General features: G+C 41.6%; 6 protein-coding genes and 2 long non-coding RNA genes across 20 annotated transcripts in view; 4 read left to right on the plus strand and 4 right to left on the minus strand.

The window, feature by feature from the left end:
* Nucleotides 1-4,507: 4,507 nt before the first annotated feature.
* Nucleotides 4,508-49,285, minus strand: c1qtnf1 (C1q and TNF related 1). The gene is made up of 3 exons (XM_043714689.2): nucleotides 49,143-49,285; nucleotides 33,761-34,133; nucleotides 4,508-5,677 (listed from the first exon to the last, which is right to left on the minus strand). Exons 2-3 carry the CDS (start codon nucleotides 34,113-34,115, stop codon nucleotides 5,127-5,129), a joined length of 906 nt encoding a protein of 301 aa, XP_043570624.2. The 5' UTR covers nucleotides 34,116-34,133; nucleotides 49,143-49,285; the 3' UTR covers nucleotides 4,508-5,126.
* Nucleotides 49,286-92,324: 43,039 nt separating this feature from the next.
* Nucleotides 92,325-159,447, plus strand: LOC122562129 (casein kinase I). 5 transcript variants are annotated; one of them, XM_088000588.1, is made up of 11 exons: nucleotides 92,325-92,708; nucleotides 111,511-111,621; nucleotides 123,292-123,440; nucleotides 125,032-125,260; nucleotides 125,810-125,980; nucleotides 134,880-135,028; nucleotides 137,800-137,968; nucleotides 145,250-145,389; nucleotides 150,283-150,328; nucleotides 155,520-155,535; nucleotides 157,608-159,447. In XM_088000588.1, the coding sequence occupies exons 1-9, from the start codon at nucleotides 92,633-92,635 to the stop codon at nucleotides 150,313-150,315; spliced, it is 1,227 nt and encodes a 408-aa protein (XP_087856714.1). In that variant the 5' UTR covers nucleotides 92,325-92,632; the 3' UTR covers nucleotides 150,316-150,328; nucleotides 155,520-155,535; nucleotides 157,608-159,447. The 5 variants fall into 5 exon arrangements, with proteins under 5 accessions (XP_087856714.1, XP_043570631.1, XP_043570632.1 ...); XM_043714696.2 differs by lacking the exon at nucleotides 155,520-155,535 and having other exon boundaries at nucleotides 150,283-150,340; XM_043714697.2 differs by lacking the exon at nucleotides 155,520-155,535.
* Nucleotides 159,448-183,315: 23,868 nt separating this feature from the next.
* Nucleotides 183,316-230,818, minus strand: LOC122562132 (monocarboxylate transporter 4-like). 2 transcript variants are annotated; one of them, XM_043714707.2, is made up of 6 exons: nucleotides 230,666-230,697; nucleotides 214,684-214,757; nucleotides 205,626-205,863; nucleotides 193,711-193,854; nucleotides 191,813-192,592; nucleotides 183,316-191,163 (listed from the first exon to the last, which is right to left on the minus strand). In XM_043714707.2, the coding sequence occupies exons 3-6, from the start codon at nucleotides 205,846-205,848 to the stop codon at nucleotides 190,889-190,891; spliced, it is 1,422 nt and encodes a 473-aa protein (XP_043570642.1). In that variant the 5' UTR covers nucleotides 205,849-205,863; nucleotides 214,684-214,757; nucleotides 230,666-230,697; the 3' UTR covers nucleotides 183,316-190,888. The 2 variants fall into 2 exon arrangements, with proteins under 2 accessions (XP_043570642.1, XP_043570641.1); XM_043714706.2 differs by lacking the exon at nucleotides 214,684-214,757 and having other exon boundaries at nucleotides 230,666-230,818.
* Nucleotides 230,819-249,495: 18,677 nt separating this feature from the next.
* Nucleotides 249,496-437,953, plus strand: ccdc57 (coiled-coil domain containing 57). 6 transcript variants are annotated; one of them, XM_088000590.1, is made up of 20 exons: nucleotides 249,496-249,623; nucleotides 261,154-261,563; nucleotides 263,198-263,306; nucleotides 304,755-304,856; nucleotides 306,385-306,542; nucleotides 319,632-319,706; nucleotides 345,394-345,594; nucleotides 352,346-352,504; nucleotides 358,251-358,413; nucleotides 379,027-379,161; nucleotides 387,722-387,959; nucleotides 389,298-389,474; nucleotides 397,251-397,351; nucleotides 400,141-400,341; nucleotides 402,133-402,189; nucleotides 404,022-404,250; nucleotides 404,481-404,605; nucleotides 404,979-405,101; nucleotides 411,710-411,962; nucleotides 435,547-437,953. In XM_088000590.1, the coding sequence occupies exons 2-20, from the start codon at nucleotides 261,169-261,171 to the stop codon at nucleotides 435,768-435,770; spliced, it is 3,225 nt and encodes a 1,074-aa protein (XP_087856716.1). In that variant the 5' UTR covers nucleotides 249,496-249,623; nucleotides 261,154-261,168; the 3' UTR covers nucleotides 435,771-437,953. The 6 variants fall into 6 exon arrangements, with proteins under 6 accessions (XP_087856716.1, XP_043570639.2, XP_043570637.2 ...); XM_088000591.1 differs by having other exon boundaries at nucleotides 249,521-249,623; nucleotides 261,168-261,563; XM_043714704.2 differs by lacking the exon at nucleotides 400,141-400,341.
* On the minus strand, nucleotides 304,755-451,927 carry LOC122562133 (uncharacterized). The gene is made up of 4 exons (XR_015761409.1): nucleotides 451,815-451,927; nucleotides 438,784-438,850; nucleotides 317,820-317,945; nucleotides 304,755-304,916 (listed from the first exon to the last, which is right to left on the minus strand). It is a non-coding gene; the product is annotated as an uncharacterized LOC122562133 (long non-coding RNA).
* On the minus strand, nucleotides 365,851-368,695 carry LOC148145314 (uncharacterized). The gene is made up of 3 exons (XR_015761410.1): nucleotides 368,553-368,695; nucleotides 367,052-367,177; nucleotides 365,851-365,874 (listed from the first exon to the last, which is right to left on the minus strand). It is a non-coding gene; the product is annotated as an uncharacterized LOC148145314 (long non-coding RNA).
* Nucleotides 451,928-471,562: 19,635 nt separating the features above from the next.
* fasn (fatty acid synthase) lies at nucleotides 471,563-560,059 on the plus strand. 3 transcript variants are annotated; one of them, XM_043714700.2, is made up of 43 exons: nucleotides 471,563-471,712; nucleotides 486,560-486,704; nucleotides 489,115-489,267; nucleotides 491,193-491,366; nucleotides 492,662-492,862; nucleotides 493,339-493,461; nucleotides 494,983-495,098; nucleotides 495,869-496,003; nucleotides 496,201-496,660; nucleotides 499,578-499,765; nucleotides 499,857-500,046; nucleotides 502,544-502,638; nucleotides 504,628-504,762; nucleotides 505,713-505,916; nucleotides 507,311-507,426; nucleotides 508,662-508,837; nucleotides 509,059-509,250; nucleotides 510,124-510,204; nucleotides 511,917-512,102; nucleotides 512,211-512,390; nucleotides 513,477-513,680; nucleotides 514,973-515,286; nucleotides 520,305-520,694; nucleotides 521,731-521,895; nucleotides 522,776-522,894; nucleotides 524,289-524,440; nucleotides 527,100-527,303; nucleotides 528,564-528,714; nucleotides 532,090-532,268; nucleotides 532,881-533,000; nucleotides 534,415-534,537; nucleotides 534,750-534,973; nucleotides 537,384-537,585; nucleotides 538,287-538,438; nucleotides 540,512-540,603; nucleotides 541,651-541,802; nucleotides 544,483-544,728; nucleotides 546,579-546,767; nucleotides 548,308-548,532; nucleotides 550,866-551,086; nucleotides 552,442-552,540; nucleotides 556,507-556,758; nucleotides 559,477-560,059. In XM_043714700.2, exons 2-43 carry the CDS (start codon nucleotides 486,563-486,565, stop codon nucleotides 559,612-559,614), a joined length of 7,560 nt encoding a protein of 2,519 aa, XP_043570635.2. In that variant the 5' UTR covers nucleotides 471,563-471,712; nucleotides 486,560-486,562; the 3' UTR covers nucleotides 559,615-560,059. The 3 variants fall into 3 exon arrangements, with proteins under 3 accessions (XP_043570635.2, XP_043570634.2, XP_087856719.1); XM_043714699.2 differs by lacking the exon at nucleotides 471,563-471,712 and adding an exon at nucleotides 472,355-472,513; XM_088000593.1 differs by lacking the exon at nucleotides 471,563-471,712 and having other exon boundaries at nucleotides 486,540-486,704.
* Nucleotides 560,060-566,385: 6,326 nt separating this feature from the next.
* Nucleotides 566,386-576,716, plus strand: part of dus1l (dihydrouridine synthase 1-like (S. cerevisiae)) — a 110,089-nt gene continuing 99,758 nt past the window's right edge. The window contains exon 1 of the mRNA XM_043714710.2: nucleotides 566,386-566,474. The gene's annotated coding sequence lies outside the window, so the exon portion shown is untranslated. The remainder of the gene's footprint in view (nucleotides 566,475-576,716) is intronic.

Here is a 576,716-nt window from a genome sequence, read left to right on the forward strand (position 1 = left end):
GACTTGTGCTACAATATATTGTCAAAAAATAGCTTCTAGTCATTGAAAACATAAAAGAACAGTCTAAACCCCTCTTTAATGAAGCTGTTGGCTCGGTTATAATCTCTAATATAGAACCTCAATGGAAACTCCAAGCAGCACCGAATTTGACAAAGTACATTAAATGTCAACACATGTGGCACAACCTGATTTCTGTACCTTTCACAGAGATTTTTAAGAAGGATCATGACTTCAGGGCATATTCTGGTAAAAACTCAAGCTTATTGGAAATGGAAATGAATTCAGTTGTAGCTTTTGATTGCTAATAGGAAGGGAAACCTTTCTCATTGCCTACAGGAATAGATTTGGTGCAGATAAATAGACAATAATCCAAAATTGATCATCCAGATTTGCAATTCATAGGAACAAATACTTACATTTTAATGTAAAGGAACATAAAATGCTGCAATTTCTCAGCAGGTCAGACAGCATCCATGCAGAGATAAAGAAATAGGTGGGTTTTAATGGAGTCCACAGAACAGCAAACATGTGTGGTGACTCACATGCCTCACATCAGCCTGTGATGGGTTTGTACTTGCACGACATGAATACTTACCAGTATAAATAGGACTCGAAACTTCATGTTGCATTGCAGGATATTACTGTTTAAATATCACATCTTGCTTTATGAGATTGCAGACCCTGTGCAACTCATAAGACAGAATTAAACAGCAGGTGGACTGTAGCAGTTCAAGAAGGCAGCTCACTATCACCTTCTCAAGGGCAACTTGGACATGCAATAAATGCTGGCCCTGTCAGTGATGCGCATGTCTCGTGTCCCACAAGTGAATAAAAATGTTTTGTTTTAATAAAGCACTGCCTTTAAGATCAAATCACAGCGCATAGAATATCATTGCATCCAGTTTATATTTGTTTAAAGGTATCATACATCAGTCAGCTTTGTGCATTTGTGGCTGAGATTGCAGTTCTGCATGTTGAATTCTACAGCACAAAAATGACAGAGGACTGGAATTGACAAAGCTGAGCCAATGGTGAAGGGTTAGGGGCAGGCTGGCTTTGGAATGGTGCATGGACGAATGGAAGAGGGATCCAGGAGATGATAGAGCGTGTGGTCAGGGCCTTCAATGTTTAGTGGGAAGTGCCTGACATCCCATAGGTGATAAGGGGAAGCTGGGGCAATCAGTCAAGGTAAGAAAATAAGGGACCTAAGGTTTTGTTTCACTGCTATCCAGATATGTAACTGCTTCAGAGTGTTGCCAGGCACAGTCTTCATGCAGCTTTTGAGTTCACATATAACATTTCAATTATCTCTGTGAAGAGTGAACTCAGACAATTTCCTTTACTATGTATGGAAGGGGGTGTCAGCTGATCCTGCAAGTTCAGCCATGTCCTTGACAGCAGCAAGTACAACATCGTACACTAACAAGAATATTCAAAAAAGAATGAATGCAAAAACACTTCTCTGTTAGATCCGCAATAAAGGCCTGTTCCTGACATCCCTGTAACTATCTACGTTTGTTAAATATGGGTACTTCCAGAACTTTCTGCTTTTATTTCACATTTTCAGAATACCACATATTTTGTTTCCATATGTGCAATTATTGCCCCAAACAAAACTCATTCTCCCAGTTCTGCATTCTAAATGGATCATTTTAGACAAATTACACAAATAGGAATGTAGTTTTAAGACTCCAGTAATCATAAATAATCACAGAAATTAGGTCTTCAGAACCTAAGATAACTCAAAAATAGGGCAAGGGAATGCAACTTGATGATTCCTACTTACCATTGGTTGGTCTGTCATGTTCTATTATCCATAAGCCTGATATTATCCGAAGCACTGCTGCCTGTGTCTTTACTTGCACCAAGTCCTGGTCATCCATTACTCCTGCACTCGCAGATCTACATTCCTTAACCAGACGCCAATAGCTCAATTTTAAAATTCTTCCCCTCATTTTCAGATCCCTCCATAGCCTTCACCCTTCTTAATTTCTGTAATCTCTCCCACCATACTACACTCTTCAAATTCTGGCCTTGTAGACATTCAGATTTTAATCATTACATCACTGACAATTGTGCCTACATTTGTGAGGCCCCTTAGCTCTGGAATCTTTCCTCATTATTCTTTATCCCTCTACTACACTCACCTTGTTTAAAACACTCCATGAACCTACCTTCACAACCAATCTTTTAGTCATCTGCCTCCTGCATCTTTATGTACCACGTCAAATTTTGTCTTATAATACTCTTGAACAGCATCTTTGGATGTTTCATTATGTTAAAGGTATTACATAAATACAAGTAGAATAAACAGTGAGCAATGATAACAGCATGGTTATATGGTTTTATACATAATGCTAATTCATTATAGTTCTGTTGCATTAAAAGAAAACAGTCGTGTGACAATTTGATAGTATTGAATAGAGACAAACCCAAAACCCAAAAGGATGGAATAATACAGCATTTATGAAACATTACAGGCTGTTTAGTTCCCTCATGCAAATATTGCATGTTTATTTTGTTACAGTAGCAGCACAGTTGTCATAAATTTCCAATAAGATTAAGCTCGACTAGAATCAGAAATTGCAGGAAAAGTCTCTGCCCAGACTACAGTGCACAGAACCCACTTTTGTAATTCCCTAAGCAGACTCACTTACATTAAAAAGTTAAAAATCACGCGACACCAGGTTATAGTCCAACAGGTTTATTTAGAAGTACAAGCTTTCAGAGCTCTGCTTCTTTGCCAATCAGCTTGTGGAGTAGGATCGTAGGAGACAGAACTTATGGCCCTGCTCCGAAAGTTTGTATTTCCAAGTAAACCTTTGGACTATAACCTGATGTGGTGTGATTTTTAACTTTGTCCACCTGAGTCCAACACTGGCACCTCCACATCATTACATTAAAAAAGCGAGTTCCTGACAATGTAAATACCTGTGATTAAAACATTGTCTGTTTTAAAGCCAGAAATTGAGTGTCTTTGCAGGATTTAAATGGGCAGTTCAAATGCTTTGAGATGTTTCAAGGAGGTGAACTTATTTGGTCCCTCCCAATGTCTGGAAGGAGTTCAACAGCTATCCCTACAGTTCAGATGAGGCCATAGAAACTGTGCCAAAGGAAGTGAAACATGTAAGAATGGCTGACAACAGCTCTGTTTGGATTGAAGTACCACAGGAGCCCTATGTGAATGATTCAATGATTATATGACATGGCTACTAGCTCAAATGCTGCAAAATAGGGTGTCCATAGCAAAGCAGGGTTCACACTACTTCTCGCCAAGCTGACATGGGTAACTGACAGCAAGCATACAGATTGGCCCAGAAGTTAAAATTTCCTTACTCCCATGAACAATAAACATGCAAGGGTCTGGCAATGGTTTCTCACTCTGCATGCTCGCCAGCTTTGACCAGCTTAGGTCTGTTTTTCATCGGAAACCAAATGGAAAATCAAAGATTAAATGACTGAGGGTTTTGCTGTTGCAGAACTTAGTACAATTTGCTGCATTTCACGGGCCACAATTTTTACAAATAAAACAAATCAATGGAATTAAATGGTCCTTACAGTCCAACTGGACCTAAGGGCTGTTTTGTCATGAAAGAAAGATGACCGATGGTGGCCTAACCTGAGAGTCACCATGCCTCAGGTGAGAGGAGAGGTTAAGAAGGGGAGTCCTTCATAGTAACTTCAGCCAGTGAACTAATACTGTTGGTATCGCTTTGCATTGCAAAGCAACTATTCACCTAACTGAGCTAACTGGCGCCAGAACAAAACTAGAGCTAAGAGAAAGACTGACAAATAAAAAGGTTTACTTATTCAAGGAATCTTAAACATTATTACTGTGGTTAATTTTAAAATAACTTGCTGCACAGGTGGATTGCTGGTTTTAAACTCCTTTAAATGTCACTCCATATTTACTTTGACAATTGAAAAATAATGATTAAATCTTGTCCCACCGGTTACACTAAAATTGGCCCCTCAAGATAGGCGGAGAAAGTGAGGGCTGCAGATGCTGGAGATCAGAGCTGAAAATATGTTGCTGGAAAAGCGCAGCAGGCCAGGCAGCATCCAAGGAACAGGAGAATCGACGTTTCGGGCATAAGCCCTTCTTCAGGAATCAATCTGTTCCATAGGCAGGTGCCGAGGAAGGAGATGTGGCTGTGGTAGCGAGTCTGTTTGAGAACGTGGCTGAAGAGCTTCTGTGCAGAGGAGATGACCTGGGGTGTGCAGTGAGAGAGGGACTCACTGAAATCCTTGTAGAGGGAGGAAGAGAGCTTCTTCAAGGAAGGCATCCTCGTAAGAGGATTCGCAGTAGGTTAAAATCTTCGAGGAGAAAGTGAGGGCTGCAGATGCTGGAGATCAGAGCTGAAAATGTGTTGCTGGAAAAGCGCAGCAGGTCAGGCAACATCTAAGGAACAGGAGAATCAACGTTTCGGGCATAAGCCCTTCTTCAGGAAGGTGTCCTGAAGAAGGGCTTACGCCCGAAACGTCGATTCTCCTATTCCTTGGATGCTGCCTGACCTGCTGCGCATTTCCAGCAACACATTTTCAGCCCTCAAGATAGGCACAGAGTGGAAGCTTTGATTTTGTTGCAGTGATTTCATCCCATAATATATAATCTTAACATTCTTATTTATATGAACGCAGATAATGAGGGAAAATAACTCACTAACACCTTGTTATCTGATAGTTTGATAACAGAGTATAAATTGGACATTCATATACAGGTTAGAAAAGCAGGCTGTTTGGTTGTGACATTCTCCATGTTTAGAGACTTTAATATCAGCCACAGAAAACAGCATTCTTGCTTTCTGAATTACAGGGGAGATCTGAATCTTCACCGTTTTCTCTGAATGAACAAAACTGCATGAATTGATAAGACTGACAGTGCCTATTATAGCATCATGGAATGAAAGCAAACTACAAAAACAAGTACAGATTTCTGTGTTTTGGACAGGCTGAATAAAAAGAATATACAAGTAACAAAACTGATTTTAGCTGCTATAAATCGAGATAAGAGACATAAAACAACTTTTATAACAGAAAGATGGAGTTTCCCTTTTGTAAGCTTCCTTATTGCTTTCTAATGACAGTCCCCTATTCATTGAAGTGTTATTGATTTAATTATTCACTCAATTCTCACTGTTTGGTTTAATCAGGTAGCCATTAAAGGTGATGTACGTATCAAAACCATCACTGAAGATGGCATTCTCCCGTTCTCCCTTGAACAAACGAATCCAGACTTCATCATTCTGTTTCAGATCCATCATAATGCTCTGACTTTGCATGATGCTGCGATCACTGGGCTGAGCATAGAGAATGACAACCTCTTCCTCATTCTTCATGATGTGCATATAGGTTTCCTTCTGATTCCAGGTGTGTACATTTAAGCTAAAGTGGTAAATACCTGGAATGGAGCAGTAAAATTTATTTGTGAACATATTAAATTGATCATATAGATTGACATACACAGTATCAAACACCAATGTTTGGAAGTAATTGTTACTGTGAAGTTCTTTCTTTCGGCCAACAGAGAAAGCTGCATAGTACATTTTACATGGCTCTCCGAACCGTCCCGGATTTCCCTTTGAACCTTTTGCACCTGCCGGACCACGTAGTCCAGGGTATCCCATTTTTCCATCTTTGCCGTAAGATCCTCGTGGCCCTTTGTCACCCTTCTCACCTAAAACAAAATTAAAACAATGTTTTAAAAAGACAGCTAATTGTCACAGGCTGACAGTATCTATCCAACTGGAGAAGCAAATTACTGCAGATGCTGGAATCTGGACTAAAAACAACAAATGCTGGAGATCACAGTAGGTCAGTCAGCATTCCATGGAGAGAGAGAGCAAACTAACGTTCCAAGTCTAGATGACTCTTCTTCAGAGCTCACATGAAGTGTAGAGGGGACAGCGTTTAAGCAATAGTGGAGGAGGGATGTGGCTGTGGTGGGGTGTGAAGTGTTGGTGGAGAAAAGATGTTGATAGTTCACATTAAGTGATTGGAATGTGAGAATGGCAGAACAATGATGCGTCTAACCATCTAACTGTATTCTTTTCCGCTAGCTTAAGGTGAGTGGTGATAATGCAACAAGCAGTGAAAACCAAAAATTCAAGATTAAATGCAACAATGATAAGATTTAAGTCAAACTTCCCTCTGTAATGCATGAACAATGGTTATCAATAATGAATAATAATAATATGAATATAAATAATAATAATTTATTATTATTAATATTACCCTTCACTCCGACCTATCACCATCAACCCCCACTTTCATCTACGTACTGCATTTCTAGCTACCTTCCCCCAGCCCCACCCTCCTCCCATTTATCTCTCAGCCCCCTTAAATCTCTGTCCTGATGAAGTGCTTATGCTCAAAACATTGACTCTCCTGCTCCTCAGGTGCTGTCTGACCAACTGTGCTTTTCCAACGACACATTTTTTGACAATAAAAAAATATCAGTACATCACATACCCCTCCTCTCCAACTCACAAAGCATGACATAACTTCATTTCCATTCATACAACAAGTGTAAGTCATTATTGTAAAGTAGGAATTAACGATTTTTTTAACGCATGTTCTTGTGGTTTCCTACAAATCTTTTCTATTAATCGGTCATTTTTCTACACTTTCACTTCTGTTTACATTGAGAGGGTTGACTCTGTGTTTTGTGATATTTACCAGTTAATCAGGTGAGATCTATATTCCTAGTGCATGATCTAATTTTTTATCAATGAGAAAGCAAAGTATGATTAGAACAATTGATTGTATCTAATGAAAGGTAAATCCTGATGAACGAATTTATTAGAGCTTTTTCAACAAGTAAGTTGGAGGGTAGGTGCATGGGATCCAATATAGTCATAGAACATTACAGCGCCCTCCAGGCCCTTTGGCCCTTGATGTTGTGCCAAACTGTGGAACGAATCTGAAGCTCATCTAACCTACACTATTCATTATCATCCATATGTTTATCCAATGACCATTTAAATGCCCTTAATGTTGGTGAGCCTACTACTGCTGCAGGGCGGGTGTTGCACAGTCTTACTACTCTCTGAGTAAAGAATCTACCTCTGACATCTGTCCTATATCTATCACCCCTCAACTTAAAGCTATGACCCTTTGTGGTAATCATTACCATCCAAGGAAAAAGGCTCTCATTGTCCACCCTATCCAATCCTCTGATCATCTTGTATGTCTCTGTTTAATCACCTCTCAACCTTCTTCTCTCTAACAAAAACAGCGTGAAGTACCTCAGCCTTTCCTCATAAGATCTTCCCTCCATACCATCATCCTGGTAAATCTCCTCTGCACCTTTTCCAATGCTTCCACATCCTTCCTATAATGTGGTGATCAGAACTGCACACAATACTCCAAGTGCGGCCACACCCGAGTTTTGTACAGCTGCAACATGACCTCATGGCTCTGAAACTCAATCCCTCTACCAATAAAAGCTACCATACACCATACACCTTCTTAACAACCCTATCAACCTGGGTGGCAACTTAAGGGATTTATGCACCTGGATACCAAAATCTCTTATCCACTACCAAGAATCTTACCATTAGCTCTGTACTCTGTATTCCTGTTATTCCTTCCAAAGTGAATCACTTCACACTTCTCTGCATTAAACTCCATTTGCCACCTCTTAGCCCAGCTCTGCAGCTTATCTATGTCCCTCTGTAACATGCAACATCCATCGACACTGTCCACAACTCCACCAACCTTAGTGTCATCCGCAAATTTACTAACCCATCCTTCTATGCTCTCACCCAGGTCATTGATAAAAATGACAAACAGCAGTGGGCCCAAAACTGATCCTTGCGGTATATTCCAGGATGAACATTTCCCATCAACCACCACCCTCTGTCTTCTTACAACTAGCCAATTTCTGATCAAAATGGCTAGACCACCCTCAATCCCATGCTGCCATATTTTCTGCAAAAGCCTACCGTGGGGAACCTTATCAAACAATTTATTGAAATCCATATACACCACATCAGCTGCTTTACCCTCATCCAACTGTTTAGTCACCTTCTCAAGAACTCAATAAGGTTTGTGAGGCACAACCTACTCTTCACAAAACAGTGTTGACTATTCCTAATTAAATGTTTCCTTTCCAGGTGATTATAAATCCTATCTTTTCTAATCCTTTCAACAATTTACCCACAACCAAAGTAAGGCTCACTGGCCTATAATTACAGAGTTGTCTCTACTCCCCTTCTTGAAAAAGGGGACCACATTTGCTGTCCTCCAGCCTTCTGGCACTATTCCTGTAGACAATGACGACATAAAAATCAAAGCTCTGCAATCTCCTCCCTGACTTACCAGAGAATCCAAGTATAAATCCCATCTGACCCAGGGGACTTATCTATCTTCACACTTTCCAGAATTGCTAACACCTCCTCCTTATGAAACTCAATCCCACCTAGTCTAATAGTCTGTATCTCAGTATTCTCCTCGACAACATTGTCTTTTTCCTGTGTGAACTGATGAAAAATATTCATTTAGCGCGTCTCCCATCTCCTCATAGAGTCATAGAGATGTACAGCACGGAAACAGACCCTTCGGTCCAACTTGTCCATGCTGACCAGATATCCTAAATTAATCGAGTCCCATTTGCCAGTACTTGGCCCATATCCCTCTAAACACTTCCAATTTATACACCCATCCAGATGTCTTTTGAATATTGTAATTGTACCAGCCTCCACCACTTCCTCTGGCAGCTTATTCCATACATGCACCACCCTCTGTATGAAAAAAATGCCCCTCAAGTCCTTTCAAATCTTTCCCCTCTCATCCTAAACCTCTGCCCTGTAGTTCTGGACTCCCACACCCCAGGGAAAAGACCTTGTCTACTTACATTTGAATTTCCAAAGACTTTCAATAAGGTGTCACACAAAATGTTAATACATAAGATAAGGGCTACTGGTGTTGGAAGTGACCTTTTAGCGTTGATAGAGGAGATGTTAACAGATAGGAAACAAAGAGTATGGATAAATTGGATGTTGCCAATTAATTCCTGATGAAGAGCTTATGCTCGAAATGTCGATTCTCCTGCTCCTTGGATGCTGACTTACCAGCTATGGTTTTCCAGCACCACACGTTTAGACTGTTACCAATTAAAGCATGACTAGTAGAATGCCACAAGGATCAGGGCTGGGGTCTATATCTAAAATCTATATTCATTACTTAAACAAGAAGACAAAGAGAAATATACCTTGGTCTGCTGATAATCCAAAGTTAAGTGGAAATGCAAGCCATTTGAACAGAAACAGTCTACAAATAGACATAGATAGGTTAAGTGATTGGACAACTATATGATGGATGGATCATCATAAGAAGAAATATGAGTTTACTCAGATTGGCCCTAAGAACAGAAAAGCTGATTGATATTTTTAAAAAGCATGAAGCCTATGCATGTGCATGCTATTGAAAGACCTGAGCACTGTTGTACAAAGAATGCAACATGTTAGCAGCAGTTAGGAAAGCAAATATTATGTTAGCCTTTATTACAAGGGGATTACAATACAACAATAATCTTGCTATAATTATATGGGGATTTTGTGAAACCACACCTAGAATACTGTGCGTGGCTTTGACATGAATATCTAGGTGAGGATATAATTGCATTGGAGGCACCACAGCAAAAGTTCACCACATTGGTCCCAGGGATGAAAGGATTGTCCTAGAGGCTGAGTAAACTGGGTTTATCTTCTCTGTAATTTAGCAAAATGAGCTATGATCTCATTGAAGTGTTCAAGATTATTATGGAGCTTGACACTGGACAGATACTAGAAGGTTGTTCCCTGGCTGGAGAACCTAACACAAGGGGGCAATATTTCCAAATGAGGAGCCAATCATTTGAGACTGAGATAAGGAGAAATTTCTTCACTCAAAGATTTAAAGAGTTGAAACCCAAGATCAACCATGATCATACTAAAAAGCAGTACAGGCTTGACAGGCCATAGCATTTTCTCCTGTTCCTATTTTCAATGTTCCTATGATAAGTTGAATCATTTATTTCCCTACTCCCAGTCCAAGCATCAGATAAATCAATTAAATACAAAATATATTCCATCTGTAATCATTTGAACTGACCTGCATTTTTCTTTGTATTTTTGTGCTTTTGTCAATTGATTTAATATATCTTAAGACCATAAGTTGTAAAAGCCTAAGAGCAGAAGTAGACCATTTGGCCCATCAAGTCTACTTCAGCATTCAATGAACATCCATATTGCCTTAATGGTTAAATGTCTGTGTATTGCAGCCTTGAATATACTTAATGACCCAGCCTCGACAGTCTCCTGTAGTAAATAAGTCCACAGATTCACCACCCTCTGAAAGAAAAAGTAATCCTTTTCATCTCTTCATCAAAGGCAACCACTTTCTCTGAGATTATTCCCTCTGGTCCTCAACTCCCCTACAAGGGAAAGAGCTTTTCCACATCTATCCTGTCAAGCTCCCTAAGAATCTTATGTATTTCAATAAGGTCACTTCTCATGCTTCTAAACTGCAATGATTTGAATTTTCTTGATCGATTGCTAACTTATTTCAAACCCCACCCCCACACGTTGTTCACCTCCAATACAATTGACCTGTCTGCTATCTGCTCATTTATGCTTGATTTGTCTTATCAATAGCTCTTTCAATTATGCCTTTCTCCTGAGGTTGTACTCCAATGTCCTTCACTCTCTCTGTGCCTTTGCCTGGCAACTTTCCACGTTTCTGTTCTCTCTCCTTATCTACCTACTATTTTCTTTCTCCCTTTCTTCTTCTTTGCTTTTCTTTACTGTTTTCTGTCTACTCTGTGCCTAGTTCAATCTTGTCTCCCATGCCATCTGAATGTGTCTCTTCCTTTAGGTCTAGTTCATTCATTTATCTTTCTTCCTAGCTCCAACATACGTGTAAATAAAAAATGTAAATCAACAGGCTGGGCCCGGAGGCCCAGATGATGAGATAACAATCATTTATTGAGCAAGTGGTGCTGTTGAGGGAGTGGTGCTCAGGAGCAATGCAGCTGAGTGTAATTACAGCGTGGCAAGTTTACTTTGGCAACTTCAACTAGAAGTCATAATGGAAAAAAATTGACGAGGTGACCAAGAACGCTTATGATAACATTTCATGGCAAATAGGTGACAATAATTTGACCACACAGTACCGTGCATTCATTGCTTCAAACACAAGTTATAAACAACCTTAACATTTGTACTATTTCAATGGAAAAATGGTAAAAAGCTTGAGTATATAGCATCTGATTTGTCCTCAGAACCTCTCAAAAGCATATTACAGTTAAATAAGTATTTATGTGAAATAAAACCTAAAGAAAGAGAAACAAGCCTGAAGTTATCAGAGACAAACATGGCAGCAATTGTTCATCCAGCATGGTCCCACATTTAACAAATGAAATAGGTTGCTAGATAGAACATAGAATATAGAGCATAGAATAGTACAGCACAGTACAGGCTCTTCGGCCCTCGATGTTGTGCCAACCTTTTATCCGACTCTACGATCAAGCTAATCTACATACTTCATTTTACTATCATCCATGTGCCAATCCAAGAGTTGCTTAAATGTCCCTAACTTATCTGACTCTACTACCACTGCTGGCAGTGCATTCCACACACCCACCATTCTCTGTGTAACGAACCAACCTCTGACATCTCCCCTAAATCTTCCTCCAAACACCTTAAAATTGTGCCACCTTGTGATCGCTATTTCTGCCCTAGGAAAAAGTCTCTGGCTATCCATTCAATCTACGTCTCTCATCATCTATCAAGTCACCTCTCATCCTTCTTTGCTCCAATCAGAAAAGCCTTAGCTCCCTCAACCTTTCTTCATAAGACACAGCCTCCCTCCAGGCAACATCCTGGTGAATCTCCTCTGCACCCTCTCTAAAGCTTCCATATCTTTTCTATAATGCGGCAATCAGAACTGAACACAATATTCCAAGTGTGATCTAATCAGGGCTCTATAGAGCAGTGCCATAACCTCAGGGCTCTTAAACTCAATCACCCTGCTAATGAAAGCCAACACACCATATGCCTTCTTAACAACTCTATCAACTTGGGTGACAACTTTGAAGGATCTATGGACATGGACCCCAAGATCCCTCTGCTCCCCCACACTGCCAAGAATCCTGCCTTTAACATTATATCCAAATTCAACCTTCCAAAATGAATCACTTCACATTTCTCCAGGTTGAACTCCAGTTGCCACTTATCAGCCCAGTTCTGCATCCTGTCAATGTCCCATTGCAACCTACAACAGCCCTCCACACTATCCACAACTCCACCAACCATCGTGTCATCAGCAAACCTACTAACCCACCCTTGCACTTCCTCATCAAAGTCATTTATAAAAATCACAAAGAGCAGAGGTCCCAGAACAGATCCCTGCGGAACACCACTGATAACCAAGCTCCAGGCTGAATACTGTCCATCTATTACCACCCTCTGTCTTCTATGGGCCAGCCAATTCTGTATCCAGACAGCCAAATTTCCCTATATCCCACACCTCCTTGCTTTTTGAATGAGACTACCGTGGTGAACCTTATCAAATGCCTTGCTAAAATCCATGTACACCTCATCCACTGCTCTACCTTCATCAATGTGTTTTGTCGCATCCTCAAAGAATAAACAAGGCTTGTAAGGCATGACCTGCCCCTCACAAAGCCATGTTGAATATCTCTAATCAACTATGGTTTTCAAAGTAATCATAAATCCTGTCTTTCAGAATCCTCCCCAATAATTTACCATAGATATAAGACTGACTGGTCTGTAATTTCCAGGATTATCCTTATTCACTTTCTTGAATAAGGGAATAACATTTTCACCCTCTAATCATCTGGTACTACTCCAGTAGACAGTAAGGACGCAAAGATCATTGCCAAAATCACAGCAATATCTTCTTTCACTTCCTGTACTAACCTTGATTATATCTCGTCTGGCCCAGGAGACTTACCTATCCTTATGTTCTTCAAAACGTTCAACACATCTTCCTTCTTAACATCAACCCATTCATCAGCCTGTTTCACACTATCCTCACAAACGATAAGGTCCCTCTCAGAGTGAATACTAAAACAAAGTATTCATCAAGGACCACCCCATCTTCTCCAACTCCAGGCACAAGTTCCCTCAACCATCCCTGGTCAGCCGTACCCTCACTCTGGCCATCCTCTTGTTCCTCACATAAGTGTAGAATGCCTTCAGGTTTTCTTAATCCGACTTGCTAAAGCTTTGTCATGCCTGCTTTTAGCTCTCCTACTCCATTCTTCAGTTCCTTCCTGGCTATCTTGAAACCCCCTAGAGCCCTGTCTGATCCCAGCCTCCTCAACTTTAAGTAAGCTTCTTTCTTTCTCTTGACTAGATGTCACACAAGGCTCCTACACCCTACCATCCCTTCCTTGCCTCAGTGACTGTGAAACAGGCCCTTCGGCCCAACAAGTCCACACCGACACACCAAAGCGCAACCCACCCTGACTCATTCCCCTACATTTACCCCTGCCCCTAACACTATGGGCAATTTAGCATGGCCAATTCACCTAACTTGCACATCTTTGGACTGTGGGAGGAAACCGGAGCACTTGGAGGAAACCCACGCAGACACGGGGAGAATGTGCAAACTCCACACAGTCAGTTGCCTGAGGTGGGAATTGAACCCAGGTCTCTGGCGCTGTGAGGCAGCAGTGCAAACCACTGTGCCACCGTGCCGCCCACTGCATATCCCTGAGAACATCTGTTCCCAATTTAGACACCCCAGTTCCTGCCTAATAGCAATGTAATTGGATAATCCAGAATTTATTTTTAATACTGGCAAGGGGATCAGACAAATTCCAAGCTCTTCTTCTTATAGCACTACACAGCCTTCGACATGGATGAGTTGACCTTTGTGAAATATCTAATTTAAAGGTGTCAACTACAACAATGCAGATCTCTCTTAGTGCTACACTGAAGCCACCACAATGGCTTATTTGCTCAAGTCATATCCAACCATTAACTTACTGTCACCGACTGTCTCATACTTCAGACCATTTCTTTATTTCACATGCTCCTTCAACTACTCAGATTGTTTCAGAGTGATCGTGTTTCAGGTCATTATTTGGAGAATCTGGAAACATTGAAAAATAGTGCAGTGTTTCAGGTTTGCTGCTCCTAATTTTCCTATAGAGCTGCTGCCAGGTAATTGAAAACAGCACATCCCACTATATTAGAACCACCATGGAATAGTGTTTACAAAAACAACATTTACAAAGCCAAGAAAAGGAGCCAGACAGACCCACTTGGCATCATGCCATATGTGCTGTTAGCTTAAGCTGGTGAACATGTTTATTACTGGTTCTTGTTTTTGTCTGTTTGCTTCAGCACAATTTAGTTGATTAAACGTTGGGCTGAACTTTTGCAGGGAGTGATATTAATCACCCCTCCAGAAGAAACGGTTGGTCATGAGATGACTAATATTAAAAGAGGTTCACCACAGTTGTATTACAAGGGGGGGGGGGGGGGAAGGGTGCATGGCATTACCAACCCTCAGGGACAAGGAGTCCCTGAAAAAAGGCATTGTCGACGCCAAACCAATGGTTGTCCTAATTCATGGGGTGGGGCGGGATAATGGAATCTAGGCAGTTAAGGAGAGGGTAGGAGGGTGTTAGGTGGAGTCACAAGAGGGTATACTACCTTGGACGCTGTGTCCTTGGTACACACAAGATGTCCCCAAAAGGATTAACCCTCATGCTTCCCATCAGTTCACTGGAGATAGTGAAAAATCAGTTGCCACTTTCCTCTGATTTCCACAACCCACCAAACCATAGCAGTGGAATTATGTTTTTTACTCCCCACTAATTGGCAAGTTAAATGCTTTGATAAACCTCTCATAATGTAGCTTTTTAAGCTCTCTCTGTTCCAGTTCCATCCTTCGCAGATGGAATGATACTGGCCAGCCACGATGTAGATGAACAAGCGCCAACAATTCATCGTTTTTATTTTTACAAGCCCCTTAAAACATCAAAAGAGCCATAGAAGATCAGAGTTCTTTCTTATATGGTGGTTGTTTAAATATTCAGGGCAGATGTTTTGCAGCACAGCATGCTGTATTTTTCTCTTCAACCATGGTTCATGTACAACTTCAGTCTTTAAAACCCAAGCAATTACATATTTCTTTTAGAAAACAATGTGCACAATCTTCTGAGCCAACAGAAGTCAATGAAGGACTTGGAAGCCTGAAAAATTAGAATGTTGTCATTGGAACTGATACACAATGCTCTTGTGATGATGATACTCCTTTAACAAGGTTGTGTTATCCATGGCTTTTTTCAAAAGTGTTGTGCGAGGCAGAGTTGCTGAAAGGGCTGACTTAAATAGGTTTTAGGGCCAATTTGATTAGAGCTAACACATACTGCCTTAGGCAAAAGGTTTTCAAGATTTTTTTTAAAAACACTTAGATTCTAGGTAATCCAAGATGGAGGATGGGAAAAATTTGTAACTGTAACAGCTGCTCCTTTTTTGAGGTATTTTTGGTGTTGGAGGAGCAGCAATTACTGTTTTATATGCTGTTGCATTGTTTTGGAACTTTGGAGAAGAGCTTTTAAAAGGGAGAAAGACAGACAAAGGCAGCAAGCACATGGTCTGTAAGGGATATAGAGAGAGAAATTTGCACTGCTAACTGACACAGCAGCGAATCTGCATAGTTACTGCCTTCCTGTTTGAATTCATGGATTGCTGGGCGTTGAAATGTGTCAAGGAAAACTTAACAAATAGCAAAATTCACAGCTGATCTTGAAGGAACCTGTTTGGAAGATGTCACAGCACAGAAACAGATAAGTGAATAGTTTTAAGTATAGCCTTGCTGTAAATCTACAATAGTGAGTAAAGTGGGTTCAATATTGATTATATGTTTTTTATTGGGATCCGTCTCTTGATTAAATTTTAAAAATATAAACCATAAGTAATAAGTTAGCCTGGAGCAGTGTTTTGTAGAGCAACAAGATGGTGTCATTTTCTGATCTATAGATTGGAAGGAGCAAAATGGCCTTTAGTAGAGTGATATGCTCTTCTTGTCATGTGTGAGAGCTTTGAGAGCATTTCCGGGTTACTGAGGATTAGATCTGCAATAAATGTCATTGGTTGTGAATCCTGTCAGATTGAATGGTTGGAGTGACAGTTAAGAGACAATGAGGAATTTACAAAAGCTAGGGGGTGTGATAGATGGTAGTTGTTGGAAGGGTGAAAAGCCACAGATACAGTCAGGTAGATGGGTTAACTCCAAGAAAGGTAGGAGAGGTAGGCAGGTAGTACAGGAGTTTTCTGTGGATATCTCCGTTTTAAACAAGTATGCTGTTTTGAAAAATGTAGGGGGTGATAGACTTTCAAGGAAATGCAGCACAAACAGATATAGAATGTGGGTACCAAGACAGGCTGTAACATAATGAGGAATACATCATGTTCCAAGCAATCAATCGTGTTAGGGGATTCTCTAACTGGAGGTACAAACAGACGTTTCTGTGGCCAACAGTGAAAATCAGAATGGTGTGTTGCTTCCTTGGTGCCAGAATCAAGGATATCTCGGAGAGGATGCAGAATATTCTCAAAGGGGAAAGGGACCAGCAGGAGGTCATTGTACACATTGGTACCAATGACATAGGAAGGAAAAAGGATGAGATTCTGAAGGGAGATTACAGAGAGTTGGGCAGGAATTTAAAAAGGAGGTCCTCAAGGGTAATAATATCTGGATTAGTCCCAGTGCTATGAGCTAGTGAGGGTAGGAATAGGAGGATAGAGCAGATGAATGCATGGCTGAGGAGCTGGTGTATGGGAGAAGGATTCACATTTTTGGCTCATTGGAATCTCTTCTGGGGTAGAAGTGACTTGTACAAGAAGGATGGATTGCACCTGAATTGGAAAGGGAATAAGATACTGGCAGGGAGATTTGCTAGAGCTGCTCGGGAGGATTTAAATGATTAAGGTGGAGGGGGTGGGACCCAAGGAGACAGTGAGGAAAGAGATCAATCTGAGACTGGCACAGTTGAAAAAGGAAGTGAGTCAAACAGTCAGGGCAGGCAGGAACAAAGTGGAGATCTAGGTAGGACTGATAAATTAAACTGCATTTATTTCAATGCAAGGGGACTAACAGGGACGGTAGATGAACTCAGGCATGGTTAGGAACATGGGACTAGGATATCACAGCAATTACCAAAAAGTGGCTCAGGGATGGACATGACTGGCAGTTTAATGTTTGGTATACAAATGCTAGAGGAAGGATAAAAAGGAAGGCAAGCGAGGAGGGGAAGTGGATGTTTTGATAACGGATAGCATTACAGCTATACTTAGGGAGGATATGCTCAGAAGTACATCCAGGGAGGTTACTTGGGTGGAACTGAGAAATAAGAAAGGGATGATCAACTTATTGGGATTGCATTATAGACCCCCAATAGTCAGTGGGAAATTGAGAAACAAATTTGTAAGGCGATTTCAGTTATCTGGAAGAACAATAGGGTGATTATGTTAGGGGATTTTAACTTTCCAAACATAGTGCCATAGTGTTAAGGGTTCAAATGGAGAGGAATTTAAGTGTGTACAAGAAAATTTTCTGATTCAGTATGTGGAGGTTCTGACTAGAGAAGGTGCAAAACATGACTTACTCTTGGGAAATAAGGCAGGGCAGGTGACTGAGGTGTCAGTGGGGGAGTACTTTGGGGCCTGCGACCATGATTCTATTAGTTTTAAAATAGTGATGGGAAAGGATAGACCAAACCTAACAGTCGAAGTTATAAATTGGAGGAAGGTTAATTTTAATGGTATTAGGCAAGAGCTTTCAAAAGCTAATTGGGGGCAGATGTTCGCAGCTAAAGGGATGGCTGCAAAATGAGAAATGAGATAACGTGAGTCCAGAGACAGTATATTCCTGTTAGGGTGAAAGGAAAGGCTGGTAGGTGTAGGGTATGCTGGATAACTAGAGAAATTGAGGTTTTGGTTAAGAAAAAGAAGGAAGCATATGTCAGGTATAGACAGCAAAGATCAAGTGAATCCTTAGAAGAGCCAGTAGGAATATACTTAAGAGGGAAATCAGGAGGGTAAAAAGGGAACATGAGATAGCTTTGACAAATAGTGTTAAGGACAATCCAAAGGGTTTTTACAAATACATTAAGCACAAAGGTTAATTAGGGAGCGAATAGGGCTCCTCAAAGATCAGGTAGGAGGGATAGTGAGGTTGGGGTTGCAACGGAGTGAGTGGAGTGGAAGGTGCCGGGAGTGGACCCCACCACCAAGGATATATTTCCCTCCCCTCCCCTATCAGCATTCCGTAAAGACCACTCCCTCCGTGACTCCCTCGTCAGATCCACACCCCCCACCAACCCAACCTCCACTCCCGGCACCTTCCCCTGCAACCGCAGGAGGTGCAAGACTTGCGCCCACACCTCCCCCCTCACCTCCCTCCAAGGCCCCAAAGGAAACTTCCATATCCGCCACAGATTCACCTGCACCTCCACACATATCATCTATTGCATCCTCTGCACCCGATGTGGCCTCCTCTATATTGGGGAGACAGGCCGGCTACTTGCGGAGCGTTTCAGAGAACACCTCTGGGACACCCGGACCAACCAACCCAACCACCCTGTAGCTCAACATTTCAATTCCCCCTCCCACTCCACCAAGGATATGCAGGTCTTTGGACTCCTCCATCGTCAGACCACAACAAAACGACGGTTGGAGGAAGAACGCCTCATCTTCCGGCTAGGAACCCTCCAACCACAAGGGATGAACTCGGATTTCACCAGTTTCCTCATTTCCCCTCCCCCCACCCTGTCTCAGTCAAATCCATCAAATTCAGCACCGCCTTCCTAACCTGAGATCTTCTTCCCGACCTCTCCGCCCCCACCCCAGTCTGACCTATCACCCTCACCTTGACCTCTTTCCACCTATCACATTTCCGACGCCCCTCTCCCAAGTCCCTCCTCCCTACCTTTTATCTTAGCCTGCTGGACAAACTTTCCTCATTTCTGAAGAAGGGCTTATGCCCGAAACGTCGATTCTCCTGTTCCCTGGATGCTGCCTGACCTGCTGCGCTTTTCCAGCAACACATTTCCAGCTCCTCAAAGATCAGCAAGGCAGCCTTTGTGTGGAGCCACAGGAGATGGGTAAGATACTAAATGAATATTTTGCATCAGTGTTTACTGTGGAAAAGGACATGGAAGATATAGAATGTGGGGAAATAAATGGTGACATCTTTCAAAATGTCCAGATTACAGAGGAGGGAGTGCTGGATGTCTTGAACCGCATAAAAATGGATAAATCCCCAGGACCTGATCAGGTGTACCCTAGAACTCTGTGGGAAGCTAGAGAAGTGATTGCTGGGCCCCTTGCTGAGATATTTGTATCATCGATAATCACAGGTGGGGTGCCGGAAGACTGGAGGTTAGCAAATGTGGTGCCACTGTTTAAGAAAGGTGGTAAGGACAAGTCATGGAACTATAGACCTATGAGTCTGATGTCGGTGATGGGCAAGTGTTTGGAGGGAATCCTGAGGGACAGGACTTACGCGTATTTGGAAAGGCAAAGACTGGTTGGGTATAGTCAACATGGCTTTATGTATGGGAAATCATGTCTCACAAACTCGATTGAGTTTTTTGAAGAAGTAACAAAGAGGGCAGAATGGTGGATGTCATCTACATGGGCTTCAGTAAGGCCTTTAACAAGGTTCCCCATGGGAGACTGGTTAGCAAGGTTAGATCTCATGAAATACAGGGAGAACTAGCCATTAGGATACAGAACTGGTTCAAAGGCAAAAGATAAAGGGTGGTGGTAAAGGGTTGTTAAGGGTGGTGGTAAAGGGTGGAGGCCTGTGACCAGTAGAGTGCCGCAAAGATCGGTGCTTGGTCCACTACTTTTCGTCATTTATATAAATGATTTAGATTTGAGTATAAGAAGTATAGTTAGTAAGCTTACAGATGACACCAAAATTGGAGGTGTAGTGGACAGCAAAGAAGGGTACCTCAGATTACAACGGAATCTTGATCAGATAGCCAATGGGCTGAGAGTGGCAAATGGAATTTAATTTAGATAAATGTGAGGTGCTGCATTTTGGGAAAGCAAATCTTAGCAGGATTTATACACTTAATGGTAAGGTCCTAGAGAGTGTTGCTGATCAGAGACCTTGAAATGCAAGTTCATAGCTCCTTGAAAGTAGAGTCGCAAGTAGATAGGATAGTGAAGAAGGCGTTTGGTATGCTTTCCTTTATTGATCAGAGTATTGAGTACAGGAGTTGGGAGGTCAGGTTGTGGAAGTAGTTCAGAAAATATTTACAAGGATATTGCCAGTGTTGGAGGATTTGAGCTATAGAGAGAGGCTGAATAGGCTGGAGCTGTTTTCCCTGGCGTGTCAAAGGCTGAAGGGGGACCTCATAGAAGTTTATAAGATCATGAGAGGCATGAATAGATAAATAGACAAAGTCTTTTCCCTGGGTGTGGGAGTCCAGAACTAGAGGGCATAGATTTAGATTGAGAGGGGAAAAATATAAAAGAGACCTAAAGGGCAACTTTTTCGCACAGAGGGTGGCATGTGTATGGAATGAGCTGCCAAAGGAAGTGGTGGAGGCTGGTACAATTGCAACATTTGAAAGGCATCTGGATGGGTATATGAATATGAAGGGTTTAGAGGAATATGGACCAAGTGCTGGCAAATGGGATCAGATTAGATTAAGATATCTGGTCGGCAGGGACAAATGACCTGAAGGTTCTGTTTCCATTCTGTACATCTCTATGACTCTGTGACAATGAAAGTGGAGTGGCCAGTTTTCCTAGTTCAGCTTTTCTCTGGCCTGGTTTGGTTTATTTTGGTTTTTAACAGTCTGGTTGTTCAGCGCAAGTAGTCAGGCAGTTTGAGGCTGCTGGTCAAAGATACATGAAAGAAGATGTTCTAGCTGAATCTCTCTGCCATCTCTCCTGTAAGATTGTGTTTGATTTTACCTTTTTTGCCAAGGGCTGTTTATGGGGATTGTTGCAGGAAATTGGAACAGCATCATTAAGTTGGAATAATCTGTTGGATTTTTGAATAGTTTAAGTTATTCTATATTCATTTCTCTTTCCTTCGTGTTTCATTTGGTAATCTTGCAAATAAATTATGTTTTGTATAAAACTAAGTAGTTTGGTCAACTGCATCACTCCTGGAATATCCATTCTTCATCTGCTGAAAACAACTGGCAAAGTTAGGATCCGGGATACTTTCTTGAAATGTTTTGAGGGAGTCTGACCTGGTCCATAACACTCTCCCACCTCCACATTTATAAATGCAGGGGATTAACAGCAATGGGTGACCTTCGCATCCCACCTCCATTTAAGACCCAAAGATGGTTACATGGTCACTTAATGACTAGTTAAGATTGTCTTCATGCCTCAGTTGCAATTTTCCCAGCTTCAGGTGGACCTGCATGACCAGTTAAACTGCATGTCACCCGATCGCAAAGGGCTGTTCATATGCACCAGTTTGTGCATGCTCAAGGACATGGATAAGGACATTGACAGTCACTGCATTGCCCTTGTTTCTAAGCTCATGCCTTGCCCCATGGTCTGGATAAGGCTTTATGGAGTAAGCCTGTAGCCTGTACTCCTAACCTGGCTGGTTCCATTGTGGAAATAGGCATCACCATTGCTTGTCTGCTTCTTTAAGGAAAGCTAATGCTGGCTCCACATTGCTGTCTAAAATTTGTTGTTTGGTGAGTGGTTGACAGGTTTAATTGCCTCAACCTCTGAGGTCCAAATTTAGTAACCTGACATCATATTAGTATTGTGCCATGTGATTTGAGACAGCATCTATTCACAGCATTATAGTGCTCACTGGGGAATTCATAATCACATCGTTCCTTTCCTGATAGATTGCCACACAAAAATGCATTGGAAGTGCCTGATGGCATCACATTTAGGCAAAGAAGGGGTGGCCTTTGGAGGGGATTATTTCACACACAAGATCCTTTTAGAATTGTTGAGTTGTACAGCATGGATACAATCCCTTTTAGTCCAACTCGTCCATGCCAACCAGATATCCTAAATTATTCTAATCCCATTTGCCAGCATTTGGCCCAAATCCCTCTAATTCTTTTCTATTCATATACCATCCAGATGCCTTTTAAATGTTGTAATTGTACCAACCACTTTATCTGGCAGCTCATTCCATAGACACACAACCCTATGCATGAAAACATTGCTCCTTAGATCCCATTTTTGGTACAATTGCAACATTTAAGAGTCATTTGGATGGATATATGAATAGGAGGGGTTTGGAGGGATATGGGCCGGATGCTGGCAGGTGGGATTAGATTGGGTTGGGGTATCTGGTCGACATGGACGGGTTGGACCGAAGGGTCTGTTTCCATGCTGTATATCTCTATGGCTCTATGACTCTTTTATATCTTTCCCCTCTCACCTTAAATCTATGCCCTCCAGTTCTGTACTTCCATACCCTGAGATAAAGACCTTGTCTATTCTCCTTATCTGTGGCCCTTATGATTTTAGAAAACTCTGTAAGGTCACCCTTCAACCTCCGACACTCTGGGAAAATAGCCCCAGCCTATTCATCTACTCCCTATACCTCTTTTGTTACGGAATGGATACAGCAGAGGTTGAAAGTTCAATTAATTTATTTTACAAATTGAAACATTGTTAATCTTGGACTGGGTACTATCGCTCTTTCTCCATGCACCCATATATCTTGCAGAAAGGTGCTATTTCTGTCAGTGCTGTGGTGATGCTTCATTATTCACCCAGGCATTTACTAAAATTGTTAATTCCAGAATAATAGAATAAAATCATAATTTTTTGATTTATCTGCGAAAAACATCAAAGCTCCTTGTGAGTGACCTTCACAAGGTCTGAAGCACAAAACTGGATGTATTTCTCACTCTATGCAATTGGTTTGTTCAGTCATTTCTGGAAGGGCAGAACTCTTCAGCACAATGCTCAAAACAGAATTATACTCTTATCACTTTTTAAACCACATTTTAACACTTGCTCCTACACATCTGCTCTGTTTGCCACATTTAAAGAACGATCCTCTCTTGCCTCATCAATGAGCAACAAAATAAAGCTCGAGTTTTTTATCCTGTCCAAAGACCACACTATTTTTCACAACAACCTGAAAATAAAATCTAGAACTAGCCAGTGGAAAGAATTTGTATCAATAATTATTATGTCACCATTGGCACTTTGACTTACAGAGCATTAGGAGTCCATTGGGGAATACATTGTTTCTAAAAGGATTTTCATCACCATTTTGCATTTAGCCGGTTGCCATTAAATCAAGGGCAATCAGCATCCTTTCAGATCCAAGGCCCAATTCTAGCACTGAAACACAGAGTCAATTGCTGGCTACCTGCTGGCTCAGTGAACTGAAGATAAAATGACAAAATACCTCATTTAAGCTGTAATAATGTCAACAAAATGGAGGCTATTTCTTCTTCATTAAGAAATATTTTTAAATAGGATCTCTGGAGAAATATTTCAGGGAGAATGTACTTACTTCCTTTTGTACATGACAACATAATGCAAAGCAAAACTGCTCATATTGAGACCTTGAGACCAATCTGGTCAATTTTCCTGCCATGAATCCAAAATTTCAGCTTTTGAAGGCTTATTTTTAGCATCATACTTTGCAACGTGGCATTAAAATCTTAGCTAGAACAAGCAAGCCAGGAGAGTAGTTTTTCCAATGTTATATTATTCAATTTATACTTGTTATTTAACTGAGGTAGACAATTTACACATTGAAATCCAAACTCAATAATCACAGGAATGACAGCCTTCCAGATTCAACATTGAATTCAACAATTTCAGCCATAAACTGTCGCCTATTTTGCTTCTTTTTCTTTACATATTTTAGTTTTGCTCTTAGTTTCGATTACAGACAGCAAATCTGTTCTAGATGTCTCCTTGTTTCTTTTATTGTCCCATCACCATTCCCTCTGACTTCATAAGGCCATTTCTTTTGTGATACAACCTCTTTTGTCTTCTATCTTAACGAAGGCCTTCCTTTCATCCTTGTTCCACCTACCCCTTGCTTAAACCCCATTTCCTCTCTAACCTTTTGCAGTTCTGATGAAAAGTCATCAACCTGAAAAGTTGACTTTATTTCCATCTCCACAGACTTTGTCAGACCTATTGAATGTTTCTGTTTTCATTTTAACTTTATCCTTAGTCAATTCCAAAATACTCCAGCAAACTGCCACGGAAACATGCTGCATACTTATCTTTTAAATCACCCTTCCCAATTTGAATGGTTCAGTTCACGTGGAGAATTGCTGTAAATATGGGTGTTCTGCACTGCATGACCTTCCAGAGACTCCCACTTGTTGCTGTCATGGCACACCACCTTCCTTGCCACATTGATCTACCTTATTTATTTAATTAGCCAATTAGTTAATAATTTTCATAGCAAAAGTAATCGACCATTTAGAGAGCTCTGGTGGTGCTGTGGTCGTCTATCTATCTCTCGGCTCTGCGTTCTGGTTCATGACACATCTAAGCCAGACACATCATAATATGTCTGAACACGTTGATTAAAATTACCTACAAAGATTCTTGATGCACAGTGGTAGTGGTTTAGGTTTAGAAGGCATATGTTCATGCCTCACCTGTTGCAGCGATGAGTAGTGACACACCTAAATAGATTGATTAAACATTTCTAAAAGGTCATCTGTCTTGGAGACCAAAGAACAAAAGACACTTAACGACTACTGGATAATGAAAAACGCTATACAAAGGAGCATCTTTGTTCCCACCTGTGGCAGATTTCTGAAATATTCTTTCTTTATTCTTTCTTTATCACTTTTTCCCTTAGTCTGTATGCTCATTCTTTGGTTGGGGACATTAGTAGTTGAGAGCAGCCCAGCGTAAACCCAAAAAGATAGCACTACAACCAAGAAAGAGGTATGAATATACATACAGTGATATGCATTAGCAGCTGAAGTAGGCCATATGGCCCCTTGAGTTTGCTCCACCATTCAATTAGATCAGTGCTAACCTTTGCTTTAAATTACACGTTCCCATCAACCACTGGCAACCTTTGATTCCCTTCCCTAAAAAATATCTGTCAACCTCTGCCTTAAAAAGCTTTCAATGACACCCCTTCCCTGATGTCGAGATTTCCAAAATTGCATAACCTTCAATAAGAAAAAAATCTTCTCACCTCTGTCTAAATTGAGTGGGTGGCACAGTGGCACAGTGGTTAGCACTGCTGCCTCACTGCGCCAGAGACCCGGGTTCATTTCCCGCCTCAGGTGACTGACTGTGTGGAGTTTGCACATTCTCTCTGTGTCTGCGTGGGTTTCCTCCGGGTGCTCTAGTTTCCTCCCACAGTTCAAAAATGTGCAGGTCAGGTGAATTGGCTATGCTTAATTGCCCGTAGTGTTAGGTGTAGGGGCATGGGTCTGGGTGGGTTACGCTTTGGCTGGTCGGTTGTTGGGCTGAAGGGCCTGTTTCCACACTGTAAGTAAGTAATCTAAAAAAATAAAAATTTTACAGTGCCCCTAATTCTGGGCTGGCTCATAAAAGGAAACATCATTTCCACATCACCTTGTCAAGACCATTCAATAAGTCAGCTGAAACTCCAGTAGAAACAAGCCCAGCCTGTCCAACCTCTCTTTATAAGATAACCACCTCATACCAGATATCAATCGAGTAAACACCATTTGAACCATGTCTGATGCATTTGCATCATTCTTTAATTAAGGAGATGAAACTTGCACATAGTATTTGAGAATTGATCTCACCGATGCCCGAGAGAATTCTGTATGGAGTAAGCCTGTAGCCTGCACTCCTAACCTGGCTGGTTCCATTGTGGAAATAGGCATCACCATTGCTTGTCTGCTTCTTGAAGGAAAGCTAATGCTGGCTCCATGTTGCTGTCTAAAGTTTGTTGTTTGCTGAGTGGTTGACAGGTTTAATTGCCTCGACCTCTGGGGTCCAAATTTAGTAACCTGACATCATATTAGTATTGTGCCATGTGATTTGAGACAGCATCTATCCACAGCATTATAGTGCTCACTGCGGAATTCATAATCACATTGTTCCTTTCCTGATAGATTGCCACACAAAAATGCATTGGAAGTACCTGATGGCATCATATTTAGGCAAAGCAGGGGTGGCCTTTGGACCTTGAAACCAATGGTTTGTTGTCAAAATTCATTTGGTTCACTAACGCACTTTTTGAAAAAAAAGCTCACCATTGCTAAAGCAATGTTTTTCTTTCATGAAATATAGCTTGGTAAAATAACATGATGTAAGTTTTTAAAAAAAACATAAAAATAGAAGAACTATCAATCCAGGAATCATTGTATCCATAACATCAAATATGAAGTCTGTTTTCTGTCTACCTTTATGTGAATCATGTGCTTATCAAACTGAGTGATCCTATATAAAACAAAGAACTGTGAATGCTAAAGATCTGAAATTTAAACAGAAATTGCTAAAGAAACACAGCAGATCTGGCAGCATCTGTGGAGAGAAAGCAGGGTTGCCACTTTGAGTTCAGTGACTTTTTTTAGAACAGTGTAGACTATTTTCTAAATGGGAAAAGCTTTGGAAATCTATCGCACAAAGGAACTGAAGAGTCCAAGTTCAGGATTCTCTTAAGGTTAAGATGCAGGTTCAGTTGGCAGTTAGGAAGGCAAATGCAATGTTAGCGTTCATTTTGAAAGGGCCAGAATACAAACCCAAAGATTTACTTCTAAGGTTGTGTTAGGCTCAGGTCAGACAGCGTTTCGAATATTGCGACCGTATCTAAGGAAGGATGTGCTGGTATTTGGAGAGGGTCCAGAGGAGTTTTACAAGAATGATCCTGGGGATGAAGGACTTGTCATATGAGGAGTGGTTGAGGACTTTGGTCTCTTCTCGATGGAGTTTACAAGGATGATGGGTTCTCACTGAAACTTACAGAATACCGAGAGGCCTGGACAGAGAGGACACAGCGATGTTTCTATTAGTTAGGAGAGACTAGGACCTGACGTCACAGCCTCAGAGCGAAGGGATAATCCCATAGAAATGAGATAAAGAGGAATTTCTTCAGTCAAAGGGTAGTTAATCTGTGGAACTCATTGCTACAGAAGGCTATGGAGGCCAAGTCATTGAGTCTGTTTAAGATAGAGATTGATTGGTTCTTGATTAGTAAGGGATCAAATTTCACAGGGAGAAGGCAGGAGAATAGGTAGAAAAACCCATTAGCAATGATCGAATGGTGGAGCAGACTCAATGAGCAGAATGGTCTAACTCTACACAATAGGCAGCATGGTGGCTCAGTGGTTAGCACTGCTGCCAGGTTCGATTCCAGCCTCTGGCGACTGTCTGTATGGAGTTTGCACATGTCTGCGTGGGTCTCCTCTGGGTCCTCCAGTTTCCTTCCACAATCCAAAGATGTGCAGGTCAGGTGCATTAGTCAGAGGGAACTGAGTCTGGGTGGGTTACTCTTTGGAGGGTCAGTGAGGACTTGTTGGGCCGAGGGGCCTGTTTCCACACTGTAGGGAATCTAATCTAATCTTACAGTCTTATGGCCTAAGAAGGGTATTGTAATGGGGATAAATCAGAGTTTGGTTCTGCTGGGATTCCACCTTGTGAAGACAAGGGCAAGACAATTCCTTTGGAAGGAGAGAGGAGATCTTCTGCCCAGCAACTCCTCCAATGTCAAGGGATGTTTTTGATGGGGTCTCTGTACTTCCCCTGAAAATTCTACCAGAATTCTGCCTGGAAGACTTGAAAGAACTCACTTCTATTATGTAAAAGGATGTCTCAATGCCTTGAAGTACCATGTAATCAATTCCATTGTGGATAATTTACCTTGAGAATGTTTTCCTTAGTGTTTGGGAGCTAAAGATTCTTTAACCTCTACTGCTATTACTTCAATAAATATTTAAAAGGTTAATGGAATGCTATCCTTTATGAAGTGAGGAACTGAGACCAAAAATAAGGATGTTACGCTTCAGATTAGATTCCATACAGTGTGGAAACAGGCCCTTCGACCCAACAAATTCACACTGACCCTCCGAAGAGTAACCCACCCAGACCCATTTCCCTCTGACTAACGCACCTCACACTATGGGCAATTTAGAATGGCCAAATCACCTGAACTGCACATCTTTGGACTGTGGGAGGAAACTGGAACACCCGGAGGAAATCCACACAGGCACAGGGAGAATGTGCAAACTCCACACAGACAGTCGCCCAAGGCTGGAATTGCACCTGGGCTCCTGGCACTGTGAGGCAACAGTGCTAACCACTGAGCCACCATGCCGCCCACAATAGAAATCTGTAAAATTCTAAAAGGACTAGACAGTTTGATGTTATGAATACAATTATTGCTGGATTAATTGTTCTTCTATTTTTATGTTTTTAAAAAATTACATGTTATTTTACCAAGCTATATTTCATGAAAGAAAAAATTACTTTTAGCAATGGTGAGCTTTTTTTCAGAAAGTGCCTTAGTGAACCAAATGAATTTTGACAACAAACCATTGGTTTCAAGGTTACCATGACTGATTCCAGCTTTGTATTTCATGTGATTTAATTAATTGAACTTAAGTTCTCCAGATACCATTGTTGAGATTTGATTCATGCTTCTAAATCATTAGTCTAGGCCTCTGGGTTGTCCAGTAAAATAAACATTCCAATTTGTACCCACAAAGTCACAGATAATACGCACAACAGTTACAAACATATGAAACATTAACACTATGAAACATTAACACTAATGTTTGTAAGAACCAAATAAGCATAAAAATTCAAGATCAGGTCATATTCAAGGGGCAAAAGGAGGAGAGGAAATAAATAACATAACTATCAGTACAGATATCAAACGCCTTACTAAAGTGCATGTAGACTAATGGAGAAAGTGAAGTCACATGGTGTGCAGGGTGTTCTAGCTAGGTGGATAAAGAACTGATTGAGCAGCAGGAGACAGAAAGTAGTAGTTGAAGGGAGTTTCTCGAAATAGAGAAAGGTGACCAGTGGAGTTCCACAGGGGTAAAAACAAGGACTGCAGATGCTGGAAACCAGATTCTAGATTAGAGTGGTGCTGGAAAAGCACAGCAGTTCAGGCAGCATCCGAGGAGCAGAAAAATCGACGTTTCGGGTCAGTGTTGGGGCCACTATTGTTTGTAATATACATAAATGATCTGGAAGAGGGCACTGTTGGTATGATCAACAAGTTTGCAGATGACACAAAGATTGGTGGAGTTGCAGAAAGCATAAGGGACTGTCAGAGAATACAGGAGGATATAGATAGACTGGAGAGTTGGGTGGAAAAGTGGCAAATGGTTTTCAATCCAGAAAAATGTGAGGTGATGCATTTAGATAAGGCTAATTGTAGACCAAATTATACAATGAATGGAAGAGACTTGGGAAAAGTTGATGGGCAGAGAATGCAGGTCTGGGAATGCAGGTCCATTGTACCCTGAAGGTTGTTGCACAGGTGGATAGAGTGGTCAAGAAGACAAATGGTATGCTTGCCTTCATTGAGCGGGGTATTGAGCTGGCAAGTCATGTTAAAATTGTACAACTCATTGGTTCGGCTGCATTTAGAATACTGTGTACAGTTCTGGTCGCCACATTATCAAAAGGATGTGGACACTTTGGAGAGGGTGCAGAGAAGGTTTACGAGGATGTTGGAGAGAGGTTGAGTAGTTGGGATTGTTTTCATTAGAAAAAAGGAGATTGAGGGGGACCTGATTGAGGTTTACAAAATCATGAAGAGTATAGACAGGGTGGATAGAGACAAGCTTTTTCCCAGGGTGAAAGATTCAATAACGAGAGGTCATGCTTTCGAGGTGAGAGGTGGAAAGTTTAAGGGGGATACACGCGATAAGTACTTCACACAGAGGATGGTGGGCATTTGGAACAGAGGTGGTATAGGCAGGCACGGTGGATTCATTTAAGATCCGTCTGGAATAAATGCATGAGTAGGTGGGGAGCAGAGGGATACAGATGCTTAGGAATTGACCGACAGGTTTAGACAGTACATTTGGATCAGCTCAGGCTTGGAGGGCTGAAAGAGCCTGTTCCTGGGCTGTAAATGTTCTTTCTTTGTTCTTTGTATAAATTATAAAAAAATTGACTGCCTACAGCTTGTGTGTTTTTTGAACAAAATAGAATATATCTGCAAATACAATTCTTGCAAATGCAAATTCACCCCCTCGACTTATATGTGTGTGTGTGTCTGGGTGTACACATGAGAGAGTATGCGCGCATGTGTGTATACGTATGAGTGTAATAGAGCATATGCCTATGAGAGTATGTGTGAACAGGTGTGAGTGTGGGTGGTGTGGGTTTGTGTGCCTGAAAGAGAGGCCTTAGCCGGGACCTTGGGTTCATGTCACACTACAGTTGATCCCAGGATGCTATACATTCTCATACACACACTCACACATACGCATTCACTCTTACATACTCAAGTACTCACACAGACCCTCTTTCATACACATGCTCTCTCTCAGGTACACACACACATCCCCCCACACTCACACCCATGTGCACACTCTCTCACAGGCATTTACTCCATCACACTCACATACACTCTCTCCCTCACATGCACACATACACACATATAAATCTAGGGGGTGAATTTGCATTTGCAGAAATGTATTGGCAGATACATTCTATTTTGTTGAAAAGCACACAATCTGAAGGTAGTCAATATTTTTTATAATCCACGTGACATTTTATAAATTCCTACTTTGGAAATAGAACCAGTCAGACTCAAGATTGATGCTAACCTCATATCTTTAATGCATTGTCTGAGCTGAGATGTCACCTTTTTTTAGAACACCTTAATGTACCTCGGTAATGTGACCTGAAAGAAGTTCTGGAATTTACATATTAATGAATCAAAACTTGCAACCCATTCTAAACGATGAAAAACTCAACAGCAGTCTAGGTTTGTTCAATATATTGCATAAGTTGTATGACACTATGATCTTTACCTATAAATTCTGTATCTTTTGATCCAACTCCACGAGCTACCTAATGAAGAAGCAGCATTCTGAAAGCTTGTACTTCCAAATAAACCTGTTGGATTATAACCAGGTGTTGCGTGACTTTTAACTATGTATATTCAAGATGGAGGCAGATAGATTTTTCATCAGTAAGGGAGGTGAGAGTTGTGGAGGAAAGTTAAAATAGTGATGTTGAGGATTAGCCATGATCTCATTGAATTATGGTGCAGACTCAATGGGTTGGATAGTTGATTTCTGCTCCTATTTTGTTGGTCTTACATATGACTCCACTATAAATATTTTCCACAAAAATCATATAGCTTCTCAAATGCTGCCAATAAATAGCATTTATGAAAACATGAATACAATAAATGTTGATAATATTGCAACCTAGGAATAATTGCAGGAAATTAATTTCTTAAATATTTCTGACCAGCCTCTCTACTCAAAATTTTTATAAAGTAAAGAGAATAGAGAGGAATAGAGGATGAAATGAAAGAGTAAGAAAGACTTTTGTGAAACACTCAGGCACATCATTGGACCTAATGGCCTGTTCCTGTTCTGTACATTCTATATGATCGCTAATGGCACTGAAGGTCTGTATGTTGCTAAGTAACATTCTCAACAGACTGACAGCTTGTTGGGACATTGTCACTGTTTTTCTCATTCTGTGCTTGATGAAGAATTGCTACCAGGGTTGCTGTGAGTTACCCTCTCTGGAGAGACTGCCCAAGTATTCTGTCTATGTGTTTTTCTGCTCTGACATACATAATGGGTGACAGCACAGAGCCATGTATCCATATTTGGATTCAAATTTCCAATCCAGTTTTTATTTGCATCAAGAGCTAAAGAATGGCAAAGTTAGAACATAAAATGTCCATCAGCACCTGATGAGGGGAAGAAAGACTCGTATGTATTTATTTATCACTATTCATAACCTCTGAATATTCAAATCATTTTGTAATCAAGGCAATACTTTTGAAATGTGGTCGCCTTTATATTATAGGCATTGGCAGCAACATGTCACACATAGCAGTGTGATAAATGACCAGGCAGATCATTTTTTAAACTTGACTGGGTTATGGTTTCCTAGAATCCATCTTTCATCCATCTGAACAGCATCAATATCACATCCCCAACTTGAATATGGAACTTGACTGAACTATTAGCCTATATTATGTCTTAAGTCTGTGTTGATCCTTCAAGAAACCATGTTCTGACTCAGCAGTAAATGTGCCAACATTGAATCAAGCTAAAACCCAAAACCCGATTTGAAATATCCCATGGGGCAGAAACTGGATGAAGAGGCAGTTAGCCTCATCAACTCCACTTTCTTCCTTGTGTGTTCCCCAATTAACCTGCTGTTGAGCAGCTGAAAAGGATACATGGAGCAAGGGAGCTTGATTCTGTTTGATAACAGTCATCAGGACCTGACATCAACTGATCAAGTGAAGAAACGTAGTTTTTGCTCCTCCATTAGGCAAACTGTGCCAGGATCCAGAAGGGGTAATTATGTTTCAAATATATTTTCAGAATTTCCTGTGGGTCTGCAGAAGCTGTGGTATTCCTCCAAGCAATGCAAGGAAGCCTGTGGTTTCCCTACGGAAAGAATGATATAAATCAGCTGCCTCCTGATCCAAGGCAGGCGATTATTATAAATAACTCAAGACCTACTTAAGGACAATTTTCCAACCACATGGGGAGACCACAACTTCATTCATGGACTGCTGGAGTTGGAGATTCTGTATCTGAAAGTAGGTCTCAAACAGATTAAGACCATAAGAAACAGAAACAGAAGTAGGCCTTTTGGCCCCTCAAGTCTGCTCCATCATTCAACAAGATCACAGCGGATCCAATATTTCTCTTTCCTGCCCTTTCCACATAGGCCTTGATTCCCCTACTGATCAAGAATCCCTCTAGCTCAGCCCTAAATATCCACATGGAATCTGCCTCCACAGACGCCTGTAGCAAGAAGTTTCAAAGACTCACAACCCTTTAGACAGAAGAATTTCATCCTCATTTCAATCTTAACTTGACAACTCTTAATTCTGAGACTATGCCATCTGATCCTAGACTCTCCCATGAGATTACTATTGTTGCACCAATGGGCTATCCAGAATGGTCTGTGTACCAGGTACTGCTAGCTTTTAAATTTTTGACTTCCTGTCCCAGTCATGGTGTTGTTAAGGCTTCAAAACTGCTGGCTGTTGCAATGAAGTGGAAGCATCTACTTTCTGCCTGTTGTCCTGAATTAAATGGCAAACTCAGACGCAGGCAATCAGGAGACAACCTCTAGAAAAATTGATGAGCTAGTCTCACTGCTCAATTATAGTCCAACAGGCTTAAGGAGCAGTGTTCCGAAAGCTTGTACTTCCAAATAAACCTGTTGGACTATAACCTAGTGTTGTGTGATTTTTAACTCTGTCCATCCCAGTCCAACACTGGCATCTCCACATCATCACAAATCAGCTGGCGCCCAAACGACCGTGCCAAAACATCAGCGCCCAAACGGCTGCGCCCAATCATCCCATTCCATCATCACTGCTTGGGACAGACTTGGGACCCCATTTGCTCCCAGTGTTGGGGTCGCAAAGCTTTTGCAACTGTTCTGACCTACATTCTAGGTCTGTAACCTACTATCTCAACCACAGTATTTTGCTTTTTGTGATAAGCTTGGCTGGCATACTTAAGACCAGCTGTCAGTGCAGATACATGACAACGATGTCCTGAACATACATTATTACTTATTCCTGTTTCTAAATGAGAATTATCTCAATTCATCATCCTTTATAATTTTAACCTTACCTTTGAGAATGGTCAGGTTGATTTGAGGGATAGCTTGAAATTCTGGTGGATCTTCATTGTAGTAATGGTAACGCTGCCTGCGACGAGGTGGGCGATCACAACATTGGACACACTGGGCAGTTTCACTTCCCACAGCCTTGATTTCAGGCTGGTTTGATTCTGCATGAAGAAAATCTTTCTTGGGTTCATATGTATCTGATTCAGTGCCTGAGTCGTCATAACGTTCTTGTCCCTTTTGCTCATTACTAGACAGTTCAGTTTCTGGTACTAATGGGTTTCTACTTAAGAATCCACCAACACAACTCAGGAACAGTGAGACTTCAATTGTCAGCAAGACAGCCAAATGGATATTCATGTTTGACTGTATTATCACCTGTATAAAAATAAAACTGCATTATGATTGTTCAGAAAAACAAGGAGAACAATAAACATCTGAAAAGACACTGTGACATTGACCATACAGGGCAAGTACAAGGAATTGAAAACTGTTGGATAGTACTTTATAGTGGCTTTGAGATCAAGCATACATGTTACTCTAGAATGAGGTTGAAAGATATTATGTTAGAATTAATAAGACAGTTGCTTGATACAATGCATATGAAACCAGAATAGGGCATACAGCCCTGTTCAGCCATTCAAACAGATCTTGACTGATCAGTACATCGGCGCCATTTTCCCCACTATCCTCTTATCCCATGTCAGCATTAGAATTCAGAAATCTATTGATTTCTGTCCTGAATTTGTTCAATGATTGAGAATCCACAGGCCTGAAGGGTAAAGAATTCCAAAGATTCGTCACCCACTGGGAGAAGAAATTCCTCTTCATCTCAGTCTTAAAAGGTCTGTCCCATAATCTGAGATTGTGTTCCCTAGTTCTAGACTCACCAGCCCAAGGAAATATCCTAACTATATCTACCCTGTCAAGTCCTGTTAGAATTTTGTGATCACCTCTCATTCTTTGAAGCTCTAGAAAATACTGGCTTATGGCCTTAATCTCTCTTTATGCAACAATGTAGCCATCCAAGGGGTTAGTCTGGTGAACCTCTCTATGGCAAGGACATCCTCCTTTAGATAATGTGACTAAAACTAAGCACAGGAGAAAGTGAGGGCTGCAGATGATGGAGATCAGAGTTGAAATGCGTGGCACTGGAAAATCACAGCAGGTTAGACAGCAGCCGAGAAGCAGGAGAATCGATGTTTTAAGCATAAGCCCTTCATCAAGAAAACAACACACAGTTGGCCAGGTGCAATCTCAGCAAGGCTCAACAACACAATTGTAGTAAGATGTCTTTATTCCTATACTCGAATGCTAAGAAAGCCAACATACATAGAATCATAGAATCCCTACAGTGCAGAAAGAAGCCATCTGGCCTATCAAGTTCGCACCAACCCTCCAAAGAAATCCCACCCAGACTTAGCTCCCCACCCTATCCCTGTAACCTGACATTTACCATAGCTAATCCACCTAATCCACACATCCCTGGATACTACAGGGCAATTGAGTTTGGTCAATTGACCTAATGTGCCTATCTTTGGACTGAAGTTGCCTCAGCAACATTGATTACAAGTATTGGATTGGAAGAGATTTGTTCAGCAAGAAGTGATGTAATGTTTGATAGGTCAAGCCTTGCATGGAATGATGAAATATCATATTACAGGATGTCAAAAGTACTTTTGTGGGTACGATAAAGCATATCAAATTTTTACCCGGAGATCCAAATTTGCAAGCTTCTGCCCAACACAAGGCATTACAACTACAGCCACCAATAAGCAGGGAACAGAACTAGAATCACCAAGCCAGTCGGAAGGAAAAATAGAACAATAATCAGGCACATTGAAAGCATCTTACTCCTGTGTGTAAGATTCCATACATACAAAAATGGCACCTAAGATTATTTATGTTTTCCTATTAAAATTGGTCTCAGGATAGAGTGACACGAGCAAGGATGCACATCTTCTCCATCTTAGCTGCCCAGGGCAGGAAAATCGCAATTCTATTCACACTCACAGACCTTCACACAAGAATAATATCTACTTGCACATGAAATTAAAGGAAATGTCCTCAACAATAAGTCAGCGCCTTCAAGAGAGACATGTAAGAAAATAAGAAACATGATTGTAAAAGAAAATGCTCTGAGAGTCATAGAGTCATATAGCATGGAAACAGACTGAAGTCCAACCAGTCCACACTGACCTGTTCTCAAACTAAACCAATCCCACTTGTCTACACTTGGTCCATATCTCTCCAAACCTTTCCTGTTCATGTACTTATCCAAATGTCTTTTAAACATTGTAACTGTACCTGCGTTCATCACTTTCTCCGGTATTTCATTCCACACATGAACCACTCTCTATGTAAAAAAACTGCCCCTCATGTCCTTTTCAAAACTTTCGCCTCTCACCTTAAAATATGCCCCCACCCTGGGGTAAAAGCCTTTGTCATTTACCTTATCTATGCACTTCATGATTTTATAAACCCCAATAAAATCACTCCTCAACCTTTTACGCTCCAGTGAAAAGGACCCGGTCTTTCCATGACTATTTTTATATCTCAAGCCCTCCATTCCTGGCAACATTTTGGTGAACCTTTTCTGAACTCTCCCCAGCTTAGCAATATCCTTCCTTTAGGGGTGACCCAGAACTGCACACAGTATGCTTAAACAAAATACCAGAAGATTTAGATACTAATGGCACTGAAAGCAACCACTGCATCCAATATCGGTTTACTGCGGTCAAATAGTGAAGCTTCTGTTTGGCAATTTTTGTTTTGCAGGTGTTTGTTACTTAAGCAGGAGGATTAGCAGAAACATTACCAAAATTTAATGGAAAAATTTAATATTGTGGACCACTGGACAAAAACAACACTAACACCCTTAATCCTCCATCAAATTAAGGGATTTTAAAAAACAAGCTGGGGTGTTAAGTTATGTAACATGCAAACCCAAAAGCTATGCAGTATACAAATTTTCTCAGAACATGAAAATTCTGAGAAAACTGTGTAAATGCACACCCAGAGTAACATATTGAGATCTCTAAGTAACATGCATTGTAAAATGTGCAAAAGCAACTATCAAAACATGGACATTCACATATTATGAACGATAAACAGTCTTCACTACTCTCAAGAAGGGATATGGGACTTTTTTCTCTCCACAGATGCTGGCTGATCTGCTGAGTTTCTTCAGCAATTTCTGTTTTTATTTGTTTCAAATCTCCAGCATTCATTGTTCTTTGTTTTATTCAATTCACTCTGCCCTCTTACAAGTTAAATCATTTGCCTGAGTAATTACCTGCGACACCAGCATGCTGTCTTTAAGTGACTCATGAACAAGGAAACCTAGATCCATTCAGAAATCAGTAATCCCCATTTAAGAGATACTCAGCTTTTTTGTTTTCTTTTTTGCTACTAAAGTAATGAACTTCACACTTTACACCATATTCCATCTGCAGTATGCTGGCCTATTCACTTTGCCTGACCGGCTCTTCCTGAAGGCTCTTTGAATCCTCTTCAATTCCCACCCAGTTTTGCATCATCAGTAAATTTGTAATTATTATTAAATTTGTTCCCCACATCCAAATTATCTATATGGGTTGTGGATAGCTGGGACCCAAGGACTGATGAGTATGGTACCACAGCAGTAACAACCTATCAACCAGAGAATGACCCTTTTAGATTAGATTAATTAGATTACATACAGTGTGGAAACAGGTCCTTCAGCGACAAGTCCACACCGACCCTCGAAGAGTAACCCACACAGACCCATTCCCCTAACCTAACTCTATGGGCAATTTAGCATGGCCAATTCACCTGTCCTGCACATCTTTGGATTGTGGGAGGAAACCGGAGCACCCAGAGGAAACCCACACAGACACAGGGAGAATGTGCAACTCTGCACAGTCGCCTGAGGCTGGAATTGAACCTGGGTCCCTGGTGCTGTGAGGCAGCAATGCTAACCACTGAGCCACTGTCCTACTCTCTGAATTCTGACTGTTAGTCAATGCCTATTCCATACCAGTATATCACCAACATCATGTGCTCTACTTTTGATTAAGAAATCCTGTGTGGAATGTTGTCAGAAGTCTTCTGAAAATTAAACTATACTACTTCTGCTTATTTTCCCTTATCTAAGCTGATTTGCCTTTCCTCTCAGGTTTTTGAGAGGTTTTTGATATTCCAATCATCCACTCTTTCTCACCCAATATGTATTTATTCATCGTATTGCATTTGGTCTTTCTGTAGGAAACAAGAACAAAATAGTATGAATTTCAGAGTATCATTTTAAATATATATCATTCAGGTTCATATGACGCGTACATAAATCAGTAGTATAAAGCCTCCTTGGGAATAAAGAAGTCTCTGTTTTTGTTCAAGCAATTAATTGAATCCTTGGACCATTGGGCTTCTAGGATTTGTTCTCTTTTTGAAGAATTTTTGTAAATGTATAGTGGCTGCATATTTCTATTATTTGTTAACAATTATGAAAGAAAACAGTGATAACACCCATTATTTTAAACAAGCCATATCCTCTGTGAAATCAAGAATGTCACATGAAGCAATAAAATTTCATACTCAGGTATTGCAAACAGTGATTGCTGAGGTTATGATGTTAGCATGTTTAATATCAAATAGGTTAGTAGAATGTTGTGGTTCTGTTGGCCGAGCTGGGAATTTGTGTTGCAGACGTTTCGTCCCCTGTCCAGGTGACATCCTCAGTGCTTGGGAGCCTCCTGTGAAGCGCTTCTGTAACACAAATTCCCAGCTCGGCGAACAGAACCACAACAACGAGCACCCGAGCTACAAATCTTCTCACAAACTTTGAAGGTTAGTAGAATATCTTGGTGGGGGTTGGTGAATTCTGACTTTGGGGATGATGTAAATACACCAGTAATCAATCACAGGTTAAAGGTTTCTCCTGTTGACTTAAAATTAAGAGAGGTGTTCCTCTGGCTTTCAAACTTCACCAGTTGTGACAATTCGGATCTTGCAAAATTAGTCCTTAGCTTTGTGATCAGCAGTCTATTATATAATGGGGCATGTCCCATTTGTGTTACAACTTCAGGGACGCACTAATATTTTTAAGATAGCAACTTCAAATTGGAAAGCTTGTTGGAAATTTTCAGGAATCCATTACTTTAGATTTATCTTCAGTTGTCATTAAACAGACGTGGATTTTCTTTTGGGAGCTGTAGAGAAGCATATTGCCCTGTGATAAAAATGGGGCTTCTAAGTGTAATCAAAGCATCTTTAAGAACTAGCACTAAGTATCCCAGAACCAGTTGCAGAAATATGAATTGTAGTCTTCAAAATTTGATATTAAGCTTTTTAAAACCTGTTTCTGAATTTTCTGAAACAAATATTTCAAAATTAACAAAATTAAGTGTATATATTTTAAACTTAACACAACTTTCTAATATAATAAAATGAAAGCTATAATGTACTAATAATCTTTGCTCAGTTCCCTCATTATCCCTCCTTCTCCCCCATCCTCTAGCAAGGCATACAGTGCACTTTAGTGGACCTCTGTACATCCTGGTCTCTGGGGCATCCCCTTACTGCACCATGGGTCTCATCTGTAAAACAGACTGCCCATTTTTAGAAGATCTATGTAATGGCTCTGATGCAAACAAACAAAATGCAGAACACCATGCCCAATGTTTGTTCTACCTCAAAGTTCTTATCAGAGATTGTCACATTCAGGTGTCTATAATAGTTTGGGTAGCATCTGTGAAGAAAGAAACAGAGTTAACATTTCAGGTCAACCTATAGTCAATACAGGAAAACGTCAGCAATGCAACAGGTTTAATTAAGGAACTGGGGTGAGGAAAGGGAGGAGGCAGGAAAGAGAAAAAGGAAAGCAGGTGAGACTAAATGAAAGAAAGGATCATGTTGCAAGACAAAAAGAGAGAGTAATGAGACAGGTAAAGAAACAAAAACTGAACCTATAGGACATGTAAATGGGAACAGCAAAGTTGGTGCGAACTGCAGTTGTTCCAAAAGTGGAAGCAGAGGTAATGACCTGAAATTGTTGAACTCAATGTTGAGGACAGAAGGCTGTAAAGTACCAATCTGAAGGATGAGGTGCTGTCCTTTGAGCTTATTTTGAGCTTCACTGGGACAGTGTAAGGATCTGAGAGTAAGGAAAAGTCAGACCATACGCAATGCTAAGTATTAGAATGACCAGAAGCTTTGGGTTAAATTTGTAACTTGAAAGAGGTGTTTTGCAAGTGGTAATCAAATCAGTGTTTGATCTCCCCAGTGTAGAGGTGACTGCTGTGAGCAGGGACTATGGTATCATAAATTGACAGAAATGCCTGTTTTATCTGGAACAGGTTTTTGGATCCATGGAAAATAAGAACAGAGGAGGTTAAAGGGAAGATGTTGCATCTCTGGTATTTGCATGGAAAAGAGCTGTGGGAAGGGGAGGGGAGTGAGTGCATCTACTGGGGTAACTGGGGAATGGATCCAGAACTGGGGAAGGAATGATCCCTTTAGAATCAAAGAAAAGGAAACCATCAGGTTGAAGGGAACAAAGTGATGTAGGAGAATTTGTTGTCTGTGGAGGTTGCTGAGGGTGGAAGGTGAAAAGTGAGGATATGGAAGGAAGAGAAAGGGATAAAAGCAGAAAGGATGGGAAATGGAACAGAACAGATTGACATTTCACAGCCTGCAGTCTCAACGATGAGTTCATCAACTTCCATTCATAATAAATGGCTCCATTCTTTCAGACAACCTTTAGTAATGAGCCTATCATTCCCATTTTAAAATCCTCTAAACACACCTTTTGCTTCTTTAACAGTCTCATTGCTATCTATCGCCCTTTGTCTTCCACTATCATCCATTTGTCATCTAATGTCTCATAATTTGCATCCTCTCCCTTTCATTTATTCCTCATTCCCTTATCCCTGTATACTTCAATTTCACTCAAAACCTGCTGTTTTTCTGACGTAGTTCTGATGGAAAGTCTTCAAACTGAAATGTTGATTTTGTTGCCCTTTCCCCAGCTCTTATCTGACCTACTAAACATTTCCAACATTTTCTGCTTTTATTTCAGGCTTCCAGCATCTGTAGTATTTTATATTTGTAATTGTAATAATCTCTATTGATCAAACATAGAAACACTAAAGAAAAACAAGAAATAATTGTTGAAACTGAACACTTTTGTTTACTTTATTAATTAAGAGAGAAAGCAGAGTTAACATTTCGAGTCCAGTGACCCTTCTTCAGAACTCAATTCTGCCAGATCTGCTGATGTTCTCCAGCATTATCTGTTTTTATTTCAGATCTTTAGCATCTGCAGTTCTTTGTTCTTTTTTCTTTGTACTTGGGATGTCAGCATCACTGACAGCAAGGCTAACATTTATTGCCCATCCCTAATTGCCCTTGAGCAGATGGTGAGGTGCTCCCTCTTTGAACCACTGCAGTCTGTGTGGTGTGGGTATATTCACAGCGCTGGTGGAGGTAAAAGCTAATGTAAGAAGATACAGGACAGTGCAGTGAGAATTCCTGGGAAATTCCTATCTGATTGAAAATAACTGATTTCACAACACAGTGCTGCCAAAACATAATCAGCTCCCACCAACATATGGTCTAAAAGCAGAAACAAAGTGGAATGCAATGGAATCAAAACCTCCAACTGTGCAAATTTTCAGCATGTTTATTATCACATAAGAGAAAACTGATGTTGTACGATGTAATCAAGTCAAATATGATAAACAAATTGCGGTTTATGTAGTGTATTATTTTTTATAGAAAAGCTGACCTTGACTGCAGTACTTTGACTATTTATTTTTAAGTAGCAATATTATGGGAATTTGCTATATAACATAAAGGTGAATTGTTTTCCTGGTTCAACTGGGGGATTTTACAAAATATATATTTAGTTTATAGGTTGATTTTATGGCAGATTGAAAATGTGTGGAGTGCTATGTACTACATTCATTCTGATCCAACCAGGAATAATATTTATCGTATTTTATCAGTGATCTTCATTGGGGTTCCCAATTACGGTGCTTTCTCATATCACAATGAAGTAGGAGGCAGCAAATCTCGATAAGGTTTCTAGGGTAATGCATATAAGAGATGTCCGTGGCTGGCACTCTTTTGTGGGTAGTTTGCCACCAACAATTCTTTTTGTAATATTTGCCCACAGAGGTACAAGTATTTAGTGGTGAAGGATTAATCATTAATAAGGTTTTAACAGAAGAGGCACGTACTTGAGTATCAAGGAGCTGTTTATTACACAATAGTAAGACAACAGGTTATATTAACTTGAATTTGGTTAACAACATTAACACTAGTTAAGCAACTTTGCCATCTCCCAAGAGATAGCAACTCAATCTATCCCAATGGGTGCAGACTGTAGAACTGACTAACAATTAACAACAAACCAGAACTGGCTAGCTGCTCCAACACACAGGTATTTACATACCAGTGGACAGAACTATTCTAAAGCTTCCATGTTAAACCATTCAGGCCAATTGTTTTGTACAACATACAGGTCATTGCACCCAACAGCTGTTAGCTGTGGCTCAGAGGGTGCATTTATTTCCTCTGAATCAAAGGTTTATGAGATCATCCTCGAGAGTGTGGTGCTGGAAAAGCACAGCAGGTCAGGAATCCTGATGAAGGGCTTATGCCCGAAACATCGATTCTCCAGCTCCTTAGATGCTGCCTGACCTGCTGTGCTTTTCCAGCACCACACTCTCGACTCTGATCTCCAGCATCTGCAGTCCTCACTTTCTCCTCATTTATGAGTTCATTCCAAAGCAGTACTGACGGATTGAGGCATTATAAAGGAATCACTTTTCTCATGAGATATAAGACTGAGGTGCTATCTGGATATAATAGACCCCAAGTTATTATGTCAAAAAAGAGCAGCTGAGTTCTTGCTGGTATTCTGGCCAATAGAACATTGAACATGTAATGTACTAATATAGCGCAGTACAGGCCCTTCGACCCTCAATGTTGCACCGAACTGTGGAAGCAATCTGAAGCCCATCTAACCTACACTGTTCCATTCTCGCCCATATGCCTGTCCAATGATCATTTAAATGCCCTTAAAGTTGGCTAGTCTACAAATGTTGGAGGCAATGCGCCCCATGCCCCTACTATTCTCTGAGTAAAGAAACTACCTCTGACATCTGTCTTATATCTATCACCCCTTAATTTAAAGCTATGTCCCCTCATGCTAGCCATCGCCATCTGAGGAAAAAGGCTCTCACTTTCCATCCTATCTAACCCTCTGATTATTTATATGTCTCAAGTAAGTCACCTCTCAACGTTCTTCTCTCTAACAAAAACAGTCTCAAGCCTTAGCAAGGTTTGAGAAGATTTTTAGCTCAGGTTGAGGTTCTGGAACTCTATCAACAAACACATCAAGTTAGACCCTATCTACCACCCCCTGAGAAAAAGAACCGGAAGTGACTTCACAACAGGAAATGACATCGCCACAGGAAATGACATCACCAACCCAAAGAAACCCAAACATATAAATAGAAAGTGGGAATTATCAGCAGTGCTTCATCTGAGGCCCACTGAAGATGTTACTTATTCGGGTGACAAAACGTCTGGAAATGAACCTTCCAGCTCAGCGAGCAAACCTACATTCAGTCTCAAGCCCCTCAGCCTTTCCTCTTAAGACCTTCCCTCCATACCAGGCAACATCCAAGCAAATCTCCTTTGAACCCTTTCCAAAGCTTCCACATCCTTCCTATAATGCCAAACTGTGTGCAATACTCCAAATATGGCTATACCAGGGTTTTGCACTGCTGCAGCATGATCTCATGATACTGAAAGTCAATCCCTCTACTAATAAAAGCTAACACACTGTAGGCCTTCTCAATAACTCTATCAACCTGGGTAGCAACTTTCAAGGATCAATGTAGCTGGACACTGAGATCTCTCTGCTCATGTACACCATCAAGGATCTTATCATTAGCCCAGTATTCTGCATTCTAGTTACTCCTTCCAAAGTGAATCATCTCACACTTTTCGGCATTAAACTCTATTTGCCACCTCTCAGCCTAGCTCTGCAGCTTATCTATGTCTCTCTGTAACCTACAACATCCTTCATCACTATCCACCACTCTACCAACCTTAGTGTCATCTGCAAATTTACTACAACATACATCTATGCCTTCATCCAGGTCATTTATATAAATGACAAACAACAGTGGACCCAAAACAGATCCTTACAGTACCCCGCTAGTAACTGAACTCCCGGATGAATATTTCCTGCCACCCTCTGTCTTCTTTCAGTTTAGACAATTACTGATCCAATATTGAACCTGCAATATAACACCACTCAAACAGTTATCTGTTCACTACTCTCGAATGCGAACTTAACCTTTAAGAGAATTCACCTTCAAGATTTCCATGTGGTGTATGTATACAATGTTATGACTTTTCCTCACGGCTAGTCTGCTCTGAGTCTACAGTTGACACACAAAGGAATGAGTTGGCTGTTGGAATGTTGCTTTGTAACTTGTATTATGTTTTACTGTTTGAAATAAATTAAACCACAGAATTTATCAACCCCTGATGAGTGATGCATTATTAAATATTATAATTAACATGACATGATAAGCAGAGGTAGAAAATATTGTGATGGTGTTGCTTGGTGTGCTTGAACAGTCAGCAAGCAATATACAGGTGAAGTTCACAGTCATCAATCCTGAGTGACTTGCCAGGCCACTTCAGAGGGCGGTTGAGAGTCAACCACATTGTTGAGGGAAACTTTAGCAGAAACAGCTCTCAGAAATGTGTAGCTGCCTTCTCTCGAAAATAAAAAGAGCCAAAGTAGCATAAGGTTGCAAAATCTCAGAAGACCAGTCTATTGTTTCATATTGCTCTCAATCCAAGGCCAAAATGATGCAAGAGCCCCTGCAGACACTGATACTGATTTGTGGCAGTAAAGCTAACATCTTAATGTCAGCAGTAGCTCACTGAGTATCTCAGAATGATTCTGATATCAAACATGCAAGACAGAGACATCAACAGGTAGAGAAACCATGGTCATATCTATGCATTTCAAGATACATAAAAGTGAGAAATTAAAAAACTTTTTTATTTCTAGCAGAACATCTATTTTCTAATTAACCTAATTTGCATGGATGACTGCAGAACAAATTGTCACCAAGGTATCATTTAAAGGTTACAAATATTTTGTTGCAGTTCAAAATAATAATAAAGGATCACAAAGCATGTGAGAAGTTCATTTTTCTAAGACAAAAACCGAGACCGCAGGAGAAACACAACAGTTCTGGCAGCATCAGAAGAGAGAAAAAAGGAGTTAACATTTTGAGTCCAGTTCTTTATTTTGTTCATTTTCTGAGGTTCTATGAAAGCTCATCACTGAGAATCTGACTGAGACTTGTTGGGGATCTCTCTTCTGTCAGAATCATAAGACATTCCTGGGGTAAAGCATTACAATAACATTTCAATTCGATCTTGGTGGAAACCAGACCATTTGATTTGATTTGATTTGATTTATTATTGTCACATGTAGCAAGACACAGTGAAAAGTATTATTTTGTGTGCTCTACAGGCAAATCATACCTTACATAAGTACATCAGGGTAATAGAACAGAATGCCAAATATAATTTGCTTTTATTTATTCACAAGGTAAGGGCGTCACTGGCAAGGCCAGCATTCATTGCCCATCCCTAATTGCCCAGAGGGCAGCTGAGAGTCAACCACATTGCTGTGGGTCTGGAGTCACATGTAGGCCAGAGCAGGTGAGAATGACAGATTTCCTTCCCTAAAGGAGCCAAGTGGGTTCTTAATGACAATCAACAACGGTTTCATGGTCAACAGTAGATTCTTAATTCCAGACTTTTGTTTTTGAATTCAAATTCCACCATGTGGATGAATAGTCTAACAGTAATACCACTAGGCCATTGCCTCCCTGAATTCGTAATGTTACAGAGAAAGATCAAATCTAATATATGAGAGGTTTGTTCATAAGTCTGATAACAGCAGGGAAGAAGCTATTCTTAAAGTCTGTTAGTATGTTTTTTCAAGCTTTTATATCTTCTCCCCATGGAAAAAGGTGGAATGCAGTATAACCGGGGTGCGGGGGTCCTTGATTTTGCTGGCTGCTTTCCTGAGGCAGCAGAATGTATGGACAGAGTCAATGGAAGGAAGGCCAGTTTGTGTGATGGACTGGGCTACGTTCACAACTCTCTGTAATTTCTTTCAGTGTTGGGCAGAACAGTTGCCATACCATGCTGTGATGCATCCAGATAGGGTGCTTTCTATGGTGCATCTATAATAATTGGTGAGCGTCATTGTGGACATGTCAAATTTCCCTAGCCTTCTGAGGTGGTAGAGGCATTGGTGTGTTTTCTTGACCTTAGGCTGACATGAATGGACCAGGATAGATTGTTGGTGATATAATTCCTACAGGGAATAGATTTTGGTTCACTCTCTGAGTTTTCCCTGCTCGTAACAAACTAACAACATCTCTGCCACAGCTGAATATCAATCTCCACTGTTTGGACATTATTTTAAGAAGGCTTTCAGTTATGTTACTCTTTGAAAGAGTGACCATTCTCACTTTAAGCTTTCACAGATTGAAATAATCCTTTTTCTCCCTCTGATTACCTAAAGGGAAGGTGTAGCTAATAAGAGGCAGAAGTTTACCAGAAGGGAAGAGTTAAAAAGGGATGAATGCATATTCATTAAATAAAACTTCACAAGTTATGAGCAACTGTGGGTCAGCTAGGTAGCCAGCTACCATCACCTATTATTTCTATTATAGAGTTCATGTTCTTTATTTAAGAATTTTCACTGAGATCTCTGCAACTTCAGTGCCCCTATTGAAGTGAGATTGAATAAAGAGTAATGTACATCATTTAAGAAACAGGACTCTGTTCTTTTGAGGAGAAGCAATCATCTTAAACTTTTCTCCAAAACAAGACTGCTCCACATTCCTTCCAAAATCATGGACCACAGCATCCCTCATACAGCTGCACTGGATCACAGGAAAGGCCAAGCTGAACAACACAGGCAATTTTTCTTTTACAGTAATAGCTGTAAGTGGGCAGCATGGTAACACAGTGGCTAGCACTGCTGCCTCACAGCGCCAGAGACCCAGGTTCAATTCCCACCTCAGGCAACTGTCTGTGTGGAGTTTGCACATTCTCCCCATGTCTGCGTGGATTTCCTCCAGGTGCTCCGGTTTCCTCCCACAGTCCAAAAATGTACAGGTTAGGTGAATTGGCCATGCTAAATTTCCCGTAGTGTTAGGTGAAGGGGTAAATGCTGGGGAATGGGTTGCTCTTCAGAGGGTCAGAGTGGACTTGTTGGGCCGATTACTGTAAGTAATCTAATCTTAGCTACAGCACAATAAGTTTAAATGTCCAGTCTGAATGTAACTGAATAGGTGACTAGATGAATGAGTGAATGAGTGGAGTTATAGTGTGGGTAGGTTCTTGAGCCAAATGGGTCGGTGGGTAAAGTGCCTGAGTTGGTAAGAGGGTAGGGCAATAGGTGACTGGTGAAGTGGTAGGTGAGATGGAAGGGTGGTTACTAACTGAGTTAGGTAGGTAGGTGAACTATGTACCTGAGTGAGGTAAGTAGGTAGATCAGGGAGGAGTTGAGTCGGGTCAGATCAGGTCAAGAGCTAATCTGATCAGATCAGGTGTTAGTCAGATGATCAGAGTTAATTGGAATATCAGGGAATTTAGTCAGAAAGTTGACAGAGCACTCAAGAAGGCTCAATGTGAAGGATTGTAGTTTGCCCCTTCTGTAGCTGTCCAGGAGTTAGACTTAAGTTTTCATCCATCTTACATTTCCTTAGTAACTACAGTATTCTGTTAAGTACCGCAGAACAGTCTGAAGTCTCTGGCTCTAGCTCAGAGACAAAAGTTTTTATGCAGTATCATGGGGAGTTTGAGAATTGCCCACTGGAAGTTGAAATTTCCCAAACAATTCCCGTCAAGTCAGCCATTGTCTTGATTCCAAAACTCAATTCCTCAATTTTCCTTTGTTTGTTTATAAACAGGCACTGCATTAATACACATCTTCGTGAAACATGTCACTTCTGATTTCATTTCTGCACAACATCAGCACATCACTCCTCTCCCCCAAACAAGTGCAAAGATTCTACACCATTAAAATCGTTATCACAGAAAACAATCTGCAGTCAATAGTGAATATATAAGCAGAAGTGAGTAAATGTATTGGCTTTGAATGGCACACAGAAAATCACTGATAATTAATGTTAAGATCTATTCCTCATTTTGTGCCTCCCTGAGGATTCTCCCAAGACATTGGTCTCTTTTACTCAACAAGTCTGTATTGGAAAGCACCGCATTTTTGTCACTGTGAAAAAATGTTCAGAATTCAGTTCCTTTCCTTCACCCGCATTTCATGTTATTCATGCTGTATCACTTCTGTGAAACCAAAGTTCATTTCACAGAAAGTTAAAAAAGTGAACAACTACCAAAGACTGTATCAAATCAGACACACACACACGCACAAGCGGAATCTTGAAAGTTGGAATGCTCTAGTCTCATAAATCACACTACGTCGAGGCCAACGTCACTGGTTATGGTTGTAATTTAAAAGATACGTTCACGTATGACAGGTACCTTGAACCAGCTGAGCAACATCTTTATTTCCATTTCAGAAAACAACGCATAAAGGCTTTATCAGCTTTCAAAAAAAAAAGCCAAAGCTCTGTCAGGCCAATTTAAAAGTTAAACAATACCAAGATAGTCACATGCTCATCTGTACTTTTGACAATACGTTGATTTTTGTACAACATCTTTGAAAATGCTTAATATATAATTATCACCAAAATCATGCTGCGCTAAACAACTATTGACATTTCGATATCTCTGTTTACTACTGTGGCATGTTTAAGGTTAATTTATATTGGAATGAAACCTCTTTAGTCACTATGTTATAAGAATTAATACTTTTTAAATAATGGATTTGTATGTTTTTCTAAAAGCCACCATTTGATCCTAAGCCAATGTAATCACAGAACATAATGCAGAATGCATTCTTTTTAGTAAGCATTTCCCAGGAAACACAATCTTCCTTCCAAATGCAGTTTAAAATCACATACTGTCGTGACTAATAAAGTGCTACATTATTCAAGTATTTATGTTCCAACTATCAATTAGCAGCTAACTAAGATAATATATATACTTTTAAATTGAAAATTGACACAGCTTGATAATAATTTTACAAGAGTTAACTTTACAGAGCTCAGCTATTAGCCTGCCATTAGGAAACAGCAACAGACCCGACTGCAAATTTGCTTGGATTGAGCAATGTAATATAAAAGAAATGTTACAGAAATGTTGCAACACACTTATGTAAAGCCTCTAAAGACTAATATTTTCAAGAGTTTACAGTGCATTGCTTACCTCAGTATCAAACCTCTGGGTAAAAAAAACTTTTCTTCTTCCTCCGATGCGAAAGCTTCCTCTGAATGTTTTGAAGTTACATCTCAGCCTTTTGTCCCCAGACTCCTTGCTGGCTCCAAGACCTGGATTCTGAGCCAGATTCCAGATTACAGAGGCTGAAACTGAGACTTGTGCAATTCTTCAACTCCTCTTCAACACATACCATCTGCTTGCACTTTCCAGATTGACAGCAGGGAGGAAGGTACCATTAGATTACAGAAGATCAACAAATGGGACAGATAGAATGGAAAATATGTCATGGGAATGCAGTGTCAGACAGGAATATGCATTATCTACTAAAGTAGTATGAAAACAAAAAAATCCTAAACAGGAAACATAGTTAAATTCGAGAGGAGTGTTGCAATAGGTGTTAAGAAAAAGATAGGAAAGAAACAATGCCCAAGCTGACCAAAAAAAAGTCATAGGCAAATATAAGTGAAGAGAAAAGGATGAATGATTCTGAGATTCAGGGTGCAGTTATAGCTGTGTGGATTGGCTTTGAATGAGCATAAACACATTTAACTTGGCTGATCTGACGTCCCACCACATGAAAGCAGAAGTGAAGACCACACATCATGGGTGGTTCCAACTGGGTACAAACTAACCCAGTCCAGTCTAGCACAGCATTTTAAAAGTGCCCAGTACACCCATTGGACCTTCTGGATTAGACAGATATGTTTTTAAAAGTCTTGTTCAGAGAGCAGGTCAGATTCTGTTGTCCTGCCTTTTGTTCAAAGGTAATCAGAAAAGTAACAGAAGCACACAGTCATTCTGAAAAGAACAAAATTAAAATGGGAGGTAAGCTTTAAGCATTTTCTGATTTTATTTCAGATTACAAGCATTTGCAATTCTTTAATTTTATTAAGCAACAGCTATTGCAGGGAGTGTTCTGAAGAAGGGTGACTGGACCCGAAAAGTTAAGGCAGCTTTCTCTGCACAGATGCTGGCAGACCTGCTGAGTTTTCCCAGCAATTTCTGATATTGTACTTAAGGGAGGGGTTGGGATGGAGCAAAGGAAATTTATCCAATCATGCAAGCACAGTCACTCGGCTTGATGCAAGATGCAATCAACAGTATAATTCAGGATTACAGGCTGAATATCATAATAAATCATTTTGTGACCAATCGTGCTATAGTTAGAAAGTCCCTGTTTTAAGTTGCTCCACTTTTATACCAGTCAGATAATGAAACCTGATTGGATTTGATTTGATTTGATTTGATTTGATCTGATTTATGTCACATGTACCAAGATACAGTGAAAAGTATTATATTACATGCTAACCAGGCAAATCATACCTTACATCACGGTAATGTTAAGGGTTTAGATGGAGAGGAATCTGTAAAGTGTGTACAAGAAAATTTTCTGATTCAGTATGCGGATGTACCTACGAGAGAAGGTGCAAAATTTGACCTACCCTTGGCAAATAAGGCAGGGCAGGTGACTGAGGTATCAGTGGGGGAGCACTTTGGGGCTAGCGACCATAATTCTATTAGTTTTAAAATAGTGATGGAAAAGGATAGACCAGATGTAAAAGTTGAGGTTCTAAATTGGAGGAAGGCTAATTTTTACTGTATTAGGTAAGAACTTTCAAAAGCTGATTGGGGGCAGATGTTCACAGGTAAAGGATGGCTGAAAAATGGGAAGCCTTCAGAAATGAGATTACTAGAGTCCAGAACAATATATTCCAGTTAGGGTTAAAGGAAAGGCTGGTAGGTGCAGAGAATGCTGGATGACTAAAGAAATTGAGGGTTATAGTTAAGAAAAAGAAGGAAGCATATGTCAGGTATAGACAGGATAGATCGAGTGAATCCTTAGAAGAGTATAAAGGCAGTAAGAGTATACTTAAGAGGGAAATCAGGCGGGCAAAAAGGGAACGAGATAGCTTTGGCAAATATGGTTATGGAGAATCCAAAGGGTTTTTGCAAATATATTAAGGACAAAAGGGTAACTAGGGAGAGAATAGAGCCCCTCAAAGATCAGCAAGGCAGCCTTTGTGTGGAACCGCAGGAGATGGGGGAGATACTAAACAGTTATTTTGCATCAGTATTTATTGTGGAAAAGGACGTGAAAGATATAGAATGTAGGAAAATAGATACATTTTGAAAAATGCCCAAATTACAGAGGAGGAAGTGTTGGATGTCTTGATACACATAAAAGTGGATAAATCTCCAGGACTTGATCAGGTGTACCCTAGAACTCTGTGGGAAGGTAGGGAAGTGATTGCTGAACCCCTTGCTGAGATATTTGTATCATCGATAGTAACAGGTGAGGTGCTGGAAGACTGGAAACTGGGTAACGTGGTGCCACTATTGAAGAAAGGTGGTAAGGATAAGCCAGGGAACTATAGACCAGTGAGCCTGACCTCGGTGGTGGGCAAGTTGTTGGAGGGAATCCTGAGGGACAGGATGTACATGTATTTGGAAAGGCAAGGACTGATTAGGGATAGTCAACATGGCTTTGTGTCATGTTGACAATCATGTCTCACAAACTTAATTGAGTTTTTTGAAGAAGTAACAAAGAGGATTGATGAGGGCAGAGCAGTAGACATCATCTAAATGGACTTCAGGAAGGTGTTCGACAAGGTTCCCCATGGGAGACTGGTTAGTAAGCTTAGATCTCATGGAATATAGGGATAACTAGCCACTTGGATACAGAACTGGCTCAAAGGCAGAAGACGGAGGGTGGTGGTGGAGGGTTGTTTTTCAGACTGGAGGCCTGTGACCATGGAGTGCTACAAGGATCAGTGCTGGGTCCACTACTTTTTGGCATTTATATAAATGATTTGGATATGAACATAGGCGGTATAGTTAGTAAGTTTGCAGATGATACCAAAATTGGAAATGTAGTGGACAGCGAAGAAGGTTACCTCAGATTACAATGGCATCTTGATCAGATGGGCCAATGGGAGTGACAGATGGAGTTTAATTTAGATAAATGTGAGATACTGCATTTTGGGAAAGCAAATCTTAGCAGAACTTATACACTTAAATGTAAGGTCTGAGGGAGTTTTGCTGAACAAAGAAATCGTGGAGTGCAGGTTCATAGCTCCTTGAAAGTGGAATTGCAGGTAGATAGGTTAGTGAAGAAGACGTTTATATGCTTTCCTTTATTAGTCAGAGTATTGATTACAGGAGTTGGAGGTCATGTTGTGGCTGTACAGGACATTGGTTAAGCCACTTTTGGAATATTTTGTGCAATTCTAATGTAGTGAAACTTGAAAGGGTTCAGAAAAGATTTAGAAGGATGTTGCAAAGGTTAGAGGATTTGAGCTATAGGGAGAGGTTGAATAGGCTGGGGCTGTTTTCCCTGGTGCATCAGAGGCTGAGGGATGACCTTATAGAGGTTTATAAAATCATGAGAGGTATGGATAGGATAAATAGACAAGATCTTTTCCCTGGGGTGGGGGAGTACAAAACTAGAGGGCATAGGTTTAGGTTGAGAGGGGAAAGGTATAAAAGAGACCTAAGGGCCAACCTTTTCACGCAGAGGGTGGTGCGTGTATGGAATGAGCTGCCAGAGGAAGTGGTGGAGGCTGGTACAACTACAACATTTAAAAGGCATCTGGATGGGTATATGAATAGGAAGGGTTTGGAGAAATATGGGCCGGGTGCTGACAAGTGGGACTAGAAAGGGTTGGGATATCTGGTCGGCATGGACAAGTTGGACTGAAGAGTCTGTTTCCGTGCTGTACATCTCTATGACTCTATGACTGTAATAGAACAGAATGTAGAATGCTGTCTTACAGCTACAGAGAAGTTGCAGAGAAAGATCAACTGTAATATGAGAGGTCCGTTCATAAATATGATAACAGCCAGGAAGAAGCTATTCTTAAATCTGTTCACAGACTTTTGTATCTTCTGCCTGATGTAAGAGGATGGAAGAGAGTATAAACAGGATGGGAGGGGTCTTTAATTGTGTTGGCTGCTTTCCTGAGGCAGCTCAAAGTGTAGACAGAGTCAATGGGAGAAATGCTGGTTTGTACGATGACTGGGCTGCATTCACAACTCTCTGTAATTTCTTGCAGTGTTGCCATACCATGCTGTGATGCATCCAGATAGGGTGCTTTCTATGGTGCATCTATAAAATATGGTAAGAGTCACTGCGGACATGCCAATTTGTAGGTGCCCTTGTTATCCAAATGTTCCAGAGATGAGTGTAGGGGCAGGGAGATGGTGTGCACTGTGGACCTGTTGTAACAATAGACGAATTGTAGTGGATCAAGACATTCTGGGAGGCTAGAGTTAATGTGTGCCATTACTAACCTTGCGAAGTACTTCATAATGATGGATGTCAGAACCACCAAATGGTGGTCTTTAAGGCATGTTGCCTGATTTTCCTTTGGCACTGGGATGTTAGTGGTCTCTTTGAAGCAGGTGAAGTAGCACCAAGTCACTCAATCAATAATGTTTTGTCACTGTTGAACCTCCAACTCGCAGCCTCTGACAATCCCAAGCCTCTATCTCACCATCTACTCTCAGCTTGCATTCTTTGCTGCATCATGATCCTTCATGTTGCTGCCAAAGCTCTGGTTCATGGCATCTGCTATTACCTGACCCTCCCTCTCACTGCCACCTCACCAGCTTGCAGCTTACCTTCTGTAGGTCAAAGCAGGACAAGGTTCTCCTGTCTCTTGCCTCTCATTGTCCAAGCCCTCGATTCCAGCAAGGGTTCAGGAGAGTGAAGCGACAAGGAAGAGTGGGGAACAAGAGATTCAGTGACAAAAAGAGTTTGCAAAGTCCAGGAGGACCAGGGAATGGCAGAGATTGCAAACCGGGGGGACAGGAAAGTGCTTGCAATAACTCAGTGGATCAGAAAACATGACAAGCAGCAATTTCACTCCAGCTCATCCCAGATGACCTCCTATTTCAAGGACCACAATTTCCCCTCCCACGTGATCAACAACACCCTCCAATGCATCTCCTCCACTTCCCACACTTCCGCTCTTGAACCCCACCCCTCCAACTGTAACAAGGATAGAACCCTCTTAGTCCTCACCTTCCACATCACTAATCTTCAGACACAGTGCATTATCCTGCACCATTTCCACTACCTGCAATCAGACCTCACCAGTGAAGATATATTTCCCTCCTCACCCCTATTTGCGATCCACAGAGACTATTTCGTCCGTGACTCTCTTGTTAGGTCCACGCCCTCACCAATCCACCCTCCATTTCTAGCCCCTTCACTTGCCACCACAAGAGGTGCAAAACAAGCACCCACACCTCCCCCCCTCACCTCCGTCCAAGACCCCAAAGGATCCTTCCACATCTAACAGAGATTTTCCTACACATCCAAGCACGTCATCTACTGTGTCCATTGCTCTCAATGTGGTCTCCTCTACATATGGAGACAGGATGCCAACTCGTACATTTCAGGGAACATGTCTGGGACACAGGCACCAATCAACCCCACCACCCTGTGGTTGACCATTTCAACTCCCCCTCCTACTCTGCCAAATCCATGCAGGTCCTGGGCCTCCTCCACCACCAAATCCAAGCCACGCAACAAGTGGAGGAAGAACACCTCATCTTCCACCTTGGGACCCTCTGAACATGCGGCATCAATGTTGACTTCACCAGTTTCCTTATCTGCCCTCCCCCACCACCTCATCCCAGATCCAACCCTTCAAATTGGCACCACCCTTTTGAACTGTCCTACGTGTTCAGCTTCCTTCCCATCTATCAGCTCCACCCCCCGCTCCAACCTATCACTGTCACACCCCCACCTTCATCTTCCTATCCCCTTCCCAGCTACCTTCCCCCCATCCCCACTCCCATCCCCACCCCCACCCTCCTATTTATTTCTCAACCCCCTTTCCCCATCCCCTATTCCTGATGAAGGGCTTATGCTGGAAACGTTGATTCTTTTGCTTCTCGGATGCTGGCTGACCTGCTGTGCTTTTCCAGTGCCTTTTCGATTCGATGAGGTCCACTTGACTGACCTCATTATAATCACTAAAGGTGCCATATCTTAACGTATATTTTTCTGACGAGGAAGGTCAGAACCTAACTGCAGCTCCTGCATCGGCTATAAAGGGAAAATTGATTCACATAAAGTTACAATTTTCAGGAATTTGGATAGTGAAGATTTACTGTGCAGTTTTTATTGCTTGTTGAACTGATTATAATATTGATCCTAATTTCCACCAACATTAGTCTATGCATATATTCTATACTAAAATATTTAGATTCAGAAAAGATAGGAAAGTTAAGAGTTTTCAAGCAGCAGAAAGATCCTTCCCATTACAAACTGCAATGCAAACCATCTGTTGACCCTGTTTGAAAAACTGTATCCTGTGAATGCTGTAAACATAACTTAAATCAGAATTCTGTCATTTCTAAGGTTTTGTTTTCATTTCGAGTTCCAGGACTTTGATACTCATTAGAATAAGTCTGACTGATCTCCAGAGACAGCCAGAGGAAACAACAATAAAACAATCTAAAACTGCCTGAGCTAGCATGTGTGGCTTAACAGAGTATAGAATTTCTCTAAAACTTTATATTTTAAGTGTTTTATGAATTCAACCACTGTGTCAAAGCTGATCTAAGTCAACAGCAATGTAAAATCTGCTTTCAAGTTTGTGTTGGCAATGGATCCAGATTTGGAAGAGCTTCCCAATCTAGCAATGGGACATTTTGCTTCCCTACATTCATTATTATATGGTCTATGAAAATCAGAATGCAGGAATAACATTAACACAAATGAAAGTCAAATGCATTCAATTTGTATCTGTGAAGAGGTGTTTTGGACCAACACTATTTTCAATTCTTATCCTTAAGTGCCCCATGTAGGGAAAGGAACATTTCAAACACACCATGCACTGCCAAGCTGAGTTGACCATGTGCTGCTGTGTTATAACGTTATCCAGCTTACTGCATTGCATTTGTTTCACTTCTGCAGGAGTCAATGCTCTTATGATGTTACTATGTGTTCTACAGCTGCACAATGAAATTTTCTACAAGACCTTGTGTATAAAAAGACTATCTATGTTATAGCATGTAAAACTTTCCATGGAACTATGGTTTAATGAGAATAATAATGATGAAATAAGAAGTTAACAGTAATGTTTAGAACACTTCCAACAAGATCTGTTTGTGAGCATTAGAATGTATCCTTCTGTTAGTTTGGCACTAAGCTGCATGTAACTGGTAGCTGGGTCCTTTCGGCAAGCTGAGTTAGCTGATTTCAGTGTGGGGCATTATAATTTGCCTGCTAAACTTGGACCAGGAAGAGCAAAATCAATCCAGGTTTGCTGCTTCCAATTATAAACACAGATTGTGTACACATGAACATTCGGGTGAGACAGAATCAGTCTCAAGCACTTCATTACCGTGTGATTTGCAAACATGACAAACATGATGTGAAAAACATCTTTTCTGACAATAAATAGTTTAGGTCTGGAATGCACTGCCTGGATGTACAATGAAGCTGAAAATGTGTTGCTGGAAAAGCTCAGCAGGTCAGGCAGCATCCAGGGAACAGGAGAATCGACGTTTCGGGCATAAGCCCTTCTTCAGGAATTTGAAGGCAGGTTCAATTAAGGCATTGAAGAGAGCATGAGATGATTATTTGAATGAAAACATTGTATGATTGTAGAAGGAAAAAGCAGGAGAATGGCACGATTTCAAACTGCTGATTAGATAGCCAATGCAGACACGACGGGCTCAATGGCTTCATTTTGTGCCATAACGCTTCTGTCATTCAATGCAAATGTAAAATCTCCTGTGAAACCTGCTCGAGACCCAGTTCAACCTGTGAAATAAACTTCTCATTTGCAAATATCAGGGTTGAATGGAAACTTCCCAAAAGGCAGCATTTAAGGACCATAGGCACAAAGTGGAACATAGCATTGGGAAGGAAGATGTAAGTTTTAGATAAATTCTGCCAAGTTCTCGGTAACTTGATCGGGTGCTCAGGCAGAGTCAGATGTGATTTAAGAAATGGCATGAAACAGAAAGCAACTGATCCAACCAGGATTAATCTGTTCTTTCCAAGATTTTCAGGAGCATTTGACACAAATATTTAATGTACCATGAAGTGTACCAATTTTGAATTTTTTTTTGCTTACAAGAATATTGGTTAAATATTTCAGCAGTGTGTTTGGAACATGTTTAAAATATGCATTGGTTTAAGCATTTCTTCATGTCTTTTTAAATAATATCTATCTTCTCAGCATCATGTGAAATGTTATTTTCTGTTTCTTTGTTTCCTTTCAAACAGCCCCCTCCACCTCTTCCTTTCCCTTTGACAAGGACAGATTCCTGTTGCCTGAAGACTTTCCACTGATTTCAGTGAAAGGTGGGAACTTATGGCTCCTTTTGTCAAACGACTGAGTGGCTGAGCAGTGTTGGCCAGGAAGGTCCGAGATTCAATCCTTTTGCGGTTGGAAGGTTGATGGATGTCTCAACTCTAAAAGGCATTGCCACTACTCTTAATTCCATCCTAACCTCACATCCCTGCAGCACACTTTCAACAATGGCAACTGTGTCAGAATGTGAGAAGAGGGAAATATGCCCTCCACTGAAAAAGCTGCCAATTGTAGCTCCCCACTGTGGCTAAGGGTGGGTCTGCTGTGGGCTGAAGTCTTGCTCATCCTGTGGAAACAGAGCCCAACAGGAGGAGCTGTTGCTATGGGTTCACTGTAGCCGTCCCCTTTTGCACAAAACTTAGGGCAGAACTTGGTACACCTACCTGCCAAGACCTACCTGTCATCACTTCCTACTTATATGCTGCTTTGCTTTCCAGAAATGAACTTTTCCTCCCCATGCAAACTTCTTCGCTGTTTCTTCATTCTCTGTCCAAAGACAGGTCCAATCACCAACACCATGACTTCCAGTATGGATAGCGCGAGGAGTAAGATCCTGAATCCACCCCAGCCAGAGTGTGGCTTGAGCGCCATACTGTTGGCATCAATCTGACCCACCCTGACTATCCCGGCCAACTGATCACAAAGGAGTCCTAGTTGCTGCATAAATATACACTCTTACATCTTGTAGCCTGGAGTTAGGGTCGTTGATGGTGAAGCTTCCAGTTTCTTTCCAACACTTGAGTGATCAGGAATCCATCCCACTCTCACCACCTCCCATTAGCATATAATGGAAGGATTCACAAGTTAATAGATAATTAGTTTGGCCATGTTCTGGATGGACCTTCCTTGGTCATCAAGTCCAAGGATGGAACTTGAACTTCAAGCTTCTAGCTCAGAAGCAGGGATACAATTCGCAGCTGCATAAGAATTCCTCTCATATAAAACCTGTTCAAGTCTTTATAAGAGCTAATGATTGGTCTCTTTGGCAGGCTTCCAATATGATCTTGATGTTATACGTTGTAGTTGTAACGAGTGGAGGTTTATGGTTGGGATAGAGTGTGGCCACTAATCCTTTTTTCAATTCTATTCTGCAATAAACTTCAAACAGTCAAACAGCTCCTGGTAAGGCGCTTTAACAGAAGCACAATTTAATGGTCAACAGAAAGTAACAAAAATTTACTCAGATCAAATCAAGATAATGTTACATTGGGTGCTGATCCATCCCAGCCCCTATGATGCCCACTGGTCTCTAAAGGCCTCTGTCATCCTGGTGGACACCGCATTCTTGCTCTCAACAGAGGGCAGACATAACCGCAAAAGAGGAACAGACAATCAGGCACTATACTCCCTCCATGGCATGCTGCCTGAACCTATTAATGGTCTTTCCTTTAATGAAACAAAAAGCCCACAGACATTTAACAAGAACTGGAAGACAAGTATTTTATAACAGATTGTCAGCAAGTGACACCTACAGCTACAGCTATTTACGCAGCTTTACTTCTGCAGATCAAACCAGAAATTATTCTGAAAAAACAACTCTCAAAATATTACTTGCTATTTACAAGGTAGAATTTCAAGGAAAGAATCATAGAATACCCTGGAAGCAGGCCATTTGGCCTATCGAGTCCACACTAACTCTCTGAAAAGCATCCCACCCCTACCTTCGTACTCTCTACTCTATCCCTGCATTTCCTAAGGCTAATCCAGCTCGCATGCATATTCCTGGACACTATGGGCAATTTAACACGGTCAATCCACCTAACCTACAAATCATCCTCCAATATTTCTGAGGATGATAAAACAAAGACCAGAGATGATCTGTAAGAGATTTGAGGACCAGCTCAAAGTACAAATCAAAATACAACAGGACCTTGATCAGACGGACCAATGGACTGAGGAGTGGCAGATGGAGGTTAATTTGGAAAAATGTGAGGTGATGCATTTTGATAAGGCAAACCAGGGTAGGACGGTTAATGGTAGGACCCTGAGAAGTATTGCTGAACAAAGGAACCTAGGGGTAGAGTGCACACTTCCCTGAAAATGGAGTCACAGGTAGACAGGGTAGTGAAAAAGGTGTTTGGCACTCTTGCCTTCACTAGTCAGTACACTGAGTATAGGAGTTGGGACATCATGTTACGAAAGTATAGGACATTTGTTAGGTCACTTTCAGAATGCTGCATTGAATTCTCATCTCTACCCCAGTCAAAGCCTTCCAGTAAGAACGACGGGAAAGGAGCCATAGAATTGGAACAGGAATGCCAGCATGCAGCCAAGTGGGAGGCCAACATCCACGATGTAATTTAGGTGCAGACAAGCTACTATTGTGGTCAGCAAACATGCCAAACCAGCAAGATCTGTCATAGATGCGGGTGGTCACACCTAGCCAGAAGTAGCCCAACGCTTCTTCACACCTGCAAACAAAGAGTACAAAGGACATTGGCTTTGTATGTGTAAAAAATCTGGTTTCAAAACCCAAACCTGAGCCTTGAACAAGATCCAGGTAACCAACAACATGGTACAAAACCACAAAGTTAACCAAACAAACACAAATATATCAATGAAAAGAACCATTAACAAAACAAAAATCAATCTTTGGAGATGACCAAGCCTTTCGGATTGTCAACCTCCCACATGTCAACAGTATGAAACTAACAAGCTTCTACAACTATCAACATTTTACTCCCTCAAAAGGCAGATCAACACACCCTGAAAGCCAAAATCGATAAGAAGCTGCATGTGTACTGATAGTCCTGTCACTGCTACACTATTGATATTTACCAGGTAGGAAATTTGGGGAATTCAAACTGAATTTACATTGCAGTGAGATTGTGCTGTGAGATAGCCTTTTGTAAATTCTGCTATGGAGTGTCGCTTATTGGAATACATAGTGGTAATATGTTAGCATGAGCTGTGTCATGATCATTCATGCAATTCAAACTACCCCCAGGGTAGTGAGAATTAAAAAGCCGCAGGGTTTTACTCTTCAAAGACAGAAGAGAATGAAGTAGATACACCACCACTAAGTGGTTAGAGAACTACCACAACTACACACCAAAGAGTGTTAGTCAGATATCCAATCGCAAATACCTAGGTTCCAGCAAAGGTTTCTCAGATATATAATCAGCTCAGGTCTTATGAAGTAATTCCCAATCATGGTGCTCTCCTGTTCAGGACCAGAAGCCACCTCAGGCCAATGTATAACACATTGATCATGCATGCAGACAGTGAGGAAGTAAAAACTCTGATAAAGATGATAGTGCAATGATGTCGAGTGACAGCAACCAGCAGCAAGGCAACCAAGTTGTCAGGCATCTGCGAGCAAGAGTACAATGTACTTCTCCAGATGGTTATGTGATCACCCAGATTAGAACAAGTTATCAAATGTTCAAAACATTATATTGATGTTTGAAATATTAATCTTGTTAACTCCATTCTTATATGTCTGTATAATTATTGAATCACAGTGCATGCTTATGAATAATGATGTATATCTATTTGGGACTTCTTTTCTTTTGCAAAAGGGGGCTGTTATGTCTCACAGTTGATATGCACTATACCTTTAAGTAACATACTCATGATGTCATCAGCACATCATGGAATGAGACCTAATGGCATAAAGTTGTCAGTCTCCTTTTTGCTGAGCTGTGTCCTCTTACAGTATAATGCACTGAGTGAAATGTGCTGCAGTACTTCCAAATTGGTTAGCATTAACCCAGACCCGTAATTGACACTCAGTGACACCGGGTTTGGGCTCCTCCAGGGCTACTCTGCTCCTGACCTCATTAAAGCCTTGGTTCAAACATAAAGAGCTGAATTCCAGTGGTGAGGTGAGAGTGACAGCCCTTGATATCAAGACTGCATTCGAATGAGCGTAGTATCAAGGAACCCTAGCAAAACTGGAATCAATGGGAATCAGGGGCAAACTTCCAGCTGGTTGGAGTTATATCTGGCACACAGAAAGATGGTTGTGGTTGTTGGAGGTCTGACATTTCTGCTCCAGGACATCTCTGCAGGAGTTTCTCAGGATAATGACCTCGGGCCAACCATCTCAGCTGTTTCATCAATGACCTTCCCACTATCATAAGTCAGAAGTGGAGATGTTCGCTAATGATTGTACAATTTTGAGCATCATTCATGACTCCTGAGATACTGAAGCGTGTCTATGTTTGAGTGCAACAGGGTCTGGACAATAACCAGGCTTGGGCTGACAAGTGACAAGTAACATTCACGCCAGGCTATAACCATCAAAAATAAGAGACAATCTAACCACTGCCCCTTGACATTCAATGGTGTTACCAACATTGAATCCCCCACTATCAAAATCTAGGGATTACCATTGACCAGAAGCTCTACTAGACCCCATACATAAACACTGGCCATAACAGCAGGTCAGAAGCTAAGAATACTGTGGCAAATAACTCACCTCCTGACTCCACGAAACCTGTCCACCATCCAAAAGGCACAAGTCAGGAGTGTGATGGAATACTCCCCACTTGATCTGGATGGGAACAGCTCCAAAAATATCCACAAAGCTTGACACCATCCAGGACAAAGCAGCCCATTTGATAGGCATCATATCCACAAACACCAACTCCTTCCATCACTGATGCTCAGTAGAAGCAGTGTGTACTATTTACAAGGTGCAGTGCAGAAATTCACCAAAGATCCTCAGAGAGCACCTTTCAAACCCATGACCACTTCCATATAGAAGGACAGCAGATGCATGGAAATACCTCCTCCTTCAAGTTCCCCTCCAAGCCATTCATCATACTGATTTGGAAATATGTTGCTATTCCTTCACTGTCACTGGGTCACAAGCCTGGACTTCCTTCCCGAAAGGCATTTTGTGTTTACCTACGCACATGGCATGCAACGGTTCAAGAAGGCAGCTCACCAATCACCACCCCCTTCTCATGGGCAACTAGGGACAGGCAATAAATGCTGTCCAGCCAATGAATCCCACATTCAACAAGTGAATAACAAAAATAAATGCTTGTTTGTAGTTTAAAAACACAAATCCGAGGATTCAGGACTACACAACTCACTTCTCACAGATATCATATGGGAGCGGACATAAGCGTCGCAATGTGACAATGGCAGATTATTGGCATATGATCACATTACAGCATTTTTGGAAAAAAGTCAATAGACTCTTGAGTTACTATCTGTATGAAATGAGTTGGAATTTGTTAATTCTTAATTCATTCCTATCATTGAGAACCTCGTAGACCTTTGCTGAATTTCTCCAACTGTCAATGGAAAGATTGGATGTTGTTAATTCTGTTAAGTCCTTCATTGGCAATGTAAGAGAAATGTTCACAACTCATTTTGTAGGATCATCTATCACTTGACCTATAAAATAAAACTGTTTGAACAGTTATAATTCAGTAAATGGGTCACTGGGTGCCCATTCCTTAGTAGGGTTCCTGCTATGCATAATGCAGTAAAAAGGTGCATCATCCCACCTTAAGCTGTTGTTAAATTGAAACTGATGCTCTATTGGCCTTGATCCCTTTAAAACCACTGTTTAAAGATTACAGACTTGTCAATGAATTGAAGTTTCTTCTAGCTGGTGAGTTGAGAATCTGTAGATATCATATCAGATGAACGGGCAAGTCATTAAAGATGGAGATGAGGAAGAAATCCTTCACCGCGAGGACGGTGAATCTTTGGAATTGTCTATTTCCAAAGGACTGTGGAAACTCAATAACGGAGCAAGATTAAAAACAAAAATCAATAGATTTATAGAGTCATAGAATCATAGTGATGTACAGCACGGAAACAGACCCTTCCACCTCATCCATGCCAACCAAATATCCCAACCTAATCTAGTCCCACTTGCCAGCACCCGGCCCATTTTCTTCTAAACCCTTCCTATTCATATACCCATCCAGAAGCCTTTTAAATGTTGCAATTGTACTAGCCTCCACCACTTCCTCTGGCAGCTCAGACCATACACATTTGTGTGAAAATGTTTCCCCTTAGGTCTCTTTTATATCTTTCCCCTCTCACCCTAAATTTGTGCCCTTTTGTTCTGGACTCCTCCACTCCAGGGAAAAAAACTTTGTCTATTTAACCTATCCATGCACCTCACGATAGCAGTGGAACGTGATATTGAGGTAAATGATCAACCATGATCTAATTGAATAGCAGATCAAACTTAACAAGTTAAATGGCCTAATCCTATTTATGTGTCCCTGTGTTTTCTAATATTACAATGACATGAGAAGTTTATAACTGTCTTAGATTATTAAAAATTCCAATTTTTAGGTTTTAGTGCTGCTGAAATGATAATGTGCAGCACACATGAAAACTTGACTGTTTACATCTTTAAAGCTCAGAAGCTAGTCTGATGCATTACCTCACTTTGTACAGCAGATGGTGCTGTCCTCCCACATAAAATCCATTTCCTGTTAGTCTTTCACTTTCTCGCTCATCATGGTTCGGAGACACCACGAGCACCTGATGAAGGAGCAGCACTCCAGAAGCTAGTGCTTCCAATTGAACCTGTTGGACTATAACCTGGTGTTGTGTGATTTTTAACTTTCTAGCTAATCCTCCAAGAAAATACTATCCTTGTAACCTGAATATTTTGAATGAATTTTAACACATAAAAATACATTTACTTCCTCAGGTTGAACTGAAAGTGCCTTCTCAACTCAGGTACACAGTTAAAATTATCTTCTCAAGATTTCCCTTTTTTAGGTACATAGGTCATAATCATAGAGATATACAGTACAGGAACAGATCAAACTCCTCCATGCTGACCAGATATCCTAAATAAGTCTTGTCCCATTTGCCAGCATTTGGCCCATATCTCTCTAAACACTTCCTATTTGTATACCCATCCAGATGCCTTTTAATTTTGTAATTGTACCAGCCTCTACTAGTTCTCCTGGCAGCTCATTCCATACACTCACCACCTTCTGTGTGCAAAAGCTGCACCTTAAGGCCCTTTTAAATCTTTCCCCGCTCACCTCAAATCTATGCCCTCTAGTTCTGGACTCCCCCACCCTAGGGAAAAGACTTTGTCTTTTTATCCTATCCATGCCCCTCATGAGTTTATAAATTTCTATAAGGTCACCCCTCAGCGTCTGACGCTCCAGAGAAAGTAGCCCCAACCTATTCAACCTCTTCCTCTAGCTCAAACCTTCCAACCTTGGCAACATCTTTGTAAATCTTTTCTGAACCTTTTCAAGTTTCACAATATCCTTCCGATAGCAGGAAGATCAAAACTACATGCAGTATTCCTTTTGTGGCCTAATCAATGTCCTGTACAGTTGCAACATGACCTCCCAACTCCTATATTCAATGCACTGTTCAATAAAGGCAAGCATACCAAACAACCTCTTCACTATCCCATCTACTTGCAAATCCACTTTCAACCTGTACTCTGAACCTGTACTCCAAGGTCTCTTTGTTTAGCAACACTCCCAGGACATTACCATTAGGTGTATAAGTCCTGCCCTGAATTGCCTTTCCAAAATGCAGTGCCTCATATTTATCCAAATACAACTCCATCTGCCACTCCTCAGCCCATTGGCCCATCTGATCAAGATACCATTTTACTCTGAGGTAACACAGCCCGGACAATCAGAAAGACCAACTTCCCATCTATCGAATCCATCTTCCAGACCCACTGTCAAGGAAAGGCCCACAGCGTTCTCAAAGATCCATCCAACCCTGACAATGCTTTTATACAACCTCTTCCATCAGGGAGCAGGTACAGAAGCCTGAACACACGCACTAGCCAGTTTCAAAACAGTTTTACCCTCCTGTTTTTAGAATACTGAATGGACTCACAAACTCTTAGTATTCACCTGTACCTGTGTTTTGTTTTGCCACTGTTTACCTATTATTTACTTGCCTATGCTATTTAACTCTGTGATCTGCAAAACAAAGCTTTTCATTGCGCCTTGGTACACGTGACAATAAATTCAATTCAATTCGCTGACTATTACATCTCCAATTCTGGTGTCATCTGCAAATTTACTAACCATACCTCCCATGTTCACATCCAAATCATTTATATAAATGACGAAAAGCAGTGGACCCAGCACCAATCCTTCTGGCACATCAGTGGTTACAGACCTCCAGTCTGAAAAACAACCCTCCACCACCACCCTCTGTCTTCTACCTTCAAGCTAGTTCTGTATCCAAATGGCTAGTTCTCCCTGTTAGATCTAACCTCACTAACCAGTCTACCATGAGGAATGTTGTTGAATGCCTTACTGAAGTCCATACAGATCACGTCCACCACTCTGCCCTCATCAGTCGTCCTCATTACTTCTTTAAAAAACTCAAACAAGTTAGTGAGACACACCATGAAATATATGTGATGGAGGTAAAGTCCAATATCTGAGAAATATCAGGCAGTCTGGGGTCTATTACTGGAGACCCAATAAACAACAAATGCCCTCACTCATTGGCCAGGCACTAATCTCAAGCAACTTGACTACTGGTATTCAAGATCCTATTCCTGACCTGACAAACCTCAGATCCCAACACCCGAAACAGTTGCCTTGGCTCCTCAACCTGAATATTTCTGCCTTCCTGGAGCTTGACATGGCAATACATTATTCCACAGACGTGTGCATTCTGGATGCGCAGTGATTCCATGAACATAACATGAAAATATAGGATTTATTGTAATTTGGGTTATTATGCATCAAAGTATACAAAAACCTTACAAAAGATCTAATTGAGATATATCTTAAATGTACAATGATTGTTCACAAAATGTACATAAATGTACAGTATACTAACTCATATGTATTCGAGGCACATGAATTATATGTGCGAATGTACATTATAACATCGAAAAATATGCCTTGAAGCATATTTTAAAAAGGAAAATACTTAAAAACTGAATTCTAGTTAAAGAAACACAGAATGTCACTGATCATAACGTATGGTAGAGAATGGGAAGGCAAGGATTCACAAGTGCTGTGCCCAGATCCTTCCTGTTAAATGCCCTGTCTTTTTCTGCGAAATATTTTCTGGGTTTCTTCCTGTGCATTGTCAAAAAATAAATTAGTTCCCCAGATAAAAAGTCTACTCAATTCCATAAATTTTGCAAATAGCACATAAAGTTGCTTTTAACTGATGTTTCATAATTGTTTACCTTTTGATACAATTGGAAATAAAAATATTCATTATTGACCATATTTGTTATGTATTAAGTAGCTGATTATTGTTTGATCAGAACATTGAAGTATCTTGCTAAAATTGTAATCATAAGTGATTCTTTAAGCCGATTGGTGCAAAAATACAACAATGTAATATTTGCAGTGACATTATCTGATAAATTGCCCTAAGAACATAAGAAATCAGAGCAGGAGTAGGGTGCACAGCCAGCTCTGGAGAGAGTGAGTACTGCAGATGCTGGGGATCAGAGTCAAGAGTGTGATGCTGGAAAAGCACAGCAGGTCGGCAGCATCAAAGGAGCAGGAGAATCGACATTTTGGGCAAAAGCCCTTCACCAGGAATCACAGCCACCTCTGCTATTCAATAAAGTCAGAGCTGATGTTCTATACCCATTTCACTTTCGCACTCATTTCCCCAGTTCTCTTGATTTCTTTAGCGTCCAAAAATCTATCAGCCTTCATATTAATTTACTCAGTAATTGAGTTTTCACTGTCCTACAGGGAGGAGAATTTCAATTTGGATGACACAACCCTCCCCAGGGAGCCCTCAGAAATCCATGGTTTTCCACAACCAAAGATTCATCACCATTACAATTGACAGGGCCCTTAGCCATGTCTGACACATTTCCCGCGCTCTGCCTTCCCCCTTTTGCTTCCATCTGACAACAATGATAGGGTCCCCGGTGCTCACTTCCACCAGCATACACTCCAAAGGATCATAAGTCACCATTCCCGCCACCTCCAACAGGATGTCACTATCAGATATATATTTACATCCTCTCCTTTGTCAGAATTCTGCAGGAATCTTTCCCTCCAGGATACCCGGGTCCACTCCCAACACCTCCCACACTCCAACAGCACCTTCCCACAAAATAGTGGGAGGTGTCACACCCTGTTTACTTCCACTCTCCTCACTATCCAAACCCCAGACATACATTCCAAGTGAAGCAGTGATTTACCTGTTCTTCACTCAATCTAGTTTACTGTATTCGCTGCTCACAATATGGTCTCGTCTGTGTTGGGGAGATGAAATGCAGACTGGGGTGACAGCTTTGCAGAACATCCACATTCTACCTGTAAAAATGATCTCGATCTTCCAGTTGTCTGCCACTTCAAAACACCACCATCTTCCTACACCAACACTTCTGTTGCATGCCTGTTACAGTGTTCTAGCAAACCTCAGCACAAGCTCAAAGAACAACACCCCATCTTTCGCTTGAGGACCCTCCTGCCTCTCGGATTCAACATGGAGTTCAATAACTTTTGGACCGGATTATGTCCTTCTAAATATTTTTACCCACCCTCACACCCTGGTCCTGTCATGACATGGTTGCTTTCAGAACAGCCTACCCATTCTCTCCTGCATTCTCATTACCACTTATTCAGTTTCTCTTCTGTCCTGACTTACTATCAATAATCTGGTTGCCTGCCTACCCCTTTCATATCTCTCTCTCTCTCTTGGGGCTGCATCTCCACTCATCTGTTCACCTCTCTTGCTCTCTCTCTCTTTCTCTTTCGTAAACACCAGCTCTGCCTTCAGCATAATATCACATGTTCCTAGCTGCTGTCAGTTCTGATGAAGAGTCACTGGATTCAAAACAATATCTCTGCTTTCTCCCTACTGATGCTGCCAGACCTGCTGATTTTCCCTGACAATTTCAGTTTTTGGAGAATTCACAATGCTGTAATTGGCAAAATAGCTCCTCAACTCAGTGCTAAATGGTCACCCCCTTATTCTGAGTCTGATCTGTGTATCTGGTCTCTCCTGTCACAGGAAGCAGCCTCACAGCATGTCGCCTATCAAGCACTCGATGAAGCTCCAGGATATATTTCCAGTCGTGCAGTCTGTGCAGATCTTAGCCATATAGTGGCACAAGCTCTATAAATAACTTCAGAGCCCTAAGTTGGGAGCAGAAATTTGCTTGGATTTCAGATCAAACTCTCTGGAGAATACATATCTGTGTGAGCACACTGGATATGAGGACAAAATGAAGTTCACCAGCAATGGTCCAATTGCAGGCACACATCTCACCAACACCCATTCTTACAGCTTACATATGAACAATGGACTGAGATTCTCATGGTGATTGGTGGCTGAAAAATATAATCAATATGGAGGGAGAGGTGACGGCCCACTGTTATCACTAGACAGTTAATCCTGAGACCCAGATAATGTTCTGGTGACCTTCATTCAAATCCCACTATGGCAGATGGTGGAATATGAATTCAGTAAAAAGAATCTGGAATTAAGAGTCTAGGGACGACCCTGAATCCATTGTCGATTGCCGGGAAAACTCATCTGGTTCACTAATGTCCTTTCGGGCAGGAAACTGCTATCCTTACCCAGTTTGGCCTATATGTGAATCCAGACTCACAGCAATGTGGTTGACTCTTAACTGCCCTTTCGGCAATTAGGGATGGGCAATAAATGCTGGCCCAGCCAGTGACACTCTTATCCCGAGAATGACTAATCAATAAGGCTTTAGGAGAAGGTAAAAAGAGCAACAAGTGGGGAAAATAATTCACAGGAAATAATACTCACCAGAACAAAGCAAAAATTGCCAACTTTGTGGAAAATAGTAAATTATCCTTGCTGCTCAGTGAACTGAAGTAAACATAAACTCGGGGGTAAATCTTATTACTACCAGTGGGCAATGGTCATTAAGCAAAAAAACCTCTGGCAATAATTCAGCTATGCTTAAGGATTCCTTCTGTGAGGGACTCACCACTTGTAAAAGAGTAATATACCTCAGTTTGACAACTTAGATTCATAAATGTTTCCGTAAATGGGACCAATGTAGGGGGGGAGGAAGAGAAGAAAATAGGAAGATGGGGAGAGGACATGGGACAGGCGAGTCAAGAAAGGGGAGTGAAGAATGAGGAATGGGGACTCAGGAGTGGAAAATCCTTACTCAATCTTGATGTCTTAAGCATAGTTTAATTTTGATTAATGTGAGGCGGTGCATTTTGCAAATCAGGGCAGGATTTATACACTTAACAATAGGGTCCTGGGGAGTGTTGCCAAACAAAGAGACCTTGGAGAGTCACAGATAGACAAGGAAGTGAAGAAGGTATTTGGAATGCTTGCCTTTATTGGTCAATGCGTTGGGTAGAAGAGTTGGGAGGTCACGTTGCGGCTGTACAGGACATTGCTTAGGCCACGTTGGGAATACTGTGTTCAGTTCTGGTCTCCCTGCTACAGGAAAGATGTTGTAAAACGTGAAAGGGTTCAGAAAAGATTTACAAGGATGTTGCCAGAGCTGGAGCGCTTCAGTTATATGAAGAGGCCGAATAGGCTGTGTCTATTTTCTCTGGAACATCAGAGGCTGAGGGATACCTTACAGAGGTTATAAAATCAAGAGGGGCATGGATAAGGTGAATAGCCAACTTGTTTTCGCCAGGGTAGGGGAGTCTAAAACTAGGGGGCACAGATTTCAGGTGTGATGGAAAAGATTTAAAAGGTATCTAGGGGGCAACTTTTTCACACAGACAGTGGTGCATGTTTGGAATGAGCTGCCAGAGTAAGTGCTGGAGGTTGGTATGATTACAACATTTAAAAGGCATCTGGATGGATATATGAATAAGAAGGGTTTGGAGGGATGTGGGCCAAATGCTGTAAATGGAACTGGATTAGTTGAGGATACCTGGTCAGTATGGACGAGTTGAACCTAAGTGTCTGTATCCATGTTATATGACTCAATGACTCTATGACACAGTTCGGGGTCATACTGACTGCACTCAGACAGAATCTAAATGCAAGCAAAGCAATGGTTCTGAATGAGACAGCTGTCACCTGCCATTGAAAGGGTCTTTTTGTTAAGGACCCGAATGTGGAGCAGCAAAGAACTGAGACACTCCACCTCACTCCACATACCCACTCTCACCTTCCACTTTTTCATCCTGAATGTTAATCATTGGGAGTGTGCCAGTCTCCTCCTTTTCCCAATGCTGTGTTTGAAGCAGCTGGCAGAATGAGTCCAGGAGCTGTGAAGGGTGATGCATCCTGTAATTATCTTTTCCACCCTCCCTGTGAGGAGACAGCCTGCTTCTGCTAGCTGCACCACTGAAGATCTTTGATTTGGCATGTTAACACTCAGCTATTGCATCCTCCAATACAAAAACAAATAATGATCTTCAGCAGCATCAACTGAGTAACTGTGACATGGCATGATATCAAAGTCTGGGTTTTAAATAAAAGTGTTGTGCACTGTGACATTGTATACTGTCTGCATTAACAGAGAGGAGTGTTCAACCCTCTCAACAGGAGTTCAAGTGCAAATTTTAACTGTGAAATTTTAACTGTTGATGAAGGAAACCAAGGAAAAGCAACAAACCTGTCAGGAAACTGGAACCCAATTATTTGTAAAACCAAATACCTTGTATTTGACAAGAAAAAGAGACCAATTTTTCACTCCAGTTATACTTTGGGTAATGACAGAATTAGATGTGGTTCAAGCAAAAATAACCTGCCCACACTCTCTGTTTAAGTCAGCCATGTCTAAGTTTTTGTCTTCATTGTCAATCATACTTGCATTAATTCGTTCTCCATCAACCTTAGGGTAAACTTAGAACTTTATGGTGTGTATGATACACTGATATGCTAGAAAGAAACTATCTTTTAGACAATAAGCCTAATAGAAATTGTTGAAGGATGGAGAGATTTGGGGGGGGAGGGGGTCTTGCAATGTGAGAGGGGATCTTCCCTGCAGATGAATCACAAGCTGATGGTTCATTTCCCACTCCAGGACATGACAGCCATGGAAGTGCACTCATAACAAAATGCAACAGGTTGATGACCAGCTTGTAGATACTTCCAACATACTCCAATGACCAACAGTAAAAGCTGGAGTGAATCCCAGTCAACCACAGGATAGGAGGAAATTGGAGCCTTTACCATCACGATCCATGGCTCTAGTAACTGTTTGTTACTGCAGCATCTTGGACTGCTTGGGGGAGCTGGTTGGTTCTCTTCACTGAATGTCCAATGTGGATCAGATTGGTCACAACAGCATGGGGCTTGATCTCTTGTCCAGCTGGGGTGGATTTGGGAATGGCCTCCTTGCCCCACATGTGACAGAGGTCAGAGCTCTGTGGGTTAGATCTGCTAAAGCAAAGAACTCAAGAAGAAGATGGAAGAGGTCCACTGATTTGACAACATCAAAGGCCTTCTAGCCTTAAGAGATTACATTCTGGATAACGCCTTTCCAGGACAGCTGAACAATTGATATCCATGGTTTGGGGAACCATGTCATTCCCTTGCCCTTCATTCATCCTGCATTCTGGATTAGTGGTGCTGGAAGAGCACAGCAATTCAGGCAGCATCCGAGGACAGGCAAAATCGACGTTTCGGGCAAAAGCCCTTCATCAGGAATAAAGGCAGAGAGCCTGAAGCATGGAGAGATAAGCTAGAGGAGGGTGGGGGTGGGGAGAGAGTAGCATAGAGTACAATAGGTAGGTGGGGAAGGAGATGAAGGTGATAGGTCAGGGAAGAGAGGGTGGAGTGGATAGGTGGAAAAGGAGCTGGGTAGGTCGGACAAGTCCGGACAGGTCGAGTTACTGGAGGTTAGAAACTAGGATGAGGTGGGGGAAGGGGAAATGAGGAAACTGTTGAAATCCACATTGATGCCCTGGGGTTGAAGTGTTCCGAGGCGGAAGATGAGGCGTTCTTCCTCCAGGCGTCTGGTGGTGAGGGAGCGGCGGTGGAGGAGGCCCAGCACCTCAATATCCTCGGCAGAGTGGGAGGGGGAGTTGAAATGTTGAGCCACTGGGCGATTTGGCTGATTGATGCGGGTGTCTCTGAGATGTTCCCTAAAGCGCTCTGCTAGGAGGCGTCCAGTCTCCCCAATGTAGAGGAGACCGCATCGGGAGCAACGGATACAATAGATGATATTAGTGGATGTGCAGGTAAAACTTTGATGGATGTGGAAGGCTCCTTTAGGGCCTTGGATGGAGGTGAGGGAGGAGGTGTGGGCACAGGTTTTACAGTTCCTGCAGTGGCAGGGGAAAGTGCCAGGATGGGAGGGTGGGTCGTAGGGGGGCGTGGACCTGACCAGGTAGTCACGGAGGGAACGGTCTTTGCGGAAGGCGGAGAGGGGTGGGGAGGGAAATATATCCCTGGTGGTGGGGTCTGTTTGGAGGTGGCGGAAATGTTGGCGGATGATTTGGTTTATGCGAAGGTTGGTAGGGTGGAAGGTGAGCACCAGGGGCGTTCTGTCCTTGTTGCGGTTGGAGGGGTTGGGTCTGAGGGCGGAGGTGCGGGATGTGGATGAGGTGCATTGGAGGGCATCTTTAACCACGTGGGAAGGGAAATTGCGGTCTCTAAAGAAGGAGGCCATCTGGTGTGTTCTATGGTGGAACCGCTCCTCCTGGGAGCAGATACGGCGGAGGCGGAGGAATTGGGAATATGGGATGGCATTTTTGCAAGAGGTAGGGTGGGAAGAGGTGTAATCCAGGTAGCTGTGGGAATCGGTGGGTTTGTAGAAAATGTCAGTGTCAAGTCGGTCGTCACTGATGGAGATGGAGAGGTCCAGGAAGGGGAGGGAGGTGTCAGAGATGGTCCAGGTAAATTTAAGGTCAGGGTGGAATGTGTTGGTGAAGTTGATGAATTGCTCAACCTCCTCGCGGGAGCACGAGGTGGCGCCAATGCAGTTATCAATGTAGCGGAGGAAGAGGTGGGGAGTGGTGCCGGTGTAATTACAGAAGACCGACTGTTCTACGTAGCCAACAAAGAGACAGGCATAGCTGGGGCCCATACGTGTGCCCATGGCTACCCCTTTGGTCTGGAGGAAGTGGGAGGATTCAAAGGAGAAATTGTTAAGGGTGAGTACCAGTTCGGCCAAACGAATGAGAGTGTCGGTGGAGGGGTACTGTTGGGAACGTCTGGAGAGGAAAAAACGGAGGGCTTGAAGGCCCTGGTCATGGCGGATGGAGGTGTAGAGGGATTGGATATCCATGGTGAAGATGAGGCGTTGGGGGCCTGGGAAACGGAAGTCTTGGAGGAGGTGGAGGGCGTGGGTGGTGTCTCGAACGTATGTGGGGAGTTCCTGGACTAGGGGGGATAGGACAGTGTCGAGGTAGGTAGAGATGGGTTCAGTGGGGCAGGAGCATGCTGGGACAATGGGTCGGCCAGGGTGGTCAGGCTTGTGGATCTTGGGAAGGAGGTAGAACCGGGCAGTGCGGGGTTCCCGGACTATGAGGTTGGAAGCTGTGGGTGGGAGATCTCCTGAGGTGATGAAGTTGTGTATGGTCTGGGAGATGATGGTTTGGTGATGGGGGGGTGGGGTCATGGTCAAGGGGGCGGTAGGAAGAGGTGTCCTCGAGTTGGCGTTTGGCTTCAGCGATGTAGAGGTCAGTGCGCCAGACTACCACTGCGCCCCCTTTGTCCGCTGGCTTGATAGTGAGGTCAGGATTGGAGCAGAGGGATTGGAGGGCTGCACGTTGTGAGGGTGAGAGGTTGGAGTGGGGGAGGGGGGTCGACAGGTTGAGGCGGTTAATGTCCCGGCGGCAGTTGGAAATGAAGAGGTCGAGGGCAGGTAATAGGCCAGCGCGAGGTGTCCAGGTGGATGTAGTGTGTTGGAGGTGGGCGAAGGGGTCCTCGGAAGGTGGGCGGGAGTACTGATTGTGAAAGTAAGGTTGGAGGCGGAGGCGACGGAAGAATTGTTCGATGTCACGGCGTGTATTAAATTCATTGATGTGTGGACTGAGGGGGACAAAGGTGAGTCCTTTGCTAAGGACTGATCGTTCGTCCTCAGTGAGGGGGAGGTCTGGGGGGATGGTGAAAACTCGGCAGGGCTGGGAGCCAGGAGCTGGTGTAGGTGTAGAGCTGGGAGTGGGGTCGGAGCCAGTACCTGGAGTGGGTGTGATGGTGGGGGGAATGGGGGTAGAGTCATGAGTAGGGGTAGTGTTCCCCTCGGGGTTCTGGGGGGTGGGGATAGTGACAGTGGGGTCTGTGGAGGGCGTGTCAGCAGAATGCAGGTGAGTGGCGCTGGTGGGGGCGGTGGTGGCAGACATGGCAGTAGGGGTGGCGGAAGTCACTGAGCGTGTGGCATCGGCGATGATGTGAGGGCCGGAAGTGGCTGTGGGAGTGGCCATGATGGGGGCAGTAGTGACATCATCAATCAGCATGGGGGTGGTAGCTGCATCAGCCACATGGCTAATGGCGTTTCCGAGGCCAGGGGAATGTTCTGGAATGTTTGAGGAGCGCTGGTTATGGAGGTGGGTAGATAAAAGTTTGTTGTACTTACAGTTTTTGATGTTTGAGATGGAATTGAAATACTGTTTGTTGAGAGTATGGATTCTCCTGAGGATGTAGTATCCTGCAGTTAGGCAACACATGTATGGAGACCCTTGTCAGTCTTGCTCACATATTGTCCTCTGTCTTCAGGTTTCAGCCTACACATGTCTGGATCCCTGGATCAGTTTTAAAGTTCAACACCCTCTCCTGTTTTTAGCTCAGCCACATCTTTACCATGTCAGTGAGATCTTGAATACACTTCCCACCACTCTCAGTTGGAAAGCCTAAAGCCTAAAAGCATTAACAAAGTCCTAGTCATAGAGTCATAGAGATGTCATAGAGGTCTATAGCACAGAAGAAGACCCTTTCGCCCATTGAGTCTGAGCCAGTCAAAGACAACCACCTAATTTTTCTCATTCCATTTTCTAGCACTTGGCTCATAGCTTTGTATCGACTGAGAGAAAGTGAGGACTGCAGATGCTGGAGAGTCAGGGTTGAAAAGTGTGGTGCTGAAAAGCACAGAAATTCCTGATGAACAGCTTATGCCCCAAAACATTGACTCCCCTGCTCCTCGGATACTGCCTGACCTGCTGTACTTTTCCAGTGCCACACTTTTTGACTCATAGCTTTGTATGCCTTGGCATCACAAGTGCTCATCTAAATACTTCTTAAATGCTACGAGATTATCATGCGGTATTTAACAAAAGCTGTGCATTCATCATAAATGAATTTTGTTGGGTTTTAATCAATATATTTTTTTCAAACAGCGTTAATAAAGAAGTAAAAGATCATCTACATTACTGCAAACCACACCTATAAAAATGGGACACAATTATTTTGACCAACATGAATATTACAAGCATAATTTAAAAAGCACCTCATCACTCAGTTTCTGGAAGCATTTCAGAGCTGATGAATGCCTTTGAGATGCAGTCATTAGATTTATGTAGTAGAAAAATTCAGTGGCCACTGTTTACACTGTAAGATCCAACAGATTATGTTACATTCCACTGAATCTTTATAAAGCTCTGTGTAGGCCATTTCTGGAGTATTGCATCAGTACTGGTCACTACACTTTAAAGAATGTAAGGATCTTTGAGAAAGTAAGAGGAGACTGTGTTGAATGTGTCCAAGGAGGATGAAGTTTAGTTACAAGTTTAAGTTGGAGAAGCTGTAGTTATTGTCCAGAGCAAAAGGGTTAAAGGAGAGAAAGAGTGAGTAAGGACTGAGAGTCAGCAAGCAAGAGTTAAATAAGAACAGTTTGTAAGTTCTTAAGAATCATTAAGTTCGGAAAAATTGATAAGATGATTCTGGGATCAGTTAGATTTAAGGTAGTCAATAGCCAACGTAAAAAGTACAGGTCAGGAACATAATTCACTTTTATTACATAATTTTTCCAAAGAGAAAGTGAGTTTTCTTCAGCATATTTTTACATTACTACCTTTTAGGATATGTTAGGAATACTAACAAGAGATAGGTGTACAAGATTACGGCAGGTTTTGATACAGTTACAAAGAAAAGCTGTTCTCAGTGGTTGTTGGTACAAAACCCAAAGAATACAAATTTAAGGTTTTGGGTAACAGATGCAGGGGTGAGGTAGGACATTTTCACACAGCGTCATGGTAATGTTCCGGAACTCATTGCCCTTCGGGGTTCTGGAATGGGAAATTAGTGATTTCGAAAGGAAATTGGACGGGCTTACAGCAGAAGAATGGACTCACAGAATCATAGAATCCCTACTGTGTGGAAACAGGTCATTTGGCCTGACAAGTCCACACAGACCCTCCGAAGATTATCCCACCCAGACCCATTCCCCTACTCTATTACCCATTTCCCATGACTAATGCACTGAACCTACATGCCCCTGAACACTATGGGCAATTTAGCATGGCCAATTGACATAACCTGCACATTTTGGACTACCAGATGTTCCAGCTCATTATTCATGCCCCAGCGAGAAAGAAAAATAACTTGCATTTGTTTAGCACCTATCTTTTGCTCAATACAGCCCATAGTGCATACCATCACTACATTCCACTGATTACCATCTTGTTTAAACTTAGAGACAGGATATTAAACGGATGAAAAATACATGGAGAGCAACAATCTGGTTTCCATGAGACAGTCTCCCATTTCGATTTTTAAGCTAACATCAGTTGCAGTGCTGAAACTGCCTTCATCCCTCCAACCTTTGTCATAGACATGCTCAAAAGCTCCTGTATGGAATGTGATTTTCAATATGGTTTTACAGTTGAAGATTATCATAGACTTTCATTTTATTCCACAGCCATGCAAGCTAACTTCCACCATGAGTCTTATCTTCTTGTGTCCTGTCATTTTCATTTGAACTGATTTTGAAACTTATCACTTCACTGTTCAGTTTCAGGGAAGATTGAAATTCATGAGTGATGTGACATAATAGGTACTCATGTTTTTGCCAGTGTCTGCTGATGAACTGGCTTTATTGGCATTCAGGTCTTTCACTAATTTTTGTGCAATTATAGGCATCTGATTTCATTTGATTTATTGTAGTCAGGTGTACCTAAGTACAGTGAAAAGCTTTGTTTGCAAGCAGCTCAGGCAGATCATAGTAATCAAGGACATATAGACCATAGACAGGGTGAGGCATATACGTTACACAGCACAGGAGGTGCATGAAGCAAGATCAACATTAACAAGATAACATTATCTGAAGATGGAAAGTCCGTCCATCAGTCTAATAAGGGCAGGGAAGAAGCTGTTCTTGTGCCACCAAACTAGACATTTTGATTCCATACAGCAGCTGCACCTGTTAGCTATTGCTCTGAAATCTTTAGGCTCAGAGTTTGGTTTTTGTGCATTTGCATTTCAATTCTAGTGACCAATAAACTTTTCTGACAAGTTTTATGACACCCCCAATGTTATTACATGCTTCCAAAGAACAGTCCAGTCAGTGTCAAGTCCCTGTTCTCATTTGGTTTGTGAATGTTATTTGATTGCATTTGATTGTGAATGTTATAGAGTCATGGAGTCATAGAGATGTACAGCACGGAAACAAACCCTTTGGTCCAACCTGTCCATGCCGTCCAGATATCCCAACCCAATCTAGTCCCACCTGCCAACACCTGGCCCATATCCCTCCAAACCCTTCCTATTCATATACCCATCCAAATGCCTCTTAAATGTTGTAATTGTACCAGCCTCCACCATTTCCTCTGGCAGCTCATTCCATACACGTACCACCCTCTGTGTGAAAAAGTTGCCCCTTAGGTCTCTTTTATATCTTTCCCCTCTCACCCTAAACCTATGCCCTCTAGTTCTGGACATCCCACCCCAGTGAAAAGACTTTGTCTATTTACCCTATCCATGCCCCTCATAATTTTGTAAACCTCTATAAGGTCACCTCTTAGCCTCTTCTGCTCCAGGGAAAACAGCCCCAGCCTATTCAACCTCTCCCTATAGTTCAAATCCTCTAACCCTTGCAACATCCTTCTAAATCTTTTCTGAACCCTCTCAAGTTTCACAACATCAGAATTCTACAAAATATTCCAAAAGTGGCTTAACCAATGTCCTGTACAGCCACAATATGACTCCAACTCCTGTACTCAATACTCTGACCAATAAAGGAAAGCATACCAAAAGTCTTCTTCACTATCCTATCTACCTGCAACTCCACTTTCAAGGAGCTATGAACCTACACTCTTTGTTCAGGTCTCTTTGTTCAAAAACACTCCCTAGGACCTTACCATTAAGTGTATAAGTCCTGCTAAGATTTACTTTCCCAAAATGCAGCCCCTCACATTTATCAGAACTAAACTCCATCTGCCACTTCTCAGCCCATTGGCACATCTGACCTAGATCCTGTTGTAATCTGAGGTAACCCTGTTTGCAGTCCACTACACCTCCAATTTTGGTGTCATCTGTAAACTTACTAACTGTACCTCTTATGCTCGCATCCAAATCATTTATGTAAAAGACAATCTTCAGAGTAAATTCCTTATTCTTTCACTCTCACACCAATTCTTCATTAACACTGAATCGCCTCACTGCAGCATTGTTATTGAATGAGTTGGCAAATTTTACAACTTATAGCTTGAAACCAGCTTCATATTTCAATCTTTTCCCAGGAGGAGCTAATTCCGTTTGTCAGTTGTGACCTGAGCTCTGCTCTCTGTGGGCATGTTTTAAGCTCCCATGCAAGTTCTTCGTAACACTCATTTCATCTGCCTGATCCCAAATTCTGACTCATGAGATCGGAGTAACCCTAAACGTATACTCCTGATCTGAAATAAAGTGAGGTTAATGCCCTCATGCAAATATAGCACCAAACGGTCATTTATTAACTAAAAACTGAAGGGTTAACTTGTATACTGAGTAAAGCCCTCAGCTTGCGTTTTGGTATGAAAAAGCATTGGGTTATTTTATATGCTGGGTCAATTTATTTACTGTAACCTATGGTATTTTAAACTCTTAATGTGATTGTGCTCTGTCTAGGGGAGTATTTGCTTGCTAAATAGGTCACTCCATGTTTGTACTCTAACTTTGAAACTCCTGGAAGCCATGCTGCCAGCTACTACAGTAATACAATTTTTTGGCTAAGTCCTGAGTTGCGAGTTTATTTGGACGGTTTGTCACAGTGACGCTTAATAAGTCCCCCCACTGTATCTTACCAAATCAGCTTCATTAACTACCTGTCACAATGACATCTCTCATGTCTGATTTCCACCTCATCTTACCAGTCTCATTCCTGGAGCAACTTGTCACTCAGTGAATATCTCAGAATTCACCAGCATCCCTTGCACCAATGCCTTCTCAAAAACTTCATTGTGCACCTGAACAAGCATTTTCAGACCAGAGCTACCCTGTATGTTTTCTGACATTTTCCCCGAATACAGCAGGCAGGGTGAAATTAGTACCCTTGATGGGCACGAAGGTACTGCCGGATGGGATGATGTATGGCTGGGATATCCTCTTGTCCGAGGACTAGCAGTGGAAGCCATGGCACCAAGTGATGCCAGCCTGGGGCAAGACAGCCATCTGATTTGTGGAGTCCAAACCATCTGGAGAAACTCAAAGCAGTGTCAAAACATCAGTGATCTGCTCCACTCCACCATCTTCTCTCCAATATCTCACACTCAGTCCATCTCTGCTACTGTACCCTCCAAGATACATGGTCTACCTCTCTCACCTGCAACATCTTCCTGACCCACTCACACCCACCTCAACACATAACATTCCAAACCCTGCAAGCCCTCTGCACTGCTTACTCACTCCCTCAATCTCAACCTGTGCCAACAGTAATAGCTGTACTACACACTTTAAACTCCTGTATGTACCTGCCTCTGTCACATTCCATTAGGAAAACAGCCCACAGTGGTGCAGAATGATTGATGGTGGGCACCCCAACATTCAATTCCTCACCTCTTATGAGGAGAGGATCCTAAATTTGATGTTTCCCATGCTGGGTCTGGACAGGTAGCAGAGTCTACCCTTGACTTACTGTGACAGGAACTCCTGAGTAAACGCTATTTCCCTTGACTTAACTGAAGCCTGCTGACAACTGTGAGAAGCTTTGTGCCTGTGCTAAGTGGCATGGCAACATAGATATATGTAATGAAATCCTGGTATATCTGGCTGAAGAGGTTAGGTGCAGAAAAGGCATGGCAGAGATGCAGTGAGCATCCAGGTAGGTTCAGGGCAAGTAGGCACTATGTCAGCAAGCAAACAGTCCAGAGATGCAGCCTGGTCCAGTCCATGATGTGAGTGCATGTCTCTGAGCAAAGCATTACAATGATAGCTGCCGGTGCAGCTGAAGGTGAAGCATTGGAGTGCATCCTGTAAGTGCATTGGAAACTACTTCATGACTGACACATATTCAATGCCAATGTCTCTGGACATGGGGTGCATGTGGTCAGTGCCAGTGGAGTGTGCCATGAAATATTGGTGCTTAGTGTCCAGTATGGAGTTGTTTGGAGCAGACAGTGAGCTGAATCCATTCTGTAGCTCACTCTGATTTCCGTGTCGAGTTTTCCTGATGTTATTTGGTGAGTTTGGTAAGAACAGTGGCTGAATATTAATGAGGTCATAATCCCTGTCAATTGGCAACTCACTAATGCCGAGAGACAATCTCACCATGCTGCATGTGAAACATACCATTGCTCCCAACGTTGAGATGGTCCTTGTGCATTTGTTGACTGATTTTACCACACATCTCACCTGAAACCACAACATTCAAACCACTATAAGATCCTATGGTCATTATCTAGAGCCACCATCATAAAGCCCCCTTCTATACTGGGGGAGGGAGCTTGTGCATGGCTTTATGCAGAGGCTATTCCATCGCATTTAACCTACATGATTGACTAGTTGGCATTAGCTGACCTGCTCAGACATGGCACCTCTGGAACACGTGGAATTGGGATCTTGACCTTCTGGCTCAGAGGCAAGGACACTACAACTACAACACAAGAATCCTAGATTGTTTCTAATCAACTTGTTCAAACATAACACCTCTGGGGCAGGTGGTATTTAATCTGGAACTCCTGGTCCAGACATAGGGTCACAACCACTGCACCACAATTAAGTGATTGCTTAGCCTATTTTTCTAATCAATCTATTGAGAGATATCATTACACACCTCTGGTGCAGGTGGAACTTGAACTCAGGTCTCCTGAGTTCCTGAACTCAGGTCTCTGTCTCCTGAGATGGCCCATAGATGATTACTTAAGTCCAAAAACAAAACTGGTTGCATTTTCCACCAACTCTAATGGTCTCCTGGCCTATTACATGTCTTATTGTAAAGACAAATATTAAACCCTTTAGAAAACCACAATGAGTCTCTAAGAACATATTAGATTCCCTACAGTATGGAAACAGGCCCTTTGGCTCAACAAGTCCACACCAACCCTTTGAAGATTAATCCACCCAGACCCATTCACCCACCCTACCCTATATTTATCTCTGACTAATGCAACGAACACTATGGCCAATTTAACAGGCCATATCTTTGGATTGTGAGAGGAAACCGTAGCACCCAGAGGAAACCCACGCAGACACAGGGAGAACGTGCAAATTCCATACAGGCAGTCACCCAAAACTGGAATTGAACCTGGGTCCATGGCGCTGTGAGGCAGCAGTGCTAACCACTGAGCCACCGTGCCACCCCTGTCCAATAAGTAGTGGACAGTAAAGAGTGTTATAGAGTCACAGAGTCATAGAGATGTAAAGCATGGAAACAGACCCTTCTGTGCAACCTGTCCATGCCAACCAGATATCCCAATCCAATCTAGTCCCACCTGATTGGATTGGGATATCTGGCCCATAATCCACTAAATCCTTCCTATTCATATACCCATCCAGATGCCTTTTAAATGTTACAATTGTACCAGCCTCCACCACTTTCCTCTGGCAGCTCATTCCATACACGTACCACCCTCTGTGTGAAAAAGTTGCCCCTTAGGTCTCTTTTATATCCTCCCCCCTCTCACCCTAAACCTATGCCCTCTAGTTCTGGACACCCCACCCCTTGGAAAAGACTTTGTCTATTTATCCTATCCATGCCCCTCATGATTTTGTAAACCTCTATAATGTCACCCCTCAGCTTCCGACGCTCCAAGGAAAACAGCCTCAGCCTGTTCAGCCTCTCGTTATAGCTCAAATCCTCCAACCCTGGCAACATCCTTGTAAATCTTTTCTGAAATCTTTCAAGTTTCACAACATCTTTCCGATAGGAAGGAGACCAGAATTGCACGCAATATTCCAACAGTGGCTTAACCAATGTCCTGTACAGCTGCAACATGACCTCCAACTCCTGTAATCAATACTCTGACCAACAAGGGAAAGCATACCAAACACCTTCACTATCCTATCTACCTGCAACTCTACCTTCAAGGAGCTATGAACCTGTACTCCAAGGTCTCTTTGTTCAGCAACACTCCCTAGGACCTTACCATTAAGTGTATGAGTCTTGCTAAGATTCACTTTCCCAAAATTCAGCACCTCACATTTATCTGAATTAAACTCCATTTGCCACCTCTCAGCCTCTTGGCCCATCTGATCAAGATCCTGTTGTAATCTGAGGTAACATTCTTCACTGTCCCCTACACCTCCAATTTTGGTATCATCTGCAAACTTACAAACTATACCTCTTATGCCCGCATCCAAATCATTTATATAAATGACAAAAAGTAGAGAACCCAGCACCGATCCATGTGGCACTCCACTGGTCACAGGCCTCCGGTCTAAAAAACAACCATCCACCACCACCCTCTGTCTTCTACCTTGGAGCTAGTTCTGTAGCCAAATGGTTAGTTCTCCCTGTATTCCATGAGATCTAACCTTGCTAACCAGTCTCCCATGGGGAACCTTGTCAAACACCTTACTGATGTCCATGTAGATCACATTTACCGCTCTTCCCTCATCAATCCTCTTTGTTACTTCGTCAAAAAATTAAATCCAGTTTGTGAGACATGATTTCCCACGCACAAAGCCATGTTGACTATCCCTAATCAGTCCTTGCCTTTCCAAATATATGTACATCCTGTCCCTCAGGATTCCCTCCAACAACTTGCCCACCACCGACGTCAGGCAATTGAAGGAATTCTGCATGTGATTGGGGGATAGAGGTATGTACAGCGGATGGAACTCACAAAGACAGGGTGATGTTCATAGTTGACTGTGAATGGACACATGAAAAAAAACAAAGGGAACAGGAGAAACAGTGTAAAGCCACTAAGGCCGAAGAATATACCAATAGAGTTAAAGCAACAATGCTGCAAAACAAACTAACATTCTACTCAGAATCCCGAGCCTATGTCTGGCATACCGAACCTATTTAAGGATGGGGATTACACGGACAGGGATGAGGGATTTTAATCCAGGATACCCACTGAGCCCCAACATCTTCTGAAAGTCCCCAGCACACACTCCTGATTACAAGCCTTTCCTTACTCTGAAGATGAAGGGTCCAGTATTGGTAACCAGCTTCAGAGCTGACATCATTGGGGTGAGAGGCCTGAGCCGTCCTAAACCAGGGAGCAATGTTATTGACCCAAGCCCCTGACCACAAGCCCAATTTGCTCCATATGTCCACGGGACAATATAGGTGTAAAGGCAGTAAAATTCTGGGAGTGACATGAATAAGAATGCCTTGTCTAAGATTAATTTGGATAAGTTCAAGGTATTGCTTGTTGGTAAAACAAACAAGGGCAGGACTTGTACAATTATACGTAGGACCTTGGGTAGTGTGTAGAACAGAGACCCAGGGCTTTCAGGGACATAATTCTTTGACGTTTGCGTCACATGTAGGCAGGACGTTTAAGAAGACGTTTAGCATGCTTGCCTTCATTGCTCAGACATTTGAGTACAAGAGTTGGGATGTCACGTTAAAATTGTACAGGATGTTGGTGAAGCCTCTTCTGGAGTACTACACCCAGTTCTGGTCGCTCTACTATCAGAAGGATATTATTAAGCTGGAGAGGGTTCAGAAAAGATTTACCACTATATTGCCAGGAATGAAGGGTTTGTGTCATATGAGAGGCTGGCTAGGCTCGGACCTTTTTGCCAGAATACAGGAGGTTGAGCATCAACGTTATAGAAGCTTATAAGATCATGACGGGTATAAGATAAGGTGAATGGCAGGCGCTTTTTCCCTGGGGTGAGGGATTTCAAGACTAGGGGGAACATTTTTAAGGTGAGAGGAGAAAAATTTGAAAAGACAGAAGGAACTTTTTCTACACTGAGAGTGGTTCATCTGTGGAAGTGATGTACAAACAGTTAGAACATTTAAAAGACATTTGGATGAATACATGAATAGGGTGGTGGGAGAGATATAGGCCCCACGCAGAGAGCTGGGACGAGTTTAGTTTGGATTTATGTTCGGCATGGACTGTTTGGATCAATGGGTCTGTTTCTATTCTGTATGTCCCTATGACTCTAAGCATCTAAAAGAGAAAGATAGATTAAATATTTTAAGTAATGCCTTCATTAGTATTGTGGTTAAATTGAGAAAGCTGCTTTCTGTCTTCACTCAATATTTACATGCTGATTAATATTCCTAGTGCAATCATACAGCATGCATTGGATATATTTAATAGGATTATTGCTATACCAAATATGAAAATTGCTTTTGCAATGTTTGTTGAACCTATCCTAACAGAAGCATTTAGCAGCTCCTCCAATGCATTCAAACCCAACCCACAATTTACAGCACCTCCTCTGGCTGCTACCATGGCAACACTCGAATATCCAGTAAGCACACCACATATAATCCACAATCAGGTCATCAAACAATAAACACAATTACCCAAAGTGCAAACACTGAAAGAAATACACAGAGAATTTAAATTAATTTACATATAGGTGTTAAGTTTTCAACACATACAACATTTTTAAATGAGACGTCAAGGACATTGTAAAATTACTGTTAAACAGAAACAATAAACTATTCTTCACACAAAACCCCAAGTAATGAGGTGATAAAATTATATATATATGCTATAATATAATGCAAATACTAATAATGCTTGGCAACATAAACTACATAAAGTCATTACTTAAGAAAGGTGGTAAGGACAAGCCAGGGAACTACAGACCAGTGAGCCTGACGTGGGTGGTGGGCAAGTTGTTGGAGGGAATCCTGAGGGACAGGATGTACATATATTTGGAAAGGCAAGGACTGATTAGGGATACTCAACATGGCTTTGTGCGTGGGAAATTATGTCTCACAAACTCAATTGAGTTTTTTGAAGAAGTAACAAAGAGGATTGATGAGGGCAGAGCGGTAGATGTGATCTGTATGGACTTCACTAAGGCGTTCGACAAGGTTCCCCATGAGAGACTCGTGAGCAAGGTTAGATCTCATGGAATACAGGGAGCACTGGCCATTTGGATACAGAACTGGCTCAAAGGTAGAAGACAGAGGGTGGTGGTGGAGGGTTGTTTTTCAGACTGGAGGCCTGTGACCAGTGGAGTGCCACATGGATCGGTGCTGAATCCACTACTTTTCATCATTTATATAAATGATTTGGATGTGAGCATAACAGGTATAGTTAGTAAGTTTGCAGATGATACCAAAACTGGAGATGTAGTGGACAGCGAAGAATGTTACCTCGGATTATAACAGAACTTGATCAGATGAGCCAATGGGCTGAGAAGTGGCAGATGGATTTTAATTCAGATAAATGTGAGGTGCTGCATTTTGGAAAAGCAAATCTTAGTAGGACTTATACACTTAATGGTAAGGTCCTAGGGAGTGTTGCTGAACAAAGTGACCTCAGAGTGCAGGTTCAAAGCTCCTTGAAAATAGGGTCGCAGGTAAACAGGATTGTGAAGGAAGTGTTTTGTATTGTTTCTTTATTGGTCAGAGTACTGAGTACAGGAGTTGGGAGGTCATGTTGTGGCTGTACAGATCATTGGTTTGGCCACTTTTGGAATATTGCATGCAATTCTGGTCTCCTTCCTATCAGAAGGATGTTGTGAAACTTGAAAGGGTTCAGAAAAGATTTACAAGGATGTTGCCAGGGTTGGAGGATTTGAGCTATAAGGGGATGTTGAATAGGCAAGGGCTGTTTTTTCTGGAGTGTCGGAGGCTGAGGGGTGACCTTACAGAGGTTTACAAAATTGTGAGGGGCATGGATAGGGTAAATAGACAAAGTGTGGGTGTGGGAGTCCAGAACTAGAGGGCGTAGGTTTAGGGTGAGAGGGAAAAGATATAAAAGGGACCTAAGGGGCAACTTTTTCACACAGAGGGTGGTACGCGTGTGGAATGAACTGCCAGAGGAAGTGGTGGAGCCTGGTACAATTGCAATATTTAAAAGGCATCTGGATGGGAATATGAATAGGAAGGGTTTAGAAGGATGGGGCGGGTGCTGGCAGGTGGGACTAGATTGGGTTGGGATATCTGATCAGCATGGACGAGGTGGACCGAAGGGCCTGTTTCCATGCTGTATATCTCTTTGACTGTATGACTCTAAATGTCAGAAGAAACTCTCGAACAAATTACAAAGGTGACATTTAGGACAACATTTAATGATGTTACAGAACTCATAAAATAAATGACACAGGAAGCAATGAACTTCTAGAGAATGAAAGGATTTAGAAATATGATCAAACTGAATCAAGCAGTGAGTCTGCTGCAGTTCATGCTGCACTTACTTAGTGAGGACAATGGCAGGAGCAAACCAAAATGGTCCACAGTCCTCATGTGTACTGTGCCAGCATGCTGTAGGCACTAGTCACAGCCAAAAGAAAAGTCAATGGTCCCATGTAGGCTGTGAGATCAGCTGGCCCAGGGCCTAATCTGAGTCTGGGAATGGGGCAGCCAAGCAGGAAAAGCAGGTGGGCCAGCAGTCTGTGTGTTTTTTTTAGTGTGTGTAAAACCTCAGCATGGCTCCTGCAGGGTCCCTTTTTTAAGAATTTTTACAATTTTAGGACTTACCTGATTGTAGCAGTCCTGATAAGTATCTATGTATACATTGCATAGAGAGCAGATGATCCCTACACCTACTGCATTCAGAATATTCATTGTCTGGCTCAGGTCCTAAAACAGGCTTTATTATCCCTTTGACAGATTCATGAGGCCACTAACTGAATTTTCAAAGTAGGATCAGCAAACCCCCAACACATTGATGAATTTCTGGTCTTGACTGCGTGTCTGATACTGTTTTTAGATTTAAATGGACTGAATGGGCAGGAGGTGAGCTCAGTGCCCAATTAGAGATGCCAAGCAGATCCAGGATGTGGGAACTGCCAGTCCGGTGTCAATGACAAGAACAGTAGCAATCATATTGGGAAGTGCTGCTACCTTGCTTAGGACAACAGTTCATTAAAGGGCGAGGAGGTTAAAGATGGTACAAAGTGATCATGGACACAAAGCCATGGTACACCGTCAAACTCGGCACTAATTGACAACACGTTCAAAGTAGCAGAAATGATTGCATTCTCTTCTGGTGGTGGCGAGCCAAAAATAAATTGTTTTACTGCCAGCCATGTAGCTGAAAATTTGCAATAATGTTCCTTGACACATCAAAGGAACTCAAAGCTATTAAAGCAAGCTTCAGCTAGGGAATACCCATATTCAGGATATTTTAAAGCAATGTTACACAAACCATGAATCTTACCTTTAGGACATAATTTAAATGCCAATGAAGGAAAAGTGAATTTGAAGGACAGCTGAGACATAATTAACTCTTCTATACATAGAATATGAAATTAATCAATCCTATAAGCTTAGTAACAGTGTATAAACTTTCTCACTGTGTGATATTATGGTAAAATATATGGCATTAAATGATGCATAGTCTGATATTTGCCAAATACACCAATATATCATAAACATAAAATTATATATATATGTGTATTTACATTCTTGTGACTTTTTATGTGCTTTTTTCTTATCAGAAATTTACCTCAATTGAGCAACATATCAAATTAAATAATATCAATGAATGCATGGAACAGCACCAACCTCTGTACATGACCTTCTTCAATCTCACAAAGGCTTTCAACTCTGTAAACCATGATGGAACCTGCAGAAATTCATGATGACTATGAGTCATGATCTTCACCAATGGACCCACCATAGAACCAATATGAGTACAACCTGGGGTTAACAAGGCTCTGTCATTGCACCAACACTCTTCTCTATTTTCTTCTTCTCAACAATCCACCACATCTCCGTGAAGCTCCCTGCCAAAGTGGACCAATTGTATGGAATGAGTGGGAAACTGTTCAACCCTCAATGGCTCCAGGTCAAAACCAAGATGCAACTTCTGTCATTGAGCTGCATGTGCACATGCTCAGAGACTGAGCTACAAACCAGACCATCCACAACCTCATCACCTCTAGGGATCTCCCAGCCACAACATCCAACCTCATTATCCGTGATTCCTGCACTGCCCGTTTCCGCATCCTACCGAAGATTCACAAACCTCACTGTCCCAATCGAGCCATTGTCTCAGCCTGCGCCTGTCCCACTGAACTCATCTCTTCCTACTCGACACTATCCTGTCCCCCTTAGTCCAGGAATTCCCCACCTCCGGTCGTGACGCCACCCACGCCCTTCCCCTCCTCCAGGATTTTCATTTCCCCGGCCCTCAACGCCTCATCTTCACCATTGACATCCAGTTCCTGTATACATCGATCTGCCACAACAAAGGTCTCCAAGCCCTCTGTTTCTTCCTCTCACACCATCTCAATCAGTACCCTTCCACCGACACCCTCATCTGCTGGCTGAACTGATCCTCACCCTCAAAAACTTCTCCTTCCAATCCTCCCAAATTTTCCAATCCAAAGGGGTAGCCATGGACACCCACATGGGACCCAGCTATGCATGGCTGTTTGTTGGATATGTGGAACAGTCCATCTTCCGCAGTTACACCAGCACCATCCCCACCTGTTCCTCTGCTACATCAATGACTGTATCGACGCCACCTCGTGCTCCCAAGAGGAGGTTGAACCTTATTAACCTTCATCAACCTTATCAACACCTTCCACCCTGACGTCAAATTCATCTGGACAACTCCCTCCCCTTCCTGGACCTCTCCATCACCGTCTCCCACGAGCCCATCAACTTCCACAGCTACCTAGACTACACCTCCTCCCACCCTACCTCCTGTAAAACACCATCCCTTATTCCCAATTCCACCTCAGAAAGTCCCAGTTGGCCTCCTTCCTCCATGATTGCAACTTCCCTTCCCATGTGGTTGCCGATGCCCTCCAGCGCATCTCCTCCACTTCACACACCACCAGCCTTGAACACCACCCTTCCCAACGCAACAATGACAGAACCCCCTGACCTCACCTTCCACCCCACCAACCTTTGCATACATCACATCATCCTCCGCCATTTCTACCACCTCCAAACAGACCCCACCTCTAAAGATATATTTCCCACACCACCCCTATCAGCGTTCCAGAGAGACTATTCCCTCCACAACTCCCTTGTCAGGTCCATGCCCCCCACCAGCCCACACCCCAATCCTGGCACCTTTCTCTGCCACTGCAGGAAGTGCAAAACCTGTGCCCATACCACTTCCCTCACCTCCATCCAAGGCCCCAAGAGATCCTTCCACATCCGTCAGAAATTTACCTGTACCTTACCAACGTAATCTACCGCATCCGTTGCACCCGATGTGGTCTCCTCTACATCTGGGAGACAGGACGCCTTCTTGTGGATCGTTTCAGGGAACATCTCTAGGACACCCGCACCAACCAACCCCACTGCCCCGTGGCTGAACACTTCAACTCCCCCTCCCACACCATCAAGGACATGCAGGTCCTGGGCCTCCTCCATCGCCATACCATTACCACCCAACTCCTGGAGGAAGAACGCCTCATATTCTGCTTTGGGACCCTGCAATCACATGGGATAAATGTGGATTTCAACAGCTTCCTTATTTCCCCTCTCCCACATTATCCCAGTTCCAAGCCTCCAACTCAGCACCGCCCTCCTGACCTGTCCATCACTCCCCTCTCTGACCCATCACCTTCTCCCTCACCTTCATCCACCTATATCTTTCTCAGCTAACTTCCCACAATCCCACCCCCCTCTCATTTATCTCTCAGGCCCTGCCAGCAAGCCTCAATCCTGATGAAAGGCTCATGCCCGAAAAGTCGATTCTCCAGCTCCTCAGATGCTGCCTGACCTACTGTGCTTTCCCAGCACCACCCTCTTGACTACGAACCATGATTGACATATTCACCAAGGATTATAAGAGAGTGGACCTCTGACTAAACATTTGGAAAAGATTTCACTCCTGTCACATAACACTGCTCTCGCAAACATCAAGATCCACACTGGTCCCAGGATGATGTGGATCAAACCTTTGGAGCCTCGTCTTGGTGTAAGCAGATATTAGTAATGCAATCCAACATCAATTCCAATGTGCCAGTGCAGCCTTCAGATGCCTGAGAAACAAAGTGTTTGCAACCCAAAACCTCAAATTCAGCACCAAGCTCATGGTCTACAGAGTAGTGGTGGCCCCCTTCCTGTATGCATCAGAAATATGAACCATGGACAAAAGATACATCCACCCCCTGGAGAATTCACTCTAGTGTCTTTGCAAAAAACCTGCAAATCCACAGGCAAGATTGGGGTAACAATGTGAGTGCCCTCTCCTCGTTCAATATCCTTAGTATCAAGGCATCCACGCATAATCAGCTGTGATGGCAGGCCATGTTGTCTGATTGCCACACACAAGACTTTATTCTGAGCTCTGCAATGTTAAGCCATCACTCGGAGGGCAAAGGAAGCATTACAAAGACACCCTGAGAGTATTCAATAAGGAGTCCAAAACTGTACACGTTGCTCTACATGCAGTTTTGCCATCCGCTGTACAATTCTAAATGATTCTGGATAGGAACGAAAGTAACAGGGTAGTTGTAGTGGGGAACTTTAAAAAGTGGGCAGCACGGTGGCACAGTGGTTAGCACTGCTGCCTCACAGCGTCAGAGACCTGGGTTCAATTCCCGCCTCAGGCGACTGACTGTGTGGAGTTTGCACGTTCTCCCCGTATCTGCGTGGGTTTGCTCCGGTTTCCTCCCACAGTCCAAAGATGTGCATGGTCAGGTGAATTGGCCATGCTAAATTGCCCGTAGTGTTAGGTAAGGGGCAAATGTTGGGGTATGGGTGGGTTTCGCTTCGGTGGGTCGGTGTGGACTTGTTGGGCCGAAGGGCCTGTTTCCACACTGAAATCTAATTAAATCTAAATTATCACAGCACTTCCTTACTTATATATTCCATCTCCCTTGCAGTAAAGAAAAACATTCTGTTTGCCTTCCTAATTCCTTGCAGAACCCGCCTGGTACCTTTTTTGAGAATTATGTACAAGGACTCATTGATAAAGCTGGAAAGAATGGCTGGTTATTATTCCAAGTGTTCTTATGTCTTTATGATAATGGATTCTAAAATAACTGCAGAGCTATATGGTTTGTTTTTTGATGTGCAGATTGCAAGTCCTAAAGTACAATGACAAAACCAGTATAATACTTGTAAATAAAAATAATGCTCACACTGCAGGAAGCTCCAAGGTGAGTCAAACAGTGTGCATCAATCACCTTTCATTGGATTTTGTGCAGAATAAACACTGATTTCTTCAATGTTAGACATGTGCAAAAAAGTTGTGTTTTTTTTGTTTGTTTTCCCCTATGGGATAATCACTTCTACTTTTATATACCATGGGACAAAATGTATCTAAGACTTCAATATTTACATCAGCTTTGTCAAGGCAATAGCTTTATGACCAATACAAGGGGCAATTGTCTGTCATTACTGATTAGTAAATGCACTCACTTGAAAACTATTGCCTGTTAATGGTAGGTAGTGGGTCATTGATATCTCCTGCAGAGGTAGAGACGGAGGACATTGGGATAATGCCCACTCTGCAGGAGTAGCAGGTCAGTGTGTATGACGTCACCAGCAAGCGCACCACCCTGTCAGTGACGTCAGACAACGGATGTGATGTCAGACCGTTCGCAGTCCGGCAATGGCGAGCTAGAGCCGAGGAAGGAAGAGGGAGAGAGAGTCATTCGAATCCGATGCAATCCTGCGTGCAGGCGGCCAGAATGACAATAAAACCCGGTGGAGCATAATCTACGGCATTTAACGTGTCGTCTGGTGCGGATATTGTCGGGGTGCGTTTGGAAAGGAGCGAGAAAAGTGTTGGTGAAAATCCCTCTGTCAGAGAGACTGAGAACAGACAGACACACAGAGGGAGAGAAATAGAGTTTCCCTGAGTAACCAGGTTAAAATCAAACTCACACAGTGGGCACCGGGCGAAACCCATCATGGAACTCAGAGTGGGAAACAGGTACCGACTCGGCAGGAAAATCGGCAGCGGCTCCTTCGGAGATATTTACCTGGGTAAGAACTGAGAATGGATATTAGGAACAAAATAAGAGCGAGAATAGTCCTCCTCATAACAACACAGCTTTAAAAAAGCAGTCTGTTAAACATATTTAATGTTGTGTCACTGGCCTCCCGTGGGAAAGAACATGGTAATAGTTGAGAAAGAAAAGCTGTCATTCACATAGTCAATCTCCATATCCACAAAATGCTTCTTGGGAAGATTATGATTCTCAGGGATCACATATAGAAAGAGCTGACTATTAGATAATGTCCAGGGTTCATTTCGCCAGAACAGATGGACTCTTCCATCAATCAAAGGCTAGGATATTAGACATTTCAACCCAGCAACAAAGAAATCGTGAAAGAGGAGCATAACCAACATAGCTGCTTTTTAAAAAAAAAACAGCTGATCTATGAAGTAATGCTCCTGGGAATACATGGTGTGGGAATTGAGAGAGGAAGTGGTTGAAATCTTCAATATTTCCCAGTAATGTGAATGCAAATCAAAAATTATCAGTTACCAAGTGGATGATAGTGCTGTATGAAGAAGGGGCTGACTCAAAGTAATTGTTTTGGTAGTGCTAAAGTAGTGAATTGTGGGAGGTTGGTAAGCAATCAGATATATTTCCTGGTGAAAATCATTCAACAGGAGCTAGGAATATCCATTGTTCTTATACAAGCCACAATAATTGTACTTGGGTTAAAGTTAGGAAGTGTAATCATCAATAAATCTTTGTGAAAAGGCAATTAATCATTTAAATGTTGAACATCTAGGGGTGGGTACATGGGCATGAGCCTTAACATGTTTGTAACTTAAGGTGCTTAGGGTTTCACATATAGGATTGCTGTCAGTGTCATCATGGAAAGATCACAATTAGCATCACTTTTCCTGTGTGGAGATTGTTCATTTTTGGTGTTGTCAGCAGGAGACTTAGAGTTAACTTCTCATCTGGGTATTTCTGGAAATGCATTAACAACAGTTGGAGTTATGAACAATTGTAAGGAAGATTATTTTAAGATTTGATTGTTTTAATTCTTGCTTGAATCAAATTGATCTTTTATTTTAGCTGAGTTTATCACTGGAATAGAAAATAGTCAAATTAAATATTTGAGAAGGATGAAGTCTCTTAACACAAGCAAAGTACTGCAGATGCTGACAGTCTGGCTGTATTTTCCAGCGTTTAATTTTTTAATCTCAGTACTTCAAAATAGTAACTTGCAACCATGTGGGAGAGCTTAACTTTATGTTGAACTAATCAGCTGTACACACAGCAGAACTGCACAAACTGATATCCAGTCAACTATTTGTGATAATTAGAACAATTGTTTTGTGTATCATCAGTAGAAGTTAGCCTCTGACAATGCAAACAATAGTGGAACAGCAATTAGATATTTTCAGCAATAACACCAATATTACTAGAGTCACTGTCTTGTCAGTTTCACTTCGATAATGAATACTGATTCTTAAGTCCTAAATGTGTATTGCTGATTTCAACATTGGCAAAATGTAATCACTTTTGGGGAAAACATTAATCTGTTATGGATTTTAAATATTCTAAAATAAATTGGAAACTTTTGTTGATATGAAAAAGTATCTTCTTCCACCAGATGCTGTTTTAGATAGCTGCTGTGATGACTTGTACTGCTGTAATATAAATGCATTGATATTGTTACATCTTAAAGAGCTCAGAAGAATCTTGGGTTTGGTAATTTTCCAGAACTATTCTGAAGGCAGTAGTGCTGCTGCTGAAAGCTCTTGCTCTGATAGTGAAACTTTCCAGGCACTTTGTTCCCAGTTTTCTAATGCTGTCACTGCATTGAAATCTTGCTTAAGACGAGTGGGGTGATGTTTGGGTGAATTTTCAAGAGCACCATATTTCTATCTTATATCTCATTTCCTTCTGAATTCACATTGAAACCATTTCCAAATTTTGTCTGGTCCTGTTTATGAACAATTAGATTAGATTAGATTAGATTACTTACAGTGTGGAAACAGGCCCTTCGGCCCAACAAGTCCACACCGCCCCGCCGAAGCGCAACCCACCCATACCCCTACATTTACCCCTTACCTAACACTACGGGCAATTTAGCATGTCCAATTCACCTGACCTGCACATCTTTGGACTGTGGGAGGAAACCGGAGCACCCGGAGGAAACCCACGCAGACACGGGGAGAACGTGCAAACTCCACACAGTCAGTCACCTGAGGCGGGAATCGAACCCGGGTTTCGAGCGCTGTGAGGCAGCAGTGCTAACCACTGTGCCACCGTGCCGCCCAGAAATGATTAAGGCTTGCATTGTTTCAGGAAATGAATCATCCACTATTACACAAATATGCCCCAGGTCAATGAGTGCTTGGTGAACAAACTCAAATGTATAGTGGAATCAATTTTTCCTTTAAATAATAAACAGAAAACTCCAATATAGGGAATTTTATTATGGTCATACTTAGGGTCATCTGCACTATTTGCACCTTCTTAGAGGTTCCAATGATTGATCTATTTTTAGTATTTTGGGGACTAATTATGCCTTTTTTTGCTTTGATATACTGTCTTTTGCCATTTTATGCCCGACCCGTTTCCTTTACACAAAGAATATATGTTGCGTGATCTCGTATGTCTGTGTCTACATATTCTACAATCTTAGTCTTTCAGTGGGGAAGTCTCCACTTGTTTAAATGGCAGCCTAGATTATTCCTAAATTTTTTTATCAAAATTTGGTGTAGAATTCCTTGATGAAATGGAGTCTCTTTCGTGGTTGGAATATACTTTAAAAAGCATAGTTTTAAGAATCAATTTTCAATATATTCTTGGTTGGATTCTCCTTTTTGTCGTGACTTGTGCATTGCCTGTCACTTCCTCCTCCCCCTCAAGGCCTTGATTCCTTTGTTTCTTTGTCCTGAAGCTGTATTGTGTAGTTTGTTTTATAAAACACTGTTCAGATGGATTTAGAGAAGGTGCAAGAACTAGTTTTTGTTGATGAAACCTGTCTAAAAGACCTAGTTAGTTTCAAATGAGAACGCAAACATCATTGAATATCAAAGTGCTTTATTTTGTGTTTTTGTTTTCAATTTTCTTTATTGTTTTGAAGAAAAATGTTGTACTTGGTAGATAGATCTCAAAAGCAGAAGTACCCTGCAAGTCCTATTTAAATTCTGAACTCAGTCCAGCTGATACTAAACAGCACTTTGTAATACCATTTGAATGTGACTGACAGTCTTGTGCCATCTGGCTATTAATGGATTTTATTCTTTCTTTTTCTTTAAACAAAAACTATACTGCTTGAGGTTGTATTTTCTTTTACATGCAGTTAGCGAAGTGAGCAGCTTCAGAACAAAAGAACAAAATCAAAATTAGATTGTAAGCTTTTGCAAGTAAAATTGATTTTCGAAAATATCTCTAAGGGTGAAGTTTTGATCCATTATATTTAGGAAAATAAAGAAATTGGTAACAACCTTTTGCACCCCCCTCCTAGAATGTTGGGAGATTTTTTCAAGCAGTCTTGAACCTCATTGGAAATAAGAACAAAAAGTGCTGGAAAAAAACTTAGCAAGTTTGTCAGCATCTCTGGAGAGAAATACAATAATGTTTTGAGTCATATTGGACTTCTACTTTCTGTTTTTACTTCAGATCTCCAGCATGTGCAGTACTTGCTTTTATTTGAACTTAACTAGCCCCACTTATCAGTTTTTAGAGCAAACCACTACGGAAGTCAGACGACTGATTTACTGCCTTCTGTCTCATCTGGGTAAGGTTGCCTTTCATTTGATCTTGGAACTTGAACTTGGTTCAGGCATTGCCAGATGCTTTGCCACAACTATTTGGTATGAATCCAGTGGTTGAAGAGGCAGAGTTGTGCAGATGACTTCCCTTTGTTGTTTTACCAGTACATGAATTTTGCATCCCTAATTTTGCATCGGAGTTTGATGTCTTTCCAATAATTGTACTTGTGGGTTATTAAATTCCAATTTGCCAACATCTAAAATGTTAAATTCTTGCCCTTGTCTTAGAACCCTTTCTGGACTTGTCCTTTGCCACTCTATTCTGATATCCTTTGGTGCTCACATTTTCCAATCTGTTGATTTGGCGTTTTTGTAAAATGTTAACTTAAAAGAATACATCCTCAATTTATTGAAGATTTGTGATGAAATAGAAGTCATTCAATTAAATTATCTCCTGAGAGCAACTCTGCTCAGAACACACAACTTTAAATGTTATTTGAGTTTTCTGTTAAATAGTTTGACCCACAAAGCTGCAGTGTGAAATGTTCAAGCAAGCTTGTTTATACTTAAAGGTGATTTGTGACATGTGTTTTGTCTGACACCTTCAAATTCCCCAATCTTTCCTTTTTGAGAACAGTAGTGTGTGAATCTGATGTCATAACATGTCTACTGAAGCCATTTGACACATGACACAGGCGGGAAGCAAAGTGGCAATTGCTCTTTTTGGAAGTCTGTTTGTATCCAAGCAAAGTTATTGTTTTGGACAAATGGGAAGGCTGCTTCTCCAGATGTGCATGGGTGGGTGGCTTCCATTTGTTTCACTTCCTACCATGGGTGTCAGCATACACGTGAACCTTTGTAGCTCTTAGAAGTCCCTCCCAAAACAGGGGTCGCATAAAAGTGAATTGCTGGCATGAGTCTGGGTAGCTGCCATTTAGAAGAGTAAAAAGAAAATAACACTGGTAATTCATATCAATGCACCAGCGTATTGAATAATATAACTGGACAAAAATGCTTTGAACCATAAAGCATTTTAAAAACAATAAGCTTGCTTTTGGGCATCTGATGCAAAGCATTCATCAGATATGTTCTGAGTTGTTTTGGTTGTGGCATTATCATAAATGTCCTGCACTGGCTCAAATACGACAATTTCACTTTCTGAATTATTCCCCCACTACTCTGCTGAAGTGCCATAATGAAAGCTTGTGTTTAATCAGCCCACTGCAGAAACTCTGGAACCAATAGTGCGACATCAAAGTATTTTGTCATCTCTGAGCAATCTTGGCACTCTATCACAATGCTAGACTTTTTTGTTGCATGAAGTGGCAACACCAACAAGTTTTGTTCTAAAATTTTTGTTGGGCTCTGATTTGCTCCACAAATGAATAGATACATGTTACATTTCTGGTGAGATACCTACTCTGATGACTTTCAAGCCAATACTGCCGCCTTAACCTTTGGCCAGTGGTTGCTCTCTGTTCTCATAGCACATTTGGTCTCTTAGTTTGAAATTAGCTTTGCACTTCATGCATTTTGTGAGTAGTCTCTTTTTTTTTGCCACTCAGGAGTTTGCTCTGAGATTTCTTTTAAATTCCTGTGCATTTAGGTTGGTTAATGCAATTAATGTACAAGTGGGTTCACTTACATGGCATCTGTATGTGAACACATGATTTTGGGGCCCAGTAAAATGACCATCTTATGTTGGTTGAATTATGAGCACCATCTGTAGCATGTACAAAATTTCACCGATAAAAATGCCAGGAGTCCACTTGGTTGTCTTGATGTCAGGAACAATAAGATAAGCAACAATAAATTTAAATAGTGCATGCCTTTCTAAAAGTCCATTCCACTTTATTGATTACTCTCTGACTTAATTAATAGTAACTTTTCCACTTGATCTTCCATTCAAATATCTGCTTGTTCCGCTCGCTGTTCAAATGTGCAAAAATAGAACTATAAAACTTATTGGTGTGCATATTATTGAAATGAAGGGTATAGTTGAAGAACAGTTGCTTAAAGTTGGTCTAATTGCTTTCAGTGTTATGCTTAAGTATTGATAAGTGGTGAACTTGTGTTCTTATACATGATGTTTTACATGGGAACAGGAAGTTACATGTGGTCCTCTTTAGTTCGAGGAATTAATTACTGTCTTGAGACACCAGCAAGAAGAATGATGTGTTGTGAAACATATTTTTCATCAAATGGACCTCAACAGGATGATTGTGTATAATTGACTCAGTGTTTACTCACTGTTAAATAACAAATATGCAGTGGAACTTCCTAACCCTAAGTTTACAGAATGAAAAGAACTACATTTATATAGCATTCTTCCTGACCAGCTAATATCTTAAAGTACTTTTCCAGCCAACAAAGCACTTTTCAAGTGTAATAGATGTTGAAACATAGGAAACCCAGCAAGCTCTCTCAAACAACAACAAGATAATAACTAGATCATTTGTTTTAGTGCTGTTAGGTATTGACCACAACACCAATGATGGTTATGAGCAATGCTTTGGAATAGTGCTTGCTTTGGGATTTTTTTGTCCACTTGGGCTCAGTTTAACACCTCATCTGAAAAACGTCACCTCCAATTATGCAGCACTCCCTTAGTGCTGCACTGGAGAGTCAGCCATGATTTTTGTGCTCGTACCCCGGAATGGGGCTTGAACCCAGAATCTTGTGATTCAGAGGTGAGAATTCTACCACAAATGAGTATTATGCCTTTAAATATTTGTAACTTCAGAGAAGATTTATTTTCACTATGTTACCAATCTGTCCTACCACAGCATGGAAAAATTGTAGCTCCTGACCTTGAGCAACAGTTCAGCATTAACTAATGCACTTCAGAGACGTGGCTAGAACAAAGCCCTCTGCGTAACCCCACATTTTATGCAAATTTTAATGAACTTTTACTAAGTTGTATTGTCAGAGACATGGGAGAACCTTAATCATTGGATGGTGTAGGGAGGATAAGGGTAAAAGAGAAGTCATGAGGAAGCTGATTTGATTTAAATTATATGTTAGCCTTTATACTCAAAAAGGAGCGACACATGGGTCACTTGCATGATTGTGTCTCAAAAACAGTGTGTTGTTTTTAGTTACTCCATCAAAATTTCAATGCCTTTGAAAACAAATAACCAGCATTTTTTTTAAATCGTTAGACATTTGAACAATGAAACATTGCAAAGAAGAGAGTATAATTTCACATTGGTATACAACAGTTTCAGCAATAATTCTTCCTCCGTCATAATGAAATCCAAAGTGTGCTAATGTCATTCCTGTTTAGTAATATTGTATTACAACCTTCAACCTGGTTATAATTTATTTGAGTTATTACTGGCCGTAAACTGCACTTCTTCCTATTGATGTAGATGTAATCTGGCCTGTCCATTTGTTTTTGTACCCGGCACTTGGGATTTAATTCTGGAATGCTGTTTTTTAAAGCTGTGATTTGCAAAATCAATGCAGCCTACTTAATGGATCTTCATTTTCTGAGCATCACCCTTGCGTTCTCAGTTGTCAGCTCCAATTTCTAACAGTCTACTGTATTTTTTTTAACATTACTAAAATCTCCAAAGAATGATTTTTTTTTCTATCCAAGATTTTGGGACTGCTGTTTAAGGATGACTTTACATTGATTTTAAAAAAACTGTACTTGGGGAGTGAAAGATGAAAACAAATATCCAACTGTTGTATTTCAGTAAATCTTAAATTGAGCAACAAATGGTGTGTTTTTTTTTAAATGAAGGGAACTCCAAATTTTAGGATGTCCCTCCTTCCTTTTATTTTTCAGCAAAATAAAAATTACCTTTAAAATCTTTACCACTCACCACAGCATACCAAGATTTTGTGTGAACTGTACTTTGTGTGCAACTTAGGAAGGAAATAAAACTGACAGAACGTTGCAGAAGTTTTAGTTAAATCAACTTATTACTGGTATAATACAAATGTGAAATGTTTTGATTCTTTCTAAACAATGTGAATCACTCTAATGCCATGCATAGTTCTGTCTAGTTTCTTGAGTTGAATCTGTAGATTTTAAAAAGAAAGTGAATGTTACACTGAAAAAACTCATAGTTTGAAATCCAAATTGCAGAGCCACTGCAAAGAAGTATTGATTATTTAGTATCATTTTTAAAAATTTATTCACAGGCTGAGGGCATTGCTGACTAGGCCAGCATTTATTGCCCATTCTTAATTGCCCAGAAAACAGTTAAGAGTCAACCCCATTGCTGTGGGTCTGGAGTCTCAAGTAGGCTAGACCAGATAAGTATGACAGTTTCCTTCCCTTAAGGATGTTCGTGAACCTGGTGGGCTTTTCTGACCGTTGAGAATGAATTGATTCATGGTTGTCGTTAGACTCTCAATTCAAGATTTTTATTGAATTCAAGTTCTTTAATACTAAGACCATAAGACATAAGTTTGTGAGAAGATTTGTAGCTCGGGTGCTCGTTGTTGTGGTTCTGTTCGCTGAGCTGGGAATTTGTGTTGCAGACGTTTCGTCCCCTGTCTGGGTGACATCCTCCGTGTTTGGGAGCCTCCTGTGAAGTACTTCTGTGTTGTTTTCTCCAGCATTTATAGTGGTTTGTCTCTGCTGCTTCCGGATGCCAGTTCCAGCTGTCCGCTGCAGTGGTCGGTATATTGGGTCCACGTCGATGTGTTTGTTGATAGAATCTGTGGATGAGTGCCATGCCTCTAGGAATTCCCTGGCTGTTCTCAGTTTGGCTTGTCCTATAATAGTAGTGTTGTCCAAGTCGAACTCATGTTGCTTGTCATCTGTGTGTGTGGCTACTAAGGATAGCTGGTCGTGTCGTTTCATAGCTAGTTGGTGTTCATGGATAGAGATCGTTAGCTGTCTTCCTGTTTGTCCTATGTAGTGTTTTGTGCCATAAGACATAGGAACAGAAATTAGGCCATGCAACCCATCAATTTCGCTCTGCCATTCAATCATGGCTGATAAGTTTCTCAACCCCATTCTCCTGCTTTCTCCTCATAACCCTTGATCCCCTTGACAATCAAGAACCAATGTATCTCCATCTCAAATGTACTCAATGACCAGGCCTCCACAGCCTTCTGTGGCAGTGAATTCCATAGATTCACCACTCTCTGGTTGAAGAAGTTTCTCCTTCTCTCTGTTCTAAAAGGTATTCCCTTTACTCTAAGACTGTGCCCTCGGGTCTTAGTCTCTCCATCCACTCTGTCCAGGACATTCAGCATTCTGTAAGTTTCTATTAGATTCCCTCTCATCCTTCTCAACTCCATCAAGTATAGACCCAGAGTCCTCAAACGTTCTTTAATTGTTAAGCTTTATATTCCTAGGACCATTCTCATGGACCTCCTTTGAACACACTCGAGGGCCAATACATCCTTCCTGAGATATGGTGCCCAATACTCCAAATGTGGTCTGACCAGAGGCTTCTGTCTCCTGATCTATCATAAAATCCTAGTTAATCCTTTACTCTGCATTTGCACCACTTACACAAAAGTCCAGTTTCTGAGATGAAATTTTCAACCAAATGGTGGCATGATCTAATACTTATTTTTGGGGATGTTGAATTCCCCCCCCCCCCCCCCATCATCAGCTGATTGCAGTCTGTTACTACCAACCCTGCCCCACAACGAGCATTGAAGAAGCCAAAAAGGGTTTTGTTCTGAACAGACACGAGAAGCCTTCAAATTAGATAGACTTGTACCAGAGTGGGCTTGACTTAGTGATGAGCCATTATGTAGGAAGAACCAGGAGTCAGGGCTTAACTTTAATGAGATCACCTATTACTCAGGTATTCCAGTATTTTTTTATTGCCATTCCATAATAAGGTGGAATGTATTGTACACAGTTCTTGAATTGAAATCTAACTACAGTACTGCATATAGTGTTATTCTCTGATTTCTAAAATGCATTATTTCACAACTTTTCATTGCATTTAAAACTCTCATTTTTATTTCCATGGTTTATCATTTCACTTTTCCTTCCCACTTCTAATTTGAAATCTAATTTTAGTACTGTGTCTGTTAGAGCCATAGAGTATTGCCGTGTGAAGAAAGACCCTTCAACCCTTCATGTCCACACTGGTAATCAAACACCTATTTACTCTAATCCTGATTCCCAGGACTTGGTCCATAGTCTTGTATGCTTTGATGCTGCAAGTGATTGCCTAAATAATTAAGTGGTACAATGGTTTTTGTCTTTAATGTCCTTTCAGGCAATGCGTTCCAGAGACCCAGTGCCCCCTCAATGGAAAGAAATTTTCCTTAAATCCCCTTTCGTATTCCTGTCCCTTATATTAAATCTATGTCTCCCAGTAATTGACCTCTCTACTAAGACGAAATGTTTGTTTCTGTTGTCTGTCTATGCTCTCAATTTTGTTAACCTTCTCTGTCCAAGAAAGACAACTCTGTCTATGGAGTCTATCTTCACAGCTGAAACTCTCCAGTGTGGGCAACATCCTGATGAATGTCCTCTCCTTCCTTTCCAGAACAATCACGTCCTTCCTATAGTGTGGGAACCTGAACTCTGTGCACTAGCTGTGGCCTAACCAACACTATATGACACTATTATAACCAGACTCTCCCATTGGTCCACATGAATCCTTTTATTTTTAAGTCAACCTGTTGGAATGTGTCATTAACATCTCCAAGGCATGAACAGTACTTTCCACATCACAAGCTCTCCAAATTTTCTTAACCTTTTTCAGACATGTCATTGATACATTCAGTGCAAGTGGGACTTGAATCCAGATCTATTGACTCAGAGCTAGATGCACTGCCACTGTGCCATAAGACCTTTCTCCGGAACTCCCTTTTTCTAATTCAGCTTGTTCAGAGATGTTATAGACACTTATGGAACCAGTGGTACATGAACCTGTGTCTTCTGGCCCAGAGATGGCGACACTCCCACTGTACCACAACATTCTCATCTCCATAGCATGGGGCAATAACAAAATGGAAGGATAGATGGGGGAAGTTGAATGGGCTAAATTAAGATGCAGTTGGAAGAGGAAATAATGCAGTCTAGACCTGCAGTGCTCATCTCTCCATACATCTGCAACCAAATTAGCAAATTAACACCATTACAATAAATTACAGGCGATCTCAGCTCTTGATATTTTTAAACCAACCTGTTCAGACATGACACACCTCTGGAACAGGTGTGACTTGAACACAGGCCTTCTGGCTCAGAGGTGGGGATACTGTCATAAACACCAGGTTATTTTTCTTCTTTTGTTGATGTAGTATCTCCTTATATGCCCAGAGTAATGCTTTATTTAATAGATATTTTTAATTGACCTGTTCAGGTATGTTTTGACAGACCTCTGGAGAGTGTGGGACTTGAATCCAGGCCTTCTGGCCAAGAGGTAGGGACATTACCACAGCAAGAGGGGGAAAAATGTACCAGCTGCCTAGGATTGTTGATTGCCTTAGCCAGGACCAATTCAGGAGTGAGCACATGAGGAGGTCTGTTGACCTGGCTACATCCTTTGTCAGGTGTCCAAAGATTACAAACATGGGGCTCAACTGCAGCCAGAAGGATAGCAATAAATTCTTTAAATAACTAAACAAGGGGTGCAATCTCCGATGGTCAATGTATATACAGTCCACCAACTCCACAACACTGCAAATTATATAGTTTGGCTGGGAGTTTGTGAGCCACCTTTATCTACAATTGCATGGGATTGCTGCAAGCAACACAAACTCCACCTCCAGTTAGAAAACAGGAGGCCTCCTGAAGAGAAGGCAAGTGCACGTGCTGCCATGAAATTTTAAAATTTTTTAAATTCATTGGATCTCGCTGGCTAATCTAACACTTATCACCCATTCCCAACAGTTTAGAGTCTGTCGTCCCGTTTCTGCCTCAGTCAAAGCAAAACTCTCAGACAAAGTATAGTTTTATCTCCTTCATCTTTAATCCGGGCCCTGGAGGGAGAGAGAACGATCGCCCGTGTGCACGGAGACATGAGTTCTTGGTCTTCTCGCAAACAGCAATTTCTTAATGAATTATATAGTCACTTGCGGGCCGGAGCCTCAAGATAAGGCAACATACATTTTGAATTGGTGACCGTTACAATCAGTGAATGTCAATAGTAAATATTAAACCATCTGACGTTGTACAATGAATAACTGGCTTCACGTAATGAAGGCTTTTCACATTGTTAACTGACTTTACATACTGAATGCTTCTTCATCTTGTTAAATGGCTTTACATAATGAATGCTTTTTCACCTTGTTAAACCACTGCCCTTGTCTCCAACACCTCATTGTTTACTGCAAGTTCTTAACTGATCTGAGTCATGTTTAGCTGAACCTTTGCTTCACAAAATTCAAAACTTAATTCTTTCCCTACCTGCTCTTACTTTATACACTTTCTCAAGTTAACCGCATTGCTATGGATTAAACCATGCTCTTATTATTTTCTCAACAGCTTATTTAGAGTTTGTAATTATACGCCTCTGGAGCTGGTGGGACTTGTGGCCCAAAGGCAGAGATGCAGCCACTGCGCCACAAGACCTTTCATTGAATACCATGTTTATTTTTATATATAAAGGTGACAACAACATTGTTAGCTATGGCTTTGAATTTGTACTTTGCAGACATGTTTTTAACCTCCAATTCCCTTAATAAATGTTTTTCATCAAGCCGTTCAGACATGTATTGACAGATCACTGGAGCAGGAGGAACTTGAACATTACTGAGTTAATTCTTGCTTGGTTGCCAGCAGCGTTGGTCTGTACAGGGATTGCCATTAATGGTACCGCATTTTAACCATTTGAGCTAACCAGACTGAGACACCTGATATCTAACTAGATAGGGTTACCATGATCCATGAGAACCTATGGTAAAGTTGCCAAAGTCCCAATGTCATTAGAGAGAGACAACTGGTTTAACCTGAGGGTCACCGCACCCTTTGCAAGAGAAGAGGCTAAGAGGTGTTTATGGTTAGCTTGGCCAGTGCAGGTATTCAACCCCTGCTGTTGGCATCATTTTGTGTTACAAACCAGCCATTCTGCCAACGGAGGTAACTAATTTATAACTTTCATCAAATTAAACACAAAGACTATGAACATCATCTGCTTTCAATCAACTTTGGAGTTATCCTGTTTAAATTTTAAAAGAACCTATATTTCTAATTGACAAAATGTGCCATAGATAAAGGAGAACAAGTAGAGTGCTGTAAGTAGAGACTTTCAGGCATTTGATTAGGTGCCACATCAGAGGTTATTATGGAAAATTAAAAAAAAGTCATGCTGCATTGGATAGAAGTGAGTAATGTTGCATTGGAAAGAAAACAATGTACAGGCACAGTCATTTTCTGGTTGGCAAGATGTGCGTGTTTGCCATTGGAGTTTTGGCTGAGGCCTCAACTGTCTAGTTATATATAATACTTGGGTGAAGGGACCAAAAGCATGATTGCAAGATTTGCTGATGGCTCAAAGATATGTAGAAAGATAAGTTGCAAAAGAGTACATAGGAATCTGCAAAGGTACATTTACAAGTTCATGAATGGGCAAATATCTTGCAACTGGAGTATGATAGAGGAAAATATAAAATGTTCAATTTTGGCAGAAGAATAAACAAGTATCTACACAGTGATTGCAAAGCTCTGAGATGTCAAGGGATCTGGGGTGTCCTCGTTCATGAAATTAAAAGGCTAGTATTGCTGGTCCAACAAATAATTAGGAAAGCTAATAGAATGTTTTTTGCAAGGGGAAAAGAATACTAAAGTAGGGAGATTATGTTTCATATTTACAGAGTATTGGTGAGACCACGCCTGAAGTACCAATGTAAATGTGTCAGAAGCAATTCAAATTAAATATGTGCAATGAATCGGATTGACTTTTGAGGAGAGGTTGGACAAGCTAGGTTTGTATTCCATTGACATTTAAAGTAAGAAGTGACTGGATTAAAACATAGGATCCTGAGATTTCTGTACAGAAGATGTTTCCTGTTGTGAGAGACTAGAAGTAGGGGTCACTGGTCAATTAAGATGGGTGATAATTTTCTTCCTGGAAAAGTGGAGGAACACTTTCTGAATATTTTTAAGGCAGAGGTAAATAAATTTGTGATAAGGATGTGAAATGTTATCAAGGGTAGGGGGCATGTGGACTAATCAGATCAGCCATTACCTTTATTAATTGATGCAGCACAGTGGCCTATTCCTGATTCATGTATCTGTTTGGCAGCTCTGCTGAGATACTGTGGCTGGAATACTTTCAGAAACGGATTGCTCAGCAGACTTGGGACTAAGACTAGAAACACACTAACTAATTTGATTCTTGTGTTGCAAGTATGGTTAACGTGTATGGTTAAAAATGAAATCTATTTCCTTATATGGTAATGATTTTTGAAGTAATACAGCATTTAAAATATTGAATTATTAGATGAAATACTTTCCAGAATTGAACTGTGCACTACAGCAATAATAGTTCACTAATACTAATCTAAAAGTCGCATGGGTGAATGTGTAAATTCTAGTTATGGCTCGTAAAGTCATTCATGCTAAACCACAGCAGTACCCTTCAAGTAGTTACATTGGCAAAGGTTAACCAGCAATTGGACAAACTTGCTTTTCAGTTATTTCCTTACGGTTTTATCAATTTTAGGTTTAAATTGCTATCTAACAACCAACTTGCGTTATATTGTGGCCTGCTTAAGTATCATTTCCTTGTATGAATCCTTTCCCTATTATATTTTCCCCCTTCAGGGTTAGTCGAAGTCAAAAATCATTTGGTATCCAATATTGCAACTCTTTGGGAGGTAGGAAAGTTGTACAAGAGAACATCTGGTGAATTGCCCTTTGATTTCCTGTTCCTACCTAGCAGAGAAACATCTGATCTCTAATCAATACTGCCAAGATTACTGTTTTTCCATTTGGAATCTGAATGATGTGTGAATTTCTGTTGAAGTTTTTATTATTACTTTGTAGATGCTTGTTGCAGTGCTGATGGTAGCAGTTTCACCTTCATTCATTTATACGGTTAAAGAATTTTAAAATAAATGTTCTGCATGCTATAAGATTCTTGAAAAAGTGCAACAAGAAACAAGTAAAACAAAAAGGCATATTTTTAAAATTCCCTTGTTCTTGTGTTTGAATCCCAAAGTTTTCAAGATTAATTCACTTTATCTTGGCTCTTTCCTAAGTATGTTGACTTGGTAAAGTTTTGTAAATTCGCTGTTGCAGTTACTTTTTTCCATGTTTCTTTTATCCATTTTCAAATTGTTTTTTTTTCTATTTTCTGTTTATTTTGTCGAAACACTTTACAAAGTAGACTTCTCTGAAAGTTACCATTGCTAATATTGCTGTTATCATCAAGGTTGTGTTCTTTAAAATTTTGAGTTGACATTTAGACGAATGAATACATGGACCTGTAAATTCAGTTAAATCCCAACATTTGGGACTATAAGCTAATCAGAAATTAGTTTTTTTTCAAGTCTATTATGTTGGTCTGTGTTAGTTCTAGGTAATTATGATGTACAGTAATTGCATTAGCATTGGGTTACTGATTGGGGTGAACACTGTGCAGGGTCTGCACTAGGCTTATTTAATGTATTGCTGCAGGCAAGGATACACTTGGGCAAATACATTTTATTTTTGTATAATTGCTTTATATACAATTACTCTTCCTCACCTCAAACTGTTCCAAGATCACTACAAGCAACATATTAATAGATGCCAGTACTTTCCTGCTCCTGTTGTATGATCCAACTGTTGTCTTGAGAGCATGCTACAGTTTGGAGGAGTCACCTGTAATTTTCCTTCTGGCACTTTTTTTTGCAGAGAAGCGAAGAGAGCATAAACATATTTCTCACCGATCATAGCAGTGAAAGCACTACTGTGTGACATTATAAACATATTGTTGAGATAAAATTAATTTGTTTACTTCATTTTCTAACTTGAAAATATATATATATATATATATAGGAATAAAAAAGAGTCAACCTGTGACATTAAATATGCTGTTTTAAAGGTCACATTACCATGAATGTTTATCATTTTACTGTCAGCTTCTCTACACGTAAAATAACCCACAATTTCCTTTACAGCCTTACCACTCATGCTGTTTACAGACCTGTGTTTCTTAAGCTTTTTAAACACAGGGATATTGTTGAAATTGTCAGATGTTGAGTGTGACTTTTTCTGAATTGAGCTTATGTGCTCATCAAGCTGATGGAATTGAAATAACATTTCCGACCTAAGGTCCTCATTGGCAAGATGTATATGATTAGATGAAGGTGAGACTATCACCCTCGGAAGAAAATACATATTGCTTCAATGTTATATGTAAATTTTCTGTACCAGCCACTGTTATAGCCCCTAAGAAATTAGTGCCAAAAATAGGATGTTGATTCCAGAACAACAAAGTATGCATAAGTCAGCGTACTGAGAGACTGGGAAGTTGTATTCTTCTATCTACTTTGCAATAGAGAATGGGGGATTCTGTCAAAACAAGTTTTATTATATTTGACTACATCTTGTGTATTGGACATGTCATAGCCACAGTCTGGTGGTAGAGAAGATGGACATTGACATTTTTAGCATTGGCAACAGTAAAGTGCACTTTTAAACTAGATGGTGTTGAGCTTTGTGAATGCTGTTTAAATAACCCAATAAAGATAATTGGTGAATATTGAATCAGCTGACTGTTGTCTTATTGATCTGTATGAATTCTGAGAGTTCAGAAGGTGGCCCCATGGAGAAAAGTGGTAGGGATGTGGTAATGCTTTTGAAGATCAAAAAGAGTTTCTTGGACTTGCTTGGAAATGGCCATTACCTGGCAAATGTAGTTTGAATGGAACAGGAGAATCGACGTTTCGGGCATAAGCCCTTCCTGAAGAAGGGCTTATGCCCGAAACGTCGATTCTCCTGTTCCTTGGATGCTGCCTGACCTGCGCTTTTCCAGCAACACATTTTCAGCTCGGATCTCCAGCATCTGCAGCCCTCACTTTCTCCTCAAAATGTAGTTTGAATATTAACCTTGTACAATTGCAAGTGTGAATATTATCATGGACCTGCTTTATTGTTTGATAGTTATGAATGGAGCACTTCACTAGAATTGTAATTGCACAATTATAGCAATTGAAACGATTAATGGTGGTTGGATCAAGGATACTTCAAGAAATTCCCACAATAGTGCCCTGAGCTTTGGAAATGGGCCTTCAGTAACCACTAACTTGTCATGGTACCATTAGCTACTTGACGGTTTTATTCTTGATCCTGGTTGATCTCTGTTTTACTTGGTGCAAGCAATTTGAATTCTGTCTAGCTGCCCTGAACATCAACTCTGATTTCCCCATTTTCTCTGTTCACACACTTGTCCTTTTGTAGGTGGAATTTCAGTATATAATGGTGCACTTTCAGTAATAGACAATATGCCTTTTAGTTCTCTTAGCATGTGTCTTAACATTGCACATTTCACTACAGAAGGATTATCAGGGTCCACTATCTGTAGACATTGTAACATTTTCAAAATGCAAACAGAATTTGCTAGTCACTTTTAGACTATACCTTGAAACCTATATATTGACTGGAATGTTTGGGGGAAAATTCTTTGTCTGTTTGGAATTGGATCAACTGTATCAAATGTGTTTCGGTAAAGTAACTTGTAAAGATACTGTATTGATTTTGTTCTGCAAAATATGGTGCCCCATTTTCTAGTTGTTTCCTTCTCATTGGATGTGTACAGTTTAGAAGAAGTTATTTATCCCAAACTTGTAGGAATCGTGATTTGTCTGAATTTATTCAACAACCTCTAAGCAGATGGAATGCAGATTGCAAATATAAAGCAGCGCCTTTGAGAGGGATAATACTTTCCGTTTGTAATACTGCGTGTTTTATACAGGATAGCATAAGGCTGGCTACAAGGGAGTTGAAACAAATTGCCAGTGTTTGACATGGTTACTATTCCACTTATAATGTACTCGTTTATTTGTTGATCATTTTGAGGAATAACATTTGTGTCCTTAAAAAATAGTTGCACATGTATAAGAACAAGGAAAACCGTTGTGTAAAGTGACTGAATAAACACGATAAATAAATGACTTGGTACTACTTTCCCACCTTTTGATGTTTTAAGTCACTTCAGAATTTGTAAATATCTGCCTTTGGAGGCAATCCTGGGAGCTACCAATTGTATTGATTACAGCTGCCTCTGATGCTATTATACTGAAAGTGCAATGTTGCAAGTGAGTGCTGATTTCAATATTTCTTTTGTGATAAATTGACTACATCTTAACTTATAAATAGTCATAATGTGGCATGAAAGGAGTTCATTCTGCCAGTTCTCTGTAGAGCCATCCAGTGAGTCCTCCTCTGTACTCTATCCCTTTATCATTACAGTTTAATTCCCCAATTGTCCATCTAGTTTCCTTTTGAAGTTCACACTAGACCTTCATAAATTGTGGTTCAGCCACAACTAGAGTATTGTTACCAAACCTGGGCACAGCACTTCAGAAAAGATGTGAAAGGGTCTTGACTGGGTGCAGAAGGCATTTACTGGAATTGTTCCAAGGGACTCTGCTTCCACTACATTCAAGCACACTTGAATTTTGGATGATTATCACTCCATGCTCCCCCTCATTCTTGCATCTCCTGCCATGGACCTTAAATCTATACTTAAGGCCAGTGGCATTTTCCTTGCCTCAGTTGCACATGCGTTAGAGCAGTGAGTTTCCTTCCATCACCTCTCTCTAACCAGGTCATTTATTTCTTTGTCCACCTTATCTAACCCTGTCTTGAACTAGTGCACTTTCTATCAAATCTACTTTGCTTCAAAGAAAATGAACCTTTCTTCTTCAACTCTGACTCTGTAGCTAATATTCTCCTTTCCTGGAGCCATGTGTCCGAACCAAAATTTATTAAAGTTCAACATAACTTCCCTCTTTTGGTACTCCAAACCGATATTTATGAAGTCTGAAGTCCTAAATGGATTATTCTCTCAACATGTGCATCGATCTGGTTAGTTGCCTGCTCATAGAATTCTGAGGAAGTGCTTTGACTTTACAGTTTTATGTAAAGAGATTAATTACCTTGACGTAAATGGTGATGCGGTGCCTTTTGCAAATCTGTCACCCTTTCGGTGAAATTCACTTGTTTTCTTATAGGAACTGACATTGCTGCAGGAGAGGAGGTGGCCATTAAGCTGGAATGTGTGAAAACCAAACACCCACAGCTACATATTGAGAGCAAGATATACAAGATGATGCAAGGAGGTGGTAAGGTTTCACTTCACCTTATTTTGCCTTACTCACTTAATTCTGCATTGTATTGGTAGAATTAGAGGCTTTTTTGGGTGCTGTACATGTTTCTGGATAGTGGTATCAAGTCTTATGGGATTACTTAAAGGACATTGTTGGTTTGTTGCATTTTCCTTGCCTCAGTCACAAACAATATTTATTAATGGAGTAAATTTCTTTCCTTTCCACTTGTCCAATCCACTCAATCATTACCTATTCCGTTTGGTTTAGAATAATGGATGTTACATTATTGTTAATAAGATCAAAGCACCTTTTCATTTCAGTAGTAGAGATTTTAAATTTAACAAAATGTGTTACTGACGCAGAGAGTTAGTAGATTGCATCCAATATTTTGGTGACTTTAGGGCCTAAATAATGACAGTTCTGTTTCAGAATAAAGTGGTATTATTCTCATCTGGAGGCAAACATGATCAATGCTTTTTTTTTTGCAGTGGCACAAACTGCACTTCACACTTTCATTCACTGATCTGGCGCATCAGATTCTGTGACTAAAATCTGCAATGTGTGATGGAATAAATGAGGAAGAAGCTTAGATTAGCAATCGCAGATATGATCTTCCTCATTCTGTGAATGCAGCAAAATGCCACAAATAAAACTTCCTTCCCTTCTGGCTCACCCAGAGCTAGTAACATTTGGAGCTTATTTTTGAAATCTGTTTTCTCCCCCCCCATTGTTTCCTTCGGTGTGGATGTCGGAATATGCACTACTTGTGATTTGGGAAATGTGGCACTGTTGGAACGAGAAGCTTGTGACCAGCGGAATGCCACCAGGCTCGATGCTGGGTCCACTGCTTTTTGTCATTTATATAAATGATTTAGATGTGAACATAGGAGGCATGGTTAGTAAGTTTGGAGATGACAGCAAAATTGGACAGCAAAAAATGGGAGGTGATGGCCTAGTGGTATTATTGCTGGTCTGTTAAACTAGTGATCCAGATAAGGTTCTGGGGACCTCTTTCAAATCCCACCACAGCAGATGGTAGAATGTGAATTGAACAGAAATCTGTAATTAAGAATCTAATGATAACCATAAATCCAAAGTTGATTGTCAGAAAAAAAAGCTGAAAATGTGTTGCTGGAAAAGCACAGCAGGTCAGGCAGCATCCAAGGAACAGGAGAATCGACGTTTCGGGCATAAGCCCTTCTGTCAGAAAAAAAACCTGGTTCGCTAATGTCCTGTAAGGAAGGAAACTGTCATGCTTACCTGGTCTGGCCTACATGTGACTCCAGACCCACAGCAATGGGGTTGACTCTCAACTGCGTTGTGGGAAATGAAGGATGGGCAATAAATGATGCCAAGCCAGCAACACCATCATCCTGTGAATGAATAAAGGAAACAAATCTTTTCTGAACCCTTCCAAGTTTAACAAAATCCTTCCCATAGCGAGACCAGAATTGCACGCGGTATTTCAAAAGTGGAGGCTAATACAATTACAACGTTTAAAAGCCATCTGGATGGGTATATGAATGGGAGGAGTTTACAGGGAAATGGGTCAAATGCTGGCAGTTGGGACTAAATTTATTTAGGATGTCTGGGTCAGCATGGAAAAGTTGGATCGAAGGGTTTGTCTCCATGCTGTATGACTCTCACTTGGTTCTGAACGATAATGAAGGAGGTCCCAAATTTGGATCCACAGTTTCTGCTGTTTAGATTAGATTAGATTAGATTACTTACAGTGTGGAAACAGGCCCTTCGGCCCAACAAGTCCACACCGACCCGCCGAAGCGTAACCCACCCATACCCCTACATTTACCCCTTACCTAACACTACGGGCAATTTAACATGTTGATCAACATCTGCCAAGATGTCAGGAATAATGCTACCAATAAGTTGACTTCAAAGGCTGTGAAAGGGGATAGCTCACTCTTAGCAACTTGTGATCATTGTTCATTGAATGTTGGGTGAATACAGAGCAGGCTCAGTTACTGTCAGAATAATCACTATATCTGGATTTATAAAGTGTGGCCACATGGGTCAGGTTGCTGTGCCTGAGATGTTATCAGAATCAACAATATTGAACTTATTTCAATATGAAGTTTAGTAGACTGTGTTTTGGGCTTATCTTTCATTTCAAGTGAAATAGAGGAATGAAGATGGTTCATGAGACCTGTTCTGAATTATGCCAAGCTAACAATCACCACCACCAGGTTATAGTCCAACAGGTTTATTTGGAAGCACTAGCTTTTGGGCCGCTGCTCCTTTATTAGGTGGCTGTGGAGTATAAGATCGTAAGACATAAAATTTAGAGCAAAAGTTTACAGTTTGATGCAACTGAAATAGTATATAGAAAAAGACCTGGATTGTTTAAGTCTTTCATCTTTTAGAATGACCATATTGGTTTCAGTTCTTTCAGGAATAGTTAGTAAGTTTGTAGATGAAAATTGGAGTTGTGGTGGACAGCGAAGAAGGTTACCTCAGATTACAACAGGATGTTGACCAAATGGGCCAGTGGGCTGAGAAGTGGCAGATGGAGTTTAATTCAGATAAATGCAAGGTGCTGCATTTTGGGAAAGCAAATCTTAGCAGAACTTATACACTTAATGGTAAGGTCCTAGGAAGTGTTGCTGAACAAAGAAATCTTGGGAGTGCAGGTTAATAGCTCCTTGAAAGTGGAGTTGTAGTAGATAGTGAAGAAGGCGTTTGGTATGCTTTCCTTTGTTGGTCAGAGTATTGAGTACAGGAGTTGGGAGGTCATGTTGTGGCTGTGCAGGACATTGGTTAGGCCACTGTTGGAATATTGCGTGCAATTCTGCTGTCCTTCCTATTGGAAAGATGTTGTGAAACTTGAAAGGGTTCAGAAAAGATTTACAAGGATGTTGCCAGGGTTAGAGGATTTGAGCTATTGGGAGAGGCTGAACAGGCTGGGGCTGTTTTCCCTGGAGCATTGGAGGCTGAGGGGTGACCTTATCGAGGTTTACAAAATGATGAGGGGTATGGATAGGATAAATAGACAAAGTCTTTTCCCTGGGCTGAGAGAGTCCAGAACTAGAGGGCATAGGTTTAGGGTGAGGGGGATAAGATATAAAAGGGACCTAAGGGGCAACCTTTTCACGCAGAGAGTGATACGCATGTGGAATGAGCTGCCAGAGGAAGTGGTGGAGCCTGGTACAATTGCAATATTTAAAAAGCATCTGGATGGGAATATGAATTGGAAGGATGGGGCAGGTTGCACTATATTTAGTTGGGATATCTGGTCGGCATGAATGAGTTGGACTGAAGGGTCTGTTTCCATGCTGTATATCTCTATGACTCTATATGTCATTCCCCAAACTTTTTTTAAAGTTTCATTCTCAAGTGAATTTTAGCGATAAATGCCAGGTCGTCTCAGATAATGCTCAACTCATCGGCAGTTCCAACGTGCCACAGGAAGAAACCATAATGGCCTCCTCAGGAGATAGGTACAGGGTCCCCTTCATTATCCAGTACTTCCCAGGAGCTGAAAAACTACGTCACGTTCTTCGCAGTCTGCAACACATTATCAATGAGGATGATGAGCACTTCGCCAAGACCTTCCCCACACCTTCACTTTTCGCCTTTAAACAAGCTCCAAACCTCAAGCAAATCACTGTTTGCAGCAAACTGCCTGGCTTTCAGGACGACACTGTACAAACCTGTCATGGCAGACACTGCAAGACGTGTCAGTGTGTCGACATGGATACCACTGTTACACGTGGGGACACCACCCACCATGTACGCAGCAGGTATTCGTGACTCAGTCAACTTTGTCTACCTCATAAGCTGAGGCATGCTACGTTGGCGAGACCAAGCAGAGACGACGGCAACAAATGAATGGACACTGCACAACAAAGTTTATCTCCCAGTCAGAGAACACTTCAGAGTCAGTATGGATAAAGCTGAGAAATTCTAAGGGGAGAAAGACCCTAATGGGAGTTATCTACAGGTCCCCAAACAATAGCCTGGGTGTAGTGTGTAAGTTGAATAAGGAGCTGAAATTGGCCTGTCGCAAAGATATTACTACCGTTGTTATGGGGGATTTCAACATGCAGGTAGACTGGGAGAATCAGGATGGTACTGGACTCCAAGAGAGGGAGTTTGTGGGGTGCCTCTGAGATGGATTCTTAGAACAACTTGTGCTGGAGCCTACCAGGGAGAATGCAATTCTGGATCTGGTGTTTTGCAACGAACCGGATTTGATCAGGGACCTCGAAGCAAAGGAACCATTAGGAGGTAGTGACCACAATACAATAAGCTTTGATCTGCAGTTTGAAAGGGAGAGGGTAGAATCAGAAGTGACAATATTTCAGTTGAATAAGGGGAACTATGGAGCTATGAGGGAGGAGCTGGCCAAAATCAATGGTGCAATACCCTAGCAGGGATGGCAGTGGAACAAGAATGGCAGGTATTTCTGGGTATAATGCAGAAGATGCAGGATCAGTTCATTTCAAAAAGGAAGAAAGATCCTAAGGGGAGGCAGGGGTGGCCGTGGCTGATATAAAGACAAAAGGGAAAATGTATAACATAGCAAAGATGAGTGGGAAATCGGAGGACTGGGAAGCTTTTAAAGAACAACAGAGGATAACTAAAAAGGAAATATGCAAAGAAAAAATAAGGTACAAAGGTAAACTGGCCAAAAATATAAAGGAGGATAGTAAAGGCTTTTTTAGGTATGTGAAAAGAAAAAAAATCATTAAGACTAAAATTGGGTCCTTGAAGACAGTAATGGGTGAATTTATTGCAGGGAACAAAGAAATGGCAGAAGAGTTGAACTGGTACTTTAGATTCACTGGGGAAGACACAAGCAATCTCTCAGATGTAATAGTGGCTGAAAGACCTGAACTGAAGGGAATGGTGTTGGAGAGACTGTTAGGTGTGAAGGCTGATTAGTACCCGGGACCTGATGGTCTACATCCCAGGGTACTGAAGGAGGTGGCTCTAGAAATCGTGGATGCCTTGGTGATCATTTTCCAATGTTCTATAGATTCAGGATCTGTTCCTGCAGATTGGAACGTGGCTGATGTTGTCCCACTTTTTAAGAAAGGAGAGAGAGAGAGAGAAAACCGAGAAATATAGACCAGTTAGTCTGACCTCAGTGGTAGGAAATATGCTGGAGTCAATTATAAAGGACGAAATTACAACACATCTAGATAGCAGTAACAGGATAGGTCAGAGTCAGCATGGATTTATCAAGGGGAAATCATGTTTGACTAATCTTCTGGAATTTTTTGAGGATGTAACTCTGAAGATGGACAAGGAAGATCCAGTGGATATAGTATACCTGGACTTTCAGAAACCCTTTGATAAAGCCCCACATTGGAGGTTAGTGAGCAAAATTAGGGCACATGTTATTAGGGGCAAAATGCTGACATGGATTGAAAATTGGTTGGCTGACCAGGAAACAAACAGGAGTGATAAACGGCTCCCTTTCGGAATGGCAGGCGGTGACCAGTGGGGTACCGCAGGGATCAGTGCTGGGACCGCAGCTTTTTACTATGTACATTAATGATATAGATGAAGGTATTAAAAGTAATATTAGCAAATTTGCTGATGACACAAAGCTGGGTGGCAGGGTGAAATGTGAGGAAGATGTTAGGAGAATACAGGGTGACCTGGACAGGCTAGGTGAGTGGACGGATGCATGGCAGATGCAGTTTAATGTGGATAAATGTGTGGTTATCCACCTTGGTGGCAAGAACAGGAAGGCAGATTACTACCTCAATGGAGCCAAGTTAGGTAAAGGGGCAGTACAACGAGATCTAGGTATTCTTGTACATCAGTCAATGAAAGCAAGCATGCAGGTACAGCAGACAGTGAACAAAGCTGGCCTTCATAACAAGAGGAATTGAGTATAGAAGCAAAGAGGTCCTTCTGCAGCTGTACAGGGCCCTGGTGAGACCACACCTGGAATATTGTGCGCAGTTTTAGTCTCCAAGTTTGAGGAAAGACATTCTGGCTATTGAGGGAGTGCAGTGTAGGTTCACGAGGTCAATTCCCAGAATGGCGGGACTATCTTACGCTGAAAGATTTGGAGCGACGGGACTTGTATATGCTTGAGTTTAGAAGGCTGAGAGGGGATCTGATTGAGATGTATAAGATTATTAAAGGATTGGACACTCTGGAGGCAGGAAGCATGTTTCCGCTGATGGGTGAGTCCCAAACCAGAGGACACATTTTAAAAATAAGGGGTAGGCCACTTAGAACAGAGTTGAGGAGAACCTTCTTCACCCAGAAAGTGGGTGGGTGTATGGAATGCCCTGCCCCAGAAGGCTATGGAGGCCAAGTCTCTGGATATTTTCAAGAAAGAGTTGGATAGAGCTCTTAAGGAGAGTGGAATCAAGGGTTATGGGGATAAGGCAGGAACAGGATACTGATTGAGGATGATCAGCCATGATCATAATAAATGGTGGTGCTGGCTCAAAGGACACAATGGTCTACTCCTGCACGTATTGCCTATTGTCCAGGACATTTGACCTCAGACCTTCATTAGACATTAGCCATGCGGCTCGTGCAGCCACCACCCCCACGCTGATTGATGCTGTCACTTCCGCCCCATCATGGCCGCTCCCACAGCCACTTCAGCCCCTCACAATTCCTCATGCACCACACGTGACATCACTTCTGCCCCTCACATCATCGCCGATGTCACAAGCTCAGTGACTTCCGCCCTCCCCTACTGCCGTGTTTGCCACCCTTCAACCCCTACCAATGCCACTCGCCTGCAATCTGCTGACACGTCCCCCACAGATCCCACTGTCACCATCCCCACCCCCCAGAACCCTGAGGGGAGCACCACCCATGCTCATGATTCCACCCCTATTCCCCCCACCCCTATTCCCCCCACCCCTATTCCCCCCACCACCACACCCACTCCAGTTACCGGCTCTGCCCCCACTCCCAGCGCCACACCAACACTGTGTCCCAGCTCCCAGCCCTGCCGAGTTTTCACCATCCCTCCACACCTCCCCCCTCACTGAGGACGAACGATCAGTCCTCAGCAAAGGACTCCCCTTCATCCCCCTCCACCCACGCATCAATGAATTTAATACACGCAGTGACATCGAACACTTCTTCCGCCGCCTCCGCCTCTGAGCTTATTTTCACAATCAGGACTCCCGCCCACCTTCCAAGGACCCCTTCGCCCACCTCCAACACACTGCATCCACCTGGACACCCCGCGCTGGCCTATTACCCGCCCTCGACCTCTTCATTTCCAACTGCCGCCGGGACATTAACAGCCTCAACCTGTCTACCCCCCTCCCCCACTCCAACCTCTCACCCTCACAACGTGCAGCCCTCCAATCCCGACCTCACCATCAAGATAAAGGGGGCGCTGAAGCCAAACACCAACTCGAGGACACCTCTTCCTACCGCCCCCTTGACCATGACCCCATCACCAAACCATCATCTCCCAGACCATACAGAACCTCATCACCTCAGGAGATCTCCCACCCACAGCTTCCAACCTCATAGTTCAGGAACCCCGCACTGCTCGGTTCTACCTCCTTCCCAAGATCCACAAGCCTGACCACCCTGGCCAAGCCATTGTCTCAGCATGCTCCTGCCCCACTGAACTCATTTCTACCTATCTCAACATTGTCCTATCCCCCCTCGTCCAGGAACTCCCCACATATGTTCGAGACACCACCCACACCCTCCACCTCCTCCTCCTCCTCCAAGACTTCCAGTCCCCGGCCCCCAAAGCCTCATCTTCACCATGGATATCCAATCCCTCTACACCTCCATCCGCCATGACCAGGGCCTCCAAGTCCTCCGTTTCTTCCTCTCCCTACATCTCCAGTAGTACCCTTCCACCGACACTCTCATTTGTTTGGCCGAACTGGTCCTCACCCTTAACAATTTTTCCTTCGAATCCTCCCACTTCCTCCAGACCAAAGGGGTAGCCATGGGCACCCGTATGAGCCCCAGCTATGCCTGTCTCTTTGTTGGCTACGTAGAACAGTTCATCTTCCGTAATTTCACTGGCACCACTCCCCACCTTTTCCTCCGCTACATTGATGACTGCATTGGTGCCACCTCGTGCTCCCATGAGGAGGTTGAGCAATTCATCAACTTTACCAACACATTCCACCCTGACCTTAAATTTACCTGGACTATCTCTGACACCGCCCTCCCCTTCCTGGACACCTCCATCTCCATTAATGACGACCGACTTGACACTGACATTTTTTACAAACCCACTGACTCCACAGCTACCTGGATTACACCTCTTCCCACCCTACCTCCTGCAAAAATGCCATCCCGTATTCCCAATTCCTCCGCCTCTGCCGCATCTGCTCCCAGGAGGACCAATTCCACCACAGAACACACCAGATGGTCTCCTCCTTTAGAGACCGCAATTTCCCTTCCCACGTGGTTAAAGATGCCCTCCAATGCATCTCGTCCACTTCCGCCCTCAGACCCCACCCCTCCAACCGTAAGAAGAACAGAATGCCCCTGGTGCTGACCTTCCACCCTACCAACCTTAGCATAAACCAAATCATCCGCCGACATTTCCGCCACCTCCAAATGGACCCCACCACCAGGGATATATTTCCCTCCTCACCCCTTTCCATCTTCCGCAAAGACCATTCCTCCGTGACTACCTGGTCAGGTCCATGTCCCCCTACAACCCACCCTCCCATCCTGGCACCTTCCCCTGCCACCGCAGGAATTGTAAAACCTGTGCCTACACTTCCTCACTCACCTCCATCCAAGGCTCTAAAGGAGCCTTCCACATCCATCAGAGTTTTACCTATACATCCACCAATATCATTTATTGTATCTGTTGCTCCCAATGCGGTCTGCTCTACATTGGGGAGATTGGATGCCTCCCAGCAGAGCGCTTTAGGGAACATCTCTGGGACACCCACACCAATCAGCCATACCGCCCTGTGGCCCAACATTTCAACTCCCCCTCCAACTCTGCCGAGGGCATGGAGGTCTTGGGCCTCTTTCACCGCCGTTCCCTCACAACCCGACGTTTGGAGGAAGAACGCCTCATCTTCAACCCCAGGGCATCAATGTGGACTTCAACCGTTTCCTCATTTCCCCTTCCTCCACCTCACCCCAGTTCCAAACTTCCAGCTCAGCACTGTCCCCATGACTTGTCCTACCTGCCTATCTTCTTTTCCGTCTATCATTAGATTAGATTACTTAGTGTGGAAACAGGCCCTTCGGCCCAACAAGTTCACACCGACCCGCCGAAGCGCAACCCACCCATACCCCTACATGTACCCCTTTTTACCTAACACTACGGGCAATTTAGCGTGGCCAGTTCATCTGACCTGCACATCTTTGGACTGTGGGAGGAAACCGGAGCACCCGGAGGAAACCCACGCAGATACTGGGAGAATGTGCCTGTCGGGAATTGAACCCGGGTCTCTGGTGCTGTGAGGCAGCAGTGCTAACCACCGTGCCGCCCACTTTTTCCACCTATCCATTTCACCCTCTTTCTCCCCCCCCCCCCCCCCCCCTGACCCCCTTCATCCCCTCCCCCACTCACTTATTGTACTCTATGCTACTTTCTCCCCACCCCCACCCTCCTCTCACTTATCTCTCCACCCTTCAGGCTCTCTGCCTGTATTCCTGATGAAGAGCTTTTGCCCGAAACGTCGATTTTACTGCTCCTCGGATGCTGCCTGAACTGCTGTGCTTTTCCAGCACCAGTCTAATCTAGACTCTGGTTTCCAGCATCTGCAGTTATTGTTTTTACCTTAGCCCTTTGGGTTGCAATCCTCCAAGACAGACTTCAGGATAAGCAACAGTGCAGTGACTAAGGAGCAGCATTCCAAAAGTCAGTGCTTCCAAGTGAACCTGTTGGACTATAACTTGGTGTTGTCCGATTTTTAACTTTGTACACCCCAGTCCAACACTGGCACCTCCGAATCTTGAATTCTGCCAGCAGTGAACCTGATTGATTTGATTGTTCAAGGTGTTGTTTTACTGGGAAGAAGGTACAAGTTATCACAGTTGTACACAATGACAGAAATATCTGTGCTGAGACTGTTAGTCTCCAAAGTTTCAGGAATATGTCAAAAATGTCATGTTTTGTAAATGGTTATACTTTAATTGCTTATTTACTTCTGAGATGGGAGGCCCAAAGGATAGTTAGCATTTTTATTTGGTTACAAGATCAACGTGATTCACGTTGCTATGGAGATGGCCTTTGCAAGGGGAAACATCCATAGAAAGCCATTTGTAAAATTAGATTAGTCTTCTAATAACTTTTTAAAAAATTAATATTTCCTCCAATGAAGTTCAAGAGTTTAAAGAAGATTCAGATTTCTTCCACTGATGCTATGCATATGTCAGTATGCTGCACCAGGAGGATTATGTTATGGCAATAGTTTTCTCCTTGAATAGTTTTCATAAATGCACTCAAAATGGTCACTCTGAGCCATATAATGAAATACTTTGTGGAGAAAGATATACATACATAGAACAGTACAGCACAGTACGGGCCCTTCAGCCCTCGATGTTCTGGCTTTTTATCCTACTCTAAGATCAGACTAACCTACCTACCCTTCATTGTCCTATCTTCCATATAGCTCTTTATATCTTTGTACTCAGCACAGCAATTTGAAGGTGGAGTTAACGCCACCCATTTTCTTCAGACATTTTTTGAATATTGTGCACAGGTATATTTGAGGAGTTTACATATTGAATTTTGGTCTCTGTTACTTGATCTTGCTCCTAACTTTGTATGTATAGTCCTTTTAAAAGGCTATGCGCATTCACCATTTTGAGCACCTATTGTTTTGCTTTGCTGTTTAAATTTGCCTAAATTTAAACAAGTGTTATTTTAATTAAATTGCCGTTCTTAAACATTGTAACTTCCTTCATTGTGGTTTTTAAGAATCTTCAGATGAATGTTAACTTGTTTAAACTTGCTTGTAATCACGTGGAAAGAATCAAATTTCCATTCTGTTTTCTGCTGAAAGTGGTGGTCATTGCCCTTGCCGTAATTCTGTTGGGCAGGAGATGGCACTGTAAGCCAATATTTTTCTGCATAAAACTTTACTGTTTTTTTTAATCATATTGTCTTCTAAAAGAAATTGTTGGATGAACTTTTTTTAAAAACCAATGTTCAGACATTTTATGAAGCGCTTCTAAGGCGGGGAGGGCCTGACCCTTCTGGCCCAGAGGTGTGCCGCAAGAGTCTTTAATGGATGGATGGTTGGCTTGCATCACAATTGTGCTAATTAATCAAAATTGAAATTAAATTGCTGTGAAGCATCATGGATTATGTCTGTTTTTTTAACCACTAAGCTTGTAATCTTTAAATTATAACATTTGAGAAAGGGCTGTCTTGAACCTTTCTTTCAACAACACTCGCAAAATTTGGTTGTCAGAGAGGTAAAATGACATGAAATAAGATTGGGAGAATGCACTTTGATATTGTCTTAACTGTTGCTGTGTAATTACTAGCGTAAAGGTCGCTAATTTTTAACTGTTCACAATATTTGGCTTTGGAGAAAAGTGTTTTAAGTTTGCCCTTGGATGTTTCAGTGGCATCCACAAGTTGTGACCTGTAGTTTGAAAATAATCTCTTTGAAAATCAGATAAGATGTAACCTTGGAACTAAACTGCATAGTTAGGAGAAATACAAGGTCATAGTAGTTTTACTGCTTCCTTTGTATCCTCCAACCTTTCAGTCTGTTTCTTGTGTAGTTGGCATTCCCACTATCAAGTGGTGTGGTGCAGAGGGCGATTACAATGTGATGGTAATGGAGCTGCTTGGACCAAGTCTCGAGGATCTCTTTAATTTCTGCTCCCGTAAATTCAGCCTTAAGACAGTCCTGCTCCTCGCTGATCAGATGGTAGGAAATACTTTTGTGTATTGCTTTTTTTTTTAATTGTTATGTTTGTAGAATGAGCAGTTAAATGATAAAACCTGGATATTTTTCCCCTTCCCAATTTTCACTAATTACAAAAACCAATACAATGTATCCCAGCAACTGTTAATATATATTGAATTGAAGAAATGTGTGAAAGAGAAAGTCAATTAATGTAAAGCTTTAGGGCTTCAATTGATAAAAGATGGGTTAGTATTTGATTGTTCTATCTATGTTCCTTGTTCCAATTATTGAAAAGTATGAAGTGGAAACGGTGCTTCTCAATCGGAGAAAGAGCAGGGATGGAAGGATCCCTCCCGTGAACCCCATTTGGATCTTGATTGTTTGTGCAGACATAGTTATGGAAGGGTGTTTTGCTTCAATGCAAGCTTTCTTGGGTAAAGATTGCTGCATAAGTGTTAGCATATCTAGGAAGCCCAAACCCAGCGTCAAGTTATTTTAATCAACTTGTTAGGGCAAATCCCTAGGGCAGGTGGGATTTGAGCAAAGACCTTCTCGCCTAGAGGTAGAATACCTTAATACCTGCACCATAAAACCCTTAAAAATACAGAAATGACTTTTGTAGAAAGAGACCAAATTGAATGCGGTAAGATTGATATGATATTGATAAATATAGCTTTCGAAATGCTCATTCAATCCAATAATTTTGGATTAAAACAATTCCAGTCCAAATAACTATAGCCAACAAATGCAGAGAATGCTGGAGAAACTCAGCAGATCTGACATCTTCTGTGGAGAGAGAAACAGAGTTAACATTGAGTCCAATGTGACTCTTCAGAAATAATTATAGTTTGGATTGTGAATTTTATCCCATTCTTACTGCATAAATAGCTCAATTTTGTTTTCTTTTAAAAAGGGTGTGATCGTATTACAAGTGTTTCAGAGAAGATTCATTACTCTGTTAATGGCATGAATGATTATCTTAAAAAGAAAGGTCGAAGACTGAGAGAAGTTTTTTTGCTGGAGACCTAATATAGTGGATGTGGGGCAAAGTTTTCTCATGTGGGAGACTATAATTGGGGAGCACAGTTTAATAATAGGTCTCCCTTTAAAAGAAATAAACATAATCTTTTCTCCAAGTCTCATTCTCTTCCATAGGAAGCAATGGAGACTGGGTTATTGAATTTATTAAACACTAGTGATCTATTTTGATAGAAAAGGGAGTTGAGGCGTGATGGGGGGAGTGCAGGCAGGAGAGTGATGTTGAGACCACAAACAGATTGGTAGTGAGATTGTTGAATGGCAAAGCTGGCTTAAAGGCTCGATCATTTCTTTATTAAGACATCCACATTTCAACTGAAAACTTTTAAAAGCGAAAGACATGGAAGTTAGATCTTGTTTTGTCTCCAAGTTACCCTTCGAGGATTGGGCATCGGGTGCTTATAGATATTACTAAACCTATATTACTCAAGATTACTTATGAAACTTGAAAGCTGGGCCACATCATTATTGGAAGGTTGAATGCAAGGATTGATGGTCAGTTGTATACAATAAAATGCACCACCTTTAGCTTTCTGCCTTTTTGTATATAAAAGCTGTTTTTACTTTTATTTAGATCAGCAGAATTGAATACATTCATTCGAAGAATTTTATCCATCGCGATGTGAAACCTGATAATTTCTTAATGGGGTTGGGAAAGAAAGGCAACCTGGTCTATATTATTGACTTTGGGCTAGCAAAGAAATACCGGGATGCACGAACGCACCAACATATACCATACCGTGAGAATAAGAACCTTACAGGAACAGCTCGATATGCTTCGATCAATACCCATTTGGGAATAGGTAGGCAGATGTATTCTTCTCATTTACTTTGTAGGTTAGAAACACTCCAAAGTATGCTAATTACTACTCTTTTACATATTATAATCATCTTGTCAGATTATTAAAAGGACCTCTAATTTCACAAGTGTGCAATTTTTCTTCAGCCAACAAAACCAGAACTCAGTTGAATTGTGATTTATCTTCCTATTGTTAGGATTTGGCTGTGACTTCAATGTAGGCATCCCTTACCACATTTCAGAGCAATTCTTATGTGAAGTATTGAGAGCTGTCTGAGAGACCTAATGAGGTGCTATCTAAATGCATGTCTATCTTTTCTTGGTATCTAAAAAGTCATATGTTCACTTAATTTTCATATTTGTGGTTTAGCAAGGAAATCTGTAATTGAAAGTGTGTGTCTTGTAGTAAGGCTCTTCATACTAGTAACTATAAAGTTCTGTACAGTTTATTTGGAGCCTGGGTTTTGCAGTAACTTTCCAGCAATAAATAAAGAAGTGGTGTCTTCTAACTTGATTGTCATGTTCAAGACTAATGCCCTTGTCCCTTTTGCAGAACAAAGCCGTCGTGATGATTTGGAATCCTTGGGCTATGTTCTCATGTACTTTAACTTAGGATCATTGCCTTGGCAAGGCCTAAAGGCAGCAACAAAAAGGCAGAAGTATGAACGCATTAGCGAAAAGAAAATGTCAACGCCAATTGAAGTGCTCTGCAAAGGTTACTCATGTATGTATAAAATTTGTGTTAGACAATGGTATATGTACGTATATGTGGAGATCTGTGCTTTTGATCATTAGAGTCAACTAGTCGAGTGACCACATGTCATGTATGACTTCATAGCCAATCTATTTCTAACTTGTGCTTTACTAAATTGTTAGGAATAAGTCTATATCATTTTATGATTGAAACATACAAACTGGTAGTGTTGGTTGGCTCTAAAAGAAACCCTAAATCATCTTGTCCTATTTTCTCTGTGAAATTAATTCTTACTAGTACTCAAATGCAAAGCGCTGAAGTTGTGGGAGATCTGAACTAAAAGCAGCAAGTGCTAGAGAAGCTCAAAAACCGTTCTCGTTTCGAGTCTGATATGACTGCTGTTCAGAACTGATTTGTAATCAGACTCCTGTAGAGTCTCAAAGTATATTACACCTCCAAGTGCTTTCAAAATGTTAAAAAATTGATGCATTGTATGGATGCAATTTGCTGACTGTAACAGCCCAACTGTTGAGCTGAAGAGAAATCTTCAGTTAAACAAATTCCTCCCCAGCACCCAAAGTTGTTGGAGGCAGATGGGGAGGAAGCAGCGTTGGTATGTTATGGTCTCAGCTATTGTAACACTGTGGACAAATCACATTCCAGAGTTAATTCTGGCTTAATACATTCAGTTTATTTTTGCAAATTTGTTTATTGCTGCAATAATTAATAATTACTGACCATAATCACATGAGGTTGTCATTATCCTTTTAGCAAAGAATCATAGGTTTATGACACAAAAAGAGAAAAACGAGCTATCAACTGTGATAGATGACTCTCTCTAGTCAGGAACACAGGCATTTCTGCAAGTGAGAATCCAGATGGTGTGTAACGTCCTTTATGCCAGGGTCAGGGATGTTTTGGAGCGGTTGCAGCGAATTCTCGAAGAGAAGTGTGAGCAGCCAAAAGTCATTGACATTGATACAAATGTGTACAAAGGTAGAAAAAGGGATGAGGTCCTGCTGAGTGAATATAGAGCATTAGCAGGAGGTTAAAAAGCCAGACCCCGAGTAGTTATCTCTGGATTATTCCCAGTGCTACCTGATAGTGAGAATAAGATTAGAAGGATAATGTATGGCTGAGGAACTCATGCATGGAGTAGGGATTCAGATATTTGGATCATTGGGATGTCTTTCAGGAGGAGTGGGTTGCACTTGAATTAGAGGGGGCCCAAATTTTGATGGGGGAGATTTGCTATAGCTACCCAGAGTTTAAACTAGTCTGGCAGGGGAGTGGGGTCCTAAATTGCAGTTAGACAGAGAAAATATTGCAAATGTTAGAGAGCAAGTTAAATAGTTACAACAAGCAACAGCTTGACATGGAACAAAGGAAGACCGATAAATTGAACTGATTTAGTTCAATGCAAGAGGACTCGCAGTTAAGGCACATGAACTCAAGGCATGGATGGGAATATGGGACTGGGTTATTATAGCTACTACAGAAACATGACTAAGGGAAGGACAGATCTATGACACACTATGAATGGCAGGTCAGTATTCTGGGGTACACATGATATAGGAAGAATAGAAGGGAAGGCAAGAGAGGAGGGCAAGTGGCATTTTTGATTAGGGAAAGCATCAATGTACTTAGATATTCCTGAGGGATCACAAATTGGGCTGTGTGTGGAACTGAAAAATAAGGGGTGATCACTGATGGGGTTGTAACGTAAACCCCTAATGGTAGGAAATTGAGCAAATATGTCGGAGATTGCAGATAGCTACAAGAATAATAGGTTCGTAATGATAGGGTATTTTAACTTTGCAAACATAGACTGGGACTGCTCTGTCAAGAACTGAGATGGGGAAGAATATGTTGAGTGTTCAAGAAAATAAGACAAGGCAAGTGACTGAGATGTTAACGGGTGAGCATTTTGGGACCAGTGAACATAATTCTGTCAGTTTTCAAAGGGTTACCGAAAAGAGAAGTTTGGTCCACAAGTTAAAGTTCTGGTTTGGGGTAAGGCCAATTTTGATGGTATTAGAGAGGAATTTCCAAAAGTTGATTGGGGGAGGCTGTTCACAGGTAAAGGAGTGCCTGGCAAGAGAGAGGCTTTCAGAAGTGAGATAACAAGCGTTCAAGGCCAGTATGTTCCTGTTAATGTGAAAGGCAAGGCTGGCAAGTGTTCGGGAACAGTGGTTGACTAGAAATATTGAGGCTATATTCAAGAAAAAGGAAGAGGCATGTGTCAGGTATAGGCAGCTGGGATCAAGTGAATCCCTTGGAGTATAGGAGATATGGGAATACATTTAAGAAGAAAATCAGGAGACCAAAAAGGGGGCATGCGATAGCTTTGGTAGGTAGGATAAAGGAGAATCCAAAGAAATTCTACAAGTATATTAAGGGCAAAAGTGTAACTAGTGAGAAAATAGGGCCCCTTAATGATCAACAAGATCATCTATATGTGAGATCCTAAGTATTTGCGTGGAGAAAGACATGGATATTAGGGAACTCAGGAAAATAAATTGTGATGTCTTGAAAATAGTCTTCATTACAGAAATGTTGGTGCTGGAGGTCTTAAAACACATACCTGATTGTATTTTCTTTAGATTAGATTACTTAGTGTGGAAACAGGCCCTTCGGCCCAACAAGTCCACACCAACTGCCGAAGCGCAACCCACCCAGACCCATTCCCCTGCATTTACCCCTTCACCTAACACTACGGGCAATTTAGCATGGCCAATTCAGCTAACCTGAACATTTTTGGGACTGTGGGAGGAAACCGGAGCACCGGAAGGAAACCCACGCAGACACAGGGAGAATGTGCAAACTCCACACAGTCAGTCGCCTGAGGTGGGAATTGAACCCGGGTCTCTGACACTGTGAGGCAGCAGTGCTAACCACTGTGCCGCCCATATTTCAAACTCAACATTTCATGACCAACAGACCGCAGTCAGTAAGAATAAGTGGCAACACCTTCTCTGTGATAATCCTCAACACCGCAGCAAGTCTACTGAACTCATTATGCACACATGACTGTGGCCAAATTCCGCATCAACTTCATTTGCAAGTTTGCTGATGATAACACTATTGGAAGCCGAGTCTCAAACAATGATGAGGTGGAGTACAGGAAAGAGACTGACTGACTGCTTAGCAGCATGTGGTAAAGACAACAATCTTTCCCTTACAGCAAAATCAATGAGCAGGTCATTGACTTCAGGAAATGGAGTGAAGGACACATCTGTCTGCAACAATGGTGCTGAGGTGGCGATAGAGTCATAGAGATGTACAACATGGAAACAGACCCTTCAATCCAACCCGTCCATCCGACCAGATACCCCAACCCAATCTAGTCCCACCTGCCTGCACCTGGCCATATCCCTCTAAACCCTTCCTAATCATATACCCATCCCAATGCCTTTTAAGTGTTGCAATTGTACTAGCCTCCACCACTTCCTCTGGCACCTCTTGCCATACACATAATATCTTCTGTGTGAAAAAACTTGCCTCTTAGGTCCTTTTTATATCTTTCCCCTCTCTCACCCTAAACCTATGCCCTATAGTTCTGGATTCTCCCACCCCAGGGAAAAGACTTTGTCTGTTTATCCTATCCATGCACCTCATCATTTTATAAAGCTCTATAAGGTCACCCCTCAGCCTCCTCCGCTGCAGGGAAAGCAGCCCCAGCCTCTTCAGCCTCTCCCGATAGCTCAAATCCTCCAACCCTGGCAACATCCTTGTAAATCTTTTCTGAACCTTTTCAAGTTTCATAACATCTTTCAGAGAGGAAGGTGACCAGAATTGCACGTAATATTCCAAAAGTGGCCTAACCAATGTCCTGTACAGCTGCAACATGACCTCCCAACTTCTTTAGTCAAGATTCTGACCAATAAAGGAAAGCATACTATCCTATCTACCTGCGACTTCATATTCAAGGAGATCTGAATCTGCACTCCAAGGTCTCTTTGTTCAGCAACACTCCCTCGGACATTGCCATTAAGTGTATAAGTCCTGCTAAGATTTGCTTTCCCAAAATGCAGCACTTTATCTGAATTAAACTCCATCTGCCACTTCTCAGCCCATTGGCCCAACTGATCAAGATGCCGTTGTAATCTGAGGTAACCTTCGCTGTCCATTATACTTCCGATTTTGGTGTCATCTGCAAACTTACTAACTGTACCTCTTATGCTCACATCCAAATTATTTATATAAATGACGAAAAGTAGTGGACCCAGCACCGATCCTTGTGGTACACCACTGGTCACAGGCCTCCAGTCTGAAAAACAACCCTCCACCACCACCCTCTGTCTTCTACCTTTGTGCCGGTTCTGTATCGAAATGGCTAGTTCACCCTGAAGTCTGAGAGATCTAACCTTGCTGACCAGTCTCCCATGGGAAACCTTGTCGAGCGCCTTATTGAAGTCCATATAGATCACATCCACCGCTCAGCCCTCATCAATTCTCTTTGTTACTTCTTCAAAAAACTCACATTTGTGAGACATGATTTCCCACGCACAAAGCCATGTTGACTATACCTAATCAGTCCTTGCCTTTCCAAATACATGTACATCCTGTCCCTCAGGATTCCCTCCAACAACTTGCCCACCACTGACGTCAGACTCACTGGTCTGTAGTTCCCTGGCTTGTCTTTACCACCTTTCTTAAACAGTGGTACCATGTTAGCCAACCTCCAGTCTTCCAGCATCTCGCCTGTGACTATCGATGATACAAATATTTCAGTTAAAGGCCCAGCAATCACTTCCCTAGCTTCCCATGGAATTCTAGGGTGCACCTGATCATGTCCTGAGGATTTATCCACTTTTATGCGTTTCAAGACATTCAGCACTTCCTCCTCTGTAATCTGGACATTTTGCAAGATGTCACCATCTATTTCCCCACATTCTATATCTTCCATATCCTTTTCCACAGTAAATACTGATGCAAGTACTCATTTAGTATCTCCCCCATTTTGTGCAGCTCCACACAAAGGCTGCCTTGCTGATCTTTGAGGGGCCCTATTCTCTCCCTAGATACCCTTTTGTCCTTAATATATTTGTAAAAACTTTTTGGATTCTCCTTAATTCTATTTGCCAAAGCTATCTCGCGTCCCCTTTTTGCCCTCCTGATTTCCCTCTTAAGTATACTGCTACTTCCTTTATATTCTTCTAAGGATTCACTCGATCTATCCTGTCTACACCTGACATATGCTTCCTTCTTTTTCTTAACCCTCAATTTCTTTAGTCATCCAGCATTCCCGAAACCTACCAACCTTTCCTTTCACCCTGATAGGAATATATTTTCTCTGGATTCTTGTTATCTCATTTCTGAAGGCTTCCCATTTTCCAGCCATCCTTTTACCTGTGAACATTTGCCCTCAGTCAGCTTTTGAAAGTTCTTGCCTAATACCGTCAAAATTGGCCTTTCTCCAATTTAGAACTTCAACTTTTAAATCTGGTCTATCCATTTCCATCACTTATAAATCTAATAAAATTATGGTCATTGGCCACAAAGTGCTCCCCCACCAACACCTCAGTTACCTGCCCTGCCTTATTTCCCAAGAGTACGTCAAGTTTTGCACCTTCTCTAGTAGGTACATCTACATACTGAACCAGAAATTTTCTTGTACATGCTTAATAAATTCCTCTCCATCTAAACCTTTAATATTCTGGTAGTCCCAGTCTTATGTTTGGAAAGTTAAAATCTCCTACCATAACCACCCTGTTATTCTTACAGGTAACTGAGATCTCCTTACAAATTTGTTTCTCAATTTCCCTCTGACTATTAGGAGGTCTATAATACAATCCCAATAAGATGATCATCCCTTTCTTATTTCTCAGTTCCACCCAAGTAACATCCCTGGATGTATTTCTGTGAATATCCTCCCTCAGTACAGATGTAATGCTACCCCTTCACAAAAATGCCACTTCCCCTCCCCTCTTGCCTCCCTAGGATAGTCAAGAGCGTGAAGTTTCAGGGAGTGACAATCACCAGCAATCTGGTCCAACCATTTGACACTATGAGCAAGAAAGCACAGCAATGTCTCTGCTTCCTCAGGAGACTATGGAAATTCAGCATGTCCATAACTACTTTAAGAAACATTTGTAGATGCATTGTGAAAGCATCCTATCTGGATGCGTCACATGTTGTGGCAACTGCTCTTTCCAAGATTAGAGTTATGGACTCGGCCCAGTCTATCACGCAAACCAGCCTTCCATCCATTGACTTCATCTATATCTCCCTCTGCATCAGAAAAGTAACTAGCATAATCAAAGTCCCCTCCCACCACGATTATATGCTTTCACCTTCTTCCGTTGGGCAGAAGACATACATACTTGTATACACATACAATCAGATTCAAGAACTGTTTCTTACCCATTATTATTAGACTTCTGAATGAACCTCTTTAATGTTATGTTGATCTCTCTCTGCAACTTCTTGGCAGCTGTAACATTGTGTGCTGAAGTCTGTCTTGTTACCTTGATGCACTTGTATTATGGGCAGATCATACCATACATGTAACCCTTTCACTATACCTGGGTACACATGACAATAATAAATCAAATTCAAATATTGGTAAGGTCACCTTTGGAATACTACTGATTATTGTGGCTGCCCTGCTATAGGAAGGATGTTATTAAACTGGAAACTGTGCAAAAAATATTTCCAAGGATTTTATCAAGAATTGAAATTTGAGTTAAGGAGAAGTTGGATGGTCTGGGACATTTTTACCTGGAGCATAGGCGGCTGAAGGATTACCTTGTGGAGGTTTATAAAATCATGAGGTGCTTGGATAAGGTGAATAGCTAAGGTCTTTTCCAGGTAGAGCAGTCCAAAACTAGAGGGCATCGGTTTAAAGTGAGATGGGGGAAGAAAAAGGATCAGAGGGAGCAAACCTTTCAAATTGGTGCGTATGTGGAACAAGCTGCCAGAGGAAGTGGTAAACGTAGGTACAGTTTACCATATTGAAAAAAATATTTGGACAAGTACATGGATTTGAGAGAGGGAAATGGTCAAACACAAGCAAATGGGATTAGAAAACCTAGTCGGCATGCTGAATGACTAGGCTATTTATATGTTAGACAATTTGGAAAGCTTATCGGTAGCAAAAATAAAAATTTACCTTTTTTTTCTCAGCAATATCCTTTACAGACACCAATCTCCAGTAAAATGTTGGTCTGATCTTCACTTTAAAGTTTCTTACTCAATTAATAGGGTGGTAAACATTCCTTTTGGTAACTTTCTGCATATTTACCGGAAATGGTCCTCCCTGGCTTTCACAAGACATGCAGATAAGCAAACTCATTAACCTTTTGTCATTAAGCCTTAAGCCACGAGTTTTTTTTTCCTGTCCTGTCTATTTGCACTGCTTTTGTTTTAATAAATTGTTCATCATGTGATATGATGCTGGCTGTGTCAGCATTTATTTTGCATCCCCAATTGTTCAGAGGACATTTCAGACCTTGTTTTGGATCTGGAGCAAGTTCTGGCCGCAAAGGTAAAGGTGACCAATTTCCTTCCTTTAAGGGCATAAGTGAACTAGATGAGTTTTTATGACAATTGATAATAGCTACATACGTATGCAAACATTTTCCTCCATATTTTTATTGAATTCAAATTTCGCCATCTACCTTGGTGGAATTCAAGCCCATGTCCCAAAAGGTTAACCTGACGTTCTGAATTACCACTCCTCCACCATTTTTCCTAAAACAGCTTAAGACTTCTTAGTTTCTGGAAGCCTCCAGAGATTCAAAGCTGTACCTCTGTTAGTCTTCTGAACACTCCCTTCTTGTGGCCCAGGCCTCCCCTTTTCTGGTCCTTAAAAATCAAGTCTCAATAAGCATTAACTATCCCAATTAATTAAGCTTAAGCTACATGATTTCATGGAAAGACACGTTCTCTCACTTACAAATAGCTTCCTTTAAAAATAGCAGATCAGACCTTCAATACCTAAAACCAAAAAACCATTTACCTCTACTTGAGAATCCACATTTCCCTATAATATATTAGGAATTTTCCCCTCTAATATATTCATGAATGGGAGACTGCTAGCAAAGATAAGAACCCATGGGATCAAAAGAAATTGTTCTAATTAGATTCAGGATTGTTTGAGTGGCTGGAAGCAAGGAGTGATGGTCGAGCAGTATTTTTGTCACTGGAAGCCAGTGTCTCCACTTGAAGTAACTTAATGTTGATTGTCCATTTGATTATCATGAGCTTTTAAGATTTCTGCTGTCCATGTCCCATTTACCCATTGCCCTTTGATCACTTTTTAAGAGTTCCAATCTCTCGGCATAATTTTGTCAAAAGTAATGCAATATCCCAGTGCGCTTTTCAGGAACATTATAAGACAAAATATGGCACTGTGCCACAAAAGGACATATTAGGTAGATGACTAAAAGCTTGGAGGAGGGATCAATGACGAGGAGCACAGATTGAAGACTAGGGATGTTTCAAGGGGATGTGAGGAAAAAGGTTTTCACCCAGAAAGTGTTGGGAAACTGGAAGTTACTGCTTATAAGGGTGGTGGTGGAAGAAACCATTAAAATATTTAAGTAATCTTTAAATGTGTATTTGTGCAGAAGTAGCAGAACTCTGGTCCAAGTGATAGAAAATGGGATTCGAATAGTTAGATGCTTGTTTCTGAACAACAAAGCTCTGTTTTCTGTGCTGTAGACCTCAATGGCTCTAACAATGATGTTCTTATAAACGATCAAAATTAAACAGGAAGAAAATTGCATAAAATTTTAATTTAGGCTTAGGCATGAGGTGATGCTGCGAAAGAAGTATGTGTTTTTAACTATATTTGACTTGTTTTGTCCATTTGATTATCATGAGCTTTTAAGCCTGCATCTACAGTGGAAGGTAATTCTTAAATCTGCTTGAGTGTAGATTGGGTTTGAATGTACAAGTAATTTGATCTTCTTCTTCCCCATAGCTGAGTTTGCCACATACTTGAACTTTTGCCGTTCGCTACGTTTTGATGACAAACCAGACTACTCCTACTTGAGGCAATTATTTCGCAACCTCTTCCACCGCCAAGGCTTCTCCTATGACTATGTCTTTGACTGGAACATGCTCAAGTTTGTACGTTTATTTTGTGCTTAATACTAATGTTGTGGAAGTGTCTTTATATAGATCTCAAACTTAAATGTTGGATTAAAAAAAAATGTCAGTGCTTGTTGGTAACCTGTTTACCAGATTTTTTTAAAAATATCTCAGCATTGTTTCTTGAAAGTTTGGCATGTTTAGGATTGTTCATGTCAAGTCTGGTACCAAAGTAACATTGTGGTCTTTCAGTCAAGAAGGTTATGAACTGAGCCCCACTGCAATTTTTTTAATGGACAACTTTCATTACATTAGATTACATGGGTGGCAGTGGTTAGCACTGCTGCCTCACAGCGCCAGAGACCCGGGTTCAATTCCCGCCTCAGGCGACTGACTGTGTGGAGTTTGCACATTCTCCCCGTGTCTGCGTGGGTTTCCTCCGGGTGCTCCAGTTTCCTCCCACAGTCCAAAGATGTGCAGGTCAGGTGAATTGGCCATGCTAAATTGTCCGTAGTGTTAGGTAAGGGGTAAATGTAGGGGTATGGGTGGTTTGCGCTTCGGCGGGGCGGTGTGGACTTGTTGGGTCAAAGGGCCTGTTTCCACACTGTAAAGTAATCTAATCTAATCTAATCTAAACTTTCAGTGAAGTGTTGAGGAAGTTCTTCCTTTATCAGAAATAATGTTCACATGAACCACCAAAACAGAACATATTCAAAAGAATTTAAAATAACTTTTGACACCCTAGTCGTTATTGCAGGTGCTCTATTGCAAAATAATTGTTTTTGCTAATATAAGCCATAGAATAATGGGTTTTATAACACAAAAGTTAGCATTCAACCATGTATGCTAATGCTCGCCTCTTAACTGAGCCATAGGGTTTTAAATCAACTTTTTCTATCTGCCTTTCCAAGTTTGAAGTTTGGAAGTGTTTTAGAAACCAGTAAAGGGTGATCAAAAGTTGATTTTCAAAGAGAAAAAAAAGATGAAAGCAAGCTAACCAGAAATATACAAATAGTTTGTAAAAGTTTTTCCAAGTATATTTAAAAGAACAAGTATAAAGAATTTGCTTCCTTAGAGATAGGAGCAGTGCTCATCTGGAAAATAGTACTGATGCTGAACAAACATTACATTATAGAAATTCAGTCTAACTAAAGTGAGAATAAGCATGAGGAACTTCAGGTAATTAATGTCACCAAGACATCGTGTAATGGCGAAACTTGAAGAAATAAAAGCTGGCTCTTTCCATGACCTAGTGACAGTTATCGTCAGATTGATTTGATTTATTGTTATATGTACCTAAGTACAGTGAAAAACTTTGTTTGCGAGCAGTACAGGCAGATCATAGGGTGAAAAAATATTCTGGACAGAGTTAAGGCTGAGTAGAGAGTTGGACAGAGTACAGGTTACACCGTGCAGGACATGCACTAGACGAGGTCAGCATTATTTGAAGTTAGAGAGCCCATTCATCAGTCTAATAAAGGCAGGGTGGAAGATGTTCTTGAACATTCTGGTGCATGTGTTGAAGCTTCTGTATCTTCTGCGCTCTCCAAAAGATAGCTGCAGAGATATTTGGATGCATTGGTGGTGATTTTCAAAAATTTTCTAGATTCTATCATGGTCCTAGTAGATTGGAGGTGAGCAAATGTAGCACCATAATTTAATACAGAGATGGAAATGGGGGACTACATGCCAATTAGTCTGACATTGGTCAGTTAGGAAAGTTCTAGAATCCATTATTAAGTATATCTTAACTGTGTACTTATAAAATTAGAGTATACTCTGACAAAGTCAGCATTGTTTGTTTACAAAAGGAAAATCATCATTCACAAGTTTAATAGTGGGTTTTTAAGTATTTAACTCTTAAGGTAGATAAAAGGGAATGAGTAGATATGATATACTTTAAAAAAAAAAATCACTAGAATCCCACAGAAAAAGTTAATGTATGTAATAAGTATTTATGCAATTGGGGATAACATACTAGAATGTTAAAAGGTATGAATATGTTGAAATTCTGAGGGACTTTTTCCAACACTATTAAGATCCAACCATGATTCTATTACATGCAGGTTCGGAGTTTTTTTTTATTTTAAGACGAACAGTTTAACTATCGGTTGGAGAATTCTTTGTCTTCCTCATTGATTGTCATTGCTGAATTAGTGTCTGAAACCTGGTTGATTTTAATTTAATCCTGATATCCCTGTGAATGATATCATTAGACATCCAGAACTGTTTGAGGGAAGCTAAAAAGTCATTCCCATCATGAATCTGTAAGTCCTCCGTATTTTCATTGTCTAGTTCAGAAACACCGGAATAATGCTAAACAAATCATTCCTCAGGTTATTTAGTTGTTAGTGATTACAGCTATTTTTATTTTGTTGGATGTGGGCATCACCAGCAAGGTGAGCATTTGTTGCTATTCCCTAATTATCCTTGAACTGAATGACTTCCAAGACCATTCAGAGAGCTGTTTAGAGTCAACCAGATTTGCTGTTAGGCTGGAGACAGGTAGGCCTGACCAGGTAAGGATAGCAGACTTCCTTTTAAAGAACATTATTGAAGCAGGTGGCTAGTGTTGACAATCAGTGTTAGTTTCATGGTGACCATCACTGAGACAAGCTTTTAATTCCAGATTTTCTTAATTGATTTTAAATTCCACCAGTTACTATGATCTCCAAAATTAGACTGTTCTTCTAGAATACACTTCAGTGATGTGTCCACTATGCCAGCTTATTTCACTTAAAGGAAAATGATTAACATTTCAACTGAAATGCTTCTCAATTAAAAACGTATTCTCTCTTGGATCATTTCAGGGAGCCAGCAGAGCTGCCGATGACGATCGCGAACGGAGAGAGCGAGAGGAACGAATGAGGCACGGCCGAAATCCAGCAGCACGGGGATTACCTTCAACTGCTTCTGGAAGGCTTAGAGGAAATCAGGAAGTGGCACCACAGACACCCCTCACACCCACATCCCACACTGGTAAGATAAAACATTAAATTTATTTCACAGATGTCAGAATATCTGAGTCATGATATACATGGTAGTCTGTGTCCTGTTGAATTTTTATTTTTTTAAAAATAAGTTAAAGCTTTTCAGTCTTACATGTTTGTTTTCAGTGCAAATATTTGTACTTAAATTGCTATCATCCTGAGAATTAGAGCAAGTGTGTAGAATCATAAGTTCAGTATATGGGTGCTGAGGAACATCGATAGATGCAAGACAATGGCAGAATTGTCTAGAAACTCTTAATGAGGTGAAAGACAAATCTCGTACCCCAGAAACGTGTAGCAGAACCTAAGGTCTGTTTTGACCTCGAAATATTTGTAGCAAACCGCTGTTGTGATAGGCACTATATCAATGCAAATGCAAGTTTGTTTGTTACAAGCAGTCTCTAACTATTTCACTTATTTATATCCTCTGTTTTAATAGTTACAATAATCTGATTATCGCCATTTTATACATGTAAAATATTTAACTATCTCAATGTTAACTGAGACTCGAAGCATCTGTTTTGAAAGTTGAAATAACCACCTATGTTTTGTTGATCTGAACTAAAATCTCAATATCTTCCTCTAGGCATGAGTAAAAAAGAAATGTATATTCCAAAGTGAATTCCAAAAGAACTATCTATGTACTAGCATAGGTGCCTTGGAAAGCAGCACAGTAGTACCTCCACGTGGGAATCCTTTGTCCTCAGTTAAACTGTCCTGTCTCTCCTTCACTGCTGACTCCTGGAATCCACTTCAGATTCTGTGAACTCCCAGTTTTTCCAAGCTGAGGTCAGCTTCCCACAGGCCAGTCAGACTATAGGTTTCCTCGTAATGCCAGACCACAGGATGTTAATGCTGTCAATGTTGAATAAGTTACTACAGTTGTCAACCTCCTAGACTCCATTGTATTTGTGTTAAGCCCAAAACTATTAACCCTCTGCTCACTAGTGCTCAACATTCTCTCTCTCCCTCTCCCCATACCCCTGTGTTGACTAGATAGGCTTTTCTTTTCTGATCGTCATTTCTAATGATCTTCTAAATAGTCAGCTTCCAAAATTTACAGCCATTCTATTGTTTCCTATCATTGGTGTCAATATCTGCCGTCTTGATATCCTTTGTAGTGGAAATCTGGACTCCCAGGAGTTTGTAATGTAGTGGCTAATTAATCTAGCAGAAGATCTCTGGGTGTCTGGCTGTCATCCAACTGATGAATGTGGTTGAGTGGGTGCAAATGTTTTTGGCTTATCAGTGAGTGTATGCTGTTAGAATTAACTCATAGCAGGAATGCAGAGCTGCTGACCTTCTGCAGCCAAGAGTTTCTAAAGATATGTCTGAAACAGTGAAGTTGGAAAATGTTGACCCTTGCCTCCAACCCAGCAGTTATTCTCCAGGATGCCTTGCAGAATGCATTGAGGACGCAGGCTTATTAGACTTGAAATTTGCTGTTTTTGAGTCAGGTTGTAGTTCCGTGCTTTCTGTTACTCAGCGTGGGTGTTACACCTGCAGTTTTTCTGATGCATGTCTTAATTTCAGAACCAAGTGGTATGTTGCTGGTGATTGTGAAACCTAGATATCCGAAACTATCAAGAACCTCCAATGTCACTTTGTCAGTGCTGATAGATGGTGGTAGAGCAGCTGCTGGACTATGAAATTAGTTTCCAGATGCTGATGGTCAGACCAACTCTTTATAGACTTGAAAGAGTCTGAGCACTTGAAATTATTTCAAGTCATTTTTGATAGGGTAAGGCTCAACCTCTCTGTATTACTTTACAATGGGAATAATGTGTATAATCTAAAATGTACATCAAATCACTGGTTCTGCCTTATTGCATTGTGAAAATGAAGCAGTGCACTCCATGGAGATGTAGGGTGTTATAGACATGCTACCATTGCAAGCTTTCCACTATGCCTTGTATATTTCACTTTATTCACCATGTAGGTCAAATAGTCTTTTTCAATGTTGTAAAATTATATGAAAAATTCAAGTTACCAGTTACATTAAATATCTGATATATATTTGTAGTCTGTACAGTGTGATAATAGAGAACTGGTTTAAAAGGTGAGCTCTTCAGTAAAGAATTTATGCCTTGACCCTAGGTATGACATGAAATCTTAATCTGTTTAAGAAGTTTGCTGACATGGGGAAATCTCACTCTGGGAGAGGGCAAAGTGAACCTTGTATTAGCTTTATGCCTAATCAATTTAGTATAATATTGTTGATGTTGCTACTGCAAGCTAAAGTTTACCTATATTGGCTCATACAGAAACCGACCAGGAGTCATTTGGCTCAGTTGGTTTGTGATGCAGTGTGAAGCCAACACTTGGTTCAGTTTCCTCACTGGCAGTCATTACCATGAAGGACTCTTCCCCCTCAACCTCTCCCCTCTATTGAAATGTGGTGACTGTCAGGTTAAATCACCAACAGTCATCTCTCTCTAATGAGAGAACAGATATAATAGGATCTGCTAGTCCAGTATGGTCCACTAGTTTATCTTTTTCCTTCTAATATAGAAAGTATATTCGGTCATGCAGAAGTAATGTGCAAGCTACTGATTGGATTCCAAGTGATAAGATATTCAGTATTGTTATCATTGTTATCACCCCTCACCCAAGCAGCATTTCTATTCGGTGCCCACCTGACACCCTTTCCTCCAACCCCGCTTAGCTGCCACCTGAAATCCTCACCCATGTAGCATTTCTATTCATGCCCACCTGATACCCTTTCCACCCACCAGACATCTGATTCCCTCCAGCAGCATGACATCCTAAGTCACACGGTAAAAACAAGGACTGCAGATGTTGGAAGCCAGAGTCTAGATTAGGGTGGTGCTGGAAAAGCACAGCAGGTCAGGCAGCATCCGAAGAGCAGGAAAATCGACGTTTTGGGCAAAAGCCCTTCATCAGGAATAGAGGCAGGGTGCCTGCAGGGTGGAGAGATAAATGAGAGGGGGGTGGGGGTGGGGATGAAGGTGATAGGTCAGAGAGGAGGGTGGAGTGGATAGGTGGAAAGGAAGATAGGCAGCTAGGATAGGTCATGAGGGCGGTGCTGAGCTGGAAGGTTGGAGCTGGGGTGGGGTGGGGGAAGGGGAAATGAGGAAGCTGGTGAAGTCCACATTGATGCCATGTGGTTGAAGTGTTCCGAGGCGGGAGATGAGGTGTTTAGATTACTTTTTTTTAGATTAGATTAGATTACTTTACAGTGTGGAAACAGGCCCTTCGGCCCAACAAGTCCACACCGACCCGCCGAAGCGCAAACCACCCATACCCCTAACCTAACACTACGGACAATTTAGCATGGCCAATTCACCTGACCTGCACATCTTTGGAACTGTGGGAGGAAACCGGAGCACCCGGAGGAAACCCACGCAGACACGGGGAGAATGTGCAAACTCCACACAGTCAGTCGCCTGAGGCGGGAACTGAACCCGGGTCTCTGGCGCTGTGAGGCAGCAGTGCTAACCACTGTGCCACCGTGCCGCCCACTGTGCCACCGTGCCTTCCGCAAAGACCGCTCCCTCCGTGACTACCTGGTCAGGTCCATGCCCCCCAACAACCCACCCTCCCTTCCTAGCACCCTCCCGTGCCACCACAGGAATTGCAAAACCTGCACCCACACCTCATCCCTCACCTCCATCCAAGGCCCCAAAGGAGCCTTCCACATCCAAAGTTTTACCTGCACAAAGTTTTACCTGTTCTTCCTCCAGGCGTCAGGTGGTGAGGGAGCAGCGGTGGAAGAGGCCCAGGACCTGCAAGTCCTCGGCAGAGTGGGAGGGGGAGTTAAAATGTTGGGCCACAGGGCAGTGAGGTTGATTGGTGCGGGTGGCCCAGAGATGTTCCCTAAAGCACTCTGCTAGGAGGCGTCCAGTCTCCCCAATGTAGAGGAGTCTGCATCAGGAGCAACGGATACAATAAATGACATTGGTGGATGTGCAGGTAAAACTTTGGATGTGGAAGGCTCCTTTGGGGCCTTGGATGGAGGTGAGGGATGAGGTGTGGGTGCAGGTTTTGCAATTCCTGTGGTGGCACGGGAGGGTGCTAGGAAGGGAGGGTGGGTTGTTGGGGGGCATGGACCTGACCAGGTAGTCACGGAGGGAGCGGTCTTTGCGGAAGGCGGAAAGGGGTGGGGAGGGAAATAGATCCCTGGTGGTGGGGTCTGTTTTGGAGGTGGCGGAAATGTCGTCAGATGATGAGGTTTATGCAAAGGTTGGTAGGGTGGAAGCTGAGCAGTGGGGGGGGGGGTCTATCCTTGTTACAGTTGGAGGGGTGGGCTTTGAGGGCGGAGGGGCGGGATGTGGATGAATTGGAGGGCATCTTTAACCACGTGGGAAGGGAAATTGCGGTCTTTAAAGAAGGAGGCCATCTGGTGTGTTCTGTGGTGGAACTGGTCCTCCTGGGAGCAGATACAGAGGAGGGCGGAGAAATTGGGAATACGGGATGGCATTTTTGCAGGAGGGAGGGTGGGAAGAGGTGTAATCCAGGTAGCTGTGGGAGTTGGTGGGTTTGTTTAAAAAAAAGTCAGTGTCAAGTCGATCGTCACTAATGGAGATGGAGAGTCCAGGAAGGGGAGGGAGATGTCTGAGATGGTCCAGGTGAATTTAAGGTCGGGGTGAAATGTGTTGGTGAAGTTGATGAATTGCTCAACCTCCTCGTGGGAGCATGAGATGGCACCAATGCAGTCATCAATGTAGTGGAGGAAAAGTGGGGAGTGGTGCAGGTGTAACTACAGAAGATGGACTGTTCTACGTAACCAACAAAGAGACAGGCACAGCTGGGGCCCATTCCGGTGCCTAAGTCACACCCCCACCTGGCTTTTGAGCCCCATCAACCATTGTAAACACTTTCATTCTCTCAGTAGCTGGTAAAGTGATTTAAGCCATACCACAGGGCATCAAATGTTTTTAAAAAGGGGTTATGTTTCAGCATTGATTCCTTCCATTCTTATCTGCGTGGATTGCGAGACTTACCCGCATCAATGCAGCTGGGAAAGTTCCTGGCCTGAGCATTTGTCTGAAAGCTGCACAAAAGTAACATGAACCATGTCAACTCAGTGACTTAGAAAAGAATTATCCATTGCCAGAACGCTATTGGTTATACTGGAAGGTTTCTGGTTTTAGTTTACTCATACGTGAGGAATAAGAGAATGATTAGGGAGAAGGTAGGGCCGATCAGGGATGGCGGAGGGAACTAGTGCGTGGGGTCTGAGCAGATAGGGGAAGCCCTAAATGAGTTTTTTGCTTCGGTTTTCACCAAGGAAAGGGAACATGTTGTAAATGAAAACTTAGAGGAGCTAGGATACAGTCTTGACCAGATCAAGATTGATGAAGTTGATGTGCTAGAATTTTTGGGAAACATTAAGATTGATAAGGCGCCAGGGCCAGACCAGATTTATCCTAGGCTGCTCTGAGAAGCGAGAAAGGAGGTTGCTAAGCCACTGGCGAGGATATTTGCTACCTCGCTCTCCTTAGGGGTCATGCTGGAGGATTGGAAGGAGGGAATGTTGTTGCTCTTTTCAAGAAGGATAATGGGGAAATCCCTGGCAATTACAGACCAGTCAGTCTTACGTCTGAGGGATAGGATTTATGACTACTTGGGAAAGCATAGTCTGATTAAAGGCAGCCAGCATGGCTTTGTGAGGGGCCGGTCATGCCTCGCAAATCTTATTGAGTTCTTTGAGGAGGTGTCAAGACAGGTTTACGAAGGTCGAGCAGTGAATGTGGTGTATATGGACTTCAGCAAGACATTTGATAGGGTTCCCCATGGTAGGCTCATTAATAAAGTCAGGAAGTATGGGATACAGGGAGATTTGGCTATCTGGATTCAGAATTGGCTGGCTGACAGAAGGCAGAGAGTGAAATGGAAAGTATTCTGCCTGGAGGTCAGTGTTGAGTGGGGTCCCACTGGGCTCTGTTCTTGGGCCTCTGCTCTTTGTAGTTTTTATAAATGACTTGGATGAGGAGGTTGAGGGGTGGGTTAGTAAACTTGCAGATGACACAAGGATTGGAGGTGTCGTCGATAGTATAGAGGGCTACTGCAGGCTGCAGCGCAACATAGACAGGATGATGAGCTGGGCTGAGAAATAGCAGATGGAGTTCAACTTGGATAAATGCAAAGTGATGCATTTTAGAAGGTTGAACTTGAAAGCTGAATATAGGATTAAAGACAGGATTCTTGGCAGTGTGGAGGAACAGAGGGATCTGGGTACATAGATCCCTCAAAGTTGCCACTCAAGTGGATAGGGTTGTTAAGAAAGCATATGGTGTTTTGGCTTTCATTAACGGGGGAATTGAGTTTAAGAACCGCGAGGTTTTACTGCAGCTCTACAAGTACCTGGTGAGACCACACTTTGAATATTGTGTCCAGTTCTGGTCGCCCTACTATAGAAAATATACAGAGGCTTTGGAGAGGGTGCAAAGAAGGTTTACCAGGCTGCTGACTGGACTGGAGGACTTGCCTTATGAAGAAAGGTTGAATAAGCTTGGACTTGCCTCTGTGGAGAGGAGGAGGAAGAGAGGAGACCTGATCGAGGTGTACAAAATAATGAGTGGCATAGATAGTCAATAGCCAGAGACTTTTCCCCAGGGAAGGATTGACTGGTACGAGGAGTCATAGTTTGAAGATATCAGGAGGAAGGCATAAAGGAGACTTCTGAGGTAGGTTCTTTACGCAGAGAGGTGTGAATGCATGGAATGCGTTGCCAGCTGTGGTGGTGGAAATAGTCATTGCGGACATTTAAGCGACTGCTGGACATGCACATGGATAAAGGGTGCGTAGATTAAGTTACTATATTTTACATTAGGATTAAATCTCGGCACAACATTGTGGGCCAAAGTGCATGTTCTGTGCTGTACTTTTCTATGTTCTATGTTCTGTTTTCATCGCCATTTCTAACGTAGGGCCAAGGAACAAAGGCACGCAATTAAGAGGTAACCATGCTAAAACTTTGAATATCTTCATGGTAGCAATGTAAAGGTTTAACGTGTTTCTCTTGTGAAAAGCACGGGTACATAAAAGAGTTTCAGAAAGGCATTGAATGTAGTTTAATCCACATCTGGACAGTAGGGCTGCAATTTAGTTTTTAAATGATAGTTTTCTGTTTCCATGTAAACAGCCCTGCTTATCATGAATACTTCTGTTGAGTAAACTTACCTTTAAGTGTCAATGCTCTTTTAATCCACCACTAAATAAATAAATATTCAGTTCACTCAATTGATTTTCTTTCCATTATTGTGAAATGGGACGGGTTATCTAACTTGAACATTTTATTCTTCAGCTAACACATCTCCACGCCCTGTCTCTGGTATGGAACGGGAGCGAAAAGTGAGCATGAGGTTACATCGTGGCGCTCCTGTTAATGTTTCGTCAACAGATTTAACCGGACGTCAAGACACATCACGAATGTCAACATCACAGGTAAGATCAGTACAAACCACTAAACTGTGCTATTACTAAATTTGATAGAAGATAAAAATTTGCCATTACGAAAGTTTTCTAAACAAAGTTTTTGACATTTCATGCAGCGAAATAAAAGCTAGAGTCAAGGGTCTGGTGTCAATAAATGTGCCCATGGATCTTTTAGTTTGTCATTTAAAAGCCCAATGATTCACTATGTCATTGAATCCCTAGAATGTGGGAAAAGGCCATTTTAACCTGCATCAACCCTATGAAGAGCATCCCACCCTGTCTCCATGACCCCAGCATTTACTGTGGCTAATCCGCTGAGCCTGCACATTACTGGACATTATGGGGTAATTCTTTAGCATGGCCAATCCACCTAACCTGCACATCTTTGCACTGTGGGAAGAAACCCATGTGTGCACTGGGAGAATGGACAAACTGCTGGAATTGTACCCTGTACAATTGTACCCAGTCCCTGTGAAGCAGCAGTGCTAATCACTGAACCATCATACTGCCCGTCCTTTTAGGGAAAGAAACCTGCTGTTACTGGGTCCGATTGACCCTTGGTAGCAGTTCCACAGCTACACCATTTACTCTTAACTACCCTTGGAAATAGCTTGGAGAGTCTTTAGTTGTACAGCAGGACCGAAACTGCAGGTTACTGACCTTAGTTGGTAGGCTGCTTGAAATCTTGGTGTTGTGAGCTCTGAGGCAGCAATGGCTAATGTGAATGCTAGCAGTTATGCTCTATCGAGGATCTCTCCTGCCACCCCACAGTCTGGGGCAACAGTAGGGTTCTGAAAAGGCAAGTAACATGGGCAAAAACAGAAACCTTGGGCTCCAGTGCAGCTTCTGGCCAAACCCCCCTTGCTCCTGACCCAAACACAATAAGTCCTGATGTGTTGCACCAACACCCCTATCCCAGGCTCTGGCAGCTAAGGATCAGTAATAAATTGCAACCTTACAGAGGTTGCCTGAATCGTGTCGTTTCATTGAAATAAAGGCTTTCTGTTGCCATTATCAAGTTGACATTCTTGTGGGTAAGCTCTGTGTTGATCAGGCTATCACAGTTACATCAATACACACCACCTCAAGTTTCAAATTATTTGGAGGCAAGAATATCTTCCAGTACAGTCCTTTGGATAGTGACAAGGTGGAGAAACTGGCAGAAATTAGTCATAGATCAACAGAAAAGAATTGTTGAAGCTCTAACCTGATAATTTAGGTACACTATTGGATCCCTGTTATGTCTGTGTTTTTATACTTGGTAATCATCAGTCATTGGCAATATTTTATAAATAATGTTTTTAAGGATAATTCAACATCATCCATGCTAGAGTAAAATCATGTAAAACCATCACATTTATTGAATGTTTACATTGGAAATTGTTTGTTAGGAATGGCAAAAGCTATATAGCTAGTTCCAAAAAGGGTCATGTTTTTCAATGTTAATGGTAACTATTTGATTCTATCCAAATTTTGAAAATAAATCCAATCAAAAGTTTGGCATTTTCTTTTTGAAATAATAATTGAAATCAGGTCAAGAATGTTATAATACAATGGAATAATCTGTGGTGTGTTCAAACTCATTGCTCATAAATGCATATTGTTTTGTTTTTAAAAGCTTACTGTATGGCCAGAAAATATCTTCATAGTGTACAATGGAAACCGTATCTTCATTATTTAGATGCCAGCTTGACTGTCAATGTTAGATCAATATTTACATCATTCATGTCCTAAAATCAGTTTTATTGTCTACTATCTTTAATTATTCTTCTGACCATCGTGTTTATGGATAACTTAAGACAAGTTAATAATATTTTAAATGTCAAACTTAAAAGAAGCAGCAATTAGTTGTAAGTTGTGTGTAACAGCATTCTAGTTGCTCATTTTATCTTGTGTGGGAGTTTTTAAACCTTAAATGATTAAATACTGGAAGTAAGTTTGCTCGCTGAGCTGGAAGGTTATTTTTAGATGTTTTGTCACCATACTAGATAACATCATCAGTGAACCTCTGGTGAGGCGCTGGTGGTATTTGAATTTGGGTTTCTTTGGGTGGCTGATGTCATTTTCGGTTCTTTTTCTCAGAGGATGTAGATGGGGTCCAAATCGATGTGTTTGTTTGTTGGTAGAGTTTCGGTTGGGATGCCGTGCTTCAAGGACTTTGGGTCCACTATGTGGATGACACCTTTGTCATCACCAAACAAAACAAATTAAAGGAAACCTACATAACCATCGTTAATATCCTTGAGGAGAAAGTGAGGTCTGCAGATGCTGGAGATCAGAGCTGAAAATATGTTGCTGGAAAAGCACAGCAGGTCAGGCAGCATCCAGGGAACAGGAGAATCGACGTTTCAGGCATAAGCCCTTCTTCAGGAATGAGGAAAGTTTGTCCAGCAGGCTAAGCTAAAAGGTAGGGAGGAGGGACTTGGGGGAGGGGCGTCGGAAATGTGATAGGTGGAAAGAGGTCAAGGTGAGGGTGATAGGTCACAATGGGGTGGGGGTGGAGAGGTCGGGAAGAAGATTGCAGGTTAGGAAGGCGGTGCTGAATTCGATGGATTAGACTGAGACAAGGTGGGGGGAGGGGAAATGAGGAAACTGGAAATGATGAACTGGGATTTCACCAGTTTCCTCATTTCCCCTCCCCCCACCTTGTCTCAGTCTAATCCATCGAATTCAGCACCGCCTTCCTAACCTGCAATCTTCTTCCCGACCTCTCCGCCCCCACCCCATTCTGACCTATCACCCTCACCTTGACCTCTTTCCACCTATCACATTTCCAACGCCCCTCCCCCAAGTCCCTCCTCCCTACCTTTTATCTTAGCCTGCTGGACAAACTTTCCTCATCGTTAATATCCTCACTGGCATAAGATTCACAAAAGAGGAGAACAACAACAAACTGCCATTCCGATGTCAGAGTAGCGTGATCACTCCGTGAGGAACTTCACACCAGCATCTACAGGAAAACAACACACGCGGACCAAAAACTTCATTACAGAAGCAATCATCCCAACACCCACCAACGAAGCCACCACACACTGCAGCACCGAGGAACTATGAAGAGCGGAAGGGAAATACCTATACAGCGTATTCAAGAAGAATGGGTACCAAATAAACACAGTCTGTCAATTCCTCAGCAACAAATCCAAACAAGCAGGCAAAACGCATCCAGAAACCCGGGCCACTTTACATCAAAGACATCTCTGAAACGACTTCCTGACTGCTCAGAATTCTTGGCAACATGGTAGCCCACAAACCTACCAACACACTAAACAGTGGCTAATGAATTAAAAGACCCTGTACAAACAACAAGCAAAACAAATGTCATTTACAAAATGCCTCGCAAGTACTGTAGTAAACAATACATAGGACAAACAGCCACCAGGATGTATGAACATCAACTAGCCACAAAAAGATATGCCGCACTATCACTAGTATCCTTACATACAGACGAAGAAGGATGCCACTTTGACCGAGACAACACATCCATCCTAGGACAAGCTAAACAGAGACACGCACGAGAATTCCTTGAAGCGTAGCATTCCAGCCCAAACTCTCTCTCTCTCTAAACACGTTAATTTGGACCCCATCTACCACCCTCTGAGAAAAAGAGCCAGAAATGACATCACCACCCAAAGAAACTAAACACATAAATAGAAAGCAGGATATACCACAAGTGCTTCTCCAGAGACTCACTGATGATGTTACCGAGTATAGTGACAAAATGTCTGAAAACAAACCTTGCAGCTCCGTGAGCAAGCTTACATCCAGAACCTCAACTGAGCTACAAATATTATCAAAAATTGTATGATGAAATATATACATATCTTTTAAATTGTGGACCTGTAGTTTTTCTGAGTCCAACATTTGAACAGTCATTATCGTTGCATCATGAACTGGCAATAATAATAATTTTGATATCGTAGGATGACTAGAGCTATAAAAAATGTGGTGAATGCCTAATTTGAATTTTTATTTCCCATTTTTGCATCAGATCCATATTAATATATATAATATGTCACTTACATAGTAGCACTTAGGAGTTTTCAAAATGTTTGAATAAGTCCCTGCATTCAATACATCTTTCTTATTTCTTAGCCATTCCGTGTGTTCTCGAAGTACATGATCTATCAACAGCATAGATTTAAAAACTGATAGCCTTTAGCAGGCAAAATAGTACAGCACGTAGAGGCAAAGATGTGTTTTGGTGAACCATTGACATAAATTTCAACACAAAGCTGTAATTGCTTATATCTTAATAAGGAAGTGGTAGGTTGATGGTTGTACTTGCAGCTTAGTGGTAATAGAGTTGGCTTATTTGTGCAGAAAGTTTCTTAAATCATTCTTTCAGTTCCTTTTCTTCCAGTACACCCTGTATGACCTAGGAAGTGGTTAAGCGTACATGTCAAGGATGAGGAATGACTGTCTCAACCTGTCAAATGTGAACCTTGTGTCAAATCTTTTATTCCTTCAAAGCCCACAATAAAAATTCCAAGTGGTAGCTGGTATTGAGTTTTTTTTGGTTTTATGGAACAAGAGAAAGAATGGAAACTTGGGCTGCAATTGGATTCAGTAATATTCTTTTGTACAAGAATATCAGAAAGTTTTATATATTGTTAGACTGAATTGCATAATTTCCCTTGACATAAGAGTATGCTTTGTTTTAAAGTTACTGGAAAGTTATTGCAAGAGACCGTTTAAAATAATTTGTTCCTTTGATGCCTTTGGCAGAGTGCAGTGTATTAGTGTTCCAAAGCTTTCCCAAGAATGAAGAAACCATATAGATAGTAGGAGTTTTATCACCAATTGCCCATCTCCCACAGCACCACACAAAAAAATTCAGAGGCGGCTTGTTTTTGCAAGTTTGAGCAGAATAGAAATTGTGTATCATCTGGTTTTCCTTTACAGATATTTCTCGATGAATTACGGTGGAGGTTGTGAGGATGCATTCCTGGTAATTGTAAAAGTGAGATTAAAGTCCACTGGCTCCAAAAATTAATTTAATTAAAATAATCCACACCTACTCCCACAACATTAATAATGTGATGTATGTCACACCTTTTCTGATAATTTGAATTTTCAGATAATTACTTATTTTGAATCCAGATAATACTGTATATATTGGAGAAGACTTGTTTATTAGAACAAACTCAGCAAAGATTAAAGTGTGAACATTAATGCAAAGAATCCCAACAAGATTTGTATTTGGAAATAACATTTATTTTATGCTATGCCCTTCTGTGCAGAACACTATATTCTAGATTTCCCCCCCTCCTAGGTGCGGATCACTGTTGTGAAGGAGTGGCCACCTCTTAAAATAGAAAAGTATGAAATAAGAGCAATCATTGACCTTTCGGCCTATCAAGCCTGCTCTACCATTCAGTAAGATCTTGGTTGATTGGATTACTCCACCTCCAATAAGCTTTCACCCCCTTGATTATCATGAACTTATAATCAACTGAAAAATATTCATATACTCTATACCTGCCATTTTTTGAGGACGAGAGTTCCAAAGACACTCAGTCTTTTGAGAGTAAATTTCTCCCCAGTTAATGTACTCAAGAACCCTCTAAAATACCCAAGACCTTTCAGTGTCTGGATTATTTTGATGAAAATAGAAAACTTGTATTGCAGCAATTTTACATCTGCTTCAGATGGGCTGATTTGGCTTGTGGTGTAACTGTAACGTGCTCTCTGTTTGTAGACTGGTGATCTGTGCTTCAGTAACAATCGCGTTTGCTTGCAGCATTCACAATATGCAGTACTGAAACGGGCTTTGCAAATGTATGTAAAGATGGCACGTGATTTTTTTAAAAAAAAGTATACTGTGTAGTTGCAGAAGGTATTAACTCGGGACAGTGGCCTATCTTGTCAGCTTAGGGTAAAATAAGATTAATTTGTTTGCCAAATCAATTTGGTGTTATTTGTTCTCTGCATTTTACAAAGCATTTTTCAGGCTTATTTAAAATGTCAAATAGAAATGACCATTTTTATAGATCAGTTTTGACTGTCTCCTACTCCGAACAATTTGAATTTCACTATCATGCTTTTCAGCATGTCTTGCTCTTCAGCATGTCTTGCTCATGTATTAAGCTCTGACATAGTTGAAAACTATTCATTATGATCTTCTGGCAGAACTTAAATCATTCATTTATCGAATAATATCATTGCCAGGGAAATGTTCTTATAAATATATTCATTAATAAAATCATGGTACCTGTATGACTCAACACTTTTTATTTCCATGTAAAATTGAAGACACAACCTTTAGAATGTAGTTCCTCCATTTCTAATTACAATTTATTTATTATTAATCAAATTGAGATGTTATGATGAAACTACATTATTATGTCAGAAACTTCATTGTTAGATTTTGTGTCCAGACTATTTGTACTCTTTTTATAAAATCTTCACTGTTCAGCTCCACATGAAACTGAAGTTTCAGTCAAATAAAATTGAAATCGTTTGCAGATATTATTTAGTTGTGATTATCTATTCTGCATTTTAGAAGTTTTCTGACTCTTAAAGCTTCCTTTCCATTTATTTTCTTCTCATCAATGTAAAAAATTTAAAGCATTGAGTTGATGCTGAATTTTATTAACCACCTATTCTAGGTGTCTGAACCCCTGCAAGTCCTGTAGTGTACCACATCAAGTTGCTTTCAATTAGCACTTTTTATGTAGTAAAAGATTCAAGGCGCTTGATAGCAAGAAACAGAAAGAGTTGATACCAAACCAAAGGACATTAACACAGGTGTCAAGGGTTTGGTCAGAAAGGTTGGTTTTTAAGACTGTCTTTACGTAAAACAGAATTGGTAGGATTTGAGGGAAATTCCGAGCTTGGGGCCCACCCAAATGAAACCAAAGAAACACAGTACATGGACAGGATGTTAGAGAAAGAGGTGAGGCCAGGGAGGGGTTTGAACACCTGGATGGGAATTTCAAGTTTGAACGAGTGGTGGACTAGGAACTAATTTAGCGAGCGCAAGGGATGATGGGTGAACATGACAGTACTAGTTTGAATACAGACAGCAGAAGTTTGGGCACGGTTTTGGAGCAATGACATTGGGAGACTGGTCGTGCAGGCTGCAAAACAGTCAAATCTTGAAGTAATAGCAGTATGGATGACACTTGCAGAGGTAGATTAGCTAAGGTGGAAAATCAGTGTTAGGAATATGAAATTCAGCTTAGTTTGTGATATCGCTGTTCCATTTGATACTATCTAGAATGGGGCAGAGTCAATAGCTAAAGTACAAAATTTGTATCGGGGTTGTAGGCAATATCTTTTGTCTTTGTGTTTAATTGGAGGAAATTTTTTCTCATCTGGTATTGGATGATGGACAAACTAGTTGACAATACGTGGAGGTTTCAAAAGAGATGGCATTGTGGTAGGGCTGGCTGGTGTCAGTGTACATGTGGAATCTGATGTGATTTGAACAATGCCGCCAAGAGAAATGCATGTAGATGAATAAAAAGGAGGAAGGCAGTTATAACTTCAGTTTTTTTATGGTTATGGTTTGAGTATCAGAGCCATCTGATCTTAACTTTGCCAACCTCCTGCCTATATTGTCAGATGCAGAGGTCATTTTTCATCGTTATTTCAGTTTGTGGAGAATAAAAGGTTCTTGGCTAGTTCTGAGCACTGTAAGAAATTAATGTAGTCTTAATGCAGTGTTTGTTCAGGATGCTGTGATAATGTTTATTAACAGCTGATAAAGTCATTTGAGAGAAGATGTATAGAATCATGCTTAAGAATGTAATGGAATCTGACATTTAACTTTCCTATGCATAATAGGAACGTGTACAGCTTTTGAATATTACATGATAAGGTTTAGGAAAGAAAGAGGTGATCAGATAAGATGCTCCAGAAGTGACTTTTATATTCAGTATATTAAAACATTTGAGTTCTGAAATTTTAACCCTGTGCTCCCAACTAGAATGTTCACGCTGCTAACACTTGAGTTCATTGTTCATAAGAGTCCTGAGCTAGCAAATTGTTTCAGTCCTCCATAGATGACAGTTTGCACTTGCAACTTGAATACTGTTGTCCAAGTTCTTGCTGATCTATTGGTTCATTGAAGTGCAGTGGTAGAACCCGTTAACCCAATTAATTTTATTTGGTTTGCAATTTCAAACTTGCTATTATGTCCAACTTGCTAATTTAGCTGTATCGATCATTACTGGAGTTTTACACCGCACTGTTAAGAATGGTTTTTGCGTGGGTAGTGGCACAGTTTACAAATGGCTATCTTTTCCCCCACCTCAGAATAGCCTCCCTTTCGAGCATCATGGCATGTAGCTGGTCCAAATGCACTGAAGGCAGCACTGGGTGAGTTTACCTCAGTCTCATCTCATTAAAGTAGAAGAGACCGAGGTGGAATACTTTGAAGCACATTTTGTAGGGATCAGTCAGTACTGCAAGGTGCCACAAAATTTCCATTATTAATCTCACTCCCCGTGCAAGATCCTTCTCATTCTTTTCATTTAAGGTAGATATTGATGTCTCAACCTTTGTACAGTTTGATTGTAAAGAACATTAGCACTTTGTCCACATTCAGCTTGTCTATAGCATTTCATCCTGTATAGTTTGTATCCTTACAAATTTCTGTTTCCCATATGTGACAAAGGACAAGCGCCTGATGATACTGGAGTCATCAGCTCCTTTTGTAGTGCATTGTATGTCAAATATTGGCTGCAAATTTACAACAGCTTCAAGAATATAACCATTCAAAGCCAGTTGCCTTTGCAATTGTCAGATATTGATGAACTTCAACAAGTCGTCCATTTCGCATTACTGACCCAAAATTTAAAGCAGAACATGCCACACTTTCTAAGACAAGTGCAAGAGAGGCCAATCAAACCTGACACTGATTTGTAATGTATTCTCAATTACATATGGATGAAATGTGACCTATTATTGAAGCCAATAAGACTTTAGTTTATTCACCTGTAATAATGTGAATACAGTATTAGATGACGCTAATGGGAATACAGGCTGAGAAATCAGTATAAATGTTTGAATATTCAGGTTATCCTGCATATGTAAAATGTTGGAGTTTAGGGGAAAGGGCAAGACTCTGCTCCATCTTTTACATTACAGGTCTGTGTTTAAGGGGAGAAATAAAAAGCCCGATGCATGGATATTGAAAGGTAGTTCAACGTTTCCATGCTAACAATGGAGAAGATCAGGTGTATCTTTGTTCTTGTATTGCCTGGTGCTTTTCTCAAATCACTTGCTGCAACTTGTTATCCTGCTTGTAATTTCTGCACCCCACATGAGACTGCATTCTGGCTGCTATATTTCCTTGAAACCTTAATTTGCATTTTTCAGTTTGAGTTAGTGTAGACTATGTCTGCAGTTACACTTGACATTTGTAGATTTTGGCCTGGTTTCCGTTTAATCTGTTTATGAACACTTTGATGCACGGTCTTCTGCTTCAAATACTATTGCTGCCTTGTTTGGCACTACACTTTCTGCATGGGGGTGGTGGGTAGTACTGCAGTGTTATAACTTCTTTCCTTCAAATAGGAAATTAGAAGGAGATATGTTATGTTATTTAAACTGTGATTCCCATACCACAATTTGAATTACGCTGGTTCAGAAAGTGAATAGATCCTTTAATATATTCTTTGCATGCTATTCTGATAGATCGTAGTTTATTGTCTAAAGAAAGTAAACAAATTGAAGATTAAAGGATGTTAGCAGCTGGTACAGTTTGGCTTGAAACAACATGCAAAGAAGCATTTGTGTTTGGATTGTTAATTTTTATCCAGGTTCACATATCAAGATTTTATCTCTGAATTTGCTCAAGGAGGTGTACAACAGAAAATGCTTTTCCCTTTCAACTGAGTGTTTAGCTCAGTCAGCACTGCTCCCTATCACTTTAAATAATAACGCCACGATTATGATACTAACTGTGTATTAGGAGTGTCTGTATGTCAGTTCAGATGTAAGTTGCCAATTTGCTTGAGTCTGCAAAGTAGACTTGAGTCCAAGTTTGGGGTTAGGACTGTAAATATCAAATACAGCAGTGAAATAGAGGCTACCCTCTAGATTCCATACCTGCTTTTAGTGAATAAAACCAAAAAGATTATATTGCAGTTTGGTGCCACCGAATAAACAATATTTTGATTACCGTTTTACAGGATAAAGAGAAATGAAGTAAGTTCAAACTTAATATTTCTACAACTTTGCATGTTGACACAAAATGGCAAGATGTGTGGCTGTGCAAATACCTTACAGCATTTTCATTGAGATGTTTGGAACTTTCAGCTAATCTTTACATTATGGTTGCCACAAATTAATGCCAGAGAAACTAGTAAATGCTGCTCAAAAAACTAAAAATTATTTTCATCTGAGGTAAATACTGTACATCAGCATTTAAATATTTGCTGTACTTCAAGACTGAAAGATATTTCAACAGAAGCATGTTAATGGTTTTACTCTGGTTGTTAGATCATGGCTTTCCAAAGTGGAGGTCAGGAACCCACAGGATTGTGACCTGAAAGTTTGGGGTTGAGAGCTCCAAGATAGCATTGAGTGCTAAGGACCTCTGTTCCTTTTCACCTGCTCTCTCAGACCTTCCTAAACATCACCTTCTCTCATAGGTTATCCTGTCTTCTGGTTCTCACCAACATCTCTTGATAATATTCAAATTTTGGGATGGAGTCACAATGGGAGAGAAATTTCGGACATACTGTATTGGGTATATACCTGTAACACCTAATCCGGAAGTGTTATAAATAATTAAAGTTGAGAGTAAATTGTGTCTTCAATAACATGAATAAATTCAACCAGTAGCCAATAAATCTTATAAAAATTGTATTTACACCTTTGGAGAATAGTTTTGATACTGTATTTAAAGGTTTTGTGTTGCCAATGCCAATATTTTCTTAGGTGACATTTAATAACTGTAACCTCTAGCCATTTTAAGTTTGAAAAAAAAAATTATTTGCAATTTTAAAATATAATATTTAGATTGAAATTTCAAAATCAATTTGGAGTGGGAAGTTCAGTTAAATTTGTACTGCTCTAGATCCAGCATCTGAGTATACTTTGGTCTTCTCTGCTGTGACCAGCTTCATTGGTTCTTATTCTCCTGATGCAGATATATAGTATGTGTAGTGGAGTTACTGAAATCCATTTTGGTGCAATAACCTCATATTTTAGAAAGCTTCCTTTTAGAAAAAGAGAGAATTTAGAATTTAGTATTTTCTCTTCACAGTGTTCCCTTGAGCTTTAGCTGTCAGGAAATTAACTTCTCTGAAACCAAGGTGCAGCTGCTTTGTTAATAATCCTTGAGGACATTACTTGTGTCCTTTAACCCTTCTGTGTTAGGTAAACTGTTCAGTTTTGCAAAGTAAATTCTAGCAAAGGAATCCATCCTGCTTACATTGTTTGTTATTCACAAAACTAATAAGATAGTTAGTGATATCTCCTGGTAAATGTAAGTTTATTGGCACATGTAGCTCTTGTTAAAACTTTCAGAAGTTTCTAGGGTTATCAATGTGCATTTTAACTTGAGAGTACTATTGATCCTGGAGATTGAGATGATTTCTACAGTTCAGCATATCAAATATTTGCAAACCAGGTATGCAGTGAAAAACACATTTCACTTCCACTACCAGTGGCATGACTTGACCCCTGTTTTAATAACACCTTCCAGCATACAATTTTGATGAGAGTATTTCCATTGTTTTTGTTCCAACACCTTTGTGGTTTCTGAATTTGTATGTTTTTGAAAAATCATTCATTAAGTCACTGTTAATGATGTTCCTCGGACATGCAAGTTTCAGAAAACAATTCTTTGTTTTGACTGTTGCCCACTAAGAATTGAGTTAAGATGCCTCTGTTTAATTTATAAACCATGTAGCAGGTAGGAAGAAAATGATCACCCACCAGGGTCAGGATTCTCACACATTTCAGAGTTTGAAAGTTTGAGCATCTTACCCAAAGTTGTACCCAATGTCAAGTTTTCTTAATTGATTTTTAAATGCATTTTTAAAAATGTAATATCCTCTGGTTTTATTTGTTTATGCCATCTAATTGATAGAAAGTGTTATGCTGTTAGCTTTTTGCTTTGTATCTCACTTTATCCAGCTTTCTTGTGTAGGCATTTGTATTCTGCATTTCCCTAACAATGTATGTCAGTGGTTGAACTTTGAAACTGAGAGGCTTCATGGTGCTGATACCAGTAAGGCACTAATTTATTTCTTGTTTGCTTCTTTGGACAGATCCCAGCCCGGGTGACTTCCAGCGGCATCCATTCCACTGTTCCTCGATGAAAATGACTCACCATGGAGGGTGGACAATGCATGGCTGATGTCCCATTCTAACCTTGAAACTTGTGACCCCCCCCCACCCCCCACCCCCACAAAGTAAACCAACAAAATGAAGCTCTCGATGCCTTTAACTTAAATGCAGAAGGAAAACTTTTTTAAAAATGTTTTCTTTAAGAACACCTTCGCAAGGAGATCTTTTGCCTGACTGCAGTGTAAAATACAAGTTAAAAGATTGTGCCAGCTATTTCAGTAGCAAGGGCTCTAAAGACGGTTTACAGAATTGACCGCATATAGAATAGATATCGCCATCCCTTCTCCTTCCATGATTGGCATTATGTAGCCTTTTATTACTCTACTGTACAACTGTAGACCTTTACTTGGTTTAAATATTTTGTAACAGCCTGCTAAAATTGAAAGCAGAATCTATGTAGATAAGTAGAATGTTGTCCTGCTTTTATGTATGTGATGCTCTTATCGGTTTGAGAATTGAAATGGAGATTGATTGACTTGAAATTCCCTAGCAATAGGGTTGGAAATGTGTGTTTGTGAATTTAAAAGCAGCTGATTTTATTTAAAGCTTTCTCCAGTCTTTTGTATTAAACTTGAGTTTAAAAATGTTTCCTTCTTTGGTAGCACACTGTACCAATTAATGTTTTTGAATTATTATTTAGGTTGTTTGTGCACTTTTAACTTCCACATTTTATTTTTTTATCCTAATAAAAACTGAACACTGGTGCCAGTAGCCGTTTTCTATCTTGTGGCAGAGGCTGCCAACATACCAGGCAGAAGCAATGACGAGTAACATGGCAGTGCCAAAGTCCAACAGAAAATGTGACCATAAAAATCAAAATGTGGAAGAATAAAGTAAAAATTAATGGTAAAGCTGTGTTTTGGTGACAGTTATTTTTAAAACTACCGTGTCTGAATAGTGTTAGGACCAAGTTTGCTCTTGGGATTCCCCAACCTAAGGAGTTATAGCATCTCCATTAATCACTTAGGAGTAGAAAAGGCTTTTTAAACAAAAAGCTCTGAAGGACTTGTACAGTAAAAATGTGAATTCTGCCATTAGCCTGGAGCGGCTAATGAATATATACATTCCAATGCGCATGCTTCAAGATATACTTTATTTTAAAATGTTTAAATGTGGTATTATTGAATCCAGATTGGAGGTTTTTATTGAAAGCTGACTGGAATTCAGCCAAAAATCATAACTTGGTTGCCATGTACAGCTTCCAGGTAGCACACTTGAGGGAATGGAAGAAGTCGGACTTGTATATGTTTCATCAGATGCTCAGCTCATCTGTTTTTATGAATCACCCACACTTGCATTTCTCATCAGTTTCTTGGGAGGTAACATGAAAGGGCTGCTGGCTAAATGTCAGAAATGCCTTACTATTGATGCATGCGCACTGACATGTTGAACAGGAACACAGCTACACCTGGCATTACTGTATTAAGGCTCTTTCCTTCATTTCAGTAGCTATGTGAGATTAATTTTGTAAATGTTTGTGGTTAAATTATTTTTTCCCATAAGATTTGTCAGAGCAAACTTGAAGATAAATGTTTCCTTCTCACAGCCAATACATCAAACTGGTGGTGCCTCCAAGATACCAGGCTCTTCCAATTTTTATTTCAAGTAAATGAACCACAGTGACCTTGGATGGCTGATTTTCCCCTCTTGTAGAATGTCTGTGTATATCCTGTGTAATGGTAACAGAATACTGGTAACCTATTTGTATTGCAGCTGTATTTGTGTACTTTAAAAATGTAAATAAATTCATAATGACTTGTATTGGGTTCTTTTTTGCTGTAAAATTCCAAGTTGGGGCATCTTGTAATTAAAGCATTGAATATTTGATAATTTATTTACTTCATTTAAATAATCAGTAGCAAGAAACTGTGGAATGCTTTACCACAAGTGTCAGTCAATGCATATGCCATTATTTGAAAGTAAATTGTGGGACACAGGTTGAGTGAAATTGAGACCAAAGCAAGATTTCTTGAAATCATAACACAAAATGCTGCAGACAAAAGTAAACATTGACAAATCAATATGACTTTTTCAGAAGTCAAAGTTCTGAATCAGGTTGTTGGAGTCTAATTGAAGTCTCAATGCTCTGTTTTTCTGTTCACAGATGCTGTTGGCCTGCTGAGTTTTCCAGAGCTCTGTGTTTTCATTACAGATCTCAAGTACTTGCAGTACTTTGTTTTTATGATCTTATTGCATGTGGAATAGATTCAATGGACCAAATGGCCTACTCTTGTTTTGATATCTTATGAGCTAATGTCTTAATCTTCATCTGTTCATCTTTATCAGTTTAGAGTTGTCAGCTGTTTATTCCATTGAAGTTAGAAGCAAATAGAATGTGTTATCTTAACTCACCTGCAATTAAAGCACCAAGTCTTTTTTGCATTGCAAGAGAATTGTCCAGTTTTTGATGAAACTTTGATTGGAACTTGGAATAGTTCCATTCAATCTCAAGGAAAACATCCAGCCTCCAAAAAGGTTCTGTGTGCAGGACATGTCTCCACACAAAATGGGTGAGGAATATTTTCTAGTTAAAAGGTGAGTTAGCTACCAAGCCACAATTTTAAACTGGTTTTCTGCTTTGTTAACATTAAACAGTAAGTTGCCCTTTCTTTAAAAGTAATTTAACTAAAATTTGGTTGCTGATCATGTGAATTTCCCCAGCTTGAGTATTATTCACTTTCAGTTGTGTTAGCCTGGCTCCACTATATAGCTGTTAATCTAGTGACACTTGTCAAATTGCATTTGGATTTTTGTATGGTACCAAATATTTCCATTTGTTTTATTTGAAAAAGCCAATCCTATTTTCTTGGATTTGACAGTTTCATTAATGTAATTTCTAATGAGCAATGGCTTCAGTTGACATTACAATTCACTAAAATAAACTTAATTAGAAAAATCTTAACAGTGAAAAAGTCAAAGTTACAAACTGATCATATGTTGATATGAATAAGATATTCTATGGTACATTGTTTATATTCTGTGTTATGTAAAAAAGTAAATTAAATGTACTGCAATTGATATTTTGTGTATGAATGCCAGCACGTGATTCTCTGACCTTAGGAGGTATGCTATAAATCTGTTTAAACTTCAAAGCAGTAAGGTAATTTCTAATAATAAAAGGAAATTGTATTTTTTTTAAACTATCTGGCACCTGCACGCTCTTGGGCTGATTAATTTAATTTGACAGTTCTTATCAACAACCGCCTTTTGTTTCTGTCACTTTTATATAATGCACTTGAAACTCTTCACTAGTTGAATTCGCATCCTTTCATTTTCATCTTTAGACTCCATGCTTGATAATTAGGATGCAGAGTGTAAACTGTAAACAAATTTAAATAGTGTTCCTTGTGTTGCACTGATCCTGTCACATAGTTATCTTGCAGAATGAAATACTAACTTGTGTGCAAGCATTTCCAGAGCTTAATCATTTAATCATCTGGAATTTATCTCTCATTTAAGACCAGACTTGCCATTACAGTACTCAAGTTCATTCAAACCGGGACCTTTCACCTCTGCGACCACTTTTGTATTAAATGCAATAAGTTAATAGACAACAAAATGCTCCCTCTGGGCAACGGCAGGCAGGTTAAAACAGGTGAGTTAGCAGCTGAGGCTTTCTCAGTCTGTCCACATACAGAAGCATGTTGGTTTTGCAGCAAGCCTAGTGATTTGACTTTTTTAGTAACTTGATATATGTGTAAAGATGCAATGTTAGAATCCTCTCAAGAAAGAGCTGTTGTAATGTATCTTTTCCTTTTGATAATGGAAATACCCACCTACTGTCCATAACACTCCCTGCAATTTATGGGTGATAATCTTTCAATCATTCTCGACAAATCTTCAACAATTCCGTTCATGAGGATGGATCAAGAGGATTGTCACTTGAATTTGTTGGAGAACATTTGTAAAATACCATGCTATTAAAAACTGTGTTTATACTGTACAGGTTCACATTCCAAAGCATTTCACAATTAATAACATTTCAAGTGTAGCCATTGGTGCAATGGAAATGCAGTAACTATTTTGTACATCAGAAAGTCCAACAAATAATATTGGGATATACAACAAGTTATGTTTTATTTCAATGAGGGCTTTTGCAGACATCCCCTGATTTTAGAATGTTGCCATGACAACTTTTCTGCTCGTCGGAACAAATAGGTGGCCTCAATTTATTGGCTCATCTGAAAAACAGTTTAGCAAACACTTCCTCTGCACTGCAGTTAAATGTCGGAAAAGATTCTGTGGCCAACTGATTGGAGCTTGATTCTTCTGACTGAAAGGCATGCTCCCAGTTCTCAAGCGGTTCATTTTGCAAGCAAGATAAATCTGGATTATACTATAATTTGAAAGTTGTTTATCTAAAGTATAGTTTAGAAATAAAACTAAATGCAGGCAATAAAAGCAAGAGAGTTGTCTCTGTATCTGTTGAGTGAGCAAGTCTAAGGTCAAATATTTATAGGAACGCGCTATCCCCTGATTAGCGGTGTTAAAATAATACCATCTAGAGACTTTGTTCCTGTTTGCTATACAATGAGCTTTCTTGGAAATGCTTATGTACAACGAAATAAAGACCGATTGGTTGATGTCCTTCATTTCTTGGTAGCTTTTTAGTGTTAATTGTTGAATCTCACATTTAGCAAAGCACTAATGAGAAATCCTCATTGCCAACTTCATAAGTATTTTCAAATCAAATTCCAATATTTTAATGACAAATGTTCATTTTAACTTGCCCATAAATATTACAGTTATCTTACTAAATGTTGTGCTACACTAGGTATTATGGTTAAAATACATTCTGGTTGAATTCACTATGAAGGCTGCACCATCTTAACCTCTTCTGAGGCATGGTAACCCTCAGGTTAAACCACCATCAGTCATCACTCTGTAAAGAGTGAGCAGCCAAATGGCACTATAAGCATTGGGCAATATCGATCAAATTTGTGTAAAAATATGGCACCTCATTCAATGTACGGTGCACAATGTGTCTACATTTATATTATTTTAAAATATTCCTGCTAACTGCTGTCTGATGGTTTCCAAGCCGCCTGTTCTTGGCCCCCAGCTCTTTATAATCTATATCAATTATGTGGATGTGGGGATCAGAGTCCTAGACCCTTTGGTCCAACTTGTCCACGCCGAACAGATATCCTAAATTAATCTGGTCTTATTTTCCAGCACTTGGGTCCTAAATTGTGGCCTTTCTTCCCTGAGCTTTCCCAGCTGCTGCCCCAGCTGTCTAGTATGCCTGGACCTTTGGAATGTGCAAGTCTGCAACATTTGTTGGCAGTTCCTTGTTTGGGATAGTTAAGTTTGGGCAGGTCAAAGTTATGAGTTTATGGTCTTTCAAGAGGATGCTTAGTTGTATGTGTGTCTAGGAACACAGCAGCCAGGTCCTCTGTTACATAATCAGTTTCCTTGTGCTTATTTTGTCTATTGCCTTCACTTTCTTTGTTCGCTCAATTCTGGTAGATAACTTGCTACCAATAGAATGGGTCAAATGAAAATTTACTGAGTTGGAATTGCATATTAGACCTTTTGATCTATCCTTTGGTGATGGTGCTGCCCATAATCTCAAATCATGTGCATTTGCAAATATTTTAGATTAAACTTCCACCAGTATATAGAGGTTTGAGAGAGACCTGCAAGTTTTCCAAAGCAAATTTTCAATGTGAAATTCACCTGAACAGTAAGAATATGATCACAATAGCAAGACATCTGCAAAACACAAAATTCATCATTGGAAAAGTGGCCTTACTGGATTTTGAAGAAGCTGCAATGGAGCATCTTGTCATGTTAACAGTACTAATAAACATTTATGATACCACGCTGCAGATATTTTGCTAATCATTGGTGTCATAATGGACAGGGAAGAAAGTTATCTCAGTGTACAACAGATCTTGATCAGATGGGCCATAGAGGGGCAGATGGAGTTTAATTTCGATAAATGTGAGATGCTGCATTTTAGAAAGGCAAATCCGGGAAGGACTTGTACACTTAGTAAGGTACTGGGGAGTGTTGCTGAGCAAATAAACCTTGGAGTGCCAGTTCATAGTTCCCTGAAGGTGGAGTCACAGGTGGACAAGTGGTGAAGAAGGCATTTGGTGTGCTTGCCTTTATTTGTCAGTTCATTGAGTATAGGGAGTTGGGAGGTCATGTTGTGGCTGGACAGGATATTGGTTAGGCACTTTTGGAATATTGCATTCATTTCTGGTCTCTGCTATAGGAAAGATGTTGTTAAACTTGAAAGGATGGGGCTATTTTTCCTGGAGCACCGGAGGCTGAGGGGTGACCTCATAGAGGTTTAAAACATCATGAGGGGCATGGCCAAGGTGAATAACCAAAGTCTTTTTTTCTAGAGTGGGAGACCAAAACTAAAGGGCATAGGTTTAAGGTAAGAGGGGACAGTTATGAGAGATCTAAAGAGGCAACGTTTTCATGCAGAGGGTGGTGTGTGTATGGAATGAGCTGCCAGAGGAAGTGGTGGAGGCTAGTAAAGTTACCACATTTAAAAGGCATCTGGATTGGACAGATTAATAGGAAAGGTTTAGAGGGATATGAGCCAAATGCTGGTAAATGGGACTAGATTAATTTAAGATATGAGGTTGAACCATAGAGCTCTACAGCATGGAAACAGACTATGACTTGGTAGACTAGAGAGGTTTTGATGATTTGGATTCTTAAATACATCGCATTATCATTGATAATTTAAGGAAAGTCCTGTTTTTGTACAGCATTATTTCCACACTTGTCGATTCTTTGAATCAGTGTATAAAGGCAACATTTCAAATACTAGATTTACGAATGTAATGGTAACTAAACAACAATTTGTATTGTGGAATGATTAGTGAGTTCATTTTAACTTCAGCAATTACTCAATATATAACTGAAACACTGTCCTGGAACAAACAAACAAGCTTAAAATTGGACTAAGTTGATGCAAAGCTTGCTTAAACTGCAAAGAAACCTATTTTAGAAGAAGGAAGTGGAATGTCCGTATCAGCTATCTGGCACAGAAAATTATTTTTAAAATGAGAGGGAAAATAAAGTTTGTGCTATGAAGTGAATAAATGAATTAGTCAAGGGAAAGTTGGTACCACACGGACAAGATACCCCATTTTTGAATTCTAATAATAAACAGTAAAAATCTCAGAACAGGTTGAAAAAACTTGAAGTAATAGTCTCTTTAAGAAATGTTGGTGGAAACGTTCCACTTATATTGACTGTAAAATAAGCCAAGCCGTTGGTTATGGTCACTGCCATTACACCAAGAATCATATATAATTCCAGTTCAAAATATAGATTCTGCTGTTTAATGCTAATCTGTTTACTCCACATGCTGCTTCCTTTCTTCTCAGCTCCACCCACCTTTTCCTATTTCTGCCCAGTGAGGAGCAGCTCTGTGACATCAATGCAAGGGCTGTTTCAGGGTCCTAAAGTCCTGAAAGGTTCCCTTGAAACTTCAGAAGTTCCTCAGCTACAAAAAATGTTTGGAGCATTCTGAGATTGTGAAATGTGCTGCATAAATGTGAAATTTATTTAATTCTTTCTGTTGGTTCCTTTCTAGTGGATCAAGATATCTGAAAATTAGAGGCGACTAGTTCACATGCATTAGTAGTTCACATTTGAATTGTTTGACAACTTTCCTCACTTCAGATTGTGCTCGTTTCTTTTGAGGTTACGGTTGCATGGACACCAGGTATTGTTTGCGCCATGTCCAAATATACAATTTTCATTAAAACATCACTGCAGCCAGCTTAAAAAAAGTTTACTTATATGCAATAAAGTCACTTGCAAGCCCTAGCTATTGATAACAAGCTCTTTTAGTTACAAACGTGTCATTTTGAAATGTTTGGCATGTGGCCCTAAAGGTACCAAAAGCTACAGAAATATGCTTTCCTCAGTTCATCTGCTCAAGTAACCATTAACCATAGATAATTCAAGATAACATCACTGGAGCACATCCTGTAAGTATAGTGAGCAAAATAAGTAGGGCTGGGCTGGGCTGCCACATAAGCATTTTCTTAAATTATGAAGTATTGCAGCAGATCTTCATTCCACAGCCCAGGGCTCCTGAAACAATTTGTAGCATTCCTACAAGTAGCAGTGCATTGGACCTCTTTTGGCATAGTGGTAGTATCCCTACCCCTGGTTAATTAGAAAAGTAAGTTGAATAAAGAATCTGACAGTGTTCCAATTATTTTTTTTAAAAGGCAACCTATTCTGTGTAAAGAGGGAATTAATCTAGGGTCTTCCAGTTTATTTTATTCATGTTTCCTTGACCCAGTGAGATGACTGAATGCCATAGAAAAAGGAAGGAAGGAAAATAAGAAGAAATAAAACAGACTGATAGAAAGTATGTTTGAAAAGATAATCTACATTGCACTGTCCTAGTCAAAGATAGTAGATACACATGAAGGAAAACTGAGTTTATATTGCATCTCATTTTGCCTATCATAAACAGCTCTATTAACGAATTTTCAATCAACAACGATTCTTCATACAATGAGGTCTTATAACAGAAGTGAAATGAGATCTAAAGGAGTAACAGTGACAGATTTGGTTGATAGAGAAACATTGGCTGGATTAATTTCTTGTTTCATCTTTTCAAATGATCATTGCATATCCACAATCATTGTACGGATTGGGACACAATTGTGACTAGACCATGGCAACTTGTATTGCATTATCCAGCTAAGGAGAGGAAATAAGTGGCCAGTGGATTGGAATATCCTGCAGGATAAAGTGAGGACTGCAGATGCTGGAGATCAGAGTCGAGAGTGTGTGGTGCTGAAAAAGCACAGCGGGAGAATCGACGTTTTGGGCAGGATCCTGTAATATGTCTGGAATTTGATCAAATGACTAGTGACAGATAATGTTTAGAAGGTGATGCAGTCAGTTCTTAGGCAAACGGTGTGATGATCAATGCCAAACATTCAACTTCAGGGTAATCTCTGACTAATTCATGTGCACAGACCATTGTTCATCCCATATCATATGATCTTTTGAAGGTGACAGGACATTTTGAGATAGCAGTTAGCAAAGTATTGTGTTTTTGGACTTCATAATTAAAGATATTGTCAAATACAGGGAAGTTGTGAAGAACGTTTTTCAAAGCTCTGGTTAGGCCAGTGCTACAATATTGCATTCATTTCTGTCATCATAATTTAGGAAAGATGTGAAGGTACTTGAGAGGGCACAGAAAAGATTTATCAAAATGGTTCCAGAGATGAAGATTTTAAGTTATGCTGGAGAAGCTGGACCCATCTTCCTGAGAGCAATGGTGGTTGAAATGGGATTTGATAATAATACGATAGGTTTGACTAACATAGACAAAGAATGTCTGTTGAAGATAAGGGACACTAATATAAAGTTCTGGATCAGGGACATATGAGGAAGAACATTCCTAAGTCCACATGAGATGATGATGTGGAAGTCAGGGTGGTGGAAGCAAATATGAACAACTCAGAATGAAATTGGACAGGCAACATAGCTGCAGGAGAAGAGAACATAAATGAGAATGACTGGATGGATTGTGTGCAGCGAGCTGGCATAGACTCCAAGGGTGGCATTACCACTGCCTGGGCCATTACAACTCTGTGCTTTGAAGCTATTCTGAACAACTGGTAGTGAAATTCATTGGAAGTGGTGTTTGATATAAAGTGCAGCTGGTCAATGGCAAACTTTTCTCCTAGTAGCTGGAGGAGTTTTGGTCATGCCGTATCAAATATTTGAGGTGAACAAAATGTCCAAGAAAGGATTCTCTTCAAAGGACCTTCAAGCAAAATATGCAGCACCATTAGTGCATCTTGTACCATGAAACAGTTCAATAGGACAGTGGTCAAATTGTCCACATTGCTCATTAATGGTTATATATCTATTCATCAAGATATGCTCTCATTTTAGTTGAGAAATCTAGGTGAAAAGTTACTTCAGCAAGGTTGATAAAGGTCACCAAGTAGTGATAAAGCTTAGGTTTTAAATATCTGCAATTGTAATGAGGGGTAATGATTAGGACTATAAGGAATTTGATTGGTTTTAGATCAACTGTAATTAATTCGAATGTAAATTCACATGATCAGATCGTGATTTCAGTAGAGTAGGAACATAAGAGGATCATTGAGCCAGTAACTATATTAGACATGAATGTAATTTAGAATATAGGAAAACAGCCTTTTATAGTAAATTGCCTAACAAACAATTGTCAAAACAGACTTTGGACACAAAAACCTTTGTATCTGTCAACTGAAATATACTATTGAAGTTTCAGTTAAAGCTATGGCCTGTATTCCTGATGAAGGGCTTTTGCCCGAAACATCGATTTTACTGCTCCTCGGATGCTGCCTGAACTGCTGTGCTTTTCCAGCACCACTAGTCCAGAATCTGGTTTCCAGCATCTGCAGTCATTGTTTTTACCTATACACAGTCTGTCATACACTTCCATATGTGTTTCAGTGTGATAGAGTGCTTTTTGTGTGCTTTAATGTCAGAGAGTGGCACTCTGAAATTCGTTTGAAATGACATTATTATGGCAAAGGACGGAGCCATCACTGTCACCACATAAGCAAGCACTCTCGAATGGACCTGTGAAATTACGTATGAATCCTAACATCCTGGGGCCATGACAAAACTTCTTCAATTGTAATACAAATTGTGTTACAATCCTCCAGAATTCAAGGATCATAAAAAGTATTATTTTTAAAAGTTCATCACTTTGTGTTAAAATACACAAGAGCTTTAATGTCAATTTTAATTTCATAATACCTTGAGTTAACCAGCTGCAGACAAACTAACTATATGATATTGAGATCATTGCACAATTTAAATGAGATAATGTCTCTGTCAAAGTAGCCTGGCTTGTTGTAATGATGAATGGTTAATGTCAGTACGTCAACAACTTGTTGCATGATAAAACTTAGATCTGTACTCTGCTGCCAGGACACATGGTAAGCAGAGATTGTCTAGCAATTGAAGATAGATGGAAAATGATGACTGCTTTATGATTTAATTTGTTATATTATTTAGGTAAACAGGTGCATTTAAACTTATGGTCCATCTCTGACACTTATTTTCCCTTCCCTGACTTCACTGTTTCCATTTCTGAGGATAGACTGTTCACCAGTATCCATTACAATCCCACCAACACACACCATTACCCCAATAACGCCCTTAAACCCAGTTTTCTGCAAGAGCTCCATTCCATTCTTCAAATTTCTCTGTCTCGGTTGCATCTGTTCTGATGATGCCACTTCACCTGACAGCATCCTACATGACCTACCTTTTCATCGTCAAGGAAACCCCCTACAATCCTTGTTGTGTTGGATAAGGCCCTCAACCAGGTCTGACCCACCTCCCAGACTTCTGGCTTCTCTGCTCCTTCTCAGAACAACAATACGGTTTCCCTTGTCTTCACTTTCCAGCTCATCTGTCTCCATATTTCCATGCTTCACCATTTCTGAAAACTCCAGCAGAATTTCACTACCAAGCTCACTTCCCCCCACCCCACTGTCAGCATTCCACAGGCAACATTTACTCCATGACCCCCTGGTGCACTCCTCCATCACTCCTAAGATGTTTTCACTAACCCTTGACATCATGCCTTGTAATCACAGAAGGTGAACACATGCCCTTTCACCTCCTCCCTTCTCACTGTCCAGGACCCAAAGCCTGACTTCCAGATGAAATTGCATTTTACTTGTACTTTAAATCTAGCCTATTGTATTGGCTGCTCACAGTGTAGTATCCTTTACACTGGCAGGAAAAAGTGGTGGTCCCTTTTTGGAACACCTCCACTTTGTCTGCAGGAATGACCTTGACCTTCCAGTTGCTCATCATTTCAACAAACTACCCGGGTCTCAAGCTAATGTTTCTGTCTTGGGACTGCTGCAATGTTCCAATGAAACACAATGCAAGCTTGAGCAACAAGAAGCAACACTTCATTTACAGTTTTGGCACTTTACAGCTCCTAGGATTCAATTTTGAACTGTGCAACTTCACAGCCTGATCAGATTTCTCCATTTTTCTTCTATTGTCTAACCCACTCCCCTTCCCACACCACACTCTTGACTTGTTTGTATCATGTTTACTTTGCTCTCAGTAGACAAGACACATTCTCTCCCTTTCACACCTTAATTTAAACCTATTTTACATCTCTTTATCTCTTTCACCATCAGAACTCCTTTATCTTTTGCAATGGGCCACCACATCATCTGGTCCAATTCTTAGAACTGAAGAAAACATATCAGCTTCAAAACATTACCTCTGTTTCCCATTCAGCAGATTCTGCCAAACCTGCTGTGTCTTTCCAGCATCTGTAGTATTTCACTCCTCTTTAGTTTTTGATGTCTGGCTTTGAAATTTCAGTACAGAGCCATCTGTATTTGCATTAACAACTGATAGGATACCTTACATCAAAGATATTTCAGAAATGACTTCTAGACTACTCAGACCCCTTGGTATCATGGTAGCCCACAAACCTGCCAACACACTTAAACAGTGACTAATGAGCCTAAATGATCCATTAGATACCACCAACAAACCTAACATCATTTACAAGATACCATGCAAGAAATATAAAAAAATACTACATCGGACTAACTAGCAGGAAACTTGCCACCAGGATACACGAACACCAACTAGCCATAAAAGACACAACCCACTCTCACTAGTTTCCATACATACAAACACTACTTTAGCTGGGACAACACACACATCCTAGGACAGGCAAAACAAAGTCACACACAAGAATTCTTAGATGCATGGTATTCTAACCAGAACTCCATCAATAAACACATTGATTTAGATCATATCTACCTTCCCTTGAAGAAAAGAACTGGAAATGACATCCCCCACCTTACAAAACCAAGACCTATAAACAGAGAGGTGGGACATACCACCAGCGCTTCACCGAAGACTCTCATTGATGATGTTACCTAGTCATGGTGATGAAGCGTCTGAAAACAAACCTTCCAGCTCAGCGAGCTACCTTACATACCTTACAAAAATTGCTAACTGATAGAATAAATTAATCATGGTTATCTTTTCAGACTCTCAAATGAAAACCCTTCAAATGCCATGTCCTCACTATTTTTGCATTTTACTGTATGAAAGGGGTTATGAAAATCCAAATTGTACCACTATAAAATCATTGTTGACATCTAGCTAATTCTCATGGAATGCACACTTCAAAGAATGACGAGGAAATGACAGTTAATTTTGAAAAGTTTCCACACCATGAGAAACAGAAACGCATGATTGTGTCAATGCAAATGGACCTCATGGTCTGCAATGAGCTAAATGAGGCAAGTAAATGAAATGCAGTTTACAAATTTTAAATTCTAGCTTAATCTCCAGGTTAGACACTGTGAAGTTCACTGTGGGGTCTGTTTCCATGCTCTGTGAGTAGGAAAGTGCAAACTCAGCACTAGGTGCTGATCATCAATAAGTGCTATTAAACAGAATTTTTGACAAGACGTTATTCTTTGTGATAATTTTTGTTTTTGCCTCAATGAAGATGTTAAAGCTGGAACATGAAATGGATGCAACATAATTGCTCCTATCCACCACTCTACTCAACAATTTAACAATTTAATTTAAGACCCAGCCCCAACAACTCTCCACGCGAGTGTAATCTTTCTCTTCGGCTGTTATCAGTAAATCTCACAAATTAGCAGTAGCTGTTTCTTTTCCATTGCCCACTAAGCGGAATTGTATTGTTACCAGCCAGATAGCTGAAGGAGATTTCATGCATTGGATTCAAATTCAGGTCCCAGAAATATAAGGAGTCTCATGTCATTATGTTCTTCTTTCTTCAGAAGAGTTCTGAAAAAAAGTCATTGGACTTAAAATGTTAACTCTGTTTTCTCTCCACAGATGCTGCCAGACCTGCTGAGTTTCTCAAAAAGTTTCTGTTTCTGTTTCAGATTTCCAGCATCTGCAATTCTTTGTTTTGTTGTATTGTTCTTTTCAGCTTGCTCATGTTTCAAGTGCATGTCTATTCAGGATCAGACAATTCTACATTGGTGTTCATGACTGAACAAGCTGATCTTCATTCTGTCAGCTAGATCTCTCTGTACTTGGGACAGGATGCCCCATGAGGTAATGAGATCTGGAGTGCCAGATTTCCTTTTTTCCTTTGCTCTGACTCATCATTAAGGCATTTGGACTCAAAGCATGATGCAACTTGATGAAGAAATTGTCATTTTAAATTAAAGGCAGCAAGCACCTCACCAACATTAATCTCAATGTTTCTGATCTTCAAGGGGAGAGTATCTTTGAAATGTTTTGTCCTGTATGGGGTGCTGCTTTTCTGCTATTCAGATAGCGTCCAGTCTAGCATAAGTGGTTTCGCCTGCATTCTTATGGAGTTCACTTCAAGAAGGACACTAACACTTGTTGGATTGCCTCCTGATTGAGTCTATAAGATATGGGAAAGGCATTTCTGTAGAAATTCTCAAGTGCTCTTTTGTGTTAGTGATGCACATTCCAGATCGCACAACAAGATTGAATTCTCATGGAAAAAAGTTAGCTAATAAATTTCCATATTTTCAGAGGTATGGAGACTTAGGATATGAAAACTAAAGTCATTTACTGAGGTCTTAAATATTATTCTGTGATGTTAAATATAGAACTTTTATTTCAAATGATCAAAAATAAATTATTTTTATAATGCATCACCAATTTCCAGCATTGCGAATGCTCAAATTTCACTCTGACCTTTAGCAGAGCCAAGAGTATTGCAGCTTAGAAATTCACACACAGTTACTCTATTATTAATCTGTTAAATCTATTGTAGCAATGTAGGATTATTATTGAGCATTAGTGTCTGGTCTGACAACACTGATTTGTCATTGTATTAATCTAACCACTAATGCATTTTAATCCATAAAAAACCACGTGCCAAACAGTATATGTGTGTAGGAGTGATTATTACAGAAGCTGTACACAGAACATTTTGGTACATATTTTAGATATTTGTAATAATATTAAGCTTTAGCTCAATTTAATTGATGCTGGATGCGTGTGTATTTAAGGAAACACCACTGTACCACCCCAGAGTCTGACATATGTATGATATCATTTGCTGAGCTCAAGTTCAAAAACGTCCAATAGAGGACAGAGCTAATTATTAATTGTCAGAATTTAAAAGAACATACTGATTTTATTGTTAAAAGTATTTTATCTTTTTTCATAATTTCAAACTTAGTTATCTTCACAGTTTATCCATTTCCTTCCTATTTCAGTAAAAGGTAAAATCAATAACTGCAGATGCTGGAAACCAGATTCTGGATTAGTGGTGCTGGAAAAGCACAGCAGTTCAGACAGCATCCGAGGAGCAGTAAAATTGACGTTTTGGGCAAAAGCCCTTCATCAGAAATATTCCTGATGAAGGGCTTTTGCCTGAAACGTCGATTTTACTGCTCCTCAGATGCTGTCTGAACTGCTGTGCCTTTCCAGCACCACTAATCCAGAATCTATTTCAGCAAAAATCAGGTCTTGGTGCCTCTTCATTTCCCCTCCCCCTAACATACATAGAAACATAGAGGATAGGAGCAGGAGGAGGCCATTTGGTCCTTCAACCTGCTCTTCCATTCATCATGATCGTGGCTGATTGTCCAACTCAATAGCCTAATACTGCTTCTCCCCATATCCTTCGATCTCATACACCCCAAGTGCTATATCTAACCACCTCTTGAATACATTCAATGTTTTGGCAAACCCACAGTTCTAATGAGCTGGATTGATTCCATATTCCCTGGCAGTCTTGGGGAATAGGAACCATCCAGGTTCCCTGTTGGTGCATTGGTAAAATTTCCTCATTAATTTGCTACTAAAGAAGGGGGCAACTCTGTTTAGTTTTTTTGGAGGGAGGAAATTCACTCAGGTTCAGTTCTGACTTCCCTCCTAAATCTCTTGCCTCTCTCTCTCTCACCTATAAAATGTTCCTTGAAACCAATATCTTTGACAAAGCCTTCTCTATATCAGGAAGACAGACACTAACTCATAGAGCATTTCAGGGAACATCTCTGGGACACACATTAAACAACCCCACTGCTCTGTGGCTGACCACATCAAGTCCCCCAAGGATATACAAGTTCTGGGCCACCTCCACTGCTAAATGAAAGCCACCTAACGGGAGGAAGAATGCCTCATCTTCCACTTTGGGACCCTTCAACCATATGACATCAACATCGACTTCACTAGTTTCCAAATCTCCCCTCCCCCCACCTCATCTCAGATCCAGCCCTCCAACTCAGCACCACCCTCTTGACCTGTCCATCTTCCTTCCCACCCATCTGCTCCACCCTCCACATCAACCTATTGCAATTCCCCCTCACCTACATCCACCTATTGCCTTCGCATCTACCTTCCTCCCAGCCCCACACCCAATCCCCTTTTCATCTCTCATCCCCCTTCCCATAGTTGAAGACCTCTACCCAAATCGTCGACTCTGCTGCTCCTCTCAGATGCAGCCTGACCTGCTGTGTTTTTCCAGTGCCATCTTTTTGACTCTGATCTCCAGCATCTGGATTCCTCACTTTCACCTTAAGCCACCTGCCCTCATATCTTCGTAAGCAGTGGGGGGTTTTTTATTCACTCATGAAACAAAATGCAATTTTTGTTCCATTGGAGTTTTAATTTGATTTTGTTGGCTTGCATCAAATTATCATGAATAATTTTTCTTATTCTTGTATTTGGAAATATAATGTGCAGGAGGTTCTATTCTGTTTTTAAACTTAATTGAAACCATTTGATGAAATCCCAATCTCCTCTCATTGCCTGATTGTAGAAAAGAACTGAGCAGGAGAGGATGTACCTCATCAAATAATGTTTTGACAAAAGCATTTTAGTTGCTGAGACTTGTCTAAGCCTAATTGGTTTGTGTTTAGTGTGTGAAATATTTTTGCTTAATGCTGAATTGTAAACATAGCAAGTAGGGACATTGACCTCTTGTAGACATTGAGTGCATCATTTTAGGTTGAAGTGCTATGAAGGTGCAAACTTGATGTTGGTTCCCTGATTTTAAGTAACTGGAGAGAAATCAGAGTTAATGTTTCAGTTCAGTGACCTTTCTTCAGAACTCTGCCAGACTTGCTGAGATTTTCCAGCAAATCCTGTTCTGTTTCTGATTTCCAGCATCTGCAGTTCTTTCGGTTTTTTATTTAGTTATAATCAGCTGCAGGTGAAATGTCAAAGTGTATATAATTATAATATTGAGAAAGAAGTGTAATTATTTCTTTAGTGTGCATTATGGATCAGCACAAGGACACCAGCAGTTAAAGAAGACAGCTCGCAACACCTTTTCAAGGACAACTAGAGACAGGAAATGTTGGCCAGCCATACAGTATTTTCATTGAAAGTAATCAGTCTAGTGATTGTAACAAGATCAGACACTTGGACCATTTTGAATATGAGTTCCCTGATTGGAGCTGTTAATCTGGTCCAATTGCCCAATATCCTGTTCACTCTGAGAGTTGGCTCTGAGCGAGCTGGATCAGTGTAGTGATTGTAACAAGATCAGAGTTTCAGTAGGGACTGCTTGGCTCTGAGGGGCAGCTTGATCAATAGGGAAAATTACAATATCCAATACTGTCATTGTAACACCCTTCCTGAAACAGAAACTCAAATTATGCTAATTACATCAAACTGCTGCTAAGCCACTATACTCAGAAATGACTCGGATAACTTGTTAAAAGAAGACAGTCAAATCAGAGAGGTCTCTCACACACACCAGAGAATATCAGGATGAAGAAGCAGGAAGTCAGCCAAAGCCATATTGGTGGGACAATACCCATAGTGCCAACAAGGACAAAAGTTACCACCAACAACTCCCCCAAATTTGTGGGAATGGCCGGGTAAACCCTGGACTCAGTTACATATCAATAATGCAGGCCTTTCATGGGCTCAATGGTCTTAGTCATTATGGATGCCCACTGTAAGTGGCAGGACATGCATAGGAGTTCATCTGTCAAACAAGGGGACAATGATAGAAACATTGCACGCCTCTTGCAATACACAGACTCCCAGAAGAGCTAGCCACAGATATTGTGGCACCGTTTACCAGCAGAGAATTTGAGTACTTCTTAAAGTCAAATTGTGTTTGACATTTAAGGACAGCTCCATGCCATCCATCATCCAATGGTCTGGCAGAAAGAGCAGTCCAAACGTTGAAGGCAGGCTGAAAGAAACAGCCTACAGCTTCACTAGATCCTGGTTCCTATTTGATTGTATACCTCATGCTACAACAGGAGAGTGAAGAGGGCTATCTTATGGTACAATGAGACCTTAATCAGATGGGCCAAAGAGTGGCTGATAGAGTTTAACTTAGATAAATGCTGCATTTTGGAAAGGCAAACCAGTGCAGGGTGTAGACATTTAATGATACGGTCCTGGGGAGTGTTCTGGTAATGATTGTCCTGGTGCTTGGGGAGAGGGGAGGTGAAAGGACATCAGGAACACAAATACCAACCACAAGATTCCACTAAGAAAGACAGACGTTTGGTGTAGGAACCATGAGAATGGCCCTGCACGGATAAGAGTCATGGGCAATGCAAGGTCAGCCCAGTGTTTGGGTAAGTGAGACAGTCCTGAACCAGTGCATGGACCAAATGAAAACTGCAAACTCACAAACATGGCAGGACAAAACATGCCAAGCTCCTTGACTCCCTTTCCGACTGTTCCGGAACCAATGGGTTCTCCCTCTCTGTCAAGCATTGAAGACATCTCAGAATCTGAGATGGACATGGCGGATGTCACCATCTCAAAGCCTTTGCTGCCTGAAAAAGAGAATGAATTTTTTCCAAGATGCTCTGGACACAGGAGGCGAGACACTGTGCGTTACACACTGCCCGTGTCAGAGGCAGAGGCAGAATCAGAGCCAGACGAACCTAACCCAGCACTAAAACTCTCCAGGAGGAGCTACAAAAAAGAAGAACCAGTCTATGTCCTCAGACCCAAAGTAGGAGGAATGTAGGGACTGTAACAAGGTCAGCCATGTAGACCTCATAGAATATGAGTTCCCTGATTGGGGCTAATAATCTGGTCCAATCAGGGAACCCTAGCTGACAGATATAAACAGGAATGTTCACACAGCACTGCCCTTTGATGTGAAGGGCAGTGTTTGTCACTGGTCACCCGGGTGTTTTCCTATCTTCCTGGTGGTGGAATTTGAATAAAGATTCATGCACTTTGTGACTTTCACTGTGTCTCACACCTGCACACACACACACCATGGGTGCTGGGAAAAAAAAAGCACTACCGCACTTAGGTGGTAGTGTGGGGGTTAAAAGAAAAAAAACAAACCGGAATGGTCCTCCCCTTCACTGTTTTGATCACACAGCACTGCCCTTTGATGTGAAGGGCAGTGTTTGTCACTGGCCACCCGGGTGTTTTCCTATCTTCCTGGTGGTAGAACTTGAATAAAGATTCGTAAACAACAAAAAAAAACAGGAATGTTCGCACAGCACTGCCCTTTGATGTGAAGGGCAGTGTTTGTCACTGGCCACCCGGGTGTTTTCCTATCTTCCTGGTGGTGGAACTTGAATAAAGATTCGTGCACTTTGTGTCTTTCACTGTGTCTCACACCTGCGCACACACACACCATGGATGCTGGGGGAAAAACAAAAGCATTACCGCACTTAGGTGGTAGTGTGGGGGTTTAAGGAAAAAAAAAGAAAAGAAAAAAAAACCAGAAGATACGTTAGAGCCCAAGAAAAAAAAAATCAGGAATGTTAATTTTTTTAAAAATAAAAAAAAATAAAAAAAATTAAACAGGAATGTCCGACATCATCACATTCTGAGGCAGTTGGATCAGGTGTCAAGGACTCTCCACATGTAAGTAAGGCATGACTTGGTAATGGGATACAGATCTCTGTAGAATTATTTCAATAGAGATTAATTGCAAGCCTACCTGCCCAATAGAAATTAGGTGGTTACGCAGTTACAATTTCCTGACTTATTTAGTCTCCCTGAAGCGACTGGGCTTGATCAAATCACAATGTGAACCTGCTGGAATGAATACATGAAGATACCTTTTATCATCAGGAACCAAACTGATTTTAAATAGGCAGCTTGAGCAGAAAACAGCAGTGAGTTTTCCAATAGGTATTCAGAAAGATTGGCTTCGGATGAGAACCAAAAGATTAACTTGATTTTAAGTTTCTATTTCCCTCATGGTGCTAGGAGGAACAGGATGGCATATTCTGGAAGCTATCCCCCTGTTGCCCTGCAAGTAGTCATCAGGTGACACGATCTTCAACCATTTCCTTCTCGGGACAGCCACTTGGTTGGAAATGAGACTCGCTGTTAAAACTGATTGGGTCTTGTTCTATGACAAGGCAAAAGTGGGTACTGCAGATGCTGGAGATCAGAGTTCCTGACAAAAGGCTTTTGCCCGAAACATCGATTTTCCTGCTCCTCTGATGCTGTCTGACCTGCTGTGCGCTTCCAGCACCACTCTAATCTTGACACGTTCTATGATAGGCAGGGTAATAAGATATTAATTCACCAGCATGGTTACCAATCAGAAAACTCCTAGCAGATAAAACCCAAGTCTGTGCATTCAAACAATTTGAAACACTGTATAACAAAAACTTGCATCAATTTCTCTATGGTGTGTATAATCCTCAAGTACAATCAATTCTGAAAAGTTAGTGAGAAGAATCTGAATACTCAAACTTTTAAGAAAGACCAGCTCAGTTTTTGAGCAGAATATTGGGAGGAGTTGGTGGTGGCCAGGAAGGTGATAGTTGTAAATACATTTTTCAATCTGTGTGAAAAAGTTTAAAATACAGCAGTTTATTCACAATAATGCTACATTTCATTTATTCTTTCATTTGGGTGCAAGCGAATTGTGCACTTGAGGGTGAGAAACCACTTCACTCCAGATGTTTAAACAGCAAATGGATTGGTACGTCTTTAAAAAAATTGTCAACATATGAAATTAAAACCATAGGGGTAATTTTAATAGGAATTTAAATTGATGTAGTGCAATTGATACAGAATTACTGGTGTGGGGCCATTTTAACAAATCAGATATTTTTTAGGGGTGGCTGCTTATCCACCTACAGGGGCTTCTTCAGACGATATATTTAAATCTGAGACCTATGGAGTAACCAGCTGGAGATGGGATAATAGTCTTGATTTTTCAAGTGAGAGACATAGGTTAGATCTTGTCCACATATAACCCCCCTCCCCCCCCCCCCCCCCCCCCCCCACCCCCAATGCCGCCAAGTATTTTGAAATCAGGCACTAGGACAGGCAAAGGTGCTTGTGAATTGAAAAATGGTTTGATGCTGTAGCACTTGATCCTTAAAGAAGAAATTGTGCTGGGAACCAGGGCTGGAGAAATTGTTCAGAACTGGCATAGCTGCGACACATGGGTAATAGTGTTCTCTGGGTGCTGTCAAACTAACCTGGCTTCTAGGAGTTAACACGCATTTACATTGAAACAATCAAACAGTGTGTGAAAGGAAAAACTGTGTAGCTTTGGATGAACAAGGAGTGACAGCACACTTTGTTTGCAGCTGGTGATTGGATACTTGGAACAAAGTTAAAGGAAAGTTTATACAAAGCATGTCGGTTTTCTCTAGAATTTAGATAGTTAAGGGGTGATGTGATTAAAATCTTCAAGATATTATCAGGTAAAGATGACATAGATAAAGACGAACTATTTCCACTGGCTAGGAGAAAGTGAGGACTGCAGATGCTGGAGACCAGAGTTGAAAAATGTGGTGCTGGAAAAACACAGCTGGCCAGGCAGCATCCGAGGAGCAGGAGAATCGAAGTTTCAGGCATAAGCCCTTCTTCAGGAATGAGGCAGGTGAGCCAAGCGGGCTGAGATAAAAGGTAGGGGGGAGGGAATTTGGGGGAGGGGCGCTGGGAATATGATAGGTGGAAGGAGGTGAGGGTGAGGGTGATAGGCCGGAGAGAAGGTGGGGGCGGAGAGGTCAGGAAGAAGATTGCAGGTCAAGAGGGCGATGCTGAATCCGGGGGTTGGTACTGAGATAAGGTGGGGGGAGGGGAAATGAGGAAGTTGGAGAAATCTACATTCATCCCATGTGGTTGGAGGGTTCCTAGGCGGAACATGAGGCGCTCTTCCTCCAGGCCTCACGTAGTCAGGGTCTGGCGATGGAAGAGGCTGAGGATCTGCATGTCCTTGGCGGAGTGGGGGGGGGGGGGGGGGGGGGGGGGAGTTAAAGTGTTCAGCCATGGGGCGGTTGGGTTGGTTGGTGCGGGTGTCCCAGAGGTGTTCCCTGAAACGTTCCACAAGTAGGCGGCCTGTCTCCCCACTGTAGAGGAGACCACATCGGGTGCAGCGGATACAGGCCTCATCGTCCGCCTCGGAACCCTACAACCACACGGGATGAATGTAGACTTCTCCAGCTTCCTCATTTCCCCTCCCCCCACCTTATCTCAGTCCCAAACCCCGGATTCAGCACCGCCCTCTTGACCTGCAATCTTCCCGACCTCTCCGCCCCCACCCCCTCTCTGGCCTATCACCCTCACCCCCTTCCACCTATCATATTCCCAGCGCTCCTCCCCCAAATTCCCTCCCCCCTACCTTTTATCTCAGCCCGCTTGGCACACCAGCCTCATTCCTGAAGAAGGGCTTATACCCGAAATGTCGATTCTCCTGCTCCTCGGATGCTGCCTGGCCTGCTGTGTTTTTCCAGCACACATTTTTCAACTCTATTTCCACTGGCTGGCAATTCTAGAACTAGGGGGCACAGTCTAAACATTAGGGCCAGACCATTCAGGAGAAATGTTAGGAAGCACAAAGGCTGGTAGAGGATTGGAACTCTCTTCTGCAAATGGCAGTGGACGCTGGATCAGTTGTTAATTTCAAATCTGAAATAGATCAACATTCTGGGGTTACTATTGACCAGAAACTCAATTCGACTGCCACAAGACAGTAGCTTCAAGAGCAGGCCAGACATTGGAATACTACAGCAAAAATCTCACCTCCTGAGTCCCCAAAGCCTGTCCACCAACTACAAGAGACAAATTAGAAGCATGATGAACTCCAACAATACTCAAAGCTTTACACCATCCAGGATAAAATAGCCCACTTGATTGACACAGCATGTAAAAGCATCCATTCCCTCCATCACCGATGCTCAGTAGTTGCAGTGTGTACTATCTACATGGTGCAGTGCAGAAATCCAAAGATTCTTAAACAGCACCTTCCAAACCCACAACCACTCCCATCCAGGAGGACAAGGGTGGCAGATGCAGGTATTCCTAGGCAAGTTCCCCTCCAAGTTAATCATCATCCATACTTGGAAAAATATCATCATTCCTTCACCAGTGCTGTGTCAAAATCCTGGAATTCCCTCCTCAAGGGCATTGTAGGTCAATATACAGCATGTGGGCTATAGTTGCTACAGAAGGCAGCTCAGCACCTTTTCAAAGGCAACTTGAGATGGATAATAAAGAATGCTAGCCCTACTAGCAATGCCCATGTCCTATGAGTGAATAATAAAAAAATAAACCGTATTAATTGATATGGGCCAAAGGTAGGTGTATGGAATTAGGCCACAGATCTGCCATTGTCTCGTTGAATGGTGGAACAGGCTCCGAGGCTGAATAGCCTACTTCTGTTCCTATTCAAATGCTTGGTCTTCTAGGTGAAAATTCTTTCCTGTGGTTATGAGATCAACAACCATAGTCTCAAGTTAGAAATCTATGTCATTGTACACTTGAGTGTACAGAATTCTTGGTTGATTTGTGACTGCAGTGTGTGAATACACAGTTGGATATTTACTAGGATGGGTTACATAGATATTAGAATTCATTACTTTAGAGCAAGTTGGAATTGTCCTTTCTTCTTGGAAGGTTTTGCTCGCCATCACAAGGTTTGACGCACTCGGTTTCCAGTCCTGGAAGCAGGAGGGTGTGTTTAATGTCTCAGTGGGCATCTGGGTGACTGCCTAATACTGTATTTTCTTTTTGGGGGTTGAGGGAAATGTGTGTGCACCTCCTGCTCAAAAGGCAGAGCTATAAAATGTACATATTTTCCCCTTCTTGTGGGGTTTGCAATGCAAAGCCGGTTAAAATGAGTCTCATTAACATGTTTACAATGACAACCTTCATGTTCCACCTCTGCAAAGCCAGTGGGTTAGAGACAGCTTCCCAATACACTTGGAAATTTTCCTAATTTGTTATTCTCCAACTCCCCCACTGATCACACCTGTGGTAAAATCTGTTTCATGTTTCTGCAGTCATATGGTCTATCTGTCTTGTCACCTCTGCTGGTTTCTGAGAACTGGGCCATGGACTCTCATTGGATTGGCACACACTTAGGAGCAAAGTACTGCCATTGCCTTCTGTAGGATGACCAGGTGATTCTCCCCCTCTGATCATACTGGGAGGATTTACAGGCTGACCTTCAACCTGCTTGGTCACATTACAAATGCACCTTCCACAACCAACAAGTCCTGACTTGGGACTCAATCCCGAAGCTTCTGGCCCACAGGTAGGAACACTAGCATTGAGTCACGTTTCTGGTCACATAGTAACCAAACATTACTAAAAGGGTGCAAGTGGACAGAGGGGGATGGATATGACGAATGAGAGCATGTTAACATTCACAAATAGGTGTTAATGAGGCTGTGGATTACACAACTGGGATTAATAACTGAAGATGAGAGCCCGTCAATATTTAATAAGTGAGATAGATGTTTGAAGGGGAGTTTGGGATTAAGGACGAAATTCGCATGTGCATACTAAATACCATCGTAATACACAGTTCTAAATTTTAAAAAAAGTCTATTTATACATGTTATGACATACCTCTGCAGCTGGTGGGACTTGAATCCAGGCTTCCTAGCTCAGAGGTACAGCCAATACCACTGTATCATGCTTTCCTCAATATTGTCATGGAATGGTTGGGCTGAATGGCTGTGTAATTCTATGTAATTATTTGATGCAGCTACACAATGCAGAATGTCTATGGTCTTTCCATTTCAATTCAAGCTTCCAATTGTCCTAACTTTTGGCTATTAGAACTGCTCAGATGTTATGTAATGGTCCTTGTGCAGCAAATTAAGTCTGTTCAATTAAGCCAAAGACAGTTCTCTCCTGACTCCTGAATATATTCCACTGGTTTGTGAATGCAGACTCCAGGCACAAGTAATGGGTGCAGACTGAATGCTATTGGACTTGGCGGTCTCTCACTTCTCAAACTGAAGCATTCAGGACAAAACCTGACAAAGAATACCCACGCTCAGCACTTTGTATGGTGCCAATTAAGTCATCTCAGAACCAAGAATATTGGCAGAGGTGAAAAAGTGGCATAATTCCCAGCCAAAGTAGTTATTACACAAGGGAAATTGTAGTAAATGCATCGCTGAAGAAAATAAAAAGCTTTCCACATCAATACATTGGTCTACTTTCTGAAAGCTCCTTAAAGTAACTGTGTGCTTTGAATTGAGTACAGTACTTTGCATACCAGTACTTTAGCCTCAATTTCAGTTCCGAAACTGCTAGTCGGGAAACTCGGCAAAAATGGCTATAGACCCACACTTGCTTTAATTTAGGTTCTTATGTCAGCAACCTGTAGAGAACTGGAATATTGTTCTTACTATGTTCAAATGGTTTGGAAGGATTAATTTAAAATACAGAACACGAAGACAAAGTTTCTTTTTTTTTATCCAAATCTACCATGTATATATAACTACAAAATATAGAACTTGGAGCACTTCAAACTTCAAAAAATAGCAATACTTCAGCAAAGATAACAGTAAATCCATACAATCAGATTAAACAGTGAAAACCCAATTAGATCAAACCATTAACATAGAATAAAGCTGCAGTGTAAATCAAACTGTGATCTATGTGGGTTTTGAGTAGAACAGTACCAATGTTTTTTAGTACAGCTTCTAAATACTTATTTGCGGTCAAGCAAGCATTCATAATTCCTGAACAAAGTGACGTTATTTCTTAGTTATACACACACACACGCATACATACAGACATGCGTGCACACACACATGAAACACAGTAAATTCACAAGTCCCAGGTCTTTTTGATTATAAGGAGTAGTCCCAGTTCTGATATTTCATTAGTTTGAAAATATCCTGAGCCTGAAAAAAGATGGTGTACGTATTTAGAATAAGCACAGTGCTCATGATAAGAATCGTTAAGGTAAAATCATTACGTGGGATATTTGCTACTGAGTAACTGCATATAGACATACTCTGCAATTTACAAAGTTTTTTGTGCATAGAAGCCAAACCATACCTGCCCATCCCAATTTGCATCATTTTACTTAAAAGATACAAAGACCCAGGCTTGGAAATCCCATATTGAAACCACAACCTCTATTGCAAACACATCTGGTCTAATTAAGATACAGACCACGGGCTCAAAGCAGCTCAGTCAGTCTTTAGGTTTAACCATAAAGTTATCAGAAATACATTTACATGATAAAATTCTGTAGTAACTGGAACCTCCTTTAAATTTGTTAGCTGGAACGTGGCAAAAACTTGCTGCCACATGACACAGTTAGATTGAACATTAATACACAAACGACAGATTCATTGAGTTTACAGACAGACACCAGATTTGAAATGTTTGGTTAGTTACCTCCTTGAGGATATAAAGAAGGCCAGTGTCTGTGTTAACAACAATTACTCGCACATGGTGAAATCTTGCATTATAAAAATACTTTGAATGTAATGAAACCCCCAGCATTCGAATGGATTATTAACTACTTTTTTCTCAATGAGATTTTCTGCAGAATTGCTTCAACCCTTTGAGGACACCATTTATGTATTTTCCATTGTCACAGTTTATGTAACATGTTAAAAAGAGGATTCCATCTTACTTTAAACAGGAAACAAAAAAAAAGACATAACTCATCTTAATTGAACACAATGCTCTTGACACTTGTGTTATGAACGACGACAATGGGAAATATTTCTCTTCACCTTCCATGGGAGCAAACAAGAAATCACTCCACTGATACTGGAGCATTGCACTAACCCCAGTCCTCTCACATCTTCTCCTTCCTATCCTGAAGGTGCTTTATTTCCCTGGGGTACAGTACAATAGATTCAATTTCCATGTAACAGCTCATAGTCAAAAGGCTCTGGGATTGAAAAGGCCAATGTGCAGAGTCTAATTCTGCCCTGATCTCTGAGAGATTGGATAGATTGAGGTTGTTTTCTTTGGAGCACAGAAGAATTTTGGCGGTGGTGGTGGTGATGATAGCAGTGGTGGGGGGGGGGTGGCTGTTGGAAATATTAGGAGGAGCATAGACAGAAGAAACATTTTCCCGAGGTGGAGGGATCAAAACCACAGAGCACAGATTTAAGGTAAGGGATAGGGAGGGTTAGACAGAATGTGAGGAAATTTATTTCTCACGCAGAGGATGGTGGGAATGTAGAACTCACTGCCAGTAAGGGTGGTACAGGCAAAATCCTTCAGAACATTTAGGAAGTATTTAGATGTACACTGTGATGCCAAGGCATACAGGATTACTGGGCCAAGTACTAGAAAATGGGATTAAAATAGTCAGGTGGTTAAATTTGATTGGTGCAGCCTCATTGGGGTGAAGGGCTGTAGATTTCTATGATATCACCCACAGAGCTTCCCTGCAGTGGTCACAAAAGAACGACTGGCAGTAGTTATTTCTGGCTTTTTTCTCCCTTCCATGGAGAGATGGAATAATTGTGGCCCCTAGCTTGCTGGATGACTGACAACAGCCAACCTATCTTAGATCATTGCTAATCTCTCACCCTACTAGTCACAGTCTCACAATATGCAAAAGAAGTAATTCTGTCTGATAAGATGGCCTGCACCATATCTTAAAGTGCAGACCCAAGCTGCCATGGTAAACCTCCTTTCTATTTTCCTTATAAGGGCAATGATTTGCAAAAAATAGACGATGTCCCCTTCATCTGGTTCAACCCTTCAAACATTGTAGAAAGCTTTTGTTTTAAAAAACAGACCAGAGATTGTGGAATCCTCTGATGTAAGAACTGCAATGTTAAGGAAATAATCAACAACTGAAAACGACTCACTTATCTAGCATAACTAACCAAAATAAACCAAATATACTACAGGATATACTTCACCAACAATTGATCTTCCTGTGGTTCTCCAAAATCAATAAATAGAGGACCTTTTGAACCAGTTTATGTAAAATTTGTCAAATGTGATTTGTGCAGGCAATGCATAATTACCTATAGTCCACATGCATCCCTTTGTTTGGCCATGTCACAAACTCTCCTTCCATGGCCACCAGTCCTTCAATGAGACTTGAACCCAGATCCTCTGGCTCAGGAGGCAGAGACCCTACCCTATGATTTGCACAATTCTTAAAAATGCCAGAATGTGACAAGACTCTGAACTCTGAGCTTGGACGATACACTAACTGTGTATCATGAATTGCTTACCAGCCCTGTATTAAACTTAATGGAAACCACAGGGTGTGCCATGCACAGGACAGACAATCTGGTAATACCAGTTTTGCGATCACACTGAAGTGGAAATACTAACATATCTAACTTGAAATGGATACATTTTCCAATCTGTGGAATAGGATCCTATAGAACTTCATTGGCAAAAAGCGCCACAGATTTTTTAATTTAAAAAAAAAAGCAAAATTCAGAGAAAAGAAAATGCTGGGGGTAAAACTGAAGCATTCAGTTAATGAAATGTTTTCACTAGGTTTGTGCAGGAAAAGAGATGGTTACGAATGACCAGATGATAACAAAAACAAACAGGTATTAAAAATAATAGCTTAAGACATATCAAATATTCTACACAGACACTTCATATTAAAAGAACACAGTGCAGAAATGTTCAGGTAGTCCTCAAAGTGTGTAAGAGACACAAAGGGCTAGATTTTCAACTTAATACCCAGGCACCATTCTGTATTGCAGGTCAAGTGCCCATTATAGAACCTGAAACCAAACTGAATAATTTCCCTAGGTAAGTTGCAAATCTAAACCCTCATGCATTGGTTCATTAGAGATAGCAATGAAGAATCTTCCAAAATCAAATCTACCTTTGTTATTGTAATTATTTGCATCTATAAAATCTTAAATTTTCTTCCATGCTGATAAAGACGCACTTGAATAACCCAGTAATGGTGTCCACAGTTGCTCTGTTGCGACAAGCATAGATAAAATTGCGAGTATTTTGTTAGCCATTTCATTAACTTCCATTTAAATGTATCTCATCAGTCATTTAGTCAAGCCTGCAATACAATTACTGACAGTGCAGTCGTTTAGAAGAATCTGGTTGGAATGGAGGTGAAATTCAACTTCAGTATGAATACAAAAATGGTAGGTGCACATCAGTGATTATGCATTGAAGCTAAAAGCAATTAAAATGAGACAGGGTGAATAATGGCCAGAAATGCATTCCCATCAGTCTTACATCCCACTGAAGTCAAAATTCATGCAGCAGTTCTTGCAATGAAGATGTGCTGGTGGGGAGACAATTATTTAAAGTCTTGAAATCTGTTATACATTATCTCTGAAACTATCTTTTTGCTAGCACATTCTAGTACAGGTACACAATCCTTTATCCGAAATTCCAAAATCCGAAAAGCTCTGAAATCCGAAGTCTTTTCATGGCGTGTAGAGCATCAGTCATGTCTGCATAATAAGGCTGGTTTGGCGTGCGAAGTCCAATCCCACTTGACCCACGTGGCTGTGCGGCCCAGCACTGGCAGGTGTCAATTGTGTATTTTTTTTCACTGTGTTTAATGTCACTGTGAAAATGCCAAAAAGAGTTGCTGATCCACCTATGCGTAACAATAATAAAAAAAAGGAAGCATCTAACGTTATCAATAACACAGAAAAGTGGAGATATTGCAGAAGCTTGATCGTGGTGTGTCTGTGTAGCGTCTTATTGAAGAATATGGTGTTGGAACTACCATTTAAAGAAACAGAAAGGCAAGTTACTGAAGTTTTATGGAAACATTAATGAAAAATAGGAAAACACTGCATAGGGCAAAAAAAATGAAGATTTTAACCATGTTGATGGAGTGGATTCGACGACAGAGAAGTGAACAGATGCCACTGACTGGTTTGCTGGTCATGAAACAAGCTCGAAAGTATCATAAAGGACTGAACATTGAAGGCGAGTGTCAATATTCAGAAGGTTGGCTGCAGAAATTTAAGAACCATAATGATGTAAAATATCTGAAAATCTGGTGAAAAGGCTTCTGCTGACAATGAAGCACCTGAAAATTATATTGACAAATTTGCCAAGATAATATCTGACAGAAGCCTTAATCCTGAACAAATTTACGATGCTGATGAAACAGCTCTCTACTGGCGCTATGTCCCGAGAAAAACATTAACAATGGCTGATGAGAGAGCACTAAAAGGTTTTAAGGATACTAAGGACAGGTTAACTATTCTTGGATATGCCAATGCTGCAGGCTCACACTCGGTGAAGTCGGTTGTGATTGGAAAAAGCAAACATCTGAGATGTCTGAAAGGGTACACAATTTGCTTGTGTATCATTATGCAAACAAGAAAGCATGGGTAACCCGAGAAATATTTTTTGACTGGTTCAGTAACTACTTTGTACCAGTGGCACGACCTCATTGCAGACGAGCTGGACTGGAAAAAAACTGTAAAATGTTATTGTTCCCAGACAACTACTCCGCACATCCCCCTGCCGAACTTCTTGTGAAAAGTAATGTTTTCAGTGTTTACTTGCCCCCTAATGTGACATCTGTACTACAGCCTTGTGACCAAGGAATTTTACGCTCCATGAAGAGCAAGTATAAAGACTATTTTTTTAAACTGTACGTTTGCTGCAGTCAACAGAGAGTGGTCGGAATCCAAGACTTCCTGAAAGAGTTTAGTGTTAAGGATGCCATTTACGCGGTTGCTAGTGTTTGGAAGGATGTTAACAAATCAACATTAACAAATACTTGACAAAGACTGTGGCCGACAGTGACGTTTGATGTAAGTGAACCTACTGATGAAGACTTTGAAGGATTTTGTGTCACTGATGAGAAAAAGATGATCGCAAACCCAGTAACTTATGCACAAAGTTTATCGGATGCAAGTGTAAATAAATTACAGGAAGCTGACATCGAAGAAATGTTGAACATTGACAACGATACACCTGTCGTTCATTCCTTGAGTGATGGGAAAATTACTGAAATCTGTATTTAATACAGATAAGCATGACTTAGTAGTGATGATGGTGATGAGTTAGTGAACACAGTTGAAAAAGTCCCCATTGACAATATGGTGAAAATGTGTGATCAGTTAATTGCTGGCCTTGAACAACATTCGTTTATCAGTGAGCAAGAGATTATGGCAATTTACTCAATTAAAGAGAGATTGTTAACCTATGTTAATGAAACAGATAACGCCGTCTGCCTTAGTGCTGAAGCTGTGTGTGTTGAAGTTTTACCGAATGGTTTTCTGGAAATAAAATGTCCTCGAATATTTATGGTCTTAAGTATTTCATTTACCAGTATATTACGTATAAAGAAACTGTAGTAGTATTTCTAGTTTTTATTTATCCCACTTAGTGTGAGTATTCATACGTTTTTGCTGCAGTATTGATGTTTGATTACAGAGTGCTGCCCTGGACCCTATAGGTGGCACTACATTTGTTCTTAAATCTGAAAAATTCTGAAAAACAGCTGGTCCCGATGATTTTGGATAAAGGATTGTGTACCTGTACAATATTAGGCATATCTAGCCCATTGCAGATCCTCACCCTCGGTTCAGACTTTGTTTATTTTCCAACTTTTGGTTAATCAGGAGTTTGACGAGCAAGTGCCTACCTGTAAGCCTCAAACCATGTTTAATCTCACCAGGATTGTATTTTCAATCTATTTGTTTCTTCCTTGGCAATACACAATTCTGTCTGTTATATGGCCAATACATTTATGATACATAAGCAAGCTTTAAAGAGTTCCCTTATTGGGTGGCTAATGAACCTGGCTGTGTCCTCATTAAGATTCATCATCAATCAATTGGAAATGTTTTTTCATGAGGTTTGGTCTCCTTGATTCCATATTTAAAGTTGATATGAACTCGGGTTTGGACACTGATAATCTGGCTATGTTGAACTGTTGCAACATAACCAATAATCTTAGTAAATAAAGTGAAAAGGTTTAATTAGGAGTTATGTAGAAATCAAGAACACTACTGAAGTGAACTCAGATAAAGCAGTCTTCTTTCTGAGAACATAGTGATACCACAAAATTGATGTCTGTTGATGAATATTAGTAAAAACCATGGCTCTTCCAATTTATTTAATAATGTAATCAATTAAGTTAGAATTGCCTTACTAACAAAATACTGCAGTGTATTCAAGCATCAGGAGAGTCCATATTGAAACATTGATTTGAGCTCTCTGTCTGTTGAGCACCTCATCTAATAGTTTACTATCAGGTGTAATCTTTTAAGGACAAAAGGCTACTATTTTACAATCCCCATGAAGCATCCATTTAAAACAGTTATTTAGTCACGCTTACATAATTTGGTAAGAAACAGAATGATCTTTTCTACTTTATATGGGTTGTTAGCTTTGTGTACTAAATTATTTGAATCATAGTTGGATCAATTTGCATCAGGTCAATACCAACAACTATCAGGTTTGAAAAAAAAAGTCCAAATTTTAACTCATAACCTTTTAAGTTCACTACATACTAGCAACTTGGCTACCTTCTTAATTGTTATTAAATGTAGACAATGGAAGTTTGCATTTAAAACTTAATAAATATGGAGCAACAACTGATGTAGGTGCTGAAATTCTCCTTAAAAATATTTAATACTTGCTGCATCACTATTTGCGAGTATCTGCCACTCCTACAAATTGTGGAAACTACCATCTGGTGACCAATACCGTAAGCTATACTGCAGATGTACTGCTGTCACTAATTGTGTGGTTAGCTGAAACTACTCTGTGCATCCTACCTCCTTCCTATTTTATGGAATTCTAATTTGATAGATTTGATTTTTCAGAACGTCCTTAAAGCATCCCTACAATTTCAACTGATACCTTTACATTAAAAAAAAACCTTTGTGAAAGACACACATGTATGACAAATGCAAGGCAGCAATTTAAACAGAAACAAATCACAATTAACATTCTGCACAATAGACTACTCTTACCATTATACATGGAGATTCCTCACATTTCTAAATAAATACACAAAACTTGTTTCTCTTGACCTTTTGTAAACATTCTGCTTCTTCCTTCACTGAAAACCTCATACACTCGTTTCTGGTGTGGGTAAAATTTCACCATTTTTTCCAGTCTCATCTTTTAAGAATTGCTCCACCTCTATGGAATCCACTGCTTCCGGTTCCTTTGGTCTTTCTCCTTCTTCCACATTTTCCTTTTGCTCTTTTACAGGGGACTCAGGTTTACGTTTACGTAAACAAAAGAAGTTTCCAAGAGCCAGTACAATGGCAGACAGGACTACTTCACACCCAGCCAAGTAGAAAACATACTTGAAATTCTTGGTGGCATCAAACAATTTTCCTGTAGCAAATACAAAATTAACACTAATTCAATATATTTATCTTTTGCAACCCAATCAACATGAGCAGATCACATCATTCAGGCCAAAACTTATTACACTCTATCCTGGAAAAAGCCCATTTTGCCTGCAACTCCAAGAGGTAAACAGATACACTACAGCAACCCATGAGTGACCGAATGTGCACTTCTTTTGGCCAGTTACAGAAAAATCATGTTTGAAACTCCACTCGGGAAGGCTGTCAGAAACAAGATCATTTAACTCTCCTAGATTGTATTTGGGAACATGGAAGGTGATGGCGAGTACAGGTTTGGAAAAGAATAGTTTGCAAGAACAGAACTAATTTTCTTTTGCCATAACAGGTCTAAGAACTCCTGGCTTTTTCTCTAAAAGAAGTCAGACATCTGTAACTCTAAATACCAATTTTTTTTATGTCAATTGCTTTAGTTAATGCACTAAAGAGGCACCACTGCTGATTGTGTCAGTTCAAATGTATAATCCCAACGAAAACCTCAATGTTTCAAATGATAATTAACAATGTACATGTCATGTTTTTGTAAGGCTTTTACATCTATACTATAGAGAAAACTCAAGCAAGTCTCCTTCCACAAACATAATTGTGTACACAAACACACACACTCTCTCCCTTACCTGCTCCTGGAGGACCAACTAAGACAGCCATGGCTTCAATCAGCAACACAAGTCCAATGGCACTGGCGAACCTGTCAGTTCCAACGATCGCCATCAGGACCTCAAACTGCAGTGCTCCGACCATTCCATAGGACATTCCAAAGAAAATGCAAAACACCGTCAGACCAACATAATCACGAGCGAAGGAGCCTCCTAGATCAGTAATTCCATTGAAAATCATAGCAAAGCTGAAAAGATACACACAGCGAGGCCGGACGACCTTCAACCCTGCAACAATACCACTAAGAGGTCGAGCAAATATATCAACAAAACCCAAGATACTCAGCAAGAAAGCAGCATCTGTATCTGGTACTCCTGTATCTTTTGCATAGTTAACTATGAACACAGGAGGAACAAAGAGACCAAAGACCATGATGGAAGCTGCTATTGTGTATATCAGGAATCCTCGATCCCTAAAGACTGTGAAATCCAGAAGTTGCTTTTTCTTCTTGTGCACCTCTGTTTTCTTTGCTTGCTCTATCATTTCCTTTTCTTTACGACTTGGTTTTAAGGGCCTCATCAGGGCTGCACATGCACAGCAGTTCAGCAGCAAACCCCCAAGAATGAGGAAACCTCCTCGCCATCCATAAACTTTAGACAGGATCTGACCTAATGGAGAGAGGCAACACAGGAACACGGGACTCCCAGCTGCAGATAAGCCATTTGCCAACGGGCGACGCTTGTCAAAGTAGCGGTTTACCATGATGAGAGATGGTTGAAAGTTCAAGGCCAGACCAAGACCTGCAATGGAAACAAAAAGGTGACTCCAATGGTTAAGTTTTTTTTTGAAAGATAAGGCTCTGTTTGCAGTTAAATAATGAATTAAAATCAAAACATAGGTCCCAAGCTATTTCAGGGGAGCACTCTCAAACACAATTTGACACCAAAAAACATGACAAATGACAAAAAGGTTGGAAAAAAAGTTTCAAAAAGAAGGAGCGGTGGAGATAATTGGAAAGGGAACTCCAGCACCCAGGTTATAGAAAACATAGCTGATGGTGGAAAGGTTAGAATTCGGGAGACGCAGGAGAACTGAGTTGGAAGACAGAGAACTCAAAGGATTGTATAGCTCAAGGAGGTTAGCAAAATAAGAGGGGGCATATGGAAAAATTTTAAAAATAGGATGAGACTTTTAAAATTGAGGCATTAGCAAACTAGGAACCCATGCAAGTCAAAGAGCATGGGCTGCTGGGTGAAAAGAGACTTGGTGCAAATTAGGATGCTGGCTGCAGAGTTTTAGATGTTAAGTTCATGCAAGATACCTTCAAAATATGGCCAAGTTAAAACTAATAGTACTGCATTTCAACTGTAGACAGTTTCAATGATAATTTTCTAAAGGGAATTCTTTTCAAGTACGTATTGAATAGATATTCCCAGGCTATCGGGGAAAGAGCAAGAGATTGGGATTAATTGTATTATTATATTAATCTCTATGACATTGAAATGTAAACTGATTAAAGCCACAATAACTTTAAAATTTCAGTATAATGAAGAGACTGTGTACTTTTTCCAGTATCACACAGTTTCCATATCATTCAGAAAGTTTCACTTTCACATACGTACTTTGAGGTGCTGAAACCATCAGCAGTTGTAGTGACTTGAGACATAACACATTTTATTATAGAGATTAAACAGAAAATTCTGGAACTATTCAGCATGTCTGGCAGCAACTATGAAGAATTAAATATTTCATCGTGTTGAGCTTTGCTAGAACTGACAGATAGCCTGAGAGGATAAATTTGCTTATCTCTCAACAGATATTTGCTTATCTCTCCAAACTGCTGGGTGTGCCCAGCATTCTCTGTTTTATTTCAGATTTCCAGGAGTACATTTTTTAAAAAATGACCGTTGTTCCTTACCAGTGATAACTCCAGCAGTCAAATAGAGCTGGATGATGTTGGTGCACAATGAGGCAAGGATCATACCTCCTGATGCAAACAGGCCTCCTACCATCATGACAGGACGACAGCCAAAGCGATTCACCAAAATACTGCACAAAGGCCCTGCATTAAAAGACAGAAGGAAGAAAATTGCTCAGCTGACGACTGGAGAATGAAGAACTTTCAAAGACTCAGTTTAGTCTTTTGTAGAAGACTTTGACACCACAGCAAAACTCAAAGTCAAATCAAAGATCTGTTACCCAGCATTACAGAGTTACAAACTTAAATACTTGATTGTAAACAACATATTTCACCAAACATTCACTTGCTCAATTGTTCACAATTGTGTAACAAAGATATTTATTAACCTAGGTTAAGGGCAAAGAGCAATTCCATAGTAGACCACCAAGAATGAAAGGAACATTTCAAGCTGCAATGATTATAAGTTTAAGTTTAATGCTAAGCTTTAGCTTCAACAGCTTGTTATTACTGGAAAAAGGAACAAGTTTTGGAATTTTAAAGTCCTTAAGAATAATTTACTGTGTTTGTAAAATACAGTAAGAAGTGAAAGAGTGATTGACAGCACAAGAAAGAAAAAGGATCGATAAGCAAGAATATGAAAACAATGCTTTACTTTATACAGTATTTTCACAACGCACAACATGCGTATTAACTTTCTGTAATCTTAAGCTTCAGACTTGAATTTAACAGTAGTTTAGAATTTCCAGAGTCTGAGATGACAATGGTGGAGAGAGAAATATAAGCCATCCAACAGGTTATCTCCTTCGTCAATCAGCCTGAGGATGGGAAAATTGACAGCATATTAAAGTAGGTGAATACAATATCAAAGTTGGCACAATGAAAGAGAAATAAAGGGCAGAATTCCAGCTGCTGGGGTTAAATGGCTGGCAATGGGGGCTGTTGGGGGGGTGGGCGGGGGGGGAGGGTGTGGTATTCTAATGCATGTGGGATTACAGACTCAAGTCGTGGCATTGAGATGGGAACTCACATGATCCTACCCACTTCTGGATTTAGCCTACATAGGTTTGCAAGCAACCAGGACTTCCTATAAAGGACTAGAGGGCAAAGGTTCCACTGAACTTGAGATTTAATCCACACAATGGTTGTGTGCATGGAACTTGCCAGGATCAATCAGAGGAGAACTCAGAGGGTAGTCTGTGTACTGGCTGGGATGTCTTCAAAACAGTGAAGACCTTCTGCCATGCCCATGTGAGAGGCTGGAGCTCACAGCCCTTCTTCTGAGAGTCTGCGTTCTCTGCTTGACAGTTGATTGCCAACTTCTTGGACGTGAACTCACCCTAAGCTGCAATTCCCAGCTGTCAGCCTTCACTACAGGTTGGAAGCAGATTATGCTGCTCTACCTGGATCTCTGTTGAGGAACAAGAGGAGCGGCAATAGCAAAAACAATAGCACCAACAGAAGCAGGAGCAATACCAGCAGCTGCCTTCTCCTCAATCATAACCCTCTCCCCAGTTAAGTCACATGGGCACAGAGATCCAATTTTAACGCAACAACAACCACAGTATTTAGTCCATAGACAAAATATCAGCACTTTCAATGCGCCTCAGAAGACCTGGACTCTCACAAAAGGTAATGTCTGACATCTGCAGATTAGTTAGGCCTCAGCTATTTACACTTTATATTAAGAGTTCAGATGGGGAGATCATGTGTCTTAGATACAAATTAGGTGGGAATGTAAACTGTAAGATGGCTGCAAATGGATATCAGAAGTTTCATTGCATTTGGCGAGAAAATGATAGTAGAACGTAATGTGGAGAAGTATGCTATTTACTATGGATGAGAAAGCAGAGAAAAAAACTTTTTTTTAAAATGCAGAACAGCTGGGAAATTCTGGCATTCAGAGTGGCTTGGGGGTGCTCAGACATGAATCATAAAAAGTTAACATGCAAGTAAAGCAAGCAAGCAGCACATTATCTTTTATTACAAAGAGATTAGAGAACACAAGAAATTTTACAAAGATTATGCAGGGCCTAATTCAGAAAACATGCCAGAATAGTGTTTACTTTCAGAATCTTTCCCAGGGAGGATGTTTGCCTTAGGAGGGAGGGTCACAAAGGCACACTAGACTGATTACTGTGATGAGGAATATTGCCCTATGAGGAGACTTTGAGTAGATAGCTATTTGCAATAGCTATGATCCACCTGAGTAATTTTTATTCAGATTAATGATTCATTTCCTGAACATACTGATAATTTCCTAGTAGCCAAGCTCTCAAAGTCAGTGTAAAATTTCTATGATTTCATTCCCAAAAGTTTAATAATGAAGTGTCTAATTGAAGCATGGTAGGCTAGACAGTTTAGACTAAGGGTCACAGTCTCAGATAAAAGGAGACCAAGTTCGCAGATGACACCAAAATTGGAGGTGTAGTGGACAGCGAAGGTTACCTCAGATTACAACAGGATCTTAATCAAATGGGCCAGTGGGCTGAGAAGTGACAGATGGAGTTTAATTCAGATAAATACGAGGTGCTGCATTTTGGGAAAGCAAATCAGAATAGGACTTATACATTTAATGGTAACGTCTTGGAGGGTGTAGCTGAACAAAGAGACCTTGGAGTGCAGGTTCATAGTTTGTTGAAAATGGAGTCACAAGTAGATAGGATAGCGAAGAAGACATTTGGTATGCTTTCCTTTATTGGTCAGAGCATTGGGGTTTCACAGTGGCTCAGTGGTTAGCACTGATGCCTCACAGTGCCAGGACCCGGGTTCGATTCAGCCTTGGGCGACTGTCTGTGTGGAGTTTGCACATTCTCACGGTGTTTGCCCGGTTTTCCTCCGGGTGCTCTGGTTTCCTCCCACACTCCAAAGATGTGCAGGTCAGGTGAATTGACCATGCTAAATTGCTCATAGTGTTAGGTGCATCATTCAGAGGGAAATGGGTCTCGGTGGGTTACTCTTCGGAGGGTTGGTGTGCACTCGTTGGGCCGATTGACCTGTTTCCACACTAGGGAATCTAAAAAAAAATTGAGTATAGGAGTTGGGATGTCATGTTGTGGCTGTAGAGGACATTGGTTAGGCCACTTTTGGAATATTGCATGCAATTCTGGTCTTCTTCCTTTGAGCTACAGGGAGAGGCTGAATAGCCTGGGACTATTTTCTCTGGGGTGTTGGAGGCTGAGGGGTGACCTTATAGAGGTTTATATAATTATGAGGGGCATGGATAGGATAAATAGACAAAGTCTTTCCCCTGGAGTTGGAGAGTCCAGACTAGAGGGCAAAGGTTTAGGGTGATAGGAGAAAGATATAAAAGCGACCTAAGTGGCATCTTTTTCACACAGAGGGTGGTTTGTGTATGGAATGAGCTGCCAGAGGAAGTGATGGAGGCTGGTACAATTACAACATTTAAAAGGTACCTGGATGGGTATATGAATAGGAAGGGTTTCGAGGGATATGAGCCAAATGCTAGCAAATGGGACTAGATTAGGTTGGGATATCTGGTCGGCATGGACGAGTTGGACCGGAGGGTTGTTTCTGTGCTATACATCTCTATGACTCCATGACTCTATGAGGAGAAATGTAAAATTTTCTTACACCTTAGAGCTGTGCATGCTCAACCATGGAATACATTCTGTACAGTTGTTGTTTGATGTTTCGATACTTAGTGAATGAATGAATATGCAGACAGTGCAGCAAGGTAGAGCTGATCTTACTGAATAGTGGAGCAGTATTGGGGGCTGCCTTCCACACTTCTCATGTTGAAATTGCATCTTCCACACAACATTGCACACTGACAACTATTTCAAGACTAGGGGGTGTTAGGTCCTTGGTCTTCAACCACCACAATTAGAAAGACAGATTCAGATAATTTCTATTGAGTTTAACTATTTGAAGTAGCCATATGACAAATACCATTGCTGGTAGCAACAGAAGGAATACTGTGGCCTTTTCCTGTTCCAGAAAGTTGTTCATTGCCAGCTTGATAACAAGACAAAATACATGACACTTGTCACTGTGCAAGGAAGTGTTTCTTATTCATTTATTTACCCAGAATCTGAGATGTCAGAGCAGGACTTATAACTTAATGGTAAGGTCCTGGGGAGTGTTGCTGAACAAAGAGACCTTGGGGTGCAGGTTCATAGTTCCTTGAAAGTGGTGTCATAGGTAGATAGGATAGTGAAGACATTTGGTATGTTTTCCTTTATTGGTCAGAGTACTGAGTATAGGAGTTGGCAGGTCATTGGTTAGGCCACTTTTGGAATATTGCAGGCAATTCTGGTCTTCCTATCAGAAGGATGTTGTGAAACTTGAAAGGGTTCAGAAAAGATTTACAAGGATGTTGCCAGGGCAAGAGTATTTGAGCTATAGGGAGAGGCTGAACAGGCTGGGGGAGACCATTTTCCCTGGAACATTGGAGGCTGAGGGCTGACCTCATAAAATCATGAGGGGCATGGATAGGATAAATGGACAAAGTCCTTTCCCTGGGGTGGTGGAGTCCAAAGCTTGAGGGCATAGGTTTAAGGTGAGTGGGAAAAATATAAAAGGGACCTAAGGGGCAAAATTTTCACACAGAGGGTGGTATGTGTCTGAATGAGCTGCCAGAGGAAGTGATGGAGGCTGGTACAATTGCAGCATTTAAAAGGCATCTGGATGGGTATATGAATAGGAAGGGTTTAGTAGGATATGGGCCATGCTGGCAAATGGGACTAGATTAGGTTGGGATATCTAGTCGGCCTACCGAGTCGGACCAAAGGGTCTGTTTCTGTACTGTACATCTCTATGACTCCATGTAAAAGTCCAAATAGTAGTTGAATTCTCTAATGGATTTGACAAGATTGATACAACAAACATACATTTAAAGTTAAAATTGCAGTGCAATAATCCCAGAATAAATAAAATTCCCTGATTTAAATGAACGATCACTCAAAGCAAAATTCTAGATTCATCAGCAAAGGTGCTACAGAATGGTAAAGCTAATAGTGCTGCTCCTGAGCTATACGGATATAAAGTCACTACTCAGAGCTCACTAATACATGCCAAAAAATCTCCTTTAAAGGGCAGGTTTCTATCTGAGGAAGTAGATTACAAATGTCCAAGACCATCAGTGGATATTGGCATTTCAAGTCTGGTGGTCACAAATTAATTACAATTAATGCCTTAAAGGAAGATATTGTCCAGGGTTTTACTTTTACACCTTCACTGCACAAGAAGCATACAATAGCACTGTCTTTTGTTTACAATTAGAAATTATCTCATATTGAGGGCTGCCTGAAGGAAGCTATAGCCATATTCAAAGTAATGGAAAATAATACATGCCCCATCCAACTCTTCCTCCATCTTGGAAATTGCTGAATAATCATTAAAAGCAAGAATCTTAAGACAGTTTTCCCATGCTTAATCAAGTGGGAAGGATGTTGTGACACTTGAAAGGGTTCAGGAAAGATTTACAAGGATGTTGCCGGGTTTTGAGCTATAGGGAGAGGTTGAATAGGCTGGGGGTGTTTTCCCTGGAGCATCGGAAGCTGAGGGGTAAACTTATAGAGGTTTATAAAATCATGATGGCATGATCTATAAGGTCAGAGGCTGAGGGATGACCATGTAGGAGTTATCAAATTGTGAGGGGAATGGATAGGATAAATAGACAAGGTATTTTCCCTGGGGTTAGGGAGTCCAGAACTAGAGGGCATAGGCTTAGGATAAGAGGGGAAAGATTTAAAAGGGACCTAAGGGGCAACCTTTTCACACAGAGGGCGGTGCGCATATGGAATGAGCTGCCAGAGGAAGTGGTGGAGGCTGGTACACTTACAACATTTAAAAGGCATCTGGAGGGGTATATGAATAGTAACGATTTAGAGGGGCCAGGTACTGGCAAATGGGACTAGATTAATTTAGAATAACTGGTCAGCATGGATGAAGAGTCTGTTTCCATGCTGTACATCTCCATGTCTCTATGCTAGATGACCTTGTATCACTTATTTTGGAAATATTTAACAATTGTGTTAAACTTGTTTCCTAAACACTTCAGAGAAATGTGTTATCTAAAAACATTGATAGCAGAGGTACAATGGAGGAAAAAGGAAATTGGTACATTTGCTTCTCCCTGATACCATCAGCAAGTCATGAAAGGATGCAGTCACATGGAGTGACCAGGAAGAAACACTGATGGCCAGAGCTATCGTGAAAAGTAGTTCCTTTGCACAAACTGCAAAACTCAGTGGATTGAGCAATCAAAGAAAAGCTAATACTGTTGCTACAAGGAAGATTTTTGTGCAATGAGGGCCAGCATTCATGCTAATCCTCCTAGAATACATCGTCACTGCCCCAGAAGTATACAATAGCACTGACTTTTATTTACAATTAGAAATTATCTCATTGTTGAGATAAAATACTTGTTCCATGCCATGTGTAAGGTAGCTGCAGTTGTAAAGACTTTTTATTAATGTCAAGACAGAGGTCACATGACTTTGGCAAGACACAATACAGGTAGTTCTCCTAAAACACACCTAAACGTGAAATATCTGAAACGCAATTTGTGAATTATCGATTATTTTTAATAAAGTGAACTCCTATTCACTGTTACGCGATTCTCATCCCCGCACTAGGTATCGCCGTACACAAGAGGACTGGATTCCACGTCGGCATCACGTGATCAGTCGGCTCATGTGCTTCCTTGTGAAGAGCTTCATGGAAGGTGTTGTGAAATGTTTGCGCTCGTGGGCTTGGAAAAGCATCATGAAAATATCTCTGCAGCTGGAGGACAAGAAGCTTGGAGCAACCTGTTAATTTAAAACTTAAAGAGTTGAGATAAGAGTGAAATTTCACTGGAATTGACTGACAGTAAAAGGACAGTGTTGAGGTGCAATTTGAATCTTGGCTTTGTTGTTTGTATTAAGAGATTTTTTTCTCTCTTTTTGTAAAAAAGAAATGATTAGATGTTAAGGAATATCTGCAGACTCACGAGTCGATTTCAGTGACTAATCACTACCGTAAACAACTGCAAAAGAATACCAGTACATGGGCTTGAACATGGTCAGTCAGCTGCTCAGGGTGGTCAGAGTTAAGTCACTCTGCAAATATTGGATGGCACAGTGTTACTTTTGGGGCATGCGTGGAGATGTCCTGAAGGGGTGAGTAGGCTGTGCGTAAGAGGTTCAGTGTTAGTCAGGCTCAGACGTTAGCAACGATGGGAATGAGTGTGGAAGATGTTGCAGGAAATGATGGTTACAGTGTGGGAGTAAAACACATACTGCCTCTGCCCATCCTCATCAGCAGTGTTTCTGTGTTCCTACCCACAAAGATAGGCACCAGTTTTCATTGTTTGCCACATCCAGGGCCAGTGTCAGGAACCGTGCAGGATAGCTCCAGACTGACAGCTCTTGTCTGGGTGCACAATAACTTTTTAAAGCTGGTGTTGCACCATGGATGTTGATCAATTCTGGGATATCTGAGGAGTGGTGACTTGTTTTGGAAATGGCACATGGTGTGATGATGCTAGAATGTGTGAGGGGGACTCCAAAGGGCAGAGTAAGTGATATGTCAGGTGGGTTTTGTAAAATATGTTGATAGAAATCCCCAAGCATCACAATGTGAAACCCTCCAAAAACCTTGAGAAACCTGACACTGGGCGAAAGAAATTAAGATGACATATTCAAGAAGAACGGATACTCAAAAAATACAGTCCGCAGATTCCTGAAGAACAAACCACGACAAGCAGACCAAACACAGCTAGAAACCCTAACCACCGTACCATATATCAAAGAAGTTTCAGAAATGACAGCCAGACTACTAAGACCCCTTGGAAACCTAGTAGCACACAAACCCACCAACACTCTCCAACAAAAACTAACAAACTTAAAAGACCCACTACAACCCATGGACAAAACCAAAGTTATCTACAAAATTCCATGCAAGAACTGCCACAAACACTACGTAGGACAAACAGGAAGAAGGTTAGCCACCAGGATACACGAACACCAGCTAGCCACAAAAAGACACGACCCTCTCTCCCTCGTAGCTCTACACACGAATGAAAAAAACCACCATTTCGACTGAGACAACACATCTATCCTGGGACAGGCTAAGCAAAGACATGCCAGAGAATTCCTAGAGGCCTGGCACTCCAACCACAACACCATAAACAAACACATAGATCTAGATACCATCTATCAACCCCTCAGAAAATGAACAGGAAATGACATCACCACAAACCCCAGGATCCCTATCCAGGACAAACATATAAACAGAAAGCAGGAGACAACAGCTTCGCTTCACTTGGAGGCCGCCACTGATGATGTTACCTAACCAGGTAATGAAACGTCTGGATATCAAATCTACAGCTCAGCGAGCAAACCTACACCCTAAACCTCAACCTGAGCTACAAACCTTCACAAACCTTGCAAGAAATTAAGATTCAGCCCTTGATCTATCAAGGCAGGTTTCATTTTGGGATCTGACTTGTGCAGTTACTATTGGATGGATCAGAAGACTGGCTAGAACATAGTGCAACCGGCAGGTATAGATCTAATGAATTGCACTATACTGTACCATACAGGTGGTCAAAATTTACTTCAGACTGTGCTATCAATTGTGTTAGGCTAACTTCTACTTTTATTTCAATTGTTACTGGTATTTTTGGTGGTTCACCCCCAACCCTGTTTTTCACAAAGGCCCCATTATTTCTATTGCCCAATTTTCTATAATATGGCATTGCATGGGAACACATCTACGGCATTATAGCAGAACTACCTGTATGCAAAGGCATTTGTATAATTGAACATCCCTTTTCTATAAAGAAAAGAAAACAAAAGAATTTGAAAAGCATTCTTTGCGAGTCACATCACATACTTCGTTAATATAATCCTTTTTAAAAAATCATCAGGCATAAACTAGAAATTATTTTTTCTAGCTTAATCCAGTTCTTAAACACATATTGCTCATAGGCCCAGATCTCTGGCCTTTGGATAGCCTGAGACTAGATCTATAAGCCAGCATACATGACCAAACACACTGACTGTGTGGGAACTGCCCAAGTAGCTTGAATTTCTGTTGGACAATTCCCCTGCCCCCTGGAACTCTCCAACAAAAGTTTCCAAATCTGAGTTACACTTAGGGACTTTGAACAGTCCCAATACACCTATCAGGAGAGCAATTCAAGAAAATGTTAAACAGAAAAGTCATGGTCTAATTCCTGAGTAGTTATACAACTGATGAACCACCTGACTCCCAATCCACGCACCCCCCCCCCCCCCCCCCCCCCACACTCACAACCATCCTGATCAGACCTACCTATACACTTCCCATGTCCCCCAAATTGCCCCCCAAACCTGATGCCAACGCAACACCCCTTTGTGACTGCCCTTCTCCTCCCCGTCCCAACTTGACTAGACCTTACTACCCACCAAGTCTCCAGATCCCATGACACAATTCCTCCCGGGCTGAGCATGGTATCCATCTCACACAGCTGCCATCATAACTACATACCTCATCCACTCCAAACACTTACCCAATGACTACACCTGCCATACTCACTTACCCACCCATACATTCACTCATGCACGCACACTAACACAAAAATGCTCTGGGACATTTAAACCATGACCAGAATATAAAAGCTAGTGTACAAATAAAAAAAAGGAGCATGTGGCTTCTGCATCGATTCTCTGTCTTGTTTCCTCTGAGGCATCTTACACTAAAGGAGGTTTTGCCGAATACTTCTACTAAAAGATTGGAAGACAAATTGGAGGAGATAGTTTTATATCTAAAATGTTGGAAACAGTTCAGACAATAACTGGAAGATTTAGGCCATTGCTTTAAAGATTTAAGTCTTTATGATATATATGCAAGTTGTTGTCTGTTCTTCTGGTACCTGCTTGTCTCTGGGGTGTCATTGCTTCTCTGCTTGCACGACAAGTGTTGCCTCTTGTTGAAACAGGAACATTTCAAAGTCTTGTACTAGCATCAACTTCCTTCACAGGGAGTGGGGCTCTCAACAATGTGCTGAAAACATACATCTGCTTCCCTTGCTTATATTTCACTTCCTGATGTCAAACTATCAACAGTGTAATATCCTTTGCAAACTTTTTGTAGCACGTAGATGCAGTTTGAGAATGATGCTTCGAAATAATTCAAGATCAAACTCCACAAATCACTTTCTCCCCCCGTATCAAGAATTGTTAAATTCCTAAACAGACAGGCAGACTTTCTTGATCTGGGGGCTGGCATTATTTGAGGTTGCGTGAATACTTTGAATGCAGCAGCATCTGGTAGTCCTTGTGGTTTGACAGTTGCTTTAAATCCTCTCCCTTATTGGCTTCAGGGTGACTTCTTCATTGACATCATAATATTTTAACACTGGCATTGTCGTCATTTTTTGTTGTTTGAGCGAGTGAAAGCTGCTGATTATTCTGTACCCCCCCCCAATATCGAACATGCCTATTGAACAATCACATGCCTATTTCAGGCAGTAACACTGGTACCCACTTGGAATTCAAGAGAACCACTTGGAAGAAGATTCTTGTTTATTATTTTCTTCTGTTCGCTGCTCTAATTTGCAAGCACAAGTGGGACAATAGGTTGGTGAAAAACAACTTCTTTCATTGTGTTTGGTATTTTGGGATAAATTTTCCTGTTCCAAGGTGGAACAAGTAATGAAGAATTGGATGTCAATGAGCATTTGTTTGTAAGGCAGCCCATCACATTTTTCCAAACTAAAAACCATTTTTAGGAAGAAAATCAGTATCCCTAATGGGAGCCTGCCACTTCCCCTCAAAATCTGTCCCTTATTTTCAAATACTGCATTCCCTGCTGCATTTTATTCAATGCGAAGAGATTGGATTTTAAAAGTAGAACCTGTCTTCACTTAGTGACTTGCACACCCCCAAGGGATTGCAGAGAATCACAGCCTGTAATTTTTGAAGTCAGTTAATGGACTCTCTGAAACAAGTTGCAGCTAATCACTGCTTATAAATTTATTATCTCCAAAGCTAACTGCATGTGAATTTATGGTTATTTTCCATCTGATAAAGAGGCAGGGAAGTAATTTAAAAATAAATGTTTGTGCCACCCAGTTGTTGGAGGAAAAGCACCTTCTGCAACACAGAGAGAGGAAATGCCCAGGTTCAAGCTGTGAACTCCGTGGAGGTAACGGATTTCTGACATAATAGTGCAATTATTATCCAACAAAAGTGAATCATACCATCTTCTCTTGAAATTCAATCATATGACCACTACTGAGTACTCCATGGGCGTTACTAGTGACTAGAACGTAATTGCAGTTTTAGTGTCCTTATGTGAGGAAGGATGTTCTTTCTTTGAAAGAATTACAATAAAGGTTCACCAAATCACTTACTGAGATGACAAGTCCAATGAATGAAGAAAGACTACTACAGTTAGGACTGACATTTACAAGAATGGGATGGGGCTGGTTGGTGTGAGGGGGTGGGGGTGGGGGTGAGACCACAGAAACATATAAAGTTGAAACAGAACGAGACAGAATGAACACAGGAAGCATGTTCCTGATGACCAGGAAGTCCAGAACCAAGGTTCATACTCCAAGGATGCAGGGTAGACCATCTAGGCCCGAGGTTAGGAGAAATTTCTTCGTCTGGGGAGCATCCCTCTCCCATCAACACTTGGTGTAAAGTCAATATGAATAGTGGCCATTCCAGCAAGGTCAGAGGGTGACTGCTGCTGTTGAACCAAATCACAATAAGGTGTTTTCGAGTAGAGAGGAGAAAATTAAAAGATTCTGTCTGTCTGTTACAAATAATCTAGCTGGACAATGATTATAAATATCTTATATAAAAGTCAGTAAACCTTGTGAAATCAAACTTCAGAACAAGAAATGGAATGCTGTATTTTGAAAAGCACTTTTGTTCACTACCTACACAATGTTTCCTAAACACTGAATGCCTTACCTGTTCCATATAACATAGCAAGAAGAATGGAAGAGATCCAAGCCGTATCACTGTACCCAACGTGGAACTCTTTAATCAACTCCTTGAAGAAAACACTAACGGCTTTTGGAAAAGCATATGAGAATCCAGTGATGACAAAACATCCAATGAGAATGGCCCAACCCCAGCCTCCATCAGGGGCCTTCATTCCTGCTGGCTTCTCATCTTGTACTACGACTCCCATGGTTCAGGTCACAGCCTGTAAATTTAATGTAAAGAAGGAGTTGACAAAATCAGTTTCCTACTAGTATAGTTTGGATTAACATCATAAAATCATATGCATTATGAAAGTTCCACAATATCAAAATATAATCACACTCATGAAATTATTGTGTTTGAATTGTATACTTAGTCAAGAATTATTTTTACAATCTATGTATTTTCAATATCTGAGGAGTTGCAAATGGTGCTGAACAAGATAGGAGTGTGATGAAATACTCTCCACTTGCCTCGACGGGTGCAGCTCCAACAACATTCAAGAAGCTGCACACCATCCAGCTCAAAGCAGCCCAATTGACTGGCTCCACATTCACTTCCTCTACCACTGACACTCAGTAGCAGCAGTGCATACCATCTGCAAGATGCACCACGGGAATTTACCAAGGCTCTTCAGATAGTATTGTCTAATTCCAAGAGTGTATTGTTCTACAAGGACTAAGGCAGCAGCTACATGTAAACATGAGTACCTGCAAATTCCCTCCAAGCCACTCACCATCCTTACTTGGCAATATCTTAACCATTCCTTCAGTGTCGCTGTGTCAAAATCCTGGAACTCACTCCCCAGTGGCATTGTGGGACTATCTACACTAAATGGCAAGCAGCACAGTGGCTCACTGTTGCCTCAAAACACCTGGGACTCCAGTTCAATTCCAGCCTCCAGTGACTGTGTGGAGTCTGCACATTCTCCCCATAGTTGCCTGGGTCTCCTCTGGGTGCCTGGTTTCCTCCCACTGTCCAAAGATTAATGGATTGGCCATTTTAGGTACAGGGTCACAGGGATAAGGTAGGGGTCTGGGTGGGATGCTCTTCAGAAGGTTGGTATGGATTTGATGGACTGAATGGCATGTTTCCATACTGTAGGGATTCTAATCCAATCTAAAATTCATTGTACTGGTTCATGGAAGCCACTGTCTCAAGAGCAACCAAGGATGAGCACTAAAACATCGGCCCAAGCAGGGACACTTGCATTCTATGACTGAATAAAATAATTCTGGCTAGAACACTGATATGACATTCAATGCAACATGTTTTGAATTGAATGAGTCATGCATTTCATGAGCCGCAAGCCTCACGAACAAACGTTTGCAGAGGTTTAGAGGGCCCCCACCTCAGGGAAGTCACCATGAACAGACATGGGCGGCACAGTGGCACAGTGGTTAGCACTGCTGCCTCATAGCACCAGAGACCTGGGTTCAATTCCTGCCTCAGGCAACTGTCTGTGTGGAGTTTGCACATTCTCCCCATGTCTACGTGGGTTTCCTCCCGGTGCTCCGGTTTCCTCCCACAATCCAAAAATGTGCAGGTTAGGTAAATTGGCCATGCTAAATTGCCTGTTGTGTTAGGTGTAGGGGTCTGGGTGGGTTGCTCTTCGGCGGGTCAGTGTGGACTTGTTGGGCTGAAGGGCCCGTTTCCACACTGTAAGTAATCTAATCTAATTTATTTAGCAACTTTTACGATGCAATTTCTGAGGATCTGCCAATTCCTCACCAGTTACAATGGAAATCCCATCCTTCACTGTCCCTCTGACACTCACTCTCTATGCTATATCTGTAATAAATCATAAATCTGCGCTCACTTCCTATCAATTTTTCCATTATGAATTACTGTGTTCCAACTAAGTGGAAATGTTCCATATAAATATTACTGTAACTACATTCTAGATACCCCAAGAGAGTAATTGCAACTTTTACAGAGGCAGTTTCTGTTATAATTGTAAATTTAAGAGCAAGAACAGATTATATAACTTAATATATACCCATCGAGCTAAGTGTGCATATCTTGGTCCAAATAACCCCTCCTCTTGGTTCTTCTCTCTAAGCTGTGATCGATTTTGATTAGCACTTGTCTGCTGTATTTAATACTCCAATTCCAGCACTGTGTGAAACAATGTCTTCTAATGCTTATGCTTTCGTATTAATAACGTGTTTGTCTCCTTATTGCCAATTCACCAGCTAGTGAAAAATATCTGTATCACTTTTCAATTCTCTCAACCCTTTCAGAAATCTGACTTGTTTTCCAGCAAAAAAAAGTGTCAGCTGAGAAATGGCCCACTTCTACTCCTACTCCTACATCTTATGGTTTTATGCATCCCAAACAGAGGATGTATAAATCTTACGGTTCCAGGCCACTTGTTAAGAGTATAAAACAAGTAAATCTCTCGTATTACTCCTTCAATCAATACAATCAAATCTGGGTCAGCTGTAGGCCTTTGAAAGTCTTGCTCCATAGGACATTTTGTGCAGAAATTAACTTCAGGTTTTACACAGGTTTGGGCACTTTGCTGATTTTGGCACAGAATGAAAAAAAACTTTCCCTACAAACAGGAAATGGATAAAAGATTGTTTCACTGATCAGTTCAAAAATCAACAAAATTCCAAATAGCAAAAGGTTGGGTTTTAGTAGAATGAGCCACATATCACTTACATATAAAAAAGGAGAAAATGCATAAGTATGATGAATATGAAAAAGTGACACTTTTCAGTTCATACTTGATCATTTTCATGTTTTTAACTGTAGCATGGGTCACAACAGCTATCGTCAAGACTGACTGTGACCACAATTCAAAGAACAAGATTAGAATAGAGTTATTATTTAAAACGCTCTAACTTTAGTCTATGTTTTAGGATTTGACTAAGATTTCAAAAAACTGTCTCAGATAAGAAAATTTTTGAAGAGTTTTGATGACAGAAAACAACATGGACCTAGTAGTTAATGTTAAGAAACCTTTATTTTCCCATTCTCTCTCTCAATGCATTTGCTAACTGCATAAAGCCTGAGAAGAAGGAAATTGGCAAATTAGATTAGATTACTTACAGTGTGGAAACAGGCCCTTCGGCCCAACAAGTCCACACCGTCCCGCCGAAGCGCAACCCACCCAGACCCATTCCCCTACATTTACCCCTTCACCTAATGGAATGCATAATAATGTCATGGTAAGTTTCTCACAGATGCAACTCAACCCCTTGTAAAATTATGAAAGTAAGACACTGATAATCAGGCATGCAATTAGGTTAAGCCCTGACTGTCTTCTGTTCTCTTTTAAGGAATGGAATTGCTTCCACCACATACCAATCTCAAACTAAACAGAAATTAATCATTGCCCTTTCAAGACAGCATGTCATCGAGTCTGACTGTACTTCATCCCTACCATGAGGGGGCATTGTGATGGTTGCCCTTGGCTGCCCTGAATGTAGAAATTCCTGGGTATATAATTTGTGAGGTAGGAAGGAATGTGGCCGAAGTAGCATATGCAGCCAGTGTAAAATAAACCATTGTCTGATGGAAAAATGCTGCACCTATTTATGCAATTTACTAATTACCCTGGTACTATAATATGTTCTGAGGAGGGATTTAACTCAAATATACTGTACCATGCTTTGAAGTTGCTAGAGAAGCATTCTTATCAACAATAGCAAGAGGTCAGACCTATATTGGGATGCAACTGGCTCCTATTCTTAGTTGCTGATAACTTGTTATAAACTGGAGCCTCTTTTCTGTCAAGGGAAATTTCTGACAGCCACTCCACACAGTCCGATATTACTATTATAGGACAAGCCAAACAGAGAAAGGCCAGGGAGTTCCTAGAGGCATGGCACTCATCCACAGATTCAATCAACAAGCACATCGATCTGGACCCAATATACCGGCCACTGCAGCGGACAGCTGGAACTGACAACCAGAAGCGGCAGGTACAAATCACTATAAATGCCGGAGGAAACATCACAGAAGCGCTTCACAGGAGGCTCCCAAGCACTGAGGATGTCACCTAGACAGGGGACGAAATGTCTGCAACACAAATTCCCAGCTCGGCGAACAGAAGCACAACAACGAGCACCCGAGCTACAAATCTTCTCCCAAACTTTGAACTCCACACAAATTTTAATAGAATTCACACAGCTATGTACTAGTTGTCTACACTTCAAGAAAAAGCTGCAACAGACTATGTAGCTGCATCTGGGTACATCTTCACACGTGAAGTGCTGATATCAGATGCAGTCGTCTGAATACTTGATGAATGGTGGGCTATGCTGAATGAAATGGTCCTAAAGAAGGGGAGGGTGCAGTTTTTGCATATGCACAACAGGCCGGCCAGAAACACTGTGCTCCACTCAGCATGGAGATAGGTTTGCCAACTGGTAGGAATTTTATACTGGCCTTGAATGCTTAGCAACTGGGAAATTATCAGTATGTTCATGAATGTAAATAAATCATTAATCGATAAAGATTACACAGATGATCATAGCAACTGCAAAACTGCTAACATTTTTTAACATAATAAATACAATTTCTACATGAAAGAATTAAAGTCAGAAGTCACACAACGCCAGGTTATAGTCCAACAGGTTTATTTGAAACTACAAGCTTTCGGGGCCAAATGCATACTTGGCATTCAAGACAGTACCAGGGTTGGAGGATTTGAGCTATATGGAGAGGCTGAACAGGCTGGGGCTGTCAGAAGTTGAGGGGTGACTTTATAGAGGTTTACAAAATCATAACGAGCATGGATAGGATAAATAAACAAAGTATTTTTCCCTGGGGTCGAGGGGTCCAGAACTAGAGGCCATAGGTTTAGGGCGAGAGGGGAAAGATATAAAAGAAACCTAAGGGGCAACTTTTTCACGCAGAGGGTGGTACGTGTATGGAATGAGCTGCCAGAGGAAATGGTGGAGGCTGGTACAATTGCAACATTTAAAAGGCATTTGGATGGGTATATGAATAGGAAGTGTTTGGAGGGATATGGGCCGGGTGCTGGCAGGTGGGACTAGATTGGGTTGGGATATCTGGTTGGCATGGACGGGTTGGACCAAATGGTCTGTTTCCATGTTTTACACCTCTTATGACTCAATGACTCTATGATAGTAAGGACTGGAGATGCTGGAAGCCAGAGTCATTAGATGGGAAGCTGGAAAAGCACAACACGTCAGACAGCCTCCAAGCAGCAGGAAAGTCAACATTTTGGGCCGAAACCCTTCAGCAGGATGGGAAGGGGGAGGGGAACCCTGAAGTAAATAACGGGAGGGGAGTAGGGCTGGGGAAAGGATAGGTAGGATGGCGCTAGGTGGATGCAGGGTAGAGGGTTATTGTGATTGGTCAGTGGGAAGGGTGGAACATATAGGTAAGTCAGAAGATGGACAGGTGAGGTCAGGCCAGGGAGGCGAGGAGAGGGGGAGGGCTAGACATGCGATAAGGCTGGGATTTAGAAGCTGGTGAAGTCCATATTGAGGCCATTGGGCTGTAAGGTCCCCAAGCGAAATAAAGGTGTTGTTCCTCCAGCTTACGTTTGGCATCACTCTGACATACTTAACATGGGCAGAATGGGCATAGTGAAATTATATAAGCAGCATTAGCAAGAGTTTTGTTACAAACAGGCTAGAATAGCTGAGTTATACTACAATGTATCCTTTAGGTTTTTGTGGTTTAAATGAACAGACCATTTTCAGGAATGCACCCAGGTCCTAAAACGTAACCAAATAGGAGGGAACTACAACACCTCTTCCTGGACAGTGTTCCCAGCTGGACCAGACAATATTAATAATGTTTGCCTACACAATACTAATTATATATATTTAAAAGGTGACTGACTGGCATGGCTTACAACTGATTGGAAGCTATTATAGAATTACAGAATCATAATATTTTTAATGCATAATTGGAACCATTACTGCATTTACTACGTAAAATTTACACACTCAGGATATTTCTGAAAGCAACCTAGTCTTGCCTATTCTCTATTGACAGAAAGCAGAACTCTGTGCACCAGCCACGAGTTTCCAATGAATTTTAACCTCTTTATAAAATTTTAAACATTGCATGTGTCCAATATACGATCATACCAAGGTCTTCCTTATAACAATGAACACAAATATTCTAACCAATTTTCTAAGGAGGAGAGTAGGGCCAAGATCACCTTGAAGAATGTAAGGAGCAACTAGGAGAAAAAATACTGAACACTGGTAGAAAATAAAAATCTCAACACAAAGATATAACTATTGCAGGGTCACATTCTGATTTATTAATTTGAGCTCAAAGAAGCTGAACAATATTGTGGTAAAGTCAGCTCTGTCACTCCTTGCATTCATAACTTCAGTCGATCCAGCTTTTAACTCTGGTCTTGCATATGTCATGTGTTTTACTGCCTAGTTAACTTCCAGTGTAAGCACCAGCCACCAACCCAATCCCCAAACCATTACATGGTTCTTTAAAAAGAAAGACATTTCCTACTTCATTGGGTATTTCTAGTGTGAAATTTTTGAAGAATCTAAGAAGGTATAGTGTGACCTGTGAGTGATGCGTGGCTCTCGTTGCCAAGCTGTCAGACACCAAAACCATCTTTCCTTTCCAGGAAGAGTTTTTTAATGGCAGAAGTATATGGTCACTATATATTTATAGGTAAATTTGTTCATGGACCTTAATCAAATTAAATCTTAGTATAATCCAATCCTTCAACAACCACAAAGCATGTGTGTGTGCACACACGCATGTTGCAGAAGGTGAACAATATGAGGCTATGTCACGACCAAATTCAATACAAGTGTTAACTTCCTTGAGCTATATTTAATAACTGAAGAGTCTTTGATCTTAATGCCATGGTATTTAGGAATGAAAAGACAATTGTACAGGATGTCGCTAAATTAAATGCACCGAACTTATTTACATAGTTCCAGCAGGAAGCCTTACTTTTCTGCCTTTAACTGAAGCAAAAAAATATAAAAACATGATTTTGTTTTAACAACTGGTTACATTACAAAAGATTATTTCCCCATTGTATGCTCTCCGCATGTGGGCTTGCCAACCTGGAAATCACAGGCATGGTCTCCATGATTGTTATACTGATAGCGATTAGAAATTCATGTGGAGCACCCCTCACTACTCAAGCCGATTTTGCATGGTGCCTGTAGCAATGTAAGACCTCAGCAGCAGCAGGGTACACAAAATCGAGGACATTCGAAATGCACCCAAATAAAAATCCATGTTCTGTCGCTGTGAATCTAGAACAAAGAATATGATCAACAGGTCTCACAATAAATACTCGCCTAAAACAAAATGAAGCCTGCACCTGGAAACAGACTTTAGGTTCCAAGCAAAGCAATTATCTCACCCGTTCAAATGGTTGTCTAGAGATCTGCTGAATAGCCTGAAGAACAGCATCTTGTAAAAAGCACCTTTAAAAACACTGTTCTGCATTCTCTCTCTCTCAGCAGGGAGTCTCTTCACCATCAAGGGTTTAACTGGTCCCACCGGTTAAAATGAACAGCAGGTGCTTGCACTCGGCTGATATTCAGATTGCATTTAACCACAGAGAAAGGTCATCATGAGCATCAGTGAGCATTATTCAAGAGGCAGCCAAGATGCCTTCATTAATGTGTAATCCACAGAGCCTAGAGCTGAATCTTATGTTTCTTTTGGCAAATTGAGAGCTGCTTCAGGTTTTTGAAGGGATTCTTACCGTGAAGCCCAGTGACATTTCTCACTGTACACTACCAAACACTTCTAATTAACTACAAAACCCTGGCCCTCTTGCATCCATCTCAGATTATTCTACTCCCGCCTTACCATGTATGGTTCCTGAAACATGTCACTCACTGAATATCTGCTAAAGACCAGCTCCCCTTGTATTGCACCATTTTTAAAAGCTCACTGTGCACCTAGTCAGTCCACTGATGTTTTGCATGGCTCCTGAAATTTGTCCTGGATATTAGCAGACAAGGGGAAATTGGAAGATGAATGGGGTTGTGCAGACATGAAATGTCCTCTTCCCCCATGATCAGCTGTGAAGGAATGACACCAGACCATGCTATCCTGGTCCAAAGTTAGCAACCAGATCATTGCAATCTCAGTCATCCGGGGGAATAGACAGCAGTGCAACAAAAAGGTCAATGACCTCCTCCAAGTCTGCCAGCGTAAGTGCCAACCTCATTATTCCTCCAATACCATATCCCTTTGATACCGTATACTTTAAATTGCTATGTTTATTCTGGATATCACAATAAGAATTTATTGGACAGTGAATTCTTAGAATCCCTAGAATGTTGAAGCTGGCCATTTGGCCCATCAAGATCACACTGACCATCCAAAGACTATCCCACCACTCCTGCCCAATCCCTGTATCTTCCAGGGCTAATCCATCTAGCCTGCACATCCTTGAACAATATCGGCAATTTAGCCTGTCCAATCCACCTAACCTGCACATCTTTGGACTGTGGGAGGAATCCCAGTCAGACACAATAAGAACATGCGAACTCCACACAGCCAGTCATCCCAGGATAGAATCAAACACAAGTCCTTGGCGCTGTGAGGCAGTAGTACTAACCAGTGAGCCACCATGCCACCCTATCAGAGAGAAAGTTATATTTAAGTCCCAGGAGTAGGAATTAATTAAAATTAGTGACATTGTCATTAGGCCATTGAAAGTTCACAAAGTTATTAACTGAAAGCTGCAATGTGTTGGAGTAGATTGACAGTAACCACAATCTTATGGCACAATACTAATTAAGGCTTGTAAGAGCCTTCCTCTGCTACAGTGGTTTCAGCATGTGCAGATAATCTGATCGCTGTCCTCAGTCAGTCAACAAAATCCATTGATGTGGCTACATTTGAAACATTAAAACTGAGATCCATAGTCAACACATGTACATGAGTACACAGGTACACTTGGGGCATACGTTTACCAACTCAAGGGTTTCAGTTGCAAAGTTAGGATGTAACAACTGCATAGTACATTGATATTGGCTCGAAACTTTAAATTTGGGTAAGACTTCTAATTTTCAATTTGGATCAAAATAAAATGTTGCCTACTCACCTTTGGTGCAGTTTATCAGGCAAAATGTCATGGCCGAGACTTCCCAGAAGAAGCAGTGTGGATATGTTCAGCAACTTAGGGGGGTAAGAGTGAAAATTAGTGCTGAAACCATGTTCCCTTTTATGCCATTTTCTTTCACTTAAAAAATCCTTATGTCACTCTGACAGCTTCGGTCAGAAACTAATTGTGGAAGGATGGATGGGATGGGGTGGTGGGTGTTGGTGGTTCAGGGGAAATAGTATTGCAGGCAAATGGGTGAGGGTGAAGGGGGTTTTAAGAGTCAGATCTGTCCAGGCTGATCCAGTCCAAGTATTGTTTTGGTTGGGGAGAGCAGGAATCAGGGAAGAATTAGAGCTTGGAGAGTGATCGGGGCATTGGGACCAGCAGGTCAGCGTTGAGTGGAGCATCGTAGATGGGGCTGGGGTGGTAGTCTGAGTGGAGTGCTGAATTTGCGAGTCAAATTTATAGTTATCCAGGTGATGGGGACTTTGTGCACAGCGTTCCAGATGCTAGATAATTGTCCATCAGAAGTTTCAACTTCCTGGGCAATTCCCACAGTCAGCTTCATCAGGACTTCTGCATGGGCCTGACACCCAACTTCTGCCTCGACTATCATTCTATTGGAAGGCCTGTCATTGTCTACAACTGGTATTCAATAACATTTTAAACTAACAACTTAATCTGAAACATTACTCATGTTAGGGAATGATCTTCAGGATAACTGAACCAAAAGTGTTGGCAAACAAAAGAAACTTAATCTCAGTGACAAATCTTGAAATTTTATGCCTGACAAGATAAAAATACCAATCAAGGGTGTGTTGAAAGATAGTAATCTTTCTCAGTGCGAGTGCAGAACCAGTTGTTTGCTTGGTATTTCTACTGCTAGTTTAAAACATCGCTACTTAATATAGACATGTAATAGGATTTGAGATGGCTGTCAAAATTAATTTGTAATTAAATGAGAAACTAATCTGGCATGTGACAACATAATATGGATATATTAAGGGACTTTTTAGTTTGGAAGATGCCAACTTCACTGTAAAGTACTTAAAGTAGATATTCTGAATGGAAATTGATTTGCAAAACAGGTTGATCAACTTTTGAAGCAGAACACCAGGTGAACACATCACGTTAGCCTTGCTAGCAAACTAGTTCCAATGAGAGATACTTCAAGAAAGTTAACCTCTTTCACATGCAAAGTGACCCACTTTATTTCTAAAGTTTTGTTGTATATGCCTAGCAATACTTTTTAAATCTTTATTCTGTAAATGTTATATTTGACTCTTGATTTCAAAACTTTCTTGTCAATAAAATGTTTTTTTTATTTACTAAGCAACAAACAAGACAAGTATTTACAGTTAACTTATGTGGTGTTCGTTATCCCTTTAAAAGGTCACTGTCTTTAAAGGTTGAAAATGGGGCATTTCTCCAGAGGTTCTAAAGGATGATTGAGTTACAGGCAACAGTGATACAGATGGAACTGCAACTAACATGTTCAAAATGTTTAACCTTTCCATGACATTCAAACTGCTGAGGCTTGGCAATGTCTTTCCTGATATTTAAAGTGCATCTACATTGTCAGAGAATAACAGCAGAATGAGCTACAGGAACAATTGGAAGGTTAAGTGGTCACCGCTTTAAGATTGCAGTTTCAGACAGTTGCAATCAAATCTGTTCCTTATTTGAGTGACTGCAACAGTGACTAAGGCTAGTTCACAGGTGAATGTAACTTCAGTTTTCTCAACATTGACTCAAATGATTGTAGTCATTCATGCAAAAATCATATATATATATATATTCCTTTTTTAAAAAATGTTCCTCTGAACACAAATTGCATATAACTAAATTAGAGTGTTTAAATGATCGACTAAACAAGTGACTACGTTTAGTTTTGACCTTGATGATCACTGCTATCCATGGTCAAGTGATTCCTGCCTCAATTACACTATGTGCTCATTTGTCTAGAACTATCCCATTGTACCTTTTTAATATATAACTCACATACTTAGGAGAATATTATGCTGATTGCAGTAAATAAATGCTGCCAGCCATTGGTGAGATTCAAGTTTGCCCACAAGCATTCTCTGGACTTCCACATAGCAAGTTCCCATGAGCCAATCATCCAAAAGGCACGATGCCCTATTAAGGGAATCGGGCATCTGTGTGAATAACATAAACAAGTGCGTGTGCCTCCTTCAGGAGATTAATGAGCTAATGCCAAGCAGTTGAAACACTGAATCAGGAAGTTGCATTATTGAATGTCAAATGTGCTCCCGGAAGTGAAATAAACAGAACGAGAGAAAAGTAAAGGTATATTTTAAAATCTCCATCAATAATTAGAAGTAGTAGGAGTGTGACACTGCTTTAAAAAGTTAACTTTACAGTACCAGAGAGTTTGGATGGAAATATAGATATCCCACGTCTTTAAATGGTTATACATCGCCTTGGAATGGAAAAATACTTTTTTTTATAAAATGTTTTATTAAAGTTCACCCCTCTCTAAACTTGCTGCACTCTGTTTTCAATTTCACACCTTAAAATTGTCATTATATCTGCTGTTAAGGGAGGCATGGCTCTTGATTGACAAAAAGCCCCGCTACCTGGCTGACTGAACCCCAACCATGGTCCCACCAGCAAAAAGCAAGCCACTGTTTCTTAAATAGTCACTGATCTCATTGCCCATAGAAATCTATCCTTTGTCTGCAACCATAATCAGTTCACTTCTTCCCCAGATCCACAAAGCGGGAGGCTTTTATTTTAGCCACATGGAACTTAATTCTCCTTATATCTACTCTCCCTTTTTCTTTCCTTGTTACAAACTTCCAAGATCATCCTCTGCCACTGGTGGTGTGATGAAAATGGGAATAGGCAGAGATTTCAGAGAGTAGGAAAGTTGGAGATTATAGAGGTTGACACAAGGCAACGGAGATCACCAAAGCTGAGAATTTTAAAATCACTAGGACAGTGAATATGGGGACCTACCTAAATTAAAATGTGCACACACCCCGATCCTTCTGCTCTTCCTCACTATCATTCCTTCTTAAACCAACATAACCTTTCAGATATTTTAATTGTTGCCAAAATATTCACATGGAGGCCTGACCAGAGAAAGATGGTAAAACTTTTCTTCCCTTAAACATTGGTGAACCGCATAGACTTTTACAACAATAGATGATTCTTTCACGGTCACCATTATTTAACTAGCTTTCATAGATTCATAGTCATAGAGATGTACAGCACGGAAACAGACTCTTCAGTCCAACTTGTCCATGCCGACCAGATATCCTAATCTAATCTAGTCCCATTTGCCAGCATTTGGCCCATATCCCTCCAAACATTTCCTATTTATATACCCGTCCAGATGCTTTTTAAATGTTGCAATTATACCAGCCTCCACAACTTCCTCTGACAGCTCATTCCATACGTGCACCACCCTTTGCATGAACAAGTTGTCCCTTAGGTCCCTTTTAAACCTTTCCCCTCTCACTTTAACCTGTGCTGTTTAGTTTTGGATTCTCTTACTCCAGAGAAAAGACCTTGTCTATTTACCCTATCCATGCCCCTTGTGATTTTATAAACCTCTTTCTATCATTGCATGTCCAGTACCTATCAACACAGGCTACTGAATCACTTATACTAACACTCAGTTTTGTATATCTATTCTCATTATCCAGTTTAGAATTCAGAATTGATTGATAAGTGAGCTGCACTGTTAAACTCCGCAAATGCTTTTTGGAAAAGAAATTATAGGGTTGAAATTGAAATCAATAGAGAGCTTGTTGTGTCACAAAACTCACAAAGCATCTTTGCCTAATGCATCTTTCTTTGGCATTAGTTACTGGCACTTAACATTGTTCTGAAATTCAACATGAACATTTAAAAATAATAACGCATCAACTTTACTTAGGCAGTCCTTTTATAGTGCTTTTGAGCTTCATTTTGTTTACGAACTCTGTGTTGGACGAGTTTGAAAGTAATCAAAATTTAAAATCTTGTTGAGCAGCCCAACAGTTAGTAACAAAGGAATGGATAATGCCAACTTTTATGTTGCAACCTCTGTGATACTATTGCAACTGTCAAATTTCACTGACTCCAATACGAAGTCTGCTTGTGCACAAATCTCGAAGCAACTGGTGACACTAGTATATACAATTATTGTACTGGAAACTTTTTTATGAAACAACTTAAGTCATTTCTGGGTTTAACTCCATATCTCGCCTAATACAAGTCAATACTGCACATGTCGAGACCTCAGTAAGAGCCAGCACAGCTACAACTTTACAAGACAAGACATTTCTCAAAACAAATACACATAAACATGCATAAAAATATCTAAATGCTGGCAATTCTCGGTGTCCTTGTACCAATGCTTTCAAATAATATGAATGCTACAAGTCCAATTACTACTCTGATATAATATGTAGAGAACATAACATCATAAATTTAAGATCATCTTGAATCATATCAGTAGCCATACAGGAAATGTTACTACTGTGGCATGTTTGACAAAAAGTAATTGATCACAAAAACAATTCTGATGGTTACACCAATTTAGCAGAACTAAAAATATCAGCTGCTTAGACTATATGCCAAATTTGCTTGGGGATTTTGAATTTATATTTTTAAAATTTGATTTATAACCAATAAACAGCCATACCAGAGCCTGTAGTCTGAACTATATTAAAATAATTCCATTTACAACAATGAGACAATAACATTCTTTCCAGAATTCTGTTCTTCCTCTGAATTTGGAATTTAATCTCAGTAAACAAAAGGTAATATTCTTCTAATTATTTTAAGGAAATAAGGCCCTTCATGCTCATGGCAACATTCCAACAGATCAATGTCACTACCAAGTTTCTCTAGTTCCAAAATAATTTATGTTGTGGGTCAGACATAACATATGTCATGGATTGTTAGTTTCCATGCCATCTTCATCCTGAGCTAGTGTAGAATACCAGATTTGCATTTCCTTGTGACATGTGTTGAAATAAGTAATAAAGTCTCAGCTGGTCAAATCAGGTGATATAATTATCATGCGAAATGTGGTAGGCACCTAACAACTTTCAAGTATAGCACTTTATAGTCTAGAGACATACTTTAAATGTTAGAATTCTGTAACTATTGTAATATATAGCTATGCTGTTTAATAGCAGTAGCACATTTCAAGCTTCAGATAGTGCTTCTAAAGCACTTTGATTTTTACTCTTATAGTTTATGACATTATCTCAAGCCACTCACTCAGTGCTATGAAAAGTAACCAACTATCAATTGTTGAGTTATGTTTTACATGTATAGTTTTACTATTCCTATACCATTTCCAACTGTGGGCGGCACGGTGGCACAGTGGTTAGCACTGTTGCCTCACAGCGCAAGAGACCCGGGTTCAATTCCCGACTCAGGCGACTGACTGTGTGGAGTTTGCACGTTCTCCCCGTGTCTGCGTGGGTTTCCTCCGGGTGCTCCGGTTTCCTCCCACAGTCCAAAGATGTGCAGGGTCAGGTGAATTGGCCATGCTAAATTGCCCGTAGTGTTAGGTAAGGTGTAAATGTAGGGGTATGGGTGGGTTGCGCTTCGGCGGGTCGGTGTGGACTTGTTGGGCCGAAGGGCCTGTTTCCACATTGTAATGTAATCTAATCATTGTAATCTAATCTAATCTAATCTAAACTATAAAATGTGGAACTGAATGGCATGATCTCCTTTTCTAATCTGACTCTCTGAACAGCTTTGATCAATTAAACGTGGGCTCACAGACCCTTTTTTCTCATTCAATAATTCACTTGGGCACAAATCCAAGGTGAACTGACTGACAATTTCCCTGCCAATGTTCCCTGTGCTTCCTGGAAACACCCTATCAGAATATCAGAACTTCAACCTAGATTTCATCAAATGTTAACGTGAAGTGAATTAATAAATAGTATATACAATACGAAGTCCATCAATAAAATTGAGCCAGAGGAAGGAGAACTTATGCACTGCAATACATGATTTAAATATCAAAGCTTGAGGCATTTGGTTGCACTTATTTGCATGACATAACTCATCTGCAATAGGTAAAGCGAGCTTAAACGATTGTGGACATTTTGTACAGAGAGAGGTTCTGCGATCCATTGCATCCTTTTTTAAAAGAAAAATTAAAGAAGGTTGGCCCAGACACAAAACTACCACATTCTCAGATTAATCACATGAACAAGCCTTTCCAAATTGCATTTTTATATCGGGTCTTCAAGGAGCTTCTGAAACTTTCTGTACAAGGATAGTAATATGCATGTATTAAAGATTTGGAATTTTTATCATTGAATGAATTACCATAAGTCTGGATGAGTAGTTTCTATATTTTTTTAAAACACATTTTCTCTTAATCAAAATCAAGTTACTCAGACCTGGTAAACTGAAAGAAACTTTATAAAATGCTTGCAATTTTGTATCAGAATTATTTACAACTATGTTAATGAGAGTCAAAACAGGTTTCCACTCTTCAGAATATTTATTGAAGTACACTTGTTTTAAAAACTGGAGCTTACTTGCTTAATTGCATTAGTTTCTGGCAGTCCACATTGGTGTCAAAAAAATAAGGTGACATTTGTCCTCAGCACCTATGTACATGAACGTGTTTTGGAGTGGTCCCTACATAGTGATCAAACATTAAGCTGCAATTTTGTTGTAAAAAAGTACTAATATTCATTGTTGCAAAAAGAGTAAAGGATCCAACAGCACATAATATGTAGTTCAATATGGAAAAAACAATAAACATTGAACTTTAAAAAATGTATGAAGGATCAGGAAAACATAATATCAATGGTTACTTAATCCTTAATGTTCCTTGCACTTCACCCTTATGTCATGAAACAAGAAAATGTATTTTGCTGGAAAAAGGAAAGTCCCCCTAGTCCTACTAGACCATAGGACTGCTCTCATTAGAGAGAAACAACTGATGATTTAACCAGAGTGTGACCATGCTGAAGGGAGATGTTGAGAAGGAGCTTCCTTCAATGGTAAGTTCAGCGAGTGCAGGAACAAATTACTGCTGACACTGGAATCTGTAGTGAAAACAAAAAGTGCTGAAGATCACAGCAGGTCAGGCAGCATCCATAGAGAGAAACCAAATGCAAACTGGGTAACTGCTTTGCAGTACACCTCCAGTTCGTGCACTAGTATGACTCCAACCTTTCTGGAGCCAGTCATTTTAATACAGCATTTTGCTCACTGCCAACTTGTGTGTCCTCGGCATGCTGCAATATTCCAGTGAAAACTGGAGGAGCAACATCTCATCTTCAGACTAGGTATTTTACAACTGGGCTGAATACTGAGTTCAACACCTTCAGATTGTGAAACCACTACCATTCCTTCGCTTTCTTTTAGCCTTACTTGTCACATTCTCTGTCACCATGTCCTCTTTCCCCTTCCCCCACCCCAGTGGGACTATCTGGTCTTTCTGGTCACACTATTGATCTGCCATTCTCACATTCCAAACACTTAATCTGAACTATCAACATCCTTTCTCCCCCTACACTCCACACCCCACATTACTATATAAATGCTGCGCCTCCATATTTCACATCTAGACTCAAAACGTTATCTTGCTTTCTCTCCATGGATGCTGCCTCACCGCTGTGATCTCCAGTTCTTTTTTCAGCCAGTGAAGGAACTGAACTCACATTGTTGGCATCACTCTGCAGTGCAAACTGACCAATCAGCCAACCGAGCTAGCTTACCCATCAAAAACTAGCCGCCTGTAGTCCTAATAGAATAGATAGATATAATAACTTGTATTTATGTAACACCATAAGTGGAATGCACTGTCAGCAGTGGGAGGAGAGACATGTGTCAATGAGGTTGACCTTAGATTAAGATAAATGCTCGGCACAACATTGTGAGCCGAAGGGCCTGCACTGTGCTATACTGTTCTATGTTCTATAACTGTAGTAAACCACTTCAAGCACAACACAACAGTAATATCAAAGGAAAAATGACATCAAGCCATAACAGGAGATATGAGAGCAGATTACCAGAGGTTTTGTCAAAAAGGTAGGTTAAACAGGGTCTTTAAAACGAGGAAAGAAAAGAGGAGAGGTTTGGCCACAATAAAAGGAAAGTGAACATCTTAGAAGTTTATGGTGCTGAAGCAAGTTAGATAAAGGAAAGGGCAAGTTTGGAGATGTTGAAAAGATGCATGATGCAATATATTGCAAGCTTTGAGTATTTAGGTCTGTTGACCTGTGTAATGGCCTGGGTCAATTGTGGTTGGCTGCAACTACTCATTTGAATATAGAGGCAAGAATGTTAAAATTGAGGCATTTTTTTAAACTCAAAGCCAGTAAACAACCATTCAATGAGATTCTGAATGAAATTTAGTGCAAATTTGGACACTGGCAGCAGATTTTGGATAATATTTGAGTTTGCAAAGAGTGGAGAAAGTAGGCCAATCAGGGGTACATTGGAACAGTTGAGTTGAAAGATATTGAAGTCACAAATCAGGGTTTCTTTAAAACCTGAGCAGAGATAGGGATAGAGTCATGCTATGTTATGGAAGTGCAATTCTGTCATTTCAGTGATGGCTCAGCTTTGTCAAAAACTCATTTCTGGATTAGCTAGGACACCAGGGTTGTGAAAAGTCTCATTCATCCTCAACAAAGTTGCCAGGAAAAGATGGAATCAGAGACTAAGAATATCATTTTTGCTGGGAACTGAAGGAAATGGATATCTCCAAGCTTTACAGTATTTGGAAGAAAATTCTGAGCTGACGTTTGCTGCTGGATATGCAGAAGTGTGACAATTAAGAGGCACTAGAAGAGTCAGAAAGTGTAGGGATGAGGTAGAACTGGTTTTCATCAGCGTCCACACAAAAATTGATGCTCAGTTTTCAGATGATGTGACCAAAAGGCAGCAGGTTTAAGCAACAGGAAGTAACAGGGATACATCTTTGGAGGACATATATGACTCTATGACATCAGAAGTAATGATTCTGGAGTGGGAACAGCACCCATAGCAAATGATTCTCTGGCTATCAATATTGATTGTTAAGGATGGAACCAGGAAAGTCCAGCCCAACTCAGCTATATAATATCATTGGATCTGCAGCAGGATGGTATGCTCAAAGACTTCAGACAGGTCAATAAAGAGAGATACTTTATCATTGTCCATCACATAAAAGGTGTCAATTGCGATTGTTTTGGTCTAGCGGCTGGGACCAGCATCTGACTGAACTCAGATTTGGAGTTATGCATGTAGTGAGAGACAACAGCATGTTTAAGAACTTTTGAGAGGAAAGGGAGATTGGAGACAGGGCAGTAGCTTGTAAAGATGAATAATCATGTGTGTTTTAGGAGGTGTGACAATGGCAGGTTTGCACAGTTGGGGAGGTTATTGAAATACCTGAGGAGAGAGTTGTTAAGCCAAACCAGCATAGAGCGCAGGAAAGACATTGGATGGTCAGAAACTGGGTTAGGGTCCGTAAATTAGAAGCTTAATAGGAATAAAATCAAATGACGGTCACCTAAAAAAAATGTATACGCATGAGGAGAGACAAGGAAAAAGATACACAGAAATTCAGAGGAGAATCTTAAGAAACTTTGACCCAGTGGACTAGGGAAAGGGAGGGAAGAAAATGAGGTTGTGAAGTGGTTGGTCTGAAACTTGGTGACAGAAAGTCTGTGAGCTCCTTGCACTTGTCCAGGTGAAGATTAATAAGATGGGGACGAAAGATCTCAATAGTACCTGCAGAAATTGTTGTAAGTGGAGAGTCACAGGCTAGACATTTGGGATTTTGAAAGTGTTGCTCTCAGAGAATGGCAGTAGAATTTTTGTTTTCCCAAGGACAAAACAGGAGGCTGGACTGGGAAGGGAACTGTGAGTGGAGAGTGCTAAGTATAAGTATCCAGGGCCAGCACTGTGAATGACATAATGGGCACAGCCAAGACATGGGAGATAGTAAAGTCAAAGTGAAAATTGTAAACATATTTAATGGAGTTTAGATGCAAGTATTTTTCTTATTAGGTAATAAAAATGCAACCTGTTAAATAGTGCATTAAAGGATCCTGCGGTTTTCATAACATTGTGTAAAAAATCTGACTGGGAAAGAACTAAACGTAACATTTCAATGTTGTACAACAGCAGTGGAAGCAACAATATGACACTAGCATTCTACCAGAAATTTACTCATCAATCAGTGAAAGTTCAATTTGCACTTTGTGGAAAATGTTGCATAGTTGCACAGCACCAGGAATCCGAGCAGGAATTTTTTTAAAAAGTGACCCGAAGCAGCACTTTCCAAGTTGGAGAAATGCATCAAAGTATCAAGGGTTTAGTGAGAAAAAAAAGACACAAATCACAAATTGGAGATATGATTGCTCGAAATTGAATCACTCTGCTGCAGTGGAAGGGAGGATTGGAGTTAGAAAAGCAGAGATATAAGCCACAAACAGCATTTGAAAAAGATGGCTGTGGCCTAGAAATATTAGAAATCAGGATTCTGAAATCAATTTTTTTTGCCGGAGGGAGGGGGAAGAGATGAGGACCTTGCCTACCCTATCGATCATTGTTAAGATTAGTATCGGATCTGTGCAGTGACATGTTGGAGGAATTGGAGTTTGCATATGGTGGTCCTCAGATTTATGCACAACCTGCCCTGAAATAAATCCCAATTTCAGAGTTTGTCACATTATGCCGTACACAAATGGAAATCTATTTTGATCTAGTGCAACCTAATATACCATGTTTTTTTGTTAGCCTTGGCTCCATCGTAGAATTCTCACCTCCAGGTTAAAAAAGCATGTATTAAAGCCCAAGTGCTTTAAATGTTGAACACAATCTAGGTTCATGCTTCTTTGCAGTTCTGAGGGAATGCTATACACTCAAAGGAGACCATCTTTCAGATGAGATATTTAACTGAGACCTAGTTTCCCTCAACATTAGCCAACAAACTTACAGTACTAGTTCAATTAGAGAAAGGAATCATTCCAGGTATCTCACAAACAGTGCCTAAAACAAATCATCTGGTCGTTTATTATTATCGTTGGTGTTTTACTGTGTTAAATTGGTTCCTATGTCTCCTACTACTGACAACATTTACAAAGTATTTCATTGACTACCAGTGCATTAAGATGTCCTGAGGTCATGAAAGGTGCCATATGAATGCCAATATTTTCTTCTGGTAATGGAAAATGTTAAGATCACCATGGATCTATACATAAGGCAAAGCAAACTTCAGGGTACTGCAAGATGGTAAAATAATAAGGTTGAGCTAATTAGTAAACTACTTGTTAGTTAATCTTATTATTGTTGTATAATACCTTTCAGGCTGTGTGTCTTAGTCATAGGCTCATACGGCACAGAAACAGACCCTTCAGACCAACCAGTCCATACCGATTATGTTCCCAAATTAAACTAGTCCCATCTGCTTGGGCTTGGTCCACATCCCTCCAAACCTTTCCTATTCATGACTTTTAAACCATTTCTTCAGGAAGTTCATTCCACACATGAACCACTCTGTGTAAAAAAAACCCTCTGGTATTTTTTAAATCTTTCTCATTTCACCTCAAAAATATAACTGCTAGTCTTGAAATCTCCCATATTAGAAAAGACACACCTGCCATTCATCTTATCTATACCCCTCATGATTCTATAAACCTCTCTAAGGTCATCCCTCGACCCCCTATACTAAAAAAGTTCCCTCGCCTTATAACTCAAACTTTCTTAGGGTTTCAAACTTTCCATTAGTTTTCCACAGAACACAGGCTATTCGACCGAACAAGTCCATACTGACCCTCCAAAGAGCACTCCACCCAGACCATCCCCCTAACCTATCCCTGGAAACCTGGATTTCTCATGGCTAACACACCTAACCTATTGAATACTATGAGTAATTTTCCATGGCCAATCCAACTAACTTGCACATCTATGGACTGTGGGGAAAAAACTGGAGTACCCGGCAGAAAGCCACCCCAGTTTTATCAGTGCATTCCAGAGTAAAATGGCAGAATAGTGCAAAAGATCACAGAAACTCCAGCATAATTCATGAAAAAGAATCCATTTTCTGCTAGTTTTAATACTGACTTAAAAATAATTACGTCAAATCCAGCACTGCCCACAGAACTTGTACATCCCAAAATAAAATACTGAGGATGGTCTGAGAGTCTTCACAATTTAGCCTCTCTTCAAGGAGGATCTCCAAATTAAGATAATTTTGATAGGCATCCAGATCTCAGTAGACATGTTTTAAAATAAATTTATAAGTACTGAAAATACTTAATTTACTAAGAAACTGAAAAGTGTACACCAATTCAAGTAGCTCAGTGTTTAATTTTTTTTTGAGCAAATTATATCCGGTAATTTAAAAAAGGAAGACTGAACACATTGTATTCAAGTTACCACTCCAATACAAAAATGATTTTTTAAACAAAATTATATTTTTATTATGCTGAGCTATAATAGTATATGACAACGATTAAGATTATAGAATGTAAGTTGCCTAAACTATCCCATAACTGGCAAGACAATGCACACGTACTCCACCATTGCTGGTTGACCAAACCAAATCCACAGTCAAATAGAAGAGACTGTTCATACACCATATCCTGTGACCAGTGGTGTGCCACAAGGATCGGTGCTGGGTCCACTACTTTTCAACATTTATATAAATAATTTGGATGTGAGCATAACAGGTATAATTAGTATGTGTGCAGATGACACCAAAATTGGAGGTGTAGTGGACAGCAAAGAAGGTTATCTCAGATTACAAAGGAATCTTGTCAGATTGGCCAATGGGCTGAGGAGTGGCAGACGGTACTTCATTTTGGAAAAGCAAATCTTAGCAGGACTTATACACTTAATGGTAAGGTGCTAGGGAGTGTTGCTGAACAAAGAGACCTTGGAATGCAGATTCAAAGCTCCTTAAAAGTAGAGTCACAGATAGATAGGATAGTGAAGAAGGCATTTGGTATGGTTTCCTTTATTGGTCAGAGGATTGAGTACAGAAGTTGGGAGGTCATGTTGCAGCTGTACAGGACATTGGTTAGGCCACTTTTGGAATATTGCATGCAATTCTGGTCTCCTTCCTATCGGAAAGATATTGTGAAACTTGAAGAGTTCAGAAAAGATTCAGAAGGATGTTGCCAGGGTTGGAGGATTTGAGCTATAGGGAGAAGCTGAATAGGCTGGGGCTTTTTTCCCTGGAGCATTGGAGGATGAGGAGTGACCTTATAGAGGTTTATAAAATCAGGAGTGACATGGATAGGATAAATAGACAAAGTCTTTTCCCTGTGGTGGGAGAGTCCAGATCTAAAGTGCATAGTTTTAGGGTGAGAGGGGAAAGAAACCTAAGGGGCAACTTTTTCACACAGAGGGTGGTATGTGTATGGAATGAGCTGCCAGAGGAAGTGGTGGGGCAAATACAATTGCAACATTTAAAAAAGCATCTGGATGGGTGTATGAACAGGAAGGGTTTAGAGGGATATGGGCTCGGTGCTGGCAAGTGGGACTACATTAGGTTGGGATATCTGATCGGCATGGACGAGTTGGACTGAAGGGTCTGTTTGCTGTACATCTCTATGGCTCAGTTACATCATAACCTGAAGAAGGGCTTATGCCCGAAACGTCGATTCTCCTGTTCCCTGGATGCTGCCTGACCTGCTGCGCTTTTCCAGCAACACATTTCCAGCTCTGATCTCCAGCATCTGCAGACCTCACTTTCTTCTCCTACATCATAACCTTCAGGCAAACAGACTTCATGACATAAATATGGCTTGAGTGTTATAAATCCTCTCTTCACTGAGACTTGATCATGTTGTATGGGCCTAACTTTAATATGTAAGCTCTAGTGTTCGCATGTTAAAATCAACATTTCAGTATGACTAGCCTCATCATATTAACACGGTGTCGTGGTGTGATGAGACACTGACATGCGGTGGGACGATCGTCTGACCCCTTCTTTAAACAAAATCAATGCGCTTTAGAAAAAAACAAAAACAGCAGTTGCTGGAAAATCTCAGCAGTCTGGTCTAGTTAGCCTTTTTCAAAACAAGCTTTAGAAAATGCATTTTATATTATCATCCCACCTCAGATTAAAAGACTCAAAGCTGTTTTCTGCACGGCCGCCCAGGTATGTCTGAGAACAGCAAAGCGTCTGTAACCATGTGCTCAGCATCAAATTATACCGCGCTCTGTGGTGACACACATCGACCTTTTTTGTTGTAGAGGTGCCGGTGTTGCACTGGGGTGGACAAACTCAAAAAAAACACACACGACACCGGGTTGTAGTTGAGCAGGTTTATTTGAAGCGCTCGCGGTTGGACTATAACCCGGTTTCGTGCGTTTCTTCCCCCACTTATTTTAATTTTGTTCGCCATCCCTGCAAAATACTCGATGTTGGAGGTGGGCCAGCCTCGCCAGTGTTTCAGGTGGTAGGCAGGCAGGGAAGGGAAGGGAAGGGAAGAAGGAAGAGGAGGAGGAACAAAAGCATCATCGCCACTGCAAGAGGACGTGAGAGACGTGACCTGAGAGGATGAGGCGGTGAAGGGTGCTCTGTCTCCCCCGAATCATGAGTAATTAGAAGGGGGGGGGGGGGGGGGGGGGCGAGGGGGCGTGGTATATTAGAACAAGAAAGCGGAAATACACGGGGGAAAACTGAGGCGGGTGATGCACTTGGCTTGGAAACGGCCCTGGGCTTTTGTCTCCTCATACAACAACGCAGTGTCAAATCTCCCTGGCAGAGCCGAGCTGCGGTGCTCATAAATCAGCGGGGAAATCGAATGGGAGAGCTTTCAGGTCAAACACAGCAAAATCAATGGGAAATACTTTTATGGCTCGGCTCTCTTTGGCCAGTCTGCTAGGCAAAAAAAAAACCCAGTTGACCAGAGAGCCTTTTCAATCCAGTACATCAGATGACTGAACCTTTAAGAGGTTTAATTCTATCGAAAGAACATAGGCAGAAATTAACCCATTTCCTCTCAACGCTAAAATACTTCCATCGAATTTCTCTCTGGCCAGACATGACAATGTGTGCCTTGGAGGAAATACAAGGCAGTACAGTAATAAAATGGTGCGGATATTTAAAAAGGTCACACACTTTACAAATCCAATCTCCATTATAGTAAGGTGCTCCGTAGTGGATGTAGTTTTAATTGAGGGCTCTATATTGCTGTTTCTCCTTGCACTCCATCTGATTTACGTCCTTGCAGACCGTGTAAGGTACATACTTTTTTAAAAGTTTGCCGAGAAACATTCCGCGGTTCAGCACAGGAGCATTAGGCAAGCAATGGGACCATGCTGTGCTGAACTGGGTCAAATTCAATGAAACAAACGGCTCTCGGGCCATTTCCTCCACGGATCGTTCAGCAATGTCCCCCTGCCCGCCACCGGGAACTAACACCCTCCCCCTCCCCACCCCGGAGTTTGACCACGTTAACAAAGGTGAATAATTGTAAGGAGCAGCGAGTATTTCCACCGAGCTCTGCCTCCAGGAACCAACCCCTTGCTCTTGGGAGCGCGTGTTGTGTAAGTTGCTCGTGGTCACCAACGCTTGAGACGCACCTACTTCTCAATTCACCAACAAAAAAAAAGGTCCAGCTTGCATAGAATCGTCAAAATGTGGACGTAATTTGATCGCCCGAGCCCACACCTCACCCTAGTCCTTGTTAAATGCGATTTTTCTTTGGTGGGGAAAGTCAAGCATCTGGTCAATGGCATTTCATGTGCTATACAATGCTGCCCAAATTTAAGATGTTAATCGGAAAGCGAGGATCCACAACACACAGACATATATATGTTTAAATATGTAGCGCACCTCACCGGAGATGTATAGAGCTGCTCACATTAAAGGCAGATTTAAATGATGAATTTCAAATTTTCAGTAAAGACATGGATGAGATTAATCTAGTCACTCTTCTCAACGTAGTCCCCTTTGTAACATATTATTTTAAGATAAGGTACACAGATAACCACATTGTACTCTCGAGGTATGGATTTATAGGCTGTAGATCGTTACCTCGTTGTTGGAATTGTTGCTCCCGACACGATCAGACTTTCCTCCGGCTGATGCTCTCCCACGCTCTGCTCTTATTCACACTGCTGCGTCAGGCCCTGTGCTCGGAGCTGGTTCCGCTGGGTCTTAGTGACCGGATCTCTCATAGTCCTTCCCTCCCAATGTGATCAGCACCTAGCCCCAATACAGTCTCGATTATTCATTTCAAACGTTGCCCATTCGTTCAAGTGATCAAGAGAAAAGGAATACTTCAAAACGTGCCAGAGAGATGGAGAAAGGGCGACAAACAAAAAAAGGCTCAGGTTTCCACTTGTCATTTATCGAATGTACTAGTGTAGTCATAAGTTCAGAGCAGGTCAGACTACTTCTGGCGGAGCTTGTTTACTCCATTCCACATACACCTAGGGAAGATCAGAAACGAAACAAAAGCGAAATGCTGCCATCACCGGAAATACTCAGCAAACCAGGCAGCATATGTGGTGATAGTAAAACAAAGGTCCAGGCTTCACCTCGATTAACTTTTAGATCTGGGAATAGTTAAGAGATGTCGGGCTTAATCTTAGGGTAGTTTGGCAAAGTACTATTTTTATCAAGTTTCATGGAGGATACTGGACACAAATCTCTAAGAAGTGGTACTGGTGATCACGATCAAAGCCTACTTGCACATTATTCGGAGATGCCGGTGTTGGACTGGGGTGTACAAAGTTAAAAATCACACAACACCAGGTTATAGTCCAACAGGTTTAATTGGAAGCACACTGAACAATCACCTGATGAAGGAGTGTCGCTCCGAAAGCTAGTGCTTCCAATTAAACCTGTTGGACTATAACCTGGTGTTGTGTGATTACTACTTGCACATTGGTGGACTGGAATGGAATCTTTTTCTATTGATGACCTCTACTGTGTTGTGATATGGTGTTCTGAATGTGAAGTGTGCACAATCCATGATGCCTTGGCCTGGGGGAAGCAAGCTATGTTACTGAAACCTACTGCCCGCGCTGCAGCACTGACGTTGTCGTGGGGAAACAAAATGTTCCTCCTCCTTCTTCCTGCACCTTCGCCACATTGGCAACAACGGCATCTGTACCCCTGCTGTGGCTTTAACCATCAGTTACACTTGCAGTGAAATGTGTTAGGAACACAAGTTACAGGATTAAAAATCACACAACACCAGGTTATAGTCCAACAGGTTTAATTGGAAGCACACTAGCTTTCGGAGCGACGCTCCTTCATCAGGTACACAGGTACACACAGACGCGCACACAGACACCCACCCACACCCTTATAGACACACACACTCCCACACATGCACCCCCTCACAGACTTAAGAAACTCTGCACTCACTACACACACACACACTTTCTCACACTCACAACCCCCACTCCAGACAGACACACACACATAGACAGACAAAGACCCACACATATATTTTGTGTGGTGAATTTGTACTTGCAGAGTTACATTGTACTTTGCTCAAAAACTGCATACACTCATGTAGAACTCTGAGCTCAAAAACTGCATGAATTTATGTAAAACTCAGTTATCTCACTTTTTAGATTAGAATAAATCTAAACATCAGGTCATAGACAGAGAACAAAGGGGGCTAACTTCTTCAACATATTGTCTAGCTATCACCATTGTTAACAGCTAACCCGAGAATGCAACTTAAAAAAAAAAGGGTTTTGTGATTTACACATGAAAGAAGTGAAACTATCACTGTATTCTAACAGATGAAAGGCTTAACAGACAATCAATTTTTCAATGTATAATTTCAGTTACATCACACTGCAAATTTTTGCTATAAATTCTGTGTTACGATCGAGCCCTCCACAATCACCTGATGAAGGAGCGTCGCTCCAAAAGCTAGTGTGCTTCCAATTAAACCTGTTGGACTATAACTTGGTGTTGTGTGATTTTTAACAAGTTATAGGACGTTAGCAATAAGCACGGTCAATAGTTGCATCACTTACCAATGAGGCTTAATGTGATCGTCCACAGAGTGAGACATGGAGTATCCCAAACACAGAACATTGCCTCTACCTGAGCAGCCACCTCTCATCTATACCAGACATCAATGCAGAAATACAACATCCCATCCTAGCTGTGAGCTCCAGCTTCAGACAACAATGGATGAGAATCTTTGATGACTGTCACATCTGTGCTGATACTAAGGTCCTTGTGTATAATGTAATTATGCTTCCAAAGCTTGGACAAGAATAGATGCCACCTCAAGACCCTTGAGCGGTACCATCAACATTGTGTAAAATGGATTCTCTCCATTAGCTGGGAGGACACAAACTAACATCAGCAAGCTTGAAGCATCTAAAAGCACGAGCATCAAGGTCATGATCATCCAAAACTAACTCCGCTGGGACAGCCATGTGCTGAGGATACCTGAATTCTGACTTCTAAAGTGAATCATCTTCACCCAGCTCAAGAAAGGCACTCAGATGAGAGGACAAAGAAAGTATTTCGAAGATCCCCCTAAGTTTCTCTCAAAAATTCTTTGAGAATTTGAGAACACCCGGCAACAAGAGGAAGAGCAGAAAAGAAAGAAGAGAATGAAATACCAACGTTCTCAAGGCTAAGGACCACCTCCATCAGAAAAATGCCAAATGTGTGGCCAGAGGTGTGGCTGTAGGATCAGGCTCATCAGCCACACAAGGACCTGCAGAACTATGACCAGTGACATGGAATTTTCTAATGGACAATCACATTCTTTAGTCAGTGATTGCCGACGATCATCCTTGCAAAGAGCACCAAGAAATTACTCTTTTTGTCACTTTCATATTGGACTTTAGCTTGATGAGTGCTTCACACACATAGCAAAAAGCATGCGAGAGCTGTGTGAACACAGAACCTTTCTTCCCCAGCCCTGCATTACCCATGAAAGACATCATTGCATGATACTTAGTCCAGGTACAGAGGGCATCAGTTCCATGCTCCTGTGTGCACTATGACTTGCATTAGCACTGAGTGCTTTGTGACCTCTGGGTGCCTCTCTTAATGTTGTCTCTGATTACTTCTGTGTCACAGAAATGTCTGTCTACAATTTGCAAAGGCCAATGACATGACGATCAGATTTGAACCTCACACATTAGGACACTGCCTATATTTCACATGCACAATGATATGACTGCAAATCATTGAACCTATACTTCAAAGGCGCATTATTGATGCAAATGCCCCTTGAAGGTCATCATGTTGTGTAGCAGTGAAACCTGCATTTCTGGATATCCAACTGGTACACTGAGCATTTGTGGATGGTTTTAGCAATCGGCAGATCATGGAAGGCAGCTCAGGTCAGCCTGGACACCATGAGGATCAGATTCTTCCTGATTGTCAGCATCTTCCCCTACCCCACCCCCCAAGCCCTATGCCCGTTTCTACACTGCACTTCCTGGACAACCCAACTTGACGAGGTTCCCACCTACTACCTTAAACTGAGACTCCAACTGTCCTGCTTTCCCCTTGACCCCCCTCCAACATTAAACTGAGGTGATGACCACCTCTTGCCCTGCTCCCTGCAGCTCCTTTGTCTTCCCATGCATTATTGGTTCCCTATACCTCCCCCCCACCATATATTGAGTTTACCCCTCCATATTCCAGACTGCTGCCTACAATCCTGAATGTTGATCCCCTCCTCCTTTCTGATATCTGCAGTGGCTCTGATATCAAATCCTCTGCCACAGACATTCCACTGATGCCCAGGACTGACCATCACCTACTCCTCAGACTGTACTGAGACAGACCCAAATGACACATCTGGAAGAAGTGTAAATGGCAACATGATGAACAACTAAGAGGGAAGGGAAAGAATGAAACTAAAGCAAATGAAGAAGAGAAACAAAATGGGGCAGAAGTTACAGACTGAAATCTACGTGAACTTTGTTGAGTGCAGAAGGATGTAATGTACCTAAATGAATGACGAGCTGCTGGTGCTCAAGTTTCTTTTGAGCTTCACTGGAATATTGCAAGAGACTGTGGACAGAGAGGTCAGAGTGGGAACAAGATGGTGAATTAAAGTGACAGACAATTGGAAGCTCAGGGTCACATGTCAGCACTGATTGGATTTGTTTAATAACCTCCTTCTAACCTTTAACAATTCTGTCATTCTGTTAATGAACACTTTCTCTCTCCAGTGAAATAGGAATGGACTGGTAGAAATATATCTGGTGACTCCAAACCATACTGTCAAGAACTATGTTGCCTATTGGGATTAGCATCCCAGATAAAGTTCATCAGGTTTGACTGAGCCAGGGCCACACAAAGCCAAGATTTACAGGGGGTAAGAGTGACCCAGTTGTCTTCTACATAAATCTTCCAAGTAACATCCAGTACCCAACCAACACAGACAATAGCTATCAACACCAAAGATGTGCAGGTTAGGTGAATTGGCCATGCAAAATTGCCCATAGAATTCAGGGAGGTGTAGGTTAGGGGTAAATGTAGAGTATTGGGGAATGGGTTTGGGTGGAATACTCTTCAGAGTTGGTGTGGACGTGTAGGGCTGAAGGGCCTGTTTCCACTCTGTAGGGATTCTTTCATCATGACACTTGATATTTAAGCTTTCCAGCTTTGCCTAGACTGCAGCTGGGTAAAATAAACTGCCTCACACCGTGCCACTCAGTGAAGCAAGTCAGTGACTGATGATTTATCTGCCAGAGTAAATTCTTTCATAATATTGGCAGTATTGTGACAATATTTTACAATTCTATTGTACAGCTGGCTTTACACGGGGTAAACGAGTGTACATCCAGAGCCAATGAAGTCTACACCAATAACACAATGATGTAAATGGTTAGGAATAAGTATTTACTCAATGTCCAATTGGTCTTTCATTATCAAAACAAATTTATGTTGGTCAATGATTCTCAGCAATTCACACGATGCACCTATTCAATTTTACCAATCATCTGCATAATTTTATTTGAAGGAAAAAGGTCGTGTAAATTCCCAAAGACCCTGTACAGAAATTAAAAATAGGAAGTGCTGGAGAAATTCAACATATCTGGCAATACCTGGAGAGAGAGAGAGTCAACATTTTGAATCCAATATGATTGTTCTTCGGAACAGTTGCTGCCAGATCTGCTGAGTTCCTCTAGTATTTTCTGTTTTTATTTCAGAACTCCAGCATCCACAGCATTTTGCTTTTATTTGAGTGTTTAAATCACTGCCCATCTTTAAGATGTTCTGCCATTGTTTCTGCTATGATTTCTGTTTTAATCTTTTGGTTTGTTTACCTTTATTATTTTCTACCTTTCTCCCAGTGTTTGATAAAGTGTTTGTCAAAACTTGCTTTCACACCTGCATCTCATAGAACATAGAACATTACATCGCAGTACAGGCCCTTTGGCCTTCGATATTGCGCTGACCTGTGGAACCAATCTGGAACCTATCTATTCTACACAATTCCATTTTCATCCACATGCCTATCCAATGACCATTTAAATGCTGTTAAAGTTGGCGAGTCTTCTACTGTTGCAGGCAGTGCGCTCCACGCCCCTACTACTCTCTGAGTAAAGAAAGTACGTCTGACATCTGTCCTACATCTATCACCCCTCAATTTAAAGCTATATCCCTTCATGCTAGCCATCACCATCCAAAGAAAAAGGCTGTCACTGTCCACCCTATCTAACCCTCTGATGATCGTATACGTCACAATTAACATAGAACATAGAAAAATACGGCACAGTACAGGCCCTTTGGCCCTCGATGTTGCGCCGATCCAAGCCCACCTAACCTACACTAGCCCACTATCCTCCTTATGCCTATCCAATGCCCGTTTAAATGCCCATAAAGAGGGAGAGTCCACCACTGCTACTGGCAGGGCATTCCATGAACTCACGACTCGCTGAGTAAAGAATCTACCCCTAACATCTGTCCTATATCTACCACCCCTTAATTTAAAGCTATGCCCCCTCGTAATAGCTGACTCCATACGTGGAAAAAGGTTCTCATGGTCAACCCTATCTAAACCCCTAATCATCTTGTACACCTCTATCAAGTCACCCCTAAACCTTCTTTTCTCCAATGAAAACAGCCCCAAGTGCCTCAGCCTTTCCTCATACGATCTTCCTACCATACCAGGCAACATCCTAGTAAACCTCCTCTGCACCCGTTCCAGTGCCTCCACATCCTTCCTATAGTATGGCGACCAAAACTGCACACAATACTCCAGATGCGGCCGCACCAGAGTCTTATACAACTGCAACATGACCTCAGGGCTCCGGAACTCAATTCCTCTACCAATAAAAGCCAGTACGCCATATGCCTTCTTCACCGCACTATTTACCTGGATGGCAACTTTCAGAGATCTGTGTACATGGACACCAAGATCCCTCTGCTCATCCACACTACCAAGTATCCGACCATTAGCCCAGTACCCCGTCTTTTTGTTACTCTTACCAAAGTGAATCACCTCATACTTACCTACGTCTCGTCTCAACCTTTTTCTCTCTCACAAAAACAGTGTCAAGCCCCTCAGCCTTTCCTCATAATACCTTCCCTCCATACCAGGCAACATCCTAGTAAATGTCCTCTGAACCCTTTCCAAAGTTTCCACATCCTTCCAAGAATGCAGTAACCAGAACTGTACACAATACTCCAAGTGCAGCCGCACCAGAGTTTTGTATAGCTGCAGCATGATCTTGTGGCTCCAAAACTCAATCTCTCTACCAATAAAAGCTAACACACTGAATGCCTTCTTAACAACCTTATCAACCTGGGTGGCAATTTTCAGGGATCTATGTACATGGTCACCTAGATCTCTCTGCTCATCTACACTACCAAGAATCTTACCATTATCCCAGTACTCTTTTTTCCTGTTGCTCCTTCCAAAGTGAATTACCTCATACATTTCTGCATTAAACTCCATTTGCCACCTCTCAGCCCAACTCTGTACCTTATCTATATCCCTCTGTAACTTACAACATTCTTCAGCGCTATCCACAACTCTACCAAACTTAGTATCATCCTCAAATTTACTAACGCATCCTTCTATGCCCTCATCTAGGTCACTTATAAAAATGACAAACAGCAGTGGCCCCAAAACAGATCCTTGCGGTACACCATTCATAACTGAACTCCAGGATGAAAGTTTTCCATGAACCACCACCCTCTGTCTTCTTTCAGCTAGCCAATTTCTGATCCAAACTGCTAAATCACCCTCAATCCCATGCCTTTGTGTTTTGTGCAATAGCCTACAATGAAATCCAAATACACCACACTGCTTTACCCTCATCCACCTGTTTGGTCACCATCTCAAAGAACTCAATAAGGTTTGTGAGGCACGACCTACCCTTCACAAAACCGTATTGACTATTTCTCTCTAGATGATTATAAATCCTATCTCTTATAACCTTTTCCAACACTTTAGAACACAGAACATTACAGTGAAGAACATGCTCTTCGTCCCTCGATGTTGCGTTGACCTGTGGATTAATCTAAGCCCACCCCCCTACACAATCCCATCATCATCCATATGTTTATCCAAGGACTGTTTAAATGGCCCTAAAGTGGCCATTGGCAGGCAGGACATTGGCAGGCAGGACATTCCATGCCCTTACCACTCTCTGAGAGTGCCTCTGACATCTGCCTTATATCCATCACTCATCAATTTGCAGCTATGCCACCTCATACAATCCAATGTCATCATTCTAGGAAAAAGACTCTCACTGTCTACCCTATATAATCGTCTGGTCATCTTGTATGTCTCTATTAAATCCCCTCTTAGTCTTCTTTTCATTGTGAACAGACCCAAATCCCTCAGCCTTTCCTCATACAATCTTCCCTTCAGACCAGGCAACCTCCAGGTAAACCTCCTCTGCACCTTTTCCAATGCTTCCACATCCTTTCTGTAATGGGACAACCAGAACTGTATACAGTATTCCAAGTGAGGCTGCACTAGCATTTTGTACAGTTGCAGAATGACATCACGGCTCCGGAACACAATTCCTTGACCAATAAAACCTAACACACCGTATGCCTTCTTAATAGCACTATCAGCCTGGGTGGCAACTTTCAGAGATCTGTGTACCTGGACACCAAGATCTCTCTGCACATCCACACTACCAAGAATCTTTCCATTGATCCTGTATTCAGCCTTCCTGTTATTCTTCCCAAAGTGAATCACCTCACATTTATCTGTATTGAACTCTATTTGCCACCTCTCAGCCCAATTCTGCAGTCCCCCCTGCAACCTGCAACATTCTTCCACATTGTCCATAGCTCCACTGACTTTAGTGTCATCTGCAAACTTACTAACCCATCCACCGATGCCTGCGTCCAAGTAATTTATAAAAATGACAAACAGCAGTGGTCCCAAAACAGATCCTTGTGGCACACCACTAGTAACCGGACTCCAGGCTGAATATTTTCCATCAACCATCACTTTACCCTCAACCGAAGTAAGGCTCACTAGTCTATAATTACCAGGGTTGTCTCAACTCCCCTTCTTGAACAAGGGGACAATAATTGCTATCCTCCAGTCTTCTGGTACTATTCCTGTAGACAATGATGACATAAAGATCAAAGGCAAAGGCTCTGCAATCTCCTCCATGGCTTCCCAGAGAATCCTAGGATAAATCCCATCTGGCCCAGAGGACTTATCTATTTTCATACTTTCCAGAATTGCTAAGACCTCCTCCTTGTGAACCTCAATTCCATCTAATCTCGTAGCCTGCACCTCAGTATTCTCCTTGACAACATTGTCTTTTTCCAGTGTGAATACTGACAAAAAATATTCATTTAGTGCTTCCCCTATCAGCTCAGACTCCACGCACAACTTCCCACTACTATCCTGATTGGTCCTAATTTTTCTCCAGTCATTCTTTTATTCCTGATATACCTACAGGAAGATTTAGGGTTTTCCTTGAACATATCTGCCACAACTTCTCATGTCCCCTCCTGGCTCTTCTTAGCTCTCTCCTTAAGTCTTTCCTGGCTAATTTATACCTCTCTTTAGGTCTTTCCTGGCTAACTTGTATCTCTCAAGTGCCCTATCTGAGCCTTCACATCTCATTCTAACATAAGCTGTCTTTTTCCTCTTGACAAGAGATTCAACTTCTAATGTAAACCACAGCTCCCCTGTTCGACCACTTTCTCCCTGCCTGACAGGTACATACTTGTCAAGGACATGCAGTAGCTGTTTAGATTAGATTAGATTACCTACAGTGTGGAAACAGGCCCTTCGGCCCAACAAGTCCACACCAACCCTCCAAACAGTAACCCACCCTGACTAATGCACCTGACAACTACGGACAATTTAGCATGGCCAGTTCACTTAACCTGCACATCTTTGGAATGTGGGAGGAAACAGGAGTACCTGGAGGAAACCCATGCAGACACGGGGAGAATGTGCAAACTCCACACGCCCAAAGCTGGAATTGAACCGGGGACCCTGGTACTATGAGACAGCAGTGCTAACCACTGAGCCACCGTACCGCCCGTTCCTTGAATAAGCTCCACATTTCAATTGTGCTCACCCCCAGCAGTTTCTTTCCCCATCCAAAGCATCCTAAATCTTGTCGAATCGTATGATAATTGCCTTTCCCCTAGCAATAGCTCTTGCCCTGCGTCTTACCTATCACTTTCCATCGCTAAAGTAAACATAACCGAATTGTGGTCACTATCACCAAAGTGCTCACCTACCTCTAAACCTAAAACCTGGCCAGGTTCATTACCCAGTGCCAAATCCAATGTGGCCTTGCTTCTTGTTGGCTTGTCTACATATTGTAGGAGGAAACCTGAGTACCTGGAGGAAACCCATGCAGACACGGGGAGAATGTGCAAACTCCACACGCCCAAGGCTGGAATTGAACCGGGGACCCTGGTACTATGAGGCAGCAGTGCTAACCACTGAGCCACCGTACCGCCCGTTCCTTGAATAAGATCCACATTTCAATTGTGCTCATCCCCTGCAGTTTCTTTCTCCATCCAAAGCATCCTAACTCTTGTCGAATCTTGTCTACATATTGTGTCAGGAAACCATCCTGCACACATTCTTCATTAACTGTCCTTGGTTCTGCCTTACCCCACACAGTTTCCAATTAAAGTTTCATCCTTTATGTTTCAAATCCATCCAAGATTACAGGAATCTCAGAGACATGCAACACTCCTGAGACCACTGTTTTCGTCACACCTTCAGATCCACATTCAATGCCAAGCGCCATCACATGCTTACTCTCAATCTTCTCTCTTCATCTGTACAACCTCCCAATATCTCAAAGCTGTCCCAGTTTGCAGTTCCATTTCATTCTTTATCTCATTCAACAGTTCAACAAAAAAGAATTCTCTTCCTTTCAGGTGTTAAAGAATCCACAAATTCCCAGGTACTGACACCCCTCTGGATACCTGCCCCCGCCCTTCTCTCCAACTCCATCCCCTCTTCTAATCCCATGTTTTGTCATGTATTTGCTACACCCTTGACTTTCGTCTCTTCGAGATTTAACAATCTGTGCTCAGCAAAGGACGTAGTGTTATACATCCCCACCTCAATGCATTTCAGGTATAACATTGCATTGAACTCTTTTGTCATCTGCCTCTATGCCACTTCTTCTAATCCAGCCCCATGGATCCTTTCACCAATCTTCAGTATGTCTTCTCCATCTGGACCAATCCTTCTGGCCTTTTACCTTGAACTTGATGTCTTCATTGAGAACTGGTGTTCCAAAGAAGAGTCATGCTGGACTTAACTCTTGTTTCTGCCTCCTCCCATGCTTGATATTGTCAAATACTTTCATGATGCTAGCTAACCATCAATGCTGGAAATTCTCGCCTTGGTCCATAGTATAGGGCTTGCATTCCCTGCCTTAAAACATTTCACTCCCTAAATTCTACAGCATCATTTTACTTAGTAAACACTTGTCTTTGCCCAGTTAATATATCAAATGCTTAGCTGCCTCCTAATTCCAGTTAATTGCTTAAAAGATTAGTATTTCTCCATTTTCATTGAGTAGGAAACTAACACAATCATCAATAAACAAGCATTAGTGATTTCGTCCAAAAATACTTATCATGCACAGTTGATTCAGGAACAGCACAACAATAATAACTTCTCGGATTTGATAGCTGCTGCCCATAAATATTCAAAGAGAGTCACTGGTTATTGGTAGTGGGTTGGAATGTGGAGTTGAAGTTACAATCAGATTAGCCATGAATTTACAAAAAAGCAGATCAGGCTTGAAAGGCCTTGTGGTCCAGTTCTGCTGCTAATTTATTTGTTTGTATTCCTGCACAGCCACCAGGAATGAAAAGCCTGATTTAGAGCTAGGCTGTTCTTAGTCCCCTTAGTTTTAAGCCATGGTTTCCTATTTGTAAGAGTTTCAGAAAGTGAAAATGTGGATTTCAGAAAGCTGTTTTTGCATTAACTCTTTCTGGTTTACTCCCAACTTCTGTATTTTCCATTTAGAAGATATATAGTCTATGTGGCAGGCAAGGGAATCTCAGCATTGTCTATAGGTTCATTATGTTTCTCACTACCAGACACCTGAATTCTATTTGCCTGTATTTGTTAATCTAGTGACATTAGAATCTACTAAAATCAATAGATTTTACCTTTTCCATCAGCCTGTGAAATACAGTGCATTTGTGGAAAATCGTTTGCTACTGTTGTGATTCACCACTGCATCTGAACCATAAACAAAACTGAGAGGTTTTTAAACATATAGTTTGAACTAACATTAAGAATTTAATTCTGGTTTTATTTTTGTTGGAGAAGCAGGGAGTTATATAGATTTACAAACTAAGTATTAAGGGTGATGAGACTGAAAGATGAAAATCATTGGATAATAGAACCTTTATAGCACAGAGTGAGGTCATTCAGCTCATGTTTGTGCTATTCTCAGCAAGGGCAGTACTGCTAGTCCCTTGCCCTTTCCTGTAATGCAAACAATTTTTCTCTCTTAATTTGTTTATTCAACTCTTCTTTCCAGCAGTAATTGAATATGCCTTCACCAAACTTTCAAGACGGTATTTCAGATCCTAACCATTGGCTGATTTAAACGGTCTGACCTCATGTTATTGTTTGCATTCACTTTAAAAGTGTTTTGTCATTCACAATTGATCCATGTTTTTATTCAATAGTGGAACCTGAGCATCACTGGCTGGTCAGCATTTATTGCCTATCCCTAGCTACCCCGAGAAGAAGGTAGTGAGCCGCCGTCTTGAATCACTGCAATCTACATGCTAAAGGTTGAGACTTTGTAGCCAATGATATAACTGAGTGGCTTGCTAGGCCATTTCAGAGGGCAGATGAGAGTCAACCACATTGCTGTGGGTCTGGAGTCACATATAGGTCAGATCAGGTGAGGATGGCAGGTTTGCTTCCCTGAAAGATATTAGTGAGCCAGATGTGGTTTTTTTCGGGTCAATCAGCAATGGTTTCATTGATTATCAGTAAATTCTTAATTCCAGATTTTGTTTTATTGAACTTAACTTTCACCATCTGCTATGATGGGATTTGAACCTGGGTACCCAGAACATAAGCTGTATTTCTAGATTAATTGTCTAACAGTGACATGACTAGGCCATCACCTCACCATATTTCTACCAACAGAAACAGTTTCTCCTTATCTACTCCATCTAGACCCTTCATGATTTTAAACAGCTTTATCAAATCTCCTTTCAAATTGCTCTCCTCTCAGGTGGACAATGCCAGATCCTTCAATTCATCCATATAACTGAAATACATTATGCCTAGAATCATTCCAAAAATCTTTTCTGCACCTTCTCTGAAGCCTACATATTCTTCCTGAGGTTTGGTAACCAGAAATTGAACCTAATAATTCGGTTGTAACAACTATCGAGTCATCTCCTTGCTGGTCATTCAAAAAAAAAGGTATTTGGCTGTGTTGCCTTTGTCTCTCTCAAGTTCTTGACAGAGCACATCCACCTTGAATTTGTGTGGTTTCAGACCTGAAGATCTACAAATGACATGACCTTCTCAATCCAGCAACTGAGAGAGAAATGTCGTGAACAAAGGCAAACTGTATATGTTGCCTTCACTGACCTCAGCAAGGCATTCAACCAATTGCTCAGAGGCTGCCCACTGAAGCTGCTCAATGGGATCTCCTCTATCCATGGCATGATGGGTAAGGTCAACTTTGAAAGGTCAATATCAGAACTCCTTGAGATCTACAGTGGGTTCAAACAGTGTTCTATTTTGGCATTGACACTCATTGGCATACTCTCTTTGTGCCTGTAATATGCCTTGAGGTCATCTACAGAGGGTGTCTACTTGCATATCAGACATTATAAAGCTATTCGGCCTTGATTGCTTGAGATCCCCTTAGTCTCAATTCAATGACATCACTGCAGGAGTCCTGACGGTAATGTCTTAGCCCTAAATAGCTTAATCAATGACCTTCTCTCCATAATAATACTGAAGCTTCTGAGTCCTGATGCAGCTCGGCCTGGACAACATCCCGGTTGAGGCTAATAAGAGACAAGTAACATTTATGCAACACACATGCTAGGCAATGACCATTTCCAACAAGAGAGAATGTAACCATTACCTTTCAGGTCACATCTTTCAGGTGTTCTGAAAAGCAGGCAGTTGCCCCCACAGCTGGTCCTTGTTGTGTCCATTTTACTTTTATGAAATGGAAACAATGAGATCCTATTCATAGCAGCTTGCCAAATGAGCAATTAACACCATTTCCCAGGCTTTTACCTGAAAAGTGCACACTCTCCCTTTTCAGATAAATCAATTCCTCATTGAATGCAACTTATGCACCTGCCTTCACCAGACTCTCAGGCAATAAGTTCCATATCTTAACTGTTTGCTATGTGGACCATAAAACCTAGGAGCAGAAATAGGCCATTCAACCTGTCTAGTCCACTCTGCCATTCAATGAGATCATAGCTGATCTGATAATCCTCAACTCTACTTTCCTACATATTCCCTATAAACAGTGATTCACTTTCTCATTAAAAAATCTATCTCAGCCTAGTATATTTAATTCCCCCCTCCCCCCACCTTGTCTCAGCCGAATCCCTCCAGCCCGGCACCGGCTTCCTGACCTGCAGTCTTCTTCTTGACCTCTCCGCCTCCATCCTACTCCGACCTATCACCCTCACCTTGACCTCTTTCCACCTATCACATTTCCAACGCCCCTCCTCCAAGTCCCTCCTCCCTACCTTTTATCTTCTCCTGCTGAACACTGTCTGCTCATTCCTGAGGAAGGGCCTGTGCCCGAAACGTCGAATCTCCTGGTCCCTGGATGCTGCCTGACCTGCTGTGCTGTTCCAGCAATAAAGTTTCAACTTTGATCTCCAGCATCTGCAGACCTCACTTTCTCCTAGTATATTTAATGACCTAGCTTTGACAGCCGTTTGTGGTAAAGAATTCTACAGATTCACTAAGCTCTGAGAGAATAAATTACTCCTCTTCAAAAGTTGTTCTCCCTTTGTCTCCATTGCTTCTTTTGCCAAACACTTTAGGTCTGCACGCTCTTGTTTTTGCTCTCCTTCTATGAGTAGGAACTCTGCTCTGTCCAGATCCACCATGATTTTATGTGTCTCTATCAAATTTGCTGGCAACTTTCTCTGCTCCAAGAACAACAAACCCAATGTATTCAATCTTAATAAATAACAGAAAGTCTTCATCTCTACCACCATTCTTGGGAATCTTTTGTTTTGCAATCTCTCTGAACAATACTTAAGTTGAAACTGAGCCAGTGTTTTATAAAGTTTGTTCTTGTTCTCTTGTTCTTGTACTCCTGCCCCTATTAATATAGTCTAGGATACTGGATGTATTATTAACTGCCCTTTCAACCCGTCTTGTCAGCTTCAATGAATTATATATTGATACAATCTGGTTTCTCTGTTCTTGCATTCCCTTCAGAATTGCACATTTTATTTTTCATTGTTTCCTTCACATTCTTCCTACCAAAATGAATCATTTGCACCTACTAAATTGAATTTCATCCAGCACCTGTCCCACCAACTTGTCTATATCCTTTTGAAATTCTATACTATTCCCCTTACATCTCACAATACTTCTGCAAATTCTATAGTGCCCTGTACACCAAGGTCTAGGTCTTACAATATATAGGGCAACTAAAAGTGTAGCTAGGCATGAGTTGTGTCTTTCTCCTTGCATTCTCCAATCTTTCCACTTTTATTTTGCTGGTTTATAACACATACCTGCTCTCCCTAGCTCTGTCTGCACCAGTCATTTACTTTTTTTAAAATCCACTATCAGTGATAAACATTTAAGTAACATTTACATCAAGTTAAAAAATCTAAGTAATTTTAATAAAAAGCCAATTCACCTGTTCTAAGACAAAGGGAAATTCTTGGCTTGATTTCCCACTTCCTCCAATTCTGTTCTGTTCTCTTCAAACCATTGAATTATGTTGAGGTGAAATAGTCCCAAAGGACCATAGGCTGTTCTCTCATAATAGAGAGGTGACCAGTATTAGTTTAACCTGAGGGTCAACATGTCTCAGTCGAGGCTGCAAAGGTGGGGCATGCATGATGATCTCAGCTGCTGTGGGGTCGGTCTCTCTGCATCACAAAACACGAGTGCTCTTGAGTATTCTGCAAAGCTGACATTCTTCAAGTGAGAGTCAAGGTTGTGAGATTTAGCAGTCTATTTGAACAGAGGGAGATCTTCCAATTAAAGTCAATCTTGTCTTCATTCAAATCCAAATGTGTATTTATTCCAGCAAGGAATGTAAGTTAGTGAACAAGATCTAGTAACACTGTTACCTCCCCCCTCCCTCCCTATTTCAGAGATACTGGAGCTTTCTGTGTCAGTTTTACTGTTGCTTTATCTGAGGTCAGCCAACTCCACCACCTAAAGGAGAAAAAAAGGATCTTCCAGTTGTATGGCTTAAATATACATTTCCTTTTGTAAGGGGCTGGCACCCATGAAGCTGGTTTCATTTGGTGTGTTTGATTAACTGATTTTAAAAGAGCTGTATACTCCTTCACAAAGTGAGTTGAGGGAACTTTTTTATTTAAAAAATGAACTGCGGATGCTAGAAATCTAAAGCTGGACAAACTTCCAGCAACTGTGGAGAGAAAGCAGAGTCAACTTGAAGAAGGGTCATTGGACCCGAAATGTTAACTGTTTGTCTCTCCAGGGATGCTGCCAGACCTACTGAGATTCTCCGACTTTTTCTGTTTTGGTTTCAAACTTTTTTTTAATATGTGAAATTGAGTCATAAAATGAGGTGTTACCTGCAAAAAAGCAATGTTCCCGTAATAATGCAACCATCCAATTAAAAAAAGATAGCTTTCATTATATAGTACCGTCCACAACAGTGTGATGATGTCCTTCATGGTGGGGCATTAAATGTACTATCAACCTGTTGTGACAAATGTGGCGGTTATTTTTGTACACAGTAAGGTTCCACAAACAGCGATGAGATAACGACTAGATTTTTTTGTACAATATTGGCCAGGTCAGCTCCAATGTCTCCTTAAAGTGGCAACTTCTACATCCACAGAAAGGAAGATGAAAGACATCACCAGCAACCTTCTAGTGAGAAAGCTGCTACTAAAGATTTCCCTTTTTCTTTTCCCTTTCCTTTTCAAAATGACTTTTTGTCCCACAACTTGGATTTCACCGCCTCCAGAATACGTTCCTGTTGTAAATACCATCTTTTGCAAAAGCAAAATGCTACGGGTGCAAGGAGACTGAAATAAAAACAGAAAATGCTGGATCTACCGAACAGGTCAGGCTGCACCTGTGGACAGAGAAGTGAGATGTAACGTTTTAGGTCACTGGCCTTTCGACGGAACTCAGAAATTATGTAAATTCTTATGCGATGTTTCAATGCGTTTCGCAATATGAGTAAAAGATTGCAACAAGAACTAACTATCGCTTACGCCCTTTCCTTTCATTACAGACTTTTCGTCAATATTAATCATATCCTGAGGACTTTTTTTGTCCTTGCATTTCTTTGAATGAACTTTTTTTAAACTAATATCTTTCCACTTCTTACCACAACGTTCAGTTTGCTCATTTACACTTTCGCTTGGTCTTTTTGTTTATTACATTGCTCCATTTCTCTACTTATAAATTTACTTTGCTCGTACTTCCCTTATTGCTCGTTTGCCTATTCATTCTGACTTCACTTCGACCTTCCCATTTGATGTAACAGGAATGACGTTGCCATGTATTACGTGCGTTGTGGAAAAGTGGATGGAAGGAAATACCCAATGCCTATAAATGAGTTGTGTATTCCTATTATAGTAAGATACGGTGTATTGTGAATCAGCAGAAAGTGTACACCAATCAGCTTTCCAATTCCCTCCCCACCACTCAAACACGTGCAGTAATTTACCAAGACCCGGTAAAGCTGGACACATTACTGCTTCCAGCCAGAGCCTTTTCTCCTTCTGTACTTGTAAATTGTGAGATGTACTGAAACCTGCACGCACAACATGGGGCTTCAGAAAACACATCCATCTCAGCGAGGCTCTGATAAAATTTTACCGAACCAATACGCTGACTGTTTGTTCTCCTCATGAATGCTGCCTCTCCCGCTGAGTGTTGCCAAACATCTTCTGTTTGATGTATGAGAGGTTAAATGATGGATGGTCGTGCATGAGCACTTTCAAAATAAATGCTGGTAGACTTGGCTTTAGTGTCGTGTGGGTAACTTCAACCTTTTTGACACGTATATTCACAGCGAAAGAAATGACATCCTAGTTCTATGAGAGAGTGTTCTTTTGCAGACCTTAACGGGAGAAGAATATGTAAAAGAGCTGATGCTTGCAGTTTCTCACGCATTTTCCGCTAATTTTTTTTTAGAAACGGTCACTTACTGGCAAAGGGCTCATTGTTGGGAAATCTGGATCCAAAACAAAAAACGTGTAAATGCTTGAAGTTCCTTTTCATTAATCAGTAAGTCTTTGTGTATTTAAATAACATTATTGGACACTCCAGCATATTTTGTTGTTGCAGCGATTTGGGTCATATTCTGGATACGTGCAAATCAGCAGCTCTCTGAATTGTTCAATATAAACAGCCTGAGCAGACGGAGGGCTGTAAGTTTAGCTTTACTCCACTCATCTGACTGAGCCTGTCCTGCCTTTCGGCTCCACAATGATGGGGAGAGGTGATAGTGTTAGAATTCAGCACCCTGCCTCATTGGGAATCATAGTCCATTAGATACAGGAGCAGAATTAAGCCATTCGGCCCATCCAGTCTGCCCCACTATTAAATGATTGCTGATACGGTATTCAAACCCATTCTCCAGCCTTCTCCACGTATTCTTTGATCCCTGTTACCAGTCAAGAGCGTATCTATCTCTGACTTAAATACCCAATTAATGCGGTCCTTATTTTTTGTTTATTTTAAGAACCAACCACCAAAACAAAACAACCCAATAATCTAATAAGAAAATTGAATATAGATTTGTACACCTGTTGTCTTTCACTGTGTCCTCAAAAAAATCTAATAACTCAGTTTTTGACTTTTAACTCAATTTTTGACTTTTAAATCAGCTTTTTAAACGTGTATTTGCAACTTGAACCCAGGTCTTCTGGCCCAATGGCAGGCATACTTAGCACTGTGCTACTGCACCTTTCAAATATTTATCTAATTAACTTTTGATGTGAAAAGGTCCTTTTTTAAAGCCTTTGGGCTGATAGTTATAAAGCTAAAATACAGAGAGAACCATTATGGATAATGATCACTGAGAGGACTAAGAAGGGGGATGAATTCTCTCAGCACTCTTACTATTTATTTTCAACCTTTAGTTGATTTATTTGAATAAAATACATCTTACAAAGAAAACGGAACCATTGCCGGTGGCACAAATACTCCTCCCGTTCGGGGGAACACCAGACCCGGATGGATTTGATGGCGACACCACCGCGCGTCACCGTGGTAACGGGAAACGAGCGGCCTATTTGAACAGGCTTGAAATCCGTTTGCGTCTAAAGAGACGGAGTGAAGCACGGCTGTGGGCCGGCCGCGGTGGTAGGAGAGTATGTGAAAGAGGTGAGCTTGGGGGCAAAGTCAGGTTTTTGAGGACCTCGACATGATGCAGTTTCTGAGCAAACTGACGCTGGCCAGAGCTTCTTGCTGCAAAGTTCACATTTGAAAAGAAGGATGGAGTTCTTCTGCCCTCAAATGTCACTGAAGCTTGGAGGCTGGTACAATTGCAACATTTAAAAGGCATTTGGATGGGTATATGAATAGGAAGGGTTTGGAGGGATATGGGCTGGGTGCTGGCAAGTGGGACTAGATTGGGTTGGCATATCTGGTTGGCATGGATGGGTTGGACCGAAGGGTTTGTTTCCATTCTGTGCATCTCTATAACTTTATGTAGCCCTGTACGCTTTTAAAATCAGTTTCCGCTTAAAGGCTTTGTTTAGCAACAAAGGGAAGACTTTTGTATTGTCGATTGTAAGATAATTTAGCCTTAGAATCTCTTTTGACTCCCTTGAAAACACCACTACATTAGCTGTGACTAGCTAAATTGTGATAAACTACACCCCAACAATCAGTTGCTAATGTCAAAGCATGAGTCCATATGTTTTTTTTTATATTCAGCATGTAGATAGCAATAATGATTTAAGTTAATTTCATAAATGTTCCAGGAGGGTATGTGATATTAAGAGTTGACTGAGAATTTTCCAATTGATGTAATTAATTTCATTCCTTCATTTTCTGTGTATTGTGAACTAAAGATTAATGTATGTGTACTTGCAGAAAAAGAATGAATGTAGACTGGAAAATGCAGATGACAAACAATTTAATAAAAGAACAACTGTGGCTGAGAGCAGAAACTGATAAGGGACACAATTGGGATAGAAATAAATCTACTGATTAGTTTTATAACTGACTAATTATGATTTGAGATGTACATACCAAGAAGTTCCAAGTACTGAATCAAGGTCTCTACTGAGTTAGTTGTCTTAATAAGAGAATTATAATTGATTTCAGCATCCTAAATTTAAAATAATTTTAAGCTGATAAAGATCACCCAAGGCACCATACAGGTGTCCTATAAGCAAAATTTGACAACAATCCACATAAGGTGATATTGGGATGTATGACTAGATGCATGGTCCAAATAATTTTAAGGAGCTTCTTAAAGGAAGAAAGAAAGGTAGGGAGACAGTGTGATTCAGAAAGTATTTCTGAGCTTAGAACATTGACAACTGAAGATTTGGCCTTTAAATAGTGACTGGTTAAAATGTTTTGCTTAAGAGACTAGATTAGAGGAGTGCAAACATCTCTGATGCTGGAGGAGTTTAGAGAGGTGTGAGGCCATGGGTGCAACTTGAAGGCAAGGTGAGAATTTTTAAAATTGAGGTGTTGCTTAATCGGCACCCATTCTTGGTGAGTGACATGAGGGTTTTTGGGATTGGAGGACAGTCTGGACACAGATATCAGAGTTTTGTATGATCTCTAATTTACAGAGAGTGGAATGAGGGAAGCCAGCCAAGAGTGTACTGGAATAGACCAATTGACCAGTAATAAAGGACCGGTTGAGGGTTTGAGAAACAACTGAGTTAAGGAAGGAGCAGACTGTAAACAAAAAATGCTGGCGATCACGGCAAGTCAGACAGGATCCATAGACCGAGGCCAAGCTAACATTTCAAGTCTAGATAGCTCCATCAGCTGCAAAAAGGAGCAGAGTTGGGCTATGTTGATAGGTTGCAGCTGTGAAAACAGGTGGTCTTGTTGATGTTATAAATCAAACAAAAGCAGAAATTGCTGGAAAAGCTCAGCAGGTCTGACAGCATCTGTGAAGAGAAATCGGCACTCTGAGAAAGGGTCACCATACCTGAAACGTTAACTCTGATTTCTCTTCACAAATACTGTCAGAAATGCTGAATTTTCAGGCAACCTGTTTTTGTAGTTTTATTACTAATGTGGATCTATGGTTGGAAGCTAATCTTGAAGTCTGATTATAAAACCAAGGTTGCAAACTGTCTGATTAGGCATCAGATAGTTCTCGGGCAGAAAGTTAGTATTGACAGCTAAGGATCAGAGTTTGTGTTGGGACTTAAGTAGTGACTTCAGTCTTCCAGGTATTGATTGGTGAAAATCAATGCTTACCAAGAGCATTGGCCAGAGTTTATGCTACTTACTGTTGTTCATCGAAATCTGAGTAAGGAAAGCATTTCGGTTCAGTTATGATACCTACTGTGGGGCTAACAGTAATCCAGTTTAAGGCTGACAAGAATAATGATTAATTTGGAAAGATAACATTTTGTGTATACCTGCTGCCTGAATCACTACCCTAGCATTGAATTGAGAGCACTGATGAGGGAGATGTACAGAGAATAAAAACCAGTAATAAACAGAAAAAGAGAAAAACATTTGTAAACTGAGGATTTGGCAGTTGGTAGAAGGAATTCTCCATGTGAACAAAAACAAGCTAGTTAGGACCAAGCAAAATTGACACCAAACAAATACGAAATATAAAGTTAAATATGTTGTGTTAATTAAAATGTGTGGAAAGATAATTACATATATAAAAATAATATTTTACATTCAAAAGTTGAGAAATACATTTTGGATAATTTTTCTTACCACCAGCATGACGATCGGGGTTTTTCTGCCAGTGAGTCTATTTAAATGGACACAGAAGAATCAAAGTAGCAGGAATAACAATAGATGGAAGGAGGCAAAGCAATGTTCTGATTCCATGACTGTTGGAGTTTTATAAGGCATTTTAAAGTAAGAACACTTCAACACAGGATTAAGTTAACATGAAGTTGTACACGGTTTCATAATGACAGTTTGAACTTGACCATGTACAACTGAGAAAGTCCTTCTATTGTAGTTTCTGTCGAGTTAGTTGAACTCACCAATGTGGCAATGAGGATGATAACAGAGGGCAGGCACATCTAGGATTCTGCATTCAGTGAATTTGATTTCAAATGTGCGATTCCGCATCAATTTCCAAAATGTATTTCTTTCTAAACCTCCAATAATGGTGGCAACATTATGTTTAATGCTTCTCTGTAAATGCTTTACTACACTGTCATTTACTTTTCAGATTGATTGCAGTGAATTGTGAGTTCCGTTGCCATTCATTAAATAGGATGGAAACTTTAAATGGAGAAAATATAGTTCAAGGTTGTAATCTTCAAAAACTTTCTAGATTCTGGACTGTCCAATGAGTAGGAAAACTTCAAATATTATCTGTATTAAACAGGGGAGGATGACTAAAAATAGGAAACTGTAAGCCAATTTGTCTAACATCTAGTTCTGAGGAAGGACCCAAAACGTTGACTCTAATCTCTCTCCACTGACGTTGCAAGACCTGCTGAGCTTTTCCAACAATCTCTGTTATTGTCTAGCATTTGTGATTGGGAAAAATACTGTAATCTTTTATTAAGGAAGTTACAGCAGGATATTGACAATTATCCTAATACAACTGAGCACAGCCATATGGTTTTATGAAAGGGAAATCCATATTTGACGAGTTTCTGGAGGATGTAACAATTGGGATGGGTAAAAGGGAACCTGTAGACGTAATTTATTTCTACTTACAAAAGGCATTTGATAAGATATCACCAGTTTACTACATAAGATGAGAACCCATGGTTTTTAGGGTAATCTACTAGCATAAAGTTAGAATTGGCTAACTGAAGGAAACGAAGTCCTGGTTTCTTTTAAGAGAGAGATTGAATCAGAGATACTGAACTGGTTAGTTAAGACAATTTGAGTAAACCGCTTGGGAGGTGTTTGGTCTCTTTTTAAATGGCCTGAATGGATATGGCCAGCTCTCTCAGATTAAGATTTCTGGTGTTTGGTTTTTCAGTATCCTCAAAAGCTATTGGGTCTCAACAGAATTAGGACCTTCAATAAATATCTCCTGGCTGCTACTCTTTCTGAATTTTCTCTTGGTGTTTTTTCCACTTGGCTGGAGAACTGCATGTGAGAATCTTTGTCCCAATTTCCCTTTGTCCCAAGGGATGTGTTTATAGAATGTCATTGTCATTGTATTGGAACAATTAATTAGTACAAGTTACTTTATTTGTTATTCTGTTAAATTTTTAATAGAGTTAAGTTATTCTAAATTCCTTTCTTCTTTGGTTGTATTTTAACAATAGTGTTTAAATAAATTGTGTTTTGCTTAATATTGAGTAGTTTGACCAGTCACATTGCATCAAGAACAGTTGCTTCACATTTGCTTTCAAAATTAAGAAAAAATTAGGGTCTAGGCTACCTTAAAATATTTGGAGAGGGTCTGGCCTGGACCATAACAGTAGCCTGTAACTAGTGGGATGCTACAAGAATCAGTGCTGTTGCCTTGCTTATTTACTATTTATATTATTGACGTAGATGAAGTATTTGAGTGTCAGAGTTTAGGAGAATGAGAGGTGACCTTTACTGCAATATGTCAACAACTTCAGAATCTTGTACAAGTGGTAGGAGGAGAAGAGTAGGTGCTGGGGAGAGTTAAAAAGGAATTGCTTGTAGGAGAAAGGTGAAGGGAAATCTAAATCTGGTAGTTTAGTTTCAGAATAAGGTGCCTCCCAGTTGAAACAGATGAAGCAGAATTGTTGAGATTCACAAATCATTTGAATTCTCCACTCGAAAGAACTATGAGACTCAACTCATTGAATATATTCAAAGCCCAGATAAACACATTTTTGGACTTGAGGGATAACTATTATGAAGAATAGGAGGAAAAGTAGAGTTGAGGCTAAAATCAAATCAGCAATTAATTCATTGAAATACTCTGCACTTGCCAAGATGCATGTGAACGTCATCACCTCGCAGCCACATAACACCCTGACTTGGAACTGTATTGCTGTTCTGTCTATGTTGCTGGATCAAAATCCTTTTACACTCCTCTTTCCTAACAAAATGGGTATACGTGATCAGATGGACCATGGCAGTTCAAGAAAGTGGGTCTGCGCAACCTTCTTGAAGACAATTGGAGATGGCCAACAAATGCTGGTCTTGTCAGTGATATCCATACTCCATGAAAGAAATTTTTTAAAAGTTTTCATTTTAGAAAATCTTTTTAATCTTGGCTTTTTCAGTTCACTTGAAATTCTCTTCTAGAAGAGTGATGGGAACAGATTCTAAATTTAAGATGTTTAAACCTGAGTTAAGACATATAGTCAACTGGTGAAATGAAATAAAAGTTTATGCAAACCATGATCAAATCAGTTGTATGAATACAAGCACAATGGAAATATCTTCACCATCGATGCTTTGCAAACTTGATATTATCATGAATGTTTCATTGCAAAGGAGTGATGCTGTTCACCTTCCTGTCAATTACTCCAAAGATTTTCTTTTCCAGTGGTTAAAAGAAATATTCCCTAATCTGTTTTGCAGTTGGATTCAATGTTGTACTTTCTCCAACCACCAGTTTGATGGATTCTAATTAAGGTGGTCTGAATATGAAAGTATCAATTAGATCTAAATATTTGGGAAATGCTAACAGGGTTAAGGAAAATGAGTGCAAATGCAATGGCAATGTATATGTCAACCATTCTTAATGTTGAACTTGTGGTCAATTATCCCAAGTTAATGCTATTACAATCATTCAATGCTGAAGCAAGGAATACTGCAGATGACTTGTGATAGAACAGGATATCTCAGACAGTGACTTTTGCAATTGCCAGAAGTCACTGATTTATCTAGCAACAATCTCCAAAGTTCTAGTGAATAATGTTCTATATAATACAGGTTATAAATATTTAAGTCCTATGTACCTACATAGGTCACAGTGCTACTTAAACCAAACACTTGGTGGAAAAGAATTGCATATGAACTGTACAGTAAAAACCAAATGTTTTAAAGAATACAATTAATATGAGAGTTAGTACTGTGTTTGAATATTTTTGGTTCATGAGCATGGTAGGGCATAGGATAAGGGAGAGTTATTTGAAGCTTAGTCTTGACAATAATCCAGTCTCAATAGAAACAAGAATTTAAATAGAAAGAAAACATTTTGACTGCATTTATTCTTGGTTGGTAGTGGGGGATAGAGAGGAAATTAGCATACATAATGGAGATAAACTTGTATAACTGCAGCTTGGGAAACTGCTGAACAATCACTAATTAATTAGAGGATTGTTTTGTGTATATCTTCCAAACCAAAGCCCCACCCCTTTTTTTAGCAGAAATTTTCATTAAAAATTTCAAGTTAAGTAAATGTGAGCATCAGTACAATGAGTGTAGATTTTTATAATCTGCAGATCACATGCTAGACATAGAAGCACTTTAATACAAGTTACTCATGTGAAAAGTATCTTTATTATAGTTTTACTAAATCTTGACTGTAAGTTTAAACTTCTAAAACATAAATAGATTTTTAAAAAAAGGTTTATTTTAACTTGGTTCTGAAAGCCCTTTTTTTAGTAAAACAAAATCCTTTTACTTTGGAGAAACTATAAAGCTTTTTGATTAGCTTTTCTTCTTTCCTCCTATTCACTTGGAATTTTAAGATATTGTTTCATAAATCGTTAGATATAACTGAAGTGAATCAAAACTATTTCTTTAAGCCAGACTAAGGCAATACAGTTATCAAGATTAAAACCAGTACTAATAAGACATAAAGAGTACATATAAGAAGGAAGTCCCAGTGGTCTGTTTGGATCTCATTGGGCCCTGTTGCTTGGGTTCTTTGTTGCTGAATTGAAGTAGTTAATGCTTGAAGACTGGTCTAGCACATAGTCCTAGAAATGTACAGCATGGAAACAGACCCTTTGGTCCAACTTGTTCATGCCAACCAGTTATCCCAACCCAATCTAGTCCCACCTGCCAGCACCTGGCCCATTTCCCTCCAACTCTTGTATTCATATACCCATCCAGATGCCTTCTAAATGTTGCAATTGTACTAGCCTCCACCACTTCCTCTGTGGCAGCTCATTCCATACACGTAACACCCTCTGTGTGAAAACAATGCCCCTTAGGTCTCTTTTATATTTTTCCTTCTCACCCTAAATCTATGCCCTCTCCTTCTGGACTCCCCTACCCCAGGAGAAAGTGAGGACTGCAGATGCTGGAGATCAGAGCTGAAAATGTGTTGCTGGAAAAGCACAGCAGGTCAGGCAGCATCCAAGGAACAGGAGAATCGACGTTTCGGGCATGAGCCCTTCTTCAGCTCCCCTACCCCAGGGAAAAGACTTTGTCCATTTACCCTATTCATGCCCCTCATGATTTTATAAACCTGTATAAGGTCACCCCTCAGCCTCCGAGGCTCAAAGGAAAACAGCCCCAGCCTATTCAGCCTCTCCCTGTAGCTCAAATCCTCCAACCCTGTAAAAACATGATGGCGTCTAAAGTTGAATGGTTGGGTGGTCACTTCTTCAAGTGAATTAAGCTAAATAGCACACAATGTTTAAAAAGAGAAGATTTGTCAATTCTAGCTGCTAAATTACTTTACAACACGCCACTTTAACAGTGCAAAGGTTTTTGCACTCTCCCCTCCCCCCTCCCTCTTTGTTAAGATGGTTTAACATTAAATGTATCTTTCGAGATAGCAAACTGCCTAGAAGAATTGAATCATGTTCGATAATGTACATGCTATCTTGAACTATGGCAGTCTGTCTGGTGAAGACCATCCTGCAGGGGTGTTAGGCCACTTATCATTTTTTATGTAGTGATAGTAACTAAATTATGGTATATTTCTAAGTCCAAATGTTGTGTTATTTGGAAGGGAACTTGTGGGTAGCAGTGTTCCCATCCTCCCAGTTGCCATTTGTGCCCTTCATAACAGTGGAGGTCACAGGTTTAGAAGTTACTGGTGTAAAAGCCTTGACAATTGGTTGCAGTGCGTCTTGTCGACTGTACATACTTTAGTCATTGTGTGTTTGTGATGGAGCAAATGAATGTTAAGCCAATGAAATGGGCTTTTTTTTGTTGTTGTTAGAGCAGAGTTCACTTTGTCAAGTAAATGATCCCAACACCCCAAGCTTTCGGTTGTTGGTCATGTGTTTTGCAGTGAATCACTTGCTGGAGAATATCTAACTTCTGTCTTGGTCTTGTAAACTTTTATACTGTTAAGTTTCTTGACAAAGAAAATCTCTGCCTTTTGAAGCTGGGGTCTAGAAAATACTAATGTTGTTGAATCTCAAGATGTATTCATTAAAGTCTCTTTTATTACTGGGTACTTGTGTGACATATGCCATGATTGAATGTTATCCAGATCTCTGCATCTGGATTGCTTTAGTATCTGAGGAGTTGAATGGAATGGAGCTCCATGCTACCATCAGTAAACATCCTCACTTTTGATCTAATGATGGCTGGGAATGCGTAGGATATTACTTTATAGGAACTTCAATGAATTCAGGCATGTTCCATTATGTTCAGTATAGTTTCTCTCCTGATTCCCATTCAGTTCAATTTTGCTCAAACTCCTTAATGGCACACTCCGTCAAATGCTAACTTGGTATCAAGGGCAGTCACTCTCACTTCACTGCAGGACTTTGGCCGTTTCTGTTTGTCTTGTCACTTGTTTGCAAATGTGCACTAACTACAATAGCCTCTTTCATTCTACTGGTTCTTATATAGTGTTCAGTGAATGACTGACTTTGTTTGTTTGTTTGTTTGTTTGTTTAGTAATTGTCAATATGACAGCAGCATGAGCTGATTATGAGAAAAACAATCAAACTCTACGATTTAACAATAAAACAAAATAAACTACCATGCACTGAATATAACATTTTGGACCTCTTTAAACCGTGTAGAACAATGATTAACTGCATTGTTTCTTTATCTGGCCCTTTTTGAATACAGTAGGGTTACGTTGCAGATTCCAAATCAAACAAATTAGTTCAGGTTTTTCATAAGACATGTTAGCATTTAGAAATGGGAAAGTAGTAGTTATAGGGCAGTGTATTGTTCTTCCTGTTTGCCCAAAGGTACTAATTTTAACTTTTTCCTTGACTAAATTTGAAGATACAAAATGCCTGAGCTTATTTGTATCTCAATCAATACTCCTGTCTAATACCCAGGATTCACTCTTAGTTTTTGTTTACTTTGGAAGGATATAAAAAAAAACTGATACTTCATATTAGTGGCGTTTTTGGTGCTGACGATTCATTAAAATGTCTTCATGTTGTAAACCTACCTTGTCATTTGGGGGAAGAGAACTGCTTTCTCCTCACAGGCAAGTTGAATTTTCTATTTTTTTCTTTCAAAATATTTAAGAATACACTAAGCACATTCTTAAAATGTGTATGAAACTGCCAAGTAATATTGTAACTGCTGCTTCACAAGAATTACTTGTTTCATATGGTGAGACTTGTATGAAATCTTTATTACCAGCAGCTAAATAAGATATTGGAGATCGAGCTTAGTTATTGTCTGCAACATATGATGTATGTCCCTATGCCATCAAATCTGCTAATGTTGTGCTGGTTAATTTGCTAATTGTGTAGCTAGCCAGTTAAAATAGCATATCATGGAATTATACAGTTACTGAATTCAGCCTCATAATGTTAAGGATAGTAATGTAAACTTTTTTTTGCTTTGTCTGAGAAACAACATCACCTGCAAGTTTCCCTCCAAGTCACTCGCCATTCTGACTTGTAATCATGTGACTGATCCCACGCTACTGAAGGAACAAAATCCTGGCAACCCTACCTAATGGCATTATGGGTTTACCTACAGCCTATGGACTGCAGTGGTTCAAAAAGGCAACTCACTACCACCTTTGAGCAATTTGAAATGGGCAATAAATGCCCAACCAGTGACGCTAGAGTCTCAAGTGAATTTAAAACAAGATTTCTTTTTTGATTTGACAAAGAATTGAGAAGTATGCAGTTTAATTTACTTGCATTATGACATTAATTACTTTGGGTTGTATAACCCTTTTGTTATTGTATAGATCTTAATTTCCTACTACCACTGCAGATACCAAGATTCTCATTTAGAGGAATTTAGATTTGAACTTTTCAAAGGAGACACACTCTCAAAACCCTTCCACTATCTCAAAATCTGTGTCTGCAGTAAAGGTGGATTGTGTATATTTAGAAACACAGCCTACATGCAGTTATCTTGCTGTCAGCAATCAGCTGTACTGTTGAAATACAAAGTGCTGAAAGAAATGTACTTTACAAGCTATTCTGAATAGACTGGAAAACCTGACCATGGCATCCTTAACATTCCTTTTTGAGGTCATTCAAATCAATGTAAGGGATAATGTCAATGCCATTTACACTGAAGAAGTTTTAAGAGTTGATGCAAGCATAGAAATTAACTCATGATATTGTTCTGTGTTACAAATACCAAGTTTTAAGTTTATTGTATTTTTGTTTGACTTTCTAGTTAATTTGAGGTCAAGTGGAGAAATGAAGGGGTTTGTGAGGCTGAAGGGAACAATGGTGGAGTGAAGAAGGCTCCATGGAGGAATCGGGGATATATAAACTAGGCTATGGAGGGAGATTAGATTAGATTAGATTACATTACAGTGTGGAAACAGGCCCTTCAGCCCCAACAAGTCCACACCGCCCCACCGAAGCGCAACCCACCCATACCCCTACATTTACCCCTTACCTAACACTACGGGCAATTTAGCATGGCTAATTCACCTAACCTGCACATCTTTGGACTGTGGGAGGAAACTGATAGGCAGAAATACCCTGGGGATGGGGGGATGGGGAGGACTGCAAGATGGATGAACGTGATTGGGGGCAGAGCTTGAAATCCATTACTGAGGAAGTTAATTCTTAGCTTAAGTTTAAAGAATAGGGTTGGTACATTCATTATATGTGTTGTAATGAACCCTGTGTTAATTGTCAGCTTTAAATCTGGGTTGAGATTCAATATACAATAAAAGGGGCAGTACCTGTTTATAGCTTGGCATTTTGCACTGGCTGAGATCTCACCAGTTTGAGGAAGGTGTGTTTAGGGTCTAGTCTTTTATGTACATGTAAGTTTCCTGTTTTTTCTTGGGAGTTGCAAGAAAACGCCTCTTATGTCTGTTGTCTTGTGGTGTCCAGGAAATTAATACTTTGGTGTATTGTTGTTTTATGTTTAATGTAAAATTTATTTGAGACTAATGGATGCTTCTGCTTGAGTCCAATAGCTATTATGTGTACAGAAATACAGACAATATTGTTACTTTATGACTTTATCTAATAAGTGAATTAGCAAGAATGAAAATATAATACTCAAAATTCTGAGACACATCCTTTTGGAGAAAAACATTTGATGACTTCTTTCATGCAGTCAATTTAAAATAATTGGATTTTCATTGTGCATGTGAATGGTCACAACTGAATTGCACTGTATTGTACCATTTACAAAGTTTTAACAAATATATTTTTGGAACTATCTATGCCTCAAACCATTGCACCTGATAGCATATTTAACAAATTGATCATCTCATTCAATAATTGTCCAATCCCACTTCCAACCAGTGGCATGACAGCTCTTGCAAAATTTAGAGTACGCAATAGGTCAGTCAGTATTTGAGTTTAACTTTTTTTTTGTTGGTACAACTAACTGGTTTGACAATGCTTGAAGAAGCTGTGTGAACTGCAGGGACCTCTAATTCCTCAGTGTAATTGCTCATTTGAAAACTTGTTTTATTTATAAGGTATCACTTTGCAGAATGCTTCAAGATAATTTTGATGAACTTCTTACTCGGAAGGAACAGGAATGGAAGGACCTTCAGATACAACGTGTTCAGTCACTACATACTGCACTTCAAGATTCACAAAGAAAACTCAAAGAACAGCAAGAAAAGTTTAACATACTGAAAGAGGACTTCATGTTCAACCTAAAGGTACTGGAGGAACGAGACCGAGATTTGGAACGGTATGATGCCATATTTGCTCGACTGAAGGTTACCGAAAGCTGCAAACAGGCAGAGATCAGTGATCTGCAAATTCAGATTGCCAAGATGCAAGAACTTGTGACTAAGGAAACAAAGACTCGGGATGAAGTGCAGTTTCAGTACCAACAGGCGCTGAAAGCACGTCAACTAGAAATAGACAAAATGCGCAGGTATGGTCAGGTCAAGGAATATTTTGCATAAGAATGCCTGCAGTTTCTGTCAATTGCAAGCAAGTTATGTTGGCAATGCTATGGTTCATCAGCTTCTATGTCCCTTCTGTTTTAAACCTGCAATGCCACATGATCTTTCTTATATTGTAACGTTACCAGCTCACTTGGCAAGTTGCAAAGGACCACTGAAAGTAATTGTGAATAGATGGTCATTAATCACCCACTTTAACTGAGATTGGAACCTTTGTGATTCTGCAGCATGATTTTTATATAAGCCTAGTCTATGTACACCTTTACCTAATGTTAAGGATGCTTCAGAACTGCAACATAAATTCACTACTGCAATTTTAAAGGGAGATGTGAATAACAGACTGCATCTAATGATGCAGAAAGCAACAATAATGAATTATTGTATTTTTCTATGTTTGAAGCACTTTTTTTATTGTAGTTTGAATTTTCAAATCATGTCAGATTTAGCTAAGTAGATGAATTTAATGAAGGAAACTATTTTATTTTCAATCCGGTGTATTATCAACCTTTTTCTATTAGCAAAGGTATTGCCTGCTTCCTGGGGTTGAGTTACAAGAACACCTGTTCTTCTCCATCACATAACAACTGACCTTCATTCTCGATTTAGCTTTATAGTCTGTTCAACACAATCAGCCCAATAAAGAGGCGAGGAGATGACCCAGTGGTATTATTATAGACTATCCAGAAACCCAGCTAATGTTCTGGGGATGACAGATGGTTGAATTTGAACTCAAATTCCTAATTCCAGATTTTTATTAATGATGACCATGAGACTTGTTGGGGTTCATTAATGTCCTTTCGGGGAAGGAACTGCACCTGCAGTGATTGTAACAAGTTCCCTGATTGGGGCTTCTGGCTGACATAAAGGTTGAGGTCAGGGATGCTGACATTGTGGTGCCTAACGCTTTGAGGTGGTACTATAGTTAAGGACGGTCCCTTTGTAAGTAAAAGGTGACTTGCTGATGGGATTCCAGCCTCTGTAGAATTATTTCACCACCCTTTCCTGGTCTGGCCTACAAGTGACTCAGACCCACAGGAATGTGGTTGACTCTTAACTCCTCTCTGGGCAATAATGCAAGCTCAGCCAGCAACACACTCATGCTGTGAATTTTTTTATATTTGAAAAGCCTAATCTTATCCTTCGTAGAGGACCAAGTGAATGTATTTATGTTAAGTGTTACCAAGTGTAAATAAAATCCCCCTACCATTATTTTGGGTTATTGAGGATTGAATAATAACTCAGCCAAACCAACCCATTTGAGCATATGTTCTGCATTTTGGCTGAGCAAATAGCTGGAAAGATTCAGATATTGGGTGCCTTTTTACTTGTCTGCATGCCAGCAGTTCTAGTCTTGAATTCCTGATTATGGGCAATAGTTTGCACGAGCTGTCTTTTAAACCTTCCAATGATAAAATTTTGAAGTCATTTTGCCTAATATGCATTATATGTTACCAACTGTATAACTGTTCTTAAATGTGTTTTGCATAAGATTTTAGAAATTATGCTGTCTTTAGCATCATGAATAATATGTTCTAATACTAAAAGAAACTTCACTCTAATTTTGTGATTTTAATTGCTGATTTGTAAATATGTCAAAATGCAGTTCAAAAGACTCCAAGATTGATGAGCAACATGAAGAGTATCAGAAACTAAAACAAAATCTTGAGCGCAAAGTCCAAGAAGTGGAGGGACAACTTACTTTACAAAAGCAGGTGTGGCAAGTAATATTTTCAATTTAGCCTTAATTCAAAATTGCAATACATTTTGCTCGCAACACTGTATGATGTCTTAGAAACTTAAATACTACCAAGAAATATTTTCAATATTGTGGCAGGGTCACTTACCTTTTTAATTTTTTTTAATTCCATATTGAATTTCAAAGAAGAATCCACATCTTCTTACTTTACCATTTACTGAAGGTGTGACTTTTGAATTGAAATGAACTGGATAAAATATTTCAAATAGAGCAAACTATAATATGCTTACTTTGAGCACTACCTGGCGTTTAAAACTTGAACACACTGATGACTTAGACCACATTAGAAATCAGAAGTAGAATTTATTTGACCAGCATGGATGAAAAGCTAATTCATTGCTTCCATCCAAAAAGTTTAAGTGCAGTTGTTAATTTCATGATCCCAGCTGATGGTAATACTAACCAAATTAGATCCCAGAGTGAAATCTTGACTGACTAAAGGATTTATTTTAGCAATTTGATGGTCAGCCACTTGTTCACATGGGGCTGTTAATGTACATTTAAAAGAAGAATATAATTTATTGTACAAAGGCAGGGGAGGGAGAAATCACAGCTTGTATATAGGACAATTGTGAAACTTTTATCATAAACAATAAAAAGATTCAACCTTTTGTTCCCAGCTATATCTTGTGCAGAACTTAACCCCATCGAAAAATTACTCCCCCCCCCCCCCCCCCCCCCCACTATAAAATTTCTTATGCAATTGACAAGTTTGCAAACATTTCATTTTGGTGACTTTCTGCATATCAAGATGTGAGTTTTGTTTTCCCTTTCTCCCCAACATACACAGACAGGCTAACTCTCAATGAATTTTCTCACTGCTTTAATTGTGTTGAGGCCATTTAAACAGTGTATCTGCTGGTCTGAACTTTCCCTCTGACCCCTTTTTATTTATGATGTGAAAACTTTACATTGTAAATACCTGAGCAAAAACCATCATAGTTGCCTTGGTAATCATTTACCTTAAGTCATGTGTTTTCTTGGATAGGCTGTTCTTGACCTAATGTTTAAAAGGTGAGTTGATGATCCTTTGTTTTATTTAAAACAAAACTAGTTACCTTCACAGAAGTAAGCCTAAAACCCCATTTTAATGCTACTGTAGAATCCTAGTTCCCAAACAATACAATATACTACAAACCCATATTATTGTATCAAATATTTGGATCCTTTGTTTAATTTTAAGCAGTCAAACCTGTGCAGCTTACTCGCACTAGACCATGGAAGGCTTCGTGTTGCTTGTCCAGAGCCATTGGCGTGTTGACTTGTGACGTTATTAGGAGTGACCCTGTTTAATAAGATCATCAGGTTCTGTTAGTGAGGTGAATTTTTTTTATTGGGCATCGGATTTGGAGTGTGGAAGAATTGTCTAGTTAGGCCTTGAATTACTTAGTCAGTACAAAGGATTGATTTGCTTGTCAAACATGTTTGGCGCCTGCGATCTGGGGCCATTTTTGACCTCCGATGACATGTTTTATACCTGTACCTCCCATGCAGGTTATTTTTTCTGGCATGCTTTACAACAGTTGTTCCACTTCAAATAATGATTTGAATATGAAATGTTTGTATGCTCTGTGAATGTCATCTCTTTTGGATGTTTTTTTTTTCTTGTTGTTTTTTAAAAAAAAAACTGAACAGCAGTGGCTCTCACGCAGTAGATAGCATGTACTGCAGTGCCTTCTCAGTAGTAACGTGATGAGCTGCAGAGCTAAGGTATTATATCTCTCAAGTCTCTTGCAGCTATTTGGTGAAGTGAACTATTCATTTTGTGTGGCATTTGTGCATTGTAATGATTCATACATTTTAATTGTCTAAAGTTTCGACTTGGGATAGAAGGGGAATTAAAACTAGCTAAAATTGTCGCTGAAAATTTGTACAGCATAAGACGCGTACTACCAACCATGACATCTAATAGGATAAATTGTCATCTTTTGCCTTTAATTTCTATCTAAACAGTTAAATTAAATGTTCCAAATTTAATGGCAAGTAATTTACAGATCAGTGACTTAACATACGTGCTTGAGGGGAATTAAACTATGCAACTTCATCAAAGGAAAAACTTGCTTTTATTCACGTCTTTCACATTCTCCGGATATCCCAAAGCACTTCATTGACGATGAATCAATGATTCAACGTCCAGGTATAGACAGGATAGATCGAGTGAATCCTTAGAGTATAAAGGAAGTAGGAGTATATTTAAGAGGAAATCAAGAGGGCAAAACGGGGAATTAAGGAGAATCCAAAGGGTTTTTACAAATATATTCAGGACAAAAGGGTAACTAGGGAGAGAATCGGGCCCCTCAGCGGTCACCAAGGCGGCCTTTGTTTGGAGCCACAGAAAATGGGGGAGATACAAAATGAATATTTTGCATCAGTACTTACTATGGAAAAGGATATGGAAGATATAGATTGTAGGGAAATAGATGGTGGCATCTTGCAAAATGTCCAGATTATAGAGGAGGAAGTGCTGGATGTCTTGAAACAGTTAAAAGGTGGATAAATCCCCAGGACCTGATCAGGTGTACCCGAGAACTCTGTAGGAAGCTAGAAAAGTGATTGCTGGGCCTCTTGCTGAGATATTTGTATCGTTGATAGTCACAGGTGAGGTGCCAGAAGACTGGAGGTTGGCAAACATGGTGCCACTATTTAAGAAAGGTGGTAAAGATAAGCCAGAGAACTATAGACTGGTTAGCCTGACCTCTGTGGTGGGCAAGTTGTTGGAGGGAATTCTGAGGGACCGAATGTACATGTACTTGGAAAGGAAAGGACTGCTTCAGGATAGTCAACATGGCTTTGTGTGGGAAATCATGTCTCACAAACTTGATTGAGTTTTTTTTTGAAGAAGTAACAAAGAAGATTGATGGCAGAGCAGTAAATGTGATCTATATGGACTGACAAGGCGTTTGACAAGGTCATGGGAGACTGATTTAGCAAGGTTAGATCTTATGGAATACAGGGAGAACTAGCCATTTGGATACAGAACTGGCTCAAAGGTAGAAGACGAGGGTGATGGTGGAGAGTTGTTTTTCAGACTGGAGGCCTGTGACCAGTGGAGTGCCACAAGGATCGGTGCTGGGCCCTCTACTTTTTTCTCATTTACATAAATGATTTGGATGCGAGCACAAGAGGTACAGTTAGCAAGTTTGCAGATGACACAAATTGGAGGTGTAGTGGACAGCAAAGAGGGTTTCCTCAGATTACAACAGGATCTGGACCAGATGAGCCAATGGGCAGATGGAGCTTAATTCGGATAAATGTGAGGTGCTGCATTTTGGGAAAACAAATCTTAGGACGACTTATACACTTAATGGTAAGGTCCTAGGGAGTGTTGCTGAACAAAGACCTTGGAGTGCAGGTTCATAGCACCTTGAAAGTGGAGTCGCAGATAGGTAGGATAGTGAAGGTGTTTGGTATGCTTTCCTTTATTGGTCAGAGTATTGAGTACAGGAGTTAGGAGGTCATGTGGCTGTACAAAACATTGGTTAGGCCACTGTTGGAATATTGCATGCGATTCTGGTCTCCTTCCTATCGGAAAGATGTTGTGAAACTTGAAAGGGTTCAGAAAAGATTTAGAAGGATGTTGCCAGGGTTGGAGGATTTGAGCTACAGGAAGAGGCTGAACAGGCTGGGGCTGTTTTCCCTGGAGTGCCGGAGGCTGAGGGGTGATCTTATGGAGGTTTACAAAATTATTGGGGCCAGGGAGTCCAGAACTTGAGGGCATAGTTTTAGGGTGAGAGGGGAAAGATATAAAAGAGACCTAAGGGGCAACTTTTTCACACAGAGGGCATGGAATGAGCTGCCAGAGGAAGTGGTGGAGGCTGGTACACTTGCAACATTTAAGAGGCATTTGGATGGATATATGAATAGGAAGGGTTTGGAGGGATATGGGCCGGGTGCTGGCAGGTGGGACTAGATTGGGTTGGGATGTCTGGTTGGCATGGACAGGTTGGACCGAATGGTCTGTTTCCATGCTGTACTTCTCTATGACTAAGTCTTTTCTGTCATTTGATAAGATTGTGTTGATCTTTGTTTCAAATTTCACCTTCCCATTTATCCCCGATTAACCTCTGTTTTCCTTGTCTAGCAAGAATCTATCTACCTCTAAATTTAAAGTATTTAATCACCCACCTCCTCCCCCTTTTCTGAGGCAGAAAGTTCCAAAGCTGCACAACCTTCGGAGAGAGAAATTAGAGTTAGAGATGTACAGCACAGAACCACCCTTCTTTCATCCATGCCTACTAGATATTCTATATTAATCTAATCCCTTTTGGCCCATATCCCTCAACCCTTTCTATTTGTCTAACCATCCAGATGCCTTTTAAAAGTTGTGATTATAACTGCCTCCACTACTTCCTCTGGCAGCTCATTCCATACATGCATCACCCTCTGCATGAAAAAGCCGCCCCTAGAGTCCCTTTTAAATCTTTACCCTCTTACCATAAATCTATGGAGTTTAATATAGATAAAATGTAAATGCATTTTGGGAAAGCAAATCTTAGCAGGACTTAGACACATAATGGTAAGGTCCTGGGGAGTGTTGCTGAACAAAGAGACTTTGGAGTGCAGGTTCATAGTTCCTTGAAAGTGGAGTTGCAGGTCAATAGGAAAATGAAGGAGATGTTTGATATGCTTTCCTTTATTGGTCAGAGCATTGACTATAGGAGTTGGGAGGTCATGTTGCAGCTGTGGGTAAATAGTTTGAAATTCTTTCCCAAGAGGCATTGCTGTTTGGGTCATTTGAGCTTATTCTAGTGTAAGTTGAACAGACTTTGATAGACAAAGGAGTTGCGGGTCATGTGGGACAGACCTGACAACCGAGTTAAGATCAGTTCAAGATCCGCCATGATTTTATCAAACAATGGAACAAGCTTAAAGGGCTGAATGGCCCAATCCTCTTCCTCAGGCGTAATACTCCTAATGTACTGCTTATAAAAACAAAATGTATGGATGTTGCAAATCTGAGATGATTTTGTTTTCAATATTAACTGTTTTGAAGCATTTACAGCAGCAAGGAAAAGGGGAAGCAGGAAAGAGGAAGATTTGTGTTATGGTGCCAGATAGGAAAGATGGTGCATGGCAAAAGGAGATGGCAACAAAATCCGGCCGAGAAAGGATAAAATGTCCAAATGATGAGTGGTGGTTATAACCTAAAATGGTTCAACTCAATGGCCAGAACAATTTATTCCAGTTGCAGAAAAAAAGTACCTATTTACCTGCTATTTATGGCCATTCTTCTAATGCTGGCTGCTCCCTGAAACCTCCATCATGGAGAATTGGGCAGACTTTAATGCACCACAGGCAAAGCCCAGCCCTTCATGACACCAGAGGAGCAAGGAACAGCCCTTAAGAGCAGCAACAGATGTCATGAGGATTCAAACTACAAATTCAGTTCAATTAAAATTCTCTAGCATCTTTTAGGTATTGCATAACTTTCTTTTTTTTTCCTAAAGTATTTTTTAAAAAAAGGTAAGACAGCCTGTCGAGACATGTTATGATACACCTCTAAAGCAGGTGGAACTTGAATGCAGTTGGATAGAAAACTGGCTAACCGGTCGAAGTCAGAGAGTGGTGGTAGATGGTAAATATTCAGCCTGGAGCCCAGTTAAAAGTGAAGTTCCGCAGGGATCGGTTCTGGGTCCTCTGGTGTTTGTAATTTTTATTAATGACTTGGAAGAGGGAGTCGAAGAGTGGGTCAGTAAATTTGCAGATGATACGAAGATTGGTGGAGTTGTGGATAGTGAGGAGGGCTGTTGTCGGCTGCAAAGGGACTTGGATATGATGCAGAGCTGGGCTGAGGAGTGGCAGATGGAGTTCAACCCTGTCAAGTGTGAGGTCCATTTTGGAAGGACAAATAAGAATGCAGAATACAGGGTTAATGGTAGGGTTCTTAGTAAGGTGGAGGAGCAGAGGGATCTTGGGATCTATGTTCATAGATCTTTGAAAGTTGCCACTCAGGTGGATAGAGCTTGTAAGAAGGCCTATGGTGTATTAGCGTTCATTAGCAGAGGGATTGAATTCAAGAGTCGTGAAGTGATGTTGCAGATGTACAGGACCTTGGTTAGGCCACATTTGGAGTACTGTGTGCAGTTCTGGTCGCCTCACTTTAGGAAAGATGTGGAAGCTTTGGAGAGGGTGCAGAGAAGATTTACCAGGATGTTGCCTGGAATGGAGAATAGGTCGTACGAGGATAGGTTGAGAGTGCTAGGCCTTTTCTCATTGGAACGGCAAAGGATGAGGGGTGACTTGATAGAGGTTTATAAGATGATCAGAGGAATAGATAGAGTAGACAGAAACTTTTTCCCTGGGTACAACAGAGTGTTACAAGGGGACATAAATTTAAGGTGAAGGGTGGAAGGTATAGGGGAGATGTCAGGGGTAGGTTGTTTACCCAGAGAGTGGTGGTGGCATGGAATGCGCTGCCTGTGGGAGTGGCAGTGTCAGAATCATTGGCGACCTTTAAGCGGCAATTGGATAGGTACATGGATGGGTGCTTAAGCTAGGACAACTGTATGGCACAACGACATGGGCCGAAGGGCCTGTTCTGTGCTGTATTTTTCTATGTTCTATGTATTTAATGACATTATTTACTAATTATATGTAATTTAGTTTTTCTTGTTTTGACATTCGCTATATACTTAATTCTTAATGAATGAATGAATGAATGAATGAAGTGAGGGAGTTAGAGGATAGGTGGGCATCTAGCTAGCGTAGTAAGTGGCTGAGGGAGTAGGTTTGATCAGGCAAGAGCCGGGTTGGGGGGAGTTGGGTCGTGAGGTCAGGTGGAGATTTGGTGGCATTGACTATTGAAGGCAGGGTGGATTCTGGTTGGTTGGGGTGGGGTGTCAAGGGAGGCTTGATGTAGGGTGGAGGATGTCAAGTCGGATTTGAGGAAGGGACAGAACTGGTGGTCAGTGGTGAGTTCAGGAGAATGGACAATTTTTATAGTTTATCTAAGATTTAGAGCAGGTTTTCATCCCTCTAATTCTCCTGTGTAACTATTCAAGCAAATGAGTCAATTCTGCGAAGACTCCAACTCAACTCAAGAGTTGGAGACCTTATTGGTAAGTTACAGACAAACTATAATGTCCTATTGGAAGCTTAAACTTCCCCAGTAGTTACTGCTTTGTTGGGTATATTGGCCCCAACACATATACATGGCCCCAACACATCTCCTGTCTAAGCTACTGCAATGACTACCTTCCTGTTGGAAGATCTAGTTTATTATTGAGCTGGAAGATTACAAAGTTCTTTGAGTTACACTAAAACAATAGAAGAAGGTGTGGATAGACAGCAGACTGTGTGCCTTAGAAAATTAAAGGCACCACAGTCAGGATTATGCTTGCAATTGAATATGAATGTTCTGCAAAGCAGTCTGCAGACTCATTTGGCCTCCCCTATACCAGAGTGATTACTTATATGCTACATCATGAGCAGTGAATACAATACAGCATACTAAATTGAAAGAGTGTTAGTAAATTACTGTTTCACTTGTAAGTGTTTTTAACCCTGAATAGTTGCAGGTGTTTTATTTCCACACTTGCACCTGTCTCCAGCATCCACAGTCCTTTTTGCTTCTAATTGTTTTATATTTTGTTCCTATCACTGCTGAAAATAGAGTATATCTCTTGGGAAGACAATAAATTAAAAATGTTTTTACTTTACATTTCTGTGTATTATGAACACAAATGTAATGGTTTTGGTGATAATTGAAGAGTGGAACAGAATACTGTGGAAGGATTGGTCACTTCATAATATTGAAAGTGGAGGGGGGTGATGATTTATTTGGTAGTGACTTTCTGTTGAAAGTAGTAGAAATGGCAGAGGTTGATTTGTTGAAAGTGGAAGTTAATGTATTGTCCTCAAGCCATTCTTTCCAACACATCTTTGTATCATTAGCAAATTTGGCTTCAGTACATGGTGTCTGTTTAGCAAGCAAAGTCACCAACACCAGCTGTAGCTCTCCTTATTTTCAAATGCCCCGCCATTTCTGTTTGACAGCATTGTCACCTGCTGTTGTGTTCCCAAGAGGGCTGCAGTCCTCTGGACTACCTGTGTGATTACTGCTCACTCTTCCTACCCATTGTGATGAGCTTCTTGTGCCTGTTCCTCAGTGAGCAAGTCTCTGTGTTGTTCAAACTTCCATCAGGTCCAGTTAATTCCTTGGGCCATACATGATCGGTCTGCACCTGACAACACATGCAGCCCATGCAACCAATTTTCACCCATGAAAGTCATGCCATGTCCCTTTAACTGAGTGCTTAGTAAAATTGTTAACAGTTTTGATTGGTCGTCTTAGATCATGTAAGATCCTACTGCCACACTACCTCAACCTGAAACTGGCCAAACCTGAAACTAGCCAGTGCTAATTTTTAACCTTATTCCAGTTTTGCTTCTAGTGGATCTCCATGTTCAGCAGTTGGTGCCTGAAATGAAAACTATTCTATTTTCTACAGCATAGGAACCATAATTTTCTAGTCCTCTTTTCTTCTGAAGAAGACTCAAAACACTAACTCTTTTTCTTCACAAATGCTGTCAGATCTTCTGAGTTTCTCCAGCACTGTTTTCATTTCACCTCTCCAGCATCCACAGTCCTATTTTTTTTTTTTTTGCTTCTAATTGTTTTATATTTTGTTTCACTGCTGAAAATAGAGTATATCTCTTGGGAACACAATAAATTAAAAATGCTTTAACATTACATTTCTGTGTACTATGAACACAAATTTGGTATGTAAAGAATCCGGCAATGAATTATTTAATGTAGCACTGGTGTACATATAGAGTTGGATTTAGTAGATTTTACTAATTCAGTTGATGTAAATATTTCCTTGAATACCTTGTCCAAAGTAAAATTTCAAATTTATTGTTAAGGTAAATTAAGAAATACTAATGACCAAAATCTGTTTGATACATACAGCACTATTTGAGGATGTACAATTTTTGAAGAGTGTAAGCAAAGTTTACCTTTGTCATTCATTATTATACAGCACAGAAACAGACCCTTTGGACCAACCAGTCCACACCGACCATAATCCTAAACTAAACTAAACTAGTCTCGCCTGCCTGGTCCATATACCTCCAATCCTTTCATATTAATGTGCTTATCCAAATGTCTTTTAAACATTATGAATGTACACACATTCACCACTTCGTCAGGAAGTTCATTTTCGCATGCGAACCACCCTCTATTTTTTTTAAAAAAATTGCTCCATATGTTTTTTTAAAATCTCTCTCCTCTCACTTCTCGCCTTTAAAAATCTGCTTCCTACTCTTGAAATCCCCATCACAGGGAAAAGACAACTACCAATAACTCTATCTGTACCACTCATTATTTTGTAAATTTTTATAAAGTCGCCTTTATGAAATAGTTTAATCTTCATTAAAATGTACCACCTTTAAAGCTTGATTCAACTATTTGTCTTCTGAACTGGGTTTTGAAACTCTATGAATGTACCCTAAGGGTAATTCGATAATATTTACCCTTTTGATGAATAAACCTTTTGATTCCCAACTTTGAGTTAATTTGCAGATTTTATTAAATCAGAAAATGCATCTTTACTTGTCTTTTACAACTAAAGTTTTCATTATTTTAAAAAATGTATTCACTCATCTCCAAGTATTTGTGTCACATTGAGCCAAATTAACATAGATTGCCCATTAATTTACTTTTACAACATTTGCAACTAAACAAACCTCATTTCAGGGGTACCCTAACAGAATAATGGTCCTTTCACTGTTGCTACAAAAAATACTTTATTCAATGCATAGTGCAGAGCTTTGTCTCATTGAGGTCAGCCTGATTGGGACTGACTTTTGTTTTCGTGCATGAGTGGTCATTTTATGGTAAGGTCGCTTCAGTGGAGACAATATTAAAACAGTTTGTAATGCAGGACATTTAGTACAAGAATTTGAGGGATGGCCTTGGGAATTCAGAAATGGTTCACACCCCTGCCAATTGCATATTCAATAGAAATGGAGATTGTGCAATGGATAATAGACAATTACTTGATAAGTGAGCTATAACAATCTATCACATGGGATTATGTGGGTATTGAGACATTGGTAAACATTGGCCTAAATGTGCTGTCTGTCTGTTTTTCTTTTCACTAGAACTGAGGCAGCTGGAGATGGGAAAAAGTTTTGGCAACATGATTCCTCAGCCAATGGCCATTTTTACACAGTGAAGCAGAGAAAAAAATAGATTATATGACACACAGGACCTTTCAGCCCATATGTATGTGTCAGCCAATAAAGGGCTATCCCTAGTTCATAACTTTGCAGTTCTTAATTAAATTCCATTTGCTGCTATTTTGTCCATTGACGTCATTCTATTGTCTAAGCTTTCTTCATCAACTGCACTTTTTTTTTGTATCCTCTGCCAGCTTCTTTCACAACATCTGCATGGTAAGTCGAAATCATTGCTCAGTGTCATGAAAAGCAAAGGGCTTTGTTCTGAGCCCTAGAGAATACTACTGAGACGGCTTTCCTGTGAAACGAATACTGGCTGAGCATTACACTACCTCCAGTCCCTGAGCCAATTCTGAATCCACTTGCAGTTTTCTTATGGATGCCATTGGCATTTACTTGTCTGACCAGTTTGTTGTCTTTATCCTTGCCAAAATTAAACACATGACCTTCATCAAGCCTCTTTGTTACTACCTGAAAAGTTCAATCAAGTTACTCATAAGACAAAAATAAAACAAAGAACTGTGGATGGTGGAAATCTGAACAAGAACTAATTGCTGGAGAAATTCAGCAGGTTTGGCAGCATCTATTGAGAGAAAGCAGCGTTTGTTTTGAGTCTTGTGACCATTCTTCAAGACTGTTAGCAGCAAGGGAAAGGCGATATGTATTCAGAAGACTGGAATAGGGTGCACCGGGGGAGGGGGTGGTGAGGAAAGTGTAAGTGAACAGGCAGAGGTGGAGACCAGAGATGGGAGAGAGAACGACAGTTAGGTAGTCAAAGGTATGGCAACCTCTGTGGAAAGAAAGCAGAGTTAATGTTTTGAATTCTGTCTCCCTTCTGAACTGTTAGTACTTAGGAAAAGCTGATAAGTCCGCTAAAGACAGGCGGAGGGAAATGAGAGTGGACCGTGGAGCTGTGACTGTGTGTAAATGAGTGAGAAAATTACAGACAAACAAAGAGATGGATGGTAACCTGCCGGGGAGAAAGAAAAACTGATAATGAAGAGCACAAGTAGGTGAAACCAACCTGTGTCAAGACAAGAGTAAGGGGCGGGTAAAGGACATAGATGTTCAAGTTCTAAAACTTGATCTATTTCTGAAGGCTGCAAGGTCCCCAAGCAGAAAATAAGATGCTGTGTTGAGCCTTGCTGGAGCGCTGAAGCAAGCCTGAGATAGAAATATTAGGTAGGGAACGTGGTGGTCTCATCTACGTTGAGTAGATTAATCAAGACTGGTGAGCACCTTGCAGAACGCCTACATTCGATCTGTAAGGGAATGACTTTCTTCCAGTTTCCTACTGCAGTACTCCAGTGAGACTCAGCCTGGCTGGAAGAACAGCATCTTGTTATCTTGGGAATCCTGCAACATTTATGCTCCCTAGTATGCTCTCATCCATCCCTTTTATCTGCCAAATTGCTGTTTTCTCACTCACCATCACAGTCACAGCTCTGCCATTCACTCGCTCCTTTTTCTGTTCCATCTCCCTGTCTTGTGTATATACGAGTTTTTTTTTTTCCCTAAGTACTGTCTGTTCTGAAAAAGGTTCAATGGAATCAACACATTAACTTTGTTTCTCTCCACAGATGCTGCCAGTCCTGCTGAATTTCTCCAGCAATTTCTGTTTTTACTCCAATAAGATCTTCCCTTAAAGGTATGCAGGCTCCCCTTGATTGATCCATGCCTTTAAAAATAACCAGGAACTTTTATATTGTTTCTAAGAAATTTCCCAATCATTTGCCCACTGCTGAGGTTAGGCTGACTGTCTTGTCATTACTCAGCCAATACCTTTTTTGTCTTTTTTTAAACATTAGTATGAAGTTATCAATTCTCCAGTGCCTCGCTAGTAGCGAGAGAGAACTAGAAAAAAAATGGTCATCTAGTAGTATCAGCTGTTACTAATGGGTGATATTATCATGCGCCATTGATTATGCCTGTATTGTATGCAAAAGGCAAATGTGTAATCTAATGTAAATTCTGCTGTTTGTACATTTAGCAACGTTGGGTTTCAAAGTAGCTGATTTGCCTAAACATTTAACATTGCTGTTTGCTTTGAAAGGAATATATAACTTCTAAAGCAGCTGGGGTCAGGCACCTTTTTTGTTTTGTTAAAATGTTTGAACTTTAAATGTAAAATTGAGACTAAGGAAAGCCACTCAGATAATTGGTTGTCACAGTCATGTCATGCATCAACTTGCTCCCCACCCATGAATTCCTGAGTGGAGCCACGAGGGTCCTTGTTATGCTGTTTTTTTTTGTTATTGTGGGATATGTGAAACCTTCTTTATTCCACCCTTCCTCTTGGCCTCCTCCCTCATTTTTTTTTTAGGTAGATTGATAACTATGGGTGCCTCCTCTGGGTCTCATAATGGACTCAAATTTTATTGACTCTGTTTCCAATTTCCATCGTTCGTTCCTCTTTTTATCTGGTCTATCCCTCTCTCTTTCCTTCTTTTTCCTTGATTTCTCAGTCTGCCTCCAGGAATGGAGTCAATCTACTAATGTTCACTTAAAAACTCTCTGATTTCCATAACTACACTTCACAGCCTGCTACCTGTAAAGACTGCATTCCTTTTTTCTGTTTCTCTGAATCCTTTGATGCTACCTTTCACACTTGCACTTTTCATATGTCCTTCGTTTTCCTCTTGAGAATGTCCATGTGATATGGTTATCAGGCCCACCAACTTGTTCATTTCATTTCATCTGCTGTCACTCTTTCCCATCCCCTCCAGAAGGATGATTAGGGTTTTCCTTCATCTAATCTTCCACATCAGTGGCATGTATTCATATTATTTCCACTGGCTTCAGTATGATCTGACTAGCAAGCATCTTCTTCTCTCCCCCCCCTTCCCCTCTTCCCCTCCTTCCTTTGCAGTATTCCCTGGGGACTGTTTCATCTTTCACCCTCATCAGCTTTTGCAACCACTCTCTTCAAAATGCAAGCTTTTTTTTGCGAGTGTAGAAGATGCAGCACCTTACTCATTCATCTGGCTGTCCATGGCCCCAAATACGCATTTATTTATTTATTTATACTTCTTTCAATTTAGTCCGCTGTTTGCTGATCATGATCACCTTCTCTATATTAGGAAGACCAAGTGCAGAATGGATGAACACTTTGCATAACACCTCCATTCAGTTCACAAGCACAACCTTGTAGGTTGTTTGCTTGTAGGTTTAAGTCTCCACCTAGTTCTCTTGATGACATTTCTATCCATGGTCTGCTGCAGTATTCCAGTGAAACTCAACACAAACTTGAGGAACAATACTTTTACTTTATCTTTCTACTGAACTTATGCACAATCTTCTGGACTCAACATTTTAAGTCAACAATTTTCTTCCTGACCTCTGCCTCTGTCTTTTTTTTTATGTTTAGCTGGGTTAATCTTGCTTTATTTCTTTTCACTTTGGTGTTGTATTCAGATATTTTGATATATAGCTATTCACTCCTCATTTAGACACCTGTTTCTTCACCTCATCCATTACCAGTGTTTTTGATGGTCACATCATGCAATCTTTTATCATCTATTTTTTTTCTGGAATTCACCCATTCTCCCACTTCCTCCTTTCTCTGTCCTCTCCTACTACTGGTTTTAAAAACTTTTAAATCTCTCACTCTATTTTTTTTCAGTTCTCATGAAAAAGTCATCAAGCTGGAACATATAGAACTGCAAATGTTGGAAATCTGAAACACAGACATTGCTTGCAAATTCTGTGGATAGAAAACAAGAGTTAATATTTTGAGACCTGTGATCCTTCAAAACTGAGTTGCATCTAGGAAAAAGTAATATTTATACTGATGACCGGGCATGGGGCAGAAGGGAAACGAGTGAGGGGATAAAGGTTAGACGAACAAAGATTGTTGATAAAACATCAGAAAAGAAGAAAAGCTAGATAAGTAATATTGGGGGCTATGTGTGGATGAAAATTGTGTATATGCTGAAAGCAACCCATGACAGGACAGGACCTGGGGTGTGGAGGTGAGTAAAGGACATAGAGAAAGATGTTCAAGTTTTAAAATTATTGAACTCTGTAGAGTCCTGAAGACTGCTAGGTCCCCATGGGGAAAATGAAATGCTGCTCTTCAGGCTTGCGCTGAGCCTCACTGGAGCACTGCAGCTAGCCCAAGATAGATAATTTCTTTTGTTAAGCAAAAGTATTAAGGGATATGGCCAATGGCAGGTATATGGAGTTAGGCTACAGATCAGCCAGGATCTCATTGAATAGGGGAACAGTTTCAATGAGGCTGACCATCCTGAGCCTGTTCCAGTGAGACTGCACTGTTAGCATGGGAACGCAGTAGTGTGGTGAAGTGGCAGGCAACTGTAAAATTGGGATAGTATTTGTGGACAGAACGTAAGTGTTTCTCAAGTCACCTAGTCTGTTTCATCTTCCTAACATAGAGGAGACAAGATTGATTGAAGTGTGGGTAAATTGCTGCTTCCCACGGAAAGTGTCGGGGACCTTGTGAGGAGAGAGGAAGTAAATGGTCAAGTCCTGCACCTTCTGTGCTTGCATCGTAAAGGACCTTGGTGTTATGGAGAAATGTTGAGAGTGAAGGAGTAGTGAAGCAGGATGCCCTTGAGGGAGTGGTCTCTGCGGAAGGCTGACAGGAGAAAGGAATGTGTGTCCAATGGCAATATCTGCCAGAGGAGACAGAAAAGGTGGATTGTGGTCCTTCTGGATATGGAGGCTGGCTGCATGAAAAGTGAGGGAGGACCCTATTGTTTGTAGGAGGGAAAATGAGGAGTGAGGGCAGAAGTGCAGGAAATGGGTCAGACAAAGCTTAGGGAAAAGATAGGTATTTCTGAAGCCCTTCTGTTAAAAAGGTAGCCCTCGTTAGACTAAATAAGACCGAGAAACTAGGAGAATGGAATGGAGTCCTTATAGGAAAGAGTGTGAGGATATAATTTCCAGGGAGTTGGTAGGCGTGTAATGGATATTGGTGCCCAGCTTATCTGTTGAAGTGGAAATGGACATTGAGGAAAGGAAGAGTCTGAGATGGACTAGGTGAAAGTGAGAGCAGAATGGAAATTGGAGGTAAACATTTATAAAAGTTTTCCAATTCTAAACTAGGGAGGGAATCAGCCAATAATGTCATTGATGTACTGGAAGAAGATTTGTGGGGAGGGACCCAAGTAGGATTGGAACTGAGAATGTTCCATGTACCCCTCAGCGACAGGCACAACTGAGGCCCATGAGGGTACAGTGGCCATTCCTTTTTTGCTCTGTAGAAAGTGAGGTGTTTTAAAGGAGAAACTGTTCAAAATCAGAATGAGCTTGGCTAGATGGCAGAGAGTGGTGATGGATGGGGATGATACAGGCTTTCTTTCTTGGAAAAAGCAAGGAGTCCTGAGATCACCCTGCTGGGGGATAAACATATAGAGGGATTGCATTATCTACAGGGAAGAGGAGGTGGCTGGTGCCCACAAACTGGAAACTTTGAAATCACAGTTGTTGTGGAAGCGGCTGGACAAGGGGAGAAAAATAGTCAAGGTAGGAATACCTAAGTTCCATGGGGCAGGAATGGGCACACCTGTTTGTAGATTTTGGGAAGAGGGTAGAAGTATGCTGTATGGGGTTGGGGTCTGAGCTGGGAGACTGTAGCGTAAAGATTCCCAGAGCAGATGAGGTTATTGACAGTCATTGATACGTTAGCTTCAAATTTTGATTTGATTTATTTCTGTCACATGTACTGAGATACAGTGAAAAGTGCTGTTTTGTGTGCTCTACAGGCAAATCGTACCATGCAAAGTGCATCAGGTAGCAGAACAGACTGTAGATTAGTGTTACAGCAGCAGAGAATTTTCAGAGAAAAATCGATATTAACATTGCAGATCTCTGTTCAAAAATGTAGTAACACTGGGAAAGAAGCTGTTTTTGAATCTGTTCATACATGTATTCAAGCTGTTGTATCTTCTGCCCAACGGAAGAGAGTATAACTGGGGTGGGAGGGGTTTTTGATTATGCTGGCTACTTTCCTAAGGCAGTGAGCAGTACAAATGGAGTCAACTGATGGAAGGCTGATGTGCGTTGTGCACTGTCTGGTTTCTTGTGGTCTTGGGAAGAGCATACCATGCCATACCATGCTGTGATGTAACCAGGTAGGATGGTCTCTATGGTGAATGTATAAAAATTGATAAGAGACTTTGTGGACATGCCGAATTTGCTTAGCTTCCTGAGGAAGTAGAGGCATTGTTGTACTTTCTTGAGCATTGCGTGAATGCAGGTAGACCAGGGCACATTGTTGGTGATCATCACTCCCAGGAATTTGACCAAGTTTGGTGTGGTCATGGTCTGGAGGAGGTGACTGACAGCTAGAACTCAGCCTCTGTAACTTATAAAGGTAAAAACAATGACTGCAGATGCTGGAAACCAGATTCTGGATTAGTGGTGGTGGAAGAGCGCAGCAGTTCAGGCAGCATCTGAGGTACAGTAAAATCGACGTTTCGGGCAAAAGCCCTTCATCAGTAATACAGGCAGAGAGCCTGAAGGGTGGAGAGATAAATGAGAGGAGGGTGGGGAGAAAGTAGCATAGAGTACAATAGGGAGGGGATGAAGAGGTGGGGGGGGGGGGGGGGGGGGCGAGGGTGGGTGGAGTGGAGTGGAAAAGCAGGTAGGACAAGTCATGGGGACAGTGCTGAGCTGGAAGTTTGGAACTGGGGTGAGGTGGGGGAAGGGGAAATGAGGAAACTGTTGAAGTCCACATTGATGCCCTGGGGTTGAAGTGTTCTGAGGCGGAAGATGAGGCGTTCTTCCTCCAGGCGTCTGGTGGTAAGGGAGTGGCGGTGAAGGAGGCCCAGGACCACCCATGTCCTCGGCAGAGTGGGAGGGGGAGTTGAAATGTTGGGCCACAGGGCGATGTGGTTGATTGGTGCGGTTGTCCCGGAGATGTTCCCTAAAGCGCTCTGCTAGGAGGTGTCCAATCTCCCCAATGTAGAGGAGATCGCATCGGGAGCAACTGATACAATAAATGATATTGGTGAATGTGCAGGTAAAACTTTGGATGTGGAAGGCTCCTTTAGGGCCTTGGATGGAGGTGAGGGAGTAGGTTTGGGTGCAGGTTATGCAGTTCCTGCGGTGGCAGGGGAAGGTGCCAGGATGGGAGGGAGGGTTGTAGGGGGGGCATGGACCTGACCAGGTAGTCACGGAGGAAACGGTCTTTGCAGAAGGTGGAAAGGGGTGGGGAGGAAAATATATCCCTGGTGGTGGGGTCTGTTTGGAGGTGGCGGAAAATGTCAGCGGATGATTTGGTTTATGCGAAGGTTGGTAGGGTGGAAGGTGAGCACTAGGGGCGTTCTGTCCTTGTTACAGTTGGAGGGGTGGGGTCTGAGAGCGGAGGTGTGGGATGTGGACGTGATGCATTGGAGGGCATCTTTAACCACGTGGGAAGGGAAATTGTGGTCTCTAAAGAAGGAGGCCATCTGGTGTGTTCTGTGGTGGAACTGGTCCTCCTGGGAGCAGATACGGTGGAGGAATTGGGAATATGGGATGGCATTTTTGCAGGAGGTATGGTGGGAAGAAGTGTAATCCAGGTAGTTGTGGGAGTCGGTGGGTTTGTTTTAAAAAAAAAATGTCGGTGTCAAGTCGGTCGTCATTAATGGAGATGGAGAGGTCCAGGAAGGGGAGGGAGGTGTCAGAGGTGGTCCAGGTAAATTTAAGGTCGGGATGGAATGTGTTGGTGAAGATGAGTAAACTAGACAACAACAGTACCACCCTTGGTGGCAGGCTTGATTACAAAGTCAGTGTTGGATCTGAGAGCAAAGAGTGCAGTTGGTTCAGAAGGAAATAGATTGGAATGGGTGAGGAGAGCAGAGAAATTTAAGGCAACCAATGTCCTGTTGTCAGTTCTCTGAGCAGGTTAAATGTAGGAAAAAGGCCATGGAGGAGACCAGGTGGTGGGAGAGTGTTGGATGTGGGTGAAGGGGTCTGTGGGATGGGAGAGATCTCTCTGCCAAAGAAATGGGTGCAGAAGTAATGAAAGAATAGTTAAACTTGATGTCATGCCCAAAATTCATTGAGGTTGGGGTGCAGAGAGGTAAAATAAATTCCTTTTGAGGATAGAATGCTCAGCCTCAAAAGTCAGAAGGGATAGTCAATACCTGATGAGGTAGAGTCATAGGGGAGAAAGGTGTGTGGATATCTTTTTTTGAGTTGTTACAGCTTGCATTCCCTAATGCTTGAAAGGATGAGAAATCATTTCTTGTTAGAATGTCGAATGAGCTATAAAAAAAAATGAAACTTGGGTACAGGACAGCAGTGAGATGGTGTGAGGCAGTGTGAATAGAGAGGTTGAATATGTACATATGACAATGCATAGCAATGAGTGTGGAATTAAGAATGTGGTGAGAACTGCTGTCTGAGTGTTATATTATGAGGGAGAGACCTCTGATTCTGGGTGGATTCAAAACATGAAGGATGTAACTTCAGTTGGAATTCACAACCTGGTTTTTTCCAGTCTTTTTAAAAAAAAAAATCTCTTCATCCCATGACTAATCAGGAAAATTATTATTTCTGCAGTTAACATATGATAGCAAGTTAGATGATCATTTTGATATTTTTATTCCCAATTTTTAAATTTAAATTTCACCATCTACCGCGGTGAAGTTTAATCTATGTTGTGATGATGCTGCTCCTTTAACAAATGTTGTCCTTGGTTTTTTTCCAAAAGGGTTGTAAAAGGCAGAGCTTCCATTTTGTCTGGTATTAGGCCACTTGCATTATGATTAACAGATTCTGGATTAGTGGTGCTGGAAGAGCACAGCAATTCAGGCTGCATCCGAGGACAGGCAAAATCGACGTTTCGGGCAAAAGCCCTTCATCAGGAATAAAGGCAGAGAGCCTGAAGCGTGGAGAGATAAGCTAGAGGAGGGTGGGGGTGGGGATAGAGAGCATAGAGTACAATAGGTCAGTGGGGAAGGAGATGAAGGTGATAGTTCAGGGAGGAGAGGGTGGAGTGGATAGGTGGAAAAGGAGCTGGGCAGGTCGGACAAGTCAGGGGATCGTGTTGCTGGAGGTTAGAAACTAGGATGAGGTGGGGGAAGGGGAAATGAGGAAGCTGTTGAAATCCACATTGATGCCCTGGGGTTGAAGTGTTCCGAGGCGGAAGATGAGGCGTTCTTCCTCCAGGCGTCTGGTGGTGAGGGAGCGGCGGTGGAGGAGGCCCAGCACCTCCATATCCTCGGCAGAGTGGGAGGGGGAGTTGAAATGTTGAGCCACGGGGCGATTTGGTTGACTGGTGCGGGTGTCTCGGAGATGTTCCCTAAAGCGCTCTGCTAGGAGGCGCCCAGTCTCCCCAATGTAGAGGAGACCGCATCGGGAGCAACTGATACAATAAATGATATTAGTGGATGTGCAGGTAAAACTTTGGATGTGGAAGGCTCCTTTAGGGCCTTGGATGGAGGTGAGGGAGGAGGTGTGGGCACAGGTTTTACATTTCCTGCGGTGGCAGGGGAAAGTGTCAGGATGGGAGGGTGGGTCGTAGGGGGGCGTGGACCTGACCAGGTAGTCACGGAGGGAACGGTCTTTGCGGAAGGCGGAGAGGGGTGGGGAGGGAAATATATCCCTGGTGGTGGGGTCTGTTTGGAGGTGACGGAAATGTCGGCGGATGATTTGGTTTATGCGAAGGTTGATAGGGTGGAAGGTGAGCACCAGGGGCGTTCTGTCCTTGTTGCGGTTGGAGGGGTTGGGTCTGAGGGCGGAGGTGCGGGATGTGGACGAGATGCGTTGGAGGGCATCTTTAACCACGTGGGAAGGGAAATTGTGGTCTCTAAAGAAGGAGGCCATCTGGTGTGTTCTATGGTGGAACTGCTCCTCCTGGGAGCAGATACGGCGGAGGCGGAGGAATTGGGAAAACGGGATGGCATTTTTGCAAGAGGTAGGGTGGGAAGAGGTGTAATCCAGGTAGCTGTGGGAGTCGGTGGGTTTGTAGAAAATGTCAGTGTCAAGTCGGTCGTCACTGATGGAGAGGTCCAGGAAGGGGAGGGAGGTGTCAGAGATGGTCCAGGTAAATTTAAGGTCAGGGTGGAATGTGTTGGTGAAGTTGATGAATTGCTCAACCTCCTCGAGGGAGCACGAGGTGGCGCCAATGCAGTCATCAATGTAGCGGAGGAAGAGGTGGGGAGTGGTGCCGGTGTAATTACGGAAGATCAATTGCTCTACGTAGCCAACAAAGAGACAGGCATAGCTGGAGCCCATACATGTGCCCATGGCTACCCCTTTGGTCTGGAGGAAGTGGGAGGATTCAAAGGAGAAATTGTTAAGGGTGAGGACCAGTTCGGCCAAACGAGTGAGAGTGTCGGTGGAGGGGTACTGTTGGGAACATCTGGAGAGGAAAAAACTGAGGGCTTGGAGGCCCTGGTCATGGCGGATGGAGGTGTAGAGGGATTGCATATCCCTGGTGAAGATGAGGCGTTGGGGGCCGGGGAAACTGAAGTCTTGGAGGAGGTGGAGGGCGTGGGTGGTGTCTCGAACGTATGTGGGGAGTTCCTGGACTAGGGGGGATAGGACAGTGTCGAGGTAGGTAGAGATGAGTTCAGTGGGGCAGGAGCATGCTGAGACAATGGGTCGGCCAGGGTGGTCAGGCTTGTGGACTGGATTAGGGGGGATAGGACAGTGTCGAGGTAGGTAGAGATGAGTTCATTACTGCCTAAGGCAACAATCATGGAAAAGGGCTTTTAGGTTTGTGTTTTTCAAAAACACTTGTATAATGAAAGGGGAGCAGCCAGCTCTCCCAGTTCAGGGATTTTTCAGTTTGGTGTGGTTTTAGCTGGGGACCCTGAGAAGCTGCTTAGTGGTGGAGTGGGGAGGAAGAGGTTCCATGATCCTGTCTGCAATCTCTCGCTCTCTCTCTCGCTCCTGTGTAAGAACCTGTTTGAATTTGCTTTTTTGCCAAAGAATGTGTTTATGGGATATTGTAGCAAATCTGAACAGCTCTTTAAGTTGAGGGGGATATCGTGTCGGTTGGGTTTTCAAATAGTTGTTCTAAATTCTGTTTTCGTTTGCTTATGTTTCATTCAGCAGTTTGTAAACAAACTGTTTTGTTTAAAACTGGTTTGACCAGCAGTATCACTCCTGGAATATCCATCTTGCATCTGCTTAAAGCAGCTGGAAAGGTTTAAGGCCTGGCATATCTTCTTGAAGTGTTTTGAAGGGGTCTGGTTTGGTCCATAACAATATCCTCAGAAGGTTAACCTGGGGTTCTGTGCTACTAGGCCAGTGACATTACCACTTCCCCAGTAAGATACCATTTATGCATCACACTCTCAATAGCATTGTGAAATGATTCACTGGCCCTGACATCTATTCACTGCAACCATTTTCGCAGAACTTGGTGGTTTACTGTGTCAAAAGCTTTGGTCAGGCAAATAAGCTCCATGTCGCGGTCCATGTTTTGTTTGCGGGACGTTTTTGAGTTTTACATGCTGGAAAGAACCTGTTGCTTGTCCAACAAGAATACAACACTGTAATTTTATGTATACCATATTTGAATAAGTCAGATGTTCTCCCTATATTTCATATGATCTAATCTTGCTAACCAGATGAAAGTGAGTACCGCAAATGCTGGAGATTAGAGTCTAGAGTGTAGTGCCGGAAAAGTACAGCCGGACAAGCAGTATCTGAAGAGCAGAAAAATTGGTGTTTCGGGCAGAAGCCCATCAGGATTACGGCCGGGAGCCTCCGAGATAAATGGGAGTGGGGGTCGGGCTGAGGGGGGGGGGGGAAGGTAGCTGAGGGTGCAGTAGGTGGATGGAGGTGGGGGTAAAGCTGATAGGCAGGAGGGGAGGGTGGAGCAGATAGGTGGAAAGGAAGAGGGACAGATAGGACAGATCATGAGGACAGTTGAGCTGGAATGTTGGAACTGGCTAAGGTGGGGGGAGGAGAAATGAGAAAACTGAGGTCCACATTGATGCCATGGGGTTTTGAGAGTCCCAAAGCGGAAGAAGAGGCGTTCTTCCTCCAGGCATCAGGTGATAAGGGAGTGGAACGGACGAGGTCCAGGATCTGCATGTCATCGGCAGAGTGGGAGGAGGTGTTGAAGTGTTCGGCTATGGGACATTGAGGTTGATTGGTGCAGGTGTCTCTGAAGCTCTCTGAGAGTAGGCATCCTGTCTCCCCAATGCAGAGGAGACTGCATCGGGAGCAATGGATACAGTAAATGACATGTGGAAGTGCAGGTGAAACTTTGGATGTGGAAGGTTCCTTTGGGGCCTTGGATGGAGGTGAAGAGGGAGGTGGGGATGCAGGTTTTGCAATCCGCTTTCAGTAAAGACTATTCCCTACCTCATCAGGTCCATACCCCCTGACCACCTATCCTCCCCTCCTGGCACCTTCGTCTATCACTGCAGGAATTGCAAAACCTGCACCTACACCACCTCCCTCACCTCCATCCAAGGTCCAAAAGGAGCCTTCTACATAGTTTCACCTGCACTCCCACACATGTCAATTACTGTACCAGTTGCTCCCAATGCTGTCTCCTCTACATTGAGGAGGAGACAGGAACCTTACTTGCAGAGTGCTTCAGAGAAATATCTCTGGGATACTCGCACCAATCAACCCCACTGCCCTGTAGCCGAACACTTCAAATTGCCCCCTCCCACTCTGCCGAGGACATGCAGGTCCTGGGCCTCCTCTGTCATCCCTCCCTTACCTCCTGACGCCTGGAGGAAGAACTCCTCCTCTTCTGCCTCAGGACCCTTCAACCCCATGGCATCAATGTGGACTTCACCAGTTTCCTCATTTTCCCCTCCCCCACCTTACCCCAGTTCCAACCTTTCAGCTCAGCACTGTCCTCCTGACCCGTCCCATCTGTCCATCTTCCTTCCCACCTATATGCTCCACCCCGCCTATCATCTTGATTTCCACCTATTGCACTCTCAGCTACCTTTTTTTTTCCCTCACCCCTAGCCCCCCCCCCCCCCCCCCCCCCCCCCCCATCCCATTTATCTCTCCACCCTCTAGGCTCCCAGCTTCATTTCTGATTAAGGGTTTTTGCCTGAAATGTCAATTTTCCTGCTCCTTGGATGCTGCCTGATCTGTGCTTTTCCAGCAACACTCTTAACCTTGCTAACCAGTCTACTATGAGGAACCGTGTCTTAGTTCAGGAAATTATTAAACCGCTTTGTCTAGTGAAAGCTTCATATCCGTTGAACAGGATAGAACTGCTGTCTGCTGAGAAGACTGATATGGTATCATTGATTTTCAGGTCATAAATAGATCGGAGATCTACAATTGAGAGCCTCTCACCACTTTCTAAAGCTTTGCAGCCTTGCTTTGGCACCATTGGTTCCTCATCTGTTTTGCTTTTTGAAAATTTGTTTTATTCTCGTTTTATGGTTTCTGTTTTTCTTGCTGGTCACTTTTTTTTTCTTTTGTCAGGTTGTGATATTAGTGGGAATTATACAAATCATTGTAGAAACTTGGTCCTTCCTGATGAAGGGCCTTTGCCTGAAACATTTGATTCTCCTGCTCATTGGATGTCTGACCTGCTGTGCTTTTCCAGCGCCACACCCTCTATTCTGATCTCCAGCATCTGTAGTCCTCACTTTCGCTTTGGTCCTTCTTGTCAATCCAACCTTGATGCTTCCATTTGATAATTTTAAATGTGATAAATGTTTACCCTATCAAAAGGTACACTCTTGATTTTACATTTTTTTTTTAGAAAACTGCAATGCATTATTCTAAGAGATTTGAAAGCAAAAACTTTAAAAACAGCTGCACCACCAGTGTGCAAAATCATTTTGTGTGAGACAGCGACTGAGTTTGAATTAGGTCTGTCAAGGTTTTTTTTACAAGGCCAAACTCGTTTGTACAGTGATCTCCATATATAATTTTTAAGAAGGCTAGCTCAATGTTGGGTGGTTTGTCCAGGTTTTCACTCCTTTTTGAGACTTGGGAGGTTGATACAACAGAGTGGCTTGCTAGGCAATTTCAGGGGACAGTTGGAAATAAGAGCTGAAAAATGTTTTACTGGAAAAGCGCAGCAGGTCATGCAGCATCCAAGGAGCAGGAGAATCGACGTTTCGGGCATAAGCCCTTCTTCAGGAGGCTTATGCCTGAAACGTCAATTCTCCTGCTCCTTGGATGCTGCCTGACCTTCTGCGCTTTTCCAGCAACACATTTTTCAGCTCTGATCTCCAGCATCTGCAGTCCTCACTTTTCCCACAGTTGGAAATAAACCAGTGTTGTCTGGAGTCACAGTAGGCCAGTCTCTGTCTCTCTCAAAATGATTTTGCACACTGATGGTGCAGCTGTTTTTGCTTTCAAATCTCTTTGAAGGTTTTTTTTAAATCTGCACTATTCTATGTAAAAACAAGGGTGTACCTTTTTGATAGGGTAAGAAGAAATTGTTGACTTCAGTCAACTGCCTGAGGGCACCCCTATAGTGTTAATGGATAAAATGTTGATACTAGTTATGGCAAAGTAAACATTTGAAATACAAGGCTGAAATTCTCAATTTAGGAGAGGCTTAGTGGCATTGTTGCTGGACTCGTAACACAGACCCAGTTAATATTCTGAGGACCTATAATTCAAATCTCACCACTGTAAATTGTGGAATTTAAATTTAGTAATAACTTGAGTCTAATGATGACCATGAAATTGTTGTGGTAATTCATCTGACTCACTAATGACATTTTTAAGGAAGGAAACGGTGCTGTTCTTACCTGAACTGGCCTATTGTGACTCCAGATACACAACACTCTGGTTTATTTCCAACTGTCCCGTGAAGTTGCCTAGCAAGCAACTCTTGTATCAACCTCCTAAGTCTCAAAGGAGTTAAAAACTGGACAAACCACCCAACATTGAGCTAGCCCTCTTGTCCTCCTTGCTAGTCCTGGGGATTAATGCCAACATTGTCTAAGACATGATTCCATGTTTATGACTCTGCATCATGACTCCTTTTGGGAATGTTTTGTTTGCCCCCCCACTCCCAGCAGAGGGAGTTGCCCTGGGTATCCTCTTAATCCAAACCCCGTGATGTCTCTTGGAGGAACTGAGCGTGGCTAGGATGCAGAATCTACTCTGAGGGACTTCAGTGTTCATCACCAGGAGTAGCTCGACAGCACCTTCACTGATCACAAGCTGGTTGAATCCTACAGGATGTAATTGCCCACCTTGGGTCAGCAGAAAGTGGAGAAGGGACTAATAGGAGGGATAAATATATTTGATCACATTCTCATTAACCTGCTTGCTGCAAATGCTTCTATCCATGACAATATTGGTAGCAATGAACACTGCACAAACCTTGTGCAGGTGGTCCCATATTCACATTGAGGAAATAGCGCCACACAACACCATGGATTATCAGTGCTAAATGGGATTGATCTAAGGCAGATCTTGTGACTGAAGACTGGGTATCATCAGACTCTGGGCTATCAGTAGAGTTGTACTCCATACAGTCTACAACTACGTGGCCTGACACATTCTCTATAGTTTTCCTGAGTGAAAGAAAGAAGACTTTTACTATGAAATCAGGGAAAGGAATAAAAATATGACTTTCAAAATGCATCAGTTTGAAAATGGGGAGTATTTTAGTACAACCGGGAAATAAAGACTCTTGCACTTCAGATGTTCTTGGAGTCCATGAACTGTTGAACCTGAGACCATGGCTGTTTAGCTACTATCAGGTCTCAGCAGTTGTGAAATCAGGTAGAATACTTGAGTTCTCAGTAATTGGATGTTTCTTTGATGTACTGAGCAGTGATGCTGAGGAGGAAACTGGAAGAGCAGAAGTCTTCCATTCTTTTACTAATGTTTTTTTTTTCTCTCTGTCTCTGTTGCTCTGCTAAGTAACTGTTTAAAATATGGTTTGAGATTTTGTGAGTCGAGCTGCATTTGTCGTTCCAAGCTGGATATATGCAGGAAACCTTCTTTATGTACTGTATGAGACATTTCTCATACAAGTGTGAATTAGAACAGGAGTTGCAAGTTTCTTACATGTGACTCATTTTTGTCTTGTTTCCACGTCTTTAGAAAAAGTAGCACTTTTTCCAGTTTGCTTAGTCGTACGCCATGGAGCCAGACCCTTCGGTCCTACTAGTCCATGCCAACTTCCACTTGCCTACGTTTGGCCTATATTCTTCCAAATCTTTCTTTTAAAAGACATTTGGATATGTACATGAAAATGTTGTAATTGTACTTTCATCCACTACTTCCTATGGCAGTTCATTCCACATACAAACCACCCGGGTAAAAACAGTTGCGCCTCATGTCATTTTTTAAAAAAAAAATCTTTCTCCTCTCCCTTTTTTCTTTTTAAAAAAAAACCCTGAGGTTTGAACCCCCTCAGCCTAGGGTAAAGACTTTTGCTATTCCCCTTGTCTATGCCTCTCATGATTTTATAAACCTCTGTATAAGGTCATCCCTCAATCTCCTATGCTGTTGTCCATTCAGCCTATCTTTATAACTCCAACCTTCCATTCCCGGCAACCTCCTGGTAAATCTCTTCTGAACCCTCTCCAATTTATTTACGTCCCTCCTAGAGCAGGGCGACCGGAACAGTACACAGTACTCCAGAAAAGGTCTCTCCAATACCTTGTGCAACTTCATCATCCCATCCCAGCTCTTATTCCACAAAGTTTGCTGTAGTTCATGTGGTGAAGGTATGCCCATCATGTGGTTAGGATATTACAAGCAGACTAGCAGGTGGGAATCTCAAAATAATTTCAACACCGACACAATTACTCAATCCATCAGGACCTGGATATTCATATTATGTGGCAAGCAAAGGACCTGGAATCGACGGCTGCTACATCCGTGGAGGCAACAAAAGAAAAGTAGACACAGCAGCGAAAAGATGTCGGCTGAGGATCAGCGACTTTGGGTCCAATGGAGGAGGGATGGTGGTGTAGGCATCATTGGTGATAAGCTGGCTCAGGACTAATAGATATAGCTTAAAGAGAATCCTTCCCTTTCCTTTTATTCTTTAAACTATTCAAAATGGCACCAAATTGTGGTGACAAATGAAAGCTTTTCACTATTTTATTGTATTATTACATGATAAAATATACATGATAAAATCATTCATTCACTTGCCTTGATCTGTGGTCAAATAATCATTGTGACTAACTCCACGCTTCCTCCTTTTTGAAAAAAAATCTGTATGAGATGTTATATTTGTGGAAAGTAACTTTTTTTTTCAAAATTAAAATTATAACCTACTTTGAGCCTTAGGAGCATCTAAATGGCAGAAGACTGCTTTCAGTACTAACTTGGCCAGTAGCTGTTTGGAAATGAACTCTTTTATGATCATGGAAAAGCATAGCTGGTCAGGCAGCATCCGAGGGACAGGAGAGTTGGTTGGAGGGTCCCAAGGCGGAAGATGAGGTGTTCTTCCTCTAGTTGTCAGAGGCTTGGATTGGGCGGTGAAGGAGACCCAGGACTTGCATGCCCTTGGCAAAATGGGAGGGAGAGTTGAGGGCAGTGGAGGAAGGCCCCAGTGTATTCCCTTGTTCCCCCCCCCCCCCCCCCCCCCCCCCCCCCCCAACCTTATCCTAGAACCCTCCAACCACATGGAATCAATGTTGATCTCACAGTTTCCTCCATTTTTTTCCCCCCCACGTTATCCAAGATCCAACTCTCCATTTGGCACCGCACTCTCTTGAACCGTCCGACCTGTCCCTTTTTGTTCCCATCTATCCGCTCCATCCTCCACTCTGACCTACCAGCATCAACCCACCTTCATCTGCCTATTGCATTCCCAGCTACCTTCCCACCACCCACAGCTCCATCCCCCTCCCATTTATCTCTCTGCCCCCCACATTCCTGATGAGTTTATGCTCAAAACCTTGACTTTTCTGCTTCTCGGATGCTGCCTAACCAGCTGTGCTTTTCCAGTGCCACCCTTTTTTTTTGACTCTGATGTCCAGCATCTGCAGTCCTCACTTTCTCCTTTTTTATATGATCTATAACCATGTTTTAAAAACAACGTTCCATACATACCATGAATAAATCATAGTTAAAATAAGGTAAAAATAGTATAAAATGAAGAGTGAATCAAATGGGGGTGGTTAAACTCATCATAATTTGAGTATGGCCAAGTTATAAGTGAATTTATTACGTGCTGTGAGCCCTCTTGTGACTGAAGGGTCCAATACAAGATTGATACGAGCATCCATGGAACTGTCAGTTCACCCTGTTGGTGTCTGGGAGAGTCTTTTGTGACTGACCTTGTCTTCCTCTGACATCATGATTGTTGCGTGTTTAGCATAGATTGGTCTTCAAAGAACATGGAGCCAAATTCAGAAATTTGATTCAATGAGTTATTTGGCTTCAGTCTTTTCCCAAAGAGTTTGTTGGCAACGTAGAAGGTTGTAACGCTTTTTGTATAAGGTGTTCTTGAATCAGTTGTATTGTCACTTGTTATTTGAATTGAAATAGTTATCTACAGACTATTAATGGAGTTTGACTTGTACTTTCCTCTGGTGTATTGAATATGAAAGTGCTTTATAAATACAAGTTGCTACTTGGCAGCTCTGTCTCACCACTATGTACATCAGCAAAACAGTCCTCAAATCGCTCCATTTGAAAAAAGGCCCTGCATCTTAAATGTTTGAGAACCATTGTGCTGGTGATGAGGTCTGAATGGATTTTTAAACATATGTAACGTTTACACAGGTTAGATACACCTTTCTCAAAATTTTAAATACAAATCTTTACCCAAATAAACATTAGTTTGCAGTTCAGTCTTGTTAAAGACTAACAGCTCAAATGCATCAGCTTTATTTGAAGATGGTGTGATCATATTGATGTTCTAATCTTTTGAAAGAGGCACCCTCTGTGAGATAGCTTTCTTATTCATATTAACTGAGTTACAGCTGAACATGTCCATCATACAGGATTGTCTTTATTGAAGTGTAGTTCCTACATGAGTAATGCTAAAACTTAATTCACTCTCTCATTTTATATCACTTTTACCTTATTTCACCATGATTTATTCAGTATGCATGGAATGTTGTAAAAAGGTACATAGCAGTGACAAATAGACACAGCAGAAACTAAGTTAGTCCCTTCACTCTCTTCCAGTCAACTACTTACTGTAGTTAGGTAAAAACAATGACTGCAGATGCTGGAAACCAGATTCTGGATCAATGGTGCTGGAAGAGCACAGCAGTTCAGGCAGTATCGAGGAGCTTCAGCAAAATTGACGTTTCGGGCAAAAGCCCTTCATCAGGAATAAAGGTAGAGAGCCTGAAGCGTGGAGAGATAAGCTAGGGGAGGGTGGGGGTGGGGAGAGAGTAGCATAGAGTACAATGGGTGAGTGGGGGAGGAGATGAAGGTGATAGGTCAGGGAGGAGAGGGTGGAGTGGATAGGTGGAAAAGGAGCTAGGCAGGTCGGACAAGTCCAGACAAGTCAAGGGAACTGGAAGTTTGAAACTAGGATGAGGTGGGGGAAGGGGAAATGAGGAAGCTGTTGAAGTCCACATTGATGCCCTGGGGTTGAAGTGTTCCGAGGCGGAAGATGAGGCGTTCTTCCTCCAGACGTCTGGCGGTGAGGGAACGGTGGTGAAGGAGGCCCAGGACCTCCATGTCCTCGGCAGAGTGGGACGCACCAATCAACCAAACCGCCCCGTGGCCCAACATTTCAACTCCCCCTCCCATCTTCCGCAGCTACATTGGCACCACCCTCCACCTTTTCCTCCGCTACATCGATGACTGACTGTATCGGCGCTGCCTCGTGCTCCCACGAGGAGGTTGAACAGTTCATCCACTGTTGTGGTTCTGTTCGCCGAGCTGGAAGCTTTTGTTGCAAACGTTTCGTCCCCTGGCTAGGCTATATCATCAGTGCTTGGGAGCCTCCTGCGAAGCGCTTCTTTGATGTTTCTTCCGGTGTTTATAGTGGTCTGTCCCTGCCGCTTCCGGTTGTCAGTTTCAGCTGTCCGCTGTAGTAGTTGGTATATTGATATGAAAGTAACCACCCCAACACACACAAACGAAGCTGCATCAGGTCACTATAAAAGGGCCACAACACACTGCAGTACACCAGAACTGCAAAAAGAAGAGGAGGAACAAGGTATTCGCCAAAAACGGATACCTGCACAACTTCATCAACAGATGCCTAAGAGAAAGACCACGGAACGAGGACATACCACAACCAAAAGGACTAGCCACACTACCATACATCAGGAGCATCTCAGAACTGACAGCCAGACTACTGTGACCCCTAGGACTCATAACGGCACACAAACCAACAGCCACGCTCAGACAACAACTCACCAGAATGAAGGACCCGATACCCAACATGAGCAAAACTAATGTAGTGTACAAAATACCATGCAAGGACTGGCCAAAACACTATATAGGACAAACAGGAAGACAGCTAACAATCCGCATACATGAACATCAACTAGCCATGAAACGACACGACCAGCTATCCTTAGTAGCCACACACGCAGACAACAAGCAACATGAATTCGACTGGGACAACACTACTATCATAGGGCAAGCCAGACAGAGAACAGCCAGGGAATTCCTAGAGGCATGGCATTCATCCACAAACTCTATCAACAAACACATCGACCTGGACCCAATATACCAACCACTACAGCGGACAGCTGAAACTGACAACCGGAAGCGGCAGGGACAGAGCACTAAAAACACCGGAGGAAACATCCAAGCAGCGCTTCGCAGGAGGCTCCCAAGCACTGATGATGTCGCCTAGCCAGGGGATGAAACGTTTGCAACAAAAACTTCCAGCTCGGCGAACAGAACCACAACAACGAACACCCGAGCTACAAATCTTCGCACAAACTTTGAGTTCATCCACTTTACCAACACCTTCCACCCCGACCTCAAATTCACCTGGACCGTCTCAGACTCCTCCCTCCCCTTTCTCGACCTTTCCATTTCTATCTCGGGCGACCGAATCAACACGGACATTTACTATAAACTGACCGACTCCCACAGCTACCTAGACTACACCTACTCCCACCCTGCCCCCTGTAAAAACGCCATCCCATATTTCCAATTCCTTCGTCTCTGCCACATCTGCTCCCAGGAGGACCAGTTCCAATACCGTACAAACCAGATGGCCGCCTCCTTCAAAGACCGCAATTTCCCCCCAGACGTGGTCGACGATGCCCTCCACCGCATCTCCTCCACTTCCCGCTCCTCCAACCGCCACCAAGACAGAACCCCACTGGTCCTCACCTACCAACCTCCATATACAGCGTATCATCTGCCGTCATTTCCGCCACCTCCAAACGGACCCCACCACCAGGGATATATTTCCCTCCCCTCCCCTATCAGCGTTCCGAAAAGACCACTCCCTCCGTGACTCCCTCGTCAGGTCTACACACCCCACCAACCCAACCTCCACTCCCGGCACCTTCCCCTGCAACCGCAAGAAATGCAAAACTTGCGCCCAACCTCCCCCCCTTACCTCCCTCCAAGGCCCCAAGGGATACTTCCATATCCGCCACAAATTCACCTGCACCTCCACACACATCATTTATTGCATCCGCTGCACCTGATGTGGCTTCCTCTATATTGGGGAGACAGGCCGCCTACTTGCGGAATGTTCAGGAGAACACCTCTGGGACACCCGGACCAACCAACCCAACCCACCCTGTGGCCCAACACTTCAACTCCCCCTCCCACTCCACCAAGGACATGCAGGTCCTTGGACTCCACCATCGCCAGACCATAGCAACACGACGGTTGGAGGAAGAGCGCCTCATCTTCTGCCTAGGAACCCTCCAACCACAAGGGATGAACTCCGGTTTCTCCAGTTTCATTTCCCCTCCCCTTCCCACCTTGTCTCAGTCAAATCCCTTGAACTCAGCACCGCCTTCCTAACCTGCAATCTTCTTCCTGACCTCTCCGCCCCCACCCCACTCCGGCCTATCACCCTCACCTTGACCTCCTTCCACCTATCGCATTTCCAACGCCCCTCGCCCAAGTCCTTCCTCCCTACCTTTTATCTTAGCCTGCTGGACACACTTTCCTCATTCCTGAAGAAGGGCTCATGCCCGAAATGTCGATTCTCCTGCTCCTTGAATGCTGCCTGACCTGCTGCGCTTTTCCAGCAACACATTTTCAGCTCTGATCTCCAGCATCTGCAGTCCTCACTTCTACCACTTTAATCTTGTAAACTCTAGAGAAAACAGGTCTAATTTGAATACTTTTTCCACATAACTTAACCCCTTAAGTCCAGGTATCATTCTTGTAAAGTTACATCGTACTCCCTCCTCGGCATTGAGATATATAACAGATCCTTTGGTCCAGTCACCAGATATCCTAAACTAATCTAGTCCTGTTTGCAAGCACTTGGCCCATCCCCCTCTAAACCCTTCCTATTCATATACCCATCCAGATACAATTTCAGCATTTAAAAGGTATGAACCTCCACTACTATTTCTGGCAGCTCATTCTGTACACACATCACCCTCTGTGTGGAAAAGTGGCCCCTTTAGGTCCAGATATCCTAAATTAATCTCGTCACATTTGCCAACAATTGGCCCATATCCTTCTAAACCCTTCCTACTCATATACCCATCCTGATGCCTTTTAAATGTTGTAATTGTACCAGCCTCCACTAGTTCCTCTGGTAGCTCATTCCATACGCATACCACCCTCTGAGAAAAAGTTTCCCCTTAGGTCTTTTTTTTCAATTTTTCTCCTCTCACCCTAAACCTATACCCTCTAGTTCCCCAACCCAAGGAAAAGACCTTGTCGATTCACCCTATCTATGCCCCTCATGATTTTATAAATCTATATAAGGTCACCCCTCAGCCTCCAATGCTCCAGGAAAAACAGCCCCAGCCGAGTCAGTCTCTCCCTATAGCTCAAATCCTTCAACCCTGGCAACATTCTTGTAAATCTTTTCTGAACCCTTTCAAGTTTCACAACATCTTTCCAATGGGAGGGAGACCAGAAATGCACGCAATATTCCAAAAGTGGCCTAACCAATGTCCTGTAAAGCTGCACCGTGACCTCCCAACTCCTATAATCAATGCTCTGACCAATAAAGGAAAAAGTACCAATTGCCTTCTTCACTATCCTATCTACCTGCGACTTCACTTTCAAGGAACTGTGAACCTGCACTCCAAGGTCTCTTTGTTCAGCAACACTTCCCAGGATCTTACCATTAAGTGTTCAAGTTGTACATTCTATTTGCTTTTCCAAAATGAAGCACCTCGCATTTATCTAAATTAAATTCCATCTGCCACTTCTCAGCCCATTGGCCCATCTGATCAACATCCCGTTGTAATCTGAGGTAACCTTCTTCGCTATCCATGACACCTCCCAATTTTGGTGTCATCTGCGAAGTAATAACTATACCTCTTACATTCACATCCAAATCATTTATATATCACTATGAAAAGCAGTGGACCCAGCATCAATTCTTGTGGTACACCGCTGGTCACAGGCCTCCAGTCTGAAAACCAACTTTCCACCACCATCCCCTCTCTTCTACCTTTGAGCCAGTTCTGTATCCAAATGGCTAGATCTCCCTATAAACCATGTGATCTAACCTTGCTAACTAGTCTCCCATGAAGAACCTTGTCAAACACCTTATTGAAATCCATGTAGATCATGCCTACCGCTCTGCCTTCTTCAATCCTCTTTGTTACTTCAAAAACCTCAATCAAGTTAGTGAGACATGATTTCCCATGCACAAAGCTATGTTGACTCTCTCTCTAATAAGTCCTTGACTTTCCAATTACATGTAAATCCTGTCCTTCAGGATTCCCTCCAATAACTTGCCCATCACCAATATCAGACTCACCAGGCTATAGCTCTCTGGCTTTTCCTTACCACCTTTGTTAAATAGTGGCACCACGATAGCCACCTTGCAGCCTACCAGTACCACCACCTGTGACTGTCGATGATAGAAATATCTCAACACAGAGCCCAGCAATCACTTCCCTAGCTTCCCACAGAGTTCTAAGGTACACCTGATAAGATCATGGAGATTTATCCATCTTTATGCGTTTTAAGACATCCAGTACCTCCTTTGTTAGATGGTGGCATCTTGAAAATGTCCACTTATTTCCTCACATTCTATATCTTCCATGTCCTTCTCCACAGTAAACACTGCTGCAAGATATTCATTTAGTATCTTCCCGCCCCCCATTTTCTGTGGTTCCACACAGGCTGCCTTGCTGATCTTTGAGGGATCCTATTCTCTCCATAGTTATCTTTTTGTCCTCAATGTATTTATAAAATTCCTTTGGATTCTCCTTAGCCCTATTGGCCAAAGCTATCTCATGTCCCCTTTTTTGTCCACCTGATTTCCCTCTTAAGTGGATGTAGGTTTGCTCGCTGAGCTGGAAGGTTCATTTCCAGACATTTTGTTACCCTACTAGGTAACATCTTCAGTGGGCCTCAGGTGAAGCAATGCTGAAAATTCCTGCTTCTATTTATATGTTTGGGTTTCTTTGGGTTGGTGATGTTATTTCCTGTGGTGAAATCACTTCCTGATTGCAAAAAGATTGCCCTTCCTCCAATTTAGAACTTCAACTTTTTGATCTGGTCTATCTCTTTCCATCACTATTTTAAAACTAATAGAATTATGGTCGCTGGCCCCAAAGTGTTCCCCCACTGATACTTCAGTTACCTGCCCTGCCTTATTTCCCAAGAGTTTTGCACCTGCTCTAGTAGGTACATCCACATACTGAATCAAAACATTTTCTTGTACACACTTGACAAATTCCTCTCTATCTAAACCCTTAGACTGGGACTGCCATAGTGTTATGTTTGGAAAATTAAAATTCTCTATTATAACCACCTTATTATTCTTACAGATAACTGAGAACTCCTTACAAATTTGTTCCTCAATTTCCTGCTGACTGTTGGGAGGTCTATAATACAATCCCAATGAGGTGATCATCCCTTTCTTATTTCTCAGTTCCACTCAAATAGCATCCCTGGATGTATTCCCAGGAATATGATCCCGAAGTACAGCCATAATATTATCCCTTATCAAAATACCACACCCCCTCCTCTTGCTTCCCTTTCTCTCCTTTCTATAGCATTTATAGAGTCATAGAGATGTACAGCATGGAAACAGACCCTTCGGTCCAACCCGTATATGTATCTTAGAATTTTAAGCTGCTAGTCCTGTTCATCCCTAAGCCATGTTTCTGTGATTGCTATGATATTCCTATCCCATGTTCCTAACCATGCCCTGAGTCCATCTGCCTTCCCTGTTAGGTCTGAAATAAATGCAGTTTAATTTATCAGTCCTACCTAGTTCTCTGCTTTGTTCCTGCCTGCCCTGACTTTGATTCGCTCCTTTTCCCAACTGTACCAGTCTCAAATTGATGTTTTTCCTCACTATTTCCCACTTCCCCACCTATCTTACTAGTTTAAATCCTCCTGAGCAGTTCTAAGAAATCTCCTTGCCAATATATTAGTCCCTTTCCAATTGAGGTGCAATCCATCCTTCTTGTCTAGGTCACTTCTCCCCAGAGAAGAGATTCCAATGATCCAAAAATGTGAACCCTTCTCTGCTGCACCAGCTCCCCAGCCATGCATTCATCTGCTCTATCCTCCTTCCTACCCTCACTAGCTCATAGCAACAGGAGTAATCCAAATATTACTTCCCTCAAGGGCCTTATTTTTCAATTTCTGCCTAACTTTCTATATTCTTCCTTCAGAATCTCATCTCTTTTGTCTTCCTAAGTCGTTAGTTCTAATGTGTACAATGACCTCCTGCTGGACCCTCTCCCCTTTGAGAACATTCTGCACCCTCTCGGAGATATCCTTGATCCTGGCACTAGGGAGGTAATACAGCATTCTGATTTCTTGCTGCTGCCGCAGAAACATCGGTCTGTGACTCTTACAAGTGAGCCCCCTAACACAATCAATTGCTTGGAACCCAACATATCCCTCATTCCGTTACAGCCAGTCTTAGTACCAGAAACTTGGTTGTTTGTGCTACATTCTCCTGAGAGTCCATAACCCATCACATTTTCCAAAACTGCATATTAGGATCTGTGTTTTGTTTTGCATTTTTGTAAGCCCTTTATGTTAATTTTTGCTGTTCTTTATCTCTTTGGTTGTCCTTGGCTGGTTTTTTTTGTGAAGTTTTTCCCTGTCAGACATATAAACTGGTTTTGTATTGTTGTTGTTTCTTTAAACATCCTCCATTGTTCTTCAGTTGTTTTTACCAATTATCAGATTTTCCCAGTTCACTGTGACAGTCTGTCTCATCTCGTTAAAGATTAGATTAGATTAGATTACATTACAGTGTGAAAACAGGCCCTTCGGCCCAACAAGTCCACACCGACCCGCCGAAGCGAAACCCACCCATACCCCTACATTTACCCCTTACCTAACACTACGAGCAATTTAGCATGGCCAATTCACCTGACCCTGCACATCTTTTGGACTGTGGGAGGAAACCGGAGCACCCGGAGGAAACCCACGCAGACACGGGGAGAACGTGCAAACTCCACACAGTCAGTCGCCTGAGGCGGGAATTGAACCCAGGTCTCAGGCGCTGTGAGGCAGCAGTGCTAACCACTGTGCCACCGTGCCGCCCACAAAAGTTGGCCTTGTCTAAATCTAAAACTCTTAGCAGCTGATTCATGCTTTTCGCTTTCAAGTGCTGCATTGAACTCATCATGTTGAGATCACTTTGATAAATGTTCACACATCATTAAGTTACTGATTAAATTCAGTTCAGTACTAAATCCACTATTGTATGTCTCATTGTTTCATCTTAAACATATTGCTGTAGGAAGCTATGTCAGGAGTTAACTACCTTTCTGACAGGTAATTGTCTGCCTCTCCCAACCCATGTTTAAGCTGAAATCCCCCAATGAAGACTACGTTGGCTTTGCTATACATTTGCCTAATCTCTGCATTTGTACAATCTTGCACTTCTGAGCTAGTTCCAGCGGGTCTGTACACAACAGCAATTACAGTTTTAGATACTGTTCCTCAGCTCCACTCTTATGATCTCTACTAAATGCTTTTCCTCATTATATCCTCCCTCACCATTGAAGTAATTTTGTTTCTAATCAGTAAATGTACTCCACCTCCTCTGCCATTTTCCCTGTCCATCCTGTAAACGTTATTTTAGTTCCCAATCCTGACCATCCTGCAGCACGTTCCTGCTACTATTATCATAGTATCTCATTAATTTATTCCTTATCCTCTGGGCATTTGTATATAGAACTCTTACTTGGGCCATATACTGTAAACTGTCCCCCAGCTGTTGATTAAACTGTAAGGGAGAAATAGTAAATTCACTTCTTACAGTTTTTGCCATTACCTGGAGTAGGATTCATGATTCTTTCTTTACTCAGTCCTGTAATTAAGTTTTGAGCTTCCACATGCGCACACACCACTGGTATTCTCAAACTGCACGTGATGCAAATAAATTTCAAATGGAAGTTCACTAGAAACATATGTTCAAAATTAGATACTTTGTTCGTAAACTTTCTTGCTCATTGAAGTTGCATTCTGTGCAGTAGCATCTTTGTATGTTCTTACCTAAGCTGTTTTACAAATGAATAAAGTTCATGTGAAAATAAAATAAAAGGTACAAATGTTTCTTTTCTACTTTCACCCTTCTGCTAAGAGCATGAACTCCAAGGATCTAAATGTACATTTAAATGAGGTACCAGTGAATTACAGGTGGTTCACAGATGATGCACAGTCCGGAAGCACGGTTCACTTATAACGTCACTGAGGAATTAAGGAACGGTATTTTTGAGAATGCTTACCTCTGTTTGCAACAGTGCGATTCCAGCAATGATCATTTTGTGTGCTTCGTTCTGCATATGCGCCAATGTCCATGCCAAAGTTTTCACACCATTGTGCGCGCGCACCAACGTCAGCACCTGTCTCTGTGCCATTCTATGCATGCTGCTGACAGAGCAGCTTTCTGTGACAAATACTGTACAAAGACCAGCTTTGAGAGAAATACATTGAGCAGCTTCCTGTGAAAAGTATACTACTCCTAGATTATCCCTTTTTTTTTGAAAAAAAATGGAGGTGTATAGTGACCAGAATGTTAGCAATAAGCATCTTAACGATACAATTGCAATTGGTAAATGTAAAAGGCTATAAAACTGGAAGAAAAGTTAGATATTATAAAGTGTTTTGGGCATAACGAGAGAATATGTGATATAGCTTGCTTAACAGGAATGAGGGAGTCTATCTTATATACTATGATGACCCCCTCCCTGCATTAACCGTATTTTTTAAATGTACTATTGTTTTGATTTGATAGGTGTTTTGATGAGTATGATTTATACCTCCATTCAGACTGTGCTATACTTTGTGTTAGGCTTTAGGGTGACCTTTGAGCGATCATGAGTGATTTTTATTTGCTGGTCTGCCCCTAACCCCATTTTTCTCATAGGGTCTATTATTTATGTTAAGCAAGGTTTCACTTATAACTATCAGATTCTATTGTGTGCTGGCAGCCTATTCCATCACAAGGCCATCATAGCAAGCCTGATCTTTCTAATCCAATATTCAGCCACATGCAACTTCTGGCAGTTTTTACTCCAAGAGGAAGAATGAAGCTAGTGATTGTATCGTGATTAACTCCATCTCTGGATCAGGTAGGACTTGATCCAATCCAGAACACTACCACTGTGACACAAGAGACCTACTGGAGCCTCATAATCATAAACTAGAATATTGCTTTCATCTGTATCTAAATCTTTGTGTTTATAAAACATCATATTAAATTTGGAGTAAGTGTTTGAGAATAGATAGCCTTTATTTTAAATTTCACTAAAACAATCTGCAACATGAATTTCACATGCAATATTGTGAATGCAGTAAAATAGCATCCTGTGGAACTGCTTTGTGATTCTGAAGCTTGATCCAATTGAGTAAATAAGAGACCAGGAAAACCCTTGGATTTGAACTGTCTCTGTTGGTGATTTCCCTGATCTCTGCTGGAGTGATACAAATCACTACACTAAGTTTTTAACAACTTTGGTTAACAAATAACAATAAGCCAAGGTTACCACTCCCGATCATTCCATCTGATCCCCTGCTGCAGGAGCTTCCTGCAATATGATCCATTTGTCTATGATGCACCACATGATTCAATAATTTGCTGATATTCACTGCAAAGATTGTAGTTTGGCTGGTTAATTAGCCAGAATTTCCGATACACATTGACCAAACCAAATCTTTTCAATGGAGAGAATGATTTGGGATTGAATTAATTCATCTCCCCCCTCAAATGCTTTGCAAGTCATTCTTGTGCAGTCATAGTGAGCCCAGACCTCTTGGTTCAGACCAATCTGATTGCTTGACAGTTTAAGGGGTTTTTTTTTGTAAGGGATGTGGACTTCATTGGTTGGGGCAGCATTTATTGTCCATCTCCAGTTGTCCTTAAAGGTGGTGATGAGCTGCTTTCTTGAACCAATGCAGTCCATGTGCTGTAGGTAGGTCTATATGCTGTTAAGGAGGGAGTTCCAGCATTTTGATCCACTGACACTGAAGGAACAATAATGTATTTCCAAGTCAAGATTGTGGACAGCTTGGAGGGGAGCTTGCAGGTCGTGGTGTCCCAATGTATCTGCTGCTCCTTGTCCCTCTAAATGGTAGTGGTCATAGATGGAAGGCATGTTTGGGAATTTCAGCAGTGCATCTTATAAATTGTTCACTCTGCTTCTGCTAAGTGTCTGTGGTGAGGTCATAAATGTGGTACCAGTTAAGTGGGCTGGTTTGACCTGGATGGTATCAGCTTTTTGTGTTGTTGGCGTTGCAGTTGTCCAAGTAAGGGGGAGTATTCCATCTTGCTAAGCCAAATAAATGATAGACAGGTGGAGTCAGGAGTGAGTTACTTGATTCAGGATTCCCAGCCTCTTATCTGCTTTCACAGTCACAGTACTTATATGGCTTATCCAGTTCAATTTCTGGTCAAAGGTATACCCCTCCTCCTCAAAAGAATATTAATAATAATTCTCTCCTGTTGGAGCTAGTCGTTGCCTGGTATAAATGTCTGCAAATGTTTTTTGTTACTTGTCAAATAGGTCATGAAAGAAAAATTCCCTTTTGAGTTCTTGTAAAATAAATGCAATGGGGAGTCGATGGGACTTCTGTGTGTGTTGGCATTTTTCCAACAATTATATTTAGACAGCATATTTATTTATTTAATGCAATAAACTTCTGTTAAAATCAAATCTGCAGCCGCTGCCTTATATCTCAATGTAAGAACTTCTATGTTAGATCATTTTTAAAAAAAATTTATCAAACCAAATTTCATTCTGGGATCTGGATTTTAATGTAGTAACATTGGTTGGAATCATAAAATGACTAATATTTTTGTGTTTTGAATTCCATATTCCTGATTATTCCTGATAACCTTGGTCCCTTACCAATAATCTATTTCCGCCTCAATGATCCCAGCTCCACTGCCTTTTGATGCAAAGCTCCAAAGTTGCACAACATCAAAGAAAGAAAAAATTTTCCTCATCTCTGTCCTAAAAGAGCAATCCCTATTTTGTAAAATGTGACCCCCCCCCCCCCTCTCCCACCCTGCCAGTTTTGGACTTCTTCACAAGAAGAAGCATCCTATCCACATCCACCTTATCAAGAGCATTCAGGATCTTGTATGATTTAACCATTGTCATCTATCATCTTCTAAACTCCATGGAAATGAGTTCTGTCTAACCAAGCTTTCCTCTTTTGATAACTCACTTTTCCCAGGTACCAATTTAGCAAACTTCTTATGAGTTGACTCCAATGCATTTGCATCCTTCCTTAAACGAGGAGCCCAGATCTATATTTTTAAATAGTACTCTCACCTGTATTACTGAAATGCAACATTCTTTCTTTTATGTTGAATTCCTCTCATAATTAAAAATGGCATACCATTATCTTTCTCAAATATTTACTGTACCTGTATGCTGATATTTTGTGACTCATGCATAGCAATACCATATGTATTTATGTTCATAATCAACATGATAAAAGTTAGATTCCGTAATCATATAAGAACATTGCTATTTGTCGGTGATCATTGCATGCAATAAGGCTGCCTTGTGTACCACAACACTGACTACACTTCAAAAGTATTTCGTTGACTAAAAAATGCTTTCAGACATTGATGTCCATGAAAAGCAAATAGTAGATGCAAATCTTTCTCTCTGTTACACATATGGGTTTGCAAAATATGTTTTAAATCCACAGAGAATATTCAATAAAAAGGATTAGAATGTGAATTATTTTGCATTCTGAACTTCAGAAATGGTTTAATTTAATCTAATTTAACATTTCCGCGTCAATTTGAACAATTTCTTCCTTTCAGGAAATGTTGGCAGAGTTTGATGCTGTGATGAAATGTCGAGAGCATGAGTTTACACTCCGAGCAGATGAAATGAGTAATGCAGTACTTAGCAGTGAACTAAAGGTTTGTGGGAAGTTTTCATTGTGATTTCCTTTTACATCAAAGGATCCAACGCTTAACTTTCTGAAAGAGAGGTAACATACTTTCAGCAATAGATGAAGACAAGAAAAGTGTATATATTTTCCATGTGTCTGAGCAGCTGTATTAAGGTCTGTTACACAAGCATGCTTTAGACAATGGCCACAGGGGCCAAAAAAAAAGCTTCTAATCAGTACGTTTCTCCTACAAGACTTCAGTGAAAATATTCTACTCCCTTTGTGATTCACTTTGGATGAATTTATCTTGATTCGGATAAGTACTCTTATTTACAGATTTGGACTAGCATCTGTTTTAAAAAAATGATATGTAGTCCGCTGTAGTAATTTTTAATGCACCTTAAGTATTATTTGTGACACAGTTTAGTCCTTTTTCATTGAGGATCATCATTCATCCACTCTAACTCCACAAATTAAAGGGTCGTCCTTTCAATCCACCAGCAAATTTAGCAAACTTCTTATGAGCTGAAGGTTTTTAAAAGCTTTAATGTCAAGAGAGAAAGAGGAGGTCTGGGTGACGAGATTCATAAATCCAAGTTAAAGGTTTTGGCTAAAGAAAGGTATATGAAAGACAAACTGAACAGAACAGAAAGGAACTTTTAGTTTAACAATAAGATGATCAAAGGACAGTAATGCAAGAAAAATTGAAGTCCATGGGAATAGTGGTTTAAAAACAAATGATGTCACTATCTATAGCTTATTATCTCACTAAGGGTTCACTCAGTGCATCTTCAGAAAGATTGAAAAAAACCTGAAAATAAAGGGTGTCTAATGCATATCATATTCATGTTGCATTTTTGCACTTCCATAAGCAAATTCAGGGCAGCATGATTCAATTTCTCAAAAGAGTAGCATGTTCTTGCTATGAGGGAAACCTCTGATGCAAAGGTCACTGCAGGAGATCAATGTTGGTAATATAGTAGACGACCAGGTATTTTGATTCCTTTGGAATTATTTTCGATGATCTCGAGTAATTATTTTTTAATCAACTGGAGCTTGTGCAACATAAATATATGTACAACTCTCTACTCTCAACTAGCTTTCTCTACTCCTCTGTCCTTCTCCTGCAACAAACTGTCTTCCTTCCCTATCCTTTCCATGCTCGATGATACCTAATGGGTATTGGGTGCTTCAGCTCACTATCAAATTTGGATTTTAGGCTAATTGGATTTAGAATGAATAATTGGAGGAGGGAATGGAAAAGAAGAAATGGGTGATGAAAGAAGAAGAATATAGGGAAGAGATGACATAAACCTATATAATTAAAAATGTTCAATTATGGTTGGCTGGTCTATGGATAGATAGTTAGGGTCAAAATCCCATAAATTCTTGTGAAAATTGTGGTACAGTTACTTGTAGTTTATTTCATGGAATGTCCACATTAATTCTTTAACAAGATGTCACTTAAAGATAACAGTATTTGCATAAGTTGCCACAGCTTAGCCTTAAAAGAACGAACAAATGTTTTGGTGTTATCCTATTATTAACCTCTACAGGTGAAACTTCTTTCAAAAGAGATGGAACTTTTGAAGGATGCAGGACAAAAGGCTGCAGAATCACTTCTTGCAGCAGAGAAAACAAATAGTCAACTGGAAAAAGTCCTTCAAAGAAAAGACTGTGAACTGAAAGATGTAGTCACCTTAAAAGATGTCAGGTTTGTCTTAGATGATTTAAGTTCAAATTTTATTAAAATTTCTTATGACTTACAATGTTCACAAATGTCTGAATATTTTGTCAAAGTATAAGGACTATCTACAGGATATTTACATTATACATTTTGGTATAATTTCTACATGAAGTTTCATAAGGGCAAGAAAGCTGTTTTGGAATTGATTATGGCAGCCTTTCACGTCTAGGCTAATGGAATAAAAGTTTGAAATTTGATTTGGATCTGCTTATTCATGGCCTTATGTTTATGATCCCAGCTGCCACTAATACTGAACTGGTCAGATTCCAGAGTGAAATCTGGCTTGATGGCTCATAAGTTTTATTTTTGCAATTTGGTTACCATGGTGATCAATCACAACATATTCATATAAGTGTATCAGTGTTTCTTTTTAAACAAAGTAACATAACCTTTGGTTAATTTAGCTTAAGTAACATTATTTATTTGACTGTCTGTGGCTCACTATTCCAACTAGCTTGCTGAACATTTCTATTTAAAAAAAACAGACCTTCACTGCACTAAAATCCAATAGCCTGTTTACCTCTACTTTACACTGTATTGCTATTTGGGAACTTTGGGTGTAAACCTTCTTCACAGTTGCAGATAATCCTACTTTAAATTAAAAAAAAATCACCATAGTCTTAGCAGACCATATGACTGCGCTGTCATTGGAGAGAGTGATGACTGATAATGGTTTAACTTGAGGGTCACCAAGCCTCATGCAAGATCTTGAGAAGGAGCGTGCTTATGGTAAACTCAGCCAGTGCAGGAATTGAACGCATACTGTTGGCATCACTCTACATCATAAACCAGCTGTCCAGCCAACTGAGCTAGTTAGAAACCTGATTCAAAGGTTAAGATGGTTGGAGGGGAAAACATATGTTTTGATAGGTTTTTGATTATTAAGTGAATCAAAGATTACAGGGAGAAGGCAGGAGAATAGGTTTGAGAAACATATCAGCTACGTTTGAATGGAGGAGCAGACATGAGGAGCTGAATGGCTAATTTTACTCCAATGTCTTATGGTCATGGTTTTTCAAGGTTTGGAGTTGAGGCATATTGTTTGGGCACAGCAGAAAGAACTTGATGCTTCCAAAGGGAGCCTGAACCTGAAAGTATTTGATTTGTTAGTCACTACTCAGTGGGTTAATTGAACACTATTTGTTATGGATGCAGAAACTCATGCTTTTATTGCAAACTTGTCTCCATCAGCAAACAATGTGGGCAGTTGTCCAATTGAGTGCACTCAGGGTTGTTAATGTTGTGAATGCCATGTCAGTTGGTGCATGCTGTCAGTGTGATGAAGAGCAGCTCATACTAATTGAGGAAATCTTTTGGCACATATATAAGAACCAGTTTAGGATGTGGTGACATCGTGGTTTTGTCTCTACCTCTGAGCCAGAAGGTCTGGGCTCATGTCCCATCTGCCTTGGATGTGTGATAACATGTCTGAAGAGATTGACTAAAAATAATGTTGTCGAGACTGAATGGATAAAGTGATGGATTTGAAATCCATGAGAATTTTCCCCATGCAATTTCAAATACTACAGATGCTGTTTCTCATATTTGTGATTTTAACCATGTGTCTATAGAGATAGTTAGTTATTCAGAAACCTTGTGGCACTTTGGTAGTGTTTCTGTATCTGGGCCAGAATGTCTGGGTTCAAGTTACACTGTTGGCACGTCATTGATTCAAAGTAATTTTATAAGAACTAGTTTCCATTTAGGAGGGAGCTGGTATCGTGAAAGGAATAGTAGACTGCACTTATGCTGTATGGAGTATAGCACATAAACCTGTGTGGAAGACACACCAGCTCTTGCTCCTTCCTTTGCCAGATAAATGTTTACAATATTAATAAAGTTCATTCTGGCAAATTGTAGGGATGGGAAAACAATAAAGTGATACAATTTATTCCAGATAATAAACTACTGTATTACTTAATATGTAAACAAAGAACTCTTCTTAGTTGCTTCCTTAAGTGCTTAAGATCCAGCTTGTCCAGTCTTGTTTATAATTCAATCTTGAACACAGATAATTGGCCATACAACTCTCTTCCATTATTGCTTTCACAGCTTCAAAGTTTCACTTACATCATAGTGGTAAAAATTGAATGCAGCATTTGATGTAGAATGGTCAGAGCATTTTACAACTTCAAGTTATACTCAACTGTTGCCAAACAATGCAAGATACTATTTGCTTTGTTACTCACTGATTGATACTAACTCACAGTTCGAAATGAGAATACAAACCTAATCAGATTTTCTTTAACTTCATTCACTTAAGTCTGATTCATGGAATGTGAAACCCTGGAAGTACTCATCAAGCAAGGTAGTGTTAGTTGACAGAAATAGTTAAGGTTACATTTTGGATGAGGACCCTTTGTCAAAACTTTTAAGGAAATAGTCGGTGAAATAACTCCACAGTTTCCAAGTCACTCTTTACTTACATGTGGAGAGATCCTGACACTGATCCAGCTCCCTCCGAGCCTGCTCAAGTGAATAGGATGTCTGGCACTCCTGTTCTTTTTTTGACACTCCTTATTTTTTTTTATTTTCCTCACACTACCACCTAACAGTTGTAGTGCTTACTTTTCCCCAGCACCCATGTCGTATGCGTATAGGTGTAGAACACAGTGAAGAGCAAACAAGTGCATAAATCTTACTTATATTCCACCACCGGGAAGAAAGGATTCACCCGAGTGGCCAGTGACAAGCAATGCCCTTCTCATCAAAAGGGACACTCCTTTTTTTTTAAATATTTGTTAGTGAAAAGGATGTCTGACAGTCCTGTTTCTTTTTTTCCTTTTTCTTTTTTCTCTTCTTTTTTCTCTCTTTCTCCCCACACCATTGCTCCCGTACAACATGCTAATAAGGCCAGAAATAGGGCTGTGCAGTTGAAGAGCTGCTGTAGGAGGGAGGGAATCTCTTCCAGAGGAGGTGGGACCTGTACAAGAAAGTTGGGTTGCACCTAAACTGAAGGGACACCAATATCATTACAGAGACATTCCCCAGTGCTACTGGGGAGGATTTAAGCTAGTGTTGCAGGGGTGTGGGAGTCAGAGCAATAAGTCAGCATGTGGATTGTTTGAAGAGAAGAGAGAGACTAAACCAAGTACGTCTAATAGGAAGAACAGGCAGGACCAGGTTAATGACAACGGTGAGTCTAGCGGTCTGAATTGTACCACTTTTTTAATGCAAGGAGTATACAATTAAGGCAGATGAGCTTAGGACCTGGATAAGTACATAGGACTATGATGTGGTAGCCATTACAAAAACGTGGTTGAGAGAAGGGTAGCTTAACATTCAAGGGTTTAGATGTAGAGGGGATGTAAGATGGGTGGACAAGTTACATTACTGATTAAGGAGAATGTCACAGCTGTATTAAGAGAGTACATCCCGGAGAGCTTGTCTAGTGAGGCAATATAGAGTCACAGAATGGAAACTAACCCTTCGGTCCAACTTATCCGTGCTGACCAAATATCTCAATCTGACCTAGTACCATTTGCCAGCACTTGGCCCATATCTCTCTAAACCCTTCATATTCATATACCCATCCAGATGCCTCTTAAATGTTGTCATTGTACCAGCTTCCACAACATCCTCTGGCAGCATGTTCCATACACACGCCTTGTCTGCACGAAAAAGTTACCACATCGGTTCTTTTTTAAATCTTTCCCCTCTCACCTTAAACCTATGCCATCCAGTTCTGGACTCAGCCACCCTGGGGAAAAGGGCTTGCCATCTTATTCACGTCCCTCATGATTTTATAAACCTCTATACCATAGTCCCACAATGGTTAGAATTTTGGAATAAAAAGGTGTAATCACTATGATGGGATTAGGTCTCCCAACAGCCAGCAGGAATTATGGGAACAGATATGTAAGTGGATCAAGGAAAGACTTAAAACAAAAGGGTTGAGTTAGTGGGTGATTTTAGTTTTCGCACTATTCACAGTGACTGCCTTAGTGCTGTGGGCTTAGTTGGCACAGAATTTAATAGATGTATCCAGTAGGGACTCTTTTAAAAAAAAAGTATGTGGATAGTCCAACTAGGAAAGAGGTTGTATTAGACCTTGTATTGGGAATGAGCCTGGCCGGGTGATTGAGATTTCAGTGGGGAAGTATTTTGGGAATAGTGATCATAATTCCATAAGTTTTAAAATACAGGTACACAGTCCTTTATTCGAAACCCTCTGGGCCAGCTGATTTTTGGAATTTTGGAAGTTTTCAGAGTTTAGAATAAGTGACAGTTTCACGGTGAAATCTAAAAAAAAATTATCAAGCAGCAGACGTCTCCTGTGAGTAATATGAGCGCTGAGACAGAATTGACACCTGCCAGTGCTGGGCCACGCCGCCATGTCGCATCTGAGTGATGTGGGTCGAGTGGATGTGGACTTGGGTTAACTGCGCACCAAACAACCTTGTTATGGAGAAAAAAACTTCATGAGAAAAGCTTCGAATAAAGGATTGTATATTTGTAATTATGGAAAAGAATAAGACTGGTCCTTGGGTGAAAGTGTAAAATTGGGGGAAGGCTAATTACAACAGTATTAGGCGGGAACTGGAAAAATTGGATTGGTGCAGCTGTTTGAAGATAAATCCACAACTGACAGGTGAGAGTCTTTCAAAGCCTGTTGACCAGAACTCAGGACCAGCATCTTCCTGTGAGGAAGAAAGATAAGGATGGCAAGATTTGGGAACCTTGGATGACAAGTGATGTTGTAAGGTTTAGGAAACTGAAATCAAACAAGCTCCTAGAATATAAAGGAAGCAGAAAATAGTGGTTAAAAGAAATTAGAAGGACTAGACGGGGCCATGAAATGTCCTTGGCAAGTAGGATTAGAGAGAATTCCAAGGCGTTTTATACGTACTTTAGGAGCAAGAGGATAACCAGGGAAAGGATAGGTCCACTTAAAGACAAAGGAGGATGCAGCCAGAGCAAGTGGGTGATGTCCTTAATGAATACTTATTGTTGGTATTTACCAAGGAGAAAGAAAGGATAACTTTAGAGAGGAGTTTATTGAAAGTCTAAAGCATGCCAATATTAAGAAGAAGGTGCTGTTGTGTGCCTTGAAACACATTAAGTTACATAAGCCCACAGGGCCTGATGGGATCTATCCCAAAATACTGAAGGAAGCAAGGGAGGAGATTGCTAGGGCTTTCACAGAGATCTTTGTATCTTCTTTAGCCACAGGCGAGGTCCCAGAATACTGGAGAATAGTGAGTTCCTTTCTTAAAGAAGGGAAGCAGGGACAATTCAAGAAATTATAGGCTAGTGAGCCTTACATCAGTGGTAGGAAATTATGGAGAACATTGTTGTGGACAGGATTTCCTGGCATTTGGAGAAGAATGGACTTACTATGGATAGTCAGCATAGCTTTATGCAGGGCAGGCCTTGTTTCTCAAGTTTGTTTGAGTTTTTTGAGGAAGTGACAAACATGATTGAGGATTACAGATTACATTACAGTGTGGAAACAGGTCCTTTGGCCCAACAAGTCCACACCGACCTGCCGAAGCGCAACCCACTCATACCCCTACATTTACCCCTTACCTAACACTACGGGCAATTTAGCATGGCCAGTTCACCTGACCTGCACATCTTTGGACTGCGGGAGGAAACCCACACAGACACGGGGAGAACGTGCAAACTCCACACAATCAGTCGCCTGAGTCAGGAATTGAACCTGGGTCTCTGGCGCTGTGAGGCAGCAGTGCTAACCACTGTGCCACCGTGCCACCCATAAAGGCAGTGGATGTTGTCTACGAAAGCATTTGACAAGGTAGGCTGGTCCAGCAGATCAAATTGCATGGAATTTGTAGTGAGTTGGTAAATTGGATATAAAATTGGCTTGGCCACAGAAGATAGAGTAATTGTGCAGTGCCGTTTTTTTGGATTGGAGTTCTTTGACTAGTGGTATTTCACATCAGTGCTCGGATCTCTTGTTGTTTGTAATATATATATATATAAATGATGTGGGGGGAAAGAAAAGTAAGTCATCTGATTAGTAAATTTGCAGGTGACAGAAATTGGAGGAGTTGTGGATAGTGAGGAAGCATATCAAAGGACATAGATTAGCTGGAAAATTTGGGTGGAGAATTGTCCGGATTAAATTTTATCTGCTAAGTGTGAGGTGAAGCATTTTGGGAGGTCAAATGCAAGAGGAAAGTGTACAGTAAATGGCCGGACCCTTAGGAGCTTTGGTACACAGAGGAATCTTGGGGTGCAAGTCCATAGCTCCCTGAAAGTGGCAGCACAAGTGGGTAAGATGATAACTAAGGCATACAGATGTTTGCCTTCATTGGTCAGGATATTGAATATAAAAGACTTTTGTCAGGACACGTTTTGAGTACTGTGCGCAGTTCTGGTCATTATACTATAGGAAGGATATGGACATGGACCATGGACATCCAGTCCCTGTACACCGCCATTCCCCATCACGAAGGACTCAAAGCCCTCCGCTTCTTTCTTTCCCGCCGTACCGACCAGCACCCTTCCACTGACACCCTCCTTCGACTGACTGAACTGGTCCTCACCCTGAACAACTTCTCTTTCCAATCCTCCCACTTCCTCCAAACGAAAGGAGTAGCCATGGGCACCCGCATGGGCCCCAGCTATGCCTGCCTCTTCGTAGGATATGTGGAACAATCCATCTTCCGCAACTACACTGGCCCCACCCCCCACCTTTTCCTCCGCTACATCGATGACTGTATCGGCGCCGCCTCGTGCTCCCACGAGGAGGTTGAACAGTTCATCCACTTCACCAACACCTTCCACCCCGACCTCAAATTCACCTGGACAGTCTCAGATTCCTCCCTCCCCTTCCTCGACCTTTCTATTTCTATCTCAGGCGACCAAATCAACACGGACATCTACTACAAACCGACCGATTCCCACAGCTACCTGGATTACACCTCCTCCCATCCTGCCCCCTGTAAAAACGCCATCCCATTCTCCCAATTCCTTCGACTCCGCCGCATCTGCTCCCAGGAGGACCAGTTCCAAAAACGCACAACCCAGATGGCCTCCTTCTTCAAGGACCGCAATTTCCCCCCCGACGTGGTCGACGATGCCCTCCACCGCATCTCTTCCACTTCCCGCTCCTCCGCCCTTGAACCCCGCCCCTCCAACCGCCATCAGGACAGAACCCCACTGGTCCTCACCTACCACCCCACCAATCTCCATGTACAGCGCATCATCCGCCGTCATTTCCGCTACCTCCAAACGGACCCCACCACCAAGGATATATTTCCCTCCCCTCCCCTATCAGCATTCCGTAAAGACCACTCCCTCCGTGACTCCCTCGTCAGATCCACACCCCCCACCAACCCAACCTGCACTCCCGGCACCTTCCCCTGCAACCGCAGGAGGTGCAAGACTTGCGCCCACACCTCCCCCCCACCTCCCTCCAAGGCCCCAAAGGAAACTTCCATATCCGCCACAGATTCACCTGCACCTCCACACATATCATCTATTGCATCCTCTGCACCCGATGTGGCCTCCTCTATATTGGGGAGACAGGCCGGCTACTTGCGGAGCATTTCAGAGAACACCTCTGGGACACCCGGACCAACCAACCCAACCACCCTGTAGCTCAACATTTCAATTCCCCCTCCCACTCCACCAAGGATATGCAGGTCTTTGGACTCCTCCATCGTCAGACCACAACAAAACGACGGTTGGAGGAAGAACGCCTCATCTTCTGCCTAGGAACCCTCCAACCACAAGGGATGAACTCGGATTTCACCAGTTTCCTCATTTCCCCTCCCCCCACCCTGTCTCAGTCAAATCCATCAAATTCAGCACCGCCTTCCTAACCTGCAATCTTCTTCCCGACCTCTCCGCCCCCACCCCAGTCTGACCTATCACCCTCACCTTGACCTCTTTCCACCTATCACATTTCCGATGCCCCTCCCCCAAGTCCCTCCTCCCTACCTTTTATCTTAGCCTGCTGGACAAACTTTCCTCATTCCTGAAGAAGGGCTTATGCCCGAAACGTCGATTCTCCTGTTCCCTGGATGCTGCCTGACCTGCTGCGCTTTTCCAGCAACACATTTCCAGCTCTGATCTTCAGCATCTGCAGACCTCACTTTCTCCTATAGGAAGGATATGTAGGCTTCGGAGAAGGTCAGGAGAGGTTGACCAGAATGTTGTCTGGTTTAGAATGCCTTAGCTATAAGCACAGTTGGACAAACTTGGATTGTTTTTGCCAGAGTGTAACAGGCTGAGGTGTGACCTGATAGAAGTATATAAGTCATGAGAGGCATTGAGAGGGTGGTAGTTGGAGACTTTTTCCCAGTGTGGAAATGGCAAATACTAGTGGGTGAATAAGTTTAAGGTGAGAGGAAGAAAGTTTAAAAGAGATATGCAAGGAAAGTTTATTTTTAGTACTGAGGGAGTAGGTCCCTGGATTGCACTGTCTGGGGTGGTAGTGGAAGCAGATACAATAGCAAAGTTTAAGACTCATTTAGACCAGGAATAGAGGGATATGGACCATGTGCAGGCAGATGGGATTAGGTTAGAAAAGGATCATGGTTAAGAGACATGGTGTGCCATAGAGCCTGTTCCTGTGCTGTCCTGTTACATAGAAACATAGGAGGAGGCCATTCAGCCATTCAAGCCTGCTCTGCCATTCATCACGATCATTACTGATTGTTCCAATCCTGCTTTCTTCCCAGAACCTTTGATCCGATTTGCCCCAAGTGCTATATCTAGCAGCCTCTTGAATACATTCAATGTTTTGGCATCAACTACTTCCTGTGGTAATGAATTGCACAGGCTCACCACTCTTTGGGTGAAGAAATGTCTCCTCATCTCAGTCCTAAATGGTCCACCCTGAATTCTCAGTGTGACCCCTGGTTCTGGGCCCATCATCGGGGATATCTCCCTGCATCTACCCTGTTTAGTCCTGTTAGAATTTTATAAGTCGTTAAGAGATTCCCCCACCCCACCTCACTCGTCTGAACTCCAGTAAAAACAATCCTAACCTAGTTAATCTCCCATCATACGTCAGTCCCACCATACCTGGAATCAGCCTGGTAAACCTTCCCCTTAAGAGCAAGAACATTCTTCCTCAGAAAAGTAGATCAAAACTGCGCACACTATTCCATGTGAGGCCTCATCAAGGCCCTGTATAACTGCAACAAACATATCCCTGTACTCAAAACCCCTCATAACAAAAAGTGTAGTACTGGAAAGGCATAGCCAGTCAGGCAGCATCTGAGGAGCATGAGAGTCTTCCTGATGAAGAGCTCATGCTTGAAACATTTCTCTCCTGCTCCTCGGATGCTGTCTGACTGGCTGTGCTTTTCCAGCACCACACTTTTTGACTCTGATCTCCAGCATCTGCAGCCCTCACTTTCTCCTCTCTCGTAATGAAGGCCAACATACCATTTGCCTTTTTTACTGCCTGCTGCACCTATACACCTACCTTCAGTGACTGGTGCACAAGGTCCTCCATGTCCCACTGCACACTCTCTTCCCCCAACTTGTCCACTCATCCAACCTGTCCAGATCATGCTGAATCCTCAACACATTTCACCATCCCACCTAACTTAGTGTCATCTGCAAGATGTTACATTTTATTCCCTTATTCAATATCATTAATGTATATTGTGAATAGCTGGGGTCCTAGCACTGATTCCTGCCACAGCGAAGAGGGTTACCTCAGATCACAACAGGATCTTGATCAAATGGGCCAATGGGCTGAGAAGTAGCAGATGGAGTTTAATTCAGATAAATGTGAGGTGCTGCATTTTGGGAAAGCAAATCTTAGCAGAACTTATACACTTAATGTTAAGGTCCTAGGGAGTGTTGCTGAACAAAAAGACCTTGGAGTGCAGGTTCATAGCTCCTTGAAAGTGGAGTTGCAGGTAGATAGGATAGTGAAGAAGGCATTTAGTATGCTTTACTTTATTGGTCAGAGTACAGGAGTTGGGAGGTCATATTGCAGCTGTACAAAACGTTGATTAGACGACTATTGGAATATTGCAATTCTGGTCTCCTTCCTATCGGAAAGATGTTGTGAAACTTGAAAGGGTTCAGAAAAGGTTTACAAGGGTGTTGCTGAAAATGTGTTGCTGGAAAAGCGCAGCAGGTCAGGCAGCACCGCATTCCTAACCTGCAATCATCTTCCTGACCTCTCCGCCCCCACCCCACTCCGGCCTATCACCCTCACCTTGACCTCCCTCCACCTATCGCATTTCCAAAGCCCCTCCCCCAAGTCCCTACCTTTTATCTTAGCCTGCTGGACACACTTTCCTCATTCCTGAAGAAGGGCTTGTGCCCAAAACGTCGATTCTCCTGTTCCTTGGATGCTGCCTGGCCTGCTGCGCTTTTCCAGCAACACATTTTCAGCTCTGACCTCCAGCATCTGCAGCTCTCACTTTCTTTCTTACAAGGATGTTGCCAGGGTTGGAGGATTTGAGCTATACAGAGAGGCTGAATAGGCTGGGGCTGTTTTCCCTGGAGTGTCAAAGGCAGAAGGGTGACCTCATAGAAGTTTATAAGATCATGAGGGGCATGAATAGGATAAATAGACAAAATCTTTTCCCTGGGGTGGAGGAGTCCAGAACTAGAGGGCATAGGTTTAGAGTGAGAGGAGAAAGATATAAAAGAGACCAACGGGGCAATTGTTTCACACAGACGGTGGTATGCGTATGGAATGAGCTGCTAGAGGAAGTGGTGGAGGCGGGCACAATTGCAACATTTAAAAGGCATTTGGATGGGTATATGAATAGGAAGGGTTTGGAGGGATATGGGCCAGGTGCTGGCAGGTGGGACTAGATTGGGTTGGGATATCTGGTCGGCATGGACGGGGTTGGACTGAAGGGTCTATTTCTGTGCCGTATGTCTCTATGACTCTATGACCCATTAATTCCTACTCCTTGTTTCCTCTCTGTCAACCAGTTTTCTGTCCATCTCAGTACTCTTAGCCCAATCCCATGCACTTTAATCTTGTACATGATCTCTTATGCAAGACTTTGTCAAACGCTTTCTGAAAGTCCAAATATACCACATCGACTGGCTTCCCCTTGTCAACTCTACTAGTTACATCTTCATAGAATTCCAACAGATTTGTAAAGTATGATTTCCTCTTCATAAAATCATGCTGACTCTGATTCTGCCACTGCTTTCTAAATGCTCCACTATAAAGTCCTTGATGATGTATTCCAGAATTTTCCCCACTACCAATGTTAGGCTTATTGGTCTATAATTCCCTGGATTCTCTCTACCTCCCTTTTTGAATATTGGAGTAACATTACCTACCCTTCAATCTGCATGGACTCTTCCAGAGCCTTTAGAATACTGTTCTATGTTCTTCTTCTATGTTCTGTGGTCTGGAACTTTTGGTGCAGAGCATTATCAACTTTAATTCTCTTTCAATGTTGCTTCCTTAAAACAAAATTAAGGAAATTGGTTAAATAGTATCTTCCTGGCTGTTACTTGCTCAACTATCATTATACAGTTAGTCAATAGGTTTGGTCCTTTTTATAATTGATTTTTTAATGAATGAGTATGTAATTTGATGAGCTTCTCAGTCGATTCTCTGCCATTTAGAATGACAAGGTTATGAAGGGGCTAGACAGTGTAATTACATGGTTGGGGAATCTAGAACACTGACCCAGTCTCTGGATATGAGGGCAATCATCTAGAACTGGGATATGGAGAAATGTTTTGAGTAGCAAGTTGTGAATCTATGGAATCTTCTATCCCAGAACGTTATGGATGCTGGATTTTGAATATATATGCAGTTGGCAAAGACCGAATCTTGTTCTCGGGAAATCAAGGGATATGGAGAACCTCACACTCAGGCTTGACAGCTATATGGCCTGATCTTGCTCTTTTTTTGTGTTTAGATTAGATTTAGATTAGATTACAGTGTGGAAACAGGCCCTTCGGCCCAACAAGTCCACACCGACCCGCCGAAGCGAAACCCACCCATACCCCTACATTTACCCCTTGCCTAGCACTACGGGCAATTTAGTATGGCCAATTCACCTGACCCTGCACATCTTTGTGATGTGGGAGGAAACCAGAGCACCCGGAGGAAACCCACGCAGACACGGGGAGAACGTGCAAACTCCACACAGTCAGTCGCCTGAGGCGGGAATTGAACCCGGGTCTCAGGCGCTGTGAGGCAGCAGTGCTAACCACTGCGCCACCGTGTTCTTGTGTAAATATCTTACAGTTAAAGAAGAAATAAACTTTTTATTTAATATTGAACAGCATTAAGCATTACAGTGGGAAACATTTAAACTATTTGTTTTAGAATAGCCTGAGGATATTGAAAAAACAAATGAAAGCATTCACCAATGTGAAAAAAGAACTGATCTGCAAAATTCCTGTTCTTGCCCCACTCAATTGATTAAAATAAGTCCTGGAGACAACTTTTTAGCCCTGATCATTATTGTATTTTAGATAACTTAATCTAGCGTGAAATCCCAAACTAGAAATGAGATACAGTTTATGTTCTGTGCTACTTTAGTAAATGTAACATGATTAGTCTCTGAGCAAGTTCATTGGGAAAATGAGACATTCTTGCTCTGAATGCTTTTGTATGAACATGCAACATGAATATGATTGGAATAAAATAAATAATTGTGAATGCTGGAGATCTGAAACAAACAAAAACAGAAGTTGCTGGTGGATCTGTGGAGAGAAAACAAAGTTAGCATTTCAAGTCCTGTGACCCTTTTGAAGAATGGAGTCTCTTTAAGTCATCACATTTAAATTTTGAGTTAAAAATCACACAACACGAGGTTGATTTTTAACTTTGTATACCCCAGTCCAACACCAGCATCTCCAAATCAAAACTTTTTGAGGAAAGTATGAACTGATCATTGCTACAGCTACCGTTTAATCTATCATGTAATAAAGTTTCTCTGTCTGGGTCTGAAAGGTTTGCAATGAATTAAGTGCTCGATCGTTGGGGTCATAAAAACTATCACTTAAAACGTTACCCCCATTACAACGTGAATTGGAAGCTCCAATTCCTTAAAGTTTTGAGGTATATAGATATGTGAGTGATTCTATAGGAAACAAGAAGTTTTATTCTGAGTTTCTCTATCTGTCCAACAGGATCAAGGAACTGGAAGACAAAGTAAATAGAATGGAAATTAAATTGAAAAAAGAAGAAGAAATATTCCAACGCAAGTAAGTGCATTTATTAAAATTTATATTCTTCAAGTCATCAGTTGGTACCTGTCGTATGAAATACAAAATTACGTAGCTGCCCAGAAGAGAGAGTCTGTTAACACTGTAGTTTCAAATATTTGTTTAGAAAACAGCCTCAGTTTCCATATATATTATGTTTAAAAATACATGCCCACTATCTTAAAAATATCATAACATGGCAGACAACTTAGTGGGTCAATCTGCTAAGGAAATCTAAATTATGGTCCCAAATCTCTTGTGTCTGGATTGAAATCACTATTTCTGACCCAGATCAGCCAACACGTTGCTCACTTTCCCAGGACTTTTCCACCTAAACATCCAATGCAGAATAAATCTCAATAAAATACATGCAGGCAGCACCAGACCAAATCGTGCAGAAACTACACCCCTTTTGTGACTATATCTATACTTTAAAATCCCAAAGCCACTTTAACAGCTATTGAGGAAAAATAATTGTGGTAAGGTGAGTGCATAGATTAGGGTGGTTGGTAAAGGAGTACTGCAGCAAGTTTGTGGATGCGGTCGCAGATGAGTATATGTGAAGTGTAGGGCAGTAAATGAATAGTGGAGGGTTCATGTGGGAGGTGGGTGAGGGCCTTCAACAGTGAAGAATAGCAGAGTTTTTAAAACCACGGTGAGATAATTACTGCCAAACAACATCCGATCTTGAATATAGTTGGTTCTGCTCTAACATTTGTTTCTCCAGTGGGAATTGGCTCTAACATGAATGAAGGGTTTAGACCATTATTTGTAGAATGAGAACTTTCTTTACCTGTATTGACTATAATGCAGTTCCAGCCCCATTAGTTTAAATGGCATGGCTATTGTGCGATTTTCTTACAATGTGAGATCACACAAGAATGGAACTATCACATTAAATCAGAACCAACTGCATGATGATTTTACAGATGCAGAATCACATTTTGTTAGATATTCATATTGCAGATATTAAAACATGAAAGTTAAATTTCTGTTTTAATATTTTTCCTGTTTTACTTTTCCTTTCTCGTAATCACGTGGAAACTCCAATCATTTTTCACTTACTTTACAATGATTTACATGTAACTTTTCACTGCTATTTACTGCCTGCATTCCAGTTTGTATTCCTCAGTGAGGGTTTGTTAGCCTGATTAGTTTGGGAGCCTTCTTACTATTTGCACTGCTGAAAGACATTCTCGGCAGCCAGTGAATTCAAATAGATGATTGAAGGTCTTAGCTGACAAGCCTGTTAAAATTCTGTCGGTAACTGGCTGGCGTTCCTTTCCATACTCTGGGAGCACTGCCAATTTCTCAATCAATTTCTCAACTTCCTACCTATAGCTTCATTCTACCTCCATAGTGAATTATTACAGAAATGAGACTGATCATGAAGCCTTACACATGTTTGTGGTTTTTTAAGAAGCTGCAGATATTAAAATCTTACAGCCAATAATCCTGAAATATCTGAGAATGCTCAGCAGTAAATTGCTGGTCCAACATACCCTGTGAGTTTAAAAAAAAAACTACTGCAAATACTGGAGATCTGAAATAAGAATGAACTAGAGTTTTGAAGAAGAGTCATAACAGACTTGAATTATTAATTCTGTATCTCTGTCCTCAATACCTGCCAGACCTACTAGGTTTCTCTGTTTGCATTTTATATTCTATTTAAGTTTCCAGCTATATCTGAACTAAAGATTCATTCATGACTAATCGCAGCCTACTTAGGAAACAAATCCAACAAATTGTTTTAAAAGCTATAAGTACAAAGCATACAATTTAATATTGGCATTGATTGAATGATTAATTGTCACATATATCTTTGAAAATACAGTGAAAAGTATTTTGTTGCCACAGTCAGTGCCATTTTGAATTACAATAAGGATAAAAAGAAATTGCACAAATAAGAATTCATCATCTTTTCAAACTGGGGTCTGAAGCATGGCATCAGGGTTTCTGTAAGGTGACTGGAAGGTGGTCCAGTACCCAAGGAATCCCGCCTCTGGAACATCAACAATGGCATCAATGCCCACTGTCGCCACCATGCTCTAATAGCCAGGGGTCCAGGCTCTGTGCCTGCCGCAGCTGCCAGGGGTGTGGGTTCTGTGCCTGCTGCCAGGGGTGCAGGCTCTGTGTCTGCTGTCGCCAGGGGTCTGGGCTCTGCGCCTGCTACCAGGGATCTGGGCTCTGCGCCTGCTACCAGGGGTGCGGGCTCTGTGCCTGCTGCTGCTGTCAGGGGTCTGGGCTCTGCGCCTGCCGCCACCAGGGGACTGGGCTCTGCGCCTGCTACCAGGGGTGCGGGCTCTGTGCCTGCTGCGGCTGCCAGGGTCCGGGCACTGTGCCTGCCGCCACCAGGGGACTGGGCTCCGCGCCTGCTACCAGGAGTGCGGGCTCTGTGCCTGTCGCGGCTGTCAGGGGTCCAGGCTCTGTGCCTAATGTCAGGGATCTGGGTTCTGTCTGCTGTCACCAGGGGCGCGGGCTCTGTGCCTGCAGCGACAGCCAGGGGCGCGGGCTCTGTGCCTGCAGCGACAGCCAGGGGCGCGGGCTTCTGTGCCTGCAGCTGCTGCCAGGGGACCGGGCTTCTGTGCCTGCTGTTGTCAGGGGCGCGGGCTCTGTGCCTACAGCGACAGACAGGGGAGCGGGCTCTATGCCTGCAGCGACAGACAGGGACGCGGGCTCTGTGCCTGCTGTCGTCTGGGGTGCGGGCTTCTGTGCCTGTTGTCGTCTGGGGTGCGGGCTCTGTGCTAGTCGGGGGTGCGTGCTCTGTGCCTGCTGCTGCTGCCAGGGGTCTGGGCTCTGTGCCTAGCTGTCGCCATGGATGCGGGCTCTGTGCCTGCTGCTGCCAGGGGTCTGGGCTCTGTGCCTAGCTGTCGCCATGGATGCGGGCTCTGTGCCTGCTGCTGCTGCCAGGGGTCTGGGCTCTGTGCCTAGCTGTCGCCATGGGTGCGGGCTCTGTGCCTGCTGCTGCTGCCAGGGGTCTGGGCTCTGTGCCTAGCTGTCACCTTGGGTGCGGGCTCTGTGCTTGCTGTCGCCATGGGTGCGGACTCCGTGCCTGCCGTCACCAGGGGTCTGGGCTCTGTGCCTGCCGTCACCAGGGGACTGGACTCCGCGCCTGCTACCAGGGGTGCGGGCTCTGTGCCATCCGCTGCTGTCAGGGGACCGGGCTTCTGTGCCTGCTGTCGTCAGGGGTGCAGGCTTCTGTGCCTGCTATCACCAGGGGTCTGGGCTCTGTGCCTGCAGCTGCTGCCGGGGGTGCGGGCTCTGTGCCTGCCGGGGGTGCAGGCTCTGTGCCTGCCGGGGGTGCGGGCTCTGTGCCTGCCGTCGCTTTGGGTGTGGGCTCTGTGCTTGCTGTCACCAGGGGTCTGGGCTCTGTGCCTGCAGCTGCTGCCAGGGGTCCGGGCTCTGTGCCTGCTGTCACCAGGGATCTGGGCTCTGTGCCTGCAACTGCTGCCAGGGGTCCGGGCTCTGTGCCTGCTGTCACCAGGGGTCTGGGCTCTGTGCCTGCAACTGCTGCCAGGGGTCCGGGCTCTGTGCCTGCCGCTGCTGCCAGGGGTCCGGGCTCCGTGCCTGCTGTCACCAGGGGTGTGGGCTCTGTGCCTGCCGCTGCTGCCAGGGGTGTGGGCTCTTGCCCTGCTGTCACCAGGGGTCTGGGCTCTGTGCCTGCCGCTGCTGCCAGGAGTCTGGGCTCTGTGCCTGCAACTGCTGCCAGGGGTCCGGGCTCTGTGCCTGCTGTCACCAGGGATCTGGGCTCTGTGCCTGCAACTGCTGCCAGGGGTCCAGGCTTCTGTGCCTGCTGTCACCAGGGGTCTGGGCTCTGTGCCTGCAGCTGCTGCCGGGGGTGCGGGCTCTGTGCCTGCCGGGGGTGCGGGCTCTGTGCCTGCCGGGGGTGCGGGCTCTGTGCCTGCCGTCGGTTTGGGTGTGGGCTCTGTGCTTGCTGTCACCAGGGGTCTGGGCTCTGTGCCTGCAGCTGCTGCCAGGGGTCCGGGCTCTGTGCCTGCTGTCACCAGGGATCTGGGCTCTGTGCCTGCAACTGCTGCCAGGGGTCCGGGCTCTGTGCCTGCTGTCACCAGGGGTCTGGGCTCTGTGCCTGCAACTGCTGCCAGGGGTCCGGGCTCTGTGCCTGCCGCTGCTGCCAGGGGTCCGGGCTCCGTGCCTGCTGTCACCAGGGGTGTGGGCTCTGTGCCTGCCGCTGCTGCCAGGGGTGTGGGCTCTTGCCCTGCTGTCACCAGGGGTCTGGGCTCTGTGCCTGCCGCTGCTGCCAGGAGTCTGGGCTCTGTGCCTGCCGCTGCTGCCAGGGGTCCGGGTTCTGTGCCTGCCGCTGCTGTCACCAGGGGTGCGGGCTCTGTTCCTGCTGCTGCTGTCACCAGGGGTGCGGGCTCTGTGCCTGCCGCTGCTGTCAGGGGTGCGGGCTCTGTGCCTGCCGCTGCTATCACCAGGGGTGTGGGCTCTGTGCCTGCCGCTGCTGTCAGAGGTGCGGGCTCTGTGCCTGCCGTCGCCAGGGGTGCGGGCTCTGTGCCTGCCGCTGCTGCCAGGAGTCCTGGCTCTGTGCCTGCCGCTGCTGCCAGGGGTGCGGGCTCTGTGCCTGCCACTGCTGTCAGGGGTGCAGGCTCTGTGCCTGCCGCTGCTATCACCAGGGGTGCAGGCTCTGTGCCTGCTGCTGCTGTCGGGTGCAGGCTCTGTGCCTGCTGCCAGGTGTGTGAGCTCTGTGCCTGTTGTCGCCGCCAGCGGTGCAGGCTCTGTGCCTGCCGCTGCTGTCAGAGGTGCGGGCTCGGTGCCTGCCGTCGCCAGGGGTGCGGGCTCTGTGCCTGCCGCCGCTGCTGCGAGGGGTGCGGGCTCTGTGCCTGCTGCTGCCAGCGTTGCGGGCTCTGTGCCTGCCATCGCCAGGGGTGAGGGCTCTGTGCCTGCTGCCGCTGCTGCGAGAGGTGCGGGCTCTGTGCCTGCCATCGCCAGGGGTGAGGGCTCTGTGCCTGCCATCGCCAGGGTTCGGGCTCTGTGCCTGCTGCTGCCAGGGGTGCGGGCTCTGTGCCTGGCACTGCTGCCAGTGGTGCGGGCTCTGTGCCTGCCGCTGCTGCCAGGGTCCGGGCTCTGTGCCTGCCGCTGCTGTCAGGGGTGTGGGCTCTGTGCCTGCTGCCAGGGTTGCGGGCTCTGTGCCTGCCGCCGCCGCCAGGGTTGCGGGCTCTGCGCCTGCCGCCGCCAGGGTTGCGGGCTCTGTGCCCGCCACCGCCAGGGTTGCGAGCTCTGTGCATGCTGCCAGGGGTCCGGGCTCTGTGCCTGCCACTGCCAGGTGTCCGGGCTCTGAGCCTGCTGCTGCTGCCAGGGGTCTGGGGTCTGGGGTCCGGGCTCTGTGCCTGCCGCTGCTGCCAGGGGTCTGGGGTCCGGGCTCCGTGCCTGCCGCTGCCGTCATAGGCTTTGTGGTAGCTATGGCAGTCTTTTGGCCCAGCGTGTCCTTAGTGTGAACTTCTGGCCTTGAGGTGATTCCAGAGTGTCTCCCAGCCTTGAGTTACATCCCAGCATGGTCTGGAGTCAAGACCCAGAACGGGCTGGGGGCCAGTGTGGTCAGGTTTGCAAGACTGTTGATCAGAAGTTTTTATTTCTCTATTTTATAATTTATTCATATGATTTGTAATGTTGGACTTTTTATTTCTTTATTTTTCTATTTTTTTCCCCTAAGAACTTGTACTGAAGAATCCATATTTAGGTACCTTTTACCTAACAGAGGGTCATAGGTGGTGACTTGTACTTTTCGCTGTACTCATTTGAGTATATATGACAATAAGGCTAATTCAATTCAATAAATTCCTTTCTTCGCTGGTGAATGATGCTTGCCTGTAGAAAATGAAAGATTAGAGAAGGCACAGTTCTAAATGTGGACTTTACGTGTGACCTATGTGCAAGCATTACCACACAAGTGTAGGGAAGGACACGCAATTTTGAACCTGGCTTCAGTGGTGGGAGGGGGGACATGGGACAAATCCCCACAGTGCGAAGAGAAGAGGAGAGCCCAGGGTGGGGATGAAAATATTTAAGCAACACAATGGATGTAGCATTGAATTTTTGCATCTCATCCTAAAAAATGTGGGAGCAAAGGAAACTGCCTATATAGAATTTTTAAAATCATCAAAATATCCTTTAAGCATTTCAGTTTTATGGCCAGCAAACATGGTAATCACTTTGTGCTCAACAAGTGCAGCAAACATAGATAAATGATTAGTTAATCTGCTTTGGCAGTCGTATTTAAAGGATCAGTGTTACCAGGACAGAACTCCATTGTTCCTTTAGCAGTCGTGCATGGGATATTTTGCACTCACTTAAAAGACAAGTAAAACTGTAGTCTGATATTTTTTTTCAAACAGGAACAATTTTTGATCTTTTTGTCCTTTATAAATTTTTATCTTTCTCCACCATCATTGAACAAGCTCATCTTTCCTGGAACACCATTTGAGAAACCGTCAAGTCAGATTTCTGCCCTTACCACATTACCAAAATAGATCTGATCAAAGCTTATTAAACAAAAAAGGAAAAAAAGACAAGTAAAGCTATATAAATTACAGTTTATAAAGATTTTATCACCAATAGCAAAAAGAACAATTCAGTCTTTTTCACAGTAATATTCTTTCTTGATTCTCAATCCCAGTGAAGTATCACTTTTATTTTTAATTCTGTACTTCCTAACCTAATTGACTCTTTCTTTCCATTTTTGATGGCCTCAAGGCTTCCTCCCAACTCAATAGGCCCAAATTTCTTTTCAGTTTTGATAACTTGAAAACTTCTTCCCAAACTCTCACAACAAAGAGTTCTCGAGCTAAAACCCTTTTCAATAAGGTGAAATTATTCTTCTGAACTGGAAAACAAGTTGCTGACAGTCTGTTTCTCTGTATAGCATACGAGTTCCATTTTGTAAACATTTCATAAATTAATACCACAGCTATTCTGCTGGGCACTGAAATCATTCATTTTCTTGGAAATGATGTATTTTACTTCCGTGTTCCAAATGATTTCTGATCGCTTTTAGTTTTCAGTGAAAACTAACGTGTGTTTACTTCTACTTTAAAAACGCAGATTCCTAAATGATGAGAATATTTTGCTCCTTCATCACACTTTTAAGACGTTCCCTAAATCCTACCTGTTTCACCAAATTTTGATCATGTGCCATAATCTTCCCTCATGTGGCATATCAAATTTTAGTTCATAACTATCTTAAAACAAAATCACCTTGGGACATTTTATATTAAAGGCCCTACATAAATTAAACCGGTTGTTCGTAAAGTAACAAACTTCTCAGAATGATTTGCTATTTCAGTAATGCACTGAAGTGTCAACTCATGATATGATGAAATTCTGGAGCAAAGCTTTAATTCAAGACCTTCTAACTTGAGAGATGAGAGGGTGCCACTGCATCAACTTTTAATGGAACACTAACTTTCTGACTTAAAGATCAAGCATTATGTGTAAAGAACCAGTTCCCAGTCCTTGTCAAATTTGCTGGTGTTTATCCTGTTGCTGCACGTCTCAGTGTGGGGTGGGGAGTTGGAAGCTGCATAGTAGTTGTACATAGAATAATCTTGGTACTGAATCACCAATAGGATTGTAACTTAAATTATTATCGAACCCTGATTTTCAGAAGGTTGCAATGAAAAATATTAATGCAGAGAAATGAAAGAAAAACAAGTTGACTACTTTTACACTGGATTCAGATTATTCTGACTGTAGTGCGAACATTGCTTTTGTGTGTTAAAGTAGGTCAGATTCTCATTGATCCACTTTAATACAGCATTATGCAAGCAGTAATTGGTTTAGTCGCTCCCAGATTTATGTGAATTTCAGTCCTGCCTTGTCGTTTCAGTACTTAACATTTAACACATTTTAAGACAGAACAATATATTAACAGTATTACTGTTAAAGACAGTAAGTAGTTTTACTAACAATATTTAATAATTTTGATTGTAAAGCTAAAATTCACAGACTGATTTCCCAAGAGTGCATTTTATTGTATGTAGCAGTTGGATAAACAGCTTAGTTGTTTGCTCTCCTCCTGAATCTCTTTAAATACTTTGTGCACTGTGCAACGACTAAGTGGTCTCTCTGAGATTGATTTTTTTTTCTTTTTGCTGGTACAATTGCAACATTTAAGAGGCATTTGGATGGATATGTGAATAGGAAGGGTTTGGAGGAATATGGGCCGGGTGCTGGCAGGTGGGACTAGATTGGGTTGGGATATCTGGTCAGCGTGGACGGATTGGACCGAAGAGTCTGTTTCCATGCTGTACATCTCTATGACTCTCTGACCTGGTGAGTAGCTCATCCACACAGATCATCCCTGTATAGGATCTAGGTTCTCTGGGTTTTGGTCTCTTAACCCATCTCTTTTGAAACAGCAACAGGAATGAAGCACTGAGCTTCACCCCCTTCAAACTAATGAGGAAATATTAACTAATTATTGATTGCTAACTGGAAACCTGTGTTCAGAGTGCTCATATATGGATGTCAAGTGAGATACTTGTGATGACCAGCACCTATGGAACCATAAGGGAGCAGGGGATTTGGTAAGGGAAGGAAACTAACTACATTAAACACTACTTCGGTATTCACACGCCATTTCTACTGTCAACTTTACAGAAATGAAAGTTGGAAGAAGATAAATCCATGTATCTGAGTCAGAAATTAAGGATTCAAGCCTCAGGGAGATTGAGGGAAAAGCAGTATTGAGGGAGTACAGTAGTACTGTTGGAGATCCCACTTTCAGATAAAATGTTAAAACTAGGCCCTGTAAGGCACACAGTATAGTGAAATAAAACAGAAATGCTAGAGACACTGAGCAGATCTGGCAACATCTGTGGAGATAGAAACAGAGATAATGCTTCAAATCCAATAAGACATTTCTTCAAAACTGTGGAGAGAGGAAGCTGGAAAATTGATGTTGCTTATGCTGTAAGAAAGTCGAATGGAGGAGTAAGTGGAGCAGTTGGGAACGAGCCCTGAAACAAAAGGCAAAAGAACTATTAGTGGTAATGGAGAAGAAATGTAGATGAAGGGGGGATGCTACTGGTGATTGTTAATGGCAGAAAATAGATCAGTTCTGCTGGGAGCAAACACAAGCAAACAAGTTACTTTGTGGGAGGAGAAATCAAAATGGATGACACACTATATGGTCTGAAGTTGTTGAACTCAATGTTGAGTCCTCAAGACTTGAAAGTATCGAAATGAAACATTTGGTGCTTTCCTCCAACTTATGTTGGGCTTTGCTGGAACACTGCAGCGTGCCAATAACTTAAATGCTAGCATGAGTGCATCTCCTCTCTGCCAAAACTAACATTGTCACCATGGACACACATCACCTATGATTTGAGAGTGCCTGCTATGTTATTGTGGGCTGTCGATCTCTTCAATTTTTCATACAACGCCTAATCTTGAATGTTTGCAAAAGCAAAACTCTCTTATGTCGTACCGGACTAGCCATACAAATGCAGTGGCTTCAAGAGCAGGTTTGAAGCTAGGAACGCTGCGGTGAATAACTTGCCTCATGATTCCACAAAACCTGGCCGAGCACAAGTCAGGAGTGCAGTGGACTACTCCCGACTTACCTAGATTAGTGAAGGTACAAGAAACTCAACACCAGACAGGTCAAAGCAGACGACATTAACAAATATCCACTTTATCCATCACTGATGCTCAGTGGTAGCTGTGTGTACCGTTTCCTTGGGTCAAAATACTGGAACTCCCTCCCCATTGGCATTATAGGTCTACCAACCAAATATGGACTGCAGCAGTTCAATAAGGCAGCTCACCACCACCTTCTGAAGGGCAATTAGAGATCGGCAATAAATTCGACCTACCAGGGAAAAACCACAGTGGCCAGGTTTCTCGCATTGAGACTAGCTCTGTGGCTGAGAAGGGAAGGGGGGAGAATAGGAGAGTGATAGTGATAGGAAATTCAATCATGAGAGGAACAGACAGGAGATTCTGTAGTGTCAAGCGAGATTCGTGGATGGTATGTTGGCTCCTGGGTACCAGGGCCAGGGATATCTTGAAGTGAGTCTACAGGATTCTTAAAGGGAAGGGAGGGCAGCCAGAAGTTGTGGTACACATCGGTACAAATGACATAGGTAGGGAAAGGGAGGAGGATCTAAAAATAGAATTTAGGGAATTAGTTTGGAAATAGAACACAGAATGAACAGACTAGTAATCTCAGGATTGCTACCAGTGCCACGGGCTAGTGAGACTAGGAATAGAGAGCGAGAGCAGATGAACACATGGCTGCAGGGCTGGTATAGGAGGGAAGGCTTCAGGTATGTGGATCATTGGGATACCTTCTGGGGAAGTTGGTACCTGTACAAGAAGGACGGGTCGCTCCCGAACTGGATGGGCACCAATATCCTGGGCGGGTGGTTTGCTAGAGCTCTTTGGGTGGGTTTTATCTACATTGGCAGGAGGTTAGGAACCTGAGCTACATATCAAATGATGGAGTAGGGAGTGAACAGCCAGATACAGCATGGAGAGAGTCTGTGAGAAGGGATAGGCACTTGATAGGGCAAAGGTATAGTCAGTGTAATGGGTTGAAGTGACTATTTTAATGTATCAGGAATAAGAATAATGAACTCAGAGCATGGATCAGAACTTGGAACAATGATGTTCTGGCCATTTAAGGAGACTTGGATAATACAGGGGCAGGAATGGTTGTTGGATGTTCCAGGGTTTAGATAATTCAAAAGGAATGGGGCGGGGAGGTAAAAGAGGTGGAGGAGTGGCATTGCTAATCAGGGATAGTGGAACAACTGCAGAAAGGGAGATCATTGAGAAGGGTTTGTCTACAGAGTCAGTATGGGTGGAAGTCAGAAACAGGAAAGGAGCAGTCATTTTATTGGGAGTTTTCTATGGTCCCCCCAATAAGAGGCGTGGAGGAGCAGATTGGGATCAGATTTTGGAAAGGTGCAAAAGTAATAGGGTTGTTGTTATGGGTGACTTTAACTTTCACAATATTGATTGGAAGCTACTTAATTTAAATAGTTTGGATGGAGCAGTCTTTGCCGGATGTGTCCAGGAAGTATTCCTTATGCAATATGTAGATAGGCTGACTAAAGTGGAGGCCAATTGGATTTGGTGCTTGGCAGCGAACTACGCCAGATGTCTCTGTGGGAGAGCATTTTGGTGATAATGATCACGACTCCCTTACCTTTACTGTACTCATAGAGAAGGATAGGAGCAGATGGTATGGGAAAGTATTTAATTAGGGGAGGGGGAATTACAATCCTATTAGGCAGGAACTGGATGAGGAAGTGGAAGGGTGGGTTAGTAAGTTTGCCGATGATATGCAGGTTGATGGAGTTGTGGATAGTATGGACGGCTGTTGTAGGTTGCAACAGGGCATTGACAAGATGCAGAACTGGGCTGATAGGTGGCAGATGGAATTCAACCTGAAAAACTGAAGTGATTCACTTTGGAAAGTTGAATACAGGGTTAAAGGCAGGATTCTTGGCAGTGTGGAGGAACAAAGGGATCCATGTCTACATATCTTCAAAGTTGCCACCCAAGTTGATAAGGTGGCTTTCATTAGCACAGGGATTGAATTTAAGAGCCACGAGGTTATGTTGCAGCTCCATAGAGCCCTGGTTAGACCACACTTGTAATATTGTGTTCAGTTCTGGTCGCCTTATTATAAGAAGGATGTGGAAATTTTAGAGAGAGTGCAGAGGAGATTTACCAGGATGTTGTCTGGACTGGAGGGCATGTCTTATGAAGAAAGGTTGAGAGAGCGAAGGCTTTTCTCATTGGAGTGAAGAAGGATGAGAGGTGACTTGATAGAGGTGTACAAGATGTTGAGAGGCATAGATAAAGTGAACAGTCAGAGACTTTTTCTCAGGACAGAAATGGCTATCATAAGGGGTCATAATTCTAAAGTCATTGGAGGAATGTTATATCAGAGGTAGGTTCTTTACACAGAGAATGGTAGGTGTGTGGAATGGGCTGCAGGCAGTTGTAGTAGAGTCAGATTCATGAGGGAGTTTTAAGCGACTCTTGAATAGGCACATGGAAGATAGTACAGGGAAGGGTGTGTCAGTTAGTCTGATCTTTGAGTAGGATAAAAGGCCAGCACAACACTGGGGGCTGAAGGGCCTATACTGTTCTCTAATGCTGACCCAACAAGTGACATTCATATCCCATGAATTAATTTTTTTAAAAATTCAGGCCTAGTCAGTCAAATATTCTATCTTTCAAATATGTTGAAGGAAATATGTTAAGCACTTTCCATAGTTATCTTTCAAAAGGCCACCAATAATAAAGTGATGCAACACTGGATCAACTGTACCACCTTGGCCTTCTACAAAACAAAGGCCATCATAACTGCGAAACCAATTATGATGGATCAGGCACTACATCAGCATGGCTGAAAAGCATCTTCTCTGCCATGTTCTGTTCTTTGTGCTCTCAGATGACCAGTGTTCCAGGGGAGGACAAAGAAAATGCTCAAACTCTCCTTGAAGTGCAACAACATTGACATTAGTGACTGGAAGGAACTTGCAACAAAACTTTAAAAATGGCAATAATTTGTCCATCAAGTTCTGTTATGCTTTGAGTCAAATTTCCTTAATAGTGAGACAGAGCATTGCAGCAAAAATAAGTAGTAAAGGAAACAAATTCTGTGCTCTAAATCCCACATCTTGTGGTATGTCCTGTTCCATATGCTCAAATATCTGCAGTTTGGGAATCCGCTATTCAGTCACATGAAGGCTCATAGCTGAATAATGTATTGCTGGAAAAGCGCAGCAGGTCAGGCAGCATCCAAGGAGCAGGAGAATCGATGTTTCGGGCACAAGCCCTTCTTCAGGACTTATGCCCGAAACGTCAATTCTCCTGCTCCTTGGATGCTGCCTGACTTGCTGCACTTTTCCAGTGACACATTTTTCAGCTTTGATCTCCAGCATCTGCAGTCCTCACTTTCTCCTACATGAAGGCTCATGGCAAACTTGCAACTGAATAGATCAATCAAGGGACAGCTAACGACAACTAGCTAATATGTGTGTGGGAGGTGCCGGGTTTTTGGATGGGATGTTAATCTGTGGGTTCACTAGGTCAACTTTACAATAATTTCTTCTCATAGTGCCCTGACTAACACCCAGCCCGCAACTAAAGTTGCCAACACCAGATTAGGTTGTTATGGGTTTTAGTTGTTATTAATGGGATGCTGTATCAAACACAGATCAAGGTTTATGTAGCAAAAACAATCAATGCCATTAATTTGTAAGTAGAGTTCCTTGGGACATTTCGAAAAGAATTTTACCTAATCTTAAACCTATAATTCTTTCACTCTGATTTAGTCTTACATAGTAAATCAACACCTAGAAACTAAGTTAAACGTCATTCAGGAATTAGCTTTCTTTGAAGTTAATTTTTAAAGATGTCATTCACGTCATTGATGTCATCCATGGACCTGGAAAAACTTGTTGAAAATTCTATCAAATGTATCGGTTTCAAATTTTCAAAGTCTGCACTGTTTTATTTTTACCCAGTGTTTATGACTTTCTCCTCGTACTACAGTTGTTTTGTAGTGATGGGCTGGAGTGGTAAGACTTTAATGGCTTAAACATATGATTTCTCTTCTCTTTTAGTCCTGAAAACCTCATAACAGCTCCTGCTTCCCTAACATGTGCATAAACTATCTTAATCATTGTGGTAACTTTAAGCTGATTGGTTTTTGAAGACAGGTATCTTCCATTTTCTCACAGACATACTGCCAAAATGTCATGCTTCAGTGCTCCTGGATATGGATATGCCAGCAGTGCATATCAAGATGTTCTGCACTGAGTTGGAGAGTTTACCATAAGTGTTCCTGACCTATTCAGGACTGTGGGAACACAAAATCCTGGCCAGTAATGCCTGCTGTTTTCATTATTGTGTCTGCTGCAAAACTGTAATTTTAAAATGCCACAGGTCTAAAACCAGAGGGTGGTGAATTTGTGGAACTCATTATGGCAGAAGGCTGTGGAGGCCAAGTCATTTGAATGTTTTTAAAACAAAAATAGATGGGTTCTTGATTAGCAAGGAGATCCAGGTTTATAGGAAGAAGACAGGAGAAAGGAGTTGAGAAACATATCAGCTTGATCAAATAGCTTGACTTGATTTACTATTGTCACATATACTGAGAAACAGTGAAAAGTATTGAGTGCTCATCATAACCTGATGCACTTATGTAAGGTAATAGAACAGAATACTGAATATAGTGTTACAGTTACAGAGAAGGCACAGAGAAAGATCACTCTCATATATGCGAGGTCCATTCATAGGTCTGATCATAGCAGAGAGGAAGTTATTCTTGAATCTGTGTTGGCATATGTTTTCAAACCTTTGTAACTTCTTCCTGGTGGAAGAGAGTATAACCAGGATGGCAGGGATTTTTGATTATGTTGATTGCTTTCCCTAGGCAGTGAGAAGTGTAGACTGAGTCGATGGAAGGTAGCTTGGTTTTTGTGAAGGACTGGGCTGCATTCACAACTCTGTAATTTCTTGCAATCTTGAGCAGACCAGTTGCCATACCAAGTTGTGATGTGTACAGATAGGATGTTTTCAATGGCGCATCTATAAAAATGTAGGCATGCCAAATTTCCTTAGCCTTCTGAGGAAGTAGAGTTGTTAGTATGTTTTCTGGACCGTAGCATCATTGTGGATGGACCAGGACAGATTGGTGATGTCTACTCCCAGGAGCTTAAATTTCTCAACCACCTCCACCTCAGCACCATTGATGTAGACAGGGTCATGATTTCCACTCTGCTTCCTGAAGTTGATGACCAGCTGCTTCATTTTGCTGACATTAGGGGAGAGATTGTTGTCTTTATACCACACCACTATGCTCTCTATCTTTTTCCTGTACTCTGTGCCATCATTGTTAGAGATCCGACCTACTACAGTGGTGTCATCAGCAAATTTGTATTCGAGTTAGAGCTGAATTTGCCATACAATCATGAGTCTGTAAGGAGTATAGTCCAGGGGTGAGTATGCAGCCTTGCAGGGTACCGGTGTTGGGGATTATTGTGGAGGTGGTATTGCCACTTATCCTTACTGTTTGCAGTCTGTAAATCAGGAAATCAAGGATTTAATTAAGAGAGGGGAGAAGAATCCTAGGTCTCAGAGTCTGGAAATGTACTTTTATTAGAACAATGGGCTGAATAGCCTAATTCTGCTCCTATAAACTTATGATTTTATTGTCTAAGATGATGTATAAACCACACAGAAGAGAAAAAGCATATTATCATAACCGTTCTTGTAAGCTTATTTAGTTTTCCTTCATACACTGTGACTTGAATTTCATGCATGTCCCCTAAAGTTTTATTGATGTCTGGCACATTGGTTCAGTTTAATTAATGCCACAAGTGTATACAGAGGAACCTCAATTATCTGGCATTCAAATATCCAATTTTTGGATTATCTGGACAAGATCGCAAGGTCCCGATGCTTGGCTAAACTGTGTTATCCAGCATTCGATTATCCGAACAAAATACTCCCTGCCTGTGTTGTTTGGATAATTGAGGTTCCTCTGTATATAGAAACCTATCGAGCCTAACTAAGCAAAGTAAAAGTAGCACACACATGAGAATGCATGCTCTCTATCCACAGTCGATAATTAGTGATCTTGACTGCATTAAATAAACACAGGACCACATTATGCACTTATTCTCTCCTTGAGAATCCATGCTGAATTCCATTAGCACTTCCTGTTCCAAGTTAATAGTACAACACCACGGTTATATATGAGATTTATAAGACGGTTAGGTTTTTGGACTGTGAAATTTATGGTAAAAATGAGGGAAGTCATGTGACTTAGTCTGAAGTCTGACAACAAACCTGGATGAGGGAACTGTTAAAAGATGGCTTTGATTGTTTTACTGGAAAGAATATATAAGGTACTTATGCTTGGACGTAATGCCAGTAGCATTTATGCTTATGATAATTAGAGCATTAGTCTCCAAATTCCAAAGAGCGTGTTATGAATGTCAGGTTGTAGGCAGTTTAATGTATGCAAATAGCATCTTGTATGTTAGTTCTTAAACTTTTCTATAGGGGACTCCTTCAAGGTACAACATTCATCTACAGACTCCCAAACCAGAAATTACTACTGTACATCCAGCTACCAGGTGATCTACCTTGAATGACTGTCAGATATCTAAAGTACATAAAACAGTAATTTTAGTAGATATTTTTCAGTGAAGCAAAAGTGCATATTTGATATTTTTATTGCACTGTTGACAACCTAAGGTCATCCTAATACATTTTACTGTTTAAATATTTTCAATGCATAATAACTGTTATAATGTAGGAAATGCAACAACCAAATCTCATACATAAAGCTCCCATTGATGACAATTAGATAGATGACTCGATCATCAACTTTGTGCAGTGTTTCTTAATTAACTGCTTTCCTTCTTACATATTGAGGTGACATAGTGATAATGTCAATGGAGTAGTAATCCAGAAATCCAGGCAAGTTCCCTGGGGCATGTTACAGCTAAAAATGTGTTGCTGGAAAAGCGCAGAAGGTCAGGCAGCATCCAGGGAGCAGGAGAATTGACGTTTCGGGCATGAGCCCTTCTTCAGGAATCTTCAGGATTCCTGAAGAAGCGCTCATGCCTGAAACATCGATTCTCCTTCTCCTTGGATGCTGCATGACCTCCTGCGCTTTTCCAGCAACACATTTTTCAGCTCTGATCTCCAGCATCTGCAGTCCTCACTTTTCCCCCCCATGTTACAGCTAATAAAATTTAAATTCAGTGAATAACTTTTTGGAGTTAAATGCTAATTTCAGTGATGGCAACCATGAAATTATCATTGATTATTGTAAAGCAAACCCCACGATTGGAGTATTGTGTGCAATTCTGGTCTCTTTCCTATCGGAAGGATGTTGTGAGACTTGAAAGGGTGCAGAAAAGATTTGCAAGGTTGTTGCCAGTGTTGGAGGATTTTAGCTACAGGGAGAGGCTGAATAGACTGGGGCTGTTTTGCCCTGGAGTGTCGGAGGCTGAACCTATGCCCTCTAGATCTGGACTCCCCCATCCCCAGGAAAAGACCTTGTCTGTTTATCCTATCCATGCCCCTCATGATTTTATAAACCTCTAAAATCACCCCTCAGCCTCCAACACTCCAGGGAAAACAGCTATAGTCTATTCAACCTCTCCCTAAAGCTCAAATCGTCCAACCCTGGCAACATCCTTGTAAATCTTTTCTGAACCCTTTGAAGTTTCACAGCATCCTTCCAGTAGGAAAGAGACCAGAACTGCACGCAATATTCCAAAAATGGCCTAACCAATATTCTGTACAATTGCAATGTGACCTCCCAACTCCTTTACTCAATGTTATGACTAATAGAGGAAAGCATACTAATTGCCTCCTTCACTAACCTATTTACCTGCGACTATGGGCGGCACGGTGGCACAGTGGTTAGCACTGCTGCCTCACAGCGCCAGAGATCCTGGGTTCAATTCCCGCCTCAGGCGACTGACTGTGTGGAGTTTGCACGTTCTCCCCGTGTCTGCGTGGGTTTCCTCCGGGTGCTCCAGTTTCCTCCCACAGTCCAAAGATGTGCAGGTAAGGTGAATTGGCCATGCTAAATTGCCCATAGTGTTAGGTAAGGGGTAAATGTAGGGGTATGGGTGGGTTGCGCTTCGGCGGGTCGGTGTGGACTTGTTGGGCCGAAGGGCCTGTTTCCACACTGTAATGTAATGTAATCTTCTTTCAAGGAATTATGAACCTGCACTCCAAGATCTCTTTGTTCAGGAATAGTCCCCAGGACCTTGGAATTAAGTGTATAAGTCTTGCTCTGATTTGCTTTTCCAAATTGCAGCATCTCACATTTATCTAAATTAAATTCCATCTGCCACTTCTCCAACCCATTGTCCCATCTGATCAACATCCTGGTGTAATCTGAGGTAACCTCCTTCACTGTCCACTACATCTCCAATTTTGGTGTCAGCTGCAAACTTACTAACTATACCTCCTATGTTCACATCCAAATCATTTATATAAACTATGAAAAGCAATAGACCCAAGCACTGATCCTTGTGGTACACCACTGGTCAGAGGCCTCCAGTCCGAAAAGCAACCTTCCACCACCACCCTCTGTCTTCTACCTTTTGAGCCAGTTCTGTATCCCAAATGGCTAGTTCTCCCTGTATTCCATGAGGTCTAACCTTGCTAACCAGTCTGTCATGGGGAATCTTGTTGAACGCCTTACTGAAGTCCATATAGATCATGTCTACTGCTCTGCCCTCATCAATCCTCTTTGTTACTTCTTCAAAAAAACTGAATCAAGTTCGTGAGTCATGACCTCCCACGCACAAAGCCATGCTGCTTATCCCTAATCAGTCCTTGCCTGTTTTTCCAAATACCCTCTAACAACTTGCCCACCATGGATGTCAGGCTCACTGGTCTATAGTTCCCTGGCTTGTCCTTACCACCTTTCTTAAATAGTGGCACCATGTTAGCCACCCTCCAGTCTTCCGACACCTCGCCTATTGATGATAGAAATATCTCAGCAAGGGGCGCAGAAATCACTTCCCTAACTTCAAACAGAGTTCTAGGGTACACCTGATCAGGTCCTGGAGATTTAACCAGATTTATCAAGACATTCAGCACTTCCTCCTCTGTAATTTGGACATTTTTCAAGATGTCACCATCTATTTCCCCACATTCTATACCTCCCATTTCCTTCTCTACAGTAAATACTGATGCAAAATACTCATTTAGTATCTTCCCCCATCTCCTGTGGCTGCACACAAAGGCCGCCTTGCTGATCTTTGAGGGACCCTATTCTCTCCCTAGTTACCCTTTTGTCCTCAATATATTTATAAAAACCCTTTGGATTCTCCTTAATCCTATTTGCCAAAGCTATCTCATGTCCCCATTTTGCCCTCCTGACCTCCCTAAGTTTACTCCTACTGCCTTTATACAGAGGAACCGCGATTACCCAAATGAGATGGGCATGCACTATTTCATTTGGATAATTGATTATTTGTTTAATTGATTTCCTCTGGGACTTGGAGTTTTCTGTGAAGTCTGCTCCCCGTTCAGGAGACTAGACAGCAGCACATGGCATGCGAGGCCTCAACACGTCCCCCAAACACCCCCCCCCCACATCCGCTCCCACCTCTAATCCCTGTTCTGCTCCCACCCCGTGCCCCCAACCCTGTCCACTCCCGCCCGCCCCCCCAATCCTGCCTGCCCACCCCCAAACCTACTTGACCCCTCCACTCGACCCCATCCCCGCCCCCTCAACGCCCGTCCACCCCCACCCTCTGTCTGTCACCCGTCTGTGTCCCAGCTGAACATCCCTCTTTCCGCCCCCCCCCCCCCCCCCCCCCAGGCAGCCAGACTGTACACCAACAGTAAGACTGCTACTGCCTTTGTGAGGTAAGTCTCCAAATAGGTCACACAACTTTCTACTGCAACTTTTTGACAGTTTCCACCTCTGCCCTTTACAGGACAATATTGGAGAGATTATCTGGGGAAGGGAAGGGGAGGGGGTTTATGGTACACTCCAGGGAAAGAGTCGGGGAGAGAGAGAGGGCAGGAGGTCGGACGGTGCCTGGACTGTTCAGGACTATTCTCGGCAGCATTTCAGTGAGCTGAGTTAGTTTTTAATCATCGTACCTATAAACAAAAGACGCGATCAGGGTTGAAACAGCTCATTGACGTAATGTCTCAATCGAGACCTCAAGATCTCCTTCGGATAATCCGAAATTCAGATAATTGATATGCTGATAATCGAGGTTCCTCTGTACTCTTCTAAGGATTCACTAAATCTCTCCTGTCTAGACTTGTCATATGCTTCCTTCTTTTTCTTAACCAAAACCTCAATTTCTCTTGTCATCCAGCATTCCCTACACCTACCAGCCTTTCCACTTACCCTAACAGGTATATACTGTCTCTGCACTCATATTATCTCATTTCTGAAGGCTTTCCATTTTCCAGACATCCCTTTAGCTTGCGAACATCTGCCCCCAATCAGCTTTTGAAATATCTTGCTCATACCGTCAAAGTTTGCCTTCCTCCAATTTCGAACTCAACTTTTAGATCTAGTCTATTCTTTTCCATCACTATTTTAATGCTAATAGGATTATAGTCACTGGCCCCAAAGTGCTCCCCCACTGAACTCAATCAGCCCTTCTAACTTCATGATAACATTTTTTCATAAATAGTTTGAGTAGTTCCAATTCTCTGTCGGTGAGATTTATATTGTCTGCGCTATTGTAGTTTCAAGATATTGTTATCCCTTTCAGAAATGTTGGTATTTAAAATTTCTACAACAGCTGTTTATTTTAAATCTATTATGTAGGGTCATATGCGATGGATTGTATTGTTTATCCCAGATAAGTGCCACACCAATTCTTCTCAAATGTTTGATCATTTGTCACTGCAATAGCTTCAAGGCTCCTCTTTGGAACCATTCATTCAGCCTTTTAGAGAAGTAAAACATAGTATTGGAATTGTACGGAGTGTGTAAACACATCTACTTATGATTATCAGGCTGTCTTCTGAATTCAGTACTACTGGTCATTCCTTTAAATGGATACATTGCCAAGAATTGTCATACAATGCCCTTCTTAAAGCACTGCTTAGATAACCCGGGCTCAAAAATAAGGCATAACATCAGTCCGCTTCTGTCTGAAGTATGCAGTGCTACCCACCATTCTCGATGAGGACAAATTATCGCTTCTTTACCCACATCTGAAGCAGGTATCATTGTCATGATATATTCAAGTAATTGGTTTAATGTGGTTAAAATTCTTGCTCCACAATTAGTTTTTCCTGATGCACCCACCCCATTGCAGATGAGTAACCATGTTAAAGTGTCTTTGTGGATCTCTGGAACCAACCCAAAACACCCTTCTTCACTCTTGCTCCTGGTTTGACCCAGCAATTCCCAACACAAACCAAAGAATCTGAGCCCTGGAGTAAGTTCTTCTGACGCTTACTAAGTGGCCCTGAACAACCTCTCCTGAAAATTGAGATCCTCAAGACCTACAACTTTAGACATATTCTAAATTTGAATAATTTTGGACAAAATGTCTCTGGAAAATTCTCCAGAAAAGAGGCAAAAACCTTAGAGAGACTATAAAAGTGGGTTTTTAAAAACCATTTACATACATGCATGTTGTTTTTCAGGTATATAGTTCTATCAATATAAATCCCCTCCCTGATGGTGGGTATTGTCAGGCGATTTAACTTCAGGGAGGTGGTGATAGGTGACAGTTCAAAACATGCTTTATCCATACCAAAACCTCACAAAGTGGCTGTACTCTTATAAATGATAATCATTCAAGGAGTTTTTACAGGTAGCAATGGGGAAATGTCAAAGTCTTTGCTGTCTGTAGTCAATATGTTTTGAATGTGTCTATGTTTCTAAACCCATGAATGTGTCATCCATTTAATAGTCAGCAGCCAACTTCAGTGGGCTTAAATCAAGATTGCGATCATGAAAAGACACATTTGAAACTTCTCAACTTTCACGCTTCAGAACAATTCACAAGAATAAGAATAAAGGGGCAAAACAAAATTTATACTATATGAGAGGAGTGCTGATTGGTTGGCATGTAGCCTTTGCCATGTAGAATGCAACATTAACTTGATTTTATATATCGAACCAGTCAACCTGCCATTATTGAAAATTGTGAGTGTGCAAGAGACCAAAATTAGAATGAGTCTGAGATCTCATTGGTTTGTAGGGTTGGAGGATATTTCCGAGATGGTATGGCTGAGCTATGAGAGGATTTGAAAACAAGGGTGACATTTTTAAATTAGAAGGGTTCCTGAATCATAAGCTACTGTAGATCAGTGAACATAGAAGTGAAAGTTGAACAGGACTTGTGTGAATTAGGATTATAGCAGCAAAACTAATTTTGGGTGAGCTGTAGTTTGAAAGCTGGCCAGGACAGCATTGAAATAGGCAAGTCGTGATGGCTACAATGTTTGAAACAAAATTTGATAATTTGTGTCTATGTTGATTGTAACAAGCAAAATATTTAAATGCATGTATCTGAATTGAAGTTAAAATACTTTTTCTTTATTTGGCGTTTGACTTTATATCATCCATACTGAGGATTAACCAAAGAGTCATTCAGCACAGAAACGGACCCTTTGGTCCAACAAGCCCATCCCAACTGTAAACTAGTCCCACCTGCCTGCACTTGGCCCATATCCCTCCAAACATTTCTTATTCATGTACTCATCCAAATGTCTTTTAAACTATATCTGAATCTACCACGTCCTCTGAAATTTCATTCCACTGTCCAGATTACAGAGGAGAAAGTGCTGATGTCTTGAAACGGTTAAAGGTGGATAAATCCCCAGGACCTGATCAGGTGTACCCGAGAACTCTGTGGGAAGCTAGAGAAGTAATTGCTGGGCCTCTTGCTGAGATATTTGTATCATCGATAGTCACAGGTGAGGTGCCAGAAGACTGGAGGTTGGTAAATGTGGTACCACTGTTTAAGAAGGGTGGTAAGGACAAGCCAGGGAACTATAGACCGGTGAGCCTGACCTCAGTGGTGGGCATGTTGTTGGAGGGAATCCTGAGGGACAGGATGTACATGTATTTGGAAAGGCAAGGACTGATTAGGGATAGTGAACATGGCTTTGTGCGTGGGAAATCATGTCTGTCAAATTTGATTGAGTTTTTTGAAGAAGTAACAAACAAGATTGATGAGGGCAGAGCAGCAGATGTAATCTATATGGACTTCAGTAAGGCGTTCGACAAGGTTCCCCATGGGAGACTGATTAGCAAGGTTAGATCTCATGGAACACAGGGAGAACTAGCCATTTGGATACAGAACTGGCTGAAAGGTAGAAGACAGAGGATGGTGGTGGAGGGTTGTTTTTCAGACTGGAGGCCCATGACCAGTGGAGTGCTACAAGGATCGGTGCTGGGTCCTCTACTTTTTGTCATTTATTTAAATGATTTGGATGCGAGCACAAGAGGTACAGTTAGCAAGTTTGCAGATGACACCCAAATTGGAGGTGTAGTGGACAGCGAAGAGGGCTACCTCAGATTACAACAGGATCTGGACGAGATGGACCATTGGGCTGAGAAGTGGCAAATGGAGTTTAATTCGGATAAATGCAAAGTGCTACATTTTGGGAAAGCCAATCTTAGGACAACTTATACACTTAATGGTAAGGTCCTAGGGAGTATTGCTGAACAAAGAAACCTTGGAGTGCAGGTTAATAGCTCCTTGAAAGTGGAGTCGCAGGTAGATAGGATAGTGAAGAAGGCGTTTTGTAAACGTCAGAGTCTGGAGTACAGGAGTTGGGAGGTCATGTTGCGGCTGTACAGGACATTGGTCAGGCCACTGTTGGAATAATGCTTGCAGTTCTGGTCTCCTTCCTATCGGAAAGATGTTGTGAAACTTGAAAGGGTTCAGAAAAGATTTACAAGGATGTTGCCAGAGTTGGAGGATTTGAGCTATAGGGAGAGGCTGAACAGGCTGGGGCTGTTTTCAGTGGAGCGTCGGAGGCTGAGGGGTGACCTTATTGAGGTTTACAAAATTATGAGGGGCATGGATAGGATAAATAGACAAAGTCTTTTCCCTGGGGTTAGGGAGTCCAGAACTAGAGGACATAGGTTTAGGGTGAGAGGGGAAAGATATAAAAGAGACCGAAGGGGCAACTTTTTCATGCAGAGAGTGGTGCGTGTATGGAATGAGCTGCCAGAGGAAGTGGTGGAGGCCGGTACAATTGCAACATTTAAGAGGCATTTGGATGGGTATATGAATAGGAAGGGTTTGGAGGGATATGGGCCGGGTGCTGGCAGGTGGGACTAGATTGAGTTGGGATATCTGGTCGGCATGGACAGGTTGGACCGAAGGATCTATTTCCATGCTGTACATCTCTATGACTCTAAACTACTGAGTAAAAAAAAAATTGCCCCGAGTCTTTTTTTAAAAATCTCTCTCTCTCTTTCTCTCTCTTTCTTTCTCTCTCGCTCTTTTTCTCTCTCTCGCTCTTTTTCTCTCTTCTCTCTCTCTTTCTCTCTTCTCTCTCTCCTCTCTCTCTCCTCTCTCTCTCCTCTCTCTCTCTTCTCTCTTCTCTTTTCTCTCTCCTTCTCGCCTTCTCGCTTTCTCTTCTTCTCGCCTTCTCTTCTCGCCTTCTCTTCTCGCCTTCTCTTCTCTCCCCTCACATCTTAAAAATATGCTTTCTAGTCTTGAAATCTCCCACCCAAGGGAAAAGACACTTATCATTCACCTTATCTGTACCCCTCATGATTTTATAAACCTCAATAAGGTCATCTCTCAACCTGCTAAGCTCAAGTGAATAAAGTCCCAGTCTCTTCCTAACTCAAACTGTCTATTCCCGGCAACATCCTGGTAAGTCTCTTCTGAACCCTCTCCAGTTTAATAATATCCTCCCTATAAAAGGACGACCAGAACTGTACACAGTCCTCCAGAAGAGGTGTCACCAAGGTCTTGTACAACCTCCACATAACATCCCAACTCCTATACTCAAAGGTCTGAGCAATGAAAGAAAGTGTGCTAAACACCTTCGTTACCACCTATCCAAGTGTGATGCAAACTTCAAAGACTTATGTACCTGAACCCCTAGGTCTCTCTATTCTCCAGTGCTACCAAATCCCTACTTTTAGTTGTGTAAGCCCTCGTTTGTTTTACCAAAATGCATTACCTTTATATATCGGTACTTTTTATACATTAAATGCAGATGTTGCTGAGAATGTCATTACATGATGTCCAAATCTATGAGTACTATTTTAAGAGTCAACACTGAGTCCTAATAATCTTTTCTCAGTTAAGACAAGTTTGGAGAACATTGTATTCCTTCCTTTTGAAATTTTCCTGAAGAAGCTGTCCCTCGGTCACTTGTTCCAATATCACAAACAAAGGAGTCTAGTCTAATGAATCACTCTGGACTGCTCAAATGGTGGATTTGATTAAGCTAAATCTGATGCAGTCCTCAGCTACATTGAACATGAATTATTCATGATAAAGTTTCGGAGCCTGAAACCGCTTGTTTCTTGATCCACTATCTCAGCTCTGAAATCAAACCCCAATTTTATGGTTCTAATAGTTCATATGTTTGATTTTCATTTCACAATTTAAACTTTTGAATCATTCTGCTATTGAATTTTTTGAAAAGTATTTTATATGAACTGCATGCTTTTAAAGGATTGCACTGCTAACTATTTGACATATTTTAATATTATGTGGCATTGGTGTGAACTGCAAAGAAGAGGCAGTTGAGCTATGAATTGTAACAGGCTGGGAAAATTTTTAATTGTTTTTTTTTCCTACAGGAGCCTGCAATGTTCATGAACAAGAGACATTTTCAACACTAATGCGCATATTGTTCAAAATTTTTAAAAATTAATTTATTGGGTGCGGACATTGCTGGCTAGGCCAGCATTTATTACCCATCCCTTGCCTAAAGGACATTAGAGAACTAAATGGGTTTTTTGATTATCAACCATGGTTTCATGGTGGCCATGAGACTCTTATTACAAATTTTTATTAAGTTCAATTTTCGCTATCTGGCATGGTAGTGTTTGAAGCCAGGTCCCCAAAACTTTGCCTGATCTCTGGTTTAACAGTCTAGCAATAGTAGCATAAAGCCATCGCATTCCCCTCAAAATAAAGAAACATTTTTATTTTAGTAATTGCCTTTTTCTTTGAAATTAAAAGCTCTAATATTTCTTTAGACATTGTGAATTGGATCGTTTTGCTCGTGAGAGAGATACAAAACTTGCTACTGTAAGGGAATTACATTCAGAACAGATTAGAGAGCTGGAAAACAATATACGTGAACTGCAAATGAGTTTGGAGACAGTTGAAATGGAGAAACGACGAATGGAATGGAGCCATGCAGATGCTACAAAGGAGAAAGATGATACTATTGAGAAGTAAGTGTCTGTTCCATTCCTTGAAGTAGTCAATCTTTTATGCTATTTCACCAAATACAATATTGATGTTTGAAAGAATAGGCTGTTGTGAGAATAATTGGATCCAGTTGTGGAATATGGGTTGGGGAGGGTTTAGGATGGAAGGAGTTAAGAGCAAGAGAATGAAGATGGTGGTAGGGAATAACTGGAAGAAAGCATGCAAGAAAGAAGAATGGATGAGGTGGAGTGGGAAAGATGGAATGCTGGGAGATCAGAGACAGGGAAATGATCTCTTCAGAGAAAGTCAACCAAGAACTTCTATCTCCCCACAGCCTGAAATTTTATGTTTGGTCCTATTAGAAGGAATGAAAATGTTTAAGCTCCAACTATTATAATTTCTTCAACGCGAGGCACTAGACTTGAAGATGTAACATTCTTAATCTTTATAAAAAATTTATCACAGCACCACCTACAGGTCTAACTTTATGACAGGCAAGATAATGGGTTTTTTCCATCGAGCAATATTGACTGAGTGTTTTAAGTGAAAAGCACACCACATATGTTGAAGTTAATATGTAACTATGATCTTTGTTGCACAACGATAGTTAAGATCAGATTGCATATTTTGGCACATGCATGGTTAGAGGATAAGAGAAATAGAGAGAGGAAAAGCTATAATCTACAAGTTGCTTTTCCCAACATGTCACAGACTACCCAATTCCTGCTTCATTTCCCCTCTTACAATTACACATCTTTTCAACTGCATTTCTATCTGCAGCAATCCCATTCTACTGATTGTATGTGTTCTCCCCCAGTTTTCCATTCCTCAATCTCTCAACCCCTGTTCACCTCAATTCATTTTCCTCAGCTCCAATGTCTTTACAATCCTGTAATCATTCAACATTTTTCATAAATGGGATTTGAAGCCATGTACGTATATCACTTAAAGATTTGCCAAAAAATTAAAGTTCCAAATTTGGTGCTACAAAGTGCAGGCAGCAAGCAGAAATGAACCAGGCAGATCCTGGAGTACCAGGATCAAGATCAACAAAATATCTGTTTAAAGCTTTATGTTGGATATGCTTAAATTAAACTCTGTAAAAAGCAAGATAATTTTCAGCTAATATTTATCGGATGAAATATTTGAAATATAGAACTAGTCTTTGCTCTCTTAACCACAGCTGTGTCCTTTAGTGTGACCTAGCAAGGATTGTAATGCCAATTACATTTCCTAATACAGTAAAAATACACTTAATGGGTATTCTAAAAAAAGAAACATCAGTTTAAATAGAACTGTTGCCCAGACATAGTTCTGTTCAATGCTCATTGTACAGAAAATGCCTGATAGGAATGATTTGTAAAGAATGGGCATTTTTTGTTTGCAGGAGAGTTTTAGTTGGATTCTTTTATGTAATATATACTTTAGTGTTCTTTCAACAAACACTTCTCACATCTTCATTGCATCTGTGCAACATTGCATTTTTTGACAGGTACAGAATTGTTTGATCTCCTTCCTTCAACAGTTTGTTAAAATTGTTGAATTATGCCCATTTATTTATATATACAATGCATCTTAGGTGCTATTATATTATTTACACAATAAGTAATTTCTTATTGCCTTTGCCTTTGCATGCTGATCAGTAACCAAGAGCCTTCACGCTTATTGTCCACATCATCCCTTTTCTCCTATCTTCAAAGTTCTCCTTTTAGGTTTCTAACCTTTTCTCAATCTTTTCATTGGGAAATGCCAGCAGTCTCAATATAACTGCACCTCTCCTGGATTCTAACTTTCTCCCTCTAAACCTGCCACACCCTATTCTCTCGGATCTCCCTGTAACTTTTTAAATTAAATCTGCTGTCAAAGGTGTTAGTTGGAGTACCTACATCTATATACGGTTTCAGAGGTGGGATTCCAATTCTTTTACCCTCCTTTGAACTCCACAGGTCCTTGACCTCTCCCACAGCTTCCAAACTCAGTCCACCAACCACGAGTAGCCCACTTCTACCTTCTTCCAAAGATCCTCGAACATGATCATTCTGGTAGACTCATCTTTTTAACCTGTTCTTGTCTCTCAGAACTGATTTCTTACTTTTTAAACTTTTTTCTCCTTCCACCCTTTGCTCAGCCTCCTCCAACTCATGGATTTAAATACTTTTTTGCCATTTGAATGGTTTCCAGTTTCTTTGTCACCAGTTTCCTTGTCAAAGTGACCAGCTGTGATGGTGGAGATTTAAATCTGCAGTCATTACACACTGCTGCAAAAGGGTGTATATTTTGACTTGCCCTGACAATCCTACACTGAATGGGTACTGTTTCTGAAGGAGCCAGGATCAGAATTCACAACTAAGAATGTGAAGGTCAGTCCCAATGGGAAAAATAGGGGCAGAGTGGCATTTTGATACAGTCTGAGATAATTGCCACACCCAGAATAGCCAGGCCATTTACTTGATTCTTCTCCCTCATTCCAGGAGCTTCTGTCAAAGATTGGAATGAATCTGCATTGTCAGTTGTGAAAATCACTTTCTTTCCATTTTAAGACTTATTTTTTTCTTTCTAATATTCAATGTGCTTTACGATTACAGCTCTAAAAGTATTATGTGCCCTGTCGTGCCTTGTCCAGTATTAACCATTATTTATACAAGAACGATGATCTTATTGTTGGGTTGATATTTTGCTTTGAGCCTATGAGTTGCAGGATATTCTGATGGAAGTGGACATCCTCATCAGTCTGACTGAGCTTGGAGAACACCATTTGAGTGCAGGCAATTGCAAAGCGTCATGCAGGACCATATCCTGAACAGAGGGTCTCTAGGTCAGCCCACAGCAAAACTCCAAAACAAAGCCAAATCTCGGCCAAATAGTTAAAAGTTTTTTCAGGATCCAGACTGGCAAACCATTGTAATTGCTGTTGGTATGCTGACTCTAGACAGCAAAATAGTCCCACTGGATCTAAATTGAGTAAGAAAACTCAAAGGCCTATATCCAAGAGAGTGCACACCCTGGAAAGTCTACCTACATCTGATTTGGAACAGTTAATTTGCTTAGCAGCATCCAAATCTGAACCAATCACAAACATCTGGTTAAATGGTCGCCCAGTTCTACTGGAGGTTGATAATGGTGTGGTTGTTTCAGTGGTCACAGAACCAGTTTTTAACCCAATTTGCTCAGGACTCCAACTTTTAAGTTTGTGCAAGACCTCAGCTAGACTGAAAACTTATACTGGGAAACCTTTACAGATTAAGGGTACAACTTCTGTTCTGGTCTCTTATAAGAAGCAGCTGGTTCAGTTACCACTGATTATAATAAAAAGCTTGGGTCCAAACTTGATGGGGTTAAACTGGCTGATTTAGAAAATGGCTGCCTGAGTGAAGTCCCAATTAAATACCCAGAATTTTTTCAGGAAGGTCTAGGGTATATCAAAAGAACCAAGTCCACCTTGCATCTTAACTAAGAAGCAATTCCACGATTTTGCAAGGCCCACCCAACACCATTTGGCTTACGTGCAAAAGTAGAGGAAGAAATCAGAAAGCTAGAAAGCTAAGGGTCATCGAACCAGTACAAGTGGCTGTCTTTCACGAAGCTGAACATGAACAATGTGTATTTGCAACAGAATGTGAGTGCCTGATTGAACAAGATTAACAGCCCCAATCAGGGAGCTCTGGTTGACAGATAAGAAAAGGAGTGCCATTCTATTGTCTGTGACAGTTGGGTCTGAGGGAGCTGGCTCAGTGTCAAGGAATCTTCACGTGTACATAAAAGGTGACTTTGTGATGGGGACTACCAGCCTCTGAGGAGCTATTTCCACTTGTACGTTGGTGGAATGGAATTCTTTTCTATTCATGAAGTCAGCCATGTTATGATAGAACATTGTTAAAAATCACACAACACCAGGTTATAGTCCAACAGGTTTAATTGGAAGCACACTCGCTTTCGGAGCGACGCTCCTTCATCACCTGATGAATGAGCGTTGCTCCGTAAGCTAGTGTGCTTCCAATTAAACCTGTTGGACTATAACCTGGTGTTGTGTGATTTTTAACTTTGTACACCCCAGTCCAACACCGGCATCTCCAAATCATGATAGAACATGATTAGGTTATGATTTAATGTATATGATTCTGACCAATACCAGAGTATTTGGCAGCAAAGACTAGTCAATAAAAATCTTAAGATACAAAACAGTTATCATTACCACACATCTGCAACACAGTGAGACCTGAACTGTGTATCAGCGACACATGAGAGCACTAGAGAAATTCCATCATCAATGCCTCTGTCACATCTTCTGGATGGAACAAATGGTAGTTTCCCTGAAGCTAGGTGCACAAACGTTTGGCAAAGTTGCTACAAAATCAACTTTGATGGCCTGAACCCTGTCATAATGGCCAAAATGCATTTGTCACAACAGGCCTTGTTTTCTCTGCGCTCAGATTTTCCATACTTGGTCACATGAAGACATGTGGCATTGCCTTGCTATCATGAATAGACAAATTGACAAATAGTTGATGATGACACTGATATGTAGTCAGGAGAAGGATATCATTTTGGCATGTCCCCCCACCCCTCAACCAATTCATAAGTATTTCAATTTATCAATTATTGTGGCTGAGAATATTTGTGAAGTGAATATCAAATCTGATTCCTTCACAAGCTGTGGGGCTGACTTGCTGGATAAATTCATGAGTCCATTAAAGATGTTTTCATGTCAGAACCTTAGCTGCTATTGATGAAACCTGCACCATGTACTACTGTTGGTTTTGCTTTAGCACAACTGTAAAATAGGGAAACTAGCTGGATACCACTGCCTTCATTTTCATCTTAGTGCAGTTACTGCATGTGTCCCAAGAATCTAATTGTGCATGCTCAGTCAGTTTTTTAAAATAGCTCGCCACAGCTTTGCTCACTAAGTCTTCCTTCCCTACTGTTCATTACTTCCCTCTCTTTAATTGCTAGTCTTCTTGCCCTCTCACTCCTCAGCCTTTTCTTGGATGGCAAGGAGGAGGGAACAATGGAGTCAGAGTGGCAAGTGGCAAGGAGTGGAAATCAGTGAGTTGAAGCTGAGAAAAAGCCAGCAGGATGCATGTAGAAAAAGTAGTAGGTAAGTAGCGAAATTAGAAATGGGATGTGGACACCAATGGCTGGCCAACATTTATTGCTTGTCCATTGCGAAGGTGGTGGTGAGCTGCCTTCCTGAATTGCTACACTCTATTTGCTTCAGGTAGATCCACAATACCAAGAAGAGAATTCCAGGATTCTGATCCTGTGATAATGAAGGATTGGTGATTTATTTCCAAGTCAGGATGATGAGTGACTTGGAGGGGAACTTGCAAGTGGTGGTGTTCCCAGGTATCTGCTGCCCTTCCCCTTCTAGATGAAAGTGGTTGTGGATTTGTAAGGTGCTGTCTAAGGAGTAATGGCTAATTCCTGCAGTGCAGCTTGTAGATAGTACACACTGTTGCAACTGCAACTGATAATTGATGGTGGAGGAAGTAAATGCTTGTGAGTGTGGTGTCAATCAAGTGGCTGTTTTGTCTGGTTGATGTTAAGCTTCTTGAGTCTTTTTGAAACTGCACCCATCCAGGCAAGTGAGGAATATTCTATCGTGCTCCTGACTTGTGCCTCATAGATGTTCGAGGTAAAAACAATGACTGCAGATGCTGGAAACCAGATTCTGGATCAGTGGTGCTGGAAGAGCACAGCAATTCAGGCAATTCAATTTCTGTGTAGAAGTAGCTGATCACTATTCATAGGTTATTAGGAGCATCACAGTTATCCCCTGTTTTCTGGTTTAGGAAGAGAATTATTAGCTGATATTCCCACTCCTGATCACTGACCAGTAACCATTCTTTGGAAATTTTACAAAGATCAATGTCAGATAGGTGTATATCCAGAAAAGACAATACTTGACCTCACATGTGATGCATTATCATTGATTGTTGGTGCCTCCAAAATCTGACCAGTCCAAGTCAATGACCTACACAGAGAAAATGGAGCTTAAAAAAGATTAGTTCTGTCTGATGTGTCACTGATTCTTTGATTTAATATCCTATATTTCACAAATGGCTTAGTGCCAGATCCTTTGCTCTCGATTCTATCACTTGGAGCTAAGACTTCCTGAAGAAGAAAATTGTTCTTGTGCATTTGAACAAATTCTCTTAAAAAGCACTTGACATAATTTCTGACTAAATCTGCTTCTGTAAATATACATTAGTGAGTTTTATCAGGAAATACTTTTTATTATTTATATATTCCCTCCTCTGATTACATGATTGTATTAATTCTACTATTTTCCAACATGACAATTGCAATTGAGGGCCATTGATTGTAACTCGGAAAATTAAATTTGCAAATATAAAAAGGTGTTTTCTGAAACATCTTTGTTAGCTCTGCTTTTAAACTCAAAATCAACAGTGGATACCCTGTAATAAATTGAATAATTGCTAAGAGCACTAAGCAAACTGTTGAACAACTGAACAGTTCTGTTGTTCAATAAACTACTGCTATGTTACCAGAGGGTGGAGTAGAATGGAAAGGACACTCATTAATTTTAATGAAGTCCACTTCTAAATGCAGATAAAATGAAGACAAAACACTTTTTAGAAAATTATCCTATGGTATTGTAATTATTTAGAATTACTGCTGAATGGATGCAGTGACATTTGATAATGTAGCACAGTGCAGCTGTTTCAACTCACTGTGACTTGAAGCCAGGCCATTTATTTTAATTTGTAATGAGCTGCACAATTCTCATTTTTTTTCCCCCCTGTTTTCTAGGTTACATGGGAAACTTTCAATGCTAAAGACTGACTGGGATATTCATATAGCACAGATCTCCAAGGAGACTGTTGCTAAGGACATGCAAATTAAAATGTTGCAGGACCAGGATTCAAAGCTGAGAACTGAGTTAACCAAACACAAGGAGGATGTGGAAAAGTAAGCTGCATTGTCAGTCATTTAAACAATGGCAGATCATACTCACTTGAAAAACATACAGTTCGATTTTTGGAATAACGCTTGAAGTTTTGTAAAGTATCAAGGGATCAAAATTACTATTCCATTAAGAATATTTTAAGATGTAAAATTAAACTCTGATTTTAAGTAGATGTTGTTTTCTAAGAAGGTCAAAAAGTAAGTTTCAAAATTGCCACTTCAGCTCAGCTGTTAATTTTTCTTTTAAGAGCTCTTGATGAACTTGTAACATTAACTGCCTCAGAATTGTAAAATGTTAGCTCACATGGCCAGAAAAAATATTTCTTTCATCTAAACCCTTGCTAACAGTCATGGAGGGACGCTGATAAACAGAGAATCTACAATTGAGAATATGATATTATGCATCGGGTTTGTATAATAGACTGACACCACAGAGGAGAACTTGAATTTGCAGCAGGAGGGTGATAATTCTATTGTATTTTTTAAGTACATGTAAAATGTATAAGCTTTATACTTTCCATAATGTACAATATTTAATAGCTGTATAATATTTATTCATCCATCTTCTACAAGGAGACATATGGGAAGTTAAGATCAAGCATAGAATTCATATGATGTAGGCCAAGATCACAGGGAATGATTCAATAAAGCCAGGTGCTTTGACCCCATCCGAAAGTTATAGAAACTATCCACAAAAAAAAATGAATAATCAAAAACGGAAATCCCAGTACAAAGGTTCTAAGCTGTTTGTACAGCAATGTACACAGTGTCTTTAATAAGACAGGATCCTTGGAAGCAATCGTGTGTAGGGAGGAACCAGACATTAGCCATTGCTCAGTGATCCAGATACAGAAATATCAGAACTGAAAATTAAACATTAAAGGGTGTAATATATTTAGAGAAGATAGAGAGGAAAAAGGAAAAGTAACTATAATTAAGAGTGGCAGATGTGGTTGTCAGCCATGCATAATTAGAATCCGTATGGATAGGAATAAAAGATAACAAAAGAATGCATCACGCTAATAGTGTTAGTTAAATATTATAGTTAAACATAATAAAACAAGGAATAGCAACTTGAGTATACCATATGCCCTGTGATGCCTACTTCTTGACTTTGGGTTTTTTCTCCCCTGCGTGTGCATAGTTTAAAATTCAATATTATCGTGGACAATCATGGGCTTGAAATCCTCTTCCCTGCATGTGCCTTTCGATTCTATCTATCCCAGCCTTCAAATATGTTCAAGAATGGAGCATTTACATCCTCTAGCATAGGGAATTCCTAAGATTCTCTGCATCTCAGTCTTAAATAATCAGCTTATATACTGAGACTAAACTCGTGTTTTCGATTTTCTAATCGGCAAAAAAACTATTTACCAGCATCTACTTTATCAAGCCATTCGGAATCTGTTATGTTTCAAAGAAATCCCTCTGTAATCCCAATTTACTCAGACTTTCACCATAGCCAACCTGCTCTTCTCTAAACCACCCCCAAATCAAGTATATCCTTCCTTTAAATTTTTTTTAGATTAGATTATTTATAGTGTGAAACAGGCCCTTCGGCCCAACAAGTCCACACCGACCCGCTGAAGCACACCCACCCAGACCCAACACTTACCCCTGCACCTAACACGGGCAATTTAGCATTGGCCAATTCACCTAACCTGCACATTTTTGGACTGTGGGAGGAAACCGGAGCACCCGGAGGAAACCCACGCAGACACGGGGAGAATGTGCAAACTCCACACAGTCAGTCGCCTGAGGCAGGAATTGAATCCAGGTCTCTGGCGCTGTGAGGCAGCAGTGCTAACCACTGTGCCACCATGCCGCCCAAATATGGAGACTAAGACTGCACACAGTGGGCTCAATTTTAATAGAAACCAGCCAGGAGTCAATTTTGGTAAGTTTTCCATGTGCCCTCATGAGGTTTCTCATCCTAATCTCTGAAACTCACCTCATTATCTAATGAGTGTTGCCTCTATGGCACTATGCTCATCCTGTCTTCACTCTTGCCAGAGATAGAAGTACTTGCCACTGCTGGGACCTCCAGGCATTCCCAATACCGTAGTCATTTTTAAAGCCAATCAGTGCACAAGGTCAAATGCTATCAGCCAGGAATTACCCTTCATTATGCACGTACTGGGAGGGGAGTCAAAAGAAATACTTCTCAGGACACATAGGTGGCACTACAGACACTTTGCTGCAATTTCAGTTGCATATTCACAAATGTATTGCCAGTTAAGAATCAAGCTATCGGTTACTTATTTTTAGCCTCTTCTGATCTTATAGCCCTGAGTAAGGAAGTGCTACTTTTTCACCAATGCCCAGAGTAGCGTAAAGCTTAATCATGCCAGCCACCATGTCATGTTGTCGCACCACATACTCCCCCAGTTGAAGCCAGGGTAGTGGTGACCAGACATGGACTCCCACCTCCACCATATTCCCATTTTACCATGGTCCTCCATTGCACAATTGTTTCCCCCCACCCTTATCATTAAGTTCACCCCTTCACATATAATATCGCTCTGCCAGTTATTGCATAATGTTTAGATACTGAAGCAGACCATGTTAAAATGAAACAAGACTTGGACAATATCCAGGCTTGGGCTGAGAGTGGCAGGAACATTTGTGTCGCACAAATGCTAGGCAATAACCATTTCCAATAAGACACAATCTAACCAGTGCCCCTTGGTATTCAGTGGTGTTACCAAAACTGATTCCTGCACTTTCAACATCTCTGGGGTTACCATTGACCAGAATTTAACTGGACTTGCTACAGGGTTCAGAAAAGATTTACATGGATGTTGCCAGGGTTGGAGCGTTTGAGCTATAGGCTAGGGCTATTTTTTCTGGAGCATCAGAGGCTGAGGGGTGACCTAAGGAAGGTCTATAAAATCATGGATAGCATAAATAGACAAGGTATTTCCGGGTGAGCCCAGAACTAGATGGCACAGGTGCAGGATGAGTAAGGAAAGATATAAAAGGGACCTAAAGAGCAACTTTTTCATGCAGAGAGGGGGTGCACATATGGAATGAGCTGCCAGAGGAAGTGGTGGAGGCAGGTACAATTACAGCATTTAAAAGGCATCTGAATGAGTACATGAGTAGGAAGTATTTAGAGGGCCAAGTGCTGGCAAATGAGACTAGATTAATTTAGGATATCTGGTCAGCATGGACACATTGGACCAAAGGATTTGTTTCCGTGCCATACGTTTTATGACTGTAAGAGTAGGTCAGAGGCTAGGAATACTGTGTATGTGTACTGCAAATACTGTCAGGAGTGTGATGGAATACTCCCCACTTGACTGGATGAGTGTAGCTTCAACACTCAAAGTCCAGGACAAAGGAGCCTGCTTGTTTGGAACTACATCCACAAGCATGCATTCCATCCACCAGCAAAATATAATACCTACAAGATTTACTGCAGAAATTCACTAAAGATCCTTAGACAGCACCTTCCAAACCCACAACCAGTTCCATCAAGAAGGACAAAGGTTGAAGAAACATGGGAATACTACCACCTGCAAGTTCCCCTCCAAGCCACTCACCATCTGACTTGTATATATTTCACCATTCCTTCACTGTCGTGGGGTCAAAATCTTGTAGTTCCCTCCCTAAGGGTATTGTGGATCAACCTACAACACTGACTGCAGCAGTTCAAGAAGGCAACATACCAATGAAATAACTCCACAAACGGCAGTATCCCATCACCAAGTGACACTTTATTTACATGTGGAAAGTCCTTGATACTGATCCAGCTCCCTCAGAGTCAGCTCTCAAAGTGAAAGGATGTCTGACACCCTTGTTTTTATCTGTCAGCTAGAGCCCCTGCTTGGACCAGATTAACTGCTCCAATGAGGGGACTCAATTCTGTGAGTTGAGAGTGTGGTGCTGGAAAAGCACAGCAGGTCAGGCAATATCCTGAGAATTGACATTTCAGGCAAAAGCCCTTCATCAGGATTCATCAGATTCTGTTAGAATCACTACAATCATCAGCTTCTCATGGGCAACTAGGGATAGGCAATAAATACTGACCATCCAGTAATGCCCATGTCCCACGAGTGAATTAAAAAACCCCAGCATGTTGCCTCCAATTCCAACTTCTGAGTTCCCAGTTTCCCTTCTCCAATAAAGGCCATGATAACCCCCTTTTGACATTCACTGAGCCAACTCTCACATCTGACCATTGCCCACCCCCTTGACTGACACAGAAGGATAGTCCTGATTGACAAATGAACAACTGCCTGACTAATCTATGTATAGCTCCCTGACTGATTTAGCACAAATCTATTGACTAATTGCCCTGGACCTGCAGGATTGATCATGGCCCACTCCCACACAGTAAAGGTATGGATTTCTGTACGTCCTGCAGCCTACTGACAATGTCCTAGCACCTGGACTGATTTTGGACGCTGTTTTTGAGTTACAGTGCCAGGACCCACTGACTGAAGACAGTTCTCCTTGGCCGCACTGAGAGCTACTCCCTGAAGATTTTGACACATGCTATCTGGTCGAAGGACTTGCAGTGAGCTTGCTGCATATGTTGTTAGTACATTGTCCAAGTCTGAGATTGATGTAGTATGATGTCCGACAGCAACATGTCCACCTATTTGACTGGTTGCTGCTGGCAACCATGACACGCTGCCTAGTTTTGTATGTGCACTAAATATCAAGGCAAGACAGAAGGACTGTGAACCTTTAAGGTCTGGCTGAGGGACAAAGATGCAAGACAAGAGCACCAATGTAATGCATCCAAATAAGTGCAAAGTGAGCGAATACTAAGAGAACATGTGATGAACTCTGAGATGCATTCTAGTCCAATGCATGAGTTGGGTGCGTGTTCTTGCATCTTTATAAACATAATCCAATGGAGGCTTTAGCTTATGAAACATCTCAAATTTGAGAAATTTAAAGAAGTGGAAAATTATGAAAAAGGAAATATTAGGAAAGCTGACCTAAAGGTTGGTCAAAGACTGGGTTTTAAAGAGAAATTTAAAATGGGTGGCACGGTGGCTCAGTGGTTAGCACTGCTGCCTCACAGCACCAGGGACCCGAGTTTGATTCCAGCATCTGGAAGCTGTCTGTGTGGAGTTTGCACATTCTCCTCGTGTCTGCGTGGGTTTCCTCCGGGTGCTCCAGTTTCCTTCCACAGTCCAAAGATGTGCACGTCAGGTCAATTGGCCATGCTAAATTGCCCATAGTGTTCACAGGTGTGTAGGTTAGGTGCATTAGTCAGGGGAAATGTAAATTAATAGGGTAGGGGAATGGGTCTGGGTGAGTTACTCTTCGGAGGGTCAGTGTGGACTTGTTGGGCCAAATGGCCTGTTTCCACACTGTAGGGATTCTCTGATTAAAATGAAACCAAATAGAAGCAGTAGAGTTTAGAGCATAGGCAGCTAAAATCATGTTCATGAATAGCAGAAGTGAGTAAAGTGAGTGGAAATACACACAAGAGGCTCAGATCAGAGAAACAGATTTTAGGGATGAGAACTTTAGGTTTAACACACTGATTAATATTAAATTAGCAAAAACAGGGAATGGACCATCAATGCTTGCTGCAGTTTGTAAAAGCTTTTAAGGTAATTCACTTGAGTAGTACTGATAATGTCAGATATTTGCAATTGCCAGTAGATCCTCTCAAGATTAAATTACTGTTCTATTTTCAAGGCCAGTCATCAAGTAGTCTTCAAAAATGTAATGTTATTGTTCAAAAGTTATTCCTTATCTCATACTGAAAATGTTCTGGATTTAGATACAAACAACAGCTTGTCCGAGCTGTAGAAAGAGAGCGGGATCTGGAACGAATGAAAGTACAGGCCAAGTTGGACTGGCAGCACCGCTGTGAGGAGGTAGAAAGAAGTCAGTATGTAAAATCTGAAGAACTTATTCAAAGTCTGAGCCAAGCCCGGGATCAGGTGGGTTACAGAAAATGATGTTCAGTAGATCATTCGTTTTTGAGATCAGACCTTCATTGCAGTGTCCCATTTTTGATGAATGGCTGAAAGAATTATGTCATTGTCACAAATATCTTGAAGGTACGGTGAAAAGTGTTTTGTCAGCACAGTCCAGTGCCATTTTGAGTTAGACAAAGAATTAAAAGAAATTACTTTAAAATAGAGTCCATCTTCTGTTCAAATTTAGTCTCAAGCGCAGTTCCAGGGTTTCTGCAAGATGTTCCAGGCCTCAAGGGGGCCCCGCTCTGGGCACCGCCACAGCTGATGCTCTGCTGCAGGCAGGAGTCCCCGCTCTGGGCACCACCACCACCACCAAGAGTTCAGGCTCCAGGCCTACCGCAGCCAGGGGTCCCTGCTGGGCTCTACCACCACCAAGAGTGTCAGCTCCAGGCCTCCAGCAGCCAGGAGACCCCTCTCCTGGCACCACTACCATCACTGAGTCCAGTCTCTGGTCCTGCTGCTGCCAGGAATCCCGATCCATGCTGCTGATGCTGCAGCCCCTGCCCTGCCAACATTGTTCCTGCTTCGAAGATGAATAAAGGAAAGGAAAAAGACAAAAAGGTGAAAGAGAAAAGGATGCTGCTGACCTGGAGCAGACAAGCTCAGGAGCTCAAGATGTACTTGAGCCCAGTCCTCAAAGTAATTGTTTTTGTGATGTCTAATTTTAGAGGACAGTTTTACTTGGGTGTCAATCTTTAAACACCTCCAAGCAATACCATTTCAAGCTAGTGGAACATTCTAAGTAAACAGCCCACAACATTTTTAAACAAAAAACAATTTGCCTCATCTCCTAATGTTAACAGAAACTTTAAAAAATATTCAGGGTCTAATCCACATCATTGTCAAGAATTAATCAGTTCTTCCCTGGGTCACACCTTATCTGTGTAACAAGTTTTGTTGAAATCTGTTCTTAGTTATCAGATATATTGTTTGCAACAGTTAGGCTTTCAAACAGAGGTAAAAAGATTACCGTCACCCACTTTGAGTGGCAGAGGCAATCTCACCAACTGGATTGAATGTATTTTTTGCAGTCACATTTGGTGATTCTGTAATTTTTGTGGACATATATTCTAAGCTTGTTGTCATAGATTTGCATACTTTGAACTCAGTTTGCTTTCTCCTAGAAAAATAATAAAGTAACTTACAAAAGCTATCGCAGACATATGAATAAATTTCTGTAAATAAGTTAGAAGAAAGTTCATTTGGGTAATACAAGATGTCAATGTAGGGGATGGGTTACCCATAAAGGACCATGCTTACAGACTGAACTCATACATCTTAGCTAAACTGAGAGAAGAGATCACATCATGATGGACAATAACATTATTGAACTGAGTCCTAGCAGCTGGAGCTCACCTATTGTGATGCTGAAACCAGATTAGTCACTGGGATATTTCACAGATAATTGCAACTTCAGTGTGATTTCAAAGATGAAGTCATATCTGATTCCACCATTGTCAGATTGTATTGAGAGTTTGGATTTGTGTATTTTGCTACAGAAATTGACTTGTTAAAAATATATGACGAAGTTTCATTGACTGATACAACCAAAGGAATTTCAGCTTTTACAACCTTTGGACTTTATCAATGTAAAGTCATGCTGCTTGGAATGAAAAATTCACCAGCAATCTTTGAATAATTAACCAAGAAAGTCATTGAAGGATTATGCAAATATGACAATTTGATTGTATTCAGTTAAACCTCGAAGGAACATTTACAACACTGTGAGGAAAACTAACTTATTTGAGCCATGTAGCAGGAACAAGGACAAGTAGCAACTAGAGAAGCAAAAATAAGGGCTACCTTAAACTTTAATGCATCTAGGATAAGGAGTAACATTTTGTAGTGGAGTATTGTGATGTTTGAGTGATTTTATCAGAAGTTTGTTTTGATTTTCAGCACAGTAATGGCTCCTTTGACACGTTGGTTAAAGAAAGGCAAGACATTTGAATAGACAAAAGAATGTCAGAGTGCCTTTCACTACTTGAAAAATTTACTGACTACCACACCAGATTTAGCAGTACAGTGTAGAACACAGGAGATAGGAGCAGGAGTAGGCCGTTTGACCATTTCATCTTGCTGTACCACAAGAGCTGCACGGTGGCACAGTGGTTAGCACTGCTGCCTCACAGCGCCAGAGATCCGGGTTCAATTCCCGACTCAGGCGACTGACTGTGTGGAGTTTGCACGTTCTCCCCGTGTCTGCGTGAGTTTCCTCCGGGTGCTCCAGTTTCCTCCCACAGTCCAAAGATGTGCAGGTCAGGTGAATTGGCCATGCTAAATTGCCCGTAGTGTTAGGTAAGGGGTAAATGTAGGGGTATGGGTGGGTTGTGCTTCGGCGGGTCGGTGTGGACTTGTTGGGCCGAAGGGCCTGTTTCCACACTGTAATGTAATCTAAAAAAAAGAGCTATATCTACCTCTTGCTTGAAAACACAATATTTTGGCCTTTACCGATTTTTCTTTTCTCTCTGTGATAGTGAATTCCACAAACTTATAACACTCTGGGTGAAGAAATTTTCCTCATCTCTGTCCTAAAAGGCTTGCCCCTTAACCTTAAACCATGACCCCTAGTTTTGCACACCCAACAATTAGGGACATCTTTTCTGCATCTAAACTGTGTAGTCCTTCTGGAATTTTACAGATTTCTATGAGATCATTCTGCCAGTGCCCCCCCCCCCAATTCTTCTAAACTACAGTGGATACAAACCTAACCAACTAAATTTCTCATCATATGTCAGTCTTACCATCCTAGGAATCGATTTGGTAAACATTTACTGCACCCTCTCTATAGAAATAACATCCGTCAGAAAAGGAGACCAAAGCAGTGTACAATATTTCAGCTGTGGCCTCATCATTTCCCTGTTTAATTGTGGCAAGACTTCCTCCCTTCCCATGTAACTACAGACGGTGCAACAACTGCCCCTTACCACCTCCCTGCTCACCATCCAAGGGCCGAAACAGTCTTTCCAGGAGAAGCAGTGTTTCACCTGTACCTCCTCAAATGTAGACTGGGTGACCACTTTGCAGAGCACCTCCAGACCATAGAAAAGGAGGAACTTACAACAATCACTAAAACTAGATGTAAAGTATTGAGCAAATTACTGGGATTAAAGGTAGTCAAGTCCCCAGGGCCTGAATGCTAGGGTCACAAAGGAAGTGGCAGCAAAGATAATGAATGCATTGATTGTTATACTCCAAAATTCCCTGGTATTTGAAAAGGTTCCAGTGGATTGGAAAAATACTAATAAAATACCCTTATTCAAAAAGAAGGGAAGCAAAATGTAGCTGTCATTGTGAAATTGTTGGAATCCAACATTTAAGGAAGTAGTAATGGTACATTTGGAAAGTCAAAATGCAATTATCCACACTAATGGTTTTATGAAAGGTAAATTCCCATGAATGCAGAGGTGCTGCTCGTGGCAATATTTTCCCATGTTGGCACTCTGGGTACTACCCCACCAATGCAGCTATTTTGGCATCCAACCCTGGCAACCAGGCATAGCTTCTTGCCAGCATCTTCATGTTGGAAACCTCTAGATGACCCTTGTGGAGTTCGGCCAGTATCTTGTGGCAGCCTTTACTCTGGACAATCAACCTTGCTCCCCACAACAATATGCTGTTCTCCACAGTGATCTGGTCTTGCTGGATCCAAAAAGGTTTCAATCCTGGTTGCGATGGCCATTCTGTTTCCCCCATGACCACCAGCTGTTTCAATTTCGCTAAGACAGAATCTGTTTGAGCTATAGGGAGAGGCTGAATAGACTGGGGTTATTTTCTCTGGAGTGTCGGAAGCTGAGAGATGACCTTATATAGGTTTATTAAATCATGAGCGGCATGAATAGGCTAATTAGGCAAGGTCTTATTCCAGGCCTCAGTGAGTCCAAAACTAGAAGGCATAGGTTTAAGGTGAGAGGAGAAAAATTTAAAAGGGATCTAAGGGGCAACTTTATCACGCAGAGGGTATTGTGTGTGTGGAATGAGCTGCCAGAGGAAATACTTGAAGCTGGTATAATTACAACATTTAGAAGGCGTCTGGATGATACGAAGGGTTTAGAGGGATATGGGCTAAATGCTGGCAAATGGAACTAGATTTATTTCAGATATCTGGTCGGCATGGACAGGTTGAACCGAAAGGTCTGTTTCCATGTTATATATGTCTATGACTCTATTTGACAGGCAAAGTAAATAAAGTAGATGTAGTATATTTGGACTTCCAGAAGGCATTTGATAAGATTGTACACAAAAGGTTAATACATATGGTAGGATCACATGGAGATAGGAGTAATATACTAGTCTGGATAGAGCATTGGTTCACCAACAGAAAGCAGAAAGTTGGAATGACTGTCTTTTTCTGGTTCGCAAGCTGTAACTGGTGGATTGCCATAGGGTTTGGTCCTCAGGTCTCGACTATTTATCATCTATATTAATGTCTTACATAGAAGGATAAAAGATACTATTGCCAAATTTGGAAATGACACTAAAACAGGTAAGAAAATAAATTTCAATACAAATTAAGTAATTTACAAATGCATGTGGATAAATCAGGTGACTGAGTCAAAATTTGGTAGTTGAGTTTCAAGTGGTCATGTGAGTTTTAGTTTTCATTTTGGTTGGAAGAATAAAAAGACAACTTACTTAAATCGAGAGAAACTTCAAAATGCTTTGGTGCAGAAGGATCTGGGTGTCCTTGTGCATGGATCACAGAAAGCTGCTATGCTTTTCAGGTAATAAAAAGGACAAATGGAATTTTGGCATATATTGCTAAAGGAATGGAGTGTAACAGTGGGAAAGTATTATGGCAACTGTACAAGGCAATGGTGAGACTGTATCTGAAGTACTTGTATCATTTTGGTCCCATTATTTGAGGCAGATAGGAATTGCATTGGAGGTAGTTCAGAGAAATTTCACTCGATTTATTCCAGAGATGAACAGTTTATCTTAAGAAGAGACCTTGAGCAGCTTATACTCACTAGAATTTAGAATAATGAGAGCTGAAAATGTGTTGCTGGAAAAGCGCAGCAGGTCAGGCAGCATCCAAGAAGCAGGAGAATCGATGTTTCGGGCATGAGCCCTTCTTCAGGCTCATGCCCGAAACGTCGATTCTCCTGCTCCTTGGATGCTGCCTTACCTGCTGCGCTTTTCCAGCAACACATTTTCAGCTCTGAACTCCAGCATCTGCAGTCCTCACTTTCTCCTCTTTAGAATAATGAGAGGCAATATAAATGCAGTATATAAGATGCTAAAAGGAATTGACAAAGTAGGCATAATGCAGATATTTCCCATTGTAGGGCAATCAAGAACAAGAATCATAGTTTTAGGCTAAGGTATGGCAGATGAGGAGGGATTACTTCTCAAAGGGTCATGAATCCGTAGAACTTCCTGTTCCAGAGTACAGTGGGTACTGGGGTATTGAATAAATTTAAGAAGTAAATATTTTTAGATTAGTAACAGGATAAAAGAATATGGGGAATGGGCAGGAAAGTGGAATTGAAGCCTAAATGAGTCAGCCATGTTTGTATTAAATACTGGCGTAGGTTCGAGGGGCTGAATTGCCTATTCCTGGTCCTAGTACGTGTATTGATTGTCAACTGAAGTATTCAACTGTGGAAGGAGTCTTTGTACCTAGTATTGCGTCTACAATATTTTTAACTCTACTTATCTAACAACTCTACGGAGACTTATTTACAGCCCTTTGACTTGCCTAGAAAGATTCCACAAAAAGACTTTGAGACTGTTTCATTGAATTTTAATGCTATAACCATACAATCTGAAAAGCATTCATATTACAGGAAAGGACAACCGTATAGTAGAAGCTTTGTCAAGAGCAAGTATAAAAAGGAAATTGATATCGTATAATAAAAATGGAATTATGTAGAAAATTATTACTATCGGAAGTCCTGACTTGTATATTTAGAATGAATGTTGGGACTGTTAAGTGAAACCTTCTATAACCAGAATAGGTGTAGTGATAAAAAATAACTTGCAATAGAAAAATGTAAATGCTTCTTAAACAAAACTTTTCATCTTTCTTTCTACAGGCAGATATGATGAAGCTTCATTATTATTGTCATTTGAAACTTGGTTCTAAAGTGGACAAAATGAGATATGGTTTTATGATTGAATTGTATTTCTATATTATATGTTAAGATTAGGACATGATTTTAGTTTAATTTTGAATTGAGCTGGTAGTAACAGTGTCTGGAGAATTGTTCACATGCTTCTAAAGGAGACTCCTTAAACAGTCCTTGGAGTGAATAGTTCAGTGCCTGAGAATAGAACAGGCCAAAACATAGGCTATTGTGTCCTGTGACATAGCAAAAGAGAGGCTGATGCATTGACATATATGCAACTTGCAGAGGCTTAGAGTCTTTCTACCTTTGACTCTTTTCATTGTAAATACTGAGGGGAAAATACTTCAATATTTTATCCAGTTCTTTACAATCACAACAAATTAACGTCAATATTTATTGTCATAACTGTGACATTTGGGACTGTTTATTGAAGATTTGATTGGTGAAGCATTTTGGTTTGAGGGGTGCTAGATAATGTACTTCCCTATTCTCAACACTCCCTGTGATAGAGTTAGAGTTAATTATCAAACATTTCATACTCTTAAAGATCTGTACTAGGTTACCCCTTTCACCTTCGTATCCTGGAGGAGATAAAAACTCAACCTGTCATCCTTTCCTTAAGCATTTGTTGTAAATCTAATATCATTCTTGTAAATCATTTTACACTCTCTACAGTACCTTTATAATTTAAATACTATTCTGCCCTATCAGCAGAAGGTCTTCCAAGTGTGGTCTATTTTCTATGTTTAAGTCAGCCAGCTATCCATTGCTATCATTTATCCCAGGATTCATACCTTAATTTTATTAATTTGTCCATGTGTCATACCTTAACTGTATTTTCTAAAAGCCTTTGATGTGTTACACCTGTTGTTCTTGTGATTGTAATGAAGTCAGCCAGGTGAACCTCATAGAATATGAGTTCCCTGATTGGGGCTGTTAATCTGGTCCAATCAGGGAGCCCTGGCTGATATAAACAGGTATGTCAGAGGTTCTAGTCACTCTGAGAGCTGGCTCTGAGGAAGCTGGACTAGTGTCAAGTATTATGCGTGTACAAAATAAAGGGTGACTTGGTGAGGGGATACCAACTTCTGTGGAGTTATTTCAGTTCTGTCCCTCCTATTCTCTCTTACCTCTTCAAAGAACTCAGTAAGGTTGGCCAAGCAAGACATACCCTTTTAAATGTTGAATATTCATCATCTGTTTGGTTTTTAGATGTTTGTTCTATCTTCTCCTTGAGTACCGATTCCAATATTTTTCAATGATTTCACAATGATTTACATTTTATTGTCAGGAATACAGTGAAAAACATATAATGCTGACCCACCTGGTGCCACCTTCGGCACAAAGATACCTAGGTACAAAAACATAAGTACATAACAGTAAAAGAAAATAAGTTAAAAAGTTAAGTACTGCCTTCATAGAATAAGTCAAAAAAATATTGAAATAAGGTCCAGTCGGTTCTGCTATAATGCCTGTTTCTTTTGAATTGAATTGAATTTGTCACGTGTACCGAGGCACAGTGAAAAGCTTTCTTCAACACGAATTGGCTTTAATGTCTTTGAAGTATTTAGACCATTATTTGTAGAACGCAAACTTTCCTTACCTGTATTTTCTATAATGTGATTCTGGTTCCATTAGTTTAAATGATGTGGCCATTGCGCCATTATCTTATATTGTGAGATTGCATAAGAACGGAACTGACCCATTATAACAGAACCAACTGTAATAGTTAACTTTAAAGTCCTTCTTAATATAAACAAGAAAAATAAAGGAATAAAGTTAAAAGTTCAACTGTCTTTGAATTGTCTGCTTAGCTTGTTGTCTGGGATACCCCAGATCCCACTGTCGCCGCACATACTTGGGCACTGCTTACTCTTCCCACGTTGGGCTGCAATGCCATCACTGCTACTGCTGAAGCTGCCGCCTCCCCGAACTGCTGCTGCTGCCTCAAGAATGTACCCTGACAGGACCCACTTGCATACCGAGATACTGTCATGTTGGGCCAAGCGACCACCAAGTGCCTCCGAGAGACCAGGATGAGAGACTGCCATGGGCCAGGCAGGGCTGAGAGTGAAGGAAAGAAGCAAAGAACCCCCGAGGGAGAGAGAGGAAAAAAAGAGAAATAAATGAGAAAGAAATGGATGGAATGGATGAGTTCCTGCTGAAGCAAGCTACTCCACTGCCATCTTAGACAAGACTATTTTCACACTGCCAATGTTAATCTGACTAGTCTATTGTTTCCTGGACAGGATCCATCTCCCTTCTTAAAATATAGCTACACGTCACAATCTCTGGTGCTACACTTTTCCCTTAATGAATTATTAATTGTGTGTTATAGTGCCTCTGTTATTCTTAACCAGTTTATTTTACAATGTGTGCATCCATCCAGATGTTTGTTTATTTAATATTTCTCCATTTTGATTAATTTTTAAAAATTCTAGCACCATCTTCACTGTTATGTTAACTAGATCCAATTTCTTGTTAAAGACTAAAGCAGAATAATTATTACTCCTGATATTTCATGTTACCTGTCAATTAAGTCCTGATAGTGCCATCCCACTTTTTCTTTTCTTATTTGTTTTTCTTCTTTTGTTCATTAATAGGATGTGGGCATCATTGGTGAGGCCATTGTTTATTAGCCATCCCTAATTATCCTTGAATTGAATAAAATAAATTATTGTTACTTGTATTTTACAGTGAATCATACAGTAAAGAAATACAGTGAAAAGTTTTAACTTTCACCATGATCCAATGCCATTTTGAAAAGTTTAGAAATAAAAAGAAAAAGAGTAAAGAGATCTAGCTGGAAAACAGTCCAACTTTCTTCCACTGCCTCCACCATGAGTCCTGAGCCACCCCACCAATGTTGCAGTCTCTCGGGCATCATCTCTTCACTGCTGGGCACATGTTGCTGATGCCGCCACTGATGCCAGATTCCTGAGCTGGAACCATACTCTCCGCACAACCAGGAGCTCTCACCCCTGCTGCCACCGCCACCTCGCTGATAACCAGCAGTCATGACTCCGGCCTTACCACAACCAGGAGCTACCACCACCACCTTGCCAATAGCCAGGACACTCCAATTCCAGCCTTACCACAACCAGGAGCTGCTGCCACCAACTCGCCAAAAGCCAAGACACCCCAACTCCGGCCTTACTACAGCCAGGAGCTGCCACCACCTCGCCAATACTCAGGAGACCCAAACTCCGGCCTTACCACAACCAGGAGCTGCTGCCACCACTTTGCTGACAGTCCTTAGAGATCAGGGGCACCCATGTTGCTGTTAGGAAGGGGGTTGCAGTATTTTGGCCTAACTATAGTGAAGACATGGCAATAGATTTCCAAGCCAGGGTGGTGTGACTTGGAAGGGAATTTGCAGATGGTGGTGATGTTTTCATGATCCGCTTCCCTTGCACTTTTTAGGTGATGGATGCCATCCAAGAAAGCTGCATGTTGTAGGCAATACACACTGCTGCTATTGTGCATCAGTAATGGAGGGAGAGAATGCTGAAGACTGGATGGGGTACCAATCAAGTGGGTTGCTTTGTTTGGATGAGATAGAGCTTTTACAATGTTGTCGGAGCTCACCGTTCCAGATAAGTGGAGAACATTCTATACAAAACTGACAAGTCTCTGGATGGTGGACAGGCAGTGATGAGACAAGAGGTGAGATATTTCTCACAAACATCCTAGTCTCTGATCTGCTCTGGAAGCCACAGTATTTTCATTGGTTTTCTAGTTCAGTTTCTGGTCAGTGGTAACCCCAGGATATTGATAGTGGGGAATTCAATGTCATTGAATGCCAAGGTTTGAAATTGTTACACAATTAAAGCATCCACTCTGAATCCTACATGTGGTTCTCCATAAGGTTGGCCACTGTCAGTGAGGGAACTGGTGCACTCAAAGCATTGAGACATTGTGAGACGTGTGATGAATGGACTCTTCCATTCTTATCATATGATCCCACAATTCCTTGAATAACACCAACACATGGCAAACATTTGATGCAGATTCTCCAGTTAGTATTACTTGTTTCCATGATTCCTTAGAGTCTCTGCCTTTCATTTGTCCTCCGACCTTCAAAAGGGACTAGCCAAAGCTGAATCCATTCTCGAGCTTCCTTAAAAGATGTGTAGACCAGCAAGATGTCAACATCGGTTCTGATGGCAGGAATCCAAGAAAGATGTGATGGTGCTTCCCGAAAGGAGTTTTCCAACTGACTTCTCTGGAATGTAATTTGGAGTCATTGTGATTGTGAGGCAAGCATAAGAGAAGATGATGCTGCATTGTAGAGACAGTGAACAGAAGATCATACTGCTAAAAATTAAATGACAGCTCATACTTTTACAGCTCAATATACAGGGAGCAGTGCATCATATGAATGTGAAGATGTTGAGGTATTTTCACCCTGTCTACAGTATACCTTCATTTCTCCATCCCCAATGTCTTTTATGGCTTGCCACTCTAGCCAAATCACGGGTCAGTTCCTCAAAGTGTATCAATGAAACTGTAGCACCCCACTATCTTTCCTTCTCCATGGCATTTCATTCTCATTTGGCCTGGAAGGTGAATGAAGACAGTTTGGGGTAATGTATCTCTTCCTCACCATCTGCAGCTTTCCATTGTCAAATGCTGCTGTAGTCTGTACTTCACTTTCCAGACTAACAGTGATAGAGTTCTGACTTTTGCTCTTGATTTATGAAATATATCAAACATTTATCTATTCCCATCAACAGGAGAACTAATGCACCCTCAGAATACACTCTACCAATCAGAAGGCATACTGTCTAGGTCTATCTTTGAATTAACCTTTTCAGAAAGTAATTGAAATGGTCTGGTGCTGGGCATCACTCCTCTGCTGTTGACCCTAACAGCCAGCTCCATCCACATAGAAGATTTGGGTCTCAAAAGTGACAGGGTTCAGAGCCTGGAATGGAATGTCCTCAATGGTACAGAGCATAGATATTTCCTAATCAACCTGTTCAGAGATGATATTACACACCTCTGGAACACGTGGGTGTTGAACCCATGTCTTCTGGTCCAGAGGTAGGGGCACTACCGCTACGCCACACCTAAATCATTCCAAGTGCACCCATCTAACTACAGTTCTTCTATCACCATAACAATTGTGCGTTAGGTGCAACTTTTTCATTCAGAGGATGGTGTGTGTATGAAATGAGCTGCTAAAGGAGGCAGTGGAGACTGATATAATTACAACACATAAAAGGCATTTGGATGGGTATATGAATAGGAACGGTTTAGAGGGATATGGGCCAAGTGCTGGAAAATGGGACTAGATTAATTCAGGATATCTGGTTGGCATGGACAATTTGGACTGATAACTAGAATCATACAGCATGAAACTGAGCTATCAGGGGATGGAATTATGGCATTTAGTTAGAATGTAGAATATTTGAAATATAAATGATGTGTTGACACATAGCGTTATGCTGCAAAACTTTCTGTACCTAATTCTTTTCCTCTAATGATTCAGCATTCTGGGTCTAATTCACATAATTCTTATTAATTTTCTCAATTGTCTGTTGCCAAAGAAGCAAATATGAAGAAGAATTTAGAGACATGTCTGAGTATCCCTTAGATTGGGATGAGATGAGGTTAATTGGCATTGATGTTAGTTCTTGGCCAGGGATGTGGTGCTAAAAAGGAAAGTCCATTTGAGTCAGGTGCAAATGGTCTGCAAGTTGCTGGAAGAATGTAATTTTTCCCTTGTAAAGCAGTTAATCTAATATGGCCATATTTTTGTCAGTTTTTGAATTCACATGTGAGCATTTATGCAGCAGACTGGAAAGATGATGAGAGGTTTGAGCAAACTAGAGGCTTCTTGCCAGTGTTCCTATCTGTGCTGCAGTGAATGCTTCTGCATGCTTGATCTTTTTGTGTTTGGCGGTCAGGTTATGTATACTAATTAGCAAGGGAAATTTCAAGGGGTGTTTCTGTAATTTGAAAACAAAGTGGGTGCCAACTTCAGCTATAATAAATTTAACCAGTGTGCAAGTCAGTTACTTACATTAGAAAACCTTTTTATGCGGAGGGGATTTTCATTATTTGTATATCCTTTTGCTTCGATCCATGGCTAAAAGGGTAACAGCTACGCAGATAACTTGGGTAATCTTTGAATATGAGCCAAATGTTCCCTTGTAATAGTCTGGCTGCTCAGATTCTAGTTCTTGTATGCAGATTATCAGATATATCTGTTGTTTTAAGAGCTGTGAGAAAGTTCTGAAGTACTTTTAATGAAAAAATGGGAATTGTATGGTAGAATGGTCATGAAAAGATTGCTGAGGTTGTCTAATTTAATCCTATTTCAATTGTAAATTGAAGACAATGGGAAATGTTTGTAAATTGTGAAGTTATCCATGAATTGGGTCATTGCTGATATTCTTTCCTCCTTCTATGTAACGTAAAAGCTATTATCAAGCCATATGTTAGAAGAGCCAATCTCCTGGTTTGAGTCAGCAAATTTATTTATGGATTAGTGGTGCTGGAAGAGCACAGCAGTTCAGGCAGCATCCAAGGAGCAGCGAAATCGACGTTTTGGGCAAAAAAATTATTTATGGTTGAGTGGCACAGTTCAGCAAAGTCTAACTGTTTCACTCTCACTCTATGCTGAGTTGTGATTTTGTTTCAAAAATATTTGTTCCTGGGACCTGGTCGTCACTGGTGTGGCCAGCATCTGCTGCCTATCTCTAATTACCCTTGAATAGAGTGACTTGTCGAGTGATTTCAGAATCACTTGAGTTTCAACAACATTGCTGTGCTTCTGGAGTCACAGGTAGGTTACACGCAGTTTCTACGGTGGATTTGAACCCATTTAAGTGAAGCATAAGATTGGGCTAGTGATATTATCTCAATGCCATTGTCACCTCCATTTCAATATAGTGATGGAAATTGCTATCAAACACTAGTACTGCAGCAATAATCTGTTCATGCTGTTCAATTTGATTTCTGTCAGGACTATTTGATTCCTCACTTCATTACAGCTTTGATCGAACCATGGATAAAGATCTGAATATCAGAATTGAGATAAGAGTGACAGCCCTGATATCAAATCAGCATTTGACCAAATGTAACATCAAGGAATTCTGGTTAAATCAAAATAAATAGGTACTGGGGAGAAAACGCTACAGGTTGGAGGCATTCCTAACAAAAGAAAATATTTGAGATTGTTGGAGTGTTATGGACTAGGCCAGACCACTCAAAACATTCTTAAGCAGGTAACTTTGCAATCTGTTTTGGTAAGTATACAGTGAAAATTCTCTGGAGTAAGCTAGGTTGACTGCCTGGGTTTAAAACAGACAAAAATTTATTTGCAAAATTATGGAATGAAACACAAAGAACAGAATAAAGAACACCTACAGAACTCAGTCTATTCAAACTGGACGTAATTATGCTGTTCTGAATGTGCACAACAGTCCGAATAAACAAACCCCTTACACACATCCCTGAACACTATATGTAATTTAGCATTGCCAAATCACCTAACTAGCACATCTTTGAAACAAAGGCTTACAGTTTGAAGTTAGAAAAGCAGAAGGAGAGAGGGCTTAGCAACCTGTTTCCATGCAGCTCACTGCTGGACTGAGTCTAACTTCAGTTTCAAGGTCAGTCCCCTTTATTATACAAGTTACTTCTAAAAACATAAAAACATTGGCCTAAAGTCTCATCTGTTTACGTATAAACAAAAAGGCCTCTTAATACCCTTTTATCTTTGTACCAAACCAGTCAATTTGGAGCCTGGCCTGTTTATGACCCTCTGGGGAAAAAAAACCAAAGACACAGTATCCTTGAGAAAAGGACCAGCTTTGTGACAGGAGGTCAATCATCTCAGTACCAGGACATTGCTGCAGGAGTTCCTCACGGTAGAGTCCTAGATGCAACCATCTTAAGCTGCTTCATCAATAACCTCCCTTCCATCATGGTCAGAAGTGTGGGATATTTGCCTGATTGTATATTCAGTACAATTTGCAATTTGCAGACTGCCAATATACAGTAAGACCTGGGCAATTCTTAGGCTTGAGCTGACAAATGGTGGAATGGTGGCTCAGTGATTAGCACTGCTAAACCCACAGCGTTTGGGACCAAGGTTCAATTCCAGCCTCTGGCATCTGTCTGTGTGGAGTTTGCACATTCTCCCTGCGTCTGTGTGGGTTTCCTCTGGGTGCTCCAGTTTCCTCCCACAGTCCAAAGATGTGCTAGTTAGGTGAATTGGCCGTGCTAAATTGCATATAGTGTTCAGGGATGTGTAGGTTAGGTGCATTAGTCATGGGAAATGTAGATTGATAGTGTAAGGCGAATAGGTCTGGGTGCAATGCTCTTTGGAGGGTCTTTCTGGACTTGTGCCAAATGGCCTGTTTCCACACTGTAGGGATTCTATGATTATATGAAGTAACATCTGTACCACACAAATGTAAAGCAATGACCAACAGGACAGAATCTAACCATCATTCCTTGACATTCAATGTCATGACCATCACCAAATCCTTCATTATCGACATTCTGAACTATACCATTGACTAGAAACTGAACTGGATCATCTGTATAAATGATGTCGCTAGAAGAACAAGTCAGAGACCGTGAATTCTGCGGTGAATAGCCTCACCAACTGACTCTCCAAAAGCCTGTCCACCATCGAAAGGAAGCCAGGAGTTTGATGGAATGCTTTCCATTTGCCTGGATAAGTGTAGTTTCAGCAATGCTTGAGAAGCACAACACCATTCAGGATAAAGCAACCCACTTGATTGACACCAACAATTACCACATTCAACATTCACTCCCTTCTCCATCAAACAGTGACAACAGTATGTACTGTTTAAAAGATTAATCCCCACCCCAGACAGACACACACACAGACAGACAAAGACCCACATGCACACATATATTTTGTGTGGTGAATATTTTTGGTACTTTCAGAGTTACATTGCACTTTGCTCAAAAACCACATACATTCATGTAGAACTCTGAGCTCAAAAACTGCATGAATTTATGTAAAACTCTGTTATCTCACTTTTTAGATTGGAATCAATCTAAACATCAGGTCATAGACAGAGAACATAGGGGGCTAACACCTTCAACATATTGTCTAGCTATCACCATTGTTAACAGCTAACCAGAGAATGCAACTTTTAAAAAAAAAGGGTTTTGTGATTTACACATGAAAGAAGTGAAACTATCACTGTATTCTAACAGATGAAAGGCTTAACAGACAATCAATTCTTCAATGTATAATTTCAGTTACATCACACTGCAAATTTTTGCTATAAATTCTGTGTTACGATCGAGCCCTCCACAATCACCTGGTGAAGGAGCGTCGCTCCGAAAACTAGTGTGCTTCCAATTAAATCTGTTGGACTATAACCTGGTGTTGTGTGATTTTTAACTTTGTACACCCCAGTTCAACACCGGCATCTCCGAATCCTGTTTAAAAGAAACACTGCAGCAATTAACCAAGGCTGCTTCAACAGCACCTTCCAAATTCATAACCTCTATTACTTAGAAGACAAAACTTTGGAAAGGCCAAAAAATCTGGGTGAGAGGAGAACTTACTCTTTGACTTTTGTACTCCTGGGACTGAATGGGCAAATTTACTTAAATTGGGCTTGTCTTTTAAAATCTATCATGGTTTTTTGGTACAAATATTGGTCATTTGGATGAGGCATCAATGAAACTAGACCTATTACAACTGTAGCCCAGTAGAGTCATAGTCATAGAGATGTACAGCATGGAAACAGACCCTTCGGTCCAATCCATCCATGCCGACCAGATATCCCAACCCAATCTAGTCCCACCTGCCAGCACCCGGCCCATATTCCTCCAAACTCTTCCTATTCATATACCCAACCAAATGCCTCTTAAATGTTGCAATTGTACCAGCCTCCTCCACATCCTCTGGCAGCTCATTCCGTACACGTACCACCCACTACGTGAAAAAGTTGCCCCTTAGGTCTCTTTTACCCCTCTCACCCTAAACCTATGCCCTCTAGTTCTGGACTCCCCGACCCCAGGGAAAAGACTTTACCTATTTATCCTATCCATGCCCCTCATAATTTTGTAAATCTCTATAAGGTCACCCCTCAGCCTCCGACGCTCCAGGGAAAACAGCCCCAGCCTGTTCAGCCTCTCCCTGTAGCTCAGATCCTCCAACCCTGGCAACATCCTTCTAAATCTTTCCTGAACCCTTTCAGATTTCACAACATCTTTCCAATAGGAAGGAGACCAGAATTGCACACAATATTCCAACAGTGACCTGATGAATGTCCTGTACAGCCGCAACATGACCTTCCAACTCCTGTACTCAATACTCTGACCAATAAAGGAAAGCATACCAAACACCTTCTTCACTATCCTATCTACCTGCGACTCCACTTTCAAGGAGCTATGAACCTGCATTCCAAGGTCTCTTTGTTCAGCAACACTCCCTAGGACCTTACCATTAAGTGTATAAGTCATGCTAAGATTTGCTTTCCCAAAATGCAGCACCTCGCACTTATCTGAATTAAACTCCATCTGCCACTTCTTAGCCCATTGGCCCATCTGGTCCAGATCCTGTTGTACTCGGAGGTAACCCTCTTCGCTGTCCACTACACTTCCAATTTGCGTGTCTTCTGCAAACTTACTAACTGTACCTCTTATGCTCGCATCCGAATCATTTATGTAAATGACAAAAAGTAGAGGACCCAGTACCGATCCTTGTGGCACTCCACTGGTCACAGGCCTCCAGTCTGAAAAGCAACCCTCCACCACCACCCTCTGTCTTCTACCTTTGAGCCAGTTCTGTATCCAAATGGCTAGTTCTCCCTGTATTCCATGAGATCTAACCTTGCTAATCAGTCTCTCATGGGGAACCTTGTCGAAATCCATATAGATCACATCTACTTCTCTGCCTTCATCAATCTTCTTTGTTACTTCATCAAAAAACTCAATCAAGTTTGTGAGACATGATTTCCCACACACAAAGCCATGTTGACTATCCCGAATCAGTCCTTGCCTTTCCAAATACATGTACATTCTGTCCCTCAGGATTCCCTCCAACAACTTGCCCACCACCGAGGTCAGGCTCACTGGTCTATAGTTCTCTGGCTTGTCCTTACCACCCTTCTTAAACAGTGGCACCACATTTGCCACCCTCCAGTATTCTGGCACTTCACCTGTGACTATCGATGATACAAATATCTCAGCAAGAGGCCCAGCAATCACTTCTCTAGCTTCCCACAGAGTTCTCAGGTACACCTCATCAGGTCCTGGGGATTTATCCACCTTTAACCGTTTCAAGACATCCAGCACCTCTTCTGTAATCTGGACATTTTGCAAGATGTCACCATCTTGTGGGCGGCACGGTGGCACAGTGGTTAGCACTGCTGCCTCACAGCGCCAGAGACCTGGGTTCAATTCCCGCCTCAGGTAACTGACTGCGTGGAGTTTGCACGTTCTCCCTGTGTCTGCGTGGGTTTCCTCCGGGTGCTCCGGTTTCCTCCCACAGTCCAAAGATGTGCAGGTCAGGTGAATTGGCCATGCTAAATTGCCCGTAGTGTTAGGTAAGGGGTAAATGTAGAGGTATGGGTGGGTTGCGCTTCGGCAGGTCGGTATGGACTTGTTGGGCCGAAGGGCCTGTTTCCACACTGTAATGTAATCTAATCTAATCTATTTCCCTACAGTATATATCTTCCATATCCTTTTCCACAGTAAATACTGATGCAAAGTATTCATTTAGTATCTCCCCCATTTTCTGTGGCTCCACACAAAGGCCGCCTTGCTGATCTTTGAGGGACCCTATTCTCTCCCTAGTTACCCTTTTGTCCTTAATATATTTGTAAAGACCCTTTGGATTCTCCTTAATTCTATTTGCCAAAGCTATCTCATGTCCCTGTTTTGCCATCCTGATTTCCCTCTTAAGTATACTCCGACTTTCTTTATGCTCTTCTAAGGATTCACTTGATCTATCCTGTCTGTACCTGACATATGCTTCCTTCTTTTTCTTAACCAAACCCTCAATTTCTTTAGTCATCCAGCATTCCCTATACCTACCAGCCTTCCCTTTCACCCTGACAGAAATATACTTTCTCTGGATTCTTGCTATCTCATTTCTGAAGGCTTCCCATTTTCCAGCCGTCCCTTTACTTGCGAGCATCTGCCTCCAATCAGCTTTTGAAAGTTCTTGCCTAATACCGTCAAAATTGGCCTTTCTCCAATTTAGAACTTGAACTTTTAGATCTGGTCTATCCTTTTCCATCACTATTTTAAAATGAATAGAATTATGGTTGCTGGCCCCAAAGTGCTCCCCCACTGACACCTCAGTCACCTGCCCTGCCTTATTTCCCAAGAGTAAGTCAAGTTTCGCACCTTCTCTTGCAGGTGCATCCACATACTGAATCAGAAAATTGTCTTGTACACACTTAAGAAGTTCCTCTCCATCTAAACCTTTAACACTATGGCAGTCCTAGTCGATGTTTGGAAAGTTAAAATCCCCTACCATAACCATCATATTATTCTTACAGATAGCTGAGATCTCCTTACAAGTTTGTTTCTCAATTTCCCTCTGACTATTGGGGGGTCTATAATACAATCCCAATAAGGTGATCATCCCTTTCACATTTCTCAGTTCCACCCAAATAACTTCCCTCGATGTATTTCCAGGAATATCCTCCCTTAGCACAGCTGTAATACTATCCCTTATCAAAAATGCCACTCCCCTTCCTCTCTTGCCTCCCTTTCTATCCTTCCTGTAGTATTTGTATCTTGGAACATTCAGCTGCCATTCCTGCCCATCCCTGAGCCATGTTTCCGTAATTGCTATGATATCCCAGTCCCATGTTCCTAACCATGCCCTGAGTTCATCTGCCTTCCCTGTTCGGCCCCTTGCATTGAAATAAATGCAGTTTAATTTATTAGTCCTACCTTGTCCCTGCCTGCCTTGTCTATTTGACTCCATCTGTTCTCAGCTGTTCCCGTCTCAGATCGATCTCTTTCCTCACTATCTCCCTGGGTCCAAACCCCCTTCCCACCTTACTAGTTTAAATCCTCCCAAGCAGTTCTAGCAAATTTCCCTGCCAGTATATTCGTCCCCTTCCAATTTAGGTGCAATCCATCCTTCTTGTACAGGTCACTTCTACCCCAAAAGAGATTCCAATGATCCAAAAATGTGAATCCTTCTCCCATACATCAGCTCCTCAGCCATGCATTCATCTGCTCTATCCTCCTATTCCTGCCCTTACTAGCTCGTAGCACTGGGAGTAATCCAGATATTACTACCCTTGAGGACCTCCTTTTTAAATTTCTACCTAACTCTCTGTAATCTCCCTTCAGAGTCTCAACCTTTTCCCTTTCAATGTCGTTGGTTCCAATGTGGACAATGACCTCCTGCTGGCCCCTCTCCCCCGTGAGAACATTCTGCACCCTCTCTGAGACATCCTTGATCCTGGCACCAAGGAAACAACACACCATTCTGCTTTTTCTCTGCTGTACCTCTGACTACAGAATCCCCTAACACAATTGATCTCTTGGAAGCCGACGTACCCCTCGTTGCATTAGAGCCAGTCTCAATACCAGAAATTTGGCTGTTTGTGCTACGTTCCCCTGAGAATCCACCACCCCCTACATTTTCCAAAACAGCATACCTATATCCACAAAAGACTCCTGCTCTAGTTGCCTACCTCTCTTACCCTTTCTGGAGTTAACCCATCTATGTGACTGTATCTGAGACTCCCCCCCCCCCCTTTCTATAACTGCCATCCATCACATACTGTTGCTGTTGCAAATTCCTCATCACTTCTATTTGTCTCTCCAACCGAACCACTTGATCTGATAAGATTTGCATCCAACAGCATTTGTGGCAGATATAACCCGCAGTAACTCTTAAACTCTCTTTAAACTCCCACATCTGACAAGAAGTACATATCACTGTAAAGGCTATTTACTCCTTCACAATCTACAGAGCCAGAAAATAACACTGTCTTATTCCTCTACAAACACTGCCCCAGGTTAAATTAATAGCTATGGCTTATATTTTAAGTTTAATCAAGAGACTTATCTCCAAAACATATAATCAAGAATGAATCCACTGTACCCACTACTGCAGCCTTTCTCTTGGACAGACTTAAAACAACAATTAACTTATCTGATTCTGTGCTGTGAACTTCGCCCAACGGTTCCTCCAAGATTACTTGTGAATTTCACTGTTAATTTTCCCAGATGCACTCCGATGTCCAGCGACACACGAATTCAAACAGCAAAGGCAATAACTGTGCAGGTTTTCTCTCTCTCTCCTTTACTGTCCTCACCATGTAAGTAGATAAGACCATCAAAAGAGGATAGGAAGGGAATAAAATTTTCTTTAGAAAATGCAAGAATATTTGTGCTGTTAAGTAAATCAAATGAACTGCTAAGAATTACTGCTGGGGAAGATTCCTGGGTGATTTTACCATTTGGTAAATCATGACCCAGAATGTACTGCAAGATTTTTGAAACCTGTTCATGTTATTCTCTTCAGGTTTCAGCCGAACTAAAAGACAATGAATGTAAACTGCAGGAGATGGAGACTTTTGTCCAAACATTGACTCGAGAAAGAGACCAAGCAGTATCTGCACTGCAGCTTCATGGTATTTTTCCAGAACAGAGTTCACAGGTGAAAATTATTTATTAATGTTTTGACCCTATTTTGTGCTTGTTTCTCACTTTCTGTTTATAAAAGTGAAAGACTATAACATGCTGATCGTATTGCAACTGCTGGAGTGCTTTCTCCAAAACAGGCTGCTCCTTTATTGTGAATTGCGAAATAAGCATGATTCTCCATAATGATGATAATTCTGCCAAAGCTGTTTGGAAAGGAACACTTTTTCGTACAAGGTTCCACAAACCAGCCCAATACTAGATAATTTCCTTCAAAAAGAACTATGATTTTGGAGTAAGTTAATTTATACCATACTGCTAATCTATCTAGGATTGTACAAATAGTATAAAGTAGTTCATTTTTCAGTACCCAATCCTTACCCCCAAGCATAGGGATTCAGGAGAGGACAGATGTTTTATAAATAGGAGAGAGGAAAAACAGGAGGATTCTCTGCACCTTCAGTTTTACAATCTGAAAAGTGAAAGAGCAGTTTCCTTCTTGTGTGAACAGGTAATATGGAGAAACTTAAAAGAGAAAATCCCAGTTAAAAAAATAAATTCCACCAATTGTCCTTTACTTAGCTTCAGTATGGGATTACATGTTTCTAAACAAATTTAGCTAAATCTATGGCAGAATGTACACATGCTCCGTCACTGTGCTGCCCTTAGACACTTTTTCACTTCTTCAACTGAACTGAAGTGCTTTTCAAATGGTACTATAGCAGCCAATTAGATTTATATACTGATTTCTGTGTATCAAAAATCCCAAAATACTTTATAAGAAGAGTTGTAAAGACCAAGCCAAATTAAGAAATAGTGGTAGACCAGGTGATCAATATGGACAAAGTGCATAGTTTAGAGGAGATTTGTAGAATTGGAAAGACGGATTGCAAAAGTCTTAGCTGAGTTCCAGAGTGCAAGAATGTGAGGCTAAAGGCTGAGACACTAATTCTGATGCTAAGCGAGAAAGGAGTGCTCTTGAGGGGGGTTTAAACTAACTCTGCAGGGGCATGGGAACCTAGACTGTAGCTTTAGGGTGCAGGACCTGGAGTGTAGGGAGGTTAGGAACATGGCATCAATCGCAAAGGAGGGTGCCTGTAAACAGGAAAGTGGCTTGAAGTGTGTATACTACAATGCAAGAAGTATACAAAATAAGGTAGGTGAACTTGCAGCGTGGGTTGGGACCTAGAATTTCAATGTTGTGGCTATTACGGAGACATGGGTAGAACAGGGACAGGATTGGCTTTTGCAGGTTCCAGGGTTTAAATGTTTTAGTAGGGTAAGAGGTGGGGGTAAAAGAGGGGGAGGTGTGGCATTGCTTGTCAAAGATAGTATTACAGCGGAGGAAAGGACGATGGTTGAAGACTCGCCATCTGAGGTAGTTTGGGCTGAGGTTAGGAATAGGACAGGTGAGGTCACCCTGTTAGGAGTTTTCTACAGGCCTCCTAATAGTTCTAGAGACATAGAATAAAGGATTGCGAGGATGATTCAGGAGAAGAGTGAAAGTAATAGGGTGGTTGTTATGGGGGACTTTAACTTTCCAGATATTGACTAGGAAAGCTATAGCTCGAGTTCGTTAGATGGGTCGCTGTTTGTCCAATGTGTGCAGGAGGGTTTCCTGACACAATATGTAGACAGGCCAACAAGAGGTGAGGCCATACTGGATTTGGTTCTGGGTAACGAACCAGGCCAGGTGTTAGAATTGGAGGTAGGTGAGCACTTTGGGGACAGTGACCACAATTCGGTGACTTTTATTCGAGTGATGGAGAGGGATAAGTGTGCACTGCAGGGCAAGAGTTATAGCTGGGGGCAGGAAAATTATGATGCGGTGAAGCACGACTTAGGATGCGTGGCTTGGAAAAATAGGTTTCAAGGGAAGGGCGCAATTGATATGTGGAGCTTTTTCAAGGAGCAACTATTGAGTGTCCTTGATAAGTATGTACCTGTCAGGCAGGGAGGAAAGGGTCGTGTGAGTGAGCCGTGGTTTAATAAGGAATTGGAATCCCTTGTTAAAGGGAAGAGGGCGGCCTATGTAAAGATGAGGCGTGAAGGTTCAATTGGGGCGATTGAGAGTTATAAGGTAGCCAGGAAGGATCTGAAGAGAGAGCTAAGAGCAGCAAGGAGGGGACATGAAAAGTCCTTAGTTGGTAGGATTAGGGAAAACCCAAAGGCTTTCTATAGGTATGTCAGGAATAAAAGAATGACTAGGGTAGGAATAGGTCCAGTCAAGGATAGTAGTGGGAAGTTGCGTGTAGAGGCTGAAGAGATTAGGGAGACACTGAATGAATACTTTTCGTCAGTATTCACTCAGGAACAGGACATTGTTACCGATGTGAATACTGAGTCACAATTAATTAGAATGGACGGCTTTGAGATATGTAGGGAAGAGGTGTTGGAAATTCTGGAAAGGGTGAAAATAGATAAGTCCCCTGGGCCTGATGGCATTTATCCTAGGATTCTCTGGGAAGCAAGGGAGGAGATTGCAGAGCCATTGGCCTTGATTTTTATGTCCTCGTTGTCTACAGGAATAGTATCAGAAGACTGGAGGATAGCAAATGTGGTTCCCTTGTTCAAGAAGGGGAGTAGGGATAACCCTAGTAACTATAGGCCGGTGAGTCTCACTTCTGTTGTGGGCAAAGTCTTAGAGAGAATTGTAAGGGATAGGATTTATGAACATCTGGATAGGAATAATGTGATCAAAGATAGTCAGCATGGTTTTCTGAAGGGCAGGTCGTGCCTCACAAACCTTATTGAATTCTTTGAGAAGGTGACTAAGGAGGTGGATGAGAGTAAAGCAGTAGATGTGATGTATATGAATTTTAGTAAGGCGTTTGATAAGGTTGCCCATGGTAGGCTACTGCAAAAAATACGGAGGTATGGCATTGATAGTGAGTTGGAGGTTTGGATTAGGAATTGGCTGGCTGGAAGAAGACAGAGGGTAGTAGTTGATGGTAAAGGTTCATCTTGGAGTGCAGTTACTAGCGGTGTTCCGCAAGGATCTGTTTTGGGACCATTGCTGTTTGTCATTTTTATAAATGACCTGGAGGAGGGGCTAGAAGGTTGGGTGAGCAAGTTTGCGGATGATACGAAAGTCGGTGGAGTTGTTGACAGTGAGGAAGGATGTGGCAGGTTACAGCGAGATATAGATAAGCTGCAGAGCTGGGCAGAAAGGTGGCAAATGGAGTTCAATGTAGGTAGGTGTGAGGTGATTCACTTTGGTAAGAGTAACAAGAAAATGGGGTACTGGGCTAATGGGCGGATACTTGGTAGTGTGGATGAGCAGAGGGATCTTGGTGTCCATGTACACAGATCTCTGAAAGTTGCCAACCAGGTAAATAGTGCGGTGAAGAAGGCATATGGCGTACTGGCTTTTATTGGTAGAGGACTTGAGTTCCGGAGTCCTGAGGTCATGTTGCAGTTGCATAAGACTCTGGTGTGGCCACATCTGGAGTATTGTGTGCAGTTTTGGTCGCCATACTATAGGAAGGATGTGGAGGCACTGGAACTGGTGCAGAGGAGGTTTACCAGGATGTTGCCTGGTATGGTAGGAAGATCGTATGAGGAAAGGCTGAGGCACTTGGGGCTGTTTTCATTGGAGAAAAGAAGGTTTAGGGGTGACTTGATAGAGGTGTACAAGATGATTAGGGGTTTAGATAGGGTTGACCATGAGAACCTTTTTCCATGTATGGAGTCAGTTATTACGAGGGGGCATAGCTTTAAATTAAGGGGTGGTAGGTATAGGGCAAATGTTAGGGGTAGATTCTTTACTCAGCGAGTCGTGAGTTCATGGAATGCCCTGCCAGTAGCAGTGGTGGACTCTCCCTCTTTTTGGGCATATGGAGGATAGTGGGCTAGTGTAGGTTAGGTGGGCTTGGATCGGCGCAACATCAAGGGCCAAAGGGCCTGTACTGCGCTGTATTTTTCTATGTTCTATGTTCTAATAGTTTAGAGTTGAAACAACAGATTGTGTTTGTTTGAGTTCACAAATAGGAATATAGTGTACTAGAGCCAAGGATATGTTAAAGCTACACTAATTTTCATTGAGCTCCTGCTATAATATCATACTTTGCTTTGGCAGCCTTATTCTGGCAATGATGTCAAGGCAATTGACAGGGCTTAGAAGAAATTCATAAAGATGGTATCACTGATCAGACATTAGTTACCTATAAAGATTAAATTATTTGAAACAAAATGAGAGGAGAACTGATAATAATTACAGTAAATGCAGGTCATTTCATGAAGATAAATCAGGAAATACTATTTCAGTGAACTGATGAGTTGATAACTAGGTGTAAATTTAAGATTGAGGAAAAAGAAGAGGTTTGAATACTCTTCCTGTTTGTAGGATGTTTGGACATGTATAAATAGTGAGGGAAAGAGAGTTTGTAGTAGCTTTTAAAAGGGAAGGGGATGAAAATTTGCATCACAAAATGTGAATTGCTACACTAGCTGTGAGCCCGAATGGCATAGAGGAATACAGATCCTGTAATGGCTGAAGGGCCTGTTCCTTTGCTGTATTGTTCTTTATTCTTTGTTTTTAATTTTGTTGGACATTTTGTAGGAAACGGTGTGACAAACAGGTTTGAAAATATTGGCGTTTTGTGTAGGATTGCAGCATAGATTTGGAATCTTTGAACAAATCATACTTGAACTTATCCGTTTGGGGGGAGAAAGTTTGGAAAATATTAAATGAATTTGTTGAGACTGGTAATAGGTGAATGTGATGTTAAAGAGTTTGTTACATATATGAATTTTATAAGTTGTTATTTTTGGGGTCTGTATTTTGGTTGTTAGTTTTGGGCCTGTATTTCTAATTTAGAGTGAAATGGAGGAGTGAAGGAGATCATGTGACCTTTCAGCTGTTTACTGAACTGCGAGCAGGGTGACTTGCAGATTTCAAAATTCTTGAGACTTTCTCGGGGCTTTATTTGAACTGGTGTTCCCTTTTCATTCTAATTCATTTACTAGATGATGCAATCACTTAGTAACAATACCTTTACCTTTGTCTTGGTGTTTTGGGTCTTTGGACTCTCAAGCAGAATTAGGATCATCAATATTCTCCAAAATTATCAATCCTCCACTAAAGGCAAAGCCATGACACAACAAAACTGTTAATATCCTAGACACCATAGTATTTAAATTGGCACAACAGACAAATGTTAACAACAAAAGATGTTTTTTAAAATAACGGACCTACTTTTCTAAATATAAAAAGTCATCACCCTAAACATAGCTTCCACGGGACTGGTGAAGTTGCAGCTAATGCAGTTCCATCACCTGCACACACAACTGGAACATTTTAACCAATCCACACCCCACTTGCAACCCCACAATCCCACTGATTCAGCCCCCTCAGATCCAGCTCTGAGTGAGCAGGATGTCTGACATTCTTTTTGAACCTGGGTCCCAGAACATTATCTGGGTCTCTGGATTAACAGTCTAGTGATAATACCACTATACCATCAACTTCATAAAATATTCCTGTTCTTATCTGTTAGCCAGGCTCCCTGTTTGGACTAAATTAACAGTCCCAATCAGGGAACTCATATTCTGAGAGATCCACCTGGCTGACTTCATTACAATCACTACATATAGCAAGTAATTGAGATGGCTAATTGAATAGTACACTTTGAAAACAATCAGAATTGAACATAATAAAAAGGAATAATAACAAAAACTGGTGGAGAAACACAATACGTCTGACAGTATCTGAAGAGAAAGGAACAGAGTTAACGCTTTGAGTTCAATATAACTTTAGAATTGTTCAGAAGTGCAGGAAGTGACTTGATTGAAGTGTGTAAAAGTCTGAACAGTCTTGACAAGGCAGACATGGGAATGATGTTTCCTCTTGTGGGTTAGTCAAGAACTCAGGAGTACTGTTTAAAAAAAATTATGGATAATCCCTTTAAGGACAGGGATGAGGGGATTTTCTTTCTCTCTGAGGGTTGAGCATCTTTGCAATAGTGTGAGATTATTAGAAAGCCTCTTGTCACTTAGCCTTGCAAAAGTCTCAATGTCAATGAGTAAATTACCACCTGAAGTATCCCAGGATAATTCCTAATACTTGTGAAATTGTAAAACATCAAGCTATTTGTACTTGACCTCTAGAAGAGAAAATGAGCATGCAAAAAAATGCTCTAAATAAAAGTACAAAATTGTGTAACAATTTGCCATACCTGTATTTTCAACCTTTCTGAAAATTCAGTGCAGTGTATTTTCTCATACTGTCTATCTCTGTGGCTCTATGGAATGAGCATGCCCTCTAGTGGAGAAATGTATCTAAATTTCATTGGGGTTTAAAGTAGGCCAGGTTTTCCTGCTATTTGGTCTCCATCCTGCAGTTGTAGCTCATCTGTGAAATGTAGCTGGGAAAATTGATGAGGAATTTGCAAGAAACACTGGCAGTTTTAAAAAAGAAAAATCCCTGGGATAGTCATGTGCCAGTATTGAGGATGGCCTGTTGAACCATGTCAAAATCCCATCTGCTGCATGCAAATAAGATTTAGGTTCTATACTGAAGTCCACATTGGATTTCTTTCTCTGACAAACTGTGATCTGCTTCAATCAAATCCTGTGAAAGTAATATTGCTGATTGCTGGATGGCACTGGAGAAATAAATATGTTGCCAAAAGCTTTCTTGCTGGATAATTCATTTATTAAAACTTTGCAAATAAAAATAGATGACGGTTTCACTATCTCCAACTTACCAATATTGTCAACTTTGCTGCAGATTGTGTAAAGATTAATTCAGCCATGAAGTTTAGAATGTAATGGTATTTCCATATGTGAACTCTGCTATACTATGCTTAAAGTGATGGTCTAAAGGATTATAAAGAGAAGCTCAAAGAGGATAACTTCCATTCAGGCACCATTGGAGACAGCTGTCATTTTATTGCTCAGGAACTGGTGCACATCTACACCAGAAGGTCAGCATTGGCATGGCAGTAAAAGTCACTGGGCTACTTTTGTTACAATATTTTTCCAGCAGCTCGGGGTTCATTTATAATTTCAGTCAATCTGCTACTGCTGCTGCATCAGGCATATAATTGGTGCCTTGTTGGTGTGAACTTTCCACTTTATTTCCAATATTAATTTTCAGATAGATGTCATCAATAGGACCCACTTGACTGTCCTTCACTTTGAGCAAGCTATTTTCTTCCCAAAACAAAATACCATTCTCTCAATACACAATGTAACATAAAGCAGCTCATTATGTACATGAATGCAAGCTATTCCAGCAGCTGCAGTTGTACTTTCATTTTAAAATAGTCCCTAATGTCAATGCTATTCATAAGTACAAGGCAGGTTTCTGAATAGTTGCTTATTGACTAAGGCTACCTTTTATATCAGTGCCTGATGATACTGGTTTGGAACGAGAGTTCATTCCATCGTATTTATCACTAAGTAGACCATAAAGATTGAGAAGACACACTTCAGGTTTCCACACCAATCTATTATAGCACTCTAGTACAGTCTTGTTAGATGTCTTTAGTTGTTTTATTTTGCTAGTTCGTAGTCCAGTGGGTGAAGATTGCAGAGAGGTAAATCAGGACGATTAGCCACAGTCAGAGTACCTTTTGGTCCGATGGGAGGGACAGAAAGGTTACAACAGAGATTCAGCCATGAGTGGAAGAGAAGTGGTACTGCTATGTTTCCCTCTTATTGTGTTATTAATGTTTAATTACATATATTTCCACATGGTGCACTGGAATATTAATGTAAATTGCCTGTGCAAGTTTAGGAGTGGGAATTAAACCTATAACTCAGAAACGAGAGTACGATCAACTGAGCAGATTCACATAAAAGGATTAAATTTCTGTCAGTAGCCATGATATGCAATAAAACCGAGATGACTGCATGCAGCTGATTATGAAGGTGATAACAAACAGTCACACAAAAGCTTTTGTGAAGTTGTCACTGAGGGAACACTTCTGTATGGAGGCTAGGGATATAATACATGCCATGCTGCTTTCTGGGATATAAAGCAGTCAGAGAGACTACACGGAAAGAAGACACTATGGATTACCTGAGTATATGCTGCTTTTGATGTTACCTCAAGGATTCAAACAGGCAAAATAAGTAAACATTAACCTGTCCTCTCAAAAGGAAAAATAATTTTCTGAATGGTATCATTTAATTACACAAAAGTATCACTGTATTTCGCTATTTCTGGGTCCTATTTTCATGATTCTGCCTATTTGTCATGAATTCTAGGCCTTCTTTTCCTTCACAGTCTTGTCTTTTTTGGTATTTATTAATTCTTTTTTTTATCTCCAGCTGAGCTAGAATAATTGCAGGTGGTCTGAGATTTTATTTGTACCACTCATAATTGACAATGCTAGATTGGATGTTTAAAAGCTATTCACACCATCTTGCAGAATACTTGAATTTTCTGAGATTTCCTCATTAATCACAAAGAATGCTCTTTGACAACCCCTATTTTACACTAGTACTCAACTTCTGTGTTTCATCACACAAGCCTCTGATACAATATTTTGATGTGGAGTTTTCACCTGTTTGTACAAATTCAATAAACCAAAAAAGACAGTGATCACATTTTGTCTTCAACTTGGCAGAATGCAATACCTGAAAAAGGAAATATAAATAATGCAGAATTCCCTTCAGATGTTATTCGGAAGCTCCAGGAGCAGAATGTGAACCTGCGTAGCGTTATTGCACAAATGAGGAAAGAGATGGAGATGCTGAGTGAGCAAAGTCCTGCCAACCAAAACCAGAATCAATCATTTGATAAGACTGGATCATTCAAGAGCCCCAAAGAACCATCTAAAGATATTATGACCCCATGCACTCCAGGTAACCAGCTTTTAGTGAAACTTGGAACACACGATCGTACCAAAAAGTTCTTCAGAGTTCCTTCGAATGTTCAGTTTATTAAGCAGTACATTGCTGAAAAGTACTGTTCAGCTTGATTCTTAGCCGATGCTCAGTCGGATGGTCCCAGCCAAATTAGTAGCAAAGACTTTAAAAAGTATTTAAGCTCCTCAGGACAAGGAAGGAAAGTTTAGATTAATTCTTCTCACAATCTGGTCAGATTGGAAGAGCCTTGATTTCTTCCTGCTGTAATAATCAGGAGTAAATGGCCTTTTAGCAGTTTTCCAGTTTGAGAAGATCACATCAGGATTGAATATGGGTGGCATGGTGGCACAGTGGTTAGCACTGCTGCCTCAGAGCGCCAGAGACCCGGGTTCAATTCCCACCTCAGGCAACTGTCTGTGTGGAGTTTGCACATTCTCCTCGCATCTGCGTGGATTTCCTCTGGGTGCTCCGGTTTCATCCCACAGTCCAAAAAAATGTGCAGGTTAGGTGAACTGGCCATGTTAAATTGCCCATAGTGTTAGGTGAAGGGGTAAATGTAGGGTCTGGGTGGGTTGCTCTTCGGAGGGTCAGTGTGGACTTGTTGGGCCGAAGGGCCTGTTTCCACACAGTAAGTAATCTAATCTAATCTAATGAATATGGAACTTGGTACATTGAATGGGTTTTGGTCGGTAGAGAGGGATACTTAGAACAGTGAATGGGGACTCAGTACAGACTGCTATCCAGTGTAGTGAAAAAGGGCTTGATTTGCGCAAACATGATACCCAGTGCAGTGGGAAGTTAATGGGGAAATGTGAATGCTTTGCAATGCTTTGGTCTGTATATTCAACTGAACAAGATAATGCGATTTTAAATGCATTTCACAGCAAGTCCTTAATTTTAATACATTTTTACACAAATTTCCTATCTCTGATTTTATTGCTCCTTTTATTTAATGAAATCAAAATGGATGTGATGACAGAATAGAATTCTGTTGCACAAAATAAGTTGGAAAGAAAACTTTCCTAAAATCTCAATATATCCCAGTAATCACACCTGCTAGCATCTTGTTTGTTATCTCTCTGTGCATTGGGCCAACCAGAAGCACGTCCAAGGAATTCATATTGGATTTGAAATGTTAACTGTGTTTCTCTATCTTCATATGCTGGAAGGCCTGCTGAGTTTCTACAGGACTTTCTGTTCTTAAACCAGAAACATTTACTGAGATTAATTTTCTGTTTTTTTGCCTCTGATGTATAATAATGTGAGCAAACTGATACAAAATTACTATATACTTTAAGTTGAAATGACTCCAATATTATTTCTCTACTCTTCAAGAGTATGTTAAATCTTTGGAAGATGAGGTTCATGAACTGAAACAAAAGTGCAGAAAGTTGGAAGGACAACTAGAAGATATTTCAAAAACTTCTCATAAAAACAAGGTTCCCATTCCAAGCCTCCCTGCAGACATTACCTATCTTCAGAACCACACTCGTACTTTAAATGAGACTGTAGGTAAGAACACTACATTGTGAAACACGCAGCATCATAAATTATGCAATGTCCAAAATTTTCATTCACCTCAAAACTCTTTTAATTTACAGGATCACATGTAATACATTTGGAGCAGCATTATATAGTGTATTGCTTCTCATCATTTTTAAGGATAACCAGTATGCTATAATGTTATGTGATACTCTGAATTTATTATTACAAATTGATTCCATCCTTATTTCCACTATTGCAATTATTCCATTCCTTTTCCCTTTCTTACCAGATCTTTATTCACAATTTGGCTATTTAATTCACCAGTTGTTCCACAGAATAGCTTCCTCTTTATTTAAAGAGTAGAAGTCTGCCCTTTTGTGAATTTTAATATTGAACTGATGTTTTTTTTAAAAGGCATGTACAATTTTAAAGTTGTTGATCTGCCCACTGAATCATTATTACAGGAAGAATTATAATGTCATCCACAAAATCAAGCAATGTACAAATGATGGACCAGATATTTAGTTGTTTTGCCATATCTGTTCATTCTAGCCAGGACCTCAGAGGGTGCATTGTTAAGTGGTAGTAATGATAGATTCACAGAATGGTTGTAGCAAGACGAACATCGCTGGTCCCATGCCTCTCTGTTTGTTCCCCTTAGCCCTGTAAATCTTTCTCTTCAGATAATTATCCAATCCTTGAATGATTACCTGCTTTGCCTTTCTGTACATGAAATGGATCCATTTTATTTCTATCTTCCTCTGTGATTGACAAAGGTAAACTATCCCTCTTGTTTCTTCGTGATTTGTCTGCATTCTTTGAAATGGTTAACTATGCCATCCTTCTCCAACATGTCTTCACTAGCAATGAACATGTTTGAACTGCACTTCTATGGCTCCATTTTTGCGCATTCAATCATAGCCAGAGAATCACCTGCTATAACCAGAGGCAGAACTCCTCATCAAAAACTGACGTGGGGCAAGAGGATTGGTTGCTTAGGAATTAATTTTAGAGGCTGAGTGAGTAGTCCTGGGAGAGAGATAGAGTGTGTAAAGTTTTTATTTTCTGTTGTTTGTAGTTGTTAAGAATTGAGACAGAAGGAAAAATCTGCTTTGTGGAGTAGAAGGTTAAGTAACTGGTTCCTAGTTTATTGTCCGCAATTGATAAGGTTAACAATGGCAGGAGAACATAGTCCCGTGGAATACTCCTCCTGTATTATGTGGGAAATCAGGTACTCTTCTAGTGACCATGGCAATCATATATGCAGGAAGTGTGTTCAGTTGCAGCTCCTGATTAGCTGATTGGAGCACCTGGAGCTGTGGATGGACTCCCTGTGGAGCATCTGTGATTCTGCAGATGTTGTGAATAGCACATTTAGTGAGTTCATCACACCGCAAGTAAGACCTACACAAACAGAAAAGCATTGGGTGACCACCAGAAACAGGAATAAGCGTGGGCAGGCTGTGCAGGAGTCCCCTGTAGCCACCTCCTGCTCAAACAGATACACCATTTTGAATACTCTTGTGGGGGGTTGGGGTGGGGGTGGGGTGGGGGGGAAGGGAGCGAAATGGCATCTCAGGACAAAACAGCCAAGGTTGCAGCACCACAGTTCGCTCTGCTGCACAGCAGGGAAGGAAAAAGACTGGGACAACTTCAATTATAGGGGATTCACCTGGAAGGAGAACTGCTAGGTGGTTCTGTGATAGCAAGCAAGACTTTTGAATAATATGTTGTTTCCCTGGTGCCAGGGTCAGGGATGTTTCAGAGGATCTGCAGGATGTACTGAAGGGGAGGATGAATAGCCAGCAGTCATGGTACATATCAGTACCAACAACACAGGTAAAATAGACATAAGCTCCGGCTGAAGGAATTTAGAGAGTTGGATAGTAGATTAAAGAGGCTATTAAGGTTGTAGTCTCCAGATTACTTCCAGTGCCATGTCCTACTGACTGTAGGAATAAGAAGGTAATTCAGATGAACATGTTGCTAAAGGGATAGTGTAGGAAGAAAGATTTTTGGAGTATTGGGACAGCTTCCAGGGTAGGTGAAACTTCCGAAAGAAACCGACAACAAACTCGCAGTCCTGGACATCACAGTCAAAAGAAAGGACAACAGAGAACTACAAACCTGCATATACAGAAAACCGACAAACACTGACCAAATACTTAACTACACCAGCAACCATCCCAACACACACAAACGAAGCTGTATCAGATAATTATCCACTCCAACGAGCCACCACACACTGCAGCACAGACAAACTTCGGAAAACAGAGAAGAACCACCTATACAACGTATTCAAGAAGAACGGATACTCAAATAATAGTGCGCAGATTCTTCAAGAACAAACCACGACAAGCAGACCAAACACAGTCAGAAACCCTAACCACCTTACCATACATCAAAGAAGTTTCAGAAATGACAGCCAGACTACTAAGACCCCTCGGAATCCTAGTAGCACACAAACCCACCAACACTCTCAAACAAAAACTAACAAACTTAAAAGACCCAGTACAACCCATGGACAAAACCAATGTCATCTACAAAATTCCATGCAAGGACTGCCACAAACACTACGTAGGACAAACAGGAAGAAAGCTAGCCACCAGGATACACAAACACCAGCTAGCCACAAAAAGACACTATCCTCTCTTCCTCGTATCCCTACACACGGATGAAAAAAACCACCATTTCGACTGGGACAACATATCTATTCTGGGACAGGCTAAGCAAAGACATGCCAGAGAATTCCTAGAGGCCTGGCACTCCAACCACAACACCATAAACAAACACACAGATCTAGATGCCACCTATCAACCCCTCAGAAAACGAACAGGAAATGACATCACCACAAACCCCAGGAACCCCATCCAGGAGAAAGATATAAATAGAAAGCAGGAGACAATAGCTACGCTTCACTTGGAGGTCGCCACTGATGATATTACCTAGCCAGATAATGAAACGTCTGGATATCAAACCTACAGCTCAGCAAGCAAACCTACACCCGTATAATTAGTAAGTTGTTGCAGATGACACAAAAATTGATGGTGGTGTTGATGGTGAAGAGGATGGTCTGAGGTTACAGTCTGATATTGATCAGCTGATAAAATGGACAGAGCAATGACAGATGGAAAGTAGGAGTCTTTTAAAAGTAGTATGGTGAGAATTCAAGGCCAACATGTTCCTCTTAAGAGCAAGGGCTGTAAGCCTGCGGAACCCTGGATGTCAAGGAATATAAAGAGTTGAAAAGTGTGGCACTGGAAAAGCACAGCTGGTCAGGCAGCATCCGAGGAGCAGAGGATGACATTTCGGGCATCAGCCCTCCATCGGGAAGGGGGCTGAGAGAGGGTAGGGATGAGGCTATTGGGGAGGTAGTTGGGAAGGCGTTAGGTGATGCAGGTAGGTGTGATTGTGATTGGTTGGTGGGAAGGGTGGACCGGATAGGTGGGAAGCAAGATGAACAGGTGGGACAGGTCAAGAGGACGGTGCTGAGTTGGAGGGTTGGATCTGGGATGAGATGGGGGGAGGGAAGATAAGGAAACTGGTAAAGTCAACGTTGATACTGTGTGGTTGAAGGGTCCTAAGGCAGAAGATGAGATGTTCTTCCTCCCGCCATTCGGTGGCTTGGATTTGGCAGTGGAGGTGGCCCAGAACTTGCATGTCCTTGATGGACTGGGAGGGGAAGTTGAAGTGGTCAGCCACAGGGTGGTGGGCTTGCTGGGGTGTGTCCCCCAGAAATGTTCCCTGAAAGGCTCACAAGTTGGCGTTCCATCTCCCCAGTGTAGAGGAGACCACATCAAGAGCAGTAGACACAGTAGGTGAGGAATACAGAAAGTTTGATAAAGAAAAAGAAGAAAGCATATGTCAGATACAGTGCATTAAAAAAGGAGACAGGCTCTTCAAAAGTTCAGAAAGTATAGAAAGTTACGTAAAAAGGAAATGAGGAGGGCAAAGAGGGGCCATATCTTTGGCAGATGGGATCAAGGAAAACCCCAAAGCTTTTTATAAGTTTATTAAAAGTGGGAGAATTACCAGAGAAAGAGAGGGACCTATTAGAAACCAAAGGGGCAACATGTGCATGGAGCCAATGGACATGTAAATAAATACTTCTCATTTGTATTCACAAAGGAGAAAGACACTGTAACTAGGGATTTCAGTTGGGATGGTGAGGTTCTGGAAAACATTAATCTTAATGAGGAAGAGATAGTAGATGTCTTAGCAGGCATTCAGGGCCATAAATCCCTGAATTGCATCCCAAGCTGTTATGGGAGGCAAGAGAGGAGATTGCTGGAGCCCTGGCAAATATATTTGCTGCTTTGCTGGCCACAGGTGACTTGGGGATCGCTAATGTGGTTCCTTTGTTCAAGAAGGTCAGCAGGGATGGGGCAGGTAATTACAGATGAGTTAGTTTGACCTCAGTAGTAGGAAATTACTGAAAAAAATTCTGAAGGAAAGATTAATCAAATAATTTAGACAGGCAAGGATTGGTCAAGGATGATCAGCAACGATATTTAGTGGAAGATGCTGTTTGACTGATTTAATTGAGATTTTTGAAAAGGTGAGTAAATATATTGAAAAGGGTAATGTAGTTGATTTTTACATGGACTTTAATTAGGCCTTTGACAAGGTCTCACGTGGAATGCTGGTCCAAAAGGTAAAAGCCTAGGGGATCCAAAGCAAGTTTGCAAACTGGATCCAAAATTGGCTTACAAATAGGAGGCAAAAGATGACAGTGGAGGGTTGTTTTTGTAATTGGAAGCCTGTGAACAGCAGTGTACCACATGGTTCGGTGATGGGACCCTTAATGTTTTATTATGTACATTAATGACTTAGATGTGAATATGGAAGGTGTCGGAGAAATGTCCTGTTTCCAAGAAACCTTGTACACGGACCTTGTGAAATTACACGTTTGTTTATTTCATGATATAGTGTGAAGAGGTCAATGACTGCACAGCTCGGAATGGCCGCTCAGCACTGATGAGTTTTAACCTCTTCCCTTAGCTACAGGCATATAAAGGGTTACAAATGGCTGATTGTTTGTTGCAGAACAATACAGGTCTAACTATGATAGATGGTTTAACAATATTAAAAGGCTAACAACACTACTGGTCTAACAACATTGATTAGTTGAACAATTGAAACTGATCAGGTGGCATCCTGTTCATAGTAGCAAGCGGTCAGAGACTATCAATAATAAATAGTTTGGACATCTTGTCAGCAGGGGTATTGTTTTAGCTGGAGTTCTCATGAGGAGAGAGACCACTCTGGGGACTCATCAGTGGGTGCGGTGGTACAACTGCATTTGTCAGTGAGAGAATCCAATTAGCGGGCCATTTAACTAAATTGTTTCCTCTGGTCAGGAAATTGGCTTTCATAGCCAATTCCTGTGAATGACTTCAGCAAATTAGCTTGTATGTCTCCTATAAGCAGGGAAAATGACTTCCACAATCAAATGGTTTCCCTTCTCCCACAGAAAGTATCATTAGTAAGTTTGCAGAAGACATGAAAATTGGTGATGTTGTTAATAGTGAAGAGGATGATCTCAGTTGAAACTTTATTGCTGGAACAGCACAGCAGGTCAGGCAGCATCCAGGGAACAGGAGATTCGACGTTTCGGGCACAGGCCCTTCTTCAGGCCTGTGCCCGAAACGTCGAATCTCCTGTTCCCTGGATGCTGCCTGACCTGCTGTGCTGTTCCAGCAATAAAGTTTCAACTTTGATCTCCAGCATCTGCAGACCTCACTTTCTCCTAGAGGATGATCTTAGGCTACTGTCTGATATTGATCAGCTGGTAAAATTGGCAGAGCAATGGCAGATTAGAATTCAATCCAATTGTGCAAGGTGATGCATTTTGAGAGGTCTAAAAAGGGAATTATATATGCATTTTATGGTAGGTCCTTAGGGAGTACTGAAGAACTAAGGGAGAAAATGAGGACTGCAGATGCTGGAGATCAGAGTCCAAAAAGTATGGTGCTGGAAAAGCACAGCCGATCAGGCAGCATCCGAGGATGGCGAAGAGCTTATGCTTGAAACGTCGACTCTCCTGCTCCTTGGATGCTGCCTGACCGGCTGTACTTTTCCAGTGCCATACCTTTTGACTCTGAAGAACAAAGGGACCTTGGTGTACAAGTCCACAGATTCCTGAAGGTATCAGCACAGGTGGACAGGGTGGTTAATGAGGTATATGCCTTCATTAGCCAGTACAAAAAAATCTAGGAGCAAGAAAGTCTCAGTATTAATTTATAAAATATTGGTCAGGCCACAGTTGGAATACCGTGTGCAGTCTAGTCGCCATATGATCAGAGGAATGTGATTGGCAGGAGTAAGTAGTTTAGAGGAGATCTGAGGAAAACTTTTTTTCACCCAGGCAGTGGTAGATATATGGAACATACTGCTTGAGAGGGTGGTGGAGGCAAGTACTCTCTCAATGTTTGAGGCATCTGGATGAGTACATAAAATGCCAGGGAATAGTAAGCTACGGACCAAATGCAGGTAAATGAAATTAGTGTAGTTTGGTGTTTGTTGGTTGGCATAGACATGGTAGACTGAAGGGACTATTTCCATGCTGGATGACACTATGACTCTAACTTCCTTTCCTATATATTCTTGGACTTTGCTTAGGCACAGTATGTTGATGAGAAACAACATCTAAAAGCTTAGTGTTAGTTTCCAAATGTTCCCCTTAGCTGTACAACAGCACCATTTCCTTCAACCAGTGCACTATCTCTAAAATGTCAGACTGATGTCCGACATCCAATACTGGATATGTAGAAATTTCCCCCAGTTAAATATTGGGAGTTTTAATTGTATAAATTACATTTGAGTGTCTTCTGATGAAGGTGGTAGCATTAGAAACTTTATGTGAAGGTACTTAGGGCTCTGGTGACGTAGCGTTAGTGTCCCTATCTCTGAAACAGGAGTCAGGGTTCAAATCCCCCCTGCTCCAGAGATGAGTAATAACATCTCTGAACATGTTTATTAGAATTATTGACATGAAAGCCCTTGTGATGCAATGGTATTGTCCCTGCCTCTCAGCCAAGAGGCCTGTGTTCAAGTCACACCTACTCTAGGTGTGCCTAATACCATTTCTGAATGGACTGATTAGAAAATATCGACATTTCTAATGTTCCAGTTTGTTAATAAATCTAAGCTATGTAAAGGTTGGCTTCTGGACGATTTACAAACAGCTGGTTGTAAGAGGTTTAACTTGGTAACTGGGAATTATTGTTTAAAGGTGAAAGAAAAGAGGTGTCAGTCTTAACTCCATTTGGATTTATTAACCAAATGAAATACAACTGATATGACTCCAAACCTTACAATCTCCACTTGTAGTCACTTAAACTTAGGTTTTCTAATAAGAGGGAAGACCAAACCATTCCCATAGATTGTCACCACACGTTTAATTCCCAAACTATCAATTCTATTCTCCTGCCTGGTAAGTGACTGAGACTGAGCCGGATTGTTTGCAACACTGGTGTTAAACTTGAGCCTGAAATTATCTTCCAACTATACACCTCTACTGTGATGAGGACCACCTGTCCACCATCTCCATAACATTGCCTGACAACACATTTAACAATTTTCAATCCATGGCCTTCTAAGGAACAGCATTTCACAATTTACATCTCTTACTGATATTATTCATAGTGACAAAAGCTTAGATCCTTCACTTTGGAGTTTAAGCCCATATCATTTTGCTATTTAGCCTTGGCTATATAAATGTGTCTCAATAACATTGAAAGGATTAATTCTGTACTTTAAATATATTTTATACGTTATCCCTTCTTTTCCTTTTTATGTTAGCTAGCCTTCGTGCTGAAAAGATCTCTATAGCTGCTACTACAAAGAAGCATGAAGCTAGGATTGTACATTTGAACTCTCTGGTAATGCAGCTCACACAACAGGTAACGTACTACAATAATCTGGATAATTCATACAGAAACCTATTGTGAAATTGCCTCCAAGCAGCCAGACAGATCTTTTCACCTGCCATGGCTAAAATTTACGAGCTAGTCTGAATCATCAGCTGAAAGAATAAGACTGCCCATTCTTGCTGATTCAGTAAAATAGTTTGTCAAAGTCCAATTAATACAGACAATTCAAGACAACTTGCATCTCCACGAGGTTGCAGAAAAGATAAACTAAAAAATATGTACTTCTGCCATTAAGTATGACAGTTTTGAAATTGCTGACTATAGTCAAAGATAGAATTCATCATGGTGAATATAATTGTCAATGATTTTCTACTTTTATGAACACCCTGTGAAACTAAATTGCAGAACCATTTACCATGAATAAAAAACGAATGAACCTGCACATGTGTAGTATATTTTAGGAAACAAGGATATTCCAAAATGCTTTCCAGTCAGTAAAATAATAGTAATTGTGTTGTAAACTTTCCATAGTCTTACCAACCCATAGGGCTGCTCTCCCATCGGAGAGAGACGACTGGCTGTGGTTTAACATGAGGGTCATGACGCTTCAGGTATGGGGAGAGGTTGAGAAAGACGGTCCTTCATGGCAACCTCACTTGGTTCAGGAATTAATCCCATGCTGTTGGTGTCACTATGCATTGCCAGCTAGCCTCCAGCCAGTTGAGCTAACTGGCTCCCAAGAAGGTAAAGGGCTAAGCTGTCAATTAGAGAAACACAACTGGTGGTGGCTTAACCTGAGGGTCTCCGTGGCACAGGCAAGGGCAGAGGTTGAGAAGGAGCATCCTCCATGGTAACCTCAGCTGGTGTAGGGAATTAAACCCATACTGCTGGCATCAGTCTGCATTGCAAACCAGCCATCCAGCTAACTGAACTAACATTTGCAGCGTGTTCCAGATCCAAACTATCTGCTGCATGAAATGATTTTTGTCCTGTTGCCCTTGTGTTTTTTTGCTAATCACTTTGAACTGATGGCCTCTGGTTCTTGAGTCTTCTGTCAATGGAACAATTTCTCCTTGTCCTTTCACCTTCAATGTTTTGTATACAATAACCCTTAATTCTCACCAGTCCTTGTATTTGTCACATAGAAACGCTTCATTCTTCCATACAAACTTCACACTTTCCTGCAGTAAATTGCAAGCCTGTCCTTGCCCTCTTGAGTTTTATTGCTATAATCCTCACAAATCGCAATATTTTCAAGTGTTATGCCATCAGCTTGGTAGCTATTATTCATAGGTGAGTCTTGACGAATATTGTTTGGCTATTGAACTGCAGGAGCATTACATCTGCATTTTATTTGACTCTTTTATATGCATTCCCAACAGGATCACTAATTAATTTCTCCTCTAATCCAGAGGACACTGCTACCAAGTAGTGCAGTCTAGCCAAAATAATCTTGTTTGGATACAGACCAGAGATTGAATATGGAAATTTTCTGGGCTGTAAGAGATAGTTATGCACTGCTTAAATTTTCAGAGTCTTTGTGGGAAATATGATGTGTGTTCTATCACAGTCCTAGAGTTAAGATTACATAAATTACTCTTGCTTGTTTTCATGGGTGTTAATCACTTTACGCACTAAAAATTGACAACAGTTTCTGTAAGCATGTAGCCCCACCGTGAACTGAAACCTGAGTGTTGCACTCTTTAAAATTTTGTGCGTGTAGATCAGTTTTAATAATTGATTCCTAGAGAATACTGAATGTCATCTAAATCTTTAATGAGTTTAGAAAATGAAAATTATCGCCAGGGCATTGTACTTACTTCAGGCTAAACTACAGCTGCCACTACTCCATGTCAGAAACATGTCTATTTTTGAGGTGATGGTCCTTTGATTAATATGAGACGGGGCTTCCATCTATCTCCAGGAGGAAGCCTTGCCTCATAGAGCTGCTGGAAATGGGAAGCCAGTTGCTCTGCACATTGGCACCACCAACTGGAATAGTGGCCACGGCCCATGCTCCAGATCAGGTCGGTCATAGGGACAGTGTTCTGTAATAGATCTGGACATGCAGATGGAACTGTCACTGGGCCCAGACTGATAGGGCCCAGCAAGGAGAGGTTGCGGACTTGTTGAACATGGCAGAAGATGACAAGAGTGCATGTAGGAACAAACAGCTGTTGAGTAGAACTTCTATTTGCCATCGGGTACGCAGAAAGAAGCAACCACATCCCTTCAACTAGTCAGTAGCCCTGAGGTTAAACCAGCCTTCATGCACATTGAACACTGGACTCTCCCACAGCCCATTAAATCTGAGGAGCAGTGGGATGAGGTCCTTAATTGGGTATTATTTGCTCATGTAATTGAGCATGTCATTTTCTTCAATGGGGCCATGGTTGGGTACCCACCCAACACAGCTGTTCGTAAAATCACAATGGGAACAGGGTTGGGTAGGTCAGCGATAGAAGGGCTTACAGCCTGAATGGCATGCTGCCCTAATTTACTGATGCACCCACCTGTTTTCCTGCACACAGTTGTCATAAAATTCAGTCAATTATGTACTGGTATAAAGCTGTAAATTGTTTTCCAGTATAATGTGTAGAATTTGAAAATATAAACTTCATGGCTTACTATGTATGCTGACAATTGTTAGCTGTTCTTCAATTATGATAAAAACCATATGCAACATAAGAAGCTTCTCACTGCCAATTCAAAATAAGATTACAAGAGAACTTTATGCTCTGATTTAACATCTATTTAAATGGGAGTTTGAAATTGACCTCTTTTACCTGGAATTCTGTAATGTTTCTGTTTCTTCACAGTTACGTCAGAAGCAGGTTGAAATTAACCAATTGCGATATGAGTTAACTAGTCAACAACAGCGAACAAGTGCAGAAATTGTGAGGTTAAATGAGCGAATTGCTGAACTAGAATTACAGTTGGTAGAAGCACACAGAGAGGCAGATGAATACTTTAAGGGGAACCTTCAACAAAATGCAGAAGCTGTGGCTTTAGGAAATGAGGTAATGAGTTAAATTCTGTCTCTAAATCCCAAAATAAACATGTTTCATTTTTGAGACCTTTTTTCCTGTTAGTACATGTTTCTAAAGCCTCTCTTCTGTCATCCAGCTCATTGTGACGGTTCCATTCTTTTCTATCCAGTTGTAGTCAGAAGATTATCCACAGTGGCTCCTTCCTATTTCTCATCCACATGCTGGCTCTTGGCAACATCATGTATAAACCTAACTGCTGGTACACCTGTACAATGATGATGTGAAGCTCAGCTTCACCATTCACTCTCAACTTCTTCACTGTATCTGAATTGTCATGATCCTAGTATGTCAACCAGTTTTGAATGAGCAGAAACTTCCTCCGGTTATTTATTGAGGAGACGAAAGTAGTTGTTTTGTATTCCTGTCAAAACTTTCACTCCTTAGCTATCAACTCTGTTCAGTCCCTCTCTATCATTTTCTAAAGTTCAACCAGACCAGGTAGAGCCCTGGCATCCTATCTGGTGCTGAGCTCCTGCACGTGTATCAACCAGACTAGTTTCCTGGTCAAGAATGCTTCTGTCCATCCTCAGGTAATCCTGTATCAACTTCTGGCTCAACATACCTACCAAAATCTTTATCCGTGCATTTGGTACTTCTGGACTTGACTATTTTAATGTTTTCCTGGCTGACATTCCTTATTCCACACTCCATGAATTAGAATACATTCAAAGGATCCCAGTGCTATCTGATCTGCATTGGCCCAACATTACCACGGTTTTTAAATCCTGCTTTTTAAATCTCTCCACACCTCAACTTTCAATCCTCCAGAATTCATGTACCTCTTTATTTCTGGCCTTTTCGTCCTGATTTTAATTACACATTAATCACCAATTGTTGGTGACCATATGTTCAGCTACTGATGTCCTAACTTCTGGGATTCCTTCCCCAAACCGCTCCACCTTCTTACTAGCCTCTTCTTTTAAGGATCTCCTTAATCAAAATGTGTTCATCTGCTGTAATATATTCTTGTGCGGCATGGCATCAAATTTTGTTTGATGACATTCCTCTGAAGTGCCTTGGAATGTTTTACTGCATTAAAGGTGTTATATCAAATGCAAACTGTTGGCTGGGATCAAAAAACAAATGACTTCAACAGAAGAGTTATTGAAGTAATCCTTGGCTCTGCCAAAATATTCCTGAAATGTCAGCCATGAGGAGAATGAGCATTTCCTGTTTCTGAAAAAAAGTGCTTTGACTTCACTTAGTACCTGCCATAATACTGATGTAGTTTCTGACAAATGGTCCTCTCTTGTCAAATTATTAATCCTAGCTAGAAGTACTTGTGCATGTAAGATGTATCTCCTTAGCTGGAACCTAAACTACAGTACGTCTTGGTTTTTGGATTGTATGTTGTATTGAAAGTATTCTGAGGACAGGTTTTATGATACTTATGCAAAGTTAACTATTAATAATGTTGAAGTTAAAAATCACACAACGCCAGGTTATGGTCCAACAGGTTTATTTGGAAGTACTAGCTTTCTGAGTACTGCTCCTTCATAGTAGCTGTGGAGCAGGATTATAAGACAGAGAATGTATAGCAAAAGATCACAGTGTCATGCAACAAACCTAAACATCTACCAACCTCTGGGTTATGGAGGAGCAGTGCTCCAAAACATTGTACTTCCAAACAAACCTGTTGGACTATAACCTGGTGTTGTGATTTTTAACTTTGTCCACCACAGTCCAATACCAGCACTTCTACATAATAATTTTGAAAGGAATGAAAAGAAAAACTTATGTCAAAATTAATCTTCTTTCCAGGTTTCCGCTCTGAAACTGGATTTGGTGAGTGGCTGTACTCCAGTTGTGGTTGAACAGGTAAATGTTTATTCACAAGGCATCTAGTTATGAATAAATCCTTTACACCTAGATTTCCCTTTGATTTGGTTTAATCTGTACACATTTTCCTTCACTGGCCTAGTTTAATGTGCTATTGCCCATGGAGAAGAATTGATGCACTGCATAATAGGTATTGACCCTGTGTATGCATTCAAACAAAACACTTCAGTGTTATTGTACATAGCCCAATTTAGAATTACAAAATCACAATGTGTGTAAGTGTAGCACATTTGAATCTTTGTTAATACGCAGAAAAAGGAGTTAAATGTTTGAAACTGTCAAAATAATTTTTCATTCAAACTTCTCCCAAAGGCCTTCAAAATCTTAAGAAATAATTGGACTTGTATTGATTTTGGATTCCAATAAACTTGACAATATCGGGGCATTATTAATCTGAATATCTAGTACACAGTGCATTTTTTAAAAATTGAAATCAGGTTGCAGGTAGATAACAAACATTCCCATATCAAATCGATGACTTGAATTTAGTTCAGTTTGAAGGAATGTGGACCTATACGTAGATCCTATGAGCCCCTTACTTGTTAAGTTTGAACTACAGTGCACTTATTTGGATTTATTTTACAATTCATTGGTTTGTTATAGACTTATATTAATGAACATGCAACATAGTAACAGAGTTAAAAGTTCCTGTTAAAAAAAACTTTTCAATATTCTTCATTGCTTCCTTCCAATATAAATGCTACAGATCCTGGGGCTACCTGTTAACTGGGCTTTCTTGCAGCAACATACAGGATTGACACATTTCTCTCTCTATGCACCACATCAAATTTAATTTATCAAATAATAGTCATACAGCACCGAAAGAGGCCTTTTTGTTAATGGAGCCTATGCTGACCACTTAAAATACCATCAATTCTTCCTACTGACTGCTCTTTCCCCATTGCCCTTCAATTTTTCCTTTCCAAGCATCAATTCTATTTTTGAAAATTACCATTGAATCTGCTTTGATCAGTAAATCTGAAAAGACCGTTGTAGCTTTATTTACCATGACCATGCTCTAATATAACATGCGTGACATACAAATAGTATGTACATACCATACATGTGCAGTATTAAAACTATGTGCATAAAAGTCTTGGCCACAAACAGGCAGTAATTCATCATGCTAAATGTTTGAAGCATTTTAACAAGTGTGAGGGGAGGTCATTGTATGTAGCTAATTTGTTTTGTAAATTGGTTACCGAATGTGATTCTTTAAATACAGACTACTATTTTTGATCTCCTATTTACGCCCTCTTTTAAACACACTGAAGTTCAGTGGTAGGTTTACGCTAACTGGTGGAGACAATGCCACCAAGAATGACAAGTTGATACTAGTTCCCTAGTGCAATCAATGAGCATCCTTTTCTAATGCAGTATAAATTGTTGCTCCATTTGAAATTTGGCATTCTTATGTCTGTCCTGAAGAATTCAGGATGAAAAGCTTCAACAGTATGTCTCTTATTTTTTTTAAGCAATACAATGGAGAGAGGCTGATAGTGCAGAAGGAAGGGTGGATTAAATTACAAAAGGGTAAATTTCATGGGTAAGACTAAAAGGAGTGCTAATGCAACAAGTAAAGAGGCAAAAGCTGTATGTCAAGGAGATGTGAACGGCAGGATCCTAATAGCTGAAAAAAGAAAGTTATATCCTTGTGCTTTGAAACATTTTAGAAGCAATTAAGTCATCAAAATTGCCAGGAACGAATCTCAGAACGACACTTAAATCTTTGTTGTTTTTATCCCATCAAATGCTTATTATGCTAGCTTCAGGAGTGAGTTGGTGATTACTCATTAGTTTCTCTTCTCCAGACTCAAGTCATCAAGGAACTTCAGTCAGAAATTCTGCAACTACGACAACAACTGGTTCACTCAAAATTGGTTAACAGTCCTTCGAAGCAGCAAAGCTCTACCGTGTCTGTTTTGCAAGGCAAACTAAAGCAGGCAGCTCGCTACATCAGTCAGCTATCCCGTGACAAACAGCAATTGATTGAGATGGGGAACCGACTCCGTGCAGAACTGGTTAGATCTAAATTAGATGGTATGTTACCAGTCATACCACTCATGGTTTTCAGGTTTAAAAGAATTGTATTTTATGCAATAGCATGTTATAAATTCAGTAAATACAGTAGAATGTCAATCTCATAGCTCAGTTCCAATTAGAGATATATATTTTCTGCACCTCGTTGCCATTTACGTCCTAAGATCATGTTTTCATTATTTTGCAGTTACTGTTAAATTCAATTATTTAACTACATCTTTCACTTGCAGTTTGTCAGCACTCTGTGGCTGTTGGCCACTCAGCTCCTCCTGCGCAGTCTCCCAGAGAGCTAGCACAGGAAGTGCAGAATCGTCTGTCCACTTTGGAGCACTTACAATACCAACTCACTACACAGGTGATGATCATCTTAGTGTATGTAATACTTCTCAAGCTCTTACTCAAAGTGCCTCTCTTAAAGTGCACTGTGCATTTTATCATAAAAATATTTTGTGTTAAATTGAATTTTCTTCTTTTCCCTTGCTTTTTAGGATAGTTTTGCCTAATCTTTAGGTTTGCTAGACACCCACAACTGATAACTGTGCAATGCAATTTCTACCAATATTGTTGGAAAGAGAAAAATTTTTTGCTGGGTACCTTTGCTTCTTCACTGTGACTAGAGTAACATTTTGATTTTTGGTTTCCTTTTATATTTTGTTAATTCCATCATTAGTTCACTGCTGAACTTCTTTTTGGATTCTTAACTATCGAGGAGTGTTGTATGATTTCAGGAGTTGCAGTATGCACAGCTGAAACAAGTTCCCATTACAGTACAGCAGTATTCATCGGAGAGTGAAAATGGCCGGAATGCCCAGGATAAGAAGACTGAAACAAAAGAACATACCAAGAATGTGGTAAGATGCTGGATGTCACAAAGCTGGTTTTCTAAAAGCTGTTCCTTTTCTTTCAGAGGGGCCAATATCAGGCCGGGCTCCAAAAAAGCTGGGTTTGGTATAGAGATGAAAGGCCTTTTTGTTTATACGTAAACAGATTAGTCTTTAGGCCAAAGCTTTTATGTTTTTTTGAAGTAACCTGTATAAGTCAATGGGGTGTGGCCAGCTAGCTAGCTGAGCAGTTCAGTCCAGAACTAGTTCGGGAGTTCAGCTGTGGGCTGTGTAGAAACAGGCTGGTAGACTCTCTCTTCTTCTGCCCTTCTAACTTCGACCTGTTTCATTTTCCCTGTGTTTAATGGGTTTGGTTATCGGGACTGTTGTGTATTTTCTGAACAGCATAATTCAGTCTAGTTTGGATAGACTGAGTTCTGTAGGGGTTCTTTAGTCTGTTCTTTGTGTTTCATTGTGTAATTTTGTGAATAAATTTTTGTCTGTTTTAAAACCTGGTAGTCAACCAAGCTAACTTACTCTGGGTAAATTTCACTGTACACTTACCAAAACAAATTGCAAAGTTATGGTCTGGGCTGCCTGCTTAAGAATGTTTTGAGTGGTCTGACCTAGTCCATAAAAGATTAAGGGCTCTTTGCAGGATTTTAAACAATGAATGGTAGGTGCTAGTGTCTTTATTTTGGATGTTGGCTTGGTTGGGTAAACGAAAAGGCTTGGTTGGGTAAACGAAAGTCAGCTGAAAAGGAAGGAGATGAAGGCTGAAGGCAAGTCTAGTGAGGAAGAGAGTGGGGATGGTGGGCGAAAGGCTGATGAGAAACTGTTTAAGTATGTTCAAGCTTTGCCTACATTTGATGAGAAGGATGTGGAAGCCTTTTTCATCTCATTTGAAAAAGTGGCTAAACAAATGTAATGGCCAGCGGCAATGTGGGTTTTCTTGGACCCAAACAAAACTTGTAGGTATGGCTAGTGAGGTATTTGCACCCCTTTCAGAGGAGGTATCTGGAGAGTATGAGGAAGTGAAAAAACCCATATTAAGTGTATATGAGCTTGTACCAGATGCCTATAGACAACGTTTCAGGAATCTAAGGAGGGATCCTGGTCAAACCTGTAATGAGTTTGAAAGGATTAAACTATGTAACTTTGATGGACAGATACGAGCTTTAAAAATAGAGCAAACCTATGACACCCTTAGAGACATAATTATTTTGGAGGAATTCAATATTTAACTGCCTGTGGAAGAGCAGAGAGTTAAAACGGCAAGGTTAGCAGCTGGAGTAGCTGATGATTATGAGCTGTCCATAAAACACAGTTTGACTTCCTCAATAAATTTCAGTCCATGAGGGATAGAAATTGGAGCAAAGAGAAATCCTCACATGGAAAAGGAAAGATCGATCTCAGTGAAGATCATGAGGAGAACTTACCAAAGGGTAAAAAGGAAACCCTTGAAGGGGACAAAGAAGTTAAAAAGCTCCGGTATTTACATTGTAATAAAGTGGGTCACAAAATCTCAGTGTTGGTAGGCTAGGAGAAAGCCAGATGTAGGAAAACAGGCAAGCCTGGGAGTTTTGTTGGACTAGTAACAAAAGGCACAAGGAAAGTTAGACAACTGCCTCAGAGTGTATAAGATGATCAGAGGTTGGTTAAGGAGGAAGTGCCAGATCTGCTTAAAAAATATACATGCAAGGGCAAAGTTTATTCACACAGGCAAGATGTAGCAGGCAAAAAGGTTACAATATTAAGAAATCCTCTCAGTCTGTGATGCTGAAGGATGAGGAGATATGTACTCCTGAAAGGCCTATTCGCAGAAAAGGTACTGGTAACAGGAATCCATGGTGAGACAAAAAGTGCTCAATTATGTAAAGTGAGGCTCGAGTGTCCAGAGAAGAGTGAAGAATTTGTTGTAGGAGTACTGGACAAACTCTCAACTCCAGGAATACAATTGCAATGATAGAGCTGATTCACCAGTAGGTGTGCTGCCTACTCTAGTTGAAAAGCCAGTGGAGATGCAGGTAACTGAAGAAATGAAGGATGTTTATCCAGGAATTTTCTCTGATTGTGTGGTCACAAGATCATCAAGGCACAAGCTGGAGCAGGAGAGATCAAAGGACACAGATAAGGAAGCTGATATAGCTTTATCAGGGACTTTTGTTCATCAGGTAAGTGGGACAGATCAGGAGCAAATAGGTAAACATGCAAGTATGTTTTAGCTCTGCTAAGCTTATTGGGTTACAGCAGAAAGATGAGAACTTAAAGTAGTTATATCAAGGGGTGGCACAGTGGCTCAGTGGTTAGCACTGCTGCCTCACAGCACCAGGGACCAAGGTTCGATTCCATCCTCAGGCGACTGTCTGTGTGGAGTTTGCACATTCTCCCCGTGTCTGCGTGGGTTTCCTCCGGGTGCTCCGGTTTCCTCCCACAGTCCAAAGATTTGCAGGTTAGGTGAATTGGCCATGCTAAATTGCCCATAGTGTTAGGTGAAGGGGTAAATGTAGGGGAATGGGGCTGGGTGGGTTACTCTTCAGAGGGTCGGTGTGGAGTTGTTGGGCCGAAGGGCCTGTTTCCACACTGTAAGTAGTCTAATCTAATCTAATCTAATCTAAATTGCCCATAGGTTTGGGTGCATTAGTCAGAGGGAACTGGGTCTAGGTGGGTTACTCTTCAGAGGGTCGGTGTGAACTTGTTGGGCCGAAGGGCCTGTTTACTGTAGGTAATCTAATCTAATCTAAAAGGCATATACAGAGAAGGAGAGTGAATGCATCCCTGTGTGTAATTACTTAACAAATGATGTCTTAATGAGGAAATGGAGAACATCACACATTCAAGCAGATGAGAAATGGGCAGAAGTTCATCAGATTATTTTTCCAGTAGTGTATAGAAAGAAGTGGTGCATGAGCTATCACTTGGAGGTCATTTAGAGATGAGGAAAACACAGACTAAAATACAAAGACATATTTACTGGCCTGGACTACACAAGGATCTAGTTGAATTTTGCCAGATATGTCATACATATCAGCTAATTGGAAAACCACAGGCAGTAATAAAACCTGCACCTTTAATACCTATTCCAACCCTTCACAGAGTCTTGATTGATTGCGTAGGTCCCCTACCTCGAACAAAAAGTGGGAATAAGTAAATATTAACAATAATGGATATATCAACTAGATTTCCAGAGGAAATCCCATTATGAAATATCACAGCTAAAAGGGTTGTAGAAGAATTAATCAAGTTTTTACTAGATATGGACTACAATAGAAATCCAGACAGATCAAGGATCAAACTTCACATCCAAACTATTCAAGGAGGTGATGGATAACTTGGGAATAAAGCAATTCAAATCTACTCTAGGGAGTGCTAGAAAGATGGCATCAAACACTAAAGACCATGTTAAGAGCTTTGGTCAGGACAGATGATTAGAATAATGTTTGTGCTTTTTGCAATCAAAGATGCACCCAATGAATCAACCAGATTCAGTTCATTTGAATTAATTGTTGGGCATGAAGTAAGTGGACTGTTAAAATTGATTAAGGAGGAATTAATAAGTCAGAATTCAGAGACCAGCCATTTGGACTATGTGTCAAATTGTAGAGAACGATTAAATTGAGCTAGAGAGTTGGCTAAACAGCATTCAAAAGTATCACAGCAGCCAATGAAATAGGAAGCCGATAAGAAATAAAAAATTTGCACATTTACATTTGGGGATAAGGTATTAATTTTACTTCCAGTAACAGGTGAACCTTTAAAAGCCACGTGTAGTGGACTGTATCAAATCAAGAGGAAATTGAGTGAGGTGAACTACTTGATAAGGACTCCAGACAGGAAGAAATCTCACCGAGTGTGTCATGTGAGTATGCCCAAAAGGTATTTTGACAGGGAAGGAAGGCAAGAGGAGAAGGTGTTACAGCACAGATGGAAGAACCAAGTCTGCGTGGGTTTCCTCCAGGTGCTCCGGTTTCCTCCCACAATCTAAAGATGTGCAGGTCAGGCAAATTGGCCACGCTAAATTGCTCATAGTGTAAGGTACATTAGTCAGGGATAAATTTAGATTAGGGCAATGGGTCTGGGTGGGTTACCATTCAGAGGGGCAGTGTGGACCTTTTGGGCCGAAGGGCCTGTCTCCATACTGTAGAGAATCTAATTATGTGACATTGTTCACCTGTTACCACAGAGACAACATATCATCCTGGATTCACACCTGTGGACAGAAATTCCTGAATGTTTGTCTAATTATCAAATTTCCTGTAACCTATTCTCTTTCAGCCTTCATGCCTCGTGTACAGCTGAGCACTCCCCAGATAAAGGTGAAGACTGCACTCTGGGGATTCTAACAATGTGTATCAAACAATTTTTTTTCAAACTGCCTGTTGATCATCTATTCCTTTTCTCCTTACATATTCTTAAATTGTAGGATGACCATTTTACCTATAAACATGTGTTCAGAAAGCTCTCACCTCAAACACAATGACACTAACGGCTGCTTGATCTCTGAAACAGAGAGCTTATGTCACTGCAGGTGCACATGTGGTTATCTAGGACACAGGAAATTCCCATATGGAACAGGATGTGCACTGAATCTGCCAGGCTATGTTAGACAATATTTACTTCCTGTAAAGAGTCACCCGCCATCCATTTCTCGTCTTCTATTGTCACATATAGGGAGGTTATTTGAAATCCTTAATAAAAAAATTGAAATTTTTAGTATGCCAACTCTTTAGACTAACTTGCTAACTTTGCAGAAAGGGAGACAAAGATACAGTACTCACCTGCAAATCAAATCACAGCCTCCCTGTAAAATCATAGTTTACAATTCCAACCCCCTGCCCAAGCTTGGTAATCCTGAGAATTGCCATGACGTACAAAATGGGTTCATATTATTTTGGAATTACAAAAGATAGAGTACAGTAAATCTGAAACAGTACTTCACTTCACCAATGATAAACATCATAGCACATACATTCAAACTACAATAATTGGTCAAATTTAGGACTAATTTCAGTGTAATTCTGCACATGTAAAGTATGTTGATACATGGAGTGGATTTCCTTACTGTTAGTGCAAGGGAAATCTCCAAATATTTTAAAAAGCAATAGACTCCTTTGGAAGTGCAAGTTAAATTGAATTTCCTCATCCATATCCATTTTGTGCTGCTGTTTTGCCTACATCTAGAACATCATTACCATATTAGCCAATAGATGGCATCATACATCAACCTCATTCCAGGAAACTCACCTCTTGAAACACCAGGGGTCCCTGGAATCCACTGATGCTCTTTATGACTGTCATTTTTGTGGGATGCCTCTCACACCAATAGGTTTTTGTTGGTAGTTTGAATGCAACATGCACGGTTGTCTGAATATTTACATCGGTTGTTAGAAGATTATGCATCACATGCACAGCTAGTGAGTAGGACACATCGCTGGTAATGTGAAGGTGAAGAATTACCCTTCAGTGTCACATGAGACTTTTATTCTAAACATTCTGCGTGGTTGAGACCAGAGGTTCGCCAAGTGAGGAAATCCATGGCTGATCTCCCTCAGGGATCTTGCCATCCTGCTCTGCTAAATAATACTTTTGACATTATTGTTCAGTCTGTTTTAACTTTTCTGATCTATAAAGTAACAAAACATAAAGTCTGGTATAATTTCTCCACAATATGGAATGGCCTCCTTCTGTGCTCCATTATTTTACATGCCCTGCCTCAGTGCTCAACCTCACACCAGCACCCATCCTGTCACTGTTGAAAGTTAGCTAGTATCAGTGTCCGTTTGATTCAGGACTGGAAAATATACTGATAATTATGTGGATATTGGGTTGGAGAAGATTTAGCTCAATTGTGGTTACCACCATGCCTTTCCACGAATGAATATCAAGACTCATGCATAAAAGAATGGATACTTCAATGAAATAAGAATAACATCCAACACTCAAGCTGCAAGCAACCCAGTCAGAAGTCAAAATCTTCAAGAGAAGAGGGAGGAGGAAGGGGAATAATTGGCAGATAGAAAAAGAAAAAATTGCAAATCTGTGCATGTCTGTTAGAAGCAATTCTTGCATTCTGGCAAGTGACTATTTTTGTTAGGTATTTCTGTTGTGTGATCTGAAAGCTAACTTGTACAGGAAAGATAATATTTAAAAGATTGATAGCTCACCGAGTTTATCCAAAAAGTAGCTGAGCCAAACATACCAGTAAAGTATCATGTTCAGTGTCAAATGTGATGCGTTAATTGATCTTTAATTAATGTAAGAGTAGGAGCTACACAATTAGCATCATCAATCCTGGTTTATGAACTTGAGAAGGATAAAAGTGAATGATCCCCGTCACTAATTATTATTATTATTCTGCTGGAAATACACAACTGTGGACATAGATGTGGACAAAATTAAGCATGCTTTTGGTATTCCAATGATCCATTAGCCAATCAGAACTTAATGAGAAGGATGACAAATAATACTCATTTGTGGCTATTGTTGCTGGTAGAATTATACTCGAGCAAAAAGATGATATCTTCAACAGAAAGAAAGAGAGTTGATTAAAATGTATAAATGATTAACAAAAACAGGTGTGGTTAATTCTGTCAACTAAACCTGCATTGTATGTTTCTTTATTCTGCTCTGATTTTCAGAATCCAGCTGTACCATCAACAGGAAAAACTGTGAACGGCAAAACAAATGAAACCGTCATCTCAGTGACTAGCCAGTCACATCTACTTGTACCAGAACCAAGTCAGTCACAACCAATGATGCATGGTCCATCCAGCCCATTGGAACTAATAATGTCATCATATGGAGCTAACAGTTCTATTCAAGATATTTGGCAGATGCTGGAGGGAGGATCCAGCCCTTCCATATCTACTCCGCAGAACAACAGTGAACCAGGTAATGGTGGGATGGGAGGAATGAGGAAAAGTGCAGAGCGTTTGTTTTATTTGCTTAATGAGGAAAATGGAGTAGGACAAAGGAGATTCCATAGGGAGGTGGTTGCAAAGGGAAGAAGGATTCCCCAATGGAGCTTTACCCATACAAGATCTTCAAGAAACATTTATTTTCCTTCAGCCTGAGCCAGCTTATAGGTTGGACACCATCTGCATTTTACGAAGGAGTTGTTCACAGAAATTTCTTGCGCCCAGAAGTACAGTTACAAAGCAGGGCAAGGACAGTGTGAAAGTGCCATGGCTCTGACTTTCATTGCATTGGGATCCTTCCAGACCAGAACAGATGTCATCTCCAAATTCACAATACATTACGACACAAGGGGGGGGTCACTGGTGTACTTTGTCAGGAGAGCAGAATCCATGCAGCAAGCAGAAAGTACAAGTGGTTTTACAAGGTTAATTGCTTTCCTTCTGGTGGAAACCATTGAATGTACCTTTATGGGCATTGTAGCTAAATGTTAAAAGTTACCATAAGTGTACAGGGTCCCATTTGCAGAATTTGAGCTTATTATGTGACTGTATTCAACATAATATGCTGGTGGGTGCCCCCACGTCTTAACAGCGTCATTCTTGCATTCATGGGGAGGTGATGGCCAGGGAAGGTGACTAGTAATCTAGATTGTCAGGTAATGTTTGGGGGAACAACGTTCAAATCACACCACAGAAGATAGTGGAATTTCAATTGCCCAAAAAAATCTGGAATTGAAAAGTCCAATGACGACCAAGCTGGCCATTGCAGAAAAACCCATTTGGTTTACTCATGTCCTTGAGGAAAGAAAATTGCTGTCCATGCCCAGTCTAAGCTATATGTGACTACAGACCTACAGCAATATAGTTTTCTCTTAACTGCCCTCTGAAATTAATTGTCCTCAGCTGCTAGAAAGAAAAGACCACCTGATGTCAACTAAGGTACTGGAAACGACAGTGGCAAACACAGCAGTGTTGACCTCATTAGAACCTTAGCTCCTTAATATCAAGGTCACATTTGACCAAGTGTTGCATCAAGGATGTCCAACAAAACTGAAGTCAGTGGGAATCCAGAGGTAAACTCTCTGCTGATTGGAGACACACCTGAAATTCAGTGATGTTACCAACACTGAATTCCCCCATGATCAATATTCCATGGGTTACCATTGACCAGAAATTAAACTGGACTAGTCATATGAATACTTTGGCTACATGAGCAGATCAGAGGTTAGAAATAATAGCTCACTTCCTGACTGTTGAGAACCTGTCCCCTGTCCACAAGACATAAACTAAGGAGTGTAATGGTATATTCCCCATTTGCCTGGGTGAGCACAGCTCCAACAATACTGGAGAAACTTGATACCATATAGAAGAAAGCAGCCTGCTTGATCGGCATAACCACAAACATTCTGTCCTTTTATCACTGATGCTTGTAACAGCAGTTTACATAATCTACCAATATGCACCATAGAAATTGGTTAATACTGCTGCCTTACAGGGCCAGGGACCCAGGTTCAATCCCACCATCAGGTGACGGTCTGTGTGGAGTTTTCATTTTCTTCCCATGCTTGTGTGGATTTCTTCCAGGTGCTCTGGTTTCCTTCCACCATCCAAAGATGTACAGGTTAGGTGGATTATGCAGACTAAAGTGTCTAGGAATGTGTAGGTTAGGTGGACTTATCATGGGAAATGCAGGGTTGCAGGAATAGGATGGGATGCTATTTAGAGCATTGGTGTGAACTCGATGGGCCCAATGACTTGCTTCCATACTGTAGAGATTCTATGATTCTGAATTCACCAACACTCCAAGACAGCACCTTCCAAACCCATGTTAATCTAGAAGAACATGGGCAGCAGATACATGAGAACACCCACTACCCTCCAAACCACCTGCCATCCTGATTTGGAAATATATTGTCATCCCTTCATTATCACTGGGTCAAAACCCTGGAACTGCCTTTTTAACGGCTGTAATCTACACCAATGGACTGCAGCAATTCAAGATGCAGGTCATCACCACTTTCTCATGGTCAGCTAGGGATGGGCAATAAATGCTGGCCATCCAGGAACACTCAAATCTTGTAAGTGATTCTTTACTTTTAAAAGAAAGTTGAGAACAATGCTTCATTCCCTCCAATGCTTGTGCACCCTATTGGATGAGAGGGTGCCTGCTGCATGACTAGGGCGATCCATAACATCTAGCTCTTGACTCTGGTGTACATGTGCACAACACATAGCCAGCATGTGTTTAAAGAGAGCCGTGCTACTACATGAAGCATCATAATGCAAGCTATTAGGTACTTCAGTTCTTCTACTGCTTGAACTGCAGGAGCATACTGGAGTCTGTGTCCCAGTTCTTCATGATCTGCTGTATGCAGCACAATCTAGCCATCATTAGGACACAGCAGTTTCCAACAGGGATAAGGCAAGCAAGCTCGAGAGCAAGAGAAAAAGCACGAGAAACGGAAGAGGCAATCAACACATTCCCTTTCTGACCATACTATTCATGATTACCTCAATTCCATTTCGCTGAACAGCAGTCAAATCTCTAATGTATAACAATCACACACCATGCCCCTTACCTTCCCATTTCTTACTTCCTGTCTCTATGCCCTCTTGGGCACAATAGTGAAATAAACAACACCTGAAGACCACCATTTCAATGATCCAAACAGTATTTCATACAAAAATCATTTCATCACCATTTTGCATTCTCCTGCAGTCATTCTTGTGGGTTTCTTTGCGTGTTCCGGTACTGCTTCATTGACCACAGCAAAGCTATTGAAAAGCTGACAGTTTTCAAAGGAGGAGTCTACAGATATCCTTGTGTGATGTTCTTGCATCGCTCCACACCTTGTATGTCCGACTTCAGATGGCATCACTTCAGCCATGGGCAGAAGCAGTGTGCGCTGGCTGGTTGACCGACAGACAACAGCAAAATCACTGACAAAATGGCTATATTGGGAGGATGGATGCAGTCATCCTGAGAGAATACAGTGGTTTATGCTCCAATGAAATGTTGCCAGTCCTGAGGAACTGCATGTCAGTAATCTAGCCACATGTGGGACAACAGATTGATGAACCACTGCAAGAGCTTGCTTGCTCCATTGAGCATTGATATCCATAGCAATCTGAGCCTACATTGTAACAAGGTTCCTGGCATCACAGAGTTCCCACTACATCTGCTAGGTGTTGACTGCCTTCTGTTTGTGCTGCAATGGACTCATGTCAATCTTCAGACACTGCATTATTATCAGTTCTGAAGTTTGTTTTATTGATTTGGCCACTGTTTCTATGATGCAAAGGATGTGTTTCAAACTTTACATCAATCCTGAGACAGAAGTCTGAATTGTCCTTAAACACATCCACAAGCTTCTGGCAAGCCTGCCAAATCAACAAAAACATGGAATATTCAACATGCCTTTATGCTAGGAAATCATATCTTACTAACTTGATTGTGTTTTTTGAATAAGTGACAAAGAAGATAGAAGGCAGAGCAGTTGACATTGTCTATATGAATTTCAGCAAGGCATTCCACAAGCTTCCATGAGGGGCATGGTAGACTGATTAGCAAGGTTAGATCACATGGAATCCAGGGAGAGCTAACTATTTGGATACAAAATTGACTTGAAAATAGGAGGTGGTGGAGGATTGTTTTTCAGACTGGAGGCCTCTGATCAGTGGTGTGCAGCAAGGATCTACTGCTTTTTATCATTTGTATAAATGATTTGGATGTGAATATAGGAGGAATGGTTAGTAAGTTTGCAGATGACACCAAAATTGATGGTAGTGGACAGTGAAGAAGATTATCTGAGTACAACAGGACCTTGGTCAGATGGGTAGATGGGACATAGAGTAGCAGATAGAGTTTACTTTAGATAAATGTGAGGTAATACATTTTAGAAAGGCAAATCAGGGCAGCATGTATAACTTAATTAGGGAGTGTTGCTGAACAAAGGGACCTTGGAATGCACGTTCATAGTTCCTTGAAAGTGGAGTCATAGGTAAACATGGTAGTGAAGAAGGTATTTGGTACGCTTGCCTTTATTGGTCAGTGCATTGAGCATAGGAGTTGGGAGGTCACGTTACAACTGTACAGGACATTGGTTAGGCCATATTTGGAATATTGCCTTCAATTCTGGTCTCCCAAGGGTTAGAGGGACTATAGGGAGAGGCTGAATAGTCTTGGGGCTATTTTCCCTGGAGCTTCAGAGGCTGAGGGGTGACCTTATTCAAGTTTATAAAGTCATGAGGGGCATGGATAGGATGAATAGCCATGGTCAGTTGCTCAGGGTCAGAAAGTCCAAAACTAGGGAGCATAGTTTTAAGGTGAAAGGGGAAAGATACAAAAAGGACCTAAGGAGCAACGTTTTCATGCAGAGGCTGATGTGTTTATGGAATGAGTTGACAAATGAAGCGAGGAGGCTGGTACAATTACAACATTTAAAAGACACCTGGATGGGTATATGAATAGGAAGGGTTGAGAAGGATATGCACCATACGTTGGGAAATGGGACGAGATTAATTTAGATGTCTGGTCGGCATGGATAAGGTTGGCCCAAAGGGGTCTGTTTCTGTGCTGTATGACTCTGACTCTATGACTCTATTTCATCAAATAGCATTGGGCATGCACAATCAAAATCCTTATCTGAGATCTCAGAAATAAGGACTAAACTCACTTTGTGAAAAATTAACATCTGTGCTAACCTTTCCCTCTGTCCTTGCTGTGGCATTTGTATTGGTGCCTCAACATGTGCTACCCTGTAAAATATACTTAGGCCATTATCAAAGCTAGTGGTTGCAAGTGTGAATTCAAGTGACCATGCTTCTTCTTCATCAACATCCTGCTATTCAAGGATTTTATTTTCAAATCATAGAATCCCTACAGTATGGAAGCAGGCTATTGGACCATTGAGTCCACACCGACTCTCCAAACAGAATCCCACCTAGACCCCCCCTTGTAACTCTGTATTTCCCATGGCCAATCCACCTAATCTGCATACCTTTGGACTGTGGGATGAAACTGGAATACCCAGAGGAAACCCATGCAAGCATGGGGATAATGTGCAAATTCCACACAGACAGTCGCCGAAGGATGGAATTGAATTTCGATCCCTGGCATTGTGAGGCAGCAGTACTAACCACTGAACCACTACACCATCCATAAGAGTGCAGTTTGGTGGCAGTTTTTGAGGATGTAAAAACGGAAAAGCGTGTGAATATGGTTGCCATGAGGAAAGACCTAGAATGCAAGAGGCACGTACTTACACCATCTGCAGATTTTTTTTTAACATTAGATTAGATTACTTACAGTGTGGAAACAGGCCCTTCGGCCCAACAAGTCCACGCCGACCTGCCGAAGCACAACCAACCCAGACCCATTCCCTTCAATTTCACCCCTTCAACAAACACTACAGGCAATTTAGCGTGGCCAATTCAACTAACATGCACATTTTTGGACTGTGGGAGGAAACCCACGCAGACACTGGGAAAATGTGCAAACTCCACACAGTCAGTCGCCTGAGGCAGGAATTGAACCCGGGTCTCTGGCACTGTGAGGCAACAGTGCTAACCACTATGCCACCGTGCTGCCACTGTGCCCAGATTTTGTACCTACAAATTGTGGGATGAAAGAAAGTAATGATGTGAGAAAATGGATTAGATGCAAACATACTGTAAGCTTCTCTGGCTACATTTTCATTTCTGGCCACAAACTCTGGCCAGGAGAGGACAGGCACATCTGTATGTCTTCACTTACAATCTCCTCTATGCAGGTGAGGATATAAGGATGTGCCTGTCCTCTGCTGGTTCGGTGCTGCTAGTTCCATTTATACGCTACTCTATACTCTGAGGGAGTGTTAAGCGAGTTCACTAAGTGATTTCAATGCTTTTGAGTCCTTATCATAATTTGCAGTGTGTGCAAGTGGTGAGATGTCACTTTGAGTCTTACAGCACTATGAAGTGCGAGAGGGTGAGATGAGGGTAGAAGGTGAGAAGTGAGTTAAGCTTGACTATTTGTTTATAGGTGAGTGAAGTGTGTGCTGTGAATGCAGTAGCATTTAAAGACAATAGTTCATGTGTTAGTCCAGTGTAGTTGATACATTCACTGACCTTGACCATAAATGTGAAATCATTAACCTTCTTCCCATGCTGCATCCAGGTTCTTGGGATAACCCATTTCCATTGACAGAGACATCTATCTGATATCACTGCCCCCTCGATGTCTGTCTGGAAAGCCTTCTGGACCCATAGGGGTAGAGGACTTCTCTCTCTATAGTCCATCACGTGCTCCATGATCTCTCATGCCGTATCAGAGAATCTTGGGGTGTGCTGGCTGCCCTGTTGTGCCATTTCTATTATTCTTGCGAAGACACTTTTACGAAGAACAAAAATTGCAGGAATGAACCTGCAAATTAAGTGATGCTAACCTTGCCTAAGTTTGGGTGCTCTTCTAAGATGTGCACCTACTTCGCAACATCAATAGTGCTGGGGTGTGTGTTGCTGTCATTTAAGTTAGGCAGTTTAACACTCACTATCTCCATGCTTCACAATGAAAGGCAAGGCTCAATTATGCATCACAATTCCTTTGTTTTCTGGTCTTATCTCATTTTTGGTCCCTCACACAAGAAGAGTACTATAAGACATCTAGTACAATAGACTAGCATGTAGCCTAACAACAATCCGTACCTTAAGATCAGATGTAGAAGCAATCACGCCAGTAGAATGTTTCAACACATTTGTCCTTCATTTTAGCAACATTCAGCTAACACTGAAATTCCATCTACTACTTACCTAATATTTGATTTTGCAAATCTAACAGCAATCAATCTGTTGACATTGCTTTCAGGAGATCAATAAAGTTGTTGTACCAATGGACATTGACTACGATTTATTTGATTAAACCAATGAAGAAATCTTGGTCCCATCAGATTACAGTTCTTATGAGGTGTGAACATTGTTATTTTGGCTTTTGCTGTCCAGCCACCATCTATCTATGTGCAATGTCTGAGTGATTTTGCTGAGCTAAGCTGGAGAACCATTCAGCATCTTGGTAATACTTATAACTGCTCTAAAAACAATTCAATTTTTGGTGAAACTTGTTTCTTTTCTACTAGAAAGCACTAGATTCCAAGAAGGGGGAGCAGTGCAAAGAAGACTCTATATCTTCTACAGGAATGTCTTCTACCCCTCATTCGAGGGGTAGGAACTAAATTTAAGAATGAGGTCTGCCTTTTGAGACATGAAGATAACTAATTTCTGTCAGAGGGTCAATAGAAATGCTCTTCCATGAAAAGCAATGGAAGCTGGGTCTTCTAATTTATTCAAGGTTATGTTTGTTAGATTTTCAGTAGAGAAGAGATGAATAAATCATTGGCGGGGTGGCAGACAGGAAAATGGAATTGAGACCACATTAAACGAGCAATGATTATAATGAATGACAGAACAAAACTCAAAGAACTGAGTGACTTGCTCCTGCTCCTGAGTACAATCTTGTTATCAAGTACTTGCTGGGATTTGTGCTCTACTAAATCCCAAGGTAAGAAAATTCCTGCAATCCATAACCTTAATGATAAAAAGGAAAATCACTAATTTAGAATGCAAATTATTAAGAAAGATTATTGGCAAGAAAGATTAATACAGAACATTCCATTTATCAAGGCAAGATGCAGTATGTAAGTTCAATGCATGTTGGTCTTTCTTTCTGTGGTGTGTGCTGTTTTTACTTCCTAGAAACTGGTGGCTGAATCAATGTTCTTCAACATTTTAACTTAGTCAACTTAATTCAAATGCAATTACAAATCTTGTAGCAACTGTTAAGACTTCAAATCGAATTTTACAATCTACCTTAACTGCTATATTTGTATTTAATGACACTGTGTCTCCTTCCCCACGCCCCATTTCTTCCTGCCCCTCCGCACTTTCATAATATTGGATTCTTATCCTTTTTAAAAACAGAAAATCTCAAACCTTTTACAATTACTTCAGTCACTTTTGGGTTTTTACAGCAACCACCAACCTATGACAATTACCCGTTAGCAGACAATGTCCTACACAAGTGCTAACTTCTTAGCAATTGCTCTTCTGCTAATTTCTAATTTTATTTCCTGCCACAAGCCACTTTAGCAAGTGTCTTCTGACAAAATGATGTCCCTGTCCAGAACAAAAACATCAGGCAAATATCACCTTTTATACCATTTTTTTGGGCTGTGTCTCCTAACACCTGCAAAATATCCGCATTGCACATAAAGTTCTGCACACGAACACTTTGTGAAATGCTTTTCCAGTAAAAACGTGACATCACCCAAATAGGCATAATAAATATGAACAAACAGGACAGAATGTTGATGGCAAGGGCACTCGATATACACATTTTGTCGATGCACACAAAGAGCGTTTTGAGGGTGTCAGCAGATATTGTCATTTCTTTCACAGGCAGTTTTTCCAATATTTAGCTCCAATATTCAAGAGCTCAACTCCATTCAGGGACAAAGCAGCCCACTTAATTCACATTGCAAAAACAATATCCCAGACTATTTGACTTCAGAGGACATCGCAGCTGAGCCTTTTCTATTCTCAGAATGATAGGCACACACATGCTTTCCAGCAAGTCATCTGATCGTGCCCAAGAGCAGGAAACGTAGCTCAGATTGCTTGAGAAACCCAACAGATTTCATGGCTGCGATTAGCTCAGTATTGAATTGGACCTGAACTTGCCTTTGTCTATAATAGTTCGCTATTGCACAGAGTGGTGTTTACTGACTCAGCCATTCATGTGACCCTTCTGAATTTCAAGGAAAAGATTTGCAACAAAATTGCAGCTTTAGTCCTGGGATTGTATTGAACTTTACTTTGTTGCATATTTTAAGTCAGACAAACTTGTTTGTTTTAAGTCTACTGAGTCCTTTTATCTTAGGAACAGTTTGATTGCACACCACTGTCTGTTGGCTAGGTGGAAAGGTTATCTGTTTTGGAAACTTTGTGAAATAATTATGACACTTTAGAGTACGCCTACATCAGGCAACTAACTGCTATCTATCAGCAGACAACTTGACCAAATCAATGATTAACCAATAATGTAAGATTAACAGAAAGAAGTAGTTCTGAACATGGGGTGACCATAATTCAGAGTATCCTAACTTGTACTGGTGGATTTCACAACCAAGTTCAGACAGAAATAGGAGCAGGATTAACTCATTCAGCCCCCTCAAGCCTGACCCACCATTCAATGAGATCTTGGCTGATCTGCCCCAAGCTTCAACTTTTTTATGCCAGTTCTTCATAGTCCCTAATTCCCCGCTATGTCAAAAATTCTATTTACTCTCTAAATATTTAGAGTGATCCAACATCCATAACTCTTTGGAGTACAGAATTCCAGATATTCACTAACTCTTAAGAAAAGGAATTCCTTTGCATCTCAGTTTTAAATGAGTATTTCCTTATTCAGTAACTATGCCCCTAGTTCGAGATTCCTCATTGGTGGAAACATCATCTCAACATCAACCACCTTAAGCTCCCTCAGAATCTGGTATATTTCAATAAGATCACCCATCATTCTTCTACAATCTATATATCATAACCTGTTTAGCTGTTCTTAATAAGTCATCCCCTTCATTCCAGGAATCAGCCTAGTGAATCTTGTTTGAACTGCCTCCAAGACAGTATATCTTTTCTCAAATTTAGGGATGAAAACTGTACACATTACTGAAGGTGCAGCCTCACCGCACCTTGTACAGTTAGAACAAGACTCCTCTGTTTTTAAACTCCAACTCCCTAGAAATAAAGGCCGAAGTTCCACTTACCTTCTTTCTTACTTGCTGTACCTGCATGCTAACTTTGTTTTTCAAGCTCAAGAACATCCAGATCCCGCTGTCCTTATGTCTGGAGTCTCTCTCAATTTAAATAATAGTCTGCTTTTTGATTCTTCCAAAATGAATGGCCTTGCACTTGTGACGTGAAACTCCAGTGTCAAAGTTTTGCCCGCTCACTCAATATACCTGTATCCCCTTGGAGATTCATTATGTCCTCATCACAACATGCCCTCCCACCTATCAGCAAATTTGGATATATTGTCCTCTGCTATCGTCTTCAAATCATTAATATATTTAGAAGATAATTGAGGCCAGAGAACTGCTTCTTGTTGCACTCCACTTGTATCACTTTCAAGTCTGAAAAAGACTCATTAATTTTGACTCTCTGTCTTTGTATTAACCTGCTCTTAGTCCATGTTAATACATATACCCAATATCGTGACAGGTGAGAATTCTATCACTTATGAAATGTGACATTGCAAATTCAAAACAAGCATAAATGTAAACTGCAACTTCCCAACAAGCTTTTCTAATCTGAAATAAATTAAATGCAGTATAAAGTTCAATATAAACAGAATGCTCCAATATATTTCATATTCTGTCTTGTGTAAACACTGTAACCTGTAACAGTACTATACGAGAAAAAGCATGATTTTCAGAAACTTTTTTTTTGTCTTTTAATGTGTCGAAGTTCTGTACCATTTCCACTCAATGGCTTAAAATCTGCATACATAATTTCTAGAAGTACCAGAGACACATTATTTCTGCATATTGTATTTTCAATTTTTGTAACCACGGGCAAGGCAAGAAAGTATTTTGAATAATAGAACTTCTGCTACAAAAGTTTGATAATTGCTTAATAGAACAGAACTTAAACATTGCTAAAATGAGACACAAGGTCAAACCTTTTTGTCTTGTACTTATGAGAAATAAGAAACCAGACTTGGAAAGGGAATACTAATTTATTCAGCATGAGAAGAGGGTGCTGATTGTTTGGACCATTGTTGGCATGGAAATGCAGCAGGAACAATAAAGACCTTAAGATATAGAAGTAGAAATGGGCCATTCAGCCCACTGTGTTTGCTCTGTTCTGTTTTCAATGAGATCACTGGTCCTGACTTTTCCACTTTCCTGACTTTTCCCCATAGCCCTTGATTCCCTAACTGATTACAAATCTGTCTACCTTGACATTGAATGTAATTAATAACCCAACCTTGACAGCCCTCTGTGTTAAAGAATTCCACAGATTTCACTATCCTCAAAAAGGAAATGCTTCCTCATCTCTGTCTTAAATATGTGGTCCATTATTCTGAGACTATACCCTCTGGTCTTGAACTATCACACAAGGGGAAGCAGCCTTTTCACATCTACCCTGTTAATTTCCCTGAGAATCTTGTATGTTTCAATAATCTTTTAAATTCCAATGTACAGGCCCAACCTCGTGAACTTTTTGTTATCAATAAGGTTCTGAATGGTAGACTGGTTAGTAAAGTTAGGAGGTAAAAACAATGACTGCAGATGCTGGAAACCAGATTCTGGATCAGTGGTGCTGGAAGAGCACAGCAATTCAGGCAGCATCCGAGGACAGGCAAAATCGACGTTTCGGGCAAAAGCCCTTCATCAGGAATAAAGGCAGAGAGCCTGAAGCATGGAGAGATAAGCTAGAGGAGGGTGGGGGTGGGAGAGAGTGGCATAGAGTACAATAGGTCAGTGGGGAAGGAGATGAAGGTGATAGGTCAGGGAGGAGAGGGTGGAGTGGATAGGTGGAAAAGGAGCTGGGCAGGTCGGACAAGTCCGGACAGGTCAGGGGTTCGAGTTTCTGGAGGTTAGAAGCTAGGATGAGGTGGGGGAAGGGGAAATGAGGAAACTGTTAAAATCCACATTGATGCCCTGGGGTTGAAGTGTTCCGAGGCGGAAGATGAGGCGTTCTTCCTCCAGGCGTCTGGTGGTGAGGGAGCGGCGGTGGAGGAGGCCCAGCACCTCCATATCCTCGGCAGAGTGGGAGGGGGAGTTGAAATGTTGAGCCACTGGGCGATGTGGTTGATTGGTGCGGGTGTCTCGGAGATGTTCCCTAAAGCGCTCTGCTAGGAGGCGTCCAGTCTCCCCAATGTAGAGGAGACCGCATCGGGAGCAACGGATACAATAGATGATATTAGTGGATGTGCAGGTAAAACTTTGATGGATGTGGAAAGCTCCTTTGGGGCCTTGGATGGAGGTGAGGGAGGAGGTGTGGGCGCAGGTTTTACAGTTCCTGCGGTGGCAGGGGAAAGTGCCAGGATGGGAGGGTGGGTCGTAGGGGGGCGTGGACCTGACCAGGTAGTCACGGAGGGAACGGTCTTTGCGGAAGGCGGAGAGGGGTGGGGAGGGAAATATATCCCTGGTGGTGGGGTCTGTTTGGAGGTGGCGGAAATGTCGGCGGATGATTTGGTTTATGCGAAGGTTGGTAGGGTGGAAGGTGAGCACCAGGGGCGTTCTGTCCTTGTTGCGGTTGGAGGGGTTGGGTCTGAGGGCGGAGGTGCGGGATGTGGATGAGATGCGTTGGAGGGCATCTTTAACCACGTGGGAAGGGAAATTGCGGTCTCTAAAGAAGGAGGCCATCTGGTGTGTTCTATGGTGGAACCGCTCCTCCTGGGAGCAGATACGGCGGAGGCGGAGGAATTGGGAATACGGGATGGCATTTTTGCAAGAGGTAGGGTGGGAAGAGGTGTAATCCAGGTAGCTGTGGGAGTCGGTGGGTTTGTAGAAGATGTCAGTGTCAAGTCGGTCGTCACTGATGGAGATGGAGAGGTCCAGGAAGGGGAGGGAGGTGTCAGAGATGGTCCAGGTAAATTTAAGGTCAGGGTGGAATGTGTTGGTGAAGTTGATGAATTGCTCAACCTCCTCGCGGGAGCACGAGGTGGCGCCAATGCAGTCATCAATGTAGCGGAGGAAGAGGTGGGGAGTGGTGCCGGTGTAATTACGGAAGATCAACTGCTCTACGTAGCCAACAAAGAGACAGGCATAGCTGGGGCCCATACGTGTGCCCATGGCTACCCCTTTGGTCTGGAGGAAGTGGGAGGATTCAAAGGAGAAATTGTTAAGGGTGAGGACCAGTTCGGCCAAACGAATGAGAGTGTCGGTGGAGGGGTACTGTTGGGAACGTCTGGAGAGGAAAAAACGGAGGGCTTGGAGGCCCTGGTCATGGCGGATGGAGGTGTAGAGGGATTGGATATCCATGGTGAAGATGAGGTGTTGGGAGCCGGGGAAACGGAAGTCTTGGAGGAGGTGGAGGGCGTGGGTGGTGTCTCGAACGTATGTGGGGAGTTCCTGGACTAGGGGGGATAGGACAGTGTCGAGGTAGGTAGAGATGAGTTCAGTGGGGCAGGAGCATGCTGAGACAATGGGTCGGCCAGGGTGGTCAGGCTTGTGGATCTTGGGAAGGAGGTAGAACCGGGCAGTGCGGGGTTCCCGGACTATGAGGTTGGAAGCTGTGGGTGGGAGATCTCCTGAGGTGATGAGGTTCTGTATGGTCTGGGAGATGATGGTTTGGTGATGGGGGGTGGGGTCATGGTCAAGGGGGCGGTAGGAAGAGGTGTCCTCGAGTTGGCGTTTGGCTTCAGCGATGTAGAGGTCAGTGCGCCAGACTACCACTGCGCCCCCTTTGTCCGCTGGCTTGATGGTGAGGTCAGGATTGGAGCAGAGGGATTGGAGGGCTGCGCGTTGTGAGGGTGAGAGGTTGGAGTGGGGGAGGGGGGTCGACAGGTTGAGGCGGTTAATGTCCCGGCGGCAGTTGGAAATGAAGAGGTCGAGGGCAGGTAATAGGCCAGCGCGGGGTGTCCAGGTGGATGCAGTGTGTTGGAGGTGGGCGAAGGGGTCCTCAGAAGGTGGGCGGGAGTCCTGATTGTGAAAGTAAGCTCGGAGGCGGAGGCGACGGAAGAATTGTTCGATGTCACGTCCCCGTCCGTCCACGCATCAATGAATTTAACACACGCCGTGACATCGAACAATTCTTCCGTCGCCTCCGCCTCCGAGCTTACTTTCACAATCAGGACTCCCGCCCACCTTCTGAGGACCCCTTCGCCCACCTCCAACACACTGCATCCACCTGGACACCCCGCGCTGGCCTATTACCTGCCCTCGACCTCTTCATTTCCAACTGCCGCCGGGACATTAACCGCCTCAACCTGTCGACCCCCCTCCCCCACTCCAACCTCTCACCCTCACAACGCGCAGCCCTCCAATCCCTCTGCTCCAATCCTGACCTCACCATCAAGCCAGCGGACAAAGGGGGCGCAGTGGTAGTCTGGCGCACTGACCTCTACATCGCTGAAGCCAAACGCCAACTCGAGGACACCTCTTCCTACCGCCCCCTTGACCATGACCCCACCCCCCATCACCAAACCATCATCTCCCAGACCATACAGAACCTCATCACCTCAGGAGATCTCCCACCCACAGCTTCCAACCTCATAGTCCGGGAACCCCGCACTGCCCGGTTCTACCTCCTTCCCAAGATCCACAAGCCTGACCACCCTGGCCGACCCATTGTCTCAGCATGCTCCTGCCCCACTGAACTCATCTCTACCTACCTCGACACTGTCCTATCCCCCCTAGTCCAGGAACTCCCCACATACGTTCGAGACACCACCCACGCCCTCCACCTCCTCCAAGACTTCCGTTTCCCCGGCTCCCAACACCTCATCTTCACCATGGATATCCAATCCCTCTACACCTCCATCCGCCATGACCAGGGCCTCCAAGCCCTCCGTTTTTTCCTCTCCAGACGTTCCCAACAGTACCCCTCCACCGACACTCTCATTCGTTTGGCCGAACTGGTCCTCACCCTTAACAATTTCTCCTTTGAATCCTCCCACTTCCTCCAGACCAAAGGGGTAGCCATGGGCACACGTATGGGCCCCAGCTATGCCTGTCTCTTTGTTGGCTACGTAGAGCAGTTGATCTTCCGTAATTACACCGGCACCACTCCCCACCTCTTCCTCCGCTACATTGATGACTGCATTGGCGCCACCTCGTGCTCCCGCGAGGAGGTTGAGCAATTCATCAACTTCACCAACACATTCCACCCTGACCTTAAATTTACCTGGACCATCTCTGACACCTCCCTCCCCTTCCTGGACCTCTCCATCTCCATCAGTGACGACCGACTTGACACTGACATCTTCTACAAACCCACCGACTCCCACAGCTACCTGGATTACACCTCTTCCCACCCTACCTCTTGCAAAAATGCCATCCCGTATTCCCAATTCCTCCGCCTCCGCCGTATCTGCTCCCAGGAGGAGCGGTTCCACCATAGAACACACCAGATGGCCTCCTTCTTTAGAGACCGCAATTTCCCTTCCCACGTGGTTAAAGATGCCCTCCAACGCATCTCATCCACATCCCGCACCTCCGCCCTCAGACCCAACCCCTCCAACCGCAACAAGGACAGAACGCCCCTGGTGCTCACCTTCCACCCTACCAACCTTCGCATAAACCAAATCATCCGCCGACATTTCCGCCACCTCCAAACAGACCCCACCACCAGGGATATATTTCCCTCCCCACCCCTCTCCGCCTTCCGCAAAGACCGTTCCCTCCGTGACTACCTGGTCAGGTCCACGCCCCCCTACGACCCACCCTCCCATCCTGGCACTTTCCCCTGCCACCGCAGGAACTGTAAAACCTGCGCCCACACCTCCTCCCTCACCTCCATCCAAGGCCCCAAAGGAGCTTTCCACATCCATCAAAGTTTTACCTGCACATCCACTAATATCATCTATTGTATCCGTTGCTCCCGATGCGGTCTCCTCTACATTGGGGAGACTGGACGCCTCCTAGCAGAGCGCTTTAGGGAACATCTCCGAGACACCCGCACCAATCAACCACATCGCCCAGTGGCTCAACATTTCAACTCCCCCTCCCACTCTGCCGAGGATATGGAGGTGCTGGGCCTCCTCCACCGCCGCTCCCTCACCACCAGACGCCTGGAGGAAGAACGCCTCATCTTCCGCCTCGGAACACTTCAACCCCAGGGCATCAATGTGGATTTTAACAGTTTCCTCATTTCCCCTTCCCCCACCTCATCCTAGCTTCTAACCTCCAGAAACTCGAACCCCTGACCTGTCCGGACTTGTCCGACCTGCCCAGCTCCTTTTCCACCTATCCACTCCACCCTCTCCTCCCTGACCTATCACCTTCATCTCCTTCCCCACTGACCTATTGTACTCTATGCCACTCTCTCCCACCCCCACCCTCCTCTAGCTTATCTCTCCATGCTTCAGGCTCTCTGCCTTTATTCCTGATGAAGGGCTTTTGCCCGAAACGTCGATTTTGCCTGTCCTCGGATGCTGCCTGAATTGCTGTGCTCTTCCAGCACCACTGGTTAGTAAAGTTAGATAACATGGAATACAGGGACAACTAGCCATTTGGATATATAACTGGCTCGAAGTTAGGAGACAGAAGGTGGTGGTGGAGGGTGGCTTTTTGAACTGGAGGCTTGTGACCAGCCAAATGCTGCAAGGATTAGTGCTGGGTCCACTGCTTTTTGTCATTTATACAAATAATTTGGATATGAATATATGAGGTATAGTTAGTAAGGTTGCAACTGACACCAAAATTAGTGGTGCAGTGGACAGCAAAGACGGTTACCTCAGAATACAATGGAACCTTGATCAGATGGGCCAATGGGCTGAGGAATAATAGATGGAGATTAAATTAGATAAATGTGAGGAGCTGCATGTTGATGGGGCAAATCAGGGCAGGACTTATACACTTAATGTTAAGGTCTTGAGGAGTGTTGCCAAACAGAGATCTTGGAGTGCAGGTTCACAGTTCCTTGAAAATGGAGTTGCAGGTAGGCAGATAATGAAGAAAGCATTTGGTACACTTGCCTTTTTGGTCAGTGCATTGAGTATAAGAGCTGGGCTGTACAGGACGTTGGTTAAGCCACTTTTGAAATACAACATGCAATTCTGGTCTTCCTGCTATAGGAAAGGTGTTGCTAAACTTGAACGGGTTCAGAAAAGATTTACAAGGATGTTGCCAGAGTTGAAAGGTTTGAGCTGTAGGGAGAGGCTGAATATGCGGGGCTGTTTCTCTTGGAGCATCAGAGGTTATGGGGTGACCTTCTAGAGGTTTATAAAATCATGAGGGGCATGGATAATAGTCATGGTCTTTTCCCCAAGGTAGGGGAGTCCTAAACCTGAGGCCATAGATTTAAGGTGGAAGATATAAAAGAGACCTGAGGGGCAACTCTTTCACACCAGAGGCTGGTACATGAATGGAATGAGCTGCCAGAGGAGGTGATGAAAGCTGGTATAATTACAACATTTAAAGGCTTTTGGATGGATATGTAAATAGGATGGGGTTAGAAGGATTTGAGCCAAATGCTTACAAATGAGACTAGGTTAATTTAGGATATCTGGTCAGCATGGAGGAGTTGGACTGAAGAGTCTGTTTCCGTGCTGTACATCTCTAGGACTCTATTAGACAGACCGTCCCATCCTGGTTTCAGCCTAGTGAACCTTCTTTCCACTGCCTCCCATGCCAGTATATCTTCCCTTAGAAAAGGGGCCCAAAACTGTTCACAATATTCCAGTTGAGGTCTCATTCGTGCCATTTATAGTTTTAGCAAAATCTCCCTACTTCTATATTTCATTCTCTTTGAAATAAAGGTCAGCATTCCATTTGTCTTCCCTGTTACCTGCTCAATTGGATGTTAGCTTGTTTGATTCATGGACTAGATTCTGAAATCTCTCTGTTCTGTACTTTTTGTTCTGTTGTCATTTTGCCTACCGCACAAATTAGTAATGTGATATGATTAGCAATGTTGATGTGATACGAGGTCATATGTCCTGATGACTGGCAGACCATTATCAAACAACATGTCCTGTTGACCATTTGCATGTCAGTCATGCTGAACCAGCCCATGCTTGTAAGCCTCTAAATACTAAGAATCCTCCACCAAGGACATGCAGGTCCTTGGATTCCTCCATCGCCAGACCATAGCAACACGATGGCTGGAAGAAGAGCACCTCATCTTCCACCTAGGAACCCTCCAACCGCAAGGGATGAACTCAGACTTCTCCAGTTTCCTCATTTCCCCTCCCCCCACCTTATCTCAGTCCCAACTTCGAACTCAGCACCGCCTTCCTAACCTGCAATCTTCTTCCTGACCTCTCCGCCCCCACCCCCACTCCGGCCAACCACCCTCACCTTGACCTCCTTCCACCTATCACATTTCCAACGCCCCTCCCCCAAGTCCCTCCTCCCTACCTTTTATCTTAGCCTGATGGACACACTTTCCTCATTCCTGAAGAAGGACTCATGCCTGAAACGTCGATTCTCCTGCTCCTTGGATGCTGCCTAATCTGCTGCGCTTTTCCAGCAACACATTTTCAGTTCTGATCTGCAGTCCTCACTTTCTCCTCTGAATACTAAGTCCAACATTAGGTGTAATTCTGCTCATGGACAACATTTACTAATGTTGATACCAGTGTATTAGGTATTACCTGGAAACCAATGCATGATTGTCAGTTGGGCTAACAGTGTGATGCATTTGTGTGTGCTAGAGTTTATGTATATTGCCACGCAGAACCTCCTTGTGTGTAGACAAAAGGAATTTTTACCACGAAAATGTTTAAATGTGGACTGCCGATCGCTGCTACATTCCCATGGCAACACCCTTACTAATCAGAATCTACCAGACAGAACAAAGCACAGGGATTGACAGTCAACTATTCCTCCTGCATCTCCAGGCCCATTGCTGGTTCATGCTCTTTTCATGCTGTTGTAAATTGGTGTTCCTTTTCAAGTTTGCTTCTGGTATCCTAGTCCTGATGGGTGCAAGGCAAAAATCTTCCACTCTTTTTAAAAAAAAGATTTCGTAGGCACTTACTAGAATTGCTATAAAAGTGAAAATACTCTACATTCTAGACACTTCTAGTGGACGCTGGATTGAAGAGAGTCATTTTTTAAAAATGATCTTGCAGTAAAGAGGAATTAAATGTGAGAAAAATGTCAAGTATGATCCAATGTGACATTTATCCTTTCTGAAGTTGAAAAAAAACAAAGATTTTTCTTGATTATGTTCACAAAGCCATCCTTTCTGATTTAAACTGAAGTTAAAAAGTAGAGTTGAAAATGTTATGAACAAGTTGAGAGTATGGCAATGCAGAACTGTTTTATAGACCTGAAGAGCACATGGATGATGATTCATAAATAAGGCATCAGAAAAATAATGAGTTCCCCTGAGTAAATAAATAAGTGGAAAGTGCAAACTGGTAACAGGTGGTGAAGTATGATCTGAAGACATACATAAAATACCCAGAGGTAGTTAGCTAATTGTGCATAATAAAAACATCCAGAATATACATTCTTCATTTTTAAACTCCCATGTAGAAATATGGTAAAGTGAGCGTGTCTAAGATGGGTAATGAGTGTGTTTGACTGTTCATTGGTGACGAGGCTTCATTAATACACTGTTTGCCAACTCTCTGACCAAAACAGTGAGTAGGCTCCCAGCTAGGCAGTGTAGTATCGAGGGTTAAGTTTAACTGTTTGATATGCTAATGAAACAGTGTGTACAGCATCTCTTTAAGTTATGCAGTGTTAATGATTGTGCAGGCTCATCACAAGGTGAAGCCACAGTAAAAAAAATTTTATATAAAGTTAAAGCTTTGCTTACGTCAGCAGACACACTAAATATTTTTTAGCAGGAAAATGAGACAGAGGAAATTATGAGAAGTGGCTCTGTTGCTTTTAACGTTGGTGGCAGGAGGCTGCCACAGGGTACACAGAAGAATGGTCAGTCACTGGCTGAAGATCTGGATTGTTCTTTGGGTGCGGGGCTGTGGTTAAATCTTGGGGAATGAGAGGATTAAGGTTTCTGAAATGTGGTCAAAAGAATTCCTGGTTCCTCTGGTCCCCTAGGAACTCAACAACATTTACAAACTAACTTCACTGGCTATTTTTTGGCCTTGCTGCTATTTCCAGCAGCTTCAGCCTTGGAGAGAATCATCAATGCTGCTTTGCTCAGATCTCAGGTTAAGTCCAGAGTTTATCATTTGAAGAGCAGGGGTGAGAAAAAGGGATTATCCTAAGAATCATTGTATTAAAAGTTTGAACTTCCTTCCATCTTAGATCAAGTTTGTAGTTTTTAAAAATGTTTAACTTTGTATATCGTAATGTCTACGCTCTTGAGAAATGGGACCACAGCTTTGGAGTCAATAAGATGGGAATAATGATCTTCCATTATTTATTAATGTGAAATTATATAGGCTAAGATAAATTTGACTGTGATTAAACCTTGGTATTGATAAGCACAAGGAGGTATGTGACAATGCATACTATATTCAAGAAACTAAATATTTTGTCAGTGAATCTTCCATGATGAGGAGCAGAATTTTTGACAATTCCTTCCCAATGGTTAGTTGGAGGATGTTTTTTGGATGCTGAGAGACTGTTTACCCCTGACTAGAATCTCTCAAACTAGCAGGTATAGTCTCAAGATAAGGGGTCAATGTTCAGGACTGAGGTAAAGAGAGATTTCTGAATCTCTCTGAATATTTGGAATTCTCTGCTTCTAAAGTGTGTAGGTGGTCAATCTTTGATTTCAGCCTTCAATACAATCAATACAATCTTAGAATACAAGAGAATTGGAGAAATGAAGACTGGGCAGAAATGTAACATTGAAGTCATAGTTTAATCATGATGTTATTGAATGGCAAAGCAGAGCCTATGGGCCATTTGTCCTAGTCCTGCTTTTATTTCTTAGGCTCTAATATCGATATTCTTTCATCTTCAATTTTGGAAGAAACATATCAACTAATGTGGGTATTTATTATACACATACTGTATGCATATAGTATCTATAAGTCAAATGTTCTGTTTCAGACTATTCGGGGGCTTTTACATCTTATTATTTGTAACATATTGCTTTGAAGTCAATGACTCGCCAACAGATTTCTGTTCTGTATGTATGTAATACATTATAAATGTCAGTGTAGCATGACATGCTAGTGCAACATTTTCTAAAAGATAGCAGTGATTACACTTTTGATATGTCCTGATGTTGAGGAATCCAAACCTTTCTTTTTATAGGTTACCATAGGTGGACAGCTGGCTTGGGATGCAGTGATGCAAACAGTGTGGGTTCAATTCCCACACCGGCTAAGGTTACCATGAAGGGCTCTCCTTCTCAACCTCTCCCCTAACCTGAGGCATGGTGATCCCCTGGGTTAAACTCCCATCTCTTACTCCTGAAGGAGCATTTCCATGATCTAACAATACTATGATGACTTTACTTCTTTAGCACTGAACAGAATCCCACAGTCCACAAGTATCATAAAAACAAATATTCATTCATAGAAAAATAGAAGTCAAGGTCCTATCTCATCATTGACTGTCTCACTCAGATAATAAATATTTATAAAAGTGAAGGCCATAAAACTCTGGTTTGTATGTTAATGGTAATCTTAATTCTTAGGCACTGTTCATTTTATTATTAAAAGTTTCCAGTGGAATTATTCCCTGTTTATCAGTCATTTTCTCATCTATACCCTGTCACAAGTTATCTATGTTAGCATTTAATTTCACCAATGCTGTCACATTTTTACATCTGTCTAAGAATTAAATGTTGTGAGCATGACAGGTGTGTTTCAAGTAGGTTATTACAGCAAAGCTGAGATCATAACTTACCAATCTTCAGCTAATGTTCAAACATATTTATTTCCTGTTGGATTGCTAAAAGATAATCCTGACTAATCTTCCTCTTCCTTAATAATGAGGCGTTTGGCTGCCACTCTAATGGACTTCCTATGGACTGGGAACTTTGTATAATTTAAAAACTCACGAGATAATCTACCAGCAGACCTTAAATCTTTTTAAAATTCCATTTTTGATTTGCAGCAGTGACATGATCTGGATGCTTATAACAATAAAGGCATTTTATTATCAAAAAGTCCAAAGTAAAACAGACTAGAGGTACATATAGAGTGGGCAGTGTTAATTACTTCCCTGATTAGAGAAGAAGATTGTATTGAAGGTAAGTATGCCTTTTCTATTGCTTCTAGCTAGAAGAAAACAATTAATAGTTGAAAGATACTAAAATATCAGCATAGCTTTTTTTCTTGGAAAATAGGTTTCCCTTCTCCTCTCCAAACATTTTCCTGGCAGCATTGATCTCCGTTTAATCCAGCAACAATAACTAATATTGGTATGAAAGGTTATCATGACCTAAAATGACCTTTACATGTAACTAATCATACACAAGGAGCAGAAGTAGGCCATTTGGTCACTCAGGTCCTGCTCAACCTTTCGATAAGCCCTTAGCTAATCAGATTACAAAGTCAAAATCACCATTCCGCCATCTCAGATAACCTTTCTTTTAACAAGAATCTATTTATCTCTGCCTTAAAAATATTCATGAATTTCTGCTTTCACCACCTTGTCAGGAAGGGAATTTCAATTATACTCAATACTGTGAGAGAAATAATCATATGGTATGTTTTATGTGAGCATCCCCTAATTTTTATACTCCTAAATCTTGATACTTCCTTATAAGAAGAAACTTCCTATTCACATTCATCTTGTCACAATCCCTCAGGAACTTTATATGTTTAACTTAAATTGTGTATTACTCTCTACACTTTGGCAAATACAAGCCTAGTCTCCTTCCTTAAATGAGGTGATAAAACCATACACAATACTCCAGATGTGGTCCCACTATTGCCCTGTATAACTGAAGCATAAACTCCCTACTGTTGTGTTCAATAAAAGTTAGTTGCAATAAATCATAATGTTCTAGTAACCTTCATTATTTCCTGTACTTACTTACCAACCTTTTGAGATGCTTGCACTAGGACACTCAAATTCTTCTTAATCTCAGTTACGCAATCTCTCACTATTTAGATATAATATGTTTTTTAAAAATTCTTTATGCCAAAATGGACAATTTCATATTTGCCTGCAATCGACTCCATTTGCAGATCATTGCTCACCCCCATAACCTATCTATGGGTGGAACCTATAGAAGTCTGAACAGTGTGGACTATGATGAGATTGGAGGAATTTGAGGAGACGTCTAGCGAGGCCGATCTCAATGCCAGGAGCAACTTGCACCATCTTTTATGCTTTTGATAAGCAGCATGGCAAACTTCTTGCTGGGCAGTGGCAAGTTGGCAATTATTATTGCTTATTAAATGCCTTGTTGAGCCCCAACTCATCTCATTAATATTCAGCTTCCCATTTTAACAAACAAGCTAAATATCAAGAAATCTTGCCGTGGAAACCAGAGTGGATATCTGGCAGATTCAGTTCACCGCTTGCTCCAAATGATCTTCATGTTGGACATCAGGCACCAACATGTTTGGGTACACTCTGCGGGCACTAGCAAAGTCTGTGAATTTTGGTATCAGATATGTGTCAGCCTCAAAGAATTTTGAGTAGCAAAGGGATCAGGAATTCTTTTTTTAAAGAGGAGAAAGGAGCAGAACTTGCAAATGTTTTCCCAGGTTTTAATTATTGTTGTTGAACTTGGGTGTGGGTGAAAAGCCTGAATGCAGGTAATAGATGCTATTTCTGGACCAGTCTTCTTACCTTGTGGGGTTTTTTTTTTGGATTTAGAGTTTTGCCATTTTCAACATCTGCATTTGTAATTTTTCACTGTATGACAATGGGTAGCATAGAAACCTCATCTAATTTAATAAATTAGTATCTGGTGGTAAAATACTGTTTCAGGTTAATTTTTAAAAATAATGTTTCTTTTTCTAGATGATGTTGGTGGAAGAAAGCTTGGGAATAAGGCAGAATCGGTGCAGCTGACAGAAGACACCAATTCCATAAAGAAAGCTGGAATGGAACCAATATACACCTTACAAGGACGTAAAGCTAATGTCCACAGCAAAGCAAAATCTCACTGCCTAACTGCTTCTGGAACAAAACAGAAACATTCATTCAAAACTGCAAAGATTAGAAATTACAATATTCGTGACTAAGTACTGTCATGAGCAAGAATCTGAAACAAAAGATCAAAATGTTGCAATTGCAAGACAGAATATTTTTTTCTCATGCTGAACCTCTTCAACTATTCACTCTAGAGTTCCCGAAAACAACCATAAACTTCAGGAGTGTTAGAGGTTTCGTTTTAACAACGTATCAGGAACTTTGTAAAAGGATCAATATTGATCCCATGTGATTGGAGGGACCCAAGGTGGAAGATGAGACTTTCTTCCTCCAGATGTTGGGTCAAGAATATCATGCCTAGTTCTTACTACAGTCCAGTAACTTTTTCTGAAAGGAGTTTTCATATACCTTTTAGATATTGTTCACTAGATCATCACTGTAAAGAAACTCATGATGTTTACTTCTCATAACCAAAACAATTATTTTACGTGACATGGGAAATAGTACAATTGGCTCTGACTGCTTTGTCACCTTTTTGACATGAGCATCACATTGCTGTGTTGTCAATCTTTTGGTACTTTTTCCAGTGCCCATTACATTGAGGGATACTTTTTGCCTGTCAGTGTTAAACAGATCTCTTCTTTCATCTCGTGCTATACTCTGGAATAAATATATTACATCTTTTGGAATTAATTTATTTCAAACCGAATTAGCTTCTCAGGATAGAAGAAAAATGAATGTTTAATTAAAACAATGAATCCTAATCCCCTAATATATCTAAATCTGTTTTAATCAGGTTGGAGAATGCTTGTGGGAGAGGGTCAGTATCCTGCTCACCAGATGCATGCCCATAATTTTGAGGCCAAGTGCCTCAGAAATTGCAGCCTTATTAGATTTTAATGGCAGCTGGTTTGGTTGCTGCATGCTCAGGAAACATGCTCCTCAAGGGAGAGACAGATTTCTGATCCAGCAGATAAGTGCTTTTTATAGCACTGCTTGTGGGCTAGATGGAGCAGGAATGCTTCTCTCTTACCCCCAAGATAAATTGTCACAACTATCCTTATTCTGAATGCTTTTCTGTGCCCCCAATGCCTTTCCATTTTTTAAACAATCAAATACAGATTTATTGCATGGTGTGACCATCGGGATCTCAACGTGTTCAATATGTTTGCTCAACTTTGTTTGGCAGACACCACCTCCAACAACATCAATATGTGCAGGCATTTATTCACGCACAAAAGTTTGATAAACTAGACCATAAATCATGATTTGGTCATGACATTATCCACAGGACTTATTAAGAGGTGGTGTGTTTTCCATCAGTTTCCAACCTTAAATTGAAAGGCCTTGCTTTGACATGGAATTCTGAGGTTCAATCAACTGATGAAATTTCTCCAAATAGGATCACTTCATTGAATTGAATTGAATTGAATATATTGTCATGTGTACCGAGGCACAGTGAAAAGCTTTGTCTTGAGAGCAATACAGGCAGATCACACAGTTAAATAGCATAGATAGTAACTATCCTCCCACAATCCAAAGATGTGCAGGTTAGGTGAATTGGCCATGCTAAATTGCCCGTATTGTTAGGTGTAGGGGAATGGGTCTGGTGGGTTGCTGTTCAGAGGGTCGGTGTGGACTTGTGGGGCTGAAGGGCCCATTTCCACATTGTAGGAAATTTTAAAAAAAGGTTAACAGCAGTAAAAACAAAAACACAGGTACAAGCGAATATTAAGAGTTTGAGAGTCCATTCAGTATTCTGACAACAGTAGGGTAGAAACTGTTGTGAAACTGGCTGGTGCGTGTGTTCAGGCTTGGAGTTTTCAACCTTAAATCCTCAAATTCTTTACATGTTCGTCTCAAATCCGAATTATGGAAATCAAAATTAAATACAACAAATTCTGGTAATCTAAAATAAGATTAGGAAATACTGAGAATACTCAGCTGGTCAAGCAGCATCTATTTAAGACGAAGATAGGTTAATGCTTCAAGTCAATAACATTTTGGGTTCTGACAATAGATCAATCTCAAATATTATATTTGCCTTTCTTGAGAGATGCTTCTTAATCTGAATGTTTATAGAATTTTCAGCTTTTACATAAGAATTCTTAATATCAGGTTACTTTATAAATTATATTTTAAAATTGTTTCACCCCAGTATAGATGATTTTTTTTTATATATGACTGATTTTTATAACTATCTCAAATTATTTGTGAATGTATTCATTTTATTTCTGAATGAAACTTCTGTTATACAATAAATACCAATTGTTCTATGCAACAAGGACTTTTTCCACAAAGAGTAACATATGAAATAAACCAAAACAGGAAATCCCATCATGTAATATACCAAAAAGCTCTGAACTGGTTGTCTAGTAGTGCTGACATAAATTCTTTCTCTTCGCTGCCTTTGTGAAGGGAAAAAAACATTAATACAGCAATTTATTCAGATCTAAAATGCACTACTTGACGGTGTGTGGAAACAGCTTCAATTGAGGCAGTCAAAAGGGAGTTAGAGTAACTGAAAAGAAACTGTGTAGAGTTACATGGAGAAGGCGGAGGAATCATACAAGAACTGGTACAGAACTGTTGTGTCAAATGGCTTCTTTCTGTCCTGTAAAAATTCTGTGATTCTGTTAACAGGGGTTCAGAACCTCTACAGCTCCCATTATCTACACTTCAGATAACGTGGATGGATGCATTAGTTTTCAGACTACAAGTCTTTTACGAACTTAGTGTTTTATTTAATATTACATAGTAATATCCTATTATTCCAACACCAGTTACAGAAAAATCACATTTAAAAGTAATAAGTTGAGGCTTTATCCATACATTACATGCAACATCAATCAGTTGGAACAGTTGATCATTGATACTGATGTTGAAAATTAAATACACAAGACAAACAATTAGGAGATTGTAAACAGCCTGAAAGTCATACTTTTGTAAAATCAAAGCAAATATGTGTTAAAGAAATAGAAACATAATTTTCCCATATAATAGATTTTGATAAAGATCATTGTTACTTTGTTGTCAAACTGCAACCAGAAGTTTAACCAAGAATGATATAATGGAAACAAATTTAAATCTTCAGTCTTAACATACCTGCAGGGCCCTTATGGAATACTTCCTGCGCAGTAAAATTCATTTGACCGAAAGAGAACTTCTTTCCCTGTGGACAGATACAGGCAACTCTGATCATGAGCAACGAGTCTAGAAATTATTAAAATAGTTCACTTATTAGTAATGTCACTTCAAAATCAGAGGTTTTTAGGATCAAACTTTTATTCTGTTTAATTTTGATGATATGGAAGGACCACTGGTTTAAAAGAGCTGCTCTTCAGTAGATCAAAGCCCTGTTCCAGTGGTGCAGGTATCTATTAGACAATTTTCAGAGGATTCTCCTTGTGTCCATATCAGTACCAATAACACAAAATAATATTAACTGACTCTTCATCATTGTATTTTATGAAATCATGTTTTTTTTTACAATGGTAGCCACAATAGTCATTACATTTCGAAGCAATTTATCATATTTGAAAACAGTTATCAACCTACTGAAATCAAGTGCATCAGCACAGATTATGGACTAGTGATCCCTGAAGCATACACTGGATGAAGCAATCAAGGCTAATGTTACCACCTTATTGACAACAGAACAAAATGGAAACATTCAAAAAGCTACAAAAATAATATACCACTCATGACTATAAACTCATATAAACTACAATCTGAAGCAAAAAGGTAAGTGTTACAATAATCAGATAAGAAAGTGTTTCACAATGTGTATCCTAGAGTGTCAACTCTGCAAAATGCACACTTCAGGATTCTTAGAGCTTTTGTTTCACTCATTTAGCAATTTCAGGTTATTACTGTTGAATATTTTGTTAGTTTCTATTTAATCAAATTTATGGTAAAGAGGATGACAACAATTTTACTCCCTAATTGAAATATGACATTAAAGAAAAACTCCAGTTCAAGCATTTTAATTTTTATTCCATTAAAGACAAATGTACACAGGCACTCTGAAACCAATTGCAGTCCCCCACTGCTCTCTGCGAATTCTATACAGGCTGGGAATTGAGAAATCCTAGTCATTTACTACCCATTTTACATGACACATCTGCAAAGGAACTGATGATGTTAAGAAAAAAAGGCTGTAATGGTAAAACTTGGAAATTCGTGTAAATCTTCAAAAGTTATTTTTCTTAAAATCGTAAATATCAGACATCTATGAGCAGTAATAGTTTTAACAGAATGTTGATGACCATTTTCATATCATAGATAACAGCAATGACAGAATTGTGTCAATCAAAAGGCATTAAAATTTATGGAAATGTTGGCTGGAATCTTATAATCTTGGTCTGTAATCTTTTCTCAGTACCCCATTTTCCCTTAATAGCTGGATATCCTGTAGCATGATGCAAGGAGGAAGTGTGCCATGTCTTTCAGGCTGGAACATTCTGTGCAAAAGAGTTTTGGCGCATGGAAGTTCTTCATGAGCTTTCTGGAAGTTTGAGGTTTTTAAGATTTCTGGCAATTGGGTGCAGATATACACATGAGAAATTGCATCCAGTTAAGAACTGGAAGTGAAATGGCAAAAAAGATATGCCGACATGAATTCACCTATAATCTATTGCTATGTGCATTCAGACCCCTCATTGACTTTACCATCAGGTTCCAGTGGATTTGCCACCGCTCATAAAGGGGAAAATTAATTATGAACTATTTATACGGCAGCTGTGCATTTTTGAAAGAATGGGTGAAACACCACCAATTGAAGACTGCCAACAGCTGGAACTGCCCTCAAACCCTTCGAGTCAGCACTCAAGGTAGCCTTCTCAATGTTTTGTTAACCTGACATGCTACTTACTTTGGACTCAGCGAAACTCTCTGGCAAACACTTAAGCACTGTCTTCATTCAAAAACATGACCTACACCACAGACTGCTTTTGGTATGAGAGAGAAATGTTGGTCACAACACCAGCACAACTCACTGTTCACGCTTGGAAGGTATCATGTGATTTACAGTCACATGAAAGTGTAGACAAGGTCTCTGACAGTGCCTTGCTCTCTAGGTACTGTACTGAACTGTCGGTCTATGTTTTTGTACTGTAGTTGAGCAACAACAAGTAGCATCCCTGTCTGCCCAGATAAACAAACATTCGTGATTGCACATCACAAAGAATACCTTGCAGGAAGAAGCCAGTCAACATGATGAATACCTAGGGATATTCCATAGGGAATTGCTATCAGCCTCAGCTGCTGCTGTTCTCTCATCAACTACATCATACTGTACAAGAACAGCCCAGATATACACTGAGACAAAGTTACTTGTGAGTCAAGAATATTTTCACTGGATAAAGAACTAATGAGACTGAGAATTTGGGAGTGGACACGAGTGTGTAATTCTTCCATGAAAGAAGAGAAGCAACCAGCCTTGACTGAGGGATGTAGGAACTTAGATCTTACATGGAGTTGCCCAGTTTACGTGTTCTGAATTTAAAACAACTTTTTTCTGGAATATCAACGTCTCAGGTGTCCAGTATTGTATCCAAAAGGTTTATGCCAAAGATGCACTAACTTCAAGAGGCTGACCAATCAACAACCCAACAAATGGCTTTGGAATAGAGTCATAGAGATGTACAGCATGGAAACAGACCCTTCAGTCCAACCCATCCATGCTGACCAGATATGCTAAACAAATCTAGTCCCATTTGCCAGAATTTGGCTTATATCCCTCTAAACTCTTCCTATTTACATACTCATCCAGATGCCTTTTAAATGTTGCAATTATACCAGCCTCCCCCATTTCTTCTGGCAGCTCATTCCATACATGCACCACCCTTTGTGTGAAACAAATTTATTTTTCTAATATTTCCCTTTGAACCTCAAATCTATGCCTTCTAGTTTTGGACTCCCCTAACCAAAGGAAAAGACCTTGTTTATTTACCCTATCCATGGTCCTCATGATGTTATAAACCTCTGTGAAGTTCTGGATGTACGTTTCCTCAGCATACTAGGCAATATCATTAGTGACCCTCCAGTGAAGCACTGGTGTTAGTGACTCACTTTCTATTTATGTGTTTACGTTTCCTTGATCAGGTCCTGGGGATTTATCCACCTTTAACTGTTTCAAGACATCCAGCACTTCCTCCTCTGTAATTTGCGCATTTTGCAAGACGTCACCATCTATTTCCCTACAGTCTATATCTTTCATATCCTTTTCCATGGTAAATATTGATGCAAATATTCAGTTAGTATCTCCCCCATTTTCTGTGGCTCCACACAAAGGCCACCTTGCTGATCATTGAGGGGCCCTATTCTCTCCCTAGTTACCCTTTTTTCCTTAATATATTTGTAAAAACCCTTTAGATTCTTGTTAATTCTGTTAGCTAAAGCTATCTCATGTCCTCATTTTGCCCTCCTGATTTCCCTGTTAAGTATACTCCTACTTTCTTTATACTCTTCTAAGAATTCACTAGATCTATCCTGTCTATACTTGACATATGCTTCCTTCTTTTTCTTAACCAAACCTTCAATTTCTTTAGTCATCCAGCATTCCCTATACCTATCAGCCTTTCCTTTCACCCTGACAGGAATATACTTTCTCTGGATTCTTGTTATCTCATTTCTGAAGGCTTCCCATTTTCCAGCCGTCCCTTTACCTGCGAACATCTGCCTCCAATCAGCTTTCGAAAGTTCTTGCCTAATACCATCAAAATTGGCCTTTCTCCAATTTAGAACTTCAACTTTTAGATCTTGTCTATCTTTTTCTATCATGAGTTTAAAACAAATAGAATTATGGTCGCTGGCCCCAAAGTGCTTCCCCACTGACACCTCAGTCACCTGCCCTGCCTTATTTCCCAAGAGTAGGTCAAATTTTTGCACCTTCTCTAGTAGGTACATCCACATACTGAATCAGAAAATTGTCTTGTACGCACTTAAGATATCTGTCTCCATCTAAACCTTTAACACTATGGCAGTCCCAGTCAATGTTTGGAAAGTTAAACTCCCCTACCATAACTACCCTATTTTTCTTACAGATAGCTGAGATCTCCTTGCAAGTTTGTTTCTCAATTTCCCTCTGACTATTAGGGAGTCTATAATACAATCTCAATAAGGTTATCATCCCTTTCTTATTTCTCAGTTCCACCCAAATAACTTCCCTGGATGTATTTCCGGGAATATGCTCCCTCAGCACAGCTGTAATGCTATCCCTTATCAAACATGCCACTCCCCCTCCTCTCTTGCCTCCCTTTCTATCCTTCCTGATGGATTAGATAAGATAAAAACACTGTCGCAGCTTGCTGAGTCCCTGGCATTGTGCACAAGCTGAGCATCAATAGAATTAATGATTTTTCCATTGATAAAATTGAAATGGTTGCTGTTTTGGGGCTGCTATTGCCATTCACATTCTGCCAATTACCCAATGCATCTATGAGAAACCTGTCAGTTTGTAGAATAGAATCAGAATGGTTAAAGCAGAGAAGGAGGTCTCTCGGTCCATTGTGTCTGTGCTGGCTCTCTGAAGGAGCAATTCATCAAGTGCCACACTCCTGCCTTCGCCCCATAGCCCTGCACACATGCACACTCACTTTTTAGATAATCAATTTATTTTTGAATGTCTTGTTTGATCCCATACTCTCAGGCAGTGCACCAATATCCTAACCATTTGCTCCGCAAGTATTTTTCCTTATGTCACCATTTCTTGTTCTGCCAAGTACCTTAAGGCTAAGCCCTCTGTTCTCAATTCTTCCACCAATGGGGACAGTTTCTCTCAATTTATTCTATGCAAACCTTCATGTTTTTGAATATCTCTATCAAAACTCTTTGCAAATTTCCTCCCCAAAGAAAACATTTGCAACTTCTCCATTCTGTCTGCATAACTGAAGTTCCTCATCCCTGGACTAATTACTTGAATATTTTCTGCACACTCTCCAATTCTTCACATCCTTCCTGTATGCCTCTATTGATTAAGTGCAGGATGTTGTATGCTTTATTTACCACTCTCCCAAATGGTCCTACCACCAACAATGACTTTTGCACATATCCATCTGGGTTTCTCTGTTCCTGAACCCTCTTTAGGGGGTGCTTTATACTGTCCTTTTGTGTTGTCTCTACCGAAAGGAATCAGTTCACATTTCTCTGCATTAAATTTCATCTGCTCCTTGTCTATCCATTCCATCAACAGATCTATGTCTATATTATCCTGCTCAGTTCACAATACTTCCAAGTTTTGTATTGTCCCCAAAATTGAAATTGTGCACTGAACACCAAGGTCTTCTGGAGATTATCAGGAAGAGTAGGAAACACACCAACACCAACTATAAACCCTCAGGTGTGAAAAACTACCATTAACCACATCTATACATTACTCGTTTCTTTTCAACTTTATATCGATGTTCCTAGTGTATTTTTTATTCCACAAGTTCTAACATTGCTCACAAGTCTCTGATATGGTACTTCATCAGACGCTTTACTTATGACGAAATGAACAATTTGTTCACTTTACTCAAATTTGCTTTAAATGCAGAATAATTTTTCAACTGAATCCATATTTTAATGTTAGAGAGACGAAATATGAAACATACACCTAATGCCTACATAAAGTGAACTTGTGATAAGCAGCATGGTTATTTTTACTGAACTGTGCTGAGGGAGGATATTCCCGGAAATACATCCAGGGAAGTTATTTGGGTGGAACTGAGAAATAAGAAAGGGATGATCACCTTATTGGGACTGTATTATAGACCCCCTAATAGTCAGAGGGAAATTGAGAAACAAACTTGTAAGGAGATCTCAGCTATCTGTAAGAATAATAGGGTAGTTATGGTAGGGGATTTTAACTTTCCAAACATTGACTGGGATTGCTATAGTGTTAAAGGTTTAGATGGAGAGGAATTTCTTAAGTGTGTACAAGACAATTTTCTGATTCAGTATGTGGATGCACCTGCCAGAGAAGGTGCAAAAACTTGACCTACTCTTGGGAAATAAGGCAGGGCAGGTGACTGAGGTGTCAGTGGGGGAGCACTTTGGGGCCAGCGACCATAGTTCTATTTGTTTTAAAATCGTGATGGAAAAGGATAGACCAGATCTAAAAGTTCAAGTTCTAAATTGGAGAAAGGCCAATTTTGACGATATTAGGCAAGAACTTTCAAAAGCTGATTGGAGGCAGATGTTCTCAGGTAAAGGGACGGCTGGAAAAGGGGAAGCCTTCAGAAATGAGATAACAAGAATCCAGAGAAAGTATATTCCTGTCAGGGTGAAAGGAAAGGCTGGTAGGAATAGGGAATGCTGGATGACTAAAGAAATTGAGGATTTGGTTAAGAAAAAGAAGGAAGCATATGTCAGGTATAGACAGGATAGATCAAGTGAATCCTTAGAAGAGCATAAAGAAAGTAGGAGTATACTTAAGAGGGAAATCAGGAGGGCAAAACGGGGACATGAGATAGCTTTGGCAAATAGAATTAAGGAGAATCCAAAGGGGTTTTACAAATATATTAAGGACAAAAGGGTAACTAGGGAGAGAATAAGGCCCCTCAAAGATCAGCAAAGTGGCCTTTGTGTGGAACCACAGAAAATGGGGGAGATATTTTGCATCAATATTTACTGTGGAAAAGGATATGGAAGATATAGACTGTAAGGAAATAGATGGTGACATCTTGCAAAATGTGCAGATTACAGAGGAGGAAGTGCTGGATGTCTTGAAACGGTTAAAGGTGGATAAATCCTCAGGGCCTGATCAGGTGTACCCGAGAACTCTGTGGGAAGCTAGAGAAGTGATTGCTGGGCCTCTTGCTGAGATATTTGTATCATCGATAGTCACAGGTGAGGTGCTGGAAGACTAGAGTTTGGCAAACGTAGTGCCACTGTTTAAGAAGGGCGATAAAGACAAGCCAGGGAACTATAGACCGGTGAGCCTGACCTCATTGGAGGGAATCCTGAGGGACAGAATATACATGTATTTGGAAAGGCAAGGACTGATTTGGGATAGTCAACATGGCTTTGTGCGTGGGAAATCATGTCTCACAAACTTGATTGAGTTTTTGAAGAAGTAACAACGAAGATTGATGAGGGCAGAGCAATAGATGTGATCTATATGGACTTCAGTAAGGCGTTCGACAAGGTTCCCCATGGGAGACTGATTAGCAAGGTTAGATCACATGTAATAAAGGGAGAACTAGCCATTTGGATGCAGCTTTTTTTCTCAGCAGAGAGCGGCGCGAGCTGGGCGGAAGTGAGGTTGGAGCGCAGAGCTGGTCGGGAAGGTAAATGATATATAAAGAACTTACCTCGACGCCAACGGTCTTTTCTCAGCAGAGAGTGGCGCGAGCTGGGCAGAAGTGAGGTTGGAGCGCAGAGCTGGTCGGGAAGGTAAGTGATTGATATTTGATTGGGTGTGTTCTAAACCCCAGGCCCTACATAGTAGGGCCTCCTTCCCATCCTCCTCCTCTAACCTAACTTTAAAGTTCACAGGTAAGCTACTCAGTGTTCTTGTTTTGGAGACGAAGTGTAGAGTAATGGCAGCGCAGGCAGTGGAATGTTCCTCCTGCCGGATGTTTGAGGTAGGGGTGACCACCGATACTCCTGCTGACTTCATCTGCAGGAAATGCAGTCAGATTCTGCTCCTCACAGAATGAGTTAGGGAACTGGAACTGGAGTTGGATGAACTGAGGATTATTCGAGAGGCTGAGAAGGTGATAGATAGAAGCTACAGGGACATAGTTACGCCAGAGAACAGAGGTAGCTGGGTAACAGTTAGAGGTGGGAAGGGGAGGAAGCAGGCAGTGCAGGGATCCCCTGTAGTCATTCCCCTAAACAATAGGTATACCGCTTTGGATACTGGTGGGGGGGACAGCCTAGCAGGGGTAAGCTGCAGTGACCGGGTCTGTGGCGTGAGGTCTGGCTCTGAGACTCAGAAGGGAAAGGGGTGAGGAGGAGAGCGCTAGTTATAGGAGACTCTGTAGTTAGAGGGACGGACAGGCGGTTCTGTGGGCATGGGCGAGACTCTCGGATGGTTTGTTGCCTCCCGGGTGCCAGGGTCCGAGACGTCTCGGACCGTGTCTTCAGAATTCTTAAGGGGGAGGGTGTGCAGCCAGAAGTCGTGGTGCACGTTGGCACCAACGACATAGGTAGGAAGAGAGGTGGGGAGGTCATTCAAAAGCTCAGGGAGTTAGGCTGGAAGCTGAAAGCTAGGACAGACAGAGTCGACATCTCTGGGTTGTTGCCGGTGCCACGTGACAGTGAGGCAAGGAATAGGGAGAGAGTGCAGTTGAACACGTGGCTGCAAGGATGGAGTAGGAGGGAGGGCTTCAGGTATTTGGACAATTGGACTGCATTCTGGGGAAGGTGGGACCTGTACAAGCAGGACGGGTTGCACCTGAACCAGAAGGGCACCAATATCCTGGGGGGTAGGTTTGCTAGCTATCTTCGGGGGGGGTTTAAACTAATTTGGCAGGGGGATGGGATCCGGACTTGTAGTCCAGCTAGTAGGCTAGCTGTTTGTCAGGATGTCCAAGTGTGTGGGGAGGCTGTGAAGAAGGTAGCACTGACAGGGAATACTTGCGGACACAGAGATGGGTTCAAGTGCGTATACTTCAACGCAAGGAGTATCAGAAATAAGGTCGGTGAACTTAAGGCGTGGATCGATACCTGGGACTACGATGTTGTGGCCATCACGGAAACGTGGATAGAAGAGGGACAGGAATGATTGTTGGAGGTTCCTGGTTACAGATGTTTCAGTAGGATTAGGGAGGGTGGTAAAAAAGGAGGGGGGGTGGCGTTGCTAATTAGAAATGGTATAACGGCTGCAGAAAGGCAGTTCGAGGGGGATCTGCCTTTAGAGGTAGTATGGGCTGAAGTCAGAAATAGGAAAGGTGCAGTCACCTTGTTGGGTGTTTACTATAGGCCCCCCAATAGCAGCAGAGATGTGGAGAAACAGATTGGGAAACAGATTTTGTAAAGGTGCAGAAGCCACAGGGTAGTAATCATGGGCGATTTCAACTTCCCAAATATTGATTGGAAGCTCTTGAGATCAAGTAGATTGAATGCGGCGGTGTTTGTGCAGTGTGTCCAGGAAGCTTTTCTAACACAGTATGCAGATTGTCCGACCAGAGGGGAGGCCATTTTGGATTTGATACTCGGTAATGAACCGGGACAAGTGATGGGCTTGTTAGTGGGTGAACATTTTGGTGATGGTGACCACAATTCTGTGACTTTCACCTTGGTTATGGAGAGAGATAGGTGCGTGCAACAGGGTAGGTTTTACAATTGGGGGAAGGGTAATTACGATGCTGTAAGACAGGATCTGAGGCGCATAAGTTGGGAGCATAGGCTGTCGGGGAAGGATGTCATGGAAATGTGGAACTTTTTCAAGGAACAGATACGACGTGTCCTTGATACGTATGTACCGGTCAGGCAGGAAAGAAATGGTCATGTGAGGGAACTTTGGTTGACGAGGGAGGTTGAATGTCTTGTAAAGAGGAAGAAGGAGGCTTACATAAGGTTGAGGAAACAGGGTTCAGACAGAGCAGTGGAGGGATACAGGATAGCCAGAAGGGACCTGAAGAAAGGGATTAGGAGAGCCAAGAGAGGGCATGAAAAATCTCTGGCGGATAGGATCAAGGATAACCCAAAGGCATTTTATGCGTATGTGAGAAACATGAGAATGACGAGAACGAGGGTAGGTCCAATCAAGGACAGTGGTGGGAGACTGTGTATTGAGTCGGAAGAGATAGGAGAGGTCTTGAATGAGTACTTTTCTTCAGTATTTACGAATGAGAGGAACCGGATTGTTGAAGAGGAGAGTGTGAAACGGACTGGTAAGCTAGAGGAGATACATGTTAGGAAGGAAGATGTGTTGGACATTTTGAACAACTTGAGGATAGACAAGTCCCCTGGGCCTGATGGGATATATCCTAGGATTATGTGGGAAGCAAGAGAGGAAATTGCAGTAGCGTTGGCAATGATCTTTTCATCTTCACTGTCAACGGGGGTGGTACCAGGGGACTGGAGAGTGGCGAATGTTGTGCCCCTGTTCAAAAAAGGGAATAGGGATAACCCCGGGAATTACAGGCCAGTTAGTCTTACTTCGGTGGTAGGTAAAGTAATAGAAAGGGTACTGAGGGATAGGATTTATGAGTATCTGGAAAGGCACTGCTTGATTAGGGACAGCCAGCACGGATTTGTGAAGGGTAGGTCTTGCCTTACAAGTCAGATTGAATTCTTTGAGGAGGTGACCAAGCATGTGGATGAGGGTAGAGCAGTGGATGTAGTATACATGGATTTTAGTAAGGCATTTGATAAGGTTCCCCATGGTAGGCTTATGCGGAAAGTCAGGAGGCATGGGATAGAGGGAAATTTGGCCAATTGGATAGAAAACTGGCTAACCGGTCGAAGTCAGAGAGTGGTGGTAGATGGTAAATATTCAGCCTGGAGCCCAGTTACAAGTGGAGTTCCGCAGGGATCAGTTCTGGGTCCTTTGCTGTTCGTAATTTTTATTAATGACTTGGATGAGGGAGTCGAAGGGTGGGTCAATAAATTTGCAGATGGTACGAAGATTGGTGGAGTTGTGGATAGTGAGGAGGGCTCTTGTCGGCTGCAAAGGGACTTGGATTTGATGCAGAGCTGGGCTGAGGAGTGGCAGATGGAGTTCAACCCTGCCAAGTGTGAGGTTGTCCATTTTGGAAAGACAAATAAGAATGCAGAATACAGGGTTAACGGTAGGGTTCTTAGTGAGGTGGAGGAACAGAGGGATCTTGGGGTCTATGTTCATAGGTCTTTGAAAGTTGCCACTCAGGTGGATAGAGCTTGTAAGAAGGCCTATGGTGTATTAGCGTTCATTAGCAGAGGGATTGAATTCAAGAGTCGTGAAGTGATGTTGCAACTGTACAGGACTTTGGTTAGGCCACATTTGCAGTACTGTGTGCAGTTCTGGTCGCCTCACTTTAGGAAAGATGTGGAAGCTGTGGAGAGGGGGAAGAAAAGATTTACCAGGATGTTGCCTGGAATGGAGAATAGGTCGTACGAGGATAGGTTGAGAGTGCTAGGCCTTTTCTCATTAGAACGGCGAAGGATGAGGGGTGACTTGTTAGAGGTTTATAAGATGATCAGAGGAATAGATAGAGTAGACAGTCAGAAACTTTTTCCCCAGGTACAATAGAGTGTTACAAGGGGACATAAATTTAAGGTGAAGGGTGGAAGGTATAGAGGAGGTGTCAGGGGTGGGTTCTTTACCCAGAGAGTGGTGGGGGCATGGAATGCGCTGCCTGTGGGAGTGGTAGAGTCAGAATCTTTGGTGACCTTTAAGCGGCAATTGGATAGGTACATGGATGGGTGCTTAAGCTAGGACAAATGTTCGGCACAACATCGTGGGCCGAAGGGCCTGTTCTGTGCTGTATTGTTCTATGTTCTATGTTCTATGTAGAACTGGCTCAAAGGTAGAAGACATAGGGTGGTGGTGGTGGAGGGTTGCTTTTCAGACTGGAGGCCTGTGACCAGTGGAGTGCCACAAGGATCGGTGCTGGGCCCTCTACTTTTTGTCATTTACATAAATGATTTGGATGCGAGCTTAAGAGGTACAGTTATTAAGTTTGCAGATGACACCAAAATTGGAGGTGTAGTGGACAGCAAAGAGGGTTACCTCAGATTACAACAGGATCTGGACCAGATATGCCAATGGGCTGAGAAGTGGCAGATGGAGTTTAATTCAGATAAATGCGAGGTGCTGCATTTTGGGAAAGCAAATCTTAGCAGGACTTATACACTTAATGGTAAGGTCCTAGGGAGTGTTGCTGAACAAAGAGACCTTGGAGTGCAGGTTCATAGCTCCTTGAAAGTGAAGTCTCAGGTAGATAGGATAGTGAAGAAGGCGTTTGGTATGCTTTCCTTTACTGGTCAGAGTATTGAATACAGGAGTTGGGAGGTCATGTTGCAGCTGTACAGGACACTGGTTAGGCCACTGTTGGAATATTGCGTGCAATTCTGGTCTCCTTCTATCAGAAAGATGTTGTGAAACTTGAAAGGGTTCAGAAAAGATTTACAAGGATGTTGCCAGGGCTGGAGGATCTGAGCTATAGGGAGAGGCTGAACACGCTGGCGCTGTTTTCCCTGGAATGTCAGAGGCTGAGGGGTGACCTTATAGAGGTTTACAAAATTATGAGGGGCATGGATAGGATAAATAGACAGAGTCTTTTCCCTGGGATCAGGGAGTCCAGAACTAGAGGGCATAGGTTTAGGGTGAGAGGGGAAAGATATAAAAGAGACCTAAGGGGCAACTTTTTCACGCAGAGGGTGTTATGTGTATGGATTGAGCTGCCAGAGGATGTGGTGGAAGCTGGTACAATTGCAATATTTAAGAGGCATCTAGATGGGTATATGAATAGGAAGGGTTTGGAGGGCTATGGGCCAGGTGCTGGCAGGTGGGACTGGATTGGGTTGGGATATCTGGTCGGCATGGACAGGTTGGACCGAAGGGTCTGTTTCCATGCTGTACATCTCTATGACTCTTATCTGACTCTAGAAAATTACAATCAATTTTTTTTTAATTTATGTAAGGTTTGTAAGAACATGCATATATTGGTTTTATTGTGGATGTAGCAATAATTGTAGTTTCAGTCAAATCTCATATTGGACTTCTTAATTTTAGTTCATCTTTAACAGCTTTATGATGGTTTAGATTGCATGATCTGAACCAGTGACCTCTAAAATGTACACACAAAGGAGGGAAAAACACTACAATGTATTCATTCAAACTAATCATGAATTTTCTATCATTGACCTTGACTTCTAAACAGCCTTTCATAACTTTGCAGCATCCAAAATATGTACATCTTTTCCCAGCATTATTAAATGTTTGTGAAGGACATTCTGTACCACAGGCTGACCTTGTGAAAACAGTTAAACACTTATTAACAGTGAGAAAGTGCCACTGTTTTGCATGAAAACCTAAAATCTACATTCAATGAAAGTTAGTTGATTCAAAAAATAAAGAACCAAAAACCAAAGTTCAGTCTTACTAGAGGTTTCTGTAGTGTAACCAGAGAATTTAACTGAGCGTAACAGTGTTCCCTAGCTCCTGCGTGTGAAATACAGAGATCTATGTTACACATGGCCCCCAGCCATCTAGTATCTACCATCATTCCTCTGGCATTTTCCTGGTGCTTTCTTCTCTGCCACAATTTTCATATGCCCTCTCCTTTTGTTGCTCTTCTTGAATCGTTTCCAGTCCTTTGGATCTATTTTTTTGTTTCATTACTTTCCAATGATCAGCCTCGTAAACGCTGCACCATCGACCCTTCTGGTGTTTAATCACTCCTACCCTACACTGTACCACATCTCGTTGCTTTTTTTTGCCTGTGTCCCAGCCCTCTCAACTTTTATCTTGGCTCTGTAATTGCTTCACAGTTGTTAATCTTTAACATTTTTGCACTTTGAATAATAGATCATTCATCCAAAAAACTTGAATTACAATTAGAATTAGCTTCATTTTTTCACGTACTCACATGAGAATAGTGAAAAGTTTATAAGTTGTCACTTACAGAGCCATCCTAGGTACAAAACTACCTACATGCAGATTCTTCAGTACAGACTTTTAAGAAAATATTAGAAAAATAAAAAAATAAAATAGTCCAGTAATACAAACTTCACGCCACCTCAGGTACAAAAGTACAAAATCACAGAAAAAAAAAGCAAAATTAAAGAAATACAAGTTATGACGAACGCTCATCCCAAATAAGTGCACACCAGCCCCTCACCTCCAGACCATGCCAGGCTTCACCTGAAGCCCATGCAGGGGCCAGGTGTCCGTGCTGAGGCCAGGAGTCCACGCTGAAACCGGGTGCCTGTGCTGAGGCCGGGAGCCTGTGCTGAGGCCGGGTGTCCACGCTGAGGCCGGGTGTCCACGCTGAGGCCGGAAGCCTGTGCTGAGGCCGGGTAGCCCATGGTGAGACCGGGAGCCTGTGCTGAGGCTGGGAGCCCGTGCTGAGGCTGGGAGCCCGCACTGAGGCTGGGTGTCTGTGCTGAGGCCGGGTGTCCACACTGAGGCTGGGAGTCCATGTTGAGGCCGGGAGTCCACGCTGAGGTCAGGAGTCCGTGTTGAGGCTGGGAGCCTGTGCTGAGGCCGCGTGTCCACGCTGAGGCTGGGTGTCCACGCTGAGGCCGGGAGCCCGCACTGAGGCCAGGTGTTCGCGCTGAGGCTGGGAGTCCACGCAGAGGCCAGTAGTCCATGTTGAGGCTGGGAGCCCGTGATGAGGCCGGGAGTCCATGCTAAGGCCGGAAGCTCACGGTGAGGCCGGGAGCCCATGCTGAGGCCGGGGCCCCACACTGAGGCCGGGTGTCCACACTGAGGCCAAACTCTCCACAAATGTTGCTGCTCTGCTGAGAGCTACCAGGATTTTCTATTCCTATTTTAGACCCTGCAGTAGCTAGCTCGCCCCCTTATTACCTGTCTATCATCTACAAGGCACAAGTCAAGAGACTGCGATGGAATACTCCACATTCTGCATTTGCCCATCAGTTCAACTCCAACAACATAACAAACTTGATACCAACTGGGACAATGCAGCTCACTTGATTTGTGCCATATCTACCACTTTCCACATTCATTCCCTTCACTACTGATACAAAATGTGCACCATTTACAGGATACACTGCAGTAATGAAGGTCGGTTCCTCTCTCAGCAGCTTCCAAGCCCACAACATCTACCACCTGGAAGGATGAATTAACAACAGGTGGATGGGAATGCCACCACCTCCAAATCACACATCATCCTGTCTTGGAAATACATTTGCAATCCTTCACTGTCACTAGGTCTAAATCCTGTAACAAACTTCTTGACAGTGCTGCAGTATCCCAATAGTCCTAAGACAGCAGCAGTTCAAGAAAACAGCTCGCCCTTACCTTCTCAACAGCAGTTAAGAGAGGATAATAAATGCTGGCTCAGATGGAAGCCCAAATCCCGTGAACAAATAGTGAAAAAAACTTATTGGGTTAACTGCTTCTGTACAGTGCATAGTCGATGAGTGGGTACAGAAATGCTATGGCTTCGCATGGGGGGAGTAAGGAATCATTGATGTTGTTTGTGAGGCACATCTTGGCAAGGGGACATAATTTGGCATGAGTGGGAGCATAAGGATAGATGAAGTGCATTATGTGGCATGGATGGGCAATGGACTGTGATGGGCGAAGGCTGGAGGTCTTCTTTTATTGTGGTTACTGTGGCGAAGTGCCCCAGCACAGAACTGACTCTCCTAAAGAGTCCACCTCTACACCCTTTTCCAGGGTTGTCTGTCCTATCTGCTGCCACTATCTGTTCATGTCAGTGAGGATCATGTCTCTGGAATTGGTAATTTCCTGGGCTAAGCATGTTATGCTGGGAAGTCTCCAAACTTCCACTACCAGCCTCAAGGATGAAAATGTGGTACTTTGTCTTCTTGAATGAAGATCAAGAAAACTTCCTGGGAATACTAGAAAACCAATGGAATAGTGAAAATGAAGGAGTGAACGAGTAGTACTAGAACCTAATGGGACAGAAGGTGATAAACCCTTTGGATTTGATTATTTAGATCCCAGAAGATTGAAAGAAATATCTATAGAGACAACAAATGATCATTTTCCCAAATTTGATAGATTCTGTAATGGTGTAAATGTAACCCATTATTTAAGAAAGGAGTGAGAGAGATAAAATGGAAAACTACAGACCTGTTGGTCTGGCATCAATAGTAGGAAAATATTAGAATCTATTATAAAGCATGTGCTAAGCTTTTCACTGTGCCTCGGTACACATGACAATAAATTCAATTCAATTCAAGTCAATTTTTGTTGAGCATGTAACCAGCAGAATAGATAAGGGTAACCATTGGGGATGGTGTAATTGGATATACAATATCCAAACAGCTTTCAATGAGACTACAGGGAGTTAGTAAGCAAAATTAAAAGCACATGGAATAGGAAGCTATACACTGGGATGGATTGAGAATTGGTTAATGGACTTGGAATGAATAGGTCATTCTCAGACTGTAATCAGTGGGGTACTCCAAGAGTCAGTGTTTGGGTTCCAACTATACCTACCTTTTAACAAAAACATGGATGTGAGGACTTAACGTAATATCTCCATGTTTGCTAATGACACAAACGCAGGTGGGAATGTGAGTTGTGAGGAGGTTTGTTTTTATTTGTTTATGACATATCAACATTTCTGGCTGGGCCAGCATTAATTGACTGACCCTAATCACTCTAGAACTGCATGCCTTCCTCAGCCATTTCAAAGGGCAGTTAAGAGTCAATCCTATTGCTGTACGTCTGGAGTCACACGTAGACCACATCAGCTAAGGATGACAGATGTCCTTCCTAAAGGACACTAGTGAATCAAATGGGTTTTTACAACAATTGATGATAATGACATTGTTGCTATTCGGCAAGCTTTGAATTACAGATTTTTAAAATTGAATTCAAATTTCCATTATGTGCTAAGGTGGAATTTGAACGCATGTCCCCAGAACATCAACACGAACTAGAGCCAGGTCACAAAGACTCAGAATAAGGGATAGGCTATTTAGGATTATCGACACCCAGAGCCTGTCATTGAGCATATTCTAGGCAAAAATTGATACGTTTCTATATATTAAAGATGTCAAGAGATATGGGGATTGGTAGGTAAATGGTATTGAAATAAAAGCTTAATTGCATAATAGAGTAGATGCAAGGATCTTAATAGCCTATTCCTGTTCATTTTTCCTATGGAAATTGAGATCAAGCTGTATTGAGACCATATCTCAAATATCTTTCCAATTCTGTTTACTGAGAAACAAGAGAAACATTCAAATACTGGACTCTGATCAGTGAAGAGCCACAAGGTTATCAATAATAAATTATTAAGATTGGTGGGCGGCACGGTGGCACAGTGGTTAGCACTGCTGCCTCACAGCGTCAGAGACCCGGGTTCAATTCCCGCCTCAGGCGACTGACTGTGTGGAGTTTGCACATTCTCCCCGTGTCTGCGTGGGTTTCCTCCGGGTCCTCCGGTTTCCTCCCACAATCCAAAAAAAGATGTGCAGGTCAGGTGAATTGGCCATGCTAAATTGCCCATAGTGTTAGGTAAGGGGTAAATGTAGGGGTAGGGGTATGGGTGGGTTGCGCTTCGGCGGGGCGGTGTGGACTTGTTGGGCCGAAAGGCCTGTTTCCACACTGTAAGTAATCTAATCTAATCTAAAAAGATTGAGTGGATAGTCACAGGCTTTTATGTTGGAAATAATGCTGCAGCAAGTGTTCAAGCAGCTTCTGGTTAATTCAGACACTGCAACACTGCTTCAGGAAGCAGAAACCTAGTTGGAATCGTTATACCAGGAAGCAGTAAGACCTTTTAAAATCAGGGTATCTGATAGGGTCAGTGCTCAAGGAGTGGACAGTGAAACTGCAAGCCGGGGGCAGGAGGTTTGGAAGCTCAGTCTTTGCACTTGTTCAACAGGTTTGAAGTTCTTTCAGAAACAAAAACTGAAATTGCTGGAGAAACTCAGCAGTTTGTAAAATCCTGAACAACACCATCCAACAAAATGGAAAACATCATGGAAATACCAAGAATGCGAGTTACTGCAATGAAGTTTCATTCTTAGATTAGAGCTGCACTACCTCAAGGCAAACTTCAAGTTGGAAGATTAAGGCAGCATCCTTCTGAAAACTTGTCAGATTGTTTGAATGAGTTAAAATTTAAACAATTGAAGACACTTTCAACAGTGGGCTAGGCCGAGTGCAGCACAGTGAGGCAGGAAACATCGTAGTCACAACCATTTCATCCCAGAGGACGCTCCATATAAGCCTTCTGGTAATGGTAAGAAATCTCCTGGTTAATGAGGAGGCTGGAATGACTTGAGCCAAGAACTCTACACCATTGGTGGCAGGAAGTCAGTTAGGCTCAATAAAGTGCTATTCAAACTCCTTTATCCCAAAGGCCACTGCAGTTCTGTAGTAGATCAGGGATTAAATAGGAGCCACACAGTTTTCTGTACCCTTGGATTTGTCAGGTTTGTTGGCAGCCTCTAGGGACTGAGTGGAATTTCTCGTAGTCAGGTATTAGGTGTTCAATCATGGGACCTGACCTCAAAAAGGGATAGGCCACTAAATGTCACAACCCCTGCCCTTACCTCCAAACACCCCAACAAGACTACAGCTCACAATCCTTCACTCGCTTTTGATCTGGGGTCCTCTGATGATCATGGACTTCTGGTGGGTACATTGCTGGCAGCTACCACTGCTCCAACTGGCAGCGATAGCTTCTTTCAGCAAGCAAGATCTTAGTTACTCAGGAGGTCAACTGCAGGGGAAGCTATATGGTGGCCAGTTAAATGCCTGAAAAGCACTTAATTCCACCAAGCCTACCCCCAGACAACCAACAGTTTTTTTCCTCCCAGTTCTACAAACAGTAGTGAATGACCAGTGAGGCTGATAGGATCCAGCCAATCTGAGAGGTGAATGTGGATCAGTTGATGTACAAGATTATGGCCAGTTTAGATAAGGTAGTCCAATAACAACATTTTTACTGGCTGTTGGTACAAGGTCTAGGGAATACAGAGTTAAGGTTTTGGGCAAGAGATACGGGGAAAGTGGGATGAACAGAAGAAATTATTTTATGCAGCGAGTAGTTATGATGTGGAATGCATTGTAATAATTGTAATGAGGCCAGCCAGGTGGACCTCATAGTATATGCGCTCCCTGATTGGACCAGATCAATAGCCCATTCGGTACAATCACTACACTCACTAACCGCAAGAGTGATGGAAGCAGACTCAATTAATGAGTGCAAAGAAAACCAGATGGGGACTTGAAAGAAATCAAATTACAGGACTATGGAAATAGAGCAAGCGGACTGGACTCGACAGAGAACCAGTATGGACCTCATGTCCTCCTCTGACATGAAGACTCTGCCACACATGAAGAATCTGTGGTTCTACACAATTGGGCTACATCTCCAAAGTAACCTCCATGATATGGGAATTGAACCCATGCTGTTGGCATCACTATGCATTGCAAACCAAACATCCAAGCTAACCCACCTTCTCAATCTCACACCTCACCTGAAGCACTGTGACCTTCAGGTCAAACCAGCACCAATTATCCGTCTCTCTAATGAGAGAGCAGCCCTCTGGTCCTCGAGGACTATGGAAACTTTATGTCTCTAAGTGTTGTGCCTTTGTGACTTTAACCTAGTGAGATTTATTGTCCTCAAGTTGAGGGAGAAAGAAAACAGGAGGGAAACGTGTGCATTATATATTGTTGGAAATTGCTAACTTGAGTTTTCACCTAGTCATCTGGAGTTGCAAGTTTTCATGTTCCTAAAATAAGTTGCTTGGTTTCATAAATCAGAAATACTGTAGTAATCTAGGAATAATAAGGATTAAATAGACTGTTCCATCTCCAAACATTCCCTTTGAACTACTCTCTGAATCACACATGATGAAATACATTTTATTTAGTTGCTTATTTTTAGATCTTCAAGTAATGACCTTTTATCCAATGATTTACTTTAACTGCACCTGAAAGTTATGAAAGAAGGAAAGTCGGTTTAATGCTGCTAACACTGTTTTAGCAGCGTGCCCAATGCTAGACGGCTGTGCATGTGAATGACATTTAGTAACCCTTCGGTAGCCTGATCCTGGATCAGTGTTTTGAGGTCAATGACCGAGAATAAACTTCTGCTCATAATGTTGCTGCACTGGTTTTTGCGACACACTAGCCCAGCCCTTTCATTTAAGCCCTACCCCTTTTAACAATAACACCACATCAGCCCATCATTGCACATCAGCCATCCGCTCAACATGACTGGGTAAAATCACCACACCTCCACACCTTCCTTCCCTGATTGGTTCTCTGTTACATGATTGACTTGATTTTCTCCTTGATTGACAGCTTCCTGCAGCACAGCTACACACCATCAATGTTTAAATGCGATGCTTGCTTACTTTTAAGGCCCTATTAAATATTGTTCCTTCAGGTTTAAAAGAAAATTGCAAGTGGATAAAACACTTCCACATTTCTCTGCTCATGCTGCTAAGCTGACATTAAGAACGAGAGTAAACACAATTAGACGCAGTTTGGTTTCCGGTTCTCTTTTCTCCATTGTAGAACAGCTGTTGCTGTCTAAGACAATGATCCAGTTGTTAGCTTCTTTGGGAACTGATTTTTCACCAGGATCACTGTCAGGTTGGAACAGCTGAAGATGCTGGGTTCGGGTTCTGAGGGGCCAGGATGTGCACTGAAGCAGCAAACAGCACCGGGTATAACAAACCGGAGTAATTGCTGCAAATGCCAAATTGGCCAATAACATGGGCACTGGGCCATGCGCAGACAGTGACATCAGCTGGTCAAAACAGGTTTCAGGATCTGGCTGCATTGGTGCTGAAGTCAACATGTTGTGAGCGTGGTGACTTCAGCAGCAAAGCATGCACACCTTCATTTCATGTGATTGGGTATGAAAGTGGCAGCAAATGACCTGGACTGCTTTGGCTGCTTCTCACATTCCCACCCAGGTCCTCGTGGTACATCTGTCCACTGCAGGGGCAAGCAGTGAACTGACCACGCAGAAGGAAGGCAAAATCAATTAGCCAAGATCTCTCAGAAGGCTGTATGTATAGTCAGCATTGTTGTATCATCTCTAGCACTGGGTCCTGCTGCAATGCTGCATTCCTGCTTGTGGCTGCTCTTTACTACACCTGGTGGTGGTATTCACAATAAACGCATCTAAAACAAAATCAGGGCACTGATGAGCAATGTTCCCCCTTCCCTGGGATGAAAAGACTGGGTCTCAGGTGTGAGGTACCCTCTCAGGACTGCTGTAACAGGCACTGATCTGGCCTGTAGCCTACTCCTGCGCTATGGTGATCACCAGAAGCAACACCTGCTTTGTCTGGTCAAAACTAGGCAGTGTATGTGGGGACGTATTGGCAAAGCTAGAGATAAAAGGGGAATAAACCATACCCTCTGCGGTCCTGGAAAGAGATTCAGTGCTTAATGGCATGGTGTAAAGACCACAATCGCACCCCCAACGTCAGCAAAACAAAGGCACTGGTCATTGAGTGGAGGACATGCCCTGTCTGCATCAATGGAGCTGAGGTGGAGATGGTTGACAGCATGAAGTTCCTGAGATTGATGATCACTGGGAGAGATAGTCCAGCCATGTTGACATTATGGTCAAGCACAGCAACATCCCTACTTCCTCAGGAGGCTAAGGAAACTTGGCACGTCCACAATGACTCTTACCAATTTTTATAGATGCACCATGAAAGCATCCTATCCGGCTGCATCACAGAGTATTATGGCAACTGCCCTTCCCAGACCGTAAGAAACTACAGAGAGTTGTGACCACAGTCCAGTCCATCACGCAAATCAGCCTTCCATCCGTTGACTCCATCTATACCTCCTGCTGCCTTGGGATGGCAACCAACATAATCAAAGATCCCTCCCATCCCGGTCATGTCCTCTTCCATTCTCTTCGTTCGGGCAGAAGATATAAATATTTGCATACACTTACAAACAGACTCAAGAATAGTTTCTTCCTTGTCGTTAAAATACTTTTGAATGGACCTCTTTAATGTTAATATTGATCTCTCTTTCTCTCTCTGCACCTTCTCACCGGCTGTAACTTGTGTCCTGCACTCCATTCTGCTACCCTGATGCACTTGTATAGTACAATATACCTGTAACACAAGTAAGCAACACTTTTCACTGCACCTCAGTACATGTGACAGTAATAAATCAAATCAAATCCTGATGACCACTTCTGTACAAAGCTGTCTCAAGAAGTACATGGACTCTCAGAACACACAATGTGAGGACAGTATTTCCTGCTGCCTTCTGCTATTTGAGCAATGGTGAGAAAGTTTGAAAAATACAAATGTGGAAAATATTAGATTCTTGACGTCAAAAGTATTTTCTTCCCCACTGTTTGAATTGTGATTTCTGTTCTTGCTGCTGATCAGTAACTATCTTAGTTCCATTTATGTTTCATTGGTAGTGAATCTCACCTCAGTTCCAAGCAGCTCCCAATTCTGCTCTCTTTTCCTGAGAAACTAAATCAAACCACGTCACCATGTGAATCTCAGGGCAGTTACTGATCAGCACAGCTCATCATGTGCTTCTCCAACTCCACCATCCCTACCGTTTCCCTGCAGGATCCATGAACTCCATGCTCCTTCCTCAATGCAACGGGGCACTGCCAAACCACCAGCCTCACCATATCATCATGACCAGCCCATACACTCCCCAGCCAACTCTTTACCTTGGAAGTCAGGGACACATATCACTTGCATCCCTCTGCCGAGTCACAATGGCTACAGTTTAGAAGAATGAGAGGTGATCTCATTGAAACATATAAATTTTTAAGGGGCTTGACAGACTAAATACTAAGAGGACGTTTCCCCTCATGGGAGAGCCCAGGACCAGAGGGCATAGTCACAGAATAAAGGGGTGCCAATTTAAGGCTGATATGAAAGGAATTTCTCCTCTCAGACAGTTGTGAATCTTTGGAACTCCTTCTCACAGAGGGCTATGAAGGCAGAGTCCTTGTGTATAAGATCGATGGATTCTTGATCAGTCAAGGAAGCAAGAGAAAACAGATCAGTTATTATCCTATCAAATGGCAAAGCAGACTTGAGGGGCTGAATGGCCGACTGTTCCTTTTTTCAATGGTCTTATGTACATATTAAGTGAGCTTGTGGTAAACTGCATGGTTATTTTTACCATAACTATCTTCTAATGTTAAGGACACACACCCTCTCATACATCATAGACAGGATGCTTCTTATCACTCTTACTGCATCACTTAGTGCTAACTCACTTTGCACTAACTTGGAAGCTATCAGCCTCTGTGGCTTTGTTTGTTTTGAAGCAGAGAGGGAGAGGCAGGCATCTTGTCACCATACAGAGAAGCAACTTATCACCATACAGAGGACCGAACATTCAAAGGGTGGACATGTTGGTGTACCACTCCAATATCACAACCACACTATGTGCCAGCAACCTCTGTAGCAAACAACCTGCATGTTCTTCAACCTAATAGCCATGTTTGAAAGTCCTGAGTGGAGTGAACACAGATTATCCTTGTGAAGCCTCCATGGCACATTTTCACAGCAGAACATGCCACCCCATAATGGTCAATGATGGCTCAGGAGTACCGTTACTGATATGTTGTTCGATTTCTGACATTCCTCACTGATTTCTGATTCACACACCTGAGACAGAGCCTGTGATTCAAACAGTAACTAGAGACCTGTTAGATTTCTCCCAATGCTCAATGCACAAATGCATCCCAGATGTCACTGACGTCATTTTCTCCAGATCACAGATCTTCAGATCCTTTCTCTGTAATGAGGGTCAAGTAGTTCAGGCAGTGGGATTCTCCACTATACATGGCTTTCCCCAGCTGCTAGGTACCACAAGTTTCAGCCACACTGCTCTGAGACCACTCCGTCAATCTACAGTGTTCATCTACAGGAAAGGCTGCTCTGTCAGCCCTGCAAAGGCTTCCTCAACAACATCTGGGAGTTAGTTTCAACATTGGAGAACTCTCTCACAGACTCATCAAGCAACAGCCTGACATAGTCATACTCAGAATTATACCTTATGTGAAGGGCAATTCTTGGTGTGCAGTACCTGAACTGTTGTGAAGCTGGAGTTTCAATATAGTGCCAGCTGCATGAACATTACAACGCCCTTGCAGAGGTAAGTACTTCTGCATCTCCTGCTGCATTATTCCATGAGACGGGTGTTGTAGAGACCAGTTGGGTGATTAATGAGAAAAATTGTGGTGGACAACCAAACAAAAAACACTGCCAGAGAATGGGAACTTTCAGCCCCAGGTGGTACTTTGTGCTGAGCTTCTATCTGTCTCTAGTGTTACAAAGGATGGGTCTGTCTACATTGCTCCAAGAAGTTGGACCATGCCATTGGATTTGTCCCTCGTGGAAAGATTTATGATGAAAAATACCCTTGTCCATTAGTCATCAGATAGTTGTCAGCATATATATCCAAGACTCCATGCAGAGAAAGGAGGTGATAGATCCTCCTTAGTTCCTGCAACAGACTGTCAACATCATTTTTCAGAATTTCTCATTGCCATTACTTTTAGACAAGCATCAGCACATAGCTTAGCTGGTGATCTAGAAGCACCCCTATCCTCTCCCTCTCAAATCCTTCCTCAACACCCAGTGTCTTACATCTCCATACATTACTCTTGAGATGTCTGTGGTGGGGAGGAGACTCTTGTCCACCTCCTTGTGGCATGGGTCTTTCCACAGGTGGTTTCTAGAGGGATACAGTGTTTTATGTCAATATACATTCAGAGCAGCTTCTGTGTGGTATGGACTGTTCCCAGGGATACCCACTGAGTCAAACATTCACTGTACCTGGGAGACCATTAACTCTGCAATAGTCACTCTTTGGCCTGTTCAAACCGAGTTGGTCTTCCAGGGGAAAGAGTTGTCCTTGAATGAGTGTTACAGACTGGCACATTCCAAGGTCTAAAACTACATTCTTAGCCACTCACTAAAGCTTGGGGCAGTCACTGCAGAGATACAATGGAGAGAGGCTTTTCAGCCACATAAACCAACAGCCTGCAAACTGTTATTTAAGGCCCAAAAAAGACAGTCATCTTTCACATATAACATTGTTTTACTTAATGTGTATATTAATGAGCTAGACTTGAGTATATACGGTACAATTTCAAAATTTGCCACTGACACAAAACTTGAGAGAATTATTAATTGTGATGAGGACGTTGGCTGGTGTGTTGTACAGACACAAATCATTCGGTACATCGAGTCAAACCGATCCTCAAACAGCATCCCACCCAGACCCAGCACCTTACCCAATCCCTGTAAACCTGCATTTCCCATGGCTAATTCACTTTGTGTGCACATCCCTGGGCACAATGGGCAATTTAGCATGGCCAATCCACCTAACTTACACATATTTGGACTGTGGGAGAAAACCAGAGCACCCAGAGGAAACCCGCTCAGACACAGGGACAAAATGCAATCTCCATACAGTCACCCAAAGCTGGAATCGAGCACCAGTCTCTGACGCTGTAAGGCAGCAGTGCTAACCACTGAGCCACAGTGCCACACATTTTGGTAGATGATATGAGGAAAGGCAATACAAGCTACAATCCTAAGGAAGGTGTAGGAATGGAGAGATCTGGTTGTCTTTGTGCACAAATTGTTGAAGGTGACCGGATAGTTTGAGAAAGTGATTAAAAAGGTGTAGGGCATTTCGGGTTTATAAATAGAAGTATAGAGTACAAAAGCAAGCAGGTTATGAGGAACCTTATAAAACACTGCATTGGCATCTGCAGAGTACTGCACAAATTCTAGCCAACAAAACTTAGGAAAGTTTCAGACTGGATGCTGAAAAGGTTTATGTGAATGATTCCAAGGATGAGGGACCTCAGTCACTTGGATAGTTTGGAGAAGTTACAGCTGAATTTCTTGAGAAGAGAAAGATGAGAGGAAATTTCATAAAGGTGTTTAAAGTCATGAGAGATCCAGACAGAGTAGAGAGAGAGAGATGACACCTACTTTCATTCTCAGAAAGGTCAATAACTAAAAAAAACTAATTGGAAAAAAAGATGACATGGGGAAAACATTATTATAGAATGAATAATAAGTGGCTTTGAAAAGGGAACTGGATAAACGCCCATACAGGGCAAAACATATCAGGTTGATGGGAAAGGGTGAAGGCTAACAATGGGGTTGCTTTGGCAGAGAACCAGCATGGACACAAGTGGTCTCCTTCTGCACTGTAACCATTCTGTGATTACATCATACACAAGCTCTGCTTGATCCAAATAAATGCATCACTTCCTGTGGCTGATCTTTTATCTTTGCTGCATTTGAGTTCAGGATATAAACAGTACGTGGAGTCAAGTCGCACAGTCAGCAGCAAATTGAAGCCTAATCACTAGGTCCAATCCATCATCCAAGAAGATTTCAATTTTCAGGTATGGTTTGAATTTTACTTGCTGTCTGAATCTGAGCAATAGCATAGTCACCATTATAATTAATCTAACACCATATTTTGCTAATGCTTATTCTTTACCTGAAAATCTTAAATGACTGCTTCCCATTCTGTTATTAATTCTATCCAAGAGCTCCCCTATACTTTCCAAAGTTCTTTTACTTCTCCTGGATCAAAGTAAGGTGCCTCATAGCTCTCAAGATTTCACTCTGGTTCACCTGTATTCCCAGTGTGACAATTTGACTTTCAAAACTCGGTATCTCTCTTTCTCTGTCTGTCTCTGAGATTTCCCGTTGCTGATCTCTTCCACTAGTTTTACCAACTGGATCTCTAATTACTCATGAATGTAGACTTTTAATTCCACACATGAGGTCAACTCACAATTCCTAATTGGTAGGTCTAATTTAGGAACTTTAACCTGGCCACATCCCAGCTTCTCAAAAGCCCCTCTGCTCCTTGTTTGAGATGTTGGCAGATATACCACTGTTCTTGTGAAAACAGATAAGCCCAGATCAAAAGATTGCCACCCTACACCCACACAATGCAAATGGGGCACACATGGGGATGCCACAAAGATTTCAATGAAGTTACTTCAATTCCCAGTCATATCTATGTAAGATGTCGACTTATCTACCCTTTGCTTTAAATCCTACGTGAACAATTTAAACACTTAATGAAGACAAATGTAGCCATCTTAACATTACCCAGACACAGGAAGATCTAAATCAATTGTTCAGTGTTGTTCCAATTCCAACTCTAACCTTGTTAAGTAAACAGAAGTCATCCTTAGAACAATAATTACTTCAGGCATGTTCACTGGATTCTCAAAAGTAGGGTTTCTTTTCCCCCAGTTATTTTACATTTAACAACTTAAATTTCCCTAAAACTGTAAGTTATATTCCTACAACATATCAATACATTTTTAAAAAATTCATTCACAGGATGAGTGCATTGCTAGTGAATCCAGCATTTATGGCCCATCATCAAGGACAGCTAAGAGTCAACCACATTGCTGTGGATCTAGGGTGAGTAGATGACCAAGAGTTTGGTAAAAAAAAAAGATAGATTATGAGGAGCACTTTAAATGAAGAAAATGAGTGAGGTAGAGACTTAGGATGTTGAGGGAGAAAATTCCAGAGCTTAGTGTCCAGGCATCTGAAGGCCCATGCCAACAATGTTTTTTTTAAATTCATTCACAGGATGTGGGTATCATTGGCTGGAGCATCATTTATTGCCCACCCATAATTGCCTGGGGACAGTTAAGAGTCAATCACATTGCTGTCGGTCTGGAGTCACACATAGCCCAGACATTTCCTTCCCTAAAGGACATTCAAAGTTTGTGAGAAGATTTGTAGCTTGGGTGCTCGTTGTTGTGTAGTCCTTGCATGGGATTTTGTACACTACATTAGTTTTGCTCATGCTGGGTATCGGATCCTTCGTTCTGTTGAGTTGTTGTCTGAGTGTGGCTGTTGGTTTGTGTGCTGTTATAAGTCCTAGTGGTCGCAGTAGTCTGGCTGTCAGTTCAGAGATGTTCTTGATGTATGGTAGTGTGGCTAGTCCTTTGGGTTGCGGCATGTCCTCGTTCCGTTGTCTCACACACTCAGCCACACTCAGACAACAACTCACCAGAACGAAGGACCTCATACCCAGCATGAGCAAAACTAATGTAGTGTACAAAATCTCATGCAAGGACTGCACAAAACACTATATAGGACAAACAGAAGACAGCTAACGATCCGCATCCACGAACATCAACTAGCCACGAAACGACACGACCAGCTATCCCTAGTAGCCACACACGCAGACGACAAGCAACATGAATTCAACTGGGACAACACTACCATTATAGGGCAAGCCAAACAAAGAACAGCCAGGGAATTCCTAGAAGCATGGCACTCATCCACAAACTCCATCAACAAACACATCGACCTGGACCCAATATACCGGCCACTACAGCGGACAGCTGAAACTGACAACCGGAAGCGGCAGGGACAGGCCACTATAAATGCCGGAGGAAATACCACAGAAGCGCTTCACAGGAGGCTCCCAAGCACTGAGGATGTCACCTAGACAGGGGATGAAACGTTTGCAACAAAAACTTCCAGCTCGGTGAACAGAACCACAGCACTAAAGGACATTGGTGAACTCACGGAAGGTCTACTTCCCCTGACAATCAGCAACAGTTTCATGGTCATCATGAGACTTTTAATTCCAGATTTTTATTGAATTCAAGTTCCACCATCTGCCATGGCAGAACTTGAAACTGTTTCCCAGAACATTATTGGGTCTTCTGGGTGAACAGTCTAGTGAAAATACCACTCGGCCATCGCCTCCATTACTGCAGTGATTAAAACCAAGAATACTCAAGAACTAGAGGAATGTAGATATCTTGGAGGGTTGTGGGGCTGCAAGAGATAACAGAGATAGGAAACACTGAGGCTATGGGTGGATTTTAAAAGAAGATGAGAATTTTTAAATAAGGCCTGATGTGTGTAGGTCAGGGAGCTCAGTGTGTTAGGTGGACAGAACTTGGTACAATTTATGTCAATGGCATTAGAGTTTTGGATGATGTCAACTTTATGGAAGGTAGCCAAGAATGCATTGTACTAATTAGTCATGATTTGGAGATGCCGGTGTTGGACTGGGGTGTACAAAGTTAAAAATCACACAACACCAGGTTATAGTCCAACGGGTTTAATTGGAAGCACACTAGCTTTCGGAGCGATGCTCCTTCATCAGGTGATAGTGGAGGGCTCGATCGTAACACAGAATTTATAGCAAAAATTTACAGTGTGATGTAACTGAAATTATACATTGAAAAATCAATGAATCAAAAAGACAATCAATTTTTCAATGTATAATTTCAGTTACATCACACTGTAAATTTTTGCTATAAATTCTGTGTTACGATCGAGCCCTCCACTATCATCTGATGAAGGAGCGTCGCTCCAAAAGCTAGTGTGCTTCCATTTAAACCCGTTGGACTATAACCTGGTGTTGTGTGATTTTTAACTTTGTACTAGTTAGGCATAGAAGTAAGAAAGGCATCACTAAAATGAACTAGGGCAGGGGTGAAGTGGGTGGGAAAAGGCAATCTTAGATATGACACAGATAAATGTTTGAAAGCTCATCTCAGGCTGAAATATGACACCAAGGTTGTGAACAGTCTGATTTAGACAGTTGCAAGGAAGAAGGATGGAGTTAACAGTTGGAAATGGAGCTTACACCAGGAACAATTTTAATTGCTTGGGTCTTCCCTATACTTCATTGCAGTGAATTTTCTGCTTATGTAGTAATTTGGACAAGTAATTTGATGAATTAGAGAAAGCAGATCGGGCTGAGAGAGGTAACATTGAGGGAGAGTTGGAGGTCATAAAACCACAGAAAGTATAAGTAGAGTTAGACCATTTGGCCCTTTGAGCCCACTTGACCATTTAACATGATCATAGCTGTTCCTCCATCTCAATCTCTCCTTCTGTTCTCTAGTAATATCCCTTAACACCTTAGCCTCTAGAAATCTACTTCATTCTTAAATATATTCGGTAATTTGGCCTCTATGGCCCTCTATGCTTGAGAATTCCATAGGTTCACCAGCCTCTGACTGAACAAATTTCTCCTCATTCTAGTCTGAAATGGCCTACTGTTTATTGTGAGACTGTGACCCCTTGTTCTGCAAGCTCCAGCCAAGGAAACATCATCCATGCATCCAGTCTGTTCAGCTCTGTCACAATTTTATATGTTTCAGTGAGATAACCTCTCATTCTTCTAAACTCCACTTAATATAGGCCCAGTCAACCAAATCCACGTGCTGTGACAAACCTGCCATCTCAGGAATTAGGCTGGTGAATGCTTGCTACATTCCTCTAGGCAAGTATATTGTTTCTTGGATAAGGAGACCAAAACTGCACTCAACACTCCAGATATGATCTCACCAAGGGGCTATACAGTTGCAGTCATGCTTTTAGCTCCTGTACCCAAATTCTCTTGCAACGCAGGCCAACATACTATTTGCATTCCTAATTTCTTGCTGCACCTGCATGTTTGCTTTCAATGATCAGTGTACAAGAACACACAGGTCCATTTTTTATATCAACATTTTCCAATCGAAAACAATTTAAATAATATGCTGCCATTTTGTTTTTCCGACCAAAATAAACAATTTTGCCCTTATCCATATTCTACTGCTTCTGCTATACGTTTACCAAATCACTCAACTTGCCTAAAATCATCCTGAAGCCTCTAAACATCCTTCTCACCACTTAGTTTTGTGTTATCAGAATCATTACATTTGATTTAATATCCAAATTGTTGACGTATATTGCAAATAGCTGGAGCCTAAGAACTGTAGTTCCCCTCTTGTCACCACTTACACTCTGAGATTACCTTCTTATTTCTCCTCTGTTTCCTGCTTGTTAAGTGTTTCTCAATCCATGCCAGTCTATACCAGGATGTGATTGTGCTAGAGAGGATTCAGGAAACATTCATCACAATGTCACTTTGAAGTGATTCCACTACAAAGAGAGACTAGGTGGGCTGTGGTTATTTTCCTTAGAGCACAGACGGCTGAGATGCCTGATTAAGCCATATATAACATTATGTATGGTATAGATAGAGTACACATAGAAAATCTTTTCCCCTCAGTGGAGGGTCAATACACAGGTGCACAGTTTTAAGGTAAACAGTACGAGAATTAGATAGACTTTAAGAAAACATTTTCACTGAAGATTGTAGATATCTGGGATTCACTGCCTAAAACAGTGGCAGAAACAGAAACCATCAAAACATTTATGCGGTATTTAGATAAGCACTTGAAGTGCTATAATAAACAAAGTTACAGGACAAGAGCTGGAAAATGGAATTAGAATAATGGATGTTTGATGACCCACATGGGCTTGATGGGCTGAAAGGCCTTTTACCACATTGCAGAATCCCTACTACTCTCTATATTATCACTAGTCCCATGTACTTTGCTTTTGCACACTAACCTTTTATGTGGAATGTTATCAAAACCTTCCTGAAAATCCAAATTCACCATCCCCACTGGTTCAGCTTCATCTATTCTCATTGTTACATCCTGAAAGAAAACTCCCCCAGATTTGTCAACCATGATTTCCCTTTCAGAAATCCATGAAAACTTTATGTAATCCCATTCATATTTTGAAGTATCCTGTTATCACATCTTTTGATTCCAACATTTCATTGCTACTGATGTTAGGCCAATTGATCTGTGATTCTCTTTTTTCTACATGCTTTTTATTAAATAGTGAGATTACATTTGCCACCGACCAGTCTGTACAGACTATTCCAGAAGTTTTGAGGATGACAACCGTAGTTCTCATTATATTAGCATACATGTAAAACCTGACCTGTTTTCAAACTAAATTGGCAGGTGGCTAAGGAATAGATCATGTCTAAGTATCAATGCCTAGGGGCCATGAAAAATAACAGTGCAGGAATGTGAAGAGAGGCTATTGCAGACTAATCTCTGGCTTCAATTATACACAGATCAGAATGGAACCAGGTGAACATAGTCCCATCCATCTGGACAATGGGCTAGAAGCATAGATAGCTGTTATTGTGATCAACCAGGATTACAGACACGTAAGGACAAGAATAGATAGTTTAACTCTAAGAACAGTCATATAGGATATCTTTTGTGATTTTGATAAGAGCTGGGTTGATACTGTGGAAAGGATAGAAATATAATCAAAAGGATTGAAACATGATCTCAGTTGATGGGAAATCACAGAATCAACAAGCAATGATTTTAAATAAAAGCAAAATCCATTGGAATCACTCAGCAGATCAGAGAGCATCTGAAAGGGAAACAATTCACTTTCAAGTAATTGATTTTCATGAATGCTTGTTATCTCTACCAGGAGCTGCCAGACAAAGGGTGACAGTATTTTCCATTTTCGTTTCAAATTTCCAGCAGCATTCTGCTCATTAAAGGATCAGAAAATTGAATGCAAAATGAGCTATACTCAGCCTATTTTTGCAACAATATTATAGTATGTTACGGGATGCCTTAGATAGCATCTTGACTGGGTAGATGTGGAAAGTTTTTTTCCCTTCTTTTGGGAGAATTTAGGACCTGAGAACATAATCTCAGAAAGAGGGGTCACACAATTAAGATAGAGATGAGGAGGAATTTCTTCCATCAGAGGGTAGTGAGTCTGTGGAATTCTTCATCACAACGTTACTTAAATCAGCATGAAAACCAAGGGTCAAAGGGGAAAGACAGGAAAGTGGACTTGAGGATTATCAGATGAGCCATGATTTCACTGAATGGCAGAGGAGACTCGATGGACCCAATGCACCTGCTGTTTTATGGATTGCACAGTCCCAACTGTGCACGTGTGCAGTAACGTTTCTGAATAGCTTCATTAGAAAATATCCATTATTATATGTTACAATGACCATTTTCACAACTAAATTCACACGATTCATACTACCAAGTGAAAAAAAATGAAGTGTGCAAGCCAAAAGAAATGCAATGGGACAGCCGATTAGGAATGTAATAAATAATTGAATTTAATTACGCCCCCACATCCGATACTGGGAGGATACATGGCACAATTGCAGGTTACAATAGTTGTCACAATAGTTACAGGACGAGGAATTCAGAGGCCTGGTTTATTGATTAAATGATCCTTGTTCAAATCCCACTACAGGAACTCGAAGAATTAAATTTGATGAAATAAAATAAGCCGGTATCAACACCAGTGTTAGTGAAACTACCATGTTGTCATTGAGAAATGCATTTGTATTCTCCATCTTCTGGTGCAGTGCCCTCCTCAGGTAAGACAGCACAGAGCCAGGTAACTTCCTGCCAGCTTTCTCAATGTTATTTCAAACCGGCGGGGACAAGTAGAAGCACAACGCTGGCTGACTCACCCTCTGACTACTCCTCCCTGTGTACCAAGTGAAGTAAGAACCTTCCTCTTTCTCTCCTTCCTCCGCCCCGCCTGTCGGACTCCACGAGCCGGAGCTGGTGAAATCACATTGTCTGTCTACTACAAAACGCAGGTAAGGACATTAGTTAGTTCAATTGGGCGCACGGCTGGTTTGTAAGATAAATTGATACCGTCAACGTGGGTTCAATTCCTGGCACAGGCTGTGATTACCATGAAGGACTCTCCTCAACCTTTCCCCTTGCATTAGGTTAAACCATCACCAGTTATTTCTCTTTAGCAATGGCGACCTTTAGTGGGATGTAATGTTTAATCTGTCTGGACCAGGTAGCAAAGATGCACTTCACAGGCAAAAATGAAACACAATATAAATATTCTGCCTGGAGGTCTTAGGATATAGTTCTTTTGAGAACCAGTAAGAACAAGTATTTACCTTGTTGCAATAAATTAATTATTCAGTTACTTGCTCAACGTGGGCTTTAAACCGGGGCTAGAGAGAATGTGTCGTATGTTTGAGTTTTCAGGTTGAAGACTGTTTGCTCTGAACCTTTTTTAAACAGGCCGCTACCACGATGTTGCACATGAACTGTAGTAACCTTTTTTCTCAGGCGTTTGTAAGGGGGGGTTGATCATCTCATGAGCTTGTGGTCCAGCCCTGCCTCTCCTCTCATTGGACTGAGCTGAAAACCCAATCTGTCAGACCATGTGGCGTGTCGAGCCGGCGAATCAGTCATTTAAATAATGTAGAGAAGCGTTGAGAGGCGCAGCCGAGCTCTTACAGACAGCTCGCAGCTCGAGGTAGCAGAGAGAGTAATAGGAGATATTTATTGTAAAACAACTGCACTGATTCCACTCAATAAATACATCGCTAAACAAAGGAAAGCGAGACAGAAAAATCTCTGGATTTGAAAGACAGGTATGACTTTCACTTTTGTTACATGATTGTTAAATGACTGGGATGCTTGTGGCTTTGAAGACATGGCCGAGCGATGAAGTAAAACACGAGGAAAGCTTTTTTTTCTCTCTCCCCAAGCTTTTTTAATGGTGCTGTTAGATGTACCTTAATGGAGAGAGTTTTGCCCAGAATTGTACAAAGGTTCACTGTCTCCTTTCTGTTAAAGAGTGAACTATTCCGCAGCGTTAATGGGTATCTTCTAGAGTCTATTCCTTATCGGATCCCTCTGAATTATGCTGCGGTGGGGATAGGATTACAACGCTGCCATTTTATAGACGCATCCTTGATGCTTCAGTGTGGCTGTCCTTTTATATCAAGGAAAAGATCCATTAGCGTCGGAGATGTTTTATTTACAATTTAAAATGGGTTTGATCGGCGAGATCTGGTTAATTTTTTTTTCCCGAAATGGTAGAGTAGGATCTGTCATCATGTTACGGATGCTGGGATGGTCAGGCATGTTGCAATATCTCACAGGGAGGTGCGGACGGCTGTTTCACCATTTCACTGTTGTTCAGGAACCTCCCACTTGCCGAGCCGACGGGAGGAGGGGTTGGGATGTCATTGTGTGTGGACACTATTCCAGCTCCCGGCGTGGGCTGAGAGACATTCCCGAAGAAGAAAAGAACCGATTTCAACTGAACTGCGAGATCGCATGAGAGCGCGGTGCCTCACTCCAGGGGCGGCACCTGCACAAATAACGCGGAGCCAGTTTTCCTTTCATTGATTTATTCCCTAATTCATGCCCCGACAAAGACTGCAGCCTCGCAGTGTTGTGCTCTGTGGATCACCAGGCCTATAATAACCCACATATCTATTTTATTTCAATATCAATCCCCCTGCTATCCCAATCCAATCATTTCCCTCAAATGATGTGTAAATAGCTGCTGTCAACCATATTTTAACCCCGCTCCAAATCTAACCTTCGTAAACTGCTCATCTTTGGAGCAGATGGTCAATAACTAAATGGAATTTACTGCAACCCAGCCAATAAAATCTACAGTGTGGCCGACTTTCACTGAGTTCCTTCAGTGATGTTTAAAAATCAGATTCCCTACAGTGTAGAAATAGGCCATTCGGCCCAGCAAGTCACAAAGGACCTTCTGAAGAGGGTCTTTCAATGTTGAACGCAGACTTGTGCAATATATTTTTGAATTAAGCTTTAAGTGGATTATAACTAATTACTTGATAATGAACCAAATGCAATCCTGACTGTTGTCTAATACATAGATTAGCATGGAAATGTGTCTATCTGGGATTAAAACTGTAGCAATTTGCAAATGTTCTATTTTTACCTGGTCTAGATTTACAGAAACCTTCATGGTCAAACATGTAAAAGTCAAAGAAGCTGTTCTGTTGAACTTATATTTTCTTGCTACAAAGCTTTCTCAGTAAAAATTCAACTCCAAAATATTTTGCTTCTGTGTTAATAGTATTAGCAACAACAAAAACAACTTGCATTTCTATAGCAAATTCAACATCTCAAACGTTGCAAGGTGTGTTGTGAAAGTATAAAGAAAATGGATACCAATGTAAGAGAAGATGTGACCAAAAGCTTGGTCAGAGAGTGAGTTCCAGGTGGCTCAGCCATCAATGTGCCTTGAAGAAGGGGAAGGAGGGAGGGGACAAAAAAGGTCTGGATTGGAGAAGCAAATAGTACAGTGGGTGACAGCCTGAAGGTGATGATTTCAGTCTTTTGGACTTTTTTTTTTGGGGGGAGCAATACAACATTAGACAGGTAGTGTAATGGCACAGAGGCAATGGAGGATTCAGAAGGGTAAAGGTAGAAACTGTCAACATGCTAATGCCACAGTTTGGATGATGTAACCAAGCGATTAGAGTAGATGTCAGTGAAGAAGGAATCACAGATGGAGCTTTAGGAACTGCTGAGGTGATGGGGTTGAGTTGAGAAGAGAAACCATGGTTAGAAATAAAACTAGAAAGTGATGGAGAAACTCATCAAGTTTGGCTGCATCTGTTGGAGAAAGAAAATCAGAGTTAATGTTTCAAGTCCCATTACTGCAGAACTGAAGGGAGAGAATAAAGGTATTGTTGAGGGCATGGTCTTTGCGGGTTGAAGAGTTGTCATAAAAACAGAAAATGCTGTAGAGACTGAGCTAGCCTGTGCGGGGAGGAACAGAGTTATCATTCCAAATCTGCTATGAAATCTTCAGAACAAACATAGAGAGTCAGAGCCAACTCATAGCTTTGACTCTCTCTCTCCATAGGCCTATGGTCTTCTGCTAGACCTGCTCAGTTTACCCAGCAAGTTTTGTTTTGATTACAGATTTCTAGCATCTGCAGTAATTTGTTTTTAGAAGTGTGAGGATGTTTGAGCAAGTTGGCAGCTTCAGGATTGAGGATCAAAAATGGCATGGTTTTTGAAAGTATATTTGTAAATGACTTGAATGGCTTTTTTTTTAATATTTGCAGGCAGAAGGATCCCTGGTAGGCTCTCTTGTCAACACCAGGGTGTCAAAATGACACTCACACAGTAAAGTTATGGTTGGAATAAGGCCTTGCTCACACAGTAACAAACATTCTGAAGGAAAAGTAAGAGGGAGTTAGAGGAGTTTAATGAATTTGGACCTGCAGGCAGAGTTGTGGTGGGTGTTGTCTGAAATTTGAACATTAATAGTAAAAGTAGAAATAGTGTCTTTGGGAGAGAAGGCAATCAGTTGCAGTTACAGTTGTCAAGGAGGCTTCAATTCTCCTGTTGGAGAACACCAGAACAAATGGTAGCCTGAGTGCATCCAGGCCTAGAACCAGAACCAAACAGCAAGTAGGCAAAACTAATGGCTTAAAAATGTGCATCACTTGTTAACAAGTTTGACTTCCACTGTGAGAGATACTAAGTTTCCATAGTCAGTGATATTGAGAAGAATTGTTTCATGCGCATATTTTTTCAGTGCTTACATATCAGTTGCAAATTAATTTGGTTACGTCTGTGATAGACCATAGAAACAAAAATAAATCCTATTTTGGTGCAGCAGCAGGAAAGATAAGCCATTTGGAAGAGGTTTACTAGCTCTTTCTATTAACTTACTTGCAGTAAATGGAAATTGATAGGAATACTAAGCAAACTTCTGATTTGATTTCTTTCAGTTTGCCTTCTGTACATTTGCAGACTTTGTGAAGAAGTAGATAACTTAGTATAATTGGTGTGTTTTTGTCCTAATTGTCAAAGTTTTAAGTTTCATCGAGAACAGTAATTTTCAAACTGAAGTTTTGTTTGCAAAGGCACTTGATGTCCAGGTACGTGTTGTAAATAAGTGACATTTCCTACATGAATTGAGAGCACAGCTTTTGGCACCTTGTAAAAATATAAGGCGGAATGTTCATTGTGTTGTTTTCACAGTAAAATAGCTTTGAGGCCTGCTGTTAGCATACAATGGAAAGGCTCTGCTTGCTAAGAGCAGAGTTTGAGAGAACATTGGTGACCTCACTCTCCCCCTCACTCTGCAAACAACAGACCGTTACTAGGAACCGAGGAAAATTTACTGAATGGTTTGTTAGTCTTGAATCAAGGCATGATTCAGAACAATTCTGTACAATGCTGTGACTTTAAAATGCAACAGGGTAGCTTTGCTCTTGGTTGGGAACATTGAACAGCTTGTTGTGTGTGCAATTAGCACCAGCAAGTACAATCTACAAGCAAGTGTTTGAAAACAGAGGCCAGGCTTCAAATTATTTTTCTTTATCAAGTATTATTGTTTCATTTTTGATTCTTTAGCTACATCCTATTAGCTAAGGATAGTGAGGTTTTCAGGTTGATCCATTTCAAAAAGGAACTGTGGTGATGTAATATACAAGTCTGTGAGGAATGATGCTCATTGATTAGCTCTTTCAAAGTATTGCCACGGACGTGATGGTCCAATTGAACTCCTTCTGTGGCTGCTTCATGTTAAATAGATGTAGCATTCTGTTCTTTATAGTTTGTTTCCTATTGAAAAGAAATGTTTATTAATGTTATTGTCCTTACGTAAAGCTTAAAGTTGAAGAATTCCTGCAAAAAGATGATTAATAGCTGGTAACCAATAACAATGCATTAAGTCTCAATTAGTATAAATCTTTGGTCCAATATACCAGGTACAGGCACTTGATCCTTTCCAATGTTTGACTTTTGAATTTATTGCACTAAGTATTAACTTTTAAGGTTTTGCTAAACCAAGGAGCCATGGTGAGAAGGCACATCTTAACTGTTGGACTGACAGCATGGATTGCAATAGAAAAGGAAGTCAACATAGGCCTGAGTTGGACATGTTAGGAATAATCTATGTGGCTGCATCTTTGGGAGGTCCTTGGGCATTTTTATATGCTTTCAAAATTTGATTGGAGTAGACTGTTCGCATATAAAAGTATACTGACGACAAATGGGAGGCTTTCAAAAGTGTGATAATGAGAGTTCTTGTCAGACTGAAGAGTAAGACAGATAAGAATGGGAACAATGGATGAATAAAGATACTGAGGTTCTAGTCAAGAATAAGAAGGGAAATCAGGAGGGGAGAAGGTGATATGAGATAAACTTGACAGATAAAGTTAAAGATAATCCAAATGTTAAGAGCAAAAGAGCCAGCAAGGAGAGAATAGTGCCCATTAAAGATCAGAGAGTTTGTTTTTGTGTTGAACTTGAGGAGATGCGACAGATACTAAATGAAATGGAGGCTACAGAACTCCAGGGAAATAAATATTGATGTTTTGAAAACAGTTCACATTACAGAAGAGAAAGCGCTGGAGGTCTTAGAAAACATTGAAAGATGGATAAATTTCCAGGACTTGATTAAGTGTATCCCAGGATATTGTGGGAGGTTAGGGAAGAAATTGTGGGGGCACTAGCAGATATTTGTAAGTTCCAAAGGTGACTAATGTTGTGCCTTTATTTAAGAAAGATTTTAATGAGAAATGTAGGAAGTGTATACCTGTAGTCTGACATTGGTGGTGGGTTAATTTTTGGGAGTAATTCTGAAGGATAGGGTTTACATGCATTTGAAGATGCAAGGATTGATTAAGGGTAGTCAGCATGGCTTTGTGCGAGTGAAATCCTGGCTCTCCAACTTGATTGAGTTTTTTTTTTAAGGAAGTAACCAAAAGGATTTGAGGGCAGAGCAGTAAATGTTGTTTACATGGACTTTAGTAAAGCCTTTGACAAGATTCTGCATGGTAGACTAATTAATGAAGTTAGATCCCATGGGATTCAGTGGGAGCTTACCAGCTGGATACAAAATTGGCTTGATAGTAGGAGACTGGGATGGTGGTGGAGGTTGATTTTCAGACTGGAGACCTGTGACCAGCGGTGTTGCACTGGAATTTGTAATGGGTCCACTTTTGCCATTTATGTAAACAATTTGGATGAGAATTTAGGAGGCATGGTTAGTAAGTTTGCTGATGACATCAAAATTGTTGGTATAGTGGACAGTGAAGAAGGTTATCTAAGATTACAAAGAAATCTTGATCAGATGGGCCAATGAACTGAGGAATGGCAGCTGGAGTTGAATTTGGATAAATGCAAGGTATTGATTTTGGTAAAACAAACAAGGGAAGGTCTTATACGATTAATGGTAGAGCTCTGGGTAGTGTTGTAGAACAGAGACCTAGGTATTCAGGTGCATAATTCTTTGAGCTTAGGAGTTAGGACATCATGTTGAGGTTGTACAGGACATTGATGAGGCCTCTTCTAGAGTACTGTGTATGGTTCTGATCGTTCTGCTGTAGGAAGGATATTATTAAATTGAAGAAGGTTCAGAAAAGATTTACCAGAATGTTGTCAAAACTGATGGAATAGGTAAACTTAACATTTGACTTCACATTCTCCAAATTCTTCTTTTCTGCTGTTTTCGTGGTGTCACTATTGTCTTCTTAAATTGAACTGGGAAGCCTTTAACTTCCCAGACATACCTCATTTATTCTATAGAATTGGACTCCTTTTTCAATAGGCAGTTTTCAAGAAGAAAACAGCAGGAAGAAAAGAATTTAAAACAATTATTTTGCCAGCGGTATTGAGCCAACATGCACTATTTACTTAATTAGAAGCAAACAGATGGGGTAGAGTGTGGTGCTGAAAATGTAAGAAATGCCAGTTCTCTTGGATTTGGTGCTGCATTCTCTGGTGCCTCACTTATCGCAGTGCGATGAGAGGTCAGGGTTCTCACACAGATACTTCTGTTACTCTGTAATCATTTGCTTTTAGATGCATTTGAGTCACGTTGGAAGTACAGGCACTCACCATTGTATGCATTCTATTCCACCTACCATTGAAGAAGTGATCTAATTTACAAACTCTTAACAATTTTGGGAAAATTAAGGATGTAAGTAAAAAAGAATTGAGGAGGTAGATTTTAGATATTCATTGTACTGAACTGAGAAAGCAGCTTTGAGTTAAAAGGAATGAAAGTAAAAGCTAAATTATAGTTATAAATGTCAAGTAGTAGCTATTCTGAAGAATTGAGTTAATAAATTCACTGAACCATGCAGATTGGGAAGGTTCTGCACCTAACTGCATGTCTCTGCTGAGTTAACTAATCTCAGTCATGCAAAAGGTGATGATGACATAGTGATTATCACACTGGACTAGTAATCCAGAACTAAAGCTATCGAGATATGAGTTTGAGTCTCACTATGGCGGAGGGTGAAATCTGGAATGCAAAGCTATCCTAACATTGGTTTTTACATAATCAATCTAATACCTTCTTTCAGAGAAAATCTGCCATCCCTGCCTGGCCTGATCTTTGTGAGACTCCTGACCCACAAAAGTGCGGTTGACTCTTAACTACCCAGGTCAATCAGGAATAGACAATAAATGATGGCCTAGCCAGTGACGCCCACATTTATGAACAAAGTTTTTTTATTTAAAAAAAATAAGATAAATGGTCAAGGATCCTGCCTCTTGTGGGGAAATGAATTTGTGTATGTAAGTGAGGACAATATCTTGCTTGTGGTAATCCTTCTGGTAAAGATCCTACTTAGTGTGTAGGATCACACAGCAATGGCAGGACATTGGGAGATTGGAGCCCTGTCTGTGCTAAAGTGGTTGTCTCCTGTGGAGTAACACTGCAGCACAAGTCAGCATCTTTACAAGAGAAAAAGAGTTGCTGTCTTAAGGAATAACTGATACCATGATACCATTGAGAAAAGTGAACCATGGGGCTGGTAAAGCAGAACTGAACAAGGGATCAGTGAATGCAAGTTTCTAAGCTCAAGGACATTAGGTTCGCTGAAGTGGATTATGATACCTTTGTGCCTGTTTGCTGCAACAAGGAGGTGATGGGAAGGAGTTGAATAAATGTAAATTAGCTTCTCTAATACATTTGTTGACCAATGGACCTGCCTTCTACTTATATTGTGTAGAATGGGATAAAATGGAGTTTTGACATTATTTTGTAATATTGAATGCTTTTAGAAATAATGTCATATACGTATATACAGTATTTGGCATGACATTTAAAAGTTGAAAATCACTTGCAAAAATTCATGGCTGGGAGACTTTACCACTGTTGATATTTTCATCTATTTTATTCTTCAATTGGCAATAAAGGTAAAGCGACCATAGTCCTACCAGGCCTTAGGCGCTGCTCTCTCATTAACGAGAACTGACTGCTGAGTTTAACTTGAAGGTCACCATGCCTAAGGCGAAGGGAGAGGTTGGGAAAGGAAGTCCTTCATGGTAACCTCAGTCAGTGCAGGAATTAATCCCTATGCATTGCAAACCAGCTGTCCAGACAACTGAGCACAATTTACCCATACATTCAGGATGCCATTTCAAGCTTGTCTTCAGTAGTGTAACTGAGTCTTAAAAAGAAGTCAATTCTGCTGAAAACACTTGACAGTTAAACATATCAGTTCTTGAGCATAGTGTGCAGACTACATGTGCTGATGCTACATTGAGATTTATCTTATTATGACTAACACAGATAACATTTACATTTCCAGAAATAACCTAGACATTTGACCTGAATATATGTATAATTGGGAAACGCAGAGGGACATGAATACAGCTGTCTGTGATACCATAATTATGAAGGATGAAATTACATGCTGTGGTTTCAGTGCTTGAGGTTCTATAATAAGATTTAGGTAATCAAACACAGGATATAGCAAAGAAAGTGGAATCCACAAAAGCCTGCCAACTGCAAAATACTTCAAGTTTTTCCAAAACCAAAAGAACTGCGAATGTTTAAGGCCCAGTTCTGAGGAAGGGTCATTGAATCCAAAATATTAACTCTGATTTCTCTCTACAGATGCTGGCAGAGCTGCTGAGTTTTACAGCAATTTCTATTTTTGTCTTCCATTTCTTTCCCAATTGACCTATCTACTGCTTCTACAACAACAATTTGCATTTATGTAGCACTTTCACTAATTAAACATCCCAGGGCACTTCTCAGGAGAATTATAAAGTACGACACTGAACCACATAAGGCATTTGGTCAGTTGACTAAAGTTTAAAGTGGAGTCCTAAAGGCCGAATGTGAGGTGGAGAAGTGTAACGGGGCAGTTCCATAGCTTAAGGCCTAAGCAATAGTCAACAATGGTGGAAGGGCCATAATTGATAATCCACACAACACCAGAAGTAGAAAAGTAGAGGTATTGGAGGGTTTGAAAGGTTGGAGGAAATTACAGGAGTAGGAAGGGCATGGCCGTGGAGGGATTTGAAATCAAAGATGAAAATCCTGCTCCATTGGTCTAACTCCTTGTTTTTTTTTTTTGCCACCCAACCTGCCTCCCATCTATGCACCCCCACCCTTCCAGTTGACCTGCCTATGAAAAGTATTGCTGATTTCTGAATTAATCACAAAACTGGGATATTTTAACGTTTTCTACCAGACAAGCAATACTAATTTTCTACTCTGACTAAACCAGTTGTTTGCACTGCTGAGGGGATCATTCTAACCCTGCCTAATAGTGGCATGAACCATGCACACAGAGAGGTAGAACATGCAGCAGGACAGCATGATTAGACAGACATGTAGACAGTAAGAAACAGAGAATCAACTGTGCATGCAGATAAACATTAGAAAGGAGGTAGCAGTTTAAGGCGAGAAGATATTTTGTCTTTTATCAAATGTGTCTGGAACATGGATGGTGACCATATTTAAAAGTCCATTTCGAAATACTGAGAAATACATTGAGACGTTTAGCAACTCTTCCACATCCAATAAATTATTTTTCAAGTGCAGTTATAATTGTTCTTTAGACAGTTATGCCAGGTAAATTGTGCACAGCAGAGACCCACAGATGGCATACGAGGAAGAGAGGGTTTCCAGTGCGAGACTGGGCCAGCTTTTGCTTCTGGTGCTAATTTGCTGAGGTGAAAGGCAGGAATCTAGAAAAGGAAGAGGCAAGAGACTGAAAGATGTGGGAAGGAATTTGAGCATAAAGTAGGAGTGAGACTGTGATGCAGAGAATTTAAATCTTTTTGATCGCAGAGTATTTTGAAGCTCATGACAAAGGCAAACAGGATACTAGTGACAAACAAAGAATCTATGGGTGCATTGCATTCCATCTGTTCACACTAAAAGACAAAGACCCTATTGCATAATTGGCAGAACAAGAAATTCTCTTTAGCATCACATCCTGCACCTTTTAAATCCTGGCTCTGCCACACAGACTAAAATAGAGAAGCAGGCAAATAAGTAAGAGCATCCAGAAAAGTAAAGAATGCACTGAAGGGGTGGCAAGAAGAAACAACAATCTGCAAATGTAATCACCGCTTACTGGTAGATTGAAAATGTGAGATTGAAAACAAAAGGCTGGGAGATTTTGCACTTTTAGTTGTTGCATTGGCATCTATGTACATACAGGAGAATGTACAGAACAATCTAGTGGAGATGTCAAGAAAATATAATCCACTGGGAAATTCTGACCAGAGTATAAGCAAGTTCGGGTAGAAATTTCCTAGTGTCTGAATAATCTGGGCAAAAGTGGGAAAGCTGGGAGAATATGGTGAGAATGAAAAATAAGGTTCATGAATCAAGAAGAAAATGCTTGATTCTCTGTTTTAATGTTTCTGTGACTAGATGAGAATCTCGTTTGTAAGGAGAGTGAACCCTATTTGAGTGCATTAACATCTCCTTTATTGCTTAATCTCACCTCATTATGTTCTCCCAGATATTGGTGAGAAACTAGACAGTGGCAATTCCTACTTGAAAGTCATGTTGTGGAGATGGTGTTGGACCATGCTGGGGTGGACAAAGTTTTAAAAATCACACAGCTCCAGGTTATAGTCCAACAGGTTTATTTGGAAGCTCTAGCTTTCGGAGCACTGCTCCTTCAGGTAGTTGTGGAGATGGTTCATGAGACAATTATAGCTAAAGATCAGTGTCATGCAGCTGAAACGATATATTGAACAAAGTCAGATTGCTGTTAAGTCTTTCATCTTTTAGAATAGGTTGCAGATTTTGGTTAATTAATATGTAAATCCCAGAACTTCTTTTAAGTCACATTCTCAAGATAAATTAAGGTTTTATCTTTAAAAAAGTGACATCTCAGCTCAGACATTGGATTAAAAATGTGAGGTTAGAGTCCGTCTGTATTCCAGTCTTGAGCCAGACTGGTTCTATTTCCAAAGTAGGAAGTTATAAAATGTTACATGGATTGACTACCTGCAGATTGTTTGTTTGTTAGTTTGTTTGTTTGTTTATTTTTGAGTAAAATAATTGTCTGCAAATGCAAATTCACCCATAGACTTGTACGTGTGTGCATGAAAGAGAGTGTGAGTGCGCGTGAGAGTGTGTGTGTGTTTGCGTGCTTGTTACTGTGTGTGAGTGTGATGGAGTATAAGCCTGTGAGAGGATGTGTGCGCAGTGTATGAGAGACAGCGTGCATATGAGAGAGGGTCTGTGTAAGTGTGTGTGACAGTGTATAACTTGAAAGTCAGGACGATAATCTGATAGTTTACCTGGGAACACTCCATGGACAGTGACCACCTACACCCTCTGACCAGGGAAGTCTGTATTGGCAAAGCACCAACCTTGCCATGTCATCAGTTAACTACTTCAATACTGCACTTTGGAGCTGACCAATACCTTGCATTCCAGTGTTGCTGCCAGGTCACTTTGTGCAGAAGGACGGTCATCCATTTCATGCCTTTCAAGGCTCTCGCTTACTTAGCGCTTGCTACTTTGTGCTTACTTAGTCACTCACAGCAATTCTGCCTTGCCTTTTAGCACAGACAGAAAGCCAGTATTTGAGCATTGAATAGGATGTGATGATGTACAGCAATATCTCACCTACAGTAATGTGACAGCAGCTTCTGCAGCAAACAGACTGCATGTCTGAGGAGTATAGTCCTTAGTCCAGTGAAACAGGGACTCTCGTCAGTCAGGAGGCTGATCCATCCTCAGTCAGGAAAGGTGATGAATTGTCCTGAGTGAGTATGTAAGAAAGAAACAGAGGACAGGAGGATTAATCCTTTAGGGAGGAAGGAATGAATGAAAGCTGTTGAGGAAAGATGCTGCATGCAAAAGTGAGAGGGAAAAAACTGAGCCTTAGTGAGAGATGGGTGCAGTAACAAAGTTAGTTTGTGTCAATTAGCAGAGAGAATAAAATGGCATCCAGCCATAAGGTCACCCAACATTGACTGGCATAGCTGCAGGTTCCTGTGGACCATCAGAGGTATAGTTAGTACCTTTACAGATGACACCAAAATTGGCGATGTCGTGGACAGCGAAGAAGGTTACCTCCAGGATCTTTATCAGCTGGAGTTTAATTTAGATAAATGTGAGATACTGCATTTTGGAAAGGCAAATCCGAGTGGAATTTATACGCTGAATTGAATTGAAATTTATTGTCACTTAATGGTAAGGTCCTAGAGAGTGTTGCTGAACAAAGACATCTTGGAGTGCAGGATCACAGTTCCTTGAAAGTGGAGTTGCAGGTAGGTAGGATAGTGATGAAGGTGTTTGGTATGCTTTCCTTTATTGGACAGAGCATTGAGTATAAGAGCTGGGAGGTCATGTTGCGGCTGTACAGGATATTGGTTAGGCCACTGTTGAAATATTGCGTGCAACTCTGGTCTCCCTATTGGGTTTAGGAAAGATTTACAAAGATGTTGCCAGGGTTAGAGTGTATGAGCTACAGGGAGCGGCTGAATAGGCTGGGGCTGTTTTCCTTTGAATGTCGGAGGCTGAGGGATGACCTGATAAAGGTTTATAAAATCATGAGGGGCATAATAGGATAAATGGACAAAGTCTTTTCCTTGGGGTAGGGAAGTCCAGAATGAGAGGGCATAGATTTAGAGTGAAAGGGGAAAGATTTAAAAGGGACTTTGAGGGAACGTTTTCATGCAGAGGGTGATGCGTGTATGGAATGTGATACCAGAGGAAGTCGTGGAGGCTGCGACAATTACAACATTTAAAAGGCATCTAGATGGGTACATGAATAGGAAGGGTTTATGGGCCAGGTGCTGGCAAATGGTACTAGACTAAGTTAGGATATCTGGTCAGCATGGACGAGTTGGACTGAAGGGTCTGTTTCTGTGCTGTACACCTCTGCTAGACACCACACAGGTGCAGTGACTGCTACAAATCAGGCTGGCAACATCCGTTACCATGCTTCCTTCCTGCAGACCTGGTGAAAAAAGGATGCCTCTCCCCATCCACCAGGCACCACCCTGTCCCCCTGTGAAGCCTTTGTGCCTTTTTGCCTTTCTCAGCCGTGATGTTTTGGAATTGCATAGCTGCACACTAACGGCAGCTCGTGGCCTGCAGCTAAGCTTTAAACATGGCACCTGTGCTGTGATTGCCAGAAGGACTTGACACTGATGAGCCCTCCTGCTGCTTCTGAGAACAAACCTGTGTGTGAAAGAGCTACAATGGAGCCAGAATGTATAACTAATAAGGTATATTGTGGAGAATTGTAGAAGAAAATGCACGAGGGCTCAAGGAAGGTAACCCTTCATGAAACTCCCTGAAATTGACGTGGGAAAATTCAGCCCGTTATAATTTGGAAACTGTCCCCGTGATGGCAGCTTGGCCCAGTGCAGGATGATGACAGAGGTCAGACTAATAATGTTGCGCCATGAAAGTGATTTTGGTACCTCTTTTTATAACTAGCTGACACAGATATTTGCCTGTGTGATGGCATATGGTGACTTGCAGCAATATAAATTGGAAGGAATCAGGTCATGATAGTACAGAGAGATGAGACAACAACAATACAAATAGAATTAGTCTTACCCCTACCCTGTCAGTTGCATCTCCTATAAAATTCTAAGCTCATCTTGTTTGCAATGTGGTGTCTCAATGACCTGGTTTCATTTTCAAATGTAAACAGCACTGCAATTAAATTATTTCCCTTTTTCAGAACTTAGTAAAGTCTAATTCTTATCAACCATGATAGCTGAATTATGTTTATGGATTTATGACAATGAAGCAATAATCCAATAAACGCTGTGCCAAAAATTGTTTGAAATTGCTCTTGAACTGGAGAGTGTATTAGTTGTGATATAAGAGATAGAAGTTGTTTTATTTTGAAACTTATGAATTGCTTGCCCTCTGACTGACGTGTAGCTGCACAGTATGTGTGCTGATGATAGTGAGGGTTTCTAAACAACATCCAATCTTCTTTTGTTGAGAGTTGGCCAATAGTTGGAATTTATTTCTCTTTGCCTGTTTTTCCGCTTTATCAATGACCCTGATGTGGGAGCAGCAGCAACCTGCGTAGCTCGAGAGCCCAGTTGTCACCATGGCCAGTCTCCAAATTGGGATCTGTCCATTGGCAGATAACTCTCACTGGGTAGCAAGTGTATTGATGATCCTGTTGAGTGAAAGCCAGTGGATTTTGCTTTGAAATGACTAATTGTAACAAAATGATAATATCAAAAATACTCAATTCGATTATGGCTTTTAGGTCCTTGCTGAATGCTAATTTGTTGTCATATGTTCAATATTGCCACAATGACTAATCTTAATTTAATTATCTGTAAAGGGGCTTTGAGACATTCGAAGGACAATAACACTCTACAGATGTGAGACCATTTTTCAGTTCTTTGATGGGACTTATTGCTTCATGTTGCAGCCTATGAGTGGAGCCAGAATGGAGGATATTGTGGTAGCAGGAATCGCAGGAAGACTGCCAGAGTCAGACAACCTGCAGGAATTTTGGGATAATCTCGTCAATGGTATTGACATGGTAACAGATGATGATAGACGATGGAAGCCAGGTGGGTACTGAGAGAGTTGGAAATGCTTGCTCTTTATTTAATGATTATTAAATACACTCGACCTTTTTTCTCACAATCCATTAAAAAGATTTTTGTTTTCTTGTGCTGCTCAGCATTATTTGCTATGACCTTTTCTCATGCTGTTTCCTTGTTAAGCAGAGAAATTATAAAAGCAGTTCTAACTGTTACTATTTGGTGTTGATAAGTTGCAAACATAAGTGGAAGCAAAACTGCCGTATTGTGGGGTATAAACCGATGGAGAGATTTAGACAAGGGACAAAGAAATTCACCTTTTTTTTTTTAAACCAAAGAGCATATTTTCTGCTTTTGATTTTAAAATATTGTTTGTTTCATCCAGGGATGAGATTAGCTAATTTCCAATGTATTGATACTTGAGACAAGACAAGCTTCTCTAGAGATTTAAAATTTCAAATGCAAAATCATTTAATTCCTTATCAATACAATTAAATTTGAGGTGTACATCCAGAGTAAAGACTCAACCTGTCTCTGGAATGAAGTAGTTTGTTTTGTGGAGAACGGAGTTTCATTCTCATTTGTATCAGTGTCACGTCAGACCCTTAGTGCAGCTGCTTCCAACAATGCTATGATTGTAGTATAAGTACAGCACAAAGCTCCCTGTAGAATAAGTAACTGGCATTATTTTTGTTTTGAAGGAATAGATGGGTCTTACTTCTACAAAATGCATGTTGGCTTGGCTCCATGGGTAACCTGTTTCCTTCAAGGCCAAAAAGTATACTTTGGAGTCTTATTCAGGACTATAATTGAGTGCATTGTTGGAGCTGCTGTCTTTTGAATGAGACTCTAAACCAAATGTGTTAACTACTTAACACTGAGTGCCAAAGAAATTCAGCAGGTCTGGAGACAAACAAAGTTAATGTTTCAAGTCTGGAATGGTTCTTCTTTAGAACTTCTGTCTCCATAGACAGTGCCAAACCTGCTGAATTTCTCTAGCTTTCCCTGTGTTTGTTTCAGATTTCCCTCATCCCCAGAATTCACCAAGGCTGCTTAGACAACATTTTCCAAATAGCACAACCCAAACCAATCAAAGTACAAAGGCAGCAGCTTCCCAGGGAAACCACCCACCTGCAAAATCCCCTCCATGCCACGTGCAATCCAGACTTGGAGAGGTATCGCTATTCTTTGTGTCAAAATTGGAATCCTGGAAATTGCCTATAAATTGCAGGTGTACATATGAAATGGCCATCAGTGGCTCAAGATAGCTCCCTACCAGCTATTGGGACAATTAGGGATCGGCAATACAAGCTGGTAGCAAAACCTGCATTCCCTGAATGATGTTTAGGGATCTTCAGCTGACAAATCTTCAATTTGTTCCTGAATATTTCTGCTCTGTATACCAGTATGTAAAGGTGAATTGCTTTCACCTCTTTTTGCTTGGAGTATTTGGCCTTTGTTTAGCATCCCTCTTTACCACCTACTGTTTCTTTGAGCTCAAATTAAACAGCATATAGAATCCCTACAGTGTGGAAATGGGCCATTTGGCCCACCAAGTCTACACTGACCCTCCCAAGAGTAACCCACCCAGACCAATTTCCCAACCCTATTACTCGACATTTACCCCTCACTACTGCACCGAACCTACACACCCTGAACACTATGGGCAATTTAGCCTGGCCAATTCACCTAATCTGCCCATGTTTGGATTGTAGGAGGAAACTGGAGCACCCGGAGGAAACCCTTGCAGAGACTTGCCCAAGACTGTAATTGAGCCCAGGTCCCTGGCGCTGTGAGGCGGCAATGCTAACCACTGAGCCACTGTGCCAGCCCCTATTTTGGATTATCCTTAACCCTATTTGGCAAAGCTATCTCCTGTCCCTTTTTTGCCCTTCTTATTTCTCTCTTAATACTACTCCTACTGCCCTTCTACTCTTCTCGTGAATTACTCAGCCACAGTTATCTTTACCTGAGATATACCTCCTTGTTTTTCTTGACAGGAGCTTCAATTTTTCTAGTCATCCAGCATTCCCTACACCTCTATGCTGTACATCTTTATGACTCCCAGCCTTGTCCTTCACACCATCTCTGAACTCTCACGGGCCTCCCACTTCCCAACCATCTTTGTGTCTGTGAACAGCCTCCCCCAATCAACTCTTGAAATATACAGTTTTAATTTCAAAATTTACTGTGTTCAGGTAGCTGTCCACGAATAATGCATATCGCCCAGAATGAAAATGAAAACTTGGCAACATTAGCCTTGATTAAATTGAAACCGTCTCAATTGCACAATTTGTAAGTATATTTGATAAGAGTGATAACCTTCTTCTTTTCCCTTTTATCCACAAAATGGCTGCTGCTATATCATCTCATTTTCTTTTTGGTTTAAATTTAAATGAGTTAAGGAATTAACATTTACCTTGATTTTTCTCTCTAGGACTATATGGGCTCCCTCACAGAAGTGGGAAACTGAAGGATATCAGCAAATTTGATGCCTCCTTTTTTGGTGTCCACCCCAAACAAGCGCACACAATGGACCCCCAGCTCAGGATCATACTGGAAACTGCATATGAAGCTATTGTAGATGGAGGTGTGCACTACATTTTCTAAGGTTGCAGCAACACTGCATTTTGTATTTGCAGTTGTCTTAGTTCATTTTCAGTCCACAATTTTTGAACAGTAATTTTAATATCAATTCTATTTGGAAGCAGGATTAAAAAGCTTTGTGACGTAAGTTACAAATATTCACCTGATTTTGATCCTTTGGAAAAACAGAACTGAATTCAAGACTGGCTGTAACACACAATTACGGAGTGGTCTCAGCATAGAAAGAGACCATTCAGCCTATCAGGACTAAGTCAGCTCTACTCAGCTAGTCCCACACTCTCTGACCTTCCCTTTTCTTGTGGCTAGTTAGGGTTTCAGTTTCTTATTCTTCAAATTCATTTTTGAAAGCCGCAATGAAATCTGCCTCCATCATACGCTTGGGCTCAACTTTCGCCAAATGCCTAACACTTATGACCCGTGATTCTCAACCTTTCCACTCATAGTGCTGTTTCCCTTATCACTCTGTCCAGATTCCACTTAATTGTGAATACCTTTATCAAATTTCATGTGACATTCTTTTCTCAAGAAGAACATACTCTGCTTCCCCATTCTAGCCTTATTTTTGCATTAGAGGCTTCATCCTTGTAAATGTTCCCCATGCATCTCCAATAACCATTTCATCTTGCCTAAACCATGGTGCCCAGAATTGGACACTGTACTCCAATAGAGACCACAATTGTGTTTTGTAAGAGTCATAATAATTTCCTTCCTTTGTATTTTATGCCTTTGTTTTTAGAGCATAGGTTTCTAGCTGTCTTTTACACAGCTTTCTCAACATAGTTTGCCATCTCCTATGATATGTGTGCATGTATGCCCAGGGGTGACTTTTTCTCTCTCCCTGTATCCCTATTAGAATTGCCCAATTTGTTTAGATTGTTTCCTTGTTCTTTACTGAAATGTATCATGTCGCACTCTCAGTATCAAATTTAATCGATCACAAGTCCACCCATTCCACCAGCTAGCCCTGTTCTCTTGAAGTCTATCATTTATCCACCTCATGGTTCATAATACTTCCAAGTTTTGGGTCGTCAGCAGTTTCCAGCAGGTTGTTGTGTTTGAAATTTTCGCATCGAACTCCTAGTCCAGAAATTAATATGCTCAGTTGTCTGACTCTTGTTTAAAGGTCCTGAGTTCCTTTTACTGAGGTAAGACAGTTCAAGTCATCCTACCCTCCAACTATAAATTGAAAATAAGACATGAAGGTGCCTGTGTTCACACACAAACTCACGTTTGATCTACGTCACTGCTAGCAGACATCTCCAATGTAGAGTTAACTATGACTTGCAGAAGTACTGACGTTGATTCTTTTATTAATCTCTATAAAGACTGTCATCTTGATTGACATTCCAGATCTCCAAGCATCCATCAGAGTTAAATCTCAAGAGAGGTCTAGAAAGTCTATTGCAGTGCAATTTGGTCATCAAATGTCAATGTAAAGAAAGTGCAATTTATCAAAAAGATGTAAGAAGATAGGTTATCCGGTATTATTTTTCATCAGATGTTTGTTCTATAGCCAGCTAATTAATACATTTTACGTACCTTTTGAATTTTCTCCATGTGCCACTTTATCTGGTTGCTGAATGTTCCATTAAGATCTCAGCACACCCAAATTTGTTGTGACAAGTATGGCAATTATATAAAACTGGTGCATCCTGGAGACAAAGCTTCAGGGATACAACTGTCCCACATGCTCAAGTAGCTTCTTTCAATCTCAAATTAGCCAATTCAAAACGTGCTTCATCCTTCTGGTTTGGGTCGTACTTCTATAATTTAGCCTTTGCTATTAAATATTGGCACTGTTCCACATTGGGAGCACTGCAACTAGGAACATTAATTGTGACTGTCTTCATTTTTGAATCAAACCATTTTTACGACGTTGACCTGCCTTATTTTATGCCTGATCTTTAGGAGTAAATCCTACGGCTCTACGAGGTACTAACACTGGAGTTTGGATTGGCGTCAGTGGCTCTGAGGCAGCTGAAGCTTTTAGTAGAGACCCAGAGGAGTTGCTAGGATACAGCATGACTGGCTGTCAACACGCCATGTTTGCAAACAGACTGTCATACTTTTTTGACTTGAAAGGTGAGGAAGCTTCCATTAAGATGACCCATGACAAATGTTTTTTGGTATGAAGTATTTCATAATGGTGTTTTGTAGAATCATACAGTCCAGCCCATCAATTCTCTACTGTCAAAAATATACTACTACCTACACTAGTCCCACTTTACCTCACTAAGTCCATGGCCTTGAATATTATAACACTTCAAGTGTGCATCCAAGTACTTCTTAAAGGTTATGAGATTTCTTGCCTCAACTAGGCATAGCACTCCAGAACCCCACCACCTTTCTTGGTGAAAACAATTTTTCCTCGAATCCCCTCGAAACCTTTCGCTTTAAAATTATGCCCTCTTGTATTTGACCCTTCAACTAAGAGGAACAGCTGCTTTCCATTCCAGTCCATGCCCTTCATAATCTTGTACTCCTCAATCAGTGCTCCAAAAAAAGTAACCAGAACTGAAGTTATCGTCCCAAGCAACATCCCTGCAGTGCACTTGCATCCTTCCTATAGTGTGGTGACCTGAACTACATATGGTAACCATAGTTCTGTACTACTCCAACGTGACCCCTCGGCTCTATTCATCTATGACAAAACTGACGCAGCAAATGTCTATTAATCTGCCCCAGTACCTACAGGAATTGTGGACAAACGCCCCAAGATCCCTCAGTTTATCTGGTTTTTTAGTCTCTTTCCATTCGTTCAAGTATTCCGTTGCCTTGTTCCTTCTTCCAGAGTGCAACATCTCCCATTTATCAGGATTCAATTCCATTTAGCATTGATCTGCCCATCTGATCTGCCCATATATCTTAACTCCTTCCCCTCCACTGTCAACCACTTGACCAATGCTTGTGTTATCGTCCCTCTTGCATACTCATCTGCATCATTTATGAACATCACAAACAGTAAGGGCCAAGCACTAATCCCTGTGGTATGCCACTGGACTCCAGTCCCACAAACCGCTGTCTGCCACCACTCCTGTGACTACCACTCATTATGTTAAGTGTCTGTTGACAGTTATGTGAATGAATTTTGGTAAAGGTTCGTTCCTGTCTTTGGAAACTCACAACTGGTGATTTGTACTCAATTTTCACTGACGTGACTCACAGGGACCTTGATCAACACAGTATGTCACTGATATCAGTGGTTAGTTCCCTGTCTGGACAGGTTGGGCTTTCAGTTGGCTGGGAGCCAGTCAGTGCAGGCCAGAGGTAACCAGCTAAACCATTGTGATTGGCCACAATGTGGTGGCAGCATTGTGACTATCATGGAGATTTTGGAGGAATGTTACAAATAACTTGCTATTCTGTTTGGATTTTAGGTCCCAGTAGTTCCATTGATACTGCTTGCTCATCCAGTTTGCTGGCACTGGAAAATGCCTTCCAAGCAATTCGTCATGGCCAGTGTGATTCAGCCCTCGTAGGAGGGGTCAATCTTCTTCTGAAACCCAATACATCAGTGCAATTTATGAAACTGGGCATGCTCAGTCCTGATGGAGCATGCAAATCCTTTGATGCTTCAGGTAGGAGACATAAAACATTTGGAAGAAGATTCTTTTCTCATTTCAGTGTCTGGAATATTTCGCTAATTGTTAACTTCAATATAATTTTAAAGTGTTTGCTACATGAAAATAGCTACTCGTTGATTTTTCTCCAGAATATTCAAGTTGTAATTTTTTTTTTCGTTTTTCTGTTTTCTTCATACTTGGGGGCACTGAAAATTGTGAACACCTAACCATTTGAGACAGTTGAGGTTGAATCATGTGTCTTTACCATCTGTCAGGGTACAATGACCTTTGCAAGAAACTATTCTCAATTTTTCTTTGTCCAACTACTCTAATAGTATTGCATTTGCAGAATCCATTAACATCCTGCATTATTGCTCAGGGGTTAAAAAATCTATTTAAAAACTATTAAACGTTAAGAATTTTAACAATTATTTACTTCTGAAGTGTACTGTTCCTAAAATCTATGAAGTTGTGTTCGTTTCTATTTCCAGGTGATGGGTATTGTCGATCTGAAGCAGCTGTGGTTGTCCTTTTGACCAAAAGATCAGCAGCCAAACGAGTTTATGCTACAATAGTTAATGCAGGAAGCAACACTGATGGTTATAAAGAGCAGGGTATGATGGTCCTTTTAACGTTTTAATGATCAATTGGAGGACTAAAAATTTTGTTCTGAGTGCTTAGAACAGCTCAGTCCTCTAATCTGTGCATGGAAATAATGTCTTTAATTTTAAATGCTTGTAAAAGATTTTTGTAAGTATACAATGAAAGGAAAAATTCTGGAGGTACATAATTGTCTCAAACATTGCTTGAAGTGAGCTGCATTATAACAACTTTAATGGTTGAAGCATATTTCTAACTGAGTTGAGTGGTTGTTGGGACTTGCAGGAAGAGAGGAAGTTTATAGGCATGATGCTAAAGGATTATAAAAGTCCTTCCTTTGTCAATATAAAAATAAATCTAATTAATTAGTTGAGTGAGGATCAGCTCCTGAAGCATTGTAGGGTGGTGTTGCAGTAGATAATTGTGTGTTCTATATAGCTACGTAAACACATTCTTGAAAACAGTTCAGAAATCCCACTGGAATATCTTTTAATAGTCAAGTACCTGTTTTCACTGAACAGGATACACTGATCACTGTGGGTTGTATCGCTGACAACAGGGTCATGTAGGCCTTTCAATATATATATATGTGTGTATTCAAATTCCAATTTCTGTTGAGGTTTATTATACAAATATTCAATGTGTTTAGAGTAATTGATGTATTATGTCAATGCTGTCAAGCAGCAGAATGCTATCAGGCCATGATATAATTGTTCTTATGCTGAAAATGGAGAAAAGCCATTTGTTTTCAGTGCTGTAAAATTATCAAAATTACTGTATTTTGAGAGCTTCATGAATCCAAGTCATAACTCGTTTTTTTTTAAAAGTCCATTTCCAAACAAAATGGACTTGAATTGCTATGTACTTGTTGTCTCTTATTGCTGAATTGCAGTAAAACTGTACAGTGAGAACATTTCAACAAAATAATCTCTTGAGAGTACTGAAATTTACCTAGGAAATCATTCAAGTAACTGGATTTCCCCTTTTGTTAAACTTGCTCATGTATAAGTCATTGAATAACAAATTTGAAGTTGATGAGAATGGAATTATGCTGAGTTAGCAGTGGAGTCCCTCAAAAGCACACAAGCTTGCCTGCTACAGTAGCTTCTAGGTGAATAAATCCAACTGACTTTTTGTGTTTTTGACCTGTTCCTTACATTTAATTGGAAAACTAGGGGCAGGAGCAAAGGATTAATATTCTGCTCACCAAGTTGATTTTTCCCAACATCAGCTTCCGAGAGTTTGGTGGGGGGGGGGATAGCTTTATCATTTCATTCCTTTTAGCGAAAGCCATCTATTATTGTAAGGCAATAACTCCGTTTCAGAAAGTTTGGAAGATGGTGAAAGAAGTGTTTTTTTTTAAGAAGCCACGTGCTTACAGATGTGTTTGCTATTTATAGTGTATTGTGTTGTTGAGAGTTTAATGAATGCAAAGTGCTGCAGCTCATTTGGTGTTTGTCTACAATGACGCATTACTATTGAACAATTTTACTGAGTGGTACTGAGAGTTGTGTTATTATGGTTTCTGCCTGTAGGTGTAACATACCCTTCTGGAGAAATGCAGCAGAAGTTAATGAAAGCGGTTTATGAGGAAGCAGGTATCTCACCAGCTGATGTGGAATATGTTGAAGCACATGGCACAGGAACCAAGGTCTGTCTATTCACCCATCTTTAATAATGAGCAATATGATTGCATGGCTACAAAGCCCAGGTTTCCTGTAATATTCAGTCAATTTGTGATCTAGCACAAAATGAGCAAATTTCAGTTTCCTGCTCACTTTAGTATCCACTAGTCTTCTAGTGTTTGCCAGATGAAGTACTCACTCGCTTAACTAAGGCACATACTGACATTATATGTTTGAAGTTTTATTGATCTCAATCACTTTAAGATTTGCCTGAATTATAAATGTGTTTTTATATTGTAACCTTACTTCTAAAATTATCCAGATTTTCTGAAAAAAGTTTTCAGTGGCCTTAGGGACAACGTTATTGATGAGGAATCTTGTCTATAACATGGTGTGGACAAGGGAGAGTGAGTGTTAAGTAGAAGGGGGTAAAAGTCTGAAGAGCACTTCAAAAGCATCTCAACCCACCCGCAGCAAAGATGCCCAGATTGATTGTGTTCTCTAAGGATACCAGTAGCAAGTGTGCAGTCCTGATTAGCTGCGGTCTGAAACCTGTTACCTCGCAGGCTTGCTACAGTGCTGACATATGGGATGATAGGCTGGTGAGAGGGCAACACTTCTTACCTTTTTCTCACTCCACTCTTTTTCAACTTCACCAGCCAGTATAAAGGAGGTTAGGCACTGTGCTTTCCGTGACTGGTCTGCAAAGGTTCAAAGGATAAATTGACTTCAAAAGTAGCAATCCAGTCTTTCTGCCAGTGCACGGCTGTCAACTGTTCAATTTTGTTTTATGTAGGTTGGTGACCCACAGGAGTTGAATGGAATTGTGAATGTTTTCTGCCAATTTGATCGCAGGCCCTTATTGCTGGGATCAACAAAATCAAACATGGGCCACCCAGAACCTGCATCAGGATTGGCTGCTTTGGCAAAGGCAAGTCACCTATTGGTTTACTCATTGCTTCTACACAGCTCCAACTGTTCTGTATTACAATAACTGGAAAATGCGCATGTTTTTGTTTGCTAATTTGTGGACAAAATGGATAAATATGGATGCACCTTCATATTGAATGATTCTTAACCTTGAGATTTAATTTTAATAGAAGTCTTGCTTCCTTTCTCCAATGTAAGGTTGTACTTTCTTTGGAACATGGTCTGTGGGCTCCCAATATTCATTACAAAACTCCCAATCCTGATGTTCCAGCTCTGCAGAATGGATGTATCCAAGTAGTAACTGAACCTGTCCCCGTGAAAGGTGGAATTGTGGGAGTTAATTCATTTGGATTTGGAGGTTCCAATGTTCATGTCATTTTGCGTCCCAATTTAAAGCGAGCTTCTCCTTCAGTGCCCCTGGCACTTCCACGACTAGTCCAAATATGTGGCCGTACCTCTGAAGCCGTTGAATCACTGATTGAGCAAAGCAGGCAACACAGCAACGATGTGAATTTTCTGAGCTTGCTGAATGATATTTCTACGATGCCTGCTTCAGCAATGCCTTACCGAGGTTACACCCTAGTCGCAAGTGAAATGGACGCTAAAGATGTGCAGCAAGTGCAATCTTCTGGAAGATCACTTTGGTATATCTGTTCAGGTTGGTGCCTTTGAAACACTCTATAAAATAGAGAGGAGTTGGTAGTTATGACACTGTTGGAATTAATGAGAAGAGCAAAAAAGTTTTAATGTCTTGTAAATCTTGTCATATTGTACAGATTTTGACTTCATGAAAATTTTAAATTTTTTAGACGTATGGTAGAGTCATACAGATATACAGCACGGAAACAGACCCTTCGGTCCAACCCATCCATGCCGACCAGATATCCCAACCTAATCTAGTTCCACCTGCCAGCACCCGGCCCATATCCCTCCAAACCATTCCTATTCATATACCCATCCAAATGCCTTTTAAATGTTGCAATTGTACCAGCTTCCTCTGGCAGCTCATGAAAACCCGTACCACCCTCTAAATGAAAAAATTGCCCCGGAGGTCTCTTTTATATCTTTCGCCTCTCACCCTAAACTTATGCCCTCTAGTTCTGGACTCCCTGGCCCAAGGGAAAAGACTATGCCTATTTACCCTATTCATGCCCCTCATAATTTTGTAAACCTCGATAAGGTCACCCCTCAGCCTCCGACGCTTCAGGGAAAACAGCCCCAGCCTATTCACCCTCTCCCTCTCGCTGAAATCCTCCAACCCTGGCAACATCCTTGTAAATCCTTTCTGAACCCTTTCAAGTTTCACAACATCTTTTCCGATAGGAAGGAGATGAGAATTGCATGCAGTATTCCAACAGTGGCCTAACCAGTGTCCTGTACAGCTGCAACATGACCTTCCAACTCCTGTACTCAATACTCTGACCAACAAAGGAAAGCATATCAAATGCCGCCTTCACTATCTTATCTACCTGTGACTCCACTTTTAAGGAGCTATGAACCTGCACTCCAAGGTCTCTTTGTTCAGCAACACTCCCTAGGACCTTACCATTAAGTGTATAAGTCCTGCTAAGATTTGCTTTCCCAAATGCAGCACCTCGCATTTATCTGAATTAAACTCCATCTGCCACTTCTCAGCCCATTGGCTCATCTGGTCCAGATCCTAAGGTAACCCTCTTGTAATCTGAGGTAACCCTCTTCGCTGACCACTACACCTCCAATTTTGGTGTCATCTGCAAACTTACTAACTGTACCTCCTTGTGCTCGCATCCAAATCATCTATGTAAATGTCAAAAAGTAGAGGACCCAGCACCGATCCTTGTGGCACTCCACTGGTCACAGGCCTCCAGTCTGAAAAACAACCCTTCACCACCTCCACCCTTTGTCTTCTACCTTTTGAGCCAGTTCTGTAACCAAATGGCTAGTTAGTTTCAAGACATCCAGCACTTCCTCCTCTGTAATATGGACATTTTGCAAGATGTCACCATCTATTTCCCTACAGTCTATATCTTCCATGTCCTTTTCCACTGTAAATACTGACGCAAAATACTCATTTAGTACCTCCCCCATCTTCTGTGGCTCCACACAAAGACTGCCTTGCTAATCTTTGAGAGGCCCTATTCTCTCCCTAGTTACCCTTTTGTTCTTAATATATATTTGTAAAAACTCTTTGGATTCTCCTTAATTCTATTTCCAAAGCTATCTCATGTCCCTGTTTTGCCCTCCTGATTTCCCTCTAAGTATACTCCTACTTCTTAGGATAGATTGAGTGAATCCTATCTATACCTAACATATGCTTCCTTCTTTTTCTTAACCAAACTCTCAATTTCTTTTGTCATCCAGCATTCCCTATACCTACCAGCCTTTCCTTTTCGCCCTAACAAGAATATATCTTCTCTGGATTCTCGTTATCTCCGTTCTGAAGGTCTTCCCATTTTCCAGCCGTCCCTTTACCTATGAACATCTGCCCCCAATCAGCTTTCGAAAGTTCTTGCCTAATACCATCAAAATTTTGGCCTTTATCTGAATTTGGGATTGCATGACAGACCATACAAGTTTGTAATTAATGAAATAATCTTTTTACAAAATACCGATAATGTGCTCTGACAGGAAGAAGAATTGTGGTACTGAAAAAACTGTGGTTTGATGAGAATATCGGACTTCTTGTTAACTTGTTGTTTGAGCCTTCAATTAAACTTGGTGCTTTGGGACTGAAACCAGACATGGGAGTGGGTGGGAAAATGCATCAGTGTCTGTGTTTTGGTGAATATTAAATCGATTCTTCTAAGTATAATGCGAGACTGTAGTTTAAAAGACTTAAAGCTATTCAACTGATTTCATCTAGGAGGATATTTTTGTTCTTAGTCTCTAATTATGTTTAATTTTCCAAATATAAAGAGGTAGACGTTTTATAAGGCTAAGTCGGCCTCTTTTCAGTGAAACATACTTTGGCCTGTCAGCCTTTTTAACTTCTACTACTTGAATTTTTGTTTTGTTGAGAACTCTGTGTGTTGGTAGAGAAACCATTATATGAATAGTTTCCCTGCAAGTGACATGATAATGCATACAGGAGAATGCTGACTTTTTTGTTTGTTTTTTATTCTTTCCTGATTTGTGGCAAGCATTTTTACTTGTCTCTATTTGTCCTTGAAGTGTGTGGTTTGTTAGTTAAGAGTAAGCCATATTACTGTGTAGTTGATATCAAATGTAGGCCAGACCAGGTAAGGACCAAGTTCTTGAATGAACAAGATGAGTTTTTGAGACAAATGATAATTCCATGGTCTCAGTTACAGAACATTTTATTACTTGCATTTTCATCCCTCTAGCTGGGATTTAAATCTGTGCCCAGCTAATTAGCCTGGGCCCCTGGATTACCAGCCCAATGGCACTAACATACACTTTCATCTTCACCTAATAATCAACCAATAAGTGATTGAATGAACCAGCTTTTTGCTTCAGTCTATTTTTATTTGTATCTTTTTGGCAGCACCAGTGAGAAGGTAGGGATAGTCTTGTACTTTATATCAACTGAGTATCGCTGAAGTGGCAATTCTACTGATGTGTTGTTATTCTCCCAGGCATGGGAGCTCAGTGGATTGGAATGGGTCGCTCTCTGATGAAATTGGATATATTCCGTGAATCCATTCTGCGTTCTGACAAAGCATTAGAAACGACTGGATTAAAAGTATCTGAACTCCTTGTGAGTGCTGAAGATACAACGTTTGATGATACCGTACATGCCTTTGTAGCCCTTGCTGCCATTCAGGTAAACAAAAAAGTTTGGTTATTTGTTAAATATCTTACCATTCTAAAAAGAAAACCGAATTCTGCAAGTCTCATTCTGCTTTTAACTACAGATCGCTCAAATAGACATGCTGAAGGCTCTGGGTCTGCAACCAGATGGCATTGTTGGTCACTCGGTGGGGGAGCTGGCCTGTGGCTATGCTGATGATTCACTAACTCATGAGGAAGTTATATTAGCTGCCTACTGGAGGGGGCGTTGCATCAAGGAGGCCAAATTGCCAGCGGGGGCAATGGCTGCTGTTGGTAAGTGATTGAATGACCATCTCACATCTTAAGTTTCAAAAGCAAAACTGTTGAATTCCTTGGGTGGTTCAGTAAGTCCTTCAAATGAGTCACTGAAATACATAGCCTGCAAAATTTTCAAATTGATCTCTGTCAATTCGGTGACCACAATTTCTGGATTGGTGCTCGGCACCAGCATCCCTGGGCTTGGTACAATTAGCAAGACTTCTTACTCCTGGACACAGTCCAGTGAAGAAAGCTGAAGCAGCAGAAGTATTGATGTCACAAATGTTAGGTGACATCAATGACTTGGCTGAGGTGAAAATCCTGCTGACACGAATGTCAAGGCATGCATGTGATCCCTGGTAGCATATAGCTATGTAATTGGACCCCAGCAGTGTATCAACTCTGTCAGGAAGGGAGGGGAAGAGAGTCAGCTGATTATGCAAACTGTGAGAGACCTATTCAACAATGGAGTGAGCTTCAGCTTGCTTTGATTAATCATATAGAATTTATATTCCAGTCTATGGATGGAATGGTGTTCCTGTTTGTTTTATGTCAAGACCAGCACTGGTTCCAATTTAGTTCAGCCACTGTTGGGTTTCTGCCCAAGATGAGTTTGAACACAATGATCTGAGCCCTGATTAATGATATGGGATTTTTGGCTGGCCGGAGATACTCTGCGCGATGATTTTGGGTAGTCTGAATTCAGAGTGTTGCACCAAAATAAATTCATAATTCTGCACTTTCTAAATTGTCAATCTCTTGCAAAGATCTGATGCAATCGCTGTTATTAAAGGTGGAAATGATCTGAGTTGTGTATTTGACGTTCAACTTGGAAGTACAACTTGTATTTCACAGGAATGTTATCAACCAAAATTTTACACCAAGCCACTAAGGAGACACTAGGGAAGATAGCCAAAGCTTGGTCAAAGGGATAGGTTTTAAGAAGCATATTTAAAGGAAGAGGGGTGAGGAGCAGAGAGATTTCAGGAGGGAGTTTTATAGCTTAAGGCCTTAGCAACTAAAGGGATGGATGTCAGTCGTTGAATGATGAATATCTGTAATCTCCAATACATCAAAATTGGAGGAGTATAGATATTTCACCCGGTTTGAGATGTGTACCATTGAAATGAAGCAGAGGGACCTTTTGCTATTCACTGAGCTATAAAGTGGTTTAAAAGTGTTGGATCCATGATTGGAAAGTTGAAAGGTTCTGAAATGTTCTTTAAACAAAAGGTCTAAAATGGAAAATGTTCCAATGTGCTCCTCAACTTTGAAATGATGAAAAAGAAATTGACCAGAAGAGGCTCCAAACCAGGAAAGTTTTTCACTTGGAAGAAATTGAGTGATAAAGTTATTCTATAAGGTAGAGTAATAAAGTAGAGGAAGCTTTCTGCAGTTGATTTGATGATCTATTGATATGGCCTTCATATCATTTATTGTGGGCTAGAAAGTGACTAATATTGGGAGTGTCAATAGTGCAATTCTTCATATTACTAGTCAACTCCTGAATGAGCACCACGTTATGATTCCAGCTGATTCCGATGCCATTACCAACCAAGTCAGATCCCAGATAGAAATTTGGTTTGATAGATTATATTTTCTTTTTGTTTAACAAGGTGATCTTTCACTAACCACAAGTCCACAATGCTTCAGGTTTGATTTCAACAATAAAACACAAGTTAATTATGCAAAAGAAATGAATTTAGAATAATGCATATTACACATATTTTGAAAAAAATTAAAGCCCATGGAAAAATGCTATTCTATCTATTTCAACACCATCACCTCACGTTACTGAAACACCAGAGGCAATTAATTCCTTTCTTGATCACATCCATATGTTTGACCGACCTTTTTTTTTTCTTTCGATCCCCAATCTTGAGAATTGGGTTGCCTTTTCCTTGGTTAGTCATAAAACTGAGCATAGACTTTCTCCACTTCAATTAATCCCTTCCAATTCTAACTAAACACTTCTTGTCTGGAATTTTTAACCTAAAACCTTTACATGGGGGAATAAACAATTTCCAACAATTTGAACACGCTCCTTTCTTCAGGAGAAACTGCTTCATACATCTAATTCCCACGACTACCTCTGCCAATTGAATACAAAGGTTTTCCAAGCTATGCATATTTTCCTTAAGCAAATAAAATGACAATTCATGGTTCTTTTAAACAGAAAACAAGTTAACACTCCTTTTTAATGTTTACTCATAAAATTCTTCCAGTAAAAACAAATTCGCATTATCATCCAGAGGCTCCCTCTCTCTTTTAATCATTTAAAGAGTATTGTGTCTCCAACAACCCTGTCAAGTTAATCATTAGCATACACGCTCTCCTACATGTGGACCAAAACCTATCTGCCACTAGGAAAGTGGCCATCATTTTCAGGGAAATTAGTTTATCATAGGTTATGATCAAGTTTCTTTCATGAGAGTATTGGCATTGTAAGAAAGAATAAGAATGTGGCACATTGAGCTAAATTGTGATATTTTAACATTTCAATATCTGACAGGGTTGACCTGGAACGAATGTAAGGTGCAGTGTCCAGAGGGAGTAGTTCCAGCCTGCCACAATGCAGAAGATACTGTCACCATCTCTGGACCACAGGTAAGACACTGAGCAGTAGATTGTAATGAGGCATCTTCCAAGTTTAAAAATAAAAACAATCCTTGGTCTTTTTCTCATTTATTCATTTGTGAGATGTGGACAATCACTCATAAGGTCAGCATTTATTGGTCACTTCTAAATTATTTGAGTGGCCTTTTCAGGGGTAATAGCAACCACAGTGATGGAATCGAGTGCAGACTGGGGCTGTATAGGTAAAACAACAGATTTCCTTTCCGAAAGGACATTATTGAACCAATAGCATTCTTGTAACAATTCTGGTTTTGTGGGCACAATTACTCAGAGCCTTTTTATTTAGAATTCCAGATTTATTCAGCTAAACGAATTTGAATTGCTAAGCTATTGCACTGACCTTTATTGAATGCGTGTCTCTGGAGAAATTTACTCCAGGTCCCTGGATTACCAGATTGATTGCAACTATTAAAATGGCTGCTCACCACATGTTCTCAAGGGTGCTTTGGAATAGGCAACAAATACTGATATTGCCAGTGACACCCACTGCACATGAATGAATGTGAACTAAATAAGGCAGTGATAATGTTGAATTCATGTAATTATAACTCTAAACAGTCCATTATTGGAAGGATTGTAACCATGAAAGTGATACATGGATAATGAATGGAATGAGGCTGGAATGAAGGATTCAACGTTTTTTTAAAAATTCATTCATGGGATGTGGGCATCACTGGCTAAACCAGCATTCATTGCCCTTCTGGAGTTGCCTAGAGATGCTAAAGAGTCAATCACGCTACCCCGTAAGTCGAGAGTCACATGTAGACTACAGCAGATAAGGATGACAGAGTTCTTTCCCTAAAAGACGGTCATGAACCAGATGGGTTTTTCTCCAACAATTATCATTAGACTCTTATTTCCAGATTGTTATTGAATTCAAAATCCTTTATCTGCCATGGCAAGATTAAAACATTGTGTGTCTCTGGGTTAATAGTCTAGTGATGATACCACTGGGCCATCTAATCTCTAGAGTTTGGGATTATTTTTAGTGGAACAGAGAATTAAAGGGATCAAATCTGGATCTGGTCAAGTGGAGATTGGTGAAAAAGACACTGCTTGAAGTGAAAAACAAGAATGTAGGGTTGCTAAATGATTTTTTTTCAGAAAATGCATTATTATAACACTTTAAAGACTGGAGTTCCACTCAAGTGAGCTCAGCTTTTTGGTGTAGTTTGCTTGTGTAACCGAAACTGTAAGAGCTAATTGCATTCAATGTAAATTAACTTCCTACAGTCTTTTGCAATATGACATGCTAGAACTAGATGCTGCCCACAAAACCACAAAGGGGGGTTTAGCTAGTTGTCTTCCTTTTGTACGTTTTGAGGGAGGCACCAGCACTTTAGCGGGATCCTCTGACTATAAAAACACTGATTAAGTTTATTCTGAGAGGATCTTCGTGCATTTTAAGAAATGGCTCCAAAGGGACTGACTGTTGTACCCTAATTTAGTGAGAAAATAGCTTTGCACGTATGCAAGAGTAATTTTCAGTAATTTACAACATGATACTCACAAGTAGATTGGTTTTATTTATTTGTGATGATTCAGTGACAATTTTCAGCTTTAGTAACAAACTTTACTGAGCAGTTACTTTCTTAAATAGATCAGGAAATATTTTTAGGACAGATTTACTTTTTTTTAAAATCTCTAATTCATGTAAGTGTTGCTTTGCTTTTTGTGATTTATGGAAATAAGCAGGAGTTCTGAGGGTCAGCGTTTGCTGATTGCCCCCAAAGTGAAAACTGTACCCAAGAGTATTGTACCACATGTAGCTGTTGAGGCAATGACCATGTCTAGTTTTAAGTGAATGGGATGAATATTTGAAAATAAATAACATAAATAAACAGCAAGCTACTGGGCAAACATTTATCTCCCGATTCAGGATGGTCAAAATATGTTGTTTAGTTGCCTCTGTACTATTAATTTTGATTCTCATTTTTTTTTTCTCTGTTTCCATGTTAGGAAGCTGTAAGTAAATTTGTGGCCAAGCTGAAGGAGGATGGCGTCTTTGCAAAAGAAGTACGCAGTGCAGGCGTTGCATTCCATTCCTACTACATGGCTTCCATCGCCCCAACACTTCTAAGTGCACTGCAGAAGGTAATGGCCATCATGTCTCTGGAAAATGCTTTTGAAGATAAAGACAGGACAATGTCAATGCTGTAGAACTGCATAGAATTTCAGAAATCTTTCAAACGTAGCCTACATGGGATAGTGTCCCAACAAAATAGGTCAAGTATATAGTGTTAATGATCAGCACAATGATAGGGCTAGAAAGTCCAAGGTGAAAATCATTGCAGTGGTCTTATGGTGGGGGTCACTGAGTGCTTCAGTTAGTTTGACAATGGGAAGATCGAGGGAGTTTAGAGGTTGGAGTTTGAGGTACTGGGATTGGCAGTGATTAAGTTAAGTGTCAACCCTCTATCATGTCATGTTGCTTAGCACTGGATCTTGCAGGTTGAAACCCAACATTCTGAAGGGAACAGAAGCAGATGGTACACCTTTTATTTTCCTATATTAAGTTGCTAAATACTATTAGTAGCATTGGTAGAGGATGTCTCTTATTTCAAGATTAGAATGGCGCTGGAAAAGCACAGCAGGTCAGGCAGCATCCGAGGAGCAGGAGAATCAAAGGCCCAAAATGTTGATTTTCCTGCTCCTCGCATGCTGCCTGACCTGCTGCGCTTATCCAGCACCACTCTGATCTCCAGCATCTGCAGTCCTCATTTTCACCTAGATGTCTCTTATTTGGCTGTTAGGAAAAATAACACCTAGTGCAGCGCTTGCCAGGAATGTGCAAATACATGCAAAATCACACCCAAAGCACTGAACTGCTTGACACTTCAGAGTTGGATTTCTAATCCATAAAGACATTGTCAACTAATTCTTCCAGATCCATTTTGCTTCAGCAATTACTTCTTTGTAAATATTTCCAATTTACTTTTGAATAATCGAGTTTTCATTATATTTTGTATTGATTCTGTACACTCTTTATTTTCTCTTTTCCTCACTCCTCCCATTCTCAATCATTCCCACCTTTCTGACTGCAGGTTATAACTGTCCCTAAACTTCGTTCTGCTCGTTGGATCAGTACATCGATCCCGGAATCCAAATGGGGCAGTGATCTGGCCAAGTTCTCCTCTGCTGAGTATCATGTCAATAACCTGGTGAGCCCAGTCCTGTTCCAGGAAGGACTGCAGCATATTCCCGATAATGCTGTCGTGATTGAGATTTCTGCTCATGCCCTCCTTCAGGTATTAGCCTTTCTTCTTTGACTTTGAACTGTTTGTACCATTTGACTTCATGGAAGGTCCTATTGAGTTAGAAAGTGTGCTTGCTATAAGGTTTATAAGAGTGAATTTTAATTAACACAAGGTATCTTTCAACATTTCAGTTGCATTCAGTTCCAACAGTTTTGAACTCCCGCCATGACAAGAAGAATGATTCTTATAAAGAAAATTTCAAATTGACATAGACATTTGCAGTTTTGGTTTGTCTGCATTAATTATGGACGACTGCACCTTTTTGGAATTTAACAACTTTGTGGTTACTTATAACTTTAAAGGTCTTTTAATATCAACAATATATTGAGAGATTTGACATTCTTGGAAAGAATTGCAGAAAATTACAGAAACCAGGGATACTATTGGCCTGTTTTGTCCATGCTGGCTGACCAGGAACCATCTAGCAGAATCCCACTTTCCACTTTTTTATTCCATTACCTTGTTGGTTATGCACTTCAGTGCATATACACTTTTGAAGTGTCATCTGAGTTTCTGCCTTATGTGAGTGAGAGGAAACATTTGTCACTGTACAACTTTGTTCAGTTTTAGCAAAGGTAATTGCTTTTAATGCCAATTCCATTATTGACTGACTGGAAGTGGGAGACTGAAGGTGTTTCCTTACTCTTCACTTGAGGTTAATGTCAGAACCTCACCTGCTTCAGGTACTAAGTTCCAGACACCGTCTGTTGAAAAAGATCACCTTTTAAATCCCCTTTCCACATCACACTAAATCCGTGCCCCCTAAATCTGAATCCCTCAGCAAAGCGGGATTGGGCTTTTTCATTGACCTACTCTCCTGAACCTATTCTGAGATGTAATCGCCCACCTTTGGAGCAGGTGGGACATGAACTTGGGCCTCCTGGCTGAGAGTTAGGGACTCTGTGACACTGTGCCACAAGAGCCCTTTTCATTTGCTCTGACACCCTGTGTAATTTTGTACACTTCAGTTAGATCTCCCCTCAGCCTTTCCTCAGTCCAAAGACTCCCACAATTAAAATTCTCCACTCAAGGCAACATTCTTATGAATGACCTCTGTATCCTCTCTAACACAGACACATCTTTACTATGACATCACATTACAAAGCCTTGATCAGAATTGCCTTTTTTCAGGGCACAATGGAGAACAAAACTATCTTGGTGCTGACGTTTATGAATTCCTATAATTTCTCTCAATTTTTATCCTATCAATAACAAGTTATTTTTCAGCTTATTAACATTTTTGAGGACATGTGGAAAGCCAAGTTGTAAAATTGGATTGTTCTGCTTGAAATAATACAGAACCGTAGCAAAATGTTTGTTATTTGATATAAAAATTTTAAAGGTTGTGAATGCATCTGCTGATGAGCATTTGCTCCTTACTTCAGGCTATTCTGAAACGAAGTTTGAAGCCTTCCTGTCTTTTTATCCCTCTGATGAAACGAGGGCATAACAATAACCTGGAGTATTTCTTGTCTCACATTGGCAAAATCTACGCAAGTGGGTAAGTGATTACACTCAAATGGAAAGCGAATTGTGAATTGAGAAATTAAATTTGAGTAGGGACACGTTCAATCCTTTGTAAAACTTGCTGCTCACAAGACACCATATGATGCCTCGTTTTTCCAATGTTAGCTGCCCAGTGCACCATTCATTAATCAAAAATAAGTCATGATTAATGAGAGGAAATGTTTGTCACTCTGCAACTTTGTTCAATATTAGCAAAGGACAGATAGGCTGCCTGTTTGGTAATTGCTTTTAATGCCAGTTTCATTATTGACTGGAAATGGGAGACTGAAGGTGTTTCCTTACTCCTCACTTGAGGTTCATGTCAGTGTATGCTGTTCCACTTGCTGGATTGTTTTCAAAACAATTAACTCCTAATTTTGGGTTAAATGCATTGGGTAAAACCAAAGACACATGAGGTAGAGGGTCAAGATATATAGCACAGCGCAGTATGAAAGCTCAAAGGATGGTTATTTAGATAACGGCAAGTGTGGATGTCAAAAGCCTTGTGGATTATGAACTGATGAAGGAGAGGATTGTAACATCTTGACGCCAATTATATCTGGTGGCCAGGATTGGATACAGACATTTCCATGTTGGTGGAGCTGTGCCCAGAGTGCCAACAAAGACAAAAGTTACTGCTAACAGCTCCCTCACATTTCTGGGAATGGCCAGATAAACCTTGGACTCAGTTGCACATTGACTGTACGGGCCGTTTCATGGGCTCAATGTTTTTAGTCATTGTAGATGCCCACTCAGTGGTTGGATGGGCATAGAGTTCATTCGACAAGGCAGCACTCTTGGACTATGGGTTACAGTTATTCAAAACTATGGTCAAACTTGGGTGATGTAAATGTCAATGGCTGAATGTAAATGTGGGGAGGACCTTTAATGAGTGATCTAATTTTAGGACCCTCATAACAGTTTGTTTTTTAAGTAACCTCTTGAAGCCAAAAGCTTTCTGATTATTGCAAGCTTTACTTTGCATCTTCAACTCAAATTTGCTTTTTAAAATGGCCAAAGCTGCGTCAATCTCTACTTTCCATAATAACAGAAGAATCCGTCTCGAGCTGACTTTGGAACAAACCAAGTCCGTTCTGGTAAATTGTTGTTGCTTAAGTTGGTTCCCCATGTAGGTCTGAGAAGATCTTAAATAAATGCACCTATGTGGTGATTATCATATCTAAATGACATAAAAGGTTTCAACATTCATGTGTTACTTTGAAATGACAGGGCAAACCTGGACTCCAACAAGTTATTCCCACCTCTGAAGTATCCAGTCCCTGTTGGAACTTCCTTAATATCCCCCTGCATCACGTGGGACCACAGCCAAATCTGGGATGTACCCAAGACTGAAGACTTCTCCTCAGGTTCTGGAGGATTAGCAGCGGCTACAGTATTTAACATTGGTGAGTTGTTTCACAGTCAGAATCCTCCTGAATAGCTCCAAGAAATCTTGTTGCACTCGACTGATTAAGCGCTCATGCTTTCTGTATTTAGCTTTTGGATATTGTAAAACAACCGCCTCAATTGAAACTTATTCAGATAATCCAATTCAAATTTAATTTTTATTGCAGTGTATTATTTTAATTGATTTTGATATCTTGTTGATTTTGTGCCCTCCACTCAGATATGAGCCCTGAGTCTCCAGACAATTATATAGTTGATCATTGCATCGATGGGCGAGTACTTTATCCAGCCACTGGATATCTAGTTCTGGCCTGGCGAGCACTGTTGCGACTGACTGGAGCTGTTATGGAACAGACACCTGTAATATTTGAAGACGTTGTTATACACAGGGCAACCATCGTTCCAAAAATAGGTACTGTGTTCAGAATGTTAACATCGTGCATTTCACATTGTCCTTTTTTTTTCTCTGGATGAAGGTCATGTAAGAAATAAAAGTAGTCTGGAATATTCCATGCATTTCAATGAGTTTACAACATAAACAGGACAATAGTGTAGAGAATGGTCCCATTTGGAGCAATAAAGAAAAATAATAGACTTCACAAATTTTGAAGAGTCTTGTGAGTTCAAAATCACTGAATTGTTATGATACGGAAGGTAGTCGGGGCCCATCATGCTTGCACTGGCTCTCCAAATGAGCATCATTACACATTGCTAATTTCCTGCTCCTTCCCTGTACCTTTACATGCTACTTCTGTCCAAATAATAATAGAGAGCTCTCTTGAATGCCTCAATTGAACCTGCCTCCACCACATTTCCAGATAAGTTATGTTCCGGTTCAGTAGTGAAGATGTTGATCGAAGCTGGCAAGGTTTTGTTTTTGAATCTAGCTATTTATTTTCAAATAACATTTGAAAAATCTCTCGTTTCTGCAACTCTGAAATGTGGAAATTGTTGATGTGACAGATGGAAAACAAAATGTAAAGATGAAAACCTTTTTTAATTTTGACAACCCCTTCACCTCCCACCCCACCCCAAACACTTAGTTCTACAACTAAGCTGTTCAATAGCTCCATGTTCTTATCTTTATTGATTACCTGCACTGCCAGGATGAGGAAAGAAAGAGTAAACTTGGTGAGAAGAAATCCAAAAGAGCAACTGGGGATATTTTATGGTTTTATTTCATGTTGAACTGTAAGAATTGTAATTTTAGATAGGTGAGATTATTTGAACAAAAACCAATTTGTGAATTTCTCTCGATGCATTTTTATCTTTTCCTTCTCTCAAGGCTCTGTACAGCTTGAAGTGCGGCTCATGCCGGCATCAAATAGATTCGAGGTCTCTGAGAACAACAGCCTGGCTGTTAGTGGTAAGTCACGTTGATTAAAGCTTTGATCCCAATGAGCTGAATGTATGGTGTTGGCTGTTCTAACAACTGCATGGTTAAAAGGAAAGTCCAAGGGCTTGCTGCACATTCAAAAACACCAGCAATTGGGACAAATTGTGATTGTACAAACATGTGAGACACATTATGAAAGTGAAGGCTCTTGAATAAGCAAGCATCGGAGTTTCAACTTATTCATAAACATAGTCTCCTGACACTTTACACTGAAAGCATTGACTCCTTCAGTGGGGTGTATTTCACATGTTGATCTCCTCATTTAGTACCAAGCAATGTGTATGCATTGTTGTTATGTGGTCAGCGATCTGAATGTGTCATATTAGAGGAAGCTGGCTATAGTGAATTGGCTGTGTAATAACATCTGCTGGTTTGTATATCGAGTGGCCAATCTGCTTCTAGTGGTGAAATTTGAAATGTTCCCCATAGACATTGGTTGGACTCTGCTGACTTGGGAAATTTTGAGTGTCAGACTTTCCAGTCCTGAACCTTTCATTGTGCCCACCAGTGAAACCTTATGGGGAGGCTGCCAATTAACAGGCCATCATAGCCTTTTCTATTCATTACTAGATTTGTCACACTCCTGTCTCCATGAGCACCTTCCACCCAGTGAGAGTGCTGCAAATGTTCAAGTAGGAAGTGTAGTAGGAATGCGATGGAGGTGCCATCTTGACCTTGAGGTGGTTGCCACTGCATTAGAACAACACTGTCACGACATTTGTCTGTAGTGTCTGGCACAAAGGCCAGCCTCTGAGCCTGAAAAATAGCACCCTTCCAATGTCATTTTGGAGGTAAACATTTAAAATCCATCAAATTGATTGCAGCTTAGCATCCTACTCTGCTCCCATCTCCTCTGAGCCCAGGCACATGGGCTCTGTGCCTGGCAGAAAGCTGGCAGCCCAGAGGTCTGAATTTCTATGATTACAGTTGGCACTCATTGGCTAACTGGACTCCAACCACTGCTGGGTGTATTGTTGTCACTGATATGATCCAACCTGTGGATGGAAGTACATGGGTGAGCCAGTCTGATATTTTATTTGCCCTAATTTTGGTGTCTTCCAACTGCCCAAAACATGATTCCACAGAACTGAGAGAATTTTCCCTTTGCCTCAGTGCTATATTTTATGGCTATCAATGAGAAATATCCTTTCTTCATTGTTGTGACCCGATTCATATAGAGGTTTTTAGTTTGAATTTGGAAGTTTTGCTTGCAATTCATGAACAGAGTTCTGAATTTAATATATCTGATTTCATAAACTACAGTGAGTAAAATGACTGGGTCTACACAATTATCAGCTTGCCAGTTTTTTTATAAGTCAAAATTTCTATACATTATGGTGGTCATATTTATACAGAAGTAACTGGTTATGAAGCTTAATGATGTATTTGTTTGAGAAGTGTTTGCAGCCAGATTTTGCTCAAACGATAATCTAATTTTGCTAATCTAAACTTTGGTTATTTGAATCAAGTTCTGTACTTAAGACCCAATAGTTATTTTATTATTAAAACATTTTTGAATACAATGTGTTGAATTAAGGGATGCAGGATCAAATTCTTAATGATCATACATTAGTGTCACAAAATAACAAATATGCACAGGTGCTTGTATATGTTTTCATGTCTTAGAAATTGGTGGAGGCACTTTCTAAGAATTTAATTGAACGTTATGTTACTCCTTTCAGGGAAAATCTCTCTTTTGGAAGAAACCGCCCTAAATGACTTTAAAACTCAGCTAAATGCAAATGCGAAGTTTGAAGATACAGAGACAACGTTCCGCCTCTCTCCAGGAGATGTTTACAAAGAGCTGCGCCTACGAGGATATGAATATGGAAAAAACTTTCAGGGAATCTTGGAAACTAACAACGCTGGTAAGTGCCATCCTGAAACTTCAGTTTGTACTTTAAAAACAGGCACACATACACACAACTTGTGTTCAACTGATCATAATCTATTAAAATCTCCTTTTCCCATGCTAGGGGATAAAGGAAAGTTGCTATGGTCTGGGAACTGGGTGACACTTTTGGATACCATGCTGCAGATGATTGTGGTCGGCCTGTCAGGACGCAGCTTGAGAATACCAACGCGGATCCGCTCTGTGTGCATTGATCCACAACTTCATGAAGAGAAAGTCCAAGATTACCAGGAAAATAAAAAAGGTTATTGAGGGCATTTGTTTTTTTTTTGTTGTCATAAAATTACATTTTGAATATTTCGCCTTCAAACAGCTGCGTCATGTTGCGTGATTGAGCTCAATATATTTAAAAAATTCTGTTCATGGTTGCAGCTGGCAAATTGTAGTTCACTTTCTTAGCAATTTTATATTATGATATCAAGTTATAAATTAAGTCAAGTTTGCCAAGTAAAAATTTACAAAACAGTTTGTTCTAGTTTCCAGCAAAGTGGTCACTGTCGTGTTAACATGTCTACCAACAGACTATGTCCTGACATCTGCACTTCCTGTGTGTGGGTTCTTTTAGGGACCTATGTGGTTCAGTGTGTGAAGTTAGCCATGCACTAACTTCAGAAGAGTCTTGTAGAGTAGACCAGATGTAGTTTGTTGCATTACCGCAATTATTTACAGGTTGTAAGAATAGGCCATACAATACTACAAAGATTGTAGAGAGGACCTAGCTTTTTAAGTCTGTCTCCCACTAGATTCTATTTTACCCTCCTGCTAAGGGGTTATAAATCTTCACAGTGGATGGTGCTTATTGCACACAAATGGACTACTTCAGATCCTTCCAGACTTGTACACAACATAGACCAACCTTTCCTTTCAAAGCAGTAGGTTTAGATTTTGAAAAGTTAAAAATCTTGCTCCTAAATGCTAGTCTGCAGGAGCTGGCATTGCCTCAGTTTATGAAGCTATGGCATTACTCTGATCTTGGATCCTATGTCTAGTACACAAATGTAAGTTACGTCATGATATATCTTTAACTTTGTTTTATCTGTGTGTACAGCAGATGCTACATCAATACATTCATGAACACACTTCACTAAGATATTGACCAGCTTTGATTTAGTTATTTCTGAAGCATTCGTGCAGGGCAGCAGAAGCTTCTGATGATTCCAATATTTGTTTGCACCACAAAGAAATAATTCTGTAGAATGCCACATCTGTATTTTGCATCCGTACTTTGAAACATAATGCAAAGTTTTTTTTTTCCCCTCTGGTTCGTCATAGTCTTGTGAGATTCTTGTTTCTGAACATGCGCACTTTGTTGTGTTCCTTTTCTTCACAGCTGTGGATGTCATTGTGAATCGTTGCCTTGACAACATTGTGGCAGGTGGTGTCCAGATCAGTGGGTTGCATGCAACAGTAGCTCCACGACGCCAGCAACAACAAATGCAGCCCATTCTACAGGAGTTCCACTTAAGCCCATACTTTGAGAATGACTACCTGATCAGTAATGAGAAACTTCGCTCCTGTCTAACACAGTGCAAAGGTGAGTGGCCAGTCTGAGATTTAATGTCTCTGGTGTAAAAATATGTATTTGGGAAGTGTTCTGTCAGCCTTTCCATTAAAGGAATCAAAGTTCAGTAATAACTTGGTGTACATTGCAATCTCATTTCTACATCTAGTTTTGAACTATTTTAACTCCTCTTGTGTTTTATATTTCCTTGAGTTATACATCATTCCAAAGGACCAGAGTTATACTTCCAGGTGATACTCAGCACATGTGACAGCATCTGTGAAGACAAGCCCAGTTAATGTTTTGAGTCCAGAAACTTTTCTTCAGCACTGTCTCCACAGATTCTGCCAAACCTGCTGAGTGTCTCCAGCAATTTGTTTTTGTTTCAATTTCCAGTGGCCTTAGTTCTTTGGGTTTTTTTAAACTTCTAGGTCTTTGACATTGCAACTGTGTGACTGAGAGAAAAAAAACAAACCAGCCAAAGCTGTTTCCATGCTGTACATCTGTATGACTCTTTCATGGAAAATACCTGCTGTCGTGTTATACTTATGATGACTTGTCTAAAATCAGAAATCATTATTGTATGTGCTGCTAAGCATTGGAGTACAAGCCTGGTCAGAGTATTGAGTACAGGAGTTGGGAGGTCATGTTGCGGCTGTACAGGACTTTGGTTAGGCCACTGTTGGAATATTGCATGCAGTTCTGGTCTCCTTCCTATCGGAAAGATGTTGTGAAAATTGAAAGAGTCCAGAAAAGATTTACAAGGATGTTGCCAGGGTTGGAGGATTTGAGCTATAGGGAGAGGCTGGACAGGCTGGGGCTGTTTTCCCTGGAGTATCAGAGGATGAGGGGTGACCTTTATAGAGGTTTAGAAAATTATAAGGGGCATGGATAGGGTAAGTAGGCAAAGTCCTTTCCCTGGAGTCAGGGAGTCCAGAACTACAGGTCATAGGTTTAGGATGAGAGGGGAAAGATATAAAAGAGACCTACGGGGCAACCTTTTCACGCAGAGGGTGGTACGTGTATGGAATGAGCTGCCAGAAGATGTGGTAGAGGCTGGTACAATTGCAACATTTAAGAGGCATTTGGATGGGTATATGAATAGGAAGGGTTTGGAGGGATATGGTCTGAGTGCTGGCAGGTGGGACTAGATTGGGTTGGGATATCTGGTCGGCATGGACGGGTTGGACCGAAGGGTCTATTTCCATGCTGTACATCTCTGACTCTATCACTGTTTGCTGTCTCTATTTCCACCTGTTAAATGCACCCTTATTATTAAAGTACTGAAACTTTCATTCCACTGTCTCTTATTTAAATATCTTAAGGTTTTGTGCAGAAGCTGCAGGACAAGTTGTCCAATCATGGACTGAAGCTTGCTTTCTCCGGCCTACCAACTGGTGTGACCACTGCTGCTGGAACCACTGGATCTGAGAAAGGACTCCTGCACATGCTCAGTGTACTGTGTGCTTTAGACCTGAATGGGAATCTTTGGTCAGAACTGCAGCAAACAGTAGAGACTGAGAAAGATTGTCTACGTGAGGATGAGTTACTGAATGGATTACTGGATAGTCCAGCACTGAAAATCTGTCTTGATATCTCCTTGGAAAACATTGTGAACAAAAAGATGAAGGTTATAGAGGTAAAGGCATGATTTTCACTTCCTAACAAAGTTTATATTCAGTAATTTAATATACAATAATTTCATGACTCTTTGGATAGAGTTAGGAAAGTGGATGGAGTTGGAAGGGGACAAGTCTTTTTGACCACTTTAGCGATTGGTTGATAAGATAATGTGATGGACGAGGTTGAGGTTGTTGCAATAACTTCAGAGACCATTATTCTGTCACTAGTCATTCATTAATAATCAGTGAAGAGTCCTTGACACTGATCCAGCTTCCTCAGAACCAGTTCTCACAGTGACACTCCCTGTTGTTTTTTCCTTTCTCCCCCACATTACTGCCGAACAGCAGTAGCGCTTATTTTTTCAGATTTGTTTTTCTTGCACTACCTCCTGACAGCGGTAGTGCTTATTTTTTTTCCCCAGCACCCATGTCGTGTGTGCAGGTGTCAGAAAAATGACAAATGTTTCAATCTTTCTTTATATTCCACCACGGGGAAGAAAGGAAACACCCAAGTGGCCAGAGACGAGCAGTGCTGTTCTTGAGAGAGGACAATGCTGTGTGACACTCCGTTCTTACCTGTCAGCCATGGCTCCCTGATTGGACCAGATTAATTGCCCTAATCAAGGCACTCCTATCCTATAAGGTCAACTGGGCTGACCTCGTTAAAATCATTACAGTTGTGAATATCATCTACTTTTTTTAATTTAGAAACTGATTTGCTTATGTCACATGTCAGATGTGAGTTGATTACCATAAGGCATAGGAGCAGAAATTAGGCCATTCAGCCCATTGAGTCTATACTACCATTCAATCATGGCGGATAAGATTCTCAACGCCGTTCTTCCACTTTCTGTTTGTAACCCTTGATACTCAAGAATCTATCTTAAATATACACAATGACCTGGCCTCCAGAGCTTTCTGTAGCAAACCACTCACTCACTGAAGAAGTTTCTCCTTATCTTTGCTGTGAAAAGGTCTTCCCTTTACTCTAAGGCAATGCCCACTGCACAGATGGAGAAAAAGTGGGGATTGGGTTATGGTAGGGAACAGTCATGATATTTGAAAAGAAATCCATGAACTGATCAATTATTATCAGGAGCTCAGCTCAGAGGAGGAAAGCAAAGATATACTTGGTGATTGAGAAGGAGATTCTGGGAATGGCATCTGAATATTTTTTTTGTGACGTGTAGGATTTGACATTTTCGTAATAGTAATTGAGACCTTTCAGGCATGATCATCCAAATACAGCTCTCCTTTTTTCAAACTGTATATGTTTTTTGGAGGGTGTTTTGAAGGGATTTATTCTGTATATACTCTACAGGTGCTTGCTGGTAGAACATGTGCAAAATATACACACTGGAAATATTTTAACTTTTTAATACTTTGTTTGATTTGGGCATCACTTTTTACCACATTTTTACACTTTGATATTTTCACAGCTACTGAGCGAGTGTTGTAAGTCAAGAATTGAGATCAAAGTTAACTGGTTTCAATGTGCTTTAATGATTAACATGGAGTCTGTCTTTTCAGGGAGGAGAATAAACAGCTCACTCGAAGTGCTGTTCTAGCTTTCCTTGGGCTTCAACAAGCATGCAGTGCATTATAAAGATGTGTGGGCTTATTATAGGTTGGAACATTCCTTCTATCTGGGCACTCAAATTCCTCCATTGCACAAAAATTTCCACAGTTATGATTTGTACTCAAGAAGTCGTGGTGTTCGTCTGTGTGCAGGAGGTCACCCTCAGTAGTGGGAGGAGGGGCTAGGGTGGATAAATGTTACACAATGAATGCCTTGTGACTGATACCAACAAAATTGGCACAAACATTCAGAGCCCATTGGCAATCCTATCCAGTTAAAATACCATTGGGTTTCTAATGACAGCATGGAATCTGATTTGCATGGATTAACAAGACCCGCCTGCTTTGATTCAACCATCTCCATGAAACACAAAATTAGAACTAGAACCAGTAGGATTGGGGTCACAAGGTTTCAGTTGATTGGGTTAAATTTTAGCAGTAGAATGAACTTCAGAATTCTAATTTTTGTTCCCTATCAATTCAGACTCTTTTATATGTAATGTCCTTGAGAAATTGTTAGGGGAGTGCTGTCGATTATTATATGATGTATTGTACTTTTACCAAGACTCCAAGATATTTTTCATTATTTGTTTTACAGATTCATGCTGCTTAATCAAATATAATGAGCTTGACGTAAATTTTCCAATGCAGTTGAATCTGCAGCTATACCGACTTGTTTGCACTTGGACTGCCTGGTCTCCAGATATGACTGCACCCTGTCTGATTAGTAGCATACCTTGAATTGTATAGTTTATTGAGCAAAGAGTGTTGTGGCAATTACATTTCTTAAAACACAACAATTCTGATTTTAAAATTAAAGACTGTCCTTTTTAAATTAATGGCACAATTTTGGTGACCTGTGCACCCAGTTTTGGGTGTAATGGGAATGCCAATAGTAGTTTAAGTGGAACAGCAGTAACAAAGCAGCTAAAGTGTAGACTCTATCACCACCCTTGACCAGGAGTTATGAGCTATTCTTACCTGGACTGCTGTAGGCCCCATCTTCTCTACTTCAGGAAACTGGAATTGATAGCCTTGTTGGACAGGAATATTCAGGGTTATGGAACAGAGGTAGTAAGTGGAGCTGGGGAGATAGTAATAAAATGGTAAGCTCCGTGGCTAGTAATCCAAAAGCTCGAGTCAGTGCTCAGTCTATATGGTGAATGGCCGCCTCCTGTGCTTTTGTTCCAGGATTTGAATCCCATTGTGTTAGCTGTGACTAACAAATCTGAAATATAAAGCTTGTCTTATAATGGTGAACATGACAACAATCATAGATTGTTGTCAAAGCCCTCCCAGTTCAGTAACTGCTGCAGAGGCACCTATGACCAGTTTAGGGCAGAGAGTCTGCATGTGGAGGTCCTGGCAGGCAGCTTGGACGTGAAATGTGTTTGCACCATCTTGCCAGGCATGCTGTAATGCTGGCATATAAGATGGTGCCAAGGAGTAATATCAGGGCAGCTTCCTTGCAAGCATCTCCTGCATTAATTGTCAGACTGAGTTTAATGATTTTGCCACTTGGTATCTGCATTTAGGATTTCCAATGCCTTTTCTTTTGTTTGCTTGCCATATAATCCCCTGCCACTTTGGCCTGGCCATTGCTGATAATGAGCTGAGATGCCAGTATGCACTCCCAACGTTTCTGAATGCCTTCCCCTGCTTAATGATCCTCCCATCCAAGCATCTCCTCCTTCTTTCTAAATCTCAGACTTTTCTTTTTTTCACTCTCGCCAATAATGAGGAACATGAATTACATTTCAGACTTCGATCTATCCACAATTTGTAAATATTTAAAACAAAGACATCTGAAAGTGAAAAAAGCTGCTTCAGATCCTCTAATTATTCATATGCTATGGACTGTTATTAGCACACTTGCATGAATATATATCTGTTCCACTAAATGTGCTATTTGCCTCATGTAGTCATTATTGTAACACAGCTCATTTTGGGTGGGTAGGGGGGCTTTCCCAGGGGCAGAAACCAGTAATGCTTGGAAGTGGAAGTACTGGTCATACTGGAGCTACATTTTGAGATGCAAAGTTTTTTGTTTTGTATGCAAAGTTTCATACAAGCAGATCACTTACTATACAAAGTGCATAGGTGTAATAGAACAGAGCGAGGAATAGTGTGTTATGGATGCAGCGGAGGTGCACCTAAGAGTGAGATCAATCTTAAAGTAACTGAATTCAGTGAAATGAATGCATCATTTATAAATTCTACTGGTCTTTTCCTCTGGCGAACCTCTCAAACATTAACATGTATCTATCTACCCTCCACTTACCTGCCTTTGAGCTCTTTTTATCCTTCCTCAAATTGAGCATTGCTAGAAATTAGCATATTCATTAAGTATTATCGTAATCCCATTGATCTATCGGCATTATACAAATTTGGTTCAAATGAACCACGGAAACAGGAATTCCTGGCATTGGAACTCTGGCTCCTGAATGGCATTTACTTTGGAAGAAATGAAGAAGACTGGGAATCTCTCAGAAGCAAGTAGAGACTTGGTATAACAGGATCTCTGTCATGCTGCTTTACCATAAGACCCTTGTGCCCTGCCAAGAGTGGGTGTTTGACTGTGTGTACACACACACACACACACACACACACACACACACACACACACACACACACACACACACACACACACACACACCAAGAAAATCAATGCCAAAATATTTAATTTCACTTCCATAATATTTCCTAGGATTTTCACAGCTGAAATATACAACAAGAGATGACCCAAGAGTGTGTCCATTCATTTAAATGATGGAGTTTATTTGGTTAGTTACCAGTCCTGACATACTTACATTAAAGAATTATGCTATTGCCTTCCTGCAGTCCTGTACACTTGTAAAATGAATATATGAAGACTTTTTTCTTTGAAAGCTTGTTTGGAATTTTCCATCATTTTGTCCTGGCTGTTGTTCAGGAACCTACGGGTACTGTCAAAGTCATCAACATTGAGCATCATCTTTCTAGTTGGGGCTTTGCTGGTTTACCTCTGAAACATCACCCACCAGGAACAGACCTTTTTAACAAAACTTGTTAAGCTTTAAATGTGTGAAATGCAAGTCAATTTTTATTTGCTTATTTTCTGAATTCTGCATATGGAACAAAAAAAATTAATTTTATTTAACTTTGCTGTTTAAATTGGCATAGCTATCATACACTGAGTTCAATCTGATCCTGTGAATAAAAGGACTGAAGATGGAATTCCTAGAAGTTAACCCCACCCCCAAACTTTTGTTTTTTATGATTTTGGATTTGCATATCTCTGGAGAGATTAATGATTCAGGTAGTTTAGGGAAAGTGTGGTGTGACACATAAAATAACAGTATTTGATGCCTGAGCCCACATGAATCACTTTTTTTTTCCTCCCTTGACATTTTAAAAAAAAAATTTCATATGTTGCTTCATTTACAATTCCTTTTTTCTTTCATTTTTGCCCCTTTAGGTTTCAGCTGCCAGTGGAAACTTGTACTCTCGCATTGTTCCTTTGCTGAATAACCAGCCAGTCATTAATCTTGATTATATTGCCACTGATCTGAACCCAGAATCCCTGTCGGCCAATCACGATCAGCTCCAGGAAATGGGTGTTTCCATTGATCAGTGGAATCCCCTGAATCCTGCCTCTTCCAATCTGGCCAATGCTCAGCTGGTTGTCTGTAACTGTTCAGCATTCCTTTTTGAGGACCCTCAGACTGTTGTCTCCAATATGGCTGCTGCTGTGAAAGATGGTGGATTTTTCTTGCTGCACACCGTTCTTAAGGGCCAAATCCTTGGTGAGACAATTGCGTTCCTTACAGGAAAAGATCCGAAGCAATCACAGGGGCTTCTAACGCAGGTAAAATAATTTTGAAATACATAGTTATGTTTATTCTTTTACGCATATCATATACAGCAAACCCAAGATTTTTAAAAAATATATATTTTCGTAGTGGTTCTTCAGATGATTTCATAAGTTGAAGAAATAGAAAACACAAAATATCAGCATGAACGCACATTTTAAATTTTTCACATTGCTGTTAGGCTGCAATTTACTGAGTAAGAAAATATGTTTGCCATACAAACAGCTCACAACTATACATTATTTATATAAATCACCGATTTGAATTTGAGTAATGTTTTTGGAAATCTTGTCTTGACCGGTGTACCTTTTTATCATTACCTACAAAAAAAACCAAGGAGACCTTTTTTTTTAGTAAACATTCAATGCAGAGATCCTTTGTTCTACTGAGTTGTGGTTGTTTGTTTTTCTTACTGATCTAACTTCTTACAGAACTCAGATATGATTGTTTGCATGGTAATATGAACGTACCTTTTTTTCCTTAAGCTGTGTATTTAATTTCATATACAAAATGTCCTGATTGTTCTCCAGATTTACTGATACAAGCTAAATAAACAATTTTGTAGTACTGATGTATTTCTTTCTGTTTTGTGATATTGTGTTGAATGCAAAACAAGAAAGAAAAGTATCTTGGGGTTGAATGTCATTTTAGTAAAATTTAAATCCAAATATTTAATTAAATCCAAAACGCCTAGATTCTATACTTTTGTTAAATAGTGAACAGAGAAAATCTTCCGGCTGTACCTAGAGTTTCGTCTAAACTGAGTGACTAGGGAAATCCCCACCAAAGACTAAGTCAGTAATACAACTGAGAATAAATCAAAGTTCGTTAGAACTTTCAAAGCAAGGAGTTTGTGTCTACTTGAAAACCATTGGGTGAAATGTTTTCACTTTTCTTTCCTCCCCATTTCGGTACTTGATCATTTGGTTTGAAAGTGAAACTCCAGATATAATATATACAATATGGTCTCCAATTTGAATTATCGCTTCTGGCAAACTTACAATTTTACAAGTTGCCTTTTCTTTTCCACAGGGTGAGTGGGCAGAGGTATTTGATCAGGCTTCGCTTGACTTGGTTAGCATGAAGAAATCATTCTACGGTTCTGTCATGCTGCTGGGCCGCAAGAAGACCGAACCCAAGAACCCAATTTTCCTGACAGCCCACGCAACAGATTTCAGCTGGATTGAGCCTCTAAAAGTAAGGAAAATATCTGCATTTTCCTGAGTAACATGCAATCAAATGGTCATCCTGGCAATTATATCCAACAAAATATTTAAAGATGTTTTGGAGATTCTCCTTTTATTGTATTAAATGAGACAAGAGCAGTGGTCATGTCAGCTAGATGCAACAATGGTGAAATTGTTATCTTTCTTTACTGTTTTCTCTCTCTGTTCTTCTTGATAAGGTAGTGTTCCAATGATGTAATTGAATACCTAAAGCAGGATTTGTGTATGAGCCTTGACAGGCAAATGATACAAGTGAGCTCATCACTGACCTTACCCAGTGTTTTCAGGCCTTCATCCTAGTGAGGAGGGATGGTGACACAAACTAGATGTCCACTCCCTAGCCTGAAACCAAAAACTTCATTCTGTTTATGGATTGGAAACTCGCTGGACAAAGTCTGAGCCAGCAAAAGTTACCTTTGGGTGACTTGACTTGTATGCAGAGCCAGACGATGCCAAATGTTTGATTTTAGTCCACTTCTTTCCACTTACTGTGTTCTATAATGAATCATAAAGGTTTCCCCACTGTTGGCACCATGACCACTTGGGGCTTATGCTGTGTAATTCCCACCCTAAGCTCCTGTGGCTCACAGGGCACACAATCCATCATAAGGAACCTCCTTAAAATCCACTTCTATTTTATGTGGTGAATCTTCCTATAATCTCCTCTATTGGCGCCATTTTTATTTGGTTTTGCATCTGCGAACCACCTTGCGCTATTTTTCAATGTTAAATGCTGTTGTTAAGTAGAATGAGGTCATGTGAATTAGCATTTTTGCATCAATGGCCCTGAATTGAAGGATCTAACAGCTATGAGGCTAAGGTTTCTATAAATGTTTATTTTCTTCCTGCAGAAGATCTTAGAAGAGCCTTCAGAGGATCCAATCTGGCTTACAGTTGCTAATTGTGGCAATTCAGGAATTGTCGGAATGGTGAATTGCCTTCGTCAGGAACCACGTGGGCATAGAATACGGTGTGATTTTTATCCATTTAACAATTAATTAAATGTTTTTAAAAAGGGGATTCAGGAGAGGGTACAATCCAGCTGAGATTTATGGTCCCACCCAATTGAGCACCTTTCTTTAAACAATTTGTTCTTATTATATTTAATAAGATCCTTTTGTGTTTTTTATATTTTCTGCCAGTTGAGAACAATGACTATACTACTTTCAAAAATAAAGCCCTTTAGCATTTCCTTGAGTAGAAACTTACCATATCAAAAGCACTTTAAAGTTCTAATCTAGAATAATCTATTCTGAAAGGCTGTGGAAGCAAACTTCATGGGAACGTTCAAAAGACGTTGGGCACATACTTGACCATCTCAGTTTCTCCAGCACTTGCTGTTTTTATTTCAGGTTGCCAGCATTTTGCTTTTATTTAGGATATGTAGTGAGGTTTTCATTTTGGCTCTGTTTAACCTTGCCTATTTTCTGGAAATGTAGCTGGGCCTTGGTACTTAATAGGTTGATACTTAAATTTGGAAAATAGCTGGTGTAGTGAGATATTCTTTGCCACAGGCAAAAGAGAAATTATTAGCATATGGTAAGATAGCACATTTCAAGCTGAATAACATGAGATCGATCTGCATTATACTGAAAGGTGTCAAGGTCCTTGCAGAGGTTTTGGGGGCAAAGGGTCTATGGCCGAGATTAGAGATGGAGAACAGGACTAATACAGCTATTACATAAGAAGTGGGGGCTTAGCAGAAAGGTATATAAGTGAGAAAATATCATCAATGGAAGAAAAGAAAGCAACAAACAACATTGTTAAATGACTCGAAAACAGTGTCATGGAAAAGGGAAAATGTTGTTTTCAAAGAAAACAAATGAAAGCATGAAAAATCAGGGTAAATATTTTAAGAAATTGCAACCAGGATTGACAGGTATAAATGTGAACGCACAAAACATTCACACCAAAAATTGATAAGTTAAATGTATCAGTTACTAAAATAATTAAGAGGCAGCTCTTCTGAAATAAGCTATTAATGTCGATGGAACACAGAATAAGAGGGTAGGATGAATCAGGAAGCTATAGACTAGCATGAGCTATACTTAATTAAAAATACATGGGTTGGTTAGTGAAGGGCAGGTATACACCTCCTTAAGACAAAAGCTCAATTTTTAACATTCATTGGCAATAGTGAATTCAATTGTGTTATACTTATGATTTTCCTGTTAATGAACTGCATCTTAATACGCAGTAAAACAACTTCCAAAACAGCAGAGAAAAGCTGTCAAAGCAACAACATCTGAAATATATTCAGGTAGTCTAGATTTGTCTGACTTGTGCTTGAGTTGATAGGTTTTACAGTACACTGGCATGAATCTGCAGAAATGTTTATTTTTTTTAAAAATTATCTGTCCTCAGGTGTGTATTTGTAACAAATTTAATCTCTTCCTCGTCTGTTCCATCCCTGGATGCATGTGGAAAGGACATGAAAGCCATTCTCCAAAATGACTTGGTGATGAACGTCTATCGTGATGGACATTGGGGGAGTTTCCGACACACTTTCATACAAGGTATACAATTGTATGTTTATAATGTCAATATCATGAAATGAACTTGGTCTGTTTAACAAAGGTTAATTTATGCTGTACATAGAAAAGTATGGATCATTCATTGAATTTATGGCTTTCCATTCTCATTGTCGCAGTGTAACTGACTTGATCTCACTGTTAACTGCATCATACACAAATGGAATACTTTAGGGCTAGAACTGAGAAATTTGAAATCCTCCTTTTTAGTAGGCTGAGAGAGAATGGGACAGATTTTCAAATGTCAGCAGCATTGGCATGTGGTCTGGGCATGATTTCATAATTGGGTCCCAAGGATCATCTCTGGATTTGGATTCCAGCAGATTTTCAAACTTTTCAAGCAGCTGGGATAATGGGAAACATGCTTTATTCCGACTAATAGCCCACTGATCTCCTTCAAGTGCTTGTTAATAGGTCAGTGATGAGATTTTGAAAACTGTCTCTGGTGAAGTCAACTATTCTGATAAACTTTAGTGCCCGACTGTAGAGATCATCAGAAGGTTTCTCAACTTTTGATTAATTGAGCTCTGCCAGTTTAAGCACTGTGCCTTCGTCCAGCCTTTATGGCCACATTCATTCACCTCAACAATGCTGGCCCTCTGACAAGTTGTCTACCCTCACTTCAATGATGCCGACTTTCTAACAGATTGTGTACTCTCACAGGCAGGCCCTGTTATAGCTGCTACTTCCTTTCACTAGGGCACCAGAGAGGCCATTCATGTACTGCTGGATGTCAATACTTGGGCTCAACAATTTAGGGTATTGACATTTAAAAGTAGCATCACTGAGCAACATGATACACATCTAGCTGCAAGATCTAGAATTAACCTGGATACTGGGTCTGCTCTGAAAACCTGGTCCACTGTCTCCATGTTTATCCCCATTCAGTTGCCCTCTGTCATATATCTAAATCAAGGAGCTGACAGTAAACCTCAGTAGCTCTTTATTATCTTGAGAGTCCTGTTTTTCCAGCTTGTGGATATGAACCTTTTAGAGTGGGCGATAGCAACTCCCGGGGGATTTTTCTGGTGGAAAAGGAGTAGCTCAGCTAATTGATGCCTTAATTTAGTAGCTTGTTATGAGAGGAACAACCTTCATGATCTCAGGTTTTCTTCTTTTGTAGGTTTTTTTTTTAATATTGCATTGCTAGCAGGAAAGAAGAGATATGAATGTGAGAAAATAATAGGAATGAGGAAACGGCACCGTTACAAATTTTTTTAAGAAGGGGAGGGCCAAAGCAGGTGTATATAATATCTTGCTATCTTGTTTGCTCTGTTGTGTTGCATTAGAAGGGTGAGCCATTCTAAAACAAACTTCACTATCTTTGTGCTTCAGTTTCCATTGAGTCCAGTTGCTTTTGGGCATATTTTAATGTCCGAGTGAAATTATTTCATGACCTCTGGAAGATTAAAGTGGCTCCAGCCATTTAAGCATTCCACTGTTTTCTTTTCAAAAATTAGATAGAATTAAAGCCCCTAGTGTTCTCTTATAGATAATCCACATTGCAGAATGCCTTACATTAGTGGACAATGAGAATATTTAAATCATTAAAGATTTACCTGCAAGTGTCAATAATTATGGTTTAATACAGCAACCTGCCAGCATGACAGTTATTTCACATTGTGGGCATTTCTGATAAAGTTTCTGAGCCTTCTACAGCACTTAGCTATTCTAAACAGTGTCACAAAGGACAGCTTGTGTTGCTGTAGCTGTGGTATATTAATCCTGCATTGTCCTTCACAGCCGTTGACTCAACCAATCAAACCATCAGGTTTCCTCTGCTGTTCGGTTGAGCAGGATTGACATTGTTTTGTTTCACTTTTACATACCTGATCATAGCCTCAGTATTGCTATCAATTACTTGCCTTCTCACCTCTGCACTGTTGATGTCCCCAAAAATCTGTCCATTACACATCCTCTTCCTTATATGCTAACCCCTTAGCAACATTGTCTACCAACATGGGGTCAGCTGCAATATCAAAGATGGTAACATCATTTGGGGAAGTGGTGGCATCGTGGTAATATCACTGGACCAGCAATCCAGAACCCCAGGCCAATATTGTGGGCATGTATGTACAAATCCCACCATACTAGAGGGTGAAATTTGAATTCGGTTTAAAAAAAATCTGTAAGAAAGAGTTGATGTAATGGTGACCATGTAACCATTGTCAATTTGTCATACAGACACATCTAGCTTATTGATGTAGTTTTGGGAAAGAAATCAATCCTCTTTACCTGGTCTGGCCTACAGGTGATTCCAGACCCACAATAATGAGTTTGACTCTTAACTGCCCTTTTGGGCACTTTGGGATTGGCCAGCATTTATTGCCCAGTCAGCAGTGCTGAAATTAAAAATAAATCTTCTGCCTTTCTACTTCCAATTGTGACCCATCAACTGTCTTTGCATTATTAAAAGTCCTCACCTGACACTCGGTCTCAAATGAGCTACAATTGAGGTGGCCTGCAAACAAACCTCTACCATATAGATAGAAAAAAAATGGAAGTGAGGTAATAATATTTGACTTAATAAGAAAAGCCTGCTTACCTTGGGAATGAAATGTTTTCCATTAACATGCCCTTGCTTTCTAACATCTTGCTTTCAAATTAAATTAGACACAGTGAAAAAATGGGTTTATCCTTTCAGATCAAAATAAGGAGCAGACGGAATTTGCCTATGTAAATGTGCTGACTCGTGGAGACTTGTCATCCCTCTGTTGGATTTTATCACCACTGCAACACTTCAATTCCAATGATCCTAACATTCAGCTGTGCAAAGTGTACTTTGCATCTCTCAACTTCCGTGATATCATGCTGGCAACAGGCAAGCTACCACCTGATGCCATCCCGGGTAAGACCATTGAAGTGACATTTTACTCTATAGACTTTAAAATGATTGTACTGTTGTGCCTCCTTGGATTTCAGAATCAACACCTCCAAAAATGTTCTGAATGAAAGTGCAAGCCAGAATGAGATACTGCTGTAGGGATTATGGTGGGGGTGCGGGGGTGGGGTGGGGAGAGTGGGTGGCTGAGGAGACTTAGGCAGATTACGAGGGAAAGATGTGAATGTGTTTCTCCTGTTTTTAAATAGAAATTGGAAATAAAATCAAAAAATGCCTGAAAAAAATTAAATGAATGCAAAATATTGTAGATGCTGAAAATCTGAAACAAATATTGCAAATGCTGGGGAAATTCCATCAGATCTGGCAGCATCTTGAGAGAGAGAGAGAATTTCAAGTCCAGTATGATTCTTCAGAACTCCTGTTTCTTCTCAGAGTTCAGAAGAAGAGTCACATCAGGCTTGAAATGTTAACTCTGTTTCTCTCTCCACAGATGCTGCCTGTCCTGCTGAATTTCTCCAGCAATTTCTGTTTTTTTGTTCCTGAAAATATTCCAGGTCAGGTAAGAAATGGAATTAATGTTTATGGTTATGATTATCTTTTGGTTCTTGTGAGCTCAAATGTTAATTCTCTTTCTCTCCACCAGTGTTTTCTGCGCTGTTGAGTTTTCCCTTGTGTTTTTTGTTTTAGTTTCAGATTTTCAGCATGGCTAACATTTTAGCTCCTGTATAAATGGAAGAAGTTCTTGGGTTGGATGAGCCTACCTCTCCTGCCTTTATGCAGAGTTTCCTTTTGACACGTTTAATTGCAAGCACCGGATGCTTCTAGAATTGCTGCTTTAACCTCGCTGTTTCAGAATGTACTGTTGCAATGTAATGCTGTGGGTTTAAACTAAATCATTCGGCAATTCGAGAGAAGAAAATTTTAAGCAGTGTCCCAAGCCTGCATATGAATGGAAGTGTACGTCATATTAAAATGAATGAGAGATACCCACTGGTCAGGTCCTGGCCAAAATTATTCCACATTAACCTGCGTAAAGAATAGGATCAGAAGGGGTGTGAAACCAACACCTAACTTGATCCCAAGGGCTCACCATTAAAACTGCAGCAGAGTCTGGGAGAGAGGTGCAGAGTTACCATGCCCACTCCTTGCTAAGTTGTCAGTACAGTTCAGATTTTCGAGCTTCTTCTCCCGTCGTTTTTCCTTTCAAACATCCAGAATCAAGCTTCATTTCTTCTGCACTGTGAAAATTTAAATTTTGTTTTCTAGGTGATGCAGCTTTGCAGCACTGCCTGTTAGGAATGGAATTTTCAGGTCGTGACCCCAGAGAGAGGAGAGTGATGGGACTGCTCCCTGCCAAGGGTTTGGCCACAGTCGTTGACTGCGATATGCGATTCTTGTGGGATGTCCCAGATAACTGGTATGTGTTTAGCAGCATTTCTGAAGAACATTAACTTGTAACATTGTCAAAATTGCACTTATTTAGACAACATTGTTTGGATGCTGTAACGCTCCACCTCCAAAAATTACTGGGTCAAGTGATCAGCATAAAGAACTTTGAATAAAAACCTTGAACCCAATATGCCTTTAAAACAAAGAAAGGAACAAAGGAATTATGTTTGAGTTTGTGCAGAATATTCTTCCAATGAGTATCAACTTAAATTTGCAGAGACAGTGGGCGTTTAGAAATTTAAATATAAGAGCTTCCGTTTATAAAGCTTTGTTTACCATGTCTTTCTGATGTCCCAAAATTTTGTTTAATGAGTTACTTCTAAACTTTTTGAATTTATCCATGGGATTTGGGCATTGCTGGCTGGGCCAATATTTATTGCCCCTTTTGAGAAGGTGGTGATGAGCTGCTTCCTTGATCTGTTGCTGTGTATTTGACATAGTATACCCACAATGCTGTTGGGGAGGGAATGCCAGGATTCTGAAACAGTGACATTGAAGGAACAGCAAGTTGGGATGCTGAGTGGCTTGGAGGGGAACTTGCCAGTAATGATGTTCTCCTTGGATCTGCTGTCCTTGTGTTTTTAGTAGTTGTGGGTTTGGGAGGTGCTGTCTAATGGGCCTTGGTGAGTTTCTGCAATGTATCTTGTAGGTGGCACAGATTCCTGCTATTGAGTGTTGGTGGTGGCAGGGCTGAATGTTTGTGGATATGGTGCCAAACAACTGGGTTGCTTTGTCCTGGCTGAGCGAAGCTTCTTGTATTGTTGGAACTTCACTCAGGCAGGCACTGGGAAGTATTCCTGACATGACATGTCTTGTAGGTGCTGGACAGTCTTTGGAGAGTCAGGAAGTGACTCCAGTTCAGTTTCTGGCCAATGGTAAACCTCAGGGTATTGAATCTGGGGGATTCAGCAATGCCAGTGACATTGAATGCCAAGGGGTGGTGGTTAGGTTCTTCCTTGTTGGAGACAGGCATTTGACTGGTATTTGTAAGGTGTGAATGTTACTTGCCACTTATCAGCCCAAGCCTGGATACGGTCCTGATCTTTGTTGCATTTGAACATGGACTGCTTCAGTATCTGAGTCATCACAAATGGTGCTGAACATTGTGCAATCATCAGCGAACATCCTCACTTCTGACCTTTATGATGGAGTAATTGAAGATGGTTGGATATAAGACACTACCCTGAGGAACTCCTGCAGAAATGTCCTGGAGCTAAGATGACTGACCTCCAACAACCACAACCACAACCATCTTTGTTTTTCCCAGGTATGATTCCAGCCAGTGGAGAGGTTACCCTATGATTCTTATTGACTCTGGTTTTGCTAGGGTTCTCCAATGCCTCCCTCAGCCAAATATAGCTTTGACTCAAAGTCACTCTCGCCTCATCTCTGGAATTCAGCTCTTTTTGTCCATGTTTGAACCATGGCTGTAATGAGGTCAGAAGCTCTCTGTGTCTCTGTGTCGCTCCCTAAACTGGGTGTCACTGAGCAGGTTGTTGCTAAGCAAGTGTTCCTTGATAGCACTGTTGACCTCCCTTTTTTTTCCACCAGTTTTTACTGATGATTGTGCACAGACCGATGGGTATTATCTGGCAGGATATACCTGGACAATTTTCCACATTGTTAGGTAGGTGCCACAGCTGTAGCTGTACAAGAACAGCTTGACTAGGTGTGCAGCAAACTCTGGAGCACAAGTCTTCAGTCCTATTACCTGAATGTTATCAGAGAAAATAGCCTTTGAGGAATCTGTACTCGATCTCTCATCAAATTGGCTACAGACTGGTATCTGTGATGCTAGAATCTCTTGAGGAGACCCCAAAATGGATTATCTACTCAGCACTTCAGGCTGGCGATTTAAAGCAAATGCTTGTATATCTTGTATTTTTGCATTGATGTGCTGAGCCCCCCCATGAATAAGGATGGGGATATTTGTGGAGTTTTATTCTTGAGTGAGTCAGTTTAGTTGTCCAGCATCAATCGTGACTGAAGGTGGTAGGGCTGCCAAGCTTAGATCTGATCCATTAACTGTGGAGGTAGTTAACCCTACCTATCACTTGCTATTTATGCTGCAGTCCTGTTTTGTAGCTTGGCCAGGTTGACCCCTCGTTCTTGGTCTGCCTGGTGCTGCTTTTGGCATGTTCTCCTGCACAGTTCATCGCACCAGGGTTGCCCCCCCCCCCCGGCTTGATGGTGTCAGTAGAGTGGGGAATGTGTCAGGTCGTGAAGTTTCAGATGTTTTTGGAGTATAATTCTGCAGTTGCTGATCGCCCAAAGTGTCTCATGAGTGCCTGATCTTAAGTTGGTGGATCTGTTCAAAATCCATCCTATTTTTCTCTCACTCACACTCACTCGCGCGTGTACACACACACACACACACACACACACACACACACACACACACACACACACACACACACACACACACACACACACACACACCTGTTGACTGTAACCTGAACACAATGTGTTCTGAATACAACAAAGATCTCCCAACACAGGCTGTGATATAGTTTGTTCTTTTTTTTAAAACCTTCTCTTGCACTTTTATGTTATTCCCCCAGTAATGTTCATTCCCGGTTGTCTACTCTCTGTCTAGCGCATTGTTAGCTGAAACCTTAGGACAGAGTTACTCCTGTTTTTGACCCATTGTGATGTTCCCTCTGGTGGTTTTTCCTGATTTATACTCAACAGGAATGAATTTTATGTGCAGTGTTAGATTTTGGTAGTGATCCCAACAATTGAATCCTTTTGACGAAGATACCGGATTACCGTGGGAGCTAAGGTGGCGCCTTAACTTTACACACCAACATAAAACTGAATGATATTGAAAATGGTTGCACATTCATATGCTCTATTATATGGGAGTGTCTCATCCAAAAATCATTAGATTTCTCACATAGTATGACTTTTCTTTAAAACTTTGATGTGCAGGTGAACACTTGTACATTAACATTTTCCTCCTTTTTGCTTCCCTTCTTTCATGAAAATTAATGGCAACAGTAACCCTCTCTGACCATGTGGTTGTTCTTTTGGATTGAGGCTAGACAAGTGTTTGGCTGTCTAATTGGGAACTTATTCTGTACTCGTTTCTCTTTCTCATGTGTATACAAACAGTTGGGTAGTTTTTAAACAGCATTCTTTCCTTCTTACATGAGATGTGGCTATCACTGGCTAGGCCCAGAGGCCCAGTTAACCACATTGCTGTGGGTATGGAGTCACATGTAGACTAGACAAGGTAACCACCTGGAAATCTAAAGAGTTGATGTTTGGTTGTTTCATTATAGCTTTCTAATAAGCAGAAAATTGCAATGCCACTTACTCACTCTTTTTGGCCTTTATTAAGGACTTTGGAGGAGGCTGCTTCAGTGCCAGTTGTTTATGCAACTGCATATTATGCACTGGTGGTGAGAGGTCGCATTAAAAAGGGTGAGAGCGTACTTATCCATTCGGGATCAGGTGGAGTTGGACAGGCTGCTATTTCAATTGCTCTCAATTTGGGATGTCGTGTCTTTGCTACTGTTGGTAAGTGAAATTATATTATTTGTGGTCTGAGTGGGTTTGATTATTAGGCAATAATATTAAAAGGGAATAAACCCATCCTTGATATATCTACGTTGGTGGGATGAGTTACCTAGTTTTAAAGACCCCTTTTTAAAAGAAACCTTGCTAATTATGTATTGGCAGGTATGTGCATATGACTGTAATGTGAGTGACAGTTAGTCATTGATATACCAAGTTGGAATTAAATCTATTAAAAGGTTTGACGTTTGTTTGTATTCAGTTAATCTGGTCTTTAACATGGTTCAGGATCAAGCAAAGTTCTTTTCAATGAATAAAGCTTTCAGTCAATGTGGCTGTATGTTGGGATATCTAGTATTTCATACCAGCTGCTAAAGAACATCAGCAATTACTCTGCAACAAATATATCACTTTGTCAATTAAAAGTGACAAGCTTGTCCAACCGACATCAGGTATGCAGAAGACATAGCTGTTATGGATGACTCATTGGAGAGGGGACATTTGAGTGTAGAAAAGCAGCATCAAAGGATGTATTGGAGCTTTATTATAATGCAAGAAAGTTGGTTTAAATTTATTGGACAGTGACTGACCGTTGTCTAATTACATTCTTTTTAGGTTCAATGGAAAAGCGTGTATATCTTCAGCAACATTTCCCACAGTTGAACGATGAATCTTTTGCAAATTCTAGAGACACTTCCTTCGAGCAGCATGTGCTGCGAGCAACTGGTGGCAAAGGTGAGGTCTTGGATATTTGCTTTAGAAGGACTATATCATAAATAGCAAGTACCATTGTGGTAAGAGAGCTTGCTAACTTTACAATGCAGCGGATGTTGATTAAAGACATTGAGCTATCTTGCACTTGATTTGCCCGCTTTAAGCAAATTCTGATAGTCAAGGATAAGAGATTGATTTGTGTACATTAGAACACTTTTAAATTAGATTATTAGAACCTATCATTAACTGTCTTCTACCTATCACTTGCTATTTATGCTGCAGTCCTGTTTTGTAGCTTGGCCAGGTTGACCTCTCGTTCTTGGTCTGCCTGGTGCTGCTCCTGGCATGTTCTCCTGCACTGTTCGTTGCACCAGGGTTGCACCCCTGCATATGGTGCGTAATTATGTTGCAGAGCAGTTTGTAATTACATCCTAAAGGAAAGAAAAAGATAATCTTTGAATGCCAGTTGTTTTGATGAACTGAAATTTGGTTTAACACTGGCTCATTCATCTTGACAGAAGCAATGGATTAAGTTTTTTGATTCCTTTCAAGTCTCATAAAGAAACTGTATTTGCCACCCTTTTACATGTTGGGAAGAAAGCCTCAAGTTGATCATGTATCAGGAAAATTAGTTTTTTTTTAATCTTCCAAATCACAATTATGACATTATCTAAAAACTACCACTTTAAATCAGATTTAAGTATTTAAATTCTCTGTGCTGCTACCTGGATCTAAAGCAGTTCCTGTGGCTTGAGAGTATTTGTTATGGATTTTGCCAACTCTGACATTTTTACTTTTGAACAGACTTCCTGCAAACTTGGCACTTATGATAGTTAAAGTATCCATTTTAAATGACTATTTTATGAATTGTTCCTTTCTGATAGTCTTGATGGAAACATAAAGGGTTGTAAATTATTCATACAATTGCCTAGATCATGGAGAGGTTTAAAAGCAACTGGTAAAATAGAGAAGTTCTTAAATTATTCAAATAATTTTTAGATCAAATAACAGGTTTTGGAATTGAAATTAATTAGTAGAAATCTCAAAATTGATCCTAGGTATATCCCTGCTGTGGATACATAACCATAGACCCGTATGAAAACAGAGCGTGGGTCTGCACTTTGATTAGAAAGAGACAGCGGGTGGTTTAACCTGAGGGTTACCACACTTCGGTCAAAGGAAAAGGTTGAGAAAGAGAGTCCTTCATCATAACATCAGCCAGTGATAGGAATTGAACCCACACTGTTGATGTCATATTGCATCATAAACTAGCCATCAAGCCGACTGAGCTAACCAGCCTTGAATAGATTTTTTTTTTAGTGATTGCTTTCATGAGATGCTCTCTGATGTCTTTACTACATTAATTATTGGTTCATGCAGAATAATGCCCCCTGTACTTTGTTAGATAATCTAACTGTGATGTCATTACCCACAGGAGTGGACCTGGTACTGAACTCATTAGCTGAAGAGAAGCTACAGGCTAGTCTCCGTTGTCTGGCTCGACATGGACGTTTCCTTGAGATCGGCAAATATGACCTTTCTAATAACAATCCACTTGGTAAGCACTCTGCAATAAAAAGCAAATTGAGTATTGACTAATAAAACAATGGGCCCCAAACTGTTGTTAATTTTTTGTAAGCTTACATTCCAAAACATTTTAATCAGGATAAATTGAACTAAAGCCATTTCCAATATTCACTTGTCCCTTTCTAGTTTAAGTCAAGGGCTCAATGTTAGAAGGTGCTGGTAATGAATACACATAATTTTCAGGTATGGCTGTCTTCCTGAAGAATATTGCATTCCATGGAATTCTCCTGGACGCTCTGTTTGAAGAAGGAAACAAGGAATGGGAAGAAGTATCTGAGCTGCTGAAGGATGGAATACGCAGTGGAGTGGTGAAACCCTTGAAGACTACAGTTTTCGACCGAGATGATGTGGAGTCTGCTTTCCGTTTTATGGCACAGGGTAAACACATTGGAAAAGTTGTGCTGAAGGTGAGTGGGGAAAAGCACTTTGGTTGCATTGCTTTTCACTTCTGGAGAAAGCTCTGTCTGAGCTAACTGCTTTGACAAAAACCGGTTAGAAACCCCTTTGTGAGACTGTACTTTGCCAAATATTTTGGGTCCATCTCAGATTGTGTCAAATGTTGGCTACCTTCTAATTACTCCACCGAATATCCATGTCAAAAATTGAGGGAAGTAATTGTGTGTCTCTTGTAGTGAAAGAATTGGGAATGGGACAAACCCAGAAATTGAATCTGGAAAGACAAGTTTGTGAAGAAAATACTTTAATCTTTTTAAATAGTATAGGTTAGATGACCTACAGCATGGAAACAGGCCCTTAAGCCCAAAAGTCCACACGGACCCTCCGAAGAGTAACCCACCCGGACACATTCACCTACAGTTATTTCTGACTATGCACCTAACACTATGGGCAATTTAGCATGGCCAATTCACCTAACCTGTGCATCTTTGGATTGTGGGAGGAAACCCACGCAGACACAGGGAGAATGTGCAAACTCCACACACAGGCAGGAATTGAACCTGTGTCCCTGGCACTGTGAGGCAGCAGTGCTAGCCACTGAGCCACCATGTATAATTTGAATCTCCTTTACTGCTTTCAACAGAAGTGTTCACCACCAAATAACTTCTGTCACATCTATAAGGAGAAAGCCATGATGTCAGCAAACCTATCATTCTGGCCTTTAGGCTTCCACACTGGTGTGTTTTAAACCTGGGGGGGCACTGAGGAATTAGCAGGAAGTCTGCCCACCATCTGTTTTATGCTGGGTGGAGAGGGTGCAAGCACCTGGCAGCCAGTCTGTCCTTGGGTTTATTGAAGTTGTGCCTGCTGAGACCCTTTTTAAGTGGCTATTAATTGGACTGCTGAGGGCTCATCCTGTATGGCATGTACCTGTACAGGCTGGTGTTGAGGCTGGCAGAGGGGAAGACTGCCTCTTGGGGCTGTCCAAGGTACCTTGCAAGCACCCCTCGTGCTCATGGACCAGAAATGTTAGCAGTTTCTTTCCCCACAGATGCTGTCAGACTTGAGTATTTCCAATGATTTTTGTCTAATTTATTATAATTGAATAGCAGGGTTAGGTTTGGATTGATTTAACAGAGCAGAAGCTCAAACGGAACAAGACAAATTTACTTCCTTCTATGTGATAATCCTCCAGGTATCTGGGATTGTGCAGCACTTTCATTATCTCATCAGCTGAGAAACTGGAGTCTGGGGTGCTGCCATGTATATTAAGACTGCTAATACTTACTGTGGGATGAATGGTTTAAAATATATTTTGGTGTTAAGTAGGTGGGCTTTTTATTATGACTGTGTTATTCTTACAGCACCTGAACTTTTCTGTTGAACATTTTGTTCGAAGTAAATGAATAAGGGAAACTTTCTTTTTATCCCTTGCTCCTTTGTCAAATATTTATCCATCATTTCTCAAGACTTGTATGTGGTCTCATCTGCATGTTGCCACCTATGCATGAAGAGATTTAACACACTAGTCAAAAGATAGGTTTTTTGAATTTTCAGTCAATTATACAGATTTTAGATTTGTTTGCAATCTTAGACTGGTACAAGGTTTGTTTTTCCAAACTCACTAAAGAAACATAATATTTAACAATTGCCCTTAAGATGTCCATTCAGCTGTGACCGGCTTAGTTTTGTATTCCTTTTTGAGCCCGTCAAAGGTGAGTGTTCTGTTGTCCTTTTGCAGTCTTATTCTCCCTTCCGCATGAGTAATTTCTATATCTGCCTTCTCTTTCTCATCTTTTTAAGTTGCAACTTTGTTTTGGAAATGGACATCTGTAGATTCATTTTGTAAATGCTAACAAGTAAGTCAAGACATATTTTGTTACTGGTCATCATGTTCCCCATTATTGCCTGTTTCCCTGATTTGTTTATATAACTGTTCTTTCCCCATTTTTTTTGATAATCCTTTTTTCCTTTCCTCATATATCTCCTATCTATGATCTTATTTTTGGTTTTAAAAATATTCCTCTTAATCCCTTACTTTCCCCTGTTGCTGACATTATCCATTGTCCTTTATTGTGCCTTTACATAACTAAATATATTTTCCTGCAGTTCCTTGTCAAAGCAAACTGCGTGCATACATGTTTCTCAGTTAGAAGGTGCAAGTGTTTCAGACTGCATGGGCCAACATTTAAAGCCAGTTGCCTTAGATGGATGGGTCTTGTATGTCATTAGCTGACTTGTGAGCTGGAATTTGGAAGTGAGAGAAAAGAGGGAAACTTATTTTTGATGTCCACTCTGTGGTATTGGGACGTCCTCTTCTGCTGGCTGGTGGTAAAGCAGTTTTAATGATGAAGTTAGTGATGAATAGTTTTAATAATCAAATCGCATTTACAAGAAATGGAATTGCATGTCACTAATCAGGTTCGAGAAGAAGAAGGCAGATCCCCTTCTGCAAATTCAGAACAGCTCGCCATTGCTGCCGTTCCCCGTACTGCCTGTCCTGCAGCAAAGTCCTACATCATCACTGGAGGTCTCGGAGGGTTTGGTTTGGAGCTGGCAAATTGGCTGATTGAGAGAGGTGCTCACAAACTTGTCCTGACATCTCGCTCTGGAATACGCAATGGCAAGTGGTCACATTTATTGCTGATTGTGAAATCTTAGTCTGTCATCTGGCTGTGTGTTTTTGTCAACCAGTAACAGTGACTTTGGAGTAATTAATTTAGTTGTATCTGGAAAATTATATTTCAGAATGAAGGTGCCAAATCAATGCAATTCTACTGGTCAAACATGAAGTGTGCATGCTCTATCGGATATGGTTTCTTTTAACATTTTCTATTGCAGCTACTTGGCTAAAAACAAGTTAATTTTTTTTGTGTGTTTTTTTTTTGAAAAAATCCAGTTTAGTAAAGGGTAATCTTTGGGTTATATATTACATGTTTTGACCATTGCTACCCTTCTTGTAGAATTATTGTGGTGTTACAGACACAAAGTGTGACTTTAATTTTCTATGAGCTAGACTAAAGTTTCTATTGTTTGCTTTTTTTTTAAAGTAAAGAATACAAGCATTGACAATAATTTGTGATGGCTGAATGTTTCGTCATGTGTTGTCTACTTGTCCCATTTTGCAACTTGTAATTTGCCTTTGCCCTTGATGCTTCTACTCAAGAACTTTAAGCTCCTTTTTACCTTTATCCCTCAAGAGTTTGAGGCAATAGTGGAACCTTGACATCATTGATTAGCAGCATTTTTTTGAATTGGGTTTATTTAATGGTTACACTGCCATGGACAGAAATGTGTAACTTGATCATTAATTCTCTGTTACAGGGTACCAGGCTAAGCGGGTACGTGAGTGGAGGGAAATGGGCGTTGAGGTCCTCGTTTCTACCAGTGATGTCTGCTCTTTAGAGGGCACACAGCGTCTCATTGCAGAGGCCTCTGGTCTTGGTCCTGTGGGTGGCATTTTCCATCTTGCCATGGTGAGTTCAGAGTATAGCATTGTGTTGTAATTAAAACAGATCATCCTTGCATCCAGGAATAATTTAGTTAGACTACCTTCCAGAAACTAACTCACTTGGGCACAATGTTTCCTTTTGGCAACAGCTTATACTTCTGCCTGTTTTCAGGTCCTGCAGCACTAAAGTGAATAAAGAGCAAGAATAACTTCTACACTGTGCTACCAGATGTGTGAACATTAGAACAGTAGTAGCTATCCAAAGTGAGGATATTGGATGTGATCCACATGAAGCTGCTCCCCATGTGGATACCAGTTTCACTTGGAATCTGTAGTGAATGTTTTTTTTTAAAAATGTGCAAGTATTAAATCCTGTTTGTTTCTCATCTCATCACCCCATAAATACGCTTGACAAACTTTTGCAGTTTCCAGAAGTTAGCGACTTATCTCATTCCTTGCTAATGAGGTAATCATTTCCTTGCTTTTTCAGCAGCAGACTGGCATAGTAGTTACATATTGGGACTAGTAATCCAGCCACACAGTTCAAAGCAGCTTGAGAATTGAATATTGATTAAATCTGCCATTTTTACTTGCTCTGACTTGTATGTCACTCCAGACCCACAGCAATGTGATTGCCTCTCACTGGCCATGAAATGGCCTAGAAAGCTGGATGGTTGTATTTACTATCTTTTCAAGACATTTCATGGTTTAAAAATCAAAACTATCAGCTTCTGACCTCATTACAATTTTGGTTCAAACATGTACAAAAGAGCTGAACTCCAGAGGTAATAGTCATCAAGGCCATCTTTGATCAAGAAGCTTCAAAGAGACCTAGCAAAGTTGGAGGCAGTGTGAATCATAGGGAAGCTCTCCCTGCTGGTTGGAGTCCTACGTAGGAAGATAGGAAGATAGTTGTGGTTACTGGAGGTCAGTCAGTTCAGCTGCAGGAGTTCCTCAGGGTAGTGTCCTAGGTCCAACCATCTTCAGTTGCTTAATCACTGACTCATTCTTTGCTGTTATAAGGTCAGAAATGAGGATGTTCACTGATGATTGCTGGACACCTCAGATACTAAAGTAGTGTGTGTCCATATTAGAAAGACTTGGACATCCAGGCTTAGGCTGCTAAGTGTCAAGTAACATTTGTGCCACCCAAATGCCCAGTAATAGACCATCTTCAACAAGAGAGAATCGAACCCTTGACCATTAACAGTTAATATCATTGCTGAATCCCCTCACCATCAACATCCTGGGTGATGACATTGACTAGAAATTGAACTGGAATAGCTATGTAAATATTGCAGCTACAAGAACAGCTGATGGACTAGAAATTCTATGGCAATTAATTCACTCAGACTTCCCATTTGCCTGGATGAGTGTAGCTGCAACAACATTTAAGAAACTTGGCACCATCCAGGACAAAGCAGCCTGCTTGATTGGCATCACATCTGTCAGCATTAACATGCACTCCTTTCACCTCCACACGCAGCAGCAGCAGTGTGTTCCATCTTCAAATAATTCAACAAGGCTCCACTGACAGCAACTTTCAAAGCCAAGATCTCTCCTACCTAGAAGGGCAAGGACAGCAGATATATGGGAACACTACCAGCTGCAAGTTCTCCTCCAAATCTCAGACCATCCTGACTTGGAAAAATATCACTGTTCCTCCAGCGTCACTGGGTTAATAGTCCTAGAACTCTCTTCCTAGGTGACTTTACATTCCAAAGACTGCAGCGGTTCAAGAAGGCAGTTCATTACCACCTTTTCCAGGGCAATTAGGGATGGCCATTAAATGCTGACCTAGTCCTCAACCCCCACACAAGGAAAGAAATAAAAACAAGCTAGTTTTAAAATATTAAAATCTAACTGCTCCCAGTATGGAACATGGCTTCCCTATATGGATACAGATCCTAATCATGGGGTGGTAGGGAGTGGAAATCTGAAATGATCTACGTTCCCGGCAATTTCTCCTGCTTGCATTGAATTTGACTTAAATTGTTGAAGGTTTGATGGTGATGAGGTTGTGCACATGTTAATACACTGCCTTGTTTATTCCATTCCTTGAAACTTCCTGGAATTTGATTTGGATTTTTTCTCTCAGGTCTTAAAAGATGGCATGTTGGAGAATTTGACTCCTAATCTCTTCAAGGATGTTAATCAGCCCAAGTATAATGGCACAATTCACCTGGACAGGCAAGTGAACAGAAAAGATCTTTGGAAAACACTGTGATTATAGAAGAGTTTAAGTTTGAAATTCACCTAATCTCTGTGTTGTAAATAAGCTTTTGATCTTTCTGAATATTTTATTAACTCACCTTCACCTAATCAAACTGGTCAATGAAGGTCATGTGAACCGGATCACTCTTCACCCGTTTTATTTTTTGGTGGAATTAATATGACTTGATAGTTATTGGTTCTTTTATGATTTTACAGCCTTATGAACCATAAGAATAGAATTCAAACCATATTTCATTTTTCTCCTTAAATGGTAGAGGCAGCTTTTACCAGCCATGCTACTTTTAAGGCATGGGGGCGGTTAGCACTGCTGTCCCACAGCGCCAGAGACCTGGGTTTGATTCCACATCGGGCGACTGTCAGTGGAGTTTGCACATTCTCCCCCTGTCTGCTTGGTTTACTTCAGGTGCTCTAGTTTCCTCCCACAGTCCAAAGATGTGCAGGTTAGGTGGATTGGCCATGGGAAATGCAGAGTTACGGAAATAGGGTCTGGTGGGATGACCTTTGGAGGGTCATTATGGATTTGATGGTTCAAATGACCTGTTTCCACACTGTAGAGATTCTATGATCTTATGGTTTAGTTCCACACGCTCTTATCTAAGGTATGCCCTCCGGATACTGGGGATGCAAATTCCACATTTCATTGCCTTTACAGAATTTGTCACAGCATCCTTTTCAAGCTGCAAACAGTAACATCTTTAATTTAAGGTATCATCATAACAAAAAGTGGAATATGCAAATTAGTAGTCGCAGGGATACAGTAATAGTTGTATTCTATAACACTATATGTTAATGACTTGGAAGTCATCCGAAAAGTCAAATCATGCCAATATACACGTGATATCATCAGGAAACTTTCTGGAGATTATATTCTATGATTTAAGTGTACGATGAGTTTGACTTGTTTCTGTATAATTGTTCGTGCTTACTTTAACTTGACCATGCCTGATTTTCATGCAAATTTAATGCAGTCAATAAGGTTTTGTTACAATTTTTCTTCTTTAGAGTCAGTAGGGAGAAGTGCACGGCACTTGATTATTTTGTCGTCTTCTCTTCTGTGAGTTGCGGCTATGGTGTTGCTGGACAGAGCAACTATGGATTTGCAAATTCTGCCATGGAACGTATCTGTGAGCAGAGATGTCGCGATGGCCTGGCAGGTACGTGCTAAATGTTTGGAGCAGATTTGTTCAACTTCTCCCTCGAGAATTTTCCTGAATCTGAAAGGTACTGAAGATATTTGTTTTAAAATGAATACATATCATCAAGTAGTTAATTTATTAGCCTGGAATCTGCAGCAAAGACAGGACTGAGTTCAACAGCACTCACCATTATTTATGTTTTTCTTACTCTTCAGCTTGTGGTGAGGAGTAAGTTGTGAGTTGTACAAGTTGAAGGGTAATTTGTGCTGGTATGCCATTTGCCTCAAGTTGTTTTTTAAAAAAGCAATGCCTCAGCCTCTCCATGAGTTCAATGAGGTTTCTACATTTCCTGTTGAATTACCTGTCAAAATTGTTAATCTGTCAGGCCCACGAAAGGAAAATCAAAATCTAGAGTATCATTCTTATAGGTGTAAATTGTTAATGGATATTTAGAATTTAAAATTGTACAAGACTTTTACTATTACAACAATTGTAACATCCGGACGGGTATATGGATAGGAAGGGTTTCGAGGGATATGGACCAAGTTTGGGAGAAGATTTGTAGCTCAGGTGCTCGTTGTTGTGGTTCTGTTCGCCGAGCTGGGAATTTGTGTTGCAGACGTTTCGTCCCCTGTCTAGGTGACATCCTCAGTGCTTGGGAGCCTCCTGTGAAGCGCTTCTGTGATGTTTCCTCCGGCATTTATAGTGATTTGTATCTGCCGCTTCCGGTTGTCAGTTCCAGCTTTCCGCTGCAGTGGCCGGTAGATTGGGTCCAGGTCGATGTGCTTGTTGATTGAATCAGTGGATGAGCGCCACGCCTCTAGGAATTCCCTGGCTGTTCTCTGTTTGGCTTGTCCTATAATAGTAGTGTTGGTCCAGTCGAACTCATGTTGCTTATCATCTGAGTGTGTGGCTACTAAGGATAGCTGGTCGTGTCGTTTCGTGGCTAGTTGGTGTTCATGGATGCGGATCGTTAGCTGTCTTCCTGTTTGTCCTATGTAGTGTTTTGTGCAGTCCTTGCATGGGATTTTGTATACTACATTGGTTTTGCTCATGCTGGATAACTGTTCCTAACTGGGACAACAACTCACCAGGACGAAGGACCCGATACCCAGCATGAGCAAAACCAATGTAGTGTACAAAATCCCATGCAAGGACTGCACAAAACACTACATAGGACAAACAGGAAGACAGCTAATGATCCGCATCCATGAACACCAACTAGCCACGAAATGACATTACCAGCTATCCTTAGTAGCCACACACTCAGATGACAAGCAACATGAGTTCGACTGGACCAACACTACTATTATAGGACAAGCCAAACAGAGAACAGCCAGGGAATTCCTAGAGGCGTGGCGCTCATCCACTGATTCAATCAACAAGCACATCGACCTGGACCCAATCTACCGGCCACTGCAGCGGAAAGCTGGAACTGACAACCGGAAGCAGCAAGTACAAATCACTATAAATGCCGGAGGAAACCTCACAGAAGCGCTTCACAGGAGGCTCCCAAGCACTGAGGATGTCACCTAGACAGGGGACAAAATGTCTGCAACACAAATTCCCAGCTCGGCGAACAGAACCACAACAATATGGACCACGTGCTGGCAAATGGGACTGGGTTGCTTTAGGATATCTGGTCAGCATGAACGAGTTGGACTGAAGGGTCTGTTTCCGTGCCGTACATCTCTGACTCTCCCAATCTGCTCATTCTTTCCCTTTTGCTTCTCTTTTTTTTTTCCCCAATATGACTTTAATTCATCCTGCGTTGTGTTTCCACTAATCCTTTCTCAGACTTCAATCTTAGTGGTTAAGAATATACAATCTTGCCTCCCATTCTCACACTACCCTCACCCCCTTGGAAACTAATTCTGGCTTTTTTAAAAATCAATTTTTAGTGATTTTTATTTATTCTTTTGTTCTTGAAAATGGCAGTTTTCTGTTGGATTTTAACAAGTTTCAATTGAAGAGCAAGATATCAACCAATTTAATATGTATACATTTAATTAGAGTGAAGGAGTAGTTACCTAATTGCCCTTTTCTCCCATTGCCAGTAGAAGGCCTTACGATTGAATTTCTTCACTTCTTTTTCTGTTGTACAGCTGTTCCTAACTGGGGTAATAGAATTGGACAAAGGGCAGAAATAACTAAGGAAGCATATCCCAGAATGAGCCGGGGACTCAGTGTGGCTGCAGGACACTTCATTACTCTGTGTCTTCTGTATAATATAGTCAACCATATCAGATCCACCCCTATATTGAAGGAAAATGTCATACCCTCAATCCATTATTCATGCTTAAAAATGAAATGCAGTAGCCATCCTTGACCTTATAGGAGCATGCCAATAAGTATCATTATATCAATAAATCAGCAACAAATATGCACGCCCCTTTGTGTAATCATAAGACAATGCTGAACTCATAAAGAAGATGCTGTGAATTGAGAGGCAAGCTTTTCTGGGATTGACACAACTCTAGCAAAGAGGTTAGGAACGAAGGGAAATAAGCTGTAAACTTGAAGGAGTTTCAGCCATTTAAGTGAAAACACTTTTGTGGTACTTACAACTGGAAGTTCCTTTTATAGGAACACCGATGAGGCAATTGAAAATCATAAATGAACAAAAGGTTGAAAATCTCTAAAGATATTTTGAGCATTTCCTTTAACTTATAAAGAATATCTGTGATTTGTGCCACAGGCCTAGCCATACAGTGGGGTGCCATTGGCGACGTAGGTGTCATCTTGGAAACTATGGGTGATAATGAGACTGTAATTGGTGGAACTTTGCCTCAGAAGATCAGCTCCTGCTTAGAAGTTCTGGACCAGTTCCTGAACCAGTCTCATCCCGTTATGTGCAGTTTTGTCCTCGCACAGAAGGCAGTAGTCGTAAAGGCTGATGGCAGTGGTCAACGGGACCTTATTGAGGCTGTGGCCCACATACTTGGTAAGCGTTTTGGATATAAATCATATTGTAGAATGCTTTGCATGCATGCACATCCCACATTGCTCATCCCAGTAACAGTGAACATTATACAGTAATGTAGGACCAGTTGCTGTTGTTCTAATATTACGTGGTTGATTTTAAGACTTTTATAATGCGAAAATAAATATTCACACCTTGTGAATACTGATTTGCAAATCCATGTGTTGTGGTTTGCTTACACAACAATGCAGCTGACTAAACTGGTTTCTCAAGTATTGAAGGAAGGTACCTGTAGAACTCACTCATACGAACAATGTAGAAAAATACCTCTGCTATCTGAATACTAAAAAAAATTGCAGTATAGAGAACTTGATTTCATGTCATCTTGATTTAATTTACTTCACAAATACTGAATTAAAGGATGCATCACATTTTCTTATTGGTTTTTGAATTTTGAATTTAAAACATCGAAGGGTACAAACCATTTGTAATGGCTTCCTATAAAGATCAATGTAGTGTGATTCAAGAAGAAGCAATTTTTAAATAGTGGTCTCCCCATTTTCTCCCATCGTCTCATTTTAAAACAAAAGCCATTGGGGGTAAAGTTCAACTTTGACCTGGGCACAAAATAGGTGGTAGTTGTTTGCTACATATCCAGACTAATTTTGTTTTCCATTGATTTTAGGAAAATCGGGCTGGAGCTATAATGTTGAGTCAATACATTGCCGCCCGTTCTATGCTGAGCAAAAGTTTAACTACTTTTGACTCCTTGTTAGAATAGGGTTTCCTGAGAATATTTCTGCTGTGTAGGTTTTATTTGTGTTTAAACCTTTATGCTTTGTCAAGGTATACAGTAAAGCTCTTTGGGTGAATAACTGACAAACTTTACTGTTTCCTCATCCAGTATCCTGAGAGATGGATTTTCTATTTGTTAGTGTTTAGGAGCCTCAGCCATTGTTCTTTCCTATAAACTGGTGCTGAGTTGTACTGTCTTAGTTCTATAGCACTGGAAACTGAAAAGGGTGCAAAAAAGATTGATAACGATATTACTGAGACTGGAAGGTTTGAGTTAGGACTTCTTTCCCTGGAGTGTAGGAGGTTGAGGGGTGACCTTTATAGAGGTTTATAAAATCATGAGGACAGTAGATAAGGTGAATACCCAAGAGTCTTTTCCCAGCATAAGGGAGTCCAGGGCATAGGTTTAAGGTGAGAAGGGGAAAGATTTACACAGGACCTAAGGGATAACTTTTTTTTCATGCAGAGGATGGCGCATATATGGAATGAGCTGCCAGAAGTAGTGGTGGAAGCAGATACAATCTGAAAGGCATTTGGACAGGTTGTATGGATAAGAAAGGTTTAGAGAAAATGGGCCAAATGCACGCAAATAGAACTAGCTTGGTTTAGAAAACCTGGACAGGTTGGACTGAAGGGTCTGTTTCCATGCTGTATATATTTATGATTCTATCTAATATCAGTTATGTCAAAATCACAGCTGGGAATTGATTCTGCCATTATCTTGATCTGTACTTATAGATATCAGGGGAATCTAACAAGAAATTTTAAATGCCATACATTGATAGATATTCATAACTACAATCAGCATATACCACTGGTATCAGTGTCAGAAAGCTTATGTTACCTGAGTTTGATTTTTAGTAATATATTTTTATAGCAGTCATCATTTGGAATAGAATATAGTGAAACTGTCTTGAAAATCCTGGTCAAGTGACCAGATATTTACTATTAACACACAACATTTGTATCAGCTTCCCACTGATGTTGAGAAACAGACATTGGTTGGCAAAAATTGTATATTTACACTTGTTTGAGTAAGGCTCTTCTTTCTCTCTTGCTCGCTCTCTCTCCCAAAGGCGCACGAGACATCAATGGTTTGAACCCAGATACAACACTTGCTGATCTTGGTCTGGATTCACTGATGGCAGTGGAAGTACGACAAACACTTGAGAGGGATTATGAAATTGTTATGACAATGAGAGAAATCCGACAACTCACCATTAATAAATTACGTGAACTTGTGAATAAATCTGGCAGTACAGGAGGTAGGAATGTAAAGATATTGAAATATTCTCTGTTCCAACATTGATTTTGATGTTCTGGCAAAACTGTGACTGTACATACCTGTGACAGTACATATCTGTGTTGTGAATATGTCTGTACTTGTAGCATGGGTGTAGCCAAAATGTGCTTTGTAACGACCAGCTCTTAATTTTCAACAGACTTGCAACAGAGGAAAGACTTAGCCAATAGCAAACTTGACTGGGAAATGTAAATTCAGTCAACACAGATCACTTGCTTGGACTGAACATTGTTATAAAAGGGGAAGTTGTAACCACAAATTAATTCTTAGCGAGACCCGAGATGTCAGGGATCTGTTACAGTAGCTGCAACAAAACAGGATTAAAATGGAAGGCCAACCTTCAGCAAAAGCATACTTGTCAGCTGAATGGAAGAAGCTGACTTACTGAGCCAATGCAGATTCTCAGGTATTTTCTGCATGGTTGCAAACATACCTGCTAGTATTGACACACCTTTCACATTTTTGAGAACCAGTGCTTTTCAAGAAATTGGGCCAAGCTAAAGCACTTTACAGACAATGGGCATCAGAAGAACAGGAATAAGAGGAGGCCATCTAGCCTTTTGAGCTCATTCCATCATTCTTTTAGACCATGGTTGATCTCTCCCAAAACTCCATTTATCTGGCCTTTCTCCATAGCTCTTGATACTGTATCTAGCAGAAACCTGTCAATCTCAGTCTTGTGGAGTTCAATTTTTATGTGAGAGTGATCCATATTGCCACTACCCTTTTGAATGGATACAATGTTGGCCAAATTCATTCTTCACTGGCCTGGAAGGAAAGGGAGTGTGCTCCCACATGAAGCTCTCTGTTATGGGCCTATTAAAATGGAGTTAGGCACAAACCGAGAGTTAGGTCAGGGGAATTGGCCATGCTCAATTGTCCGTAATGTTATGTGCGTAGTCAGAGGAGGGTGGGTTACTCTTTGTAGAGTCGGTGTGGACTTGTTGGGCCGAAGAGCCTGTTTCCACACTGTAGGGAATCTAATCGAATTGGAGACTGGAATGGCTGTATGTCTGGAAGATGGCATTTGAGGCACCTCAAAAAAAAAAAAAAATCATGGAACTTTTTCACATGAACTTTCATTGTCACTCTCTTGAATTGTTTTTTCTTGAAGATGCAGGTAAGGATCAATCGTAGATTAATCCACACCAGACTTTTTTTTAAGCTGGAGGATTAGTGTACATATTCTCTGCCTCAATATAACACATGAAATCATCATGTGACAAAAGTATGTGTCCAAAAATGAAATGTTCCTTGATATTCAGGTAGATATAGCATTTATTATTTTACTAATATTTCAGTGTTTTGTGAATAGGCTCAAGTTTTCTTTGGGAAATTTATTCTCTCATATTAATCAAATGTCCATTGCTATTACGTAAATATTGTGAACTTTTAATTTTGCAGGCTTATCTTTTAAAAATTGCAGTAGAATTAGGCATTAAGAAATAGTGCAAATGCTTTCTCCGTGCTCTGGATAAGATATATGCTTATCTTTTGTACAGAATCAAAACCCACACCGCTGTCACCGGTGGACTCCCCGTTAAAAGATTTGGACCTTCATGTTCTACTTGTCAATCCTGAAGGATCAACCATTGCCAAGCTAAATAATGTAGAGAGCAATGAACGACCTCTCTTCTTTGTGCACCCAATTGAGGGGTCAGTTGAGGCCTTCAAAGCACTTGCATCCAAAGTCAGCATTCCCTGCTATGGCCTGCAGTGCACACAAGGTACAGGACCATTGTTTTCCATTGCTGTCAGCTTGGTCAATTCTTGGGAGCCATTTCAGTGAATACAACTCACTAAAAAATGTTCTAGAGTTGTTGTAGTGTTAGCTTATTTTGTTGTGATCACTTTCATCTGAATTCTGAGTTTGTATATTAAAAAAAAAAAGTTTTAACAAAAAAGGTCAAAATGTTAGCCTTCAAAAATGCGGCTCAGAACAACTCAACAAAAGTAAACATGGACCTAGTATTTCTGTTTCATTTAAAATACTCTGCCAGGTTAGTCTATGGGTTGCTTTGCCAGTTCTTTGAATAAAAAAAAACTAATTGATGCTAACCAGGTTTTGACATTTAAATTGCCCTTGCAGTGTGTGACACCAGAGAGAAACAAGTGTCCCTCTGCATCCAGATCACTATAGATTATAAGACCATAAGATGTAGGAGCAGACATCGGCCATTCAGCCCATTGAGTCTTCTCTATCATTTGATGAGATCGTGGCTGATTTTGATAACCTTCAACTTACCCGTCCTGTCTTTTTCCCCATAGCCCTTAATTTTTTTTTAAACTGATTACAAGCTGCCTATCTCTGCCTTTGGTATACTTAATGACCTAGCTTCAACAGCCCTGTGTAGTAACGTATTCCACAGATTCACCATTCTCCAAAAGAAGAAAATTCTCTCCTCATAATCTCAAATGGACAACCCTATGAACTGAGGTTATGTCCCCAGTCCGAGATTCTGCCACAACCTTTTTGTATCTACCCTATCAAATTCCCAATAAATCTTATGTTTCAATAAGTTTACCTCTTACCTTCCAAATTCCGAGTGCAGGCCCAACCTACTCAGCCTTTTCTCATAAGACAGTCCCTCCATACCTGGGATCATCCTGTTGAATCTTCTCTAGACTGCCTTCAATGTAAGTATGCATCCCCTAAGATTAGGGGCCCAGACTGTTCACACTATTTCAGCTGTAGTCTGACTACTGCCTTGTTTTGTTCAAGCAAGACTTTCCTATTTTTATACTCCATTTCCCCTTAAAATAAAGGCCAACATTCTATTTGCCCTCCCTGTTTCCCGCTAAACTTGTATATGGACTTTTTGTGTTTTATGCATGAAGACTTGGAATCTCACTGCTGGAGCTCTCCACAGTCTTTCTCCATTTTAATAATAATCAGCTGCTGTACTCTTCTTGCAAAAGTGCATAACATGACATTTTCTCACATTATATTCCACCATCCAAGATTTGCCCACTCGCCGGACTTGTCTATATCTCGCTGCAGACTGAACACTTGTCTTTCCACCAATTTGTGTGCTATTAGTGGGCGGCACGGTGGCACAGTGGTTAGCACTGCTGCCTCACAGCGCCAGAGACCCGGGTTCAATTCCCGCCTCAGGCGACTGACTGTGTGGAGTTTGCACGTTCTCCCGGTGTCTGCGTGGGTTTCCTCCGGGTGCTCCAGTTTCCTCCCACAGTCCAAAGATGTGCAGGTTAGGTGAATTGGCCATGCTAAATTGCCCGTAGTGTTAGGTAAGGGGTAAATGTCGGGGTATGGATGGGTTGCGCTTCGGCGGGGCGGTGTGGACTTGTTAGGCTGAAGGGCCTGTTTCCACACAGTAAGTAATCTAATCTGATCTATATATAGTGACTATAGTGCATTCAGTTGCCTCATTCAAGTATACAACCAATATAAAAAATTATTACTGATCCCTGTGGCACTCCACTAGTTACAGATCCTGTGGAAATTACCTCCTTATCCCAACTCCTTGTTTACTTTTAGTTAGACAATCCTTTATTCATGCTATTATACAATCCCAACACCATGGATTTGTGTTATTCTGATGTGTGGTAACTCATTAAATGCCTTCAGAAAGTCCAAATATATAACAATCACTGCTTCATGTGTGATGTATTTCCCTTGTCTGAGCCCTAACTTTTGTACAGCAAAGGCAGCAACTTCATGGGAACACCACCACATTTCTGGTGAATCTCCTCCACACCCTCTCTAGTACAAACATAATCTTCCTATACTGTAGCGAATAGTGTTTCAAGAAAATAACCCACCACCACTACCTTTAGAGCAATTAATGACAGGTAGTAAATGTTGGTCTGGCACGTGAACAAATTGCAGGAATTGCTGGTCTTGCATGAATTACAATGGGTTACTGTTTTGAATGGAGTGAACAAGAACTCCACTGTCCATCATTTCTCATTGCCCCACTCGATTCCATAGAGGGAGCTCAGAGTTGCATACTTGGTGACAAGGTGAATGTGAAATAGACTGGGCTTGAATACTGTGGATTACTACATTGCATTAACCTAGTCTTTTTTTTTGGTGTAGCTGCGCCACTGGATAGCATTCCAAACTTGGCTTCCTATTATCTTGGCTGTATTAAACAAGTTCAGCCTGAGGGGCCCTACAGAATTGCTGGTTACTCCTTTGGAGCCTGTGTAGCTTTTGAAATTTGCACACAGCTGCAAACACAGGCAAACATGCCTCGTCCTGTTGACTGCCTGATCTTACTTGATGGTTCCCACTCATATGTGGCCTCCTACACACAGGTATCACACTGTCTAAGATTCACCTCATTGTTGTCTGTTAATCAGAGTGCTAGTCATTTGGTCGGTGGAGCTTCTGCTTCTCTCCCCACCCCTTTCGTTTGCTTTATATATCTTAAAAAAGTGCCTGTTCATCTGTCATTCTTCACTTTTAATAAAGGCACAAGCCTGAAACCTCGAACCTTAAGACGTTGATTGACCTTGCTGTGCATTTATGATGATTCCCTTTACTAATTTGCTGTGAATGCTCAGCCTGACTTCCTTGTCCATTGACTTTGATGTAATTAGTTTTTAATTCATCATTGGATCCTTTAAGAGCAGCAGCCGTGGTGTGTAAAATGGCTGGAACTGACTCTATCACCTGTGTTTCTCTTAAGTCTGACTGCTTTGCATATTGTCGTTATGGAAAGTATTAAACCATTTTATTGGCTAAAATGAATTGCGTGGATAAGATCATTAATTGATAACTACCATGCTTTATCTTTGACCCTCCACAGAATTATTTTAATAAAACTATGCCTAAACCTTAACATGAAAAGAAAGTACTGCAGATGTTGGAGATCTGAAATAAAATTGAAAACACTGGAGAAACTCAGCAGGTCTGGTAGTGTTAAAGTAACAGAGTTAAAGGTTTGAATCCCAAATTACTCTTCTTTGGAACCCAAGAAGAGGCTTGAATGTGATACGTAGAATCACGTGGAACAGATGGTAAAGGTGTCCTTGAACAAAATTGATAGCATAAAGAAAAGGATATAGATGAAGAGAGATGTGAATGGTGGTGTTATTAGTAATCCAGCCATTCACACCTACTCTTCATTTCTATCTCTTTCATACTATTATTAATGCTCACTTCACCTTTTACCAGTTGTTCCATCTGCTCCACTACTTCCATTTTACTTGTATGCGAAGTATACCACTTTTCCAGGCCACTTTAGTTGTGAAGAAGAATCAAATTGATCTGGAAGTATTAACTCTGTTTTTCTCAACGTGATGTGGAGGTGCTGGTGTTGGACTGGGCTGGACAAAGTCAGAAGTCACACGACATCAGGTTATAGTCCAGCAGGTTTATCTGAAATCTCAAGCTTTTGGAGTGCTGCTCCTTCATGAGGTTCACTTCATCTGATGAAGGGACAGTTCTGTTTCTGTGCTGTACATCTCTATGACTCTACGACACTCTGTAAGCTTGATATTTCAAATGGATGTGTTGGACTATAACCTGGTGTTGTGTGACTTCTGACTTTGTCTCTCTCAACAGATTCTGTTGGATTTACTGAGTTTCTCCAGCACGTTCTACTTTTAAATCCTGCTTATTTTGCTATGATCAGCAATGATATACTTTGCTTTTCCTGGATTTCTAGAGTTACAAAGCAAAACTTACAACTGGAAATGATGCTGAAGCAGAAACCAAAGCAATGTGTGCATTTGTTGGGCAGTTCACAAACACTGAACATAACAAGGTAATAACTGAGTATATTTCTAAGAAAACAATCTGTGGGAAAAGGAGATGAATGATAACAAAACTGAGAAGTGTGTATTGAAAGGAACCTGACTGTTCCCACACATACATAATTTATTTTGATGTCTGTATAAACTTCCCATTGTATGGCCAGACAATTGTGACTGAAAGGGTGTGGTGTCCCTGATGTTGCTGTGGTTTCTCTTAAAATTTGCTTCCTCCTAACAATGAGAGGGGGCATGATTTCAACCTGAATGTGATGTACTTTGATTTTGCTTCTGTCAAGAACTTGCTTAGCTGCTTTTGTTGGTAATTTGAAGCAAAACACGTTAATAAAGACTGACAGTTAAGTTTTGTCATGAAGTAGCAAGGAGCTCTTATGGTGCAATTAGAAGAAATGTCAAGCATAATTGGAACGTGATTATTCCAAACTAAATGAAGATAAAATGTTAAAACCAGATTCTATTTGTGCTAGATTTGCCAGTAAACTGGGTCCTGCAAGTTAATTGGAAATTATGAAGTCAGTCAATAATTATTCACAGCATAAACAAATCTTCCTTTTTCTAAACTTCTTTTGACAACATGTTTTGGCCAGGAAGTAAAATTATGTTGTTAGCTGTTTGTTTCATTAGATTTCTGGGGGCAGCATCGTGGTTAATACTGCTGCCTCACAGCGCTAGGGACCTGGATTCAATACAACATTTAAGACCATAATATAACCATAAGACCCGATCAGGGATAGTGGAGGGAACTTGTGCCAGGAGTCTGAAGAGGTAGGGGAGGCCCTAAATGAGGTTTTGCTTCAGAAATCACTAGAGAGAGGGACTTTGTTGATAGAACGTCATGGACAAGATTAATAGGCTTGAACAGATTGATATTAGGAAAGTGGATGTGCTGGAAATTCTGGGAAGCATAAAGATAGATAAGTCCCCAGAGCTGGACCAGATATATCCAAGGTTACTGCGGGAAGCAAGGAATGAGGTTGCTGCACCTCTGGCAATGATCTTTGCATCCTCACTCTCCATGGGAGTAGTACTGGGTGATTGGAGGGAGGTGACTGTTGTTCCTCAGTTCAAGAAAAGGAATAGGGAAATTCCTGGAAATTACAGACCAGTTAGTCTTACATCTGTGGTAAGCAAGGTACTGAAACGGATTTTGAGAGAGGATTTATGACTCTTTGGAAAAACATAGTTCGATTAAAGATGGTCAGCATGGCTTTGTGAGGGGCAAGTCATGCCTTACAAGCCTTATTGAGTTCTTTCGAGGATGTGATGAGACAAATTGAAGGTCGAGCAATGGATATTCTATATATGGATTTCAGTAAAGCATTTGATACGGTTCCCCATGGTAAGCTCATTCAGAAAGTTAGGAGGTATGGGATGCAGGGAAATATGCATGTCTGGATACAGAATTGGCTGGCCAATAAAAGACAGCGAATGGTAGTGGATGGAAAATATTTCGCCTGGTGGTCAGTGACCAGTGGTGTCCCGCAGGGATCTGTTCTTGGGCCTCTGCTTTTTGTCGTTATTTATTAATGACTTCGATGAAGGAATAGAAGATTGGGTTAGTAAGTTTGCCAATAACACGAAGATTGGTGGTGGTGTAGATAGGAGGGCTGTTGCAGACTACAAAAAGACACTAATAGGATGCAGAGCTGGCCTGAGAATTAGCAGATGGAGTTCAACCTGGATGACTGTGAAGTGATTCATTTTGAAAGATCGAATTTGAATGCGGAGTACAGAGTTAAAGACAGAATTCTTGGCAGTGTGGAGGAATAGTGGGATCTTCGGGTTCGTGTACATAGATCCCTCAAAGTTGCCACCCAAGTTAAGAGTTGTTAAGAAGGTGTATTGTGTTTTGGTTTTCCTTAATAGGGGGATTGAGTTTAAGAGCTGTGAGGTTTTGCTGCAGCTCTATAAAACCCTGGTTAAACCACACTTGGAATATTATGTCCAGTTCTGGTTGTCTCATTATAGGAAGGATGTAGATGCTTCAGAGAGGGTGCAAAGGACCTTTACCAGGTTGCTGCCTGGATTGGAGGTTTGTCTTATGAAGAGAGGTTGAGTGAGCTTGGGCTCTTCACACTGGAGAGAAGAAGGAAGAGAGCTGACTTGATGGAGGTGTATAAGGTAATGAGAGGCATAGTCAGAGTAAATAGCCAGAGACTTTTCCCCAGGGCAGAAATGGCTGTCACGAGGGATCATAATTTTTCAGGTGATTGGAGGATGGTATAGGGGAGATGTCAGAGGTAGGCTGTTTATGTAGAGAGTGATGGGTGTGTGAAATGCACTGCCAGCGTTGGTAGTAGGGACATTTAAGCGACTGCTGGACAAGCACATGGATGGCAGTAAATTGAGGTGTGTGTAGGTTAGATTGATCTTCGATTAAGATAAATGCTCAGCACAACATCGTGGGCCAAAGGGCCTGTACTTTACTGTTCTATGTCCTAGAAGATCCAAGAGCAGAAATTAGGCCATTCGGCCCACCAAGTCTGCTCCACCATTCAATCATGGCTGATAAGTTTCTCAATCCCATTCTCCCACTTTCTCCCCATAACCCTTGATCCCCTTTACAATCAAGAACCTACCTATCTATCTCTGTCTTAAATATACTCAATGACCTGGCCTCCACTGCCTTCTGTGGCAGTGAATTCCATAGATTCACCACCCTGTGGCTGAAGAAGTGTCTCCTTATCTCCATTCTAAAAGGTTTTCCCTTTTGCCCTGAGGTTATGCCCACTGGTCCTAGTTTCTCCTACCAATGGAAACATCTTCCCAACATCCACTCTGTCCAGACATTCAGTATTCTGTAAGTTCCAGTTATATGCCCTCTCATCTTCTAAACTCTATCGAGTATAGTCCTCAAACATTCCTCATATGTTAATCTGTTCATTCCTGGGACCATTTTCGTGAATCTCCTCTGAACATGCTCCAGGGTCAGTACATCCTTCCTGAGATATGGGGCCCAAAACTGCGCACAATACTCTGAATGTGGTCTGACCAGAGCCTTATACAGCCTCCGAAGCACATACCCTCTTTTATATTCAAGTCCTCTTGAACTAAATTTAATCATTGCATTTGCCTTCCTAACTACTGACTCAACCTGCAAGTTTACCTTGAGAGAATCCTGGACTAGAAATCCCAAGTCTCTTTGCACTTCAGACTTCTGAATTCTCTCCCCATTTAGAAACTCGTCCATGCATGTATTCTTCCTACCAAGATACATGACCTCACATTTTTCCATTTTGTACTTCCTCTGCCACTTCTTTGCCCACTCTCCTAATCTGTGCAATCCCTTCTGCAGGCTCCCTGCCTCCTCAATGTATCTTTGTACCATCAGCAACATAGCCAGAGCGCCCTCAGTTCCTTCATCTAAATCGTTAATGTATAAAGTGAGAAGTTGTGGTCCCAACACTGAGCCTTGCGGAACACCACTTAACACCGACTGCCAACCTGAGAAGGACCATTTTATTCCCACACTCTGCTTTCTGCCAGACAGGCAAGCCTCTATCCATGTTAGCATCTTGCCTTAAACTGACTGAAATGTGAAAATATTTTGAGTGACAGTAGTTTTTTTAGATTAGATTACTTAGTGTGGAAACTGGCCTTTCGGCCCAACAAGTCCACACCGACCCTCCGAAGAACAACCCACCCAGACCCATTCCCCTCCATTTACCCCTTCACCTGACACTACGGGCAATGTAGCATGGCCAATTCACCTAATCTGCACATTTTTGGACTGTGGGAGGAAACCGGAGCACCCGGAGGAAACCCACGCAGACAAGGGGAGAATGTGCAAACTCCACAGAGACAGTTGCCCGAGGTGGGAATTGAACCCGGGTCTCTGGCGATGTGAGGCAGCAGTGCTAACCACTGTGCCACCGTGCTGCCCCTGAATCATATTTCTGCACACTGGTCTGAAACTCTTGGATTGGAAATGATTAACTTTGCACTGTTCCTTTTTACAGCTCTTTGAAAAGTTGCTACCACTGGAGAACTTGCAAGCGAGGGTCAATGCAGTTGTTGATATGATCACCACAAGCCATAAAAGCATCAACCGTAACACACTTAGTTTTGCTGCTACTGCTTTCTACTACAAACTTAAAGCAGCAGACGAGTATGTCCCTGCTTCTAAATTCGGTGGAAACATCACGTTGTTGCGAGCAAAGACCACTCATGAACTTCAAGAGGGTATGGGTGGAGATTACCAACTCTCCGAGGTGAGCTGTTGTTCTCTGGAAATATGATATTCATTCCTCATTCCAGTTGAATTGCTTTTTCTATGGGCTTGGATTTTTTTAGATAGAAAATCTAAGCACTTTTTTTTTAAGTCCTGGAGCTCCACTATTAACAACATGGTGGGTATTCTCTCACAAAGTGGACTGCACCAATTCAAGAGGCAACTGACTGTCACCTTTCTTGAGGACAGTTAGGGATGACTAATAAAAAAAAAAAAGCCTGGCCAGCAAAGGCCACATCCTGGGAAATACTTAAGTTTATCCAGTTTTTCATTTTAAAAACTATGGTTTCAGAGGCATTTCATACATTTTGACTTGTTGGCAGGGTGAGGGATGCAAAATCAAACTCCCTTGTCTATCAACTTACTTATTCCTCCAAATACATTGATTCAAGGCTTTCCCATGGAATATGCAGATAGACACAGCGATATCATTCCCTTTCCCATAGAATCTCCTGTAGGATTTAAATAAAAATTCATTCACATATGACGATGTTAGCAAGATCAATATTTATTGCCCATCTTTAGTTGCCTTTGAGAAGGTGATGCTGAACTGTCAGTTTAAATGGCTGTCACCTGTGTGTAGTGAAAGTATTTCCAAGCTACTGTTAAGAGAGTGAGTTCCAAGGGTTTTAATGCAGCAATGATGACAGAATGGTGATGTTTTACCAAGCCAAGTTGGAGTGTGACATGGATGGAGAGTTTGCAGATAGTACTATTCAAATGTATCTGTTACCCTTGTCCTTCCATTTGAGTAGAAGTGGTGGGTGTAGTATGTGCTGCCATAGGATGCTTGCTGCTGTGTATCTTAGACAGTAAGAGCAGTGAGTAATGAGTGCCAGGAAGGGATGGTGTTTAAGGTGGTGGTGGTTGAGCTGCCAATCAAATAGGTTCTTTCATAGAATCCCCACAAAGAAGCCATTCAGTCCATCAAGTCTGTACTGATACTCTGAAGAGCATCCAATCCAGACCCAACCTCCTACTCCTCACTTTATCCTCATAACCCTATAATTACCATGGCTAACCCACCTATCCTGCACATCTTTTTAGATTTGCCTTTTGCGCAGTCAGTGGGTTCTCCCAGATTACTGAATTATTTTGTAGTCTGGGGTCTCAAACACCCCAAATTCATGAATAAATTGTGGTGTACTTTATCTCATCACTTGAGTGGAAAACACAGTGAGGTAGCCAACTTCATTATCATGACTCATATCAAAAATCTTTTAGAATGCATTATTCCAATATTAAAAATCACACAACACCAGGTTATAGTCCAATAGATTTAATTGGAAGCACTAGCTTTTGGAGCGCCACTCCTTCATCAGATGGTTGACAACCACCTGATTGAAGGAGCGCCGCTCCGAAAGCTAGTGTGCTTCCAATTAAACCTGTTGGACTATAACCTGGTGTTGAGATTTTTAACTTTGCACACCCCAGTCCAACACCAGCATCTCCAAATTATTCCAATATTCTTTGTTCCTGAAAGTCTGAATACTGATATTGTCATCTGATTCTGTATCCAATATTTTTAAGTCTTTTGCAGTGAAATCTCTTCACAAATGTGCCTCGATAGCTACATTCCAAAGCTAATTGTTTTGGGTTAGGACTCTGCAGAAGCACTGAGCTGATGGTTTATTGTATCTCGTGTATTATTTAAATGAAAATGAGAACTTTTACCTTGGGAGATAACAGTCACCTGGGTTCACAATACCAGATGAAGTTAATCTGTTGTCAGTGCCCCAGAGCTGAGGATGTAGAAAAGGTGGAGCTCTTAGCAATAATTGTCAGCAAGATGTTTTACTGTATAGTTAGAAGGACTGTTGGATTAGGTCAGTGATACAAAATGGAATTCTAATTTTATATGAATGCAAAATATTGTTAAAATAACTCCATAGAGGCTGACATCCCGTCACCAAGCCACCCTTTATCTACATTTGAAGAGTCCTTGATACTGATCCAGTTCCCTGAGACTTCAGTGTGAATAGGATGTTAGACACGCCTGTTCTTTCTAGAGAGGAGAATCAGAATTTTTTTTTTGTTTTCCTCTCTCCCCCCCTCCAAACTCTGTGTGTGTGTATATACACATGTGCAGTGGCTTAGTAAAGACATCATTGTGCAAATAATTTCATTCAATATTTCTACCACCCAGGAAAATTAACCATGTGACTGAACTAGTAACAAGTAAAGTCCAATAAGGGCAAAGCTTACATGAGCATTTCTGTTTTTTTTTAAAAAGTGAAGGGAAGGGAAGGGACTAAATCAAAATAGAGTTGGAGGGGGAAATAATGTTCTCAAAACTCTTGTTTTTTTTCTTTGTATTTATTTTTTTTTATTAACCCCCACACTACCGCCTAACTGCGGTAGTGCTTATTTTTCCCCAGCACCCATGGTGTGAGTGTAGGTGTGAGACACAGTGAGAGACATGAGGTGCACGAATCTTTATTCAGCATTTCTGTTCTTACCAGTGAGCCAGGGCTCCCTGATTGAGGCTATTAATCTGGTCCAATCAGAGAACTCTTATTCTGAGGTCCACCTGGCTGACCTCACTATAATCACTAGTGTTTAACCAAATTTTCAGATGCAAAATTGATATTGCCTCAAATCTTGTCAGTCTCCTGTCGGGCTGTTTAGATTACAGTAAACCTCATCATGTCTTTCTATGTCTTTCATTATTATTTTCATCTCCTTCTTTCACTTCCAGGTTTGTGATGGAATGGTCTTAATTCATGTAATCGAAGGAGATCATTGGACATTCTTAAAGGGAGCTTCGGTAGATTCTGTTGTCAGCATCATCCACAACACTTTGGCAGAACCACGAGTTGCTGCCCGGGAGGGCTGAATTAGAAAATTTTCTATGTTGACCAATCAGCCATGTTTCCTGGCGCGTGCAATAGATTGTACAGCTGTCAAGTCTTTTCACACAATGATGTTGCAAAAACTGTAATTTTATGTTGGCTTTGTTGTAGTTCAATGCAGTAAATATAGTGCTTAACGGAGAAACTGGTACATAGCTGGACCAAAATGGGCAAACAAGAAAAAACTGACTGATCTATTTCTGAGACGTTCATTGTCTATGAGGAAATAGAAGTTGTTGATGCTGCAGTTTTTGATTTGTCCAGTTGAATAGCTTGTAAAAGAACAATGTAATGTGGAACCTACCAAGAGCATGATCCATTCCTCTGTATTTTTTTTTCTTTTCACAAAAGTAATGTTTATAATTTTTTTTCTCCCAAACTGTAAACTGTGTTTTTCTGTGAGGAATTAAATAAAGGTCAAGTCTGTTATTTTTTAGTATGAAGTCTGGTTTGCAAAAAAGGGTAAATTAAAACTGTTACATGTGAAATGGTTCAGATGTGAAGTGCCTGACTCCAAATCAGAAGATACTGAATTCGAGTCCTGGGAACCTCATCAGTTTGATTCATCTGTCCAGAACAAATGAAGCCACTGGATGAAATAAGTGAGCCTGTCCATGGTGTAGGGTAAGAAACAGGCACCTTTACCCTTGGGCTGTTCCTATGGCAGCAAATGACAGCTATAACAAATCTAGGAATTGGGATCTTGCTGGCCTTGGAGGTGAAAGAAACTGAGGACATGGGATGGTGGCTGAAGTCTTTTACTAAAGCAACTAATGACACCGAGCCAGAATTGTAAAACTTTTGCTGACGCAGAGGAGAATTCATGGCTGATTAACAGAGAGTTGGAAAAATTGTTTCTTTTCCTCCTTTTCATGCTTATCATTTCCCTTCACCCCCCCCCCCCCCAAAAAAAAAGAACTGGGTCAGATCATTAGTAAATATTTCTGGTGCACTCTAAATAATTTGCAGATTCAACAGAACATCCCTCTAAGAAATCCAAGTCACATGGGAGTCTCTAATTCAAGACAAGAGACTTAAATGATGTGAGCATTTTAAATGGCCAATTAATGTTTCTGCATTTTGTAAAAAGCTGAAGTAAATCAGGAAAGCACCAATGTGTGTATCTTGTATGTTAAGGTCATCCTCCTTTCAACTGTTGAAATGTTGAGTTTGAAAATGTTGAACATAAAGAGGTACTACATAATTTTTTTTTAAACATAATGCGCCAAATAGTTTTATAGGGAGGGATGAACTTCCACAAATTCATGGAAGTGGTCAGATCCTGCTGTTTGAAGTGTAATGGCAAATGCTTGTCTTTGAATTTGTTTCATGTATTTTGTGACTTAACACATTTACCCTGGTTTTGTAAAACAACTACTTTAAGTCATATTCATGGCTTACGTTTTATGTTGTAATAAAAGCAATATCTGGTTTAAAGTCCAATTAAAGAACCGAATAATGATTAAAGATTGACTTTTTAGGAGGCATTTCACTTATATAGTTGAAAAGATTATATAGCTTGTCAATGTTTTGACAATGCAGTACCTATGCCATTAACACTGCTTTTTCCAAGTGAGGATGTAATTTAAATTTGACTAACTACAAAGCTTAATTGCTCTCTGCTCCTCTGTCCCAGCTCTCTTGACTACTGTAGATTATGATCGTACAAGACAAATTGTAGTTATAACATGTATTATTCTAGCCAAGACATTGCAATTTGTAGCATCAAATATCAAATAAAACTTCAAATCACTTTCAATTTAAATTAAATGGTTATCTCTGATTCTGATTTGTTACAAATTTTATAATTTTTAAAAATTTCTTCCTCTTAGATTTAAATTTTTGTATTGCTTTCTGAATTGCACTTGAATGAGTTGCAATGTCATCTTTAATGCATTGGAGCCTTAAGCTAATTTATTGTGATCTTTGTTATGCTATTGATTCTTTGAACATTTTTATTATGAAGCAGCTCCATGGCTCTTTCCCATAAATGGAATGCATTGACACTCAACCTGAAATGCCTTGCATGATAATTAACTCATGCACAACTGTTACAAGCAGGTGAGAAGGCATAAACTGAGCCCTTCTGTTCAATTTTCTCTGGTCACAACAAAGGTTTAATTTATTTTTTGCACACAACTATACTTCTCTCCTATTACTAAAAATAGTTAACGATTTCCACTTTGATCATAAGCCAATCAACAAGTTTTCTTTAATCAAAGAGAGCAAATTAATTAACTGTTTAAACCAGAAGAAAATATAAAAATGTGATTGCAAACAGACAGCCTAAATGCAGTAAGATCAGCGCACACAAACACCCATAGAAAATTATGGGGGGAGAAAAGTCAAACACGAAGATAAAATATATGGCTTAGGACCCTTTGCTAGTTCTTTAGGTGTTATGATCCCATTCCTATTACTGTAAATGTCAGATCCCAGATTGAAATATGGCTTTGAAAGATTATGTTTGAGTTTTAATGAGGTGTTCTCTCACTAAAGCAGAAGCATGCTATTTTAACAATAAAACAAAATTATCAGGGAAAGCAAAAGCTAGAATAGCTAAAAAAAAAAGTTCTAGCATGTAGTAAAAGTGTAATCCCACTAGTCCCCAAAAACTTTTAAAACATCCTTGTACAGAACTCACACCCGAATCTCTTTCTCTAACATGTCCATAGATTTATGATAATTGTGATGTTAACTCTTCGACTGGAATTTCTGAAAGCTTATTCCTGAAGCTATAACACAGTTGTGTTTCAATAGACTGAACTTCGTCATCTTTAGGTTTTAGCCACCAGAATACATGGACATCAACAAGCCACAAAATGACATTACTCTCTCTCACTAATATCCTTACATACAGATAAGGAAGGACACCACTTCGACTGGGACAACACATCCATCCTAGGACAAGCCAAACAGGAGACATGTAAGAGAATTCCTAGAAGCATAGCATTCCAACCGGAACTCACTCAACAAACACATTGAGTCAGACTCCATCTACCGCCCCCTGAGAAAAAGAACAGGAAATGACAACGCCAATGCAATAAAACCCAAACATATAAATAGAAAGCAGGAATTATCAGCAGTGCTTCAGCTGGAGGCCCACTGAAGCTGTTACCTAATAGGTTGATGAAACAACTGGAAATGAACCTTCCAGCTCAGTGAGCAAACCTACATCCAGAACTTCTTTAGGTTTTTATTCCAACACATCCAATCTGGAACTATAGCTAACTCCTAACTCTAAAATAATCTAGTTTACAATATTCTCCCTGTTTAAAGGAGCACTGCCCCATAGGTGCATCTCTATCCAAAATATTCACAGATTGCCCAAAACAAAATAAGACTGAAACAAAAGTGTCTCATCTCTATTATAGGCTTTTCCCATAAGTTAAAAAAACTTCCAGTCCAAAATTTTCTGCCAAAAACGTTTAAGTACAATTGTTTACCTTAATAGCTTGTCAAATCCTAAAGTAAACAAAATCTGTTAGGCAGTCGAAGCAGCCTGCTCAAACTGTTTTAAAATAAATTACCATGGCTACAGAAAAATAGATTAATTACTGATTACAGATATACAAAAAACCCATATGTCATTAACTCATGTGAATGATATTTTTAATGTATGTACATCAGAATTTATATCACTTGATCATAAAGTTTTAAGCTGAGATTAATTTTAAACATTGGTTTCTTGGATGCACTCAGTTATAGCAAATGTTGCAGTTATTGAAAATTGAGTTTGCAGATCACTTTTAACAGAACTGACACCACTACCAAAGAGAAAAAAAGAGTCCTTATTATTGATGTTGCTACAAATTCCTTGAGGCTTTTCCATGTGTCTGGGTGTGTCTCCCTCTACAGCAAAAATCACAGATTTACAGTCATGGCTTCCTAGAGATATTTCACTGTGCCAAAACTGATTGGCTGCATACAATGAGGGCAATGCATTTTGATAAAGAATTTAAAGGGTCCATTGTCAGAGATCTCCTGTGACCCTCCAGATTATGGATGGGTGGGTGGTTGTGGGTGGGGGGGGGGGGAAGGTGGTGTCAATTCTCTTCTTTGCCTAATTAGTTTGGGGTTTAAGTCATACCTGTAAAGAGGAATTTCATCCCCAGAGTCTTTTGTAGGTCTTATAATTTGGTAGCTATTTTCAAGTGTCTTAGATAATTTTTAACCTTTTTATTTTCACTCAACCCCAAAGTTGTTAATCCCAGATGAAAAGCCAGTAATACTTAGAAATGAATGTACTGATCATTGTGGAGCTCCAATTGTATTTTCTTTAGATTAGATTACTTACAGTGTGGAAACAGGCCCTTCGGCCCAACAAGTCCACACCGACCCGCCGAAGCGCAACCCACCCAGACCCATTCCCCTACATTTATCCCTGCACCTAACACTACGGGCAATTTAGCATAGCCAATTCACCTGACCTGCACATTTTTGGACTGTGGAGGAAACCGGAGCACCCGGAGGAAACCCACGCAGACACGGGGAGAATGTGTAAACTCCACACAGTCAGTCGCCTGAGGCGGGAATTGAACCCTGGTCTCTGGCGCTGTGAGGCAACAGTACTAACCACTGTGCCACCGTGCCGCCCACATCGTGTCAGTTGAATCCAGTGAGACTGTCTCATTTGCGAACGTTATTATTTTCTTCCTTCTGAGAGTTATTCAATGAGATGGAATGATTTTTAGTGAGAATTTTATATCATCATGACACAGAAATAAACCCAAAATATAGTAAATTTCATAGCAACAGTCACATAGGGTTTCTATTATGTTTCAATTCATTGGATGGCTGATTCACAAGCTAAACTAGATCTAAAACTTTTTTTTACGTTCAGCTAAGAGATTGAAGCAAAGCTCTTCAGCATTTGTAGAGAAGTGCCAGTAACTTTAAGCCACAGACATTTTTCTTTCTTTAGCAATTGCATGGAATCAAATTTAAAAAGAAGGAACCAATGAGGGAAAAGATGACAAGTGGCCAATACATCCTTCAACCATTCAATGTGTATTATTTATAATGGGTTAGCGTGTATAAAAACTACAGTCATGCAAATTAATGGAAACAATATGAGAAAAACATCCATCTATCAATTTTAGTTAAAATACCTACTTAAACTTGGTTCTGATTAATTCCCAAAAATTCCAATACAAATGTCAAAAAGAACACATTGTCTATTTTATAAGAAACACAAACCAAAATTATTAGCAAAACTTAGCAGGTCTGACAGCACTTGTGGGGAGAAAGCAGAGTTAACATTTAGAGTCTGGTAACTTTATCACAACTGATAGCAGCCAGGAAAAATGACATTTATGCTGAAAATGAGGTTGGGGAGTGGGGAAAAGAAGTAGTGAGCAGATGGTGGAGACAGAGATATGAATGGGGTAGGCTGACAAAGGGATTATTGACAGTCGACCAGGATAGAATAGAAGCTGAGTAAGTGATTGAGAGCTGAGTGTAGGAGAGAATGAGGAAGCTATTATAAAAGCAATCTGTATTGTGACAGGACCAGAGTGTGGGCATGAGTTAAAATATGGAATCAGGCTCTAAAGCTGCTGGGCTCAATGCTGATTTCCCAGGCAGAAAATGCAATGTCGTTCTTTGAGCTTGCTCTAAGGCTCACTGGAACACTACAGAAGGCTTGTGATGGAAATATTGGCATGGAAACATGTGATATGCTGAAGTGACAGACAACTGGAAGCTCATAGTCATTTTTAAAAGTAAAATGTAGGTGTTCTGCAAACAGTCACCCAGTCTGCATTTCATCTCCCCAACAGAGAGGTGACCACACTGTGAACAATGGATGCAGTGGACTAGATTGAATGAAGTGCATGTAAATCACTGCTTCACCTAGGAGGTATGTTTTGGGCCTTGGATAGTGAACAGGGAGGAGGTAAACGTGGTGTTGAATCTTCTCCAATGAAAGGGAAGATGCTGTGGGTGTGGGGAGGTGTTAGGAATGGAGGAGGAATGAAAGAGTCACTGGACTAGAAATGTTAACTTGGCTTTCTCCCCACCGATGATACCAGACTTGCTGAATTTCTCCAGCAATATCTGCTTTTGTTTCAGAACTCCAGCACCTACAGTTCTTTGTTTTATTTTAGTGCATATTTTACAAGCTTCATTTATGCAGGAACAGGTCAGTCAATTTATCGAGTATGTAATTCAATTTGTCCTTCATCCTGAAACTGGTCATAATGACAGCTATTTATCACTTCATCGGGGACAGCGTGTGTCATAAAACTCTGCCCTGACAGCGACTGAATTAAAATTGAAAATTGACTTGCACCTGTAATCAAAGTAAAATACTGTGGATGATGGAAAACTGAAATAAAAGCAGATTTGTTGGAGAAACTGAAGAGTCATAATTTTTATTCTGGTTTTAAAATTATGAAAAATGTTGCAAGTGCAGAGACATTTGCATCACTAATTGTAGCCTAATATCCTCCCATATCTATGAACTTGATAATATCAAGTTGTATCACAGACTTAAAAGAAATTATTTTGCTCGTACAACTGAGTTTGGCCTGAGTTATTGACATTCAAATATGCAAAGGATACCGATGGTGATCCACAATTCCTACAGTAAATATTCCAAGGGATGGAGAGGAAATTAAAATCCCAGTTTAATAAATGAATAATCTTTTGGTGATATTGGCTGTCTTTGGATGAGCAGTTCCAAGTCAGTCCGTGTAGTTCCCGGCGTGGCCACTGGTGGTGCTGTAGGCGCCGGACGGAATGTGATGAGGGGGCTTTGGTTTCCAGTCGGAACCGTGAAGCTGAGGGACCGGGCGGCGGACAGTGTTCAGCAGCGGATCCGAAGCCAGGAGCAGGTGAAAAGGTAAGGAGGGAGGAAAAGAAAGAACGAAACTAACAGGATCGAGCGGGATAAAGAATTCCAGAGAGAAAGGCAGTTCAATAATACCAGGCGGCGTGGGGGGAGGAGAGGTGGAAACGTAAAGGGAGGGAGGCGGCAAGAAAGTCTGGCATTGAGGTGGCGCCTAGCTTTCGCGGTGTCCCAAAGTCCCTAAATGACAAAAAGTACTTTTATTACATTAAAAGTGTTGTCACTATTATAATCCAGAAAATATAGCAGCTATTTGTGCACATCAAGATCCCACACCCAACAATGTGATCTTGACCATATTATTGTTTACTGGTGATGATGGTGGGGGAGTAAATACTGGTCAGGGTGCTGGGAGAACTCATCTGCTCTTTGAAAAACGACACGTGGGAAGGAAAGGTTGGAAAGTGCCTTATGGCTCACTATCAGTTCGGACAGTGCATCTCCCTTGTTGCTGTGTCAGGAATAGGGGACTTGAATTCTCAATCATTGGATTGGAAGAAGTGGATGTTCTGACTAGAGGGAGGGAGAGATAGTGAAAGGGAGAGATGAGAAGGAACGTGAGGAAAATGTCAGAAAAAGATATGTTGAAAGTTTTCAAAATAATGATGCTCACCCACTCCCAATTGTCTTGATCGACTGGCCCTGTGCTTTCTGTTTCATTTAAGTGAACAAAATCTTAACCGATATAACTGGAGCACTGTAGAAAGCTCTATGCCCAAACTATTTAGAAGGCATTAGGTAATTGGTTATACAGTATGATTTTGTTAATAAAGTGCAGATGTAAACTATAATTTTTCCCTGAATATTGTTGGGGGGAACAAAACAGAAACTGAGAGAGAAGGTCAGCATGACTGTCAGCATCTGGAGAGAAATCAGAATTAACGTTTCAGGTCCAGTGACCCTTCCTCAGAATTGTTTGGGGGAAGCTGAGATGCTCAATTTAAGGTTTTTTTTCAAAATAAATGGATGTCTTCCATTCATTGATGCTTAAGTGGAAATGGCAGTTGTATTATCACCACAAGGTCAGAATAGAATTGTTATACAAGCTTGTGACAATATGTGAAGTTTTATCACAAGTCAGGATCGAGGGAGAGACTAATAAAGTTTAATATGGAATTGGATAAGGGAAATTTCACATTGCAGTTGACAGCTCCAGCTGAAGGGCTATCCAGGGACAATTAATGATGTGATCGATATATATTTGGACTCATAACGTCATGTACCAATTAATTTGTTTTAAGTGTGGCAAACGTTTGCGCAATTGACAAGTTCCTTGACTGAAAAAGGTGCCAGTTTGCATGTATCTGTGACAAAATTGCTTTTAGTGTTATTAAATCAAAAATTATAATATGATTTGTTTATTCAGCAATTTGCATTAAAGAAAAAATACAGTTGTAAATAATCCATTCTACATCAATAATTATTTGTAGAAATGGCAAGTACAAAAGGAAATTGAAGTATGAAAGGAAACTGGCTGCCTATTCTTAAAATGTTTCTGAACTGTTCCTCCAATTTATTTGAAAACCTAATTAATGTAGAATGCTTCCTGAGTAAATAATTCAACTGAAAATTCCTTGCAATGTTATCATGTATTGGTAATTATTAACTTGAAAAGCCTTGACATTTCGCAGTGTATTCATCTTGTTTGAGCAGTAAAAAGAAAAGAATCTTTGTCATATCTAGAAACAGCCATAGTGTGAAATTGAACCTTTTTGCATTAAATTTGGACCATTTCAGTGTGCTTTTAGATTAGATTAGATTAGATTAGATGACTTACAGTGTGGAAACAGGCCCTTCGGCCCAACAAGTCCACACCGACCCGCCGAAGCATATACCACCCAGACCCATACTCCTACATTTACCCCTTCACCTAACACTACGGGCAATTTAGCATGGCTAATTCACCTAACCTGCAAATTTTTGGATTGTGGGAGGAAACTGGAGCACCCAGAGGAAACCCACGCAGACACGGGGAGAATGTGCAAACTCCACACAGAGAGTCGCCTGAGGCGGGAGTTGAACCCGGGTCTCTGGCGCTGTGAGGCAGCAGTGCTAACCACTGTGCCACCGTGCCGCCCACGGGAGGAAACCGGAGTACCCAGAGGAAACCCACACAGACACGGGGAGAATGTGCAAACTCCACACAGACAGTCTGAGGCTGGAATCGAACCCGGGACCCTGGTGCTTTGAGGCAGCAATGCTAACCACTGAGCCACCGTGCTGCCCCTTTCGACCATTACTTAATTACCTTTTGACAACTCCAATTTCCATACTAGAAAGCTCCCACCCTCCCTCTCCCACACACGCTCCCCCGCATTCTCCCACCCTCCCTCTCCCACACACACTCCCCCGCATTCGAAATAGCTGGTTGTGTGTGTGTAAAATGAGGGGAGAGTGTAGGGGTGTGGTTGTGTATGTGGGGGAGCGGGAGGGAGTGTGTGTGGGTGTGCATGTGTGGAGGAGGGAGGGAGGGGGAGAGTGTGGGGGAGCATGTGTGGGAGAGGGAAGGTGGGAGAATGCGGGGGAGCATGTGTGGGAGGGTGGGAGAATGTGGTAGAGGGAGAGTGGGAGAATGTGGGGGAGCGTGTGTGGGAGAGAGAGAGGGTGGGAGAATGCGGGGGAGCGTGTGTGGGAGAGGGAGGGTGGGAGAATGCGGGGGAGCGTGTGTGGGAGAGGGAGGGTGGGAGAATGCGGGGGAGCGAGTGTGGGAGAGGGAGGGTGGGAGAATGCGGGGGAGCGTGTGTGGGAGAGGGAGGGTGGGAGAATGCGGGGGAGCGAGTGTGGGAGAGGGAGGGTGGGAGAATGCAGGGGAACGTGCGGGAGAGGGAGGGTGGGAGAATGCGGGGGAGCGTGTGTGGGAGAGGGAGGGTGGGAGAATGCGGGGGAGCGTGTGTGGGAGAGGGAGGGTGGGAGAATGCGGGAGAGGGAGGGTGGGAGAATGCGGGGGAGCGTGTGTGGGAGAGGGAGGGTGGGAGAATGCGAGGGAGCGTGTGTGGGAGAGGGAGGGTGGGAGAATGCGAGGGAGCATGTGTGGGAGAGGGAGGGTGGAAGAATGCGAGGGAGCGTGTGTGGGAGAGGGAGGGTGGGAGAATGCGGGGGAGCGTGTGTGGGAGAGGGAGGGTGGGAGAATGCGGGAGAGGGAGGGTGGGAGAATGCGGGGAGCGTGTGTGGGAGAGGGAGGGTGGGAGAGGGCGGGGGAGCGTGTTTGGGAGAGGGAGGGTGGGAGAATGCGGGGGAGCGTGTGTGGGAGAGGGAGGGGGACCGTGTGTGGGGGGGGAGGGAGGGGGGAGCGTGTGTGGGAGAGGGAGGGGGGAGCGTGTGTGGGAGAGGGAGGGGGGAGCGTGTGTGGGAGAGGGAGGGGGAGCGTGTGTGGGAGAGGGAGGGGGGAGCGTGTGTGGGAGAGGGAGGGGGGAGCGTGTGTGGGAGAGGGAGGGGGGAGCGTGTGTGTGGGAGAGGGAGGGGGGAGCGTGTGTGTGGGAGAGGGAGGGGGGAGCGTGTGTGTGGGAGAGGGAGGGGGGAGCGTGTGTGTGGGAGAGGGAGGGGGGAGCGTGTGTGTGGGAGAGGGAGGGGGGAGCGTGTGTGTGGGAGAGGGAGGGGGGAGCGTGTGTGTGGGAGAGGGAGGGGGGAGCGTGTGTGTGGGAGAGGGAGGGGGGAGCGTGTGTGTGGGAGAGGGAGGGGGGAGCGTGTGTGTGGGAGAGGGAGGGGGGAGCGTGTGTGTGGGAGAGGGAGGGGGGAGCGTGTGTGTGGGAGAGGGAGGGGGGAGCGTGTGTGTGGGAGAGGGAGGGGGGAGCGTGTGTGTGGGAGAGGGAGGGGGGAGCGTGTGTGTGGGAGAGGGAGGGGGGAGCGTGTGTGTGGGAGAGGGAGGGGGGAGCGTGTGTGTGGGAGAGGGAGGGGGGAGCGTGTGTGTGGGAGAGGGAGGGGGGAGCGTGTGTGTGGGAGAGGGAGGGGGGAGCGTGTGTGTGGGAGAGGGAGGGGGGAGCGTGTGTGTGGGAGAGGGAGGGGGGAGCGTGTGTGTGGGAGAGGGAGGGGGGAGCGTGTGTGTGGGAGAGGGCGGCGGAGCGGGCGGGGGAGCGTGTGTGGGAGCGGGCGGGGGAGCGTGTGTGGGAGAGGGAGATGGAAGGGGGAGGGGGCATGGGAGCACGTGTGGGAGAGGGAGGGGGGAGCGTGTGTGGGAGGGGGAGAGGGCGGGGGACCGTGTGTGGGAGAGGGAGGGGGGAGAAGGCAGTGGAGTGTGTGTGGGAGAGCGAGGGGGGAGAGGGCGGGAGAGCGTGTGTGGGAGAGCGAGGGGGGAGAGGGCGGGAGAGCGTGTGTGGGAGAGCGAGGGGTGAGAGGGCAGGGGAGCGTGTGTGGGTGAGGGAGGGGGGCGAGGGTGGGGGAGCGTGTGTGGGAGAGGGTGGGGGAGCGTGTGTGGGAGAGGGAGGGGGAGAGCGTATGTGGGAGAGGGAGGGGGAAGCATGTGTGGGAGAGGGAGGGGGGAGAGGGCGGGGGAGCGTATGTGGGAGAGGGAGGGGGAGCGTGTGTGGGAGAGGGAGGGCGGTGAGTGCGGTGGAGTGTGTGTGGGAGAGGGAGGGGGGAGCATGTGCGAGAAGGAGGGAGGAGAGTGCCGGGAAGCGTGTGTGGGAGAGGGAGGGGGAGTGTGTGTGGGAGAGGGCGGGGGACCGTGTGTGGGAGAGGGAGGGGGGACCGTGTGTGGGAGAGGGAGGGGGGACCGTGTGTGGGAGAGGGAGGGGGGAGAGGGCGGTTGAGTGTGTTTGGGAGAGCGAGGGGGGGGGAAGCGTGTGTGGGAGAGGAGGGGGGAGCGTGTGTGGGAGAGGGAGGGGGGAGCGTGTGTGGGAGAGGGAGGGGGGAGCGTGTGTGGGAGAGGGAGGGGGAGAGGGTGGGCGAGCGGGCGGGGGAGCGTGTGTGGGAGAGGGCGGGGGAGCGTGTGGGAGAGAGGGAGGGGGGAGAGGGCAGGGGAGCGTGTGTGGGAGGGGCAGATGGAAGGGGGAGGGGGCATGGGAGCACGTGTGGGAGAGGGAGGGGGGAGCGTGTGTGGGAGAGGGAGGGGGAGAGGGCGGGGGACCGTGTGTGGGAGAGGGAGGGGAGAGAAGGCAGTGGAGTGTGTGTGGGAGAGCGAGGGGGGAGAGGGCGGTGGAGGGGGGAGAGGGCGGGGGAGCGTGTGTGGGAGAGGGAGGGGGGAGAGGGCGGGAGAGGGTGTGTGGGAGAGGGAGGGGGGAGCGTGTGTTGGAGAGGGAGGGGAGAGAGGGCCGGGGGGCGTGTGTGGGAGAGGGAGGGGGAAGCGTGTGTGGGAGAGGGAAGGGGGAGAGGGCGGGGGAGCGTGTGTGGGAGAGGGAGGGGGGAGAGTGCCGGGAAGCGCGTGTGGGAGAGGGAGGGGGACCGTGTGTGGGAGAGGGAAGGGGGAGAGGGCCGGGGTGCGTGTGTGGGAGAGGGAGGGGGAAGCGTGTGTGGGAGAGGGAAGGGGGAGAGGGAGGGGGGAGCGTGTGTGGGAGAGGGAGGGGGGAGAGTGCCGGGAAGCGCGTGTGGGAGAGGGAGGGGGACCGTGTGTGGGGGGGGGGGGGGAGAGGGAGGGGGGAGCGTGTGTGGGAGAGGGAGGGGGGAGCGTGTGTGGGAGAGGGAGGGGGGAGAGGGAGGGGGGAGAGGGAGGGGGGAGCGTGTGTGGGAGAGGGAGGGGGGAGCGTGTGTGGGAGAGGGAGGGGGGAGCGTGTGTGGGAGAGGGAGGGGGGAGCGTGTGTGGGAGAGGGAGGGGGGAGCGTGTGTGGGAGAGGGAGGGGGGAGCGTGTGTGGGAGAGGGAGGGGGGAGCGTGTGTGGGAGAGGGAGGGGGGAGCGTGTGTGGGAGAGGGAGGGGGGAGCGTGTGTGGGAGAGGGAGGGGGGAGCGTGTGTGGGAGAGGGAGGGGGGAGCGTGTGTGGGAGAGGGAGGGGGGAGCGTGTGTGGGAGAGGGAGGGGGGAGCGTGTGTGGGAGAGGGAGGGGGGAGCGTGTGTTGGAGATGGAGGGGAGAGAGGACCGGGGGGCGTGTGTGGGAGAGGGAGGGGGAAGCGTGTGTGGGAGAGGGAAGGGGGAGAGGGCCGGGGTGCGTGTGTGGGAGAGGGAGGGGGAAGCGTGTGTGGGAGAGGGAGGGGGGAGAGGGCGGTGGAGCGTGTGTGGGAGAGCGAGGGGGGAGAGGGTAGTGGAAGGGGGAGAGGGCGGGGGAGCGTGTGGGAGAGGGAGGGGGAGCGTGTGTGGGAGAGGGAGGGGGGAGCGTGTGTGGGAGAGGGAGGGGGGAGCGTGTGTGGGAGAGGGAGGGGGGAGCGTGTGTGGGAGAGGGAGGGGGGAGCGTGTGTGGGAGAGGGAGGGGGGAGCGTGTGTGGGAGAGGGAGGGGGGAGCGTGTGTGGGAGAGGGAGGGGGGAGCGTGTGGGGGAGAGGGAGGGGGGAGCGTGTGGGGGAGAGGGAGGGGGGAGCGTGTGGGGGAGAGGGAGGGGGGAGCGTGTGTGGGAGAGGGAGGGGGAAGCGTGTGTGGGAGAGGGAGGGGGGAGCGTGTGTGGGAGAGGGAGGGGGGAGCGTGTGTGGGAGAGGGAGGGGGGAGCGTGTGTGGGAGAGGGAGGGCGGAGCGTGTGTGGGAGAGGGCGGGGGGGCGTGTGTGGGAGAGGGGGGAGCGTGTGTGGGAGAGGGAGGGGGGAGCGTGTGTGGGAGAGGGAGGGGGGAGCGTGTGTGGGAGAGGGAGGTGGGAGCGTGTGTGGGAGAGAGAGGGGGGAGCGTGTGTGGGAGAGGGAGGGGGGAGCGTGTGTGGGAGAGGGAGGGGGGAGCGTGTGTGGGAGAGGGAGGGGGGAGCGTGTGGGGGAGAGGGAGGTGGGAGCGTGTGTGGGAGAGAGAGGGGGGAGCGTGTGTGGGAGAGGGAGGGGGGAGCGTGTGTGGGAGAGGGAGGGGGGAGCGTGTGTGGGAGAGGGAGGGGGGAGCGTGTGTGGGAGAGGGAGGGGGGAGCGTGTGTGGGAGAGGGAGGGGGGAGCGTGTGTGGGAGAGGGAGGGGGGAGCGTGTGTGGGAGAGGGAGGGGGGAGCGTGTGTGGGAGAGGGAGGGGGGAGCGTGTGTGGGAGAGGGAGGGGGGAGCGTGTGTGGGAGAGGGAGGGGGGAGCGTGTGTGGGAGAGGGAGGGGGGAGCGTGTGTGGGAGAGGGAGGGGGGAGCGTGTGTGGGAGAGGGAGGGGGAGCGTGTGTGGGAGAGGGAGGGGGGAGCGTGTGTGGGAGAGGGAGGGGGGAGCGTGTGTGGGAGAGGGAGGGGGGAGCGTGTGTGGGAGAGGGAGGGGGGAGCGTGTGTGGGAGAGGGAGGGGGGAGCGTGTGTGGGAGAGGGAGGGGGGAGCGTGTGTGGGAGAGGGAGGGGGTAGCGTGTGTGGGAGAGGGAGGGGGGAGCGTGTGTGGGAGAGGGAGGGGGAAGCGTGTGTGGGAGAGGGAGGGCGGAGCGTGTGTGGGAGAGGGAGGGCGGAGCGTGTGTGGGAGAGGGAGGGCGGAGCGTGTGTGGGAGAGGGAGGGCGGAGCGTGTGTGGGAGAGGGCGAGGGGGCGGGGGGGCGTGTGTGGGAGAGGGAGGGGGGAGCGTGTGTGGGAGAGGGAGGGGGGAGCGTGTGTGGGAGAGGGAGGGGGGAGGGTGTGTGGGAGAGGGAGGGGGGAGGGTGTGTGGGAGAGGGAGGGGGGAGGGTGTGTGGGAGAGGGAGGGGGGAGGGTGTGTGGGAGAGGGAGGGGGGAGGGTGTGTGGGAGAGAGAGGGGGGAGGGTGTGTGGGAGAGGGAGCGGTGAGGGTGTGTGGGAGAGGGAGGGGGGAGCGTGTGGGGGAGAGGGAGGGGGGAGCGTGTGTGGGAGAGGGAGGGGGGAGCGTGTGTGGGAGAGGGAAGGGGGAGAGGGCCGGGGTGCGTGTGTGGGAGAGGGAGGGGGAGCGTATGTGGGAGAGGGAGGGGGAAGCGTGTGTGGGAGAGGGAAGGGGGAGCGTGTGTGGGAGAGGGAGGGGGGAGCGTGTGTGGGAGAGGGAGGGGGGAGCGTGTGTGGGAGAGGGAGGGGGGAGCGTGTGTGGGAGAGGGAGGGGGGAGCGTGTGTGGGAGAGGGAGGGGGGAGCGTGTGTGGGAGAGGGAGGGGGGAGCGTGTGTGGGAGAGGGAGGGGGGAGCGTGTGTGGGAGAGGGAGGGGGGAGCGTGTGTGGGAGAGGGAGGGGGAAGCGTGTGTGGGAGAGGGAGGGGGGAGCGTGTGTTGGAGATGGAGGGGAGAGAGGACCGGGGGTCGTGTGTGGGAGAGGGAGGGGGAGCGTGTGTGGGAGAGGGAGGGGGGAGCGTGTGTGGGAGAGGGCGAGACGGCGGGGGGGCGTGTGTGGGAGAGGGGGGAGCGTGTGGGGGAGAGGGAGGGGGGAGCGTGTGTGGGAGGGGGAGGGGGGAACGTGTGTGGGAGAGGGAGGGGGGAGCGTGTGTGGGAGAGGGAGGGGGGAGCGTGTGTGGGAGAGGGAGGGGGGAGGGTGTGTGGGAGAGGGAGGGGGGAGGGTGTGTGGGAGAGGGAGGGGGGAGGGTGTGTGGGAGAGGGAGGGGGGAGGGTGTGTGGGAGAGGGAGGGGGGAGGGTGTGTGGGAGAGGGAGGGGGGAGGGTGTGTGGGAGAGGGAGGGGGGAGGGTGTGTGGGAGAGGGAGGGGGGAGGGTGTGTGGGAGAGGGAGGGGGGAGGGTGTGTGGGAGAGGGAGGGGGGAGGGTGTGTGGGAGAGGGAGGGGGGAGGGTGTGTGGGAGAGGGAGAGGGGAGGGTGTGTGGGAGAGGGAGTGGGGAGGGTGTGTGGGAGAGGGAGGGGGGAAGGTGTGTGGGAGAGGGAGGGGGGAGGGTGTGTGGGAGAGGGAGGGGGGAGGGTGTGTGGGAGAGGGAGGGGGGAGGGTGTGTGGGAGAGGGAGGGGGGAGGGTGTGTGGGAGAGGGAGGGGGGAGGGTGTGTGGGAGAGGGAGGGGGGAGGGTGTGTGGGAGAGGGAGGGGGGAGCGTGTGTGGGAGAGGGAGGGGGGAGCGTGTGTGGGAGAGGGAGGGGGGAGCGTGTGTGGGAGAGGGTTGGTGGGAGAATGCGAGGGAGCGTGTGTGGGAGAGGGAGGGTGGGAGAATGCGAGGGAGCGTGTGTGGGAGAAGGAGTGGGGGAGAGGGCAGGGGAGCGTGTGTGGGTGAAGGAGTGGGGGAGAGGGCAGGGGAGCGTGTGTGGGAGGGGGAGATGGAGGGGGGAGGGGGCAGGGGAGCACGTGTGGGAGAGGGAGGGGGAGAGGGCGGGGGACCGTGTGTGGGAGAGGGAGGGGGGAGAGGGCTGTCGAGCATGTGTGGGAGAGCGCCGGTGGAGGGGGGAGAGGGCGGGGAAGCGTGTGTGGGACATGGAGGGGTTGCGTGTGTAGGAGAGGGAGGGGGAGCGTGTGTGGGAGACGGCGGGGGAGCGTGTGTTGGGGGGGAGGGAGAGTGCCGTGGAACGTGTGGGAGAGATGGAAGGAGAGAGTGCGGGGGAACGTGTGTGTGTTTGAGGGAAGCAGAGTCGGGTGTGTGTGAGGGGGAGGGAGGGAGAATGGGGTGTGAGAGGGTGGGAGAGTGGGTGAGAGGGTGGGAGAGTGGGTGGTGTGTGTGTGAGGGTGGGAGAGTGGGTGGTGTGTGTGTGAGGGAGGAAGAGTGGGTGGTGTGTGTGTGAGGGAGGAAGAGTGGGTGGTGTGTGTGTGAGGGAGGAAGAGTGGGTGGTGTGTGTGTGAGGGAGGAAGAGTGGGTGGTGTGTGTGAGGGAGGAAGAGTGGGTGGTGTGTGTGTGTGAGGGAGGGAGAGTGGGTAGTGTGTGTGAGGGAGGGAGAGTGGGTGGTGTGTGTGTGAGGGAGGGAGAGTGGGGGGTATGTGTGAGGGAGGGAGAGTGGGGGGTGTGTGTGAGGGAGGGAGAGTGAGTGGGTGTGTGTGAGGGAGGGAGAGTGGGTGTTGTGTGTGAGGGAGGGAGAGTGGGTGTTGTGTGTGTGAGGGAGGGAGAGTGGGGCGTGTGTGTGAGGGAGGGAGAGTGGGTGGTGTGTGAGGGAGGGAGAGTGGGGGGTATGTGTGAGGGAGGGAGAGTGGGGGGTGTGTGTGAGGGAGGGAGAGTGAGTGGGTGTGTGTGAGGGAGGGAGAGTGGGTGTTGTGTGTGAGGGAGGGAGAGTGGGTGTTGTGTGTGTGAGGGAGGGAGAGTGGGGCGTGTGTGTGAGGGAGGGAGAGTGGGTGGTGTGTGAGGGAGGGAGAGTGGGGGGTGTGTGTGAGGGAGGGAGAGTG

Source organism: Chiloscyllium plagiosum, unplaced genomic scaffold (genome assembly GCF_037043375.1).
Source record: "Chiloscyllium plagiosum isolate Xiang-an unplaced genomic scaffold, Cpla_swu_hap1 HiC_scaffold_25, whole genome shotgun sequence".
Lineage (NCBI taxonomy): Eukaryota > Metazoa > Chordata > Chondrichthyes > Orectolobiformes > Hemiscylliidae > Chiloscyllium > Chiloscyllium plagiosum.

Coding starts and splice junctions, on each gene's coding strand:
- c1qtnf1 (XM_043714689.2), bottom strand. CDS start 34,115: ATGAATATCCATTTGGCTGTCTTGCTGACAATTGAAGTCTCACTGTTC. Junction 5,678..33,760: donor CAACCTGACCATTCTCAAAG/GTAAGGTTAAAA, acceptor ATTTTGTTTTAG/GTGAGAAGGGTGACAAAGGG.
- LOC122562129 (XM_043714694.2), top strand. CDS start 92,633: ATGGAACTCAGAGTGGGAAACAGGTACCGACTCGGCAGGAAAATCGGC. Junction 123,441..125,031: donor TGCTCCTCGCTGATCAGATG/GTAGGAAATACT, acceptor ACTTTTATTTAG/ATCAGCAGAATTGAATACAT. Junction 125,261..125,809: donor CAATACCCATTTGGGAATAG/GTAGGCAGATGT, acceptor TCCCTTTTGCAG/AACAAAGCCGTCGTGATGAT.
- fasn (XM_088000593.1), top strand. CDS start 486,551: ATGTTGCAGCCTATGAGTGGAGCCAGAATGGAGGATATTGTGGTAGCA. Junction 493,462..494,982: donor TGATGGTTATAAAGAGCAGG/GTATGATGGTCC, acceptor TTCTGCCTGTAG/GTGTAACATACCCTTCTGGA. Junction 544,729..546,578: donor GGCTGTGGCCCACATACTTG/GTAAGCGTTTTG, acceptor TCTCTCCCAAAG/GCGCACGAGACATCAATGGT.
- LOC122562132 (XM_043714706.2), bottom strand. CDS start 205,848: ATGGGAGTCGTAGTACAAGATGAGAAGCCAGCAGGAATGAAGGCCCCT. Junction 193,855..205,625: donor TGCTATGTTATATGGAACAG/GTAAGGCATTCA, acceptor CTTTTAATGCAG/GGCCTTTGTGCAGTATTTTG. Junction 192,593..193,710: donor GACTGCTGGAGTTATCACTG/GTAAGGAACAAC, acceptor TTTCCATTGCAG/GTCTTGGTCTGGCCTTGAAC.
- ccdc57 (XM_088000590.1), top strand. CDS start 261,169: ATGCTTCAAGATAATTTTGATGAACTTCTTACTCGGAAGGAACAGGAA. Junction 345,595..352,345: donor AAAGATGATACTATTGAGAA/GTAAGTGTCTGT, acceptor CCTGTTTTCTAG/GTTACATGGGAAACTTTCAA. Junction 389,475..397,250: donor TACTTTAAATGAGACTGTAG/GTAAGAACACTA, acceptor TTTTTATGTTAG/CTAGCCTTCGTGCTGAAAAG.